The 472764-nt window shown below is 41.2% G+C and overlaps 7 protein-coding genes and 2 pseudogenes across 12 annotated transcripts; 6 read left to right on the top strand and 3 right to left on the bottom strand.

The window, feature by feature from the left end:
* Window positions 1-3168: 3168 nt before the first annotated feature.
* Window positions 3169-40117, top strand: FRRS1L (ferric chelate reductase 1 like). 2 transcript variants are annotated; one of them, XM_007968477.3, is made up of 5 exons: window positions 3169-3503; window positions 21006-21090; window positions 23541-23679; window positions 29130-29376; window positions 33139-40117. In XM_007968477.3, exons 1-5 carry the CDS (start codon window positions 3266-3268, stop codon window positions 33309-33311), a joined length of 882 nt encoding a protein of 293 aa, XP_007966668.2. In that variant the 5' UTR covers window positions 3169-3265; the 3' UTR covers window positions 33312-40117. The 2 variants fall into 2 exon arrangements, with proteins under 2 accessions (XP_007966668.2, XP_007966669.2); XM_007968478.3 differs by having other exon boundaries at window positions 3174-3365.
* An 11876-nt stretch (window positions 40118-51993) lies between these two features.
* Window positions 51994-157324, top strand: TMEM245 (transmembrane protein 245). Its single transcript, XM_037983358.2, has 17 exons — window positions 51994-52624; window positions 63732-63849; window positions 65685-65786; window positions 79391-79507; window positions 81819-82067; window positions 85653-85822; window positions 92079-92183; window positions 99391-99473; window positions 108245-108335; window positions 111312-111410; window positions 113825-113956; window positions 120887-121009; window positions 121151-121296; window positions 133510-133610; window positions 135266-135440; window positions 138075-138269; window positions 151687-157324. Exons 1-17 carry the CDS (start codon window positions 52043-52045, stop codon window positions 151730-151732), a joined length of 2634 nt encoding a protein of 877 aa, XP_037839286.2. The 5' UTR covers window positions 51994-52042; the 3' UTR covers window positions 151733-157324.
* An 841-nt stretch (window positions 157325-158165) lies between these two features.
* Window positions 158166-230027, top strand: CTNNAL1 (catenin alpha like 1). Of its 2 annotated transcripts, none has more exons than XM_007968479.2 (19): window positions 158166-158410; window positions 173310-173499; window positions 180100-180287; window positions 182074-182193; window positions 185597-185686; window positions 186728-186898; window positions 190539-190739; window positions 193302-193388; window positions 197528-197686; window positions 199867-199959; window positions 204775-204925; window positions 214678-214715; window positions 219740-219790; window positions 219870-220024; window positions 224377-224425; window positions 228573-228629; window positions 228774-228887; window positions 229553-229636; window positions 229769-230027. In XM_007968479.2, the coding sequence occupies exons 1-19, from the start codon at window positions 158270-158272 to the stop codon at window positions 229832-229834; spliced, it is 2205 nt and encodes a 734-aa protein (XP_007966670.1). In that variant the 5' UTR covers window positions 158166-158269; the 3' UTR covers window positions 229835-230027. The 2 variants fall into 2 exon arrangements, with proteins under 2 accessions (XP_007966670.1, XP_072877925.1); XM_073021824.1 differs by lacking the exon at window positions 158166-158410 and adding an exon at window positions 171592-171680.
* On the top strand, window positions 180350-180509 carry LOC119619282 (5.8S ribosomal RNA; annotated as a pseudogene).
* Window positions 221342-238334, bottom strand: ABITRAM (actin binding transcription modulator). Of its 2 annotated transcripts, XM_007968485.3 has the most exons (6): window positions 237913-238334; window positions 236803-236854; window positions 236053-236182; window positions 233231-233307; window positions 233064-233133; window positions 231719-232974 (listed from the first exon to the last, which is right to left on the bottom strand). In XM_007968485.3, the coding sequence occupies exons 1-6, from the start codon at window positions 237989-237991 to the stop codon at window positions 232840-232842; spliced, it is 543 nt and encodes a 180-aa protein (XP_007966676.1). In that variant the 5' UTR covers window positions 237992-238334; the 3' UTR covers window positions 231719-232839. The 2 variants fall into 2 exon arrangements, with proteins under 2 accessions (XP_072877926.1, XP_007966676.1); XM_073021825.1 differs by lacking the exons at window positions 231719-232974; window positions 233064-233133; window positions 233231-233307 and adding an exon at window positions 221342-222054 and having other exon boundaries at window positions 237913-238077.
* A 63-nt stretch (window positions 238335-238397) lies between these two features.
* ELP1 (elongator acetyltransferase complex subunit 1) lies at window positions 238398-305484 on the top strand. Of its 3 annotated transcripts, none has more exons than XM_007968482.3 (37): window positions 238398-238551; window positions 241247-241451; window positions 242605-242757; window positions 245659-245740; window positions 246496-246576; window positions 250174-250259; window positions 254054-254150; window positions 254499-254589; window positions 255700-255823; window positions 257060-257153; window positions 259911-260141; window positions 261221-261391; window positions 263972-264071; window positions 265887-266069; window positions 268721-268827; window positions 269132-269235; window positions 270370-270423; window positions 270521-270626; window positions 271453-271568; window positions 271930-272003; window positions 273076-273154; window positions 273245-273324; window positions 274529-274666; window positions 274776-274861; window positions 275171-275319; window positions 277784-277907; window positions 278814-278911; window positions 280503-280704; window positions 282503-282564; window positions 289970-290032; window positions 290728-290788; window positions 292354-292467; window positions 292955-293066; window positions 293761-293888; window positions 294360-294514; window positions 297547-297622; window positions 305362-305484. In XM_007968482.3, the coding sequence occupies exons 2-37, from the start codon at window positions 241302-241304 to the stop codon at window positions 305460-305462; spliced, it is 4032 nt and encodes a 1343-aa protein (XP_007966673.1). In that variant the 5' UTR covers window positions 238398-238551; window positions 241247-241301; the 3' UTR covers window positions 305463-305484. The 3 variants fall into 3 exon arrangements, with proteins under 3 accessions (XP_007966673.1, XP_007966675.1, XP_007966674.1); XM_007968484.3 differs by lacking the exon at window positions 305362-305484 and adding an exon at window positions 303563-304109; XM_007968483.3 differs by lacking the exon at window positions 238398-238551 and adding an exon at window positions 241042-241127.
* A 3542-nt stretch (window positions 305485-309026) lies between these two features.
* Window positions 309027-310559, bottom strand: ACTL7A (actin like 7A). Its single transcript, XM_007968486.3, has one exon. It carries the CDS (start codon window positions 310456-310458, stop codon window positions 309151-309153), a length of 1308 nt encoding a protein of 435 aa, XP_007966677.1. The 5' UTR covers window positions 310459-310559; the 3' UTR covers window positions 309027-309150.
* A 2841-nt stretch (window positions 310560-313400) lies between these two features.
* ACTL7B (actin like 7B) lies at window positions 313401-320803 on the top strand. The gene has a single exon (XM_073021823.1). The coding sequence runs from the start codon at window positions 317164-317166 to the stop codon at window positions 318409-318411; it is 1248 nt and encodes a 415-aa protein (XP_072877924.1). The 5' UTR covers window positions 313401-317163; the 3' UTR covers window positions 318412-320803.
* Window positions 320804-336670: 15867 nt separating this feature from the next.
* Window positions 336671-336989, bottom strand: LOC103219043 (ATP synthase subunit f, mitochondrial pseudogene; annotated as a pseudogene).
* Between the last annotated feature and the right edge of the window lie 135775 nt (window positions 336990-472764).

Here is a 472764-nt window from a genome sequence, read left to right as displayed (position 1 = left end):
GAGTTTTTAATCACAAAAAAGGTTGTTTCCGAGAAATGGCTTTGAGGTGGAGAGAAAATAAAGGTGCTGTTTTTCTTTTTAAGATGAAAATGAATTTAAATCTGGTTCATCTCTAAGTTTTTGTTTGAGTGGCCAGCTCTTGTACAGCCAGTGGTCTCAGAACGTTCAGGCAGCGTTCCTCCCCAGAAAATTTGCACAGTCAAGGAAACTACAATATTTCTTAGCTGTCCAGTAGAGTCACATTGGTGGGGAACAGAGGGTCTCTGCAAACCTAGGATGTAACTAAGAGAGGAGCATGTGCTTAGGGTTGGAATAGGTCTGCCTCCAGTCTTTCCAGGGTGTAAATCTTGTCAGAAAATACACAGAGTAAGAAAATCCCCAAAAGCAATTTGAGTTAATGGGAAAGAATCTCATGAAATGGAAGGGGCCGAATAGGTTGCTAGGCACTGAGAAAGCATAAGGCTTTGAATGATCCATAAAAGCTATAGGTTTTCCCAAACACCGCATGTTCTCACTCATAAGTGGGAGTTGAGCAGTGAGAACACATGGACACAGGGAGGGGAACATCACACACCGAGGCCTGTTGTGGGGTGGGAGGCAAGGGGAGGGAGAGCATTAGGACAAATACCTAATGTATGCAGGGCTTAAAACCTGGATGATGGGTTGATAGGTGCAGCAAACCACCATGGCACACGTAACAAACCTGTACATTTTGCACATGTATCCCAGAACTTAAAGTATGTTTAAAAAAAAAAAAAAAAAAAAAAAAAAAAAAAAAAACTTTGAACATGGAAAAAATAATTCATAAAAAAAAAAACTATGGGTTTTCTCCCTAGAAAAACCCATACATCACAGCATTATTCCAGCACTTTCATAAGGTCCTCATATCACCCCTGAAGCCTATCTGTGGCCTCCTGTGAGTCTACATGAGTAGAGAGAGAACTGAAATCCACAGATTACCTGCAAACTTCATTTTAGGCTGTAGTTGCAAACCGTCCCCAAAATTCCCCCATGAAAACAATATAGAAAGCCCATGGGGTTTTTTGTTGTTGTTGTTTTTTGTCTCAGCTCACTGCAAGCTCCACCTCCCGGGTTCACGCCATTCTCCTGCCTCAGCCTCCTGTGTAGCTGGAACTACAGGCACCCGCCACCATGCCCGGCTAATTTTTTGTATTTTTAGTAGAGATGGGGTTTCACCAAGTTAGCCGGGATGGTCTCAATCTTCTGACCTTGTGATCCGCCCGCCTCGGTCTCCCAAAGTACTGGGATTACAGGCGTCAGCCACCATACCCGGCTGCCCACGTGCTTTTATATCAGATTAATTTACGAGGAGAAGAATGGCCTGGTTTTCATTTGCCTTCTATTTGTGCACCATTATTAATTTCAGTAACCGAAATGAAGGGAATAAGAAAGAAAAGTAAAAGGTAAAAGCTTGTATTCCCAAACCAGAGAATCTACACTGAAATCAAAAGTCTAATGCTTTCTCTTTTTTGGCTAAACCTTGGTCCATTTTAAATTGACCATACCTTCCCTGGTAAACAGAAAGAGAAGAAAAGAAAGAAATTTCAATTTTTTTTTTTTGAAGGACTACACTTTAACAGATTTTCAGTCTGTTGGATTAGCTTTTTTAGAATGTTATGCATTGCCAAGCTACGCTTTTTGGGAAGAAGTCTCTTGATTTTTTCAAGTAATCATAATTCATCTTACCTTTTTCAAATAAATCTGATCTATTTTTTGTGACAACTACTATGTTGGGGGACCTAGTGAAGCCCAAGGTTTTCATGAATTACACCTCAATTCAGCCATCAGGATTAACATGTTTAAACTCCAGTTGGACAGCCCATTGTTAGCTGATACCTAATAGAAAATACCTGACCTCTAAGTCCCCCATCATGTGTCCCCTATTTCAACAGCACTATCCTTATCTCTCAGTCAACCAGGCCATAAAGGGTTAAGATCACTAGTTTCCTTTTCAATATTAACATTTCATAATATTGTGTACAAGTGTGCATGCCGCTTGTAGCACTGAACCCTATTGATCCTTACCTCTATGATCTTGCCTAATCTTCATTGTATCATGTCGATGACTAATCATAAGAGATCAGGCAGTCTGACTTCTACGTCTGCATTTGGGACCTCTATGCTTTTCTGCCTCCATAATTATTTTGTTTATGCAATAATATAAAATAATAGGAAAAGCAGGTTAAAATGCTGGCTCTGCAACACCAGCATGAAAGGAATTGTGTCTGCGTCTCTAATGGAAAACAGCTTAGCAATTCTAATATATCACCACAACAACCATCATCAGAAGAAAACCCTGGGACCTGGCATAAAGCAAATGCTTGGTGTGAATCAATGGATGGCTGAGTAAATAGCCAAAAGTGAATTGCAAGCAGCAGGAATGAATTTGAGAAAAATCAACAATTCAGCATGGCCCTCAGACATGGGCCTTCCAAGGCCTGTGCGTGCTTGCTGCAGGGAAATAGAGTAAACCAGAAGCCTAGTTTTGAAGAGAGACAGGTTACCTACTGGCACCAGCCTCTGTTGATTACACACTGCAAGAGCCTGGAGAGGAAGCAGGTGAATCCAGTCTGGAGATCTGGGTTCCAGTTTTTTCTCTGTCTCTAAACACCTCAGTTTACCTAGCTCTATAGTGGGGGTCTTGGAATTTCAAGTTCCTTCTGTGATGATCCAAGAAATAACAGGTCTAGCAAGTGCTTTATGTAAGCCAAAAAGCGCCGGCACAAGGTTGAGGAGGCAGCACTGACCAGGTGTGTCCAGGGTAAACTCTCTGGAGGAGTGTTTCATAAATTGAACGTGCATTGGGATCTCCTGGGAATTTTGGTGAAATGAACATCCAGCTTCATGGGTCTGGAGTGGGGCCTTAGTGATGCTAACAAGCTTCCAGGTGATGCTGATGCTGCCGGTCCGCGGACCACACTCCCGAGTAGCAACGGGGTAGAAGGGCCAAATCTGCCTGAGTGGAGGGAAGTCGGGGAGATGGGGAGAATGGAAAGAAGGACAGGAGACGGCAAGCTGCTAGGAAGGAGAGTCCGGTGGGGGGAGGAGGGGGTTCCAAGAGGAAGGGGGAGGCTGCGGGGCTGGAGCGAGGATGCGCAGACCGAGACAGGGAGGCGGGGGTGCGGGAGGCTCCGCGGCTGCGCGGGCGCGTGCTGGTGGCCTCAGCGGCGGCTCAGTCCCGGCCCGCGCCCGCGGCGCCCCAGCTGCGGCCCGAGCGGCCTGGCTGCGGGATCTGTGCGCAGCGATGGCGCGGCCGCTCCGGCAGCACCCGAGGGTCTGGACGCCGCTGCTCCTGCTGTTGCTGACGGGACCCGCCGCCTGCGCAGCCAGCCCAGCGGACGACGGTGCGGGCCCGGGGGGCCGGGGACCCCGGGGCCGCGCGCGGGGGGACACGGGCGCCGACGAGGCGGTGCAGCGCCACGACTCCTCCTATGGCACCTTTGCGGGGGAGTTCTACGACCTGCGCTACCTGTCGGAGGAGGGTGAGGCTGCGGGAGGGCGAGGGGTTGCGGGAGGGGAGACCCGGGGTGGGGGACCGAGGATCGGGGGAACGAGGAACGGGGGAGAGGGAGGGGGAGGGGTCGGAAAAGATGTCCATGGAGGCAGCTCTGGCAGAGGCGAGGCCAGGATGGGGAGCGCAGTGCCCAGACCTTCACCGGCTTGGAGGAAAGGCCCAAAGAGCTGTCGATGCCTGCCGCCCGCTTTACAGATGGGGAGAGTGAGGCTGGGAGAGGGAGGGATCACCCAAGTTCTGCAAGGCTGTGGATAGGGGTGGGTGCTGAGTCTAAGCTCCCCCAGTTCTTAGATCTGGCTTCCACCTTTGCCGCCTGGGGTTGGGTTATAGGGGAGGAGGCCGCCATCTGGCCAGAGCAGTTGCGGTGAAGCAGAAAAACCACAACCTAGAGAGAGAGGTTGCCTTATTTCCTCCCTGTCTGTGTTGACCTAAATTTGCAGTGACCAGCGCCCACCTCGTAGCGTTCTGTTCTTGCTTACTGACCCATCAGAGCTGGGTCACATCAGCCTCCCCACTCCCATCCCTCTTCTTTTATGGTGCCACATATGTTATGGTCCCCTAGTGTGAGCCACCATTGTTGTGGCCTGCTGGGCCCACGGACTGGGAGTTTGTCAGCCAAGGGCCTCCCTGTAGAGCTGCTTCAGTGAGCACAAAAGCCAAGCGGATGGTGGTCAGAAGGAACGGAAACTGGCCTCTGACTTTAGCAACTTTGGGAAGTAGTGATTTTCCTTTTCTTCTGCTAAGAAGGATATCCAACAATCAAGCTGGGGTGTGAAGTGTTGAGTCCCAGAAGCTCATATCTGTTAGTGGATGTCTCTGTTGTTAGGATTAAGTTCAGCTGCATACAACAAGCAAACATTAATAGCTTCAACAAGATAGAAGTTTCTCTCTATGGAAAGAAACTGAGAAATAGGTAATCCAGAACTGGTGTGGAGGCTCCTTGGTCACCAGGGTCCCTGGATCCTGCCCTTCTGGTTCTTCACAGTTCTTAGCATGTAGCTTCATGGTTCAAAATAACTGCTTGAGCTACAGCCATTATATTCACATTCCAGACAGTGGGAAAAATGAAGCAGGAAGAAGGTCACTGACTACTTTATAAGGGGATTACTCAGAAGTTTCATATAACAATTTTTATACTTCTTTGGCCACAACTTAATAATGTGGTTGCACATAGGTACAAAGGAGGATGGAAAGTACAGCCTATTAGCTGAGACATAATATGCCCAGTTCAAAAATCAGAATTATTGTATTAAAGAAGATGGAGAGAATGGATTTGGGGAAATGTATTAAGTAGAGGCTTAACTGCTGAATTAGAGATTTTAACGTATAGTGGTTTAAATAAGGTAGTTTATTTTTCTCTCTGATAAAAGTCTGGTTGGTCTGGGGTTGGTGGGAGGACTCTGTTCCACAAGGTCATTCTGGGACCCGGGTTCTTTCCATCTTGTTGCTCTACCATCCCCCTGAGGCTTTGTCCTCATCTGTACAGTAGAAGCCAGGTTGCTTGCATGTCCTTGTTCAAGATTGAGGGAAAGAAAAAGAGAAGTTCAGGGCAAGTAGTTACCTTTTAGGCTGGCTGCCCACATTACTGCTGTTCACATTCCTTTGGCAAAAACATAGTTACAATGACCTGGCTTCAAGGAAGGCTAAGAAATGTAGTCTTCTAGCTGGAGAGACATGCGGCAGAGTCTGTCACTCTGGAAAAGAATAAATATCCCAAAGCCCATCTGTTTCTGAAAGCATCTAGTGTATCTTTACATTGTACACAACCTAGTGCTGCCAGGTGACTGAATGTGGTGTGCGAGAACTTCTGTTCTGATTGGGTTCATGCATCTAACAAATGAAGGGTAGGGTCAGATTCTGTACGTCCTTTGAGTCTCTCTACAGAGAGAATGATATGTTCATTGTATGGTCCAGAAAGTTTTATGAACATGGACATCAGGTGGGCCACAGCCATCAAGGACAGCTTTATAGAGTCAAGCTATGAAGTAGGAAAGACTTCAGTGACACAGAAGAGGGAAGGCATTTAGATGAGGTGACTGCACAGCAGGCAGCAGGGCTTTGCTACGTGTGTACCAATCCCTAGTGTGTCTGCTTCGCCCTCCCACCATTCTGCACATAAAACTGGTTTAACCCTCCTGAAGCCTGCTTCTAACCTGTTGGCATTGCACTCAAAAGTCTGTGAGGGGGCCGGGTGCGGTGGTTCACACCTGTAATCCCAGCACTTTGGGAGGCTGAGGTGGGCGGATCAGGAGGTCAGGAGTTTGAGACCAGCCTGGCCAACATGGTGAAACCCCGTCTCTACTAAAAATACAAAATTAGGCGGGCGTGGTGGTGTATGCCTGTAATCCCAGCTACTCAGGAGGCTGAGGCAGGAGAATCACTTGAACCCAGGAGGTGGGGAGGTTGCAGTGAGCTGAGATTGTGTCATTGGACTCCAGCCTGGGCAACAGAGTGAGACTCAGTCGCAAAAAAAAAAAAAATTCAACCTGTTCCCCGAATGAATATTCAACTGCTTTATCTGAAATTTCCTCCCTGACTCAACTTCCTTTTATAACCATATCTCCGCTTCCCTCACCCTGAGCTTTTACTCTCCGTTCTTCTCCTACCCTCTTCTCTCTGACAGTTTCACTTCCTCTTTGCATACAGATTCTACCACCATCTGGTGGGTGCTAGTTGGGATGTAAGTGGTGTGGGCCTATCAGAGGCAGTGCCTCTGCTAGATTACCCTGGGCCTGGGCTTCAGCCCTGTGGGTCCTGAATAGAGACTTTCCCAAGATGCCTAGAAATAAACAGTGACATTGCCTTAAAAGCGGGGGCTGAGGAGGGGTTGCCAGAGAGAAGGAAGAAGAACCAGGAAAAAGGGGTGTCCCAGAAGGCAAAGGAAAAGAGCCTGTTTCCTACCAAGGAGAGGCCTGATAGCATGAAGACTCAAAATTATCGATGGATTCAAGAGATGAGAGGTTATAGGTGGAACTCTCCTAGGATAGATTCAGTAGAGAAGGAAGGAGGGAACCTGACTGACCTTGGAGGATGTGGCAAGTGAAGAAGTGCAAGGAATGCCTTTGACTTATTCTATCAATACACTTGAGGTTGTCCATTTCTAGTGACTGGGCTACTTGTTCCCTCTGTGCAGGGCACCCCCTTCTTATATCTCAAATAGCCATGAAACTGAGTATAAAAATCAGAAAAAAAGAATTTGAGTAATGGAGGTGGGAATGGAAATTCCACTGAAACTGAGAGAGAGCCTACTGATCATTACCTACCCTACCTAGGGACTATTTCCCCAGTATCCAGATTGCCCAAGGCCCTCAAATCCAGAGGCGGGATGCTGGTTAATTTGCTGTCTCAAAAAAAGATCACCCCCTAATGTGGTCATTTTTAAAAATTTAAGTTGTGTTTTGGTTTAACTATGCTAGTGTTCAGAATTCTTTGAGGGTCCCACTGTCTAAGCGTATACTACTCATCCTTACAGTCTCAGCTCAAATGCCACCTCTTTCAGGAAGCCTTCCCTGATTTTCTCCTCCCACTAGGCAAAGATATGCTTCCACAGCACACAGTCTGCCATGACTCTTTGCTCTCTATGGTCAGGAGTTCAGATACGGTCTTAGTGCTTGAATCCTACCACTCATACTTCGTTCCCTTGAGGTTCTTAACCCGGAATCTACATATTCAGAGCAGTGATAGAATGTGGAACAGATTACCATTTGATTATGGGCAAATGCTCATTTCTGAGGGTTCTTTGGGGAAAAACAAACAAACAAGACTGAGTTGGATGTTGGCTAAGGGTTAAGTCACAAATGAAGCTTGCTTCTCCCTGCTGCTAAGATGGCCAGGTTTGAGAAGCAGACCCTGAATCTTAACCCAGCCAGCTACATGGATGATGTTAACTGCCTGACCCTTGGAGCCATACCCTGCCTAAGAAGGAAAAGACAGAACATCATTTGTGGTCACTTATCTTTAAGGCATAGTCATCTGACTACTTGTAAAATGTGGCTCAATCAAGGATTTTCTGACCATTGAGTTCTGATCACAATTTTTCTTGGGAAAGAGCTAGAGAGGTAGAAATGACAGAACATGGGGCAAAGGGCAGACGTTTCATCATCTCCCTATATCCTTCCCCCATCTACCATGGACAGTATGTGGTTATATAACTTACCACTCTACTAATCTGGAAGTTCGTTAAGGGTAACAATTTACGTCTAATTCATCTTTGTATCCTTCATGAATCTAGCCTGATCATAATACCAATTGGAGCAACTTTTAATATGTGCTTACTATGCAGCAGGCACCACTTTAAGATACCTTGTCCATATTAATTTTAATCCTTACAGCAACACTGTGAGTTAAATACTACTATTATTGCTACTGTAGAGATAAAGAAACTGACCCACAGAAAGTTTGAATATTTTGGCTAAAGTCACACAGCTAGAAAGTAGAGAGAACTCTGTGGATTTGTTGATGGACTTAGTGGACAAGGTGGTTTAAAGTATCCTGGCCACCTGGAATGGAGGGTCCCTGTTGACTTGCACTAGGACATGGATTAGACATGTAGAATTGGTTTTTTGTTTTTGTTTTTGAGACAGAATCTCACTCTGTTGTCCAGGCTGGAGTGCAGTAGTGCGATCCCAGCTCACTGCAACCTCCACCTCCTGGGTTCAAATGATGCTCATGCCTTAGCCTCCCAGGTAGCTGGGATTACAGGCATGTGCCATCACACCTGGCTAATTTTTGTATTTTTAATAGAGACAGGGTTTCACCATGTTGGCCAGGCTGATCTTGAACTCCTGACCTCAAGAGATCTGCCTGCCTTGGCCTCCCAAAGTGCTGGGATTACATGCGTGAGCCACCACGTCCCGTCTAGAATTAGGTATTTTTGTGAGTGAACTTGAGAGGGTGGGTTCGGAACTGATATGGTGGACAGTTAGGGCCTACAGTTTCCTAAGCAGTGGAGTGCCACCATGAAGACTGAATTCACTTATGTGTGGAACTTTGCACCTTATAAAACCCCTTGATATTTTTACTTCATAATATGACCCTGAAAAGAGAAGGAACAAAAATTGAGGCCATCCAGAAAGAGGCTGATGCAGTAGTTCTCGAATGAAACTGAATGGTGTGGCCAGACAATTAAAACTTAAACTTCAAGGAATCGAGTACTAAATTAATACCTAAAGGCTGTGAGCCAAGCAGTTAATTAGAAGCAATAAATAGCAAACCAGAAGCCATTAACCACTCAGTAGAGTATGGCAAAACAGGCTCAAGGGATTGCAAAAAAGGAAAAGATAGTTTCTTGAATTAGACAAGAATGGAAACCACAAAGCCAGATTGAGAACCTAAAAAATCAACCAAGAAAATAAGTACCTCTCATGGTTCAGGAATAAATGAAGGGAGTATAAAATAATAGAGAGGAAAGGAGGGAGAGAAAAAAAATGGCTCAAATTGTTCTCCAAAACAGAAGTTACTGAAAAAGCTTATAGAGTCCATGTCAGAAGAAGGAAAGAAATGGAAGGAGAAGAATTGATACACCCTTTTTTAGAAAAGCCCCAAGCCAATATTATTTAGTCTCATTCAGGTTCTTATTTTAGAGGGAAAAAAATAGCATCAAAATGGAAAATGGAGAGAAAGGAACAAGCCAAAACAATTTAAGTGATGAAAAATCGGGGAATGGACAGAGCGAAGGGAAAAGGGAAAAGCTGGCTGTGTCTGGGTGGTTCAACACATATGTCTCAAGACTAAGGAGGACGGGTAGGTGTAGGGGAGATGGAATGTTGGGGAGTACTATGAGGAGCAGTGGGATGACAGCATTAGATTTCTGCTTCAGGCCGGGTGAGGTGGCCTGTAATCCCAGCACTTTGGAAAGCCAAGGCAGGCAGTTCAAGACCAACCTGGCCAACATGGTGAAACCTGTATCTATAAAAATACAAAAATTAGCTGGGCTTGACGGCAGGTGCCTGTAATCCCAGCTACTCAGGAGGCTGAGGCAGGAGAATCACTTGGACCTGGGAGGCAGAGGTTGTGATGAGCCAAGATCGTGCCATTGCACTCCAGCCTGGGCGACAGAGCGAGACTATGTCTCAAAAAAAAAAAAAAAAAAAAAAGGTTTCTATTTCAAAAAGATGGCGGCAGGGCAGAAGGAGTGAGAGAGAAGCCAGAGAACCAGATAAGAGGTAGAGCTACAGACAAAAGTCAGGCTCTGGTTTCTGAGGTAGGAATAACAAGAAGTGGTCAAGTGCAGTGGCCCATGCCTGTAATCCCAACACTTTGAGAGGAGCCTCGGAGTTTGAGATCAGCCTTGGGCAACAAAATGATACCCCATCACTACAAAAAGATAAGTTAACTGGGCATGGTGGCGCACACCTGTGGTCCCAGCTACATGGGAGGCTGAGGCAGGAGGATCACTTGAGCCCAGGAGGTTGAGGCTACCGTGAGCCATGTTCACACCACTGTACTCCAGTCTAGGTGACAGAGTGAGACCCTGTCTCAAAATAAAAGGAATAACAGGAAGTGATGACTGAGTAAATGTGCCAGATTGGGAAAAGGGAGAAACTTAGGACTGAGGCTTCAGGATTGCGAGACTGTAGGTGGCTAGTGGGATTATCCACTAAGATAAGAAACTAGGAGCAAGAGCTTTTGGGAGGTGGAGGAACTCATCTGGGATTGATTTGCTTGTGGAATATCCAGGGAGAAACCCCTGGAGGCAGTTGGCTGTTGGGTTTAAACTGATAGAAGAAAAGAAGAAAGACCGGAAACTGTGAAGTGAGAGAAAGAAGGGAATAAATCTGAAGATAGTAGAAGGAAACAAATAACGAAATAATAAAGATATAGCAGAATTAATGAAATAGGAACCAAATATTCAGTAAAGGGGATCCACAAAGCCAAAAGTGATTCTTTGAAAACTTAATAAGACAGATAAGTGTGTAATCAGGGTTTTCCGGAGAAACAAAACCAGTAGGATATGTATCTATGTAGACAGATTTATTTTAAGGAATTGGTTCACATGATTATGGAGGCTGGCAGGTTCCACAATCTGCAGGATGGGTTGGCAGGCTGGAGACCCAGAGATGAGCTGATGTTTGCAAGTCAAGTCCGGAAGCCATCTGCTGCTACATTGCTTGGTGGAGGTCACTCTTTTTGTTCTCTTCAGGTCTTTGACTGATTGGATGAGGCCAACTTGTGTTATGGAGGGCAGTCTACTTTGCTCAGAGTCCACCTACTTAAATTTTTTTTTTTGGTTGTTGTGTTGTTGAGACGGAGTCTCGCTCTGTCACCCAGGCTGGAGTACAATGGTGCGATCTTGGCTCACTGCAACCTACTCCTCCTGGGTTCAAGCGATTCTCCTGCCTCAGCTTCCCGAGTAGCTGGGATTATAGGTGGGTCCCACCACACCTGGCTAATTTTTGTATTTTTAGTAGAGACAGGGTTTCACCATGTTGGTCAGGCTGGTCTTGAACCCTTGACCTCGTGATCCACCCGCCTTGGCCAAAGTGCTGGAATTATAGGCATGAGCCATCGCACCTGCCCACCCACTTAAATGTTCATCCACTCCTAAAACACCCTTAAAGAAATATTCAGGTTCTTTAAACCACATATCTGGGCACTTTGGCCAGCCAAATTGACGTATAAAGTTAACCATCTGGCAAAATTAATCAAGAAAAAAATAAGAATGGCAAAGGGGGAACCTCAGACATAGCAGAGATGTAAAAGCTAATTGTGATTATTACAACTTAATAAAAGGATAATCCAATTTAAAAATAGACAAAAGCTTTAAAAAGACATTTTTCCAAAGAAGACATACAAATTGCCAACAAGCACATGAAAAGATGCCCAACATCATTGACTGTTAAGGAAATGCAAATCCAAATCATAATGAGATACCACTTCACACCCGCTAGGATGGTGATTTTTTTTTTAAAGGAAAATAACAAGTCCTGGCAAGGATGTGAAGAAATTGGACCTCTCATACATTGTTGGTAAGGATGTGAAATGGTGCAGCTACTTTGGAAAATAGGTTGGCAGTTTCTCAAAAAGTTAAACACAGAATTACCATATGATGCAGCAGTTCTACTCCAAGGGAACTGGAAACATATGTTCACACAAAAACTTGTCCATAGCAGCACTATTCATAATAGCCAAAAAATGGAAACAACCCAAATGCCTATCAAACTGATGAATGGATGTACACATGTATGTGGTTGATCCATACAATGGAATATTATTTAGCCAGAAAAAGGAATGAAGTTCTGATACATGCTGCCATGAACCTTGAAAATATTATGCTAAGTGAAGGAAGCCAGACACAAAAGGCCACATGCTGTATGATCCCATTGATATAAAATGTCCAGAATAAGCAAATCCATAGAGGTAGAAAGTAGATTCATGGTTGCCAGGAACTGAGAGGAGGGGGAATTGGGAGTGACTGCTAACAGGTACAGGGATTCTTCTTGGAATCATGGAAGTATTTGTGAATTAGATAGTGGTGATGGTTGTATAACCTTATGAATACATTAAAAAACACCCATCTGTATACTTGAAAAAGGTGAACTTTACGGTATGTGAATTATAGCTCACTAAAAATGAAAGCAGATAAGCTAATAAGAAATACAACAAACAGCTTTATGCCAATACGCTTGAAAATTTAAATGGACAAATTCCTAGGAAAAAAATGCAATTTACCAAAAACTGACTCAAGAAAAATTAGAAAAGCCAAATAATTTTTTACCCATCAAAGAAATTGAATCAGTTAAAAACATCTTCCAACCAAGAAAACTCCAGGCTCGGTTCTACCAGACACTCAAGTGACAGCTGATGCTAGTCTTAAATACATTATTTCAAGGGACTCTCAAAGAAGGAATAGTTTCCAGCTTGTTTTATGAGGATAACATAACCTTATTAGCAAAACCAGACAAGTACACAATTAAAAAGGAACATTACAGAAGAGTTTTGATCACATGCATACATGCATAAGTACTATACAAAATATTTCTGAAGGAATGGAAAATGATATTTTAGGCAAAGATGAACCATAAGAAAACCAAGATGACAGTAACATCGGACAAAATATAGAAGATAAAACATAAGGAGCAAATTATGTCATATGCCGATAGAAGAAACCAATCAGGGATGTTTACCTGTAACAGTATAGTGTCCAAATAAAAGCAATAACTGATGGAAATAGTGTAGAGCAAAATATAAACCGACATTTGTAATTGGACATACCACCCTTGGTATTGAAAAATCAAACAAAGTTGTAAAATGAAAGATACAGGGAGACCAAGGCAGGAGGATAGCTTTGAGACCAGGAGTTTGAGACCAGCCTGGACAACAAATTCTCTATACAAAATAAAAAAAATTAGCCAGGCATGGTGGCACCTGCCTATGGTCCCAGCTGCTTGGGGTGCTGAGGCAAGAGGATGGCTTGAGTCCAGGAATTTGAGGCTGCAATGAGCCATGACTGTGCCACTGCACTCTAGCCTGGGTGACACAGTGAGGCCCTGTCTCCAAAAAATAAAAATAAAAGATATAGATATATATCATATAATAGATATATAGATATATGTCGTATAATTTCAATTATATGAATGATAAGTTCAATTAAATAGATATGTAAAATCCACAAATACAAAATCATACTCTTTTTGAGCACATAAATCCACTAAAATCAGCCATATACCAGAATATAAGAAAGTCAGCAAATTACAGTTTACATCATACAGATGTCTTCTGATTCCAATGCCGTAAAATTTGAAATTAACAAAAGTATAAGGGGAAAAATCACCTATGTCTGTAAGTTAAAACAACAATATTAACCTATATGTTAAGGAGAAAATCATAAAGAAAATTAAGATATGCATATAATGACCATCTAAGCATTGCATGTCAAAATATCTGGCGTGAATCTAAAAGATAGCTTAGAGGGAAATTTATAGTTTTGAATACATTTATCAGAAAATAAGAAAGATTAGAGGCTTGGTGTGGTGACTTACAACTGTAATCTCAGCACTTTGGAAGGCTGAGAGGGGCGGATTGCTTGAGCCCGAGAGTTTGAGACCAGCCTGAGCAACATGGCAAAACCCTGTCTCTACAAAATATTTAAAAAATTAGCTGGATGTGGTGGCTCATGCCTGTGGTCCCAGCAACTTGGAAGGGTGAGGTAGGAGGATCACCTGAGCCCAGGAGGCGGATATTGCAGTGAGCCGTCATTGCGCCAGTGCACTCCAGCCTGGGTGACAGAGCAAGACCCTGTCTCAAATAAATAAATAAATAAATAAATAATAATAATAATAATAATAAAAGGTTGGGTGCAGTGGCTCACACCTGTAATCCCAGCACTTTGGGAGGCCTAGGCGGGTGGATCACGTGGTCAGGAGATCGAGACCATCCTGGCTAACACCGTGAAACCCTGTCTCCACTAAAATACAAAAAAATTAGCCAGGCATGGTGGTGGGCGCCTGTATTCTCAGCTACTTGGGAGACTGAGGCAGGAGAATCGCTTGAACCTGGGAGGCAAAGGTTGTAGTGAGCCGAGATCACGCTGCTGCACTCCAGCCTGGGTAACAGAGTGAGACTCCGTCTCAAAACAAACAAACTAAAAAAGTAAGCTAAGCATTCAATTCAAAATGGAAACGAAAAGGAAGGAAATAACAGATCTGGGTGGGAATAAATGAAATGGAAAACACATGTGAAAATGAGAGTGATGACCCCAACTGAATGTGGACTGTTTGAAAACTCTCATAAGATACACAAATTTCTGGCATGACTAATCAAGGGAAAGGGTGAAAATACACATAAACTACATATGAAATTAAAAAGGAGAAATTTGACAAGTAAGATAGATGAACTCTCTCTGCATCTACCCTAGACTCTCTAGTGTTCCGGCCCCTGATGCAGAGGCTAGATTATTACCTGGAATCCTGAGTTCTGGATACGATTTTGATTCCATCAATCATGTACATGACACTTAAGTCAGAACTGGGTATGTGAAGGGAGGGAATGGGATGCAAGACATCCATTGTTTTTTTTTTTCTTTTCTTTTTTTTTTTTCTCTGCAACAGTTTTATTGAAATATAACTCACATACCACACAATTCACCCATTTACAATGTACAATGCAGCACTTTTTAGTATATTCGCAGGGTTGTGCATTTGTCACCACAATCAATTTTAGAACATTTGCATCATCCCCAAAAGAAACCCTATACCCTTTAGCTATCACTCTGCAGTCCCTCGTCTCCCTCCTCCCTACCCCAGCTCGAGGCAACCACTAATCTTGCTGTTTCAATATTTGTCATCCTGGACATTTTGTTGTTGTTGTTGTTGTTGAGATGGAGTCTTGCTCTGTCACCCAGGCTGGAATACAGTGGTGCAATCTCAGCTCACTGCAACCTCCACCTCCCAGATTCAAGCAATTCTTCCTCAGCCTCCCAAGTAGCTGGAACTACAGGTGTGTACCACTACACTCGGCCTTTTTTTTTTTTTTTTTTTTTTGTATTTTTAGTAGAGACAGGGTTTCACCATGTTGGCCAGGCTGGTCTCAAACTCCTGACCTCAAGTAATCTGCCTGCCTCAGCCTCCTAAAGTGGTGGGATTACAGGCATGAGTCACTGCGCCCAACCTTATCCTGGACATTTTATGTAAATGAGATTATATAATGAAGGTACGTCCATGTTGTAACATATATCAGTACTTCATTTTTTATGACTGAATAATATTCAGTCTTACATATGTGGCTAGATTTCCAAAGGGAAATAATAAACAGAATGAGATGTTCTGCACAGTGTCATTTATGCAAATTAAAACATATACAAGTGAAATATTAAGAGCACACCTATGTAAAAATAAACATAGAGGTGAATGGTAAGTTGCAGTGGGCCCTCACTGGTCTGCTCTGTTTGGGCATTTCCAGACTTTGTGCATGGCCATGAACAGGCTAATGCAGTGCAGCTGTGGGCAACATGGCAAGGGGTGCTGTTGGCAGAGTGAGAAATTGTGCCTGGAACCTGAACCTTACATCCAGGATCTGTTGAAGGCCATTTGGTAATTATCTTGTAAGGTAATCATGCAAGAGTTTCAGGATGATGATCTTGGGAATATGAAAAACTTTCTGCAACCTGGCAGGACTTTACCCTGGACAGGGAGAATTCCATGCTACATGGAACGTACTGAGATGAAAACCTTACCCCTACCACCAAATTGTCTGTTATCCATTATTGCTAATGTGTCCTTTCAGTTTATCATAGTAAAATATTGCTTTTCTAAGACGTATGTGTCAGAGTGTTCATTTTTTGTTAAAACTTCTATCCTTGGGAGAAGGATATGCATGAAATACACTGGACCTTGTGTCTAAGGTGGGGAATAAAATGGAATTAGTGATGGATTGGAGAAAAAATCTAAGATTGGCGCCGGGCACGGTGGCTCACGCCTGTAATCCCAGCACCTTGGGGGGCCGAATCACCAGGTCAGGAGAATCACCAGGTCAGGAGAATCACCAGGTCAGGAGATCACCAGGTCAGGAAATCAAGACCATCCTGGCTAACACGGTGAAACCCCATCTCTACTAAAAATGCAAAAAATTAGCTGGGTATGGTGGTGGGCACCTGTAGTCCCAGCTACTTGGGAGGCTGAGGCAGGAGAATGACGTGAACCTGGGAGGCGGAGCTTGCAGTGAGCTGAGATCGCACCACTGCACTCCAGCCTGGGCAACAGAGCAAGACTCTGTCTCAAAAAAAAAAAAAAAAAAAGAAAAAGAAAAATCTCAGATTGGCTTTGCATAGACTGATACTTAGTGTTCCATAAATGAAGAAATATCAATTTAATTCTGTGCACCTAGGGTAGTTAGAATTCTACAATTAAAATAATTTCCCATTAGGATTATGTAATGCATGTAAAACATAGATCCTATTGAATGTCTTTATTTTCTAGCCTTCAGATAAGTACTAATAAGCTACAGTTTTGGCAAACACATTGTGTCAGTATTCAAAGGTTAATCCATTTAGTCTGTATCAGTCAAGGTCCAGTAAGAAAGATAGAAATCATACTAGCTGTTTAAACAAAAGACCAGCCCAGGGAATTGTCTAAGTAAGAAGTTGCAGGACTGGAGAAGCAAAAAGGAAGTACCAAGATAGCATACAGAAAATAACTTCAGGAAAGTTACCACCCCTGGGGCTGGAGTTGCAAAGAGAAGGGCTTGAGATTATAAAAAGGGCCCAGACCAGGGCCTCACAGAGCTGTGACCCATCCTTTGAGAATGAGGCTGTGCTCAGCTGCTGCTGATACCTTGGAGCAGCATGGGATGAGGCTTGTTGTGGGAGCCTAGCACCGAACTGAGAACTCAGACCAACTGCCAGGATGAAGTAGAGTTGCTGAGAACTTGCTTATTGGAACAGCAATCACACAGGAAGGAACAGTCCTCTTTCCCCCCACGTGCCTTCCTCTAATGCTTGCTATTGGCAGAGTCTAAGCACCTGGCAAAGGAGAAGTGGTTTGCGGAGTACTCAGCCTATAGAAGGCTGGGTTGTAGCTGAGACAAGAGCTTAAATATTGGTACATGGTCCAAACTTATTTTATACCAAATAGAGATCATTTAATTTCAGGAAAAAAATCTAATTCTGCTCTGCTTATATTCCAGTATCAACTCCCCACTGGTGTACTGCAATTCAGTTCCTACACTAATGACCCAGAGTTAGTGCAGATCCCACAAGTGAAAGGGCATGGTTCACAATAAGACTGTCCACACCTCAGACCAACTGGCTATAGATGTGGGGTCTTCCCACAAGATAGAAGAAGCTTCCCACTTCAGCTTCTGTTATTTGCTAGAATGTTTCACAGAACTCAGGCAAAAAAAGTGCTATTTGTACTATGACAGTTTTGTTATAAAGGATACAACTCAGGAACAGTCAATGAAAAGACACATAGGGTGAGGTCTGAGGGGCTCCCAAAGGCAGAGTTTCCATGCCTTCTCCTCATAGGATTAGCACATTGCCCTCCCAGCACATCAATGTGTTCAACCAAGAAGCTGCACTGAGCTTCAGTGTCCAGAGTTTTTATTGGGGTCTCACTATGTTGGCATGATTGATTTAATCATTGGCCACATGGTTAAACTCAATCTCCAGCCCCACAACCCTCCCTAGAGGTAGGTCTAGCACAAATCCCCAACCTTCTAATCACATGGTTTTTCCAGTGACCAGCCTCTATTCTGAGTCATCTCATTGCTCGGCATTAACTCAGGTGTGATCCAAGGGGCTCATGAAGAACAAAAACACTCCCATTACTTGGGAAATTCCAAGGATTTAGAGTTTCTCTCCCAGAAACCAGGGACAAAGGCCAAATCTTATTTTTCAAAAGTTTGCAATATAAGAGGAAAATGTTATTAAAGGCATGTCCAAGTGCATTTGACAGAACACAAGTTCCTATTACAAGTTTTAGAAGCATATATGATAATAGAAAATTAGTGCTAGAAAAGCCCTGAGAAGCCATTTGCCAACATGAATAAACTAGTTCAGAACATTTATAAGTGAGCTTTGTTCCAAAATTTGCTTTCATTTGGAGTTTAGAAACCTGTTGTTCTTAAAGAGACAATTGTACCCAATGGTTATTACTTCTCAAGCCAGTTTACAAAATTTAATAGTGATAATAGGACCAGGTGCAGTGGCTCACACCTGTAATCCCAGCATTTAGGGAGGCTGAGGTGGGCAGATCATGAGGTCAGCAGTTCGAGACCAGCCTGTCCAACGTGGTGAAACCCCGTCTCTATGGAAAATACAAAAATTAGCCAGGCGTGGTGGTGGGCGCCTGTAATCCCAGCTACTCAAGAGGCCGAGGCAGGAGAATTGCTTGAACCCGGGAGGCAGAGGTTGCAGTGAGCTGAGATTGTGCCATTGCACTCCAGCCTGAGCAACCGAGCAAGACTCTGTCTCAAAAAAAAAAAAAAAAAAAAAAAAAAAAAGTGATAATAATCCAAAAAAGTAATAATAACTTGTATTTATTGAGCTGGAAATCTGCTGTATTCTGATATATTATTCTAGATGCCAGGAAGTAGTGAGGATGATATGTTTGAAAATGGAAGAAGATGGGGAACCTGAGTCAGATGCAACATTAAAAGAGATTGTCCGTGAACTATAGAATTTCAAAAACATGCAAGTGAACAATTGTTGAATTCCTGGATAAATATTCTGAGAAAAATGGCCTCAGGATTGTAGTGAGAAGTAAGAGGAAGAAGGTATATGAAGCTGCTTAACATACAGTGGTTTGTAGTGGCTCAATAACTATTCAGAGAAAAACAAAACTCATTCAAGTCAGGACTCAGTCTATAGCAGCGGCCCCCAGCCTTTTTGACACCAGGGACTGGTTTAATGGAAGACAGTTTTTCCATGGATTGGGTCAAGGGGATGGTTGTGGGATGATTCAAGTACCTTACTTTTATCACGCACTTTATTTCTATTATTATGACATTGTAATATATAATGAAATAATTATACAACTCACCATAATGTAGCATCAGTGGGAGCCCTGAGCTTGTTTTCCTGCAACTAGACGGTCCCATCTGGGGGTGATGGGAGACAGTGACAGATCATCAGGCATTAGATTCTCATAAGAAGCGCACAACCTAGATCCCTCACATGTGCAGTTCACAATAGGGATCCCACTCCTATGAGAATCTAATGGCACTGCTGATCTGAGAGGAGGCGGAGCTCAGGCAGTTTTGCAAGCCATGGGGAGTGGCTGTAAATACAAGTGAAGCTTCTCTTACTTGCCTGCAACTCACCTCCTGCTGTGCAGCCTAGTTCCTAACAGGCCATGGACTGGTACTGGTCAGTGGCCTGGGGATTGGGGACCCCTGGTCTATAGTACTGAAGCAGATATAGGACCTAGCATAAAATAAGCATAAAACCAGAAAAAGTAATGCATTTGACCCAATTACTTAGGTGGTAAAAAGTTAGGATTGTACTTTATCATGTGATCAAGATCTAGGATAGTAAAAATGGACTATTCAGAGTACACAGAAGTGTGCCTGAAAAGTGTGACCTGGTGGCTTTTTTAAAAGTATAATAAATCTAATAGAGAAAATTAGCAAAGTCTCACTTAAAAAAAAAAAAGTTACAAATCCCAAAGAAAAAACTTAAAAGTTTGTACTGATTTACATTTCCTAATGTCTGTGGGTGATTTTATTTGTTCATTTGACAGTCATTTATTCAGTGTCCAGTGCCACTATGCTGGGCAGAGAATACAAGATAAGTCACACATGGTTCCTGTGTACATGGAGTAAACAGTCTAGGAGAAAATATTTCTCTCACAAAGTGGAGGCATAATGCAGCCTTACCCTTCAATGTATGGTTTGGTGCATTATGGTGGTAATATAAGAAAGATAGACAACTGTTAGAAGTGATGTGTTTAAAGAATTTAGTGACAAGCTGGGTGTGGTGGCTCACACCTGTAACCCCAGCACTTTGGGAAGCTCAGGACGGTGGATCACTTGAGGTCAGGAGTTCGAGACCAGCCTAGGCAATATGGTGAAATCCTGTCTCTATTAAAAATACAAAAATCAGCCGGGTGTGATGGCAGGTTCCTGTAATCCCAGCTACTCCAGAGGCTGAGGCAAGAGAATCGCTTGAACCTGGGAGGCAGAGGTTGCGGTGAGCCAGGATCGCACCACTGCACGCCAACCTGGGCAACAGAGTGAGACTCTGTCTCAAAAACAACAAAAAACAAAAACAAAAAATTTAGTGACATAAGAAAATGTTACCTACAGCTTAATACAAAATGGAAGTTAAAAATGGAATGGAAAAATCCTATTATCAAGTATATAAGTGGATACTTTGGGAGGCCGACGTGGGCGGATCACGAGGTCAGGAGATCAAGACCATCCTGGCTAACATGGTGAAACCCAGTCTCTACTGAAAATACAGAAAATTAGCCAGGCGTGGTGGATGCCTGTAGTGCCAGCTACTCCAGAGGCTAAGGCAGGAGAATGGCTTGAACCCAGGAGGCGGAGGTTGCAGCGAGCTGAGATTACGCCACTGCACTCCAGCCTGGGCGACAGAGCGAGACTCTGTCTCAAAAATAAAAAAATAAATAAATAAATGGAAAAACCCCACTATCAAGTATATAAATGTATCATTGTTAACTTTTTTCTCTTAGAGCATGTATATTGTATTAAAAGTATGATTCTCAAACTCTCAGGGGACAGTGGTAAGCACGTGGTTATATGAAATTGTGCCTCTCTGAGTGCCCCAGGTTCCTCGCCTGTAAAATGAGAAAAAGACACACCTACTCCCAGTTCACATGCAAGATTAGGTCCAAAGGTGTGTGTCCTGCACCCTCCCCCGTGAAGGGGATGATTAGGCTTCATCAAAGCCGTTTTCTGAGTCCTCAAACATTTCTCGATATGTGTGAGAAAAAACAGTCAACACATTTTTAAAAATTCTCATTGGAACAGTTGTTACTGGATTTTCTAACCCTTCTTTATTCTCACTGCCCAGGTTACCCCTTCCCTACTGCTCCTCCTGTGGATCCATTTGCCAAAATCAAAGTGGACGACTGTGGAAAAACTAAGGGATGCTTTAGGTTGGTGGAACCGCAGGTTGGATACCTTTAAGGCTAAGACTGATTTACTTCTCAGGGTAGTATTTAAATTGCATGCAGTTCCTTCTGATCAGGGGACCTGAGCTCCTTCATCACCTCAGCAGGGTTGTGAAGTTTCGTAATGGCCATCCCGCTTTTCAGTCTTAAAGGCCTTTTAACTTTAGTATGTCCTGGGCCCCGGACCATTCTTCCATGGTTCTTTTGTAGCTGTACCACCATTGCTCCAGGTGTCTTCTACTCACCAATTGCTGATATGCAGAAGACTCATGTGACGCAGAATGTGTCCGTGCTTATTCAGCAGGGGCTGAATAACATTGCAGGGCAGGCAATGATAAACATGTTTAATACCCAATTCCTTTTTTAATAAATAGTCATGACCTATGGATATCTGTGTGATTCTAATTAGTCATTAAGCATTCATTGTTGCTAGCTTGTTATCTCGGGCATGGTGAGTCTCTACATGATTATTAGTAGTATCACGCGACATGACAGACTGGGCTAGGAAACAGTCGTGTGGACAATGGGCCTCCCATCTAGACAGCTCTGCTTCTTTGGGAAAGCCTCCTCCTTTGAACCCTTTACTTCCTAAAACAAGTTGCCCCTGAGTAATTTGATGGTCAGGGCAATTTGCTGGCCTGATGGTCACTGCACTGAAGGTTCTGATTTTGCTGTTGTTCAGTACTTGAGGTCTAAGGAGGAAAAATTGAATACAGGGGCTTTGAGCTTTCTTTGGATTACAAGGCCATTTCTAAGGAATACATAAAAATATCCAATAATATTCTTATTGAGGAAGATGGTCAGCAATGTATAAATCTGGTGACTGGGGGATGTTTTGAGAAGGGAGGGAATTTTAGTACTCTACTGGCTTCAAAGTGACTTGTTTTCTTGTCCATTTACTCCTTTTTTAACTTCCCTTGCTCCTTTTCATCTTTTTCACCCCAGTGCCCTGTGGCCTTGATCCTATATCTCTTCCTGGCTGCTCAGGTATCTCTGCCAACATAGTAGTACATTCCTGTCCCCTCCTCAACACTTAGCACCCTGTGCCCTGTTCCTTTAGATACCTTCCATCTGCGCACAGATTGTCCCACCCATTGCTTCAACTTTCTACCATTCTGCAAATGGCATAATACGGTGTTCCCCAAACCAGGGCTTGCCAGTTCTGAAAGGATCCACACATCCTCTGTAAGAAAATTTAAATTTGTGTTTTCATTTCAGTGGTGCTCTTGAAAAAATATGAATGTCTGCATAATCTCACTATCTGGATAATTACCTTATATTGTATGTTTTAGTGCCTGAATTTGTAATTGTATTAGCAGAAAGTACCCCAACAGAACAAAAAGGCAAATTTTATAAATAAAGCTAAGTGCAGTGGCTCATGCCTGTAATCCCAGCACTTTGGGAGACCGAGGCAGGTAGATCACCTGAGGTCAGGAGTTCAAGATCAGCCTGACTAACATGGTGAAACCCCATCTCTACTAAAAATACAAAAATTAGCCAGGTGTGGTGGCCCACACCTGTAGTCCCAACTAGTTGGGAGGCTTAGGCAGGAGAATTGCTTGAACCCAAGAGGTGGAGGCTGCAGTGAGCCAAGATCCCGCCACTGCACTCCAGCCTGGGCAACAGAGTGAGACTCTGTCTCAAAAAAAAAGAAAAAAAAGTTATAAATATATATCGCATTCATTCATGGTCCATGAGTACCAGATGGAGGTATTCATTTGGTGTATTGCATAAATGAGGGTTTTGCAGCAGTTCAAGCAGATAAAAGTGAAGAGTTGAGTCATCATGCTATAGAGAGTAGTAAGAACATGCTCTCAACTCCAAAGACCCTGTATGATCTAGTCAGATACCACATGCACATAAGCAGAAATTTACTTTCAGTAAAGCCCCATCATCTGTTGCAAGAATGCTGTGAATTTCAATGTTCCTGGTTTATCAGTTTAATTTATATTGAATTTGTAAATTTGTGTTAGTTTGATTATACAAAAATTTGTAAGTTAAAAAGAGTTGGTATACATTTAATTAACGAACAATTTAAATGGTTAACTTGGAGAATCTTTTTCCATTAAAAGGGATTCAGAAATAATTCAGTAGTAACTAACATGTAAAAGACTCTAATATTAGTATAATGTGGAGAACACTGGCTGGGAGTTTGGAGACCCAGGTTCAAGTCCTGTTGCAACTGCTGACTTCACTATACAACCTTGGGCAAGCCCCTTCCCATCTCACGACGGCAGTTCTTGGGTATAAAGTGGGGCAGATCATCTCCAAGGTTCCTCCTAAGAGAGTAAAACTGTGTTTTTAAGATTCCAGGTAGCAAAAATCCAATGTGTTTAATAATATTGCTTAGCATCCCACCTGATACATAGCAGATGCTCTCTTAATGTCTTTTGAGTAAGTAGAAGCAGTAATGTCTCTTTTGATGTGTCTTCTAGATATGGCAAACCAGGCTGTAATGCAGAGACCTGTGACTACTTCCTCAGCTACCGGATGATAGGGGCTGATGTAGAATTTGAGCTGAGTGCAGACACAGATGGTTGGGTAGCAGTTGGATTCTCTTCAGACAAGAAAATGGTAAGATGCAAGACATCATAGAAGCTGATTTTTTCTCTTTAGTTGGCTGTGCTATTTTGATTTTAGAAGCAAGTTAATTGATCAAAGCAGTATAATGATCATATTAGTTATGGCTCTCTGATTGCAAGTTAAAAAAAAAATTCAGTCTAGCTTAAATGAAAGGGTTGGCTATCAGAATCCAAGCTGTCTTGTGGCACCTCTATTCATCAGCTGTTTCCACAGTAAGGCTACAAGAAGAGACCTGCATGTTATAAGCCTTATATGGCTTACAACAATGAGCATGTATTGCTTGCTCACATGTGCATGGATTGACTGGGGTGCAGCTCATTTTAGGTGGGGCTCAGCTGGACTTGACTCCAGTCCATGAGTTGGGTTCAGGCTTTCTGTGTTTTCACTAGTCATCCAAGGTATATTTTTTTCATGGCAGAAGCAGAAGTGAAAGAACCACTTAAAAGAGGGAAAAACAACATTTTCCCCTCTCTACTTATATTCTCAATACAGAAAGAACATTTCTGTGACCAGATGTGTGGGGGTGTTCCCCCACACCCCAAGCATTTCTCCAGTGGACAGCTGGGTGTCCTCTTAATTCAGTTTGTTTCTGACACTACCTACCTGGAGATAGAATCAGATCCCAAGGTTAAGGGTTCAAAACCACAAGACTGCCCCCATTTCAGACACCAGTCACAAGCCCCAGGTTGTGACCTGTATTTCTGACCAACTAGCTATAAATCTGGGGTGCCACCACCCCCTCATGTTCAGTTAATTTCCTGGAGTGGCTCACAGAACTCAGAGAAACACTTTACTCATTCATTCATTCATTCATTCATTCATTCATTCATTCATATGGAGTTTCGCTCTTGTTGCTCAGGCTGGAGTGCAATGGTGTGACCTCAACTCACTGCAACCTGCACCTTCCAGGTTCAAGCGATTCTCCTGCCTCAGCCTCCGAAGTAGCTAGGATTACGGGCACCCGCCACTACACCCAGCTAATTTTTTGTATTTTTAGTAGAGATGAAGTTTCCCCATGTTGGCCAGGCTGGTCTCAAACTCCTGACCTCAAGTGATCCACCTGCCTCGGCCTCCCAGAGTCCTGAGATTAAGGCATGAGCCACCATACCCAGCCTACTTTACTCATTTATTATGAAGGCTATTACAAAGGATACAGATAAACAGTTAGATGGAAGCTTCAACACTCTGTTGGGTGCACTACACTTCAACACTCTGTTGGGTGCACTACCCAGAGTGCTAAGGAGCTTCAACACTCTGTTGGGTGCACTACCCTTCAGGCACCTCCACCTGTTCAGCAATCTGGAAGCTCATCTGAACCCTGTCCTTTTGGGTTTTTTTGTTTTGTTTTGTTTTGTTTTTTTTGAGGCAGAGTCTCACTCTGTTGCCCAGGCTGGAGTATAGTGGCATGATCTCGTCTCACTGCTACCTTCGCTTCCTGGGTTCAAGCAATTTTTCTGCCTCGGGCTCCCAACATAGCTGGGATTACAGGCATGCGCCACTGCACCCAGCTGATTTATATAATTTTAGTAGAGATCGGGTTTCGCATGTTGGCCAGGTTAGTCTCGAACTCCTGGCCTCGAGCAATCTGCCCCCCCTCAGACTCCCAAAGTGCCAAGATTACAGGCACTTCCGTGCCTGGCCTCTTTTTGAATTTTTATGGAGGCTTCATTATAATAGGCATAATGGATTACATCGGGGAAGTTAAGAATTTGGTTCAACAATTTTGTCTTCCTCTGTACCCAGGGGCAAGTAAACATCTGGACCTCAGACAGGACAGTGGCCAGGCACAGGCGGGGCCTCAGGCACACAGGCAGCTGTCATTACTGGCCCCTGCTCTTCCCTGTGCCTTGCTGCATTTTTTCTCTCTTTCCTCTGGGGCCCCATTCTTTGCCACTTCACTGGGCCAGGCTTGTTCCCAAATTATCAGACTTTCTCAGGCCTCTGTGCCTTTGCACTTGTTGCTGTTTCTGCCTAGAGCACCCCGCCCTTCTCTTCATCTGGTCTATTTTGAGGCTTGTGTAGGGCTACAGGGGAGAGAGGAGGGTGGCTCAGACCAAAGTTCCAGCAGTGACAGTGGTGAGAAGGGCTCAGATTTTGGATGTTTTGAAAGTAGCACTAACTGAGGCCGAGGTGGATCGCCTGAGGTCAGGAGTTCAAGACCAGCCTGGCCAACATAGTGAAACCCCGTCTCTACTAAAAATACAAAAAATTAGCTGGGTGTGAGGGCAGGTGCCTATAATCACAGCTACTTGAGAGGCTGAGGCAGGAGAACCACTTAAACTCAGGTGGCGGAGGTTGCAGTGAGCTGAGATAGTACCATTGCACTCCAGCCTGGGCAACAAGAGTAAAACTCTGTCTTAAAAAAAAAAAGAAAAAAAAGAAAATAGCACCAACTGGCTGGGCACAGTGACTCACACCTGTAATCCCAGCACTTTGGGAGGCCGAGGCAGGTGGATTGCTTGAGGTCAGGAGTTCGAGACCAGCCTGGCCAATGTGAAACCCTGTCTCTAGTAAAAATACGAAACTTAGCCTGGTATGGTGGCAGGCGCCTGTAATCCCAGCTACTCGGGAGGCTGAGGCACGAGAATTGCTTGAGAGGCAGAGGTTACAGTGAGCTGAGATCACGCCATTGCACTTCACTCTGGGCAACAGAGCGAGATTCTGTCTCAAAAACAAAAACAAAAACAAAAACAAAAGTAGTACTGACTGACAGGATTTGCAATTGGATATGGGTTGTAGGTGTGTTGTAGGAAAAGACTGGGAAGTTGTCTAAGCAGTGGCTGCTCTAGTGGCTTTATTCTTGGAGAGGTCACTAGGAGAATAGCCTTCAATGAGTTCTAGTCCAGGTGGTAAGACAATGGGTACAACTGGTAAGACTGCATGGATAGATATTAGTCTACTTATCTCCTGCTCTAGAGGCAGTAGGAGAAATAGCAGGGCATGCCACACCCAGAAGCTGGCTTGCATTGAAAGTGACCACTTCCCATCCTAAATGCATTTGCACTCGTGGTGGGGCTGTTAAGGTGAGGGGAGTGAGGCAGAGTGAGGTGCATTCAAATTTTGTTTGATATTTTGCTATCTAAAGGCCTATAAAGTATCTACTGTCATATTATCTTTGAAAGTATAGGTCTCTTTTTTTCTTGTATTATTCCAAGAAGAAGCATAGATTAATTTTTTTAAAAAGCCTAATGCATAGGAAAAACAAAATGGAACCCCTTTTTAAAACCCTTTAACTTTTTTAAAATGGTACATTATTAGCCGGGAGTGGTGGCTCACAATCCCAGAACTTTAGGAGGCCGAGGTGGGCGGATCGCCAGAGGTCAGGAGTTTGAAACCAGCCTGGCCAACATGGTGAAGCCCTGTCTCTACTAAAAATACAAAAATTAGCTGGGCATGTTGGCGGGTGCCTGTAGTCCCAGCTACTCAGGAGGCTGAGGCAGGAGAATTGCTTGAACCCAGGAGGCAGAGGTTGCAGTGAGCCGAGATCGCGCCACTGCACTCCAACCTGAGTGACAGTGAGACTCTGTCCGGGGGGGAAAAAAGGGTACATTAGTGTGTGTGTATGCGTGCGCACACGCACGCACGTGTGTGTGTTTTAATTAGACTTTATGTTTTACAGCAGTTTTAGGTTCACCGTGAAATGGAGCAGAAGGTACAGATTTCCCTTATACCCCCTGGGGAGCCTCCCCCATTGTCAACATCCTGCACAGGGTGGTACATGTGTTACAACTGATGAACACTTTTTTTGTAACTTTTTATTTTTTTGAGATGGAGTCTCACTGTATTGCCCAGGCTTGGAGTTCAGTGGCACTATCTCGGCTCACTGCAGCCTCTGTCTCTCAGGTTCAAGCAATTCTCTTGCCTCAGCTTCCCAAGTAGCTGGGATTATAGGCACCCGCCACCACACCTAGCTAATTTTTGTATTTTAAGTAGAGACGAGGTTCCACCATGTTGGCCAGGCTGGTCTTGAACTCCTGGCCTCAAGTGGTCTGCCTCAGCTTTCCACAGTGCTGGGATTATAGGCGTGAGCCATCACACCCAACCAAACTCTTTTAACTTTTTAAAACTTGTTTTGAAAAAAATGTAAACCTATAGACAAGCAGGAAGGATAGTACAGTAAATTCATATACAGAAAATCTAGATTAACAAGATAATAACTTTTTTATTGTGGTAAAATGCACATAACAAAATTATTTTATTTTTTGTTGTTGTGTATTATTATTATTATTATTATTTTGAGACAGGGTCTCACTCTATTGCCCAAGCTGCAGTGCAGTGGCACAAACAAGACTCACTGCAGCCACAACCTCCCCAGCTCAAGTGATCCTCCTACCTTAGCCTCCTGAGTAGCTAGGACTACAGGCATGAGCCCCCATGCCCAGCTAATTTTTTTATTTTTTGTAGAGATAGGGTCTCACTGTATTGCCTAGACTGGTCTCGAACTCCTGGGCTCAAATGATCCTCCTGTCTTGACTTCCCACGGTGTTGGGATTACAGGCGCTAGTCACCACATCTGGCCAGAATTGACCATTTTATTTTGTTTTTTTGAGACAGGGTCTCACTCTGTCATCCAGGCTGGAGTGCAGTGGCACCAAAATTTACGATTTTAAAGTGTCGATTCAGTGACATCGACTACATTCAATGTTGTGCAACCATCACTACTTCCTAGTTCCAGAACTTTTTCATAAATAATGACATTAGCCACACATGCTTTATTCTCTCTACTACTGCTGCTACTGCTACTACTACTGATTATTATTTTTTTGATTGTTATTTTCTGGAACTTTGGCATTTAAATAACAAATATCATAATCCTTTAACCCTAAATACTTAAGTAAGTATCTCCTAAAATCAAGAATGTTCTCTTTTATTATATAATTTATTAAATTCAGGAAGTTTATGATATGAGAGTATTATTAAATATATTGTTTGTTTTCATATGTTGCTACTTGTCCCAATACTGACCTGTAGGGAAATTTTGGGTTTATAGCCCAAATTTCTATGTAGGAACACCTAGAACTGCATTTTGTTGTCATGTGTATTTTGAAATAGTTTTTTAGCCTTTTTTTTTTTTTCTTTTTTTGGTCTTTTATGACATTGACTCCTTGAAGATTATAGGCTAGGTTTTTTGTTTATTTTTTTGTAGAATGACTTTCAGTTGAGTTTGTCTTATTGTTTTCTCATGATTAGGTTGGTTTGTGTTTTGGGCAGGAATACCATATAGGTGGTAATGTCTTCTCTAAACATCAGTCAGGAGGCACTGAATGTCACTTATCGTGCTGGTAACTTTGGTCTCCTGGTTGAGACTTTTTAATGGCACTTAAAAGAATTTTTTTGGTGGGATTTCAAATTGCAGAGGTGATCGAATGTATATTTCTAGTGACCAGTGTGCAAAAGATGAACCTTTGACTTTTTTTTTTCTTAATCATTTCTCATGTTAGGGTGGTGATGATGTCATGGCCTGCGTCCATGATGACAATGGCAGGGTCCGCATACAGCACTTCTATAATGTAGGCCAGTGGGCAAAGGAGATTCAGAGAAACCCTGCCAGAGATGAAGAAGGAGTTTTTGAGAATAATCGCGTCACCTGCAGATTTAAACGCCCTGTGAATGTTCCCAGAGATGAAACAATTGTTGATCTGCATTTGAGTTGGTATTATCTGTTTGCTTGGGGTCCAGCCATTCAGGGTAAGCTTACATTTTAGCATCTGGATTAAACACCAGACACCACTGTGCTTGTGTTCATTCTTAATTGAAGTCACACTGTGTGCACAAGAGAGCGATAAGCACTCTGGGTCATTTAAAGGAAAAGGAGATGCGACTCCTACCTTCAGAAGGTTATAATGGACTTATTATACAGACGAACAAATGAACAGTTATACACATGCAAAGCTACAGCAGTACAAGATAGTATGTCACGAGTGATGTGCTTAATGAAACAGATCATACATCTGCTGTATGTAGGGCTCTGTTGAATTCTCCCAGCATTCTCATTTACTCCTCACCATGTCCTTGAGAGGTATAGGTATTATTGTCCTGGTTTTAGAGAGATTAAGAAACTTGCTCAAGGTTATACAACTAATTAGTAGAAGAATTAAAATTCAATCCTAAGTGTCTGACCCCAAAGCCCATGAATACTCTTAACTCCTATGCTGTAAATGTAAAAAGACTGAACAGGGGCAAGACGTGGTGGCTCACGCTGTAATCCCAGCACTTTGGGAGGATGGTTTGAACCCAGGAGTTCAAGACCAGCCTGGACACTATAGTGAGACCCTGTTTCCATTCAAAAAAAAAAAAAAGAAGAAGAGGAGGAAAGAAATAATAAAAAGTACTGAACAGGAAGGGCTTCTGGAGACTTCTCCAGAGATTGATACCAGGCATTTCATTAGGGCCCGCTTTGTGACTATTCTGTTAGTCACAAATCTACCAAATTATCCCATAGTTTAACCCATTACTCCTTAAATATTTATGTGTATAGGAATTACCTGGCTATATTGTTAAAGTGCAGTTTTCTGTAGGTCTTCCCCTCTCTTCTCCCTTCCCCTCCCCTCCCCTCCTCTCCCAGGGTCTTGCTCTGTCACCCAGGCTGAAGTGCAATGAAACAATCACAGCTCACTGCAGCCTCCACCTCCCAGGTTTAAGTGACCCTCCCACCTCAGCCTCCCAAGTAGCTGGGACTACAGGCATGCACCACCATGCCTGGCTAATTTTTTTTTTTTTTTTTGGTAGAGATGGGGTTTCGCCATATTGCGCAGGCTGGTCTTGAACTCCTGGGCTCAAGCGATCCACCAGCTTTGACCTCCCTGAGTGCTGGGATTACAGGTGTGAGCTATCGCACCTGGCAAGATTCTGCATTTCTAATAAGCTCCCTAGTCATGCTGGTTCATTGATGACCTCATTTTGGGTGGCAAGACTCTGCAGCATTTCCCCAAAAAAGACCCAAGGATATCATGAGACCTTTTAGAGACTGCTAAAATCAACTTACACTGAGCCTTGAGCATTCCTTCTGGTTGATTAGCCTAAGGGCCTGCTCAAGAATGCAAGTGAGTTTGGTTTGCAGTCCTTGCACTGAGAACTCATTCCGGCTCCTGGTAATTGCATCTTTCTTTACTGTGTGCTCATCAACCTATGTGCTGCCTAATCTGATCTGGTTGTTTTTTTCCTTCAATTGGTTTCCACCGATCAGCCCAGAGATGACATAATCTACCTTTTATTTTGCCTGTTGCCAACTGGGAAGACACTTGGCTGCCTCCAGATTGGTGACACCTTTTCCATTTGCTAATTTCCCCGATTACCAACAGTGGCTCTGCAGTTATAACTTCAATTACTTTCGGTACCCTGGGAAATAAATTATATCTCAGCCTGGAGAAATGGAGTAATCTAAAATAGTGGGATTTGAAGTCTAAAAATTTTGAGTCTGAGTATTGGTTCTGCCCCTTGGTAGCTGTATAATATTTAGCCTGTTATTTAATTTCTGAATTTCATTTCCTTATATCTAAAGTGGGGATAATAATACTTCCTATTCCATGGAATTATTATAAGGATTAAGTGAAAACAAATATTTTAAGTTGCTTTACCAATTGGAAAAAGCTGTATTTTCAGAAGGTCATCTTTTTACATACATGGCAGATATGGCAGACTAGCCTAAAGTTCAAAACCTTCTCCAAATCTGGTCCTGCTTTACCTGATAAGCTCTCTCAAGACTTCTGTTCTTCTCACTAACTCTAAGCAAACAGGCACATTCGTACCCCATATACAGGCTTCTGCTTTTCTTGTTTCCTGAATGCCCTTCTTTTTTTTTTTTTGAGATGGAATCTCACTCTGTTGCCTAGGCTGGAGTGCAATGGCATGGTCTCGGCTCACTTCAACCTCAGCTTCCCAGGTTTAAGCGATTCTCCTGCCTCAGCCTCCCGAGTAGCTGGGATTACAGGCACCCACCACCACACCCAGCTAACTTTTGTATTTTTAGTAGAGATGGGTGTCACCATGTTGGCCAGGCGGGTCTCAAACTCCTGACCTCGTGATCTGCCCACCTCAGCCTCCCAAGTGCTGGGATTACCGGCATGAGCCACCACTCCTGGCCTCCTGAATGCCCTTTTAATGCCTCTTTACTGATTATATCCTACTCATTCTCCTAAGGTCTCTGTAAGGGGAAAAACTTTGAACTAAGGCTTGAAAGGGGTATGAGGTTGGATTTCACTCAAGGAAGGCATGAACTGTAGACACACAGTTGAGCAGCCCATGCAGGTGACCAATGAGCTGAGGTTAGGTAGGAGAGGTGAGTGGGATCTATTGAGAGAAAAGTCTGCTCTGTTACCCAGTCTGGAGTGCAGTGAAACAATCACAGCTCACTGCAGCCTCCACCTCCCAGGTTTAAGTGATCCTCCCCCCTCAGCCTCCCAAGTATCTGAAACTACAGGTATACAAACCTGAGAAGTTTGATTTTTGCTAACTGGGGCCAGCACGGACACTAAGCAGGGACCTGACATGACAAGTTTGGCAGGGCTTCCCTAGCAGATAGGACCTTAAAAACCCTCACACTGAGCCCTATTCCTAAGGAGACCTTTGCACTGAATGCATATGCCTTAGTCTCCCTAACCCAAGTTTCATATGGATTATTCAGAAGGTCAGATACTTTCAATCAACTGAAGATTATTAAATATATTTTAACACAGTCTGTACTTCTTTCCACTTGTAACTAAATTAAAAGAAAGTTTCCCATCCAAAGACTTGTTTGGTACCTTAATCATCCCACTTTCTGTACCATTCTACCCTAATCTGCCAGACACACAGACACACACCCAGCATACCACACTCCCTCTGGCATGGCCTGGGCAGGCTACTAAGTGTCCCACAGACAGTAGAGGAGGGCTTCCATCTGTAAGGGAGATGTTAGGAGTTGTTGATGATCCATATATATACACATGTATATATATGTGTACACATGTACACATCTATACATATATATGTATATGTTGATGATATACATATATACACAAGATAGATTTGAAGGAAAAAAGTTAGTAGTCTCTGCTGTTTGAAAGAAAAATATAGTTTGCCCTTTTGGGTATTAATAAGACAAAACTCATTACAGCCATTTAAAGAAGACAATCATACAATAATCATAATCATACAATATTGTATGATTATGACTAGGAGTCTTAAAATTGGGATGCCAGGAAACAGACCAACAGCATTGTTCCGATAGGGGAGTGCAGATTAATGAGAACTAGTCTTTTTGGATAAATTTAACTAATTTTTATGTTCTTCATTATATGTACAATAATAGAGAATTCTGATAACTCGAATGCCTGAATCCAGATCTTTGTAACCACTGCTTATATATTCAACACTAAATAGACTTTTGATTTTTCCATTGTTTGCCTATACCATTATAAATCTGTTCTTTTTTCAATTGCCCCCCCCCACCCTTCTCTTTTTTTCTTAAAGGCTCTATCACTCGACATGATATAGACTCACCACCAGCTTCAGAGCGTGTTGTCAGTATTTACAAGTATGAAGACATTTTTATGCCATCAGCTGCCTATCAAACCTTCTCATCTCCATTTTGTTTGCTTCTGATTGTTGCTCTGACCTTCTACCTATTGATGGGAACCCCCTAACCACAACTGCAGGGCCAACAGATTACATGGATTGGGAAGTCTTTAGTATAAATATATTTTTAAAGAATATCCAGTATAATTTTAGCTTCAATTATTTAAGAAAACAAACCCTCATATAATTTCAGCTTTTTGGAAGAAAGAACAAGCTTCTTTTCTAGTCAAAGAAGATTGTTTAATAATGACCCTATACTTTTGGAATGTACTTACACCTTTTCTAAGCACTTTCAAATATGTTTTCTTCTTTAACTTCGCAACATCTGTGAGTTGGATTGATGAAAATTATGATTGCCATCTTCCTGAATGGGATTTGAGACCCAAAGAGACCGCCTTTTTATGATCCACATACCATATAACTTTGGCTAGAAATGAAAAATAGAAAGACAGAGAAAGAATTAGGTATAGAAATAATGTCTCAAAACTGTCTTTACTAGGAGTGCCATAGCACAGAGAGTTATTTTGAGTATTACTAGGGAGAACTTTACTGAATGTCATAAGTTCACAGTCAGCCTTTTGGGCAGAAGAACTTTCAAATCTCCATAAAGCAGAAGTGCTTTTGGATATTAAACAGCCAGTGGGGAGATTGGAGGAAAATACAATGATACGAAAATAGTTCATATTTATTTGAAATTTTGGCCAAGCATGGTGGCTCACGCCTGTAATCCCAGCACTTTAGGAGGCTGAAATAGGCAGATCACCTGAGGTCAGGAGTTCGAGACCAGCCCGGCCAACATGGTGAAACCCCATCTCTATTAAAAAGTACAAAAATGAGCCAGGCGTGGTGGTGCACACCTGTAATCCCAGCTACTCAGGAGGCTGAGGCAGGAGAATTGCTGGAACCCAGGAGGCGGAGGTTGCAGTGAGTCCAGATTGTGCCACTGTACTCCAGCCTAGGTGGCAGAGCCAGACTCTGTCTCAAAAATAACTAACTAAATAATATTTATTTGAAATTTCTTCTCAGTTAGAGAGTAGCTATGATAAAACATTTTTACTTATTTGGAAAGGTTAGAGACCAAACTGTGAGCATTCCTGAAGATGTAAAGTTGTGTTAATGATATTTAAAAAAAAAGGGGAATTCTTAGCAGTTAAAATTTGAACTTTTCTACCACTGAATTTTATAAAACTAAGGTATTCATCTGTGGTTACAGTGAATTCTCTTGTCAGAGTCAGCATGCATTAAGTATGATTAAAAATGTTTTGTATTTTTTTTTTTTTTTTGAGATGAATTTTCCCTCTTATCGCCCAGGCTAGAGTACAACGCTTGATCTCAGCTCACTGCAACCTCCGCCTCCCAGATTCAAGCGATTCTCCTGCCTCAGCCTCCTGAGTAGCTGGGATTACAGGCATGTGCCACTATGCGTGGCTAATTTTTTTGTATTTATAGTAGAGACAGAGTTGCACCATGTTAGTTAGGCTGGTCTCAAACTCCTGACCTCAGGTGATCCGCCTGCCTTGGCCTCCCAAAGTGCTGGGATTACAGGTGTGAGCCACCGCGCCTCGCCTAAAAATGTATTATATCAGACAAAACATCTTAGTAAAAATTTAGGGCATTTTAATAATAAGCCAACAGCTTTTGAGACTGTAGAGATTTAGAGTAGAATTTTTTTTTATGAGGTGGCTTTTTAAAAAAAATTTGAAAATGGGAAAATGACCCATAAAGTGAATTCACCTAGAATATCCATTTAAAATGTTCAGACTTGTGGCTGAGTGTGGTGGTTCACGCCTGTAATCCCAGCACTTTGGGAGGCCGAGGCAGGTGGGTCACCTGAGGTCAGGAGTTCGAGACCAGCCTGGCCAACATGGCAAAACCTTGTCTCTACTAAAAATACAAAAATTAACCGGGTATGGTGGTGCACGCCTGTAATCCCAGCTACTGGGGAGGCTGAGACACGAGAATCGCTTGAACCTGGGAGGCAGAGTTTACAGTGAGCTGAGATTGCGCCACTCACACTCTAGCCTGGGCAACAGAGGGAGACCCTGTCTCAAAAAAATAAGTAAAATAAAATGTTCAGACTTATAAACTGGACAGGTAGTCAGCATAATTCATAATAATGCCTTGACATATGCTTTTTTTTCTAAAGGAGCCCCAAAGTTCCCTTGTTCCAAATGTCTGTGCTAACAGCCCATTTTGAGGAGAGAAGTCTGCAGGTATACTTAGTGCTGCTGAGACATTTCCACTGTGGCATTCTAGAGTTCTCTGGCTTGCCCTTGTTGCTTTAAAGCTGGTTCCAACTTTGTGGGCTTTATGACTGAACAACACTGGTGATTGTGATTTCTAATACTACCCTCCAGGTTCATGTCACAGGTGAAAGTCTGCCTGTGGGGAGAGCTTTCACATTCTCCTGGAGTTGAACCAAAATAAGGAAAACATCAACAAGCACAGTTACCAAAAGTTTCCAAGGGACAGAGGAGAAATACTGTTCATTGCAGATGGGGAGAAATTAAATGACATCAAGTGCATAATGGAACTGGGTAGGTTTCAAACTCAGGTCCCCTGGTTCAAGTCCTTGACTCCACTCTGGTCATGGCTAAGTCTGGCCTGTGCCTCATCTTCTCAGCTCTAGCGGCTGTTTAGAGGTGAAGATACTGATAGGCAGGCACCCACGTTGTAAATAAGAAGCAAATATTTTTGTATTTCTCTCTCTTATGTATATAATATTTCAGCTATAAACAGGTTAAAATGAAAGAGAGACTTCAGCTTAGTAGCAGGCAGGGAAGGAAGAAGTGAATGCAGCTTCCTTCCTCTTACATTTCTAATCAAGCTAATTATTTCACTAATGATTTCTCATTTGATTACCTGTTTTGCTTATTTATGCTTAGAACTTTCAGTGACTTCTCAGTGCCATTAAGGTAAAATGAAGTCATTCCTGTGACCTGCAATATCATCGTTTGCCACTCCTTCCCATTTGCTATGTCTTAGCAAGACTGAGAGGCTCTCATTTCTTCAGACCTGCTCTATCTCACCTCTCATTTTGTCCATATTCTCCACCTCTTGTGCTTGATAAACTCCTACTCACCTATCAGGTCACAACTTAAATATTTTTTCCTCCAGATCTCTGGACTACATAGGTCCAGGCCCCTATCAAATGCTCCCATAGCACATTAGGCTTCCTCAGCAACATGCTCATCATACTTTTCTAGAATTGCTGGCTTGTCTTCCTTGTTATCTCCCTAATGCAGAGACCATTACTCATCATTGTAGCAGACATTTATCCATAGCAGGCACTCAGCAAACATTTGTGGAATGAATGTATATGTGAAACTCTACTTTTATGGCAAGTTTGTTTGGTTCAGAAGGCTTGCATTTCATGTATATTATGAGACTGGCCAACATTTTTATATTCTTCCTCCTGTGCTCAAACCATAAATAATTACGTTAGCAAACACTGAACTTTGTCTTTTGAAACATAAATAGAAACATCCTTAGTAACAGTACTAACAAGAATTCACACCAGTGATACAGAATAGCCTTTGACCATTATCTCAGAGAACAACCAATCGATAGACATGCTGAAGTAATAACTCCGCAGACTTCAGTTTCACTCATCCCTACTTAATACAAGAGAATCAACTTCTATTTTATGTCTGTATTCCCATTTTCTAATATACTACTTGTCACAGAGGAGATGCCCAGCCAGTGTTTTTTGTAAAGCACCTGAACTGATTAATAATAATGCTAGTGAAATATATTTATTGCTGTTCTAAGCACTTTACACAAATTAACTCATTTAATCCTCACCACAACCACGGGAAGTAGATTCTATTATTTATCCAATTTTACAGATGAAAAAACTGAGGCTGGTCATTTGACATAAATTACCAGTGCTGGCCAGGACTTTAGAGACCATTTAATCCAATGCTCTTATTTTACAGAGGTGCAGCTGAAGCCTAAGTAAGTGATATGATTTCCTACACATTCATGCACCTTCATGCACATCCATTAAAACTTCTATTAAATGGAACTGACTATCCACACTCCAATTAGCTAGGTGCCTTTTCCCCCCTATTTAGTAATTTACAATTAATTGGAGGACTTTTTATAGTTGTATTTAGAGGAAAGGAGCATGTTTTACTTTATATCAACTTTCTTCTCTGCTGACAAACATTTTGATTCTTTATTTTGCCAGTCATTTTAGTTCTTTCAATAAGGTTAATACACAGATCAAACAAGACTTAAATACATTTTTAACAATTTGACAATTTAAAAGTGAATTGCCTAAAACCTAGGTGTTCTAAGTTGGAGCCCAATGCTTTTTTTATTGCTCCACTGTAGTCAAAGGTGAATATATAAACGTGATTTCAGATAAAATGCAGAAGCTGTATTTAATTAAGTTGGCTTTTGTCATGAAAGAAACCAGAAAGTTTGGACAACTCAGGAATGGATTTCCATCCTAGATGGTACTTACTACTATTTCTGGAATTAAGTTTACTGTCTATATTCAGGATTTTGTGCATAAGAGACACGACCACTGAGGTTGTGTGTCATTCTTAGTTCTAATCCAAGGGTCAGCAAACTTTCTCTGTTAAGGGTCAGATACTAGTTTTTTGGCTTTTCAATCTGTTTGGCTCTGCTATAAACAATACATAAATGAATGAGCATGGCTATGTTCCAATAAAATTTAATTGACACTGAACTTTGAATTTCATATGCTTTTCAAATGTCACAAATGTTTTCCTTTTGATTTTTTTTAAAAAGCCATTAAAAAATCCAAAGACCATTCTTAGCTTGCAGGCTGCACAAAAACAGGAAGCAGGCTGGGTTTGCTGATGGATTGTGGTTTTCCCACCCTTGTTCTTAGACAGGGACACACCAATATAACATGATTGTTGTAAAGGATACTGCCAGTAATGTATTATTACTGGTTAGGTGTAAGAAGATCAAAGTTAGTGAATAATTTGTTTTTAAAATGAATTATTGTTGATTTATTTTTATAAATAAATGGCACAGGGCATTCTCATGCTCTTGCGTTCTAATATATTTTCTGGAATTGATGCAAAAGTGGTGGCAGTAAAGTACAGAGCTGACTAAGCAGCAGTTTTGTCTTAAGTGTGGTGATCGTGGACAACGATTACTGCTGAACTGCTCTTCATGGTAAGGATTTCAGTGTTTCAGAGTAATTCATTAACCTAGAGATGTTTTAAAAAGTTGTATCAAAATCTGCTGCACCATGGGAGTGTTTTACACGTGTGATGTACATCTACCTTATGTGCCATAATGGAAAAATGTTTGAGAACCACTGCACTAGGCCAAAGGCTGGGATGTGTATACTTTGCTGTCATGTATAATTGTATGTCCTTGTTCTCTAAACAGAATTGGTTATGTTTACTGAACAGTTAGGTGGTTCTCTGTGTGTTTATATACACAGACGATCCCCAAATTGGATGGTTCAACTTCAGAGTTTTCAAACTTAAAATAATATGAAAGTGATATACATTCGGTACACTCCTACAACTTACAATGGGGTTATGTCCCATAAGTGTTTGACTTACGATATTTTCAGCTTACGATTGATGGGTTTGCTGAGACATAACGCTCTTGTAACTTGAGGAGCATCTGTATATTTGTACATACATGATGGTGTGTGTTTATACATAAATGCCTGTATATACACACCATGAGCATTTGAAGGTCTTTGTCAAGGTTGTTTCTGTTTCTGATCTCTTGCGTACTGTAAAACCCAAGAGATAGAACATTATGCATATTACAGGCAAAACTATGCTTGAGTTTATAGCAATGTAGTTTGTAGAAAGGATTCCTGGATCTTTTACTAAGCCTTGCTTCCTCCATTCAACATTATGTGAATTGTTAAGAACATATAAAGTACCACTGTTGAATGTGACTTTTCTATACTGTTAGTTAAGAAACCGAGACTAGTGTTAGCTGAGTAACTGGCATGTTGATGCAACCTATACTGGTTTTGTATTTAATTAGGTTCCTTATTCAGCTATTCAAGTATCCAGTTATTTAGTTTCAAGTTAGATTTCTTTGTTTTTATATTTAATAAAAGACTTGCATATAAGTTCCTCTTCAGGAAAATAGTGGCTAGGCTAGTGTGATTTTTAAGTATGTCTGACAACTCAAAATGTAGTGGAATCATCAAGCTATTTGGGATTTTTAACATAAAATACACTGCTACTTGATTAATGTGTTCAGTTTTCCCCTGGATATTTGCTATTAGGCTGATAGCCATTCAGTTGGATTCTTCTGGAGAGTAATTGATTCTCTAAGGTAATGGGGTGCTGCAGTGGGTGTGGCATTCACCCAGGTCACTAGAGTCCTACCTGTTTCATCACATAGAAGGCCCTGGCCATGGGGAAGAGTGAATGCAGCTTCTCCGGATGCCTTATTCCCACAGACATGCTGATATGCTGGAACAATCTAGCTCCAGGAGTATTAATATACTTTTTTGAGACTGTCTACAAAATACTATTTTGTAAAAACTATGCCTTTACATAGACATTGATAGGTTATATTTCTTTTATAACAATTGTGTACCTAATGTTCGATTGTGATTAATTTTGAGATTTATGTATATTTATAAGCCTGTCTCATGTAAATTTTTACTCTAAGATGTGTAGCACATTACTAATAAAGACATGGATTTCTATTTATGTAAAGTAATTGTAGCAATATTCCTAGATGCTACCTAAATGATTGTTCTGTCCGTTTGCCATCATAAATACTTTTATCTTTGGATGATTATGTTAGTCAGAATATATTAACTAGGTTTAAACTTTAAAATAAGAATTCTCAACGTAGTTTGAAATTCTTCCTGTTGATGTAATTAAAGTTAGTTTATAATTCCTTATTGCTTTGCTCTGGTACATTTTTCTTTTTCTGTTTCTTGTTTTAAATCTTTCATCAGTAAAGTCACTCTCATTTCTCCCTGAATCTATAGACCTTGGAGAAGACGATAGCCTGTCTTGTCTGACAGAGGAAAATCATGTTGCTGTCATCAGGTAAAAATCCCTGTAGAGACACAATTTGTAAAATGTAATCTTACATTTATAGCTTTGGTTTAATACTTTATTAGGTAGTGAATGGAGGCCGATAATCCCATTTCAAGTGTATCATTTGGTTAATTCACATGGCCAGCTCTAAGAATTTCAATAATCGGCCCTATTGGCAACTAAATCATATAATACATTGAGAATAATTAGAGTTTAGTTGTAGAGCATAATGAACCACCAGGGAGGTCGTTGAGCTGCCAGTACTACAGGGGCTAGCTTGAGAAGATCAAGGAATGGCACCTTAAGAAAGAATCAGGAATTACCACATTCTGCATTCGAGGCTCTAATTTTCACACACACACACACACACAAAACTTCAAATATTTTGTCCTTTGTTTAGTAATTCTGCTTGTTCCGTGTAGTATTTATTTTGCAGTATCCTGAGTGGGTAGCCCAGCTGTGAAACCTGATCCTGGCTGATGTTCGACTTGGAGATTTCTTAGGGCTCAGTCACAGGTACGAGGATCAGATGATCAGATGATAAGCTATAAGAAGAGACAGAGGAACTGCAATGGACATGAGAGTCACCTGCATCCAGGAGGTTAAGAAGCTTTCACCACTCATTCAATCAATCAATCAATCGATATTTATTTATGTATTATTTTATTTATTGATTTATTTTTATTTATTTATTTTGAGATGGAGTCGTGCTCTGTCGCCCAGGCTGGAGTGCAATGGCGCAATCTCGGCTCACTGCAAGCTCCACCTCCCAGGTTCGTGCCATTCTCCTGCCTCAGCCTCCTGAGTAGCTGACACTATAGGCGCCTGCCACCACGCCCAGCTAATTTTTTCTATTTTTTAGTAGAGACGGGGTTTCACCATGTTAGCCAGGATGGTCTCGATCGCCTGACCTCGTGATCCGCCCGCCTCGGCCTCCCAAAGTGTTGGGATTACAGGCGTGAGCCACCGCACCCAGCCTATTTTATTTTTATTAGACAGGGTCTTGCTCTGTCACCCAGGCCAGAGTGCAGTGGCACGATCAGAGCTCACTGCAGCCTCGACCTCCCGGGCTCAAAAGATCCTCCCACTCAGCCTCCCAAAGTGCTGGGATTACAGGTGTGAGCCACCATGCCGGGCCAATAAATATTTATCTGAGACTCTTATGTGGCCGGTCCTTGTGCCAGACATTACACAGAGAGGACTCTAGGAAGAACAGTTCTTGATTTCTGCCCCACCCCAGGGCTCACCCTGGGGGCCTGTTTGGGGAGTCAGACAAACACACACCATGACAGTACTTTGTGGTGAATGCAGTGGTAAGGAACAGCTCAGGTCTGATGCTAAACCTGAATGGAGGTCCTCACCCAGCCTGGGGCAACTAGGAAAGCAGGTGATGATACTGAAGTGAACCTTAAGGAAGGCGTGCTGTGGACTGAACATTTGTTCCTTCCAAATTCATATGTTGAAACCTTAATCCCCAGTGTGGTGGTATTTGGAGATGGAGCCTTTGGTAGGTAATCAGGCCATGAGGGTAGAGCCCTCATGAATGGGATTAGTGTCCATATAAGAAGAGATAGGAGAGAATTTTATTCTTTTCTCCACTCTTCACCATGTGAGTACACAATGAGAAATTGGCCATCTTTGAACCAGGAAGAGGGCCCTCACCAGAACCCAATAATGCTGGCACCTGCTTTCAGGCTTCCCAGCCTCTAGAACCATGAGAAAGAAATTTTTGTTGCTGAAACCAGTCCGTCTGTGGTAATTTGTGAGAGAAGCCTAAATCGATTAAGACAAAGGGGTAGAAATATGTTAGGCAAAGGGTGTACAGGGGCATCACCAAGAAAGGGGAGAACAACCCAACAACCTCAGACGAAAGACAAGCAGGATGTATTCTGGAACCATTGTCATCTGACAAGGCTTATCTTAGTTTTCTATTGCTCCTGAAAACAATTTCCACAAACATAGGGGTTTAAAACTACAGAAACACATTTTCTTACAGGTCTGGAGGCCAGAAATCTGAACTGAATCTTACACAGCTAAATGTAAGGTATTGGTGGCGGGGCACAGTGGCTCACACCTGTAATCCCAACACTTTGGGAGACTGAGGTTGGTGGATTAGTTGAGGTCAGGAGCCTGGCCAACATGGCGAAACCCCGTCTCTGCTAAAAATACAAAAAATTAGCTGGGCTTGGTGGCAGGCGCCTGTATTCCCAGCTACTTGGGAGGCTGAGGCAGGAGAATCACTTGAACCCGGGAGGCGGAGGTTGCAGTGAGCTGAGATCCTACTACTGCACTCCAGCCTGGGTGACAGAGTGAGACTCCATCTCAAAAAAAAATTAATAAATAATAATAATAAATGTAAGGTATTGGCAGGGCTGGTTCCTTCTGGAGGCTCCAGGGGATAGAATTCATTCCTTGTGTCTTTTAGGTTCTGGTAGCTAACCAAATTCCTTAGGCTGTGGCCTCATCACTTCAGTCTCTGTCTCCCTGGTCAGATGACCTTCTTTTCTTCTGTAGTCTAATCTTCCTCTGATAAAGATACTTGTGATTATATTTAGAGCCCACTCATATACCCAGGATGATTTCCCTACCTCAAGATCCTTAATTACACCTGCAAGGTGCCTTTTGCAATGTAAGGTAACACTTCATAGGTTCCAGGAATTAAGGCTTGGTTACCTTTGGGGATCATTATTCCTACCATCCCAAGGCTGGAGGATAAAGGATGAAATGAGGATGGGGAGAGGTGAGGCAGGGTGAGCAGGGTCCTGTTCACAGAGGACCTTGCAAATCATAATAAAGAACTTGGACACCCTCCCACAGGGGATAAGGAGGCTTGGGGAGGAACTAGCTTGTGTTTTAGAAAGATCGTGCGGACTGCCATGTTGATTGGAGTGGAGCAAGAGGATGAACTTAAAGACTAGTTAGAGGCTGCAGTGACATCAGTGTGGTACAAAGTGTATAAACATGTAGCACTTAGAATTCAAAACCAGCAGGACTTAATCTACAAATAAAGTTGGTTTCTTTACACATAAAGAAAAATTAGTCTGGCCCAGCATGGTGACTCATGCCTGTAATCCTAGCACTTTGGGAGGCCAATGCTGGAGGATTGCTTGAGCCCAGGAGTTTGAGACCAGCCTGGGCAACATGGCAAAACCCTATCTCTACCAAAAATACAAAAATCAGCCAGTCTCATAGCTAGGTCTCAAAATAAATAATAATTTTTTTGTTTAAAAGAAAGATTAGTCTTGGCAATTTTTTTTTTTCAAGATGGAGTTTCGCTCTTGTTGCCCAGGCTGGAGTGCAGTGGCATGATCTCAGCTCACTGCAACCTCTGCCCCCTGGGTTCAAGCAATTCTCCTGCCTCAACCTCCTGAGTAGCTGGGATTACAGGCGCATGCCACCAAGCCCAGCTAACTTTTTGTATTTTTAGTAGAGACGGGGTTTCACCGTTTTAGCTGGGCTGGTCTCGAACTCCTGACTTCAAGTGATCTGCCCATCTCCGCCTCCCAAAGCTCTGGGATTACAGGCATGAGCCACTGCACCTGGCCTAGTCTGGGCAATTTGAAATGCATCCACCATCTCCTGTTTTTCAGTCTTCCTCAGGTTTGCAGCAGAAGGCTAATTGTTTAAGCCACTTGGTGGCCTCAGCCTTAGCGTGAGCATATTGTAGGGAGTACAGCCAAGGAAGCATGGGCTAAGAATTCCAAATCCTGAGCCCTAAGGCTTAAACTTTAACTATTCCAGGTAAAGTGTGAGCCATTCCTGTGAGGAGGAGGAACCACTAGTGATGGACACTGAAGGCCAGCCACTTTCTGGAGAGGGAATTCTGGCTTTCAGCGCATAATTGTTCGTTACAAAGTCCCGCTTGCAAAGCCCATCCTTCCTACCAACTTTCTTTCCACCTTAGGAAGGGAAGGAGGTGCCTTGTCACAGACTTTTAAAAAATTATATATCTCTACACTTCATTTTATTTATCTGGCCCTCCCCTGGGTACATCAGTTTCAGCAGGGTTGGTTGAATTGATTTGATAAGCTTTTCACTGAAACGTTTCACTAAGTGGTAAATCGTTGACATGGCACGACATTGTATGGGAGGTTAGCTGCAGCTGGATGGCACAGACCAAAAGGACAGGAAAGGCTACCCTTGACTCAGTGAACTAGCAGGACCTGCACTGTGAGTAGGGGCCACATGTCCAGCTATGGGAGTGGGAGGGGTGAGGGGGAAGTAGGTAGGGAGTCAGGCAGGGCCTGATGGTATCAGACTTGCTTGCACCATTTATCCTTCAGCCACTGAGATTTACAAAAAATAATTCTAACACTTTTGGAGGCCAAGGCATGCAGATCACTTGAGCTCAGGAACTTGAGACCAACCTGGGCAACATGGCCAAAATCTGTCTCTACCAAAAATACAAAAAAATTAGCCAAAGATGGTGACATGTGCCTGTGGTTCCAGCTACTGGGGAGGCTGGGGTGGGAGGAGTGCTTGGGCCTGGGAGGCGGAGGTTGCAGTGAGCCGAGATCGCGCCACCGCATTCCAGCCTGGGTGACAGAGTAAGACCCCGCCTCAAAGAAAAGAAAAATAATTTTTCTTAGTCATTTCTCACATACACACTAACCTTACCTTCCCAAACTCCTTTTTTCCTAAATAAATTATCTACATTTTTAGACTACCAATTTTGTCTAGTAGCAAACACTCAATGGCTAGTTATAGCAGTAAAGGCAATTAACTTTTATCTTGTGTGGCTACAGTGTTCATTTGGTAGTGGTTCCTTAGAATGTTCTGCTGAGAAAGATTTTAAGGCTGTGTCTAGGCTTACTGAGAAATAATTCAGTGGCTGGGCGTGGTGGCTCACACCTGTAATCCCAGCACTTTGGGAGGCCAAGATGGGCAGATCACCTGAGATCAGGAGTTCAAGACCAACCTAGCCAACACAGTAAAACCCCGTCTTTACTAAAAATACAAAAATTAGCCAGGTGTGGTGGCCTGTGCCTGTAATCCCAGCTACTCAGGAGGCTGAGGCAGGAGAATTGCTTGAATCCAGGAGGCGGAGGTTGCAGTGAGCCGAGATTGCGCCACTACACTCCAACCTGGGCGACAGAGTAAGACTCTGTCTCAAAAAAAAAAAAAAGAATAAAGAAAGAATTCAGTAATAGTTCAGTGATAGATTAATAATGTTTGCCATGGACTTAGCAAAGGAAAGTAGTAATTCACATGCCATGCAACTGCCAGCCCTGGTTTACAGTAATTGTAACAAAATACCTTGTTATAACTATTCCAATAGTCACTGTTTGAATTTCTATTGTAAAGTAACCATCATAGCTGGGTTCAGTTCCTGGCAGCTAAGTACTGTGTATAAAGGGGCCCAAGGGAAGGTAAGTAATGACTACTCTGTGGCCAAGCACCATATTAGTTATTTACATAAACTAGTTCTAGTCCTCACAACAGCTCTGCAATGTAGATGTCTTCTCTCTCGTACAAATGAGGAAACATGCTCAGTAAGTTAATTTATCCAAGGGTATACATCAAGAAAGCAGTAGAGCCAGGATTATAATCCAAGCCTGTCTGCCTTAAAAGCTTGTGTTCTTTCCAGCACATCTTGCAGCTTCTACAATAATATGGTGTCTACTCACTTTTAAAAAAAAATTATTTTAAAAAGTGTGCAAAGTACTGGAGCAAATGCAAAGAAGTTTATTGATGAGTTTTGATCCAATGGGGAATTCAGGTATTTGTGAAAGTGATTACCATATAATGTGGTTGGTACTTGAGAAGAGGCAGCTGTAAGTACTACACAGTAAAGGTAGCTGCTAAGTTTCCCTGGATCAGGAAAATTCCACAAAGGAGATGATTTAGATCTGAAGCTTGAAAGATGAATGGGAATTATCCAGATAGGCAAGAGGGAAGAGCTGGGGCTCAATCATCTAGGGCATCATGTACCATGCGAAAGCTTCCATTCTTTTGGCAATAGGGAAGCACCAGCAATTCATTTTTAGCAAAGGAGTGATATGACTAAGTGTCTATTTTAGAAATATAATCCTTGTAGTGAGAGGGACAAGATTGGGAGCAAAGACACCTATTAGGAGAGCATTTTACAGCTGAGACACCACAAAAGTGGTGAAGGTACAGACTGGAGAGTTATGTATCTGTCTGGAAGGCTGGTGCTATGAAAATATAAAAGATGTCCAACGTATGGTTGTTTGTCTAAGGAGCTCAATGTGCTCCTGGCAGTTGTTGCACAACTGCACGGGATGCCAAATGTAAATAGCGCCCCCAAATGTGAATTGTATCCCTGGAATTGTGCAAAGTGGTGGCCCTGGACCATGGAGAGATACCACAATGCAGTCCCGGGTGGAGCCTCGCTCTGTCACCTAGGCTGGGGTGCAGTGGCGCGATCTCGGCTCACTGCAACCTCTACCTCCCAGGATCAAGCGATTCTCCTGCCTCAGCTTCCCTAATAGCTGGGATTACAGGTGCCCACCACCATACCTGGCTAATTTTTGTATTTTTAGTAGAGACGGGGCTTCATCATGTTGGCCAGGCTGGTCTTGAACTCCTGACCTCAGGTGATCCGCCCGCCTTGGCCTCCCAAAGTGCTGGGATTATAGGTGTGAGCCACCGTGCTTGGCCTCTGGGTGTTTAATATATGTTATTCTCCAATTTAATCTTTACTGCCACCCTGTGAACAAGGATCATGCACCATTTATAGATGAGGAACTGAGCTCAGAGATGCTATGTAACTTGTCCGGGATTATACAGATAATAAGTGGCAGATTTGGAATCTGAATGCATGTCACCCTGATTTCATTTTCACATGATCACTTCTTCTGCATTTTACATACTACTTTATACACAACGCACATACCACATTGTAAGCACTGGACTTTGTACAAAGCAGATACTCAGCACACCTTAGTAAATGTTTGTGGAGACACTTGGAGAGCTCTAAGACAGACACAATGCTGGAGAATCCTCTCCCTGCCTGTGTTTGTAATATTTCTGGTGGATGTTATCTTGATACCTTGGGAGTCGGTAGACATCAGTTGTTTAAGAGATACCCCTTATCTTTTCTAGGACAAAACTAAGAGTTATCCCGAGAATTACTGTCAGATTCTCACCATGTCAGAGACACTGTGCTACTGTTTTATACATACTTTCTTATTTCACCTTCACAGCAACCATTTTTATAAATCAGGAAGCTTTCTGTTGCAAGTAATAGAAACCTAACTAAAACTGGCTTAAATGATTACAAAATTCATTCATTCACGCAACTGGAAGGCAAGAGGCAGTGTGGTCTCCAGGGTCAGCTTGATCCACTACTCTGAATGTCTTTCACTTCTACTGTATCCTGCGTGCCGATGGAGGCTGTTTCTCCCTGAGGTTGTTGGAGTGAGTTGTCATGTTAAGGCCAACAGAAAGAACCCGAAGTAACCTCGTATTTTGGAGGAGATATCTAAAATCATATGACCTTTGACCTAGAGATTTGAGTGGACAATTGACTTCTTTCTCAAATTTAGTTTTTAGGTTCTATGTCCCAGTATTTTAATTTTTCTCTGCTCTCAACCACATGGATGCTCAGTAGAAACATCCCCAGGTTTCAGTATCATTTCTCGCAGGAAGCACAGACAGTCTTTTTTGAAAGGACACCACTCATTCATTCTCTTGCTCAGCGAACACTTAGTTCCTACTCAGTATGTCCTGTGCTGTGCCAGGTGCTGGGCCCATGGAAATGAAGAAAACCCAGTCCCTGTTCTCAAGGAGCTCTGTAGGGAGACAGACACATAAACCACTAACTTTGACTGCAGTGTGGTGAGGACAATCACAGGAGGGGTGAGTGAAACCGTGTGTGAACCCAGCCTTGTGCTAGGCCACATAAAGACTAGTCTAGTTAGATTCTCGTGCTTCAGCCTTCATTTCTGTTAGAGTTTCATTGACTAGAAATGCTGAGTGGCACCTGTTAGTCCTCTGGCTTTGGCCATTACAACCATCTTGAAATGCTCAGCAATTTTCACTTTCACTGAGACTTGGAAGCAAAGCACCATGACAGGGCATTTTTTTGATTTGCTGAGTTGTTGCTAAATTGTGACCCAACACAATTTAGGCAGCATTAACACCCCACGTCCTGTCCCGCTTCTGCTTGCTTCCACTGATAAATGCTTTTGTTGTGTAACATGGGAGCTCTCATTTTGTAACTAGAGGAACAGAGTCTTTGGTTGGAGCAGGACAGAGAGGAGGGTTCAGTCTTTGTTCCCTCACTGATCCATTGGATGGGTTTTGAACCCCTGTGGTTAGAGGACTGAAGGCCAGAATGGAAAGAACTATTCATGAGAGGAGTTATAAACACTGGGCATTGGCCAGGCACCGTGGCTCATGCCTGTAATCCCAGCACTTTGGGAGGCTGGGGTAGGTGGATCACTTGAGGTCAGGGGTTCAAGACCAGCCTGGTCAACATGGTGAAAACCCATCTCTACTAAAGATACAAAAAATTACCCAGACGGGGTCATGTGTGCTTGTAATGCCAGCACTTTGGGAGGCTGGGGTAGGTGGATCACTTGAAGTCAAGAGTTTAAGACCTGCCTGGTCAACATAGTGAAACCCTGTCTCTACGGAAAACACTAAAAATTAGCTGGGTGTGGTCGTGTTGTGTGCCTGTAATCCCAGCTACTCGGGAAGCTGAGGCTGGAGAATCGCTTGAACCTAGGAGGCGGAAGTTGCAGTGAGCTGAGATTGCATCACTACACTCCAGCCTAGGTGACAGAGCAAGACTCCGTCTCAAAAAAACCAAACAAAACAAAACAAAAAATAACCAAAAAACTAAAACACTGGCACACTGACCTACTTTAGGGATTGGGTGACAAAATATTTGTCAAGCGAGGGAGAAAGACTTTTTCGCCTTATCAGAATTAAATGCAGCTCTGCTTTGGTACCTTGAGGATTAGAAGTTTGGGAGTATCCAGGATCGGGGGATAATCATACAGGCACCAGAAATCTTCCTATGGGCACTAGACTCAGTTGAGCTATGTGGGCAGCAGGGTGGTTGGTAGCAGCTGACTCATGTCTCTGGGTATATGTGAGGCACCCCTTTTGGGACCCCCCATAGAAATCACCAAGGACTTTTTAGGAAGGAGGTTGAGGCCTTTGTTATTATGTAGATGGGGGCTTAAGTCAGTGTAACATGGACTAAAGGCAAATGTGACCATACTTTATAATCATAATCCCAGAAAGCCTGAACAAATAAAAACAAAGTAAAATGTAGGAACAACTGAAACAAAAATATTTACAGAGTCAAACTGTAACTGAGTACCCTCATTTTTTCTGAGAGATAGTTCATTCTTTCTTCTTTTCTCATTCCCCTAGTTTCTCGCTTCCTACTTAGCCCTTTAAAAAGGCAAATGTAGGCCAGGTGCAGTGGCTCATGCCTGTAATCCCAGCACTTTGGGAGGCTGAGGTGGGTGGATCACATGAAGTCAGGAGTTGGAGACCAGCCTGGTCAACATGGTGAAACCCCATTAAAAAAAAAAAACAAACAAAAAAACTATCTGGGCATGGTGGCGGGTGCCTGTAATTCCAGCTATTTGGGAGCCTGAGGCAGGAGACTCTCTTGAAGCCGGGAAGGGGAGGTTGCAGTGAGCCGAGATCGCACCATTGCACTCCAGCCTGGGTGACAAGAGCGAGACACTGTCTCATAAATAAATAAATAAATAAATAAATAAATAATTTAATAAAGGTAAATATAGCCTTTTACCTCGTCTTCACCAGACATTCCCTACAGGGCAAGTTCATCTAACTATGTGCTTAGGAGCTCCAGAAAGGAACTCTCACCCACCAGGAGGATTCAAGAGATAACATCCAATTTCTACAAAACTCCCTCCTACCAGGAGACTGCCTTGAGAAATGTGAAACTCTCTTCCATCTGGGGGGTTTTTGGCTTAGTCCTGCAGACGAAGGTGCCAGCAGTCACCAGCTTGACCACCCAGTAGATAAGGCATGCAGACCCCTCCCCCGACAACTGCTTGCTTCCTTCAATTTAAAAGTGCCTACTTTCAGAGATCGAGACCATCCTGGCTAACAGGGTGAAACCCTGTCTCTACTAAAAAACAGAAAAAAGTAGCCGGGCGTGGTGGCGGGCGCCTGTAGTCCCAGCTACTCGAGAGGCTGAGGCAGGTGAATGGCGTGAACCCGGGAGGCAGAGCTTGCAGTGAGCCGAGATCGCGCCAATGCACTCCAGCCTGGGCGACAGAGCAAGACTGTCTCAAAAAAAAAAAAAAAAAAAAAAAAAAAAGGCCTGCTTTCTGCTCCACAAGTACCGTTAGGGAGGAAACCTGTACTTCTTCCCCTGAGCTAGCTTTGGAATACATCACTTTCTTTATGCCAGACCTTACTCTTGTTAATTGGAATCTGCAAGTGGTGAGAAACTAACCCTGCGTTATTTCAGATGTATTCAGATTCCAAAGGCCATCTGAAATACTGAGACCTGAAACTTACAAACGAGATGGATAGGGAATTACTTTTTCCTTTACTTCCTTTACTAAATCTCTTTGTCTCCAAAATCTATCAAGCAATAGTTTCTTTATCTGAAAACTGTAGATTATGATACCTGTCTTGTCTGCTTTAGAAGGGAAACAAAAATTATGTTGGAATTAATGGGAATACTTATTGAAACAGGAAAGGGATAACTTGCAGGGTTTGAAGCAATCACATGTTGAGTACTCAGTCAAGGCTTTCTTAATTTTTTTTAAAAATCATCATGTTAATTGGGATATTTTATGGGTAGTGGGCTTGGATCCCAGCACTTTTCCAATAGGAGAACAGAAGCACCTTGTACCGCCCCAGAGTTTCCTTCCCCCACCCACAATAACCCTAAAGCAAAAGGTATTATTATTATCATCGCCTTGTGACAGAGGAAAACTTGAGATTGGGGGCTTAACTGACTTGACATCAAGTCTCAAAAAGAAACAGTGGCAGTTTGAGACTTTGATCTACGACTCTTTAAGGGTTTAGATTGCTTCCACAGCGAAACCTGCACAAACAGTTGTCAACAGCTGCTGCAAATTACAGGCTTCTGAGGAACATTTAAAAAATGCCAAGAGTTCTTTCCTCAGGCCAAATACTATGGCAGATAAAAGTATTGCCTTTGAAGCCGGAATCCCTGAGTTTGAATCTTGCCTGTGCCACTTGGTAGCTGTGTGACTCTGGCTACGTACTTAATGACTCTGTCTCAGTTTTTCTGTTTGTAAAATGAGGATAATAACACCTTCTTTGTAGGGTTCTTCCAAGGATTAAATGAGTTAATAGGAGTGAGCCACTTAGAATATGGCCTATTATATGGTAATCTCTACTTAAAATACTGTCAGATACACCAAAGCAAACACTTTAAAAGTTTCTGTTAAATAAATCACTAAAATAGAATCGGGGCATTGGTTCTTTAAAAGTACTCCCTCACGGTATTCTAGTATGCAGATTGGGTTTTAATATCTGAATGTGGCGCCGTTTGGGATCTCGCCTCGCGAGAAATTGACATTAACGAATGCGTGAAAGGAGCTTTTTTCCCCCGCCGCCCCCGCCCCCGCCCCCGCCCCCTCCCCCTCCCCCTCCAGGAAGATGTAGACCCTACAAACTTATCTCCCCATTCCCCTTTGGGAGTTGTAGTTTCCTTTAAGCGCTTGGTGGTCCTAAAAAAACCACTGTGGAACTACAACTCCCACAATCCCGCGCGCCTCCCGCCCTGCCTCCCGCCCGCGATTCTCGCCCGGCTCCCATTACCGCCCCTCGGGGGCGGCTGTGGCGGAGGGATGATGGCCGACGGCGGCGGCTCTCCGGTGGCGCCCAGCCCGCGGGGCTCTCCCGGGCCGGCGCCACGGGTTCCGCGCGCAGTCGGACCGAGTGGCGGTGGTGGGGAGACCCCGCGGACTGCGGCGCTGGCGCTGCGCTTCGACAAGCCCATCAAGCAGGCCTTCTACAACACCGGGGCCGTGCTGTTCGTGTGCCTGTGCTGCGGCGCCGCGGTGCTGGTCTACTTCATCCTGGAGGCCTTCCTGCGGCCGTTGCTCTGGGCCGTGCTGTGCGGCACCTTCCTGCACCCCTTCAAGAGCTCGCTGACGCGCCTGGGCCGTCACTGGCTGCAGCGCCTGCACCGCGCGCACACGCCCATCGTCCTGGCCGCGCTGCTGCTGCCGCTCTGCTTCATCGACTACGGCGTCGAGGCCCTGGGCGAGCAGGCGTTGCGTCGCCGCCGCCTGCTCCTGCTGCTCGGCGCCGGCGGCCCGCTTCTGTACGGCCTCTACTGCCTCGGCAGCTACCTGGGCGTGCAGGTGCTGCTGTTGCACGCTGCCGCGCTCATCTGCCGCGGGCTTGACTACTTCAGCAGCCTGTGGGTGAGTGAGCGGCAGTCTGCCTCCGCCCCCCGCCCGTGGTCCCGGCGCACTGGGATGCAATCCTGCAGTTGTTCCTCCCCGTGCAGGGGCGACGAGGGGCCACACTTGTGCTGCAGTGACTGTCCGTCTCCGCTTTCCTTCTCGCACCTCAGGAATTTGGCGCACATTCTTCCAAAAAGAGGGCGGGCATAATTTGAAATTGCCTCCCTGTTTCCCGCCTTGCCTCAATCCTAGCAGGCCCTTTTAGGGAGATAGTGCCCTGGATTGAGAATCGCTATTCCGCTTTGCAGAGAGAGGCCTCAGAGCGTGGCAGTGGGGCTTGGTTTTACTCCTTGTTGGAGAGGGCGGTAGTGCTTCGGCCACCCTCAGTTCTGCGCATCTGAAAGAGCTGGAAGGGACCTTCGAGATTCTAGGCCAACTTGCCATCCTGCAGATAGGAAAGGTGACCTCTTAACAGGCTAGGGCTACTTAGGGGCAAAGAGGGGTCTGAGTGTCTTAGATTTCTCACAAGTCCTAAAACAAAGCTTGCTTAACTGGCTGGTGCTGCCTCTCGGTTCAGGTGATTTCTGTATAATTTGTGCAAGGCACTGGGTGCTGAGCCGCCTGTGCCTCTTCCTCTCCACGATTTACTTTTTGGTAACTACTTTTGTTGTGCACGGACTGGTGTACCAGAGCACACCTCCTTCCGCTTGGAGTAAAGCAGCGGACCGCGCGAAGGAGAGAGACGTAGATTTGTGATGCTTGGATTACCCAGAGCTTACTCTTAGAAAATCAGGGAGCTTTAGAATTGGAAGGGATTTCAAAGATAATCTAGTGACACAATTCCTAACTCAGACTTTATTGTGGACTAGTTATCCACATCTTTAACTGGTGACTGTTCAAAACAAGTGGAGATTTAGTGCGTAAGAATGCCAGTTGATTCATAAACAGTACCATTTACAAATTTTGATTCACTACTTTTGTCAGTGAAGTAAAGTTCAGTGTACCTTGACATCATTAAGTTGCAAAATATTAATTCCCCTTATCTGTCCAGCAGTGTTGTGGCTTGCCTGAGGTTATTGGCAGAATGGTGAATGACCCCAAACACCCTTCTTCTCTTGTTCCCTCAATACCACCTCTTGGTTCGTGTTTAAAGTTGATCGAGCATATGTTAGGTACTGGTCTTTGTGAGGGATTTAAAAAAGGACTAAGATACGGGTCCCGTCTTCAAGGTATATGAGCATATTCTAATGGAGATGACAGACATACAGATAAATGTTCATGACTCACCAGTTATAGGCCACAGGCCCAGAGAATGTGATTGGTCCAAAGTCACATTTTGTGGTTCACTTTTACGGAGTGAATCTGTGGGTCACTTTTATGGAGGCCCAGTTCAGTGCTTTTTATCGTTTATCTTGCAGTTTCACAATTCAACTAAGTGGATCGAATACTGCTTATCTAGAAGGCAGAACACTGTGTGCTAAGAAAAATACACTTGGTTATTTTCCTCAAGAAATTCAGTTTTGTAAAAGACACATAGATTCTGCTAACATTTTTGACTGTTGATACTGCTCAAGGAGCATATCCATCAAACTGTAGGAAATTAGAAAAGAAAGGCCTGCCATATGTAAATAGTATATTTTCATACTAGAGTAAGAAATTGAATACGTGAGTAATTTGGCATGATTATGAGGCATTTCTAGCAGTCTCTCTCAGATACTCAGTGGAAAGAGTTGAGCACTTCTAAAGAAACATCCACAGCTCGGAGTATACCTTTGAGTATCTTTTTACTGAAGATAAACCTTCATCTTTGTATTTCATTTGTATGGGTTGTGGATGAGTGGAAGAGAAGTAGGGGCCAACATTGATTAGACCTGGGAGTGGGAGAAGGAAGGTCCAACCAATTAATGATTTTTTTTTTTTTTTTTTTTTTTTTTTTTTTGAGACGGAGTCTCGCTGTGTCGCCCAGGCTGGAGTGCAGTGGCCGGATCTCAGCTCACTGCAAGCCCCACCTCCCGGGTTCTCGCCATTCTCCTGCCTCAGCCTCCCGAGTAGCTGGGACTACAGACGCCGCCACCACGCCTGGCTAGTTTTTTGTATTTTTAGTAGAGACGGGGTTTCACCATGTTAGCCAGGATGGTAATTAATGATTTTTTAAAAGCTTGAAATTGGCCGGATGCAGTGGCTCATTCCTGTAATCCCAGCACTTTGGGAGCCCAAGACGGGCGGATCACCTGAGGTCAGGAGTTCAAGACCAGCCTGGCCAACATGGTGAAACCCCATCTCATCAAAAATACAAAAAAAAAAAAAAAAAAATAGCTGGGTGTCGTGGTGGGCGCCTGTAATCCCAACTATTTGGGAGGCTGACGCAGAAGAATCACTTGAACCTGGGAGGCAGAGGTTGGAGTGAGCTGAGATTGCACCAGTGCACTCCATCCTGGGGGATGAGCGAAACTCCATTCCCCCACCCAAAAAAAACCCTTGAAATTCAGCTGTTTGGCTCAAGTGTTGGGAGCAAGGAAAAAGAGAGAGGGTTAAAAAAAAAAACCGAACAAACTCAACATAATAAGAGTATGAGTTTAGAAGTGAGTAGGGAGTGGTAGAAGGGCTAAATTTGAAAGAGAAGCTTCAGGTTGATAAGAGTTTCAGAGAAACAAGGCATGGAGTTGCATTTTGCTTAAGCAGTGTTTAAGGGTGGATAGTTGGTTGGGGTGAAGTATACCTGGGAAGACAAGGAGTCCTTGCTCTCATCCAAAAGTGCTGATTAAGGCCAGGTGGGGTTGTCCACGCCTGTAGTCCCAGCACTGTAGGAGGCCCACACAGGTGAATCACTTGAGGCCAGGAGTTCGAGAAGATCAGCCTGGCCAATATGTTGAAACCCAGTCTCTACTAAAAATACAAAAAGTCAGCCAGGCATGGTGGCTCATGCCTGTGGTCCCAGCTACTCGGGAGGCTGAGGCACGAGAACTGAGGCACTTGAACCCAAGAGGTGGAGGTTGCAGTGAGACAAGATTGTGCCACTGCACTCCAGCCTGGGCAACAGAGCAAGATCCTGTCTCAAAAAAAAAAAAAAAGTGTTGATTAAAGGCCAGGCACAGTGGCTTAATGCCTGTAATCCCAGCACTTTGGGAGGCCAGTTGCTTGAGCCCAGGAGTGTGAGACTAGCCTGGGCAACATAATGAGATCCCCCCGCCCCCAATATTTTAAAATAAAAAAGAAAGTGCTGATTAAGGCCTGACATGAAGTGAAAGTAGGTTATGTGACTGGGCAGGAGGCCCATTCTGGAACTTTTCCATCCCACAGTTCACAGTGGTTTGGCTTTATGAGCCCAAGCAGGGCTGCCTGGTATAGAACATGGTCTTTATGCTTTCTAGGCTACTTTAACTATGGGCCTGCTGCTGAAGAGCAGTATAGATGAGGGAGGCAGAGAGAAAAGTTAACTTTAAGTGAATCCCTGTTTTGATGAACTGACAGTTCATCCATTTAAGATCCAACTTTTAAGCATCTGCCATGTCCCAGGCACTAGATTAGGTTCTTTTACATGGGTGTTACTTCATTCTTACAATGCCCTGTGAGGTAGGAGGGAGGGATTTCATATGTGAGAAAACTAACTCAGAGATTGATCTGTTTATGCTGTCAGTAAATGGCGTTCAATAGACCTAGCAGCAGTTGAAGTCCTGCTGTTATCAAAACTGTAGTAACCTTCAGTAAGGATTTTAAAAAAGTTTTCCCTAATTCATTGTGTTTAATTATTTTTAATATAAATGGATTCTAGGCCGGGTGTGGTGGCTCGCACCTGTAATCCCAGCACTTTGGGAAGCCGAGGCAGGTGGATCACCTGAAGTCAGGAGTTGGAGACCAGCCTGGCCAACATGGTGAAACCCCGTCTCTACTAAAAATACAAAAAGTAGCTGGATGTGGTGGTGGATGCCATAATCGCAGCCACTCTAGGCAGGAGAATTGCTTGAAGCTGGGAGGCGGAAGTTTTAATGAACCCAGATTGCGCCATTACACTCCAGCCTGGGCGACAGAGCGAGACTCTGTCTCAAAAAAAAAAAAAAAAAAAAAAGATACTAGGAAAAAACAGAAGAATATCAGCATTCTACTCATCTAGAAACCTTATTCATCTCTCTTCTTCTCTTTTATTTTTATACTTGTGCAGTTTTCCAGATCCCATCAGTTTTCCTTTTTAGTGTTCTTGGGACCTATGTTTTTCTTTTTTCTTTTTTTCGTTTTGTATATTGAGACAGAGTTTCGCTCTTGTTGCCCAGGCTGGAGTGCAATGGTGTGATCTCGGCTCACTGCAACCTCCACCTCCCGGATTCAAGCAATTCTCTTGCTTCAGCCCCGAGTTGCTGGGATTACAGGCATCCGCCACCATGCCTGGCTAATTTTTGTATTATTTTTAATAGAGACGGGGTTTCACCATGTTGGCCAGGCTGGTCTCGAACTCTAGACCTCAGGTGATCCACCCGCCTTGGCCTCCCAAAGTGCTGGGATTACAGGCATGAGCCACCGCGCCTGGCCTGGACTTACGTTTTTCTTTGTCACTAGTTTATCCTTCCAGTTCAGTTCCTCTTCATGCCATTTGTAGATTTCTTCAGTCTCCTAAAACTCCATGCTGCTTACAATTGAAAAACTATCATTTATGGGATGAGTAACTCTTTTTCAGCAGTTTTGGGTAGGTCAGAAGATTGCACTGACTTAGTAAGTGACTTCAGAACACTTAAAAAAAAAATCAGCTGTTGCACTGGGTTCACATGTTACTCAGTTCTTGGCATCTTCCCATAGTGGAGTTATGCAAGGTAAATTTGAAAAAGCTGATGGTGTGCCCTGCTCCACCATTTCTCTCTGTTGGGGGGCATTCTGATCTTCCTCATTCTGTTAATTTAGACTTGGTGGAAAATTTGAAGACCATTTAGTTTTTGCAGTAATAATAGATTTGTTTTTTTCTGTGGTCTCTGTCCTATTGTTTCCATCTTTTTAAAGAAGCATGAGGTGGAGAGAATAGTGGCTGAAAGATTAAAAAAAAAAAAAACCTTAAGTTCTAAAGTTGGCTTTGCTAGTAACTAACTTTGTGACCTTGGGCAGACCAGGGCCCTCCTCTGGGACATTCAGTCCCAGTTGTGTAAAGTGAGGGATTGGCTTGAACAATTTCTAAGATTTCACGATGTTCTATTTTACAGATCACAAGAGGCTCTTCAGCAGTGGACATTAGTCAGCCATTCGCTACTGACTCACTTTTAAACACATTTCTGGGTTTGTTTCTGCTTGCCTGGCAGCAAGAAACAAGGAGAGGGAAGTTTCTAGTACTTAGTTTTCTCAGTGAAAGACTTTGAATATAAAAATTGTTGACTCTAAGTTGCCATATGACAAAGAGAATGGTTTTCTCATTAGAATTAAGTGGATAATTGAAGGACCTGAAGCAGTTGCTGCTTGAGGCTATGATTAAGGCTGTGACTCCTTAACTTGGAAGGAGGTTTGTAGTTGTGGTATTTTTCTGGGGGGAGACGGATTTAAGCTCTTGTTGCCCAGGCTGGAGTGCAATGGCGCGTTCTCGGCTCACTGCAACCTCTGCCTCCCAGGTTCAAGTGATTCTCCTGCCTCAGCCTCCCGAGCAGGTGGGATTACAGGCGCGTGCCACCATGTCTGGCTAATTTTTTGTATGTTTAGTAGAGATGGGGTTCCACCATGTTGGCCAGACTGGTCTCAAACTCCTAACCTCAGGTGATTGACCTGCCTCGGCCTCCCAAAGTGCTGGGATTACAGGTGTGAGCCTCTGCGCCCAGCCTGTAGTTTTATTGTCTCTAAAAAAAGCTTAAGAAACTGTTCTGCAAAAATGTGTAACAGAAGCAACCAAGTTGTTTTTCCACTTAATGCCCAGATGACAATAAATGAAACAAAGACAGTTGAAAAGGCAGAGTCTCTAGTTAATGTTTTCTACATTTAATATGTTACTTAACCAGGAAAGTATATGTGGATAATTGTGTGAAATGAAAGGAAAATGTGATTGCCTATTAGTTCCCTTTACTTGAAGTGCTAAGTAAATGTTGCCAAATTTTATGCAGTCTTATGTAGTGTCTAGCACATTGGTGCTATAAAAATGACTATGGAATGTGTATTTTGAAAAGGACATGTTGTTTTGGAGAACATAAATTTGGAAAAATATGCCTTCTTATCTGTAACTGTGGCTCATTGATTTAATGCCTGGAATAAATTCACACTTGAATAGGTTTGCTCAGAGGCTAAACATATATAAAGTTGACTTGTTAACCTCATGTTTCTGTGTTAGTGAAGATTTAAGAATTTAAAAACTCTTAAGGGGTCCTAGACTAGAAATTATGTGTAAAACATGAATGTACAAATCCTTATTTTTGTTATTTTAAAGGATATTTAGTGATTCAAAATGTTGACTCAAGTAAAATGTTTGTTACATTTGAAAAAAACATAAGCAGAATAGAAGTTTATATGATAAAAGTGAATTATCTCTTTTCTTTTTTTTCCCTGCGAGACGGATTCTTGCTCTGTCACTCAGGCTGGAGTGCAGTGGTGTGATCTTGGCTCACTGTAACCTCCGCCTCCCTGGTTCAAGCAATTCTCCTGCGTCAGCCTCCCGAGTAGCTGGGATTACAGGTGCCCGCCACCGTGCCTGGCTAATTTTTGTATTTTTAGTAGAGGTGGGATTTCACCATGTTGGCCAGACTAGTGTTGAACTCCTGACGTTGTGATCTGCCCATCTCGGTCTCCTAAAGTGCTGGGATTACAGGCGTGAGCCACCGCGCCCGGCCGAATTATCTCTTTTCTCCACCACTAGTCCCACTATTCAGATGTTACTATTGTTAACTGTTTGATGTAAAGGCTCCTAAATTCATTTCTATGCCCATGTGAACATACAAAGTAGAAGGTTTTGGTTTTTTGTTTTTTAAAACAAAGATGAGATAACATACAGTTCTGTACTTTGCTCTTTCATTTATCATTGTACTGTGGATATCTTTCCTTGTTAGCATTTAGAGATACACGTCTGTCCTTCCTTCCTTCCTTCCTTCCTTCCTTCCTTCCTTCCTTCCTTCCTTCCTTCCTTCCTTCTTTCTTTCTTCTTTTCTTTCTTTTCTTTCTTTTCTTTCTTTTCTTTCTTTTCTTTCTTTCTTAGATGGAGTTTTGTTCTTGCTGTCCAGGCTGGAGTGCAGTGGTGCAATCTCGGCTCACTATAACCTCCACCTCCTGGGTTCAAGTGATTCTCCTGCCTCAGCCTCCCGAGTAGCCAGGATTATAGGCACATGTCACCAAACCTGGCTAATTTTTGTATTTTTAGTAGAGGCGGGGTTTCACCACATTGGCCAGGCTGATATCGAACTCCTGACTTCATGTGATCCGCCCACCTCGGCCTCCCAAAGTGCAAGGATTACAGGTGTGAGCCACCGCGCCTGGCCACTTCTTTCTTTTTGATACTGCTACAGTATAAATCTTTTTTCCCCCGGATTTCTAAAACACTTTTAGAAAATGTTTTTAACAGATTTTCTTAGCTCTGAATTTGTATTAGAATACTTTGATAAACATTTTTAACCATTGGTAATTGTATAATCATAATGGGCTTAATATAAACTCTAAAGTGTTTTTATAAATGGCCCGTACCTCTTAAACTGATATTACTTCTGCGAATCTTTTCTGAGGAAACACTTCAAAATACTGGAAAAAAATCCAGAAGCCAAAAAAATTTCCTAAAAGTTAAAAATACTTCTTTTTCTGTTTATAAAGATACTACATAACCTTAGTAGAAAATTGAGTACCTGTAAAAAAAAATAAGCAAATTACTCCTTGAAATCCAACCATGTAGAGATAATATTTTAAAATATTTTTTTGTTTAGTATGTTTTCAACGTTATAAATTTACAAACGAATAAACTGACATTGTAGCACTGCATATTGATGTTCATCATACTGTTGAAAGTCTGAGTAATTACTCAATTTCTGGAGATAGCATTATTTAAATCGTTCCCTATAAAATACTTAAGTTGTTTTCAATTTTTTATATTGTAAACGGCAACAGTGAATATTTTTATATCTGCCTGCACAGTGTGCTTCTGTAAAACACTCCTAAAAGTAGAATTGGGGAGTATATTTTAAAATGATTATTTTAAACCGGAATGGGGTTATCTGTGAGTTTCAGGTTGATAGATGAAAATACATGCTTCTTGTTAGATCATACATTTCTCTTAAAAAATCTGAAGTATGCAGTCTCTTATTTTTTCTCTCCCTGCAAATGATATTAATTCCTTATGCATACAGATAAGAAACAAAAACTTATTGGAGGTACTGTATATATTGTGACCTCCAGTTCAGCTTCTTATTAAGGGTAGTACTTACTTTGTCATCTCTGGTCGACGTTTGCTCAAACACTTTTACTGATGATTATTCCATTTTTGGATAGATTATTCCATTTTGGATAGTTTGTTAGAAAAACCTATCCTTTTACTGAGCTGTGTTATTTCCTAATTCACACCTATTTCTGCTCTCAGAACCACAGAAAATCAAGTCTTATGCCTCTCCCAGATGACATTTTAAAAATTATTTGAAGATAGCTACAAAATCTTGATATTTCCTTCTCTTTTCTAAGCAAAACTTTTTTTTCCCCCAGCTACATTTATATATCGTGTTGTGATTTCTATTTCCTTTCCAAGGCTGAATTTTGTTGTGTGGTTTGGTGTGCAAAATTAATTGAAACAATCACTTTCCCTGATATGAGTATTGTACTTTCAGAAATAAGTGCTTCTACTAGTCATATACTGACTCATACTGAACTGAAAAGTGGTTTAGATGTTGTCTTTCGATTCCATACTTGTACAGTTGAGTTTTGAACCTCAAAGCAGAACTTTGCATTTCTTTTCATATAATTTAATCTTGTCTGGATTAGCCCATTGTTCTGGCTTCAGGATATCTTTTTGAATCATGATATGTTATCTCAGTGTTTATTGACAACTCAGTTTTGTGTAACTGATTTGTGTAAAATCAGGTTTTTAGATTATTGTGCCTCTAGTCTTTCATCTAAGTGACTGACATAATGTTTAATAGGGTGGGGCTAACTGACGTACCTCTGAAGACTATCCATTTACTGAAATTTTTTCTTTTTAATTTCAACAAGTTGTAGTCGTCAAAATTGACTATTTTAATTTTCCCTTGTGAAAATCTGAGCAGCTTTTGTTTATCTTTGGTATTCTAGCACCACACTTCTTTCTCCTTATGGTTAGAAAAGTGCACTCTGGAGCCAGATTCTTGGGTTCTAAACCTGCCTCTGTCATTTATTAGCTTTGTGACCTTGGGCAAGTCACTTCTCTGAAATCTGGGTTTCTTTCATGTGTAAAATGAGGATCATAATAGTACTTATTTTGTGGGGTTATGAGGATCAAATGAGTTAGTATATATAAAGCATTAGAATAGGACCTGGCACATAGGACTGTTATATAAGTGTACTATTATTGTACTCAGATTTTTTTCTACGCTCTACCATCAGATCTCAAATTCTTTGAATTCCCAGGGTTAATTGGTCTGGTCCAGCAAGACTGGACTTTTTGAAGCAGCTGTAGTCTCACTTCCCATGTCCTCATATTTTTGAGCTTCAGAGCTCTTTAATATTTCATCTGATAGAGTTACTTGAAGAAGATATTTTAATGTCCTTTTTATTATAAAATAATTAGTGCTTATTAAAGGCAATTTGGAAACAGAAAAAAGTGAAAGGAAGAACAAAATCTTACCACCCAAATACAGCCACTAACTTCTTAGTACATTTTCTTTTCCTCCCACCATATAGTAGATGTAATCACGTCATATATATTCTTTGTATTTTACTTCTAACTTAGTATGATATTGGGAATTTTTAAACTGTATAGTCTTTGTTTTTAAGAAGTGATTTTAATGGTTGCATAACATTTTATTGAGTAAGTCATAATCGTTTCCCAGTTGTTGACCTTTTAGGTAATCACTTTTTCCACTGTTCTGAATCATACTCTGATAAGCTTCTTTATATTTAAAGCTTTTTCAGAATTTATCATTATTTAGTAAGGATAAAGTCTGAAAGTTGAATTCTGAGGTTAGAAGCTATAAACATTTTTAAGATGTGAAGATTATTTTTATTGATAGATTTGACCAAAATAATGTAGGAGATAGTTTTTTTCTGTCTTTTTTAGTAATCCCATCAGTTCTTTTTTCTTCGTGCTCTGAATTACATAGCTTGAAGTTTCTTTTTGTCTTAATTTGCTTTTTTTTTTTTTTTTTTTTGGCAAGATTCATGTCAAACTTGAATTTTAGCTTCTTGGTCTTACGTTAATTAAGTTCTTTTTGCTCAGATGTGTTCTGGATTATGTATTCCCTGTGTTTTATAAATGTTCTATTAAAATACGAGTTTCTGTGTAGGCTATGCTGGTTTCTTTTGATGCTTCTTAAGCTCTAGAGTCATTTAACTTTAGTATAGAAAGAACTGAGGAGGGTATCCTGGCTGATTCTTCTGTTCTGAAATCCTGCTGTTTGTTCCTCTAATAATATTTTTTTTCAGGCACACTTCTTCAGCTGGTGCATCATAATTCTGGATTAGGTTCTAATCATCTGTTGCCTAGATTATTTCAGCAGGGTCACACTTCAGCTGGCTGCTTTCTAACTTTTACGGAGTTATTTTCCTAGTAACAAACATATTTTATAAGCTGCAATAGAATCTTAACCTGATTCTTTTTGGAAAGCTTTCCTTTTCTTGTTTTTTTTTCTTTTCATTTCTTTTCTAAACATTGATTAACAGAAAACTGTAGGAATTCCACAAGATTAGACTCTTAATTTAAATCCATGGTTTATGCTTTGAATATTTTATCTCAAACATTTTATGTATAAGATGGTTTTTGAGCTATGTGTCTTTTGTTAAACAACTATTTAATATCACTACGTGAGATTTCAAATGCCTAATGTTTCAAAACTTAGATTCTCTAAACGAGGAGAACCTAGGCACGTTTCTTTGGCACCATCAACCTTTATCTTTTCTGTGCTATGTCCAGAGCCCTCCTGCTGTATAGACACAGATTTTATATAATTCTATGTTCATTTTCATGTGTACAGATTTTACAGCCGTGTCTTTATTTCATTTATTTAAGATCTGGACGTTGGTGGTTGGCTATGTGTTGACTGTTTCATTCAAGTGGAATGCAAGCACTGAACGCTACTTGAGAGCAGTTTCAATTCCTATCTGGATTATATTGCTTTTTCATTTAGGTGGGTTCTTTCTTTTTTTTTTTTTTTTTTTTTTTTAAAGTCTGGCCTAAGGTCTGCAGAGGCTGACTGTGAATGAAAGTGAATTTTTTGTAGTGTTATATGTTGCATTTAAACTTATTTAATCTTTAGAAAATGTTATGCTTTAATCTTTCATTAAATTTTAATGAAAATGATGTGCTTTAAAATGTCTTTAATTATGTTCATTTTCCAAAAGGTCCTTTTAAAAGTCAATACATCTTAAAAAGTAGAGCACCCTTGGATTCTCATATCATTTCTGAGTGTCATACTTAAGGGAGGATATAGATAAGCAGTCAACGATAGGAAGTCCTCAGAATCATGTGTGAGAACCAGTTAAAGGAACTAGAGATGTTTACTCTGGATAAGAGGAGGGAACTGGGGGTCTAGGGTAGAAAGGAGATAGAGGTAAGGAGAATATAAGACATGAAAGTGTATTTCTAATATTTGAAGGACTATCCTGTGAAAGAGTGCTTTAAACAGATCTCTAACCATGAGGGAGAGATGTCAGAGTCGTGAGTAGCTTCAGAGAGACAAATCTCTTTTCCACATAAGGATGTTTGATGTCAGAGCTGCTCAGAGTAATGGGTTCCCTGTTATGTTAGCTGGGTGGCTGACTGCTCAGATGTTGATTTTTCAGTGTGGTATTTATGGTTGAGACTTTCATCTCCCAAGTTTGAGCCCGTGGAAACATTAAGTTCTGATTTAACAACACAATTCAGTAACCCAGAGCAGTGGATAGCCTTAGTTTCTAGAGCTACTACTTATTGTTAAAAATAAAATAAAAAACAGCCATGTCTCTGTCTTTGTTTGATGTCAAACAAAGCATTATTCTCTAGCTTTGTTGAGTTGGCATGATAGAGGAATTTATCTCCTAGATCCTGTATGTCAGATATGACTCATTTTGAACTTGAGGAAGACAGAGGAAGGAGGCAGGCAGGCAGGGATGTTTATGAGGTTTTAGGTGGACTCAGGGAAATGGTTATGGGTAGAGACCTGTTTCTTGGTGACTTGTAAACTTTTTTTTTTTTTTTTTTTTAACACGGAGTCTCACTCCATTGCCCAGGCTGCAGTGCAGTAGTGTGATCTTGTCTCACTGCAGCCTCCAGCTCCTGGGTTCAAGCAATTCTCCTGCCTCAGCCTCCCAAATAGCTGGGATTACAGGCATGTACCACCACGCCTGGCTAATTTTTTTTTTGTATTTTTAGTAGAGACATGATATTACTATGCTGGCCAGGCTGGTCTTGAACTCCTGACCTCAAATGAGCCACCTGCCTGGGTCCCCCACAAAGTGCTGGGATTACAGGTGTGAGCCACTGCATGCGGCCAACTTGTAAACATTTTTGCATTATACACTGAGGAGGAGACATTGACTCTTTTGCTGTGCTCTTTTGGGCCATTCTCTTTCTTGAGAGAGAAAGTTCACACCCAGTGGTATTTTCAAGAAACCAAGTCAGACTTTATGACTTTGAGATGTATGCCTAATTCTGGTCATTCTGGGGTGAAGTAGGTGATTTGAGTTTGGGATGGTTTTAGACCCTTGATATGCATTACAATAGACTGTCTTTAAACCCCATTAAAGGTAAGCTGGCATATACCCTATCCATTTGACCAGGGGCCTCTGAGAGCAGGGATGAACTTAATTTTGAGAAACCTTGAAGTTTAATCTATCTAATGGACTTAAAAATTTTTTTTTGCCTGATAAGTAATTCTGTAATTAACATATATACCAGATTGTTCTGTCAAACTACAAAATTCAGTTTTGTAAAAACAAGTACTAGGTTTTTATTTCACTAAAAATGTTAATTCTTAATTTGCAGCATCCCTCGCTGGCTCATGGAGAATTCCAGTATTCTTGGTTATTGTTTTCCTGATGTCTGTGGGCACCCTGTATGAAAAACAGAATGGAAAAGAGTCTTCTGGTAAGAAATAGGGCATTTTATTAATATTACTTTTTGAAGCATTTTGGAGAGTAGTTTTTTAAAAAATGCTATGATGAAATAACTTTGAATTTATTTAAAAACCTATGATGGTTTCTGAATGGAAAATAAATCGTTTAAAATGTTTTAGGTTGTTAGACCATGCTTTGTTTTGGTATTATTTTATTGAGGCATATATAACTTAAAATTAATCATAAGCCATTGTATTTTAATTTTATTAAAATATCTTATTTTTATAAAATAAAATATTTTTATTTTATTTTTTAGTGGTGGGGTCTTGCTGTGTTGCCCAGGCTGGAGTGCAGTGGCACAATGATAGCTCACTGTAACCTTGAACTCCTGGGCTCAGGGGTTTTCCAACCTCAGCCTCCCAAGTAGCAAGGGCTACCGGTGCAGTAACCATTTAAAAATGGCATACAGGCTGGGTACAGTGGCTCACGTCTGTAATCCCAGCACTTTGGGAGGCTGAGGTGGGCAGATCACGAGGTCAGGAGTTTGAGCCCAGCCTGGCCAATATGGGGAAACCCCGTCTCTACTAAAAATACAAAAATTAGCTGGGCATGGTAGTGTGTGCCTGTAGTCCCAGCTACTTGGGAGACTGAGGCAGAAGAATTGCTTGAACCCGGGAGGTGGTGGTTGCAGTGAGCCAAGATCGTGCCAGTGCACTCTAGCCTGGCGACAGAGTGAGACTCTGTCTCAAAAAAAAAAAACAGGCATACAATATATCACAATGTTGTGCAACCATGACCTCTATCTAGTTCCAAGACATTTTCATCACCTCAGAAAGAAACCCTGTACATATATCAGTACTTCATTCCTTTTTATGGCTGAATTATATTCCATGGTAAGAGTATACCACATTTTGTTTATCTGCTTGTCAGTTGATGGATATTTGAGTTATTTCTACCATTTAGCTATTGTGAATAGTGCCGCTGTGAACGTTTGTGTGCAAGTATTTATTTGAATACACGTTTTCAGTTCTTTTGAATATTTACCTATGAGTAGAATTACTGTGTCATATGGTAATTCTGTGTTTAATTTTTTAAGGAACTGCCAAACTATTTTCCACAGCAGATGTACCATTCAAATTTCTACCAGCAATGTATCAGGATTCTAATTTCTCTGCATCCTTGTCGACATCTATTATTTTTCACTTTTTGATAATGGTCAGTCTAGTGGGTATGAAGTGGTATCTCATTGTTGTTTTCATTTGCATTTCCCTAATAACTAATGATGTTGAGCATCTTTTCATTTGCTTTTTGGCCATTTGTTTCTCTTCTTTGGAGAAATGTCTATTCAAATTCTTTCCTCTTTAAAAAATATTAAATTGTTTGCCTTGTTGCTTGTTGTTGCATTTTAAGAATTCTTTATATAGCTACTAGACCCTTATCAAATACATGATTTGTAAATATTTCATTGGTGGGTTATATTTTTACTCTCTTGATAGTCCGTCTGTTTTGATGCACAGAAATTTTTTTGATGAAGTCCAATTTATTTTTTCTTTTATTGCTTGTATTTTTGGTGTCATCTGAAAAACAATTGCCAAATCTACAGTTGGTGAATACTTACCCTTAAGTTTCCTTTTAAGAATTTTATACTTTTATCTCTTATATGTAGGTCATTGATCCGTTTTGAAATAATTTTTGTACATTAAGTGAGGTAAGGGTCCAACCTCTTTGCCTGCATTTATTCAGTTCTCTCAGCACTGTTTGTTGAAGATGGCCTTGTCAGAAATCAATTGACCATATATGTATGGGTTTATTTCTGCCCTTTGTGTTGTGTTTCACTGATCTATATGTCTATCCTTATGTCAGTTAACACATTCTTTTGATTACTGTAGTTTCGAAATTCAGAAGCATGAATCCTCCAACTTGATTCTTCTTTTTCAAAATTGTTTTGACTATTTTTTGGTCCCTTGCATTTCCATATTTAAGATCAGCTTTTCTGTTTTTACAGAAAAGCCTGTTGGGATTTTGATAGGGATTGCATTCAATCTAGAGATCACTTGGGAAAGCATTGCCATCTTTACAATATAAAAAAAACAAAACCACAAAAACCTTACAATTTATGAGCATGGGATGCATTTCCATTTATTTCGTTACACTTTAATTTTTCAGCAGTTTTTTTTAATTTTAAATTTTTTGTGGCTACATAGTAGGTGTATATATTTATGGGGTATATGGGATGTTTTGACACAGGCATGTAATGTCTAATAATCACATCAAGTAAAATGGAGTATCCATCTCCTCAAGTATTTATCCCTTGCTATAAACAATCCAATTATACTCTTTGTTATTTTAAAATATACAATTAAATTTTTGACTACAGTCAATAATTGTTTTGCTATCAAATACTAAGTCTTATTCTTTTTAATTTTTTTGTTTTTTTGAGATGGAGTCTCGCTCTATTGGCCAGGCTGGAGTGTAATGGCACGATCTCAGCTCACTGCAGCCTCTACCTCCCAGGTTCAAGTGATTCTCTTGCCTCAGTCTCCTGAGTAGGTGGGATTACAGGCACCCACCATTATGCCTGGCTAATATTTGTATTGTTGTAGAAATGGGGTTTCACCACGTTGGCCAGGCTGGTCTTGAACTGCTGATCTCAGGTGGTCCGCCTGCCTTGGCCTCCCAAAGTGCTGGGATTACAGGCATGAGCCACTGTACCCTGTCCATTCTTTTTAATTTTTTTGGTACCTATTAATAACCACTTCCAGCTTCCCCTTACCCTCCCACTATGCTTCCCAGCCTCTGGTAACCATCCTTCTGCTCTCCATCTCTGAGTTCAATTGTTTTGATTTTTAGATCCCACAAATAAGTGATAACATTAGATGTTTGTCTTTCTGTGCCTAGTTTATTTCACTTAGCTTATACAGCCTCCAGTTCCATCCATGTTGTTACAAATGACAGGATCTCATTCTGGTTTTTTTGGCTGAATAGTACTCCATTGTGTATAAGTACCACATGTTCTTTATCCATTTATCTGTTGATGGATACTTAGGTTTCTTCCAAATTTTGGCTATTGTGAACAGTGCTGCAACGAACATAGGAGTCAGCAGTGTTTTGAAGTTTTCTTTGTATATGTCTTGCACCTTTAATTTATTCCTTTTTCTTTTTGATACTATCATGTGGAATTGTTTTCTTAATTTTCTTTTTGGATGGTTTATTGCTGCTGGGTAGAAATAAAACAGATTTTTTGCTTGTTGATCTTGCATCCTTCAGCTCTGCTCAATTTATTAGCTTCAGTAGTTCTTTGGTATATTCTTTAGGATTTTGCATATATAAGGTCAGCCATCTACAGTAGGGATAGTTTGACTTCTTCTTTTCTAATTTGCATGCCTGTAATTTATTTTTCTTGCCAGATTGCTCTGGTTGGAATTTCTAGTACAAAGTTGAATAGACCATGTGCTTTTAAAGATTAGTTTTGAGGTACCCTGGCTGTGAGTGACCTATATCTGGAAATAGTTTGTTAAAGGTAGAGGTCTCTAAGGAGTTGAAAGTGTGGAGGTTGTCAGGATATAGTAGTGGTCCTCAAATCATCAGACCAGACTTCTGGTTACCTAGCCGTGTGGAAGCAGCTGTGACTGGAGAGGTAAGTTTGAACACAAAGCTTCTGTAGTTGACCAATACTTTGCTCCTTGCTTCTTTCTGATGGCTGTAATAAACTCCAAGAGCAGATTACTAGCTGCAGTATGTTTTAAAAAGAATTAATTTCTCAGATAATATGTGTGTTGCAGTAAAGTGAGGAAATACAGAGAAACAAAAGGAAGAAACTAAAAATCACTCAAAATCTCACCGTCTACAGATTATACCAAAATGTTAACTAATAGTTGTTTTGCCTTCAGACTTTTAAAAACACACAAAAAACTAGATTACAGTGAACATTCTCTTTTGTAACCCACATTTTAAACTTAATTATGTCATGATCAACTTTCTGTGTCAATGAATACACTTATACAGCGTTATTTTTAACGTCTTCATTTTATTCTAATCATGAGGCTGTTTGTGGCACTCTGGTGTGTTTGTACAGGTACCTTGCAAAAGTTTTTAAAAATTAATTTGCTTTTTATTATTTTATTTGATAAATGAGTAATATCTAGCAATTGTAAGCCATATTTTTATTTACAAATATATATTTAGAATTTTAAAATACCTGAAGCAAAGTAACCTTAACTACATATCTCTCTCACAGTGGAAAATAGGGAGGATTTTATTTTATTTTATTTTATATTTTGGTGTCTAAGTTTTCTTTGTTCAGCCTGTCTTTCTGGTTATAATCTGTTAAACTCTGTGGTTATATATCTGCCTAGTGGAAGTAAATTTCCTGTTTTGGCAACTGTTGTAGAAAGCTTGGCAGTTTCGACTTGTTTCTCTGGTTAGTTTTATCTCCTGTGTTTCGTTCACCTAATAGCAAGTGACTCAGACAGCTCTGCTTACCCTTTACCCCTTACCCCAGACTGGTTTCCCCTTGTGACTACTTTTGTCCAGGGCCAAGTAAGTAATTATTATAAAAATATAAGTAATGAAGGTCTAAACCAAAGGTTGCAATTCTGTTTTCTCTACGGTGTAAATTCTAGTCATCTAATGACGGCAGCCTAGAAAACTGTAAGGATAAGACTTCTAAGACTAATTTTTGAGCAAGGGGGAAAAGGAGACCATGGTCGATGATGATTACCAGCCGTAAACTTAGAATAGTGATATGCTGATATGCAAGCCAGATTGCTGTTATTTGTATTACCGGCTATGACAAGGAAGGAAATCACAGACACACAGAATAAATGTTGAGTACAGATTTGGAAATCTTGATTGTATTTATTTTCTTTTACTCTCATTTCAACCTGCGTCAAGATAGGTGATTACTGATCTAGAATCCCTTTCTGGACTTCTAGTCTAAATAATCCTCATGATAAAATAAATCTTTTAAATTTTTTTTTTTTTCTAAATTTCTGAGTATTTTTTTCTTCTTGCCCCTAAGAACATTGTTTCTGTTTAAGAATCAGAACTCAAATCATCTGGTGTGTAATGGGACAGCCCTTCTCTTATACTTATAGTTTCCTGCTGTAGATGTCACTGTAGTATAGGTAGGTACGGGACTGCTTTAGTATACTGCCACGACAATGTGTGCATCTGCTCTTTCCTTGTCATTTCCAATGTCCCGTTGTGTCAGTTGCTCTTGTTTTCCAGTCACTTGTGTGAGTATCCTTCTGTGTGTCTTCTGAGCTTTGAAGGTTTTGTGCTGTAGAAACTTTCGTGATCTGTGGTTCACTAGACTCACAGAATTAGTCCTGGATTTCATCAGAATTCAAAGCCTGAGTTTGGTTCCTAGACCCAGAATACTCTTCTATTTATTATTCATATTTTTGTTTTTAGAGACTGACACTCGCTCTGTTGCCCAGGCTGGAGTGCAGTGGTGTGACCATAGCTCACTGCAGCTTGAACTCCTGGGCTCAAGCAGTGCTCCCACCTCAGCCTCAGAAAACTCTTCTTGTGAATCATTGCTGAGTTAGTTTCAGTGGTTCCTTCTGAACCCAAGGGTCTTACTCAGTGGTTTCCTCTTAGACTTGAGAAGTTCTAACATAGTATTTCCCAAAAGCTTAAGATAATAAGGGAAGAATATTTAAGTGCCTGCCGTGAGCCAAGAACTTTTTTTTTTTTTTTTTTTTTTTTTCCCTGAGACGGAGTCTCGCTCTGTCACCCAGGCTGGGGTGCAGTGGCTGGATCTCAGCTCACTGCAAGCTCCGCCTCCTGGGTTCACGCCATTCTCCTGCCTCAGCCTCCTGAGTAGCTGGGACTACAGGCGCCCGCCACCTCACCTGGCTAGTTTTTTGTATTTTTTAGTAGAGATGGGGTTTCACCGTGTTAGCCAGGATGGTCTTGATCTTGTGACCTCATGATCCGCCCATCTCAGCCTCCCAAAGTGCTGGGATTACAGGCTTGAGCCACCGCGCCTGGCCGCCAAGAACTTTTAAGTGCTTTTAAATGTGCTATCTTTTTAAATCCACAAGCAAACAAAACAGAACCCATACAAATAAATGTTTGTACGATAGATGGTATCTTCATTTACAGATGAAGATACTTCTAGAGATTAACTGACTAGCCTGCAGTCACACAGGTGACTAGTGGAGCTAAGATTTAAACTTAGGTCCTTGGCCAGGCATAATGGCTCATGCTATAATTCCAGTATTTTATGAGGCCAAGGCAGGAGGATTGCTTTAGCCCAGGAGTTCAAGACTAGCCTGGCCTGGGAAAGATAGTGAGACCCTGTCTCTACAGAAAATAAATAAATAAAAATAAAATAAAATAAAAATTAGCTGGGTGTGGTAGTGTGTATCTATAATCCCAGCTACTGGGAGGGCTGAAGCTGGAGGATTGTTTGAGCCCAGGTCAAGGCTGCAGTGAGTAGTAATCATGCCACTGTATTCCAGCCTGGGCTACAGAGGTGAGACCCTGTCTTAAAAGTAATAATAATGATAATAAATAAACGTAGGTTCTTGACCCTAAGCCCAGTGTTCTTTCCCCTCCCCAGGCTCTTTGAGTAAGTGTCAGTCATCCTGAAAAAGTATTGACTACTTGTCCTTCTTGCATCAGTTGTAGTTGTCAGCTCCTTCAGTTTTCCATATTGGTCCTGTTGACTTAACACAACTACATGACCTAGCTTCCTTGCCTCCTAGATCCCAGAAACCTTACTTAGTAGAAACCTTATGTCTTAGTCTGTTTTGTGCTGCTGTGACAGAGTAACACAGACTTGGTAACTTGCAATGAACAGAAATTTATTGGCTTACAGTTCTGGAGGCTGAGAAGTCCAGTGTCAAGGTGCTGGCATCTGGTGAGGGTCTTCTAGCTGTGTCATCACGTGGTACAAGGGCAAGCAAGAGAGGACTGGGGCTGAACTCACCCGTTTGTAATGACATTAATCCTACCCATGAGGACTGAGCCCTGATGGCCTAATCACCTCTTAAAGGTCCTACCTATTAATACTTGTGATAATGACAACTAAATTTAACACAAGTTTTGGAGGACAAACACTCAAACCATGGCACCTGGAATCCACCCTCAGTATGTTCCCTTGGCGTCTGAGGAAAGAGGGACACTAGCATCGTTATCTCCTATAAGCAAGGCTGTGTTAGACTCTTTAAAAATGCTCAATTTTTTTTAGCAGTCTAGTGAGATTGGTGTTATACTTATTTTACAAATGAAGAAACTTAGGCTCAGAGAGCCATTTTTTCTGAGTATAAGAAATTTCTTCAAAAGTTAGTGAAACAAGCATCAGATATATCTATAATAGCCTGGGTACCCAGCCTGAGAAGTACCAGCGAGTACTGCTGAGTGCTGTTCCTCCTGGCATTGGTAATTGTTTGTAAATGACTAGAAATGTCTTTGCAGAGACAAATCCTGATAGTTGCCTTACTTGTTTTGGGATAGCATGAGATATGAACAAGTTTGGTTCAGTCAAGCCCAAATTGGAAAAAGGGAGCAAACCAAATGTTTTACTGTTCCCCTCACACTCCCCAGTTCTGATAGTGCAAGTTAAACAGGCCTAGAGAAAAGTCTACTGGTCCATCTGCAGGCCCTTGTGACGTGATACTAGAAACCATTGAGAGGGAGTTGTATTTTCCACATTAGTAATGGAAACAGAAGCCTTCTTCAAAGGGAACTTTGCAGGCTGGGGAGGTTTTATTTAGTTGGTATGCAGTGCCTCCTTCCAATAAGCATGTTTGGATGTATTTCTGTTAACTGCTGCTATATCTGTGAAAAGGAATGGAGTGGATCAAGAAGTATCTCGTTATTTAGACTGGATTTAAAGTATATTTACCAATGCCTGTTAAAAAGGTTAGTCTGTTCATCATTGAGTTGCTGTATTGACAGATACTATCTGACCTGAGGTCTCTTTCTTGTGTGCCAGACTCTTTGAGTTTCTGTCCCCTGGTGCTAGGCTGCTAATGTCAGTAGCATGCTTGTTTGGATTTGTGTAGATCCCTGTTATTTGGCTTCTGCTTAATGCTGGCCCTGCCTCTGGGTGGATTGATACCTGAAACCTTGGATGCTCTTTCCTTTTTTTTTTTTTTTCTCCAGTCCTTGAGTCCCAAGATTATGTTCCCTTGTTTTTGTGCCTATTTTTAGCTGTGGCTTTTAAATCTAATACCATTCTAATACCACAACTTGGCCAAGAGTCTCAGTCCTGGCATTCTTCTGTTAGGTTTATCATCTCCCTGCCTGGACTGTTGTTTTTTGGTTTTTTTTGGACTCTGATTCCAGGCCAATTCCTTGAGGTTTTTGAAGTGCTGAAGGGTATCACTAAGACAGAAGTCATTAAAGTACAGATCTGTTGGATAAAAGCAGTTTGCCAAATCTTGTATTCATAATTTTCAAATACTTTGTTGATTTTCTGTATGTGCTACTCCTTTCATGCTTTTGTGAAGTTTGAAGTGCTCGAAAAATTTGCTGAGTCATTTGTGTATTAGCTAGAAAAATATTGCAGCTTCCATTGATGTAGCTAAGCTTTATTGCATATTTACTGCATATTTTAGTGCCATTAGCAAGTTGGAGAGTTATTCCTTAAGCCACAGTTTTGAAGATTTAATTGATTGGTTTTAGCTTTTTCTCGAATCTTTCAGTGCCTACTCTATAGATACAATATACTTTGCTTAGCTTTGTGGGGAGATCTAAAAATATCTACTAACGGAAAATAGATGGCTATAATATAAAGTAGAAAGGGGAGGAGAGGTGCAAAGAAATACTATAGAAGTGTTAGTGGCTTCTACTTCTAGTTTATACTGTCAAAGCCAATAGACTGATATTGATGATGATGATAGCTAACATTTATTGAGTACTTCCTACATACCCAGCGTTGTTCTAAACTTTATTTATTTATTTATTTTTCGACATGGAGTCTTGCTCTGTCGCCCCGGCTGAAGTGCAGTGGTGCCGTCTTGGTTCGCTGAAGCGTCTGCCTCCCGGGTTCAAGTGATTTCCTGCCTCAGCCCCAAGTAGCTGGGATTACAGGCGCGTGCCACCACACCCAGCTAATTCTTTTGTATTTTTAATAGAGATGGGGTTTCACCATGTTGTCCAGGCAGGTCTAGAACTCTTGGCCTCGGTTGATCTACCTGCCTTAAGCCGCCTAAAGTACTAGGATTACAGGTGTGAGCCACTGTGCCCAGCCAGCATTTTATATGTATTGTTTCACTTCATTCTCACATTAGATACACATTTATGTAAGCCTCATTTTTACACATGAGGAGACTGGGACATCTTGATGTTAACTAACTTGCCTATAGCCATCTAAGTAGTAAGAATAGACCTGGGATTTGAACCTGGGGAGTCTTCTTTCCTCACCTGTGCTTCCAGCCACTGAATCATGCTGCTTCCTCATAGTAAATGTGAGACCTTTCGTGCCCTGGTCCCAGCTTCCCTCTGCATTCTTATGCTACTCTGCTGTTCTCATTCACACTATCTTCCAGCCTGATTGAACTTCCTAGAGTTCTTTGAAGAGGACACTCTGCTTTTGCTTGCCTTTGTGTCTTCACACTTGCTTTTTTGTCTTCCTGAAACACTTTTCTCCCCCTGCCCTCTAAGACACCAGTCTCTCAGGAGCTTCCTTTCTGAGGTGGAACTGTTCTGTCTTCTTTATCTAGCTCACTTTTGTTAAAATGGATTTAAAGGATGGCATCTTTCAATATTCTTGTCAGACAGCTCCTTTGGAAACCTTTCCCAGACCTCCCCGCATGGGTTTGATTTCCAAACTGCTCCCTAACAGTTTACACTTACTTTACATTAGCTCTTAAGTATCAAACTGAATTTGAGACCAGGGTCTTAGTTTCTTATATCAGCATATAGCCTATTCGCCTATTTGGTGAGTGAATGCTTAGTAGGCATTTAGAAATGTAAGTTAAAATGCAGCTGAACTGAAAGTCCATTATTTGAAGAGTTATCCAATGATCTTGTTATTTTGCAAAAACCATCAAGGGACTTAATTTTCTTTTTCTGTTTCTTTTTTTTTTTTTTTTGGAGATGGAGTCTTGCTCTGTCGCCCAGGCTGGAGTACAGTGGCGTGCCCAGGCTGGAGTACAGTGGCGTGATCTTGGCTCACTGCAACCTCCGCCTCCTGGTTTTGCGCCATTCTCCTGCCTCAGCCTCCTGAGTAGCTGGGACTACAGGCACCCGCCACCACGCCCGGCTAATTTTTTGTATTTTTAGTAGAGGCGGGGTTTCATCATGTTAGCCAGGATGGTCTTGATCTCCTGACCTTGTGATCCGCCCGCCTCGACCTCCCAAAGTGCTGGGATTACAGGCGTGAGCCACCGCGCCCGACCAGGGACTTACTTTTCTTACAGTGTCTCTAGATGAGTGACCAAGAGTGACAACTTAATTAAATTACTCTTGAAGAGGCCAGTTTAGTAATTCAAGACCCTTGACTAGTCTGTAATCTTATGTAAGAGAGAATTCTTAATTTTTTAAATTTTTGACCTGAAGGTCTTTGTTTTTGTTTTTCGTTTTTCTACTGTATTGTCCCAGGCCATGAGGTGTTCCCAAACTTTGCTCTTGAGTGGGGCAAAGTTTCCCCCTGGGAAAGATCCCCCCTGGGTGTACTACTGCGAAGCTAAGTCTTGCCCCATCTCTGGTATAGGTCAGTTTGTTTGTGGAACTTTTTTCTTTTTTTTTTTGTGAGACAGAGTCTCACTCTGTCACCCAGGCAGAGTGCTGTGGTGTGATTTTGACTGGCGTGATCTCAGCTGAATGATGTGATCTCAGCTCAGTGACGCAATCTAGGCTCACTGCAACCTCTGCCTCCCGGGTTCAAGTGATTCTCCTGCCTCAGCCTCTTGAGTAACTGGGATTACAGGCATGAGCCACCATGCCCAGCTAATTTTTGTATTTTTAGTAGAGACGGGGTTTCGGCGTGTTGGCCAGGCTGGTCTCGAACTCCTGACCTCAGGTAATCTGTCCACCTTGGCCTCCCAAAATGCTGGGATTACAGGCATGAGCCACAGCACCCAGGCTGTTTGTGGAACTTCTATCTGAAAGTCTAAAAATAACTCTAATATGCCAAAAATCTTCATCCAGTTCTGCTACATGTTCTCTATCTAACCATAGTCTGGAAACCTGGATACCATCATCTCTTTGATTCCCTTTATTGCTTCCTCACCAAGTGTGGTCCACTTTGACTCTTCTATGTTTCTTTAACGCAGCCACTTTTCCCCGTCTCTCCTGTTGTGGCTATAGACTATGCTGGCATCATGTCTTTCCTATAGTACTGCAACAACTTATCTCCCTGTACCCATTATAGGTCCCCTCTAGTCTCTCTTTCTCCAGACAAGCAGGAATGGTCTTATATCTCAAAGGTTATTTATTTACAGGGTGGTGAGAGGCAGTTGAGTGTGGTTATAAAAGGTCAACATGAGAGACCTTGTAGTGATGATGCTGTTCTGTATCTTGTATCAGGAGAAACTGGACAAATGGTGGTACACTGGGATTATTTCTTGCAACTGCATATGAGTATACTTTTATCTCAATAAAATTTCAGTGAAAAAAAGACTACTGTCCTGTTTGAAACTCTTCAGTGCTTTCTTCTTCCTCTTAGAATAAAGACTAAAGTCCTTCATACGGTGTTCTGTGATCTGCATCATCTGGCTTACCTCTCCAGCCTTGTCTATTTGATACGAGTTTCTTACTAGCTGTCTGTGTTCCAGACACACTGACCTTCTTTCACTGTCTTCAATATGCTGGGTTCTTCTCACAGCTTTCCTTCTGCCCAGGATATTGTTAGGATGTCACAAGATACCCAGGATTTTTTTTTTATAGCAACTGTAATTTGTATACACACGTTTATTTGTGTGGTTCTTTAATTAATGTCTTTTACTAGACTCCCTGGGGGCAGGGTCTGTATCTTTCTCCCCAGCACACAGTACATGTAAGAAATGAAAGACCGTTTTTCTCTGTCAACCCTTGCTGTCTTATTGGCATTTCAGGAGGACCTTGGGTACACAGGCCAGGAGAGTAAGGTCCTAATCCAGAAATCTAACTTATGCTTTCCTCTCAGACCATGAGTTTGAATTTCTCTAATATTGAGAGATATGATACCATATCTAAAAATAAACTCTTTCAGGTCACAGGGGCATTTATTAGAGGAGGGACAGGGCATGATTGAGCAAGGTGAGTACTCTTATCCTGATGTCTGAATCTACCAAAGAGCCCCACCTCAGGCTCTGGCTTGCTTCTTTCTGGGAGAGGGCCAGCCTTGGATATTTGGGTGTGTGGAGTTAATTTGGAGCTGAAATTCATCGGCTTTCTGAAGGGTCATGGCTCTTTTCATTGGCGTGGCAGAATCCTATGTTACTATACTGAGTCTTGGCCTACCAAAAATAATGTCTCGGTTTTATGAGTGTGGGTGTATGATTTGGTGACTAGGAATTGCTAGTGTTCTTAGTTGTGAACAATAGAATCTATTCCAGGTAGTTTAAATAAATAGTAGGAGGTATTGGTTAGCGCTTACAATTTTTGCACATGGAATTTCTGGAAAGACCAGACAACTAATCTTGGAATCTGACACAGGCAGAAGCAGTGCAATCAGGAGAAATGCTCAGTGACACTGAAGGACTGTTTGGGCAGAGGGCCACGGCTGCTGCTGCTCACTGTGAAGTTAGAGATCAGACATCAGAACTTCTGCTAAGTTGCTGCAGAAAAACTATGTGCCTTCCTGACAGACTGTGTTTGACGCGAGAGCTCTGTGGCTTCCAGATTACAGTGTGCCACTTCAGGCTCTCAAGTCTTGCACAGGTGTACCTGCTTGTTAGAAACTGTCACGTGTGAGACCTTAGCTACAGGGGAATCCAAAAATACAATTTTTTAGCTCTCCAGTCTAGTGTGCAAGAAAGTGTGCTAGAACCTGATGATGTGTGAGCTATTCTTCCTTGTCTGCTGTAGAAGGTTAAAGGTTGACAGACCTCCTTTGCCAGTGAATGTTTTGCTTGAATTTAGTGCAAATGATTGAGGTTGGCACTACCTATTAGGAATTTAACATGGAAATATATAACATGAAACAAGGTCATGTTGTTCCTTTAGATTTTAAAGTGGTAGATTTTGCCTGTACTGAGTTATGTAATTTATAGATCTATATGGTTTTGCATAATACCCATATATTCACATACTCATTTGTGGAATGTTTTTATTATGATCACCAAATGTGGGCTGTCTTGTACTAAGATGAGACCTAGTCATACAACACAGCCTAAGACAGATCAGGGAGCTCACAGACTTGATGTGGTAGTGTTTTTCAATAGAAGTATGCATTAAAATGAACTTGTTAACAAATATAAGTGTGGGACTCCAAATTTACATGTATAGTGTCTGCCACATCCACCAGCATGAAGTTCCCAAAGGAGAAAGGTATACAGAAAGTCGAGGGATTTGCTTTTTTAGCACACTTTCATGTCGATTCTTAATGATTCTTCCTTGGTGAAGAACCACTTATTCAGTGGGTCAGTAGTAACCATTTTATTTTGTTGTTGTTGAAAACATTGGACTGTGTTTAAATTTGCAGCCATTATTTCCCACTTTAAAGAGTTTTGAAAATGGATGCTTCTTTTACAGGGGCAGAGTTACCAGGGCAGGTTATCTCCATGGCAGCTTCTACTCTGGCAAACTTGGCCATCTCTATCACAGGGTATGAATCAAGCAGTGAAGACCAGCTCTCCACTCAGCCTGCAGGTGACTGATGTTCTGGTGACATTCAAGGTTATTCTGGAAAATGAAATGTACATAGAATGTAAACTTTAGGACACTAGCATCACAAAATGCTACCTCTGCTGATCCTTCATTTATTCTCTTTGGTTCCTTTTTTTATGCCCTTTTCCCTCTCATCTTTGTTCTCATATATCATGTTTTAAATACATTTAATTATTTACCTTTTTGAGTTTCTGATCTTAGTTCTTTGTTCTTTCCTTTTTTAAAAAAGGCTTTTCTTATTTTTCTTCTGTTCTTCATTCCTTTCTTTTTATTTTCCTTTTCTCAGTCTCCATTTACCTTTCCCACATTTCCCTCCACTTTTTGCATATCTTATCTTGATTTCTTATTTTCCATTTCTTTCTTCTACAACTGTCAGTTCTCCTCCATGATTTTATTTTACCCTGTCTCTTCCTGTTGTTTTTTTCTTTCTTTTGTTCCCTTTTCCCAGCTCTCTTTTTGGGGAGGACTTTTATTTTCCATGTTGCAGTCATCCATTTCTCTGTCATTCTTTCTCTGAAAGTTTGCATGCTTCGTGTGTTAATATGTTGACCCCTAAAACAGACCTCTCTGGTTGTTCTGGACTCATTGTCATGTGTGACCTGGCTTTGGGAACTGCAGGCTCCTGAGGGATCCAGCTGGTAGATATACCACCTATAGAGTCATGCTGTTCTCTTGAAGAGTTCTGGAATGTAAAAGGCCACCTTAGTCTGTGCTTAGAGGTCCATTAGTGCCAGAGGTATTTGGAGTTAGGGAATATTTAGAGTGAATTCTCCTTGAAGAACTGACTTTCGAAATGTCAGCTAAGAGAAAGGAATTTGGTGTAGTAGGAACACTTATTTTTCTTGCACATGGAATTATGTTTCCAAAGTGGAGAGGAAATGATGTTTTGGTTTTGGACTCTTTCTTCCAAATATCTGTCACACCCACCAGCATGAAGTTTCCAAATTAGAAAGCTACTTAGAGCAGAGTCAAACAAAAGCATCTGTTAACTAGCTTGGGCCTTAGCCCTGAACTTGTAAGGGTAGAATGTTGGTCCTGGTGAGGTGAGCTGACTTACCAGGGTGCAAGTGGTCTCACTAGTAAAAATTTATTAATAACTGAACATTTAACATGAAAAGCATTAAGGAAATTATGATACAGCACTTAGTGGGCTACTGTGCGGGTGGTTGCTTATGAAAATTATGAAACAACAGGGAAGTCATCATTCACATATTTAGTGAGCACCTCCTGCATATGAGATACTATTGTATGTGCCAGGAATTCAGTGGAGGGAGAACAAAATAGACAAGGTCTTAGCTCTGGTGGAGCTGACGTTCAGCTGAAGAGAAAGAATGAGAAAGGATAAGTAGAACATGCTACGACTAAGTAAAAGACCAGGGGGAAAATGTGAGGTTGGGATTATGGGAGTTCTTACTTCTTTTCTCTTTTTTCTAGACTTTCTGACATATGATACTTTTGTAATTAACAATCCACATGTTCAACATGACATACTTTATTGTAATTAACATTTTTTTCTAATGGAAGGCAAAATGCAAGTTTTAGGATCTTAATAATTTTCATTAGTATATATAGAGTAATGCTGCTTTAGGAGTTATGTAATTTCTGATGTATGTGGTATATCTTATTAAAACTAGGAAATAGAAATAATAACACCCTATAGTAAAACGTAACATGGTGGTTGTATTGTTAGGAAATGGTGTCTTATGTGAAATAATCCAGTATGGTTTCCTTTATTTGAAAATCCTCACCCAAGAAATCTGTCATTGTTTTTGTATCTCACTCATGTTTTATATCTTCTATCTGTTTGAAAGCCCTGGGTTCTTGTAAGATCAGTTGGTTCCATTTTAGGTGAAATAACACTGAAAAGTCTTCTTGTGTCAGAAACGGATGTAAATACATCTAATCTAAAGTTCTATTAAAAGAAGAGGGATTTTTAAATACAGAATTTCTAGTATATGTTAGCATTTGTTTCTTTAAATAGTTTGAATAAGTTTTATGGGATAATTATAATTCTCACCTATTTTGTCATGTATTTTGTTTTAATGACTCCAAATTCTATCACCAACTAACTTACTCTTCTAGATTCAAGCTCTGTTGGCATTGTGATTCTCCACGTTTTTCAGTGCATATGCAAACATGGGTCCAGATACTTTTGTCTTTTTTAACCCAGTGTAATCATACCATATCAGCACATTTTGAAGGCCTGAAACAGGCTAGCCTAACGAGTGGCTCTGTATTCCCATTTCCTCATGTGGACTAATACGGTGTGTGGTGTTTTTCTTTCCCTTTTCAGAAGCATTGGACAGGGGAGAATCCCCTCCAACGTTGTCCACCTCCCCTTCACCTTCCTCCCCTTCACCCACTTCCCCTTCACCCACTTCCCCTTCACCCACTCTGGGCAGACGAAGGCCTGAAATAGGAACATTTCTTAGAAAGAAGAAAACTAGTGACATCTACTTCGTTACTCTGGTTTGGGCCATTGTCGTCGTGCAGATCTGGTTGAACCTGTGGATTGTACAGTTGCTGCCAGTGCCGATTGCAGGTCGTTATCTGGTTAAGTACCATCTTGTCTTGTCTTTGAAGATTTTTTTCTTCTTTTTTTACTTTTGGATTTTAATATTTGAGATAAATTTACTGTCTTGCAAAGTAAAACAGTCTTACGTTTGCATTTAAATAGTAAACACCATTTTGTTAATTTATTACTTTGATGTATCTTTAATATTTCACTTTTTTTTTTTCTTTTTTCTGTTTTTGAGACTGAGTCTCACACAGGGTGGAAGTGCAGTGGCGTGATCTTGGCTCACTGCAAGCTCCGCCTCCCAGGTTCATGCCATTCTCCTTCCTCAGCCTCTCAAGTACCTGGGACTATAGGTGCCCGCCACCATCCCCGGCTAATTTTTTTTATTTTTGGTAGAGACAGGGTTTCATCATGTTAGCCAGGATGGTCTCGATCTTCTGACCTCATGATCTGCCCACCTCTGCCTCCCAAAGTGCTGGGATTATAGGCGTGAGCCACTGCGCCCAGCCAATATTTCACTTTTAAGCTCAGAAAATGTGTTTAGCCTCTTACAGTTTCATGTAGTATTTGAGATTAATAGCTCCATGTAGAGATTTGACTGATTAGCCATCCATGATTCTGTGGAGGAGAATGTTAACTATCATCTGTGGTTTGGAATTTGAAGATCGAATGATTTTTTTTTCTTTTTTTTTTGAGATGGAGTCTCGCTCTGTCACCCAGGTTGGATTGCGGTGGCGTCATCTCGGCTCACTGCAGCCTCCGCCTCCTGGGTTCAAATGATTCTCCCACCTCAGCCTCCTCAGTTTCTGGGACTACAGGCACGCGCCACCACCTCTGGCTAATTTTTTGTATTTTTAGTAGTGATGGGATTTCACCATGTTGGCCAGGCCGGTCTTGAATCCTTACCTCAAGTCATCTGCTCACCTCCGCCTCCCAAAGTGCTGGCATTACAGGAGTGAGCCACTGCACCCAGCTGAGATTGAATGATTTTTGAGAGCTACTCTTAGGGAAGCACATTTTACCTTGCCTTTTTAATTCAAAGGAAATGTAGGTTTTGAGAAATATATGTATGTAAAGTCTTGTGATTTGTTTGACAGAAAAATTAAATTACATGTATGTATATATTATATGTATTACATCAAAATGGAATCATAATTTTCCATAATCCATTAAATCAGGTCTTTGTATCTTAATGCTGTGGTAATTTAAGGCCCACCAGTTTTAATTCTGTCTAAAACTGTCTTTCTTCTAAGACTAGAAAGAGTAAAGAAGAGTTTTCTCTGACAGGTGCATTGTAGAAACATCTTTTACCTAATACTTTCCTGATTATTTGGGCTTTCCTCTTGCGGCAGCCATATTTTGTGCCAAATTCATTGAGTCCTCAATGGCTGCTGTGGATTTTGCCATCTGGGTACCTCCTACATTTGATTACTCCTTATTTCCTATGTCAAGGTTTTTCATATTGATTAAAACGTAATCTGATTTTTGAAAGCTATTTTCCACGGTAGTCTAAAAGTCTAAACTTATTGGCGCATTTACCTTCTAGATCATTAGTTTTTATCACTTATTTTTATTTTTCCTCACTAAATTGGATAGTTAATTGAATAGGCATTATTTTTTAAACATTTTTTATGACCAGAGCACAGGATAGTAGTGCCTGTCCTCAGGGAGCATACAATATAAATGGTTGAAGTGTGTATCTGGTTTTTTTTTTTTTTTTTTTTTGAGAGAGGGTCTCACTTTGTCACTCAGTCACCACAGCCTCGATCTCTCAGGCTCAAGTGATCCTCCTGCCTCAGTGCCCCACCAGATAGCTGAAGCTACAGGTGCGTGCCACTGGCTTTTTTTTTTGAGACGGAGTCTTGCTCTGTTGCCCAGGTGGGAGTGCAGTGATGCGATCTCGGCTTATTGCAAGCTCCGCCTCCCAGGTTCACGCCATTCTCCTGCCTCAGCCTCCCAAGTAGCTGGGACTAGAGGCGCCCACCACCACGCCTGGCTAATTTTTTGTATTTTTAGTAGAGACGGGGTTTCGCTGTGTTAGCCAGGATGGTCTCGATCTCCTGACCTCGTGATCTGCCCACCTCAACCTCCCAAAGTGCTGGGATTACAGGTGTGAGCCACTGCACCTGGCCACCACTGGCAGTGTTTTTTGTATTTTTTGTAGTTTGCCATGTTGCCCAGGCTGGTCTCAAACTCTTGAATTCAAGCAATCCTCCCACCTTGGCTTCCCAAAGTGCTGGGACTATAGGTGTGAGCCACCGTGCCCGGCCTATATCTGGTTCTTGTGTCCTCAAACAACTTCTGTTAGGCAGTTCGAATAAGATACAGTTTTAATTAAGCAAGTCAGAGAGCAGATACCATTGCCATGCTTCCTGTTAAACTGAGTGGAGCAGTTTAAATTGCTCTTCTAGATTGTTCCATACTTTGTTTTTTTCCAGATGATTTTACTCTGCTGGCAAACTCTGTCAGATGCTGTTGCAACTCTCTTTTCCTTAAAGTTTGTTAGCAGGAATTTCATTTCTCTTAGTTGTAGCTTAATCTTCTGGTCACCATAGGAATTTGACATGATCTTGGGAGAGCAGGCTGTGAATAATGTGGCCCCTAAAAGCTTTTCTACAGCTTGTAATTACCTGGACTTAGTGAAACTATAGGAGCTCCTCTAGGACTTTTTTAGGGATTTAAAAATGGTAATAAAGGAATTGTTGAACTTGTGTGCAACACTGAGCTCATGGTTCAAAACAGCAAATTGTGAACCTTTAGGTTATAAGGCCAGAGCTAAGAACACAAATCTCTAGAGTTAGAGAAATTATATACTGATTGAGATCCAGCGTCCAAACTTCAAGGCAAGCCTCACAGTTGAGTAACACTTCCTTCTGGCCCTACCACCTTCTTAATTGGCTTTTAACAGGAAGCTTAACCTCTGCTTGAAGGCCACTTCACTGCCCAACTCCAGGAGGAGATGGTGTGGTCTGAGAGTGGTCCCCACTGAAGTTGCAGTGCACAGCCTTGGGCCATTTGTCGCAGCCATGCTAGTACTCAGCTTGCTTCTCTACTGAACCTTGGCATCTGTTCAGATGTTGAGAGCAGCATCAAATGGGGAAATAGGAACAACATTGCTCTGCAGTGGTACAAAATCATGATGCGTATGGAATACCTTATGCTTTTCTGGTCACTAAATAACGAGCAACCAAGGAAAACAAGAAAATTTGACGAGCAGCTGTAAAAGCCAAGGAGATAGGAAATGTCAGGGTTTTGTATTCTTTACTCAGGAAGGGGGAAAATATGTGAGGTGCCAGAATTATAGTCACTGAAATCTTCACAATAAGAGTATCTTATGTTTATATGGGCCATAACATAATCCCAGACTCTTCAAGGATTCAGACTTCATGAAGAAGATAATATAGGCAGTTGGGGATGGTTTGAAAAGTTACTTTGTCCAGTTCCATCTGTGTGGAATAGTTTGAGTCCTACCCTGCATTTTAACATTGATCTTCTTTTTAATACTAGCTTTACTATTTTAGACAGGTCATGTGAAATTAAGGAACCTTTTCATGTTACAACTTGTTAATGTATATCTTGTTTATATTTGTATTTTTTACCTTTTTTTAGTCTGGATACTCAAAAAGCTTGTCATTCACTTTGGAGTTGTGGACTTCCTGGAGAAACACTACCATGTGTGGTGGGGTGTTACAGAAAGCTTCCTGAAGGAGCGGCAGGGGGCTCTTGCGCCTTGGCCCATTGTCGGGCTTGGAAAATTCTTATTAAAAGTTGATAGCAAGGTATTGTATTTTAAGGACTTGGGCTGTCTTAATGGAGTTAATATATTTCATGGTTTGAAATCTTCCATTCCATGTGTTTATATTGTAACTGTTGATAACATGTTTAATATCTAATTCTATGATGAAAGTTTAACGTTTAAAATTATGGTTTACACAAGGATAAGATGGGTTTACTTTAAATAAGGCTTGTGTAAGTATTTTTTCCTCATAAAAATGGGAGAAATGGATCTTCTGATTCAATTCCCTTATTATGTTAGGACCAAATTGAAATCCAGAGAGGTTAAGCGACTTGCCTAAAATTATGTAGCTAGGCAGTGGCTCAGTTTAGTGAGTATTTTTGGAGTAATTCCCATATGTCAGATACTGTATTAAGTCCTATGGAAAATCAGATGAATCCTGGAAAACCAGATACAGAAGCCTTGTTTGTTGGGGAAAGACAGCAATTCATAAAAATTCATAAATGGTGGTTAGATTTGGAGCCTTAGTGGTTAAAGAGCATGGACTATGAATCCATTAAGTTTCCTAACCTTTCTGTGCGTTGGTTTCCATACCAGTAAAATAGGTACAAATAGAATCTACCTCCTAGAGTGGTGGTAAGGGTTAAATGAGGTAATATATGTAAAATCCCTAGATCATTGCCTGGTACACAGTAAGCTCTATGTAAGTATTAGGAATTTATGTAGGAAAAGTGTGTACAGGATACAGTGGCAGCACTGAGCAAGAAATGACTCACTGTTAATAGGGTCTTGAGAAAGGGAACGGCAGCGGAGGAAATGATCCTGGAGCAAGTTTTGAAGCACAGGTGGGAGTTTCTTAGGTAGACATGGCCAGAAGGGCAAGCAGGTGGAGCAGTGCAAAGGCATGGAGACACTAAGCCTACGGGCATGCAGGTTATTTTATGTATTTTTAATTGTTGGATTCCCAACAAAGATGTGGTTATCATTTCAATCATTATATATCTTAAAGGAATACTATATTCTCTTGATTTTAAAACTTTATTGTGTTAGTTTTTCCATCCCTAGTTTTTCCTTTGTCTGGGACAGTTACTTCTCATGCTTTCCTTTTCTTTTCTTTTCATACTGTGATTGCATTCTCTAATGATATTCCACTTTTCTTATCTTCTCTTTCTCACCTTACCCACTATCCTCAAGCTCTGGCACTGGCTAAATAAGAAGGTAAATGAACACCCAGATGTTGGTTTTTACTATTGAATTCTGTAATGCCCCCGTATCACCTTTCTCACTCTGTTTCTGTCCATGTGTCAAACTAAGTTTTTGTTTTCAAGTTTTAATTATAAGCTATGGAAGGTCGTGAAGCATGAATACTATCACAGTATAATTTGCTAAAAACTCAGCAAAGGCTGTCTGATATGGATGGCATCTCCTTGCTCAAGTGTAAGAAGTTCTGTCTCCTAGTCCTTTTGTCCACTGTAAATGATTTTCATTCCTTTTCAGTTATGTAAATGTGGCTCAGCCTGACATTCTAGTCTCCTTTGATGTGTGAAAACACGTTAGGCAATAGTTATTGTAAGGGCAAGAGAGAACTCTCTTTTTGCTACTTTTTCTATAAAAGACATAGGAATTTTTTAAAAAGACAAATCTGTGAATTATTTGTATGGTTTCCTTGGCAGATAATTTTATATGTTGTCTTTTTTTTAAATAACTAGTATTTCAAAATTTATTTTTAACTTAAAACAGATTGTAGTCATGACCTGTGACATCGAATTTTGTATTTTCTCCAAGGTATGAGGTTGTATCTATGGTAAATGCTTCACATGATTGGCATGGCATTATAATTCAGTTTTAATAACTTCAGTAAAGGCTAATCCAGATATATTAGGAATGTTCTACCTTGACATATAGTCACATATTGTAATGTTTAAATTAATTTTAATGAATCAAATAGCCAGGCATGGTGGCACACACTTGTAGTCCTAACTACCCAGGAGACTGAGGCAAGAGGATTGTTTGAGCCCAGGAATTCAAGGTTGCAGTGAGCAATAATTGTGCCATTGCACTCCAGCCTGGGTGACAGCAAGACCCTGTTTCTTAAAAAAATGATAATAATTTCAATGAATCTCTAGGACAGATAGCAAGAGATGACATCATTTATATGTGTTGTGTTTAAACATAATAAAACTCTCTCTATAGATATGTCTTTTGTGGAAATATTATATCAGGCCTTAAGAAAGATGTGGTACTTCTTGAAAATAGATCAAAATGAGACTCTGGATGGGTTAGGATTTCGTTTTTTTCTGTTGAAATGGAGGAGAGGGGAGACTTTTTACAATACCTAAAGTTTTAAACTTGCGTTGGAAAGAAGCATTGTGTAAAATAAACACTCCCACAGTCTCACATGGTTGTATATATATCTCCATTCCCTATAAAACTAGTATGGGTAAGCGAGTTCAATCCTTGGCAAATGATGTGCAAATATAAGTCACGTTTTAAAATTATGACCAAAGAAGGTGGTTTCTAAAAAATTTTTATTTGTTTCAATTATCTTTTAGAGACAGGGTCTTGCTCTGTTGCTCAGGCTGGAGTGCAGTGGCACAATGAAAGCTCACTGCAACTGTGAACTCCTGGGCTCAAGCGATCAAAGTAGGTGGTTTTGTACTTTTCTTCAATTTGTGTTATATTGAAATGAAATTGCCCTCAAGAGATGGGGAAAGGAGAACTAAATTCATTGGATTAAATTTGATTTAACCTTCGGTAGACTAAATGAGCTAGATTACCTAATTTATGGGCCTAATTCATAACTGAATCATTGAGTTAATTTTAAAAGATCTCTAAGATCAAGTACCTTTTTTCTTTCATTTGATGATTCCATGTTGTAAAGCATTGGTGTAAAGATAGAGTAACTGCTTGAGATTTTGAGTGGGTATATTCCAAGAAAGGACACACATAAGTTGAGAACTATTTTATTATATTACATCACATCTCAAAGTCAGAAAATTGCAGCACTGGGTAATTTTGGTAGGTAGAAATTTCAAGTGGAGTGAATTAAGAAACCAATTCGAGAGAAGAGAGGGTGAGAGAGCATACATAGGTTAATTGAAATGTAACCCACAGAGTTATTTGTTTTATTTCTTTTCCTTTTTTGTTTTTTTTGTTTTTAAATTTGAGACAGGATCTCACTGTGTCACCCAGGCTGGAATGCAGTCACGTGATCTTGACTCACTACAACCTCCACCTCCCAGGCTCAAGCAATCTTCCCTCGTCAGCCTCCTAAGTAGCTGGGACCACAGGTGTGCACCACCATGCCTGGGGTTTTTTTTTTTTTTTTTTTTTTTTTTTTGGTATTTTTAGTAGAGACGGGGTTTTGCTATGTTGCCCAGGCTGGTCTTGAACTCCTTAGCTCAAGTGATCAGCCTGCCTCAGCCTCCCAAAGTGTTAGGATTATAGGCATGAGCCACTGCACCTGGCCTTGTTTTATTTCTTAGTATTGATTATTTGCACTAAAACTCAAGTGAAATTTTGTTTAAAAACAAAGCAAAATGAAAAATCTGTAGGCACAGAATAATGAAAGAGAAGAAAAACTCGGTAGTGGAATACTCTCTTAATAGCTTGATAAATAAGGCCAGTTAGTGTAAAAGTTTTAGAGTACTTTTTGGTGTAACTATAAATTTACTGACATCTCTAAATTTAAAAAACGCATGCCCTTCATTCTAATTTGAAACATTCAGAGTGTCATTTTAAAATTATTTCTCTTCTCTTTTTGAAAAATAAACTTTAAAAATTAAAGTCACTTCTCAGTCTTTCAGCATGGAAAGATTGGGGACATTTAGAGACTTGGTAATTTCCATGCGAGGGCAAGTGGATTGGTTTCCTTTGCCCAAAGCAGAACGTGGGACAGGATCAGCCTCATGAGATAGCACTTCTGGCCTTTGGTCCCCTTCTCCATTGCTTCCTCTCTTTCTGTTTATCTTCCTCTCTCCGAGTTGCTGTTTCTTTGTGTGTCTTGTACTATTCAGTCTTTCAGGGAGTTGGTTCATCTTTTCCTCCTAAGTTTTTTATCCTCTTTGCTTTTTTTCCTCTTTTGGTCCTTAGTTTTATGTACCAACTCCCCCCATCCCCATTTTTTTTTCCTCTTGACTTTCTCTGTTTCCTTTTATTCTTGAATAAGTCTTAGTCTCTGTTTCTCTTTCCCACTCTTTCCTCTCTCTTACTGTCTCCCTTCTTGTCCTGTTCTCAGCTAACTTAACTGGCCACATGTGATGAAAACAACTTCTTAGCTTCTTTTTTGAGCATCTTAAATAATTTTGTTTATTTTAAATTTCAATGAAACATCCAACCCTCACTGTCATCCCTTGGATATACATTTTTATTTAGGTGACTGTGAATTTTTTTCTACCTTTATGGCTGTGTTAGAAAAATTTTACCCTAACTTAAAACTAAAAAATTTGATATTGTAATGTCAATGTCCATAATATGTTTTTGAATATTCTTTTGAATATAATTTTATATGTTAAAAATACTCAAACATGTTTCTAAATAGAATATCATTTACATTTAAAAATGCACTTCAGGATATGACTTTTCTGAAAAAAATAGAGGCTCCTACATTATTTTCAGAAATTGTAATTTGTGGTTAAAAATATAGTTTTAATTTTGAAATTATTTTATTTATGCTTGCTTATTCAAACACATAGTAATTGAATGCTTACCACATGCTAAGCGCTTAGATTTTGGAGATACAGAGAGGAGTGATACAAACCTAGCTCTTTCCTCAGGAAGCTGCCTCAGGAACTAGTTTTTCAGTTGGTTTCTAATTGTGAAAGTTTTCAGTTTCATTGATTTTGGAATTTAACTTCGGAATATGACATCTGACCTTCCATATCTTAGAAACCTGTTATTCCTTTTTTTTTAGTCTGCATTGTCTTTGATGCTTTGGTAGCATGCATTGAAAATTAACTCTTCTGTTTGAAGCTGTAATTGTCAAGATTAAAGATTAACTTTTTATCTTTGAGTTCACTTTAGTGTTGATCTCTTAGTGACAGTGTCCTTGATGAAAAACAGATAAGGGGGGCACAAGCTTATAAATGTCAAGTGAAAGTAAATGCTGCAGAAGTCATGTTGTTTTTTCAACCAACATTCTTTGCTTTTGGATGTTTAATTCACTGTTTAGAGAGCATAAATCAGATCTAAATTAAGAATAACTTATTTAGCAATGCTGTTGCTCACGTTGGGGTTGAGCGGTGCATTGTGGTGTTTCAGCAGTTATTAATCTAGTTAAATGTAGTTTTGAGATGTTAGATGGTAGCTTTGCATGAAAGGAATTCTAGCAATCTATCAAGTGTATATTCTGAAAACACAAGTTGTTTAAAATGTAGGATTATTTGTGGTTGTGAAAGATGAGGGAAGTTATAGCAAGACAATGTCAGATAGCATTTAGGGAAAGCACAATTTTAATTATTGATTAAGGAACATCTATATTGATTAATTTATATCAATTACAATCATGCCATAAAGCTTATGTTTTCAGAATAATAGAAACTTAAGTAGAATATCAGATTTTGAAAAGCATTTTATTATGTATTATGAAATATTTCAAACATAAAAAGATGTAAAGAATACCCATTTATCTATCGATGACTCCCCCCTTAATAAAACAAATTAACCTGAAGCCTGTTTTGTGCCCCTCCTTGATTGTGCATTCACCTCCCAACCCCTCGCTCCTTGGGCAACTGTTAACTTTGTTATTTATCATTGCCTTAACATTCGATTTTCTTTATTACTGCTTTTGTAATTCTAATGATATCAAATGGAAAAAATAATTTGAATGCAACTCCTCTTTTAATTTGCTCCAATTTTATCTGTATTTTTTAGGCCATGCCTGTATTATAAGAGGCATACTTTTGCTAAAGTCTTGCATATTTGTTAAACTGATAATACAGCTTCATGAGATTTTAGGTCAGCTAATGGATTGTCAATATTTTGTTTAGAATACTTACCAGGTTATAAATTACAATTTGAAACATAGATGTCCTACAGTTTGAGAATTTGAATATAGATATAGGTTATGTTGAAATCGACTGCCTTTTTCTTAGCTATGACAGTAATAAACTATGTAACACCAGCAGTAATGAGTACTGTGAAGTTTTTAAAGTTGCTTAAAGCTTTTATTGCTTTAATTATTATGCCATAATTTGCTTTGCCATGCTGAAGATCCTGTTTTGTCTTTATGATAATTGAGTATCTGTATTTTTAAAGTTCTACTTTAAAGATAAGTAATTCTCTTTTTCATTTTTGTGCAGATGATCATCTGGTTGGAGAAGATGTTAGATAAAATAATTAGCATTTTCATCATATTTTTGTTAGTGATAGGAACTCTTCTTTTAGCCCTACTCCTGACTGCAAAGGTAGAGTACAATAATAATTATTCTCATTAATAAACCCTTAATTGTTAGAATTGTAGTCTGGATAAAAAGCTAGCAGAAGCAGCATGGAAAATGTTAACTTGACTTACAAGTGTATACACTAGCTAAAGGATTTATGATTTGTATATTACTAATTTTGCCATGAATTTGCCTAGTATTTTTCTTTTCAGACCTCTTTTACATGCATTTTTATTTTATCAAAACCCTTGGGAGGAAATACAAATGAAAAAAAATGAGATAATGAAGAACAAGTGGCGCTTTCTTTTTTTTTTTTTTAATGGAAGAATTAGGATCTGGTCTCATGAATTCTAATCTGGTTAGTACTCTTCACTAGATCAGAATTTGCTGACTAGCACATTCCATCCTTGTCTCATTGATCCTTCTTCTGATATATACCATAGCACCTTTATTTCTCACTTCCCAGGTCCTTCCAGCTTACAGTTCCTTTCCCCATTTCCATCTCATCAAAGAAAATTATTCTGTAAAGCACACCTAAAATGTTATCTTTATAGTGATATCTCTTACTTTTTTTTTTTTAGGCTTATCAAGTCTGACAAGTTTTTTTCCTCCCACTTTTATAGTACATTTTAATCTTTATTTTATCTGAACCGTATTGAACTCCACAACCCAGATTTTGGTATGTTGTTTTCAAGGAATTGGTGAAGCTTATGTGAAATCATGGATCCAAATTTTTTTTTATTCCTTTAGTCCCATAGAGACCTGTTGGTAACTATAATTGATAATCTAATTAACCAGTTTGCTAAAGAACTGCATTATTTCTTAAGTGGCATCTCCGCTTGGAAGTCCTATTCTTAGTGTCAGCTTCAGTACACCCTCAAGCTATCTTATCATTTGCTTCTGAAAGCCTCCTCTTCTTGTACTTCTGTTTCAGTCTATGTATAGTTCCTGTGTGTTCCTTGGGTATTAATTATGTATAGTCTTGTATATATACTGTGCAGACTTATTTAGAGGCTTTGTTTTTGTCATATTTTGCTTAAGCCTGCTACTGTGTAATCTTACATTCCAGTTCTTCATTAGAGAAAGCTTTCATTAGTATGATCTTTCATTTTCCTTTCTCCTCTCTCCTACACTTCTATTCTACTTTTCCTTCTTTGTCCCTTTGCATAGCATCTTTTGCCTGGCCATCTCAGTTTTATCTTTTAAGTCTTTTTTCTTTGTTCATCCCCTGCTTCAGTGAGCTTTTGCTTCTCTGAACTTTGATAACAAGTATTACTGAACCATTTCTTTCTAGGTGTAGAATTCATCCAAACTGAGTTTTTGAGGGAACCTTGTTGGTTATCTAATTCATTCTCCGGCCAAGAAAGCTGTCATTCTCTGAAACATTCATGACAGTATCTACTTGAATGTTTAATAGACATCTCAAATGTAACGTGTCAGAGACTGAATTCCAGACCTTCCTCCGCTTGTCTGTTCTTCTCATAGTCTTCAGTGACAACTCCATTCTTTCTGCTTGCTCAAATGAAAAGTCTCAGGATCATCTTTGACTACTGTCTTTGTTTTGTATCCACATCTAGTTTGCCAGAAAATCCTTTTTGGCTCCTCTTTACTAATATGTCCTGGGATAATAGCAGGGTGAGGATGTCAGGTAATTCCTTTCCACAGAAATCAAGAATAAAACAGCATGAAATTATTAAAAACACCATTTAAAAGCATTAGAAAATGACCAGGTAGGCAACCAGGAGATCTTTCATTGATGAAAAGCTGCTACTGTAGCTAGTAAAAACAGATACCTTTTCTGTACAGGTAAAAACAGGTGGCATTCTCACATGGGCAGCAAAACCTGCAGCTTTTCTTGAAGGAAGTGTTCTTCGATGCACGGATGTGTTTAGGTTTAATGTAGCTTCATTTGTCAGTTTTTGCCTTTGTTGCCTGTGCTTTTGGTGTCAGGTCCAACTGGAGATGAGCAGAGCCTCAGACACCTGTGGGGCAATGTCAGATGTTCTAGCAGACATGTAATAGGCATCCTAGAAGATGAGAAGAGGAAGAGAAAAAGGTAGAAAAAATTATTTGAAGAGATATTGCTTAAAAATTTCCCATGTTTGGTGAAAAACATTAATAGATCCAAGAAGTTCAACAAACCTTCAGTAGAATAAGCATATGCAAACACAAAACCATACCTAGCTACATCATAGTCAAACTGCCGAAAGACAAAGATAAAAAGAAAATCTGGAAGGAAGCAAGAGAAAAATTACACATCACAAACAGGGGAACAATACATTTAGTGACTTAATTCTCTTAATAAACAGCAAAGACTAAAAGACATTGGAGTAACATATTTAAAGTCATGGGGAGAAATCTCTGTCAAACAATACTTTTATAGTCAGTGAAACTGTTCTTTCAAAGTAAAGGCAAAATGAAAACATTTCTAGATAAACAGATACTGAATTTTTTCATAGCAGACCTGCACTTATATGGAAAGCTAACAGAATTCCTTCGGGGTGAAGATAAATGACTCCAGAAATAATCTGGATCCAAAGAAAGGAATGAAAGCACTTGGAAAATATGTGGGTTATATTTTCCCCTATCTTCTTTTAGTTTATTTAAACAAATATGACTATTTAAAGAAAAATAGAAACACTCTTGTGGCCTTTATAACATATATAGATGAGTTATGCATATGTAAAACCATAGCACAAAGAAGAGGGCTGGAAAGTGGAACTGTACTGGTGTGAAGTTCTTAAAATATTTTCCTGGATATAAGTCAATATTAACTGGAAGTAGGTTGTGATAAAAGCTGAGATAAAATTTAGGTAAGTTAAACAGCAGGCAATAAATAACCTAAGGATTAGGGGAACTAAAATGGTATACTAAAATTTGTTGAACACAAAAGGCAGTGCAGGAAGAACAGAGGACCAATAGAGATGGGACAAATAGAAAGCAAGTAGCAAAACGGCAGACCTAAACCTGGTCATGACAATACTTAGGTTACATGAGAAGCAACTAAACAGTCAAAAAGCAGAGATTGTCAGACTGAATATAAAATGCAAGTTCCGGCTGGGCGTGGTGGCTCAAGCCTGTAATCCCAGCACTTTGGGAGGCTGAGACGGGTGGATCATGAGGTCAGGAGATCGAGACCATCCTGGCTAACACGGTGAAACCCCGTCTCTACTAAAAAATACAAAAAACTAGCCGGGCGCGGTGGCGGTCGCTTGTAGTCCCAGCTACTCGGGAGTCTGAGGCAGGAGAATGGCGGGAACCCGGGAGGCGGAGCTTGCAGTGAGCTGAGATCCGGCCACTGCACTCCAGCCTGGGCGACAGCGAGACTCCATCTCAAAAAAAAAAAAAAAAAAAAAAAAAATGCAAGTTCCAACTTGCTTTTAGTATCTGTTAGAGACACACTTTAAATTCAAAGTCACAGGAAGGTTGATAGTAAAAATATTAAAAAGCATACACTGCAAACTGTCCACAGAAAATACGTGCAGTTGATTATATATTATCAGACAAAATAGATTGTCAAAAAGAAATACTACTAGAGGCAAATTAAGGACTTTTCATATGGATAAGAGTTAATATTACCATAACAGTTATAAATGTATATGCTCCTAACAGCGGAGCTCTAAAATACATGAAATCAAACATTCAGAATTAAGAGGAGAAATAAATCTATGATTATAGTTCAGGATTCAATACTCCTTGCAATAATTGAGGGAATAAGTAGTTAGAAAATCATAAGGATATTTAGAAGCCTTTTAAAATCCTGTCAGTCGGCTGGGTGTGGTGGCTTATGCCTGTAATCCCAGGACTTTGGGAAGATGAGGCAGGTGGATCCCTTGACTCCAGAAGTTTTAAGACCCACCTAGGCAACGTGACAAAATCCCATCTCTATAAAGAATAGAAAAAATTAGTTGGGCTTGGTGGCTTAAGCCTATAGTCCCAGCTACTTGAGAGGCTGAGGTGGGAGGATTGCTTGATCCCGGCAGGTTGAGGCTGCAGTGAGCTGTGATCGTGTCACTGCACCTCAGTCTGGATGACAGGCAAGATTTTGTCTCAAAAGAAAGCAAAAACAAAAACAAAACACACACCAAAAAATGCGGTCAGTCAACTTGACCTAATTAACAATTCGAAATTACGTTCTTTTCAAGAAAACATGGGATACTCACCAGAATAAACAGTATGTTCAATACATTTGGAAGTATTAGGCAAGGCACAGTGGTACACACCTGTTATCTCAACTACCTGGGAGGCTGAGGCAGGAGGATTGCTTGAGCCCAGGAGTTTGAGACCAGCCTGGGCAACATAAGGAGACCCTTATGTTTAAAAAATTAGGTGGGCATTGTGGTACATGCCTGTAGTCCCAGCTACTTAGGAGGCTGAGGTGGGAAGATTGCTTGAGCCTGGGAGGTGGAGGCTGCAGTGAGCCGTGATTGTGCCAGTGCACTCCAGGCTGAGTGACAGAGAGAGATCACTGTCTTAAACAAAAAAAGAAAAAATGAAGCATTTCCTGACACAGAATTAAATTAGAAATCAGTAATAGAAATTTAGGAAATTTCCAAATATTTAGAAATTAAGCAGCATACTTCTAAACCTGTGAATCGAATAAATTTCGAAGGAAATTAGAAGATTTTAAAATGGAAGAAAAGTTGCTGTGTATCAAAAGTTGTGGGATGAAGCTGAAGCAGTGTCTTGTTGGAAATTTATGGCATTAAATGCTTATATTTGAAAAAGGAAAATCAGTGACCTAAGTTTCCACCTTCAGAAGCTAGCAAATAATAGCAAATTAATCCAAAGTAAATGAAAGGAAGGAAATAATAAGGGTCGAGTGTAGATGAAGGAAATTTGAAATGGAGAAACAATAGTAAACATTTTAACTCAAAAGCTGGTTCTTTGAAAAACACCAATAAAATTGACAAATTTTTAGCCAGACTGATGAAGAGAAAAGGAAAGAGGATACAAATTACCAATCTCAAGTACAAAAGAGGAAACATCTCTGCATATCTCACGGATCTTAAAAAGATAAGGGACTATTGTGAACAACTTTATGCCAACAAGTTTGATAACATTACGTGGAGAAATTCCTTGTAGAGAAGGAATGGAACAGGCTCAAGAAGAAATAGGAAAATTATAGCCCACTATGAGGACAAGAAATTGAATTAGTGTTTGAAAATCTTCCTACCAAGAAGCACTCAGGCCCAGATAGAGTTTTATCAAACATGTAGTGAAGAAATACTGCCTGTTCTACACAATGTTGTTCAGTTAGCAAAGAAGTAACACTTGCCAGCTCATTTTATGAGGCTAGTATTGCCCAGATAACCAAAGTCAAAGGCATTTACAGAAGGGAAACTGCAGACCAATATCCCTTATAAATAGACACAAAAATTCTTAACAAAACGTTAACAGATTAAATCCTGCAATATGTAAAAAGGAAAATGTATCTATGTGAGGTTTATTTCGGGAATGTAAAACCCATTTAACATCCAACAGTTGGTTAATGTAAGATAGCTCTCAAATCCAATCACTTCTTTTTCAGTACCGCTACTGCCCTGCTCAAAGCTATCCCTGCTCTCTCTTGAATTGTTCCTTAGCCTCATTTAGTGTGTTTTCAACACAGCGTCCAAACTTACTTTAAACATCTAAGTAAGATTATATCCCCTAGTTTACAGCCATCTCGTTTTCCATATCCCACAAAATGCTAGCCTAAGTCCTCACAAGAACATATCAGGCCTTATTCATTCTGGCTGTATTTTAGGCATTGCATCTGAGTTGATTATCTCTTCATTGTGTCTGAAATCAGTTTCTTTTCCCCTTCTTGGTACAGTTTGTATTCTGTGTTCTTCCTACTTTTCTGGGGCCTGATAGAATTGGAAGTGGTATCACTTGATGGCTTAGCTGGCTTATGTATCTTTGTTAGGATATCTAGACTGTGGTCTGTTCTGGGTTGGTATGTGACTTGCCCTAGTGATTTTGCTACTTGGTTAATCTCATACCCATGCCCATGGAAAAATACCGTCAATCTTTGTACTGTCTCGCTCAATTCCTTGCATTCTGTGGAACTTTCACTGCAGAAAGGGACAGAGATGAGGGGTGGGTGTGGGTGGGGGACTTTGATCTCTTTCCTCTGATTTGTTCTTTTCTCCCTCATTACACTTTCTTTCCCTCTGTCATCAGAAAAGGATAAGGATGTGGCTTCTTTTCTCCTTGTTACCGGTGAGTCGTAATATATTTGTCAGCTCACCTGTGTGGCTCCTGGGTGATGGGGTCAGTTTAGGAGTGAGCTGTTACGCCTCTCTGTTGTGCTCCAGAATATTTTGTTCCTTTACCTGATGGCTGAGTTCCAAATTGTATCAGATTATGTTTCTTTCCTTGTTTGGATGTCCTGGGTGAAAAAAAATTTTTTTCAACTGGTTAATTCCCATTTTATCCCCCTCATTTTGTTGGTTATTGGGCAAGGTAAATTCAGAGGTGCAGCTTCTGTTGGCTTTTTTTACTCAGAAACCTTACTTAGTTGCAACTGGGTGTGGTGGTTCACACCTGTAATCCCAGCACTTTGGGAGGCCAAGGTGAGTGGATTGCTTGAGGTCAGGAGTTCAAGACCAGCCTGGTCAACATGGCAAAACCTTGTTTCTACTAAAAATACAAAATTAGACAGGCATGGTGGCGAGTGCCTGTAATCCTAGCTACTCAGGAGGCTGAGGCATGGGAATCGCTTGAACCTGGGAAGTGGAGGTTGCAGTGAGCCGAGATCGTGCCACTGCACTCCAGCCAGCCTGGATGACAGAGCGAGAATCGGGCTGGAAAAAAAAACCCAAAAAAAACCCTTAGTTCCTTATTTGCCTGTTTGTCTCACTCTACATGACGAACCTGTTAGCTCACAAAGTGCTGGTATTGCTTACATAGATATACAAACACATATATATACAATATATATACAATATATCCATGTGAATGAAATGTATGCACATGTATGTGTCAAGTATTTGAACATATCTATGTATTTTTTTCTTAAGTATTTGTTGAACAGGGAGCTAGCAAGTACTTTTTATTTCCCATAGAGTGCATCATTAGATATAATGTATAGTAACTTTGAGGTGCATGTTTCTAAATTAATTAAAGCAAAGATGTGTATTTATTTGGCTCTCAAAGCATTGTTCCAATAATAGAGTAGAAAAATAAATGTTAAATTGGGTTTATTTTTTACTGAGATTCTTTTCTCTCTTTATCCGTAATACAGGTACATCAAGAGAGTGTACACATGATTGAAGTCACAAGTAATTTGATTAATGAAACTCTAGCAAATCACCCTGAGTGGGCAAAGTAAGAATATTGTTTTGAAAAAGAAGAGAGATGAATAACCTAATTTCAGCATCTGTTTGTATGAAATGACCTTCATTGATGCAGCTGCATTGGAAGATAAAAGATAGGGTTTGCCAGAGCTTTGACAAATATTGTCATTTTTGCAGAAGAATGGCATATAATACAGAGGGTGGGAGGAAAGTGCTCAGGATTTTAGGTACAATTTATGGTAAATGATACTTTATGTTTTATAATTGAAGTTTACAGCATGTTTATAATTTACAAAGCACTTTCATCTTTTTTTTTTTTTTTTTTTTTGAGACGGAGTCTTGCTCTGTTGTCCAAGCTGGAGTGCAGTGGCGCGATCTCGGCTCACTGCAAGCTCTGCCTCCTGGGTTCATGCCATTCTCCTGCCTCAGCCTCCCAAGTAGCTGGGACTATAGGCGCCTGCCACCAGGCCCGGCTAATTTTTTGTATTTTTAGTAGAGATAGGGTTTCACCATGTTAGCCAAGGTGGTCTCGATCTCCTGACCTCATGATCTACCCACCTCAGCCTCCCAAAGTGCTGGGATTACAGGCGTGAGCCACCGCGCCCGGCCACTTTCATCTACCTTATGTCATTTGTTCCTCACAGTGACTGTGTGAGATAGATTGAAGAGATTATCCCCATTTTACACATGAGGAAACAAGATCAAAGGGTAAGGAACTTGAGATAATAATCCCCCAGTGGCAGAGTCATTTATAACCACTGCTCCCGATCAACTGAAGGAAAGTTTCCACTGTAACGTGGAAACTGCAACTCCTCAACTTTCTGTATACTTTTTAAATTTATATTATTTATTTATTTATTTATTTCTAAGAAATGAGGTCTCACCATATTGTCCAGGCTGATCTTGAACTCCTGGGCTCAAGCAGTTCTCCTGCTTTAGCCTCTGGAGTAGCTGGGACTACAGGTGTATACTACCATGCCCAGTTTTATAATTCTTGACATATTCCCATATTGTATTATTTTTGAGGAAGGATAGGTGAACTATGGCCCAGGGCCAAATTCAGCCACCTCCTTTTGTGTTGGGGACCAGCCTCAACACCACCCATAGGGTACCTGAAGTCCGGTGGTGACAAAGAAATGAGAAGAGACAGGTTAAGAGTTCATAAAGGTGGGAGTCAGGGGGCCAGTTGCGTAACGGAGGCTGCAAAGGCAGTGAGCTCTGGTCTCCACACTATTTATTTAGTCACTTAGATCTAAGAAGCAGATGTTCAGGGTGAAACAGTGAAAGGGAGGCAATACGTCATAAGTGTAATCTATAGCAGTAGCAGTTTAAATGAATCTCCTTTGTGCTGAAACAGCGTATCTTTAACTTACTGGAGAGTAGCTAGTGGGGCTTAACTAGGAGCCTGCACGTCTGTCCACATTCCAGTGTTTCAAAGGAGTGTCTTTCTCCTTGAACACAGTGTTTACAGAGAAGAGAGCAGGTCTCACTCTGAGTATGGGAACATGATGGCAATTAGCAGGCTTTCCTCCTCAGAAGCCTATTGTGGCTTTCCACAACTTATTGTCCCATATTTTTATGGCACCCCACAAGCCTTTTTCCCAACACTTTTGTAAATAAAGTTTTAGTGGAACATACCTGTGTCTACTTGTTTACATATATTCTCTGGCTGTTTTGAGGTTTCAAGGACAAACAGAATTGAGAAGCTGTGGCAGAGAGTATATGTTCTGCAGAGCCTAAAATATTTACTCTCTGGTCCTTTACAGAAAAATTTGCTAACTTCTGTTTTATAGGATCTCTGTGTACATGTTTAATTTGGCTTCGGGAAGAAGGATTTTCAGTTTTTGTGGGGGATGTTCAGCAGAGCTGTGTTATCCACATAACAACTTGATGACACATTGTATGACCTGCCTTTTATTAACCTCAACACAGTCATAAGTCAGGAAATATTCTGCCAGTTTTAGGCGTATAAGTTGAGATTTAACTTGATTTTTTCCTTTGCCTCTACTTTATTATTTTCTGTAAAACCTGCCTAGGATATTACTTGAACTTGATTTAAAATAATATTTGATTTATTTTATTTTTTTTTGAGACAGGGTCTTGCTCTGTCACCCAGGCTGGAATACAGTGGCGCAGTCGTGTCTCACTGCAGGCTTGATCTCCTGGTCTCAATCAATCCTCCCACTTGGGTCTCCTGACTAGCTGGGGCTACAGGCATGAGTCACTATACTCGGCTAATTTTTATATCTTTTGTAGGAGTTTCACCATGTTGCCTAGGCTGGTCTTGAACTCCTGGGCTCAAGTGATCTTCTCTCCTCAGCCTCTCAAAGTACCGGGATTACAGGCATGAATGACTGCACCTCGCCTATTTGAATCTTCGTAAAAGAAGTGTATTTCTTTTGAAATATAAATTGTGGTATATTTATGCAGTGAAATATTACTCAGCATTAGGAAAAAAATGGACTAATGATACATATACCAACATGGATGACTCTCAAAATAAATATGCTGGCCGGGTGCGGTGTCTCACGCCTGTAATCCCAGCACTTTGGGAGGCCGGGGAGGTCTGATTACCTGAGGTCAGGAGTTTGAGACCAGCGTGGCCAATGTGGTGAAACCCCATCCCTACTAAAAGTGCAAAAATGAACTGGGTGTGGTGGCACACACCTGTAATCCCAGCTACTTGGGAGGCTGACACACGTGAATCATTTGAACTCGGGAGATGGAGGTTGCAGTGAGCCAAGATTGTGCCACTGCACTCTAGCCTGGGCAATAGAGTAAGATTCTGTCTCAAACAACAAAAAAGTATGCTGAGTGAAAAAATTTGTGCAAAAAACCCGAATGGTACGATTTCATTTATTTAAAGTTCTAGGAAATGCGGACTAATCTGTAGTGACAGTAAGATTAATGGTTGCCTGTGGATTGGGGTGGAGCTCTAGGGAGGACATACATACAGGTGCAAGGAAATTTTGGGGAGTGATATGTTTATTATTTTGATTAAGGATATAAGAAGAGAAGTAGAATCATCAGATTTCATTGTAGAACAGGCTTTTCAGCTGCTTTGTGGAGAAAAGATTGAAGGTATACAAGATATGAGCCTTTGAGACAAATTAAAAGCTTCTAGAGTAAACCGGATGAGAAGTGACAAAGCCCTGAACTGGAGACAGTTTCAGTGGAGGTGAACAGGAGGGACAGATTTATAAGGTCTTGAGGGGTTAGTTGGTGATTAATTGAATATAAGAAGAAGAAATCTAGCATGACTCACGTTTCTAGCTTTGGAAGTTACTGAGTGATGACAGATTCACCAAGATAGGAAATAGAAGAGCAGATTTGGTAGGGAAACTAATTCACCTGTTACCTGTTGAGTTTGAGGTGACTGTTGTAAGTAGAGGCATCCAGTAGGCTGTTGACTCTATAGGTATGAGGTTCAGGAGAGATGGGGTGAAGTTAAAAAATGGGCAGTTGCTGTTTAAGTCCAGGAATCAGATGAGAGGTCTGGGTTGGATCTTGAGTTTTGAGAAGCATCAGCATAAAGAAAGAATGTGTATAAGGTACGGGGAGGATGTCTGGAGGTGCGCCCTGTGGGTATCTTAAGCCTTTAAGGGTGAACAAAAAACAATAGGTTGACAAAGGAAAATGAGAATGGGCTATGAGAAAGGTAAGAGGAAAACCAAGGAAAGAGAACATTTTGAGAAAGTAGTAGTGGTCAGCAATGTCAAATTGCCGCAGAAATTTGTAAGAGTGAAATTGGATTTAGCAACTGCAAGAGCAGTTCATTTAATTGGTGTAGCAGAAGCCCATTAGATCGCAGTGTGTTGAGAAATTGTTGGGAACAAGGAAGTAGAGAAAGCAGGTTCTCTTTCCCAAGTTTGCCTATGGAACGTAGCTGGGAGGGAGGTATGGAGCAGTTTTGTTTAATTTTTTAAGATGGAGAAGCCTTGTTTATATGCTCCAGGGAAAGAACTGGTAGAGTGGAAGGGGTTGTAATATTAGGAGAGAGATAATTCTTAGTGCATTTCTCTGAGATGAAGCATGAGATGAATCCATGGCACGAATGGAACAGCTGGGGAAAGCAGGTCAGAGTGGGTATGGATATAAAACACTGTGAGTTCAGTGGAGTGGGGAAGGTGGGAAATTAGGGGCCATATATCTTTGAAGTAAGAAGTGAGGTCTTCTGTCCTCTGGCTCTTTGGATATAATACATTTTAAAAGGAGGATGGGAAAAAAGAGGAACCAACATGTATCAGGTATGGGATTTTAGGAAAGAGCCATCTGGGATCTAGGCAAGTGGTTAGAGCCTTTCATGGGATGATAGACCTTCCAAGTGTTGTCCTCTAGGACTCAGCCTCAGCCTTTACATCCAGAGGGCTCCTTTTCTTTAGGTCATTCTTCTGTACTGGAAGTAAATGCAGAGCCCTTCTGTACTGGTTTTGAATAGTAGTAGCATTCTCTCTGCAACTGTAGCAAAGGCACACAATCTGAGCAGCCCCAGATCAGATAGTGGGAAGAAAGGTTTTTTTTTGTCTTTTGTTTGAAATTTTGAGATCATGATTATAGATTCACAGGGAGTTGCAAAGACATATACAGGGAAGACCCATATACTCTTCACCCCACCTCCTCCAGTGTTGTCATCTTGCATAACTGCAGTACAATAAAACCGGGAAATTGGCATTGCTATAATACACTTCAGATTTCATCATATGTGTAGCTTCATGTCAGCTACCAACACAGTACAGAACTGTTCCATTGCAGGCTTCTTCCCCTTAACAGCCACACCCACCCTCTACCCTCTCTTTCAAGATTTCTGTAACTCTTAGCAACCGCTAATCAGTTCTCCATAGCTATAAAATCATTTTGAGAGTAATACGTAAATCCATTCATGGAGTATGCAGCCTTTTGAGGTTGGCTTTTTGTTGCTTAGCATAATTCTCTTGAAGCTCATCCAAGATGTTGTATATATCAAGTTTGTTCCTTTTTATTGCTGAGTAATGTTCCATTTAGGAAGTTTTTTTGTTTTTGTTTTTGTTTTGACACAAAGTCTCACTCTTACCCAGGTTGGAGTGCAGTGGTGTGATCTTGGCTCAATGCAACCTTCACCTCCTGGGTTCAAGTGATTCTTATGCCTCCTAAGTAGCCAGTATTACAGTCATGCACGCAACAGTCACGCATGCACCACCACGCCCAGCTAATTTTTGTGTTTTTAGTAAGAGACAGGGTTTTACATGTTGGCCAGGCTAGTGTTGAACTCCTGACCTCAAGTGATCCACCCGCCTCGACCTCCCAAAAGGAAGGCTTTTTAAAGCTGCTTAGACTTTGATGATTCATGGAAGGTCTGATTCTTTTGCAGCAGATAAGTGGGAATGGGATTGGAAATAGTAGGGATTGGCGTGAAATAATGATAATGGTTTCCTCCAACTCTCAGTACTCAGTGGATTCTGTCAGGAGGAGGGTAGTTGACCTTGTGGGGGATTCATGTAGATACTCCTAGTGGAGAAGATACAGTTATTCAGAATAAGTCCAGATGTACTTTCTTCCAACTTGGTGTGGTTTTATATGGCCCATGCAGTCCCTTGACTTCTGCTGGATGTGCCTCGTAAGCTGGTGGGTAAATTAGACAGATTAGGATCATCTTAGTGGATCTCTAAAGAAAATGAGGTTGATGCACATCCTGATTCTTGTCTTTGGCAGTTCTGTTAGTTGAGAGCTCATTTTCTGCTTTCTCCTGGCTTGTCTCAAGCCTGATTCATGCGTCTCAGGACCCTCATTAGGAGATGGTACTGAAATGGTTCTCAGTTGCACTTATCCCTTTGCTTACTTGGGAGAAACCCAGTAGGCTAAACTAAGTTGTTTTTAATCAGGGTTGTTCTCTGGGTAGGTCGTAGGTGATAGAGATTAACCTTTACCCAGGAAGGTGAGGGCAGACCAGTCTAAACTGTAGGGCATTGGTTTCTGCTGAGGAATCCCTCTTGAGTGAGTAGGGGAGTTAGCGATAGGCTGAGGCAGTGAATCTCCAAGGAAGGAGCTCATTTCAGGGCCTGTAGGTGTATAAGGCCAGAGTACAACCCAGCTAAGGCAGCTCCTGTGTTTCTGGCCCCATGTCTCCTGAGGGAGGCTGGGACTGAGCCAGTGCCTCTACCTTTTCCCCAGAACAGCTCCTCTCATTTGTTGCTCTTAGGAAACCTGTGTGAGTACATTGGGAAAGTGTTTTCATAGTGGCCAGTAAGACATTTTCCCAGGCCCAGTAGATCTTTGTGAATCATTAAGAATCTGTCCAGATACCTCTATGAATCTTCACACCTTTTTTGTTTTTTTTTTTTTTTTTTGAGATGGAGTCTTGCCATGCCACCCAGGCTGGAATGCAATGGCATGATCTCGGCTCACTGCAATCTCTGCCTCCCGGGTTCAAGCGATTGTCCTGCCTTAGCCTCCCAAGTAGCTGGGACTACAGGCGCACACCACCACACCTGGCTAATTTTTTCATTTTTAATAGAGATGGGGTTTCACTGTGTTGGCCAGGCTAGTCGCGAACTACTGACCTCAGGTGATCCACCTGCCTTGGCCTCTCAAAAGTGTTGGGATTACAGGCGTGAGCCACTGCGCCCTGCCCATCTTCACACTTGTAGATAACACTACAGGATAGTGTTATCAGTATAATATATAATATCAATATAATACCAGTATATCAATATCACATCAATTATGAGTTACCATATAATTGAAAATATTTAGCAATCCCTTCAAGCCACTGAGGAATTTATAAAGGAGTAATTTAAAAGCTACCTAATTTCTCCCAAATCACATTTCAGTTTAGTGATCCAGATTTCCTGTTTATGTCCTTATACTGTACATTATTATATTTGTGTCTAAAATTTTGAAATTTTGACTTGCTGAGAAATTTTTTTTTTGAGACAGTCTTGCCCTTTTGCCCAGGCTGGAGGGTAGTGGCATGATCTTGGCTCACTGCAACCTCTCCCTCCTGGGCTCAAGTGATTCCTGTGCCTCAGGCTCCTGAGCAGCTGGGACTACAGTTGTGTGCAACCACGCCCAGCTAATTTTTGTATTTTTTAGTATTTTTGTATTTTTTGCCTTGTTGGCCAGGCTGCTCTCGAACTCCTGGCCTCAAGTGATCCGCCCGCCTTGGCCTCCCAAAGTGCTGGGATTACAGGCATGAACCAGCGTGCTGACCTTGCTGAGAAATATTTGAATGGACTGAGGAATTTGCCAAGAAGTTTCACAGATACTTTATTTGGAGTGTGGGGCAAACTGGTTAATACTTATGATTCAAACCTACTGATTTAATAGTCTACTTTTTAATTCATGCAAAAATCTCTTATTTTTTCTAGTTAAAGACCACTTTCCTAGGCACCCAGACTTTGTGGCTGTCAGTGGCAACTGACTTTCTCTTTATGACCATCTTTCTCATACACAGCACATAAAGCTGCAGTGAGTTGAGGATGTTGCACATTTGACTTTACCTAATTGACCCTTTTATGTTAGATTTGTAGGATGTGTCATTTTGAGGCCTCAGGAAAGTAAATGACTAGCTTCTTCTTGCCTTCACCTTTTGGCCTCACTTTGGAATAGTTGAAATGAGGACTGTTAAATTTGTGAATGTCAACATCTCCAGCATATATTATTAAAAGGAACAATTTAGAGAATACGTGAACATATTTTCTCTTGTGGAAACACTATGGTTGTGTAAAGGATTCTTGATTAAAGTATATGGTGCAGCCTGCTTAGTCAACAGGAGAGTGAGGAGGCCACCTCTCACTGCACAACAAGTAAAGCTTGTGGACGATGGTTCCTTACATAGTTGGAACTCTGTTCAGGAATTCTATCTTTAAAAGATCTTCAGCAGATAACCAAGTTGAGGATAATGATTCACTTTCTTCATTTCCTTCATTCTTTCTGATTTCTTCACTTCCTTAGATGAGTGATTCTCAAACTGTAGCATGCTTCAGTATCATCTACAGGGCTTGTTAAGGTACAGATTGCTGGGCCCCAGTCGTGTTCCTTTTTCAGTAGATCTGGGTTTGGGCCCCAAATTTTTCATTTCTAACAGGTTTCCAAAAAGTTTTGATGCTGCTGATTTGTGGACCACACTTTGAGAACCCTGTCCCGGATGTTGAATATCCCAGTCTCTCAGAACCACTTTCTTTGGTCCCGAATAAGGCGGATGACTCAGGACATGTGAACAGAGAAACCAGGCAGAGTAGAATGAAAGGGAGGTTGTGGGGAAAGTGAGTCTAAAAGCTAAGGAAACATTGAGGCCGGGTGCCGTGGGTCACGCCTGTAATCCCAAGACTTTGGGAGGCTGAGGCAGGTGGATCACTTGAGGTCAGGAGTTTGAGACCAGCCTGACTAACATGGTGAAACCCTATCTCTACTAAAATACGAAATTAGCCAGGTGTGGTGACATGCCTATAATCTCAGCTACTTGGGAGGCTGAGGCAGGAGAATCACTTGAACCCAGGAGGTGGAAGTTGCAGGGTTGCACTGAGCCGAAATCGTGCCATTGCATTCCAGCCTGGGCAACAAGAGTGAAACTCCGTCTCCAAAATAAAATAATAAAATAAAATAAAATAAATAAAACTAAGGAAAGATTGAAAGGACTTCCTGAATGTTAGAGACTTAGGCCAGTTAAGTCTGGCAGTCCTGCTCATGATGCTTCAGTATCTGTGTATTGATGAATGATCAACAATCTGTCTGTTATGGATTAAGCATATCAAGTTCAAAGCATTACTGGTACACTACACAGAAAGTGTACTTTTTTCATTCATTTATTTCTTTGTTTTACATTAGTTGGCTTCCTGAGGCTCAGGTAGTCCAAAGAGCCCTGAATTCTGCAGCTAACAATGTGTATCAGTATGGACGAGAATGGATAACTCACAAGGTAAGGGAAGAACCTTTGTTTGTAGCTTTCTCTTTTCAGGGTCTTTACTGGTGATTGCTTCTTGCTTTGATAAAACATAAATAGAAATGCTATTCACAGCAGTAAATAGGCTTAAATAAACAGGTAAGCAATGTACAATTAAATCTTTTGAAAGATCACGTTAAATAGGGGTAGTGGCCTGAATAGTCTGAGAGGTTGGTCGTGTACTTTTTCAAGATAGATCTGATTCATTACTTGTGAGTTAGGACAGAATGATCACTTGGTTTGGGTAGTCAAATAAGGCTTTGTAGAGAAAAAGGTATTCATGCATGTTAAATCTTATTATCTGCTGATAACTATCTTTGGCAGTTTCCAGTTATTTTCATTTAATTTTTTTTTTCTTTTACCGTTTCTAAGAAGTCTGCAATATAAATTATTTTGCCTGCTTTGCAGATGAGGAAACAAGACTCAGCAAGGCTGAGTCAGTTCCCAGGGGTCATGTAGTAGATTGCAGAGCTTAGTTTGAAACTGAAGCTTAACTTCAAATCCTTTGTGTCTACTGTAGCATGCTTGCAGTGTGTGCCCAGAACTGGATTAAGTGCTTTGATGTGGCACTTGAGATAAACCTTGAAGTAATGACAGATCAAGAAAGAGTGGCTTTTAAGAAGGGTATTTGTGTGAGCCAAGATGCAGAGACAGGAGTGTGCTTGAAGAGATGATTGAGATGCTGAGACAGGAGTGTGCTTGAGGAAATGATCTTGACTGAAGTGGAGGGAGCTTTGTGAAGAGGAAATGAACGATAGAGGAAAAGACAACACAGTTAAGGATTAGGTTCCGCAATATGGATTTGGGATATTCTTTCCCTCCCTAGTATTGCCTGTAGGAATAAAGGTAAGTTGCACTTTTAGTATACTGAAGTAATTAGGATTATGTAAGAATCGACAAGATTTGTTTCCGGGCGAGTGCAGTGGCGCGATCTCAGCTCACTGCAACCCCCACCTCCTAGGCTCAAGTGGTCCTACCACTTTAGCCTCCTGAGTAGCTGGAACTACAGGCATGCACCACCATGCCCAGCCAATTTTTCTATTTTTTATAGAGACGTGGTTTCACCATGTTGCCCAGGCTGGTCTCAAACTCCTGTGCTTACATAATCCTTCCACCATGGCCTCCCAAAGTGCTATTATTACAAGGCATGAGCCACGATGCCTGGCCAAATGACTTTATTATATTGAGTATTTTGTTTTCACTTTATGAATAAATCAAATATAAAGGAACAAATTGAACAGATATGTTTGCATTGAATATGTCTAGTAACTGGTTCACATATCTGTAAGGCCAGAATCAAACAGACAAAGAGTAAGGAAATAGATGTTGTAAACTAACACGGGAAAATGGTCACTCCTTTCGTTACTAAATAAGAAAATAATAAATAATGGCTACATTTCATACCTGTTAAACTCCCTAGAAATTGTCCAGTTAGTTCATAAGGCTTTGAGGAAATTGGGTCATTTATGTAAATTTGAAAAGCATTAATTGGTATATTTCTTATTATAGAAGTCAGTTTACCAATGCATAGCAAGAGCCATTAAAATGCTCATTGTCGGCTGGGTGTGGTGGCTTATGCCTGTAATCCCATCACTTTGGGAGGCCGAGGCAGGAGGATCATTTGATCCCAGACCAGCTTGAGCAACATAGTGAGACCTTGTCTCTACAAAAAAATAAGAAAATTAGCTGTGTGTGGTGTCATGCGCCTGTGATCCCAGCTACTCGGGTCTCTGAGGTGGCAGGATCGATTGCACCACTGCACTTCAGCCTGGGTGACAGAGCAAGACTCCATCTCAAAAAAAAAAAAAAAGAAAAGAAAAGAAAAAAAAGAAAAAAGATTTAATTATATATCCTTAGAGTGGGTAATGATCAGCTAATACCAGAACATAATGAACTAATAGAAAAGTATTAAAGATGAAGATTAGTGATGGCTGAAGATTAAATGTTTATAATGCAGTAGAAAATATAGAATTCTAAATTGTCTATGTAAACAGGCAGAAAGTTGCAGAGGAAATAGATAAATGGAAACAATTGTATTAAGGAAGTGGGCCTACAAATTTCTTTTACGAATTTTTTTTTTTTTTTCCCCTGAGACCAGGTCTTACTCTGTTACTCAGGCTGGAGTGCATTGGCATGATCACGGGTCACTGCAGCCTCAACCTCCTGGACTCAGGTGATCCTCTCACCTCAGTCTCCCAAGTAGCTGGGACTGCAGGCACACACCACCACACCTGGTAATCTTTTTGTATTTTTTGTAGAGATGGGATTTCGCCATGTTACTCAGGCTGGTCTCAAACTCCTGGGTTCAAGTGATCTGCCCACCTCAGCCTCTGAAAGTGTAAAAATTGTTTTTTATATTATAATATGGCTTTAATAATAAGTGGGATAACATCTTACAATGATAGCCTTCCTCTAAGTTACGTCATCTCAGTGTACTTGATTTCCACAAACCCGAGGCCAGTCTGATCAATTGTAAATGAGACCGCATATCTCTCAGCATGCAAATGGAGGGAAGGATTTGTGTTTATAGCCAGCGTCCTAAAATTTTACTAAAAGTTCTGTAGTAATTCTTAATAATAGAGATAAATGTAACATGAGACATATGTATAATGGAAGAGCACTGGGTTTACAGGGGAAAGATTTTTCTCTAGACAGGTAAGATCAGATAAGTCAGCAATCATGGCTTCATTTGCATCATTCTCTGATAGCGTGAGGTAGCTCTCTTAGAGACCTGAGAATAGAGCAAACAAGATAGAAGCAAAAAGATGAGAAAGGAAATTTACTGGGAATAGTCAGGAGTAGAGTTTAAGGAAAGAACATAATGTGGTTAGAGATAAATAGTCTGGAACATTTTTGTTTGATTTGAAACAAATGTAAATACGCAGCATATATTAAATTTACTCTATTGTTGCCTGAAATATTGTACCAGGTCGTATCTGTGTTTTTTTCTAGCTCCATAAAATTCTAGGAGATAAGGTGAACAATACTGCTGTAATTGAAAAGCAAGTACTAGAACTTTGGGACAGACTGTATCACTCTTGGTTTGTAAAGGTAAGTTATTTTAGCTAAGGTTTTATGTTGTAAACTAATAAAGTCCTTTTATCGACTCATCAACTAGATAGGATTATATTCACAGCGGGATTTCATTCATGGAAATTTTAAAACAGCAAAACCCTTAAGCCTCAGGTCACTAAAGTCAGTGTGAGTTGATGGTTAGTCTCCATGGCAGAACCTGCCTACCTCTCTGGTGTATCAGTATTCCATCCTCAGTCTGTTGTCATGGACATCTCATCCTCTAGACCAGCTCTATGCGGGAGAAGTGTAATGCAAGCCACATAAGGTAATGTTAAATTTTCTAATACTTATACTCAAATTTTACCTGTTTTAGTTTTTCAGTGATACTTTATTTAACCCAGTATACCCCAAATACTATTATTTTAATATATAATCATTAGAAAAAATTTAATAAGATATTTTATATTCTTTTTTTTCCATACTGTCTTTGAAATCTAGCATGCATTTTATACCAGCAGCACGTCTCAGTTTTTGAGCTAGACATATTTTAAGTGCTCAATAGCCACATGTGGCTAGCTTCTACTGGCTACTGTTTTAGACAGTACAACTGTAGGCATTAAGAACTTTTCTTTGAGGAAGTGAAACTGAATCTAAAAGCTTAGAGATCTTTTACTTTTTATTTTTTATTATTATTATTATTTTTTGAGACAGGGTCTCACTCTTGTCACCCAGGCTGGAGTGCAGTGGTGTGATCTTGGCTTACTGTAACCTCCATCTCTTGGACTCGAGTGATCCTCCTGCCTCAGCCTTCTGGGTAGCTGGGATTACAGGTGCACACCACCATGCCTGGTGAATTTTTTTGTATTTTTTGTAGAGATGGGGTTTTGCCATGTTGCCCAGGCCATCCTATACACTAGTTCTGGCAGGGCCTGTGGGCTAGCAGGAGCTGTGCTATGTATAGAGTGGGCAGAGTTGGTGGTGATGATTCTGAGTTGATGTAAGGAGAGCAAGGATGTATGTAAGTCTCTTAATGTAGGGTGGAGGGGGAGGAGGGCTGATTTTAAATTTGAATTTGTTCCTTAGTGACTTGTTTGGGATTACGTACTCTTGCTTTGGGATGAGTTGAGGGAAGATTGTTAGTTTTTATAGATTTCAAAGACTTGGGAAAAAATATCCAGGGAATATCTAGGTGAGTATCATAGATTTGATCTCATCTGCTGAAAAACCAGATAATTAGAAAGGTGTATCTATTTCTTTTGCTAACTCTGGGACTGCTTACAGACAAATAGCTTTTATTACCCCTCATACCTCGTGAGCTTTATTTTATAGTAGAGGAAGGTCAGTGTTTCATAAGCATGGGTTTGTTAAGCGGTTAAGTACAGTATGTCCCCCAGTGTGCTGGATGATCGGTCCTAAGACACCCCACTGGTACCAAAATCCAGGGATGCTCAAGTTCTTTGTACAAACTGGCATATTTGTTGGCTGGGCATGGTGGCTCATGTCTGTAATCCTGGCTGTTTGGGAGACTGAGGTGGGAGGATCACTTGAGGCTTGAAGCTTCAGACCAGCCTGGGCAACGTAGTGAGACCCCATCTCTACAAAAAATTAGCTGAGTGTGGTGGTGTTCGCCGATAGTCCCAGCTACTTGGGGAGACTGAAGTGGGAGGATCACTGAAGCTCAGGAGTTGGAGGCTGCAGTGAGCTATGACTGCACCATTGCACTCCAGTCCAACCTGGTGACAAGGCGAGCAAGACCTTGTCTCTAAAAAAAGAAGACGACATTCCTACCATCATGCTTGTCTAATTTTTAAATTTTTGTAAAGATAGGGTCTCACTATGTTGCCCAGGTTGGTCTTGAACTCCTAGGCTTAAGTGATCCTCTTGCCTCAGCCTCCCAAAGTGGTAGGATTACAGGTGTGAGCCCTTCTACCTGGCCCTTATCTCTTTCAAAGTTAGTTATTCTCGTATCTCTGCCAATGTCTTCCAGATAGACAAATTCTATTTACTGCCTTACATTTGCTTGTTATATTCTTCTCTCCTCGTTTTGCTTATCTTGTATGGTAAATTAAAAAGAAAAATGAGGAAAGGAGGAAAAAGCAAAGATGGGAGATCAAGAGAAAGGTAGAGGACCTAAAAACTAAAAAAAAAATAAGTAAATGCTATTTAGTGTGTCGTTGTAGATACTGAGGAGTAAGATGTGTTTGCAAATGTATTTAGGAGGGAAGCACTGGAGCAAGACTTAGCCAAGGTACCTAGAATTTAAACAAAAGCATTTTTTATTTCAGGTCTTTAAATGGAGTTCTTAGCTGATTTCTTAAATAATGGAAAGTTCTTCTCCTTGGAGTACTTACTGAAGTGATTAAGGGGACCTGAAGCAAAATGTGACTTTTGTACTTTTTGATCTTTAGATTAAGATGGGAATTTCATGTCTGCACTGTTTTATTCCATAGAATGTAACACACTCTGGAAGGCACAAAGGACAGAAGTTGCATGTCAGTCGTCAGAATAGCTGGCTGGGAGACATTCTGGACTGGCAGGATATTGCTTCCTTTGTTCACGAGAACATTGAGACATTTCTTTCGGTAAGAAATAGTATTTATAGTTAAGCTGAAGTTCAAAATAAAAGACACTCTAATTCCAAGTTTTCCGTATGCATTTTGAGGCCTCATCTATCCTGTTTTTAACGTCATGACATTTACATGTTTGAGAACTCTGAATGCGCTAGGATGATGTTCAAAAGCCACAGGCGTCAGGTGTCACCACTCCCTTGGTATTTCCCCTGTGGTTGTAGAGTGAGAGATGCTGAGTCCTGAGTGATGCTGTGTGATGTGAGTGATGCTGTGGGCTGCCAGATTCTCAGATAGGGATCCTCGTCCTCCTTCTAGGCTGATCAGGATGTCTCCAATTGGACTACTAGAGAGGGACTTGCCTTTGTGGTGTATGAAGACCCTTGACTAGATGGAAATATGGTTCCAGTTACATTGGAGGGATGGGATGTGTTGAATGCTTAGCTTGTTACCTTCCCACCTAACCTCCCACCGTGCGCCATCACCTCTGCAGTCTTTGCAGCATTCCTAAGTGCTAACTACTGCTCCTCCTCATTCTATAGCATATTTTGTATGGTGTCTTGGACATAGAATTTCACAGAGAGTAATTTTCTTGTGCATAAACTTGTGACTTTCATCAAGTGAACAAAAATTGAGGTTTGCTGTACTAAACTTTTTAAAATTAATTTTTTTTTTGAGACAGAGTCTCATTCTGTTGCCTAGGCTGGAGTGCAGTAGTGTGATCTCAGCTTACTTCAACTTCCGTCTCCCAGGTTCAAGCGATTCTCCTACCTTAGCCTCCTGAGTAGCTGGGATTACAGGCGTGCACCACCACACCCAGCTAATTTTTTCTTTTTTTTTTTTTTTTTGCATTTTTGTAGATACAGGTTTCTCCGTGTTGACCCAAACTGGTCTTGAACTCCTGACCTCAAGTGATCTGCCTGCCTTGGCCTCCCAAAGTGCTGGGATTAGAGTCATGAGCCATCGCACCTGGCCTAAATTTAATTTTTATCAAAGTAATACATGACCATCACTGAAAAGGCAATAATGCTGAAAGATTTGAATAAGCAGTAGTGCCCTGCTGTATGCCTCCCAATTTCCCATCTTTTTCTTTACAAACAACTGCCAATTCTTTTAGCTTTCCCTGGGTATTTACCTCTGAATTTCTAAAATAATGTTTATGCTACTCTTTTCTTTGTTTTGCAGTTTTAGATGTTATCTTTTGCCTTCTTAATGTGGAAGGTGAAGTGCTATTAATCAGATATTGGGCCTTTAACATGGATTCCTTAATTTTGAAAGCCTCTTTTCTGTTTTCTATCTCTTTGTTTTCTTTTTCCCCTGAGAAATAGCTTCAACTTGCCTTTGAAACAGTGATTGAGGCCGGGCGCAGTGGCTCATGCCTGTAATCCCAGCACTTTGGGAGGCCGAGGCGGGCAGATCACCTGAGGTTGGGAGTTCAAGATCAGCCTAACCAACATGGAGAAACCCCGTCTCTACTAAAAATACAAAATTAGTCTGGCGTGGTGGCGCATGCCCGTAATCCCAGCTACTCAGGAGGCTGGGGCAGGAGAGTCACTTGAACCTGGGAGGCAGAGGGTGTGGTGAGCTGAGATTGTGCCATTGAACTCCATCCTGGGTAACAAGAGCGAAACTCCATCTCAAAACAAAACAAAAAAAGAAACTGATTGAAATTTTCATTTTTCCTGCTATCATACTTGTAATATCCAACAGCTCTTTCTTCTGAACCATCCTTTTTTACTTATTTGAGAATATTACTAATAAAATATTTAAAATGTCTTCTGCTCTCTCTTTGCTCTACGTTTCTTTAAAGTTTGTTTTGTTTTCTCTTTTGTTACCTGTCTGGGGATCCCTGGCAGTATGTTCCTTTTTAAGAGTGCAACACTAAAAGCAGCTTGAAGGTCCCTGCCAGATCAGCCTATAGAAAAGCCCATTAGTCAGTCAGCAGGTTCCATCCAGTATCCTGGACCTTCCAGTTGGCTCTTTAATGCCAATGCATACACAAAATAGTGTATCATCTAATAATACCTTTGAATGTTTGCTTTCCCCCAAAATTCAGGTGTGTTAACTAAAAGTTACTGAATCCCTTTTTGTTTTGTTTTGTGACTCTAGTCATTGAACTTAAAAGCATCTGTTTTTTGTTTTGGTTTTTTTTTTGAGACAGGGTCTCGCTCCGTCACCGAGGCTGGAGTGCAGTAGCGCGATCTCGGCTCACTGCAAGCTCCGCCTCCCGGGTTCATGCCATTCTCCCAGGTTCAAGCCATTCTCCTGCCCCAGCCTCCCGAGTAGCTGGAACTACAGGCACCCGCCACCATGCCCGGCTAATTTTTTGTATTTTTAGTAGGGACAGGGTTTCACCGTGTTATCCAGGATGATCTCAATCTCCTGACCTTGTGATCCACCCTCCTTGACCTCCCAAAGTGCTGGGATTACAGGCGTGAGTCACCGCGCCTGACCTAAGCATCTGTTACTGATGAATGAAGTGACAGTGTTAAATCATACTAAGATAGATGATAAAGAAAAATTAAATTTTGTAAATTCTTATGGAAAGAGAAGAGGCAGTTTTTGACACTAAAATAACAGTTTTGCTGTGTAGTCCCTCAAAAAGAAAAATACAATTTCTGTATCCCTAAACACATTTAAATATTGAGTAATGGACAGTTCAGGGAACAGATGATTATTTAGTAGTTTTTATATGAAATATTTTGTGTCAAATATTGTGCTAGGTGCTTAATATTTTCCAATTTAATTCTCCCAGTGATTCTGCAAAACTAGTATAATTGCCTTCATTTTAATAACCAAAAAAAGGCTCAAAGGTATTAAATAGTTAGCATGGTAAATAGCAGTTGATATTCAAATTCAGTTCATCTTTCCTTGGCTCCAGAGGCCAGACTTTATATGTAATGTTGTGTTATCTTTCAAACTGTATTTCATCCTCTAGAGAACTCAACATTTCTTAGTCTCATACCTTTATATTTTTATTTGCTTTGTTTTGTCAGTTTTTTTTTTTTTTTTGGATATTGTTGTAAATAGTTGGCTTAGGCCAGTCTTGTTCATGAAATCTTCACAGTGTATTTCAGAACACATTGAGGTTTCTCTACATTCAGATTCCTTTTGCATTTATTGTTTTTACTCTTTTGATACCTAAACATATTTTTGACACTTTAGCGTTTATACCCAGTCTTCTGGACTAGATTATAAGTTTTTGGAGGTAGAAGGAATCTCATATATCCCTATCTTAGAATTTAGTATGGTGTTAGGTCCTCAATTAAACTAAGAGAAGCACATTAGACTGTAGTGCAGTGATTTGACTGTGGCTTACTGCATCCTCGACCTCCTGGGCTCAAGCCATCCTCCCGCTTCATCCTCCTCCTCCTTCTCCCTGAGTAGGTGAGACTACAGGCATACACCACCACACCCAGCTGATCTTTAAATTTTAAGTTTTTTGCAGAGATGGGGTCATGCTATGTTGCACAGGCTGGTCTTGAACTCCTCAGCTCAAGCTATTCTTTCACCTCGGTCTCCCAAAGTGCTGGGATTACAGACATGAGCCGCTCAGCCAATAATTATTTTTGTATTTAGAAATACAGTGGCTGAGTTGAAATGGTGTTTTGAGGTCACCTGACTCATCTCCCTTCCTTTATAGGTAGATAAAAAAGATTGGAACTAGAGAAAGATAGCAGAGCTCACGTGGTCCATCGTCTCCAGGCTCCCTCCCAACTCTCTGAGGCAGACAGAGGTGGCTCAGTTCTGCCAGGGGAGACATTTTCCCTTATTTAGACCTCTGCATCTCTGCAATGTCCTGTTCCTCCTCTGTTTTTCTAAACTGTTGCCTTTGAATCTCCTTCACTGGCTCCATAAGAAGGTGGGCTGATGGCTCTTAATAAGTACTGGGAAATCAAATTAATAATCAAACGGTTGTTTGGTGAGTGGTAAACTCAGAGTAAAGGACTGCAGAACCACTGGAGATGGTGAGGCCTTGTTGGTCAGTTCTTATCCACAGTAGAGACCACCTTTCATGACCACATTGCTTAGTTGGTTCAGTAAGTCTCTTGGGCTTTTTATCTGTTTCATAATGAACTCTTTGTGACGTTCTTCCAGTACTTACATTGCCATTGTTGATTAAACTGATATCAAACCTGGCTCATGTTTTCTACTTATGAGTTAGGATCCTTTTTTTTTCTTTTCTTTTTTTCTTTTTCCAGAGACAGACTCGCTTTGTCATCCAGTCTGGAGCACAGTGGCATGATCTCAGCTCACTGCAACCTCTACCTCCTGGGTTCAAGAAATTTTTGTGCCTCAGCCTCCTGAGTAGTTGGTATTACAGACCACCACATTCACCCAATTTTTTTGTATTGTTAGTAGGGATGGGATTTCACTATATTAGCCAGGCTGATCTCAAACTCCTGGCTTCAAGTGATCCGCTCACCTTGGCCTCCCAAAGTGCTGGGATTACAGGTGTGAGCCACTGCACCCAACCTGAGTTGCAATACATTTTGTCTCCATAAATCTGCTTTGTTTTCAGAGTTTCATGGGCCTGGCTGTTGTGCCTGCCTTTACCCATTTTCTCCTCCCTAAGCCTGCCATATAAATTAAAACCACTTTACTTTAAGGATTTAGTTAATATTCTAGAAATGTTTTTTCCTCTGTTTTCTCTAGTTGATTCCCTTTCTTTCTTTCAAATAGGAAAGGTTACTTTTTTGTTGTTGGAGACTAACAGTCTAAAATTAATGTATTTAGTTAATTTTTTAAGAATTACCACAAGGTATTTTCTCTTAATGCAACCCAGAAACTATTTAATTTTTTTTTTTAAATAAAAATTCCAAAATGACTGAAGCTGCAAAAAGAATGCTTGTCAAATCACAAGTAAAGGCATTGTTGGCTTGTTTCTTGGAACTGATGGCATTGTTCATTCATTCTTTATCCCACGAGGTCAACTAGTCAATCTTGCATATTTTTGTGGGCATTGTGAAGCATTTTCAAGGTTTTATGTAAGGAGTTTTTGTAAATGAAACCAGCCTGCCAGAGTTCTCTTAGGAAACTGAGCTGAGGTTTGCAAGAAATGCCAAGGGCAACAAAGTATGCCTTTATAAATGGTACATCTGAAGTAGGAAAGGAATGGAGAGGACTTTTCATAGAACAGATGGACATATGACAAAAACCAGAACTGCTGTTTTGGGAAGGGCACCAAAACAAAAATCAGATGTTGTGAGTTCTGCCCCACAACATATAAGCTCTAAGCTCTAGTTCCACTTACTAGCTTTGTGCCCTTAGGCAAGTTTTTAAAAAAATTTGTGAACTTCAAATTATGTATCTATAAAATAGAGATAATATCATCCACATTTCTTCACTCATGGCATTGTTGGGAGGTCTGTGGAAGCATTTTAGAAATGGTAATGGGAGGTGTTTTTCTGGTCATTTTGCTTTTGTATTTTTCATTAAGAGGAAGTATAGTCCACTTGGAAAGAATAGAACAGATATTATAATAAGGGGATTTGAGATCGTAAATGAAACGTGCAGGTGTACTATAAATATTGTACCTCTCCTTTATTAATATTTAACATCTATGAGAAACCTTCCTCATGATATCTGGTTCTAGTGAATGTGTAGGTGACAAATCAGCTGAACTCAGTAGACCTCAATATACTGGTCATTGCCTGTCTCAGGAAAGATTTTTGGCCTCAGAGCACTGCTCTTGTCCCTGTCTGTTGATTGCTTTTCTTGTGATTTAATGAAGTCATTGAGGTGATGCTTTTTATATTTGTAGATAGCTCTAAGTTGGAAATGGCAAGGGTGGGCGCCAGGTAGCCAGTAAAGCAAATACTGGAATTTCATGGCCTGCACTTAGGATCCTACAAGATAAATATCACCACAGGTTGTACTCTAGCATATTCCCCTGGAGGTAAAGTCATGACATGTGTCACATAATAATGTCTCTGTTAATGATGGGTCACATAATGCAATCATGGTCCCATAAGATTTATAGTACTGTATTTTTACTGTACCTTTTACATGTTTAGATGTACAAATACCTGTATTGTGGTTGCATGTGGTATTCAGTACAGTAACATGCTACAAAGGTTTATAGTTTAGGAGTAGTAGGTTGTATCTCATAGCCTATATGTGTGCCAGGCTTTACCATTTAGGTTTGTATCAGTACACTTTATGATGTTTGCAGGGTGAAATCGCCTAATGACACATTTCTCAGAATGTATCTCCATCATTAAGTGATGCATGACTATATTTTTTCTCTGCTTGCCATTTTTACATAGCTACAATGATATATATATGTATGTATATGTGTGTGTGTGTTATTTATTTACTTATTTATTTATTTATTTATTTATTTTGAGACAGTGTTTTGTTCTTGCTGCCCAGGCTAGAGTGCAATGGCAGGATGTCGGCTCACTGCAACCCCTGCCTTCTGGGTTTAAGCAATTCTCCTGCCTCAGCCTCCCAAGTAGCTGGGATTACAAGCATGCACCACACCACACTTGGCTAATTTTGTATTTTTAGCAGAGACAGGGTTTTACCATGTTGGTCAGACTGGTCTGGAACTCCTGACCTAAGGTGATCCACCTGCCTCAGCCTCCCAAATTGCTGGGATTACAGGTATGAGCCACCATGCCCCACCAATTATATATAAAAATTTTTAATCCTGTTTTTTAAATTTGGCATTTTATTGTAAAATATTTTACCATGTTATAACAGTGATGTTTTTAATGGCTGTCTATATTATTTGGTGTGGATTCACCATTTTCTTTACTATTGATTATACAACTGTTTTTGGTTTATTTTTTAATTTTTTTATTTTTCATTTGAAGTAATCCTCAGTTCTTAGCTTTTCAGTTGATGTTACTAAAACGCTGTATTAAAAGCACACTAGATGGCTGTAGAAACTTTTTTCATGAGGATTGGTTCTGATATCCAGCTTTTCCTCCTCGCCAGATCTTGGAGTCTCTGTGGATCGTTATGAGCCGGAATGTGAGCCTGCTCTTCACCACTGTCACTACACTCTTGACCATCCTCTTCTACAGCGGGACAGCCCTTCTCAATTTTGTACTCTCTCTGGTATGTCCACATAGATAAGTACACCTCACAGTTCCTTCCTTGTTAAAGCATATTTCTGATTTCATTTGCAATTACAGATGTCTGTCTTCCTATAGTTTCCAAATACAATTATTTTAGGAGATATTGTCCTTTGTTTTGCAGATAATTTTCCTGACCACACTATTTTATCTATTAAGTTCCAGTGATGAGTACTACAAGCCAGTGAAGTGGGTGATAAGCCTGACTCCACTATCTCAGCCAGGTCCTTCTTCTAATATTATTGGCCAGTCTGTGGAAGAAGCTATCAGGTAGGGATAAGGTTTATGCTATTCTTATTTCTCCCAGAATTTTTTTTTCCATGATAAGCCTGTTTTTTGTCGTGAGCATCCTGATAACATTCAGTGCTAAACTCTGAAGGACTCTGGTATTTTCAAGGTTTTCATCTCATTTTGAGAGGATAAATATGCACAGTGCAGTTGTTAATAAGAAAAAGATTCAGGCCGGGTACAGTGGCTCATGCCACTCAGATTGCTTGAGGCAGGAGGATTGCTTGAGGCAGGAGGATTGCTTGAGGCGAGGAGTCTGAGATCAGTCTGGACAACATAGTGAGACCCTGTCTCTATAAAAAAAATTTTAAAAATTGTCTGGGCTTGGTGGCATGCACCTGTAACCCCAGCTACTTGGGAGGCTGAGGCCGGAGGCTTGCTTGAGGAACTTGAGGTTACAGTGAGTTGTAATCACGCCACTGCGCTCCAGCCTTGGTGACAGAGCTAGATCCTGTTTCTTTGTTTTTTGGAGATGGATTGCAGTGGTGTGATCTTGGCTCAGTGCAGTCTCTGCCTCCAGAGTTCAAGTGATTCTCCTGCCTCAGCCTCCCAAGTAGCTGGGACTACAGGCGTGCACCACCACACCCGGTTAATTTTTGTATTTTTAGTAGAGACTCGGTTTCACCATGTTGGCCAGGCTGGTCTCAAACTCCTAACCTTAAGTGATCTGCCCACCTCGGCCTCCCAAAATTCTGGGATTACAGGCATGAGCCACCATGCCCGGCCAAGACCCTGTTTCTTAAAAAACAAAAAAACAGACCGGGTGCGGTGGCGCACACCTGTAATTCCAGCACTTTGGGAGGCCAAGGCAGGAGGATTGCTCGAGCTCAGGAATTTGAGACAACCTGGGCAGCATAGTGAGACCTTGTCTCTACTAAAAATAAAAAAGATTAGCCAGGCATGGTGGTGTGCATCTGTAGTCCCAGCTACTTAAGAGGCTGAGGTGGTAGGATTGCTTGAGCTTGGAAGATGGAGACTGCAGTGAACTTGGTCACACCACTGCACTGCAGCCTAGGCAACAGACTAAGACTCTGTCTCAAAAACAAAACAAAATTTAACAATTTAAAGCAGTTTTGATAACCTTCTCTCAAACCTGTGATTTACAAAGATGTAATGGTCTATCTCCATCAGCTTTCCATCAGCAGGATCTTAGACTAGCTCTTAGCATCATGTCACTTGCTTAAGAGAACCCCCGCTTCCACCACCCCCATCTCCAACTTCTTTCAGAACCCTCTGCTGTCAGGATTTCTAGCTTTGCTCCAGAAGGAGAGTAGGTGGCGTTCCTGTTTCTCCTCTGTCCTAAAGCCAAGCTGTGCCCTCCGCAAGGGGTAGGTTGGATACTGGAAATGCAGAATCGTTGTTTATCTCTTAAGTTATAGGCTCTGTATGCACTGGAGGTTCTGGCCAGAAACTTTCATTATGACTTCTGGCATCCATGTATTTACAGGCTTGGTTTCTGAATGAACTTCAACTTTTCCTCCCTATAAGCTCTTTCCAGGTCATTGGCTCTTGACTTCCTTTATCTTTTCCTCTTCATCATTTCTGGTAGGGAGGGCCTTTTTACAGAGCAGGCCTCTCTCAGCCCCTCCTCCAACCCCTGTTCTCATTGCTCATTAACAAGACTCAACTACATTTTTACTTCTTATGCATACATCTCAAATTAAACCCTCCTATTGTCCATTAGAGCTCCTTTTTCTAATATGTTGTTAACCAGGTAGTCTTAAGTGTCTCTTGAATAGTGAATCTTTGGCTGGCATTTCTGTCTCCACATACTTTTAATAAATACCATTGTCTGGAACTAGTCTTCCACAGAAATTTTGATTTCTTTTTTTTCTCTGATAATTGTATCTTATTGATCTTGGTTTATTTTTCCACTGTGTTCATGTAATAGCTAGTGAGAATCCCACTTTGATTGTTAGAAAACCTTCAGTTAACATTCAAACAGGATGCATGCTCCTAAAATATAATGTCTGTGTAACTTTTGCTAAGTTCTCTCCCCTTTTCCTACTAGCAAGGCCTGGATAAGGTCTTCACCAATACCTTGTTTGTGCGATTGGCTATCAAGTGGGATTAAAAAAAAATGCTCTTAACACCTATATAGTGCCCTCAGGTATTCACATGGGGGCCATCTGTAAAGATTCCAGATTTCGGAGTATATTATCCAGTGTAACAGCATTTGGGGTGAAGCTGTTTTGAAGGAAGTACCGGCTATAGCTTCCCTCCTAAGTCCTATATGACCATTGACTATCATCTTTACTGAATAAATGAAATGATGAAAATTCTAGCAATAGATTATCTTTGTTTATCTAGGATCTTTCTGACTCAAAAAAGCTTTTGCAAATGCTCTACCAAAAAGGAAAGCTAATCTTTTATCTTCCCAATAGGATAAAGCTATTGGAGCAGCCATATCAAAGGCTGGTAGGAATTCTCCAGTCAGTGTGGCTTAAGCCAAGCTTTGCAGAAAAATATCTACCTTGTTCATAAAGAACTTCAGGAAAGATGATGCTTCCATTTTCTTCAAGTAACCTTCATTGTTACTGACTCTTATTCTTAGAAAAATATTTCTATTTTCACATCACAGTTTTGAATTTTCTGTTGTTCTGCTTTCTTAGAGCAGACCATCCTCTAAATGTCTGTCACTTTTTTTCTTACCAAATATGCCACCTTTTTTGTTTTAAACTTAATTCCTAGATGTTGTGTTTGCCAGTCAGTGGTAAGTAAAGCTGTTAGTCACACCTAGGTTCAGCTGATTGAAAGCGCATATTCTGTTACACCATGATGCCTTCTTTCAAGAGGAGCTGATTAGGGAAGATCATGACTTATATTTGTGGACATAAGAGGGTGGCACTTAGAAATTCAGGTCTTTGGCTCAGGAGAGAATTTGAGATTAGAAAGAGTGCTGTCATCTACAGGGATATGAGGAAATCGGTCTTTTACAAATTAGATTTGACTTACCTTCTTGGGAGTGCACACACTAATTATGTATTATAACAGTAGCTCATGTCTTGGTTCCATAGTATACTGGAATTTAAAAACCATCTGTTTTATTATCACCTTATTTTAAATACAGAAAAAATTTTAACAACCTTTGGTACCAGAACTATAATCGAGTGGTTCTCAGAATTGATAGATTTTTATGAATCTGATAAATATGGTACAGACTAAATGGGTTATCGCCTGAGCCATTTTTCTAACCAAAGCGATATCAAGCTATATAATTTTAAGACTGTAATTCAAGGTGATTTTTTTTGCAATTTAAGTTCCTAGGGCTGTTTCTGTACTGGCGCAAATTCAAGACTTGAAAGGTACAGGTTTTATAGAGATTCCTCAGAAGAGCTTTCTCCTTTGGAGAAGATGGTAGTGAGTTCTCTAAGAGCTCCTGTTGGATTTTTCATCCTGAAGGTTTGTGTTGAAGAGGCAAAATGTTTCTTCATGGAAAAAGATTTTGAGGGAAAAATAAGTGGTTATGATTTATAATTTATAAATGACTCTGAAAATACTGTAATGTCCTCAAAGTGCAGTTTAGCCTACAAATATCAGTGATACCAACTTTTATAAGCATCAGTCATTAATCATCATCTATGTTGCAGCTAAGTGGAAATCATTGCATTCATTTATATGATCTGTGAATAAGTCAAAAGTGGAATTGAAATTGGGTGTTAATTGCATGACCAGACAGTGAAAGTGTCTGCTCGTGAAGCTTTGCCTTCTGAAGTATGTGGCTTCTTTATGATCACTATCTCATTGAAGTTTTGAACATTACTCATTATTTTGATTCTGAATAAGTATTCTTCTCAGTTGAATACATTTGCAATTGGGTTTTCATTTCATGAAGTTTTGAGTCAGTGGCATGCATCCTTTATCCCCAGACCATTTTCCTCTCTTTAGCAGCATGTTGTCTCCTGAATGTATACATCACACCCTTCTTCCCTGATGCTCCCATTCTGCTTGCTCTGGTGGAGATATTGCACATTACTAAGTTGCATGTTGTCACGGCCTCAATGCAATTTAGTGTGTGTGATATTTTCACATGAGTGCATGCACACGGGTATGGCTCTTGCTTGCTGGGATTACAGCTTTTCAGTGCCAGTGGGTGGGCGTCCTGATGAATTAGATAAGAGAATGTGTATGCCATGTAATTCTCATTTGGAAAGTGAACATGCTTCCCACTGGTACCTCCCAATTTTGGAGAAATAAAAGTGTTTGGATTAAAAAAAGTGAGCGTTGGTCATTTTAGTGAATCAGTGTTTCCATTTTTTACTTTGAGCAAATGAAATATTTATTACAAATTCTCATTGATTTAAGAGTATAAACAATATTTAAATGTGTAAGGAAGAATGTAAAGCTGTAAGAAAATGTATTTTCATTTATTTGAAGAAATCTTTCCCAACACTGGAATAGAGAAGCAGAAATCTCTTACACCTATTTGGGGAAATTAAATTAGCTGGAGTTCTTAAATAATAATCAAGACAGTAAAGGTATGCTTAACCTACTTGATGAAAGATTCATCTCATAAACTTAAGTTTCCAAGGTAAATTACCTTAAAAATGTTACTTTTAGTTTCTCATTGTGATGCTTTGAAAACTACTAAATTCATTTTAATGGGCTTATAATGGAACTAGTTTTGAGTTACATGTTTACTATTTGCCTATGTAATTGAAACAACCCCCTGTTATTTTTTTAGTTAGCATTAGAGTAAGTGTGCACAATCACTAGGCATTATCAAGGACACAAAACCATGTATTACTGTATAAAAATATTGAATTAATATTTACTACTGCCATAGCCTCCAGATGATCTAGTGTGATGCTGTCATTGTATGTTTCTGTGTTTCACCACTATTTTGGAGGGTGAGAATGGAAGAATTCCACATAAGCAGCTCATCCCCTGTGCCCCTCAGCAGCTCTCTAGGCCTGAATGCACAGTGTGGCCGTTCCCCTCATGCTGGAAATTTAATGTCAGCCAGGTTGCTATATGACACCCTGTGGAGCTGGGTTTCCAGGGCAAATGAATCAAGAAAGGGAAGATGTGACATCTCAAGGGAGGTTGGGGCTGGGAAGGGGTGGGTAGAGAGAGATGTGTTAAAGGATACAAAAAAAAAAAAGGATACAAAACTTAGAAGGAATAAGTTATAATGTACTACAGCACTGTAGAATGACTGTAGTTAACAACAATAAATTATATAGTTTCAAGTAGCTAGAAGGAAGATACGGAATGCTCCCAACAAAAGAAATGAGGCCAGGTACGGTGGTTCACACCTCAAATCCCAGCACTTTGGGAGGCCGAGGTGGGCAGATCACCTAAGGTCAGGAGTTCAAGACCAGCCTGGCCAACATGGAGAAACCCCGTCTCAACTAAAAATATGAAAATTACCTGGGTGTGGTGGCACGCGCCTGTAGTCCCAGCTACTCGGGAGGCTGAGGAAGGAGAATCGCTTGAACCCAGGTGGTGGAGATTGTATTGAGCTGTGATCATGCCACTGCACTGCAGCCTGGGTGACAACGTGAGACTCTGTCTCAAAAAAAAAAAAAAAACCAAAAAATCGAAATGATAAGTGATCAAGATGATAGATATGCCAATTACCCCATCTGATTACTATACATTGTATGTATTGAAGCATTATTATGTACCCCATAAATATGTAGAGAGCTGTCAAGGGAGCTGGAGAGTACTTTTCCCACTGGTAATTGTATATGCTGTGTCTGTAAAAGCTGGCTGGTCTCTCACACTAGCTCACTTTCTACTTGAGACATGCCATATTGCAGTGAGGCTAGAATACTGGGAAGAGAAATGACAATCCTTTAGAAAAGAGGGTGGAACCAGTGTAAGGAAATGTGGAGGAGGCAGAATTTCACTTTGAACTCTTCACTTCTCCTTTTCTTCATTATTTTTCTTCTTCCTTAGACAGGTAATTCCTACTCAGCTGTAGTCTAAGGCCCTGTGTACACTGAGTTCATAGAGCTTCTCTGGACTGGTTTGTTATTATCCCCATCCCACTCCTTGCTTCAAATATCATTCCATTAAAAGCAGGTCATCTGATTAAATCCTGAATTGTCTTGTTATTTTTTTCTTACTCAGTTTAGAAAAGTAGCAAGCACAATCTGGTTTGTCAGAAAAGAGAGGGTTGAGAGCTAAAGTTAAGTGTCAGGAAATGTGTGAAAAAGTAAGTTTCATCCTAGAGTTTATAAAGGATGAAGATCAAGAGCTGGTTAGGAAGAGTTAACATTGTAAACAATCATTTGAAGTCAATTCAAGCTCCTGGTGCAGAGGAGTTATTATTATATATAGTTGTGGAAAGGAGGCATGGATATTCACACCTTTAGTGCCATATGGTATAAATATACAACAGGCTTTATTAGGGGAAAATCCTAGCTGAGAAAAAGCTGATCCTGCCTAACTCTTGGAACTTTTATTCCACAGAGAGGTGTGCTTAGGTGGGGCATAGCTGGATTGGATGCACGATGGCCTACCTTCCAATAGACAGGAATCCTGCCCTGTAATAGTCTATATATAGTATGGGGCAGGAGAACATCTCTAAGACTATGTAGTAATGGGAGGTCTACGAGTAGGGAATAGGCCTTGTTAGAAAGCGGTGCCTCCAGCTCAGTGGCTGGTGTGTCAGTCTCTTCTTCCATTGAGCTAAATCAGGTCCACCTGAGCTACCAAAAGGAGGGAGGAAAAGAACCTCCAGAGTCTTTGAATTTGATTCTCATCAACTACTGAGTGCTAGGAGAGCTTGGAGTAAAATAAAAGAACAACTGTCAATAATCTTTGAAGAATCACTGAAGAAAAAGGTCCCAGAAAACCAAGAACAGGCAGATATTTTTTGAGACATAAAGGTGGAAGAAGCCTATATATTCCATAAATATTAGACTGGTTAACTTGATGTAAGTGTTCTGTCAATTTCTGCAGTAAGTGCTTCACATGGTTGTGAGCAGTTACAAAGGGAAGGGTAATGACCATTGGCACCGTGGATTCACACAGCATAAGTCATACACGGTCACCTTTATGGAATGCCAGAAGCCCACATCCATCGTGATTTTTGCAAGAGAGTTGATGAACTGTATCATAATGTCTTTCATAGATAATAAGACAGGGAAGTGCTTATTGAATTTGAGTATGCAAAAAATGTTGACTAACTGGTTGATGTCAATCAATGAATGAATGAAATGGGAAAATGATCTTTCAGTGATATGATTGTAAGTAATATTCTTGCATTGATTAATGATTTCTGGTAGCCCATTCAAACTATATGGTGCTTGCCATTAGTTATATGCCAGATGACGTTTTATTTGACTTTGGGAGTAAATTATTCCTAGCAGTCTCTGAATTTTAGGTTCCAGAGAACCCTAGAGATGAATGATAATTATATGCCCAGTATTATAGGTTATTTAAAATAACCAAACCAAAACTTGTGTGTGCACAGCATGTAACAGTGGTTGGCACGTAGCGGGTTATGTGTGCACCTGTAGTCCCAGCTACTTGGGAGGCTGAGGTGGGAGGATCACTTGAGCCTGGGAGGTGGAGGTTGCAATGAGCCAAGATTGCACCACTGCACTCAAGCCTCGGCGACAGATTGACACCCAGTCTCAAAAAAAAAATTATCAGCTATACCTTTATTATTAATGAAAGAAGAAAAACAAGTTTAGAAAAAGTCCTTATAAGAGGGAGGAAGTTCTGGAATTAATGGTGATAGTTGCACAAATTATGAGTATAATAAAAACCACTGAATTGTATACATTAAAATGATGGAATTTATGTTATATAAGCTTCATCTCAATAAAAAAATTTTATTAGAAAACAAAGGCAGGAGAGTCAGAATGAAGGAAACATGTGGACAGAAGCAGAGCTGAGAGATGGAGAGAGATTGGAGGATGCCACACTACTAATCTGAAAGATGGAAGATGGGGCCTTGAGCCAAGGAATGAAGGCAGCCTTTAAAAACTGGAAAAGGCTAGTCCAAGTGTGGTTGTATTTACAACTAAATGATCACAACCAGTTACACATTGCTCTGTTGCCTCTCAATTCTCACTGCTTTACTTGGCTAGCCTGAAAAAAAAAACTACTGAAAAAGAAGAGAAAACAGATTCTCCCTTAAATCCTCCAGAAAGAATGTGGCATCTTGGTTTTAGGACTTCTGACCTGAATTATAAGATAAAAAGTATGTTTTAAGCCAATTGAGTTTAGGGTAATTTATTACAGCTGCAACAGGAAACTAACACAACCCACTACATGCCAAGCACAGTTATGTGCTGTGCACATGCAGGTAGCATACCAAAAAGTTTTAGTTTGGTTATTTTAAATTGTAAGGTGAAATAACCTATAATACTGGGCATATAATTATCACTGAATTCCAGGGTTCTATGGGACCTAAAATTCAGAGATTGCTAGGAATAATTTACTCCCAAAGTCAAATAAAACTTCATCTGGCATATAACTAATGGCACACACTATGCCTGGCTAATTTTTTGTAGTTATACTAGAGACGGGATTTCACCTGTTGCCCAGGTTGGTCTTGAACTCCTGGACTCAAGCCATCCACCTGCTTTGGCCTCTGACAGTGTTAGGATTACAGATGTGAACTACCACAACCAGCCAGGCAACAAATAAAAATGCTATATATTTATAGTTTGTAATATAATGTTACGTTGTGAAATGGTTAAATCAAGCTAATTCATATATTCATTACTTCACATACCATTTTTGTTGTGAGAACATTTAAGATGTACTCTTAGCAGTTTTAAAGTATACAGTGCATTATTATTAACTGTAGTCACCATGCTGTACAATAGATCGACTGAAATTATTCATCCTAACTGAAACTTTATACCCTTTGACCATCTCTCAGCCCCTGGCAGCCACATCCTACTCTCTATTTCTGTGAGTTCAACTCTTACATTCCAGATGCAGTATTTGTCTATCTGTGCTGTGCCTGGCTTATTTAACTTACCATAGTGTCCTCCAGGATCTTCCACGTTGTTGCAAATGACAGGATTTCTTTCTTTTTTAGGGGGGTGCTGAATAATATTTCCTTGTGCACACACCACATTTTCTACTAATAGCCACTGCTTATTGATCATCCACTGTGTACTAGGTCAGTTACTAGGAGCTTCAGATGCATTGTCATTTAGCTTTTCATGAGCTGAATTGTTCTTCCTGCCAGCATCCACTCACATAAAACTGTGAGGTTTAACCTCATACCTTGAGGAGGTATGCGGTGCGGTAGGAGGCAGTGGCTTCTGGGTTGGTGTCCGTGGACTCTTAGTTTTTTCTGAATTGAGAGATTAAAGCTAGTATTCATTATAAAGTTAAATAGAGACCATATGACCCAGTATCTCCACTCCTAGGTATTTACAGACGAGAAATGAAAGCATATGTCCCCAAAGACTTGTACACAAATGTTCATAGCAGTATTATTCATAATACCCCCAAACTGGAAACACCTCAAATGCCCATCAGCTGGTGAATGGATAAACAAATTCTAGTCAATCTGCATAATGGAATACTACTCAGTAATAAAAAGGAACAAACTACTGACATACTCAACAATGTTGGTGAAGCTCAAAAGCATTATGCTAGGTGAAAGAAACACCAAAAGTACATGATGACGTGAATGTACTCAACACTATTGAAGTACACACTCAAAATGATTCAGATGCTAAATATTGTGCCATGGATATTTTGCCATAATTTAATACAAAGCTGTATAATGTATGGTTGTGTTTACATGAGATTCTAGAAAAGGCAGAATTATAGTGGCAGCATATCTAATGGCCGTCAGAGGCCAGAGTTTAGGGAGGGTTTGACTATAGAAGGGCATGAGGTTAACTTTTTGGGGTGATGGAAATATTCTACATCTTGATTGTAATGATGGTTATAGAATGTTTATATTTGTCCAAATTACTGAATTGAATGCTTAAAATTGGTGAGTTTTATTATTTGTAAATCATAGTTTAATAAAGCTGATACAAAAAAGAAGAAAAAGTTGCTAGGAATTTGAGGGAGTTAAATTCTGTTTTCTGGTAAATTGTAAGAGGATTTTTCTCTGCTGTTTTATTTATAAAACTTCTTGTGTGCCAGATCACGAGTAATGAGGTAGAAGGGAATATATTGTCTTCTCATCCCTCACTAGGTTACATGAATATGTTTAGTAACTGCAAACAATATGTAGTGCATTTAAAAGTTGCCTTGAGAACATTACCAGCAACCAGTATTCTCAGAGGTGAAAGAGAGAAGACTGTGCTGTTTTCTGCACGTGATCCTTACTGGATTGAGCCTTGGTTACTTGCCACCCAGAGGGGTGATTGAGTTGCAATATTCTGTTGCACCTTTGATGTCAACTTATTTTTGGCTTAAAATTTTTTAAATAACATAAGGTTAAGGAAGGATCACGATAGCTCTATCTTTTCCTCACTGACCTCCCTAGTTCTAGACAAATTCTATACTTTTTTCCTTTCTTTTTCTCTGTGGTCGATGATGTCATTATTCCCTCCCCCTCAAAACCTACCTTCTCCCTTGATCTCCGGGAATACTGCACTCTAGTGATTTTCCTCCTACTACAGAAATGATTTCATTACCTCTCTGGCTGTTATTTCTTTGTCTTTAGGTCCTTTATGAAAACACAACCTGTTGCCCTATTTTCTCTCCACTTGCCCCTTTAGGATGTCCTATACTCTTCTATAATTATTCTGGTGCGTCTCAGATGTCTTGTTCTGAATTTTCTATTAAGCCTTGTCTCTTATTTCAGCTGCCTCTATGATATTTTCATCATCCTTTTTGAGTTCCTGTTCCCCTTACTAAACAAACTCCCCTTTTCTTCCATGCTTCTTCCATTCTGGCCTTCTCCATGTCTTTGGGACACTGCTATTATTTCCCCCTCAGGTTTAAAACCTGAAGCTCTGTTATTTCCTTTCTGCTCTGTCCTCTCTGTTTAGTTGTTGAGCAGATCCTTGGTATTTTCTTTGGGGTCTTTCCCTTCCTTTTGGTATTTTTGATACCACTTTATTCTGGGTTCTTGTTGCAGAGTCATATGGCACCTTTATGACATTGTCTAGTGAAAGCTATTGGTCAGGATGACAAAGCAGATTTTATCATTGGGGAGCCATTCTGCCACTGGATCCATGTCCCAGAACCCTACTAAATGACTGAATCACTAGATTACAGGGCTTGACTTTGCTCCTAACAGTATACCTCTTTTGGGATGCTTTAGAAAAGCTTGGTGTTTCCTTTTGCATGTACAAGGTCTCCTTTGCCGCTAACGTCTTCTTCTTCAACTACAGCTTTTCTTCTATAGTGAACATATGAGGGTGCTTTCCCTGCACCCCTCTGCACCACCCCATAGAATCCAGGTTTTTATGATTTTGTGCTGCCTTGAGATTACTTACAGGTTGCTGCCTTTGTGCTCTCTGAACAGTTCCTTATTTCCCCTCCTTACAGTCCTGCCTTACTAATCTTCCAACTGAAAAACACAGAGCACCTGACATTGCAGATTTTCATGTACTGAATTCCTGTATTAGTCACCAAATACATGTATCTGTTTTTATCTCTCTTGTATTTTCCTCTCTGATTTTACTCTGGAGTTAGGAATCTTTTTTTTTCCCGTAAATTCTCTCCCAATGACCTGCATTCTTTGATAGCATTTGTAAGAGATGTTACTTTGTAGGCTTAGTTGCATAGTTTAAGAAACGTAGGAAGGTTTTGCTAAATAAAAGAAAGATGGTGAAATACAAGTTATACTGTCCGTTACTGGCTGTTTCCAAAAGGGGAGGACTGGCCAGAGCCTGGGTTTTTTAGAGTTTAAACTGTATTCTTGGAAACATGTTATTCACACTTGATTTTCTTTCCATTTGTTTTGGTGGTGAAATATCTGCTTCAGAGTGAAAAGTTGATGAATTATTTCAGAGAATAGGGTATTTTAAGGTGCTTCAGTTATTTTTTCCATCAGAAATTTAAGAAATAGTTAGTAAATATATTTCCAAATAAAACATATTTCATATTACATGAAGAATAACTTAGTAAATGTATTTAAAATAAGGTGTTTATGTTTCTTTGAAATAAAATGAAAACAGCATTCTCAGGCCAGCAGAAAAACTAACGCTATTACTTGATTTGGAATCAAGTGGCCACGTGATTTTTCTGAATCATGATATGACACTGTGTTTATTTACTCTTTCTTTTTATCTTTGGGCATTCCAGAGGGGTATTTGATGCTTCCCTCAAAATGGCTGGCTTCTATGGATTGTACACCTGGCTGACTCATACTATATTTGGCATCAATATTGTCTTCATACCATCAGGTAACAACCATATTACACCTTCCACTGTTCTCTGTTTAAGGAAAGTTAAGCCATTTTACATACGTCTAGGAAATGTCTACTTCCTCAAGTTTAAAAAACTAAATTTTTTGGCTTGAGATCGAATCTAGTCCACATTAGGAACAGAAATATGATTTATAATGTGTTTGTTGCTGTATCCCCAGCAGCTAGAACCATACCCAGCACATAGTAAAAATTGCTATTAGTCTGTTCTGTCACTGCTATGAAGAAATATCTGAGATTAGGTAATTTATAAAGAAGAGGTTTAATTGGCTCACGATTCTGCAGGCTGTACAGGAAGCATAGTGGCTCCTGCTTTGGGGGAGGCCTCAGGAAACATAATTGTGGTGGAAGGTGAGGGGGAAGCAGGCATGTCTTACATGACTGGAGCAGGAGGAAGAGAGGGGAAAGGTGCTACACAGTTTTAAACAACCAGACTCACGATAACTCACTCACTCACTCACTATCATGAGAACAGCACCTAGGGGTGAAATCTGCCCTCCATGGTCCAGCCACCTCCTACCAGGTTTTACCTCCAACATTGGGGATTACAATTTGACATGGAATTTTGATGGGGACACAGATCCAAACCCGTATCAGTTGCCCTAAATGTTTGTTAAATGAATGAATGTTCTAGCACTTAGCATAACACGTAGGACATAATTGACTCTCAGTAATGTTTGAATTGAACTGATTGGCAGGGAGCAATGTGTTGTCAAATAGCTTTGTCCATGAGGGATTACATCCCAGGGCAAGATGAATGCTTCTGAGGGCACATAAGCTGCCTCCATACCTCTTAAGATCTGTTGTGGTGGTTCTTCTACTTCTCCTTCCTTTATTTCTATGGCTGCTTGTTTTCCTAAATATCTCTGCCTTCCACATTTGCCTCTACCACTATCCCCCTCTTCCCCCATTTGTCTGTGCTTCCTTCTACATTTTCAAGTTCATTCACGTTCTTCCCTACTGTGATGTTCACAAACCTACCCTCTGGCCTGCAAGCACCTCGTGAGGTGGAGTGGTAGACTTTTCATATAGATGAGAGACCAGTTTTCCAAGGTCACATACCTGGCTTCTGGTAGGACCAGAACTAGAAGCTACATCTGCTTTACTCTTAACCTGGAGAGAAGCCAGATGGAGGAAGAGCGCTTAAACATACTGCTCTGAACGGGAATGACCTTGAAGCAGGGTCTTTCATCTCAGGATTTTTTCTGTTTATTTTTATTAGAAAGAAGCAAAGTAAAGAATATGCTGAGGTTTAGAAAGTAATTTCTGATTGGGCTTTGGATTCAGTATAAGTTTTGACACATGTTTTGTAGGTATATTTATAGGACCGTATATTAACTATTGATTGAGAGTAACAACTCCAGAACCCTCGAATTCTATTGCTTAAGAAGAGATCCATAAATAAGACACAGACTTGGAAAGATTTTTAGTATCACGTTTTAAGATACTGAGCCTTTACTTAGCTAGAAAATTCAGTTAGATAGGGCATATCATTTCCCTAATATTTGAGTTTGTGAGTATTTAACTTGTTTTGTTGGAAATTGTTGAGGAGGAGGAGCTACGGCTTTGATTCTTTTGCTTTGTTAGTATTTTGCTGATGATGTTAAGTTGCTTTTCTTTTACTCTTTTTTCAGCGTTAGCAGCAATCCTTGGAGCAGTGCCATTCTTGGGGACATATTGGGCAGCAGTACCTGCAGTTCTCGACCTGTGGCTGACACAAGGGTTAGGATGCAAGGCCATTTTACTGTTGATTTTTCATCTCTTGCCAACATACTTTGTAGATACTGCAATCTACTCTGACATATCAGGGTAAGTAAGCCACAGAATTTCTTAAGTTATTAGTGAATCCTCCAGGCATTTCTGTTGTTTTTTTTTAAAGGAGGATTTTTTCCTCTCGGGTATACAAAAGAACTGGTAGTAGGAATTTTCAGTGAAATAGCCTTTTGTGTTCCCACTGATATAATGAAATTTTCATTTAAAATAATATTGTTTACAAGGCATGATATTTTGGGGTGGTTTTTTTTTTTTGGTGGTTGTTGCCTGAAAGTTCCAGAGCAACTTTTTTTTTTTTTTGAGACGGTATCTCACCCAGACAGCTGGAGTGCAGGGTGCAGTCATGGCTCGTTGCAGCCTGGAACCTTGAACTCCTGGGCTCAAGCAATCCTCCTGCCTTGAACTCCCCAAGGCACTAGGATTATGGGAATGAACCACCATGCCCTGCCAATATTTTATTATTACATATGTATTATTTATCATATTAATATATGATGTCCTGGGTTAAAACCAAATTGTGAGTAATTTTGTCTTGATTTAGTGACATTTAACCTAGAAAAGAATTATGACCAGATGTACATCAAATATTTTAAGTACAGTGAACTGTTAATGATTATATTTATCTCTTCTTTGGTTTTGGAGAATATGTTGTTAGATTATATGTCTGAGGATTTCCATGTGAAACCAAATCTCAGCAAGTTAATTTCTGGCAAGCAGAGCTCTCTAAAGATATAATTGGAATGGTTCTGTGATAAATACAGATTAAGTCAGAATCAACACTTTAGCCATATAATACAATAAATAAATGTCTGTTTTCATAGGTTTTGATATCTCTTTTAGAAATTGCACTAAATAAATCAAGCCAGTTCTCAGTCATATTAAAACTTGAGAGAGAAAATTAAAAGGCTGAACGTCATAGTGTGGTTAACTAGTGTGTCACAGTTGACATTTGAGTAGGACTAAGTATGATTTATACTTAAGTGCTTTTATTTCTTTAAACTTTGCCGTAAATTTTATATTAAGGTTTACAGCTGGAATTAAAGAAATACTGTCTTTTTTTTTTTTTAAGGCAGAGCCTACCTCTATCACCCAGGCTGGAGTGCAGTGGCGCAGTCTCACCTCACTGCACCCTCTGCCTCCCAGGTTCAAGCCATTCTCCTGCCTCAGCCTCCTGAGTAGCTGGGATTACAGGCGTGCACCACCACACCTGGCTAATTTTTGTATTTTTAGTAGAGATGGGGTTTCACCATGTTGGTCAGGCTGATCTTGAACTCCTGACCTCGGGTGATCTGCCTGCCTCAGCCTCCCAAAGTGCTGGGATTACAGGCGTGAGCCACGATGCCCGGCCTAAAATACTGTCTTTAAACGTTGTCATTGGGAAATGAAAGGTTTGGCATAAATTGTTTTAGTTTTTAGTAGGTTAAGCTTTTATTAATAAACTCCCACACTTTTTTTTTTTTTTTTTTTTTTTTAAGCTTTAAGGCTGGGCATAATGGCTCAAGCCTGTAATCCTATCACTTTGAGAGGCCGAGGTGGATGGATCACTTGAGCCCAGGAGCTCAAGACCAGCCTGAGAAACATGGTGAAACCGCTTCTGCACAAAAAGAAAAAGATTAGTTTGGTGTGGTGGCACATGCCTGTAGTCCCAGCTATTCAGGAGGCTGAGGTAGGAAGGTCATTTGAGCCTGGGAGGTCGAGACTGCAGTAAGCCGTGATTGCAGCACTGCACTCCAGCCTGGGTGACGGAACGGGGAAAAAAGCTTTAAGCATTTTTGATAGTTTTCCTTGAATGTGTTGTTTGGGGAAGAAGTTTACTTAGCAAACATGGAATACTGCCCTAAATCATTTTTTTGGAATGAGAAAGACAAACACATTATGAATATAATATATTGGTTTCCTGAAGACTGGTTCTCCACAAGTCTTACTTTGATTTAACTGTAATATAGAACATCTTTCCAGGATAGTTATTTGCCCTTCACTGAATTGTTCTTCTCATCTATGTTTAAAACTAGAAACAAACAGAATGTGACTTATTTCCCAGTCCTTCTGATGTCAGTGGTCCTTTCTTGTCATTGTCAATGTGCTGTGCTACTGTGTTGTATTTTATTTTATTCCACTTCTGTAAGTGATACTGTAATAAGCTGGAGGGCATTTGTGATTCTCCTGTGAAATAGAAATCTTGGGCTTTGTGACAGATATTTTCCTCAGGAGGCCTTTTATCATTACCTGTGTTAAAAACTGTATTTTAGTTTGTTGTTGTTGTTGTTGTCGTATAAAAGCATAATTAACTGAATTATATGCTCACTTAATTATCCTTGATGGAGGAAAACTTAACAGGTGACTCCTAACCAGTCCTAAGCCAACATTAACCCATCATAGGCAGGCACCTGAAGTGGGTATAAAATATCTATTAACATTGCTGACTTTATTATTTCATTCCTGGAGCTATAAAAAGAGGCAGATGTCACCCATAGGAAAAAAAAAATCTTGCATCTCAATGTTATTGCAGTCAGTGTTCATTGTATGCATCGAGGTGATCTAAAGAAAGATCTAAAGAAAGCTGATAATATGCTAAAAAGCATAGTGTATTAAAGAATGAACATTGTATTAGAAATGTATTTCACATTTACTCCAGTTTTTGTGTGTTAAAGGTCATGTTCTTTATTCCAGAGGTGGCCATCCTTACCTGACAGGCTTGGCAGTGGCCGGTGGAGCATACTACCTAGGCCTGGAAGGAGCAATCATCGGGCCTATTCTTCTCTGCATACTTGTGGTTGCTTCCAATATCTATAGTGCCATGCTAGTGAGTCCCACGAATTCAGTGCCCACGCCAAACCAGACCCCATGGCCTGCTCAGACTCAGCGGTGAGTTAAAGCAGAATAATCGTAAGCTGTGTTTATACATTGAGCTGTCCTGTCTCTGTATTTGATAAGTAGCTTCATCCAGACTTGTCAGGATAAAGGTATTTGAGTACCAATGCTGTGATAAAGGTTGCAGAAGACACTAAGTGAATACAAATCGTTGGCAGAGTTTTGGGTTTCATATACCAAGAAAATTTAAAACCTATATTGGGGCAGGGAGCAGTGGCTCACACCTGTAATCCTAGCACTTTGGGAGGCCAAGGCGGGTGGATCACCTGAGGTCAGGAGTTTGAGACCAGCCTGGCCAACATGGCGAAAGCCCATCACTACTAAAAATACAAAAATTAGCCAGGTGTGTTGGCGCACGCCTGTGATCCCAGCTGCTCGGGAGGCTGAGGCAGAAGAATTGCTTGATCCTAGGAGTCGGAGGCTGCAGTGAGCCCAGATTGTGCCACTGGATTCCAGCCTGGGCAACAGAATGAGACTCTGTCTCAAAGAAAAAAAAAAACTATATTGTTTGAGAATTGTTAATGTCATGAAAAGCCAAAAATGAAGTTAAAAAATGTAATACCATGTGGAACATGGTATACCAGATTGAAAGAGACTCGAAATAGGACAACCGGGCCAGATGCAGTGGCTCACACCGCTAATCCCAGCACTTTGGGAGGCCGAGGTGGGAAAATAACCTGAGGTCAGGAGTTTGAGAGCAGCCTGGCCAACATGGTAAAACCCCATCTCTACTAAAAATACCCAAAAAATTAGCTAGATGTGGTGGCAGGCACCCGTAATCCCAGCTACTCGGGAGGCTGAGGCAGGAGAATCGCTTGAACCTGGGAGGCGGAGGTTGCAGTGAGCCGAGATCATGCCATTGGATTCCAGCCTGGGCGACAGAGTGAGACTCTGTCTCAAAGGAAAAGAAAAAAAAAGGAAAAGAAATAGGACAACCAAATGCATGGCATGAGTCTGGGATAGATTTCTGGATTGGGGATGGGAGGAATCTATAAAGAATATTTCTGAAACAATTGGGGAAATTGAACGTGGACCATATGTTAAATAATGTATCAATGTTAAATTTGGTTTAACCAGTTTAATAATGATACTTCGATAACCAGTGATACAATGATAGCCAGTTATAACCAGTGACACTTTTGTTCTTTAGAAGAATGTCCTTTAAAGATGACCGGTCATGATGTCTGCCACTTATTTGCAAGCAGTTCAGCCAAAACAGAGGGAGAGAGGAAGTGGCTGTAGCAAAATGTTAACAACTGGTGAATCTAGATGAAGGACATATGGTTGTTAATTGTACCAGCATTTCAATTTTGTGTAGGTTTATACATTTTTAAAATACAAAGTTGGGAAAAAATTATTTGGGACACCAATATAGAGTTGCAACGTGTTGTTTTGTAAGTACAAATATGAAAATAACAATTGCTGTTATCTGCTGTCACCAGCATTTTATAAAATAAATTATAATGTTTGAAAAATTTTCCCAATTGTCTTATAATTTTCTTAAATTTCTTTAGGTATAATTTATATATGGTGAGGATGTACATCTAAGTAGCCAAATATACCTCTAAATAGACAGGTTGATTTTTTCATATACTCACACCCATGTAACCACTACCCATATCAAGATATAGAATATTTTTGTTATTCTAGAAGGCTTCTCCCTGCTTCCTCTCAGACCCCACTGCCTGCTGATATTCTAACTGTAGTCACTTTTCATTAGTTTTGCCTGTTTCTGAACTTCATGTAAAAGAAATCATATGGTAGGTACATACTCATATAGTCAGCCCTCTTTGCTCAACAGTGTGTCTCTGTGTGATTCATTCATGTTGTTGGATGTTTTACTCTGTTCATGGGTCATTCTTTCATTGTTGTCTAATCTTCCATTACGTGAATATATTGCAGTCACATTTAATCATTGTAGGACTAATAGACATTTGGGTAGTTTGCAGTTTATGTCTGTTATAATTCAAGTTGCTATACTTTCTTTTTTAAAAAAAATTCTTATTTTGCCATGAACGTTTTTGTAAATGTCTTTTGGTGGACATGCGCATAGTATTTACTGTAGTTGGACATATAGCTAAAAGTGGAATGTCTGGTTATACATCTGGTTTTAAGTTTAGGTGGATACTTAAAAACAGTTTTCTATGTCGTGTGCCAGAAATTACATTTTAACAACAAAAAAGTAAGAAGGACAGTCTCAGAATAAAAAGTAGAAGATTTTTAACTTTCCATAAACTATATGGCATTTACCTTGTTATCTGCAATTGGAAAACACTAGTTTTCCTGCCACTGGATATTCTTGTATAATCAAGGAGTCATTGACAAGTTGTTTCTGACAATGCATTTAATGAAAATATTTTATGCTTTTATGTAAAATTCTTTAATAACATGATTCTGCTTAATTTTGTTTTCAGTGTTACATTTTGTGAAAAGAGACATGGTCCTTTAACTCGGGACAAATGCAGTACAGTCTCTGAGTTAGAGCCGGTTAGGGGGCCATTTTAGCCAATGCATGATCCTTACTTGATGGCAGGGGAAAATCAGTTTTTCCAAAAGAATAAAAGGAGAGGTGCTTCGGTGATTTTGACAAGGGCCTTCCCAATTTGGTGGTGGTGACACTATGATATCCTTTTCTGCCTTTGCCTCTTAAAGACAAGTGCTCAGGTACCTGAGATGCCAGTGTGCTCAAAAGCAACAGAATGCACTTGCTAACTTGAAGCTGTGTTCCATGGGCTTGCCAAACACAAAGAAAAAAGAGAATTGATCAATATTTTGCTGTTATTTTGAGTAAAACTTAATGATTTCAAGTTACTAAAGCAAGAGTTAGTTTTTAAGGCGAAACAAAAGCAACTTAAATGAATTCTTTTAGAGGTAATAAACCTTTTTAACCCTTTCTCTTTCTGAAAGTACAAAATGCTTATGTGGTATGGCGGAGTAGAAAAAGATAATGTGAGGACCCATATATATAGCCTTTGTCTTTCAAAGTTACTCATGCATGCAGTTTAAAGAGTCAAATTTCTACAAAACTCAGTGAAAAATAAGGGCTTTGCCTTCTTCCTCTTCCTTTTTCTAAGAGGAACCACTTTTTGACCCTAATTATTTTGGTATTTACCTCCATATCTTGAAATGACATGCTTATTTCTGATTTGGTCATGTATAGGCATCATCTAATAACTTCCCACTTGGAAGGTTAGAAGTTAGCTTTCACTACCCATTCCCCTGGAACAAACTGTGATACTGGTTAGATCAGTATTCAGGTTTTACATTATTATGACTTTAAATTATATTCATATTTGAGCCTTGTCATATATTCTAATATTTCTTTACCCCTACGACTTTTGCTTTCTCTTGAGTTAGTAAAGATACTGGTTTTCATTTGCTTTGCTTTCCATGTACTTATAACTAATCCCATCTCAAGCTCTGCACCAGGCACTCGCCTCTCCACTTGGTATGTTCAGTTGCACCAGGCATAGTTGGTCTTCTGAACAAGACTCTCCTGAGTGTTTTGGTCTGCCCCATTGGAGTGCTGTCCTTTTGGCTTGCTGTTCAGCTATCACCTTGGGTATTCCCTCAACTCTCCCTTGCGTTGGAATCCTTATTTCTTATATCCTATATAATTTTCTTTCTTGATTTATTCCTTTTTGGTGGAGCACATTGTCTTGTAGATTTTCGGGAAAATATGCATAGGAGGTAAATTTTGAGGGATGATGCATGTCTGAAAAAGCTTTTCCTAATGTCATACTTAATCCGATAGCTTTCCTATGTAGAGAATTCTATGCTTGACATTTTTTCTTTAACATTTCTTTATTCATTGTTTTCTAGCTTCTAGGATTGTTGTTAAAAGTCTGAAGCAATTTTTATTCTTGATTCTTGTTAATTTAACTGTTTGAAGACATATAAGATCTTTTTGTTTATCTGTGTTTTTTGTCCTGATGGGCACTTGCTAAGACCTTTAAAAGTGAAAACTTATGTTCTGGTGTTCTGACATTTTTCTTGAGTTGTTTCATTATTTCCTTTTCTTCTTTCAGAAATTTATTTTATTTTGACATTGACCCTCATGGACTGGGCATTTCACATTTTAAATACTTTCTCCCTTTTTTCACTTGTGTCTTTTTGGCTCCATTTTCTGGGTGATTTCTTCAACTTTATCTTGTAGCTTTACTATAGCACTTTCCATTTTTACTTGCACATGTTTTTCAGTCTCCTTTATTGAGGTGTTATTTCCTTAGAATAAAATGTGCCTTTTTAGCCTACAGGTTTATGTTTTGTATGACATGTAACAAATTACACATTTAGCAGCTTACTATACATTTACGATACAGCTTCTATGGGTCAGGAGTTCAAGCAAAACTTGTTTGGTTCCTCTGCTTAGGACCTGACAATCTGCAGTCACAGTTGGGGTTTCATCTGTGGATTGGGGTCCTCTTTCAAGCGGTCCTGTTGTTGGCATAATTCATTTCCTTTTAGTTATGTAACTGAGACTCATGGCTCCTAGAGGCTGCCTGTCTTCATAGGCTGCTGATAATCTGGGTTTTTGCTTCTTTAAGGCCAGCAGGAGAGTATTTTTCTAACTTCAGTCTCTGACCCCTAGACTTTTTAAAAGAAGAGCTCACCTGATTAGACCTAGCCCACCCAGCATAATCTCTTTTTTAAGTCAGCTAATGAGGGACATTTATGACATCTATAAAATCCATCCACCTTTGCCATACATGTTGAGCATCCCAAATTCCAAGTCGAAAACTCTACAGAATCAGAAACTTTTTGAATGCCAACATGATACTCAAAGGAAGTGTTTGTTGGAGCATTTTGGATTTTTTTTTTTTTTTTTTTTTTGAGACAGGGAGAGTCTCACTCTGTCACCCAGGCTGGAGTGCAGTGGCACGATCTTGGCTCACTGCAACCTCTGCCTCCCAGATTCAAATGATTCTCCTGCCTCACCTTCCTGAGTAGCGGGGACTACAGGTGCATGCCACAACGCCTGGCTAATTTTTGTATTTTTAGTAGAAACAGGGTTTCGCCATGTTGGCCAGTCTGGTCTCCAACTCCTGACCTCAGGTGATCTGCCCTCCTCAACCTCCCAAAGTGCTGGGATTACAGGCATGAGCCACTGCACTCGGCCAGCATTTTGGATTTTGGATTCTTGGATTTGGGGTTAGTATAATGTAAATATTCCCAAATGCAAAAAAGATGTGAATCACTTCTGTTCCCAAGCATTTCAGATAAGGGACACTAACCTGTATTAACAGAACCACAATATTGGGTATTGAAGATGTTTGGCTGTTGGCTCATGTTAAGAATGAGATATGGCCGGGCGTGGTGGCTCACACCTGTAATCCCAGCACTTTGGGAGGCCGCAGTGGGTGGGTCACCTGAGGTCAGGAGTTCAAGACCAGCCTGGCCAACATGGTGAAACCCCGTCGCTACTAAAAATACAAAATTAGTCAGGCATGGTGGCATGCACCTGTAGTCCCCACTACTCGGGAAGCTGAGGCAGGAGAATCATTTGAATCCGGGAAGCAGAGGGTGCAGTGAGCTGAGATTGTGCCACTGTACTCCAGCCTAGGTGACAGAGCGAGACTCTGTCCCAAAAAGAAAAGAGACTCAGAAGCTGTGGTGGATTATGATTACCATAATATAATGTGGCAGGGCCACTGCTTTGTCCAGCCCTTAATGTCAGTGATTTTGGTCCCCTTTTTGGGCTCGTGTAGTCCTCAAAGAAAGAGCTTCTAATCTCTTGGCTAGAGACTAAAAGCCTGGCTGCCAGCCTCCCGGGAGCCAGGAGGAGGAAAGGGTCTGGACAGCCTTCAAGATGTAAACATCCACTTAATCTCCCAGTGTTGGGATGGATGCCCACCCTCATTTCTGCCTGTTGTGCACTAGTTCAGAGACTTTTTTTTTTACCTCCAGAGGGGAAAAACCTCTAGTTTTCTGCCAAGGAGGGGAGAGGGTGGAGTCAGCTGCTTGGCTGGGTGGGAGGTGGGGTGAGGCTATCAGAGGGTGTTGTCTTACTGCTCTTTAAGGAAACTGTAGAGCAGTCCTGTGTTTTCCCCAACCTCCGACTCTACTTCCAGAGTTACTTGATGTCACCAGTTCCTAAGCCTGGGGGATTTCTCCGAATAAATCAAAATGTTTCCCGGCCTTTCTCACTACTGGTTTAAGATTCAGCTTTTTAGGGTCTTGTGTTAGTCTGTTTTTCATTGCTATAAAGGAATTCCTGAGGCTAGAAAATTTATGTAAAGAAAAGAAGTTTATTTTGGCTCATGGCTCTTCAGACTGTACAAGAAGTATACTGCCAGCACCTGCTTCTGGTGAGGCCCCAGGAAACTTCCAATCATGGTGGAAGGCAAAGGGGAAGCAGGTGTGTCACACGGAGAGAGAGGAAGCAAGAGAGATGACAGGCTGTTCTAAACAAACTGCTTTTACCTGAAGGAATAGAGCAAAAACTCATTTATCATTATTGGGGGGAGGGCACCAAGCCATTCATGAGGTATCTGCTCCCATGGCGCAGACACCTCCCACTAGGCCTCACCTTCAACATTAGGGATCACATTTTAACATGAGATTTGCATGGGACAGACAGCCAAACTCTATCACATATGCCAGATCATAGCAGTCCCACCGCTTTCCACCTTCTTAGAATTTGTTGCTTTTGCCTCTTAGTTCTTTTTTTTTTCTTTCATGGCCTTTGCTGTCCATGGTGCAGCCACACTGGCTTTCCATCAGGCCTTAGATACACTAGGTGCCATTGAAACTCTGGGCCTTTGTGCTTGCTGGTTTCTCTATGTGGATAATCCTCCATCTGGATAATCCCCCCATCTTTCCTTCTTAAGGAACTCCTAACTATTCAGATCTCAGTTCGAATGTCAGTTCATCAGAGAAGCGTTTCCTACCCCCAAGATTAGGTTATGGCCTCCTTGCCAGTTTAATGTGTTTATAGTTTGTACCTTGTACTTATTTTTTTTGGAGTACAGTTTTCATTTATATACTTGATTATTTTTCTCTCTCCCCCATCCCAACTTGACTGTAGTTGCTGTTACTGCCAGGGCCAAGTCTGTTTTAATTACTGATGTCAACCTCTGTCAACAGTATTTTGTACTCAGAATGCTCAATTCCTAGTGGAAGAAATGAATGGGCTGTGAGGGAATAGTAGCTACAGAAGCATGAGTTCTGAAAGGGCTTGGCTTTTTCTAGGAATTTGTATATTGTTACAGTGTGACAGTAGAGGATAGACGGTTGCATTTTATTAAGCAGACATACCTCTTAATTCCACACCGCAAAAAAACTTGTTGGACTACTATCTTCACACAGATGAATGCCCATTCTCCTAAGGAAAGATTGTAGGAAGGAAGACCTTCTCTGCTGCTCACTGTTGATAGGGAGAATGTAGTGGATACAGCACAGCTTTGGGCTCCCAACTATTTTGGCCTCTACTGAATAATCAGAACCTTTCACTTCCTTTGTTCTCTATTAATAGTGGGCTTGTTTAGGGAGATGGGATGGTAGGGAAAGGCAAAAACATCCCTGTAATCATGCATACTTTCTGGATTTTTGGACAGGATAATCAGACTTGCTTTGATAGACTTCTTTCACTTCTTCTAAAAATTGAGCAGCAGTCTGTGAATATTAAAGCCCAGAAAATCCTCTAAGGAGTATATCCCAGGAAGTCTTTGGGGGATGCTATTCTCCATATTATAGTTTTCCTTTGCCCTCTGTTACACCTTGACAGTGCTGAAGGTGACAACTGGAATGTGGTCCTTTAGGAACTCAGCTTTATGTTTCTCTAGGGAAGATTTAGTAACTTGTGGCTGTTTTTGTACTCGCTTTCTTAATCTGAGGTTTATATCTTTCATAACTAAATACCCAAAGTATAATCAAAAATGAGTATCTGCTGGGCATAATGGCTTATGCCTGTAATCCCAGCACTTTGGTAGCCCAAGGCAGGCGATCGTTTGAGTCCAGGAGTTCAAGACCAGCCTGAGCAACATGGTGAAACCCCATCTCTGGGTCTCTGTAAAGTGAGGCATAAAGATACGCGCCATAAACCATCCCCACTTCTGCAGATCTTTACGCTAACCCTAAGAATTTCAGTTGGGGTGCACTTGCTGTCATTCCACTTTAGAAGATTGAGAAAAGAGAGTAAACTGGGGCTAAAAAGGGAGTACATTTGATTTACTTTCTGTTACTTGAAAATTTCCTGAATCTGTTCATCCTCTTTACTCCCAGCGGTGTGACCCACTGCCAGGATTGCTTCAGCAGCCTCTTTACTGGTGCCTGCCTCGAGTTTGGCCCCCCTCTAGTCTGTTCTTCATAGCACCCTCTCTCTGATGTTTATGAAACATAAATATTCTACTCTGCTACTGCTTAAAATTCCCACAATGGCTTCCCATGGCCTTCAAGATAAAGCTGACATATTAATTTGCCCTGTCAGACTTCTCTTCTCATGCCTTTTTTCTGTCTACTTCTCCAGATTCATCTCTGTGCTGTGTGCCTTGCATTTCATTTTTCAACCTTATTAAACTTGTTTTAGTTACCAGAAGGCAGTGTCATCTTTGCAGTGTTGTCCCCTCTGTAAAGAATACCACTTCCCTCCCAGCCAAGTCCAATATCATGGTCATACAAAGTACCCTTTTTGTGAGAAACATTACTGAAACTGAACTAGGTAAGAAGTCCTTGTTGTGTCCCTGTGGTATCTTATACTTCTGTTGAAACTTAATACATGTTTTATAGATGTGTGTTTAATTCATTGTTTTTTCCCATCAGTTGGTAAACTTTTTGAAGGTGGGAGCTATATCTAACTTGACCACTGTTTTGCCATTCGTAACATGGTGTTTGGTGCATAGAAAGTGCTAGGTGAAGATTTAGTGAAGTTGTGAATTAGTGAAACCAAAAGCAGATTAGATAAAAAGGATTTTTCAATACAACCTTGAGGCTGATAAAAGAGGATGGGACATAGTAAACCCTAGCTTTAGAACTTTATTCTAAATTTGTTGGAAGGGAGGGGATATGTATAATAGTGGTTGCATGTGGTCTGTCACAGGATTGTATGTTGGTACTGGTGTAGGAAATATACACTCAGTGCTGGGGAGCCAGCTAAGTAAGTTAAATTAGTCAGTTATAACTTTCAGGCATCCATAACTTATTCTTCACGTCTAGGAAGCTGGAAGTCAACAAGTCTTCCGTTGTTAAATCATAGAAGATTTAAACATTTACATGGAGGGAAGAGGGTAGGGGGTGAAATGAATTTGTAAAGATCTCATTGAAACTTTGAGACAAGCAGATCCCAAAATATTTTCAAAGAGCAAGGAATAGTGAGAGACTACACAGCACAATTCCTGTTGCTCTGAAAGGAGGTGTAAAATGTTAACAGTCCTGTAGTCCCCCAGTCATCTGTGGTCCCATTCTGCATTGCTTATTCTTAGATGAGAAATTCTATAACCATGATTCCTTGCAGCATAATAATCCTTAGAATTTGGGAAAGAATACTGTATTTAAATGGTTTAGGTAGGATGTTAAAACATTTTCAGAAAATAGTATCAATGCAGTGTTTATTTTTAACGCAGAGAGATATAGTTTTGTGAACTTTGCTTATTAGTTAGAGCTGTGCCTCTGTAATAAGCCAAAAACCAAATAATTTCTGCATCTCTAGACTATAGATACTGTTTTCCTGGAGATAGAGATTTGTTCAAGATCAGTGTTACTTCAGTAGGGTTCTATACACACACACACCTCCCGTTCCATCACCCTAATACCCTACATACCTAGAGAGAACATTGAGATGAAAGACTCTTAGTAACTGATTTCTAAGCTTGCTTCAAGTTGTTGGTTTTCTTTGTTTTCCTGAGTCGTTTTGGAGGCTTTCTTGGCCTGGAGACAAAATTTAATAGTAGGTAGGAATTTCAAGGTTACAGCTAAGCTTACTTGTCAACAGAGAGCAGTGACTAGACTAACCACAGCCTTAATCTTATTTAATGTGTCTTTGCCCTGAGGCAGAAATCTTCATAATTTAGAGGAAATGAATAGTTAATAGATATAAAATTGTAGGTATCTGAGAAATTTGAAAAGATGTCAAAGAACCCTGTTGGGTATTAGAGAATGCTTTGTAGTATTAGCCAGTTTTTGACTATTGCTTGCAAAGATTTTCCAGGGCTTTTCAGAATTAAGTGCTACCTGAAATTCATATTGTCTGAGACAGCAGCCAGCCTGGCCTGTAGACAAATGTAAAAACACAAACTTGGGTGAGACTGAAAAATAGCTATCTAGAGCTATAGTGCTGACAGGAGTGTGAAGGTGATTTTTTTTCTCCCCAGACATTTTCTCATGTCTGGCGTCATTTTGATTGTCATTCTAGTTGGATAGAGGCTGGGGATGCTACACAACATCTTATAATGTAGAACAATGTCAAGATTGAGAAACACTGGTTATAGATAGCTAGATAGATAGATAAATAGATTTAATGCATATAAACATACATGTGTGTATACAAATCTTCACTTTTGGACTTGTTTTCAGAACATAAAAATCTTTAAGAAAAGAAAATTCATTTCAATTATTAGATCAGCCAGCATCTTTAAAAATGGTTGGTGTATTCATGTCACACATAAACCCTCTCAAAGCCTCAGGATCCATAGCCAGGAGACTCACAGTTTTTCAAAGTAGAGCTGTGCTAGTAAAGGTGTACTTCAGAGATCCAGAGGCTTAGGGCACCATCCTTGAAAGAGCCTTGAGATAAGTGAACATCCTTGAAGGTGATTTCTTTTCTGTGACATTTTACCTGTTCCCCTCTTAACACTGAAGTATTTTCCTCATTGAGTGCTGCAAGATTAGTCTTTAATTGAACTCTGCCTTGCCTGTGGGCCTCCTAAATATTTGTAAGAATTGAGAGTCAGGAGAGAAAAGGAGTAAGGGAGGGGGCATGATTGTGGAATTACATTTGAAGTTCAGATTGTTTGTTTTGTAAGTTTTTAGGTGATTGTACCTAATGAAAGCTTTTTGTTATCTTTAGTTTCTACTACTGTGAGCTGTTTCTTAAGTTTATGGAACACTTACTTTATATTGTACTTCATTTTATTCCTTCTTCCCTCCCTCCCTCCCTTCCTTCTGTTTTTTTTGTTGGGGGGGGTGGTGGTGGTGCAGGGTCTCATTTTGTTGCCCAGGCTGGACTGGAGTGGCATGACCTAGACTCACTGCAGCTTCAACCTCTTGGGCTCAGGTGATCTTCCCACCTTAGCCTCCCAAGTAGATGGGACTATAGGCATGTGCCACTATGCCTGGCTAATTTTTAAATTTTTTTTTTGTAGAGATGTCTCACTGTTGCCCAGGCTGGTCTTGAGCTCCTGGCTCAAGCAGTTCTCCTACCTCAGCCTCTTAAAGTGCTAGGATTACAGGTGTGAGCCACCATGCCTGGCCTTTAGCTCTATTTCTAACGAAAAAGTTGAGTAATTTGTTGACAATAACCAAGAGTTGGTTATTAGTATGAAATAAACTTAGCTTTATTTGACTATGATTTAAAAAATCTGCCAGGCACGGTGGTTCACACCTGTAATCCTAGAACTTTGGGGGAAGCTGAGGTGGAGTTACTTGAAGCTAGGAGTCTGAGATCAGCCTGGGTGACATAGAGAAACCCTATCTCTACTAAAAAATTTGAAAAAAAAATTAGGCATAGCTCAGTCTTAGCTACGTGGGAGGCTGAGGTGAGATGATCACTTGAGCCCAAAGCTTCTTGAGCCCAGGAGCTGTGATCACACCACTGCACTCCAACCTGGGTGATGGAGTGAAACCCTGTCTTTAAAAAACAAATCTTTTTATCTATCTTTCTATCTATCTATCTATCTATCTATCTATCTATGAAGAAACAACATAGTATATGTGTATGTGTGTATAAAGAAAAAATATAGTGATACTGCAAATTAATATAACTTTTAACATCATTTACATAATTATAAATTTAATATAAATTATATAACTTTTATTATAATATTAAAATTATTTGGGGCCGGACATGATGGCTCATGTCTGTAATCCTAGCACTTTGGGAGGCCAAGGTGGGTAGATCACTTGAGCTCAGGAGTTCAAGACCAGCCTGGGCAACATGGTGAAACCCTGTCTATACAAAAAAGTATAAAAATTAGCCAGGTGTGGTGTCATGTTTCCTGTAGTCCTAGCTACTCAAGAGGCTGAGGTGGGAGGATGGCTTGAGCCCAGAGGCAGAGGTTGCAGTGAGCCGAGATAGCACCAGTACACTTCAGCCTGGGCAGCAGAGTGAGACCTTGTCTCAAAAAAAACAAAACAAAAAAACAAACTGTAAAGGCAAATATTTTTCTGTATTTCTAATATGTGGACTTATTGTAAAGGAGCAGCAATATAACTTCTATCTGAAAGGATGGTAATAGACTGTGCTTTATATCTGTATCACTTAAGGTAGTTTAGGCTGTACATAACCAAAAACTAAACAAAAAACCCGTCATCAACGAGACTCAAAGTAACAGTGACTTAACCTAGTAGTTTATTTCTTGCTTGTGTAAAAGAAGGTAGGCCATCCAGGACTTGAATGACTGTTGCATAAACATCTGGTCCCAGCCTCTCTTCATCCTGATATACTGTCAGCCTTGGTGCGAGGCCTTTTTGTCTTATATGGATGCTTGAGCTTATGTTCATTGATAAATTCTGACCTGGCCATTTGGCTGCCAGCACAGATGTGAATTTAACCAGGTGATTTATCCCAGCTCAGACATGTAAATTATGTAGCAAAAGCAAGCTAGCTACTACGGTCCTGAAGTAGACATTTCATGTATGCAGCAGCCAGGCATGGTGCTCAGCCACCATCATCCAGCCCAGATATTACCTGCCAATAACATTGTTCGCTTAGCTTGTTTAATGTGTGTCAGAAATAGTAGAAGTACAAGGTCACTTGATTGAAAGACCTACCCCATTTTTCCTGCACTGAACCACATCCCTTAGAGCTTGAACTCTGTTAGATTACGATTTCTATTTTGTAATAAAATGTATCCACTTAGCATTTCATCTTTGATCTCTTAGTGTTTTTTCTCTTTAACATCAATCATCATATCCACTTGGAGCCAGTAACAAGGTGGAAGAGCTGAAGAAGGTTGCTCTTCTCTTTTAAGGAACTGCCCAGAAGTTGCACGTCTACTTAAATCTCATTGATCAAAGTATAGTCACATGGTCATGTGTAGTTTCAAGGGAAATAGTCCTTTGGACAATGGATCCCGCAAAAAAATGGAGTTCTTGTTAATAAAGAAAGAGCAACAACTAGCAGACTTTGAAACAATACTCAATGAAAATCTTAAGAAAAAATAGTGACTGTATAATCTTATTAGGGCTCCAAAAGATTGTAAAACTAGGATACTGTTTTATGGTAATCAACTGATCATTCCGTCTTTTTTTCTTTTAGGACTTTCCGTGACATTTCTGAAGATCTGAAATCTTCAGTAGGTTGATATGGTTTCCTCTGCAGTGATTTTTCTAGGAAGTTCAAATTTGACAGTAAGTTAAGCTCAGCTGTGGCCTTCTGCCCTTTCAGCTGTGCCTAGCAAGCAAAACCCAGGAAAGAAGCAGAAACCTCCTGGCCTTACATACAGAATGCCTGGACAAGAGAGAACTTGCTGCGGGATGCTTTGTATTTTAAAACACAGCTTGAGTGTTCAGAATTGGTAGTTTGCTCACTTAACTGTTGTTAAGATGGCTTGAAAAGTTTCATTTTATACACTGGTACCCTGGCTTGAAATTTTTCCACTTTGGTTATCTATATTACTATATTATATATTTATAAAGTTATTTTAAGAACTCTAAACTACCTGCTGTTAAAAGAATATATGGTGTAATTTTTTCCTGGTTTAAGAAATCTGTTGTTAAACTTTTCTAAGACAGTCACTTTTCAAGGAAGAGGGCTTTCACTTTTGAGTGTGTAGTTGAGTGAGCAGGAAAAATGAATCTTCTACGCTTCTCCACAATGTATTATACGTTCTTTAAGAAAGAATAAATCATAAGTATAAGGGTGGGGTGGCTTATTTGATGTTCAGTTTTGTGTTGTATCCTTGGAAGATACAAAGACTGAAGCTCTTCCTCCTCTTCCTTTTCTCTTAACTCTCCTTTACACTATTGCCAAATTATAAAACTTGGCTGACCACGTTGAAGTGAAATACTTATTAAGCTGCTATGAATGGTAACAGTATGATAAAATTCATGCTGTTGTTAGGTTTTCTCCTTCCAAGTGTTTGAAGTGAAAAATCTCAGGTGTAGCAATACTCTGATTTGTTAAATGTAGCCGTTTCATTATTTGGAACTCTGCCAATAAGTTAGTTTTCAGCAGAATTTTATATTTATGTAGTATTTTCCCATCTTTTAGCACAGTGCCTTGCACATGACTCTAAATGAATGCTTGTTGAATTGAATTGCAACTTAAAAAATATCTCAGATATCACAATAACCAGCATAGTGCTTTACATTTTTACAAAGTCCTTTTGCACATACTATTTCACAAGTACATCACATCTGCTTTCATATAGCTTTATATTATTTTACATCAGTTTTACACTGATGGAGAAGCTAAAGTTCAGAAAAGTGACCAACTCAAAGTTGTAAAGTTTAGTAGGATTTGGCCTCAGATCTTTGACTCCGTTGTCTGCAGATTCTGCTGTACTAGTGTTCCTTCTAAATACTGTATGCAGTTTTCCCAGTGTTACGAGACAGGTGTTGCTATCCATTTGTTGTGAATGAAGACTTGTCCTATAGTATATGACAGGGCTGAGAGTGGACTGTAGTTCTTAGCTGAACCCTTTCTACTGTTTAAAACAGTCATCAGGCCTATCCTCTGCTCCCAGGAGAATGTGAAAAAGAACAGGGTTCTCTGCCAGGCTGTAGGTGGTGGCTCACATCTGTAATCCCAGCACTTTGGAAGGCCGAGGTGGGTGGATTGCTTGAGCCCAGGGGTTTGAGATCAGCCTAGGCAACATGGCGAAACCCCATCTCTACAAAAAATTAAAAAAAATTACCTGGGCACGGTAGTGTGCCTATAGTCCGAGCTACTCAGGAGGCTGATGTATGAGGATCACCTGAGCCCAGGAGGTTGAGGCTGCAGTGAGCCAAGATGGCGCCACTGCACTCCAGCCTGGGTGAGAGAGTGAGACACTGTCCCAAGGAAAAAAAAAAAAGTGGGGGTAGTTCTTAAGTGTTGAAGATTTCCTTTTTGGAAAGTATTTAAAGGTAGAAATATTAATAATTTGTCCTAAAACATCTCCCTAAGAAGTCACTGATAATTATGATCAGCTTAAATTTATTCATACACTGCTGAAGAAGAATGTTATTTAGAAAAGGCCACCATGATATCTTCTGTTTGTATGGAGTAGACTGCATACAGATCTCTTTATTTCTATTGTGAATGCTTTAGCGATTATAATCAGCTATTTCACTGAGTATTAGATTTGGTCACTAAGTAACTCATGCTCTTCTTTAGTCAATCATTCATTCACTAAAACATTTCTTGAGAGTTTGCTAAACTCTAGGCTCCGTGCCAGGCACTGTACAGGGTGATGGAGATCACTCATAAGAAGGCCTCTTGGCCGGGCGCGGTGGCTCAAGCCTGTAATCCCAGCACTTTGGGAGGCCGAGATGGGCGGATCACGAGGTCAGGAGATCGAGACCATCCTGGCTAACACGGTGAAACCCTGTCTCTACTAAAAAATACAAAATAACTAGCTGGGCGAGGTGGTGGGCGCCTGTAGTCCCAGCTACTCGGGAAGCTAAGGCAGGAGAATGGCGTAAACCTGGGAGGCGGAGCTTGCAGTGAACTGAGATCCGGCCACTGCACCCCAGCCTGGGCGACAGAGCGAGACTCCGTCTCAAAAAAAAAAAAAAAAAAAAAGCCTCTTGCTCTTAGCCAGATCATATGTAATACAAAATTTAATTTTTTTGCATTAAAAGGCTAAAAAATCATTAATTTTTGTTCATTATGCACTGGTTAGTGTATAGCTGTAATTAGTACATATTCATCAGAGACAAATATATACAATGAGTTACTATACATATACAAAGTGATTTTAGCTGTATAAAGTGATATTGCAAAAAACTAGAGCTAATGTTTCTTGCTGGGATAATTATTAGCATAAATATAAGGTTCTTAGAGGTCTTTAAGATAATAGTTTAGAGCTACCAAAATTAGCAGCAGTGATGTAATATTACCCTGAAATACCAGGAGCAGAGGTACCCCAGAGTGCTTCACAGCCATGATCAGGAAACTTGAACTGCCCCATTGCTACAGCAACAGCAGAAGGACTAGGAAGGTCCGCCAGCTGGGTAGGTCTTCTTGAAACCCTCCAAACCAGAAAGAAGCATCCCAGCACGATTCCTCAGATGCAATGAGGGAAGTTTACAGAATTTGAACAGGGCAACAGAGATCAAGTGGTATGAAAAGGTAGGAGTTTTAAGCTCAAGTCTCAAAGATAACCTGCCTTTACAATCTCAGTCAGAATTTGACCCAGAAAGAGGAAGTTTCTTCGGAAACAGACGGTACATTGATGAAGTAGAAGTCACTTCAGTAAAAACTGAGTACAGAAATTGGTCATAATATCTTGCATCTTATAGATTTATTAAAGATTAGTTTCAAGTTCACATTCGCTAATCAGTTGTAAACCGAATGGATGGGAAGGGAGAAAATACAAGCTCTCCACACAGGTATGCTCCTCTCTTTTCTGAGAGAGAAGGCGGCATAGGATTTTCAGCATAAATTCCATGATATGTGAGTGCTGTTTGAGTTCTGAAGTGTTCCTATCAATGTCGGTTCCTGCAAGTGATCTCTGTAAGACCACTGTACATGCTGGTCTTAGTTATTGTTAAAATTGCAAGGTTTCTTCACACCCTCTTTGATGATAAGTGGTTAGCTGGCAGAGCTTTCCCTTGACTTCTGAGACTAGTGTGGGTTGACCCATGACAGTGGGAAGAAATCCAACATGTTAGATGGAGACCCTGTAAGTAAACAAACTCTGTATCCTTTGAAAGTGGAGCTGCTTATTACAGTTAAAGGGCTATTAAATGGCTTGCAGAGGAGATCTTCTGGCTCACCTTGATCTTCACATGAACTCATTGTGACCTATCTGGATTTCCTAGGCCCTGTAGTTTCCATTTGGGTTATATTAGTGCCTCAGGAATGTGTCACTACTGGGCAAGAAATACTCAGAAATTCAGGCTGTGAGGGGTTAGATTAGAGGAAAGTAATTTAGGTGAGCTATCCAGAGCTTTCAACCTCAGGGTTTATAGGAAAAAAACCCCAAAAAACAAAAACCTTTAGGACTTCTCATACTCTAACCCTGACCTTGCAGTTTCGTCTGAGGGGCCTCCTAAGACCCTTACAAGAATATTACACTAGGACTTTGAATGTGCATTTCACAGTGGAAATAGCCTCTGGCTAGCATTACTTCCAAATGCTAGTTCCAGCTAAAAACAAGTACTTTTTATTAGTTTCTTGTCTTTCAACATTCTGCCATCAAAATATATTCATTTTATTAACTTACTGATTATTGGGAACCTGCAAAAAACCACATATGCTATCTGCAGCCACTGGTTATTTTTGATAGTTCAAGAGAATTATAAATCAAGTTGTTCTGTCTGCTAGAGTCAGAAATTCTGTACTAGAATGGGACTTCTAAAATTAGGTGGTCCTGTCACTTTCTAGAGGAAGACACAAGTTTATAGGTTTAAGTGACTTGTCTGATGTACACATACAGCCAGTTAGTAACAGAATTCAGAGTAGAATAGAGTTCTTTTTTTTTTTCTGTCTGTTGTTCTACTTCTCTTTCCTTTTCTTCATGGTCAAGCAGCTTTTGGCAAAATGTATTCCTTATAGCAGTAGTTCCAAGAGATGTTAATAGATGTAAGAGAAAAAAGTGTGTGTGTGTTGGGGGTGGGGGATTGCATGGTCAATTAAAATGAAGGAATGCTGAGTTTGTTTCCTGTCTGTAGGACTTCTAAGAGTTTTGAACATGCTATTACACATTGTGAATTTATAAGAGGGGACAAACACTGTTTGACCTTAGACTGCACTCCCCTTCTTTATTCCTCAGAGCATCTCAAAGGACTACAGGGTCCTTTGGGAAACATGGCCCTTGATCAAGTTTACAGCTGTTTGAGAAGACATCCCTAATGGAAATACTGAATGGCAGATCTATTACTGTGGTACCATGTAGTGTGTAATAAACCTTGAAGTCTAGAAAGCAAGCATATTTGCTGTTTAGAGCTATACTTAAGGTATAGAGATTCTTTTCCACCTATGGTGTGTAAAATCAGTATTTGTGTTTAATTTTGCAGGTTTTTCAAGGATTAACTAATGTGCAAATACAGTGGTGATATATTGATACTGCATTTTAATAATGCTTTTGTATGGCACTTTATAGTTTTCAGACACCTTTTGTAACAGCCCTGTGAGACAGTACTATCCTTGTTGTAAAGTTGGGGGGGCTCTGGAGGCTCTGAAAAGTTTTTGGTGATATTCCCCTAAGTTTATACCACAAAATGATGGAGCCAGAATTTAGTTGCAGAACTTCTGACTCCAAGTCCAGAGTTCTTTACTAGACACCTGGTTTCTTACTAGCTTTTTGCTAGATTTTTATTTCACAGTGAAAAGTATGGAAGCAAATCCCGATCATTTTGGCTTATTATCAAATACCATTTCTTTTTTATTGCAGAGACCCAGCAGATGTAACTCTCATTGTAGCCATCCCAAAGAAAACCCTTTGCCCTTTGCAGTGCCACTTATTTAGGTAACTGAAGTGTATTTCCAGTGCAATTTAATTTTGAACTAAGATTTGATATAGAGTTGTAATTGCTTACATAACTCTTTGAAAATATATCATCCCCGGGTTCTCAGGCGAAGGAGGCAATTCAAAAGTAAAAAAGAATATTCGAATACAATAAATACTCTCTGTTCTCACACAAATGCTGTTTCTTAGCTTTAACTTGCTTCGACAACCTACTGATGTAACTTCTTTGTTAATGTGAAATATTTATATTTTGAAATAAAATTACTAGTGTTGAATGAATTAGGTGGTAAACTTAATCTCCTGTGTGTTGAAAAACTTGATCTTTTGTGAAGCCAAACTTCCATGAATCCATCCGTCTCTTAGACCTTCTGTCTTGCCATTTCCTCCGGCACCATTTTGTACACTGAATTCTTATGAAATACTGTCAACTTCATAAGGGAAGGTGTGTCCGGGGAGTGGACACTGGGTGCCTTATAGAGGTCAAGGGCCCTCAGTGCACAGGGGAAGGTGGCCTTGTGATAGGTAAGGAAGTGGTGAGATGGTTGGCTGAGAAGTAAGAATTGGAAGAAAAAGGTGGTTTAAGGACCTGTCCTTTTTGAATGAAGAAAAAGAAGCTGAAGCTTGGCTATCTTCAATACCAAAGACATCTGCGCAGCACTGGTAGGTGGATGAAGCTGAAGCGACAGGTTGAAGCACCGTGAAGTACCTTTCAGCGGTGCTTGGGAAAGAGCTTTCTGATGCCTCAGGTTGATGGTACCCAGCTTATCAATCTGGTTTTATAGAAGAAGAAATGATCCAGGCCAAGGTGTCCCAGTTGGACTGGCCAGCCTCAGATTCTTTTTTACTCTGATAGGTTCTCACTGGCAGATATGGTAGTTGACAAAACATTTCTTCATGCTTCTCAGTCTGTTGCTTAAGTCTCCTCACCACCCCGGCGAGATGGTGCCTGGAACCCTTGGAAAGGGTCTGAGACGAGATAGGGGCGGGGCCGTGCGGGGGCGAGACCTGGCTTAGGGGGCGGGGCTGCAGGGAGCCCACCCTAGGCTGTACTGCGGGGGTGGGGCCATACGTGGACGGCAGCGGGGACGCAGGGTTGGGGGCGGGGCCCTGGGGGCGGGGCCTCGGGCGGCGCGGGTGTCCTGTCGCCACCGCCGCGGGCGGTGGACTGACTGGCGGCGGGCTAGCAGTGGCGCGGAGTCCCGGCTGCGAGATAGACCGAGGGCCATGGCCGCCTCTCCCGGACCCGCCGGCGTTGGCGGCGCCGGAGCAGTCTACGGCTCCGGCCCTTTGGGCTTTGCCCTCGACTCCGGACTGGAGATCAAAACTCGCTCGGTGGAGCAGACACTGCTCCCGCTGGTTTCTCAGGTAAAGTGGCGCCCGGCGCTGCCCCTCTTCTCCCTCCCACCGCGGCCCGCGATGGCGGCACACGACCGGACGAGAGGCAGTCGCTGCCCCACTTTCCGCCCCGGCACTGCGGCGTTGTTGTCCGACCGCCTGTGTGGGGCTCCGGGACGGGCCTCGGCCCGGGTGGCGAGAGACTGGACAGTCTAAACTCCGGCGGCAGGGTTGAGTGGACTCGGCAGTGGAGGCTGCGGGGCGCGGGTGCCGGCCCAGGCCTTTACCGCCAGTACCTGCCTCGGGTCTGCGGCTCCCGGGGGCCCCCGGCCGGGCAAGGCGCCCTTCGTGGGGCGAGTGGTCGAGCCCAGCTGCAGAGGGAGAGAGGACCCCCGCGGGGCCCCCCGCTGGCACTTAGGGCTCTCCTCGTTAACCGACTCTGTCACCAGTTCGCAGCCCGGTCCCGAGCCCGGCTCCTCCGCCTGGGATATTCCTCCTGGCCTCCCCGCCCAGCATGCGCTCCCTGATCCTTTGTCCCTCCCCGCTGTGGGTCAGTTCGCCCGGCTCCCATTCTTCCCAGCCACCCTCCCCCTTCCCCTGAACTTGCTGCTGCTCACTTCTGCCCGCTTCTGTCCGGCCTCGTGGAAAAGTGACGTGGAGACTGTCCGACAGTTAATCCAGATGCACACCGTTTTGTCAAGTCCCGTTTGGGATGTGTGCGTTACTGTATTTGCCAATCAGCTAACCGACGCCCTGAGTTTTAGGAAAGTTTTTGTTTCTCCGAGCTGGGTTATATGCAGCTTCGGGGCTAGAATTCCTCACTTAGATCTGTGGTAGGATGCCAAGCACTGTGGGGAGTGAATTCTGTGCCTTCGGGAGCGCGTTGGCGATGTGTGACTCACATCTAGGTTGTAACCGCTTCGTGACTCACACTAGGATTACCAAGATTTTAGAGATAGAAGAAATCTTAAAGATTATCCAACTTCAAAAATTCTTTCTTGTAGCATCCTTAACACCTGGCCGCCAGTACGTTGCTTAAACATGTTCAGTGAAGGGGAGCCTGTAGCTGTTGCATAGAATTCTCAATGCTATTATCTCTTCTCCAGCCCAGCCCTGCAAATATTTGAAAACAGCAGTCACACATGTCACTGGATTCCTGTTATGCTGGTTAAATAAACATCCCTATTTTCTTCACCTTCGCATGGCTAACAGAGCAGTGATGAATATACCTGACACTCTCCCCCTCTTTTCCTGTGTCTCATAGAGGCTCTGACCAGTGGGAAGGGGCGCTGGGATCCCTCAGTAATGTCAGATCCACCCCTCCTCCCCTATCTCCACTAGCACAAACACAACCAAAATGAGAAATATTGGAGCAGTTTTAAGAGGCATTAATTCTCATTAATTCTCATAACAATCATGTGAGGTAGGTATATATTCTCGTGGTTCGGGCGAGGAAACTGAGGAATAGTGAGGTTAAATAATGTGTCATTAGGGCTTTCAATAAGTGCCAAACTGGGATTTGAATCCAGGTACCCTGACTCCAAAAGGTTCTCTTTGCTACACCGTATGCTGTGTCCTCTCTAGAGATTAGAAGCAGTAATGAGGTCCTTAGAAAAAGATAGTACACAGTGGAAAAACAAGCTAGAAAGTCATAATCTGGAGAGATGGCAACTTTTCACAGTATCACTGCTAAAAATGTATCAGTCTTACAGTTCTGCATTGTGTAATTCTGGGGTACAAGAAGCCAGAGAAGAGTAGGAAAGCAGAGGAAGAAAAGTATAAATCACTGCTGAGAGTTAGAGGTCAATGCCAAAGGGGAAGAATGCCTGCCTTTTTTTTTTTTTTCCCCCTGTTAAAGCCTTGTTCAGGGTCACAGCTGAGGTTTTGCATCCCACACATTGTGTATCTACAGCTACGTCTCTACCACAACACCATAACTGATATTCTTCATAATCGGCTGTCCTTAACAAGAAAAAGTTAAAATCAAGAAGTGTATTAAGCATGGCCAGAATACTTGGTTAACAAAGCAGGGAAGTACAATTTAGAATGATTTTAAAGTTTCAGTGTTAGGCGATTAAAACAGCAGTTCTCCAGAAAACTCATATGTCCAAAAATCTCATTCTCTGAGAATGCTGTATTATTACCCAACTCATGTTTCACCATCTCATCCACAAGGATATTTTAAGCATTTTAAGCAAGCATTTATTGTGTGCTTATTTGTTGCTGTTTTTTGAGGGGCTTATATTCTAGTTGGTAGATAGGTCATGTTAGAATAGCACATGCAAAATGTCAAATGAACATCATCAATGGTACATATTCTAAAGGCTCAGAGAAGGCATGAATGAGTCAGCAGCAATGTCATGGAGGAGGCAGGGTTTTGAGGTAAACAAGTAGGACTGGCACTATACAGTTTAAAGTAGATAGTTTCTATTCTGGTATCATCTAGCTTCTTCTGACTCGCCAAGTGAAAAGTCCTGGGTTACTGGCCTTATTCTAAGAATGCAAGATTATATCAATATTAGAAAAATGTGTACAGTTTTTTTGCATTCACAAATTAGAAAAGATATATTTTCATAACAATGATGCAGAAAAAGCATTCAACTAAATTCAACTTGTAATAATGATAAGAAGCACTTAGGAAACTAGTATTAGGAAAAAATGTCCTTAACCTGATAGAGTATCTACAGAAAACTTTTAGTTAACATCATAGCCACAGTCAAATTTAAAATAAACATTTCCTTTAAAGCCAGAAACCAGAGTGATATGCCTGCTATCACAGATTCTATTCAACACTGCACTGGAAATTCTAGCCAGTGTAATAAGACAAGGAGAAGAAATAAAAGAAATAAATATAGGAAAGGAAAAACCAAAAATCTCAATGTGATATAATAACCTACATAGAAAACTCAAAAGAGTCTACAAGTAAATTATAAAAATTAGGAGTGTTGGCAAGTTCACTGAATGTAGGACACTAAAATCAATTGCATTTTTCTACGTTGATAACAAACAAGGCGCAGGCGCTCTGGCTGCTGCCTGTAATCCCAGCTACTCTAGTCTCAGCTATTCAGGAGGCTAAAAAATGGAAGGATGGCTTGAGCCCAGCAGCGCAGGGCTACAGTTAGCTGTGATCATGCCACTGTGCTCCAGCCTGGCCAACAAGGACCCTATCTTTAAAAAATAATTTTAAAATAATAAAAAAACACATAGAAAAAGTAATTATTAAAAAATCCAGTTATATTAACAATAACAGCAAAATATGAGCTTCCTAAGAATATATCACTTTTGCTATATATATACAGAGATAGAGATCTTTCTCTATACATACATAGCAAAAGTGGTCAAACTTCATGGAGAAAATTTAAAAATTTTACTGAAAGCCAACATGGTTCTAAATAAATGGGAGAAGAGTACTGTGTTTGAACCTAGGTTGACATATTATAGACATATCAATTATCCCTTTTGATCAATTTAATGCAATTTCCATGAAAATGTCAGCAAGATTTTTCAGCAGAACTTGATAAAAGTAATTCTGAAGTTTATATGAAAGCACAACGGGCCAAGATTAGGCAGAAGAGAAACAAGGTGGATGGACTTGCTTTGCCAGATTTCAAGACTCATTATAAAACTATAGTAATTAAGACAATGTGGGTATCAGAACAGGGCTGAAAAACATAGACCTATGAAACAGAATAGAAAACCCTAGAACAGATCCACACATATATGGAAACTTGGTAAATGACAATTGGCATTGCTGGTCAGTGGGGAAAGGAAGAACTTAAAAAAAATTAAGCTGGGACAATTGGATATCTAAATAGAAATATATGAAATTGGATCTCTGTCTCATACCAGTAAAAACATCAATTTCAGATGGATTAAAGACAATGTGAAAGGAAAAGCTCACAACACTTTTAGGAGAAAAAAATAGGGCAATATCTTTTTTTTTTTTTTTTTTTTTTTTTTTTTTTTTTTTTTGAGACGGAGTCTTGCTCTGTCGCCCGGGCTGGAGTGCAGTGGCCGGATCTCAGCTCACTGCAAGCTCCGCATCCCAGGTTTACGCCATTCTCCTGCCTCAGCCTCCCGTGTAGCTGGGATGGGCAATATCTTCATTACCTTATGCTGGGAAAGGATTCGTTAGTATACCTCGAGTACAAACCTTAAGAAACAAAATGGATAAATTTGACCTCTTTAAAATGAAGAACCTAGGCCAGGCGCAGTGGCTCACATCTGTAATCCCAGCACTTTGGGAGGCTGAGGTGGGTGGATCCCTTGAGTCCAGGATTTTGAGACCAGCCTGGGCAACATAGTAAAACCCAGTTTCTGCAAAAAATACAAAAAATTAGCCGGGTGTGATGGTGTGCACCTGTGGTCCCAGCTACTCTGGAGGCTAAGGTGGGAAGATTGCTTGAGCTGGGGAGGTTAAGCCTGCTGTGAGCTGTGATCACAACACTGCATGAACCTCTGGTTCATCAAAATGAAGTAAGTCGTTAAGTGGGAGAATATGATTCCAACACAAATAACCAACAAATGATTTGTAGTACCTAGAATAAATAAAATACTCCAATGAATAAAAATAAAAAGATTAGCCATTAAAAATCAGTTAAAAAATAATTTCACAGAAGAGGAAACAGATAAAAGATCTAAATAAATGGGAGAAGAGTACTGTGTTTGAGCCTAGGTTGACATATTATAAACATATCAGTTATCCCTATTGATCAATTTAATGCAATTTCCATGAAAATTTCAGCAAGATTTTTCAGTAGAACTTGATAAAAGTAATTCTGAAGTTTATATGAAAGCACAAAGGGCCAAGATTAGGGAGAAGAGAAACAAGGTGGATGGACTTGCTTTGCCATCCAGGCACCCTGCATCAAGCCCGGCTAATTTTTTTGTTTGTTTGTTTGTATTTTTGTAGAGATGGGGTTTCACCATGTTGGCCAGGCTGGTCTTGAACTCCTGACCTCAGGAGATCCACCAGCCTTGCCCTCCCAAAGTGCTGGGATTACAGGCGTGAGCCACCACGCCCAGCTGATGGGTACAATTACTATTTCCATTTTCACAGGTGAGAACACAGAGTCGCAGAAAGGTTATATAACTTGCCACGTGGTCACATGGCAGAGCCAGAATTCAAACCCAGGCAGAATGATGTCCATGCCCTTAACTGCTGGGATATGCTTTGGTGTTTTGCACTTCTTGACACCCTTTGTTAAAACAGCTAAAAGATATTCAACTTCATTAGAAATCAATGAACTACAAGCTAAAAAAATCCAGTGAAATTAAGTGTTGGTGAGGGATGTGGACATGGTAGGAATATCCTTGTTACAACCATATTGAAAATGATTTGGTGTAATCTATTATAATTGAAGGTGGGCATTACCTGTGGCCCAGCAATTCAACTCCTAAGTCAATACCCCTAGAGAAACCCCTGCACACCTATTAGAAAAATGGATTGGGGCCAGGAGTGGTGGCTCACGCTTGTAATCCCAGCACTTTGGGAGGCTGAGGTGGGTGGATCACCTGAGGTCAGGAGTTCGAGACCAGCCTGGCCAACATGGTGAAACCCTGTCTCTACTAAAAAGACAAAAATTAGCCGCGTGTGGTGGTGCATGCCTGTAATCCCAACTACTTGGGAGGCTGGGGCAGGAGAATCGCTTGAACCTGGGAGTCTGAGGTTGCAGCGAACTGAGATCATGCCACTGCACTCCAGCCTGAGCAACAGAGTGAGACTCTATCTCAAAAAAAAAAAAAAAAAAAAGAAAAGAAAAGAAAAATGGTTGGAATGTGGGTAGCATTTTTACTTCTGATGGCCCCAAACTGGACTTCCCAAATGTCTTTTAACAGTAGTATGTGTACATAAATTGTGCTATGTTCATATAATGATATACTCTGTCACTGAAATGAATAAACCACAACTATAATTATCAATGGGGATGAATCTCAAAAACATAATGTTGAATCAAAAAAATGAAGATTCAAAACCAGATAAAACTAAACCAAATATCATTTAGGGTATACTGTATGTGCAGTAGTTATAATAAGGGAGTGATGAACACAAAATTGGGACAATGGTTTCTTTGGGGACAAGGGAGTGATAGGCACAAGGACTAGCCACAGAGTACACGGGCTGTCAGAGATACTGACATTGTTCTCTTAAGCTTGGTGGTGGCTGCATGGGTCTTTCTTTCATTTCTGTAAACTGCACACATATACATTATATATACTCATATGTTGTATATTTTATAATTCAGACAGTTTCTTGAAAAGCCCTGGGCTAAGAACCAAGCATATTTTATGCAGAGCAACTCCCCACCTCCTTTAATACTCACTCTATTCTTCCTGTCAGAACTCCCACTCCCAGTCTTATAATGCTTTTATCCAAGGAAGGGAAGAAGGATATTTGCCACAGAGCTCCACCCTGATGTGGAATGTTATTCTAATTTTTCCTGTCTATGATAGATTTCCTTTATTCACTATTTGTACAGACCCCTTATATTTCTAAGGTAGCCTACCTCATTTTCCCATTACTCTCTGCATTGTCCTGGAAGCTTTTCAGGATTCTTGTTGCAGTAAGTTGTGGATGAAGAGAGTAGATAAGGTGCCCTCTCTGCTCTTTGCTGATTTGTGTAGGTGAATATATGCATGTTTTTGTTTGTTTGTTTGTTTGTTTTTTGTGATGGAGCCTCACTCTGTCACCCAGGCTGGAGTGCAATGGTGGGATCTCGGCTCACTGCAACCTCTGCCTCCTGGGTTCAAGCAATTCTCCTGCCTCTGCCTCCCAAGTAGTTGGGATTACAGGCACCCAGGCACCCTGCATCAAGCCCGGTTAATTTTTTTGTTTGTTTGTATTTTTGTAGAGATGGGGTTTCACCATGTTGACCAGGCTGGTCTTGAACTCCTGACCTCAGGAGATCCACCAGCCTTGGCCTCCCAAACTGCTGGGATTACAGGTGTGAGCCACCACGCCCAGCTGATGGGTACAATTATTATTTCCATTTTCACAGGTGAGAACACAGAGTCACAGAAAGGTTATATAACTTGCCACATGGTCACATGGCAGAGCCAGAATTCAAACCCAGGCAGAATGATGTCCATGCCCTTAACTGCTGGGATATGCTTTGGTGTTCTGCACTTCTTGATACCTTTTGTGAGAAGCTATCATGTAAACCCTAATTCTTATTCTTTTATTCCACAGCAGAGTTCTTCAGTACACCAGTTCTTCTTTCTTCCCCAAGGGATGCCTTTTCTGCCCTCTTTTCTGGTTCATTTAGGCATTCTCTAGACGCTGATGTCAGGGCAACTCCAAGTTATGACTCTTAATTTAGTATGCCTCCTATTTTGCAGAACTATAGCTAAGATAGTATTTAGCATACTAAAATTTACAAAGCACTCTTGCTAGTTGTCTTTCCCTTGATCCTGGAAGGTAAGAGAGACAGTGTAGTGATTAAGAGTGTAGGTAGTTCCCCTGGCTTTGTGACCTTGGGCAAATACTTAACCTCTTCAAATTTCAGATTTTTTATCTGTAAAATTAGGGTAAAATTAGGGTAAAAAATAGTATGTATCTATTAGATGCTGGAGAAGCAAGCATTAAAATAATTGATACATGTAAAACACATAGGCTAGTGCCTGGTACTGTTGTGCTTAATAAATGTTAACTAGTCTTATTTTTTATATAATAAGGAAATTAAGGTTTAATCTCAATTTTGTAAAACTGTATATTTAAGTATCTGTATATATAAAACAAGACTGGAAAGAATTATGCCAGAATTCTCAGAGGATAGTAGAATTATGTGTAATTGTTATTTCTTGAGGCTCTCCTGTATTTTCCATTTCTTTTTATAAACAATCAACATGTATAACTTATGAACCTACTTTTAAAATATTTGAAACTAATTTTAGAACACAAGGAGACCTTAAATAAGGTATGTTACATATTGACTTAGTTCCTCTAAATAAAATTTTAAAGGCATGCTATATTTGGATTAAACATTTCCCAGACTGCTTTCCAGTAAAAGGAAGGCAGCCACACCTAATAATGCACTGGGGAGGGTGCTTCTTTTGGAACTGAACAATAGTTGATATTTTAGCCTAATTGCAGGATCTTTTCTTTGTAACTGAAATTTTAAAACTTTATGTAAATGAAATATTTAATACACAGAACCACCTTAATCTGTTTGAGTTGCCATAAAAAATACAATAGACTGGGTGCCTTAAACAACAGAAATTTATGCCTGACAGTTATGTAGGCTGGATAGTCTAGGATCAGGGTTCAGGCAGGTTCAGTATCTGGTGAGGGCCCACATTTTGGTTCATGGACAGTTGTTTTCTCACTGTTCTTTCGGGATGGAAATGAGTGAGAGAGCTTTCCGAGGCCTTTTCCGAGAGAGCTTTTAAAAGGCATTAATCCCATTCATGAGAGCTCCTCCCCCATTACCTAATCGTCTCCCAAAGGCCCCACCTCCTAATACCATCACATTGGAGGTTAGGATTTTAACATGAGGATTTGCGGAGGGGGAGGGGAATGGGACACAAACATTCAATCTATAGCAAGAACTTTAACTCCTTTCCACTGCAGAGTCTCTTCCAAGATGGTAGCTTGGAATAGTCAATGCTGGGCAAGTTCTCTTTTTTTTTTCATGTGATTGTAACATTTCCCTAGAGTCTGTCAGGTGTGGAAAAGGATTAAGCTGGTGCCAACAGGATTTGTATTTGTTCTCTGCTTCCCAGCAACATGGCCGACAGTCATTCTCCAAATTAAAATTATTGTGACTCTTTCACATGATTATGCAGTGGGCTTTTAGGTAACATTTCAATTAAAAAAAAAAAATAGGAAAGATTGAAAACCTCCAGTAAAAGAAAGAATATTAGGTGGGATTTGGTGTCAGTTTAAACCTGGGTTCAAATTCTAAACTAGGCTACTTATTAGTTGTATGAGCCAAGTATGCAATTTCACTCAGCCTCAGTTTTTTAATCTTTAATAATACCTGAAGATTAAGTAAGAGAGCTAATTATAGTATGTTTGAATGCTTACAATAAACTCTGTTTATGGTACTATGTTAAACACAATACTTCCATTATTTTATTAACTCTTCTTATTTATTTTTTTCAAGACAGAGTCTCACTCTGTCACCCAGGCTGGAGTGCAATGGCATGATCTCAGCTTACTGCAACCTCTGCCTCCCAGGTTCAAGCAATTCTCCTGCCTCAGCCTCCTGAGTAGCTGGGATTATAGGTGCATACCACCATGCCCAGCTAATTTTTGTATTTTTAGTAGAGATGGCATTTCACCATGTTGGCCAAGCTGGTCTCAAACTCCTGACCTCATGATCCGCCTGCCTCGGCCTCCTAAAGTGCTGGGATTGCAGGTGTGAGCCACTGCACTCAGCCAACTCTTCTTGTTAACATTATAAGGCAGAGAAGGCAAGATGGCTAAGTGGCTAAGAGGCTAGTCTCTGCAGTCAGAATATCTGGATTTAAATCCTAACTCTCCCACACTTCTTGATGTCCAACCTCCTCATTCGTAAAACAGGGATGATTATTACCCCCATTTTCCAATTTGGGGAAATGAGGATGATTAATATTAACCTATTCCACTGAGTTGTTATATGACATTATAGGGTAGTGTTTAGAAGTATGGTCTCTAGAATTGAAATGTCTGACTCTGAATCCTAACTCTACCACTTATTAGATATGTGACCTTAAATAAGCACCTTTTGGCATCAGTTTCCTTAGGCTCATCATGTGAGCCTTCCCACTGGGACAGTCAAGTGTCTTCGTGACATGGGAATTGTCTTTCCCTAGGGTGAACAGAGAGAAAGAAAGATGGAAACCACAGTGACTTTATGAGTTGCCCTCAAAAGTAGCATATTGTCACTTCCATTTTATTCTACTAGTTAGAAATAAGTAGCTAAGTTCAGCCTGTACTCAAGGAGAGGGGAATGAGACTTCACCTATTTAAGGGAGGAATAGTAAATAATTTTTGGACATATTTTAGAACTCCCTACACTCTAACCTCTGCCCACAAATTGTTTACCTTATTCCCACCTGCAAGTAACCTCTCCCCATCCTTATCCTCTCCAAAGTCACAACATCAGCTGGAAATCCATGATGTTGGCATCTATTATAAATATGATCCAGGAGAGACTTCTTGTATGTAGTAGTTCCTTGAGTGTAACATCTTTTAGCTTTAGGGTGACCTCTATAGACTCTACTGTTCAAAAAACGAGAAAATACAAAGTGTACAATAACTGCTATATACTCCTGTTAAAAAACGGAAAAAAAATATGAGACACTGGTTTATGGTATTCTGAACTCCTTGTGGGCAAATGTTGCCAGTTCCTTGATTAAGACTCAAGTCCTGGGAATAGTTCATGGCTCTTTGTTCTGCCCTCTGAGTCATTCTATGTTTGCAGCAGCATAGATTTCTCAGACTATTGCCTGCCTTTGGAAGTTTGGAGCAGGGGCTAGTATGAAAGCTTCTTTTCATACAAAGATGTATTCCCTTTTAGTCCAAGCTGATAGTGTTTCTGCCAATACAATTATCTTAAAAATTTTGTCTGTCTCCTGTGAGTCATATTGAATTCATTCTTCTAGACAAAAGCCACACCCACAAGTCTCTTGATATATGCTCTTCTTTAACTTGGGCTTCTGCTGGGACTGCTGAGGAATAATACCTTTAGGCTTCTTTGGGGATCTGTTGTTTAACTGAATGGTTGTCTGAAGCAACACCTTGGACCTTTCTGAGATCTTCAGAATTTTTTTTTTTTGAGACTGAGTCTCGCTCTGTCACCCAGGCTGGAGTGCAGTGGTGTGATCTCGGCTCACTGCAAGCTCCGCTTCCCAGGTTCATGCCATTCTCCTGCCTCAGCCTCCTGAGTAGCTGGGACTACAGGCGCTCGCCACCACGCCCAGCTGATTTTTTTTGTATTTTAGTAGAGACGGGGTTTCACCGTGTTAGCCAGGATGGTCTCGATCTCCTGACCTTGTGATCTACCCATCTCGGCCTCCCCAAAGTGCTAGGATTATAGACGTGAGCCACCATGCCCGGCCGAGATCTTAAGATTTTATAGTCTTAACCTTAGCTTCATCTTAAGGTGCTTTCTTGACACAGCCCTAGATTTTATTTTTGCCTGGAAGCCATTCTTAATTTTAGTATGGTGTGCCATCTGGAGAAGATTTTATTTTATTTTATTTTTTTGAGATGGAGTTTTGCTCTTGTTGCCCAGGCTGGAGTGCAATGGCATGATCTTGGCTCACCGCAACCTCCGCCTCCCAGGTTCAAGGGATTCTCCTGCCTCAGCCTCCTGAGTAGCTGGGATTACAGGCATGTGCCACCAAGCCTGGCTGTTTTTTTGTTTTTGTTTTTGTTTTTCTTTTTTTTTGTGAATTTTTAGTAGAGATGGGGTTTCTCCATGTTGGTCAGGCTGGTCTCTAACTCCTGACCTCAGGTGATCTGCCCACCTCGGCCTCCCAAAGTGCTGGGATTATAGGCGTGAGCCACCATGCACAGCATGGAGGAGGAATTTTTAAAACCAGCAAGTTCTGGCTTGTTTGTATTTATCAGTGTTTCCTTTAATTTTTCTCTTCTCTTACATTTTACTGTAAGCAGCAAAAAGAAACCAGGTAGCACCTTCAAAATCTGCTTTGACATCTCCTTAGTTAGATCTTCCAGTTCATTAGGTATATTTTCTCCTTTTCATGTTAATGAAGGTGACTTTCTGTCACCATATAACAAGGAACCCCTTTTCTCCAGTTTCCAGAAAGATTTTTCTCACTTTTCCTTAAGCTTTCACCCATAGCTTCTGCTATGGCCTGATTGTTGGCATTCCCCCAAAGTTTATATGTTGGAACTTAACCCTCATAATGATGATTAAGAGTTGGGGCCTTTGGGAGGTGATTATGTCACTAGGGAGCCTTCATGAATGGGATCAGTGTTCTTACAAAAGAGACTTCAGGGAGCCTTGTGAGGACATAGAAGACACCACTTGTGAGGAATGGGTCCTCCTCAGGAGACACCAAATCTGTTGGTGCCTTGATCCTGGACTTCCCAGCCTCCAGAACTGTAAGCAATATATTTCTGTTATTTATAAATTACTCAGTATAAGGTATTTTGTTATAGCAGCCCTAAGATAGCTTCCTCAAAGGTCATCATGCTTCTGCAAAGTTTCTTTGATGTTTCTAGTTTTTATTCACTCAAAGTTCATTTAACTTTCACTGCCCAATTTTAGAGCCACTCTCACATTTTAAGTTTTGTTACAGCCTCACCCCAGATCCAGGCACCAAAATCTATATTAGTTATCTATTGATGCAGAATGAATTAACTGAAATTTAGTGCGTTAAAACAACAAACATTATCTTATGGTTTCTGCGGGTTAATTCCAGAGTGGCTTACCTGGTGGTTCTGGAGTGAGGTCTCTCATAAAATCAAAATAAAGGTGATTGACTGAGCCTGCAGTAATCCAAAGGCTTGACTGGGGCTGGAGAATCTGCTCTCAAGTTCATTCATTCAGCTGTTGGCATGAGGCCTCAGTTCTTCACTATCTTTTGGCCAGAGCCTTCAGTTACCTTGTGGGGCTCTCCATAGGGTTTGCCTGAGTGCCTTCCACTCTGTGGCAGTTGGCTTGCTCCCACTGTGATTGATCCTGCAGAGAGTGAGTGAGTGAGTGAATAAGATGAAAGCCACCATGTGTTCTATGACCTACTCTTAGAAGCACTCCATTATTTTCACTTTATTCCATTATTAGAAGTGAGTCACCAAGTCCAGTCCACATTCATGTGGAGAGAAATGAGGCTCTGCCTCTTGAGGGGAGAATTTGTGGACATGTTTTAAAACCACTACAGAGATTATAACACTTTCCTGCTTAGAAAACCTTCAGTGGCTTCAAACCACTGCAGAGATTATATCACTTTCCTGTTTTTAAAAAACCCTTCAATGACTTCAAATTACTACAGAGATTATAGTATTTTCTAGTTTAAAGACTCTTAAGTATCTTCCTGTAATACATAGAATAAAGTACAATTTTTTTTTTTTTTTTTGAGATGGAGTCTCACACTGTCACCCAGGCTGGAGTGCAATGGTGCAATCTTGGCTCACTGCAACCTCCACCTCCTGGATTCAAGCGATACTCCTGCCTCAGCCTCCCAAGTAGCTGGGATTGTAGGCATGTGCCACCACACCTAATTTTTTTATTTTTTATTTTTTTTTATTTTTAGTAGAGATGGGGTTTCACTATGTTGGCCAGGCTGGTCTCAAACTCCTGACCTCGTGATCCGCTCACCTCGGCCTCCCAAAGTGCTGGGATTACAGGTATGAGTCACCGCACCTGGCCAATATAAATTCTTTATTCCAATTCCAGAACCCTTTATTCCAGGCTGGTCCCTGCCCATCCCATCTCGTGGATATTGGTTTTAACTTGCCCCCGACCCACTATCCTTTAGCCACTTCCGACTTCACCTGGTTCCTTGAACAGGAGAGGCTCGTTCCTAAGGGCTTTTTTTTTTTTTTTCCCCCTCCACTGTTTCTTTTCCTAGAATGCTCTTTATCCTTTGATGTTTGCCAGTCTAACCGCTTCGCTGTCATTTAGATCTCAGCTTAAATATCACTTCCTCTTAGAAGGAAGACCAATCAATTTCAGGTAGCTATACAGATACTTTTATCACACTATCCTAACATTTTGCACATAACAATTATATTAAAGTTTATTTTTTGTTTACCTATTTATGTGATTATTGGGTCTCCCCCTTCACTAGAATGTAAGCCCCATGGGAACATGGGCTTTTCTTTCTTGTTGATTGTTATTTCAGATTTGCCTAGAATTTTATTTGGGATATGATAGTGTGCAACAAATATATTTCGTGTAACTGAATTATTGCTATTCTACCATAATGTAAACCTAATGGGGGCGGGATTGTCTTAGTCTTGTTCATTGATGCATCCTTAGGAACTGGCCTATAGTAGATATTCAAAATTTGATGAAAAACAATATTGTAGTTGAGGAAATTTAGAGATTAAATTTCCCTAGACCACTTAGCAAGTAGTCACCGAGCCAAGACTCAAACCTAGGTCTATTAATTCTGAATTATTAATACCTAAACATACATATAAAGTGCTTGACACATAGTAGTTGTGCAAAGAGTAAAAGTGATTATCTTCCCCTTCTTGTAATTCTCTTGCTCTTCTTTTAATACTATTACATGTACATTGAGCAGTAGTTGTTTTTCATACATTTCTTTAGTAAATATTCTTAGATGTCAGCATAGTTCATGTACTAGTTTCCTAAGATATTTTGAAGAATTATGTTTGTTTCAGTGAGCTGAAGTTGTCACCTTTTGTATTTTATTTCAAGGCCTGGGATCAAGTGTTAAGACTCTTGGTATTTTATTTATTTTGAGTTGGATGCAACAAAACTTAGCAAAATATAAAATATAGATTACAATGCTCATTCTAAAGTATCTAGTTAATTTGGTAAACATGTATGGCACAAGTACTATTTTGTACAACCTGGGCACCATGGTAGGCAACGGAGTGGAATGGAGAGGAAGAAGAGCTGTCTCTACTCTCATAGCATCTGAAGTCGTAGTAGAGGAAACGAGACCTGAAGTACTTTGACTTTCTGAATGTAATGATCTATCCACTCCTACTTTTCTCCTTAAGATTTGTTGAAAGATCTGGAAGGCCTCTGGAACTGTATGCCGCAGATAAACTGCATGCCCCAGATAACTGCCCTCAGGTGAACTTGGAGTTGTAATTAATGGAAACATTGTCCTAAGGAATGATGCAGGATACTTTGCTGGTTGTCTCTGTTGAAACATCTCTAACTATTGATTTAGTCTGTTGAGCTATCCTGTATGCCAGGCTTAATTTTCTTTGACTTTGTGATACAGCTTAAAAAAAAGAGGTATTGAGATAAAAGTTGCTTTTATCTTTTATTTTTAGATCACCACACTTATTAATCATAAAGATAATACCAAAAAGTCTGATAAAACTCTGCAAGCAATTCAGCGTGTAGGACAAGCTGTCAACTTGGCAGTTGGAAGATTTGTTAAAGTAGGAGAAGCTATAGCTAATGAAAACTGGGATTTGAAAGAAGAAATAAATATTGCCTGTATTGAAGCTAAACAAGCAGGTAGGTGGATATTGATTTTGAAGACTATTCAAACCACTTTTATTGCTTTGGTTATGATGAAAAATTATTGTTTTATTTTGAATGAAGATATATAGCTCTCTGATTATGGCTGCCTCAAACATTAAAAGTCTGGATTAGCTTCCATAAATATTGCACGTCGCTTGGATCAAGTCCTAAATCTGAAACATAGGACTCCTTTACTGGTCAGAGTTAGTGATTGGCCATCCTCACCATCAGCCATTGAGATGTGAGAGAGATAAAGAAGTGGGAGCGATGGCCTCTATTCTCTAAGAACGTATTAGTCTACTTTCCACGACATAGGAAATGGAAATAAGCATTAGTATCCATTAGTATTCTACAGTAAACAAATCATAGTGACTTCAGACTTCATGATGGTTCACGGTTCTCTATAGATGGTAGCACAGAAGCCTTTGAGAACCTAGGGTGTTCTGAGAACTGCAGCTTTGTTGAAGTGTCATTTATCCATTAATTTTTTCAATAAATATTTACTGAATGCTGGTGATATACCAGCGTTCTTTTAGGCCATAGGGAGATAGGCATGGACAAATCAGTCCAAAATCTGCCATTGTGGGCCTTGCATTCTGCTGAGGGAGACAGATCATAAATGAATAAATATGTAATGTCAGGTGGTGATAGTTACCATGCTTAAAAAAAAAAAAAAGCAAGATAAGAGTTAGGAGACCAATGAAGGTGCTGTTTTACAAAGGGCAGGGTTTTTTAACTTTGGTGCTACTGACATATTGGGCTGGATACTTCTCTGTTGTAGGGGGTTGACCTGTACATTGTAGGATGTTTATCAGCATCACTAACTTCTACCTACTAGATGCCAGAAGGTCCCTTCTACTATGTGACAACCAGCAATAGCTCTAGAAATTGCCCCCAGTTGAGAAAAGTGGCCCCCAGTTGAGAACTCCTGGGATAGGAGATTAGGAAGACCCACTAAGGAAGGAACATTAGAGCAGAGACTGCAATGAAGTGAAGGCCTGAGCTATGTGGATACTTGGGGGGGAAGGGCATTCCTGGCAAGAAGAAAGTGAGAACAGGCAAAGACTGGAATTTTGGACTAAGTTCTAAGTGGAATGAGGGATTAGTGGGAGATTTTGTGCTGGGCAGTGACATGATCTCATTTGTATTTTAAAAGGGTAACTGGTGGCTCCTGTATAGAAAATACATTTTAGGGGGTGTGAGGATAGATTCAGAGAAACCAGTTAGGAGGTTGTCACAGCGGTCCAGGTGATAGATGATGGTGACTTAGACTAGACGATAGCATTTGAGGTGGTGAAAGGTGACTGTGTTTCGATATATTGCCAAAGTGGAGTTGATAGGATGGGCTGATGGTTTGGATGTGGGATGTGATAGAAGAGCCAGGGATAACTCCAAGATTTGGGATATGAACAGCTGGGCAAATGGTGGTGCCATCTACTGAGATGGGGAACTCTGAGGGAGGAGCAGGTCATCAGCGAGAGGAGAGTGATTGCGATAAAACCAAGTAAATGTGGAGGGGTGGACAAGATCATACACGGTCCTGTATGTTATGTGGATGATTTCAACTATTATTCTATACTAGGAGTCATTGAGAAATTTTGAACCAGATGAAAGGCGTATTGCTTTGTGTTATTTTGTTTTGTTTTGTTTTTTTCAAAACAAGAACATTTCACAGATGTTTTGTGTTAGATAGAAGTCTTTCTGATAGTATGGAGGAAATGAACGAATGAGGACAGACCGAGAGAAGGTTGAGACTGAAGGCAGGGAGACTAATAGGGAAGCTTTTGTGGTAAAACCAGCTAGGCCAAGTCAGTGTAATAGGACTGTAAAGAGCAGGAAGAGTACACAAAATACTCATTAAGGTGGTTGAATAGGTAAAAGTAGGTTGTTGACTAAAGGAAAGGGAAGACCCTGGGTTGAGTCTTGGATTTCTAGCCATTCACTGGGATAGAGAATAAGTTTTATGTGGGAAGCAGGGGGAGATATCTTTATTCTATTCATCATTCATATTTTTCCTACTTTAGAAAAGGATATGAAAGCACTTACAATAAAAGACTTGTTCAATAAACTTATTAAAATAGAATGTGAAAATAAATAAACCAGAAACTTTGGCAAACATTATTATTTTAATTAAGCGTGAAATTTATCTTTGTACTTCCTGGAAGTCAAGACAAAAATGTTGGAAACAAAGGATTATATAATCTCATTGTTTGTTGAAAGGAAACAAACCAGCTTGTAAGAGGAGAGACTTTTTTTCCTGACACTAAATTATTGTGTGGGTGCTTATGAAACAGACATTACATAACGGACAATTCAACAGAAAATGTGGAGATGTTCTTCATATTACTGTTTCTTTTTGAAGAAAGCTTTGTGGTTTAAAAAAAAAAGAAATAAAACAATTACTGTTTCTTCTAACAATCACTGATTAAAGCAGGAGTACAGTATTTTTTAAATGAAAGGACAAGCTGAGTCCTGTGCTCCTTGTTGGCTTTGTAGCACGTCATTGTGCTCAGTGTAAGGTGAGAAAGGAGGACGTGGTACACTGACATGAGTACCATACGCCCAGGCAGCTCCATAAATGGAGTATTTTGAAAGGTATCAGGTGTCATGGGCTCCACATGTCATCTTCCTCCTAGTGTCACTCAGGTAAGAGTATGAGAATGATACCTTCTGGAGTTGTAAAATATAGAAGGCTTTTTTTCTCTTAACACATACAAACTTAAGACTTCATTAAATCACTCCTGTAATGTTCCTAGCCCACTCAACCCCTACGAATGATTTTCTGTTTTCGGCGACAGCATTCATTTGAGGGAACTAATATAAAGCAGTAGATAAAGAACTGGAGCTGGCTGGGTGCCGTAGCTCACACCTGTAATTCCAACACTTGGAGGCTAAGGTGGACAGATCGCTTGAGCTGTGTTTGATACCAATCTGGGCAACATAGTGAGACCCTGTCTCTACAAAACATAAGAAAAATAAAATAGCCAGGTGTGGTGGTGCATGCCTCCAGTCCCAGCTACTTGGGAGGCTGAGTTGGGAGGCTTGTTTAAGCCCAGGAAGGTTGAGGTTGCAGTGAGCAGTGATGGTGTCACTGCACTCCAGCCTGGGAGATGACAGAATGAGACCCTGTCTCAAAAAAAAAAAAAAAGAACTAAAGTTTTAGAGTCGGACTGCCTAGACTTTAATCCTAGTGCTTCTACTTGCACGCAGGGGATATTGGGCAATCTATTAAACATTTCTAAACCTCAGTGTTCTCATCTATAAAATGGGACTGTTAGGGTTTATAGAGGTGTTTTGATGTAATGCTTGTATCATTTCACACATAGTAAGTGCTCAATAAATATTAGTTGTCATTATAATAATCAATTTTTATTCTTACTTCCCTGTGTTGAACTCTTACATTATATTGTTGCTTTTTACTTGGCTACCAGGCAAGGTTTATATTTATGTTTTCTATGGAAGTTCAACAAATATTTGTGTTTGATTGACTTTGGGTTTTCCTATTAAGATGCAACACTAGTAATTACATATAATAAATTAAAAATGATACCCGTGAAGCTGTAAGACAGCTTTGTGACTTTTTTAGGGAACTGATTTCTGAACAGTTTATACTTTGAACAACTTTATAATGTTAAGGAAGCATTTGACCATGCTGGTGGAGCTGACCAAATGTTACTATCCCTCGTACTTATGAGTTAAATGCCTGGGGTCGGGCCAGGTGCGGTGGCTCATGCCTGTAATCCCAGCACTTTGGGAGGCCGAGGTGGGTGGATCACCTGAGGTCAGGAGTTTAAGACCAGCCTGACCAACATGGAGAAACCCTGTCTCTACTAAAAATACAAAATTAGCCGGGGTGGTGACGCATGCCTGTAATCCCAGCTACTAGGGAGGCTGAGGCAGGAGAATCACTTGAACCTCGGAGGCGGAGGTTGTGGTGAGCTGAGATCGCGCCATTGCACTCCAGCCTGGGCGACAAGAGTGAAACTCTGTATCAAAAATAAAAAAGCCTGGGGTCTACTCAGAAAAATGAAAGGTTGAATAATGCTGTATATGCAGGCTTATATGTGGTATCTTTTGTGGTTGAGAGGTGTAGAAAAAAATTAACGTTTTCCAGAGGATCAGAGGAAATATTTTTATCCTTTTAGCTATTAATGATAGAATGCAAAGTGATACTTTTCCTCCTGCCCCTTCTGTATGCTTTAAGGTTAATTCTAAGCACTTTTGTTCTCTGTATATTTTGCTATCAAAACTTTGTATTAGTTACCTATTGCTGTGTAACAAATTAACCCAAACTTAGCAACTTAAAACGGCAAACATTTGCTATCTCAAACAGTTTTTGAGGGGGCACCAATCAGGGAGTAGCTTCACTGGGTGGCTCTGTGTCAGTGTGTCTCATAAGGTAGTGGTCAGTGTGTTGACCAGGCCTCTGTTACCTGGAAGCTTGACTGGACTGCAGGTCTGCTTCCAGCCTCCCTCTCATGGTTGTTGGCCAGAGGCCTCACTTCCTCTCCACGTAGGTCTCTGCGTAGTAAGGGCTGCTTATGACATGGCAACTGGTTTCTCTCAGAGAGAGAGAGCAACCCAGACAGCCGCATCAGTTATTTTAGAACCTAAGCTTGGAAGTGACATACCATTACTTCCACCATACCAACCCTCATATGGTGTAGGAGGGGACAGACAGCACAAGGTTGTGCATAACAGTAGGTGGGGATCATGGGGAGCCTTCTTGAAGGCTGGTTACCACAGAATTCCTCTATCTGTAGAGCTTCAGTGATTGTCTTTATAAACAAGACATCCAAGTCTGCATTACCAGTCCATGTCACATAGCTTATTTTTGGTGTATTCCTGTGTTATTTCAAGCTCCTGTTGTCTGAAAGTAAAATTATCATCTCCCTTCCAATGCCCTTCTGATTTTCTTTAAGCAACTTAGGTTTACAACTTTGAGGCCATTTTTTCACTTGTTCTTTCCTCCTTATCATTGGTCAGGTACTAATTTTATGTTTTGTCATAAAAATGTCTCCCAAATCATCTTCTTAATGTTCCTATGGCTACTATACTAGTAAGGTCCCTACTATTTCACACCCACAATTGATATAATAGCCTGGCTTTAAGTCTTTCCTTTCCATTCTGTTTTATGTACTCCTGCTTTCTTTTTTTCTTTTTCTTTTTTTCTTTTTTTTTGAGACGAAGTCTCACTCTGTCACCCAGGCTGGAATGTAGTGGAGCCATCTCAGCTGACTGCAACCTCTGCTTCCCAGGTCCCAGTGATTCTCTGCCTTAGCCTCTTGAGTAGCTGGGATTACAGGCCCCTGCCACCACACCTGGCTAATTTTTGTATTTTTTTAGTAGAGACCGAGTTTCGCCATGTTGGCCAGGCTTGTCTTGAACTCCTGACCTCAGGTGATCCGCCTGCCTCGGCCTCCCAAAGTGCTAGGATTACAGGTGTGAGCCACCGCGCCTGCCAGACTGATTTCTAAACCTTGACTTATATTTCACCCTGTGGCCTCTCCATTAAGATTCTAATACTTTTTACTCAAGATCCTTAGCCTATGAGCAGACACATTATTGTGTGTATGTAATAGAATTGACAGGAGGGCTTTTGTAAGAAAATCAATCCGTTAGGCACACAGGTATATTTAGGACTTTAAAAAATGATCTTGAACACTATAAGTTGGTTAAAGGTTTATTATTTTTAAAATCTTTTTAACTTATAACAGTATGGAGGTTTCAAGAATGTTACAGCCTTGAGGAGGCAAACACTTGTATTGTTTTATTAGTAGATAATGACCGTTACAGAAATCAAAAGTTTTTATAGCAACAGTGAAGAAGATAATTTTTCTAGAGGGTTGGGAGGGAGTTCAATTAATAGAATGGTTTATGCCAGGCATCATATGAAGTTTATATAAATTCAAACTGCAGCCTGAATGAGGGCCAGCCTGTCGTTTGAATTCTCAGGACAGAGGCTTTTGTTTTGTTTACTTTCCCCACCCAAAGTCCAGGCTTTGTTTGTCTGACAGACAAACTTCCTTATTGTTTCTTTTTGCCTATTGACAGTTATTTATGGGTCTCCAATATATTGAAGATGTCATCCCTTGGGACCCAAAGCTCTATCTTTTTTCTCTCCCTGAGGATTCCTGAAAACCCAAACCCCTTCAGCTTGTGGAGATCGGCAGTGACCCCTGACTTCTCCCTGGCCTGGCCCCAGTCCAAGCCTTGGCACCTGCTTACTGCTCTGGTTTTAGGGTATTCTTTAGTTTTTGACTCATGGGACTTCTCTTACTGTCTTGTAGGGCAGGAGCTTTTAGATTGTGTAGTTTGCATTACCACTGGAAACAAAAATTATGATGTTTTTCAAACTGGGTGAGGGCAAAATTTGTCACCATTCTTAAGAGTGTGCTATTATTTTCTGGTTAGAAAGCTTTGTATGATAATCCCTACAATCGTAAAGGTGAAACTGTTTCTTGTTCTTGAAGTAAGAGTCCAAAGCTGAGTTCCTCCTCATTGTGCCTTACCTTCAAGGTTAGAGAAAAGTCTAGATTTTAATTTGTGTGTCTTACTGCCAGTTTGACTTCACCCTCTCTCCTTTCTTGTTAGGAGAAACAATTGCAGCATTGACAGACATAACCAACTTGAACCATCTGGAATCTGATGGGCAGATCACAATTTTTACAGACAAAACAGGAGTGATAAAGGCTGCAAGATTACTTCTTTCTTCAGTGACAAAGGTGTTGTTGCTGGCAGACCGAGTAGTCATTAAACAGATAATAACATCAAGAAATAAGGTACTTACCTTTCTGATGTTGCTGTATTTTTGTCTTTCTGTGTTGTTCAAAGTGCTTCTTATGACTTTTAGTGGTGGATCACTTGGCTCACATGTGGATGAAGAGTGCAGCTAGCTGTGGGAATTAATGTGAATTGCAGGATACATTGACACATTGATCATCTACACATTGAATACACTTGGGCCCTGGGTTCCTCCTGGAGCTATGCCTGTATGAGCGTTTCTTAAAAAAAAAAAAAAGTTCTTTTTAGGTTAATTTAAGTAATTTGGCAATGCTTGACTATTATTGTTTATAACTCTGTCTGTAGTTTAAAAGTAGTGTTTCTTCTATATGTGTAATTCTTAAATGATGAGTATACTGTGCCTAAACTTCTGAATGCAAGTAATGTCTCCTCTTAGAGAATCATTATCTGCTTGTTGAGGCTTATTGGTAAAAGCTTTAAATGTGTACAACATTTTGAAAGAAAAGGCAAGCACTATGATAATGTATGTAGCAGAAACTTAGTTGATAAAAATACTGAATTCTTCAGTACTTTTTTTCCCTCCCAAATCAGAGACTAACAATATTTAACTTAAGACACAGTTAAATCAGTGGAAATGATAATTATCCACAGCTACAAAATTTCTGCATGCAGAGTTCCTAAATGTTACTGAATAATCTCAAAATGTGCAGAACGGATTTAGACTCTTCCAGTCCAGAAGTTAATCTCTCAGATGATGATCATGCTCCATGATCATCTGGGAATCCAGGGTCTGTATGATCACTTCTTTCTTTGGATAATTCCCTAGGCAAAGAGGAGAGCAGTTGGCCAGGGCAGGAGTTGTCCTAGTAGGATTTGAGGATAAAACCACCTGATGAATGTTGAATGAATGAGAAATTGGAGAGGTGGATCTGGCAGCGCTAGAGAAACAGAAACAACCTTCCTCTCTTTGAAAGATGGAGTTTCTGCACAGCAGTGGCAATGTGCCTTATCTGTGTTAGCTGCCTGAACTTCCTGAGCTGCCAGGGCAGATTAACATGCCAAATATTCATCATATTCTCATGAAAAATAAGTAAACACAGGATATCTGTGTTTTTTTAACCTATCTTGTTCTGACTAAAACAATCTAGTCATGTTATTTTAAAGAAAAGTATTTGAAAATATGTTTCACATCTATTTACTTTATTTCTTACATCAAGAAAACACATAACATTTTAGTCATTGGCTCTACCACAGATTCACACTCTTTATTCACCCCTGACGGCCCATTCCTGACTGAACTAGACTGATTTTCCTCCTCTTAAAGTCCCACACTTCCCTTTTGACTCCATACTCTGCAGATGATGAGGTTCCTTCTGCTTTCCTGAGAATGTTAGGGTTCCTGTTATCCTGGTTCACTGAGCCTTAAAGCTTGTGTGTGCTGACTTTCATCCTCCCCCCTTACCAGTTCTCTGAAGATTTGATTACTGTAGTCCTGCCCATGCTCACCTCCTAGACTTGGCTACATAAATGATCCCTTCCTTTGTATATGTAGTCATTTCTTTTATTCTTTTTCCTTTTCAAATAACTGAAAATCTCATCCTATAAACAAATCATTCCCCTAATAATTCTGTGCCTTGAATCTACTTCTACTTCTCTGAGCATCCCCTTCTGTGTCTTCTTTCTGGATCCTCCTCAGCTTTCACCTAGAATTCAGAATTTTCCCTTTTTTCTCTCTACTCAGAGCCTTGACAATCTCAGTCTCTTGTGTAGCTATCACCAAATAATGAAAATAATGCAAATAATGAAATATTCTCTGTTTTGCAGGTTCTTGCAACTATGGAAAGACTAGAGAAAGTGAATAGCTTTCAAGAGTTTGTCCAAATATTCAGTCAATTTGGAAATGAAATGGTGGAGTTTGCACATCTGAGTGGAGATAGACAAAATGTATGTATTCATCACATTTTACAATCTTCAGATAAATACATACTTTTTAGTTTGGATGGAGGTATGATCTTTAGGATTGTTTGGATTGGTTTCTTTGCTTATTAAGTCTATAGCCTTGGTCTTGAAAGCCTTTCACAAATAAGCCAGCAAAGTAGATCTGTAAGTAGATCTGTATGTCTTTTTTTGCACATTTATAACAGTTAATTTGGTTCCCGCCTCACACACTGGGAAAGGTCATACTTGCCTTCAGGGCTCAACTCAAGTACTTCTTCTTTGTATTTGGTTACTTTCTCTTTTATGAAGCTTTCCATTTGATTCCTCTACCAGGGCTCAGGCATGTAAAATTGAGTCATCATACGTATTCTTATAGTATCTTGTTAGATATTTGTTATTCTTACCATATTAGATTAATAGTAATAACCCAAGCTATTATTTATTTGCACTGCCTATGTGTTAGGTACTTAATGTACATGATCTCATTTAATTCTCAAAACATCCCTATGAGGTAGGTATTGTTACTACTGTTTTACATACAGGGAAACTGAATCTGAGACAAGGATAAACTTTCCCAAGGTCACTATTCTTGCAGATTGAACTCAGTTATATCTGATACTAAAGCCTGTAGTTCTCAAACTACAACATGATAGTTGTTTTTTTATTTTATTTTATTTTATTTTATTTTATTTTATTTTATTTATTTATTTTTTGAGACAGAGTCTTGCTCTGTCGCCCAGGCTGGAGTGCAGTGTCGTGATCTTGGCTCACTGCAACCTCCACCTCCCGGGTTCAAGTGATTCTCCTGCCTCAGCCTCCTGAGTAGCTGGGAATACAGGCATGCACCACCACTTCTGGCTGAAGAGGTATCTATTTTTAACAATTTAGCTCATTAAATGTGAGACCCCTGAAACTTACTGGCAGCCTTTTTATCATCTTTGTGTTTGATAAGTGCTACTCCTGGGTCATTTTTGTGGAATATGCATCCAGGGTTGAAATACTTTCTCCTTTAGAATAGTCAGAATATCCTGCAAAGAGCTATAGGTCAGGTGCGTTCTCAGTTTTCTCAGCAAATATTCATAAGCTGCTTACTGTTAACCAAATACTACACTAGGTGTTGAGGATTCAGCAGTAAATAAAAGTGACAAAAGCCTCTGCACTCATGGAGCTTATGTTTTAGTAGGGGTGGGAGGAGATAGACAATAAAACAGAAACATGCATGGTGTGTTCAAAGAACACGAAGGCCAGTGAATGGATCAAAGTGAGCAAAGGGGAAGGGTAATAAGATGAAATCAGAGAGGTAGTGGGCAGGCCGAACTGTGTAAGGACTTTGACTTTAAGTAAAATGGGGAGCCACTACAGGTTTTGAGTAGGAGAATGATATTTTCTAACTTACATTTTAACAGTATCACTCTAGCTGCCATGTTGAGAATAGTTTGCATGGAGACAAGGTCAGAGACAGGGAGACCACTCAAGAGGATATTACAGTAATCTATTGAGAGATGATGGTGACCTGGACCAAGGTGGTAGAAAGTGGCAGTGGTAAGTCTGGGCATGGTGGCTCATGCCTGTAATCCCAGCACTTTGGGAGGCTGAGGTGGGCGGATCACCTGAGGTCAGGAGTTTGAGACCAGCCTGGCCAACATGACGAAACACCATCTCTTCTAAAAATACAGCAATTAGCTAGGTGTGGTGGCACATGCCTGTAATCCCAGCTACTCAGGAGGCTGAGGCACGAGAATTGCGTGAGCCTGGGAAGCAGAGGCTGAAGTGAGCTGAGATCATGCCACTGCACTCAAGCCTAGGCAAGGGAGGCAGACTCTGTCTCAAAAAGAAAAGAAAGTGGCAGTGGTGACAGCCTTACCCAAGTCTGGGAAAGTACTTCTGGAGGTATTGGGAAGCTTCGCTTAGTACTTCATGGACCATCTGGGTTTTATGGACGCCTCTGTCCTGAGGACCAACCCTTTCCAGGTTGAGATGCTATCTTTTTCTGTCGCTTGTTATCACTATTCATCATATGGTGTCATATGTGGCTTGTAAGTGTTAGGTATGGCATACACACCTGATGAATTGTCAGCTAGACCCACAGGTGGTTTTGAAAGGAGTCCTGTCCAAAATGTTAAAGACAAGAGGAATGGGTGGAAATTTTATAAGCAACCTCAACCTTTATCTATAGGTACCCATGATGGATGATACTCACATATAGGACACAGTTCTTTGGGATGTGATCTGCATTAGCTTTGGGGTTATACGCACTTTGTTGTACACTATTTGTAATTCCATCTCTATCTCTTATTAAATCTATAGTGGGATGCAAGTGAGTAAGAGTGATATTATTGTGTAGGACTAACTTCTGAATCCATTCTAATTTATTCAGGCAAATTTACTTTCAAAGGCAAATCATACTCAAATTTTAAGTTTTTCTTATTTGTAAGAAAGGGCCTTTAATCTAACTTACAAATAAAAAAGACTAATGTGACAGGGAAAAATTTTATGTAATTCAAATTTCGATGTCCATAAATAAAGTTTTCTTGGAACACAGCCATTCTTATTTATTTGTGTATTGTCTCTGTTTGCTTTCACACTACAATGACATAATTGAGTAGCTGTGATGGAGACCATATAGCTCAGAAGGCCTCAAATGTTTATCTGGGCTTTAATTGAAAGTATTGCCCACCTCTGATTTAGATATAATAACCAAATTATTAACAGAGTATTTTGTTATAGATTTGATCAGCAAACTTTGGCTACCTCATATAATAGCACACATTCTATTGAGGGCTCTGTGAGGAGAAGCCACCCCCTAGCAAAACAAATTCAATCCACAATGCTTTCTTAAGTGTTCCTTTTCAGTCTTGTTGGGGAAAGTTATCTACCAAAGAAACATCTTAAGAATATTTCAGAGCAGCATTTCAGTTAAGAGTAAGACAAACAAACCCCAATTTGAGATGTATAGCAGTTAGGTGGGATTAGACAAGGCTCCTTAAATAATCAACTTTTAAGTGTCTGTTTTGAAGGAAATAATAGTCGATAGATGCTCAGAAGACAATTTACTTTTAATTAAGTAAGACATAGGCTGGGTGTTTCTGGTTAGGGGTGCAGTGTGTGCACTTGGCGTGAGAATGTCAGGTATGACAGAACACCAGAATGTCAACCATGTACAGCCTCTACCTGTGTCTCAGTTCCTGGCTCTCCAGCCCTTACTAAGAGTAGCTTTTTCTTTCTACTCATATTGTGTTGATGTGTTTATATTTGAAGCAGTGACAGTTTGTAAAACTTTATCCTGGGTTTTTTTTTTTCTACTTAATATTATTGAATTTTTGAGTATTATTGTTGAATAAATACTTTCTTAAGTAATTGGATTGTTTACATGATCTTAGAATCCTCCTTGATTTTATTTCATATTTAGGATTTGAAAGATGAAAAGAAAAAGGCAAAAATGGCAGCAGCTAGGGCAGTTCTTGAAAAGTGTACAATGATGCTTCTCACAGCTTCAAAGGTAAGAGAATTTTTGTTTTACTGTGTAATAAATTAATAATTAGAAAACCTGACTAAATGCATTTAACTTACATAATTTACAATTTAAAAAAGATCAAAGTGATAACTTAGAACATAGGCCTGAATAGTTAAATCTGTTATTATTTATAAGAATGCTAACTTTCTTCCCCAACTCCAAATAATAATTAATTTATGAGTCAGCTCTGACTGAACAGCTTAGCAGAACATGGTATATTAGGTGCTATGAATTAAGGCCTGTCACACATGGTCGCTGCCTGCAGGGTTTTGCCAGTCTCACTGAGGAGCCAGCACATGTGCTCCAGAAAAAGTGAGGCAAGTTAAGATTTGTTAAGTACAGTGGAGTAAGAAGTCAGCCCTTAGTTATTCTGTAAATTCACCCTTTAATTCCTTTTTCCACTTTTAACAAAATTATCAGTCAAGAGTATTTCCAAACAGCAATTGGCCAGAAAATTGATGCAATTCTAGAATGAATGAATAAAATGTCTCATTAGCAATTTGTTTGGAATAACCTTTTCTTCTGAGAGTATTTACCCTGTGCTAGAATCAGTGAAGCCACAAAAACAGAGACTTCATGGAACCCACTCAGAAGGCTCTGTTTTGTCTAGGCCCTTGAGTTTTTCATTTACATTATTTTTTAAAAGTCAAGATGCATCCATGATCATATTTCATCTCTGTTCATTTCATTTTTCTTCATTCTTTTTCATTTCTTGCATATGTAAGGCAACATTCAAAAATAGTTTTAATCATGATGGAGAGATTTTTTCTCAAAAAATTTTTAAGTAAACTTACTATTGAAGTATAAAGGTATAGTTTTGCACTCTGCATTTTTTTTATTTAACCTTGCTATCGCTTTTTACTCATCCTGCTTCCACTTTAGTGAGGAGAAGCAGCTGAGTGAGCCAGGGACCCGGGAGATTTTGGTAAAGAACCATTTTTCTTAGCATGACATGTTCTCTGTAAGATTTTTGTGCATTATGACATAAATCAAATATTAAAATAAAAAATTTCAATTGTTTTGAAGACATGTCTGAGGCATCCCAACTGCGAATCAGCCCATAAAAACAAAGAAGGAGTATTTGACCGCATGAAAGTGGCATTGGATAAGGTCATTGAAATTGTGACTGACTGTAAACCGAATGGAGAGACTGACATTTCATCTGTCAGTATTTTTACTGGAATTAAGGAATTCAAGGTAAGAATAAAGAGAGTATATTTTGATTTTTCTCTTTCCATTTTATTTTAATTTTTTGAGGTGTAGTCTCGCTCTGTTGCCCAGGCTGGAGTGCAGTGGTGTGATCTCGGCTCACTGCAACCTCCGCCTCCTGGGTTCTAGTGATTCTTGTGCCTCAGCCTCCCAAGTAGCTGGTACTACAGGCATGTGCCACCATGCCTGGCTAATTTTTGTATTTTTGTATGTTGGCCAGGCTGGTTTCAAACTCCTGACTTCAGGTGATCTGCCCGCCTGGACCTCCCGAAGTGCTGGGATCACAGGCATGAGCCACTGCACCCAGTCTTTTCTTTCCATTTTAAAGGAGCACCATTATGTATAGTATCCATATTTTTGTGTAATGTTTTAGAACAATGCTTCACAAAAGCAAATATATCTATTTAAAGCAATGCCACTCTGTACAAACCTGTTGCTCAGTAATATTTACGTTAGAGGTATATTTACAGAGAACACTGGTCTTTGGTTATACTAGCTACTCTGGCCCTTTTTAGCTGTATGATTTAGCTGTAGCCTGCTGTTTAAAAGAATGTTCCCTTTCTGTTTTTTGAGCAGTGCCATACATTTTTGAGCAGTACCATCCATAGGATGATGGCAAGCAGCAAATCATTTCTGCTAGAATTCCTGCTTTTCTCTGTGTTAGAAGGTTGATACTTTGAGACTATAGTGATAGAATTAGTAATAATTAAAATTTAAAAATAAACAGTAATACACACTAACAGTTATTGAGTCTTTACTCTGTGCCAGCCCTTTTCTGAGTGTTTTAAATATATGAACTTATATAATCCTCAAAGAATTATTGCTATTATTTCCATCACACTTTTGAGGAGCTTGAGAAACAGAAAGGAGATTAACTTGCTGGCTACTAAGTACCGGAGTTGGGATTTGAAACTAGGCAGTGTGACTCCAGGAAGTCTGACTTCTCATCAGAAGTCATAAACATGGTGAAGATGCTTTCGGGGTAAGAGCAGTGTCTGAGTTGGGAGGGCCCTAAGAAGTCATCTGGTACAATGCCCTCCTTTAACAGATCAGAAAACTGAGGCCCTGAGAAGTTATCCAAATGCTAAAGGTTTCCACCTTTCTAACAGACAGGACTGTGATGAGAATGACGTTCTTTCCATTTTACTGCACTTTGATTTATTTTATGTATTTATTTTTGAGATGAAGTCTCGCCCTTGTTGCTCGGGTTGGAGTGTGATTGCGTGATCTTGGCTCACTGCAACCTCTGCCTCCTGGGTTCAAGCGATTCTCCTGCCTCAGCCTCCTGAGTAGCTGGGATTACAGGCGCCCACCACCCCACCCTGCTGATTTTTGTACTTTTAATAGAGATGGGGTTTCGCCATGTTGGCCGGGCTGGTCTCGAACTCCTGACTGCAGGTGATCCACCCACCTCAGCCTCCCAAAGTGCTGGGATTATAGGCCTGAGCCACCACACTGGCCGTGCACTTGGATTTCTAATTGTGTGAAGGTCTAAGTAGGAACATGGGGTGAAAGACAGTAATGGGAAGAATATCTCTTTTTGCTCTTAATAAATATTTTATTTAATTCCTACCTGCCCTTTAGGTGGATATGATTATATACTGGGTTTTTTTTTGCTTTTTTTTTTGTTTTTATTGTTTTTGTTTTTTTTTTGGAGGAGAGCTAGTAAGTGGTAGAACCCTTCTTTAGGCCCAGGATTGTCTAATCCCAAAGTCCATGACCTTTCACTTTACACCTCTGGGTTTGTTTATATGATGCCAGTCCTACCACTGAGTCTTCCTGAAGGGAAAGAAGCTTGTAGGGATCACACCTTCTCTTAGAAATTTTATTGCTGAAAGCGATCTTAGAGATTATTTTTCTAATCCTCCCTTTTTATAAATGCTGAGGGAGGAGATGTGTTGTCAAAGGATAATGAGGGAAACAAGTCGGATGAGAGACATCTTTCGCCTCTTGCTGCTGCATTTCTGGTGCAGGTGAAGGAGGGGCAGTGCTCTGCCTGTGGCTGCTGCCGACAGCTCTGGCTGCTGCCCTCTCACCATCAGGCATGCTGGAGGCAGAGCTGTTATAAATAGGTTCAGTCTCACTGTCTGTGATTATCTCTTTGGCGTCTTACTGTTTTTCTGATGGAGAGTATAATCTGTGGTGGGAAACTGGATACTTTGTTGTATTTGGTACTATGAATATATGGACACATGTTATGAAACCATATCAATAAATAGCCTCTTTAAAAAAACCCCACAAAACTCCACTAAGTTGCTGTCTAAAAACATATGTATTTTCTCTCTAAAGGGAAAATAAAAAACCTTAACATAAATGGTATGAGGCCAATATAACTGATTTTTATGTTTTAATTCTGTTTAAATTCTCAAATTTAATTCTCTTAAATTAATAAAATAAATTTAATTCTCTGAGAAGATCCCCATTGTAAATTCCATACCTTACTATTATCCATAGTCTTTCCTAGCTTAAATACGAGTTTCTGTCTACCTAGGATGGAGTGATCACCTGACACAACTTGGGCTAAGAGCAGGAGGGGAAGCAAGGACTCTCCTCTGACATCTTGACTTTCCCAAACTTTGGTATTTTCATGGATCATGTTAAAATGGATCACACGTAAGGATTAATTAAAATAACATTTATGAAAGGACTTTAAAGTGTTAAACAAATGTAAGCTATCCTTATTATCACATTCATTGTGACCATAATCATGATCATTACCGCTTGTTGCCTCTTGGCCCAAGTTGTCTGTGTGACATATTTCATGGACTATAGTGTTTTATAGGTTTGAAGTGGCATGATGCATCGTAGAAAACTGAGAGAGAAAGACTGCATACGTGAGCATGTGTTCATCACATAGTCAAGGAGCTCCAAACAGGGTGGCTGAAGTGAAAGGTTGTTAGGGGGTTCAGGGGGTGAGATAGACTGTTAGAGAGGTATATAAAGACAGGTCATAGAGGATTTTGTGCTATACCATAGATGTGTGGGCTTGATTCTCTATAGATAGTGAGGAGCTATTAGAGGGAGGTGGCAGTATCAGACGGTTTACATTTTAGATTATATAGACCCTCTGGTAGAGGATGTTTGGGTCAGTAAGGTGCTGGTGGGGACTTTAAACAAAATTTAGGGAGACCCGTTAGGTAACTAGGACAGTCTTCGTTGAATTAACGAAAGAAAAATGGATGCTTTCCCCAGTCCTTCTCACACCCCACATCTTCCACATCATCCTTCCCCCTGGGCTCAGTACATGTCATATTTGGGTGTAAGTTATCTTCCAGGACTTTGCCTACTCATTTTCTCAGGTGCAAATCTTTTACCTGGAGGCTGGTTCATTTTTCCTACTGGTTGCTACAGGATGATGCTCTTTTTGCCTTAGTATTCACTAATCCCACAGGAATGTCATTGTATTAATTACTCTAGGAATGATGCTTTGCATGTATATTGAAGGCTTTTGAGCAATGTGTCCTCCTGGGTTAGTGGAGAATATAGATATCATTGGTGGCTGTATTTCCCCTCAGCTTGGGAAAAGAAAATGTTAGTGTTTTTTGGGCACTGTTAGAAATGACAACCCATTTTGGTCAAGTGTGTATATTGACTCACATTGATGGATGGATGTCCTTTTTGTTCTCAGATGAATATTGAAGCTCTTCGGGAGAATCTTTATTTTCAGTCCAAAGAGAACCTTTCTGTGACATTGGAAGTCATCTTGGAGCGTACAGAGGACTTTACTGATTCTGCCTACACCAGCCATGAGCACAGGGAACGCATCTTGGAACTGTCAACTCAGGCGAGAATGGAACTGCAGCAGTTAATTTCTGTGTGGATTCAAGCTGTAAGAACTTTTTAAAAAATCAAAGTAAATCTTATATAATGGCTTTCCCGTAAAGTTTTGCAAGATGTGGAAGCTAACATAATCACCAGGAGTATGAATTTGTTCCAGAATGGGACAGGATGTCTCATCCCTTTTTTCCCTCCTAGTTGGCCAAAATATCCTTCCCATCTAGCACTCACAGTACTTGACATTTATTTCCAGGCCTGTTGACTCTCATTCTAGCCAGTCTGAATTCTATGCCTTTGTCACTATCACTAGTTTACTCCGTTGTCCCCACTCTTTCACCAAACTCACCTCTGGAAAATTCCTCCCTAAAATGCTTCTTCAGAGTGAAGAACAGAGGAGTAGACCCCCATCTAGAAGTTCTTGGGACCTGAGCCTGACTGCTGGAGCCATTCAGATGTACACAGTTCTTACCTCTGAGGACAGCTGATTTACAGACACAATGATTTGGAAAACTTATTGGGGTATAGATTCAATGAAAACAAGGGTAGATCCAGCTGGCAAGTAAAAGCTTTTCACCCTTGCACAAATTCCTGGTCTAAAATTGGTGGGCGGCCACTCTGTGAGCCTTAAATGGGCTGTTGGTGTGCTTCAAGCAGAGGAGCTTATTTGGGCAAGAATGAACGGCCAAGACTGACGGAAATGGGACAGCATAGGAAGTGTGTACACAGTCTCTTATAGCAGGTGGATTGCAAAATGGAGAGACAGAGCCCTGGGGTATGTCTCTAGGATTATTTATTTCTTAGGCCCAGGCTCTGTCAAAAAAGTATTTAACATGGCTTACAATATACAACAGCCATAGTACAAATCTGGAAGTCATGAACAAAGCTTTGGCAGTAAAGATGATGAAGGAGGGTGGATATGGCTGAGACTGAAGAAAGAAGCAGCAGTTGATTTCCTTGTAAATAGAGTAATTTATGAATGAACGTAGATGTGAATCGCAGATTTCTCAGATATTTTCTTGGCATCACAGTAGTGCGCATATTCTTATTAACACGGAATCTTGCCCTAACGTAGAGTGGTGTGAGAGACTTGAGCATTGTTTTGTGTTTAGTTTGAATTATCTGTGTGATACACAATCTGAAGTGTAGATTGGTTCAGTGTTAAATTTTAAGTCCAACACTCACTATAAAGAGTTGCTTGTGATGAAATACTCTGTGTTGGGAATGTGATTCTATCAATACTCAAATTTGCAATTAGCAAATGTCACAAATTTAGCAAATTTACCCTGTGCATATTTCACAAGCACTCCGATCTCTGATCCTGCATGCTAGATGTGTTTTTCGTTCATTCATTTTTTTCAGCAGTTGTTATTGGTGCCTTTTATATGCCAAGCACCATAAATCTAAAGATGAATAAGAGAAAATCTTTGTCTGCAAGAATTTTACAATATAGAAATTTGTGGGAAGGGGTGAGACAAATGGAAATAGCTTTGTAAGTATCCTAAGAGAAGGTGTAAACTATGCGTTGAGACGGTTTGAAGGAGGACAAACTTATATTTAGGGAGAGGGCTCAAGAAGGCTTCAAGAAGTATTGATATTTAATTTTTATTTATCATGCAAAGAATTGAATCTCTGCTACCTATCCTTTGCTATGCCAGGTACTGTAGATTTAGTGGTGTGCAAAATAGATGTGAACCCAGCTTTCATGGTCTAGTGGGGAAGATAGACTTTAAACAAACAAAAAATAAAAAATTCCAGATGGTTTGGACTGAAAAAATAAATATGTAATTGCAAACTGGGATGATTATTGAGCAAAAAGATTACAGTGAGTAAGAAGAGGGTCTGATTTAGATTGAGTGATCTGAAAAAGCCTTTCTGAGAAAAAGACATTTATGTAAGATCTTAAAGATGAGTAGGATTTTAATTTTTAACTAGGTTAGGAGTGAAAGCATGGACATTCTAGGCAGAAAATAAAAGAGATCAATTTTAGACTTGATGAATTTATTAAAGAAAATTAGATTTTAAAAGTTCACCTTTCAATATAATCCATTGGTTCACAGAAAAATAAAGAAATAAAAAACAAAAGTTCACCTATTTGTAGTTAGCATTGAAAAATATGGCCGGGTGCGATGGCTCAAGCCTGTAATCCCAGCACTTTGGGAGGCCGAGACGGGCGGATCACGAGGTCAGGAGTTCGAGACCATCCTGGCTAACATGGTGAAACCCCGTCTCTACTAAAAAATACAAAAAGCTAGCCAGGCGAGGTGGCTGGTGCCTGTAGTCCCAGCTACTCGGGAGGCTGAGGCAGGAGAATGGCGTAAACCCGGGAGGCGGAGCTTGCAGTGAGCCGAGATCCGGCCACTGCACTCCAGCTCGGGCGACAGAGCAAGACTCCGTCTCAAAAAAAAAAAAAAAAAAAAAAAAAAAAAAAGAAAAATATAACTAAACTGAAATTTTATTTTCCACTGTAACTTTAAACAGGTAAATTTTGAAAACCTATTTTCATAGTTCACAGAATAATATTAAAATTTATTACGATTTACAGTTCAAATAAAATTAGAATTAACAGATTAAAGAGATACGGTAACACTATATATATACTTTTTAAAATTTTTAGCAAAGCAAGAAAACAAAAAGCATCGCTGAAGAACTGGAACTCAGTATTTTGAAAATCAGTCACAGTCTTAATGAACTTAAGAAAGAAGTAAGTATAGTTTGAAATTTAGCTTCTTCTAATTCTTTGCTAATTTTCATGTTGTATGGGTGTATGAAATGCATTAGTATTAGTATGTCTCTGTGCCTCGAAAATGGTTTTGAAAGTTTTCCTTTGAGGCCAGGCATGGTGGCTCATACCCGTAATTCCAGCACTGTGGGGAGGCCAAGGTGGGAGGATCACTTGAGCCTAGGAGTTCAAGATTAGCCTGGGCAACATGGTGAAACCCCATCTCTACAAAAAACACAAAAGATTAGCCAGGTGTGGTGGTTAGCGCCTGTAGTCTCAGCTACTCGGGAGGCTGAAGTGGGAGAATCACCCCAGGACTCAAGGCTGCAGTGAGCCATGATCACGCTGCTGTACTTCAGCCTGGGTGCCAGAGTGAGACCCTGTCTCAAAAGAGAAAAAAAAAAAAAGTTTTCCTTTGACATAGTTATTTTGAAGCCATGATTTTATTAATGCCCTCATTCTCAAAGTTTGTATATGAATTTTCATAGCTTTATTCATAATAACAAAAAACTAAGAACCACCTAGAATTCCATCAACAGAGGAATTGATAAATGAATTTTGGAATAATTCTACCAAATACTATTCAGCAATAAAGGAGAACAGTATTGATACATGCAACAATATGGATGAATCACTAAGACATACTAAGCAAAAGAAGCCAGACACAAATGATTATATGTATAAAATTCCATTTAGAAAAAAACAATTCTAGAAAAGGCAAAACTAATTTATAATGACATAAATCAGATCAGTGGCTATCTCATGTCAGAGGTCGGGGTATATTTACTGCAAAAGGGCATAGGAAGACTTTTTGGCATGTTGGAAATGTTCAAAATTAATTGTGGTGGTGGTTACATGGCTGTGTATGTTCATCAAAACTCACTGAACAGTACCTTTAAAATGGGTACCTTTTGTGGTATATGAATTCTATCTCACTGAAGTAAATTTAAAAAAATATTCCTTTGGTTGAGAGGGTTTCCCTGTTCCCTGAATAAAAAGTTGGTCATCTCATGACTTACTTGGCCACTCTCAGGTTATTGGAAGTCCTATGGTCACTTTAAGTCAGGTGTTCACAAATTACAACTGGACGATTTTCGTCAGTAGAGTGTATGGGGACACAGTGCTGCCCGTGGACCTACTGTCTACTGTTTTCTCACTACAACCGCAGAGTTGAATAGTCGCAATAGGGCCTAAAATATTTACTCTCTGGCCCATTGCAGAAAAAGTTTGCCAATTCCTGCTTTAAGTCACAAAACACGATCTCAGTTAAAAACTTAGAATGTTCCCTCCAATATATTAATCAGTATTTAAATCTTCATTTAGTTGTAGGGCTTCTCCCCTGTTCCCTGTTTTCCCAGCTCCAATTAGATAGAGCTTTTGGGAAGATGTGGTATCTTCTCCCTTTTTCACTTTCCTCACCCTCCATTACGTAGCTGTTGTTGATTTTTGTTAGGTTGTGGCATAGAGATAGAAGAGAGAAAGTTGAGAGGCAGAAGGTTTTTAGTGACTAGCACCCTTATCAAATGGCTTTGGGCTTGGTAGACATTTACAGCAGACTCACTCTCATGGATACTTTAGTGGTTCTTCAGAGGCTTTCCTGTCGCCCCCCACAACCCCCACCCCCTCCCCTCAACTCCTATATCCTGTTGCTCCCTCCACTTTGAGGCATGCCTGGAGGAGGGAGTCACAGTGGGCACCCAGCAGCTCTCCAGACAGACCCTCCTCACACAGACCTCTCCTTTGCCTTAACTCTGCTTTCTTAATTCTTTTATTTTTGTTATTTATTTTTTAAGATAGAGTCTCACCTGTTGCCCAAGCTGGAGTGCAGTGACGTGATCTTGGCTCACTGCCACCTCCACCTCAGGGGTTCAAGCACGATTCTCATGCCTCAGCCTCCTGAGTAGCTGGGATTACAGATGCAAGCCACCATACCCAGCTAATTTTTGTATTTTTAGTAGAGATGGGGTTTCATCATGTTGGCCAGGCTGGTCTCAAACTCCTGACCTCAAGGGATCCACCCGCCTTGGCCTCCCAAAGTGAGCTACTGCACCCGGGCTTAATTCTTTTATATTCTTGAAGACGGTCAAGGGCTCAAGACAATGAAATTAGAATTTTAAAAACATTTTCTTATTTTTGAGATAGGGTCTCACTTTCTTGCCCAGACAATGGTGCGAACATGGCTCACTGCAGCCTTGACCTTCTGGTCTCAAGTGATCCTCCTGCCTCATCCTCCCATGTAGCTGGGCCACAGGTGCATGCCACCATGTCTGGCTAATTTTTTGTAGAGACCGAGTCTCACTATTATAAGCTCAGGCTGGTCTTGAACTCCTGGGCTCAAGCAGTGTTTCCACCTTGGCCTCCCAAAGTGCTGGGATTACAGGTGTAAGCCATCATGCCTGGCTGAAATTGGTTTCTGGATGTTTCTTATATAAATTATATACATGGTGATCTGTTTCACATCTTACTTGGTGCTGATATGTCTATTGAAATCGTTTAAACATCCTGTTAAACATAGAAAGACATGGGTTTCTATGCTTTATAATAAAGCCTGCTGCCCTTGACACAAGGAAAAAACAAAATAAAACAAAAAGGAAAGAAAAAACCCTACCCATTTTATTCCAGACTGTTCAGTTTTAACTAAAGTATTGTTAAAATCCTGACTATCAGTAGAACATGGTCTACTGGTGATAGACTGAGTGGCTTTCCATAGGCTTCATTTTCGTTACCTCTTATATGGGTATATCCATGTCAACCTCATAGAATTCTTACAAGGATTAAGGGAGATAATGTATATAAGGCTGCTGTCAGGACGTGGCATAGAGCAGGAACTTTGCGTTTGTCCTGCCTCCCTCTCTTACACGTGAGAAGAGTTACGTGACCTTGGCAAGATACAGTCTCTGTGGAGCTGTTTCATAGTCTGTAAAATAAATGACTGGCATTAGATATTCTCTAAAGTCCTGCTGGCAAAGCAAAATCAAGTTCTTATGTGGCATTTAGTTTCTTAAGGAAAGTGAATTTTAGTTTCTTTGTTCTAACTGTAATTATTCTCATTTAGTTGCATGAATGTAGAGACTATCCTATTGTTAATTTTGGAGACAATCCTCTAATTTGAATTGAGATTGGATTACTTCCAGGAAAAAAGAAGTCACTTCATTCAAATAGATTTAATTCAAAGTCAGATTTTTCTGAGAACAATGTTATTAAAAATGATCTATTTTTGGACAACCCCAAAATAACCTGTCATGTCATTAAAAAAAAAAAAAGGGGGCAAGATAAGAAGAAAAGATTTTGGACTAATAGTGTCCAAAGATATCCAGTAAGAGTGAGCCATGCATTCCACCCAAAGTCAATAAAACCACGGGGTTTGTGTCACCCTTTAATCTGTTGTTTTTCCTGGGACCCAATTTGTTCGTAGAGGTAGAGAGTAAAGATCTGGATCGCAACTATAGACAGATTCTGACCTCCCTGAGAGCAGGGGTTGTGTCCTACTTGTCATGTATGCCCAGCCTCTAGTACAGTGCTACAGTGCTTGCCATGATATAGGTTTTTAATAAATTTTGTTAAATACCTAATTGACTGAATCTCACATTGGTACTTTTTCAGAAGTATGCTAAAGAACTTATTAATGATCACAAAATGCCAATTTTCTTAGTACTCTAAATATTGCACTCTTAATACTCTTAATACTCATAATGCTGTTTCATTCCTCACCAACTTTAAGACTAGCAGAAGCATTTTTCACCTAAGGGAGAAGCTACATGGGAAAGAACTGGTTGATAACAGAATGGAAAAGAGACAAGATTACTCAGCGAATAACCAGTTCATCTTTTAGAAACAGCATTAGCACTAGCACCAGGGGGTTAAAGGATGAATTAGATATCACTCCTGCCCTTGAGAGAAACTGTAAGCTCACCAGTGCTACACAACTCCTACTGTTACACAGGGAACTTTACACCCTCCCCTCAGTGGAACCCATGGAACTGCTTTGTGGCTTCTCTTTATCAATAGTTTTAAAGTGCTGATGTGGTGCTTGGTCACAAAATGTTATTGTTTGTTTTCTTTCCTTCATCACCCTTCTCCTTCTCCAACCCCCACTCCCCCACCCACACACACATCTGCAGCTTCATAGTACAGCGACACAGCTGGCAGCAGATCTATTAAAATACCATGCTGATCATGTGGTTCTAAAAGCATTAAAACTTACTGGAGTAGAAGGAAATTTAGAAGCTTTGGCTGAATATGCCTGTAAACTCTCTGAACAGAAAGAGCAGCTCGTTGAGGTGAGTAAACAAGGTGCTAAAGAAATTGTAGTTTAATAATGGCTTTATTAAACTATGTGGGAATGTTAACACAAATACACTTTTGGGTTAATTTATCTGAGCATTTTCTCTCTCCTTTGGAATCTTAAAAGCATAGCATGTATCTGTTCTGTTCCTGCAACGGTCTGGTCTCTAAAACAAAACAAAAAAAATGCTAAGACCCACAAAAGAACTTCTTAATCTTCTTTTCCTTATCCTCTCAGAGAAGTTAGACCTTGGAGTAGAGTCATGGAGGTATGTTGTATGACCTTGTTTCTGTTTGAATCCGTCAGGGTCTCAGCAGGGAGGAGATGGCACACTCAAATTAGGATAATTTGAAGAGAGTTTAATAAAGAAGCTATTTACAATTGCATAGACAGGGCATGGGGGAAACATACATGAGAGAGCAGTAATTGGGGCGAGTGGTAGCAAGGCTGGTAGCACTCCAGGCCCACATTAACAGGGGAATGTGGAATGTGGAAGCCTTTCAGAGAACTGCCTTGAGAGCTTTGTGATTTTAGGACTAGGCCCAGAGACAGCCCAAGGCGACCCTCCTGGGAGGAGCATGGGAGTCGAGGAGCATGGGAGTCAAAGCCCATTCTCTCCTTGGTTCTGTTCATCTGTGGATGGGGCTTCCCATTGGATATCCCATTAGGATAATCCCAATTATCCAAACATAAGTGTAGACAATATAGGTCAGTCTCCCAGGGCAAATGGCAGATGTGAGAAGGGAGGAGAGCAGTTAAGGAGGGACAACGAGAAGACATCTGACACACAATTCCAAATCTTAGTTATGAGTTACTGATGCTTCACCTGACACTTGCGTTATAATTCCAGTTAGGCTTATTGATTGATATTCTGAGCCTTCTGCCTATTGAAAATGTCAGATATCTACTAGAAAAAAAAAACCCAACTGTATTAGTCTGTTCTCACTCTGCTGATAAAGACATACTCAAGACTGGATAATTTATAAAAAAAAAAAAAGGGGGCGGTTAATGAACTCACAGTTCCACATGGCAGAGGAGGCCTCATAATCAAAGCAGAAGGCAAAGGAGGAGCAAAGGCACATCTTCCATGGCAGCAGGCAAGAGAGTATGTACAGGGGAATTCCCGTTTATAAAACCATCAGATCCTGTGAGACTTATTCACTATCACTAGAACAATATGGAGGAAACTGCCCCCATGATTCAGTTACTTCCACCTGGTCCCGCCCTTGACATGCGGGGATTATTACCAATTCAAGGTGAGATTTGGGTGGGGACACAGCCAAACCATATCACCAACCAAACAAAAAACTGAACCCATGTATAGCTTGTATGTATGAGGTAATTGCTAGCCAACATGTATATAAACGCACAGATGTGAACCATTTGGCGATCTTCACATAATCTAACATACCCTGCTCACCAAATCTCAAAGACTAATGGTTAAAAGGAACCTTTAGACGAATTGAACTGCCTTCCTCTCCTTTACTTGTTTACGTGGAAGCCTAAAAACTTCTGGGGGAACATTCTTAAAATGACTATAGATATAGCTTCTTCATTTAATAAATTTGATGCTGCTGTGTTTATAAACCAAATATTATAACTATAGGGAAACTGCTTATTTTAGGAATCCTGCAGCAAATCTTTTTAACATTGAAAAAAAAAATTTCTCTGATTTTCTGTTTTAAGCATCAAGATTTTCAGTAATTTCCTCTGATGTAGGGTCTCTCCTTATTATACCAGTCTGCCTAATCCAATGTTAGCTCCATTGGAAGATGGTGTTGATAGAACGTGTAGCTTGTAGCAACTCTGACATAGTTTAGCTATGAGACCTTGGGCAAGTTACTTCTCTGAGCCAAATTTCTTTATATATAAAATATGTGGGCACTACTAGGTCCTTCCAAAGGTTCCTTATGTTTCTAATATTCTGTAACCACCTTGCTATGATTGGATAGGAAGTAGAAACAGTGTTATACCTTTATTGGTATCTGCTTTGTTCCCAGAGAATCTATTGGTGAGCAATATAATATTATAATAATCTTCTCAGTAATGTTTAAGTTTATTTTAATAGGTTTTAAGAAATTTTATTTGTAAAATTTTCTTTTTAATTATAAAATGATACTATGTATTGTGGAGGATGAGGATGTGAAAGTTAACTGTAGACATGTTTTCTTGTAGACCTGTCGATTGTTACGACACATATCTGGGACAGAACCTATGGAAATAACCTGTATACATGCAGAGGAGACATTTCAGGTGACTGGCCAACAGGTATGATAATAGCAGATTGCTCCTTCTGTATTGTGTCCTATCTGAGTGTTGTAACAAATTGTGTGGATGGAAGCTATAAATGGTTCTTCGTAACTAAAGTCCAAATCTACGTAGAGAAAGAAAGATAATGGAATTTCTGTTGGTAGTGTGCCAGAACATGGCTAACCTTCCATTGGAGCTAGTCATCTGCCATATTGGAGACTGGTTCATTTAACTAATACTCTAGTTTATATCTATTTTAAAGGAAGCTGTTTACAATGTACTTATTATAACATGTTTGGAGATTAAGTTATCATGACATAAGAAGCCATATGTTATGTAATATTCACATTTCAACCTAATATTCAAATACGTTTCATGGTAATAATTAGGACATGAGACTAAGACACAAACAAAACAATGTTATGATATTACTTATAGGATTCAATTGGGACCAGGCATGGTGGCTAACACCTGTAACCCAGCACTTTGCGAGGCTGATGTAGGAGGATCACTTGAGTACAGGAGTTTGAGACTACCCTGGGTCACACAGCAAGACCCTGTCTCTGCAAAAAATAAAAATTACGCATGTGCAGTGGTGCATACCTGTAGTCCTAGCTACTCAGGAGGCTGAGGCAGGGGGATAGCTTGAGTCCAGGAGTTTGAAGCTGTAGTGAGCTATGATTGTGTCACTGTACACCAGGCTGGGTGACAGAGCAAGTGTCTATATTTGGGGGAAAAAAAAAGATCCAATCAGAAGCAAAATAACTATCTTAAATTAGGCAAATAGTACATTATAGTGTTAAAATAATAATTATGATAACCAGAATTAGCAACCACTGAAAGAATGTTCTGTTCAATGTTAAATGAAAAAAGTAGGGTACAGATTTGTATGTATACAAATTATTTCCATAATTTCATATGTGTAGAGAATGCATATACATATGAAAATACCTATATGACAATATCCTTGTGTAGCTAGGGTTTTTTTTCTGGATTTTCTATAGTAGAGGTAACATTTGTCCCTATAATCTTCAAAAGCTTTTTTAAAACTGATCATCTCATTTAATACTGTTCCTGTCAAATTAATCTAAGGAAAATGTTTAAAGACAGAGCTTCCTCCTTTTTTTTTTTTTTGTGTGTGTGTGTTTTTTTTTTGAGACGGAGTCTCGCTCTGTCGCCCAGGCTGGAGTGCAGTGGCATGATCTCGGCTCACTGCAGCCTCTGCCTCCCAGGTTCAAGCGATTCTCCAGCCTCAGCCTCCTAAGTAGCTGGTATTACAGGCATTTGCCACCACACTTGGCTAATTTTTTTATTTTTAGTAGAGACAGGGTTTCACTGTGTTGGTCAGGCTGGTCTCAAATCCCTGACCTTGTGATCCCCCCACCTCAGCCTCCCAAAGTGCTGGGATTACAGGCGTGAGCCACCATGCCCAGCTGTTTCCTTCTTTTTTAGAGTCTAAGCTGTAAAATAAAGTTTTGCAGTTGTTCTTTTATTTATATTTTAATTTATACTTTATTTATATCCGTTTATTTACTGTCAGCCAAAAGGATTCCTCCTAACTTGCAATATTGGGCAGTAGAGGTTGAGTCCCTGGATCTTTGATTTATAGCTGAGAACAGTGCAAGTGACCTAGACTCAATGATGGCTTGTGCCCTCTAGGAGAATCATGTTGGATGTTGAAGGGATGATCTCATGCTCTCCTGTAGAGAACAGTGTCAAAGGCTTATCATGAAAGCAGGAATTATATGAATGAACCTCCACAATGATTATCTGCTGAACACTTTATTACAACCAGGGGACATGTTTGCTGGGAGAAACTGTGTCTTCAATATTGGTATGAGAGTCACTCTTCTTGCCTTGGCTGCGAATGTATTCCAATAGAACTGGAGGGCTTGACTCTCCTGCCATATGCAATCAGTTGTTGCTCCTATCCTGAGGCCCTGCTTGCCATCTGGTTGCAATTTTTGGTTTATTGTTTCTATTGCAGCAGAGATACTAGGAATAGTCATATTTTCTTCCCCAGGATAGTGGCAGAGCATGTTGTTAATAACGTATATAACTTGAGAAGCTTTTTCTGTTCCCAAAGCCTCAGCTTCCACTCCTAGTCTTTGCCATCTGCCTCACAAAAGGATAATTTAAGGACATTGAGCATGCCTCTGGGATAATTTATTTCTGGATATCTCTGCTTTGGCAATGTTATTTTTTATGTTATTTTTATACTTCCTTTAAAATGTTAGACATACTGAGGGAACAACTGAACAGTTTGTACACTAGTTGAGAGGAGAGCAATGCCGAAATCTAGCCTGTAGTCCATGGCAAGTTATGTGCCTGCTTTCCCTGAAGAGGGGAACCTTGTTCTTATAACACTGCCATCTGTTTGGCAAGTGCTGTGCCTTTGACACTATGCCCACCCCAGAGGGAGGTGCACCTAGTTGTAATTCATTCAAAGGAACCAACTATTAATATATTAGCTAACATGGCCCTGATCATATTAATCTTCTATAAGTTCTCCAATGACTTTCTCACTCAGAAGAAAATTTTACCATCTATGCTTATCCATTACATGGCCACTGGCCACCTTCCTTTTGCTCATGTCAGTCTGTTCCTCTGGCTTACTTGCTATTCCTCGAACACTCCAGAAATGTTTCTGCCTCATCCCAAATGACTGTCCCTTGATTTCCCTGTAGCTCCCTTACCTTTTCAGTGACCCTCTAACTTAAAATACTGTGACCACCTAAAGCCCTCCATCATTCTCACCCTTTATTTTGATATATTTTTTTATTCCCTTCTAAAATATTTTATAATTTATTTTAATTGTGTCTCTCCCCACTGCTTATTATAAGGTGAGTCCCATGAAGCCAGGGACATTTATCTGTTTCATTCACAGCTGTTTCCCCAGCACCTGGAATGTGGACACAGTGCCTACCAGTATGTAGTAGGTGAATGAATAGTCGTGTTAGTTGTATACATATGTGTGTGTGAATAATCTTATATAATAAACTCCATGGAACAGCAACATCACTTGTTAGTAATGGGCATCTCTATCACATTGTCCTGTTAATTTCCCTCATAGCACTTATCATAATTTATAATGTTTTAATTGTGTGCTTGTTTATTGTTCCAAATCCCCACTAGAGTATAAGCTTCATAATAGAGGGCTTTTATCTTCTTTTTTATCACCTTATCCCCAGCACCTAGTATTATTTTTACACATAGTGGATTCTCTAAAATACTACTTACTGGATGAGTGTTTGATATAATATCCCCAGTCTGCGAAACAAGAAGGTAGAAAGAATCAATGACTGTTGTCATGAATAGAAGGTGAAGTGGTAGAAGCATCTGCTGTGAATATATCAAGACTGAACTCTGAATTCCTAGCTCCTGGATCTTTGTGTGTGTGTGTGTTTTATTTAATGGGCCATCAGGAGATTTCAGTAGGTTGGTCTGGTCGATGGCTTCTATTTTGAGGTAGAAGCTAAAGTTTAATTTCTATTGAATGTCAGGTCAGGAGGTGTGTGAAGACTCAACCCAGCCATCTATTTTCTGCCTATATTACAATTAGCATCCATCAAGTCCTTTGTGTTAGAGAGTGATTATTATATGAAAGATAAAATGTTAATTGATTCATTAATTCATTCATGTAGTAGCTAACACTAAATAAAACCCCAAATGCCAAAATCTCAGGCTTAATATAATAGCAGTTTATTTCTCACTTGTATTAAGTCCTGATTAATGGTATGTCTTTTTCCCTCTTGGCAATCTGGTCTCCTTTCATTTTGTGCCTCGTTAGCCCTTAGGACCTCAGAGTCCCTACTGGATCCTGTGCACTGAACTATCAGATGTGGAAGGGAGAGAGCACTGAGGGGCATGAGGGAGGTTTGGATCAGTTATGATGGAAGTGGTGACCCACATTCAAGTGGGGACGGAACTCAGTCTCTTGGCCTTACGTCTCCACTAGGGAGACTGGGAAATGTAATCTTCCTGTGTATCCAGAGGGAAGACAAACAGATTTTGATGAAAACATAGCAGTCTCTGCAACAATTCATTTATTTATTCAACACATTTATTTAGCCCATGTGGTGGTACGTAAAAGTACCAGGATGATTTCTGCCCTCTTTACAAGTGTTTTGTGAGAGGCAGTGTGATGTGATGGAAAGAGCCTGAACTTGAATCAGGTAGATCTGTGTTTAGATATCAACTCTGTATATACTTGTAATAGGATCTGGCACAAGTTACTGGGTATCTCTGAGCTTCAACTTTTCCAGCTGAAAGATGGGAACAATGCTTATTTGGGAAAAGTAGTATTTTATTTGTATATTTTGGGTGATTTTAATGTATTAATATATCTCAAACACAAACACAGTATCTCAAGCATGTATCTACCAACTACTTATGGGTATATATATACATGTTACTTATTATTATCACTACCTTTCCTGCTACTACCACTGCTGCTACCACCACCACTATTACTGCTACCTTTGCTACTCTGTATACAGTACACTTTTTATGGTCTGAGTATAACTCTTTGAATTATTCTATGGGAACAACTTTGTTCAAACAGTTTTACTTGAATGAAGAGAATTGCTCCCTGAATGCAGGTTTGTATATTATAATGCATACTATTTATCTGCAGGTCAGATTATAAGAAACAGCAAATTTTGTCCTACTGTGTGTCTTCATATTGCCCAACATGGAGCTTGTGTATGGAAATTACTTCATAGTTGTTTATTGAGTTGAATTGAACAGCAGATTTACTTACCTTTGGTCTCCAAAGTTATTCTGAGGGCTAAGATTTTGAAATTCACACAGGTGTCTATTCTGTTTCTTTAGATAATTTCTGCTGCTGAAACATTGACATTGCATCCATCTAGTAAAATTGCTAAAGAAAACCTAGATGTGTTTTGTGAAGCTTGGGAATCCCAAATTAGTGACATGTCAACACTGCTAAGAGAAATCAGTGATGTGTTTGAAGGAAGACGAGGTGAGAAACTGTCCATATAATGAAATGTGTTATTATTTTAATGTAACTCTTGTTAGTTTTTTAATGCCAAACCTCAACTGCAAATGAATTCTTGTTGTAACCCTGCTGGGTTATTTTTGTAGTAAAATATTGTTCACAAAAAAATTACAAAAATATTATTTTATCCTCCTTTATTTTAGTAGCCAAGCAGTAAAGTTTGTTGTACAACAGTGTAGTAGGGCAGGTGTGGTGGCTCACGCTTGTAATCCCAGTGCTTTGGGAGGCCGAGGCAGGTGGATCATTTTGAAGTCAGGAGTTCGAGACCAGCCTGGCCAACATGGTGAAACCCTGTCTCTACTAAAAATACAAAAATAAGCCAAATGTGTTGATGTGTGCCTGTAATCCCACCTACTACAGCTGAGACATGAGAATCACTTGAACCCAGGAGGCGGAAGTTGCAGTGAGCTGAGATGGCGCCACTGTACTCCAGCCTGGGCGACAGAGCAAGACTCTTTCTCAAAAACAAGACAAAACAAAACAAAAACAGCATAGTAGATCTCTGAATTAATATTAACATTCTAGTTTTCCTGTTGAAATTGTCATTTACTTCTTCTAAATTGTTGTTTAGTTATAATACAACAGCTCTTTTATAATGCAGTAATACTCTGTTTTAATTCTAATAACTTAATAATGAAATGAATGTAGTTATTTGATTTTTGAATTGCTTTCCTTCCACTTGGATGGAATCTCTTTCCTTGATGACTACATAATCTTGGAATATTGCCTGTGGTGGGTAAGTTCATTGGTCTTTCTACAACATGTAGAATAGCGCCATACAATGTATAGGAAGGCATCATTTTTATTCTTTATTTTAATATTGAGTGGAAGTTTTGTTTATTTCCCATTGTACTGTGTGTCCTGTTATTTATGTTTACATGTTTATATTTTTTCTCTTCAAATGGCTTCTGTAGTGTCAAAGCTTGCTTATTTTTTTAAATAAAATGTCATTTAAAGTTATTATATCAAATTACATATTTTTTACTGAGTATGCCCATTTAAACATTTCATATTTTAAAAATACTTATTTAGGATAAATGTTAATTTGCTTAAAAATCAGGGCATAATAGAATTATAGCTGTAACATTTGGAAAGTATGATAAATGTTTACCATGCTTCCATATTTAAAAATTTCTGTGATAGTCAAATGGCATATGATTTTGATGCTTTGTCACATATTTATAGTTACATAGATTTTTATATGAGCCAAATTTCAGATATTAAAAGGTAAATGATATAATTGATCCACCTTTAAAAGGAAGAGTGGTCACTTAGCCTTAGGGACTGTTGGGAAATGAGGAGAAGTGGCTTGCTGTGGTGATAAGATACCTGGTGTGGGTTATCCTGGAGTATCTGTAAGGCCCAGCTCTTTCTCAAACTGGTGTTAGGCTAGCTGTTCCCTGCTCCCAGCCCAAGTGTCCTTGGCTCAATAATGAAAGTCTTAGATTGAGTGATCTCAGTGACCTGTCAGCTCTAAAAGTCTTTGGTGAGCACTACCTGAAGTTAGTGTACTTTCGACTTCTGGGCATAGAATATACCCTGCACTGTGTCTTTATCCTGCCTGGCTCTCTTTAAAGGCCAGAGGAATATTGTCTTCTGGCTTTATCAGTTGTCATCAGCTCATGAAAATAGGGAGGCAGGAGGAGTGCCACAGGATGGCTATTTTTCTGGCATGTGATTGACTCTGCGTACTTGTAAACGTGTTCCACGTGCACTGTGAGAAGCTTTACTAATAGCTGCAGCCATTCTGAAAAGAATATGGCGTCAAGCCTGGCCAGCTGCTTCTCCTCTTTACCAGAATGCCATTAAGCGTAGTACAGGTTTCTCCTATACTGTTTTCAGTGCTGAATAGGTTTTTGTTTTCATTCATGTAAACATGGGCTATGGCTGACTTTTCATTACTTGTACTTCTTCCGTGTCCCTAGGCCAGTGAGTTCATCATCATTTGAAACGGACATGGTTCTAGTCTTCTTGACCAAGGGCCTGAGCTCCCTTCCTCTTTGTGTTTAAGATCCTCACAGTTTCTCAACCAGGCTGTTAGACCAACATTTTGGTCTATCTTTTATCTTTTATTTCCTTAAGAAAAGGAGTTATAACAGCCTTTTCCCCCCTCTCAAGAAAGATAGCAGTCATTTAACAGTTATTCTCTGCCTTAATTCCAGGCGATGTTCTGAGTAGCAATTACAGTAGCAATTAAAAGTTGATAAGCTTGGCAAGGGGGTTCTCTTTCTATAAATACAAGTAATTTTTTTCCCTTAAAACAGAAAACAAACCCAAGTTGCATTTTCCATCAAGAGGTCTCTTCCTTCCTCTGAGATCTGAGTGATAATCTCATGTTAGGGATAGAATTGGGTAGAAGTTGAAATCCAGGTTCTGAAGTGGACAGCCTAGGTTCCAGTCCTGCCTCTGCTATTTCCTAACTTAATCTCTCTGTGCTTCAAGTTTTACATCTGCAAAATGAGGATAATGATGACAAAACTACCTAATATGGTAAGTGTGAAGATTAAATAAAATAAGTTAATTCACAGTAAATTCTCAACAAATGTTACCTCTATCAGCCTCAGCATCATGACCACTGTTACCTTGCAGTAAAACTAAATAGTTTATGAGAAAACATTAGGTCTGATTTCTCTTCCTTAACCTCAGTGTCTCCGACTTTCTGGCATCTCTCTCTCCCTATGTCCTTTCTCCTACTCTACTCTAGGGAGGACTAGCCTGTCTGGTCCCACCATAGAAAATCTCTAGATCTGCAGAAGCAAAGGTAAACTCCTCGCTGTTTTGTACAAATGAAGTTCATCCCTTCTCCAATGGTGAATTGACACCCTCTGAAAGATTCCTCTCACCGGACATCTAATGCAACATGAATTCAGTGTCCTCCTTTTCTGTCTCTGAGATTTGCCTTTCTTCTACCAAAGTTAGGCTCTTTAAAAAAAAAAATAGCGGCCGGGCGCGGTGGCTCAAGCCTGTAATCCCAGCACTTTGGGAGGCCGAGATGGGCGGATCACGAGGTCAGGAGATCAAGACCATCCTGGCGAACACAGTGAAACCCCGTCTCTACTAAAAAATACAAAAACCTAGCCGGGCGAGGTGGCGGGCGCCTGTAGTCCCAGCTACTCGGGAGGCTGAGGCAGGAGAATGGCGTGAACCCGGGAGGCGGAGCTTGCAGTGAGCCGAGATCCGGTCACTGTACTCCAGCCTGGGCGGCAGAGCGAGACTCCGTCTCAAAAAAAAAAAAAAAAAAAAAAAAAATAGCTAGGGAAGTTTAAGGAAAAGTAAAAGCCACAGGCTACTAAGGTCTGTGTGGGTAACATTGTAAACATGATCCTTCAGGGGTCTATGACTTATAACCATAAAAATAACAGTAGCTGCCATCTATTGAGAATTTACTGGGTTCCAGGTACTTCCATAAGTACTGGATGTCCATTTTCTCATTTAATCCTCTCAGTAACCTGGAGACAGGTATTATTTCCACATATTACATAGGATGAAACTGAGGCTCAAAGTATCCCACAGTGAGTAAACTACAGGAGCTGGGACCCTTACTGAGGTTTGAATGATGCCAAAGATGAAATTTTATTAACTACCCATACTGCATTACTCAAGCAGTTAAACTCCACTCCAATCCTAAAGTTTTCTAACGAGAATGAACCAATTCTGTGAAAAATGTTCAGACTGCAGCTCTGAGTTCTGCTTTTTTCCCTCCCAAAGCTATTCCAGAAATGACTGAGAGATCCCAGGAAGTACAGAGCAAGGAACAAGTAATGACTGGATTCTTGTTTTGGTTGGCCCACTTATTGGCTGAGGCCGGCTAAATTACAGAAGAGATAAAACAATCTGTTAGTAATGGAATCCCGGGCACATTACCTGCCCTTTTGAGTTTGTTTCTTTATTTCAATGGACATAAATGAAATAATGTGTCATAGTGCTTGCACATCCTATACCTGTTTTCAGACTACATGAGCCCTGTAGTTTCTTTTACTTTCAAGCTGGATATTATATAAATAATCTCTTCTTTAGGTTCAGTTAACTTACGTTCAAAAAATCAGCATTACCCAAACTTCCTAAGGATGGAACAGAAATTCCTACTTATGTGGGAAACTCCTCAGCCTTTAGTCAATGGGACACCTATTGTTTCACTGGGAAAGTGCCTCTCTCTTCAGAAAGAGTTTATGTAGGGTTCATTGAGATGGAGTTGGTTGATTGTGTGTACTGCCTTTATTTTTCCTGATTTTTATCATGAACCTCATGAGCATAGCTTTTTCCTCAAAGAAGTCCAACTCTGGGTTAACCATTACTGACTGAACTGAGTCCAGTGCCACAGTGTTGTTCTTCCTGTTATGCATGGTTGGTGTGACAAACCTGCCCATTACCTTGCACCTGCCCACTACTTTCATACAAAGGTGTATTCTTCAGGTCCTGATTTATCTTTGCTGCTGTTATAACTCCTGTTATGGCTATTGTTGAAAAGCCGTTGCTGTATTCTAGCCACCTTAGTTCTGCTCTGCATAACTTGACTCCTGTGATTGGCAAACTACCAGACACACTTGTAAGTATCATTTAACTATCCAACTAAGTGGTAAACATCACGCTAAGCAATAAGAGGGAGGCTTTAGTGTTCACATGCTAAAAGTTAGTCTGAGAGCTAGGTCATTGTTCACCTTAACCCCAGACACTTAAATTTCACACAAGGACCAACTGGGATTATTTCAAGAAGGTAAAAATCAATACTTGTCTTCCTGTCTTCTGCTTTCATCCCATTCTGCCTTCTCACCCAAACCTCCAGGGAGGCCGTGGCCCTTGTGTTAGAAGGGACCAGACCTAAAAGACTCCACTTTTCCTTAGTGGTGCATATGTCAGTTTAGAATTTGAGATTATTTTGAACAATAAATGTCAGAAAAAAGCCTTATCTCAGAGGTTGCAGTCTCTATCCCTCCTTTAAGGAAGCTGAATTCCCTTTGTTCTATTTGAATCATTTCAGAGTAAATATGACTACACTTCAGTTTATAGAGATGCAGCTCTAACTAAACTATGTAGGGCAGTTATGATCATGGATGGCATACTTTCATAAACCAGTTTTGTTTTTTTTTTAAATCAAGGATCCTGCCAAGAATCTTAATTTGGTTTTCAGTTCTGTAACTACTCTTCTCATTTTCCTGGTAGCCCTATTTCATAGCCCTGCACTTATATTATTGTTTGGCAGATTGGATGCCACTTAAAATGGGGGCACAGGAATATAAACATGTTCGTGGGTAAAGATGAATTTATTTGGGGATGGTAGGAGCCTGCAACAAGGGGGTCATCTGTCCAGAGAAGAGATGATGGCCTACACTAGGGTGATGATAGTCAAGATGAAGATAAGGGGACTAATTTAAGAAGAATTTAAAAACTAATATTGGTAGAGTTTATCGGTCAATTGAATATGGAGGTGAGGGAGAGGGAGGAGTTGGAAGATGATAGCTGGGTTTAGATTAGAATACTTCATTCCTGCTCCTGAGTTTAGCTGATAAGCTGCCTATCCTTTAGTGGTCAGGGATTAATTTTAAGTGGGTTTGGGGACGTTAATTTTTTAATTGATCATACTATATAGAGTGCCTCCAGAACTAAAGATAGCTAATTATAAGAAATGTGAATCAGGGATAATTTAGCACATTTTCAGTGAAATAATAAGTCTTTTCCATTCTTGGGGAATTAGCTTTATTTTGTAGATATACAGAAAGGCTCTACATATTGTAACTGAGAGCATTTCTCAATTAGGTTTTGATAAGGAATAATTGTAGTGCTCCCTTAAGATGAGAGGGCCTTTGAATTTAATTGCGAACTTAATTTATATGAAAGTATAAACTCAGAAGATGGCACAATTGTAGTGTTGACTAAACAGGATTTAGGGAGTATTAAACATAGAACACCTCATTGAGGCCAGTGCTTTGAAGACAATTCTATATATCAAATCTGTACTAAGTATATTTTCTCCAAATAGTCCTGTTTTTCCAACTATTTTTAATGTTTATAATATGATAGAGTTTGTTTATGCTACTTCTTTGATATAACAGCTAAACATAATTTAGCCAGTTTATTTTATTATTATTATTATATTTTAGAGACAGGATCTCACTTTGTCACCCAGGCTGGTGTGCAGTGGTGTGATCATAGCTCACTGCAGCCTCAAATTCCTGGGTTCAAGGGATCCTCCCACATATCTAGAACTATAGTGCTGGCCACCATACCCGGATAGTTTTTTTTTCCCCCAGAGATGGGAGTCTCGCTGTGTTACCCAGGCTAGTCTTTTTTTTTTTTTTTTGATATCGAGTCTCACCCTGTCACCCAGGCTGGAGTGCTGTGGTGTGATCTTGGCTCACTGCAAGCTCTGCCTCTTGGGTTCACGCCATTCTCCTGCCTCAGCCTCCCGAGTAGCTGGGACTACAGGCGCCCACCACCACACCCGGCTAATTTACTTTTTGTATTTTTAGTAGAGACAGAGTTTCACCGTGTTAGCCAGGATGGTCTCGATCTTCTGACCTCGTAATCCACCAGCCTTGGCCTCCCAAAGTGCTGGGATTACAGGCGTGAGCCACTGCACCCAGCCTACTCAGGCTGGTCTTGAACTCTTTGCCTCAAGTAACCCTCCTGCACTGGCCTCCCAAAGTGCTGGGATTATGAACATGAGCCACCATGCCTGGCTGAGCCAGTTTATTCTTTTTTTCTTTTTCCTGCTTAGAATCAATGGCAATAATTAGATGCACATAGAAATAACATCTGTAATTAGCTGAGTGTGATGGCGTGCACCTGTAGTCGCAGCTACTCGGGAGACTGAGGCATGAGAATTGCTTGAACCCAGGAGGTGGAGATTGCAGTGAGCTGAGATTGCACCACTGCACTTCAGCCTGGGCAACAGAGTGAGACTCTGTCTCAAAAAAAAAAAGTGGGAAATAATGTCTATAATTAACTGTAATTTAGATCTCTGTTAGAATTAGATTGCTTTTTCTTGTGTTATTGTCAACTTGTTTGGTTTTTGTTGGAACTGGGGGAAAGAAGAATCTTACCTGCATAGTATGTAGAGGAGGCCTATCTGAAAAACTGATCTATTTTGCAATTATCCTCAAATTCGTATAAATCATTCTGAGTCTAACTAAAGGATGGGAATAGGAAGCAAAACAAAGTATCTGTAAGAGGACCAGAGGGATTAGAACTATCAAGTGATAAATACTACTAGGTGGGTGAAAATGGTAGCAAACCCGATTATATAAAAGCTTTCTTTTCACTGGATTTATTTCTCAATGCATTTATTTATACATTCTACTTTCTTTAACTCTGTGGTATCTTAGAGATATAAGAGATACTGAAACAGTTGGTTTTGCCCCAACTTGTGGGAGTGAATATGAACATTTTAGGGCCATGGGCACTATAGAGGATTACTAAGTTAGATAATACAAGATTACTTCTGTAGCTGATTACATTTAAGTAATGATGGTGCCCTTTCAAAATTATTTTTTATTATTTATTTATTTTTAGTACTTTCCCGCTTCTGTTTTTTGTGCTGTTTTTTTGAGACAGTCTTGCTCTGCCACCCAGGCTGAAACAAAACAAAACAAAAAACAGAAAAAAGAACAGACTACAGGCATGCACCACCACGCCGGGCTAATTTTTGTATTTTTAGTAGAGATGAGGTTTCACCATTTTGGCCAGGCTGGTCTTGAATTCCTGACTTTAGGTGATCCACTTGCCTTAGCCTCCTAAAGTGCTAAGAATACAGGCGTGAGCCACCACGCCTGGGTTCCTACTTCCATTTAATGTGCTCTTTATAATGTGCTAAGACCACTTTTTAAAGGATATTATGGACAGGATTCAGACTTTGAATTAAGACAGATGGTGAATTTTGAAATTCTGAGTGACCTGAAGACTATCTTCTGTTAATATTGCAACTAAATCGGGCACTTTTTGCATCAGAGCTTAGAGACAAGGCATGAAAGTAGCCTCTTCCTTTTTAAGTTTTTTCCCCTCACCATTCTGAGATCAGAAAGCCATTAATTAATTAAATTCCCTTACAATTTTGACATTACAAGGAAATTATTTGAATCATAAAGCTATTCTCAAGTACCATTAATTCACTCTTAGCAACAGTTCTTCTTCTAGATAGGCACTGTCCAAGAGAAATAGAATGTGAGACACATATGTAATTTGAAATTTTCTAGGCTAGGCACAGTGGCTCATGCCTGTAATCTCAGCACTTTGGCAGGCCAAGGCGGGAAGATCCACTTGAGCCCAAGGAGTTTGAGACCATCCTGGGCAACATAGTGAGACCTCATCTCTTAAAAAAATACAAATAAATTAGCTGGTGGCACATGCCTGTGGTCCCAGCTACTCAGGAAGCAGAAGGTGGGAGGATCACCTGAGTCCAGGAGGTTGAGGCTGCAGTAAGCCTGTGATCTCCACCACTACATTCCAGCCTGGGTGACAGAGCAAGATCCTGTCTCAAAAAAAAAAAAAGAAAAAAAAAGAAAAAAAAATTCTAGTTGGCATAAGAAAAATGAAAAAGAAACGTGAAATTTGTTTTAATAATAATCTTTAACCCAAATATGCAAAATACCATTTAAATGTATAATCAATATTTTAAATTAATATATTTCACATCTTTTTTTCTTCCTTTGTACTACGTCTTCAAAATCTGTTATGTATTATACACTTACAGCACATCTCAGTACAGACTAGCCACATTTCAAGTGCTAAATAGTCACATGTGGCTAGTAGGTTCCACATTTAATAGTACAGTTCTAGATGAAATTTTAAATATTTGTATAAGCCATTCTGAGACTAACAGGTTTGCCCATTTCATGTAATAGTCATTCTATGAGAAAAGATGTGATTTAGTGCTCTTGTATTATGTTTACTTTTATTAGTTTGGACCATATGAAATTTCAAAATGACTGAATACCAGCAATTTCATATGGTTCAAACTAATCTATTATAGCTAAATATACTTGTTTTCCTTGAAGAAGAAATTTTTCTTCAAGAAGCAATTACTATGTAGGTCTTGAATTTTTACTCCAGATGTCACAAACCAGCTTTTATAAAAAGTCTAAAGTCTATCATTCATTGTAACCTGACTGTATTCAGTCAGGACCTGAAAGTTGTAAAGATGATAGATGGGGCAGGGATGATGTGGACATTACCCATCTCCTTCCTTTCCTCATTATCGTGCTTCATGCCATGTGTCAGTTCACAGCCAAAAAAACCTCCCGTTATTTGCTTTACTTCATCTTCCTATCTTGTACAGAGGGTTTTCTTCTTCCCTGACCGAGAGAATACATTATGAGGTTAGTTGTAAATTATTTGGTCTGGTACTTGCAGCAATGGAAGAAGCGCTGATACTGGTACTGATAAAAGAGGAATCAGGTTTCATTAGAGGTAAACTGCTGTAAAAGGAGCACTCTGTGAATGAAACTGATTGTAAGTGGCAGTAAATGTCAGTGGGACATTTGCCGGTCTCCCTTTATGTTGGGAGAGGTGGAGATTGGCCAGCATAGGTACCTTAGACATACAGCTGTTGAGAGTCTTCATGTTCACCAGCCAAATTACAATTTTATTTCTGAATTTTATGTAATGAATAGACTAAGTTATCAAAACTAATGTACTAACATTCCTGTTTGTTTAATTAATACTTTAAAAGTTGTGTGAATATATTAATAGAAAAAATTTTAAGTTATATGTGTTATTTGTAGGAGAGAAGTATGGCTACCTTTCACTTCCAAAGCCAATGGTAAGTAGAAAAATAATGTACATTTTGGAATGTTTTTATTCAGAATTCAAATTATGCTCTTGTTGCCTGTTGCTACTCTCCTCCACCACCAATAATTGACGTGACAGAAAAAAGTTAGGATATTAATGTTGACCTCAGAGTTGTTATTCTGGGTAGCAATCTAGATGTGGCTTATACTCTGAATATTTGTTTTAAGTTTAGGGGTTTGAGAGAATAGATAATATAATTTGTGATTAATAAAAAGCCATATCCCAGTAATAGCATCATAAAAATAAATAAATAAGATATTAAAAAGCCATATCTGAGGTCAGAAGTTGTTTTGTTCTTCCAATCTTGGATCTAATTTGCAAAGTCATGTTGGAATCACTTTCAGCAAACTAAGGACTTTCATATGCTTTCTACCTAGATGAAAACATGTCATGTCATACATAAGAGAAAGAGATACAGAGTGGTATATTAACCAAGTAGTGGTCACAAGATCCCTTTTGGGGGTCAAAAATATTGGAAATTGTGGGCTGGGCATGGTGTCTCATGCCTATAATCCTAGCACTTTGGGAGGCCAAGATGGGCAGATTACCTGAGGTCAGGAGTTCGAGACCAGACTGGCCAACATGGTGAAATCCCATCTCTACTGTAATTAGCCAGGTGTGGTGGCACATGTTTGTAATTCCAGCTATTCAGGAGGCTGAGGCAGGAGAATTGCTTGAGCCTGGGAGACAGAGGTTGCAGTGAGCTGACATTGTGCCACTGCACTCCAGCCTGGTCGACAGAGTGAGACTCTGTCTCAAAAAAAGAAAAGAAAAAAAAAAAAAAGGAAATTGTGGATCAAAAATATTTGAAAAAAATATAACAATACAACAATAAAAAATAATGACAGGAATGAAAATTGCTATCTTCTGGCTGACAGCATTTTAACATCAGTAATGTTACCCAGGTGGCATTTTGATGACCTTAGCAATTCATTTATAGAGATCATTCTATGGAAAGTTATAGTTTTGAATAAGATAGATATGGAAAGTAGAAATGATAGCAAAAAAAAATCAGTCATCAAGAAGGACTAACCTTCTGAAATTACCAGGTGTCCTAATAACTGTAACTTAAGAAGTAAAGGAAAACAATGGCCCATGTAGAAGCAGTTTCTGAGCAGGAAGTAATCATGACAGCAAATGAGAAAAATAAAAGACTTGTAAATTATGCCCAGTGTAAAATTATACCCAGTTTCTCAATCACAAAGAAAGGAGCACTTTGATGGCTCACAATATTCATAATAGGCCAAATTATAGGTCAAGGAGGGACAAAAATATTTGTTTTATATTAAATACTTCTTGATCACCTACTGTTTGCCAGGCATTTTGCTAGGCCTTGATGGAAGAATGATGAAAAAGACACTAAAATATAAATTCCACAGTAGGGATTTAAAAAAATATTTTGTTCCCCTTGCCTAGACTGTCTGGCACAAGTTTGACACTCATAAAATAATTTGATAATTTGCTGAGTCAATGGAAGACAGGCATGGCCTCTGCTACTGTGAAGCTTACCATCTAGCCCAACACTGATCAATAGAAATATACAGTTGGCCCTCCATATCTGAAGTTTCCACATCTGTGAATTCCACATCTGTGAATTCCACCAATTGCAGATCAAAAATATTTTGGGGAAAAAAAATACAAAATAACAATATAATGATAAAAATACCAATTTAAAAGCCAAATACAGTGTAACAACTATTTACATAACATTTACATTGTATTAAGTTGTTTTGTTTTGTTTTTTTTGAGACGGAGTCTCACTCTTTCGCCCAGGCTAGAGTGCATTGGTGTGATCTCGCCTCACTGCAACCTCCACCCCCCAGGTTCAAGCGATTCTCCTGCCTCAGCCTCCCGAGTAGCTGGGATTACAGGCACTCACCACTATACCTGGCTAATTTTTGTATTTTTAATAGAGGCAGGGTTTTGCCATGTTGGCCAGACTGACCTGAAGAGATCCGCCCGCCTTGGCTTCCCAAAGTGCTGGGATTACAGGCATGAGCCATCGTGCCTGGCTGTATTAGGTTTTATAAGTAATCTAGAGATGATTTAATGTATACAGGAGGATATGTATAGGTTATAGGTTATATGCAAATAATATGCCATTTTATATAAAGGACTTGAGCATACTGAGGGATGACTATAAATCAAGACATATATATAATTAAAAATTTTATAGTAGTCATATTAAAAAAGAAACTTGTGAAGTTAATTTACTATCTTTTATTTAATCTAATATATCCCAAATATTATCACTTAAGCATGTAATCAACATATAATTAGGGTAATTTTCTTACAGTCATTTTGTCATACTAAATCTTCAAACTCTGGTGTGTATTTTACCCTTAGGGTGTATCTCAATCCAGACTAGCCACATTTTAAATGTTCAGTAGCCTTGTATGGCTAATGGCTACTGTATTGGATAGGTTTAAACTTGTATAAAAAGAAAATGAATAGAGAAGAGAGAAAAATTACTGATGATTATCAATAGTAACAGTGTGGTGAAGAACAGATGGTGAGTATCAGAAGAGAGAACTTGCAATGAAGAGAGATAAAAAAGTCTTAAGTCTGGAGTTGTAGAAGTGATCGTGGGAATGGTTGATGGTGTAGGAGAAGAACAAATGATAAATCAAATCCCCAAATCAAAAAATGGTCCAAACTTAATTAGTACATTTTTTGAAAAGGGACTGGTATTTAATACTGAAATACAACATTAGGAACTGCATGCAGCTGGTGAAAAAGCAATCACAATACTGCAAATTAATTCTGTGACTTAAAAAAAAAGAAAACCGTTTCTGTGCCATAAGCTTAACTGTGTCAGAACAGTTTGAAAGTACGGATAGCAATTTGTCTACTTTTGTTATTTGAAGCTAACTTAACCCTAACAGATGGTTTTGTAGCTAATATCCTACTGGGTTTGAGCAAGTGATGATAGACTTACTGTGTTTGTAAGTGTGATAACTTAGGGCTACTACAAATAATTTTTTGAGAATTAGAAAAGGCATCACAAAGCTTTTAACAGGTTGAATGGAGCAAAGATTTTATTCAACTGAATAGTATTTTTGTCTTTAGTAACAAATCATTTCAGAATCATGAAACATTTTCTTAGTTGAGGATAGCATAGCTAATTATATTCCTAGAAAATTATAGTTCTGTCTTTTAGGAAGCAAAGTTAGAGTCTGGTGCTATTTATATTTAGGGGACTGACGTCTTTAGCTTTACGTAACTGAAATGAATGCATCTGACTGCATTCCAAAATAGTGTCCACTAGATGGCAAACTTGACTACATTATTAAGATGGTTTATTTACCTTTTCAGGCAATCACCTTTCAGTCGTCATTAAACTCTAATAATCATCATCATTAGTAAAAATAAAAATAATGAAAATGCAACTAAATTTAAAAGAATAATATAAGGTGTAAAATTCTAAATAAAATAAAACCTGAAAACCTTGAGGGTGTTCCTTACTTTTTTAAATATTTTTTCAATTGCCTATAGTCAACTCGACCAAGGACGGAGATAAAGATGATGTGACCATTCAAGGAGGAGCCAGACAGATCATTGGTCATATTTGTTTATTCTCTCTCTCAATCTCTGTCTCTCTCTCTCTCTCTGTCTCTGTGTGTGTGTGTGTGTAACAGGAGTTCCTTTTTCATTTTCTGTGTGTGTGTGTGTGTAACAGGAGTTCCTTTATTTTCATTTTCTGTCCTTCACCTATTTCTTTAATAGTAAACATCATTAGAAAATCTCAAAAGGGCTATGTTCCATGAGCAGATCTAAACTCCATGAGACTGTTTTGTTCTGTGGTGAAACTAGTGACAGAATAGTTGGTCAGAAGTAACAAGTCATGGTAATAAGGGCAACAAAATTATATGTATGGGAAGATCTTTTTCCTCAAAGTATTTGTGATCATTTTCCTCCTTAAGCTAAGTGGACACATGAGTGTTTTGTTTTATTGTAATTTATACTTTGTGTGCATGTATGTGAATCCATACCCGATGTGTGTTTGTGAGTGTGTACGACTTAAGTATATGTTTCCATTTTTAAAAGTTGGCTCCCTGCATCTGCTGGCCCCCTTTTCTCTACCAACCCTAGCCATTCTGGAACTCCTGCCTCTACTATGGGAGCTTTCACCAGATCGCAGAGTTAGAGGAACCCCCTCTGTGGGCTATCAGCTTCAGAGAACTTCGGAATATATTTTTCAAAGAAATATTGCTATTGGTGGTGGTGTGATTTGTCCTGGTGCTCTATTCTTCAAGTACACTGGCATCAGTGGACTAGCCTGGTAACTAACTAGTATGGAATATTTTCTCCCCTTCTAGGGAAAATACACTCTGAGGTGCAGATAGTTTACATGAAAACAAACTTTCTCTTTCAAAAATAGGGAACCATTGAACATTGGTTCACATATTAAATTCAGAATCCTAAGTATAATCTCTTTACACCTTGGGATATGAGATTAGCAGTTGGGATATCAATGAAACTAGAGTGTTGAAATTTAGCCTTCTAAGAGCAAATTAGTTAAAGGAATTGAATTCTGGAGTCATAACATGAGGAGTGTATAGAAAACTACATATAGTGGCTAATTTTAATATATCATTTCATAAGAATAGTTCAAGTATTTTAAGAATCTTGTTGAACAGAGAGGCCAGGGAGGTTTGGGGGCATAGTAATTGGATTCCAGGAATACTGCAGAAGTTGTCTTGTGTCCCTGGAAGCTCTTGTGAAAAGAGGAGAGCAGCTGTAAGCACAGAGGCCACAGAGCACAGAGGGCACTGACCTGCTTTCTCTGGCTCCAGATTTCAAACTAACAACCTATTCAAGGCTGAACTCACCTACTAGTAGAGTATTTGCAATTGGTAAAATATTCAGTCATTACATACTGAATATTTTAAACTGTTGTTACAAGTACTTTGTTATGCTTTGTATTACTGTTGCATTTCCTTACAGTTTAATGTACTGCTTTTTAAGATAATCTTAATCTTTTTATTGTCACAGAAGAATAATGCAAACCTGAAATCATTAAAGCCAGACAAGCCTGACTCTGAGGTAAGACCTATTCCTACATCTAATCTTCCTTTTACATCAATAGTGATAAAGTCGTGTGATTAAAATGTATGTTTCGTAGGAGCAAGCCAAGATAGCAAAGCTTGGACTTAAGCTGGGTTTGCTCACCTCTGATGCTGACTGCGAAATTGAGAAGTGGGAAGATCAGGAGAATGAGATTGTTCAATATGGACGGAACATGTCCAGTATGGCCTATTCTCTGTATTTATTTACTAGGTAAATGTAGTTGTATTTTTATTTTTTATATCAGTATGATAATATCTGGTGTAAAGAAAAAAAGTTCCATGTGAAATCATTGATAGGTTAAAGTCAGTATCAAATATATGGTAAAAGACTAAGAGTAGTTACTATGACAAGTTACTTAAGTGAATGCAATAAGAAGACACATGTATTTAATTAGGATTTACATTTAGAAGGGATCTTTTGCTAGGTTTCTGCCCACTCTTTCCATCATTAAAATAATTTTACTTCCTGCTTTTTTGTTTTCCTGCATATTGATGCCTCTCCCAGCCAGCATCAGTACGTTAACAAAACATGCCTTTTATGCCTTTATACAGTGATTGACTAGATACAGATGAAGATTGATTAGACACAGATCACAGAATAGAGCTATGAGGCCTATGTCAATAGCGTGCCAAATCTCTGTGAGTCAGCATTCATTATGTAGAGAATTCCCCTAACTTTAATGTTATCTGACCTATATTCTCTGTCTTGTTCATATTACAAGATTCTTGATCAAATGCCTTGTTGATGTCAATGTTAGTCATATTTCAGTCTTCCATTATACTAATCTATACATAAGGTATAGTAATTCTGCTTAGTTAAAATCAGTTATCTGCTCAATAATCCGTTCTAGAATTTTCTCAAGGAATAACTTCAAGCTTTTACTCAGTTTCTGAAATCTATCTTTTTCACTTTTGGAAACCTGGGAAATACTTGATATCTCCAGTTTTCTGGCTCCTCTCCTACTCAGTCTGATTTTGAAAAGGTTATCCACAGTGGGACACACCTGTAGGTTGCTTCAGTATTCTAGAGACTGAGCTCAATTAAAGTTGTGAAGGATCTTTGCAACTGTGTGGGATTTGGGACTCAATAAATAGCACCCCCTGCCGGGCGCGGTGGCTCACGCCTGTAATCCCAGCACTTTGGGAGGCCGAGGCAGGTGGATCACGAGGTCAGGAGGTCGAGACCATGCTGGTTAACACAGTGAAATCCCATCTCTACTTAAAAAAAAAAAATACAAAAATTAGCCGGGCATGGTGGCGGGCGCCTGTAGTCCCAGCTACTCGGGAGGCTGAGGCAGGAAAATGGTGTGAAACTGGGAGGTGGAGCTTGCAGTGAGCCGAGATCGTGCCACTGTACTCCAGCCTGGGTGGCAGGGTGAGACTCCATCTCAAAAAAAATTAAAAAATAAAATAAAATAAAAATAAATAAATAGCACCCCGTTTTCCCACCCAAGTTTTGAGCAAAATGAAAAATAAGCAAAAGAATAGGTGGATGGGAGCTGGTAACATTTATATTGATAAAGCTGATATTGGAGAATGTAGTTTATGTCCATAGGCAATTAAGTTTTGAAAAATGATCCCTAGAATTACAAAGTCTTACCTTATAGGGACACAATGTATCTCTATAAAACACGTGGAAGACGAGTTATATCTGAAAGGCAGCTTCACTTCCAAGAGAAAAAGGAGAAAAGAAAGGGTTAGGCCGGGCGCGGTGGCTCAAGCCTGTAATCTCAGCACTTTGGGAGGCCGAGACGGGCGGATCACGAGGTCAGGAGATCGAGACCATCCTGGCTAACACGGTGAAACCCCGTCTCTACAAAAAAAAAAAAATACAAAAAACCAGCCGGGCGAGGTGGCGGGCGCCTGTAGTCCCAGCTACTTGGGAGGCTGAGGCAGGAGAATGGCGTAAACCCGGGAGGCGGAGCTTGCAGTGAGCTGAGATCCGGCCACTGCACTCCAGCCTGGGCGACAGAGCCAGACTGTGTCTCAAAAAAAAAAAAAAGAAAGGGTTAATGTATTCCATTTATTTTCGCCAAGTCACCAGGAAGACTGAAAAGATAAGATCCACTCCCTTTATGGGATGGGATTAGGTGAGGCGGCAGAGAGAAGTGAGGAATGCTGTGCTGGTGAAGATTCCTTCCTATAGGAGGAGGATTAAGAGTGGGGAAGATGCAGTCCCAAGCTTAGAGGCATCATTTTCCTCTTGATGACGTCTTCTACCTTTTCTAGATGGATAATTCTCTGGAAAAAGAAGGCAGAAATGATAGGAGTTAGAAATTTTGCTGCTGTTTAGCTATCATTTGTCAGTACCTTATCATATTTTCCATCATTGGAGATCATTCCTTTGGTGGTTTCCTTCCATTGTTCTTAACTGTTGTTAGCAAGCTTCTCCTGTGATTTGAGTCTTCCCAACATGAATTTTGACCTTTTTAAGTTCATACCTTTTTATAAACTGATGGCCCAGGTCTCCAAAAGAATGCAAAATGGAACTCCTGTGTTTACCCACAATAAATTTTCACAGACTAACTGAAATAACAAAAATCTCAGCTTTTGGCTGGAATCAAGCTAGTTATTTCCATGGTGATGAGAATCATGCTTTTAAAAAATGTTTTTGAATAATAAGACTTGGGTGAATATATTATTACTTAACGAATATAGTTTGATATGTAAAATCTTCCCAAATGAAGGGTTCATCAGTAGACTTTTCTGTTTTTTTTTTTTCTTTTTTTTTTTTTTGAGGTGGAGCCTTGCTCTGTCGCCCAGGCTGGAGTGCAGTGGCATGATCTCGGCTCACTGCAACCTCCGCCTTCTGAGTTCAAGCGATTCTGTTGCCTCAGCCTCCCGATTAGCTGGGATTACAGGCACACATCATTATGCCTGGCTAATTTTTGTATTTAAAAAAAATTTTTTTTTTTTTTAGACGGAGTTTTGCTCTGTTGCCCAGGCTGGAGTGCAGTGGCACAATCTCGGCTCACTGCAATCTCCGTCTGCCGGGTTCAAGTGATTCTCCTGCCTCAGCCTCCCAAGAAGCTGGGATTACAGGCATGCGCCACCATGCCCGGCTAATTTTTGTAGTTTTAGTAGAGATGCGATTTTACCATTTTGGCGAGGCTGGTCTCGAACTCCTGACCTCAGGTGATCTGCCCTCCTCAGCCTCTCAAAGTGCTGGGATTACAGGTGTGAGCCACCACGCCTGGCCTAATTTTTGTATTTGTAATAGAGATGGGGTTTTGCCATGTTAGCCAGGATGGTCTCCAACTCCTGACCTCAGGTGATCTGCCCACCTTGGCCTCCCGAAGTACTGGGATTACAGACATGAGCCACCATGTCTGGCCAACTTTTTAAAAAAAGATTATAGTATCCCCTTTAATTAGTTGTTATTTCAGAATATTTCAGGATGGCATACTCAGTATTTTTTGTTTCAGTATCAGAATAGTAGAGAGTATCCTATGGACACTGGGAAACATCAGGGGTTGCACTATGAGGGGAAGCTCTGTGGAATAGGACTTCTTCCTAGAATATAGTTATTGGATAGTAGTGATGACATTCCAGAGAATAAAATGGGTTTTTCTGTAATAGATAAATACCTTGTGGTGGTTTTCCTGATCAAATTTATAGCCGTTCCTCAGGCTACTGTTTAAGGTTGTCTTAATAATTTATATGATTTCTTAATGATTTACATGTAATCATTCATATTTCTTAATAATTTATATATTTAAGATTTTCTAGTGCCTTATAGTTTTTCAAATTTTCAAACTTACTAGTACCTTATAGTTTTTAATGTGGTTTTTGCTTCATCATTTCATTTGACCTTCACAACGGTTTATCGGCGAACAGGAATGATATGTTCACATCTCCTGTCTCTGAAGTGGAAGAACTGGTTGCTACTAGATTCCAGATTTTGTGACTTATCCCTAGTTCTTTGCTCCTCTTAATGCATTTGGTTATTCTTATTATAATTTACTTTTCATTTTTTAGGGTTCTTAATTCTTCTTTGTAGTTTTTAATCTGCTGTTCCTCAATCTTCTGATGAGAGTGGTAGCACAAGTATTATTATGACGACTTTATTCACTCAAAATTGAATGTTAAGTGATATGCCTCATCAAGGTTAGATAACTGAGTTACTACCAGAATTGAAATAAGAATTAGAAGTGAAATATTCTGACTTTTGGTTTGATCCTCTTTCCATTATGTAACAAAGGCTTTTGGTCAAGACATTATCAGATCTCATATATTTAATTTATGAAATAAAATGAAAAAGGTTAAAAAGAGAAATGGAACTTCAATATAACTTGTTTGTTTAAATTTTTTTATATTATGAAATTAATATACATAAGGTTTACTTGGGGAAAAAAGTATCCTAAGAAATAATTGTTAAATATTAAATTTGCTTTAGGAATAAAGTTACAATATTATCAATCTATTCCTATTATTATTCAAAATTTGGGATTTGTTAATACACAAATGTATCTCCTCTATTACATGTGAATATAAAATGTTAATATTATAAAATAAATTTTCAGGTAATAACTTTTTGTTACCTTCTTAACAATTTTATTTTAGAGGAGAGGGGCCACTGAAAACTTCTCAGGATTTAATTCATCAACTAGAGGTATGCCTTGTTTCCACTTTATGCTAGTACTTTGATTTTGGGCTAAAAGTGGGTTATAAATGTTTTCCACATGATTTATTACATCATGTGTATATGCTTACATCTGTACATGCCTGTGTGCTACAGAGAGCAGTAGAAAAGTAGAAAGGTAGATGGCTTGCAGTGACATTTTGCAAAACTATCCTGACCTCATTGGAAAGAAACTTAAAATATTATGAGCATAAAGTAGAATGGGTTTTATTGATAGTCAACAGATGCAATAATAAGCTTTAGGTTTACCTAAGTAGATGAAAATACCCTGTAAGCAAATGCAAATCCAGAGTTCTAGAAAGACTTTTGGCCTCTTCATTATCGCATTGGATAAAATATATTGATGAAATGAGATAACACATGAGACAGCATCTGTTAAAATGCTTAAGACTATTAGAGGATATTAAGTACATGTTAGTTTCCTTCTTTCCTGCCGTATTCATGATAATTTAGGGCATGAAAGGAGAGACAGATATGCTAACACTCACTCTTGTGCCATGTGTCTTAACAGGACTCCACGTAGGCCCATCTGTAATTCTACTCCCTCTAGTTAGAAGTTTTAGATTGGCAAGTGGGTTGCAAAATTCCTTTTATATTTTCCCTGATCCCCATGTTAGCCTGTTTGCCTCTCTAGAACCAAGAGCATTCTTGTATGTAAATTTGAAATTTCTGTCACTTTATCACTCATATAGTTTCCTTTGGCATTCCCATGTATATCTGAGATTTGAATTTCTATCACTTTAGGCCGGGCGTGGTGGCTCACGCCTGTAATCCCAGCACTTTGGGAGGCTGAGGTGGGTTGATCATGAGGTCAGGAGATTGAGACCATCCTGGCTAACATGGTGAAACCCCGTCTCCACTAAAAATACAAAAAATTAGCTGGGCATGGTTGCGGGCGCCTGCAGTCGCAGCTACTTGGGAGGCTGAGGCAGGAGAATGGCGTGAACCCGGGTGGCGGAGCTTGCAGTGAGCTGAGATCATGCCACTGCACTCCAGCCTGGGTGACAGAGAGAAACTCCGTCTCAAAAAAAAAAAAAGAGAAAAGAAATTTCTATCACTTTATCATTCTTATATAGTTTTGCCTGGCGTTCTGCAGGAAAGGGATTTCAGCTTAAGAGGATGATTGTCAACGTAATCAGAAGTATTACAGAAAATATGTCTTCCAGATTTTTCTCTAGACTATAAATGAGCTATTTCGCTTAAGATAGTTGAAATAAATGCTGGACTTTTTTTTTTTTTTTTTTTTTTTCCAGTTTGGCCCAAGTCCATTCTGTCATACCGCCCTGTAGGGTTGTTTTACTACAAAAGATCCACTACTTACCTTCTTCCTATGTGAGCTTAGTCATTAAACCAGTGTCCACTGAATTGTCTCCAAACTGTGATGAACATAAAATCACATACTTCATTCAACAAATAGTTATTGAACTTGTGCTATATGTCAGATCTGGGAGAAAAGAACTCTGTGGAGAAAAGTGAACAAGGCAAAGCTCCTGCCCCCATGGAGCTTATGTTCTAGTGGCAGAATACAGACAATAAAAATTTAAGCATTCAGTGCACATATGTAAGTACTTGGAGATAAAATCATGTAGGACTAGAATACAGAGGTGGTAGAGGGGTGGTCAGAAAAGACCTCTCTAAGGAGCTAATGTTTGAGTAGAGACAGTAATGAAGTGAGAGAGTTGAATGGATAAATGAGGGTAGAGGATTTTAGATAGCCAAAACAAGTGCAAAGCCCTGAGGTGCAGGGTAGGGCTGGGTGTATCACAAGAGTAAGGAGGCAATTATAGATGGGAGTGAAGTGAGCCAGAAGGAAAGTGGTAAAATATGATGTCTCTGTAGGCCATGGGGAGAACTTAAAATTTTTTTTTTTTTTTTTTTTTGAGACGGAGTCTCACTCTGTTGTCAGGCTGGAGTGCGGTGGCACGATCTTGGCTCACTGCAACCTCTGCCTCCTGGGTTCGAGTGATTTTTCTGCCTCAGCCTCCCGAGTAGCTGGGACTACAGGTGTGCACTACCACAACCAGCTAATTTTTGTATTTTAGTAGAGACGGGGCTTCACCATGTTGGCCGGGATGGTCTCGATCTCTTGACCTTGTGATTCACCCACCTCAGCCTCCCAAAGCGCTAGGATTACAGGCCTGAGCCACCACACCCAGCCAATCCTATTATGTTTTAAGTAAGGTTTTTGGCTTGGCCAACAGAGTAAGTAGTAGTGCCATTTTCTGAGACAGGGAACACTGAGGGAGAACACTAGATTTAGAGGGTGGAAATCAAGCATTTTGTTTTGCACATGTTAAGTACAAGGTCAGATAGGAAATACACTTGGCCTTCCCTATCTGCAGGTTTTGCATCTGCAGATTCAACCAACTATGGATTGAAAATATCCAAAACAGTAAAAACAGGCTGGGCACAATGGCTCACTCCTATAACCCTAGCACTTTGGGAGACCAAGCTGGGAGGATCACTTGAGTCTAGGAGTTTGAGACCAGCCTGGGCAACATATTGAGACCTTGTCTCTACAAAAAATAATTTATAAAAACTAGTGGGGCATGGTGGCACACATCTGTAGTCCTAGCTACTCAGGAGGCTGAGGCAGGAGGATTGCTTGAGCCTGGGAGGTCGAGGCTTTAGTGAGCTGTGATCCCACCACTTCACTTCACTCTGGGCAACAGAGTGAGACCCCTGTCTCAAAAAAAAAAAAAAAAAAAACACTTTAACAAGTTAGAGTTCCAAGGGGGGAAAAACAATACAGTATAACTACGATTTACTTAGTATTTACATGAACTATAATTATAATTTAGAGATGAGATGATTTAAAGTATATGGGATGATGCGTGTAGGTTATATGCAAATACTACACTGTTTTATTTAAGGGACTGAAGCATCTACAGATTTTAGTATCCTTGGGGAGGTCTGGGAACCAATCTCCTGTGGATACTGAGGGATGGCTGTACAAGACAGATGTCAGGATAGTTCAGGAGTGCAGACAGAGACTTGGGAGTTATCAGCTTTCAGGTAGTTTTAAAACCATCATACTCTATGAGACAGATATGGATTTTGTCCCCAAGGGGTTTGCAGTCCAGAAGGAAAGAGAAAGTTTGCAGAATAGAAAGTGGTAACATGAAGTGATAAGGAACACTTGGGGAAGTGAATCATTTCATTTGGTTGGAATTTAGATGTAAAGTTTACTGGTTTCCCTTTTAAAGGGAAGGTTGCAAAGTACGATTTGACCTTGAGATCACTTTATCCAATGATAGCAAGGTGTTAAGCCTTTTGAATAGAGGGTAAAAACTAACTCTGGAATTATTGCCTCCTCCTTCTTAGTATTCTTTAATTTATTACGAAGACCTATTACTTTCATTCACAAATCACTCTCAGATTTTCCCTGTTCTCTCCATTATTACTGCTGCCACCTAAAACTAAGCCTTCCTCCCTTTACTCCCCTGGCATCTCACTCTGAAATACTCTGCAAACCATCTTAACATAATATCCTAAATACTTCTATCATACCTGCCCAACCTTGTTTTTCATGGTTCTTCTCCATCATCCTGTTCATCTCACTAAATTATAGAATTTATGGTACATGGTGAATAGTGAAAATTAATCTGAAAAAAAAAAAAAAAAAAAAAAAAACAGCAACAAAAACCAACCACCTGGATTGGTTCTCTCAAATGTCTGGTTATGGATGGGTGACAAATTTTGTCTTGCCTAGATGGAAGTGGGAAGGTCCTAACCCTTTTGACCTCATGCTTGAAAATTCATCATCCTTTTATAATTGAGCATATTTGAGATGAGCTCTAGGTCCCTTGAGTAATCTAGACATAATTTGTGTGGCTGAATATCACACAACTGCGTGACCCTCCAGAATAATTGGAGGTCTGGTGTAGAGAAGCCTCTCCAGGGATGGATTCTGCATCTGGTGTGTGAAAACTCCTTCAGAAAACAGGTAAACACTTGTGCATTCCTGGTACAGGAAAAAGTTTAGGAGTTCCATGACAGACTTTTTATGTCTAGGCTTTATGTTTTAAAGTCTATGTAAAAAACATTAGTAAGTGTATTTCTTACCAACTATCCATAGACATCAGTCTAAAATAGTGGTGTTTTCTCTTTCTATCAGGTTTTTGCTGCAGAGGGTTTAAAGCTTACTTCCAGTGTACAAGCTTTTTCAAAACAGGTAACACATGTCTACCTGCCTGGTGCTGGTGGTGGTATTATATATACCCACTTTGGGGGTATAATATCAAGGTATAAAGGTATTTAAGGTATTAAAGATGGAGTTTTGTTGCGAGCTGTTATAACTTGCTAAATTACATTTCAGCTGAAAGACGATGACAAGCTTATGCTTCTCCTGGAAATAAACAAGCTAATTCCTCTATGCCACCAGCTCCAGACAGTAACTAAGACTTCTTTGCAGAATAAAGTATTTCTAAAGGTAAAAGAGACATTTGAAAAACGTTCACACATCTATCTTTATCTGGTTAGTGAAAGCCCCTTTTTCTTCGAATAAAGTGTTAATACCCACAGAAGGGCAATTTTATTTCCTTTTTTTCATGCCTTGTCTACAAGAATCATTTATTATCTACCCTTATAACTGACCCCAGAGAGTAGCAGATTCACCAAAGAAAGTAGTTTTTGGGACATCATTAATTCCATAGCACTGAGCAGCTACCCTTCAATTCTGAAGTCATTACATCTGTAACTAGGACACAGGTGCCTCCGAGTCTGGTCTCCCATAATTTGTCTGAGAGAATATGGCTTTGTGCCCACAACGCAGAGTGCAAGGAATTGCAAAGGATGGGATTTAATTCCACTATTTGGAGTGTTTTGAGAAGCCCCTAAACAGCCTGCAGTAGAATGATTAATTTTCCACCCACTTTTTCTGCTGAGGTTCCATGAGATAGACATGAGATGTAGGCAGTGACCCCTGCACCTGTGTCCTGGGGCTTTAAGTCAGCTCATGTGCCTAAATCCATATATCTTTCACAATCCCTTAGATTTCCATATGGATAAAATTTTATCATGTTAAAACTAAATAAATGGTAAGGTCTTTTAAATACTACTTTTAGAATATCATTTGCATGCTTTTTGTCACTGTAGGTTGATAAGTGTATTACAAAGACAAGATCCATGATGGCTCTCTTAGTCCAACTTCTTTCACTTTGTTATAAACTGCTGAAGAAGGTGAGATAGCTTTTCTATTTTAGACTCATACTTTAAAAATTGGTTAAAACGAAAATGCAAAAGAAAATACTACTTAATTTTGTAATTTTTTTTCAGAGTGAAACAGATACTAATTGTCTTAACTCTTTCCAGCTTCAGATGGAAAATAACGGATGGGTCTCAGTTACAAATAAGGACAGTATGGATGGTAAAATTTGAGAAGCTTTTGGGATCAGATCTCAGGAACATCATGTGATGAAGCTGACATTTTAAAAAAGCAAATGATCCTTTATGTTTTTGGAAATTCATCAATTTTATAAAGAAAACAATACTGAAATTTTGCTCTATTTTCTGATCATGAAACTGATTGTAAAGCTTTTGACAACTAATAAATGTCATGGCAATTGCTAGATTCTAATTGTAGTGTGATTTAAAAATGGAACATTGCACTAGTGTTCTTTGAAAGTCAAACCAAATATCCCAACTGTCCAAAGGATAATTTAATCCAAAGAAGCTATTTTGAATATGTGTTCGCCTTTGGCATCTTTCTTTATCATCTAGATCACTGATTTCAGCAGCAAACATACAGTAGTCTGGGTGAACGCAGGGTTTTCCTTAAACCTGTGAACTCTTCTTCAATCCCTCTCTTTACCAAGTGTGACAAAAATCCCCTTGATGACCCTGTCCCAGATCATCCATGTGAGCAGCAAGTTTGTTCCCTAATAAGCATTTTATACAGCAAGGGTGGGTCTGCTGTGCTGTGTATGTACCTCTCCTACTCCTAAAAGCAAGGTAATGGAACTCCACAGAATCCTTGGTTCTAGTTCTAGCATAGCTGACTGAATATTGGCTGGGATTCTAAGCCTATCTTTTAGGCTTAAAAGATATTTTGAACTTTCTCAGTATTGATTGATGGAATGGAAGATAAAGACAGAATAAGGAAGCCAAGAAGCTATCTAAATTCTGAATATCATTTTATATATATATATATGGCTTTGAAATGTTCACTATAAAACAAAAAACATCATTGTTTAGTTTTTTAAATTTAGGAGTTTAAAGCTTTTCTTGTTTTTGTGGGTGGGGTCATGATTGAAGGATCTGTTTTACAGGTTTTCTCCTTATAATATAGTATGGCCAACTTTGTGGTGGGCTCCAGTCATAGTATTTGTATCTTAATGCTTTGACATTCATTTTGAAATCTAACAGGGCATGTCAGTTATCAAATGGCAGTAGATAATAGAAGCTCATCTGATGATCTTTATCTGGGTAAGCCACCACAATCAGTATTCACAAAAGATCTGGAAGAACCACAGTACTGTCAACTGACCACACAGCTAGTCAATATTTTATTGAGGAAAATTTTCACTGTAGTCCTTCGGGAGAAAATGTGATGCACTCAGCTCTGTTAATAACCTTTGTAAAATCGTTCCTTAAACAGTCAAAATCATTAAGCATGATTTTTATTCTCTGAAACCAAAGTATTATTTTAAATTACAATAGAAATAATGGGAGAATGATGTGAGGTAATGTTATATGTAAAATGCTATACACAATTCTTTTACTATGTTTAGTCTTTGTTTTATGAAGCCTTCAAGAGTCATTGTGCTACTTAAAGTGAGGATCTGCTGGTTTGTTTATATTTTCAGCTAATAGCACCATCATGGAGGTGTTTATCCACTTACTACACGTTATCATGTCTGGGGGTTATATTTAGGGGGACAGTTATCCTGGTACTCAGATTGTAAGTTTTTCCTGTGAACCAAAATGTTAAGTTTTATTTACAAAATAATACTTTGTAAATCATTAAAACTTAAAAATCCCAACCCCGACTTGTACTTTCATCAGATAATATTTTTGCATACCTGAAAAAATAATATTCTCTAATGAAAGAGCAAGCGGAGGTTGGGAAGGGGTAACTTAGGACTTCAACAGCATAAAAGGATAGATAACTAATGGAATTTATATATCGAATGATTTCTTCTGTATAAAAGTATATTTTATTTAAAAACAGGGATATTGAAATGTATGTTATAGCCCTTATAGAAAAATAACGTTTTATAGTCCTTTTATTTGAAATTCAGTGTAAATCACTCAAACTATAAATTCATAGTTGGAGGTTTTTATTAGTTTAAATGATGTGAAAGCATTTGTTCCATTAAAAGGCCTCTATGCCTTTGAATGACATATTCTTAGTAACTTCTTTGCCAGTAACTAGAGATTGTGAGACTGAGTGACTATAATGTGCATATTTCAAGAATTCGCTTCCCACTGCATTATAACACACTTCCTAGGAAAGCCTTTGTATTTTTCATAGCCTTTTCACATATCCCTCATTTAAGAAGTCACAGTGTTGCAGTTTTACTTTATTTCAGAGGGGAAGGCCATCTTGTTGGCATAAGCGGGGACAGAAGATACAATATATTCTCCACTCCGGCCTCTTCCCTACAACCTAAAAGGGAGAGGAGTTGAGGCAGGTGGGTTAGGACTAGGCATTTTGGTAGGCACATTATAGGAGACTGGGTAAGAAAGGCGGGTTAGGTTTTTTTAAACTTCAAACTGTTAGGAAAATGAGGCAAAAGCAATAACCATACCATATGTTCAAACAGAAGTAGGTTAAAATGTAGTAGTTATCTCTTGGTTTACATAGGGGATTGGTTCCAGGACCTTCCACATATACCCAAATCCATACATGAGTACTCAAGTCCTGCAGTTGGCCCTTCGGAACCGAGTATATGAACCTGCTCTATAAGTGGGTTTCATGTTTGGTTAATGATTTATTTTTGATTCGTTGATAGTTGAAAACAGTGCGTGCATAAGTGGACCCTTGCAGTTCAAACCCATATTGTTCAAGGGTCAAATGCATTTACTTTTGGATTATGGGATGATGGGTAAATTATTTTTACTTGGCTACTTAAATATTTTCTGTATTTTCTAAATTTTCATCAAAGAGCTTTGTTTTTAATCAGAAAAACATCCCTTGCATGCCAGTTGTTAGAGAGATACAAGAGAACAGGGTGAGTACATGGGCAGGCCAGATCTGGCAGGCTGTAGACAAATGGGAACCAAGGCTCATTATGCAAGACAGAGAAGGAAAACTAAGTGAAGCACTAGGCCTCCCCTGCATATGGCTGGCTGTTAGGTATGCTTTACATATACTGGTTCTTCTCCTTTAGTGCCCTGATGGTTTAGGCAATCCCGCTTCACTTTTTATTCCATGTCAATCCTCATGATGTAGTTGTGGCATTAATGCGTTTCACCATGACTTCTTCATATTGTTTTTGTGTCAGTAACCCTTCTGTTATGCTTTTACTTTCTTCAAATTTGGGTAGCACAACTGCAATGTAGCCTTCAGTGGATGGCTGGAAAGGAAAGAACATTTAGTACTGTCAAATGATGAAAAAAATCCAATAAAAGGTATGCGGATGAGATCATACTTTTTCTCTTTTACCTTTTCTTGAAGAATAGATGGCTTATGGAGAATGTTTTCATTCACTTCCATCAAACGTCCTCTAACACAACTATTAAAAAAATTTAAGATTTCAGCGTGTTTACTTAGTAAAAAACAAAAAATACCCTCCCTTTGGTCTCCTAAATGGTGGCTAAAAAGTTACTCACCTAGATACAGTATATTCTTCACCATCTGAGCAGTAAATCTTACAGAGAGGTGCAAGCTCTGTTAGAAATTGTGCCCCCTGTGTAATGAGACGGAAGAAGTAATCAATCGATGGACATTTCCACTTTTCTTTGAGAAACAGCCCTTAGGTGTATAACAGGATGTATTCCTGGAACTGATGTTTTAAATCAATTACCTCAATATATAAAAACCATTCATTAATTTAAAAACCTATATGATTATAAGTACTTACTGTGTGCCAGGTGCCATCCCAGGCTCTAGGGAAAAAAGCTAATATACATGATAAATGGGAATTTAATTACAGACTACTAATATATTTTATCAACTATAAATGAGAAAACTACATATAACCAGTTATAAAGATTTCAAAAGTGTGGGAAAATCCATCAAGAAATAATATAAAATTCATTGTGACATAGTATGACAGCAATATTTTATAAAGTTAAAGACTTCTACCTCATTTTAATATTAGAACTTAATAGATAAAGGAACTTATTTACTGGGGCCAATCACTAAGACTTTTTGAAGAAGCGATAATATTCTTTTTTTCCCCACTCTCTTTTTAAATCCCTAGTGTGTTAGTAAGAGATATTTTTTCTAATTAAGAAAAACAAAAACAAAAACATGCACTTTGAGGAAAATGTGGAAAACAAAAGTTTTAAGTAGCAAAATGAAAATAATTGACCCATGAGTCAATACTACATTTTGATGTGTATGTGTTTGAATGTTATGGTATGGTTATTGTTTCATGTACTCCACTAGAAGAACATACCTGGGAAGGCTCTCACAAGTATCTACAGGGAGGCTCATGAGAGCCAATGCAGGCATGTTTCATGTGTTGCCCTCTTTTCTCCCATGAATTTTTCCTGTAGTGGACATCGGCATTTCAGGTTAAGACGCTATTCTTTATGACCCCTTTATTTACTACTCAAAACATTTTTAGATGGCATTCAGATATTACTGTATTGGCTTCACTCCTCTGCATTTGGGTTCTTCATTTTAAAGTACTAGTCATTGTGACTCTCTGCTTCTGAAAGGAAGGGGAAAGCTTGTGTCAAAAGAGCAGACACAAAAGAGCTAGGTCTGTGCCAAAAGAGCAGAAGTATTTTGATGCCTTTTTATCACCTCCTTTGGGAGAATGATTGGCACTTCTGAGATCCAATGAACACTTACCTGTAGTGGGTTCAATATGCAGGTCCTTCTCTGTTCTTCACTTGTAACAAGAATGTTACTTATTTTTTATTTTTATTTTTTTGAGACAGGGTCTTTTTCTGTCATCCAGGCTGGAGTGCAGTGGTGTCATCATGGCTCACTGCAGCCTTGATTCCTGTGCTCAAGCAATCTTCTTACCTTAGCCTCCTGGGTAACTGGGACTATAGGCGCATGCCACCATGCTCAGCTAATTTAAATTTTTTTTTTTTTTTTGGTAGAAATGAGGTCTTGTTATGTTGCCTAGGTTTGTCACAAATTCCTGGCCTCAAGTGATCCTCCTGCCTCGGGTTCCCAAAGTGCTGGGATTATAGGCATGAGCAACTGTACCTGCCTTAAGTGTTACTATTTTGGACAGAGATTTATCATTGAAACTTTGGAAGTCTTAAGTGTTATTGTAACTTGTAGACTATCTTTTAAGAAAGGTACATGCTTTTCTAAGTCCACTCGTTTCTTGAGTGAGGAAAAATCAGTAACTGTAAGGCACATTATTAGGGGACTTCAGGCCTACAAAGGGGTGTTTGAATAAGGGTCTCCTAGAATAGTGAGAGCAATTAGCAGAAACTCTTAGTATGAACTCAGTAAATGAAGGATGTAAATCATTCACAGAAACTTTCCCAACAAGTGGGTTTGTAAAGACATTTTAATACGTCACTAAATTCTCCTTGGTATGATACTCTTTTAATCATCTATCCATTTTGCCTAGAGTTACAGAGGGTAGAGCTAGCATTCTGTATAACCAAGTGTTGTGTGCAGGTACAGGGGGTGGGTAGATGTGTATTACATTGACAATGCTTTAGGAATGGAAAAACATAAGGAGCAAATACCATATATTTTCTCATATTCATGGTTTTTTTTTGTTTGTTTTTTGAGACGGAGTCTTGCTCTGCTGCTCAGGCTGGAGTGCAGTGGCGCGATCTCAGCTCACTGCAACCTCTGCCTCCCAGGTTCAAGCCATTCTCCTGCCTCAGCCTCCTGAGTGGCTGGGATTACAGGGGCCCACTACGACGCCTGGCCAATTTTTGTATTTTTATAGAGATGGGGTTTCACCACATTGGCCAGGCTGGTCTTGAACTCCTGACCTCGTGATCCACCCACCTCGGTCTCCCAAAGTGCTGGGATTACAGGCGTGAGCCATTCTGACTGGCCCATGTTTTTTTTTTTTTTTTTTCTTACTCCCTTGGGAATTTTTTTTCTGTTTAATTTACATGTGGAAATATATGGTAAAGAAGAGTTGGTCACCTAAATTTTACAGAACTCGAGATACTAGTTTAATACAACTAGAAGGGACAAAATATCTTGTTACATTGCTATTAGAGTTCTCCTTTCAAAGGCCTGCCTTCCCCCTCCCCCATCCTGGGCATTCTAGGGATAGTAGAACAGAACCTAATAAAACAGATACTACACCTCCTGAGATACCTAATTTTTGGGAGTCTAAGAATTTCTTTAGGTGAAAGTATACTTAAAATCAGCACCTCAAACTGCTAGAGAAGTATGCTAAGTATATGCTACTGGATTCTAAGGTTCATTGGATCTATCATTACCATGAATATAGAGGATGTAAGTAGATAATCACAGAATTACAGGAACATACCCGCTTAAATTTCCCAGAGACCTTGTTCTGAAGTCTGCTACAGTTGGTACTGATCTGATAGGAAATGCTTTTAATTGTTTTTCCACTTTGAAGAACTGGATGAGATTCCGCCAATGTGATGACACATATTCTACAAGGAGAAAAAATTGATCCCATGTGATTGCTTGGAATAATTTTTCCTCCCATAATTCTTATTGGAACAAGAATGTATGAACTGCTATTTGCTTAGTCAAACTATCATCTTCCCCCTTTTTTCTTTGGCTACTATTGGGGCATAACTGTAGAAAGGAGAATACAATAATAAAAGAGAAAACAAGATTGAATTTCTTTCCCAGGAAAGGGAAGAGTACCAGAGGTCTTTAGGTAGGTTGCACTGGGGTAGAAGACAAAAAAATAAGGCATGCCTGTGTATACGAGATACCATGTATGTCTCTACCGTAGCCCTTTCTGTGGGCTCTTAACAGTTCAGTAGTTGGGAACAGACTGGCCACTTCAGGTAGTAGCTGATGATGTGGTCCTCCATTTGGGTGTTTGAATAATCAAATTTATTTGTTCAGAGTGGCCAGGCATTGGAATACTCATTCTTGCCAAACAAACTCCTATAATAATACCATTTCAACACAGTAGAAGATAATTAATGCATGTTTGTTTAGTGAGCATTTGTTCAATCCAAGACCACAAGACCATACCAGGCTACAATACCAGAAAAAAAAAAAGGTTTTGATCATTTAAAATTCCCAATTTGCTTACCGGTTAGAGTGCTGTAGTATACAGTGGTCCTCACAAAATTTTCCTTTGACATCTAGAAGAATAAATGAGTCTGTTGGTGGCTGAAATCAATACTTACTACCACTATGTGGTCCTTTTTTGGGTCATAGAGATAGTTAATAATGAAGATTGGACACATACATGCTGCATGCTGGTCACTTCTATCCCTACATTACTCAAAAAGATATACCCAAAGGCTTCCTGGAAAGTATTTAAAGAGATCTGGCCCAGACAGAATAATTTATTCAACATTAAGGTAATTAACTCCTTGCTCCATCTTACTTTACACTCACTTCAAAATGAGTACACACAGTATTTTTGCTAGGAAAATGCAATTAGCATCCCATTCTTTATGATATATATTTTTTGTTGGTGGTTTCCAGGACTGTTCTGATGTTGGTGCAAGTCCGACATTCTGGGAAACCCCTCAGTCATGGGTCAACTAGGACAGGTTGGTCACCCTATGTTTGACCAACAGAAAATATGCTACAATATATATATTTTTAACTGAGTATAACCATTATCACTGAATGAAAGGAAGAAAGGAGAGTCCCAAACGATGCTCCCGCCACTGGTACTGCTTACACAAAACAGTACAAAAAGAATACCTACTTCTAAGTGGCAGATGAACAATACCGGTGGCGTCTCCTTAAGTAAATGTGTAATTCTGCTTTCTAAATGTCTCTAGCCCACCCTCTTCTCGCCAGCCCTACTGCCTCTACCTTGGTTTCGATCTGATCATTTACATAATTTGATGTATTGCTACTCGCTGTGAGAGTGAGCCCCTCAATCCCTCCAGGCACTTCAGGACTGTGGCAACCTAGCCCTGTGCCTACCTCCGGGGCCTCCGTGAGCAACACCCTAGAGCTCGCACTGCAATCGCCGGTCCCAGATTGCGCCCTGAAGTATTTCAGGCCACCAGGTCTTTGCAAATGCCACTACCTGGGCCTAGAGGGAACACAGAAGTCCCGCTCCTTCTGACGTGGGGAGGGAGCGCCAGGGCGAGCGCGCGTGGCTTACGATCTGTCAACGTAGTCTCCACAGCATTATGCCAATGCGGCCAAGGAGGGATCAACATCACTCTGCACTTACCCGGTTTGTACCAGCGAGTGAAGTATCGATCCACGAGCGAAGGCACCACCGGCTCCGCTGCTTCGGGCTCGGTAGCCATGGCGACCTCCGGCGCCGCCACCCCCTCCCTCCCGGACCCCAGCGCTTCCTCCTCGCAGCCCGGGCTGGGCGTGCTCTTCCGGCGCGCGGCGCGTGTCCTGCGCACGCGCGCTTCTGCCAGCTCCGCAGGTTCCGCCCCCCATTACTGTGCTTTGGGGTTCGACATCAAAACAGAGATCAAATACAAAAGTGTGGGCAGATGGGCAGGAGGGCAGAGGGACAGGGAACGCGGCCAATGTAGTTCCTCTACCTCTACGGTGCCAGGGCTACAAAGAAGGCGGGTCCCGGTAAGTGACCAGGAAAGCGGGCCCGGCCACGCCCCCTCCGCTGGATGACGTCACCCCGCGCCGCCCTCCGCGGGCCGGGCCTTCCTAGTTGACGCGACCGTTGCGCAGCTGGCCTCTGCTGTGCTTCAGCGCACCCCTGGAGGCCTAGTGCGCTCGGTGAGAGAGCGGGAGCCTAGGACCGAGACGCCTGCGCAGTTCGGGGCGGACTCTGGGTAGCCGGCTGCGCGTGGCTGGGGAGGCGAGGCTGGATGCACCTCTGTTTGGGGGTCCTCAGGTAAGCGATCCATCCGGGGCAGGGGCACGGGAGTGGACCCCTCCGCCGGCAGTGTCCGGGTGAAAGAGACCCGGAGGCTCCTCTGCCTGCTGCGGGCCGGAGACTGGAGTGCGGGCTGCACCACCTCTTTCCTAGAGCCTTAAATTCTTTTTGCAGTTTTGCCACCTGCTCCATCGGGGGCGCTGGGAGGCGCGACAGCCCAGGGATACCTGCTGCGCATCCAGCCAGACTTAACCCAGCCTCTTGATTGCTTGCAGGGGGTTGATAATAACGCTGAAAGCGAGAGCATTAATTCACGATGGAAGGCGGCGGTTAATAGAGGCTCGGGTGCTGTCGTGCGGGTCCTTTCTCGCGTCTGAGACTTTTTCGTGGAGGTGGTGTCCTCTGTGCTTCTCCATCTAACGTGGTGTTTTAACGTGGCTTTCTTTCCCGGTAACGATGATCTCCGCGGAGACAGTGGCTGCCTGAGTGATCTCCAGATCCCAGCACTTCGCAAGTGCCCAGTCGGTGTTGGATGTAGGCCACAAACCGGATCGTAAAGAATTCAACTGCATATTGACAGCCACAGCCACGGCGCTAACCAATGAATAGATCAATATGAAGAGTAAGCAGAAAGGCAGCAAAGACAGTTTTCCAGCTCGGGGACGTAGCGTAGAAATGGCCTGTCCCGAAATAGTGGGAACTGTCATTTGGGGGAAGAATAACAAGTTCTTTGCTTTCCAGGTCGCATTTGATGTGCATGTGAGACTTGCTTGTGATTTTATCAGGAGGTTAAAAATGTGGGTTTAGTGGTCAGTTTGGGCTAATTCAGTCAGGGCTAGGCATTTAGGCCTAATCAGCGTATTCGTGATCTACCTGGTACATGTAATCGTGCATATGATGTCTAGCCAAGAGGTGGATAGTTGAAGGGACAAGGGAAGAAAATGAAGGAGTTGTCAGAAAATTTAAGAGAGAATTCACTATTGACCTTTGGTGTGGAGGAATCTTTATCACATTTAAGGACTGAGAAAAGTTTGAATCAGTGGAGGCAGGAAGTTTGGAAGTTGCAAATGTCAGAGAAAGAGTATCACTAGGCCTAGGTCCTGTGGCAATATGGAGGATATTCCTTTCCTACCCTGGAAAGAAGTGGAGGGAAGCCTTCCTTTAAGAAGATAAGGGAATAAGGCTGATGGGTGTCAAATTTCAGAGAAACTAGTTTTGAGGTGTTTTTATGATGTTTAAAGATGAAAAATGCAGCCAGGCACGGTGGCTTACGCCTGTAATCCCAGCACTTTGGGAGACAGAGGTGAGTGGATCACTTGAGGTCAGGAGTTCAAGAACAGCCTGGCCAACATGGTGAAACCCTGTCTCTACTAGAAATACAAAAATTAGCTGGGCATGGTGCTGGGCGCCTGAAATCCCAGCTACTCGGGAGTCTGAGGCAGGAGAATCGCTTGAACCCAGGAGGCAGAGGTTGTGGTGAGTTGAGATCGCGGCCATTGCACTCTAGCCTGGGCAATAAGAGTGAAACTCTGTCTCAAAAAAAAAAAAAAAAAAAACCTGCATGATATGTTAGAGATTTCAAGTAATTTCTAAAAGTTCTTGAATATAATTGTCACCAAAACTTACTAAAATCATTGTCTGCCTTGATTTCCTCACTTCCGTCATATATAAACTTACCTTCCTCTTATCCCACATTATATATTATATAATTCCTATTATACGTGACATTATCTTCTCTGTACTATTAGGATTGACTCATCTTTATTCTTTCTGTGTCATACATATGTGGGGTGCCAAGATGAGAGAATTTTCCCTGGATTAAAGTGACAATGAGGCCAGTATGGTCCTTGTAATTGCTACCCCAACATAACTTAGGGACTTACAATCATAAGCCTTAAAGGGATCTGAATATAAATAACTAGCACAGTAACATTTTTTTTTCCCTACTTAGGTAATGTTACGCATTTAAGCAAGTCTGATTTTGCCAGACCAAAGTAGACATTCTGTTTAGCACTCTTTTCTCACGTTTTCTATTGTCCTGGAAAAGCCTGGCCAGAAGAACAAAGTTACTGGAAGTAGTTATGTCAGATCATCAAGGTCCTTGAAATGTTGGTCATCATTTTCAAGTAAATTGTTGTCATGTCCCAGTATTTTATCTTCTCCTTTAGAACAATAAGTGCTTTTCTGTCTTTGATTTCATTTTTTTTAATGAATGTATAGAGCCAGTTTATAAATGAATAGACCTGGTGAATATTAAAGTTGTTTCAGATTCTCTTCAACTACCAGTATATAAACATGGATTTTCAAATAGTGCTAATCAGTGGGATACCCTTTTGTTTTTCTTTATGATTTTATAAAGATGTCCTAACATGCAAAAATAAAACGTTTCCCCATTCATTTGTTCTTTCAACTTTCCCAAAGGAATAACTGATATTACATCTTTTTTGAAGAAAGCATTCTAAAGTTGAGAATCTTGCCTCTCCTAAAAAGTGAGAACATAAAATAGGTTTGAGAATTCCTGATTTGTAGACCATAATTGTATAGAGTGGGTCAGGTTGCTGCTATAATCCACACATGGATGTGTACTCAGAGAGGTAAGTTTTTTCTTTTCTTGGCTATTCTGATTCTAACTACCATTTCTTCACCCCCTGAATCATTTCACTTAAATAAATATGGTCATTTATCACTATTAAGCGATTTCTTTCTCTCTCAGGGATTAATGGTTCATCAAGGGATAGTTGTACTTGTCTCGTGGGAATCACTTCATCATGCGAAATCTGAAATTATTTCGGACCCTGGAGTTCAGGGATATTCAAGGTCCAGGGAAACCTCAGTGCTTCTCTCTCCGAACTGAACAGGGGACAGTGCTCATTGGTTCAGAACATGGACTGATAGAAGTAGACCCTGTCTCAAGAGAAGTAAGTTACTGATGGAGAATGCTAGCAGATGGATATGACCCTTGATTTGTCTTCTTCCAAATTTCTTTCCCCACATAGTCTTTCTTTACATCGTACTGAATTTATATCCTCCTAAATAAACATCCTTTGCTTCATATATGTGCCATGTTAGACATAGCTTAAATAGTAACCCTTCTTTAACTCTGCTACTGTTTTAACCTACGTCAGTAAAACTCTGACTTTACTTTTTGAGTGGGTTCCCTACTTTTTACCCTTTTTGTCATGCAAATTCTGTTTATAAGAGTGGTTCTTAATTGGGAATGAACACAAAAGTTGCCTGTGGAGCTTTCTAAAAGTTTGAGCCCACATCTCATGTCAACTAAATCAGAATCTTTAGTGTTGGCTCCTAACTGTATATGCTTTAAAAACCTCTGTGGGTTGGTTTTCATATGGTCCCTTGATTTTATTCTTCTACTAATACATTTTAGGCAGTTACATCCTTTAGTGCCTTTTCCCCGTACCGTAGCAATCTTAGAAAAACATAGTTATTAGCATCATGTTTTATTGGGCATTTTTAGAGACCAGACTTACTGTTTTTGTTTTTGTCTTTGTTTGGCAAGAAGGTCATATTACCTATTTTTTATGTTAAAGATGACAGAGTAGTGATATTTCTTAAATGAAAGTTTGGGTTTTCATCTGGAAAAAACATTTTCGAAAGCTTTTATATAATTAAAGAAGCATTAGGCCGGGTGCAGTGGCTCATGCCTGTAATCCCAGCACTTTGGGAGGCTGAAGCAGGCGGATCATGAGGTCAGGAGATCGAGACCATCCTGGCTAACATGGTGAAATCCCGTCTCTACTAAAAATACAAAAAATTAGCCAGGCGTGGTGGCGGGCACCTGTAGTCCCAGCTACTGAGGAGGCTGAGGCAGGAGAATGGCGTGAACCCGGGAGGCAGAGCTTGCAGTGAGCTGAGACTGCGCCACTACACTCCAGCCTGGGCGATAGAGCGAGACTCCGTCTCAAATAAATAAATCAAATAAAGAAATAAATAAAATTTAAAAAATAAAAATAATAAAAGAAGCATTAAAAAGTATTTTATTTCTGGAAATGTTATCAATTATTCTTGAAAGTAGACTGGGTTAATTTGCTTATGTGTTTACTTTGGTGAAAGGTGAAAAATGAAGTTTCTTTGGTGGCAGAAGGCTTTCTCCCAGAGGATGGAAGTGGCCGTATTGTTGGTGTTCAGGACTTGCTGGATCAGGAGTCTGTGTGTGTGGCCACAGCCTCTGGAGACGTCATAGTCTTTAGTCTCAGCACACAACAGGTAAGTGGAAGAGTCCAGTGAGTGGGGAGTCTCAAGCGTCCTCAAATAGGTTACTTGGTATTTGTGGAAGTTTTCAAATCAGTTGCCATAATATTTAAGCTTTTGCAAATTAGCATTTGCATTATGTATTTCTTTATTTAAAAAACTGTTAACATGGCTTTAGCTGTATTTTAAGATTCTTCTAAAACTCAGGTTTGTCCGCTGCATCTTTTAATCAGAATAATCAGAACATTCCAAATGAGAATATATTTTTTTAAAAGTTAAAACTGGCTATTCTTGTGTGGTGTAGATCACCTCTTATCAGACCCTCATCCTGAGTTGTAACCTTTGTTTCTCAATTTAGGAAGTCTTTGAATGTTTATCTGACATAGATTTTCTGTTGTGAATGTTGACTGGCTAACTTTAGAGTCCCTGAACTCTAGGCACTGAAGTAATACATTATCATTACCTGCATATTTGATGACTGCCAGGAGAGCTAGACTTCAAGCAATTGCTTCTTTCTCTGCTCTAGTGTGTAGTTGAGTTTCAGATTTCTATCCTCACCTTCTTAACAGCAAGGGTTTCAAATTACACTTGCCTGATTCTTTAAATCTTCTTTGATTACTTCATTAGTTGTGACCTCCTTAACATTGATTGTGTCACAGAAGTTAGAGTATTACTAATAGTAGGATAATAGTAACAGCTTACATTTATTAACTGTTTACCATGTGCCTGGCACTTTTTAAAGTGCTTTTCATGCAAATTTATTTAATCTTCACTATGACCTTATGTGGTAGGTTGTTGTTTCCTATTCTTCAGAAGAGGCAGTTGAGGCACAGAGTGCTTAGGTGATTAGACCGGGGTCACATGGTAATCAAATGGAGTTTCACCCTAGCAGTCTAAATCTGGTACCTTTGCTCTTAACCATTCCATTTAGTATAATCATAAACCTTACTCTCAGTTCATGGTGGGAAATATCAAACCTGTCATGCCCAGCTTACTTGGTTTTTCTCATATTTAAATGATAGATGCTTTTACTTTCAAAACATTTTGTAGCATTGTTTCCTGGTTACTGAGGTCTTCCAGTCTATTTATCTTCATTTAATGGTGCTGATTCTACCCTTTAGTGGCTTCTCAATTGTCTGGAAGGCAGAGCCCATGTTCCTTATTGTGCCTTATAAGCCCTTTCACTATCTGTTCCCCACAATCTTTTTTAGCCCCATTCCCCCATTGTTCCCATGTGTACGTACACCTTATGTTTTAGTTGCAGCTGATTTTTAACTGCTCTTTTTTTCTGGCTTTGTGCCTCTACACTGTGTTTTCTTCCTGGTCTCTTGTTCCTGTCCTTATTACCACTCTTTGAAACATGTCAGAAAAACTTTTTGTGGACTCTGGGCCACTTGTCATTCTCTGTGCTGAGACGCACTTTGCTTTCCAGAGATCTTGGTCATTGCTGTCATCTTCTGTAGAGTCATCTTTTATCTCCCTCATGAGACAGCTCTGGGAAGAAAGAGATTTATATTTCTAATCCCTGTGCCCGATAACGGGTCTATTCTCTTGATATCCATTACTGAAGAAATGTTTGTTGAATAAGTTCTTGTTTTAATTTTTTAATTTAAATTTTAAATTTTTTTTTTTTTTTGAGATGGAGTCTCGCTCTATCACCCAGGCTGGAGTGCCGTGGCGCGATCTCGGCTCACTGCAAGCTCCGCCTCCTGGGTTCACGCCATTCTCCTGCCTCAGCCTCCTGAGTAGCTGGGACTACAGGCGCCCGCCACCGCGCTTGGCTAATTTTTTGTATTTTTTTTTTTTTTTTTTTTTTTTTTTTTTTTTTTTTTTTTTTTTTTGAGACGGAGTCTCGCTCTGTCGCCCAGGCTGGAGTGCAGTGGCGCAATCTCGGCTCACTGCAAGCTCCGCCTCCCGGGTTCACGCCATTCTCCTACCTCAGCCTCCCGAGTAGCTGGGACTACAGGTGCCCGCCACTGCGCCCGGCTAATTTTTTTCTATTTTTAGTAGAGACGGGGTTTCACCATGGTCTCGATCTCCTGACCTTGTGATCCGCCCGCCTCGGCCTCCCAAAGTGCTGGGATTACAGGCGTGAGCCACCGCGCCCGGCAATTTTTTGTATTTTTTAATAGAGACGGGTTTCACCGTGGTCTCGATCTCCTGACCTTGTGAGCCACCGCGCCTGGCAAATTTTTAATTTTTGTGGGTACATAGTAAGTACGTATATTTATGGGCTATATGAGATGCTCTGATACAAGCATGCAGTGCAGAATAACCACATCATGGAGAATGGGATAGCCATCCCATCAAGCGTTTATCCTTTGTGTTACAAACAATCCAATTACAGTCTTTTAGTTATTTTAAAATGTGCAATTACTATTGACTATAGTTACCCTGTTGTGCTATCAAATAACGGGTCTTATTTATTTTGTCTTTTTTTTGTACCTATTAACCATTCCCCTCAGCCCCCTCACTACCCTTCCCAGCCTCTGGTAACCATCCTTCTATTCTCTGTGTCCATGAGTTCAATTGTTTTGATTTTTAGATCGCACAAATAAGTGAGAACATACGATGTTTGTCTTTTTGTGCCTGGTTTATTTCGCTTAATGTAATCATCTCCAGTTCCATCCATGTTGTTGCAGATGACAGGATCTTACTCTTTTTTTATGGCTGAGTAGTACTCCATTGTGTATAGTACCACAATTTCTTTATCCAGTCATCTGTTGATGGACACAGGTTGCTTCCAAATCTTAGCTGTTGTGAACAGAGCTGCAACAAACATGAGAGTGCAGATATCTCTTTCATATACTGATGTTCTTTCTTTTTGTTTTTTTAATTGTTTTGATTGAAGTTGCAGTCAATTTTTACTAAGACGCTAGTGTTTTGAGTCTCTCTTTTCAATTTTCTCTGTCTCAGCTGGAGTGTGTTGGGAGTGTAGCCAGTGGTATCTCTGTCATGAGTTGGAGTCCTGACCAAGAGCTGGTGCTTCTTGCCACAGGTAAGCTTGTTACTGGTGGCTCACTCACTTTTCTAGAACGTTACTCCAGATGTCTTACAGGCTTCATCAGTTTTGGGCTGCTTGAATTTCAAAAAATTTCTTTGAACCAGTATAATACCAATATTATACTGTAGAGTGAATTTCTTTATTTTTATTTTTTTATTTTTTTGGTGACTGAAGTTTTACCTCTTAGTCTATCATCATAAAAAGTTGTTTCATGTAACTTTTTCAATTTTTGGGAGTAAGAAACAAAGTCATAAAACTTGGGGAGGCTGCTAAGTTCCCAGTTAGAGTTAAAAATGTCAGCAATATATATTTTAACTTATTCTAAGAGTTGCTGTATGAATACATTCTAAAAGCCCTTCTTGGGTTCTGTTGGTGTTTTTCCCCTTTAAGTCTCATCATTCCAGATGAGTTTAGTAAACAAGCTCCATTGATGACATATATATTTAGAGGTATCTTGGGGACAGGGAGTGTTGAAGTTAGTGGAGGAGGGCTTTGTGGACTTTTATGTTCAACTGTACACACATTAATAGCGGAGCATAAGCACCAGGTGACTTATCTAGGCAAAGCTGTTTGGGTTTTTTTTTTTTTGGTCATTGTTGATTGTTTTTTTAAGTCAAAGCATTTTGGATGAATTCTCTCTGCTTTGTTCAGACTAACTCCAGCTCCTTAGCTTACAGTGCCATAGGTACTTACGGAATGGCAAATTTGTTACGTGGAAACAAAATCGTTTTTGTTTGTGTTTCTCTAAGGTCAGCAGACCCTGATTATGATGACAAAAGATTTTGAGCCAATCATGGAGCAGCAGATCCACCAGGATGATTTTGGTGAAAGTGAGTATAGGTTTGTTTGCAACATTTTGTGACCTACGTTTCTTCCCATTTTTGACCATTTCCTTGTACACTAATAGCCATGTCATTAGGCCAAAGAACTGTGAAGGTTAAAGCCCCAGTTATTAAATGTCTATTAGCTCAGTTCCTTCAGCCCATCCCAAATCTTAAAAGGCCTGCTGGTGCCTCTCCAGATCTGAGGGTTGGCTTTGTCAATACCCTGGAAAATATAAATCAATGTTTAAGATCACTTAGATAGTTATTACCCAAACCCTGGAAAAGTCTTAGGCTGGGCCTTCAGTGAAAGGGACTGTACAAGCTAGAATAAAGGTAGTATTTCCAGGATACAGTTTTAGGGAGAAGAAAAGAAAGATGGGATAGAAGGCTGGTTTTTGTTCCTACTGATTAGATCCAATCTGCGTTTCCATGGGAACAATCAGATTATTTTCTTGCCAAAATCTAGCCAAGGTCATCTGGGCATTAAGGCTATGGTAGTATTGAAGGGCAGTGCAGGAGAAGAGAGATGTTTATTAAGTATAAGCTTTGGCCATCTTGAAGTCATCAAATAACTGGCCTGATTGAAGAAGGATGGGGAAGAAGATATTCCAACTTCTGTTAAGGTCTAACTTCCTGCCTTCCTCCTCCATCAACTCTGAGAAATCATTCAGACGACTTCTACCCATTTGTTTACAAATAATGTATTTGTTCAGAAGTAATTTTGGAGGACTGGGCACAGTGGCTCATGCCTATAATCCCAGCACATTTGAAGGATGAGACAGGAGGATTGCTTGAGCCCAGGAGTTTGATACTAGCCTGGGCAACATAGGGAGACCTAGCGTCTACAAAAAACTTAAAAATTAGCTGGGCATGTTGGTATCAGCACACTAATGACATGATGTACAGGTATTAGGGTAGCATAAGGGAAGGAAACCAGCAACTGGAGAGGGATGATTTCCCCGAGGAAGCTGATTTGAGCTGAGTCTCAGCTGAATTGGTGTTGGGTAGGTGAGGGATAAGGATGGGGAGTGATCAGCTGAATTGGTGTTGGGTAGGTGAGGGATAAGGGTAGGGAACAGTCCAAGCAAGTGAATGTGTCCATTTCAAGGGAAGGTTATTTCATAGAAACATTACAGGTTACTCAGGGAACTGTGAGTAATTCAGCATTGCTGAAGTGGCAGGATGTGAGTGTAGAATGAAATGAATGGAACAGATTTGATTGAGTTTGTAGTGGGGGATTTGGACATTGAGTTATAGTTGATCAGCCGTTACAAGTTTTGATGATAAGAGGTTTAAAGAGATTTATCTAGTAGATAGATGGCTTGTGATGGCCATGTTGTTTTTGTGTGTGGAGAGGAAAGACACTAGAGGCAGGATGATCAGGTAAGAGGTTGCTGCAGGAATCCAGATGACAGATAAGGAAGGTTTGTGTGCGGCTAGAAGCAGGAATGATTCAGGAGAAACTTGAATCTCAATGACGATGGGAGTACATTTTTTAGAATTAGCTAAAACACTTTTTTAGAATATACATGTATGGTTCCCCTTCTGCCCTAGGCCAGTTTGAGAAATATCAGTTTAGAAAGTGAAATAAATGAGCTTTGCATATGTAAGGTGAATAAGAAAAAGTTGAGCAGGACTCCAGCCAGAACCTCAGGTGATGGGAATAAAGATGCCAGTAACTGAGAGGGAAGATGGGGAAGTGCTGGTCTGTAAGGGGTGCGTGGTGAGGTCTGTTTTGGATTTGTTGAAGGACCATATGGGATTGCCATGTGGAGTAGGCAAATACAAGGCTGAAACTCAGAAAAGGCCAGAGCTGTGGACTGAGAGTGGTGGGTATGTAGGAAATTCTGACAATTTTGGGAACAGATGGACTTGCTCAGAGAGCAGATGCTGTACAGGAAGAGTCTGGAATCCAGGGTGGAACTCTGGGGCATCCAGCTTTGAGGACAGTCAGAGAGAGAGTAAGAGCACACAGTACACTTTGGGATGGGAAAGTACTCTGGGCCTGGTGTTTCCCACCGACTTTTCCACAAAAATCCTAATGCAGTAAATCAAAGGAAATGTAGTCCAAGTTAAGGTCTTAGGTCTCAGAAATGTGTTTCTCAGTACAAAAAAAAAAAAAAAAAGAATCATTCTATGGAGTGTTGAATATTTTTCCTCTATTCTGGGGTCAGTAAACTTGTTCTGAAAAGGGGCTAGGTCATAAATATGTTCAGCTTTGCAGGCTATATGATCTATGTTGCAACTACTCAATTCTAATGTTGAGGTGTGAAAGTTATACACGATACATAAGCATGGCTATGGTCCAGTAAACGTTTGTTTGTAAAAGCAGATGTAGGCTGTAGTTTTGTAAATCCCTGCTATAACCCCATCATTTCTTGTCTTTCACTGGAGAAGTTCTCTTTCTTCACTCCTTGGTCCTTAATCTTTCTGTGGAAACTTGCAGATAGAAGCCTGGGGGTTTGCACCAGGATAGTCACTACCATTTGTATGCAGCAGCAAGTTATGCTTTGAGGTCCTGTAGTGCTTGGATGTGAGCAGACAGGAAATGGTCATATGGACCATGATTTATAGGAATTGCAAACAGCCCTGCTTCATCAGAATCAGAATCAATGGCAGGAGAAAAGTATTGGGTCCTGGATTGGGTGATGCTTTCAGGACCATCTTTATTGTGCCTCTTGCAGATGGATCCTACCTCTGGGAACAGAAGCGTTGTGTTGTTTCAGCAACTCTGCCTTTATAGTTTATGTAAGAGAAGCGTTATGATCTAGAAAGAACACCAGTCAGCCTGGAAGGCAGAAGACGTGTGTTCTAACTTTGGGCTCCACCGTTAGGGAAGGTCTCAATCTCTTAAGTCTATGTGAGGAGCTATTTTGTGACCTGCAGCCCTTCTATCACCAGTGAGCAGCCTGCAATCAGAATTTTATTCCCAGTTCTCGTCTTGGAGTTTTATGTTCCGGACATATTTTGTAAACTCTTCGTGTTTCATTCTTCTTACTTATAAGGTGAGGGTGAGATCCCTGACTTGTGTCATCAAAGAAACTTGGAATATGTAAGATGGCAGTAAAATGCTTTCCAGAATAAGGAAGTGCATTTTAAATTCTTCAAAATCACTGCTGCATATAATATGAAACAGGTTTTGTTTATTTGTTTGTTTTGATGTGGGGGTCTCACTGTGTTACCTGGGCTAGAGAGTGCAATAGTGCAATCACGGCTCACTGCAGCTTTGAACTCCTGGGTTCAAGTGATCTTCCTACTTCAGTCTCCTGAGTAGCTGGGAGCACAGGTGTGTGCTATCATGTCCAGCTAATTTTGTATACTTTTTGTAGAGATGGGGGTCTCCCTATGTTGCCCAGGCTGGTCTTGAACTCCTGGACTCAAGTGATCCATCTGCCGCAGCCTCCCAAAATGTTGGGACTATAGGCATGAGCCACCACGCCCAGCCTGAAACATAGGTTTCTCAAATACTGACTGCTGGTCAATTTATTGAGAGGTCTTAGAGGACCTGAGTAATTGCCAGTGACTAACTTCATGAAGAATAGCAGTGAAACTTTTTGTTTCATTTCATGCAGCTTATTGGTTGTCTTGCCAATTGTTCCCTAGGCAAGTTTATCACTGTTGGATGGGGCAGGAAGGAGACACAGTTCCATGGATCAGAAGGCAGACAAGCAGCTTTTCAGATGCAAATGGTAAGTTTGTGGTTTGATGGATAAAGAGCCTTGACTGGAACAAATGTAAGTTTGCCACCCACCAGGAATTCTGTTGTGTCCACTTAGATGCCAGTAATGAACAGTTATCTTCTGCTTTAGTAAAACTGCCTAGAGACTTCAGGAAATGAGTCCCCCTAGAAAGATCGTTTTTTTCCTTGTTATTGCCAAGTCGCTTTGTGATTTGATAGGTAGCAAATAATTATGACCAATATTCATCACCCAGTTCAAAAAATAAAACATCACAGACAAAGGAAATCCCTTGTGTATCCCGTCCCGATGTCCCTCGCCTTCCCCCCCAGAGAGAGCTGCCATCCTTCATTCACATGCATGTTCTCATACTTCTCCCATATATGTGTATATTAGATATTTTTCTTATTCTGTTGGATGAAACTCTTTGTTTTCCTTACTTCTGGATTAGAGAATTCTAAAGACCATATAGTGATGTCTCGATGACTCAAGGCAGTACTTCTTAATCTTCCAATGTAGGCAGCCCCTGAAGGCAGATGTATGTGGACATAAGAAGAGTGCAGACTCTTGGGGCACCTGGGGAAGTAGTGTGCATGTCACATTAAATTCATTTAAACTCTTATATTTTATTTTAATATAATATGAATATTTTTAAAAAATATGAACTGAAAAGTATTACCCTTGAGTAAAATTAATGCCCCAAGAAGGTGTGCTGTATTTACCCTCTGGCATACTGCCAGGTACCCCCAGGAGCAGTGTATATCTCTGTTAGAAAAGTACAGATTACGTTATCCTCATAACATTTAGAAGCTATGAGACTTTGACAGGGAAGTTTCCTAACGTTTCTGAGCCTCAGTATTCTCTGTAAAGTGGACAACATAATGTCTCCTTACAAGGGTTGAGATGAGTGGGTAATAACGTATAAAACAGCTACCACAGCATCAGCACAGCCTAGGCACTCAAATAGTAGTTGCTGCTCTTGTTTTAGTAGACAAATAACTTTTGAAACTTTTTTTTTAAGCATAGTTTTATTTCAAAACAACTATGTAGTGAGTAAAATATGCATAGGGGGTCTAATTTAACGTTCTGAAGGCTATTGACTTTTTAGAACAGTGAAGGATTATGAGAGGGCAGAAACATGAAGTAAGCGTTCTCAGACACAGCCTTGTTTCTTTGGGGTGATCCACTACAAATGCCCAGCTTTGGACAAGTGGTTTTCTTGTCCCCCTGATTTTTAAGTGATTTTTTTTTTTGGCCGAAGGACTTAAAAGGTATCCATGACTAAACAGAAACTTGACCAAGTAAATAGTTGGTGCAATCTGAATTTTCTTTCTTGCTGCAAGCAACAAGTAAATTATGTTACAACTTTCTCTTTTTTTTTTTTCTTTTTCTTTTTTTTTTTTTTTTTTTTTGAGACGGAGTCTCGCTCTGTCACCCGAGCTGGAGTACAGTGGTGTGATCTCAGCTCACTGCAACCTCCACCTCCCACGTTCACGCCATTCTCCTGCCTCAGCCTCCTGAGTAGCTGGGACCACAGGTGCCCGCCACCACACCTGGCTAATTTTTTGTATTTTTAGTAGAAACGGGGTTTCACTGTGTTAGCCAGAGTGGTCTCCATCTCCTGACCTCGTGATCTGCCCGCCTCAGCCTCCCAAAGTGCTGAGATTACAGGCGTGAGCCACCGCGCCCGGCAGCTTTCTAAGACCATATATTTTTGATTTAAAAGTAGTACTTTACTCATACATGTTATGACATGGATAAACCCCATAAAGATTATACTAAGTGAAAGAAGCCAGTCATAAAAGATCACATATAGTATGATCCCATTTGTATGAAGTTCCCAGAAGGGGCAAATCCACAGAGGCAGAAAGCAGAGTAGTGGTTGCGTAGGGCTGTGGGGTAGGGTAGGGAAGGAGTGACTGCTAATGGATATGGGGTTTCTTTTTGGGATGATGAAAATGCTCAAAATTTAGATTACAGTGATAGCTGTTCAACTTTGTAAATACACTTTAAAAACAATGATTCTTACCACTAAGTTTAAACAAACAAAAAAAACCATTGTGTAATTCAAATGGGTGAACCTTAATGAAATGTAAATTATATCCCAGTAAAAGTGTTTAAAAATAGTACTTTAAGGGAATCTATGGTAGTGTTGAGAATAAGGCAGTTTTCCATACTTTGTTAAACTCTGGAGGAGATGACATTTTACTACTGGTACCTGCTAGAGTAAGACTTATCTAGTATTGCCAAAATTAGGATTTATTAGTGATATAGGATGATCCAGGTAATGGGGGAAAAAAACCCCGAGCATCCTATTATCTAATGTACTATCCAGTAAACTACTCTAGCTTTTTTTCATGAACTTTTTCTAAAGGCTTTCTAGGGCCTCGTCTTGGTTTGAAAGTTCACAGCTACCCTTCAGAAAAGAAAACAAAAATCCGTGGAGTAGTCAGACGCAGGTACTCATGTGAGCATAATTTACTTTGATTTTTTTAAGTTGTGTTGTTCTAGCCCTAAGTCTGTTCCCTGCCTGGGCTCTCCTAGTGCCCAGTAACACTGATTCAAGAGGTTGCATTTAGCTGGGCACGGTGGCTCACACCTGTAATCCCAGCACTTAGGGAGGCCAAGGTGGGCGGGTCACCTGAGGTCAGGAGTTCGAGACCAGCATGTCCAACATGGCGAAATCTCGTCTCTACTAAAAATACAACAGTTAACCAGACATGGTGGCAGATGCCTGTAATCTCAGCTACTTGGGAGGCTAAGGCAGTAGAATCGCTTGTACCCGGGAGATGGAGGTTGCAGTGAGCCAAGATTACGCCACTGCACACTAGCCTGGGCAACAAAGCAAGACTCCCTCTCAAAAAAAAAAAAAAAAAAAAAAAAAGGAGGTGAGAGAGAGGAATTGAGGAGGATATCAAGGGTTGGGCCTGAACAAATGGAAGCATAATTATATGTAGAAATTTCTATGAGCTACTCTTCTAGAGTAGATGACTCAGTAATACCCTGCTTGCCATCTACGTTTTCTGTCTTCAGTTATTTCCAGTTCTATTTCATATAACGCCTATTTCAGGCCTTAACCGTTCACTAAAGGAGGTTTGGTTTCTATACCATAGGACAGTTTCATTGAGAGGAAATTTTGTTAGGCTACCTATGTATTCCCTACGGTGCAGACTATAGTACAGTACTAGCAGAATTATTAGGCTGTGACTAGAATATGATGAAGAATGCCCGGGTGGTCATCTGTCTCCCACCCAGTAGAGTTGGCGTCAGGATTGAGATACACATGGTCCTGGAGGAGACGTTTCTTCCCGTCATGCTGCAGAATGAGAACATTTCCGTGTTTTCGTCATTGTTTGCTGCTGCCTTTACCACCTCTGTGGCTCTTCCCTATTCACCTTCTTCACATCTTAACTCATCTGTGCCCTATTGTGAAGCTTACACAGTATTTGAACAAAACACTACCCTGTTGGACAAACAGAACACTTGTTTCCTTGTAGTTACCTGATAGGTTCCTTAGCTCATTATATTCGGGATCTAGATCTGTAGCTCTTTTCCTCTTTGCTGTTCTCAGAGGCCACTTTCTTTTTTTTAATGCCCAAAGGAGGATTTTGTTTGTTTTACATTTTTTTCTCTTTTTTGATGATTTCTGGGTTAGAAGAACCAACCCTTGGATGGTTTCTGGTTCTAGAGGCAGGATTTCAAGGTAGCTTAAACCTCGTACAAAAGATCTATATCTAGCGGTATGAGGCTTGATTCTGGGATACTTAAGGCCCGCCAGTAATGTTGGTGTTTCTTCCCCTCTTTAGCATGAGTCTGCTTTGCCCTGGGATGATCGTAGACCTCAAGTTACCTGGCGTGGGGATGGACAGTTTTTTGCTGTGAGTGTTGTTTGCCCAGAAACAGGTATGGAAATACATTGCAGTTAAACAACAATAAAAAAAAAAATCTTATTAAAATTAAGGAAACTTTTCTTTCTTTTGCTTTGAGTAAGGTATTAATTATACATATGAGGCAAGGATGTACTGATTTAAATGTGAAATGAGTTTAGAGTTAAGAATTAGAAGAGCCCTTTGAGGTCATCTGGTCCATCCTCCTACCTGGTGGACAGAAATTTTTAACAAGATTAATCTAATTGGCTGTGTAAAACCGTGGCATTTTTTATTTCTAAGGAAGGTATTTGAATAGGTCTGATTTGACAACTTCTATCATAATGTTCTAAGTGTGTGTGTGTTTGACTCCACTCCCGTACAGGGGCTCGGAAGGTCAGAGTGTGGAACCGAGAGTTTGCTTTGCAGTCAACCAGTGAGCCTGTGGCAGGACTGGGACCAGCCCTGGCTTGGAAGTGAGTGGGAGAAGAAACCTTAGAGAAATTCTTGGAACCAGGGTAGAGGTGGTGGTACCCATTGATACAGATGATACAGATGTTTGTGTAACCCAAAAGGATTTTTACATTTCTTCATTTGGTTGTAAGCCTGTATCTATCTTTGTTTCTTCTTCTTTTTTTTTTTTTTTATTCTCTGAAGTCTGAATTCAACTTGAATAGTAGATTTTACACGTCTTCACAGATTCCATCATTCCAAGGCCCCATATATTTTGCATTCCTAATTCGTAAAAGGCTGTGGTTTTAAGGCAGGGAGTGTATGAAGCCGTTGTACAGAGCAGAAAATGGTGTTTAGAAGGGAAGGCCCAGTTTGCAGGACTCTATGGGGCAAATGGAGCTTTTGTGGAAATTAGGGAAAGAGCCTCCTTCCTTGGCACAAAATTCCCACAGTAGAGGATCTGCTTGCCAAGGAACATGCAGGCTGGATTCAGATCCCCCTCTTTCCTTCTCTTCTCCTCCTTGGCCCAGTACCCTTGTGCAGGTCACAATTTGCCTGCCCTATGTGGCTGCCTGATTTTAGATAGAAGATGTATCTCCGCTGTTTCAGTGGTATCTGTTGTATGTAGACCTCTTGTTTCCCACCAGTTACCTGAATGGTGTTGTATGATAGAGCAGAAGAGAAATGTATTTGAATTAAAACCCTAGAGACAAATGTGAATAAGATGAGGCATTTAAGATGTTTTCAACATTTGGGGAAGTCTTAAAAAAGACCTAGCTGAGCATAGAGTATTTGCTGAAGTCATATAATTGAAGGAGAAATAGATTTTGATTTTTAGGACATTGTACCTGGAATGGTTTAGATAACTTATTATTTTTAAAATCATCCAAATGCAGTGTAGATATGTAAGGCTTTGTAGGCAAATGGAGCCTCTGTATAAAATAGGATAAGACACTCTTGCCTCTGGCAAGTACAGTCCCACAATGGGATGAACCGCTTGCCGAGAGACAAGGGACACATGGGATTTAAAACTTCCTTAGATAAAGATACTCATTCATTCATTCATTCATTCATGTTTGCTGTCTTTAGTTAGAGAAGCTTTGGATGTTGTAACACTCTGAGTTTGCTTTAAGACCCTCAGGCAGTTTGATTGCATCTACACAAGATAAACCCAACCAACAGGATATTGTATTTTTTGAGAAAAATGGACTCCTTCATGGACACTTCACACTTCCCTTCCTTAAAGATGAGGTTAAGGTAAGTGCCTGAGTTTGTTTCGCCCTCAAATGTAGAGGACTTTCCACAGCTATAGAGGGACTTTTTGCTTGTTTGTTTGTTTTTTTGTTTGTTTGAGACGGAGTTTCATTCTTGTTGCCCAGGCTGGAGTGCAATGGTACGATCTCGGCTCATCGCAGCATCCACCTCCCAGGTTCAAGCGATTCTCCTGCCTCAGCCTCCCGAGTAGCTGGGATTACAGGCATGCGCCACCACAGCCAGCTAATTTTGTATTTTTAGTAGAGACAGGGTTTCTCCATGTTGGTCAGGCTGGTCTCAAACCCCTGACCTCAGGTGATCCACCACCCTCAGCCTCCCAAAGTGCTGGGATTACAGACATGAGCCAGCACACCTGGCCTATAGAGGGGATTTATATTTGATATGGATACATAAATAGAAGCTTTAGAGTAAATAGTAATAAAAATGGTGGTTTCTTAGAACTGATTTTTTTGTTAGATAAAAGATATATTGTTTTTCCAGCGATTTTGCAACTAATAGCATTTCTCCCCCACCTTAGATAAAACAGAAATAGGAAATAAAAATGCTAGTTTTTATTGTTTATTTTGACAAAAGCATAATTTTTCCAGTAATGAAGATGCTTTTCATTTATAACATTTAAATCTTAAGCGGTTTGTATACCATTAAGATCCTTGACTGAAGTGAGAACACATCAAATGGTATCTCTGTGTAAAATTTTAAACATCTTAAGTTGAGAGACAAGTTTAATGAACTCCCATGTAACTTTTACTCACTTTCAGTAGATACCAACATTTTGCAAAACTATTTTCATCTATCTACAACTCTTTGGCCTGTACATACACATACTTACATATATTTTTATTTCCTGGAGTTTTAATTCTAGAAATCGTATTTTCAATATTTATTTCTAACAGTTAAGGACATTTTTCTTTACATAACCATAACTCCATTATTACATCTTACCTCAGTGTTGTCTAACACCTAGTCCATATTCAGATTTCTCTGATTGTCTAAAAATGTCACCTTGTATTTGGTTAAGTTTCTTAAGTCTCTTTTATGTATTTCTTTTTTTTTAAGTCCTCTACATAATAATGACATATTTTACAGTTTTGTTTAATGCCTCTGTATATTAGTAATTTACAGCTAGGGATGAGCTCAGGTAGTGGGATTATTTGATTATAAAGATTTGGAAGTAAATCCATAACTGAAAGCCAATGACGGATCTTTTTTCCCTCCTAGGTAAATGACTTGCTCTGGAATGCAGATTCCTCTGTGCTTGCAGTTTGGCTGGAAGACCTTCAGAGAGAAGAAAACTCCATTCTGAAAACCTATGGTAAGACAGCTGTAGTACCCCAACCTTCTGCCCCATAGAACGTAGTTGAAAGTAGACAGGTGTTGGGATTTCCTTCATCCCTTCTACTTAGTCCCTTAGAATCAAAGATGCTGAAGTGGGTAGATGGAAATGGGGGTGATTAGGTTTTGGTTGATTGTGGATTTCAGTCATGTATTGGTCGGGATTCTCTAGAGAAACAGAATTAATACATACATATAATTCGTCCCTCAGTATTCTTGGGGAATTAGTTCTAGGATTGCCCATGGAAACCAAAATCCACACGTGGTCAAGTCCTGCAGTCAGCCCTGCAGAGCACTCAGATATGAAAAGTCAGCCTTTTGTATACTTGAGTTTTGCATTCCTCAAGTACCATATTTTTGATGTGCATTTGGTTGTGGATATAGAATCCACAAGATGAAGGGCTGACTGTATTCATTGAAAAAAAATACAAATATAAATGGACCTATGCAGTTCAAGCCTGTGTCGTTCAAGGGTCAACTGTACTTATATAGAGAGACAGTGAGAGAGGGAACAGGATGGGGTGGGAGGGAGAGAGAGTAATAGAGTGTGGATAGATTTACTTTAAAAGATTGGCTAATGTAGGGGATGGCAAGTTTGAAATTTGTGGGGCAGGTTGGCAGGCTGGAAACTCAGGTAAGAATTGATGTTGCAGACTTGTGTATGAAATCTGTAAGGCAGGCTGGAAACTTAGGCAGGATTTCTGTTACAGCCTTAAGGCAGAATTTCTTCTTTTCTGCGAAGCCTCAGTTTTTGCTTTGAAGGTCTTTGGCTGAATGAATGGGACCCTCCCACATTATGGAGAAAAATCTGCTTTCCTTACAGTCAGCCAATTTTAAATATTAATCACATCTACAGAATACCTTCACAGCAACATCTAGAGTTTCAGCAGACAGCTGGGCACCATAGCCTGGCCAAGTTGACACAATAAAGTTAACTGTTGTAAGTCATCACGTGCTTTCCCTAGTGGATGGTATTACCACAGAAAAAAACAATAACCAAAGGTATTCTGTGGATGTGAAAGAAGGTTTAGATTAAATATAAAAGAAAAGAATATTTTTTATAGCTTTTAAAATGTATCAGTGTGTGGTTTTAAGTATTAAATAATACTTGAAAATGTTAGAAAATAAAGATGAGAAAAAAAGAAATCTCATAGTTCTGCCACTCCATAATAATCGTTATTCAAATTTTCTTGTCTTCTAGTTTTTTCATGTATGTATCTCAGTATAGCAATGATCTCATTTTTGTTAAAAGTGTAGGTATGGGCCAGACATGGTGGCTCATGCACTTTAGGGGCCCAGCACTTTGGGAGGCTGAGGCGGGTGGATCACGAGGTCAGGAGATCGAGACCATCCTGGCTAACATGGTGAAACCCCATCTCTACTAAAAATACAAAAAATAAGCTGGGCGTGGTGGCGGGTGCATGTAGTCCCAGCTACTCGGGAGGCTGAGGCAGGAGAATGATGTGAACCCAGAGGAGGCGGAGCTTACGGTGAACGGAGATCGTGCCACTGCACTCCAGCCTTGGTGACAGAGTGAGACTCCATCTCAAAAACATGTGTGTGTGTATATATATATACATACACATTGCACAGGAACAATCACAACATCTGTGCTTACAGAACATCAGCATGTGGTCTAACTTCAAAGTGTTGTAATAATGCGGTTTAAGACTTAAGTTGTATTTGTGGTGATCACTAAGTTAAGCATTAGTGAGCAAGGAGATTAAGAAAATGAATTCCTTAATATAACTAATATTTCTTAATATAAATGTAATTCCTAATATAACTAAGGTCTTAATTTATATGTGTCATCTGTTTAGTGAAGGTTGGTTTTGGCATGATTAAGTCTTACTTAATAGTGTTGGAAGGATAATTGCATGCTTATCTTCTTCGGGCAGCTGAATCAGGGTTAATACCCAGATAGCCTGGTACATAAGTGCGTGCAAAGCACCTGAAAGAAAATAAGCATCTTAAGCCCAATACAACACAATGATGCTAGTCTAGATCTTGGATTGAGTGTTTTAATACTTTTAATCTAATTGCCAAGTTATCTTCTTCCTAAATCTTCATGAGAAAACCCACTAAAAGAATGCTTTGTCCTAGTAGCCTTCCATCATGATCATAAAGTTTGGAAGTAAAGTTGAAAATAAACATATAGGCCGGGCACGGTGGCTCACGCCTATAATCCCAGCACTTTGGGAGGCTGAGGTGGGCGGATCACGAGGTCAGGAGATCGAGACCATCCTGGCTAACAAGGTAAAACCCTGTTTCTACTAAAAATACAAACAAACAAAAAAAAAGTTAGCCGGACGTGGTGGCAGGTGCCTGTAGTCCCAGCTACTCGGGAGGCTGAGGCAGGAGAATGGCTTGAACCTGGGAGGTGGAGCTTGTAGTGAGCTGAGATCGTGCCACTGCACTCCAGCCTGGGCGACAGAGTGAGACTCTGAGTCAAAAAAAAAAAAAAGAAAAGAAAAAAGAAAGAAAATAAACATATGAATAAAAATTGAAAGTAGGAAAAAACAGGAAAATAAACATGTATTTCTTACCTTATTGATTCTTGACATTTTATCTGCAGGGAAAGCTACTTTTTGGCAATTATTATTGTTCTTATTTTAGAGAAGAGGCTGAGCAGGAAGGGTCCTTTGAAAAAGAAAAGATTGCCCTTGTCTCCCTCTGGCAAGTGGGATGAAGTCTTCTTCCCAGCCTCTAATGGCCTTCTTTTCATTTTCCCTTGCAGTTCAGCTCTGGACTGTTGGAAACTATCACTGGTATCTCAAGCAAAGTTTATCCTTCAGCACCTGTGGGAAGAGCAAACTTGTATCTCTGATGTGGGACCCTGTGACCCCATACCGGCTGCATGTTCTTTGTCAGGGCTGGCATTACCTCGCCTATGATTGGCACTGGACGACTGAGCGGAGCGTGGGAGATAATTCAAGTGACTTGTCCAATGTGGCTGTCATTGATGGAAGTAAGCTGCTGGGAAGTGTGTCCATGAGCCTGCAAGGGGTCCTGAACCTACGGCCTGCAGATGTGGTGGTTTGATTGCAACAGTGGGGACTCTTTATTTGTTTTGGCTGTTTGGGTTACTTGTTTGATTTTTTATTCAATGGGATATAAGGTGGGGTATATTCTTTCCTGAGAACCATTGTCCCCCCTCCCCACCCCAGTTTCCTGTTATACCGCATCTGTGGCCTTCACACATTTACTTGCCTAGCCTTTGAAGACACTGAAAACTTTGACTCTAGGTAGAGAGGATGACAACAGTAGAATCTTATGGGATCGGTTAGCCTTATCTGTTTGCCCTGACACAGATTTATAATTGATCCTTGTACCACCCCACTTGTACTGCTTTGTTTCCTGATATAAATGCTTGCTGATTATATACTTCTCTAGTATGTTCAGTTCGTGCATAGACGTTTGCCTAATATGAAGATTAGGTTGATATTTTATAATTAGGTAGAAGGTTTTTTAGGGGGTGGGATGGGGAGGGCAAGATTGAGGAGTGAAGTAGTCACCTTAATGAATAGTTTTGCTGATAATAAAAGGGAACACTGGCTTCTAAGATTGTAATGTGAGGTGGTATACTAATTCACATTCTGTGTAATGTTCTATATAATACTGATTTTATAGTCATGTATTGTATATAGAGAACTTAATCAGATCTGCCTTATTACCAAATCCACACATAGGAAAGTGCTTTAAGGATTTTGAAGGTATTAATTCCCTTGGTTTAGTGTGGCTTGCTTGCGGGCCCGGATTTAAAGCTAGAGCTCTGACCTCTTGGCCTTTTTGCCTTAGTCCCTGGCACCTGAAACTCCAGGTTCTGAGATGGACTGCTCTAGGCCTGGAGGTGACGATGGCCAAGTATAGACAGAACCCATGACGTTTTCCCACCCCACACTGGTTTTAAACTTGTTCATGAGAAAAACACTGAAAGTTATTTTTTTGTGAATTGCCATTTTTGTTTGGATATACTGTGCTATAGATGGCTTATCTTACAAATTGAATATCCCTATGTCTAATCCTCTTCTTTCTTTTTCCCTGCAGACGGGGTATTGGTGACAGTCTTCCGGCAGACTGTGGTTCCGCCTCCCATGTGTACCTACAAACTGCTGTTCCCACACCCTGTGAATCAAGTCACATTCTTTGCACACCCTCAGAAGAGTAATGACCTTGCTGTTCTAGATGCCAGTAACCAGATTTCTGTTTATAAATGCGGTATGTTAAAAAACTTTTACCAAGATGTTCTGCATCAAATCCCTTCTACTCCTACGTAAAAGCAAATTATGGTTTGGTGTTGCCATAGGTCTAGTGTTTCTCAAAATTTTGAAGTCTGCAGTTGATATCATTATCATTATGATATTTAATTGGGCTGGATTTTTTTTTTTTTTTTTTTTATCCTAACACTGGTTTGTATAAGCCATTCCTTTTCCCTTACTAAACTTGAAGAGTCAGTTATTTAAGAATAACATTGAACTCTGGAAATAACATAGTATGTTATACATTGTTAACATGTTTTACTATTTTCATTGCCTTTACACATATTTTCAGTTGATCTCATTCCTCCTAGGAGCTGTGTCAGAGATGGGATTTTCCACTTTTATGCATGAGGGAACACAGTGTCAGAGGTTTTGTAATTTGTTTGAACAAGAAAGGACAAGGACCTCAACACAGGTGTTCTAGCTCCTAATCCACTTGTCCTTCCACAGCCCTGTTGCTGTCAGTTCCTCATTGCTTTCCTGATGTGCTGGAGAATCTGAAATTAGTTTTTACTTGTGAGTTCTGTGGTTATGTCATAAATTCTGCTGACATATGGCAGTGGTAGCCTTGTTTTCAAATATCTTTTGAATTTTCAGAAAAAGCCTAGATAGTTGCCGAGAGAGTAATCAAAATTAATTAATTTAAATGGGAATTCCTTACTTTCATATCAGCTTTTCTATTAAGTCAGCAGCCCACTGTGTACATGAATCCTATCTGGATATATCACCACTTTCTCTGATTATAGTTTCAGTGTGTCAAATGCTGTTACAGTCCTCCTTAAGCTTTTAGAAATAGCTTTAAAAAAAGTGCAAATATGTTCATTGTCAAGGCAAAAAGAATCAGATGTAAGGTAAGCTTTTGTGGGACTTACCCTATGATGCTAATGAGTTTGTATGTCACTTTATGATGTATGGAATGTTTTGTTCTGTGTTCACTTAAAAAATGGCTTTATATCATTTGTCTATTTAAAGTGTACAATTCAGTGGTTTATATGTGTGCATATGCATATATATACATATATCTTTGTGTATATATATTCACAGAGTTGTACAACCATCACCACGATCAATTTTAGGACATTTTTATCTCCTCAGGATGAAACGCTGTACCACCCAGCATTCATTTTCCTTGAGAGAAAACTCCCTGTGATGAGATAGGACAGTCTGAGAGCTCCACTTTTGAAAGATTGTTCAGCATCAGTATGCGGGGTTGGCCATAGGTCAGGGCACCTGGAGGCAGAGGTTCCAGTTAGGAGAAGCTGTTGTGAAGTGTCCAGGCAGGAGCTAGTGAGAGCTTGAGCCAGGGCAGTGTTCATAGAAATGGAAAGAAGAGAAAGATCATAACAAATCCATGAACTAAAAACCCCGAGAAGTTACAAGAGCCCACTGGGGAGAGTTTGGACATAAGAGAATCTGGAAAAAGAGATCTTGGACTGGAATAGGTCAGGGCTCAGTGCCCAAGCAGAAGGGAAATTAACAACTTGGAGCCAAGTGGTAGACATTTGAGTGGTGTGGAGGCAAGTTAGTTCCCCAAATTTTCAAAGATGGTGTTTGATGCATCCCGAGTATGACTCCTTTTTCCCCCTCATTGTTTCTTGTTTATTATATGCCAGCCTTTTTCTAGTACTTGGCTTGTTGTACTAGAAAACTAGTTGTCCTTTGCAACTTGTTATTCTAGGTGTAGACAGAAGATACCATTTAAATATAATGTATCAGATGGCAAGTGCTGTGGAGAAAAATTAAGCAGAATAAGGGATAGGAAGAGCTTAAGGATAAGGTTTCACAGGGGGAAGGTGGCTCTCCTATTTAGTGTGATTTCAAAGGCCTCTCTGTGAAGGTGAAATTTAAGCAGAGACCTCGTGAGAATCACAGTGGGAGCCACGCAGACATCTGGGGTAAGAGCATCCCAAGCATTCTATGCTTGAAGGTGAAGGAAAAAAAAAAAGTGTGTTCCTCGCAGAGTAAAAAGCAACCACCGAAGTGTTTAGGAAATAGCCAGGAGGCCAGGGTGGCTGCAGCAGAGCAAATGAGGGGAAGGTGGTGGGTGAGTTCAGAGAGGTGATGGGAATCTGCTCTTGTAGGGCCGTGCGGCTTTTACTCCGAGTGAGATAGGAGCCACCAGAAGGCTGAGAACAGAGGAGTGCAGTGTTCTGGCTGAATTTTTTAAAGGCTTGCATTGGCTGCTGTGCAGTGAATAAACTGGATGAAGAATAGAAAGAAACTTTTAAGCAGGTGCTTAGGACTTTGGAGAATTGGAGGATATTGAGAGGTGGCTAAAGGCAGTGGAGGAAATTGTCCACAGCACTGGGCTGAGAGGGCAGCCCCTCCACTGAGTCTTGCTGAGATGTGGCCTTTATCAGGGAAGATTATGACTGATGTGTTCTTGAGGGAAAAGCAAAGATTTGAAGGAGGTTGAGATGTGAATATTTTCTAGATTGCTGTTTGCCTTCTAGAACTCATTAATTGCAGACACCATCCCCTTAGTATTAGGTGAAATCTTATAATTTACAACGATAGTATTTGCATTTTTGTTTTCCAGGTGATTGTCCAAGTGCCGACCCTACAGTGAAACTGGGAGCTGTGGGTGGAAGTGGATTTAAAGTTTCCCTTAGAACTCCTCAGCTGGAAAAGAGATACAAGTAGGTTCTTAATTATCTTGGGCTCTGGGAACAGAATCAGCCAGCATGCAGTCCTAAATTCAGCCAACTGATAGAGTTCTATGCCTGTTGCTGGGTGGAACAAGAAATAAATACAATAGCCAGGCCCTGATTTTTGGATCTGGTTGGAGAAGCCAGTCATGTAGTTTGTCTGAATGCCATATAATTTGATAGGTAGCAGGAGAGCGTGAGTTGTAAGCTGGCCTAGGACCTACTCCCAATAGCACTTGGTTCTCCAGGAAAAATCACTTGGGAAAGATGGAGATGACAATGATAAGACGGAGCTGCATTCTTTTATATAAATGGGGATGTATGGGTTGTTAACATGGATGACCTAATGCATCCTCTGTCTTTGCTCCATCCCAGAATCTAGAAGTTCTGGGTGCTGTGTTTTGAGGCTCCTGGGATGGAAATCAGAATGCATTCTTCCATTGAAACAGTATTATAAACAGTTGGACGTAATCGAATACCTTAGGTACGCTATAGGCGTTTGCAAAATGACCTAGAAACCAAATTATGATGCCACTTCTGTAAGAGAACTTTTTAAAAGTACCACTTACTGAGTACTTACAGATTAAAAAAACAAAGCGTAGAGGTTAGTTAACTTACCCAAAGTCATGGACCTGGTAACTAGAGAATCTAGGATTCGATTCTGTTCTGTTTGATAAGTCCATGTTCTTCATTTCTAAATTACTCCGCCTCCAGGGAACATTTAGTGTTAGATTAATAGAAATAATTAACTGAGTACAACAAATAACAGAAATTAATAAATATTTCTTAAATATGTGTGATATAGTTAATAAATACAGCAGAAGTGTTCCACCTCTGTATGATTTGGAGGCTGCCTGTATAATGCTTAGTAGTTTTTAAAGAGCATTTACGTGCATTATTTCATTTCACAGACTTGAAACCACTAGAGTAGAGATAGAAGACAAATTAGAAAGTATGAGGCAGTTTAGAATATAGTTTCCTTTAAAAAAAATTTGATGGGGATAGTGCCAATTTGTCTGAGATTTCACGAAAGACACGAATACTCATCGTGATCCTTGGGGAAGGGACAGGTTTGGAGTTGGCAAGGAATTGGGAACATTGGGTCTGGTGGGGAAGAAAGTGTCAGTGAAAGCCAGAGGTGGGACTGCTCCTCCATGGGATACTCTGTGTGAATGCAGTGGAGAGCCTGAGTCCGGGGAGAGATGTTTGAGGAGGAAGAGCAGGCTAGTGACCAGCTTCTTCAGTGGGAGCTATGGATTTGCCATCTGATCTAAAAGGCAGGAAGTAGCCATTATCGGTTCCTACGTGAGGTGACAAGAACAGTGCCGTGGTCAGGTGTATAAATGCTACCGAAGGAATGCATTAGAGACATGGAGACCATCCCTCAAGCTAGTCAGTCAGTTTAATGTGAGGTGCTTAGGAAAGGACCCATTCTACTGCAAGTCACATACCTGCCAGAGCCTGGTTTCAATGCCGGTAAGTTGTGGCAGTGGAAAGGCTCCAGGGTTCTTTAGTGTAGGGACTCGGGCAGGTAATTTTCTTGTGTAGTCAGTTTCCTCAAGTGTTCTCTTCAAATCGAAAGATTTCGGGGTATGAGAAATCTAAGGAAAATATAAAAACATATTCTTAAGCCAGACAAACATTAATTTTAGGTTTTCTAGTATTTGGTAATATCTTAGGTTTTGTCCCTCCAAATAATTAGGAGTTGACTGTATACAAGATGCTTCAGTCTTCCTTCATCCAGGAACATCTCAGTGGTTTTTAAGTTTTATTCATGTCTTGGATATTCTTCAATATTTAAAACAGAATTCAGTTTGAGAATAATGAAGATCAAGACGTAAACCCACTGAAACTAGGCCTTCTCACTTGGATTGAAGAAGACCTCTTCCTGGCTGTAAGCCACAGTGAGTCCAGTCCCCGATCTGTCATTCACCATTTGACTACAGCTTCTTCTGAGATGGATGAAGAGCATGGACAGCTCAATGTCAGGTATTGCAGTTTTTCCCTGTACTCCACGTGTTAAGCAAATGGAGTTAGGTTTTTGTCTTTTATGATGATACAACTTTTTTTGACTTCCATTGAGCAAGGTTGAGGAGCAGTAGCTTTCTTGTTAGACACACTTAAAAAGATGATTAAATCTAGTTTTGAGCCATGTCAAAATAACAGACCAACAGTATATCAAAAAGTAGTGGAAAATAGGATAAATATTAATAGATGAAGCAACTTTTTAAAGATGTGTTAAATATTTTAATTCAGCATCTACTCACATTTTTCCAGAATGTTTGTTATAGGTTACAATTGATTTTAATAACTGTGAAGCATAATTAGAGTGGCTAATTCTCATGGGCTAATGTGATAGGAAGAAATTTTGTATAAATGCAGTCATGCGTATATATATATACATGGATGTGTGTGTGTGTGTGTGTATGTGTGTATGCATACCTTTTCTATGTTTAGATACACAAATACTTGACATTGTATTACAGTTGCCTGTAGTATTCTGTAAAGTAACACGCCGTCCAGGTTTGTAGCCTAGTAGCAATAGGCCATACCCCATAGCCTAGGGGTGTAGTAGGCTATACCACCTAGGTTTGTGTCAGTACTGTATGATGTTTGCACAATGATGAAATCAACAACACATTTCTCAGACATATCCCCATCGTTAAATGATGCATAGCTGCATATATATGCTTTGTTTTGATGTGGTGACTTCAAAATGCTTCTTCCAGCCTCCTCTTCTTTATATCCTATTGTGTACTTGACTACATTTACCGTTAGAAAGTCTCTATTCTTCTTTGTTCTCTGGGCCTGAGTTCTGTTTTGATTCCTGACTATATCTTCATCATGTAACAGGTTTCAGTTAATGAATGCTGTTCTCTGAAATGCAAGCCCTGTTGTCTAGTAGAGAGCATTTTCTGGCCAGTTCCCAGAACTCCTTGTTTCCAGTGTCAAGACTTGGCACCTTTGGCCGCTGATACTGATCCCCAGATTAATTTGTAATTAAAGCCCTACTGGTGAGATTTCTCTTCTGAGAAACGTTGTTGCAAAATTAGGAACCTTTCCTTTATATATACATTACATACATTTACAGACATAAAACATTTCAATGCAGTCATTTTCTCCTACTCTTTGACTTATAGTGCTTCGTGATATTTTGAAAAAGCCTTTTGTTAACATGTCCAAATGCAGAATATGTTCTAGAAATATGTAGCACTTAAAGTAAGCCAGTAGATTACCTTTTGAAAAGCAGAGCAATTTACTTAAGTTTCTACTTCTTCAGATTTGAAATTCTTCATCATTAGCTTGTAGAAGCAAAAGCTTGATGCAGTCATCTCATTTGCTATAAAGGAAATGAGAAGTCATTTACAGTATATTTCTACTGCTTTGACTTTTGTTTCTCAAAAAGACTGTTTTGTTCATATAAAATATTAATGCTTTTGAGAACTTCAAAGTCCCTCAATTAAGTAGTCTACATTTACTGTAGCTTGTACTTTGTAAAAAGTACTTTTCTAAGTCGTTTGTCTGTCTTAGCTTATTTATTTCTCATAATACCTCTTTAAAGTATGTGCCATTTGCACCATCATTTTACAGATGAGGCAACTAAGACATGGAACAGTTAGGTAACTTGCCTGAGATCATGCAGGTGGAGCCAGGATTGAATCCCAGCCAGTCTAGCTCTAGAGTTTGTTCTCTTCCTGACAGATAGTTTATCCTCACAAAATGTGAGGCATTTGTAGAGGAAGTCCCTATTGTTATAATTTTTAGTTTTTTTGTAGATTGGTTAAAAACTTTGAATTAAATGTTCCCATTAACATCATTTGTTTTTATCACTACTTTTTGTCTCCTTTTTTTTTGTTTGTTTGTTTTTTTAATCACTACCTCTTCCTTCTCTTTTAAGAAATTCTGCTTCTGTGGCTATGGTCCAAGCTACTTGAGAAGCTGAGGTGGGAGATCACTTGAGCCTAGGGGGTTGAGATTGCAGTGAGCTATGATTGCGTCAACTGCATTTCAGCCTGGGCAACAGATCAAGATACTGTCAAAAAAAAAAAAAAAAAAAGAGTGAAATTTTACATCTCTCCATTGACTCAGGGAAAAAATGTAATGGTGATAACATATTCCCTTGATCTCGTTAGTGAAAATCCACAATTTTCCATCAATCGATATGCTAGTGATACAGATATTGAGTGTGCTCATTTTCCTACAGAGGAGCTGCTTTAACTATTTTAAGCAGACAGAAATGATACTGGTACCATCCATGTCTAATGAAGGCAATACATTGTAATAAGTTGCAGTAAGTTGTGGCCAGAAGAGGAGTGATGACTTCACAGTGTAAATAACTGTCTTATTGCCTTATCGGGTTTGTGGAAAATGGTGTCATGTAGCAGGTGTGGCTTTATCTGGGCTTTGGTTTAGAATAGTTTTATCTATTCATCCAACCATCCATCTGTCTCTAAGTGTGTAAGTGTGTGTGTGTGTGTGTGTGTAGTATTGGGTGTGTATATATGTATTTAGTCTACATTGTATTGAAATAGTGCAGCACCAAAAGGAGATTGTTGATTTTCAAAATCAGTGAAATGTCACTATTTTTGAGAAAAAAAGATTTACACGCCCTCCTCGTCTTTTTTTTTTTTTTTTGTCAGTTCATCTGCAACAGTGGATGGGGTCATAATCGGTCTATGTTGCAATTCCAAGACCAAGTCAGTAGCATTACAGCTGGCTGATGGCCAGATATTTAAGTACCTTTGGGGTGAGTATCAAGGTGTTAGGAAAGCATATTATGACTTAACATAGACGCTTAGTTCTTAAGAACATATGCTTGTATCTTGTCAGTACAACATTGATTGTCAGGTCTTTTAACTATCCTGGAAAACCCTAAGCTTTAGAGTGGAATTGACAGGTGTATTCTACTCCTGTTTCCTCTCTTAATGAACTAACGTACTCTTAAAAAAGTGATTGAAATTGCATGTTAAGTGTTTTAGCAAGTATTGATGTTGATGGTTTTTACAAAGAGCACATCAGCTATTTGTAAACTAGATCTGTGAATCCTGCAGAGTCACCTTCTCTGGCTGTTAAACCATGGAAGAACTCTGGTGGATTTCCTGTTCGGTTTCCTTATCCATGCACCCAGACCGAATTGGCCATGATTGGAGAAGAGGTAAGTGAACACGGAGCAGGAAACTTACTTAAAGTAGTTACCCAGGGACTGATGGCATTAGGTAGAAAGAAAGTGGGCTTTGGAGGTGGACTTGGGTGTAGTGGGAAATGATCTCACTTTCATAAGCCACACCTTATTCATCTATAAAATGGGCAAATCAGTATCTGTCTATCAGGGTTCAGAAGACTAAATGAGATAATATATGTGATTAGCAACCTTTTATCCCTAGTCGTATAAATCATTCAAAGTTAATTTTATTTAATATCTTTTGAGGAAAACAGAAATATGATCTTGAAAATAGTTTTAGTAGATTTTTATTCAACACATATTAGAATGCCTGTAATTGTGGTGGATGGTAGAATACAGTGGTTGGAAAACAAAACCACTTGACTAATTCCTGCTCTTCTGGAATTTGTGATCTATTAATTTCAATGTAATAATTCCCTTTGTTGGGAGTGTGATGGAAATAGGGTGTGCTGGTAGAGAATACTGAGATGTTTGAGGGGTAATTTGAGGATGGTGGCTATAAGAATGAGAGTCCTGCATTTGGTGGTCCAGGAAGGCCTCTCGGAGTCAGTGAGGTGTGTGCTGAGATGTGAAGAAGAAGGCTCTCTCTCCAGGCAGAAGGAAGAACAAACTCCTTGAACTTAGCAAGAACTCATCTTATTCAAGGGACTGAATGGAAGCATTGTGGCCGGAGCTCAATGACAGTCATAGAAGGGAGTTTGGGTTTTTTAACTGAACAAAGATTAGAAACTTCTAGTGATTTTTAATCAACAGAGTAATGTGTTCTGCTTCATGGTTTGGACAGTGATTCTGGCTGCCCAGAAGAGAGCTGGTTAGAGAGTGACAAGACTGGAATATGGAATCAACACAGGTTGAGTGGAGTTAGTGAGGGGAAAAAGGAGATGGGTTTGAGATATATGTAGGAGATGGAGATGTCAGGGCTCACTGATGGATTGGATGGCTTCACATTCCATTTTGCACTGGGCCAGCTGCGTTTTAGGTATTTTTAGTCCTGATTACAGGAACTTAGGTGTGAAATCATGTGGCGGTAGAACTATGTGATAGAAAAGGTAGGTTTAACTGATTTGAAGTAGAGTTGCTTGTGATTTCAGTTTTATTTCTTTGCAGGAATGTGTCCTTGGTCTGACTGACCGGTGTCGCTTTTTCATCAATGACATTGAGGTATCAAGGCTTGGTTTGGTATTGGATCCTTTTCACAGTGTTGGCTCCGAGTCATCAAGCTGCCTTTCCCCTGTGCCTTTCTGGTCTTCTCTTGTAGGTTGCGTCAAATGTCACGTCATTTGCAGTATATGATGAGTTTTTATTGTTGACAACCCATTCCCATACCTGCCAGTGTTTTTGCCTGAGGGATGCTTCATTTAAAAGTAAGTTTTCAATGTACAAAATAGAAATGGTCCCACCTCCAATGTCTTTTGGAGTCTTGATGACTTTTTGAATTCTTCATCTACTTTGGCTTTTTATCAAGGCGTCCTATGCTGGAGAAAATCTTTAGAGTTATTTTACTTAGACCCTAATCTCAACATAATGTCTCAGTTAAATCATTCTGCACTTTAGTAAAGACATCCAAGGAAGGGAGTTCCTTCCTTAAGCAGCACATTCTAAACTTAAAATTTTTCAGGAAATTTTATTATGTAATTGATCTAATATTTTATTTGGAATTACTATGTAGATCCCAAATGTTTTACCTTCTGTGTAGTCTTTTCCCACTGTGCCCACCCTCCACTGTACATCTGGGCTCCATCTCGTGGTTTGTAGGATATTGGCTGCATTTTGTCTTCTGTTCCATGCCCTGTCTATCTCTGCGTGTGTGGCGTGTATGTGTGTGTGTCTTCCTTATTCTAAAAAGCCAACTTATTTTCTTTGCTTCCAACTTGGAAATAGGGAATCTTCCTTTCATTGTTAGGATTATAGTACACTGATAATGCTAAGAAATAGAGAAGTTGCCCTGATTCTTACTGTGTTTCTCCAGATCATTTGAGAAGCTGTGTGTGTGAATATGCGTGGGGGCTCTGTAAGAGAGAGGGCATGTTCATCAGCAGGGCTGATAGTGTTGAGGTTCAGTGGGAGAGCTAAGGCACATGGTTGTTATTTGTTCTCTTCTGTTTCACATAGTGTGTGTGGTTTCAATTGCAGTTAATGGAGAGTGGCTTATTGTGATACTTAAGGCTTATTAGTTAATGGTGTGTTTAGCATTACAGGCTGGCCTGAGCAGCAATTATATGTCCAATGGGGAAGTTCTGCGGAAAGTGGAAAGGGGTTCACGGATTGTCACTGTTGTGCCCCAGGATACAAAGCTTGTGTTACAGGTAAGCTGGTTTTTCAGACAAGGTAGTCTGATTGTCATTCAGCCAAGTACCAAGCATAATTCTTTCAGGTTGTATTTTAGGCTCTCTTATTCTTTGTATCGTTTATTGTAAACCTTTCCTTGATAGCTTTCTGTTCACTTTATTCAAAGTAGTATTGATACAGGCTGTGACCAGTAAGGCTCAAAGAGAAACTTTTCTTGAAAGTCAAGATAAATATAGAGAACAACCAGATTCTGCTAAAAGTGTGCTCATTTTAGAGAGTTGTGGTAGTTCTCTGTGAAGAGTTTGGTAAAATTGTGTATCCTGGCTATTTAAATGTTTTCTACTTAATTAAAAATGTTATTGCTTTAATTTATTTAAGATGCCAAGGGGAAACTTAGAAGTTGTTCATCATCGAGCCCTGGTTTTAGCTCAGATTCGGAAGTGGTTGGACAAGTAAGTGCCATTGTACTGTTTGCGACTAGTTGGCTTGTGATTTACATGTGAAGACAATAAGTATTTTATTACAATTTTGAGAACTTAAAAGTATGAAAAGCACTCATTACCTATATCATCAGATTCTTAGGGATGCTTTTTTTTTTTTTTTTTTTTTTAACTTTTTGACTTTAATACAGTATTTTGTAGTGGAGATTCCTAGCAGAAAGAATCGTGACGCTCATCATATAAAGGAGGGCTTCTCTTAACCTGAGGGAACACCTCTGGGTTTTAGGTGGCCTGTGAACCCAGGGAGATAGTACACACCAAACTTTGTCTTTGTGTATTTATCCAAGTAGAAAGCCCACAGCTTTCAACAGATTTACAGAGGGGACTATGACCCAAAAAAGACTGAGCCACTCTTGTGAAGGAAGTGACTGATTTTCCGAACCTATTTGGAGGAAACTTTGTATTAGAAAGATCTATACTAATATTTTGTTTAAAAAGTAGACCTAAATTCCATGATGATTTTCTTTATTTTTGATTCAGAGTCTTGCTCTGTTACCCAGGCTGGAGTGCAGTGGCACAATCTCGGCTCACTGCAGCCTCTGCCTCCTGGGTTCAAGCAGTCCTCCCACCTCAGCCTCCTGCATAGCTAGGATTACAGGCATGCACTACCATGCCTGGCTAATTTTTTTTTGTATTTTTTGTAGAGACAGGGTTTCACCATGTTGGCCAGGCTGGTCTCAAACTCCTGACCTCAAGTGATCTGCCCACCTCGGCCTTCCAAAGTGCTAGGATTACAGGTGTGAACCACCGTGGCTGGCCTTCTGTAATGATTTTCTGTTGTATGTATGTGAAGATGTGGTTCTCAGACAGCCATGATGAATAAATCACACCTTTTAAGAAGGTAAATGAATGTGGTACCTGATTTTTGTATTCTGTAATTTCAGAGTAGAAATTCAGTAATAGTAGATTGGCACTGGGGCTGTAATCTGATTATAACTGGTTTGTATCCTAATGAAAATATACTGGGTCCGTGGAGCTCAGTTTTTGTGAATACCTTTTCTGTTCTTTCTCTGTCTCCTCACAGACTTATGTTTAAAGAGGCATTTGAATGCATGAGAAAACTGCGAATCAATCTCAATCTGATTTATGATCATAACCCTAAGGTAACTTTCTACGCTGCCATCCACTCCAGCTTACTTTGTACTTGAGCTAATGTGATCTGAACGAAGGTGTTTTGTCCCTTCTTTTGGTAGGTGTTTCTCGAAAATGTGGAAACCTTCATTAAACAGATAGATTCTGTGAATCATATTAATTTGTTTTTTACAGAATTGAAGTAAGTATTTTGAATAATTCATGAGTATCTTTTCCATAATTTTCTCTCTTCTTGTTAAAGAAATCAAATATAAATAGCTAGAGAAGAAAAATTACTTACCATGCATTTTAAAAAATTGCTATAACTCTTAGATGCCAGTTGGTTTTTTGCTCTTTTCCTTTCTTTTTAAAACAGCCTGTTTAAAACTATGTCTTTAAAATATGTCATTCAGAATTATTTGACTTGATTTTTAGATATACATATAGAACTATTTGTTTTTCTTAGGAGATTAAAATCAAATGGCATCTTTCTCTCTGATGATCTTTCCCCTCAACTTTTTAATGAAACACTTTCAAAATAGAGAAAAGTTGAGAGAATTGTCCAGTAAGCAGCCTATATATACCCTACCTGGATTCGCCAGTTTATATTTTTCTGTATATGCATTCTCATTCTGTGTAATCTGTCCATCCATCATTCATCTTGTTTGTAGACAAATTTCTAAGTGAGTTGTAGACATCAGTCCGCTCTACCCCCTGTACTTCTTATATATCATTAACTAGAGGGCATTCTTTGTGTGTGGGATGGTTTTGTTGCATTTTTTCAGGTCATATTTATCTACAGTGAAATGTCCAAATCTTAAGTGTGCCATTTAGTGAGTTTTGGCAAATGTATACTTCACGTAACCTGAATGAACCTCTATCAAGTTAGAGGGCATTTATTCCTTTTCAGAAAGATGCATCAAATTCCTTTTCAATCAGTCCCTGTCCCATTCCCCAGGCAACTACCCTTCTGAATTTTTCACCATAAATCAGTTTTGCCTATTCAAGAACTTCACCTAAATGGAAGCATACAGTATTACTCTTCTGCATAAAGCTGCTTTCATTCAGCACATTGTCTTGAAATTCATCTGTATTTTTGTATGTATCACTAGCTCATTCATTTTTTATGGCTCAGTAGTATGCCATTGTATACACCACTTTGCTTATTCATTCCCCTGTTGCTGGACACCTGCATTGTACCCTGTTTGGGGCTCATGTGACTGAAACATCTACAAACATTTGTATAAGTCTTTTGTGGACATGTTTTATTTCTCAATATTTTTATAATTCAACACTTTTCCAAAAGTCTTTTTTATTTATCATCATCAGCATGCCAGGTGTATGTTAGTAATTTGATCGCTGGGCTACATGTTGTTGATGACCTTTCCATACACACCTGTTCTTAGAGAAGAAGATGTCACAAAGACCATGTACCCTCCACCAGTTACCAGCAGTGTCCACCTATCCAGGGGTCCTGACGGGAAAAAACTAGACCTTGTCTGCGATGCTCTGAGAGCAGTCATGGAGAGCATAAATCCTCATAAGTACGTATGCTGTCACCAGGAGGCATCCTTTGAAAAACAGAAGTGTGTAGTTGTCCTTGTCCAGCCTATTCGTCTTTCTCATTCTGGTGTTCTTCACTTATTACCTCAGATACTGCCTCTCCATACTTACATCTCATGTAAAGAAGACAACTCCAGAACTGGAAATTGTACTGCAGAAAGTACACGAGCTTCAAGGTAGAGATCCGCTCACAGAGAAAGTGCTAACGTGGCCGTGACTGCCACTAGTCTTCTGCAGGTGACCATACCATGTCATTGCCACACCACAGATTTAATACGTGACCTTTTAGTTGCCATTTTCAGACCCATGTCGGTTTTTTTCAGGGCTGCCCTCTAAAGCATATCTAAAAGTATCAGAAGTGTATATAATTCTTCTGATGTCCAGTTCTGTTGAGAAGAAGTTATTGTCTTTTTGGTTATATTGCTAGGTCTGAGGGTTTTTTCCCCAAATGGTTGTATTCTATTTTGTTTTCTAAACACTGTTAGGAAATGCTCCCTCTGATCCTGATGCTGTGAGTGCTGAAGAGGCCCTGAAATATTTGCTGCTTCTGGTAGATGTTAATGAATTATATGATCATTCTCTTGGCACCTATGACTTTGATTTGGTCCTCATGGTAGCTGAGAAGTCACAGAAGGTATGTGGAGTTGTTACTTGGTTCTTGTTTATATATAAGAACCAAACCTTGTATGTGAAACCCTGCTTCTGGTAGTGCAGTATCTTTTCTGCTATCACCCTGTGAGTGCAGGGCTGGAGACAGATCTGTGAGTTTCTAGGGCCCATGTTCCTAAGCCTCTGGATTATGAGATTGAGGAAGTGAAGTAAAATTACATGGCTTTTTTTTGAGACAGACTCTTGCTCTGTCTCCAAGGCTGGAGTGCAGTGGTATGATCTCGGCTCACTGCAAGCTCCGCCTCCTCAGTTCATGCCATTCTCCTGCCTCAGTCTCCCGAGTACCTGGGACTACAGGTGCCTGTCACCACGCCAGGCTAATTTTTTGTATTTTTAGTAGAGACGGGGTTTCACCGTGTTAGCCAGGATGGTCTTGATCATCTGACCTCGTGATCCGCCCGCCTCGGCCTCCCAAAGTGCAGGATTACAGGTGTGAACCACCGCGTACGGCCTAAATTTACATGGTTATTTTTAAGATAATGGGCATATGTGTGAGCTAATTTCTTCTCTTGTAAAGGAAATGTAACAAGTGATTCATGTTCCACTCCAGTTCTTTCTCACATGGCTCTTTTTTCTAGTGGAGGGTGGGCACATGGAGCACAGAGGGCTCATGGCCTCCTTTCCTGTGTTGGTACATGTGCTATGATCAAAAACTTTGAGCACCCCTGGTATGCTTATTTTTTATCTAGTTTTTTGCAGCCTCAGTCTCTTCCCCATGATCTCTCCAAAAAGGAAAATCAGATCCTTCATCTCTCTGCTTAAAATCTTTCATGAGCGCCAGGCGTGGTGACTCAAGCCTGTAATCCCAGCACTTTGGGAGGCCGAGATGGGCAGATCACAAGGTCAGGAGATCGAGACCATCCTGGCTAACACGGTGAAACCCCGTCTCTACTAAAAAATACTAAAAACTAGCCGGGCGAGGTGGCAGGCGCCTGTAGTCCCAGCTACTCGGGAGGCTGAGGCAGGAGAATGGCGTGAACCCGGGAGGCGGACCTTCAGTGAGCTGAAATCCGGCCACTGCACTCCAGCCTGGGTGACAGAGCGAGACTCTGTCTCAAAAAAAAAAAAAAAAAATCTTTCATGAGCTCCCATTGTTACAAGGATAAAATTCAGAAGCCATAATACTGCTTAGAAACCCTTTCTTGACCTGGCCTCTGTGTATCTTTCCATTCTCACTTCTTGGTATTGTCTTTTTTTCCTCCGCCCATGGAGGAAAGACAATGCTTTTGTCCCCCTTCCCTTGCCCCTCACCACCACCAGCCACCACATGCCTTGGTAGGCAGCATTACTTCTGCCACCCATGGGCTTTGACTGTTTCCACCCTCACCATTCACCTGGCTCATTCTCACTAATCTAGGTTAAAGGATGCCAAGGTGGCCTCTTCCCAGTAAGCCATTCATGCTTGCCTTCAGGGACTGGGTGAGGTGACCCTCCTATATGCTTCTCTTGCACACAGCGCCTGCAGGGAAGTTGCGTTAAAAACAGGAACACCTCTCCATTAGGAAGAAAAGCAGTTTGCTTACAGGGCATGGCACAGAGCTGAAGATGATAGGGCCAGTAAATACTAGGTTGGCAGGGTCTCAGAGTTTGGTGTCCAACTCAGTATAATTTTATTTTTTGTTTTAATATGATCTTTTCAGGAGGGCATGGAATATCATGAAAACAGCAATGTCTTAGACTTTTAGGAGACGCTTAGATGCATTTGTTGAATATCTTGTAGACTGAAACCTTATTTCCCTTACTAGCCTATGAAATAAATGATACTGTGAGACTTAGTTAAGGAAGTTACTGTTGTTCCAAATGTAACTTAATATCCGTATGTGAAAGCATTTTTACCAAAACTTGTTTGGTGTTCAGCTGACCCTTGCACAACGTGAGTTTCAACTGTGCGAGTTTGAACTGTGTGGGTTTATCTAAATGGAGATCTCTCGCAAATACAGTTGGCCCTTTTTGTCCACGGGTTCTGCATCCACAATCAGTGTGGATCAAAAGTACAATATTTGCAGGATTTAAAACCTGCAGATACAGAGAGCCAACTTTTTGTGTATCCAGACTCCATGGGGTCAAATGTAGGACTGGAGTATGCTTGGATTTTGGTATCCTTGGGGCGTCCTGGAACCAATTCCCCATGTATACTGGGGAACGACTGTAGTTTGATTTTATATATTATATAATATGTAGTTAATATATAATATACATTTAAAAATTATGTAGCTTTGGGTTTATTGCTGTATTAAATGCTATTTGTTGCTGTATATAAATGCTATAGCAATAATAGCTATATATAGCTATTATATATATAGCTATTATGTATATAGCTATATATATAGCTATTATTGCTATATATAAATGCTATATATAAATGCTATTTATATTGCTGTATATAAAAATATCACAAGTAATAAAGTTCTCATTAATCCTTTTTCTAGGATCCCAAAGAGTATCTTCCATTTCTTAATACACTTAAGAAAATGGAAACTAACTATCAGCGGTTTACTATAGACAAATACTTGAAACGATATGAAAAAGCCATTGGCCACCTCAGCAAATGTGGTAAGCATGGGGATTAGTATGTTCATCTCTACTTTAGATCTTCTTTGGAACTAGGTAAGGTATAAAGTAAACTGTTAGTTTAGACAGTGATTGATTTCACTTCCTTCTCCTGAAAACTAACAATGATGTATGCTCACCTTGTTTTGTCGTGTATTCTGAAAAGCTGAAGGTAAAGAAATCACTTTTAATGAACCGGAAGAGCTCCCTAGGTAAGAACGTCGAGCAGGTCCTTTTTTGGTTAAGAATGAGCACCTTTTCTTAACCTTGTTTGGTTAAGAATGAGCACCTGTGAAATTAACGTCAGTGTCTCAGAATCAAAATTGATTGACAGTTCTTCCTTCTCGTGCTGTTTGCAGATATGTCAGGGAAACTCTGCCTGTCTGGAGTGAGTGATGAGGCCACCTCCCCATGCCCTGCAAGACACAGTTTTAATTGACAGTGATGGGGTGCCATTTGTTCTTCTCATGCTGTAACAGTTGTGATTCTTTACTGAGGACTGGCAGGGGAGGGGAGGGGGAGGAAGAATCACCTGGGGTGCATGTTAAGCCTTCAGCTGCTGGCATCCTTGGAGAATCTGATTCAGCTGATCTGGGATAGGACTGAGGTGTGCATGTGTCTAATAAGCCTCCCAGGCGATGTCTTTTCAAGGAGGCTGAGAAAACACCGGGCTGGAAAGCTGGGACTCTTAAGTAGGATGCTGATCCCAATCAGTGCTTCTCTTGCCTCAGAATCTGCAGTGGTGCTCATGAAAAATTCAAATTCCAGGATCCTGTTCTTCAGATTCTCTGATTATTTAGGTCTTAACAAGGTCCCTCATTAATTTTGTTTGGTGACCACTGGTATAAATGAAGTCCATTATGCTTCCCATGTCTTAAGCCTGTCTTTGTGTGACTCTTATTCCTGCAGGACCTGAGTACTTCCCAGAATGCTTAAACTTGATAAAAGATAAAAACTTGTATAACGAAGCTCTGAAGTTATATTCACCAAGCTCACAACAGTACCAGGTATGTGGTGTGTGAAATGAGGCTGTCCTGGTTTTGCTTTTTGCTTTAGTTGGAAAGGAGTGGGGATCTTGAGTTCATAACACCATCCTTGGCTTCAAAATTTATCGTAAAACTGATTAGCCTCAATTTGAACTTCTTATCTGGGAGAATGGTCCTGACGTGTTCTCTGATTCCTCATCTGCAATACCATAGCACCTTCCCTGTGGGGTTTCCTGCTTCCTTCCCACCCCTCCTCTTGTCCAGCCTCACTGCTGTAAGACTGATCATCCTAACAAGTACAGATCTTTCCCATGTATTTCAGCATAAAGGGAAAGTTTTGTTTGTTTAAAAAAGCATCCCTTTAGCTTTTTTAATATACCACACACTTTGCTTATAGCTAAATGTGTTATATGATCTTCTTGACAGCCTAATGGGGTGCTGTGCACACTTTGTAGATGAGGAAGCAACTTGCCTGAGGATCCGGAGCTACAAAGTGCTGAACCTGGGATACAGAACCCAGGCTGCCCGATCACCCTGCCCATGCTATTAGCCACTAGTCTACCATGCCACCAGCATCACCATTTTCAATTTGTCCTCAGACTACATACACATCTTTCTGTGATCAAGCCTGCCAGTTTCTTCAGCACCAGCTTCTGCCGCTGTCCACATTCCCAGTTACTTGTAGGTAGTTCTACAGATGTCACATCATGTGATTCCTCTGCCATCTCTTTACCCACCAGCCTTCCTTTAGCCCCATTTGTCCATCAGAACCCTTGGGTTACTCCAGAGTGCAATTCGTGGACCAGGCGCGAAACACTGAGCTCCCAGAGCAGCCTGCCCTCACCTTGGTGATTGCGTTTGTCGAACTGCCGATTAGCTGCTTTGTCTCCTCCACCAGGCTGTGGGGCTTCTTAAGGGCAGGGACTCCATGTTGTATTCCTGTCTGCATCTCTGCCTAACATCCAGCCTGGAGAATCGAGGATTTGGCCAGTGGCTGCCTCTTCGCCCTTGTTTTCTGTTCTCTCCCACATTCACTTTGCTCCAGTCACACTGGCCATCCCGTTGCTCCTCAGACCTGCCATACCTGCCATACACATTCCTGCTGCGTGGCCATGGTGCCTTCTGTGCCCTCTGCCTGTACGCTGTCACCTATCTCGTCTCGTGGTTTATTCTCCTGACAGCCCTCAGAGCTCACACTCCCTGAGGGCTGCGAGGAGACTGTCCTCTGTCCCTTAACCCACCTTTGCCATTATGCTATAGACCGTATTTTGTCCATCAGTCCATCCTCTGTTACTATAAGAGCAGCAACTTGGTGGTGGTTCTTACATGGTTTTTCATTTGTTTGCTTTTATTTTTTGCCTTGCTATATTATCCATACTGCTCAGAATGGTGCATATGTAGTTAAGAGTAATTATTTGTTGAGTGAATACATGGCACATCCTCAGTAAGGTTTTGAATGAAAAAATGATTGCACTAACTGGTCAACTGTAAGATTTTCCCAAGTAATTCTTTCAAGGGAGTTTGAAGTATAGGAACTAAGGCAACTACACTGGAGCTTTAGAGAAATGATTGTCATGTTTCCTCCTCAGTCCGAAATCTCCTCTTGTCACAGGATATCAGCATTGCTTATGGGGAACACCTGATGCAGGAGCACATGTATGAGCCAGCGGGGCTCATGTTTGCCCGTTGTGGTGCCCACGAGAAAGCTCTGTCAGCCTTTCTGACATGTGGCAACTGGAAGCAAGCCCTCTGTGTGGCAGCCCAGCTTAACTTTACCGAAGACCAGCTGGCTGGCCTCGGCAGAACTCTGGCCGGTAAGTACAATCATTTATATGTCTACATCTACAAAGGTTTTAAAAAATTTATTTCTTTGTTTTGTTTGGTAATTTTGCAAATAAATTTAGGGCAGAATACCCTGAGACAGTCTCGTTCTCACTGATAAAAATTAATTTAGAATGCTTTAAAGGATAAGCTACTACAACAAGAGTCCCAGAATGCAGTGACCCAATATGGAAAGATGTTTATTTCTCTCTCCCATAGGGATTGATCGACCCTTCCGTTGTGTGGCTCTGCATCCTTTTAGGTAGATGGTCGTAGCTGGGTTATCTCCACATCTGTGGGGAAGGAAGCAGACTGGGGAGAAGTTAGAGTCATGGTAAAACATTTACTTTTAAGTTGGAAATGACCTGGATGGAAGTTAAACTATCACCTTCTATTCCATCTCGGCCACACCATGTGGCTGGATGGGCTGTGCCCTGTAAGAAAGTAAAGATGAATTTTGGGATGGGTCCATTCTGGTATAGCCAGTAGGTTGTTGGAATAGCCAGGAGTGAGGTGGGGGAAAAAAAGGCCAAATGTCCAAGCATTCTGAAAGCAAAGGCAGTTTAGCTGCATCAGGGACAAGGGTTGCCTGAACCAGAGGTGAGGCTGGTACCAGGATCTAGTACTAGAGTGGAGGAAAGGGTAAGGACACCTGTGAAAAGAGATGAGCAGAAGCTCTGGTCCTCTCAGCAGTGCTTGAAGTAAAGCAATGACTAGTATATTTTTTCCTCTAACTTGTAAATATTGTTGAGATCTCAAAGAAAAAAATAAAAAGCAGTCACAAAAAAATTCCATACTCTATCCTGTTAAATTTATGTACCTGTCCTTCTTTGTCATTTGCATTATTCTTTTTTTCTTAGGATTATAGCAATGCATGGGATTATCACTTTTCTTTTTCTGGTTATTAGCCGTTCCCAAATCCCTCCGTTTCCAAGCTGGCCTCTTTTTACAAATGTCAAGAATTCCTTATTTCAGGCCTTTTAGTTATTCGTTCAGTCTCCATTGTTCCTTTCTGCTTTAGAAATTTATGATATTGGTTGTTTATACCTTCTATCTCTGTTCTTGGATCTTTGTCTTCTATTCTTTACAGCTCTTAGCTTGCTATTTCCCATGTCTTATAATGGAGTATTTCTAGTTTTCTCAGATGTTTAGCAAAAGTAGGTGGGGAGGGCAGTGGTCAAAGATGTTTGAGAAGTGTTACACACTGGAGTCACTCTGTACATTTAACGTAGGCAGTTTACACAAGAGAGCAAAAGAAAGAAAAGGTAACTATTTAAATAGTGGAGGTTGTTTTACCTACTTTTTTTAGTGATATATGCCCTGGAGTGAGCATGCAATGAGAGACCAGAATCTGCCAGCCCCTTCGAAAGCCTCGGGTTCTCTGTGCCTCTCAGTGTGATTTATCTCAACTGGGCTAAGTCTAGGATCTAAAGACACTGCATGACTCAGACATAAGTCAGCTACCTCCATCTAGTGCTCAACCGAAGAAATAGTGGTTTCTTACCGTTAAGGGACGAAGTGGGTTTGTGAGAGATACCAGGTCATTTTCCCATATACATGCTTTGGAAGCATCTTTCAAGGCTAATTTTGGCTGTATATGATTTTCAATTCCTGTGCTAATTTTAGATTCTAGCTGCCATTTAAGATAGGACTCTATGTTGTATATCCCTATTCCCTCACAGAAATTCGGAAAGTACATAGTTTCATGCGTAATGAAGACATATTAAAGAAGCACTTGAGCCAAAGAATCTGTTTAACTTTGTAGTCAACTGCTGCTTATTGTCTCTACAGGAAAGCTGGTTGAGCAGAGGAAGCACATTGACGCAGCCACGGTTTTGGAACAGTATGCCCAGGTAAACTCAATTCCTCCCTTCTAAATAAACCCCCTAGTCAGCAAGAAAGGTCTTCTCGTGATCTTAGTGATGATGGAAGTTAAAGGAACTGTGCATAATTATTAAGTCCAGAGATAGTGTTTGCCCCAGCAGTCTTATCTTGCTGGCTTGACTTGGAAGTCTAAATTTAGTACATCTCTCAGTTTTGTGAGGTAGAATATGAAAGGGCTCTACTTAACATACTAGTGGTTTGACCTTGGTAGAAAGTACTTAATTACCTCTAAAGGTCTTTGTGCTTTTAAAAATTGAGTTTGCCAAAGTAGAAACAATGAGAAAGGACCATTATAAAACAGGATCATTGAAGACTACATATTCTTGGCTTTTACTCCCATTCTCTCCATTGGAAATGTCTCTTTTACCTCGGGGAGCTGGAGGTTCCAGTTTTACAGCAGATTATAAGGATAAGTACCCATATGAGCATTTGGTAGTATTATAGGATTTATTATGAAAATAAGAACACTGCAGTAACACTGGCCACAGACTAACAGTACACAGGTGCACAGCTGACACCAGGGATTATTGCCTTGTAGAGTTTTGACCTTTGATGAGAGAGTGTTTTTTACAGTTGTTACTGAGAGGACATTTATGTAACTTAATTGTGCTTTAAAAATATTTAATTGTCTCTTATGAAATAACAGTGAGTGAAAGAAGATAACTAAAATTTTGTATCATTAGATCCTGGAGAGAATATTTGTTGGGTGATTGAGTTGAAAATATCAGTGAATGAAACATACCTAAAAGAGTAGAGAGGTTGGGTTGGAAAGATACACCACATAGAGGGTTAATTAAATGGATAAGATGCCATGATCTTTTTTTTCTTTGTAAATGAAGATTAATGCATAAAATTATTTTGTCTAATTTACATACAATAAAATTATGTGCAGTACAGTTGTATAATTTACAAATAATGAAGTTAATTCACCAATTTTAGATGAAGAATTGAGTACATTTTGACAGATGTTTGTAGTTGTGTGACCACCATTGTACTCATGATGTAGAACATTTCTAACACCTCCAAAAGTTCCCTACTTCCCCTTTTGCAGTCAGCCTTCTCCTTCCACTGCTAGCCTTTGGCAAACTGATCAGTCAGTAAAGTTTCGCATTATCTAGAATTTCATATAAACAGAGCCATATGGTATGTAGTCTTTTTAGTCTGGCTTCTTTCACTCACATACTGCATTGGAGATGCATCCATGTTATAGTTTATTCCTTTGTATTGCTGAGTAGTATCCCATTGTATGAATATGTCAGAATTTGTGGATCTGTTCACCAGTTGATGTACATTTGGATTGTTTTCAGTTTGGGGTTATTATGAATAATGCAGCCATGGGCATTCTAGCACAGGTCTTTGTGGGGATGGGAGTGGGAATGCTACATCCCGTGGTAAGTGGATGTTTAGCTTTTTAAGGAGCTGCAGAACTAATCTGCAGTGGCCGTATCATTTTGCGTTCCCACCAGTGATATGTGAGAGGGCATCAGTGGCTCCTATACTCACCAACACTGAGTGTATTACTGTGACACTAGATATATTATCTATTGCTATGTAACAACTTACCTTAAAAGCTGGCAGCTTAAAACAACAGACCCTATTATCCCACTTTTTCAATGGGCCAAGAATCTTGGCTGGGCTTAGCTGGGGCCTCTGGCTCAGGTGAGTCCTTTACAAGGCTACATTTAAGGTATTGGCCGGGGCTGGCGTCATCTCAAGGCTTGACTAGCTTTTAATTTCATTTTATTGACCTTGTATCCTGCAACCTTGTTAAACTCATTTATTAGTTCTAGAACCTTTTGGGTGTATTCTCTAGGATTTTCTACATTAACAAACACGGTTTCTATAAATACAGTTTTATGTCTTTCTTACAATCAATACTTTTTTCTATCTCTATTGCATTTTCTAAGGCTTCCAATGTGGTGTTGAATAGAAGTGTTAAGAGTGAACATCCTTGCCTTTTTCCTGATGTTGGAGAAAATTCAGTTGTCTTTTATCATTAAGTATCATGTTTGCTTTTTTAAAATTTGATTCTATTTTATTTTTGAGACAGAGTCTTGCTCTGTCACCTAGGCTGGAGTGCAGTGGTGTGATCTCAGCTCACTACAACCTTGACCTCCTGGGCTCAGGTGATCCTCCCACCTCAGCCTCCTGAGTAGCTGGGACTACAGGCACATGCCACAATGCCTGGCTAATTTTCGTATTTTTTGTAGCTATGGGGTTTTGCCATGTTGCCCAGGCTGGTCTTGAACTCTTGGGTTCAAGCAGTTTACCTGTCTCAGCCTCCCAAAGTGCTGGGATTACAGGTATGAGCCCCCGTGCCTGGCCTGATGTTTGCTTTTTTTTTTTTTTTTTTTAAATGCTCTCTATTGCAGAGTTGGCAAACTACAACCTGTGACAAATTCAGCTTATCACCCATTTTGTAAATAAAGTTTTATTGGAGCATAGCCATGCTCATTAGTTTACATCTTGTCTATGGCTGCTTTTACACCACAGCAGCAGAGTTAAAGAGTTGTGACAGAGATAGTTTGGTCCATAAGGCCTAAAATATTTACTGTCTAACCTTTTACAGGAAAAAATTGCAGATTCCTGCCCTCTTGGTTTGAGGAAATCCCCTTCTATTCCTTGTTCTGAGAGTTTTTTTTAATCATGAATGGGTGTTGAATTTTGTCAAATGCATTTTCAACTATGATGTTTTTTTGTTTTTAGACCAGTGATATGGTGGACTAGGTGATTGATTTTCTCTACTGTTAAACCAACCTTGCATCTCTGGGTTCAACCCCACTTGGTATTATATATTTATTATCCTTTTTCTCTCCTGGTAGATTAGATTTACTAAAATTTTCTTGAGGATTTTTGTGTTTGTGTTCATGAGGGATATTGGTTTGTAGTTTTTTAGTGTCTTTGCCATGTTTTGGGTATCAGGATAATGCTGCTGTCATAAAATGAGGGGTGGTGTTCTTTATACTTCTGTTTTCTGGAGGATTTCATGAAGAGTTGGTATGAGAGTCTGACTCATGGTTAAAAACCTATGTGTGATGTTTCAGACCTGACCATAAACAATTACAGACTTTACCTAGGAGGCCACATGAGGAAGAGCTGCCCTCCCCACACCAGGCTTGGCGTACTGCCAATGCATTACAGTTTCTAAAGGGAGTTGCCATCAAGGACTCAGGGCCCCCTGTTAGTCATGCTCCTGTAAACAGTGTTTGCATTCAGAGTCCTGGCGCTTTCATTCCTAGGTCTCTATCTGAGGCCATGGGCCAAGGTCTTCTTCAGGCACCTCTGCCAAGTCCTCTTTATGTAAGAAGGAATGGAAAAACCTTAACATTTTTTCCCACTGTGACTCACTACCCAGTACTTTTCTACCCTTAGCCCCCTTCCTTTGCACCCATACCCCCAAGATCCATCAAACTGCTAAAGCCTTTTCTTTCAAGCTCCTTCAACAGTGAACCAACCCTCATGTCTGTGTGGATCCAGCTGACTCTTGAATAGTGAGTTGTTCTTTGGGAAAAAATGGAACAGAGAGAGTTAGTGCTTTCCCTGGTTTTAGCCTCTTGCTTATACCAATGCAATGCCTGAAGGCTTAACTCATTTTTGACTTGTTGCTTTGGTCAGCTGCTACTCCAATACCTGACAGCTCAGCTCTTGGGAAATATTTTTTTCCTTACATGTTTAGTAGAATATACCAGTAAGGCCATCTGGGCCAGGGGTTTTCTTTAATGAAAGTTTTTCACTATTAATTCAGTTACTTTAGTAGACATTAGCCTATTCAAGGTTATCTGTGTCTTCTGGAATGAGCATTGGTAGTTTATGTCTTTCAAAGAATTTGTTCATTTCATCTAAATTGTCAGATTTATTGGCATAAAGTGTTTGTAGTATTCTCTTATTTATTGTCCATAGGGTCTATGGTGACGTCTTGTCTTTCATTCTAGATATTGATGTGTCTTCTTTTTTTCTGATTATTCTGGCCAGAGGTTTATCAATTTTATTGATCTTATTAAAGAATGAAGCATTTCATTGTTTTTCTCTATGATTTTTCTGTATTCTATATCATTAATTTTTAAAATTTTTTCTGTTTATTATTTTATTTGCTCTTTATTTTTCTAGTTTCTTAAGATGATGGCTTTTTTTTTTTTTTTAAGAAACAGAGTCCCACTCTTGCTCAGGCAGGAGTGCAGTGGCACGATCATGGCTCACTGCAGTCTCAAACTCCTAGGCTCAAGCTATCCTCCCCCCTCAGCCTCCAGAGTAGTTGGGATTACAGGTGCATGCCACCATGCCTGGCTAATTTTTAATTTTTTTTTGTAGAGATGGGGTGTTACTCTGTTGCCCACACTGGTCTGAAACTCCTGGTCTCAAGTGATCCCTCTGCCTCTGCCTTCCAGAGTGCTGGGATTCCATGCGTAAGCCACTTTGCCTGGCCAACATGATGGCTTAAAGCCGTTGATTTGAGATGATTCCTTACTTTATAGTTTAAGCATATAATGCCATAATTTTCCTCAAGCACCATTTTAGTTACATTATACAAATTTTGAAATGTTTTGTTTTCGTTTTCTGATTTCCCTTGTGATTTCTTTATTGACCCTTGGCTTATTTAGAAGTATGTTTGCCGGGCCCAGTGGCTCACGCCTGTAATCCCAGCACTTTGGGAGGCCGAGGCGGGTGGATCACGAGGTCAGGAGATTGAGACCATCCTGGCTAACACTGTGAAACCCTGTCTCTGCTAAAAATACAAAAAATTAGCCGGGCATGGTGGCGGGTGCCTGTAGTCCCAGCTACCCAGGGGGCTGAGGCAGGGGAATGGCATGAACCTGGGAGGCGGAGCTTGCAGTGAGGCAAGATCACACCATTGCACTCCAGCCTGGGTGACAGAGTGAGACTCCATCTCAAAAAAAAAATTTATATATATGTATGTTTAACTTGCAGATATGGGAGATTTGCCAGCCATCTTTTTGTTATTAATTTCTACGTTAATTTTGTTGTGAGTAGAGAGCATGCATTTTATTAATTTAAATTTATAATTTGTTTTAATTTATAATATGGGCTGTTTTACAGAATGTTGTGTGTGTATTTGAAAATAATATGAAAGCTACTGTTATTGAACGGAGTGTTCTATAAATGTCAGTTAGATTAGGTTGATCATGCTGTTCTAGTTTTTTATATCCTTATTGGTTTCCTCACTACTTGCTCCATCAGTTACTGGGAAAGTGTTAAAATCTCCCGCTGCAACAATTTATTTGTCTATTTCTCCTTTCGTTCTACCAGTGTTTGCTTCACGTGTTTTGAAGCTCTGTTATAGGTGCATACATGCTTATGGGTATGTCCTAGATGTATTCATTTTGATATCCATCTTTCTCTGTTACTATCTCTAATTCTGAATTCGACTTTAATGTTATTAGTATAGCTTTTCCACCTTTCTCTTGGTTAGTCTTTTCATTGCGTATCTTTTTCTATCCTTTTACTTTTAATCTATCTGAATGTAGTCTTTATTTTGAAGATGGGTTCCTTGTTGATAGCAATAGTTGTTTCTTTTTTTTTTAAATCTAATTTGACAATCTCTGCCTTTTAATCGGAGGGTTTAGACATTTGCGTTGAGTGTGATTACCAATATAGTTAGATTTAAACCTTCAATCTTGCTGTTTGTTTTCTGTTTTTTCATTGATCCTTTGTTTCTTGTTTTTTCTTTTTTTGCTTTCTTTTGGATTTAGTATTTTTCATAATTCCATTTTACCTCCACTGTTGGCTTATTAGCTATACATCTTCATTTCAGTATTTTCGTGGTTGTTCTAGGATTTATAATAAAAATCATTAATTGACCATATCTTCAGATAATAGTATACCACTTCATAGATAGTATAAAAACCTTACAAGAGTATTCACTCCGTAATACTTTGTTATTGCTTTTGCTTTAAGTGATCATTATTGCTTAAGGAAATTTTTTAATGACCTGTCTTTCATGTTTATTCTTTTTTTTTTTCTTCAAAAGAAGCTGGAAAGGATTTTTATTCAATATTTTCCGAGTTTTCAAAAACTGCTGGCCACTCAAAATGGATCAACAACAAAAATTTAAAGCTAAAACTATAAAACTCTTGAAGGCTGGGCACAAAGTTTCATGCCTGTGATTCCAGCACTTTTCGAGAGGCTGAGGGAGGATCACTTGAGCCCAGGGGTTTGAGACCAGCCTGGGCAACATAGAAAGACCTTGTTTCTGCAAAAAATAAAAACACAATTAGCCAGGCATGGTGGTGTGCACCTGTAGTCCCAACTCCTTGGGAGGCCAAGGTGGGAGGATTTCCTGAGCCCATAAGTTTGAGACTGCAGTGAGCTGAGTTCACACCACTGCACTTCAGCCTGGACAACAGAGTAAGACCCTGTCTCAAAGAAAACCAAAACGAAACTATAAAACTCTTAGAAGAAAACAGGGTTAAATCTTCATGACTTTGGATTTGGCAATGGATGGTTGGAATTAATACCAAAAACACAATCAATAAATTGATAAATTGGATTTTATAAAAATTAAGAACTTGTGTGTATCAAGGGCATTGTCAAGAATGTGAAAAGACAGCATATAGAATGGAAGAAGATATTTGCAAATCATATATCTGATAAAGGTTTAATATCCAGAATACGTAAGGAACTTCTGCAACTCAACAACAGAAAGCCAGATAAATCAATTTTGAAAGGAGCAAAGGCCTGTAATCCCAGCTACTTGGCAGATTGAGAAAGGAGGATTGCTTGAGGCTAGGAGTTCAAGACCAGCCTGGATAACATAGTGAGACACTGTCTCTAAAAACATTTTTTTAATTAGCTGGGTATGGTGGCATATGCCTGTAGTCCCAGCTACATGGGAGACCGAGGCAGGAGGATCACTTGAGGCCAGGAGGTCAAGGCTGCAGTGAGCTATGATTGTGCCCCTGCATCCCAGCCTGGGCGATAGAGTGAGACCCTGTCTGAGAAAAAAGAAAAAGAAAAACAAAACATTTAGAAGATTGCTATTCTAGTCTACTATTTTTTCAAAGTGTGGTCTTGTTAACAATTCTGGAGCCCACCTAAACCTGCTGAATCAAGCTTGGTAGTAAAGCTGGGGAGATAGGCATGCCTAACAGACCTTTCTGGTGGTTTTGATGTCCAGGCATGCAGACAGATGATACTTACCTTGTGTTTTGTCATGATTTTCAGAATTTACACTGCTCCCTTGTCTTTTGTATCAATATTTATGGAGACATGAACTCTAGGATAGGCATGATGTTGAGAACTAGGAGTTCTCCCCTGGCCAGGGAGATAGAGGCAGGTCTGTGGTTAGTTTTGCAGCTGGCTGTGATGACATCTGACACACTCTCTTCACCTGTTGTCTTCTTCCTGTTCCCTTGTCAGGATTATGAAGAAGCTGTGCTCTTGCTGTTAGAAGGAGCTGCCTGGGAAGAAGCTTTGAGGCTGGTAAGAATCTTTTAAACCCTCTGGATGTTGGGTGCTAAGCAGAGAGGGGGAGCAAGGGATTCCAGATCAGTTGGAATCTCTTGTCTTCTGAGGCTTGTGAAATAAACAGAAATAGGTCAGGATCCTGGCTTAAGGAAAAGCAGTGTTTTTAAAACCATTTTTATTTATTTATTTATTTATTTATTTAATTTTTTGAGGCAGAGTCTCGCTCTGTCGCCCAGGCTGGAGTGCAGTGGCGCGATCTCGGCTCACTGCAAGCTCCGCCTCCTGGGTTCACACCATTCTCCTGCCTCAGCCTCCCGAGTAGCTGAGACTACAGGCGCCCGCCGCCACGCCTGGCTAATTTTTTGTATTTTTAGTAGAGACGAGGTTTCACCGTGTTAGTCAGGATGGTCTCGATCTCCTGACCTCGTGATCTGCCCGTCTCGGCCTCCCAAAGTGCTGGGATTAGAGGTGTGAGCCACCATGCCTGGCCTTACCATTCTTGATAATATTTTGGAATTCATCCTCTACATTTGAAATATTACTATCTTTTTACTGAAATGAATTGAATTTCCTTGGCTGCCTTGTAGGAGGCCTGTTTTTCAGGAAAATATTCTGATTATCTCTGAAAGTAATCCATGTCTTTCTAAGTATCTTAACTCTCCAATGACTAGAAGTTTTCCTTCCTAAAATTATTGTGTTTTTCCTTCTAGGTATACAAATATAACAGACTGGATATTATAGAAACCAACGTAAAGCCTTCCATTTTAGAAGGTGAGGGTTCCATTTGAGATAGCATTCCTCATTTGGAAGAAGGAGAGGAGAAAGAGATGAGAGAGTCTCCTCCTATTACTGTGTTTTTTCAATAATATGTCATGTAGACTCAATCAAAATTACCCACTGGATATAATATTTAATTCTCACTAGAATTTTTATATATGCTGAGTGATTAAATGGTAACAAATAAAATATTTAAATGTTAGAAACCTGTCCTGTAATCAAGTATGATTAAGAATCTTTGTATTTGGGAATAGTTGGTAAACTTGAATATGAACTATATTAGATAATAGTGTAACGGTGATAAATTTCTGGCATTTAATAATCACATTGTGGTTATGTAAAATATCCTGTTATTCTTAAGAGATAAATGCTGAAATATTTAGGAATGAAGAATCATATCTCTACCTTACTCTTAAAAGGTTTCACAAAAGTCATAATGGATATGCGTAAGCATGCAGAGAAACAGGAAGCAAAAAAAAGGTCAAAATGTTAATAATTGGTAAATCTAGGTGAAGGGTATATGTGTGTTCATTGAACTCTTACAACTTTTATGTAGTTTTCAACTTTTTCAAAGTATTTTTTAAAAATTACCTTTTCAAATGAAGTTTGTGGTTCTTGGAGAACATATGAATATTACCAGTTCTAGAATACTCAGATGGTCACTGTGACCCCTTAAAAGCGAAGCGGAAAAGGACATCAGTTTGGTTTACAGAAACCTTAGGGAGTGGTTGATTTTAAGCTCTGCCTTTTTATGCAAATCCACCCTGTAAGTAACGTCTGGGCTTTCTGACATTTACGTGTATGCACATTCTTACCTTGTCTGCACCCCCTTCCCCCATCCTAATTTAAACGTTGCTGGGGTACTTTTTATGTTATTCACTTTAGGTACCTCTAACTGGGTGCTGAAAGCATGATTCCTCGTCTATAATAATCTAACCAGTTCTTGGATTTTCACCACTAATGAGAACCTTTCTTAGAAAAATGCCGATAATTCCATCTGCATAGGCCCAAAACCTATTAATAAAATACATCCTTGGATAGTAGTATTTTGCTTTTTTAAAATGTATTCTACTAGTGTTATTTTTTCTCTTGCATATTTTTCTATTGGACAATATTTTGCAGAAATCATTAGATACATTTTTTCCACGTCCATGAGCATTTTGATGGATGTTTAGCCAGAAACGTTTAGGTAACTTTCTTCTTTCTTTTGTTAACTGCACCCCTTCCCCCCCTACTGTTTTGTTGTTGTTTTTTTTCCCAATCCTCTCTTGGTTTAGATATCAAGTCTTCGTTCAGGTGATTTTACAAGTTCAGTGGTAGCGTGTATTCTGGGATAATATTGATGAACTCTAAGATCAGGAATTTCAGTCTCTAATTTGTTAATGCTTATTAAGGAAAAAAACCTCGTAACCTAGTAGAAAAAAAAACCTACTAGGAAAAAACCTAGTAACCTCTTTCTTTTTGCAGAATTCTAACCCTCCTTCACTGCTCCCCACCTGTAGTTTTTTCTCTTTGCTTAAACCTCATGCTCAAACTATTTACAAATTCTGCATCTCCAGCCCAGAAAAATTATATGGCATTTCTGGACTCTCAGACAGCCACATTCAGTCGCCACAAGAAACGTTTACTGGTAGTTCGAGAGCTCAAGGAGCAAGCGCAGCAGGCAGGCCTGGGTGAGTGTCTGCGTGAAGACCATCGACACGTGCAGGGCCGTGGGGGTCGGGTAATGCCACACATTCTCTCGATTGCTTAGTGTTCCTCCTGCAGTCTCATTACTGTGCCACGGGGAAGTGTGAGGCCTCTGTGGAGCCCCTTCAGGGCCATCTGTGTCTGTGTTTGTGTGTTGGTGAGGGCAGGACCAAGCATGAATGGGAAGAGCTCTGCCAGACGTTCCCACTGACCCCCATTCAACCAGAGCAGCTGACCACTTCCGTGTCTAACAAAATTGAGTTTCCTCATTTCCAGAAAAAAGTTCAGGAAACTACTGATTTACATTAGTAATTACTGTATTTAATCTTTTCTCATTCATTTTGAGATCTGCAATCATTTTCATCCATGCTTTGATATGCCCCAGTTGACTCTAGTTCATTTACCTCCCTGAAAGTAAACGCACATATTAGCAGCCAGTGTTTTCATCTGCTTCTGGTTCTTCTTTTCTAGATGATGAGGTACCCCACGGCCAAGAGTCAGACCTCTTCTCTGAAACTAGCAGTGTTGTGAGTGGCAGTGAGATGAGTGCCAAATACTCCCATAGTAACTCCAGGATATCAGCGTATGTATCACATTGATTCAGCACATTGACCATGCCCTGGGCATATGGGGAAAGTGGAAGCAAATAGGTTGGTTTTTTACTAGGACAGTGTAGTGGGAGTGGAGAGAATATTATTCAATGTTGTGTGGAAGTTGTTCAGAGACTTTCCCAGCATGTCTGAGACATTAAACTTGGCATTGAAAGGTCTTCTTCCTCAGCTTCACGGCCTATATGTTTTCCCATTCCCCATGAGGCAGTTCCTCCACTGAGTGCTCAGTCTATATTAACATCTGATTTTACGCTTTGAACAAATGTTGTGACTAAGGTATAGGCACTGAGAAAATGAAAAGATCAAGCTTCTTCAATTCAAAATCAGGATTGGAAGAGACCATACATGTAAAATAAGTCATCACACTTTTACCAATTATAGTAATTTGTCAGAAATATTCATGCAACACCTGTATGGTAGGTGCAGTAGATGTTACCAGAAACTTACAAGGAGGTATGAGTTATAAGAGCTTGAAGTCTTGATTGGAATATGTAAAACAATGCAGTATTATATATTTAAACTGAATTATGCTTTAGGAATTTGAAATGGAGAACTGTGAAGTTGTGTGGGATGATCAGCAACTGCAAGAAAGTAGCCAGGCAAGGTAGCACGTGCCTGTAGTCCTAGCTACTCAGGAGGCTTAAAAATATCTGTAATTTCTAACAGGAGATCATCTAAGAATCGCCGAAAAGCAGAGCGGAAGAAGCACAGCCTCAAAGAAGGCAGTCCACTGGAGGACCTGGCCCTCCTGGAGGCACTGAGTGAAGTGGTACAGAACACTGAAAACCTGAAAGGTATATTCTCAGTCCTGATGATTCCTGACCCCAAACAATAGTAAACAGGCAGCACAGACAGGCAGTGTTCAGTAGGTGATTAAGCTACCATTTTCCCAATTTGAGGAAAGATGAGAACTTTTAGCAGGAAGGGTCATGTCAGCACACATTCCTGAAGCAGCCCTTCTTAGCTGGTAACTGAGAAGCCTTCCTCCATTTGGCATCCCCCTAACTGAACTGGGAGAGATGCTTAAGCCAGGATAAAGAATTGTGGAACACTGCTTTCTGCGTGGGCCCCCCAGTGTGCTTGATTTTCTTTTTGTAGTACATGTGTTTAGTTTTGCCAGCATTTGGGAAGAAAAAAGATAATGTAGGAGAAAGGACCTGCAGTGGAATCATAGAAATTTTTGGCTTTGGATAGAAGCTATGGTATGATTCGGTCTATGGAGCTGGGAATATAACTTACCACTCTTTCAAATTTCTTCTCTCTAGATGAAATATACCATATTTTAAAGGTACTCTTTCTCTTTGAGTTTGATGAACAAGGAAGGGAATTACAGAAGGCCTTTGAAGATATGCTGCAGTTGATAGAAAGGTCACTTCCAGAAATTTGGACTCTTACCTCCCAGCAGAATTCAGCTACCCCTGTAAGTTTTCTCAAAGGCAGTGGACGATGTGCATGTTTTTCATCATTTTCATGGGTTATTATGTTCACACCCTCCCCAAGTCAAAAAGCTTTCCTGTTCTTAAAAACATAAGATGCCATAGTTAAATTATCTTAGATTTATGTTTAAGCTGTCAGTAAGATTTTATATTTGCCTGTAGAGTGACTAGTACACCTTGGCGTAGGTTAAATGGGCTGTCATTTTCCTTTCTGGGTGAAGCAGATGTCATGGAGAAAATGAGAGAGTCACGCAGTTGCTCCTGGCCTTCAGTGAGGTTGGAGTGGGGAGAGAGCGGGGAAGAGGGGATCGGAGACGGCCTCTCACTTGGATAGGATCAGGCTTTAAAGGGACCCCAGGCAATTGCTTTTCCTTTGTTTTATGAAAAATTTGACTTGTCACTTCTGTGTTGTTACGATGGACTTTGCTGGTTGTGTTTAAGGCTGAATCAGCTTTGTATCGCAGAATTCTAATGTATTGTCGTCTGTTTATTATTTATACCTCTGTTCACTCTCTTATACCTCAAGTCTATTGTTAAGAGTTTTTATTTGGATTCAAAAGGCTGGTATATAAGTCAAAATCTGGAAAGGAAAACAAAAGCCTACCTGTTATTTTATCACAGAATTTAATATATGGATTGGTTAAATAGGCATTAGAGGACTAAACAAGGCAAAAGGGAAATACAGAGGAAGGACACTGAGATAGTAACTATAGGAAGCAGCTTTACCCTCCGTGAGGGAACAGGAGGAGGAGTTGGGGATCATTAGAATTTAGGAGCCTGGAAGTGGGGCCCTGTAGAGCTGGCTTTTGAACCTCTGAGAGGAGGGTGCCAGCCAGCTAGTCCTGGCATTTCTGAGGGGGCTGGTTCCAAGCGTACAGAAGTAAATGGAAACTGTAAGGAACAGCTACTGCTGGGGGAAAAGCCAGCCAGTTGGGCCAGGCACAGTGGTGGCTCACACCTGTAATCCCAGCACTTTGGGAGACTGAGACGGGTGGATCACCTGAGGTTGGGAGTTCGAGACCAGCCTGCAGCCCAGCCAACATGGAGAAACCCTGTCTCTACTAAAAATATGAAATTACCCAGGCGTGGTGGCGCATACCTGTAATCCCAGCTACTCAGGAGGCTGAGGCAGGAGAATCGCTTGAAACCTGGGAGGTGGAGGTAGCAGTGAGCCAAGATCGCGCCATTGTGCTCCAACCTGGGCAACAAGAACAAATCTCCATCTCAGAAAAAAAAAAAAAGAAGCCAATCAAGGAAGAAATCTAGAAATCTTTTGTTTATCCTCCAGCTTTGTACTCCCCCTCTGGTGTTCACTGTAGGCAGGACATGATGGGAAGCCAACAGCAAGGAGGAATATCTTTCAGGTGCCCAGCCCCAGCACCACAAGCAGTGGATGGAAGGGTGGGTTGGAGCTGAGAGATTACAAATCAGCTCACTGTTTAGAAGCACGTATGTTTATCGTGTCTTGATTTCCTTATTTAGAAATGGGCATAAGACTTCTCTGTGTGCTTCAATAGAATGCTTTGAAGGTTAAATAAGAGGGTGAATGTAAACGCACTTTACAAACCATTGAAATAAAAGCAACTAGGAATCAGGACCCTACAACCTCTTGAATTGATTGTAATAGGTATTTCTTAGAAGAAATGTGATCATCATCTTCAAAACTGTAGTACTTTTGATGATAATTGGTTTTTGTTTTTTTTTTTTTTTTTTTTGAGACAGGGTCTCACTCTGTTGCTCTGGCTGGAGTGCAGTGATCACCACTCACTGCAGCATCTACCTCCCTGGGCTCAGGTGATCCTCCCACATCAGCCTCTTGAGTAGCTGGGACTGCTGGCACATGCCACAACACCTGGCTAATTTTCAAATTTTCTGTAAATTTTCTGTAGAGATGGTGTCACCACCATATTGCCCCAGCTGGTCTTGAACTCCGAGGCTCAAGCAGTCTGCCCACCTCAGCCTCCCAAAGTGCTGGGACTTAGGCATGAGCCACCGTGCCCTGCTTGAAGGTGATAATTTATAATACCACTCCCATGCCATCCCCTTCTGTCTTCTCTTCTGATCACACGATCACTTTAAGGTCTTATTTTATTTTATTTTTTTTCTTGCTCTGTCACCCAGGCTAGAGTGCAGTGGTGATGTGATCAATCATGGCTTGCTGCAGCCTCGAATGCCTGGGCTAAAGCAGTCCTCCCACCGCAGTCTCCTGAGTAATTGTTACCACAGGTGCACACTACCATGCCCAGCTAATTAATTTTTTTTGTAGACATGGGGGTCTTGCTATGTTGCCCAAGCTGGTCTTGAACTCCTGACCTCAAGTGATCCTCCTGCCTTGGCCTCCCAAAGTGCTGAGATTACAGGTGTCAACTGCCATGCCTCCCACATTAAGTTCTAAGACATCCATTTTATTATTGTGGTTTTGATTGGTGAAGTATGGTTGTGGTATGTGCAGGATACTGAGTGACTTCTCATGGCGTCGCTCTTGAGAGTGTGCCACCAAGGGTCTGCACTAACCAGGGGTGTGCCCAGAGGCTCGCTGCAGGCTTGACATTCCTGTGGAGTCTTGTGTTTTACCTGGAGCACATGTGCACAGTTTGCATTCTGCTCCATAGTATGCACGTATTTGTATTTATTTAACCTAAAAATGTCTGTTTCTCACAACTGTTTGCATATAATTGATACTCTGCGTATTTATAGCCTCTTGTACTGTTTCCCCGCTCCTCAGGGAGTGGCTTGCTCATTTGGAAAAGGCCAGGATATATCATTGTAGAGTTTCTTTTCTTTTCCCCCACCCCCTATCTTTACCTTGTTCTGGGAGAAAGGAGAATTAGAGGTCTGAGTTGCAGCTGGAGAAACTGGCAAATTAAAATCACATCAGGAAAGAGAGTTACTGTGCTTCACACCATACCAGTAGAAATGACAGGCTGTTTTCTGCTGGTAGGGATTTGGCCTTTGGTATTGGCAGTCTTGAGAAGTATTAGATAATCTTTGCTAATACAGTCTATTTTCTCCTTAGGTTCTAGGTCCCAATTCTACTGCAAATAGTATCATGGCATCTTATCAACAACAGAAGACTTCGCTTCCTATTCTTGGTTAGTATTTCTTCTCATTTAATATTACAGTACTAAGCAGCAGGACTATCTTTCTGTAAATATTGAGAAGATCAGCAGTATAAGGAGAGATTGTATACAATTTTTCACTACAAAAAATTGACTACAATTCTTCCTCAATTCTAAGACCACACCTTTAGTATGATCAGTTTCATGCTTCTAGCGGTGGGGGACCTGGTGTGGGAAAATTCAACATGACCATTGTATGTGTAATTTTAAAAAATATTTTATGTGGCATATGCTTTTTCATAAAGGCACATCACAGTTCTAGTTTCAGTCTAAACCATCTACATTTACATATATATCAAAAGATTCTTCTGAAGCATCATTACTGGCTGTTGGCAGTGACGCTTTGCATCTTGGGGGCATTTTCATAAACTTGCTTGTAAGTGGGACCTTTTTATTATGTTTAGAATTGACAGTATAATTTGAAGGCAAATCCAAAGAATATTCGCATTTTATACATATTTCCTGTTTAGTTATGCATGAAGTGTTTGTTGAGGGAGATGATTCTCAATTAGATTACTTATAGCCCTAAAAATTAAAAACCCTAAACGCTTTCTTTTGAAAGTTGGTTAGAAACATTTGATGGGTCAACTTGGGACTTTTGAGTATTTGCCCTTACTTACAGTTGGGTCAATCAAGCATTTTAGCTTTGTTTTTTTTTTTGTTGTTTTTTTTTTTTTTTGAGACAGAGTCTCGCTCTGTCGCCCGAGCTGGAGTGCAGTGGCCGGATCTCAGCTCACTGCAAGCTCCGCCTCCCGGGTTTACGCCATTCTCCTGCCTCAGCCTCCCGAGTAGCTGGGACTACAGGCGCCCGCCACCTCACCCAGCTAGTTTTTTGTACTTTTTAGTAGAGAAGGGGTTTCACTGTGTTAGCCAGGATGGTCTCGATCTCCTGACCTCGTGATCCGCCTGTCTCGGCCTCCCAAGCATTTTAGCTTTGAAAGGTGAATATTAGTTTCTAAAATAATTAGCAGTTTTAACTGCAGTTACTTGCATTTCTAGCATGTGACAGGCAATTTTCTGGAATTTTTTTTCACCAAAGTGCTATACTGTAATAGCATTTTGATGATGTTTGAAGTAGCCTGTGGGGATTCAAATTAAGTTTGACTTTAACAGCTTATGTTGCTACCAGGAAAGAGCAGCTACCTTCCATCCCAGCTCAACTCATACATCCAGACAGTAACTACTGTATTCCTAGCTCCTCTTCTGTCTGGAGAATGGCAAGGTACTTTTGGTATCAATTTCAACACATCCACTTATTCCTTTTTTTTTCTTAAAATTTTTTATTAAAAAAAAACAGATGGGGGTCTTAATATGTTGCCCAGGCTGGTCTCAGACTCCTGGTCTCAAGTGATCCTTCTGCCTCAGCCTCCCAAAGTGCTGGGATTACAGGCGTGTGCCCCTGTGCCCAGCCCACTTGTTTCTCAGATGCTAGGAACTTATATTAGACCTGAGGCCATTTGGTCATTGTTTATTTTGTGCGGTAGTGCAATCCAGTTGTGATTTCTGCCTCCTGTGTTCCTCGTTGCTGGCCTGATGCTGACCTTCAGGTCAGGTCAGTCCCACCATCCCCTGGGGTATTCTAGATGGCTTTCCCACTTCAAAGAGCACTTTCTTGTTTTCCAGCTGAGCCTTAAAGACACTCTGTAATATTTGAGAGCCCCTCATTATCTGAGTGTTTATTTTTACCCTTGTGGTTTCAAGGTTGTGTAGGAAAAGGGAAGTTCCTATAATTCAAAAATTGCCACTGATGAACTAATCACAAAATTAGTCCCCCTCAAATATTACTCAGCTCCCCTCCCCAGCTAACAGTAGTTGAGTATATTCGCACATCCCCACAAGCAGAATCAATGACTTGATGGGTCCTTTGTGATTGTTTCCTGCTTTGATGCAATACAGCACCATGCAGATCAGTTGCAAGTCTTACAAAAATTTAGTATTACATAAAATAGATTAAAATGATATTGGAAAAGTACTTGAATCACTGCTGGGTTGGACTCGTTGCAAAATAAGTGCTTCAAATGGTTTTGACCATCAAAGGATTGAGAGAGCTCCTTAGAAAAATTGCAAAGCCCTCAAGGTATTTTTATAAAAATGACTTTTTTGTGTGCTGTGAAATTCAAATATGGAAATGTGAAATATGTCATGTCCTGCTGTCATATAATTTGTCAGAATAATTACTTTCTTGCCCAAAAGTCTATACTTTGCGTTTATTTCAAATTAAGTCTGGAATCAAATATAGTTGTAGTTATGCCTAATTTTAAAAAATGAGATAGAGCACATTATTTTCATAACTAGTTTTTTTAAGATAGTCTTATTCCAACTTTAATTGCTATTTATGAAAGTATGGGCCTTGTTGACAGTGAATTTATTTAAGTAGCCTTTTTCCAGTATTGATATTCTTTTATCTTTATGGCACCATTTAGTGGAGTGAAATGTAAACAAACATAAAGCTGTAGTATTAAATCATAACTGCATAAAATTAACTGTAGTACATACTGCACTACTGTAATAATTTTGTAGCTACCTCCTGTTGCTATTGTGGTGGGTAAGCTCAAGTGTCACCAATATCTGCTTAAAATGCCATGTACCACTAATCATGTCCACATGAGCAGCACATGACAGTCTCCATTAATTGCATATGGCAGCGAAAAGTGATCTCTTGCGTTCTCATGTATTTTTTTATCATGTTTAATGTAATATCGTAAACCTTAAATTTAACACCATGAGAACTATAGGAAGTACCACAAGTGATGCTTTCAGGAAGCAGAGAAAAGTCATGACATTACAAGAAAAAGTTGACTTGCTCGATACGTACTATAGATTGAGGTGTGCAGCTGTGGTTGCCCACCATTTCAAGATAAATGAACCCAGTGCCAGGATGATTGTAAAAGAAAAGGAAATTCATAAAGCTGTCACTGCAGCTATGCCAGCAGGGATGAAAACCTTGTACTTTTTGCAAACGACCTTTTTATCTTGTATTGAAAATGCAGCTTTTATGTGGGTGCAGGATTGCTATGAGAAAGGCATTCCTATACAACTAATATGATTTGAGAAAAAGCACAGTCATTGTATGAGAACTTAAAGCAAAAAGATGAAGGATCTAAAGCTGGAGAATTTAATGCCAGCAAAGGATGGTTTGATAATTTTAGAAAGAGGTTTGGCTTTATAAATATCAAGATAACAGGAAAAGCAGCTCCAGGAGGCAGCAGCAAAGGCAGTCAGGTTTATGATCAGGACTGCTCTTATCTGTAAAGCTGCTAACCCTTGAGCCTGGAAGGGAAAAGATTAACACCAGATGCCAGGCTTTTGGTTGTACCACACAACAAGAAGGCTTGGACAAGGAGAACACTTTTTCTGGATTGGTTCCCTTGGTGATTTGTCCCTGAAGTTAAGTAGTATCTTGCCAGTAAGGGGACTGCCTTTTAAAGTTCTTTTGATACTGGAGAATGCCCCAGGCCAACCCAAACCCCATGAGTTCAATACTGAAGACGTTGAAGTGATCTCCTTGCCCCCAAACACACATCTCTAATTCAGCCTCTAGATCAAGGGGTCATAAGGACCTTTAAGGCTCATTACAAACAGTACTCTATGGAAAGGATTGTCAAACGTACGGAAAAGAACCTTGCTAGAACATAAAAGTCTAGAAGAATTACACCATCAGTGAGGCCATCATTGTTATAGAAAAAGCTGTGAAAGCCATCAAGCCCAAAACAATAAATTCCTGCTAGAGAAAACTGTGTCCAGATGTGCATGACTTCACAGGATTTATGACAGCCTATCAAGGAAATCATGAAAGAAATTGTGGATCTGGCAAAAAAAAAAAAAAAAAAGTGATGCATGGAGGATGTCAAGATAGGGTCTTGGAGAAATTCAAGAGGTGATAGACATCACACCAGAGGAATTAACAGAAGATGACTTGATGGAGACGAGTGCTTCCAAACCAGTGCCAGACAATGAGGAAGATGACATAGAAGAATCAGTGCCAGAAAATAAATTGACATTTGTTCCAAAGATTCCAATTATTCAAGACTGCCTTTGGCTTCTTCTACAACATAGATTATTCTATGATATGGGCACTGAAACTAAAATAAACTGTGGAAGGATTGGTACCTTAGAGACATGAAAAGCAAAAACATCAGAAATTATGGTGTATTTCTGTGAAGTTAGTGACTGAGTGTGCCCACCTCTGTTGTCTCCTCTTTAACCTCCCCTACCTGTTTCATCTCTACCGCCCCTGAGACAGCAAGACCAACCCCACCATTTCCTCCTCCACTTCAGCCTACTCAACGTGAAGATGACAAAGATGAAGATCTTTATGATGATCCACTTCCACTTAAAGAATAGTAAATATTGGCCGGGCGTGGTGGCTCAAGCCTGTAATCCCAGCACTTTGGGAGGCCGAGTCGGGCGGATCACGAGGTCAGGAGATCGAGACCATCCTGGCCAACCCGGTGAAACCCCGTCTCTACTAAAAAATACAAAAAACTAGCCGGGCGAGGTGGCAGGCGCCTGTAGTCCCAGCTACACGGGAGGCTGAGGCAGGAGAATGGCGTAAACCCGGGAGGCGGAGCTTGCAGTGAGCTGAGATCCGGCCACTGCACTCCAGCCTGGGCGACAGAGCGAGACTCCTTTCTCAAAAAAAAAAAAAAAAGAAAAAAGAAAAAAAAATAGTAAATATTGTTTTCTTAATATTTTCTCTAGCTTACTTTATTGTAGGACTATAGTGTATAATACATATAACATACAAAACATTTGTTAACTGACTTTTTATGTTGCCAATACGCTACCGGACAACAGTAAGCTATTAGTACTTGAGTTTTGGAGATTCAGAAGTCAAACATGGGGCCAGGTGTGGTGGCTCACACCTGTAATCCCAGCACTTTGGGAGGCTGAGGTGGGTGGAACGAGACCAGGAGTTTTGAGAGTAGCCTGGGCCACATGGTGAAACCTCATCTCTACAAAAATTAGCCAGGTATGGTGGTGCACACTTGTAGTCCCAGCTACTTGGGTGGCTGAGGTGAATCACATGAACCCGGGGTGTCAAGGCTGCAGTGAGCCATGATCGTGCCACTGCACTCCAACCTGGGCAACAGAAGGAGACCCTGTCTCAAAAAAAGAAAAAAAAAGTATGTGCAGATTTTTGACTGTGCAGCGGGGGTCCACACCCATAACCTACCTTCAAGGATCAACTGTAATTTGTCATGCCTGTATGGCTCATATGTACAGATTTGCTGCTGGAAGTTTATCATAAATAATACTGAAAAAGAAAATCCTTATATATACATATTTTCTCATATCTCTGCTTCCAGTATATGATTCCTAGTTAGAAAAGAGACTTAACAAATCTAAGTGAAAGAGTGCCTGGGAGTTTTAGGTTACAATGACAGGATCTTTTCCTAACCCTCTCTCTCCATTTCCTTTTTTTAAAACAGGGGCATCTTTATTGATCGATATGTTTGTCGAAGTTTCATCATAGTTTTTGTCCATTAACTTCACTTACTGAATATGTGCTACCACATTTTGCTATTCCTTAACAATTGTGATAGAATTTATATATAGTGAAATGCAGAGATTTCAGGTGTACAACTTGATAAGTTTTAATAAATGTATAGAGCCATGTAACTGCTGCCACCACCCCTCCCACCAGTTTGAAATACAGAACATTCTTCCACTTTGAATCACTGAGTGAGCATGCCTGAGGTTGAAATACAGTCCCTACTCTCAGGGCAAGACCTCCAGGCTGTGTTTGCTCTGACCTGGAGGTTGCAGGGGTAGCAGACACATTAACTCTGGCTCTGATGGTCTTATTGCTGCAAACCCCACCTGCCTAGTTTGTTTAGTTTGGAGTTACTGCCTCAGCGCCCTCCAACAAGGGTATGTCTGTCACAATTTCCCTTCCTTTCTTACTTTTAGATGCTGAGCTTTTTATACCACCAAAGATCAACAAAAGAACCCAGTGGAAGCTGAGCCTGCTAGACTGAGTGACCACAGTTAGGAGGGATCCAACAGAGAAGACCATTGCCACTAATTCCTGTTGTCCTACCACCCCTTGCTCTTTGAGGCCTGTCTATTGAGAACTGGAAAGAGTAAAATGATAACTTACCTTAGCCTTGCCAAGAACTTCAGCAGACAACAAGCAATTCTATTTTATTTTGTGTGTGCATCTTAATCATTAGCAAGACATTAAGCTTTAACCATTATGGCATCATTTTGTGAGAATGATTGTTCTTTCACTTGGGCTGTTTGAGAGCATAATTATGGTAATCATGAGATTAATGTTTCATGGTTTCTACCTCAAAAGTGTGAAGACAAGTAAAATAATGTTTCTAAATTGTATTATTTTATTGGAGGAGAAGATTACAATGGCTATTAGTGCTACATTTGGTCAAATGTAATCACTTAAATGGCTTCTTGTCACCTTAAACTAAAGCAGAATAAAAAGTATCCTTTGAAATTATAAGCCCTCCTTTGCTGACAGCTGCTATTTTGTAACATCTTACCAGGTCATGTGCTTTCAGTTATAACCGGGCTGAGCCTCCTATAATTACAGTGTCTACAGGGACTGTTTTACTGCCTGTGTATTTTCTGCTAGAGAGTTAGCAATGTTAGAGCTGGAACAGATTAGAATTTCTAAACAGTGTCATGCACGTTTGGTATGAGTGATCAGTGTGCATTGTATGGCGTGCATGGTTGTGAATTATTCTCTGTTCTCCAAATGCTGTTTCTTTAACTCAGATATTTTTGTTAGCGTCTAGGCCACTTCATTTATTTTTCTTCATGGTGCTTTACTGACTTCTCTTTTACTCAATTCTCCACCCCCCCCCCACCAAAAAAAACTGTCTCAAAATGAGAATATTTTATTTTTATGGTGAGTCTAGAAAACGCCCACTTCATTCTAATTAAAAATTCTTCCATGTTTTAAATATCAGAACCAGACCTTCCTTACTGTGTATCTTAGTCCATTTGTGTCTCTAAACAACCAGCTTTCAAAGGAACTAATAAGAGTGAAAATTCACTCATTACCACGAGGATGGAACCAAGCCATTCATGTAGAATCTGCCCCCGTGACCAAAACACCTCCCACTGGGCCCCACTTCCAACATTGGTGATCACGTTTCAACATGAGGTTTAGGGAAACAAATGCCCAAACTACAGCACTGTACATAAACAAACAGGAAATGCTGCTTTTGATCCTCAAAGAAGTGACATAGCCAAAATTGTGATTTAAGAAGCCTTTCCCAGTATAGCAGGGTGTCAACTATAGAATCAATCTAGGAGTATTCACTGTAAAATTCAACTTTTCTGTATGTTTAAACATTTTCACAAAATAATAGTTTTTAAAAAGAAGAGGAAGAAGATATACTTTGCTTTTGAAATCTACTTTTTGACTTATATGGATTTGCTGTAATTAAGTGCCCAATATTGAAAGGCTGCAAATACTTTGTAGCCACTCTTTGGCATGGGTAAATAAGCATGGTAGCTTATATTTGAATATATTATAGTGCTCTTGCTTTGGATAATTGTAAAGGGACCCATGCTGATAGATTGGAAATAGAAGTAAATGTGTTCATTGATAATGGTGTGAATTTTCCTGGACATTCAGGTTCCTTAAATAATGTATTGAAGCAGCAAGAAATAATTTGTTTGAATGCAAATTACTATCAATTACTGTTTCTGTCATCTGAGCAGGATTGAATTTTGTTCATTTTTAGAAGAAGCAGGCAGGAGGAGACCTTCCAAATTGAGGCAAAGCCAAGAAGAATTCATGGGGGAAAACCGAGTGTATGAGCAAAGGAGAGAACTCGTTCTCTGAGTGGTGAATGCTTAATTTGGGGGCAAGATTCTGTCAAGTTTTAGAAAAGTACATAACTTTGGATTCTGTCCCAAAGCAAGTTCATGCTGCAATAAGGTAAAACCTTCACTTTTCTTGATTCCATTGAGTCAGATAGCTTTGCTCAGATGCTCTAAACTTCAAGAGGGAACTTGCAGAAGACTGTATTCTTCAGTTCAAAGTGCATTTTAAATTAATGCTTTTTAAAAAACTGAGGCCAACTGCAGTGGATCACACCTGTAATCCCAGCACTTTGGGAGGCTGAGGTGGGTGGATTACAAGGTCAGGAGTTTGAGACCAGCCTAGCCAACATGGTGAAATCCCATCTCTACTAAAAATACAAAAAAAATTAGCCAGGTGTGGTGGTGGGCACCTGTGATCCCAGCTACTTGGGAGGCTGAGGCAGGAGAATCACTTGAACCTGGGAAGGTAGAGGTCGCAGTGAGCCAAGATCATGCTACTGTACTCCAGCCTGGATAGGATAAGAACGAGACTCTGTCTCAAAAAAAAAAAAACAAAAAAACAAACAAACAAAAAAAAACTTAGGAGCAATTTTTATATGCCTTTATGGATGTAGCTTGGTGCAATTTCTTAGCCCTGCCGCATATTTTAAATTAAATTTAATTATATATGCATGTAGATATACATACACATTTGAGAGATTTGTCATAGCAATAACTGAAGAGGGTGTTTTTAAAAATAAGTAAAACTGATGATGCTTAGTAACCTAAGGTGACTGCAAATTTGAGAAGCAAAATTAGATTTGTTCTTCTTCTTGTGCTGGTTATTGTACTCCCATATTATCTAGAAGCACCGCCTGGACAAGCCCTGGGGAGTCTTTGGCTCTTCTTTCTTGTTTGTCATATTTATTAGTAACTGGCTGCAAATAAGTGTTAAGAGCTAGGTAGCTGTACATATTCACGAGGCTGGAGATAAGGCAAGGCTAATTTGGTAACATTTGGCAGTGCTGAAGGCCTGCTTTGGATTCTCGTGCTTCTATGTTCTCTGTGCTCCCTGGGCCCTTGCCTGTGCCTGCACTGGGCTGCTCCACCACTATTCCTATTGGCTCTAAAGTCCCCAGACCTTTAAGAACAACAGTTCTTGGGTTGGTATAAAGGAAAGAACAAGGCTTTGGGCCATGTGTCCAACCCTCTTAGTAGTCTTGGACAAAATCACTTAGTCTCACTGAGCCTTGCTTTTCTTCAGTCTTGTGTGTGCCCATCAAGCTAAGCAGAGTTTCTCAATGGCACTGTTGTCATTTTGGTTCATGTCATTCTTTCTTTGGGTGTTGGGAGGTGCTTCCCTGCACATTGTAAGATGTTTAACGACTTCCCTGGTCTCTAACCCCTAGATGCCAGTAGTACATACTCCCACCCCTGTTATGACAACCACAAATATCTTTAGACCTTGTTAAATGTCCGCTACAGGCCAAAGTTGCCCCCACTTGAGAACTACTGTGCTAAGGTAAGTTCCAAATACTTAGTAAAACTATCGCTTTTTTCTGAGGAAATTCTCTTTTTCTACGAGGGCATGCTTGGGAGGATCAAGTGAGAACATTTATAAAGTGCTTTGAAAAAGACTGCACAATTGCTCAGCCTTCAATTGGTATTTTTTCATTTAAAAATGAACATTGAGGCCTAGGAAGGCCTGGAGACGCCCATCCTCCAGAACCACCTCCCAACTCTCCTCTTCATTAACACCCTTGCCTTTTTAGGGATCTGTGACGTGGGGTTCATACATCCCAAAGGGATCGGTAGATAGAGCATATCTCTGTATGATAGGTTTCCTCTGTAATCATACACTTTATTTTACACATTTAAAAACATTATTCTAAGAAGTGGTTTATGGGTTTACCACCCTGCCAAAGAGGTCCAAAGGTTAAGAACTAACCAGACTTCAGCTTGCACATCAGTGAATGATCATGGGTTGACAGTAGAGCAGTTTGGGCAGAAACTGAGGTAAAGATGTCTCTCTCTCTCAGGTCAGTGTCCCCAACTCCTGATTCCTTGACAGTCCAGCATAAGGCTTAGTCATCCGTGCTGAACCATGGGAACCTCACATGCCCCTCTGTGGCTCTCTCTCTGCCGATACCAGCCAGATACTCTTACTCACCAGACCTGGATCCAGGGTCAGGTCCTTTAGGCCTTTCAAGGCTGTGTAGGCAAACCTGGAACCTGTGAGGGTGGCTCTGGAGGGCTTCTCCCTGGAGATGGTGGAGGTGCCAGCTCTCCTCTAAATGCAGAATGCGTGCCTTTGAGTGCCTGTGTAACTAAGGACTATAGTAAGAGACTTTTGACCTTCTGCATAAGAGGTAGAAACTTAAAGATACTAGCTAGCTGTTGTGAGCACCTCCAGGAGTCTAGTATTGGTATTCAGATGTTTTTCACTGTTTTCCAAATCAGCTGTGTGAGGTAGGCATTCATACTCAGTTTTGCAGACAGACAAACTCAAGTCACACACCTAGGTGGTAGCAAAATAGTGTTTCAAACCACAGAGTCCAGAGCCCATGTTCCGTCCACTGTTTTATGCACCCACTAGTGCTCAGATTCTGAACTTTAAAGACAGGACAGAGAATGTACTGGGGGCTCTTCTAAAGAATCTCCAATTTAAAGTGCTCATATTACAAACTCCCCCTGCAGGAACACCATAGAGTTCGCTGGGCCCTGGAAGGGCTTCCCTGGCTACTGAGGGTCTCTGTATTCCTTTGGGCTCCCAGTTGGGTTAGAATGACCCACATAGGGCAGCCTCCCACAGACCCATACCATCAGCCCCAGAACCAGCAGCCTCTCTCCTGAGCACACCCCAGACTCCAACTGTGTGTGTTTTAGGCTGATGGAGAGTCCAGTCTGCTGGGAGATGGTCAGGTACTACTTGAAGTGTCTGGAGAATGACTGTAGCTTCAATCCCTAACCTCTCTGCTGATAGCCCAAGATCAATCTTACTTCGGTTTTTAAAAAGAGAAATCTGTATGGCACTTGTTCTCTAAAGAGTTGCTCTTTAAGGCACATACATATGCCTTGCTTGTAATATGCTATGCTTCAGCAGCCAGTCGCCGTGATGGCTTAGTAAGAACTGGTATTGAGATATGTCTCAGTAAATGACTGTTGGAACTAAAAGAAACTCCTGTTAAAGCAGGGCTGAGACAGCTTTGCCAGCTCTTTCCAGTCCGTCCGGGTTGCTGATGAAGTGTGCAATGGACACTGATGCTTTGTGGGAGGTTGCACTGTTACAGTATGCTTCCTACTGGCATTGATGGAAAGGGAACTGCTTATGTGCCCCAACAGCATTTACCCTCTAATCTTCATTGCACCCCCCCCCCCATGCAGAGTTTAACCATAAAGTAGTTCCTAAAGTGGGGAATGCACAAAATAAGGGGCAGCATAATTTTAGAGCAAGTGAATGTTTAAGCAATCCACATACAATGCATGTCTTTTTCGTTCATCCTCCCCCTACTCCTGCTTTTGTTTTAGGAAATGTATATTTTAAGGCAGATGCCGCATGTGTGAAGTTGTTCTCATGAAGTCAGGAAGTAGAGAAACACACTGAGGAGGGGCATATGAGGGGTGTTTAATGCTACAGGAATAAGCACCGGCTCCACCCCTGTGTGTGGGAGTGCGCTCACCCCGCCGAGGGTACGCGCTGCCAGTGCAGTGGCCATCCTCATCGCCGTTCAGAAGCACCTTCTGTAGAGGAAGAAAGGCCCGTGTTCCTCGTACTCAAAGCGGTGGACCCACAGTGGTTGGAAACCCTGAAGTGAGGCCAGGATGGAGCCACCGGTCCACACGGCACTGTCTCTCTCAGGCAGCACGTTTACCTGCGGGGTGTCATTGGGACACATGCTGCTTAGCTCCTTCTGCAGACGGTTGGGGAAGCCACTGAGCATCGTGCTGCCCCCGCAGAGCAGGATGTTCCCCATGAGGTCCCGTTTGAGGGCGATGTCACACTTGTTAAGGCAGGACATGGTCTGGGTGTGGAGGCCCAGCTGCATGGACTTGATGAGAGACGGCTTGAAGAACATCTCTGAGCAGAGGAACCGTTCCTGGCACAGCTGAATCTCCTTCCCATCCGGCAGCACATAGCGGATCGTATGCTCACTGAGAGGGACTTTCTTCTCCTCAGTGGGATCCAGGGCCACAAAGCAGCATTTCTTCTTGATGTCCTCCACGATGCCCATCTGGTCCTGGGTGAATTCATTTCCCGCACTGTTCAGCAGGCCTAGCAGGTAGGCTGTCAGGTCAGAGCCTGCGTAGTCCAGCCTTCCGGTGATGCTGGGCAAAGGATAACCCTCGTAGATGGGGACCACGTAGGACACGCCATGGCCAACCTCCACCACCAGGCCGGAGGTCCTTCCATAGGAGTACATGGACAGGCGCGACTGGTAGGCGATGTGCATCGCGGGAGTGTTGAAGGCTTCAAACAGCATTTCAGCATATTTCTCTCTGTTGGTGTGTGGGCTCAGCGGTGGGTCTGAAACCAAGACCGCATGCTCCTCCGGGGCGATCTTCATCTCTTGTCGGAAGAGATAGTCCCAGATATCCTGCACTGTGTCCCAGTCCACGATGATGCCATGTCGCAGAGGGTTAACCAGCTTGAGATGAACGTTTGTGTTGTTGAGTTCCTGTCCCACGAATGTCTCCTTGCGATTATCCCCAGTCTTGGCAGTCTCCATGTAGGGCTTGCCCACCATTGTTGAGATCTTGTGGGTGGGTCTTGGCAGGCCGGCAAAGCCACATTTACAGTAGCCAGTGCCCAGGTCCACAACCACTGCTTTGGTCACCTCCTGCTTGGGCCTCTCCTTGGCTGCCTTTGATTCAGTAGGTTCCTGTGGCTCTGAACTCCTGCGGCGGACCCACACGGCCCGCTTTGCTGGACCATCCCTTAAAGAGGCAGTCTGGAGGGCCTGTGTCTGCAGGGGGGCATGGTTACCCACCTTCTTGGCGGGCCCATCCCCCATAATTGCTGCCGGTGGAGCCCACATGTTGTCAAGAGCCGCACCACTCTTAGAAAGTTCTCAATCCCACTGCATTCAAGGCCTGAAAGGCCTACATCAGAGGGTACCCTGAGAATTTTCCCAACAATGACATCACTAATTATGATGTAATCTGGTGACCTGGGCTTTCTAGATATTGCAAACCCTTATCCTGTGTTAGGGTACATTTGGGATATTGTTTTTGAAATGGCTCCCCTTTTCCTAAATTTTGTAACAAGACTGATTTATTCAATTAATATTTCTTGAGTGTCTACTGTATACAAGGCAGCTGGGAATTCGGTGCTGAAAAATAAACCAGACAAAATCCCTTATTCTAGTTGGTGGGGGGTGGGGGTGACAGACAATAACCAAAATGAGCATTAAGAGCAAAAGCAGGGTGGCAGTGCTAGGGTGACATCTGAATGAAGACCTGCAGGAGGTGAGGGAGAGAGCCACGTGTTTGTCAGGGGAACAGCAGGTGTGGGGGACTGGAGGCAGATGTGTGAAGAGTTAGATCAGGGGTCAGCAGGCTGCAGTCCAGTCCAGTCCCCAGCTTGTTGGATTGGAATACAGCCGTGCTCATTCATGTTTGTATCGTCCATGGCTGCCTTTGCAGTACAGCAGTAGAGCTGAGTCACGGCTTTGAAGACTGTATTGCCCAAAAAGCTGAATGAAAGTAAGTATTGACTGGCCCTTAAAAAGTTTGCTGACCTCTTGAGTTAGAGGAGGAGCAGGAAGACAAATGTGGCTGGCATGGAAGGAGTAAGGAAAATTAGATGAGATGGGGTGGGGGAAGGCGAGCAGCTCACGGTAGGCCTCATTGGCCAATGCGAGGATCATAGATAAGGTCAGAAAGCACTAGAGGATTTGATGCAGAGCACTGACACCATCTGATTTAGATGTTAGCGGGATCCTCTGCTGCTATGGTGACTATGTCAAGGGCACTAAGGGTGACACTTAGAACAACCTTAGGAGGAATTATTTTTGGATATACATTTGTACACTTACTGTGCCTTCATCAGGGTCATTGGCTAGGCAGTGAAATTAGACCCTAAAAAATCCCACTGACAACACTGAGGCTTGTAGGTGCATAGCTCATCCAAGGATATCCAACCAGGAGTAGCCAAGCTCTCCTGACTGTGGCTTCCTCCCCAGGATGTGCTGGGACACAGCTTGATGGGACCTAGTATGCATCTCTTAGGCTGCTTGTCCACCATCTTGCATGCCATTTCTGAAGCTGGACACATTGGTGTGGATGCCTGCCACACTCAGGGCAGAATCCAGCCTTATGTGATGCCACACCTTGAACCTGATCACAGCCCTTCATAAAAGAGGCAGTCACCACAATAATGGGCTTTCTCCTTTAGAGAGGCTATGGGGTCCTTCTTTCAGTTCCTTTGGGGTATGAGAGAAGAAAAGGACCAAGTCCAGTCTCATGAGATTTGTGACTATCTATCTGATGGGGGCAGCAAGGTGTCATCCCAGGGACAAAATCTCAGTTTCTTGCGTCATTGGTTAGTGGGTGAGATCATGGCATGGAATTTTGAAGGAAAAATAGGAAAGTACTTTCGATACCTGGCTGCCTGAAAAACAGTTTAATTGCCTCTGCTGTTCAGGGATTTGCATGGACAACTCAGATTGTTTGACTTTATTTCAAAAGTTCTGTATATGGTAACCAAAGGCATATGTAATTTAAAAACCTCCAATTTTTTTCTCCCCAAACCCTACTTGAATTTTGAGAAATCTATAGCTGCTTGGTACCTTTTCACTAACCTGGACTCCTAGAAGAGCCTGTATTAGCTTCCTGTTTGTGCTGTAACAAATTACCGTGGATGTAGTGGCTTAAAGCAACTCACAGTTATTATCTTACTGTTTTGGAGGTCGGAAGTTCGTAATTCTTCTTAGTGGACTACAGTTAAGGTTCTTTTAGGGCTGTATTCCTTCTGGAGGTGTAGGAGACAATACTTCCTCTTGCCTTCTCCAGCTCCTAGAGGCCACCTGTGTTCCTTGGCTCATGTCCCTTCCTCCATCTTAAAAGACTGAGAGTCTCAGACTACAGCTATCGTTGTCACATCTGTTTCTCTGCCCTTGGCCCTCCTGTATCCCCCATATAAAGACCCTTGTGATTACATTGGCCCCACCCAGGCCATTCAGGATACTCTCCCCATCTCAGATTCCTTCATTTAATCCCATCCACAGAATCCCTTTTGGCATGAAAGTGAATATACTCACAGGTCCCAGGGATTAAGATGTGGACACCTTTGGAGGACCCTTTCACCTGTCCTGTGCCTCCCTCTTCACTAATACACTCCAAGCCTGACATGCTCTGACTCGTTTGCTCTTCCTGGGCTGCCCAGGCTTGCCCATCTATCATTTGTCATTGCCCTTTCTGCATTTGTGTGTGGAAGAGGTGATGCCTTAGTGTAAGGCAGTTATTCTGTCTAGTCTGTAAGGTCCTTGAGCATAGGGATTCCCCTCACATTCTCTGAGCAAAAGCCAACGAAACACTTGCCCTCCCTTTCTTCACCTCTCAGTTTCACATGTTGGGTACCCCCAATCAAAACCCTGTTTCCCCTAAGCTTCCTGTTACCCTCTGTGCCTCTTCTCTCCCTCTGTGGGTCAGCACACGGTTAGTGGTAATGATGGAAGAATGCAGAGACTGTTGACACCGTGCCCCAAACCTCCACTGCCTAGCACACAGCCCCCCACAACTGTCATCAGCTAAGGTCTGTGTGGGCTCCCTGGGGTCCCTACTGAGGTCCCTGTAGGGAGCGGCACCCTATATTGCTCAAAATATGTTGGGCCACATTTTCTAATGGGATCACACCTACTTTTAGTCCTCTGGCTCAAGACCAAAAAAACCATGGGATGACCCCTTTTTGAAAGCAACCCTGGGGTCATCTTTTTTTTTTTTTTTTTTTTTTTTTTTTTTTTTTTTTTTGAGACAGAATCTTGCTCTGTTGCCCAGGCTGGAGTGCAGTGACGGGGTCTTGGCTCACTGCAGGCTCTGCCTCCTGGGTTCATGCCATTCTCCTGCCTCAGCCTCCTGAGTAGCTGGGGCTACAGGCACCCGCCACCACGCCTGGCTAATTTTTTATATTTTTAGTAGAGATGGGGTTTCACCGTGTTAGTCAGGATGGTCTCGATCTCCTGACCTCGTGATCTGCCCGCCTTGGCCTCCCAAAGTGCTGCGATTACAGGTGTGAGCCACCGCGCCTGGCCAACCCTGGGGTTCTCTTCTATAGTGGAGGGAGAGAACATGGAAAGATGAGATTAAAGAACACACTTCTCCCTGAGGTGCATCCTGGCTCCTGGCTTCAATTTTTGAGACACTACCCACCCTTGACCTTTGGAGGAGAGGTGAGCCAGGCCCCTGGAAGTTTAGCAGCTATGGGAGGGAAAAAAAGAAAATCTGGCGTGGCGTTTCTTCTCATGAATCACCTGTAGTTTTTCTTAAAAATTACTGGAGTCCACCACAGCCTTTCCAACTCTTGAATATGCTGGAGAACCCTGAGTCAGGACTCTCAACAAGAAGATCCTTGCCAAACAGGCACTTTGAGCTGCTTTCTCACAGCTCAGACCCCAGTGTGGACACTCAGGTCCCAAGACTGTGCCCATTTCCCTGAGGTGGAAGGGAGAGGAGCTGTCTTCAGGGGGAGATGTGCTACTGAGCAGGCAAGTCTGGATCCGAATGCTTCCCCTTCCACGTGCTCCAGCCCAGTGTCCCACAGCCTAGTGGCCTTTGGGCATCTCTAAGTCAGCATGCCCCAGATAGAGCTCATTTTCTCCCCGCACATGCCTTCCCTTCCTCCCCCTGCATTCCGTGTGTGTGTTTGTGTTACCACCATCCACTTAGCAGCTCAAGGCAGAAACCTGGAGGCCATGGATATGGGTCAAATTGGTCAGGGGACATAGCAATATGGTGATCACATTCAAACAACATTTCAAGTAGTTTACACAAAGTCATACAGATTATAAATAATAAATCTGTGTTTGAACCCAGGTCTTTGGATTCCAGTTCCTTGGTCTTCCCTCTGCTCTGTATTGCCTTTCCGTAAGGAATGGATAAAAAGTAGTCTCTGGCAGTCCATGAGCACTGCCTTTAAATAGCCTAAGAGTTGTCGTGGAAGAATTTGCTTGCTCCATAGAACTTCAAGAGTAGATGCAAGACCAATTAATGGCTTCAGAGAGAGGTACACATGCCAATCCAGTGTGACAAAACATTTATCACTCGTGGCTGGCCAAAATGGGGTAAGCTGTCCATGTCAGACTGCTGGATGGGATGTTCTAGAGGGAACTGAAGGGTCCAATCCTGAGCTTCTGTGATTTCATGATCCCACCACAGGGCATTTCTGGGTCATGATGTTCATAATTGTAACCCTTAGAAAGTTGTTACCCAAATAATATAGTTGAATGCTGCCACGTTCCAAGAAACAGTTCAGCAGGCTGGGTGTGGTGGCTCACACCTGTAATCCCAGCATTTTGGGAGGCCGAGGCGGGTGGATTGTGAGATCAGGAGTTCAATACCAGCCTGGCCAACATGGTGAAACTCCGTCTGTACTAAAAACACAAAAATTAGCCAGGCATGGTGGCAGGCGCCTGTAATCCCAGCTACTCGGGAGGCTGAGGCAGGAGAATCGCTTGAAACTGGAAGGTGGCGGTTGCAGTGAGCCGAGATTGCACCACTGCGCCCCAGCCTGGGTGAAAGAGCGAAACTCTGTCTCAAAAACAAACAAAAACCCCCACACGTTCCTTATTGGCATTCTTACACGCTCCATGGCAGTATTTCTTAACTCTTTTTCCCCCATGCATGTTGCCTAATCAATTCCTCAGGCACCTCTGCTTGTCTTAATTCTCCCAGAAAACTTCCTCAGGTCCAGTTGCTGCTCTTCCCCTTTTTTTCTTGACTCTTCACCACCAAAGCCCTAATCTGCCTTTTTGATTTTTGGAGTGGGAAGGGGCAGCTTAAGTTGCAGGTCCCTCTGGCACTCTAGTGAATTGGTCCTTTCTAGATGACAAGCCATCTTTCTTTGCTCGGGTCCAGGTAAGGGAATCATCCTTCCCTCTGCCTCACATCCCACATCACAGGAGCCCATGAGGGAAGGCCTCAAATGCCAGAGTAAGAGCTTGGATTAAAGTGAGGGATGGTTGGGGAAACAACAGATTGGATTCTATTCTACTTTCTAAATTTCTCTAGAACCAGGCTCTTCCTCGCTTCCACACTCTCACAGCCCTAGGTCAGGCCACCTTCAAGTCTTACCCGAATTTCTCCAATAGCCTCTTTTCAGGTCTCAGCTTCTAGTCTTGCCCCTCCCATCCATTCTCTACATTACAGCCAAATGCCGATCTTTCTAACATTTTTCTTTTTCTTTTTTTCTTTTTTTTGAGACAGAGTCTTTGTCCCAGGCTGGAGTGCAGTGGTGCGATCTCAGCTCACTGCAACCTCTGCCTCCTGGGTTCAAGCAATTCTCTGCCTCAGCCTCCCAAGTAGCTGGGATTACAGGTACCCGCCACCAGGCCTGGCTAATTTTTGTATTTTTAGTAGAGATGGGGTTTCACCATCTTGGCCAGGCTGGTCTTGAACTCCTGACCTCGTGATCCACCCGCCTCGGCCTCCCAAAGTGCTGGTAGAATTACAGGCGTGACCCACTGCGCCTGGCCCTTTCTAACATTTTTCTAGAGGGCAAATCTGATCATTCCCCTGCTTAAAGTCTTCATAGATTCCCTGGCTCTCCTCAGTTTAGTCTAAACCTACTCCTGGCATTTGATGCCCTCTCTATTTGGCTCTGTGACTTCTCTAGCTTCATCTGTTTTTCCAAACACTTTCACTGCAGGAAGTTCTTCACTGTGCCTCCATCTGAGCCTTTGCTCAAGCTGTGCTGTCTGCCTGAGATGTCTTCCCCTCCTTTTAACTACTTGACAAATACCTACACCTCTTCCAGGATTCAACTTAAGCATCACCTCCTCTCTAGAGCACCTTCTGACTGCCGGTCTCAAATGAGTTCTCCAAGTAGACTTCTTCCTGCAAACCCACCGGCACCCATTCCATTTTCTTGTCTAGACTGGGCACTGCTGGTGGCCTGGGTTTTTATCATCTATCACTGGCAGGCTGCACTGGGCGGGACCTACCACATACTCCAGTAAATGTTGAATGAAGGGAGGAAAGAACTCTTGGGGCCATCAAGGGGGCCTGGTGCATTGGAGTTTGATGAATTTGGGTTAAGGTACAAACACCCCAAGTGCTGTTTGCTCTTGGGCAAGTCCTTAGAATTCTGAGCCTCATTTCCTCAGCTCTGCCTACCTGCAGAACAACACAAGTGAAGTACCTAGTGCAGAGCCTGCCTTACTGGAGGGGCTCAAATACTTAGGCCCTCTCCACCAAGAGGCAGAAGAGGAAAGGTGTCCAGTAGTGAGCAGGTTAGGCATGGAAATGCAAGGGGGTTGAGCAGAAACCTCTGAGACCCCAGTGTGCTTGGATTTCTAAAACTCCCGACTCGTGCTCTGTCCTGGAGCAAACTTGAGTTACAGAGATGGGGGTGACACACCAAGTGTCGGCCAAAGCCAAGCCCTCCCCCACTGCCTGAATGGACCAGCCCTGAGTGACATCACAATCCCAGGTGGTTGCCATGGCACTACTGGGGGTGTGGGGGGGTGTCTCATTTCTCCCCAGGGAGCTCTAGGCTGTGGATGTGAGAAGGGGAGCAAGAGAGGCAGATGGCGACAAGGAACAGCCCCATGGCCCTGGGCACGGCTCAGGGTGACCCTGGAGAGGCAGGAACACGGCCAGGCTCTGATGCCGGCCTCCGGGACACAGGTGCGGCCACTCAGCTCAAGATGAAGCCCAGGAAGGTGCGCAAGATCAAGGCGGTTGTCATCGACCTGGGCTCCCAGTACTGCAAGTGCGGCTACGCGGGAGAGCCGAGGCCCACCTACTTCATCTCCTCCACCGTGGGAAAACGCTGCCCCGAGGCGGCCGACGCTGGCGACACCCGCAAGGGGACCCTGGTGGGCCACGAGCTGCTCAACACGGAGACACCTCTCAAGCTGGTGAACCCGCTGAAGCACGGCATCGTGGTGGACTGGGACTGCGTGCAGGACATCTGGGAGTACATCTTCCGCACGGCCATGAAGATCCTCCCCGAGGAGCACGCTGTGCTGGTCTCCGACCCTCCGCTCAGCCCCAGCAGCAACCGGGAGAAGTACGCAGAGCTCATGTTCGAGACCTTCGGCATCCCCGCTATGCACGTGACGTCCCAGTCGTTGCTGTCCATCTACTCGTACGGCAAGACCTCGGGGCTGGTGGTGGAGAGCGGGCACGGCGTCTCGCACGTGGTGCCCATCTCCGAGGGCGACGTGCTGCCGGGCCTGACCAGCCGCGCCGACTATGCTGGGGGTGACCTCACCAACTACCTGATGCAGCTGCTCAACGAGGCAGGCCACGCATTCACGGACGACCACCTGCACATCATAGAGCACATCAAGAAGAAGTGCTGCTATGCGGCCTTCCTGCCCGAGGAGGAGTTCGGCCTGGTCCCGGAGGAGCTGCGCGTGGACTACGAGCTCCCGGACGGCAAGCTCATCACCATTGGCCAGGAGCGCTTCCGCTGCTCTGAGATGCTCTTCCAGCCCTCCCTGGCGGGCAGCACCCAGCCGGGCCTCCCGGAGCTCACGGCTGCCTGCCTGGGCCGCTGCCAGGACACGGGCTTCAAGGAGGAGATGGCCGCCAACGTGCTGCTGTGTGGCGGCTGCACCATGCTGGACGGTTTCCCCGAGCGCTTCCAGAGGGAGCTGAGCCTCCTCTGCCCCGGGGACAGCCCTGCGGTGGCTGCAGCTCCTGAGAGGAAGACCTCCGTGTGGACCGGCGGCTCCATCCTGGCCTCCCTGCAGGCCTTCCAACAGCTCTGGGTCAGCAAGGAAGAGTTTCAGGAGCGGGGCAGCATGGCCATCTACAGCAAGTGCTGAGCCTCGGCATCTCCACAGACAAGGCCTTCAGCACAGGTGGCCGCAGGCCACTCTGTACACATTTACAGAATTTCACATAAAGCTTTACTCTGAAATGACTCTTGTCTAGTCTGGGTTTCTTGCTTCAATCTGATAGCAGAGGGTTGGGGGGAGTCGGGCTTAGAAGTGGCAGCACCTTTTGCACTGGAGGTGTGGGTTGTAAGGAAGGGGCTACCATACTGGTCCCACCCCCTCTGCCTGCCTCATGATGGTGACATCATCTCAGGGCCTAGAAAGTGGCCTCCTGTTTTATTAGCACCTCCAGATTCAAAACCTGATCCAACAGACATTCCTTATCGCTCGCTCAACTAAGGGGGTTGGCTCTGATGAAGGGACTAGCTTGGGTCACCTAGCAGTAGGTTGGAGGAGACGCACAGCTGGGTGTCTGACTCCAGTCTCTTGTTTCTGCTGCTCACAAGTACTCCCAACCTTAACACTGCTTGATCACTCCAGGTTCCCTAACCTCCCTCTAGTGCCTGCCACCCTCAATATGGGAGCCTAAGGCTGTGCCAGTGCATCTCCTGAGTGTGAAGCGCCATTTCTACCCATCTGTGGGTGTACCCCTTTCAACTGCAACCAAAATTGGAGCTATTTTTCCAGAGTTACAAAGCAGAGCTGCTGATCGCAGAGGATGTCAGAGGAACCAGAAGGTCCTTTAGAAATCGGGTCCTCTCCCTGCTATAGAAATGGGGAAACTGGGCTGGGTGTGGTGGCTCACAACTGTAATCCCAGCACTCTGGGGAGCCAAGGCAGGTGGGTCACCTAAGGTCAGGAGTTCAAGACCAGCCTGGCTAACATGATGAAACCCTGTCTCTACTAAAAATAGAAAAATCAGCTGGTCATGGTGGTGGGTACCTGTAATCCCAGCTTCCCCAGGAGGCTGAGGTGGGAGAATCACTTGACCCCAGGAGGTGGAGGTTGCAGTGAACTGAGATCACGTCATTGCACTACAGCCTGAGTGACAGAGCAAGACTCCATGTCCAAAAATAGAAAAACAAAAAGAGATGGGGAAACTGAGGACCAGAGAGGAGAGGGCCAGCCTAATGCCAGTGGTTGAGCCCAGGTCTCCTGATCCACATCAAGATTATTCCCAGAAGGGTGAACATGGTTCTTAATGGTTAGTCAACAACCCAAAGCACTTACCATGCATCTACTGTGGGCCAGGCCCAGTGCTGGGGACTGAGAAATGACCAGAACAGTGTCTACCCTTGACAATCACACACAGCTAATGGACCACATTGATAGGGAGGGAAGGTCTAAGCTAAGTGTTCATGGTGGCGAGAAGGTAGTGGTGATGCATTGGAATGCTGTAAATGGAGAAGTTGCTGGGCATGGTGGCCACTTACTGGCTTTGGGGCTGAGGGAGAGGCTGTGGAGGCTTGTGAGATTTCAGCTGGTGACTAACTGCCTACTTAGAAGAGTGGGTTCCTGCTCCCTTCCCTACCCTCACCTTCCAATGGAGTTCATGACCCAGTTGGTGCCATCTATGGGATCAGACATCCATGAACTGCATAGTCTGGGATGGGCTGAGACTTAAATATCGCTGAGTCATCACCATAAGCAAAGGGTCCTGATTTGGGGCACCCCATGAGGCTGCCTCTGTCCTGGACCCAGTGCTGGGGGCTGCAGACTTGGGCAAGAACCAGACACAGTCATTATCACTTAAGGCCCTGCTCTTTAGTCCTTCCCCATTGTCCAGAATTGGGCATCTAGCCTGGAGTTTGAATACCCCTGGTCAAGCAGGGCCTTGGCAGCAGGCATGGAACCTGGACTCTTTCCTGTAGAGGGATGTTGCAGATTGGAAGCCTGGAGGCTGAAGGTGGCCAATAAACGTTTTGTTTGGCCATCACAGTGTACAAGTGTTTTCTTAAATGTGAATTTTTTTCTGTGGGGCTGCATTTTCCAGGTTGCCAACGTCCCTGCCACACTGATGTCTTCATATATACTTGTGGCTTCAACACAACTTCTTCCTTAGCATTAGTTTCTGTTGCTTGCAACCCAAGTGATCGTAAAAAGCCTGATGAAATACAGAGAGGGAAGCTGAGGCTTATAGAGGGAAAGTGATGTACCCCAAATCACACAAGCAGTAAGTGCTACATGTGAACCCCACTCCCACACATCCTCAGCACCTTCTCCTGCCTCTAGTCACAGCTTCAGTCCCTTCACCACCTGGTCATCTCCTTGAAAGCATCCTTCATGTGGCAGGGGTCGTAAAAACAGTAAGTAAATTGCTAGATCCTTGACATGAACTTATTTAAGCTAACCAAAGGATTCAGCAGGAGATTTATTTCTGGTGGAAAAACACGGGTCAGTGACTTCTAGCTTAAGATGACCCCCTGACCCTGTGTGTTTATCTCCCCTCCCTTCTCAGAGTCCATGGAGTCATAGTAGAGAATATAAATGCATACGCTCAGTGCAAATGAAGAGGATGATAGGGGAACTACAGGGACTAGAGATTTCTACCTGATTCTGGAAGAAAGAGAGTGGAGGTGGGAACCAAGGAAAGAGGCAAGGGTAGGAATTTCCTGTTCTGCAGAATGGGCAGGAATTTGCAACTTGGAAATGCCAGGCAGCAAAGACATAGGAGTGTAGTGTGGGAGAGTGGGAATGGGCTGAGGAGGGTGGTGCCCGTGGTCTCTATCTGAAGAATTGAGGCTTTCCATGTTCACAGAGAGGGGTGAGCACACTGGCCACCTCTACAGGTATGTTTCTTAGGAAGAAAGAAGTTGAATTCTCTCTCTAAAGATGGTGCTGGTATAGGAAAAGGAGGAGGGAAGCTTATGAAGAACACACCAGGAGCCCCACCTCCACCCGCTTGTCCCTTCTCCAGACCGGGAATCACACTTGGAACTAGCTCATATTCCCGAGGTAGAATATTTGATGCCTCCAACTTTCCTCTTATCCCTTTCCATAACTCCTGGTTTCTGCATGCGCATCGGATGTGACCCAGGACTGACTTCCTTTCCAGCACCAGGGCAGAGCATGTGATTTAGGCTCAGCCAATCAGAACATCCATCTCTTAGGTCATAATGATTGGTTCTGGGTGAACATGCGATCTCAGTAGAGTCCTGGAGAGTGAATCCTATGCTTTTTGCTTGGAAGCTTGATGTGAAGTTGAAGGGTGTGTCCTAGCACTGCTGTGGCATTTGTTACTAGGAAAGAAGCCAGCTTGGAACTGACCCACCAAGGATTGTGGAGCTCAGAGAAACAAAGCTGGTGCCCTGGGGACAAAGTGAACCTCCGAATCAATCCATGCCTAGAGTTTGAACCCACTCCCAGGTATTTCAGTTCTGTGAGCCATGCATTCAACTTCATCATTCATGTCCTTTAGGGTTGTGTATCTGTTACCTGCAATGGAGAGCATTCTAGCTGCGTCAATTTCCTTCTCAACAACAGCATTCCTCTGGAGCAGGTTTGCATGGAGAAGAGACTGGGGTTAGGGAGGCCTCTTTTAATTGAAATATTAAGACCAACAATTCATTTTTTCCTTATGAAAAAACTACATAAGAAGAGTTTTTATCAAGGTACCAGAGGATATCAGATAACATACTACACTGAAGGGCAGAGACCAAAGAGTGTCTGTTGACCATTATCTTATATATTCACTTCTTAGATATTTGTCCCTAAGGTTAGACTCAGAGCTTCTTGAGGGCAGGAACTGTGTTTCCCTCATTTTAGTTTTCTCAGAGTCTGGTGCAGAGTATGGCACAGAGTTGGTGCTTAGTACATGCCAAATGAACTCATTTATTCCCAGTCTGTGAGGTGGACATTACAGTATTTCCCCCCATTTTACAGGTGAGGACACTGAGGGCTGGAGAGGTTAGGAGTCTTGTGCAAGGTCACCTATCTGGTAAACCAAAGTCTTGTGCTAAATCAAAGTTTTGAGATTCCACAATGACTTTTTGCCCTTGTCTCTTACCTTTCTGAAAATTATCAATCTCTTTCCCAAGAAGAAAAATTTACATATAAAAATTGCTTTCAAATCATGCACAACAAATTTGATATAATTTCATAGTCATTATCCTGAGGTTTCAAAGTTAAAAATGCCAATCTTTTAGCAAAGAAGAGACTTGTCTTGCTGGAACCTTCCACAGACATAAGCATTAGAGTGACATCAAGTGGTGAAGTCTTACCACTTCCACATGGCAAGATCCTGTTTTCCTCACCGTCCAGGCAGTCTGATCTCTCTCCCCAAAATGTTTGTTACCAAGTTTGCCCTAAGAGTTATTTGCCCAAGGTCCTTTTTGTTTTTTGTGTTTGTTTTGTTTTTTTTGAGATGGAGTTTTGCTCTTGTTGCCCAGGTTGGAGTGAAATGACGCAGTCTCAGCTCATGCAACCTCCACCTCCAGGGTTCAAGCAATTCTCCTGCCTCAGCCTCCTGAGTAACTGGGATTACAGGCACGTGCTACCACACCCAGCTAATTTTAGTATTTTTAGAAGAGATGGGGTTTCACCATATTGGCCAGGCTGGTCTCGAACTCCTGACCTCAGGTGATCTGCCCGGCCATGGCCTCCAAAAGTGCTGGGATTATAGGCATGGGCCACCGTGCCCAGCCCCAAGGTCTTTTTAAGAAATTAACTTTATAGCCTGGGCACAGTGGCTCACACTTGTAATCCCAGCCACGTGGAACTGTAAGTCCAATTAAACCTCTTTCTTATGTAAATTGTCCAGTCTCAGGTATGTCTTTATCAGCAGCATGAAAATGGACTAATACAGTAAATTGCTGAAAAGATACCCGAAAATGTGGAAGCAACTTCGGAACTCAGTAACAGAAAGAGATTGGAACACTTTGGAGGGCTCAGAAGAAGACAGGAAAATGTGGGAAAGTTTGGAACTTCCTAGAGACTTGTTGAATGGCTTTGCCCAAAATGCTGATAGCATTTTGGTCTCAGATGGAGGTGAGGAACTTATTGGGAACTGGAGCAAAGGTGACTCTTGTTATGTTTTAGCAAAGAGACTGGTGGCATTTTGCCCCTGCCCTAGAGATTTGTGAAACTTTGAACTTGAGAGATGATTTAGGATATCTGGTGAAAGAAATTTCTAAGCAGCAAAGTATTCAAGAGCTAACTTGGATGCTATTAAAGGCATTCAGTTTTTGTTGTTGTTGTTGTTGCTTTTTTGTTTGTTTATTTTTGTTGTTGTTTTGAGACTGAGTCTTGCTCTGTCACCCAGGCTGGAGTGCAGTGGCGTGATCTTGGCTCACTGCAACCTCCGCCTCCCGGGTTCAAGCGATTCTCCTGCCTCAGCCTCCCAAAGAGCTGGGACTACAGGCATATGCCAACACACCCAGCTAATTTTTGTATTTTAGTAGAGACAAGGTTTCACCACATTGGCCAGGCTGTTCTCAAACTCCTGACCTCGTGATCCACCTGCCTCGGCCTCCCAAAGTGCTGGGATTACAGATGTGAGCCACTGCACCCGGCCAGCATTCAGTTTTATAAGGGAAGCAGAGCATAAAAGTTTGCATAAAAGTTTGGAAAATTTGCAGCCTGACTATGTGATAATAAAGAAAAACCCATTTTCTGGGAAGAAATTCAACCTGGCTGTAGAAACTTGCATAAATAGCAAGGAGTCTAATGTTAATCCCCCAGACCATGGGGAAAACGTCTCCAGGCCATGTCAGAGAACTTCCTGGCAGCCACTCCCATCACAGGCCCATAGGCACAGGAGGAAAAAGTGGTTTCATGGCCTGGGCCCAGGGTCCCCATGCTGTGTATAGCCTAGGGACTTGGTGCCCTGTGTCCCAGCCACTCCAGCAGTTGCTGAAAGGGGCCAACATACAGCTCAGGCTGTGGCTTCAGGGGGTGGAAGCCCCAAGCCTTGGCAGCTACCATGTGGTGTTGAGCCTGCGAGTACACAGAAGTCAAGAATTGAGGTTTGGGAACCTCTGCCTAGATTTCAGAAGATGTATGGAAATGCCCGGATGGCCAGGCAGAAGTTTGCTGCAGGGGTGGGGCCCTCATGGAGAACCGCTGCTAGGGCAGTGCGGAAAGGAAATGTGGGGTCAGAACCCCACAGACAGTCCCAACTGGGGAACTGCCTAGTGGAGCTGTGAGAAGAGGGCCACCATCTTCCAGACCCCAGATCCACTGACAGCTTGCACTGTGCACCTGGAAAAGCTGAAGACCCTCAATGCCAGCCTGTGAAAGCAGCCAGGAGGGAGGCTGTACCCTGCAAAACCATGGGGGCAGAGCTGCCCAAGACCATGGGAACCCACCTCTTGCATCAGCATGACCTGGATGTGAGACCTGGAGTCAAAGGAGATCATTTTGGAGTTTTAAAATTTGACTGCCCTGCTGGATTTCAGACTTGCATGGGCCCTGTAACCCCTTGGTTTTGGCCAATTTCTTCCATTTGAAATGGCTGTATTTACCCAATACTTGTACCCCCATTATATCTAGGAAGTAACTAGCTTGCTTTTGATTTTATAGGCTCATAGGTTGAAGGGACTTGCCCTGTCTCAGATGAGACTTTGGACTGTGGAATTTAGGGTTAATGCTGAAATGAGTTGAGATTCTGGGGGACTGTTGGGAAGGCATGATTGGTTTTGAAATGTGAGGACATGAGATACCCACCAAAATCTCAACTTGAATTCTATCTCCCAGAATTCCCATGTGTTGTGGGAGGGACCCAGGGAGAGGTAATTGAATCATGGGGGCTGGTCTTTCCCATGCTACTCTCGTGATAGTGAATAAATCTCACAAGATCTGATGGGTTTATCAGGGGTTTCTGGTTTTGCTTCTTCCTCATTCTCTCTTGCCACTGCCATGTAAGGAGTGCCTTTCACTCTCTGCCATGATTGTGAGACCTTCCCCAGTCACATGAAACTGTAAGTCCAATTAAACCTCTTTCTTTGTAAATTGTCCACACTTGGGTATGTCTTTATCAGCAGCATGAAAATGGACTAATACTAAAATCTATTAATTTTTTTAAATGAAGCTAAAAAAAAGACAATCTACAGAGGCTGGGTGCGGCAGCTCAAGCCTGTAATCCCAGCACTTTGGGAGGCCAAAGAGGGCGGATCACCTGAGGTTGGGAGTTCAAGACCAGCCTGGCCAACGTGGAGAAACTCTGTCTCTACTAAAAATACAAAATTAGCCGGGCATGGTGGCGCATGCCTGTAATTCCAGGTACTCGGGAGGCTGAGGCAGGAGAATTGCTTGAACCTGGGAGGCAGAGGTTGCGGTGAGCTGAGATCAGGCCATTTCACTCTATCCTTGGCAACAAGAATGAAACTCCATCTTAAAAAAAAAAAAAAAAAAAAAAAAAAAAAGAAGCTAAAAAAAAAAATCTACAGACTGAGCGAAAATACTTGCAAACTATATATGTTAAATATAGCCAGCAAAGGACAAGTATATAGAATTTTTAAAGACCCCCTCAAAACCAACAGTTTAAAAAATCCAATTTAAAAAATGAGCAGAAGACATGACAGACATTTCACCGAAAAAGATATATAGTTGGCAGATAAGCACATGAAAAGAATGTTCAACATCACTAGCCATGGAAATGCAAGTTAAAACCATGATGAGACCTTACTATCTGTCTATCAGAATGGGAAAAAAAGAACAAACCACCAAAGCTGGTGAAGATGAAGATGAGGAGAGACTAGGTCACTCATAAATCGTTGGTGGGAGTGTAAAATGGTACAGTTATTGTGGAAAGCAGTTTGACAATTTCTTTAAAAATGAAACATGCAACTACTATGCTACAAGTGGCACTTGCACATTTATCCCAGAGAAATGAAAACTTATCTATCTTCACACAACACCTGTATACAAATGTTCGTAATGGCTTTGTTCATAATAGCCAGAAACTAGATACAACTCAGATATCTTTCAATGGGTAAATGGTTAAACTGTAGTGGATTCAAATTTTTCTGGCAGGGCCAGACACAGTGGCTCATCCCTCTAACCCCAGCACTTTGGGAGGTCAAGGCAGGAGGATTGCTTGAGGCCAGGAGTTTAAGACCAGCTTGGGCAACATAGACCCCATCTCTAAAAAAAAAAAAATTAAAAAATTAGCCAGGCATGGTTGTGCATGCTTGTATGTAGTCCTAGCTACATGGGAGGCTGTGGTGGGTGGATCACATGAGCCCAGGAATTTGAGGCAACAGTGAGTTCTGATTGTGCCACTGCACTCCAGTCTGGGCAACAGAGCAAGACCCTGTCTCAAAAAACAAAGCAGGTTTTCCAGTTCTTACTGAGAGGCACCCATGAGGACTGGAGAAGAATAAACTATAGATAGATGCAACAACTTGGATGAATCTCCAGGGAATTATGCTGCTAGAGAAATGTCAATCCCTGAAGGTTACATACTGTGTGATTCCATTTATGTATCATTTTTGAAAAAACAAAATTACAGAAATGGAGAGCAGATTAGTGGTTCCAAGGGTTAGGGTTGAGTGGGTAGAGGGAAGTAGATATGGCTATAAAAAGAACATTGGGAGGATCCTTGTAGTGGTGAACTGTTGACTTCTTCTTGACTATATGAATGCCAGTATCATAATTGTGACATTATACTACAGTTTTGCAAGATGTTACCATTGGGGGAAACTGGTGAAAGGTACGTAGGATTAATTCTTATAACTGCATGTACTTTACCGTAATCTCATAATAAAAAATTGAATTAAAAACTTAAATGAATAGATAGGAAAAAATATATATCCTAATGTCCAAGCCACACCTTTTAAATCAAAAGATTTTTAGACCATTTAAATCAAAATGTCTAAGGGTGGGACTAGGTATTAATATTTATAAGTTTTTCAGATGATTCCAGTGTGCAGCCAAGTTTGAAAACCGGTATCTTAGCCAACTGTGTGGAGCATGAGGAGCCAGCGCAGGAGGCCGGGGAGAGCTTTGGGGCTGTACACATCAGTGCAGACGAGTGGTGTGGTCTTGGGCAAGCCATTTAAACTCACGTAGCCTTGGGCTCTTCTTTGTAAATTGGTTATAACCTGTCCTTACTTCCCAGCACTGATTTGAAGATCAAGGAGAAAATGCAGGTTAAGTGTTTTATAGATTGTCAAGTGTAATGTAAATGTCCCGATCAATGCATATTGTACATACGGACAGATATGTGTGTTTTGAAATATGTACTGTATGCAGATATTTTCATGCTTAGTATCTCATTTAATCTCATCAACAACTCAGTAGTGTAGGAGTTGTGATCCTAATTTTATAACGAGAAGCCTGAGGCACACAAAAGGTAATAAATAATAATACTTTTGGCTTTAGCAGTACAGATTCTGTTCCAGCAAAACTCCATCTGCCATAGTTTACCCAACAGAGGTGGTTGTCAAGGTCACTTAGATTTAAAAGTAAGTCCCTGCTTTCAAGTCTAAGAGACTTAAATGAATATGTAAATAAAATTCCTGTAAGGGCAATTTTGGTTGCATTATCTGGGTCATCGTCTGAATTGTGCACTTCACTTTGCCAATATAGATGAAGCTAAGCATAAGAGAGAAAAATGGAGGTTGAGAATGAGAAAGCGCCTGATTCCCAAATAATTTATGCCCAGAAGAAGTGAGAGGCCACCTGGGATAAGAACAAGCTAGGACTTGTGGCATCCCATTAGTGAATGTTAAATCCCTTTTAATGCCTGTGTTTGATTACAAAGGTAGTTAAAAAACACATTAAGTATGGAAAAAGCTGATTCTGGCACCAGGCTTTCACCAAGTAAAAAGAATGACAATGCAAAGGAGGAGGAAGGTATTCTCTTTGTATGTGCTTCTGTGATAAATTAAATTAATTAAATTACTGGCACATTTGTAAAAATAAAGTCAAAGCAGGATCCATTCAAAATATAACAGAAAACTGAGACAATTTTATGTTTAAAAGTCCATATATGCAACTGGAAATGTCTAGTTCAAATGTCTAGATGCTTTTTTGGATTATTAAGATAATTACTTGATTGACCAGCTGTGTTTATATAAATAGAGACCAAGTAATTCAAGGTCTTCTACCTCCCAAATGGATTTGGAGCACGGGATCAGCCTCAGAAGTGGCCATTTGGCAAAGTTTTTCTAATGATCTTCCAAGAATTTAGAGCTTTGCATAAACTAGCTACCCACCATCTTTCCACCTCTGAAGAACATTTTTTCATTCACTTTATTTGGGTTTGCTGGTTCCCAGTTAAATTAAATCCTTAAAATTCTGGTTCAATGAATTAGGGGCAACTCTCCAAATGAATCTTAAGAGATCGGAGAAAGTATAATTAAAGTCAATGGACAGCTGGGTTGAGTGGCTCACACCAGTAATCCCAGCACTCTGGGAGGCCAGGGTGGGGATGGCTTGAGCTCAGGAGTTTGAGACCAGCCTGGACAACATGGTGAAACCGCATCTCTACCAAAAACACAAAAATAAGCTGGGTGTGGTGGCATGTGCCTGTGGTCCCAGCTACTCAGGAGGCTGAGGTGGGAGGATCCCTGGAGCCTGGGAAGTCAAGGCAGCAGTGAGCCATGATCACACCATTGCACTCCGGCCTGGGTGACAGAGCTAGACCTTGCCTAAAAAAAAAAAAAAAAAAAAAAAAGATATTTTTGTATTTCTGCATCCTATTCTGTTTTTCCTTCTGAAACCAAGAAGAAACCTTTCTACTGGCCCAGGTCTTGGAGAGACATGGCTGGTTTCAGTCCTAACTTAAGGATGTCTGAGCCTTGAAGAAGTTGCACAAAGCATTTCACTGTTCTTGATCTTATTTTCCTAACTGGTGAAATGGTACTGATGTGGTTTGGCTTTCTCTTTCCCACCCAAATCTCGTGTTGATTGTACAACATGAAAAAACTTAAATAGACAGGGAAAAAATATATATCCTAATGTCCAAGCCACACCTTAGACCTTTTGAATCAAAATCTGTAAGGGTAGGACTAGGTATTAATATTTAAGTTTTTCAGATGATTCCAATGTGCAGCCAATTTTGAAAACCAGTATCTTAGCCAACTGTGTGGAGCATGAGGCGTCAGTTTTAATGTTAATTGAACTAACATCACCTGGGATTCAGACGGTGGAAAAGAGTCTCAAACTTTAATATTTATGTGAAACACCTGAGGATCTTGCCAAAAATGTAGATTCTGATTTTGCATCTCTCACGTTTTCAAGTGAGGCAGATGCTGCCACCCTGGGACCACATTATAAGTAGCATGACAATGGAGTTTCCCGCAGGGAAAATAATCTCATGCCCCTAGCTAAATCTGAATCTCACTCTGCTAATTTTCAGTTTTGTTCTGTTCCTAAGGAAGGCAATTTCTTTTTTTTTTTTTTTTTTGAGACGGAGTCTTGCTCTGTCGCCCAGGCTGGAGTGCAGTGGCCGGATCTCAGCTCACTGCAAGCTCCACCTCCCGGGTTCACGCCATTCTCCTGCCTCAGCCTCCTGAGTAACTGGGACTACAGGCGCCCGCCGCCTCGCCCGGCTAGTTTTTTGTATTTTTAGTAGAGACGGGGTTTCACCGGGTTAGCCAGGATGGTCTTGATCTCCTGACCTCGTGATCCGCCCGTCTCGGCTTCCCAAAGTGCTGGGATTACAGGCTTGAGCCACCGCGCCCGGCCGATTTTCTTTAAAGAAACAAACTGATATGGTTTGGCTCTGTGTCCCCTCCCAAATCTCATCTCGAATTGTCACCCCCATGTGTCGGTGAAGGGACCTGGTGGGAGGTGGCTGGATCACGGGGGCAGTTTCCCGTATGTTGTTTTCACGAGAGTGAGTGAGTTCTCACGAGATCTGACAGCTTAAAAGTGTGTGGCGCTTCCCTGCTTGCGCTTTCTCTCGTGCTTCGGCGTGGTGTAGACGTGCTTGATTCCCCTTCGCCTTCCACCATGATTCTAAGTTTCCTGAGGCCTCCTAGCCATGCTTCCTGTATAGCCTGCGGAACTGTGAGTCAATTAAACCTTTTTTTCATAAATGACCCAGTATCGGGTAGTTCTTTATAGCAGTGTGAGAACGAACTAATAAAGGTACTAAGAAAAACGACATGGAATGCCATTTGGCAATCTTGTGTGAACTTCCTGGCATCAGCCTGGGTCCCTGTGGATTGGGGTTTCTGCGTGGACACCTAGCAGGACAGTATTTAGGCAGTACCTGCTACTGTTTCCAATGGATACTTCCCCTCTGCTCTTCTTGTTACCATCTTCCTGGCTATCAGGGACCACCTGGCTCTTCTCATCTTTTCAATTCATTCTCCCTCTTTCCCTGAGCTTTCACTTCACCCTGGCTCTTAGATTGCCAAATTCCATGCTATTCCATAGCAAACTATCAGTAGCTCTCAATATATGAAACTATTGAAAAACTGAATTAGATACAGGCTATTTCCCTATCACTAAATTTGAACTGCCCGTGTTGGTGACAGTCATCCTTCACAGCAGCACTTTGCAGTTACAAAGCACCATTGCACCTCCTTTTTCACATTTGATTCTCACAAGTAGCCTAGAAGAAAGACTACTAGGTGGGTGTTATAACAGTATTCTCTTTTTATAGATGGGCAAACTGAACTCAGTTTTGTGTTGGATTTAGTTGCTGTGCACATAGCACTGTGTCTAGTGCATTGGGAGTACATAAGAGACTATTCCTTGTGGTATGATAAAAGCAGACAAAGGAAGCCTCCTTTTTTTTTTCTTTTTGAGACAGAGTCTCAATCTGTCACCCAGGCAGGAGTGCAGCGTCACAATCTTGGCTCACTGCAACCTCTGCCTCCCAGGTTCAAGCAATTCTCTGCCTCAGCCGGAAACCTCTTTTAAGCACCTGACTTCAATTCAGTACAATGAACAGAATGAGTACCCACTTGCTCCACACACTGCCAGCTCCTGAGGGTGGGCGGGTGCAAAGTAAAAATGCATAAGCCCTGCTGTCAAATTGTTTATGGTTTGAGGTGGGGATGGTTGTCAGATTTAGCAAATATAGATAACGATGCCCAGTTACATTGGAATTTCAATAAACAAGAAATAATTTTTCAGTGTAAATATGAACCATGCAACTTTTGGGGGCATATGTTAATTGACAACCCTACACGGGAGAAGAAAGACTAAAAGCCTGAAATTACGATGATAATAGTAGGGACTCTGGGAAGATTTCCTGGAGAAAGTAACAGCTGAGTTGGGTCTTAATGCTGCAGAGGCCACAGAAGGAGATCTAGGTACAGGAGGCACAATGGAGTCTGGGAAGTTAGGGAATGGAGATCTTATTATTTTGGTCTCAGTTTTCTCATCTGTAAAATGGGTATAATAATAGTACCAACCTTGTCAGGTTGTTGTGAGGATAAAATGAGTTTACATTCATAAGGCACTTAGGGGAATACCTGGTAGAGTGAGTGAGTGGTGATGATAAAACTAATGAGATCAGTGGAAAAAGGTGAGAAAGAGGGGCTGGGCACGGTGGCTCACACCTGTAATCCCAGCACTTAGGGAGGCTGAGGCGGGTGGATCACTTGAGGCCAAGAGTTGAAGACCAACCTGGCCAACATAGCAGAACCCTCTCTCTACTAAAAATACAAAAAAATTAGCCAGGCATGGTGATGCATGCCTGTTATCCTAGCTCCTCGGAAGGCTGAGGCATGAGATAGCTTGAACCCGGAAGGTGGAGGTTGCAGCGACCCGAGGTTGCACCACTGCACTCCAGCCTGGGCAACACAGACCCTGTCTCAAAAAAGAAAAAAATTCCAGAGATTCAAGTTATTACTGGACTGGACTAACTGGAGGAGCAGAGCCATGAGGCAGAAGGAGGAGAAAAAGAATGACATTCCCAGTGGGGTTGAGTGGGAAAAGCTGGAGTCTGGGAAGAGGCAAAGAGAAGTAGGTTTCAAAGAAAGTGATCAATTCTATTTGTACCTGAGTGCCTAGTCTACGTGAAGAGATGTGGCTGGAATTAAATACACGCTCTAAACAAAAGGCCACAGTCAGGTGTAGAGGTCTGGGAGGCTTCAGATTGGAGGTGAGGAAAGCCAAGGACATGTATTATGAAATTTCCAAAAGCCTGAATGAGAGATGAAAAAGAATGCTGAGGTCACCACCTGGCCAGTGTTCTACTTGCAACTCTGATTTTCTTCGATTTAACTTATACTCAGTAAGGCAATCCCATAAAACCCAGGGCAACCATGAAATTCCACAAAGTTACAGACCTGCATATATGCTTGGATGGGTGTGGGCTGACCTGGAAGGCAGACCTCGGAGAGGACTGATAAACCAGGGAACTGGGGTGAAGGAAGAAGTCACTTTTTGCTTTCTACCTTTTTATTACTTTTGTTTTTCTCTCCAAGTATGAATTTTTTTGTTTTTTTTTGTTTTGTTTTGTTTTGTTTTTGAAACTAGGTATTGCTCTTGTTGCCCAGGCTGGAGTGCGATGGCGTGATCTTGGCTCACTGCAACCTCTACCTTCTGGGTTCGAGCGATTCTCCTGCCTCAGCCTCCCAGGTAGCTGGGCTTACAGGTGCCTGCTACCATGCCTGGCTAATTTTGGCATTTTTAGTAGCGATGGGGTTTCATCACGTTGGCCGGGCTGGTTTTGAACTCCTGACCTCAGACAATCCACCCACCTCAGCCTCCCAAAGTGTTGGGATTACAGGCATGAGCCACCGTGCCTGCCGGAAGTTTTTTCAAAAATCTTAAAAACTAGAGATTTTGGTAAAGTAGTGTAAGAACCTGCAAAAGGTGGCTGCTATTTGCATTTTTTCTTTTATCATCCTGGAATGACTTTTGTGGACATCTATGACTTTGGTCATTTTCACCCCTGGAAACAAGACTCTATGCCTCAGGATGCCTCCACTCATGCTTTGGATGTATCCATAGAATCTTAAGAAATATTGCTCCAACGATTGCACACATTTTTCTTTATTTTAGGTTCGGGGGTACAAGTGCTTTTTATATAGGTAAATGTGTCACAGTAATTTGTTGTACAGATTATTTTGTCACCCAGGTACTAAGCCCAGTACCCAATAGTTATTTTTTCTGCTCCTCTCCCTCCTCCCACCCTCAAGTAGACCCCAGTGTCTGTTGTACCCTTCTTTATGTCCATGAGTCCTTCTCATTTAGCTCCCACTTATAAGTGAGAACATGTGGTATTTGTTTTTCTGTTCCTGTGGTAGTTTGCTAAGGATGATGGCCTCCAGCTCCATCCATGTGCCTGCAAAAGGCATGATCTCATTCTTTTTTATGGCTGCGTAGTATTCCATGGTGTATATGTACCACGTTTTCTTTGTCCAGTCTGTCATTGATGGGCATTTGCTATTGTGACTAGTGCTGCAATGAACATTCACGTGCATGTGTCTTTATGGTAGAACGATTTATATTTCTCTAGGTGTATACCCAGTAATGGGATTGTTAGGCCGAATGGTACTTCTGTTTTTAGCTCTTTGAGGAATTGCCATACTACTTTTCACAATGGTTGAACTAATTTACACTCCCACTAACAGTGTATAGGTGTTCTTTTTTCTCCACAACCTCACCAGCATCTGTTGTTTTTTGAATTTTTAGTAATAGCCAATTTCACTGGTGTGAGATGGAATCTCATTATGGTTTTGATTTGCATTTCCCTAATGATCAGTTGTACACATTTTTCATTTCTCTCCGTGCCTGATGTCTACTTCAGTCTCTCCATAGACTTGGATTGTGGGAACCATTTGTCAATGCTGTGTTAAAATCCCTTAGACACCTGTCTGAGCCTGGCCCAAAGTACTAGCCCAGGATCCTGGTCCCCAGAAAGTACAAAGGGGAAGTCACTTGGGAGTCCTAGGATTTTCCACATCTGGTAATGGACATGGGAGAAAGAGTGAGAGAAGAAGGGGAAAACTGTCTATTCCCTATAGTTACTGCTGTACTGTTCCAAAAAGAGAAGAAGAGGCCATGGACATGAACCGTTTTTACTCACAACATGTCTGACACCAAATTTGTGGGATTTCCCCTAATTTTTCACACCAATCAATTTAACAACTCTTTAGACATCAGCTGGGTGTCCTGCAATTCAATTCAATCCAAACATTAAGTACTTAGAGTTGGCACAGACCCCACAGGTTAAGGGCTCAGTCCTACAAGACTGTCCCCTATGCTGGGCGAGGCGTCAGAGCCCAGCGTTGAGAAGTGGTGGACTTGCGGGTTGGTAAGAATTACAATAGTATAGGTTTGAAAAAGAAAGTTTGTTAGAAAAAACTCTGCAGAAGACTGCAATAGAGGCCGGGCGTGGTGGCTCACACCTGTAATCCCAGCACTTTGGGAGGCCAGGGTGGATGGATCACTTGAGGTCAGGAGTTCAAGGCCAGCCTGGCCAACATGACGAAACCCCAACTCTACTAAAAATACAAAAATTAGCCGGGTGTGGTGGTGGGCCCCTGTAATCCCAGCTACTTGGGAGGCTGAGGCATGAGAATTGCTTGAACCCAGGAGGCAGAGATTGCAGTCAGCTGAGATCGTGCCACTGCACTCCAGCCTGGGCCACAGAGCGAGACTCTATCTCAAAAATAAAGAGAAAAAAATTAAAATTTATAAAAGATGAGTGCAACTTGGTGCCTCAGTGAGAGGACTGAGTGTGCTGCAGTGGGTTTTTTCCTTAGGAGCATTTATGGACCTTAAAGCAGAAGCTTAAGGGTAATGTGGACCATGTTAGCCACATAGGTCATGATAAATGGTTACATTTGTAGACATTTTCGTCCACAAATGTGGACGTCCTGATGTCAGCACGGTTGCGCAATGAATTTCGGCATAGCATTCCGGAGATGTATAGGAATTCTAATTTCTTATAAATTTTGGGGGGCGGGGAAAGACCTGGTACCAGTGCCTGCTTTAGATAATAGGGAAGTCTAGTTACTTCTCATTTCCCCAGATAAGGAGTTTTGCCTCCAGAGGGCCTGCTAGATAGTCACCAGGCGGTCTTCGTTTCCTTCTCAATTCCTCAGATGAGGAGTTTTTTCTCTGGGGCCTCTTCAGTGGTCACCAGATGATTGCGCTCTCCTCACTCCACTTCAGATGCTAGTTACAGGTCCAAGGTTTCCACCTGCACTTCTGACCAGTCGCCTGTAAACTGGGGGTTCCTGTGACCCTCTTTTCAGGTTTGATAATTTGCTATAATGACTCATAATATCAGAAAGGTGCTTTACTAATACTGGTTTTTAATACAGGATACGACTCAAGAACAGCCACATGGGAGAGAGGTAGAGCATAGGGTGAGGTATGGGGAAGGGGTGGGGAGCTTCCTTGCCCTGTTGGAGTGTACCACCCTTCCAGCACCTCTGTGTGGTCTCCAACACCAGCTCCAGGCCCCATCACTTCAGGGTTTTTATGGATGCCTCGTTACTTAGGCATAATTGATTAAATCATGGTTGTTGGTGATTTGCTCAATCTCTAGCTCCTTTTCTCTCCCTGGAGGTCTGAGGGTAGAGAGGGAGGCTTTAATTTCCAAACCTCCGATCCTGCCTTGGTCTTTCCGGCAACCAGCACCCATCCTGAAGCTACCTAGGGGCCCCCACCAGCAGTCTTTCATTAGCATACAAAAGAAACTCTCATCACCCCAAAGATTCCAAGGGTTTAGGAGCTGTGCGCCAGGGGCAAAGACCAGAGGATTTGTGTGTTTTGTTTTTTTTTTTTATGTCACAGTGGACAAGTAGGAAACTGGAACAGAATGAGAGTTTTATAAATAATCTGTAGGAGCACAAAGATTAATAATAAACCCAATTTAGTCAACATTTTTTAGTTGAGAAAACAGAAGCCCTTGGTTGGGAAGTGACTTGCCCAAGGACACACAGCTGACAAATGGGGAGCTGAGACCGCTGTAACATTTTCCAGTTTCTGGTCTTGCACTGTCTCCACATTATTAAAGCCTCCAGTTCAGCTACGTGCAACTCAGCACATCCAAAGCCTTTGCACTGCCTGCTTTTTAATCCTTTAAGAATCTCTTAAAGAGGAACAGACTTGTCTGCGGGTACCAGTGACCTGGCATGAGCATTCCTTTTGCAGAAACAGTGTTATATTCTCCACAAAGAGCAGGTGTGAGTCACCTCCAGTCACAGCCAAGCCAGCGTCTCTCACAATATTGCGGAAAAAGGCCCCACACATCAAAACTGTCTTTTTAGAAAACAGCCAGATTTGTGCTCGGAGAAGAACTCTGGCCCTGGTCCGAGCTCCCAGGGATCCCTCTTTGGGCCCCAGCTTTTCTTTTATTTTTTAACCAGTCATCTTTTATGTGGAGGTTAATTCCCATTAGGATATAAAAGGATTCAGCAAGGATCACATTCCTCAAGGACAGGTGCGGGCAAAGGAGGTCGTGGTCAGGGTGGCAGAGCATGCCGTCTGCAGTGGTACTTGCATAGCTGCTTATGCTTGAGCTCCTTGCAGGAAAGGCAGTAGCTGAAGAGCAGGTAAGCTGCCAGTACCATGGAAACCTGAGACACCCTTTCTTCACATCGATGTACTAATTGTAGTACCAGTAGTAACCTCTTTGAAATGCTCCAGCAATGCCACTAGGGGTGAAATCTCGCATCAGTATCCAGCTTGGCAGCTCCCCGAGTTTGACATCCAGGAGTTTCTTCTCCTTCACTGGTACAAGTGATGCCATCTTGGAGTGCCACCTGTGGGGCCCAGCTTTTCTTTCAGTGTTAAGAAGCTTGAATGGCTAATTGCACCTCACCAGGAGGTCTGATGGCACTGAGGAGGCTTCCCCCAGGTAAGGCCCAAATTAGTGAATGGCAGAGGCTCACAGCTAGAACAAGAAGGAGAACGTGAAGCAGGATGAAGAGCATGGCAGAGACTGATAGTTGTCTAGGAAAACATTCCCCTTCTTCAACATTAATGAAGTTGTAGCTGGGCGTAGGGCTGCCCAGTTGGAGGCTGCATTACCAGTGTCCCTTGCAGCTAAGTGTGACCGTGTGACTAAGTTCAGGCCAGTGAGGGGTGCATGGAAGTGCTAAATGCAACTTCTGAGTCATCTTCAATGTGAAGAAGCTCCTTGTCCCGGAGCAGCTCTCTTCCTTCTTCCCTTGAGCTGAATATGAACGTGCCTGTGGCCTAGCACTAACTATGCAGACAAGGACAATGCCCTTGGTGATGGCAATAGGATGGAGGGAACCTGGGTTCATCAGTGACTGCATGTAGAAAAAGCCTTCACCACCGTGGACCTCAGCATTGTTAGTGACAGAGGAACAAACCTCCATCTCCTTTGAACTATTTTTGAGGTCTTTGGATACAGTAATGTATCCTTTACTCTGACTTCACAAATGAAAAGGTCTTGGCTATTTCATATTATCAGGAAGCTGTAATTTCCATACCCAATTATAAATGACCAGGGATTTGACAATTCATTTATATTCCTGTTGCTTGGGACTCAGATCATGCTCTTCCACAGAATCAATGTGATTCATGGTGACACATGTCATCCCCAGACTCAATTAACTCATCGCCTCAGGTCAGGGTCTAAGGAGCAAGGAAAGAGTCACGTAGAGATTATGATCCTCCAATGACCAGACAACCCCAGGCCCATTCTGCCTACGCTGCTGGCCTGCGTGACTTCCAGGTTGCTACATACCAGGCCTCGGATTGCCACCTCCCCTACAATTCAACCAAATGCCTAACTTGGTCTCATTTCATGTAGAAATAAAAAAAGCAATCTGCCTGAACTGATTTATGCTGACATGATTTTTATCTAAGAAAATCTATGTAGTTCACTATGGTGGACTTAGAAAAGTTTGGGTTCTATACAGTACATTTATTGCAGTGCAGTTGTGGTCTATAAGCATGCTTCCATCTGTCTAGGCAATTAGGTTATCCTACTGACCACATTTACTTCCTGCAGACAAAGTTTAAAATGGAAAGGACCTTAAAGGAGAGTGAGGCAGGGAAATAATTTCAAAGGGCAAGCAGACACTTGGCTGCCTAGTCCAATTGCTAGGAGACTAGATTGCATTTATGGAGTATGGAAAGTAACGGAGTGATCTGGAAACACAAGAGCTGGTATAAGTGCTTTGTACCATATCCATAAGAATTGGGTTCAAGAAACAGAATCCATTCTGAATACTGTAGACAGGAAGAGAATTTTAACACATGGAATCTTACAAATTTTGCTTACCAAAATAGTTGTGAAGTGGGAGTGCTTCACGTATTTATCTCATTTAATCTGGAGACTATCTCTAGGAGGCAGGCACTGTTATTCTCATTTTCATGTGAAGAAACCAAGTCTCAAAGTCTGGGAAATGCCCACTTCCAACATGAAATGGGATTTAAACTGTGTCTCTTTCTAGAAGTTGCTGGTCTTCTCTGCTCCTCACATTCCTCCACATCTTGAGAGAAAAAGTAAAATCTAGACTATATCCCCCTGATGTATTTATGAACCACTTTAAGCATCAAATGACAGGGTTGGAAGTGAGACTTCTCTGAATATAACTTATTTACTTTTGAACCATGTAAAATGTTTGACATTTTTCAAAAAAATAAAATCAAGGAAAATAAAGTTAACCCTGAAATTGAAAATAATAAATTTAACTCTATCAAATTGGTTACATAATCACATAGAGAAAAGAATTATTCCAAGTGACTTTGGAACATGTTTCTCTTATATATATTCTGGGTGAGATATATTCTAAGAAAAAAAGAATTGCAAATAATTTTAAACTTCCCTCAGTAGTTTTATTATTAGATGTAATATTTGTGTTATAATTTTGAAAGTATTTCATATATAATTAGGATAAAAAAATAAGAATGTTAATATTGGCTGGTCGTGGTAGCTCACGTCTAATCCTAGCACTTTGGGAGGCCAAGGCAGGTGGATCACTTGGGCCCAGGAGTTTGAGACCAGCCTGGGCAACATTGAAACTTCATCTCTTATTTAAAAAAAAAATTTTTTTAATGTTAATATTATTAAGATCCAAGATTTTGATTAGGAGAGAAAGGAGATACAAATAAAATAAATGAAACACTCTGTAATGTTAAATTTGTATAGGATATATTAATATGAACTCAAGGTAAAACATTTTTTTACTTTTTCTGCTCACTTAACCTATAAAAAATGATATTCCAGTAGCAATGTTAACAGAAGCTTTCCCTTATTCTTGATAGTTTTGCTGCCAGTTCTGGCAAAGTGTCATCATCTGGATGGGAAGAGATTGGAATCCAGGCCAAGGTTGTAAGGAAGTAATTTATTTTATTTTATTTTTTTTGAGATGGGGTCTGTCTCTGTCACCCAGGCTAGAGTGCAGTGGTGCCATCATGGCTCACTGCAGCCTCAACCTCCTTAGGCTCAGGTGATCCTTCCACCTCAGATTTTTTGTTTTGTTTTGTTTTGTTTTGTTTTGTTTTGTTGGTATTTTTTGCGGAGTTGGGATTTCATCATGTTGCCTAGGCTTGTCTGACTCCTGAGCTCAGGCGATCCTCCTGCCTTGGCCTTCCAAAGTGCTACGATTGCAGGCATGAGCCACTGTGCCCAGCCAGGTAAAGAAGTAATTTAGTCCTTAATTCTGCAGTTGGGATTTTAAAGTTGTTTGCCAGGCCTCTTCCCTGGCCCTCGTTATCACCCTTACAATATCTTCTGTAAAGGCTGCATTGCTTACTAATGCTTTTATGTCCAAGTAGACTCTTCTGAGTGAATATGAAGATGGGGTCATGTCCTATGTCTGAGTCCATGAAAGATGGGAAGCTGCAGTTGAAAGAGAATCCTGAGAGTGCAAAATCCCTGGGAATCAGCAAAAATTCCTGGGAGAACTTCTAACTTTCAAAGGCTATGTAATTGGTAGAATCAAAGCTGAGATGACCGAAGGGGTAAAGGATAACCCAGCTAACATCTGGGTTGTAGGTGGAATAAAGAGAAAATAGCACTGCAGTTTATTTATGATTTGATGAAAGAGCAGAATTGGAAAATAGTAAGGTCCAGAGAGGATGGAAGGATTTAGAAGGCCCAGGAAGGGTGGCAAGATCTGCTTGGCTGGATGCTGTTGGGGAGGGATTATGGGTTCACTTTCCTCTTTAACGGCCCTCTGTCACCCCCCCCAAAGATACGGTCACTGTTCTCTATCTCCACGACATGGGCCCAGACCTCTAGTCCAGAGCACACATTCTCTGTGCTCAGTTGTCTGAGGCAGCTGTCGGATCAGCTCTGCTTGGGCGCATCTCAGCCTTGGGGCACTAGTTCCGTCCATCCTTTGTGCATTGTGAGGCGTCCGTTGCTGTTCCTCTGCTATTTACAGAGGAATCAAAATATAACCAACGCTTAGGCTGGGCGCAGTGGCTCATGCCTGTAATCCCAGAACTTTGGGGAGCCGAGGCAGATGGATCACTGGAGGTCGAGAGTTCGAGACCAGACTGGCAAAACCCCATCTCTACCAAAAATACAAAAATTAGCTGGGTGTGGTGGTGCATGCCTATAATCCCCGCTACTCAGGAGGCTGAGGCAGGAGAATCATTTGAACCTGGGAGGCGGAGGTTGCAGTGAGCTGAGATCACGCCACTGCACTCCAGCCTGTGTGACAGAGTGAGACTCCGTCTCAAAAAAAGAAAAAAAAATACATAACCAACACTTAGAAAACACAGGCACATCAATCTGGCAAGGGAACCCTAGGGCCAACTTGCAGGAGAGTGCAACCTTTCCCTATTTCCCTTCCCAGTTTTCTAGATCAATTTTGTTGGCACAGAGAGCCACCTGGCATAGACATTCCCAGGAAAGATTAGAATATCATCAAGGGGAACAGAGCAGAGGTAGGAGTGGGAGCTAGGGTTTATATCTGAAGCCCACAGATCCCCTCTCTGGGTAAGGGCTCCAGGAAGGCTCCAGGAAAAAACCCTAATCCCAGTGATTCACTGGCCATGGATTAGATTATTAAGAGAGTTCAGGGTACCTGTAGAACAGAGTTCCTCAACTGTTAGTCATGGGCCACAGTCCCATCTTAGTGTTTCTGGGTCAAGGCTGTGTTAGGGCTGTTTTGTGTTAGGGCTGATAGGGAGAAAAATGCTCTGGGCCTGTGAAAGCCTCAAGTCAGGTGCTGGGGCTCATGCTCTGTCATCAGGGGCAGAGAACCCTGGGATGGAGTACACATTCTTCTGCAGTTCTGGGAATCTGTGCCCTTCATGAGAAAGGAGGGTAGGGACTGAAAAAGTCAACTGAGTATGATATGCAGAAAACCCTTCTTGAAAATTTCAAAGAAAAAGAACATATTTTAATCTACTTTAAGGTGAATAATAGGATGGATCACAGAGCTGTTTATTTAAAATAGAACATCAGATGACCTATGAATAATGAATGTCTGCAGCTTGCCTAGAGGGAGAGGACAGTGAGAACTGGATCCCAACCACTCACTCTTGTCTCTCAATATCAGTGCAGAGTCAAAAAGAGAAACAGAGGCATAGCATTAAAGGATAAGATTTTGTTTCATCAACGCAAGGCTTCCCCAAGGGCTAACCTTGATCTCACCTTTTTTTTTTTTTTTTTTTTTTTTGAGATGGAGTCTTCCTCTGTCACCCAGGCTGGAGTACAGTGGTGCGATCTTGGCTCACTGCAACCTCCCCCTCCCGGGTTCAAGTGATCCTCCTGCCTCAGCCTTCCAGGTAGCTGGGACTATAGGCACACACCACCACGCCCGACTGATTTTTGTATTTTTAGTAGAGATGGGGTTTCGCCAAGTTGGCCAGGCTGGTCTCAAACTCCTGACCTCAAGCAATCCACTACCCTCAGCCTCCCAAAGTAGATATCGCCTTTCCATGAGGGCCCAGGTCCACAATCTCTGAGGATGTCAGTGCCTAGAGCAGGTCCCTGTTAGAAAACAGAGCTCTCAGAGGGGAGACTCATGGCAGCCTGTCCTGCCTGTCCATCCAAATGAAAGTGTAATGGAGCTGAGTCACTGGTCCTGCCCACCAGGGGCAGGTGGTGTGAGATGCAATGGAACCACTGTTAGTTTTGGAGGCAGAACTTCCAGGTCCTGATTTTCGACAAGCTGCTTAACTTCCCCAAGGTTCAAGTACCACCTCCGAGGTAATACCTGGCCTCCATACCTCACAAGTTGTTCTGAGGCTCACGTGAGATTATGTCTGTGAAAGGCCTTCCTGCAATTGTCAGGGACCATTTCCCCTTCAGTGCTAATCTGGATGCTTTCAGAGTCTGGTCTTTTAAGAGTCTCCCCAGGATCATTCGACTGAGCCTCCTCACCTATCACTTCATTCCTCTCTTCACCACATTTAGCACAGGCTCTTGGTTCCTTAAGTTGGAGTGGCTGCCTGAAAGGACCTGAGGTAGCAGGGGATAAGCTTTTCCAGGGCACAGGTCATTCTGCTTGTTCCCTTCTTTCTAGGATGGCTATGTAGTGTCAGGGCCCAGTGAAGTTTGAGGGAGGGGAAACACAAATGGAAGGAACATGGAAGAAAGCCTTGGGGCGACGAATAGGCAGGCGGTTGTGAAGCTGGCAGGTGGGAGAATGTGGCATGCTTCCTGCTCTGCCAAGCCACCCCCCAACTCCTTTGGTTTTTGCTTGTTCCTCCTGTCTTTTGCAGTCCCTGGACAAGCTCCTTGCTGTAGGCAGTTTGTGGAAACATCTTCCTCAGGATCCCCACTGTGAACTGTGCAGCATAGTGGCCATGGAAGCTGGCAGTCTGCTGTCTGGGGAGCCTGTGGAAGACACGGCTACCTCGGAGACCCAGGGCTTGCCCTGCTCCTCTGTGGGACCATCTTTATCTCTGCCCTCAATCTCTTACCAGCCTCCCAGGAGACCCAAAGTAGCTCCTCTCTTTGACCCACCTTCTACCTCTGCTTTCTCACTGGATTCTACAGAGGTCCAAGCTCCAGGCCATCTGCTGCCCCTGTGATGCTGGTCGCCATCTTCTCTGTGGCTTCCCAGAGGCTTCCTGACCTTCCTGGCCTCTTGTCTGAGGACCCCATGGAGACCACTTTCCCTCACTGAATCCTTACTCTTTCCTGACCTCTCATTATATTCTGTTTTCTCAAAGCACCTCACCGCCACACCTCTCATCCCCATCACCGGCTTTCCTTCTGTGAAAATTTGGTTGGAAAAGCTGTTTCCAACAAACACAAAAGGTTTCTGAGAATTGTTTTGTTTGATACTGAAACCTTCCCTTCTGCCTATGATGTGATGGGAGTTTCAGGGTTCTGGATATTTGGCCTATGACAGTATTTGTCATCCCCAAATAACTTCTTGGTTGAGTCTCATTACCTAGGAAATCAGCGTATTAATTCCAAGAAATTGGTAGCAAAGGAAGCTGGGTGGCACCCGGAGGAGAGTAGGTACAAACTCAACAGACAGTGTAATTGCATGCTGTAGACTCATCATGAGCAAATTGTAGCCTGGTGCTGGACTCATACCAAGGAGTGACTAAGGCTGCCAAAAAAAAAAAAAAATTTAAAGATAAAGACCTTAGAGCTATCATAGTTAATAAACAAGAAGTATCAGCAATTTAAATCTTAACTTGGCAAGGAGGAAAGAACAAAGAAAAAGAGCAAAAGCACATGCAGATTATAGCATAATAATCTTTGGCTCCGGACCACTTGGGTAGTGGGTCGTGGGGAGTTGTATACGTCATGAAGTCACCAGCTTGGTCTCGATCTTGGGTAGAAGGTGCCCCTTCCTGAGGTCATCTGCTTCAGAATGGTTACTCCAATACCTCTGTTTGAGATCTCTGTTCAGACAGCCTTTTTGTGATTCTAGTGTGGCTTACGTCTTTATATTTGGGGGGTATAGATTGACTGTTATGTTGTTAATAATACCTGGTAAGGTCCTTCTCATTGAGGTTCAACAGCAGTCCTTGATGTCTAATCCACTAACAAATAAGAAAATTTGAGCTAAAATTATTCAAGAGAATGCCAGAAGGACAGAGTTAATAAAATATTTTGGTGAGTCAAAGAAAACTCTGTTATCTGGGCATCAAATAACTTGCTCATTTTATAGAAAGGAAACACTAATTTTACTCTTGGGGTATATCTGTATTAAAATTTGCAGAAAAAGATGTATAAGCCTTTTTTCTGTGAGTAATTTCAGGCATATTCTATTTACATGGAATATAGCCTAAAATTTTGTCTTTTTATCATTTATAGGATTTTTAAAAATGTTAATATATCTTTATATATGTAGATATACATAAATACACATAACAAAATTTTAGTTTTAAGATATAATTTATTTTAGCATGTTACAACAGATGTATATATTACATTGAATCACCATTTTTAAAAACAAAGTAATAATTCCTTAACCATATTCACTGTCTTTCATATACATTCATACTTTCCTGCAATTACTGGTTGAGCATCCCTAATATGAAAATCGAAAATCCAAAATGTTCCAAAATCTGAAACATTCGAGTGCCAACATGACCCTACAAGTGGAAAATTCAGTATCTGACCTCATGTGATAGGTTGCAGTCAAAACTTGGTTTCAGGCATAACATTATAATATTGTACAAGATTACCTTCAGGCTATGTGCATAAGGTGCATATGAAACTTACATGGATTTCATGTTTAGAATTGGGGTCTATCATCAGGATATCTCATTATGCATATGCAAATATTACCAAATCCCCAAACTCCAGAATCTGCAACACTTCTGGTCCTAAGCTTTATGGATAAGGAATATTCAATCTACATTATACTAGTATAGTCGTAAGCATTTTATTAATTGCCACAATTAGCCAAGGTAACCAACTTTTGTCTTCTCCAAATACAGAGAACACTAGAAGGCAAGAAACCAGGAACTGCCTAGCTAAGTTTTGTTTCTTTTTAATTTTTATTATAGATTTTTTTTATTTCAATAGGTTTTTGGGGGAACAGGTGGTGTTTGGTTACATGAATAAGTTCTTTAGTGGTGATTTCTGAGATTTTGGTGCACTCATCACCCAAGCATATACACTGTACCCAATGTATAGTCTTTTCTTCCTCAAACTCCTCCCACTCTTTCTCCTGAGTCTCCAAAGTCCTTTGCATCACTTTTAGGTTTTGCGTCCTCATAACTCAGCTGCCACTTATGAGGGAGAACATACAATGTTTGGTTTTCCATTCCTGAGTTACTTCACTTGGAATAATTATCTCCAATTCCATCCAAGTTGCTGTGAATGCCATTATTTTGTTCCTTTTATGGCTGAGTAGTACTCCATGGTGTGTGTGTGCGCGTGTGTGTACACACACACATCACATTTTCTTTACTAGGTGATTGATGGGCATTTTGGCTGGTTCCACGTTTTTGCAGTTGCAAATTGTGTGCTATAAACACGTGTGTGAAAGTATCTTTTTCATGTAATGACTTCTTTTTCTCTAGGTAGATACCCAGGAGTGGGATTGCTGGATCAAATGGTAGATCTACTTTTAGTTCTTTAAGGCATCCACACACTTTTTCCACAGTGGTTGTACTAGTTTACTTTCCCACCAACAGTGTGAAAGTGTTCACTTTTCACCACATCCATGCCAACATCTGTTATTTTTTAATTTTTTGTTTATGGCCATTCTTGCAGGAGTAAGGTGGTATCACATTGTGGTTTTGATTTGCATTTCCCTGATAATTAGTGATGTTAAGAATTTTTTTCATCTGTTTCTTGGCCATTTGTATATCTTCTTTCAAGAATTGTCTATTCATGTACTTAGCCCACTTTTTGATGGGATTGTTTTTTTCCTTGCTGATTTGAGATCTTTGTAGATTCTGGATATTAGTCTTTTGTCAGAAGTATAGATTGCAAATATTTTCTCCCACTCTGTGGGTTGTCTGTTTACTTTGCTGATTGTTTCTTTTGCTGTGCAGAAGCTTTCTAGTTTAAGTCCCATCTATTTAACTTTGTTTTTGTTGCATTTGCTTTTGGGTTCTTCGTCATGAAGTCTTTGCCTAAGCCAGTGTCTAGAAGGGCTTTTTAAAAATGTTAACCTTAGATTTTTTATGGTTTCAGGTTTTAGATTTACATTCTTAATCTATCTTGAGTTGATTTTTGCATAAGGTGAGAGATGGGGATCTAGTTTTGTTATTCTATATGTGGTTTGCCAATTATCCTGCACCATTTATTGAATAGGGTGTCCTTTCCCCATTTTATGTTTTTGTTTGCTCTGTCAAGCCTAGCTAAGTTTTCATGAATTCACATTTTATATTACCTTTTACATTTTCAGGCAGCAGAATGAACACATCATCCAAAGGCAATTACACGTTCTACTAATCTATAGCCTTTATATAATGTATTTAAGTAACAATAAATTAAAACTATGTTTTGTATTTTTTTTAGCTTAGAAACTGTTCAGGAATCCAAATATTATATATCAAGCCAACATTTTCCAAGATTGTAAAATTTTAACTCATATTTGGAAATTACAATTTTAACTAAAACATAAATTCTCATGATTTGTAGTATTGTAAGAATTTTACAAGATCAAAACCATTTTAAAAGACATCTGTGCCATGATTTCACTTAAAAGCAATTTTATATTTTGTAAGCTTAAGAAATTTGTTCCAACAATGATCCCCTTTCTTGTTCCATAAAATCTGTATAGGAAATTACAAAAGTTTAAATCTTGAGAAGTTACAAATATTGTATAATATTTAAACTACAAAGTTATAAATATTAATATATGACTGAATCAGTCTTATATAAATTAGAATATTAGCATTATTTTACATAATCAAATGAGGGCAATATAGATATTGAGTTGTCTTTGATCAACATAAATAACTCATTCCAATTTGTCCAAAATTTTTCTATTTATCAGAAAGATTTCAGGATGCTTTAAAAATATATTTTATAAACTGTGTATTCATGAGACAGATGTTAAATTTAAAAGTCATATTTAAAGTCATTTATATTGAAACTAAGATGTTTTCTCTCATAACTATAGTAACAAAGCCTATTAATTTTAAAATACATTTGTATACTTTTTATTTTTTCCCTGAGCAGAGAACACCAGTGATATTTGTCTACTTTTTTTTTTTCTTGAGCTGGAGTCTTGCTCTGTCACCTAGGCTGAAGGATATTTCTTTACTTTTTTAATGGAAAAGGGAGTTTAACTCTTTTTTTTTTTTTTTTTTTTTTTGAGACAGAGTCTGGCTCTGTCGCCCAGGCTGGAGTGCAGTGGCGCGATCTCAGCTCACTGCAAGCTCCGCCTCCTGGGTTCTCGCCATTCTTCTGCCTCAGCCTCCCGAGTAGCTGGGACTACAGGCGCCCGCCACTACGCCTGGCTAATTTTTTTTTGTATTTTTAGTAGAGACGGGGTTTCACCGTGTCGGCCTGGATGGTCTTGATCTCCTGACCTGGTGATCCACCCGTCTCGGCCTCCCAAAGTGCTGGGATTACAGGCGTGAGCCACGAGTTTAACTCTTTAATGACATTTTTGACTACCTAGTATGTACCATAATAACAATGATTTTTTTTCTGAGCAGTTAATCGTTAAAATTTCCCAAGTGAGAAGGGAGAAGGATAGAACAATATGAAGTTATTACTGTAAGAGGTTATTTTTCCTTCCATAAGAAGGGAGAAAATTTAGATGCAGGGACCCCTTTTTTCATATATACATACACACAAGAGAAGTCATTATAGCTAGTTTAAACAGTAACCCCAGCCCTCAACAATTTTATCAAAACATACAATTAAAAGCCACTGCTTATTAATCCTCAAAGGATGGAGATGGAGGGGAAATCTGCTACGTGAATCGCAGTGATCTCCTCTTTCGAGACAGAGCAGGTATATAATCTCCTCTTGAGGGTCTCTTTGCCCTTTTTGCCTCAGGTACTTCTCAAATGAACATCCTTGTTCATGTCAGAGTTCTCTAAGTGGCCACTATAGTTCTAATTCATCCTCAGTGAAGTTATGTGAGGAGATAGCACAAGCTTATTAGCAGACAAGCTCATGAGAAATTGCTTGATTGTTGAGCAAAGGTAAAATATTACTTGTGTTTCCTGCCCTCAGCCCCGAGGTTAAACTGCCTCTACTTGATGACCTGAGAAGTTAGCAGCCACCTGGCACAGACTGTATGGAGAGATCTTTCCCAAAGCCAATTTCTCACACCCAGGGAAGCCAGGGGAAGTTCTCTTACATGAACAGAAGATGGGGACACACAGAAGGCAAGAGACAGTATTAAAAGGCACCAAGAGACACCAAAATCTGACTGGAAACCAAAAATTTCAGGAAACACATAATAAATCTCATACTGAACAGCCAAGGAAATAAGCAGAGCCTAAATTCAGTGTAAAACCACACAATTAAAGACAGAGAACTTGAACTTGACTCAAAGAGTCTCAGATGTGCACATTATTACTGAGTTAAGGTGGCCAATCCATGGTATTGGGGATCTTGGCCAAATCTCAAAGGAATCTTACATGTCTTCAGCTGGCCTGCCTCAGTCCACCAGGAGCAAACTCACAGTCTGACAAAGTCAGGCTTATTGGCTCATTGCAACAAACGAGATCACACACCCGAAGAACCGTGGACTGCATCAACAAGAAAGGGCACATCTATGATACGATTTTGGGGAAGGGTGGTGTTTAGGTGAAACTGAAAAGAAATGGTATTTTGGTAGGTGAAAGCAAAGCAGGGCTGTGTGTAAAGGGACAATATCGGGTCCGAATGGCAAAGTAGACACAAGGTCTCTTTTCCTTAGAAACAAATCAAGATGTAGAATGTGAGGTCCAAAAGCCCCTACAGAATCTGTACCTGGGTTGAAAAATCAAGGCTGCTCCTCTGTGTCAAAGTGAATTAGATTTTGCAGCCAAGAGTGAGATGTTTTGTTCTTAACGAAATGATTTCAGAAACAAAGTTTCTGATAAACCAGGATTTTAGAAAGCTAGATTTATTAGTACCAAAGTAGTAGTCATGCTACAGTAGTCATGTTAGTGTCATGAGGTGGCTTCACAGCTCCAGTGTTTCCTTGGGAGAAATAGAATTTTCTGCTAACTTTGTAGCTGGCTTTATCTGCATCTGTTTTCCCAGCCTGATAAATGGCATAGCAACATTTCATTTTCTCAGGTTAAACGGATTTTCACTTTCCTAACATGTAGCCCAGTCTCCTGCTTTATCAGCTTGTAGAACTCTCCAGGAAAGCTGTGGTGGTGTGGGGCCTTTTCTGGAGGTTATTACTCTCTTCCTTTCTTTCCTGTTTCCCTCTTCCTGGCATGGGCTGTGCAATTTTAGGGTCCCGGGCCAGCCTGGGGTTGGTTCCTGAAGAAGGAATCCCTAAGGAGCACAACCTGAAAGCAAGCCTTGGGGTGAAGGAGACACAGGAGTTGGTATTACAGAGTTTAAGATGGGGGAGAATGGTAGGGGCCAGCATGCAGCATGCTTCAGGTGCCCATCCCCTGCCAGACCTGCTTGTTCCTACTCTGTTTCTGGCTGAAGCTTGCAGCCTCTTGCAGCCACTTGGGCAAGCTCCCTGATTAACACAGTTTTACTAACTGTGGGTCATGATCCATGCAGGGAGAGGTGTGGAAGCATGACTGGCTGGTGACCTTGTGCTTTTGGGAAGCTGTGAAAGCTGCTGCTCCCTCTGTGTCCCCTGTGGTTCCTGGCTCCTGTTCCTGAGCTTTCTTGATCTCTGGCTTCCAGACTGTTCCCCTGAGCCCTTTCTACCTGTAGCCTACTGTCAGCCTCTCTGCCCGGGATCCTCTGAGTTGCATTTCCCTTTCTGTACCCCAGCTGTCTCTGCCTCTGCTCCTGCCTAGGCTGGTTTCTTCTCATTGCACCCTGCCTTTCACAATGGGTCCCACTCTCTCGCCACTCCTTCCGCCCCCATTACTGGCCTCCTCTGCCACAAGAGGCTGTATGATTGACTCCCACATTCTCAATCATCTCTTTTTCCACTCCCATCATGGCCTCATCTCCTCTGCCATGGGAGTCCTCCTTACCCCGTCTCTCCTAATCTTTCACCCATACCCCTCTTTTACCCCAACTACCAGCTTTCTCATCTTTTCAACCAACAGATGGAAGGTCTCTGCTTCTACCCCACCTCCCCCAGAGCTCTTTATTCAGTCTCAACCCTCAGCACCAGATCCCTTTTTGCCAATATGAACTGCTACATAGTTCTCAAATTTTATTCTCCTCTCAGTTCTTACTATCATCCTGGTAGTTCAGGCCCTCATCTGTTCTAAAACCATGCAGTAGCCTCCTAATTAATCTGTTTCTTTAGTTTTGTCCTTCTTAGATTCTTTCCCCTCACTACTGTCAGAACAATCCACCTAAAACAAACGTGGCCATTAGTTAAAATTCTTCACTGACACTGTTCCCTACCAAATGAAGTCTGCTGTACATTTTTCTACCCCAGTAATCAAGAAACCTCTGTTTTGTTCAGTGCTTTTACATCTCTATTCATTAAGATTTCTCTATCTGGAATTACTTAGGCAGATAAACACTGGTATTCTCAAAGTCTACTACACTCCTCAAATAGACAGAAAGCTCCTTCAGGTCAGAGGCTATGTTCTTTTTCAAGGAATTTATCCATTTCATCCGAGTTGTTGAATTTATGGGCATAGTTGTTGATATGGTTTGGCTGTGTCCTCACCCAAATCTCACCTTGAATTGTAATTCCCGTGTGTCAAGGGCAGAGCCAGGTGGAGATAATTGAATTGTGGGGCAGTTTCCCCCATACTGTTCTCATGGTAGTGAATAAGCCTCATGAGATCTGATTGTTTTATAAATAGGAGTTCCCCTGCACAAGATCTCTTGCCTGCTTCCATGTAAGGTGTGACTTTGCTCCTCCTTTGCCTTCTACCATGATTGCGAGGCCTCCCCAGCCATGTGGAACTGTGAGTCAATTAAACGTCTTTCCTTTATAAATTACACGGTATGTCTTTATTAGCAGCATGAGGACAGACTAATACAGTAAATTGGTACCAGGTAGTGGGGTGCTGTGGAAGTGACTTTGGAACTGGGTAACAGCCAGAGGTTGCAACAGTTTGGAGGGTTCAGAAGAAGATAGGAAAATGTGGGAAAATTTGGAACTTCCTTGAGACCTGGAGGGCTCAGAAAACAGGAAGATGTGGGAAAGTTTAGAACTTCCTAGAGACTTGTTGAATGGCTTTGACCAAAATGCTGATAGTGATATGGACAATGAAGTCCACACTGAGGTGGTCTCAGATGGAGATAAGGAACTTGTTAGGAACTGGAGTAAAGGTCACTCTTACTATGCAAAAAGACTGGTGGCATTTTGTCCTGCCCTAGAAAACAGGAACTTTGAACATGAGAGAGATGAGTTAGGGTATCTGGCAGAAGAAATTTCTAAGCGGCAAAGTGTTCAAGAAGAAGCAGAGGATAGAAGTTTGAAAAATGTGCAGGCTGATGATGCAGTAGAAAAGAAAACCCCTTTTATTGAGAAATTCAAGCCGGCTGCAGAAATTTGCATAAGTAACGAGGAGCCAAATGGTTATCGCCAAGACAATGGGGAAAATGTCTCCAGGGCATGTCAGAGACCTTCATAGCAGCCGCCTCCCATCACAGGCCAGGAGGCTGAGGAGGAAAAAATGGTTTTGTGGGCTGGGCCCTGGGCCTTGCTGCTTTGTGCAATCTTGGGACTTGGTGCCCTGTGTTCCAGTTGTGGCTAAAAGAGTACAGCTTGGGCCACGCTTCAGAAGCTGCAAACCCTAAGCCTTGGCAACTTTCATGTAGTGTTTAGCCCATGGGCGTACAGAAGTCAAGAATTGAGGTTTGGGAACCTCTGCCTAGATTTCAGAGAATGTATGGAAATGTCTGGATGTCCAGGCAGAGGTGTGCTGCAGGAGCAGAGCCCTCATGAAGAACCTCTGCTAGGGCAGTGTGGAAGGCAAATGTGGGGTAGGAGCTCCCACACACAGTCCCCACTGGGGCACTGCCTGGTGGAGCTGTGAAAAGAGGGCCACCTTTCTCCAGACCCCAGAATGGTAGACCCACTGACAGCTTGCACTATGAATTTGGAAAAGCCACAGACACTTAATGCCAGCTCATGAAAGCAGCCGGGAGGGAGGCTGTACCCTGCAAAATCACAGGGGTGGAGTTGCCGAAGACCATGGGAGCCCACCTCTTGCATCTGTGTGACCTAGATATGAAATATGCAGTCAAAGAAGATCATTTTGGAACTTTAAGATTTGACTGTCCCTCCACCCCGATTTTGGACTTGCATGGTGCCTGTAGCCCCTTGTTTTGGCCAATGTCTCCCATTTGGAATGGGAGGATTTATCCAATGCCTGTACCTCCCCCGCCCCCCACCGCCATTGTATCCAGGAAGTAACTAAATTACTTTTGATTTTATAAGCTTATAGCTGGAAGGGACTTGTCTCAGATGAGACTTTGGACTGTGGACTTTTGAGTTAATTTTGAAATGAGTTAAGACTTTGGGGGACTGTTGGGAAGGCATAATTGGCTTTGAAATGTGAGGACATGAGATTTGGGAGGGGCCGGGGCAGAATTATATGGTTTGACTCTGTGTCCCCACCCAAATCTCACCTTTAATTGTAATAATCCCCATGTGTCAAGGGCAGGGCCAGGTGGAGATAATCGAATCATGGGGGCAGATTCCCCCATACTCTTCTCATGGTACTGAATAAGTCTCATGAGATCTGATGGTTTTATAAATGGGTGTCCCCTTGCACAAGCTCTCTTACCTGCTTCCATGTAAGGTGTGACTTTGCTCCTCCTTTGCCTTCCACGATGATTGTGAGGCCTCCCCAGCCATATGAAACTGAGTCAATTAAACTTCTTTTCTTTATAAATTACCCAGTCTTGGTTATGTCTTTATTAGCAGCATGAAAACAGACTAATATAGTTGTTCATAATATTTTCTTTTTTTTAAATGTTGGTAGATCTGGTGATGTTCCCTCTTACATTCTTTTTTCATTTTTGAGAGAGGATCTTGCTCTGTCACCCAGGTTGAAGTGCAGTGGGCACGATCATGGCATGTTGCAACCTTCATCTCCTGGGCTCAAGCGATCTTCCCACCTCAGCCTCCCAAGTAGCTGGGACTACAGGCATGTGCCACCACACCTAGCTAATTTTTGTATTTATTTATTTTTTGGTAGAGACAGCGTTTCACCATGTTGCTCAGGTTGGTCTTGAACTCCTAAGTTCAAGTGATTCACTCACCCTGGCTTCCCAAAGTGTTGGGATTACAGGCGTGAGCCACTGTCCTTGGCCTTAAATTCTTGATATTGGTCATTTGTGCCTTTTCTGTCTTGATCAGTCTGACTGGGACTTATTTATTTATTTATTCAAGGAAAAACCTTTTGGTTTCATGGAATTTTTTTGTTTTTAATTTGTTTTTCTGGGTTTTATTTCATAGGTTTCTGCTCATATCTTTATTATGTTGCTCCTTATGTTTGCTTTGGATTTATATTGCCTTCTTTTTTCTAGTTTTCTTAAACTGAATACTTACTCAGTTTAGATCATTCTTCTTTTCTCAATATACAGGTTTTTCTAAGTGAGCATAACCTCATGATTTTATTATTTTCAGAGTAAACAAAAGTTGTAGCTCAGATCTGGATCTTTGACTTTTTCTCTTATGTCTTCTCAGTTCAAAATGCTTGTGTCTCTATTAATAGCTGGCATTTTCTTAGATTTGCAGTTGGAGTTTCCTAGATCAAGTATTCAAGCCTCAGCATAATCTTCTACATAGTTTCAGCTTTTCTTCTGGAAATTTGGCTTAGTCTGTTTACCATAGCCACCCTGCCTCCCATTGCAACACTGCTCTCCCTGGGCATACAGAGTTTGTGCCCTCCTGTACCGTGTCATTTTGTGGGCTCAGTGTTTGCTACTCTTCTTACTGAAAGCATGGTGGGTTTTAGGAATGTTGATGTTCTCAAGAATGCTATCATTATAAACTTTTAATGCTATGAATTTCCCTGTAAACAGTGATTTAGCTGTATCCCACAAATTTTAACATATTTTTTCATTTTCATTCAATTTAAATTATTTTATTTCTTATTTGACTTCCTCTGAATTATTTAGAATTATATTTTTAATTTCCAGATACTGAGGATTTTCTACATATCTTTCTGTTCTTGCTTTCTATTTTAATTCCACTGTAGTGAAAGAGCACATTTTGCACAATTTTACTTTTTTGAACTTTATTGAGATTTTATGACCCAATATGTGGTGTATCTTGGTGACTGTTTTATTAATATTTGAAAAGAATGTCTCATCTGCTGTTTTGGATGGGATTTTCTTTAAATATTAATTAGTTGCTTTATGGTGGTGTTCAGGTCTTCTATATTCTTCCTGATTTTCTTTATGTTTCATTTATTAGTAAGAGGATTATTGAAGTGTCCAACTGTAATCACAGAGTTGTCTATTTTTCCTTTGAGTTCTATCAGTTTTTGCTTCATGCATTTTGAAGCTTTGCTGTTAGATGTATATACATTTAGGATTCTTGTATCGTGTTGATGAATTGTCCCCTCCCTCATTATCTAATGACTCTTTGTATCTTGGGTAATACTTCTGTGCTGAAGCCTACTTTGTCTGGTATTCATAAAGGCACTCCAGCTTCCTTTTAATTAGTGTTTGCATGATACAGCTTTTTTCATTCCTTTACTTTTAACATAGCTGTCTTTAAGGTAGTTTTCTTGTAGGCAGCATATTGTGGCATCTTGCTTTTTTTTTTAATCCAATCAGACAATCTCTCTGTCTTTTAATTTGCATGTATAGGCCATTTACATTGTGTATTAGTCCATTTTCACACTGCTATAAAGAAATACCTGAGATTGAATAGTTTATATATTAAAAAGGTTTAATTGGCTCATTATTCCACAGGGTATATGGGAAGCATGATACTGATATCTGCTTGGCTTCTGAGGGGACCTCAGGAAACTTACACTCGTGGCAGAAGATGAAGGGAGAGGCTGCCCTTCACATGGCCAGAGCTGGAGTGAGAGAGAGCGAGCCAGGGAGGTGCTACACACTTGTAAACAACCAGTTCTCACAAGAACTCACTTTCACAACCAAGGGAGATGGTGCTAAACCATTCATGAGAAACTGCCCCCATGATGCAATCACCTTCCATCAGGACCCACCTCTAGCATTGGGGATTACAACTGAACATGAGATTTGGGTGGAAACAGATTCAAACCATATCACATTGTTATTAATGGGATATATATTTAACTTTCATTTTAGTTTCAGGGTTACATGTTCAGGTTTGTTATATAGATAAATTGTGTGTCACAGGGGTTTGGTGTACATATTATTTCATCACTCAGTTAATTGTAGTACCCAATAGATAGTTTTTTGATCCCCACCCTCCTCCCATACTCCCCCCTCAAGTAGGCCCTGGTGTCTATTGTTCCCTTGTTTGTGTCTATGGTATACTCAGTGTTTAGCTCCCACTTATAAGTGAGAACATGTTGTGTTTGGTTTTCTGTTCCTGTGTTAGTTCACTTAGGATACTGGCCTCCAGCTCCATCCATGTTGCTGCAAAGGACATGATCTAATTTTTTATGGCTGGATAGTATTCCATGGTGTATATGTACTACATTTTCTTTATCCAGTCTACCACTGATGGGCACCTGTTGATTCTATGTCTTTGCTATTGTGAATAAATTGTGATTAACGTACATATGTGTGTGTTTTTATGGCAGAACGATTTGTATTCCTTTGGTTGTATACCCAATAATTGTATTGCTGGGTCAAATGTTAGTTCTACATTCTTTGAGAAATCTCTCCAAACTGCTTTCCACAGTGGCTGAATGAATTTACATTCCTGCCAGCTGTGTATAAATGTTCCTTTTTCTGCACAACCTTGCTGCCATCGGTTATTTTTTTACTTTTTAATAGTAGCCATTCTGACTGGTGTAAGATGACATCTCCTTGTGGTATGGATTTGCATTTCTCTAATGAATTAGTGATTAACATTTTTTCATATGCTTGTTGGCCATGTATATGTCGTCTTTCAAAAAGTGTTAATGTCCTTTGCCTACTTTTTAATGGGATTGTTTTTTGCTTGATAATTTAAGTTCCTTCAAGATTCTGGATATGAGACCTTTGTCAGACGCATATTTTGCAAATACATTCTTCCATTCTGTGGGTTGTCTGTTTACTCTGTTGATAGTTTCTTTTGCTGTGCAGAAACTCTTTAGTTTAATTAGGTCCTACTTGTCAATTTTCGTTTTTATTTCAAATGTTTTTGGCATCTTTGTCATGAAATCTTTGCCAGGGCCTATGTCTAGAATGGTATTTCCTAGGTTTTTTTTTTTCCAAGGGATTTTGTAGTTCTAGGTTTTACATTTAAGTATTTAATCCATCTTGAGTTAATTTTTGTATATGGTATAAGGAAGAGGTCCAGTTTCATTCTTCTGCATATGGCTAGCCAGTTATCCCAGTACTATTTATTGAATATAGAATCCTTTCCCTACTGCTTGTTTTTGTTGACTTTGTCAAAGATCAGATGGTTGGTGTACAGCTTTATTTCTGGGCTCTCTATTCTGTTACATTGGTCTATGTGTCTGTTTTTGTGCCAGTACCATGTTGTTTGGGTTACTGTAGACTTGTAGTATAGCTTGAAGTCAGGTAATGTGATGCCTCCAGCTTTGTTCTTTTAGCTTAGTATTGCTTTGGCTATTTGTGCTTTTTGGTTCCATATGAATTTTGGAATAGTTTTCTAAAAAAATTCTGTCAAGAATGTCATTGGTAGTTTGATAGAAATAGCATTGAATCTCTAAATTTCTTTGGGAAGTGTAGCCATTTTAACCCTATTGATTCTTTTATCCATGAGCATGGAATGTTCTTCCTTTTGTTTGTGTCATCTCTGAATTCTTTCAGCAGTGTTTTGTAATTCTCGTTGTAGAGACCTTTCCCTTCCCTCATTCACTTCCTAGGGGTGTGTGTGTGGCTATTTTTTTTTTTTTTTTTTTTTTGGAATTTTGAGACAGAGTCTTACTCTGTCACCCAGGTTGGAGTGCAGTGGCATGATCTCAACTCCCTGGTTCAAGCGATTCTCCTTCCTCAGCCTCCCGAGTAGCTGGGATTACAGGTGTCCACCACCACACCCAGCTAATTTTTGTATTTTTAGTACAGACAGGGTTTCACCAAGTTGGCAAGGCTGGTCTCAAACTCCTGACCTCAGGTGATCTGCCTGCCTTGGCCTCCCAAAGTGCTGAGGTTATAGGTGTGAGCCACTGTGCCTGGCCATGTGTGGCTATTTTGAATGGAATTATGTTCATGATTTGGCACTCATCTTGGATATTATTGGTGTATAGACATGTTACTAATTCTTTTACATTGATTTTATATTCTGAAACTTTGCTGAAGTTGTTTAGGAGATCTAGGAGCTTTTGGGCAGAGACTGGTGTTTTCTAGTTATAAAATCATGTCATCTGCAAACAGATAGTTTGACTTCCTCTATTCCTATTTGGGTGCCTTTTATTTCATTCTCTTGCCTGATTGCTCTGGCTAGGACTTCCAGTACTATATTGAGTAAGAGTGGTGAGAGTGGGCATCCTTGTCTTGTTCCAGTTCTCAAGGGGAGTGCTTAGTGCTTGATATGGTCATATTGAAATATATCATTTACTATTTGTTTCCTGTTTGTTACATCTGTTTTTTTGGTTACCTTTTCCCTCTTTGCCTACCTGCCTTTGGATCGAATATTTTTTACAATTCTATTTTATCTTCACTCTTGTCTTACTTGTTAAACTTCTTTTCCTAATTTTTCTTTTGTGTGTATTTCTCAGGATTTAAAATACCCATCATTAATATTCATAAACAGCCATCTTTAAATAATATACCGCTTCATATATAGTGTAATAACTTTACAACAGAATACTTTTCTCTCATTCTTTGTGCTATTGTCATATACTTAGGGGCCGTATTTTTCAAACTAATTTTAAATTTATTAAGTGATTATTTGACTAAAAATATTAAAGCATTTCATGTAGCTAAAGTCCCCTCAGCCAGTTGCAATGGCTCATGCTTGTAATCCCAGTTCTTTGGGAGACACAGAAGAGGGATGATCACATGCGGCCAGGAGTTCAAGACCAGCCTGGGCAACACACTGAGACCCTGTCTCTACAAAAAATTTTTAAAGTTTTTTTTCTTTTTTCTTTTTCAGAGATGGGATTTCACCATGTTCCCCAGGCTGGTCTTGAACTCTGGGCTCAAGCAATTTGCTTGCCTTAGCCTCCCAAAGTGCTAGGATTACAGGTGTGAACCATCGCACCCAGCCTAAAAGTTTTTAAAAAGTCCCCTTGACCATCCCTTCCATGGTGGTATACAATGTTACCAGTTTCTTATATATTCTTCCAAATCTTTGCTATGTCTTTACATATGTGTGTATATGTATACGTCTATATATATGTGTGTGTGTGTATATATACACTTAGAATATATAGTTTTTACATAAGAGATAGTATACTATGCATATCATCTTATAGCATGCTGCTTTTATTCAACAATGTATATTGTCAGTCTACTCATATTAGTACATATAGCTCGATCTCATTCTTTTGAACTGCTGCATAGTATTCCATTAAATGGATTTCCCAGTTTGTTTTTTGGATTGATAGACATCCATTATGGTAAACAAGGCCTCAGTGAACACACTTCTTTATGCCTTATTGTAGGCATTGGCAAAATGCTTCTCTATAGAGGATACGTGGAATTGGAGTTATATTTCTTATAGATTCCTCGAGCAAGAAAGGGAGAGACAGAAATTAAACCTAGAAAGTTCTAGGGTTGCAGTTAAATTGGGACTAATGGGGAATGGTGGTGGGGGTAGTAGGTGAGGTAGAAATGCAAGAGGATTTAAAGCCTTGGAAAGTCTTTGGATAATCTTATATAGCAATGATGTCATCTTTGGAACTCAGGGACATCTGGGGGACATTCACTGGTTATTATTATTATGTTTTGGGTATAAAAAAAGCAACTTTTTTACTTCATCCAAGATAGAAAGGAGAAGGGTATAGAAAAAGGAAGCCCAGTAGGGTTAGGAATGTAATGGAATTTAGAGATCATCTGGTTAAGCACCTTCACTGTTCACATGGGAAGCAAAGATTCTGGGGGAGACTTGGTCCAGGTTCCATATTGAGTCAGTGGTAAAGCTGGACCTCCAGCCCTAAGTGCTGACATATCTTGGCCCAGCAGTAGGAGGGAGAAAAGCAGAAACAGGAAGGAGATAGCTTAGTCCAGCTAGGGGAAGTGGTGGGGGCAGGGGGGCGCCACACAGACACAGAAGCAAACAGCATTGCTGCCCACTCAGCCCCCGGCAGCTCAGTCTCTTCCTTTCTCCAGATTCCTGCGGACTTCTTTCTTCAGCAGCATCAAAGAAGTCCAAAAAGGAAAACTAAACAATCCAAATTACAGGATAGAGAAAAAGACCCATTTCCATGTAAATGTTACCATTCTGCAGCAAAACAAACAGTGGAAATAACGAGGCTTTGGTTTGGATTTGTAATGTGGAAGATGGACCTTGCTTATAAATAGTCTTTAAACCAACAAGTAGAGCTGCAGTAATTTTGCCTTGGAGGATAGAAGGATGGGGACTGAACACATCACCCCAAAGCAGCTATTCAAAAAGTGGTCCAGGTCCTCTCGCAATAATTAATAATACATTTCAGGCAACAAAATGAAAGGAACAAAAGGAAACAATAAAAAGTGGGGTTGGATCATTAAAACAAAAAAGCTGGGTACTCCAAAGACTTCTCACAGTGGGCAAGTTGTGAAAATGAGATTTGAAACTGTTTCCCTCCAGGATCTTGTCCACTTGTACAGCATAAATCCTTAAATCGGCCTGCCCACCGTAGACTGGATGCCCTTTGAGAGTGCAGCATCCTGGAATGCTGTCTTCTGAGGACTTGTGAATAGTCTTCTGCCCAGTAGTGCTCCAGAGCAAGATATACCTCCTCCCTGTGTTGGGATGCCTGGGATATCTTTTACACAGGCACCCTGAATGACTCACCCCACTCCAGTTCTGAATCCGCATTTCTGGGGTGGGCCTGGGAACCTGCATATTAAATAATCACCCAGGTGACTCTTGTGCCTGCCTGCTGATATCTGGCCTGGAGGGAGCTTGTCCAATGACTTTACAGTGATGAAGACACTGTCTTTTTGAGGGCCTGCGTAAATTACATTGAATCTCTTCAGTGTGCTGCTTTTACTTCTTTATTTTTGGTAAGTCAGAATAGTCCAATATTGGCAATTTCATATGGTTCAACTGTGTATCTTTGTTTTTCTTTAAATTTCAACTGAGCTCTGGAAAATAAGCTTTCTAGATCTTTGATTGGACACCTTTGGGGTTAAGAGATTTTTCCAGGTGCGAACATCAGCTGACAAGTTTAGGAGCCATTTCAGGGGATACCTTAGAATTCTTCTTTCTGTTTGGAGCCAGGAAGTTCAAAGAAACATTTTATGGGGTAGCAGGTCTTCAGGTTTTAAAGGTAATTATATTGTTATTTGTGTTTTTAGATTCAACCTATTTTTATGATCATTACAAACACCGTGGGAGGGGTTTCTCCCCACATTGCAGAAAAGGATTTGAGTAAGGTAGCCATGTTCCACCTCTGCTGGAATAAGGTAAGGGGATCAATCAACCAAGACAAAACTCTCCGTGGTGAACTGGTAGGGCCAGGATCCTGTATATAGCAAATGGGAAAATTAGACTTTGAAATTAAGTCTTTGGAAATACCCTGGTGCTAAAAAAAAAAAAAAAAAAAAAAAGCTATAAATTAAATTGAATTTTGGCCTAAATTAGGGCTGCCATTTAGTAGTTAGTTGCGTGATCTTGGTCAAATGAAGCACCTTCCTCCAGTTCTCTGTGTCTTGCAGAGGTGGGCTGGGGGTAGTGTTCTTGGGGGAGCTGAGTGAGACCCTCAGTGCCACGCGTGTCCATAAAAGGTGCTCAGTAGTTTATTACTAGTGATTTTTAGGCTGGAAGTTTTTCCAAAGATGCACAGCAGCCTCTTGAATAAGAAAAGAAGAAAAGCTGCAACCATTCCCTCTGCCCCTAATCCCTTCACACATACAACTGCCCTGGGGCATTTACCCTCCAAGGGATAATCCCTGGTTGAAAGTAAAGCTGGCACAGCTACTGTGGGCGCCAGCAGGTGCCAGTACAGGCTAAGCTTTCAGAAGGGTTGCCTGGCCTGACTTTATCATTTCTTCTGTCTTTCAGTGTGACTCATGAAAGCCCAGACTTCCTTTCCTTTCATCCAGAGTGATTTCTGTCTCGTAGCCTTTTGTTTGTTTGTTTACATAATATGTCCATCTAACAATCTCATAGCCTTTCTTGCTTGCTATTCTGAACCTGGGAAAAAATGCTCAGGGTTTGCACTGTCGAGTATCAAGGAAGAAGAAAGATCTCCTATTTTGGAGATCTTCATAACAAAACTAATAAACACCAGTGGCTACTTTTGGGCAGCACTTCACAGTTGGCAAAGTACTTTCGGATTCGTCAGTTCACTGAATATTTTGCAAAGCCCTGGCAAGACAGTGTGATGGCTAAAGGCTGGGCTCTGAGGTCTGCAGATTGCCTTTAAATTCCCATCTTCACCTCTTCCCAGCTGAATCATCTTGGGCAAGTATAATTTGCCATCTCTGAACCTCATAGATTTACGTGGAAAGTACTAAAATAGTAGCAATAAGAGCTTAATAATTGTTAGCTGTTATTTCTATCATGGCCATTTAACCAAGTGACTGTTTTTCCAGAACATCTGACCTTAACCTAACAGGTCAAACTTCACTTTATTCACTTTTACACCTTCATCCTTTCCTCACAGTCCCCTGCCTCCACCCCTCCTCTGCCTCCACCCCTCCTCTGCCTCCACCCCTCCTCTGCCTCCACCCCTCCTCTGCCTCCACCCCTCCTCTGCCTCCACCCCTCCTCTGCCTCCACCCCTCCTCTGCCTCCACCCCTCCTCTGCCTCTCTTCCCCATCACAGCTTACACCAAATTTTCCTGTTGGGTGCAGGCTGTCCTCTGTCCTGAATACGCCACGCTTCCTGGTGAATACCTACCCATCCTTCAAGTAGACTGACTTATTCCCATGCTCCTGGTTTGCTTTCTGCACACCTTGGTTACAACAACTGTGTAGACTGAGCTGGTCTGTTTCCCCATCTGCTGTCTTATTAGACTGACTGCTTTGTGAGAATAGGAACCAGATCTCCTTGCTTGTGGAATCTGCCCCAATATCTATGGGATACCAAATAAGTGTTGGTTTGAATGAACAAATGCTGTGGAATGTATAGATGCAGTTAAAATGATCTTAGGTGAGCACTGGGGTCATGGAACCCAGAGCTTGTGAGCCAGTCCTGGAACTCAAGCTCCTGCTCCCAGTCCCCATGCTTCCTGAGCATCCTCTATGCTGCCTCTGGGTGTGGCCATCTGACATTGTTGAGTAATTTTTCTTAAGCTGGACACAGAAAGATAAAAACTAATGAAATGAAAGCACTAGACTTCGTATTTACAGGCCCAATAGAAGTTTTCAATGACACCAAGCAGCCAGTGTGCAAGGCCTGCTTTTAATGTATCAGAAAAGACAAAATTACAGGATGACCGCCTTTTGATGTCCCATCTGTTTCGTCTTTCTGAATAAAAGGGAAACTCTGGCTCCAGGCTGATTTTCAATTGCAAAAATAGACTAAATTCCAACCCTTAAATTATCAAAAGTGCCACATACTTTACAAGCAGCTAAGCAGAGTACAGAAACGACCAAGTTAGTAATTAAACAGAGCTTAAGTCAAATTAACAGAGACAGACATTCTTGTCTGGCGGTCAGAACAGAGGCCTGGGGAGCCCAGGATCTGGCTGTGGTGCCTGCGTGTGTCAGAGTCAAGTTCTGATGTGCGGCCGCAATTGCCAAGGAGAGACCCCCTGGGCTCCCTCCACCCCCATCTATAGTGGAAAGGCTCCCAGGGTGGGAGGAGGGATGTTCCTGTTGAAAGATACGAACGGGGGAGGGTAGGCCTGAAAGGAGTCAGGAAGAGGCTGAGAGTGCTGCCTCACTCCTCTCCATTTCAGAATCTGTTTCCAAATATTGCAAGAGGCCGTGGAAGATTATTTTTTTTTCATATCATGATTGGCACTTAGGAGCCCTTATAAGTATTTTAATATAAATTATCTGTTCACTCAAACAATTTTGAGTGCTTACAACAGTGGACAAAGCAAAATCCTAGATTTGGAGAGCTGACATGCTGGTAGGAAGAGGCAGACAATAAAAAAGCAAGTAAATATTTAGTATTTCAGGTGGCTTTAAGTGACATGGGTGTAACCATATAGGAGGAAGAGAGAGTTCAGGAGGGAGCTGGGGGAGAGGTAGGCTGGAGTTGCTATTTATATTAGGCAGGGAGGCTTCTCTAATAAGGTGATCATTCAGCAGAAAACTAAAAGTAGAAGAGAATTCCAGGCAAAAGAAACAGCATGTGCAAAGGGCTTGAGATGGAAGAGTGCTGAGCATGTTAGAGGGAAAGCAGGATCCCAGAGCAGCCAGATCAGGACCAGCATGGAGGGAGTGGTAGGAGATGAGGCTGGAAAAGGATTAGGGGCTAGATCATGTAGGCATCCTGAGGATGCTGGCTTTTAGTCTAAATTAAAAGTGAAGGCATTGAAGGATTTTGGGCAGCTCCGACCTGCTGTACAGGGTCACTTGGGCTGTGTGTTGAGAGCAGATCGTAAGGCAAAGGTAGTAGAAAGGCAAGGGTAGAAGAAGGGATACCTCTTGTGAGGATGCAGCAAGAATCCAAAGGAGACGCGATTGTGGCTTAGATCAGATGGTGGTCAAAAGTAGTTAGATTCAGAATTTTGAAAGTAGACCTTATAGGATTTGCTGATAGTTCGGCTCTTGGATGTAAAAGGAGGAAAGGATTCAAGGATGACTTTAAGGATTTTGGCCTGAGCAAGTGAAATGATGGAGTTCCTGTTTAATGAGATGGGGAAGAACAGGTCTGAGGGATGGACATCAAGAATTTATCTCTGGCTATGATGATTCTGAAAGGCCTCTTCTATGACCATGACAGGTATTGTGAAGAAGCACAGCTCTAGGGATGCAACTTGAGTCTAACTTTATTTTTGTCTCTGAATGTCCCTTTAACATTTGGCAGAGTAGTGGTCTTCTGTGCCGTCGGGTAAAAACTCCAGGAGGCACCATGATTTTTCTTGTCATTCTTGTGTATGACATGGTTCACTTTAGGAAAATGCAATGTTGATCCAGAAAAAAATGTCCAGTTCACTCTGTTAATCAATACTTATGTCATTATATGGTGTATACTCATCACATGGTGTATACTCAGTGTGGAGGCTGATTAAAAAAATACGCGTTTTTTAATATGAAGAGGTCATGGTTCTTCTGCTTCCAACTCCCCCATCTTAAACCTCTCAAGCTTGTGCCTATAGCACATAGGCAACCACACTGGGGAAGAAGTTATGGTCAGCTTTTTTCTCTTTCTTGCTTATCTTCTCATTACCTATGGTTTCAACCACTCCAGAGTTGGAGACCTTGGAGGGTAGAGCAAAAAGAGATCAGAAAGTTCTTACTTGAGTGGTTCTGTCCTAACATGGTTACATTTTCCCTGGGACTGGCTAATATTCAGTGCTGAATCTTCCTTGATTCTTTTGTGAATTCTCTGGTGGCTCCTCTTTGCAAGACCGCTGGTGTGGGTAATGCATCCTGTTCCTCCAGCTGCTGCTGGTTTTTCTGTAGCTCACTACACATAGACTTTCTCAAGTATAGTCCTATTATTCTGCCAAGCAGAACACTTGAGCAAGAATGATAAGGGTCCTGGCCCACTCTTTCTCCTGCATGGCCCACCTCTTGTCCATGGGACCCACACACCCTATGCCTTGGCTGATCCCTGAGGGGTCATCTCTTTTCTGCTACCATCCACTACTTTAGCAGCCTCCTACCTTTATATTACCCAGGTAGGAGTCACACTCCAATTAAGTGGCTTCTTCCCCTTCTCCAAACTGCAGGGAACACATGTCAGCTGTCCAAGTCATTCTCTGTCAATAGATCTCTATTTTCCATGGAGAGAACTTATTCACAGCACAGCTTTCTTCAAAGAAAACCTTTCACGAATCCTTCCTATCCCCCTTAATCTCTAGTAACAAGACCATTTTATGCCCTTGATTACAGTGAGGGGCCCAAGTCAAACTCTTCTCAGATATCTACCTTGAAAATATTCATTTGCATTAGCTTCTGACCTTAATATTTGATATCTATTGTGTTGGAGCCTTGCCCAAACTTTAACATCTTGTTACATTTTCAAAATTTGGGAGTCAACAGCATATGAAGAATCATACTTAAAGCCATGAGATTAGAGAAAACAGCCTGTGGAATGAACAGCACAAAGGTCCGAGGATTGAACCCTTAGGCTTTTAGAAGTTGGAGAAATGAAGAACCAACAATGGATGTTGAGAAAATGCATTCACAATCTGCCCTTCTTCTGGATTGGCTTAAAAAATGAATAAGCAAAAACAAATAACATTTACTTTAGGCTCTTAGAACTCATTTTCTATCCTGATTTATACTAATACTAGAGCAAATTTTTACGTTTTTCGTGAGGCCATTCTTTGTATGATCTCACTCCTCATATGTAACTGTCCTTGGCATTTACGAAGTGTCCATTGTCTTTTTAACCACCTGATACCCCTGTGAAAAAGGTCTATTACAGATGTGGAAACTGAGGGCAAATAACTTTAAGAGGCTTTCCCAAGTTCTAGAAGTAAGAGGCACAGGGTGGGCTTGAATCAGGTCTTTTGGTTCCAGATTCAGCTCTTTTTTTCATAGCTGTCTCAAGGATACTTATGACAATCACAGAGTTTATTTTTTTTTAATTTAAAAAATTTTTTTTTAGGTTTTGCTAAACTAGACATTTAGTAAATGAATGGCAAACGTTTCATCTCATACCAGCTCCTGTTTGTTAATCAAGGCTATCTAGGGAGCTGTGTTGAAGGATTCTGAGGCATAATGAGGTTTGGCAGGAAAGAGTACTTGATCAGTTAGTTCAACTGCCATTGGTGTAGGAGGGGTTCTGGTGGCTGATACACCGTGCATTTGCTATCTTTCATTTAATTATTTCCTGAGAGGGAGGGAGCGGGTGAGAGAGAGAGAGAGAGAGAGAGAGAGAGAGAGAGAGAGAGAGAGAGTGTGTGTGTGTGTATAAATCATTTCCTGGAACGGTTGTATTTTCTCAGCACATATTCCAAGACTGGGAAAAGGAATAAAGAACAGTCTAAATCCACACTGGGTTACATGTATTCTGTATACATGCATTCTGAGAGCATATACTTAAGATGTGGCATGAGCAAAGGAAACAACCCTGAACTCACAGAAGGCTTGCAAATAAATAAAACTAGTTACTGTTCCCTAGCAGTTTTCTAATTTTTTTTTTTTAGATGGAGTCTTGCTGTGTTGCCCAGGCTGGGGTTCAGTGGTGCAATCTTGGCTTACTGCAATCTCTGCCTCCCAGGTTCAAGTGATCCCCCTGCCTCAGCCTCCTGAGTAGCTGGGACTACAGGCACATGCCACCACGCCTGGCTAATTTTTGTAATTTTAGTAGAGACAGGGTTTCACCATATTTGTCAGGCTGGTCTTGAACTCCTGACCTTAGGTGATCCACCCGCCTTGGCCTCCCAAAGTGCTGGGATTATAGGCATTAAGCCACTATGCCTGGCCTCTAAATTTTTATTTTGACAAATTTTGATCCAAAAGAAAAGTTAAAAGAAGAATAGTACAATGAATGCCCATATATCATTTTCCTGGTTTCGCCAATTGTTTAACATTTCTCTGTCTCTGCTTTAATTTGGAATAATTTGAAAGTAAAAAATCGAAACACTTCAGCATTCATCCCTTAAGAACAAGGACCTCCTACATAATCATGTAATATACATAATCATACCTGCAAAATTAATGTTGTTTCAACAATATCAGGAACTTATAGGCCGTATTCAAATTTCCCCAGTTATCCATAAAACTGGGATGAGACTAAATGTACTACTTTTCTTTTTCTTTTCTTTTTTTTTTGAGACGGAGTTTCTCTCTTGTCGTCCAGGCTGAAGTGCAGTGGTGCGATCTCTGCTCACTGCAACTTCTGCCTCCCAGGTGTTCAAGTGATTCTCCTGCCTCTGCCTCCTGAGTAGCTGGGGCTACAGGTGTCCCCCACCACACCTGGCTAATTTTTATATTTTTAGTAGAGATGGGGTTTCACCACGTTGGCCAGGCTGGTCTCGAACTCCCAACCTCAAGTGATCCACGCGCCTTGGCCTCCCAAAGTTCTGGGATTACAGGCATGAGCCACTGTGCCCGGCCTAAATGTGCTACTTTTCAACCAGACTTTATTTTGGTAAATGATATATTGAGATTTTTAAATTTCATTGATAAAGTTTCCTTCAGAAATGAACATACTCTTTTTTTTTTTTTTTTAACTGGGATATAGTACACTTTATTTGACCAGCCCTTTACTTTTGGACATTTAGCCTATTTCCTCTTTATTGATTGCTCATGCAAATGCTGCTGTAGTGAGCATGGGGACATGCTGGCATGGTGGAGTGGCCTTATATACATTCCAGCATTTTTCCGAGGTCCCTTCTATACTGAAAGGCTGTATTTTTTTCCAGCCTGACTTGCAGCTGGAGATTTTTTTTTTTTCCCAGACGGAGTCTTGCTCTGTTGCCCAGGCTGGAATGCATGGCGCAATCTTGGCTCACTGCAAGCTCCGTGTTCTGGGTTCACGCCATTCTCCCGCCTCAGCCTCCTGAGTAGCTGGGACTACAGGTGCCCCCCGCCATGCCTGACTAATTTTTGTATTTTTAGTAGAGACAGGGTTTCACCACATTAGCCAGGACGGTCTCGATCTCCTGACCTCGTGATCTGCCTGCCTCGGTCTCCCAAAGTGCTGGGATTACAGGTGTGAGCCACTGTGCCTGGCCTTTTCTTTCTTTCTTTTTTTTTTGAGGTGGAATATTGCTCTGTCGCCCAGGCTGGAGTGCAATGGTGCGATCTCAGCTCACTGCAACCTCTGCCTACTGGGTTCAAGTGATTCTCCTGCCTCAGCCTCCCAACTAGCTGGTATTCCAGGCACCTACCACCATGCCCAGCTAGTTTTTGTATTTTTTTTAGCAGAGACGGGATTTCACCAGGTTGTCCAGGCTGGTCTCAAACTCCTGACCTCAGGTGATCCACCCGCCTCAGCCTCCCAAAGTGTTGGGATTACAGGCGTGAGCCACCATGTCCGGCTGCAGCTGGAGCTCTCTATGTAATTTAGGTTCCACCAAAGCACTTGTACTTACCTAAGATGGGGAAGGCAAAAGTGAGGCAGAGGTCATGCTTGTGCTATTCCTGCATTTCTCTTAGGAGTTTGGCCGTTGATTTTTTTCCTGCCTTGTTGGGACAGGCTATGGAAAGCCATTGGAGGGCTGAGGGCAGAGGCAGAGCATGATCTGATTTAATTTTAAAGATCATGCAGGCTACTACTATGTGGAAAATAGACTGTAAGGGGGCATAATTGGAAGAGGGAGCCAGTTGGAGGCTCTTGCCACCTGGATGGAGATGATGGTGGTTTGTATTTGTAGACAGGGTGAGAAGTAGTTGGATTCAGAATATATTTTGAAGATGGAATTATGAGAATTTACTGCTGGACTGTATATGGGGTATGAGAAAAATGATCCCTGCACTCCCTTGTAGCTAGCATTCTGGATGTAATTCAGGTTCCACCTATCAGATGCACTCATGTGAGATTTGGAAGGCAAAGTTGAGGTAGAGATCATGCTTTTGCTGTTTCTCCAGAATCTGGGGGGCTTGAGCAACTGGGTGAATAATGGTGTCATTCACTAGACAGGGAGAGTCAACATTTTGGTGGGGTTGGAGGTGGACATTTCATAGTGCTTCTCTGAAAGTCTATTAGAAATCCAGGTGAGATGTTAAGTAGGCAGTTGGATATATGGAGATGGGTGAAGGCAGGCCGTTGGTGTACTTACTATATTTATGGCTATGAGATTGTGTAAGTTCATCTAGAGAGAACTGAGCCCAGGAGCACTACACCTTAGAATTTGAGAAGAGACTAATCTAACAAAGGAAGGGGAGGAGTGGTGATTAGATAGGAGGAAAAGCTGGAGAGTGTGAGGTGTTAGAAGCAGGGAGAAAAGCCTGAGGAGGATGGAACAATCAGTGTGACTAGAGCTCATGAAACAAGGCAGGAGCTAAGGGTGGAGAATTTACCATTGGAATCTGGCAATGTGAAGGTCATCCGTGATGCTGACAAAAAGCATGGTGGAGAAACCTGAGTGGACCTGGGTTAGAGAGAATTGGATTATGAGGAAGTGAAGGAAGGGGACTCTTTCTTGAGGAGTTTTGCTTTAACAGGAGAGAGAACTGGAGCCATAGTTGGAGAGAGAGATAGCGTCAAGGGAGGGCTTTTTTTTTGTTTTGCATGTGTTAAGTATTTTGCATGCTGATGGGAATGATTTAGTGAAAAGGAAAGAAAAATGATGGTGCAGGAAGGGATGATTGAAAAGTCCTTGTTTATCTGAGAGGAAATAGACTCAGAAAACAAATTCACAGGCTGTTCCCCTTGTTATGGGTTGAACTGTGTCTCCCCAAAAGATATGTTGAAGTTCCAACCCCTGGCAGCTGTAAATATGACCTTATTTGGAAATAGATTTTTTTTGCAGATGTTATCAAGTTGATATCCTAGCAATATCCTGAGATAACATAATTAGGGTAGACCCTAATCCAATATGAATGGCAGCCTTGTGAGAAGAGGAAGAGACACAGAGACAGACATAGGAGGAGAATGCCTGTGATGATGGGGACAGAGACTGGATCAATGCATCCAACCCAAGGAATGCCAAAATTATTGGGAACCACCAGAAGCTGGGAGAGGCAAGGAAGGATCCTTCTCTAGAGGCCTAGCGAGAGCACTGATCCTGCCCAACATCCTAGTTTCAGACCCCTAGAGGATAGCTAGCTTGTTAACTGAACGATTCTCTATTTTCACAGAGCTATCCATAAAGCATCACCTTTGACTTCATGATGAATCAGTGCAGTAAACTAAAGCAAGGAGATTCTCACATTGTCTCACTTGTTATATTTAAACACTTGGGTTTCAAACAATAGTTGTCTTGAAAAGGGCTGCTGGGTTTAGAGATATTTTCTGATTCTGACCTATCCCCAAAGGTCTGTGCCTTTCCAAGACATGCCTGCATCTCCTCAGGAGGCTGATAATGAATGTTTCTGTAAGATAAATGACCACCTGTATTTAAAAACTTGAAAGGCCTGTGCTATCTTTTTGATCATTCTGAGAAAGAGTTTGCTAAATCAGCCTTTAAAATTTTGCATGATAAAATCAGTCATTCTTCTCATGATCAGTATTTCCTTTTAGAACATGTTGGGAATTTTTCATTTTTCCCCCCATCATCTTTTGATATATTGAATTATAATTTCTTTTTTTTTTTTTTTTTTTTTTTTTTTGAGACGGAGTCTCGCTCTGTCGCCCAGGCTGGAGTGCAGTGGCCGGATCTCAGCTCACTGCAAGCTCTGCCTCCCAGGTTCACACCATTCTCCTGCCTCAGCCTCCCGAGTAGCTGGGACCACAGGCGCCTGCCACCTCGCCCGGCTAGTTTTTTGTATTTTTAGTAGAGACGGCATTTCACCATGTTAGCCAGGATGGTCTCGATCTCCTGACCTCGTGATCCGCCCGTCTCGGTCTCCCAAAGTGCTGGGATTACAGGCTTGAGCCACCGCGCCCGGCCGAATTCTAATTTCTTGATTTAAATTTATTTACTAACTTCTAAGTATCCTCAGATTGGAGTTGTTTAGATTTTATGTAAGGCATTTGTGATACCAATAGTGGAAAAAGTGTTTGATTTGGAGCTAGAAGATACAATTTTGAGTTCCTCCCCTACCATGTCCTGACTTTGGGTTATTCAGTTACATTCTCCAGACTGTTTCCTTATTGTAAAACAAGGGTGATACCCACCTCTTATAGTTACAGTAATAATAACAGCTAACATCTCTATAACTGCATGATTTTTTTTGTTTTGTTTTGTTGTTTTTTGCATATCATCCAATTTAATCTTCAACTCCTTGAGCTTGGTGGGGAATAATCATCAACCCTTTCTTTATACATAGAAACTGCAGCTGGGCAAGCCTAATGTAAAAGATCCAAATAGGAAGTGTTTGAGCTGGAATTTGAGCTCAACTATTTTTCCTATGAAAGCCTATAGGAAATTCCACCCACCATATTTTACTGGGCTTATATAGCATTTTAAGGATCTCAAAGCATTCTGTAAAAGTAAAGAATTCTTTTTCATTTTTTTAAAAAAAAATTTAAGTTCCAGGATACATGTGCAGAATGTGCAGGTTTGTTATGTAGGTATACATGTGCCATGATGGTTTGCTGCACCTATCAACCAGTCATCTAGGTTTTAAGCCCCACATGCATTAGATATTTATCCTAATGCTCTCCCTCCCCTTTCCCCTGACTCCCGACAGGCCCTGGTGTGATATTCCCCTCTCTGTGTCCATGTGTTCTTATTGTTCAACTCCCACTTATGAGTGAGAACATGTGGTGGTTGGTTTCTTGTTCGTGCGTTAGTTTGCTAACAAACTAGAATGATGGCTTCCAGCTTCATCCATGTCCCTGCAAAGGACATGATTTCATTCTTTTTTATGACTGCATAGTATTCTGTGGTATATATGTGCCACATTTCTTTATCCAGTCTATCATTGATGGGCATTTGGGTTGGTAAACCAAGAATTCTTATTTCTGTGATGTTACTGTTTGAGTGGACATCTGTATAGTAAGAGTTCTGTTCTGAAGATAGCCAGACCTGAAGTCTGCTTATCTAGAACTGCGCTGGTCATTATGGGGGCTGCTAATCCCATGTGTCTACTGAGTTATCGAAGTGGGGTTGATAGTACTGGGGAAGTGAATTTTTAAAATTTTATTGAACTTTAATAAATTTAAATTTAGAAGTAGATAATTTATTTCTTGGAAAACTTTTAAGTAAGTTTGAAACAATAGGGATTTGTGTGTCCATTTTTTCAGCTATAAATTTTATGTTGTAAACACAGATCAAATATTTCCCATGAAAATTTAGTATTCTGTTGAATGCTGCTATGTGGAAAATATACTAGATTTTTATATGATAGATGTAAAATATCTCTAATAGTCTTTTTATAATGATACATTTTGAAATAATACTTTGGATATATTGTTTTAAATGAAATAGATCATCAAAATTAATGTCATCTGTTTTTCATTTTTTAATGTGGCTACTGGAAAACTTCACATATGTATCTTGTATTATTTCTCTTGGACAGCACTGCTCTAGAATTAGCTGTGAAAGAATATTTGTGTTAACTAGGGATTTCTAGACCAGAACAGTACAGACCATATGTCAAATTTCACATTTTGTTTCACATGAGGAATTTCCAGGACAACCTATTCTCTATATTAGGTGCTAATTATTGCTCCTTCTGAACTAGTGGAGACTTTTGTGGCTGCTCACTGAGGTGTGATGATACCTGTGTGGAGGCTTCTTAGTTCTCCTTCTGTCTGTAACCACCCAATGGGTTGACCTTGCCCACTGCCTAGACAGAACTGATTTATCAAGACACGGGAATTGTAGTCGAAGAGTAACTTATACAGAACCAACTGTGTGGGAGACTCGAGTTTTACTATTACTCAAATCAGTCTCCCTGAGCATTCGGGGATTAGAGTTTTTAAGGATAATTTAGGGCGTTGGCAGTGAGTCTGGAGTGCTGATTGGTTCGGTCAGAGATGAAATCATAGGGAGTCAAAACTGTCTTCTTGTGCTGAGTCAGTTCCTGGGTAGGGGCCACAAAGTCACATGAGCAAGTTTATCAATATATGGGGGTGCCAGCTGATCCATCAAGTGCAGGGTCTGCAAAATATCTCAAGCACTGATCTTAGATTTTACAATAAGTATGTTAGTGATGTTATCCCCAGGAGCAATTTGGAGAGGGTCAGAATCTTGTAGCTTCCAGCTGCATGACTCCTAAACCGTAATTTCTCATCTTGTGACTAATTTGTTAGTCCCACAAAGGCAGTGTTGTTTTGGGAAAAGGCTGTTATCATCTTTGTTTCAGACTATAAGCTATAAACTAAGTTCCTCCCAAAGTTAGTTCAGCGCACGCCCAGGAATGAACAAGGACAGCTTGGAGGTTAGAAGTAAGATGGAACTAGGCAGGTCAGATCTGTGTCACTGTCTCAATTATAATTTTGCAATGGCGATTTTATGTCCTTAGTCCCAGCCTGCTAGGAGTAGCTTCCTAATTCTCCTTTCCACTCTCAAGGGCTCTTGAGTTTGTTGACTTGGGGCTCACCTTGACTTGGTGTCTGGGGATGATTCTATCTGATTCTACACCTGCATGGTTTAGGTGCTGCCTGATGAGCCTGCACTGCCTTGCCTATTTCCTTGGTGTGTTCCGCTGTGTAAGACACTTCCAGACACAGCTATGGAAAAAGCCAGATTGCAGGCAATTCCTTACTTTTATACATATACACCTTCCTGAATGCTTACGCAAAAGTTGAACACATCCAATAATAGATAGACCAGGTATAAGGTGAAGATTGTAAACCTGATAGGGGAATATAGTCTCAAATAATACCTTGTCTTTTAGTCACAGTCTTTGATGCTATCTTTCCAACATTTCATATAAGTTCTTTAATTTTGTTATCATAGTCACAATTGAAAAACACCATTAACTAGCTCAATAAACCAATAAGGCTGAAGATTTTCCACTTTCAACATCCCTAACAAGTACCATCATTTTTCTTAAATATATTAAGTTTGTAATCCCATACTTCTTATTAATAGTATTCATATTTTCACCTGCCTGTTGTCTTTTTTGGAAAAAATGTTAAGGGTAAAGAAAACAATGCTTTTCAAAATTTTTTAGCTTTGGATTTTTAGCCATTTTTTTTCAAATGAAACCTTATGTGCAAGCCAAATAAGTAAAACAGATGACTACAGAATGCTATGGTTGGAGCAGGGTGTGTGTGTGTGCACGCGCGCGCGTGTGTGCATAGGAGCAGAGAAGGGGTGGCAGTGATGGGGAAAGGGTGCAGGGGCTCCAAGGGAAGCAGAGAGAGTGCTGATAACTCACTGTATAGAAAAAAAAACAAACAAAAAACCAGTGGGCTGGGTGCAGTGACTCACAGCTGTAATCCCAGCACTTTAGGAGGCTGAGGCGGGCGGATCACCTGAGGTGAGGAATTCGTGACCAGCCTGACCAACATATGAAATCCCATCTCTACTAAAGATACAAAAATTAGCTGAACTTGGTGGCACATGCCTGTAATCCCAGCTACTCGTGAGGCTGAGGCAGGAGAATTGCTTGAACCCAGAAGGCAGAGGTCGCAGCGAGCCGAGATCGTGCCATTGAGTTCCAGCCTGAGCAATAAGAGTGAATCCTGATCTCAAAAAATAAAAAAAAATCACCAAATCACTGAAATTAACTGTCTATACAAGGCACAAACCCCTCTTTGGGGCACAGAAGGTTATGCTGCTGAAACTCTTCTTGGATGTCAGGTGGTACCACCGTAATGGTTTTGGGCTGTTATACAAGACCCTAAAGTTAGCAATTGAAAGATGGCTTAGGGATGTCACTGTGTCATGTACAGAAGTGGGGCTTGTTCACTTGAGGTTTTATTGTTCCCCTGCCAGATTCTTGAATCCCATACTGGGCAATTCTGGAGGGAGGCCCTGTGTGTTTTTTCCTATGAGAACATGCCTGTAATTTGCGAGCAGAGGGGAGAACTACAGATAAAGACACTTCGCTCCATGTTCCACCATGTGGTTTTATTTCCTCTTCATTCAATTCCCCAAGGAGCATGGGTGATTTTCCTGGCTAAATATGGCTTATAAATCAAGACAGTGAAGTGTATGAGGCACTTGCTAAACACATGAAAACAGACTAGAAAGTTCCTGAAGGCCCTCCTTTTCCACTCCCCAATCCCTGGTCCCTACCTGGTGTGTTTTGGTGTGGTGGTGGGAAGGGAAGAGTTTCAGCATCTCAGATAGACATGATTGACACCATGTTAATACATGAATGTTCTATTAACAGTAAGGAAATCCCCACTTTTCCAAACAAGATCTGGTTTCAGGGAGGGCAGAGACTATGATTCCTATGTAGGTGAATGGTTTATTAAATCATTCTGTGAATGAAAGGAAGTAAACAGTTTATCAGACACCATCCTTCTCAACATTCAATTTCTTGGTCCCTGCACAATGGCCTGTAGTTCTTGAAGGATGTAAGAAAAAGATGACAAGGGGATGCTAAGTGTTATTTACCATATGATTGACTCCTGCTAGATATTTAAGCTAATTAACCTCATACTCTGAAATTTAATCAGTGACAAAAAACCTACCAACCAAAAAAATTCCTGGACCAGAACAATTCACAGTTGAATTCTACCAGATGTACAAAGAACTGCTGAAATTATTCCCTAACTCATTCTGTGAAGCCAGCATCAGCCTAATACCAAAATCTAGAAGAGAAGGAAAAAAGGGAACTTCAAGCGCATATTGCCGATGAACATAGATGCAAAATTCCTCAACAAAATATTAGCAAAACAATCCAGCAACACATCAAAAAGCTAATATACCACAATCACGTAGGCTTTATTTCTGGCGTGTAAAAGTGGTTCAACATATGTAAATCAATAAAAATGATTTACCATATAAAGAGAATTAAAAACAAAAACCATATGATCATCTCAGATGCAGAAAAAGCTTTCAATAAAATCCAACATCCCTTTATGATAAAAAAGCCTCAATAAACTAGGCATTGAAGGAACATACCTCAAAATAATAAGAGCCATCTATGACAAACTCATAGCCAACATAATACTAAATGGACAAAAGCTGGAACCATTCCCCTTGAGAAATGGAACAAGACAAGGAGGCCTACTTTCACCACTCCTATTCAACCTAGTACTGGGAGCCCTGGCCAGGGCAATCAGAGAAATAAAGGAATCCAAATAGGAAAAGAAGCTAAACTGTCTCTTCATTGATGATATTCTATACCTAGGAAACCTGAAAGATTCCACCAAAAATCTAGCACTGATAATATTAGTAAGTGTATTAGTCCATTTTCACATTGCTGATAAAGACATATCTGAGACTGGGCAATTTACAAAAGAAAGAGGTTTAATGAACTTATAGTTCCACATGGCTGGGGAGGGGCTCACAATCATGGTGGAAGGCAGGGAGGAGCTTGTCACATCTTATATGGATGGCAGCAGGCAAAAAGAGAATGACGAAGACGCACAAGTGGAAATCCCTGATAAAACCATCAAATCTCGTGAGACTTATTCACTAGCACGAGAACAGTAAGGGGGAAACTGCCCCCATGATTCAATTATCTCCCACTGGGTCCTTCCCACAACATGTGAGAATTATGGGAGTACAATTCAAGATGAGATTTGGGTGGGGACACAGAGCCAAACCATATGAGTAAGGTTACAGGATATTATATCAGTGTATAAAAATCAGTAGCATTTCTATACACCAATAATGTCTAGGCTGAAAGTTAAATCAAGAATACAATTGCATTTACAATAGTCACAAAGAAAATAAAAAACCTAGGAATATAACTAATCAAGGAGGTGAAAGATCTCTAAATGGAAACTACTAAACATTGCTGAAAAGTATCGGAGATGACACAAATAAATAGAAAAACATCCCATGCTCATAGGGTGGAAGAACTGATATCATTAAGATGGCCATATCACCCAAAGCACTTTACAGATTCAACACTATTCCTATAAAACTACCAAGGCTATTCTTCACAGAATTAGAAAAAAACAGTTCTAAAATTAATGTGGACAAAAAAGAGCCCGGATAGCCAAAGCAATCTTAAGCAAAAAGAACAAAGCTGGAGGCATCATATTACCTGACTTCAAACTATACTAGCCTTATACTATACAAGGCTATAGTAACCGAACAGCATGATACTGGTACAAAAACAGGTACCACTGATCTCAAACAGAATAGAAAACTCAGAAATAAACTTGCACAGTTACAACCATCTGATCTTTGACAAATCTGACAAAAACAAGCAATGGGGAAAGTACGCCCTATTCAAGTGGTGGTGGGATAACTGGTGAGCCATATGCCGAAGAATGAAACTGGCCCCTTACCTTTTATCGTGTACAAAAATTAACTCAAGATGGATTAATGATTTAAATGTAAAGACCTCAAACTATAAAAATCCTAGAAGAAAACCTAGGAAATACCCTTCTCAACATTGGCCTTAGCAAAGCATTTTTGGCTAAGTCCCCAAAAGCAATTGCAACAAAACAAAATTTGACAAGTGGGACCTAATTAAGTGAAAGAGCTTTCGCAAAGCAAAAGAAACTATCAGTAAACAGACAACCTACAGAATGAGAGAAAATATTCACAAACTACGCACAATTCTAATATTCAGAAACTATAAGAAACTTAACAAGCAAAAAACAACCCCATTAAATGGGCAAAGGAGGCCGGGCGTGGTGGCTCACACCTATAATCCCAGCACTTTGGGAGGCTGAGGCAGGTGGATCATCTGAGGTCAGGAGTTCAAGACCACCCTGGACAACATGGTGAAACCCCACCTTTACTAAAAACACAAAAGTTAGCCGGGTGTGGTGGCAGGTGCCTGTAATCCCAGCTACTTGGGAGGCTGAGGCAGGAGAACTGCTTGAACTCGGGAGGTGGAGGTTACAGTGAGCCAAGATAGCACCGTTACTTTCCAACCTGGATGACAGAGCGAGACTGTCTCAAAAAAAAAAAAAAGAAAAAAGGCAAAGGACATGAGCGGACACTTCTCAAAAGAAGACATACAGGTGGCCAAAAAACATGCAAAAATGCTCGTCATCACTAATCACTTTGAGCTTTGGGGAAGGCCTGTCATCATTTCAGCTATAAGCTAAATGTCTCCCAAAGTTAAGCTTGACAGCTTGAAGGCTAAAGGCACGGTGAGGGTTGGCTAGATCAGAGCTCTCCCAATGCCATAATTTTTTTTCTGATATATTTTTTGCAAAAGCAGTTTCAATGGGGATGTGCTGCTGTCTCTATTTCCTTCCCAATGGACTGACTTGGGTCTTTGCTTTAGGTGTTGTAATTGTGGATACGTGTGATGTAATTAGCCCATTTGGAGAAGAGATCCATGGAATCTGAGAGAATGGTTAGAATAAAACTATTTCCCAAACAATTTTTAAAAGCATTTATTATTTTTAATCAGTAGTTTGATTGTAGGGAAGCCTTTTAGGGAACTGGTGAAATTCATGCAATTTCCAAAGACTTCTCTAGTTGTTTTCCACAGGAAATGTGAAAGCACACATTTAATTTTAGTTCATTTGAATGTCTTTCAGGAAAACAGATCTAATGTGAAAATGGGGAAAGATGTATTAATAGGTAAAAACCCACTTTAAAAAAAAAAAAATCAGGAAATGAATAATTTCATGTGATTTTACTGCAACCCGGTGAGCACTAATCATGCCTCCCATTATTTGAAGTTCAGCTGTCTTTTGGAGGCGAAGTTACTTCTCAGGCTGCCTCTGTAGGACAGGGTTTAGTCCTTTTATTGATCATCACAGATGTATACTAACATTAGAAAGAGTTTCAGTAATGGACCTAATTGATTCATATCTTAAAACTGTGAGGAGAGCATCATGTAACCGCCCAAGGGGTTCTTCCAGCCCACTGCATAAAGAAAGATCATGGTATTGTAGTAGAGAAAGAGTTTAATAAACACGAGACTGGTCATGCAACATGGGAGATGGAGTTCACACTCAAATCATCTCATTCATAGGTTAGGGCTTTTTCAAAGGCAGTTTGGGGGAAGGGGTGAGGGTGACCAAGTAACAAGTACTTGCTGATTGATTGGAGTGGAGAGGAAATCATAGAGGGTGGAAGCTATCCTCTTGGGATCTGAATTGCTTCTGGGTGGGGCCACAAAAGTGGAGTTGTTGGTCTGGGTGGAGTCATTGGGTCCAGGTAGAGTTATATGGGTGTCAGACATGGAAAAAAAAAAAAAAAAAAAAAAAACAACCCAAACTGGAAAGATATCCCAAAAGGCCAATCTGCAATAGTGGTGTTATTTGCAGGAGTAATTGGGGAAGTTTCATGTCTTATAACCTCCTTTGCTTTTTCATGGGATGCACCAGGATTCAGGCTCCTCTCATCCCTGCAGCCTGATGGCCTGCCATTAGCTTTACAACCGTGGCCGAGTTTTGGGCAAGGCCTATTATCATTTAAACTGTAGCCTAAATGTCTTTCATTGTTGGCCCAATAACTCAGGAATAATTAGGGGAAAGGCAAGATGGGAGTTGGGTTAGCTTAGCTTACTGTTATAATTTTTTCACTGATATAACTTTTGCAAAGGCAATTTCAATTACAGACTGCTGGCCATTCTGTTGGGGAGATCAGTTTGCAAGTTAATTAGTCTCACATATATTATTGTGTTCAATTCTTTTTTTAAATATCAGTTTGCTTTTTCATAGGATGCTTTCAATTCTAACTGCTTGTGAGCTTTAAACAGATGGCGTTGCTTTATATGAGAATCAATGTCTATAAATAAATAAAAATGTTTGATTTTTCTGCACTCTGTGCCTCTATCATGTATATTATAGCAAGATCCAAAATCAATAAATTATTTTGACACAGAGAAATGTAATCAGGAACTTTTTAGTTAAGTGTTTCAGTGGTTCTCCACAGTGGCAGTATAAATAGAATTCTCTTTCTCTCTCTCTTTTTTTTTTTTTTTTTGGAGAGAGGGTCTTGCCTCTCACTCTGTCACCCAGGTTGGAGTGCAGTGGCACAGTTACAGCTCTCTGCAGCTTTGACCTCCTGGGCGCAAGTTATCCTTTCACCTCAGTCTCCTGAGTAGCTGGGACTACAGGTATGTGCCACCACACTGGCTAATTTTTTATTTTTTGTAGAGTCAGGGTCTCACTGTGTTGCCCAGGCTGATCTCGAACTCCTGGGCTCAAGTGATCCTCTCATCTTGGCCTCTCAAAGTGCTGGAATTACAGGCATAAGCCACTGTGCCCAGTTTGAATTTGTTAATAGATAAAATGGGTCATTTTTATTGGGTCAGTCTTTTGCTTATGCAATTAAAAAACAGAACAATTAAGGACACCTTATGGAAACCCTTCTCATGTATTTTATGTAAGTGGCTTATGGAGATATAGCTGTGATTCGGGATATTTTCTTAACGCTTTCACGGAACTCACAACAGGGTACGTCGTTTACTCAGGCCACCCTGTTCAACCCCTCATGGGAGGCAGGCGGGAACATGTGTGTAGGCAAGTACAGGAACAGGCCACTTCGGCACTGGCAGGAGCAAACTCTGGGTGGGCCCTGCGGCAGCATCTGGGTGGGGTGCCTGTGATCCCAAGGCCCCAGAGGGTGTGTTACAATGCTGTCTTAGCTCTGCCTTCCACAGACAGCAGCTCAGTGGGCCCTCTGCCTCACTGCATGGGGCAGCTGCCTTCTGCCAGTGAGGGCAAAGGGCCAGTGTGACAGCCTATTTGGATATTTGCACCTGATGTGTTCCAAATTCTTGTCCAGTGCCCAAGAGGAATGAGATCATGTAGACAAATTGAAGGATGGTGAATGTGAATAATTTTATTGAGTGATGAAAGCGGCTCTCAGCAAACAGGGGAACTGGAAAGGGGACAGGTCTGGGAGACCTGCCCTTCAGGGTAGAGCCCTGAAATCAAGCTGCTTTTCTGCCTCTCTCTCCTGAAGTCAAATTGCCTTATCCAGTCGCCGTCTCAAAGTCACCTATCCCTGATGTCCAGTCGCTTCTTCCTGACGTCCAGCTGCTGCTTTTCTCTGCCAGCCAAGTATGGGGTCTTTATAGGCACAGAATAGGGGCACGGCAGGCCCTAGGTAGTTTTGGAAAAGGAGAAATTTGACTGGTTTAAAACAGTATTCAGAAAGAACCAATCGGGAGAGAGTGGACACACAAGAATGGAAGTTCTCACTTTGGGCTGCAAGTTTCAGGCGTTTTGGCTTAAAGGTGGGGTTTTGCCAGGGACCCACCCCTGTCTGCCTAGAATTTATCTGCCTCCTGCCTCTATCATTGTATCATTTCCCCCTCTGAAGAGGCACATCCAACTGCCGTTAGCATATGGATGATGACTGATCTTAGCTACTTCCTGCTAACTGGGGCGGTGGGAGGGGGGGATGTGTTGTTTTAGGGAAAATGGCAGTCAGATTTCCCTCAGAGGTCTACCTAAGGGTCCCTGGCAAAAGGGAGCCATTCTCCGAGGTTGTATGACCATTTGGAGCTTGATGGCCTCTAGGCGAGAAGAAACAAGTTTTACGAGGTTAAGTATACATGGATTGAATATGTATATTATACAAAAAGGAGTTAAAAGAATCTAGTGCCAAAGATTACAGAAATAAGTGAAATATACTCGTCCTTCTGAAAACAATATTGTGCCCTGAGCTGTTTCACCCTGGTGAAAGAAATTAAACCTTAAACCAGTTACACTTTAGGGGAGAGATAACTGTTTAGGGAAATGGATATTCCCATAGGCATTCAGGATTGAGGGGTCTTTGGTAAAGGCGTCCCATGTTATAGAACAGAATGAAGGTAAGAACATCAAGGATAGGCAAGACTATGAAGAGGATATTCATGGAAAGTTAATTATTAACACTTATCTTTTGTGATTTTTAGCTTGAGTTCCCCAATTTCTTCACATTTGTACTTTGGGTGCTCTTCTGCGTCAACAGAGGTAACTCCATCAGCTTCCCAGGCCTTTACTTTGAGTATAATGAATCCACAAATCTGTTCCAGTGACATTCACTGCCATAGGAGTAGAAAGAAGTACAGTGTAAGGTTCCTCCCAGTCTGGGCTTGTAGAGGGAGAAAGGGAAGGGACTACACTTACCAGTACCAGCTCCCCTGGGTTGAATAGACATTGCCCTAGTTCAGTTCCTGTTGGAAATGGGCCAAAGAAGTTATATGTTTAATCAAATCACAGGTTTCTTGGTCTAGCAAGAAATCATTGGTGAGAAAAGGCTGTCCATACATAATTTCAAAGGAACTTGGACCCAGCTTTGAAGGGGGTTTCTAACACATAGTAGGGCTATGGGAACAAAGGTAGTTCAGGGGAGGTGAGTGTCCTCATACAGTTTCCTGAGGTTCCTTTTGATAATATCATTTGTCTTTTCTACTTTTCCTGAGGATTGTGGTCATCAAGCACAATGAAGATGGTACTGTATGCCTACTACCTTTGAGACCCCCTGGATGACAGCTGCCTTGAACAAGGGCCATTAACACTCTGGAGGTACTTAGGGAGTCCAAAGCAAGAATTTATTTCATTAATTGCTACTTTTATCACCTCAGAGGCTTTCTCTGTTTGACATGGAAATGCTTCTACCCAGTTAGTGAAGGTATGTATCTTTCCATACTAGGAGATTCTGGGTGCCCCTTGCCTTTGGCATAGAGGTGAAATCCATTTGCCAGTCTTCACCTGGGTAGCCTCTTGTTCTTTGGGTTCCAGGGGGAAAAAACCATCAATTGAGGGGGTGATTTTTAAGGCAAGGCTTTCAAGCATTAGCAACCTGTTTAACCATTTATATCAGTTTTTTTTTTTTGTTTGTTTAAACCTGAGAACAACCTCTGGGCCAATTGATAGGTTTTATCCTTACCTAGGTGGAAGGCCTGCTGAATGCTTTAAGGAACTTTCCATTGGTTGGCAGCTGGTAGATGAAGCTTGCCATCCTCCAATTTTAGCCATCCTGAGGACTGAAAGATGTATCCGCAAGAGGTGGCCCATTCTATTTCCGAAGGAGAATACTGAATTTTTATTTCTCTCATGGAGCTCTCTCAGATCAGAGGGGCTTCAAGTGAATCAGAAATCTGGGGCTCTCTCGCTGCTGATTTAGGTGCTTGGTCTGCCAACCTATTTCCCTCTGCTCTTTTATCCATCCCTTTTTGTTGGCCTTTACAATGTATTGCTGCCACTTCCTGTGGGAGGAAAACTGAGGATGATAGTTTATTAATTTTCTGATAGTATTTAATGGGAGACATGTTAGCTGTGAGGAAGTTCCTGTCTTTCCAGATAGTAGCATGGGCATAGAGGACTAGGAAAGCATGCTTAGAATCAGTATAAATCTTAACTGCTTTCCCTTTGCTTAATTCAAGCACTCTCGTGAGGGCAATTAGCTCAGTTAGTTGAGGACTTGTGCCCAAGGAGACATGCACTCTCAATAATATCATTCAGGGTAACTATTGCATACCCTGCTTTATGGATCCTTTGTTCTGCAGAAGAACTTATGTCCATAAAGAGAATCCAGTCTGGGTTCTTTAATGGGGTTTCCTTGAGGTCCTTTCTGGCTGCATAGGTTTGTACTACTTACGGGGGGTTTCTCTGGCTGCATTAGGTTTGTACTGTCTGTTCGCAGTCATGTTCAAGCTCCCCAGCTGCTTCTTGGAGGAAGGTGGCTGGATTTAGGGAGGGGCAGTTTCTGAATTGAACTGCAGATCCCTGTAATAACAGAGCTTGATATCTGAGGAGGTGGTTGTCCATTAGCCAGAGACTCCCCTTAAAAGACAGTCCTGCCACATTATGTGGAGCGTAAATGGTTAAGTTATTCCCCATCATTAACTTAGTAGCCTCTGGTACCCGAAAGGTACAAGCAGAAAAGCTACTGCTGCACTTGCCAGAGGCAGGCCAGCCATCCTTTGGCTACCAAATCAAGCTCCCTACTTAGGTAGCCTACAGGCCACTGGGCTGGATCTTGGGCCTGTGTTAGAACTCCTGGGGTGTGAGTAGCTGTGAGCCATTCCCTTCCTTTCTGACAGGTAAAGATTAATTGTCTTCCCTATGGGAAGACTAAGGGCTGGTGCCTGAAGCAAGGCTTGTTTTAATTAGTCAAAGGCCTTTCTAGCCTCTGGTTCCTAAACTAGGGAGTGAGTTTTAGCTCCCTGAGTCTCCTTTATTAAGTGATGTAAGGGAAGAGCTATTTCATGTACCCAGCTATCCGTACTCTGCAGAATCCTGTAATGCCCAAGAATCCCCTCAGTTGCTTGAGGGTTCTGGGGAGGGGAAAGGAGGAGATGGGCTTAATCCTTTCTTCACCCAACACCCTGGTCCCCTCTGACAAGACTAGACCTAGGTACTTTCCTGAAGTCTACAGAACTGAGCTTTAGATTTTGAAACCTTATATCCTCTGTTAGCCAGAAAATGAAGAAGAGCCATACCGAGAGACTTTTCTCAGTTGGAGTGCAGAGGAGAATGTCATCTATGTATTGTAAAACTTTAAGCTGAGGTTAAAGGAACTCAGGTCTTTTGACAATGCCTGCCCAAACAAGTGGGGGCTGTCTCAGAATCCCTGAGGTAACACTGTCCAGGTTAGCTGGGTGGTTTGGCTAGAGGGATCTTCAATTGCAAATAAATACTGGGAGTCAGGGTATAACAGTATGCAGAAGAAGGCATCCTTTAGGTCCAGGACTGAGCACCATTTAGTTCCCTAAGGTATTTGAGCTAGCAGGGTATATGGATTGGGAACCAATGGGTGAATTGGAACCACAGTTTCATTAACGAGGCAGAGGTCCTGAACTAGTCTCCATTCCGTGTTAGGTTCTTGTATCCCCAATATCGGGGTATTACAAGGGCTGTTGTAGAGTTTGAGGAGGTCCTGAAACCTTAAGTTATCAATGATGGCTTCTAGTCCTTTTCTGACTTCTGGTTTCAGGGGATATTGTCTCTGGTTAGGAAAGGAGGTGAGATCCTTAAGGTGGATCAAGACTAGTAGGGTATTTGTGACTCGGCCAATTTTCCCTTGAATAGCCCAAACTTCTGGGTTAATATCTATCTCCACCAGGGGGAGATAAAGAGTTTGTCCTGGGGCCATGAGAATGGTGGTCCTCATATGGGGCAGAATATCCCTGCCCAACAGAGGAGTTGGGCTTTCAGGCATTATTAGAAAGGCATGGGTGAACAAGAGGTCTCTCCAACTACAACTAAGGGGCTGGGAAAAGTATCAGGTTAAAGACCTTCCTGAGACACCCCTCATGGTCATGCTAAGAGAGGAGAGGGGGCCCAGATTGGAGAGGAGAACCAAGAGACCCACCCCAGTGTCCAGAAGGAGGTCCACTTTCCTCCCTTTGATTTCCAGAATTCCCCGGGGCTCCTGGATGGTACTGGTGGTCTGGACCATTGGAGCTGGAAAGAGGAGCCCCAGGACCCAGCAATCCTGCTAGACCATTTGGGAGATTGGCTCTAGACCCAGTGACCAGCATCCCTGGGGACAGTCTGCCTTCCGGTGGTCCCCACTGCAGATTGAACAGGGTCGAAGTGGCTCCCTCATGCTGCCTGGGTAATTTTTCCTAAAATGCTCTGGCTTGCCACATTTGTAGCAGTTAATAAGTGCAACTTGGGGATTCTGGAGTTTGTGGGCTTCCATGGTGGCCATCAAAAACTGTGCCTCTTTCCCATGTCTCCTCTCTCTCTCGGGCCTCCCTATTCCTATTGTAAAAGACCAGAGGCTTTTCAGGAGGTTCTCTAAAGTATTAGAGAACCTGACCATTTTTAGGAGGTTCCCTAAAGTACTATTTGGTTCCAGGGCCTTTTCTGTAGCTTCCTCTTGATATCAGGGGTTGCCTGAGTAATAATTCATCCTTTAGGATTAGTTGTCCCTCAACTGAGTTGGGATGTAGGTGTACTTTACCAAGGTCTCTCTTAGCCTTTGCAGGAAGGCAGTGGGATTCTCATACAATCCCTGGTTTGTCATGGATAGGTTGGTATAATTGAGAATCTTAATTCTAGTCTTATATAGGCCCTCTGTTATGTACATCTGAAAGTGTTTCCTCTTCCATGCTCCCATCTCATCATTGGGATCCCATTTAGGATCATCCAATGGTACTGCTTCTCTGCCAGTCGGGTAAAGTGTGTCTCGTTCCCTGATACTATATGAGTACAAATAGTATCAAATCTCTCTGCCACTCACAGAGCAGCCTGCTTCTCTGTGTTAGTCAGGGTTTGATACAAAAGTAACATAATGTCTTTCCAGGCCAGAAAAATTCAAATACATGGGTTAAATTCTGGAAAGCTTCGATATATCTGTCAGGGTCATCTGAAAACTTGCCAAGATTCCTCTTAATTTACCTTAAGTCCTGTAGAGAGGAGACCTGGACCTTACTGGGGCCAAATTCACCAGGCATCTGTTGGAAGGGCAAGAGTGAGACTGGGAATTGTCTAGGGTAAGGATTTCTAGGAGGGGGCAAGTGAGAGAGAGAAACTGGATAGAAACTGGAAAGGGGGAAGAGGGTGGACCTGGAGAAGCAGGGCCAGAGGGAGCTGGCTGTCTTGTCGGAGGTGCCTCTGGGGTTTGTTTCCTTAGTTCCCTGGGATTACCTCTTGCAGGCTTTCCTGAGATGGGAAAATAGGAGGACAGGATCAATCCTACTGGCTTCTGAATTACCCTGCACATATGGGGCCTCAGACAATTTGCCCTCACGTTTACAGAAAAAATCCAACTGCAAGATGGTATCAAAATGAATGGTTCCTTCCTGAGGCTAAGCCAGTCCTTCCCGCAGATCATAATTTGGCCAAACCTTTGTGCAAAGGGCTATGAAGTGTTTTTCCTCCAGAGTGTGAGGGTCAAGGCAGTCCCAATGATTCAGGCTGTACTCCAGAGATGCATAGACTGAGGATGGTGAAGGTGGTTGGTTGCCCATTCTTAAAGACAGGGAAGTAGGCGCCCCTCATTTCTCTTCCCTCTTTCAGTGAAAACCCAGGGCGTGAAAGAGAGAAAAAAAGGGTGTTCCTCTTTTTTCTTCTTTTTATCCCTGAGTCCCAGTAACCTTAGACGGACACCGCCCATGGGTGCCAGTGTGGCCTGCATCTGTGAAGCAGGGAGGGCCTAGAGAATAGGATTTATTGGCACTCACCTACACCTCCATCCCCTCTACTGTTGGCAGCATTTGGGATCCCTGGGCCTCATCTATGCCATGGAGCATGGCCTCCTTCCATGAAGCGGGAGCTTAATCAGCAGGAATTAGTCTTCCCCATTAATACTGTGCCTGTTGCCTGGCTTTAGATCCCTTAGATCTGGCTTTCCTTTCTAGAGATTCGACCCAAGGCTTGGAATAGAGTTTGCAACAAAAGGGTGTATCAGGGAGATGCATGGGTTCATTTAGATTAAGTCCCAGCCAGCGGGGTCACTCCTCCTCTGCTTCCCTATCATAAGCAGAGTGCTGAGGTGGGAAGAGAACCCTCTCGTGTAGAAAAGGAAAGAGGAGAAAAAAAAAAAAAACAGCTTAAGTGGGAGAAAACCTCTTGCCCTATGCAGATAGGTTCCTTTAATGACTGTATCCTTCCTCTGGTTTGGACCAAGCTGGACCCCTCGGCCAGGGGAGGAAAGACTCGGTAGGTGCAAGGTGGAAGGGGACGATGAGTGGGAAATGCTGGCCAGCTTGACCCCCGAGACTGCCCTGGGACCTGGGCGACAGCCATGGTTCTCTCTCACCTTGTGTGGCCACTAGGTATGGCACATGCATGCTGCAGACATGTCCAAGCACCCCAGCCGGGACAGGGGAGTGGAGCCACTGTGTAACTGAAGCTGTTGTGGTGGGAGTGGGGATGGAACCTCTAAGAACAGATGGAAATCACATTGTTCTGAATTGCATATCTGATGGTTGGGCCAAATGCTCATGCTATGTAAACGTTTCTGCAGTTTGCAGCAATTAACCTTAACATTATAAAAGAAGAGATAGAAGCCATGAAAGAAGGAAGTAAAAATAGCACAGAAAAGTCTGGGGGTCATGGCTGACACACTTACGGGTGGTTGGGGACAGGGTCAAGTCTAGGGGTCTTCTGGCAACAATGGGGCAGGGCCTTGGCCAGATGCTTTCGGTTGCCCCAGGACCTTATCCTGGTCTCACGCGATGGCTAGACCTCTGTGAAGGGAAACAGCCAACATTCCTTTCACACAAAAGAAAGAGAAGTGACAGGGTCACATCCTGTCCTCTGCAGCTGTGCCGTTTGCCCTTAACTGGCCACTCAGTGGTTTGGTGGGTCATTTGCCTTCAGAGGAAAGTTTGAGGGCAAGAAGAGACAGATCTGACAGATCCACCTTTACTCATCCTTCTGACATATCCCAGATGAGCCCCCAGATGATGCAGGATATTTTCTTGACCCCTTTGTGGGACTTGTGACAGGAGTGCCTCATTTACTCAGCCTGCCCTGTTCAACTTCTTGCAGGAGGGAGCATGTGACCCAACAAGTGCAGGAACTGGCCACTTTGGCTGTAGCAGGAATGAACTTGGTTCACTGGGGTCCACTGGGCTCTGCTCCTTGGGAGAGGGAGTAAACAGGCAAGTGAGTGCAGGAACCAGAGTGAGCAAGCATGGGAACTGGCTGCTTCAGTGTTGACAGGAGCAAATCTGTATGGGCCCCACAGCAGCATCCAGGTGGGGTGCCTGCAAGCCCAAGGCTGCAGTGGGTGTGTTCCAATGCTCTCTCAGCTCTGCTGTCCACAGACAGCAGTGTGTTACCAGCTCAGTGGACCCTTTGCCTCGTCGCATGGGGTGGCTGCCTTCTGCCAGTGAGGGCAAAGGGCCAATATTACAGCATTTTTGGGTGCTCACACCTGGTGTATCCTGAATTCTTGTCTGGTGCCCAAGAGGAATGAGGATGAATTGAAGGATGTTGAATATGGAGAATTTTACTGAGTGATGAAAGTGGCTCTCAGTAGAGGGGGGATCTGGAAAGGGGATGGGAAGGGAAGGTCTCTCTCCCCTGAAGTCAAGCCATTTCTCTGCCTCTCACTCTTCTGAAGTCAGGTTGTCTCACCCAGCCACTGTCTCAAAGTTGCCTCTACCTGATGTCCAGGTGCTTCTCTCTGCCAGCTGAGTATGGGGTCTTTATAGGCACAGGATGGGCGTGGAGCAGGCCATAGGTAGTTTTGGAAAAGGCAGTATTTGATTGGTAAAAAGACATTATTCAGAAAAAACAAATCAGGAGAGAGTGGGCACACAGGGATGGAAGTTTTCATTTTGGGCTGTGGGTTTCAGGCTTTTCAGCTCAAAGATGGGGTTCTGCCACGGACCTGACCCTGGTCTGCCTAGAATTTTTCTGCTTCTTGCTTCTACCATTGTATCAGCTGGACTTGCCATATATTTGAAAAGTCTTAAAGTAAAATATACATACAGAAAAACAAAAAGACTGCAAGTATATAGCTTGAATTTTCACAAGTGGAACCCACCTATGTAATTAGCACTCAGATTTAAGAAACAGAACATTACTAATACCTAGAAGGTTCTTCTGGGTCCCCTCGCAGTCTCCTGCTGTTTGTTTTTTGACAAACACACAAGTGTGTCTTTTTTCTTAGGCACAGAAGGAAGGAAATCTTTTTGTTTCCATTCATTCTCTATTAGGTCATTTTCACCCTGCTGCTAAAGACATACTTGAGACTGGGCAATTTACAAAAGAAGTTTATAATGAACTTACAGTTCCATGTGGCTGGGGAAGCCTCACAATCATGGTGGAAGGCAAGGAGAAACAAGTCACATTTTACATGCATGGCAGCAGGCAAAAAGAGCTTGTGCAGGAAAACTCCCCCTTATCATAACCATTAGATCTCGTGAGACTTATTCACTGTCACGAGAACAGCATGGGAAAGACCTGCCCCCGTGATTCAGTTACCTCCCACCAGCTCCCTCCCACAACACGTGGGAATTCAAGTTGAGATTTGGGTGGGGACACAGCCAAACAACATCACATTCTTAATACTATCCAAAAGTAAATGAGTTCTACTAAATGCAAAGCTATTCCTTGAATTATTCTTAAGATAATAAGTCTGTTTAACAGCAGTCTTATTTTCTACTTAAATTATTTTGGAAGTAGTTTTATATTTGTTTTCTCATTTAATTTTTAAAAGCACCCCTGAGATAAGGGATGGTTTTCACCACTTCATACATAAAGAATAAAGGCTCAGGGAGGTCACACAGCCAGCACACCCACCCAGCTGGTCACACATGCAGGACCAAGGTACTCCAGGGCAGAGTGTGTGTTGCTGTACCGGGAACAGAAGAGATGTATGATCTTTCACTGACCAGAAAGTGTTGTGGCCTCAAAGACCTTGAGAATCCCTGGCTTAAGAGACCTCCAAAAGGAGACATCTTCATCCTTCATTCAGAGACATTCTAACTGTGCAGAAAATTCAGGACAGGACTGAGGTAAAAGTTACCGTTCATTTGTTCACTCTTTCCTGGTTAACTCTTCTTTGCCAGGCACTGTTATAGACACTAAGGATACAGCATGCAACAAGATGGATACTGCCCTCATTCTCTCTTGGTGCTTAAATTCTAGAGAAGACAGAAAATAAACACAGACATAGACGAGATCATATAGTTATAACACCATGAAGAAAATACATAAGACCAACATGAGATTGAGAGTGTTACCGGAATGGAGTCCTGATCCAGACCCCAAGAGAACATTCTTGGACCTCTTGAAAGAAAGAATTTGGGGCAAGCCCATAGAGTAAAGCACAAAAAGTAAAGCAAAAGCAAGTTTATTAAGAAAATGAAGAAACAAAAAGACTGGCTACTCCATAGGCATAGCAGTGGTGTGGGCTGCTTGACTGAATACACTTATAGATATTTCTTATATGCTAAACAAGGGGTAGATTATTCATGAGTTTTCTGGGAAAGGGACAGAGATTTTCTGGAACTGAGGGTCTTCCCTTTCTTAGACTATATGGAGTAACTTCTTAATGTTGCCACAGCATTTGTAAATGGTCATGGCACTGGTGGAAGTGTCTTTTAGGATGCTAATCCATTATAATTAGCATATATGAGAAGTGAGGATGACCAGAGGTCACTTTCATCGCCATATTGATTTTTGTGGGTTTGGGCTGCCTGGCTTTTTTTTTTTTTTTAAACTGTATCCTATTTTATCCGCAGGGTCTTTGTGACCTCAATCTTGTGATACCATTCCTGCCAACTTGCTATCCCAGTCTGTGACTAAGAATGCCTAACCTCCTGGGAATGTAGCCCAGTAGTTCTCAGCCTCATTTTACCCATTCCCTATTCAAGATGGAGTTGCTCTGGTTAGAATGCATCTGACAAGAGGGTGGGGAGCATGCCATGGTCAGGGAAGGCTTCTCTGATGAGGTGACTAATTTTGTAAAAGAAACTTTTCATTGAAGTATAACACATATACAAAAAAGAGCACAAGTCAAATGTACAGCTTGATGAACACACCCATAGTGCACAAGTCAAATGTACAGCAAGTGAACACACCCATAACCACCCCCCATATCAAGAAGTGGGACATTGTCAATCCCCTAGAGGCAACTCTGTGGTTTGAGGAGGTGACTTTTGAAGTGATCCTTCATGCTGAATTGGTGGCTGAGCAAAGATCTGGGTTCAGAGTGTTCCAATAAAAGAGGACAATATGAGAAGGCAAGGGGAAGAACTTAGCATGTTTGAGGAAAAGAAAGAAGGCCAATTTGTACCAGTCTATTGATTTAGCCCAGCAGTATTTGGGTTTTGTGTTTGTGGCATAGTTTTCAGTGTGGGACTGGAAGGGAAGCATCACTTTGGGATCCCAAAGGCCCAGCTTATTGATGGTTGGTCCTGGAATTGCAGTTCTAATCAAAGTAACATGGAGCAGAGAGTCTTAGCAGAAGGTCTTAGGATATTTTATTGATCATATGGTCTCTACCACATCTAAGGTAGGCAATATGCCAATCCATTCTCAACTAAGATATAGGGACTTTCACAATTTGAGGGCCTATATCTTAGTTGAGGATGGATTGGGATATTGGATATATTCACAGACTTTATAATAGCTCAAATGACGATCACTTCTAGATGCCTTTCAGTCTCTTGATCTTCCCCCACCATGGCAACCCATTAAACAAAATCTCTCCTGCTATCATGTCCAAGGCCTTGGTCTTGACACTTGTTATTCTAAGATTAATCATGACCATGTGCTTGAAAATCCCAAATTATCTAAATGTTTGCATATAGGCCAGATTGGTTCCTAAGAAGGAATGTAGGGAAATAAGAGAGGCATCAGGAAGCATTTACATAACAGGGAACAACAGGAACACTGGGAGAATCATCACACAAATGTCTGCTACTCCAGCTTATTATGCTCGAAGGAGATAATGTCAAATTGTGGTAGAGGGTGCAGTCTCGAAAGTATTTTGCCTGCTTTACTGAAATTCTAATTTGGCTTTAACATTTGACTGTCTCAAGATTATTGATATTTCATTCTATTGACAACACTCATTCAGAACCTGACAAATGAGAACTCCTCAGGAGACAGTGCTGCCTTTGCACTGAGCACATGACACAAATCCTTAGCCCTGACCGCCTGTGCAGAGGCTTTAGCTGGGCCCCAGCAACTCTTTAAGGCATGTTTCCCATGAGCTCAGGGTGTGTCTGCTGTTCTCATGTCCATACCAGGCCACCATAGAGGACTGCAGGGTGTGGCTATCTCTCTGGTGGGCATTGCTGCTGTAGGACAGGTGCTGTGGACTGAATGTTTGTGCCCCACCCTCAAATTCATAGGTTGAAATCCTAACTCCCAAGGTGAAAGTATTAGGGGGCGGGGCCTTTGGGAGGTGATTAGTCATGAGAAGGGAGTCCTCATGAATGGGATTAGTGACCTTATAAAAGAGGCTCTAGAGAGACCCTCACCCCTTCTACCATGTAAGAACACAGAAGGCGCCGTCTATGAGGAAGCAAACAGGCCCTCACCAGACATTGACTCTGCAGGCACCTTGATCTTGGACTTCCCAACCTCCAGAGCTGTGAGAAATAATTGTTATTTATAAGCCACCTGGCTTATGGTATTTTTGTTATAGCAGCCTGAACAGACTAAGACAGTGGGTATGGCTGGAATGCTGTTCTGCTCTGTGCTGGTCGGTAAATGGCTGTAATTCTCCTGTAGTTCCTTACCGCTGCCATCCCATGCCCTCAGATGTCTGAGGTGTATGGAGGAAGACTGTTTTCTTCATCTTTGCCACATTCTGTTAGAGGGGCCCCAAAGGAGGGCTGCCCCAATCCCAAGGTATTTCTGTTTTAACTTACAGCCTCTTGTTCCACTGGGGACTCTGACATGAACCCAATGGAGGCTGGGTCAAGAGACAAATTGGATAGGCAGATACCTCCCTGAACTCAGTATTAAGAGATTGTATCCCATCCTTAGAGCCTAATGGACTCTTCCTTCCCTTAGGATATATTCCTTCCCAGGAGGCTCCTTAGACAGTCCTCCATACAGACACCATCAGGCTGCTTCCCCTCTGTTGGATAAGCCAGATGTCCTGACTGCCTAGCCTGGGCTCAGCACTGGCTCTTTCTCAAGGCAGCTCCGTGGCCCAATGATGGTTCATTGTATAGATTCAGGAAGGCCTGCATCTTGCAGCCTCAAGCTGGGAGCCCCCACTCCTCTTAAAACTGTGTGCAATTAAAACTGTGCTTGTTTATTTTTTCATCAACCAAAGCCAGATCCTTGTTCTGACAAGTCCCGTCTCAACACGAGACGGCAGCACTTGCCGCCAAACCACCTTAACGTGTAAATCTCCCAGGAAGCTGGAGCTTTGTCTTATTCTCGTTAGTGAGGAGGATGAGAGAAGGCAGGGGGCTCCTCACAGATCTCTCAGACCAGAGGCTTGCCTCTACAATGTATCTGCTTGCACAGGGCCACTTAAGTCATCTTTCTAAAATCCCGAGTCACACCTGTGCTTTCAAAACTGCTAATACTTGTCGTTTAAAGGCCAGATTCTTCATAACAGGCAAAGCCCTCCACTGATTTCAATTTACCCTATTTCCCCCAGCATGTCATACTTCCCAGTCATACCAGACTGCTCCAAGTCTCCCTGCCCCATGCCAGCCAGCCTCTTTTCTCATGCTGTTCCCCTTGTGTGGAATACCACTCCCCACTCCGCACTGCTGCCTGGCAAGCGACTCTTTCTTTAGGTTCAGCTCAAATGTCCCTCATCTGAGAAGCCCTTCCCCCCATCTCAAAGGTAGTCTCCATTCTAGAGAGACCTGTGCGCAGCCAGAACTGCAGGATCTGGCTCACAGCATCTTAGTCCCAGTTGAAGTTTTATTCAGGGACTGGTTATTTCTGAGGCATGGTGCACCTTTCTACAGGGCATGGATTTTTCTCTCTGGTGTGCATTTGTGAAATGCACCTTCTCTTCTTATTTGGCTCCTGGGGCTCAGTGTACCATCCATGAGTACATCAGGGAGTTGCCTGTTCGTGCGAGCTCATCAGCCTCCTTAATCTCCTTTGTAAGTGGATTATGTCAGACTTTACTGTGTGCCTGGAGGCTTCCCATGGGTCTAATTTCAAAACAGCAGAAATGTCATACTAACTACCCTCTCACCCAACCTCCCACAACAACATATTTATTTTTAAAGCCATTTAATAGAATTACATCTAGGGAAGAAACAGAAGCAAGAAAAAAAAAAAAAAAAGCCAAGTAATCCTCCCAAACTCACAAGACAGCTCATGCATTAAGTATGTCAAAGGGCTCTCAGCTCCTCCAGGAGGTCTGCAGGAGAATGAAAAGGAGTCACAGAATGCAGGGGCAAGCTCCCTTTTCCACTGGACAGATGACACCACATTGGGCTGCCAGTAGGGAGGGTCCATTATCAATAGGGTCCTTTCATCAAGGCCCAAGCCATTGCTAATTTACTAGATATTAAAGCAGCAAGAGGCAGCTGCTGGGGGTGGCAGTGGGATGGGGTAGAGTAGTAAGGTTGAAGGGTGGGAGGATTAAAGTCTTGGAAAGGCAGAGTTGCACTTAGAATGTGCTGGATTCTCTGGTTTGTGTTATTCATGTCCCTCATCTGCCATAGCTACTTCCATCCCTCCTCTCTTCCCTAAGCTCTGGTAACTACTCATCTGTTTTGTAACTCTATAATTTTGTCATTTCAAGAATGGTATATAAATGGAATGATATATTATGTAATCTTTTGAGATTGGCTTTCACTCAACATAATGTCCCTGAGATCCATCCAAGTTGTCGCATATATTAATAGTTCATTCCCTTTTATTGCTGACTAGTATTCCATGTTTAGATGTACCACTGTTTGTTTAATGGTTCTATAAAAGGGTGGTAGCACTAGGATTCCCTGTGATGGAACTATTCTGTATCCTGACTGTGGTGGCAGTAATATGAATCTACATCTGTGATAAAATTGCATAAAGCTGAACACATGCACACACACGTGAGTGCATATGAAACTGGTAGAATTTGCATAAGGTGGGTGGTTTGCATCAATGTCAATTTCATGGCTGTAATACTGTACTGTAAGACGTCAACATTGTGGGAGACTGGATGAAGGATTTCTCTGTATTATTTCTTACAACTGTATATGAATCTATAATTATTTTTTTAAAAGCCTTTGGTGGCACTTTTTTGCCAACAGAATAAAGGCTAAACCTCTTGGTCTGGGACTCAAGAGGTCCCTCCGTATTCTAGCTACCCTGCCTGCCTTTTGTCTTCTCTCTCACGACTGACTTGGCTGACTTGTGTGTTTCTCATCACACTATGCACTTCTCTTTAACCTTTTTTTTTTTTTTTTTAATTTGAAGTAAAACATTGAAGTAAAAAAACTCAAATAATAAAGGGGCAACTTGATGAATTTTCACAATGTGAACCAGATCAAGAAGTAGGACATTGCCAAGACCCTAGAATTCTCCACCTCCCCCTTTCCGGTAACTACCCTCCAAAGGATAATTGCTGTCTGATTTTCATCATCATATGTTACTTTTGCCTGTTTTTGAACTTCATATAAGTGAATTCATGGATTCTTTTTCAACTGGATTCTTTTGTTCAACACGTTGGCTGGATTTGCTCATGTTGCAGGTAGCAGTAGTTTGTCCATTATCATTGTTGTATAGTAGTTATTACATTGTGTGAAGAGAATATAATTACACAATTTATACATAATCCTGTTGATTATTATGTTGTTTACAGTTAGGAGCTATTTCAAGTAGTTCTGCCACAAATCTTCTTTTGTAAGTCGTTTGGGCCTCACGTGTACTCTTTTCACTTGGATATATACCTAGAAGTGGAACTGCTGGATCCTGGGATATGCACATACTTCACTTTAGTAGGTACTGCCAAATAGTTTTCCCAAGTGGTTGTACCAATTCAAACTCCTACCAGAAGCATATGAGAGTTCCTATTGCTCTATGTCCTTGCCAATCCTTGGCATCATCAGTCTTACTAATTTTAGCCATTCTGGTGAAATATGGAGCCATAACTCATTTTCTAAGACCAGTTGCAGGGGAGTTTCTGCTCCTCCCCCTACAGGACATGACTGTGGCTTGTTACTTGGTGTAAGGCTCATAATAGGGCAGAGAGCTTTTCTCCTCCTCCTCCAGGGGCGGGTGGCCTGGTTTCTATCCCTTATCCAGGGACAGGTGGCCTAGTTTCTATCCCTTCTCCCGACAGTGGGTCTTTGCCCAGGCCTTGGGAGTGGGAGGGTAGCCTGCTCTTACCTTTAAGGCTTTGGGTTCTTATAAGGAAAAGTTCTGGAAAATGGGTGGGATTTCATGCCTGTGGGCCAGCGAGGGCTCTCTTGGCTTTCCTGCCTGGCCCAGTCTTTCTTCTGAGCACCTGGTAGGGGTTGTGGAAAAGAGCTGGGAGTATGAGCTCCTGTGTCTGGGCTCCCAGAGGTTCTCAATTGTCACAACCACCCACACTGGGCTTTTCAGAATCTATTATAGTGAATAATTTATTGTATATTTCAAAATAGCTGGAAGAGTAGATTTTGAATGTTCTCAACACAAAGAAATGACAACTGTTTGAGGTGATGAATATTCAGATTACCCTGATTTGATCGTTACATGTTGTATATGTGTATTCAGAATATCACAGGTACCCCAGAAATATATACCATAATTATATATCAATTTTTAAAAATAATTAGTTATGGTGTTAACTCTTCTTCTTTCATATGCAGCCACCACTTTCTCCAAAGAGGCTCTGGCAAAGGTGGGAGAGTATGTATGTTCTGTCTCTATGGAGGGGGTTGTCACTCTGGAATTTAGTTCTCCTGATTGCCTTGTAATCTCAGCTCTCTGTTGGGTTAAAGGAAGTAGGACTGTTTCTATCATCTGGCTTTTTTCTTGTTGATAGAGGGGGAGTAATGTTCTCTTCTGGCTTCTTGTCTTTCACTGTGGTTCTTAACTTGAATTTCTCCAGTGGCTAATGAGTTAGAATGCCTTGATGTGTAACAGCCACGTCTAGCATTTTTGTGCTCCTTGAATGCCCTTTCCTTTCATTCTTTGCTTATTCCTTCGTGGGTTAGTTCAAGGATCCCTTTCTCTAAGCAGCTGTCCCTAACCACTTCTGTGTGCATCTGCCTCCCCCACCAAACCTTGCTCTCTCGTCCCCTCCTTCCCCGGTATTTTGTGGTGTTTGGATTAGACAACTGGGAATTGGGAACCGTACGACTTCTTCTGGTTTCGGTCAGTTTTCCTTATGATGGTCAGCTGGGAGAAGCAGAGTGGGCGGGTGAGAGGCAGTGTTTGTGTCCAGGGTGGATTTTCCTTGGGTCTTGGAGAGGAATAGTACACTGAGACCACTTCTTCCACCAGAGTTAAGGCTGCAACTCGTTTCTCCAGCAGCAGAGGCAACGTTGCTGCTGTTTGCTGTCTGGGAATTCCTGGGAGGGTCCCCCCATAAATGCCCTAAAGGCCTCCTCCTGGTTTTGGTTGTATCTTTGTTTCTTACCAGGCACTTTTCCTGCCTAATTGAGCCCAAATTGCTGAAAACAAACTTTCTCAGGGTTATTCTCATCCTGCTGGGTATCAGCTTTCCCTAAAACCAAAATTGCTGCTTAGTCTAGACCTGCGCGTTGTATTCTATTTTAGGAGAAGCCCCAACTCACTCCACCCCAGAATAGCAGATGTGGCCGCTCCACACAAGGCTGCCTTTCCCTTCGTCTCCCTTGCAGCCGTGACCCCTTTGTACAGTGTCTGTCCCTGGCGGCTTCTGAGCAGACCTCAGCTGCTCTGTTACTGCCGAGGGCAGCAGCGAAGATAAAAACAGCCTTTTCAAAGTGACAGAAGAGAAAAATAGCATAAACTTTGGCCATCAGAAAGTGAGCCTGAAATGTGAGGCGGTCACAAAGGATCACCTGTGGATCAGGCCACGTCTAGTGTGCAGGGTGGGGTATCCTTCAGTCTTGCTCTTCCTCTGACTCCATGACCTAGAGTTTCTCTTTCCATTCTGCTTCCCTGCCTGGGCTTCCTGGGTGAGCTGGGAAACACTTTCTGTTTCTGAGATACTCACTACTGTGACTTCGGGACAGTGGAGGGCTGGTAAATGTTGTAATAACTGACCCTTCAGGAAAAAACACCTGGTTTGCAATGGTTGCCTATTTCCGTTGTGTAAAGACTCCCACCAAGGCCGACTTTAAGCTACTAACATGATGTCTCAACATGGAGTTGGGAAAAGATTTGTAGCAGCACACCATTATACAGGGCTTCCGCAGTACAGGTGAAATGCATGTAAATAACCTTCAGGGCAGAGATCAGCGGCTGGCAAATTACAGCCTGTAGGTCAGTTCTGACCTGTGGCTTGTTTTTGTGCAGCCCATGAGCTAAGATGGGTTTTTATATTTTAAAAAGGTTAAAAAAACACACAACAGTGTGACAGAGATTGTCTGTGTCCCTCAAAGCCTAAAATATTACCTGTCCCTTTACAGAAAATTTCACTGACCCCTGGCATCAATAATAGTGAACCGTAGTAAAATAATTAGGAAGTAAGGAATTTGAGCACATTTACTGTTGGTTTTTGGTATAATGTATTTAATTGTAAATGTATATTTACATCTAGTTTTTAATTTTAAAATGCATATTTATATGTATTTTTTTCTAATGGCTGTGCTTACCTCCAGGCTCACAAAATTCCCCCCAATTTAACAATTGGTTATCACAAGCCAGTAAGAGTGACTTTAGCACACCACTGCCTCAAGGGCCATTGCTGGAAGGTTCTTTAGTCCAGTCTCTTCACATTGTAAATGGGGAAACTGAGGCCCAAAGAAGAGAATGGTTTACTCAATTTGCTACTTGGCAAATTAGCGGCAGTCAGGTTTCCTAACCTGCAGTTCTGCTATCTTTGCTTATTTGATGCTGCCCAATAAACACCCATGCTTCCCTTTTTTTTTCTTTTTTCTTTTCTTTTTCTCTTGTCTTTTTTGAGACGGGGTCTCGCTCTGTCACCCAGGCTGGAGTGCAGTGCAGTGGCGCAATCTTGGCTCACTGCAAGCTCTGCCTCCCGGGTTCACGCCATTCTCCTGCCTCAGTCTCCTGAGTAGCTGGGACTACAGGCGCCCGCCACCACGCCCGGCTAATTTTTTGTATTTTTAGGAGACGGGTTTCACCGTGTTAGCCAGGATGGTCTCGAGCGCCTGAACTTGTGATCCGCCCACCTCAGCCTCCCAAAGTGCTGGGATTACAGGCGTGAGCCACCGTGCCTGGCGGTTCCCTTTTTCTTGCCGTGACCTCTTTGGACTCGATTTCTTTTGCTGCCTGAGGCGGCCAGTGGGCACCACATGCGAGGAGCTGGCCCGCGATCCCCACAACGAGATCCCCACAACGCGCAGCCTCAGCACGGGCTCACCCTGAGGACTCTTGGCCTCCGCGAAACTATGACCCTATTCAGTTTACTGATGTTTTGCTTTTTCTGTTTACTTTGAGGATAAATATTCTTTCTCTCTCCCCTGGATTGTTGCCCTGGGTATTTTATCAAGCCCTGACTTTTTATGCAGTCTGATCTTGGCTTCTTTGGACAGAATGGGTGTTCTTGGATTAGCCTCCTTGATCCACCCACCTCCACTTTGGACGTTGCACTGAGCACTCTTTGTGCTAAATCACTGTTCTCGGCGGACTCAGACCCCCATTTATGGTGACAGAACCTGATGCCTTCTGAGGGGTGAGGCAAGGGTGGGGAAGAGGCTGACCTGAGGAAGCCAGGAGACTGCCAATGTCAGGATCTTGGCGAGTGGCTGGGGCTGTGTACCCTGTGAAAGAGAGGTGGGGAGAGAGAAAGAAAGAGATGATCACTGGCTTCCCAAGTCTCACAAAGCCCGCCTGAGCTTCCTGTGCTTTTGGGGTGCTGCAGATATCTCCAGGAATCTGACGATCAGGTCTCACATAACCCAAACTCATTTAAGGGTATTCCAGCTCCTTGTGACCAGTCTCTGATGAAAACACTGGAAATCTCAAAATCCTCATACACTGGCAGCAGTGGAGGTGCTGAGAGGCAGCCTTGTGCAGAGGACGCACCTTTCCTGCCCTGTCGGCTGCTGCGGAGCCATGGCGAGCTCCCCTTCAGTGCGCCTCTTGCCTTCTGTTGTCTTTTCTTCTCTTCCCAGAGTGGGGGAATGACACACTGTTGTTATAGTGCAGTAATGCTGCCAGAGTCAAGGAGCAATGACAGATAGTGGCCTGATTTTTTATGTCATTTAAGGTGCCCAAAGAGAAAGTGAAAAATTATAAACGATCCCATGTAAAATACAGAATTAAAAATCCTAGTTTAAAGAAAGACATTGTGTGTTTATTTCTGTAGAGTGAAATTAAATTTCCTTGAGTTGGCAGATAGATAATTTGGGAAAGCACACACATCTGGCACTGAAAAGCCAGCAGGGATATTATAAACTTACTTGTTTGACGTTGTTAAGATATCAAAATGCCATTAAAAAAACACTTGTAAAAAATGTATCTAGAATTCTACTTCCCTGTAAATAGTATTTTCATTTGGCCTGGTGTCTTGCCTACTGTGATTTACATAATTATACTTCAACACAGTTGCGTTCATAATATACATACCCATTTTTCAGTTATGAAAACCTATGTTGCTGCAGTCTATAACATTTTAATTTCTGTTGTTGAATAATATTGTCACAGTTTGCTTCATTTTTGCTTTATAATCAATATTTAGATTGCTTCCAGTTTTTGGAATCACAATGAACAATACAGTGAACACTTTTTATTTTTGATTTTAAAATTTGAAAGTAAAATTTCTCAGCATGAATTCCTGGGAGTGGGATTATGGGATAGCCTGAAAACGCTGGCACTGTGGAAGGAGCACTGGCTTCAGAGTCGGAAGACTTGGGATTGACCGCTGATCTACTACCTGTGTGATCTTGGGCAACTTCCTTAAAGCCATTGAGCTAGTGTTTTCTCATCTGTAAACTTGATTTGTATTATGTCATACTTCATGAGATATGTGAGTACTAGCACATAGTAATTATTCTAAAATGAGTGGGTTTCAGTAGAAAGGGATAAACTTTTTTTTTTTTTTTGAGATGGAGTATCTCTCTGTCCCCCAGGCTGGAGTGCAGTGGCATGATCTTGGCTCACTGCAAGCTCCGCCTCCCGGGTTCACGCCATTCTCCTGCCTCAGCCTCCTGAGGAGCTGGGATTCCTGAGTAGGTGCCCGCAACCACACCTGGCTAATTTTTTTGTATTTTTAGTAGAGACAGGGTTTCACCGTGTTAGCCAGAATGGTCTTGATCTCCCGACCTCGTGATCCACCCGCCTTGGCCTCCCAAAGTGTTGGGATTACAAGCGTGAGCCACCGCGCCCGGCCCCGGGATAGACATTTTTCTTCTTGATCCACGTCGTCAGATTCCTTTGCAGAAGGTAGAATCATCAGTGATATAATGAGCAGATGCAGCTCTCAGTGCAGACTCACCAGTGTTGAATTTTCTGATTTCAAAGGTCAACATAATAAGCTACAAAAAGGTGCTTAGGGAAGTGTGTAAAAGAAATGCTTAGATAGTAAAAGGTTAAAATCACAAAAGCAGGCAAAGCACAGCATGGCATTACTGACTGAAATAAGAGAAAGGATCAGAGAGAACGGGGTGTGGTGGAGGAAGGGAGTCAGTATTTTCCTCTGTGTCACTAACCCATGTCAGGTGACTGAGGGTGGGCTGCCATGGGGGCATTCAACACTTCCCTTCCTCTAGATGGGCACTCTAGCTTTTTCCCTGGCCTTGGCAGGTGCTCCCTGACTCAGTTCTCTTTCTCTGCCCTCCACCCTTAGGGGAACAGATGTTGCAGGGAGGGAACAATGTCTTCATTGTAAGCCCAGCTGCCACACAGAACTCCCTGATCCCCTCCCCACCACAGGGACTGCCCCCCTAGGCTGCCGGAGCCTCCAGCCCACTCCTCTGCCCACTCAGGCTCAGCCCTACCAGACCCTGAGGGGCAAACAATGCCTGCCTGTTTCCTTCTCTTTGCGGGACAGTCCACCTCGCTGTGCCCATCTCTGTCGCAGGAGGGCAGGACTGTCTATACAGGTGGGTCCTTGGCCTTGGAAACAGAGATAGCCACTTATGTTCCAGGGGACCTGGTTGAAGTGACCCTGGCCTATCCTTTCCTCTTGGGAGGCCTCAGTGGTTTTGACCATGAACTGAAGGGGAAACATCAGAGAAACTCTGGTGAGCCCTAAGCTTCAGAACTGCTCTTCTGGAAACTTCCATGGTCCCTACAACAGCACTTCTTACAAAGCACCCACACTGTGGACTGAAGGAAACAGTCATCTCTGCATCAGGCAGTTGATTTAAAATCAGATTGATTTAAATACTTTCTGAGGTAGGAAGAGGATTTCTTCCACTTTGATGGTGCTCTTTATTCTATAAAGCCCATTTCCATCTGTTCTCTATGAGGGAAACAGGACTCTAAATGGGGAAACTGAGGCCCAGGGATGGAGAGTAGTTAATACGTGTGGGAGCTGGGACTTGGGAATCTAGGCCAGTGGTCTTCTGGGTAAAAGTGTGTTCTTCCCACTCTGACACACTGAGCTTGGTAAAGAGGATGTGGGGAAGCAAGGAGGGGTCAGTAGACAGGACAATCCCAGGGATGTGGATGGGGTCCCGGGGCAGGTGCCTGGAGGGACTCAGCCAACAGTAGAGGTCCCCTGAGAAGGGCTTATGGAGTGGAAGTGACACAGGACTCTGATTTCTTCTGAGGTTGGATTGCACCAGAGTTTCTTGTTGATTTCCCATGACCCTCCCTCTTCCACGGTTTCTCTGGTTTCTGGTTCTTAGGACTGAGAGGGCTACAAGCTGAGCATGCTCAGCAGGTGTGTGGGCCTTTGCGAGAAGCCAGGGACTGGGGGCAGCTGCTCAGGATGGGATTGTACTGGCGGCGGATCCCAGGTCACCTGTGTTAGAGATGGACAGCATATGCTTCTCTCTTCTGTTGGACCCTCAGTGCTTCTCCCTTCTAGAGTATCATTTAAAAAGCAAAATCTTCCTGCTCATTTTCCAAGGCTCCTCATTCACTGAGGGAAAGTACTGTTCCTGTAAGGTGATGCACAAGGTCTTTCTGGACCTGTGTTTGGCCTTAGCCCCTGCCCTCCTCCCCACTGCCTTTTCCCACTGATCCTGTGCTCCCACCATGCAGAACCTTATCAGGTTTTCTAAGTGTAGCGCACTGCTTCATGCCTCCGTGCTTTTGTCCATGCTGTCCCTCTGGCTGGAGTACCTTTCCCACCATATTTGCTTGTAGAATTCCTATTCATCCTTGAAGATCCTGGTCAAAGAAACCTTTCTACGTCAGGGGAGCATTCTGTGATCCCCTCCTGTTCCTTCTGCCACCATTGCCCCTATTACAGCATGACTACTCTGTTTAGTTTCTGCCTCTCCAGACCGAGCATTCTTGGAAGACAGAGATCAGCTGGAATCATTTTGGTGTCCCTTGGTGATCCCCTTTGGGGACCATTTTGATTCCCCCAAATGATCAGAGGAATCATTTTGTCTCCTGGCATCAAGCCTAAGTCAGAAGGCTTGTTGAGTGATTGGTCAAGGAGTTTTCCCTGGGCATCTGCACATGTTTCCTCCTAGTGGCTCCAGTCCATGTTCACACCGTAGCTAGAATGTTCTTTTGAAAACATAAATGGCGTCATATCCCTCATCTGGTTAACACCCCTCAGAGGCCTCCTGATGCATTCAGGATGAAATCTTTATCATGGTGGCTCTTGATTCCTTCTGATCTCACTACTGTCAGTGGAGCCATAAGTAAGTCTTTCAGTTTCTGTAATGTTCTTTCCTGCCTTAACACCTGCGATACTATCTCTTCTACTTAGGGTGCTGTTTCCCCACTTTTGACATGAAAGAGCAGCCTGCCTCTGTCTCAGCCTACCTAGCCTATGAATGGAAACCCCTGGGTTCTGGTGGCTGAACTCTATGAGCCATGTGATTGCTTAATGCTAAAGCTTACACTTATGTGCCCATGACCTGTGTTGACTTAAAGTCAAGAGATCGATACATCAGGAAAGGAGAGCTTAATTTCTTATAAAGGGTTGCAGCTGCAGGCTGGCCACCTGCAGGCTGGGAAGCACAGCCTCCAGCAGAAACCAAAAGCAGGCACTTGGAAGGAGGAAGTCTGAGACAGGAATTTATGCTGAACAGCTTGGCTAAGTATACAGGTTATAGGAAGAGCTATGAATATTCATGAAGGGGCATGCATGCATAGTAAGCAAATGTGCACGTTACATATGTCCCATGTTCAGTTTGGGGTGGAGACTTAACATTTAAATGCAGTGAATTTAGGCTCCATAAGTCAAAAGGGGAAATGGAGGACACAGAAGTTCCCCTGTGTGCAGCCTCCATGGACTGGCCAGAATCAGTCTGTAGTCAGTGGTCTGTTATCAGGAAGGAATGCTGGTTAGCTGCTGTGTCAAAACCACAAAAATGGTGGGCAGTCCAGCCGCAGCATCAGGTGGTCGGTGGAAATCAGCGGTGGAGCAAATCTTTTGAAAGGGCTGGTTTCAGCTGAACTCATAGGAAAGAAAGTCTAATGGCATTCAGTGAGGGAGGGGGCACAACAAGGCCCATCTGACCTCCTCTCCCACCCTGTCATGGCCAAGAGCTCAGTTTGTAAGTTTCTTTGTGGTCTCCTTGGCCAAGAGGAGGGTCCATTCAGTTGGTTGGGAGGCTTAGGATTTTATTTCTCACCTGCATTGGTTATCACCCTTACAAAAAAATGAAGAGACATAAAGTATGCAGGATCCCTGAGGATAAACTGTCAAGGGAAAGAAAGAGATCAGATTCTCCTGAGACAGACCTGCATTCAGATCCTGGCCCCTCACTTACTACTGGCACTATGGGCAAGTGACTTGATCTCTTTAACCACAATTTCCTTACCTTTAAATGGGGTTAATAATGCTTCTTGCTTCATGGTGTCATCATGAGGTTTGAATTAATGTGTATAATGCAGTTTAGCACAGTTCCCGTCACACTGTAAGCAATGAATTTTATCTATCGTTAATGTGCTGTAAGGTAGCATATATAAATATGTAAATGAGTATTTATTTAAAATAACTTCAGAATCCTTCTTCCCTTTTTTTTCTGTTTTCTTCTTCCCTCCTCCTTTCTGTCTCTTTTATCTCCCACTACTCCTTTGTTTCTTTCAAGCATTTAACAGACTTTATTGGGTGCCTACTGAGTGCCAGGCAATATCCCAGAGCCTGGGAAAAGATTTCAGGGAGAAGAATGTGTGTTTTGTTGTCTTCTCTTGCCTGTGTCCCAGAGTGAACTTTGAATTTGTCTATATGACTTAGCCTCAAATGACAGGCCCAGCAAATCTGGGAGGTGGGGGAGGGCTGTGTGGGGCTGGGGAGGGCTGTGTGGGGCTGAGAAGGGTTTCAGCTGGGTCTGCCTCCCCTTATTCCAGCTCTGCTCCACCCATGGCCCAGCAGGAAGCCTCCACTTGTGATATGAAAATGCCTTTTCAATAGCTCAGTGTGGAAGCTCAGATGTTGGTAACAGTTGCTTAATTTTAGGAACCAAGATGTGTTTTGCCAAGTTGTGATCCCAACGGACCTCTAGGCAGTTTGAACTTGGAGTGAAATCCAAACTATGAAGTCTTAAACTCTTGAAACTGGAAAAAAAAAAAATTTCCAGGTTCAAAGAAAAAAGCTTCACTAGACTCCAGGATGAAGGAGTTTATCCAAAATATTACCATCCAAAAATAATACTCTGAAGTTTTATTAAAAAAAATCAGAGACCTATGGGTGAAACTTCTTTTATAACAGAATTATAAAGAAGGTGTAGTGTGGGGGAATGGGTCTCTTTTTGAGAACATTAAAGAAGAGTTGTTTCGTGACGTCAACTGCTCAGAGAAAAGAAAATGCTTTTTGTTTTTGAGCAGGATAGATTTTTCTATGGCTAATGAATTTACAAGTTTGAATCCCCAGTTGTATTGCTGATGTGGATTTCATAATTAACCTCTCTGGGGTTGGACAGGCCTTAAAATGAGCTATACCAAAGACTATTTGCGTAGCTCAAAGCAGACATGGAGGATCACAAACAAACTGTGATTATGAAGGGCAGTTATGCTGATGTAATATTAATAGTTCCTTCCACCCTTCAGGCTGCAAATCCCATTTCAGCTCTCTGTAAAGCATTCCTTACTCCTCTTCCCCTCAGCCCCGTGTCCCCTGACTTTCCCACCTATTTCCCTCCTTATTTCAGCCAGCTACCCATTCTTTCATCCCTCCATAAGACCTGCTCATTCATCCTCTCTCCTTCCCCAGGAGAAGCCTTAAAAACCCACCCCTAGGGTTCTGGCCCCACAATGCCTGAAATATTTGGGAAAAGAGTGGTGTGGAGTTCTAGCTAGTCTAAGGCTATTTAAAATTCGAGGAGTTTTTTATTCAGACACCACTCTGAGTTATAGGGGTTTCTTACTCCATCTGTCTGGTTGAGGGGAGAAATGAGGATACAGAGAAGAGAGGATACAGAGGTTCTTGGCAGGGGGAATCACTGGCTAGAGTCTGAAGGCTCTAGAGGGAGGGACCACATATTGTAGAGCTGGTCTCAGAGGGTCAGACGTGGCTCAACGAGCCTTCCAGGTCATCTAGTGGGGAAGAGAGAAGAGCTTACAGGCGATGGCTCTGCTGGCTTCAGAGTCTCCCTGGACCATGGAGCGGTGAGGCTTTTGGGGCCTTCGGAAGATCTGCCTGGGGGCAGGGGCGGCTCAGCAAGTGGGGACCAGGAGTTTGTGCTTCAGGCTCAGTCATGGCTGCCCCAGCAGTGGGATCTATGAACCTAACTTGATAGGATTAGAAGCTTCTGGAGGAGTAGGAACTAAAACCATGGGGGATTCCTGGGGTAGTGAGCTTAGCCTGGGACAAGAAAGGGAGAAGCTTGTATGCCTAAGGCAGGATCCATTCTGTTTTGTGGCTTTGGATTCAAGAACCACAGTTAATTCCAAGAAAGGCCATCTGTGGAGCCCTCTGTTGAATCTGTCATCTGTCCAGGAAGCTTGCAGGTGGGCATGGGCAGAGGAGAAGAATGCACATCTCTTGGGTTAGAACTGCAGCTTCAGGAAAGAGCTCCAGTGGGAGAGTTTATAGTAGTACCAAACGTGGCTTTAAAACAGGTTCTCAATTTCTTGGCCACTCCACCCATCAAAAGGTGGAATCTAATTCTCCCCATGATGCTGGCCGGCCATTGGTGACTCATTTCTTTCTTTCTTTCTTTCTTTTTTTTTTTTTGACACGGAGTTTTGCTCTTGTTGCCCAGGCTGGATGGAGTGCAGTGGCATGATCTTGGCTCATTGAAACCTCAGCCTCCAAGGTTCAAGCATTCTCCTGTCTCAGCCTCCTGAGTAGCTGGGATTACAGGCATGTGCCATCATGCCCGGCTAATTTTTTGTATTTTTAGTAGAGACGGGTTTTCACCATATTGGCCAGACTAGTCTCGAACTCCTGACCTCAGGTTATCTGCCCACCTCGGCCTCCCAAAGTGCTGGGATTACAGGCATGAGTCCCGAGCGTGGCTGGTGACTCACTTCTAACTGATAGAATGTGGCAGAAGGAATGCCGCATGACTTCTGAGGCTAGGTCTGAAAAGGTGATACGGCTACTTCTTACACTCTTCTTGGGACGTTCACCCTTGGAACCCAAGCTGCCATGTTGTTAGGAAGCCCAGGCCACAAGGAGAAGCCATGTGTGGAGTAGGTGTTCCAGCTGACAGCACCAGCTACGATCTCAGCTGACAGCCAGCCTCAACTTCCAGACACTAAATGGGAGTGTTCCCCCTGCCACTCCACTGTACCTGTCCAAATTGCAGATCTGTGAATGAAATAAATGTTGCATTATTTTAAGCCACCAAGTTTTGGGGTAGTTTGTTACATGAAAATAGGGAATGAAAACACCAAATCCCATAGTTCCCTGGCTTCTCTCATTTCTTTTTTTTCTTTTTTTTTTTTTTGAGACGGAGTCTCGCTCTGTTGCCCAGGTTGGAGTGCAGTGGCGCGATCTCGGCTCACTGCAAGCTCCGCCTTCTGGGTTCACACCATTCTCTTGCCTCAGCCTCCTGAGTAGCTGGGACTACAGGCGCCCGCCACCACGCCTGGGTAATTTTTTGTATTTTTAGTAGAGATGGGGTTCACCGTGTTAGCCAGGATAGTCTCAATCTCCTGACCTAGTGATCCACCCACCTTGGCCTCCCAAAGTGCTGGGATTACAGGCGTGAGCCACCGCACCTGACCTGGCTTCTCTCATTTCTTTGTCACATAGGTTTGTTGTTGTTTGCCCACCCACAGGAGAAGGGTTCATGCCCAAAACATGAAACATTTTGCAGCCATTAAAAAATGCTGTTTTTGAAAAATTTCTAGCAGCTGGGGAAAATGTTATGTATTTATAATATTGAGTTTTTAAAATCAGATAAAATTGCACGCATAATAGAATCCCAATTTTGTTTTAAAAACGTGCATAGGAAAATAACTAGTAAGAAATGTACCTACATGATGGAAGTACTGGGATTATAAGTGATTTTTAATTTCTGTCCATTCAAAACTTTTCATCATATGTTTTCATAATCAGAAAAATTGTTACATTTAAAAAAGGTCGATTCCTTTCCTTTTCTTACGTTAAGCATGATGTTATTTTCTCATTCTTCGTTTCTACTTGCCAACTATGCATAAGAGGAGAATCATGTTCGCTCCAGGAAACAGTTCCAAATAGATAATAGTAATTGAAAAATTGGCTTTGTCAAAACTCATTTTGAATAAATGGGCTTTTAGTGTACGACCTTTCAAAAGTTAGTCTTTTTAGTCCTCCCTTCTTCTCCTGTCTCTCCTTTTATACAAGCCTGACTCTGAACCCTATTTCATCCCATTGAGTGTCAAAGGCTTCTTGAAACTTTCAACTTTCTGGAACAGTCTCCTGGAGTGGCCTCCTTGTCCTGCTCTGATTCCCATTCCCAAACTTATGATTTCTTGCTCTGGAATTGTATCTCTAAAAGGTACATGCACTATGTTAAATTAGCCTCCAGATGAAAGTGCATGCACTCTCTCTCTCCCCAGCCCTAAGTCAGCTTTGTAGTCCAGGAGATAGTATAATGGAGTCCAAGAATGTTAGATCTGGAAGAAACCTCACAGATTATCTAATTCCACCCCCTTCTTCCCAAAAGAAAGAAATCAAGCTCAAGGTCCAAGGAGTTTAAATGGCATTTCCAAGATGATATAATAGAATGATAAGAAATTGGCACCAGGGCCAAGTTTTTCCATCTGTTTTGGGGCAGCAGAACCTGATAGAAAGAATGAGCATGTTGGTACCAAATGCTCATTTCTACTCTGCCAAATAATGACTGTAAAGTTGGGCAAAGATACTTCATCTCTCCTAGCCTCAGTTTTCCCTATCTGTAAAATGAGAATAGTGTATACCTTGCAGAACTGACGTGATATTAGAAATACTATATTTCATCTTCCTTTTAGATAATCAGAGACAAAGTTGTTATTGCTGGGTTTTATTGGTGCAAATAGCTTCTTCAGGTGAATTGATTCAAGGATTATCGACACAGACAACTATTCTCCCAAGAAACAAATATAGGCATTTTCAAGGCCCACAGTTTTAAACATCTGAGTTAAAGAATATCTTTCCCAGGTGGAGCCCATGCTCCCCTAATCTGTCCACTTCACTACTAACCACCTGGTGGCTGGTCACTGCCCCTTGATTTCCTTTGGACACTGGCTGCAACCCTGTTCCCCTCCCACAGAACATGGCTTACTTTACTTCTCAACCCATCTTTTAACAAAATTCCTTTCCTTTTGTATCTTCTGCCATATGTGAATTACCTCAGGAAATCTTTTTTTCTTTTTATTTTATCCATAAATTAAAAAATTCCTGAAGTTCTGGAAGACACGTACAATGATACTTATGGTCACAATTCACTTGTGTGCAAGAAAATGAAATCCACATGTTTTTTAGTGTTATTAGGTTATAGTAAAACATGATTGAAAGTGAAGTAACATTTTTCATCTGTTAGATTGGCAAGAATAACAAAGACTTATAGTATTTATTATTGATAAAGGTGAGGGGAAACTTGTGTTATCATATAATTTGGTCAGAGTGATTATTGCTATACCCTCTTTGGAGAGCATTTTGCTCTATCTCTAAAAATAATTTATCCTTTATTCATATACATGCACAAAGAGATATGTCCAAGAATGTTCACTAAAGTACTATTTACAATATAAAAAATTAGAGGCAACTTAACTGTTTCTTAGTAAGGAAATGATTAATTATGATTCGTTCATTATATGGAATATCCTGAAGCTGTAAAAAATAACTATGTCTGTGTCTGCCAACAGATCTTAGCCATTGTTATGTGAAAAGGGCAAGCTGATGAACACTATGCGTGGTATAATACCATTTGTAATAAAGTCATCCCTCAGTATCCTTGGGGGACTGGCCCCAAGACCCTCTCAGATACCAAAGTCTGAGGATGCTCAAGTTCCTTATATAAAATGGTGCAGTATTTGCATATAATCTATGCACATCTCCTGTATACTGTAAATCTAATCTCTAGATTACTTATATACTTAATGCAATGTAAATGCTATGTGGATAGTTATACTGTATTGGTTAAAAAATTTTATATATTTTTTATTGTTGTATTGTTATTTTTTACCATTTTTCTTTTGGGTATTATTTGATTCGTGGTTGATTGAATCCATGGATGTGGAATCCATGGATACAGAAGGCCTACTGTATATAATTTTATAAAAAATATGTAGAAGGATATGCTCCAAATGGGTAAAGAGAGGTTATTTTGGGGAGAAAATTGGGTTTTTTCTTTTGAAAATGTTTTAATAACAAGGATTTTTTTCTACTTAAAAAATTTTAAAATAATATTTTAAAATTAAATTATGACTAAAAACATAAAAGCTCTTCATGTGACTTTGATGTCCATGCAGGACATCATAATCTGTAATCTACTGCTGTGTAACAAAGTACCTCAAAATTTAGCATTATAAAACAACACATTTTGTTGTGCACTCTTTCTGTGGGTCAGGAATCCAGGCATGGCTTACCTAGGTCTTCTGCTTTAGGATCTCTGAAAAGGCTGTAATCAAGGTATTGGCTGGGGCTTCGGTCTCATCTCAAGGCTTGACTGGGGAAGGATCTGCTTCTAAGCTCACTTCCACATGGTTGTTGGCAGGGTTCAGTGCTTCTTGGCTGTTGAACTGAAGGCCTCTGTTTCTTAATGGCAGTTGGCCAGAGGCCATCCTCGGTTCCTTGCCATGTGATCCTTTCCAGTATGGTGGTTTGCTTCCTCAAAGTGTGCAAACTGAGAAGGCAATAGAGCATGCCAGTAAGATAGAAGTCATAGTCTCTTGTATCCTAATTATGAATGTGACATACCATGATTTTGCTGTAATCTATTCATTAGAAGCAGATCACTAGATTCAGTCCACTCCCAAAAGGAGGCAGTAGACAGGTGCATGAACAACAGGAGGAGGAATCATCTGGAGCCCTGTAGATGCTTCTTACTGCAGAAACCATTAACTTAGGTAATTGAGGAAAGAAACAATCTAAAAATGAACTTGTTTTTCTCAAGCACTATCATTTAGATTTTTAATTTGCTAGTTCAATTGCACTTTCAACTTTAATTATAATAATTAAACATTTTTACACCTCATCTCTTAAGCAATATCTTTTATATTGGTAAAATACACTTTTGTGGAACCCAGTCATCCTTTTAGTCAGAATTTCTGTAGGAAAATGCATGTTGGGTTCTATAGAGCACTTCCACAGATTTTTGAAACATCACCCACTTGGAAACTGGGGGCACAGGATCGCTCAATTCAGAGATTAAAAAAAATATCAAATATACTTTGAAATCTGTATCTTGCTTCGTAATTTGCTTACAATAGGTATCTGTTTCAGTTAGCTGTGCTGTATAAATACAACCCTAAACACAATGGCTTAACAAAATGGCCTTTTTATTGTTGTTCATGAGTCAGTGGTTGACTGGGCAGTTTTGCAGTCAGCTGGCCAGTGGGCTAGGGCTGGATGGCCTAGGAGGACCTCACTCACATGTGTGGAGATTGGTAAGCTGGTTTTTCTCTGGGGCATCAGATGGGACACTCCTCTCTACTTCACATGGTCTCTCATCTTCCAGTAAGCTAGCCTGGGCTTCTGCACATAGTGGTCTGAGGGTAACAAGTGAGGGGAAATCTCATTGGCCAAAACAAGTTACATATTCAAGCCTGGAGTCAGTATAGGAGGGGACTTCCTAAGGGATGCTTGATTCCTTAGGGGCCATTACTGTACATTACTACCACCATGCCGTATAGTTTTCAAGATCTTTGGTCATTTCTGTGTTCTGTGTTCTGTACTATTTTGTTAAGCATAGCCACCAAAAGATATGAATCTTGTCAACCAGTAAAAGAGTAGCTACAATTTTAGGTCTCACCAGGGAGTACAGCTCATTAAGGATGGATGGAACCAACCCTTGTCCAAAGCTTGGCCAGGACTGTTGTTGTTTGAGGAAGTGACTCTGAGTGAGGTTTCATCCATTTATCCCTACACTTGGAACTATGTCCTCATCATAATAAAGACCAATCAACATTACCATGCCTGCCTGAGCTGCATTAACTCAGCTGCCTGCAAGTCAGAGGCACCACTGAGTAACAGTTTAATGTCATGCTTTAACTCTTATTCATGGCTAATATGAGAAATGACTGTGGGAAGAAATCCTATTTGTATACCTTTAGTAAAATCAACATGGAGGATGTTATTGGGGATGATTTTCAATGTCTCTTATATAAAGTGTCAAGTGATAGATTCCTACCACAAATTAGTATAAGGAAAATTCATGTTTTACTTGATAAATGGTAACCAATTTTCCTTTATAAGGCAATAAGAAGTCTATAACTTCCTCTGCCCCCTGCCAACCCTTTTTCAGTGTTGGAGGCTGGAAATAGCTAAGTAAAGTAATGTTTTGTTACAATTACTCTATTAGCCTTATTGGCTCTGGGTGTTTTTTTTAAAGACGGGCTCTTGTTCTGTCCCTCAGGCTAGAGTGCAGTGGTGTGGCCTTGGCTCACTGCAGCCTCAATCTCCTGGGCTCAAGCAATCCTCCCACCTCAGCCTTATGAGTAACTGGGACTACAGGTGTGTACTACCATGCTTGGCTAGTTTTTGTATTTTTTTTTGGTAGAAATGGGGTCTCACTTTTTTGCCCAGGGCTATCTCTGAGATTTTGATATTTTCCTTTCTACCAGACGACATCTTTGTGTTTTGATGATCCTAATTTTTGAGAAATGTTAGTGGGCTAAAATTACAAATACATGAATCAACAAATAAACATATTTGGTTCTGCCGCTCACAAGTTGTGCAATCATTTAAAAATAATTCTCCCATATGTATAAGATGTTGGAATAAATTTGGACTATGTGATATTTAAAGTCCCTTTGCTTTTAATAACTCCAAAACTGTTTCTCCTGTGACTCTTCTGCTTGAGCATTTTATACTTCATGAGGCATTCCAGCTATTAAATGTCTTGCATGGCTCAGTAGAAAAAGAGGTAAATTCAGACCTGTTTCCGTGTGGTTGAAGACTTTTTCAAACATCTTGTGTTTGGCACAATATGATGAATGTGGGCAAGCTTTTTGTCCCTTGTGTTTAAAACACAGATGTACAGTATTCCCAGGGAACCGTAAAGTGTGTGGTATTGATTTCTAGTACAAGTCACAGTGCTCATAGAAACCCATTAGACACCCAAAAAACCTTTCTGGCTTGACATATAAAAAGTCTTATGTTTGATTTGCTTTTTAAAATAACTTTGTTGCTAGCAGTGGCCAAAAGGCAACTATTGGCTCAAAAGTGTTTTGAAATTCAGCCAAACACCTTCCTAATAGTAATTAGAGGTGATTTACCTTTTAGACACTATTCTGGGATTTCATTGTTTAGATTGGTTGATTTGCTGTAAGGAAAAACTTTCGAAAAAGGGACTTATTGGAGTTTTATATGAAAGCATGATATAAAATGTAGAACCCCTGCAGGGTTATTCCCATGCGATTTATTAACTGCTGCTATAGAAGCAGAAGGAAATTCTATTTGAAGGTGGTATAGTCTGTTAAGACAGTGGTCCCCAACCCTTTTTGGCATCAGGGACTGGTTCTGTGGAAGACAATTTTTCCACTGATGGGCAGGGGGGATGGTTTGGTATGATTCAAGTACACTACATTTATCATGCACTTTATGTTTATTATTGTGACATTGTAATATATAATGAAATAGTTATACAAATCACCATAATGTAGACTCAGTGGGAGCCCTGAGCTTGTTTTCCTGCAACTAGATGGTCCTATCTGGGGGTGATGGGAGACAGTGACAGATTATCAGGCATTAGATTCTCATAAAGAGCCTGCAACCTGAATCCCTTGCATGCGCACTTCACAGTAGGGTTTGTACTTCTATGAGAATCTAATGCAGCTGCTGACCTGACAGGAGGCGGAGTTCAGATGGTAATGTGAGCAGTGGGGAGCGGCTGTCAATACAGATGAAGCTTAGCTTGCTCTCCCGCCATTTAACTTCCTGCTGGGCCACCTGGTTCCTAACAGGCCACTGACTGGTACTTGTTCGTGGCCCGGAGGTTGGGGACCCCTGGGTTAAGAGATTATGGATATCAAACCCTACCTCTGCTTTCCTGTCTGCATGACCCTGTTACTTTTCTAAGACTTATTTCCCTAATTTTTAAACGGGTGGTAATATTATACCTACATTGTAGAAGTAAGTGTAAACAGGAAATATTGGTTAGCTCTTTAGAATGGTACCTGGCACTTGGAACACACTTAATAACTGTTAGCTATTGTTAAAGCTACTATTATTAATGTTAAATTATATAGGATTAGCTCATTTCCCCCTTTTATACCCCTCTTTATGTGCAAAGCTTTGACTGAGACTGAAATGAGTTGGGTGAACTTAAAATTGCTGATAGTTGCTGATAGTTAATTTATCATATATGTGAAGAAGGAACCAGAAGACCTGGGCTTTTATTCTGATCCCTTCACTTTTCGACTGTGTTACCTTGCACACGTTTCTTCATATCTCTGAACTTCATTTTTTTTTTTTTTTTTAAAAACCAAGATGCCAATTTTCCTGCCAACATGGCTGCTATGTAATGCACAGGGCTCCTCATTCAATCTGCAAAACAGTTTGCCTTTTCATGAATAAACACACAAAACCCTGATACCAGAAGTTGTCTACAATGCTGGTCCCTGATGACCCCACATGGTGTTCTCAGGCTGCAGATATTTGGAATAAGTTTGAGGTTGCTTGGAATGTCACAATGATAGGGGATATTGACATCAATTAGCAGGCAGGGGGCAGGGATTCTAATTGTTCTCTTGCACATGAAACAGTCCTGCACCGTGAAGAACTGTCCTGCCCCAAATATCCATAGCATCTGTACTGAGAAATATTGGGTTAAAGGGATGAGGGAGGGGTCTCTGGTTTGGAGTCACAAGTTTAATCAAGGTATAGGTGATGGTGCCGCCCCCACGCCCCCACCCCTAAACCAAGGCTGCTGACTTGTTTGAGGTTTAAGGATGTCTTTGTGATTGGCATCTTCTCCAAGATCTTGGTACTGGTATGCGTACTGAGTGTTATGCTTAAAGTGCCGTACAAAAATCACAGCTTTTCCAATAAGATGGCTGTGACACTGCCCATGCCCTTCCTTCAGGGCCTTTGCACTGGCTACAACCTCTGCTAAGAATTCTTCCCCTCAACAGCTCCATCTCCACCAAAGTTCATATGTTCATGGCCTTTCTCAAAGACATCTCAGTAGGGACTACTCTGACCAATCTATATAAAATTGCAACCTCCTTCAGCACTTCAGAATCCCATTACACTGCCTTCCCCACACTGTAGATAACATCCTGTGGAATATTATATTACCTACATATTGATTATGTCTCTTTTTTATTTTTCCCCACTAGAGTGTAAAGTCCACAAGGGTGGGGTGTAAGTATGTGTGTAATTCATGCGTGAATGAAACCAAGCCTTTAGGACATAATAGATACTCCATATATATATTTGTTGAGTGAGTGAAAGAATAAATGAATGAATATGAGCAAAACCAGCTAGTGTAATATCCATATAATAGGGATAGAAGGTCCCAAGCATAATGGAAGTAGAAAAAGACTTAAAGGAATAAACTTGAGAAATATGCAGGCCATGTGTGATGAAAACTAGAATGTGTTACAGAGGGGCTGAAAAAAGACTGGAGTAGATGATTCCTTGATAGGAAGATTTTTTATTAAAAAGAAAGGCATAACTTTAGTGACATGTCTGTAAAAATTCTCACGAGCTTTTTCAAACTAGACAAAAATGGTTCTCAAATTCTTTGGGAGAATAAACGTGAGAAAAGCTAAGAAATAGGCATAAAGAAGTGTAAAGAGAGTCACACCACCAGCTTTATTGAAACCAAGTATAACACTGAAATAATTAAAGCAGTGTCCTACTGGTACAAGAGTAATTAGACAAAACAATGGGGCAAAAGAGAAACCTCATAAAAAGACACAGATATAGACAGATCTAGAGTGGCATAAAGGCAGTACAGCTTATCCTTGAACACACAGGATTTAGGGGTGCTATCTCCTGCGTAATTGAAAACCCATGTACAACTTTTGACTCTCCCCAAATTTAACTGCCAGTAGCCTACTGTTGACTGGAAGCCTTACTGGCAGTATAAACAGTCAACACATGTTTTGTATGTCATATGTATTATATAGTATATTCTTACAGTAAACTAGAGAAAAGAAAATTTAATTAAGAAAGTCATAGGCCGGATGCAGTGGCTCAAACCTGTAATCCCAGTACTTTGGGAGGCCGAGGTGGGTGGATCATTTGAGGTCAGGAGTTCAAGACCAGCCTGGCCAACATGGTGAAACCCTGTCTCTACTAAAAATACAAAATAAAAAAAAAAAAAACAAAAAAAAAACCGGGTATGGTGGCACATGCCTGTAATCTCAGCTACTCAGGAGGCTGAGGAGGGAGAATTGCTTGAACCCGGGAGGTGGAGGTTGCAGTGAGCTGAGATTGCGCCACTGCGCTCCAGTCTGGGCAAAAGAGCAAGACTCCATCTCAAAAAAGTAAAAAGAAACTCATAAGGAAGAAAAAATATATTTACTATTAATTAAGTGAAAGCGGATCATCATAAAGGTCTTCATCCTTGTCTTAGCATTGAGTAGGCTGAGGAGGAGGAAAGTGAGGGGTTGGTTTTGTCTCAGGAGTGGCAGAAGCAGAAGAGATGGAGGAGGTGGAAGGGGAGGCAGGAGAGGTAGGCATACTCTTATTGAAAAAATCTGCATAAATGTGGACCCCAGCGATTCAAACCCTTCTTGTTCAAGGTCAACTGTAGTTTCAATTAATAGGGAAGAAATACTAATAACATTTATTAAACCTTATCTTTTTGCCTGTCTCATGTAAAGGGCTTTCCATACAAAATAATAATGTATTTATTTACATTTATATGAGACAGTCAAAAAGATAATGCAGTATTATTGCTGTATTATTTATTTACTTCTTGCAATAGCCCAGGAAGGCATCAATTATCGTTACTCATTTATTACAGACAAAGGAATGAAGCTTAGGCGCAGTCACTGCCCAGCCCAAAGTCACCCTGTTAGTATGATGTTGAATCAGAATTTGAACCCAGACCTAACACTGAAGTTCCCACCCTTAACCTCTACATTATATGAATAAAAGATGTGGAGCTACTGGTTAAATATTTGGAAAAATATGTCACACATAGATTTAAATGTGAAAGAGGAAAATGTAACAAAACCTTAGCTTTAAGAATTTTTTAGTGTTGTTTTCCTTAGAAGAAGGTAAAAAATAAAAACCCAAGAATGATAATAAAAGAAATAAATGAAATAAAAGGATTTTTACAAAAATTGGAAGCCATATAAGCTTCATTTTCTATTTTTAAATAGTTACACATTTCAAAATTAGCTAAATCTATAAATTAGAATTTCAAACAATTATAAAAGAATGAAGAATATTTAATTGAGAAACTATTCACAGGATAGGTGGAAAAAGGCAGTTTGCAAAATAGTGTGTAAAGTATGATATTTCTATAGAAATGTATTTATATACATCAACAAAAGAAAAAAAATTCCTGCCACATAAATTCTATGTATGTAAAAGACCAGCATGTGAAGAAACCTGTGACTGTTTTTCTCTCTTGTGGGATAGTTTGCTGCCAGTGCCAAGCAGAAAATGGCACCCTGGTACCTTGCAAAAATAGATGCCCAGATCTTCTGTGGCCACAGTCATTTCTTAACCTGTCAGTTCTATCAACAAGTCAAAATAACAGCCTGACTTTCACGGTGTAGAGTTCCCATAGGATCCAGTATCTTCCTTGACCTGACAAGTCAACCCCTGTAAAAGACAAATTGGAAAGCTTGTTAACTCTCTTTTGACTCTGCCTTGACTTGGAGCGTTTGAAGGTTTAGACTGGTTAATGATGTCTGTTTTTTACAGCGATTCAACCCAGGCCCTCATTTCTTACATAAGTGTCAGGATGGAGGCAGGCGGTTCTTCATGTTGGCCTCACTAACAATGCAGTGGTCTACGCACCAGCTCCCTGCTTCCCCAGGCCTGGGTGCTGAGTCAGGGATGCTCTGGGGTTCGGGAGGACTGGGATCCCGGAGCACATGAACTGGACTCCTTTTGCAAACAGCACTTAGGACTTTGCGTTCTGGTTATTTAATACGAGTCTGCCTGCCCAGTTAAAATATGTGAATGCGGTAAGATCAAACAGCCCATCAGGTTCTGCATCTTATTCATCTCTGTATCCTTAACGCTCTGTACTCAGTGTGATGTTGGGGAGGGAGCTCTGAACTGGGAATTTCGCAAATCTTGGTTGGAATCCTTTCCAGCTTGGTAAGTCTGAGCAAGTGATTGAAGCTTTTTGAGCTTTTCTTTCATTGTCTATTAAATGGGTCTAGTGAGAGTCACCTACTGTGAGCATTAATGATACTAAGTATGCAATGCCACATAGCCCAGAGCTTGGTCTAAGGGAGGCTCTCAGTTGATATGGACTGATGATGTCCCGGTGAACCTCCGGGCAGGGCTGATGGCTCCAAGTGGGAGAGCAATCCAACTCGGCAGTAATCCGGATACGCCACTAGGAGGCGTGCGAGTTCCATAGTTGATTTTTTTCTCCCACTCAGTATTAAAAGTCAGTCTCTGCCCAATTCGGTCTCTGCAACTTTAACTTATTATTTAAGAGTGATAAATGGCCTGCTCCTGCATTCCTTTTCCATTCAAATCACTGTCATTAAGATTAAGACAGTGTAGCCTGCTAGAGAAGAGTTGGCACCTTTTTGTTTGTTTCTTGCTGCTCTCCACATGGGGTTCCAGACCCCTGTGAGCTGAGTACCTAAAGCTTGGCCTTCACTTTGTTCTGTGTAAGCTCAACACACTTGGCTGACAGCATGTGTCTTGGGTCTTGATCCGAAGGTTTGTATTATTTGTGGGAAGGAAAGTGAAACCAGTCTTGATGGATTCTATTTTACGCAACAAAAGACAGCCATCTGTAGCCCCCAAATGGGCCATGGATCCTTCTTTCTCTTGTCTTAGAAGAAGTATACTTGGCTCCATTTTGTTTATTGTTTCTGCCATGTTCCCTTCCAGGCCAGAGATTAGTGCACTTCCAGGCCAGAGAGCTGGGTTTGAGCCTCAGTGGGGCCTCTAGTCTCATAGATGGTTAGATTAGAATGAACCTCAATGGAGGAGTGAGTTTAACGTTCCCTCAGATGAGGAGTCTGAGGGCCAGAGTCGGGCTAGGATCTTGAACTTCAATTCCTTTATGGGTAAAACAAGAGGACTGGGCTGGGTATTTCCAAGATCTTTCCAGCATGGACATTTTTTCACTTTCAAATCCAGATGCCATGCTCATAAGTCTGAATCCCCATCTCACCTGAATTGTGTGAATTCCATTTATGAAGAGCAGACAGAGATGTTGTGAACATAAGTGTCACTGCGATTTATGAGTGTTGCGGTAGCCTAGCCCTAGGAGCCATACTGGAGCTTTCTCAAAGTAGACGCTACGCCTTGGAACAAGCTCTTCTGATGAGCAACACAAGGACACACCAAAGGCTCCAGAACCTTCCAATTGGCTTTGGAGCCTGTGATTCTCCTTTTTTACAGTCCTGTGACATTGAGACAGCATTAGCATTTACTTCCATTTGCTAAGGGCAGGACAACATGCCACGAGAAGGTACTGGTATTCTCATGGAAGCCAGTGACCAAGCGAAAGGAGAGTTGTCAGGCATTTGATATTGACTGCAGCAAGAATATAGAGGAATGAGCCCATGACTTGGGGCAGGGCCTGCCAGGATTTAAACGCTACCTGCCATTTACTGGCTGTGTGAATGCAGGCAGGTAACCTAGCCCCTGCCCGTGAAGTGGGATAGTAATAACCCATTGCTCAGGGTTGCTTTTGAGGATTGAGACGAAGGTAGTACTGTGCAGAGTGCTCATGAAATATGAGACTGTTTTTATTTCTTTCATTTTGAAGCCCAAGAATTATAAAACATGTTTTTCTATTCTGAAATGTAGGATTAGGGTAGGGTTAGAAAAGGGAACACAATAATGTGAGAACTTGAAGAACCTCGGTGAACAGCAGCAGAGTCTGAATTAAGGACATCCGAAAAATAAAAGGAAAAGAGTGAATGGGATTAAATGACCTGCTAATGTTGCTGAGCTCCTGAAGGGAGGGAACCCAGTGAAGCGGTGTTGTTGTTTGGGGTTGATACCCGAGATTCATTGTGTCACAATCACAGAAAACTAGGACGTGGACACATAAAGAGTGAGGTTCAGAGCGCAAGTTTAATGGGCGAAAGAGAAGAGCTGTCTGCGGCAGAGAGGGGTCCTGGAGAAGTGGGTTGCTGCTTTCATGGTGAAATGCAGGAGGTTTTATAGATGAGCCTGAGGGGAGGCAGTGTCTGATTTACATAGGGCGCAAAGGATTGGTTGGACCAGGTGTTTCATTTGCATAGGTGTGAGGTTCTGGCTGCCCTCACCCTAATCTTTTGTCTTGCAAATGGTTCTCTGCCTGGCTGGTGCCATGTTGCCTGTTTCTTTACTGTACACGTGGTGACAAAGAAAAGAGAAGATGGCACCTCCATGTTGAACATGCCTGGCCCCCAGGTAGCCCTTTTCTATTGGCACAGCTGCCGGCATTCACCTGTGCAGCCTTCCAGCTTGCTTATCTATGTCTGCAGCTCAATTTTTCAGGCTGCTCTTTGTTAGAAAAGAAATGATTTTGAGGCTGCTTTTTGTTAAAAGGGAAATTCGGCCAAGGACTCTTTTACCCTCCCTCTCTGCCTAAATAATTTCTTTCTAGCTCCCGTATCACCTGGTATCTGGAGTTCATTGGGGATTTCTGAAGGACTAGATTTGCAAGAATCACATCAGGCTGGTGACTGTGCCTTACTTTCTATTACCAATTTGCCCAGAGTATCTCTTCTCTTTCTGAGCCTTCTGTTGCATTGGGTTATGCAAACATTGGCTGAGCACCTCTGCTAAGCCAGGAACGTGTCACTGCTGGGGACACAAGGCAGCTGAGCACAGGTCCTGGCCTTCTTGGTCTGATAGGGAATACCCAGGAGAAAAGGCAAGTTCATTATTCCTACAACAAAGGGCCTCAGTCAAGGTCTGCCCCAGCAAGGAGGGATGGTGGGGGAGCCTCCAGCCCTGCCTTCTGGATGGAGGTCAGGAAAGACCTGCCCAAGGAGGAAGTGTCTAGGCTGGGAGTAGGGGCTCCTGAGGGGATAGGGAGCCAGTGATGGGTAAGAGGAGAGCCAGCTCCTCCTGGGGAGCAGGGTGCTACCTGGATGGTCAGGGTTTTTGGAGGATGCTGCTCTCTTTCTCATTCCTTTTCATGTCGAACACGAGGGTCCAGATTATTCTACAGAGGAAACTTAAACCCCAGTGGGAGACCCTTCTCCTGCTTTACACTCTAGGAAGACCATTCAGGTATATCAGTGTCCTGTTTTAACTCTGACATTTGTAACTGCCTGAGGGATTCTCTTGCCCATTGGATAAAGAAAGACCATGGCATTGTAGTAGAGAAACAGTTTAAGAGACACAGACTAGCCATGCCACATGGGAGATGGAGTTTGTACTCAAGTCATCTTGCTCACAGGTTAGGGGTTTTTCAAAGGTGGTTTGAGGGAGGGGGTGAGGGTGGCCAGGTAACAGGTGCTTGCTGCTGATTGGTTTGGGGTGGAGATGAAATCATAGAGGGTTAAAACTGTCCTGTTGTGGGCCGAATTGCTTCTGGGTGGGGACCACAGGAGCTTGTCCTGGTGGAGCCATGGGTGTCAGACATGCAAAAATCCTGGAAAGATATCCCAAAAGGCCAATCTACAACAGTGTTGTTATTTGTGGGAGTAATTGGGGAAGTTGCATATGTTGTAATCTCTGGAATAATGTCTGCACCTTAACAGGATTCAGGCTTCTCTCCTCCCCACAGCCTGATGGCCTCCCATTGGCTTTACAAAAGTGGTTGAGTTTTAGGCAAGGCCTGTTATCATTTAAACTATAGCCTAAATATCTTCCAAAGTTAGCTTGGCCCAGTAGCCCAGGAATAATTAAGGGAAAGGCTAGATGGGGTTTGGGTTAGCTTAGCTTACTGTTATAATCTTCTCACTGACAGAACTTTTGCAAAGGTGGTTTCACATTCATCTGAGAGTGTCTGTCTTGGTTAGTTTGGACTTCTGTAGTGGAATACCGTAGACTAGGCAGCTTAACAGCCAACATTTCTCACAGTTCTAGAGGGTGGGAAGTCCAAGATCAAGGGACTGGCAGGTCCAGTGTCTGGTGAGGGCCACTTTCTGGTTTGCAGATGACCTTCTCGTTGTATCCTTACATGGTGGAGGACAGAGAGAGAGAGACGAAACACTCTTTTTTTTTTTTTTTTTTTTTTTGAGATGGAGTTTCGTTTGTCACCCAGGCTGGAGTGCAATGGCACAATCTTAGCTCACCACAACCTCCGCCTCTTGGGTTCAAATGATTCTCCTGCCTCAGCCTCCTGAGTAGCTGGGATTACAGGCATGCACCACCATGCCCAGCTAATTTTGTATTTTTAGTAGAGACAGGGTTTCTCCACGTTGGTCAAGCTGCTCTTGACTTCCTGACCTCAGGTGATTTGCCCGCCTTGGCCTCCCAAAGTCCTGGGATTACAGGCATGAGCCACCGTGCCTGGCGGGAACAAACTCTTCTGTGTCTTTTTATAAGGACACTAATCCCATTTGTGAGAGCTCCACTCTTATGCCTAATTACCTCCCAGAGTTGCTGCCTCCTAATACCATAACATTGGGGGTTAGGAATACAACATAAGAACTTTGGGGTGGGACTCATTCAGTCCACAACAGTGTCATCTAATATACTGTAAGAAGCCTCTGAGGGAAGAATAAGACTGCTAGGGAGCATATTTAAATCCATAGCTTGTCTTCAGGGACTGTTGTAAACTAACTCAATTGGCAAATGTTTGAAAAAGATGTTAGCACTCAATGCTGATGAGTTTCTGTTGGAAATGACACATTTGCTGTCTCTGCTAGTAGTGAAAATTGGTAAAATGTCTTGGGAGAACAATGTAGTGTTAAAACCAAATATGGCCTGAGAAGGACTCCATACTTCTATATCTTGTAGATGAACTGTAATCTAGCTTAATAGTCAGACAAGATTGAAAACCTAACTAAGGAGTATGCACCTGTAACAATAACTGAGTTTTGGCCAATCCCAACAGCCGTACTTCAACCACTCATAGACTGCTGAGTGTTCAAACTGTGTTCAAATAAGGCAGGTGCCAACCTGTAACCAATCCAGCTGTTTCTGTATTTCACTGCTGATTTCTCTATGTCATTCCCCCCCCCCCCCCTTTTTTTTGTCTATAAATCTTCTTCCACCATGTGGCTGTGGTGGAGTCTGAATCTACTGTGATTCTGGGGGCTGCCCAATTCATGAATTGTTCATTGCTCAGTTAAACTCCTTTAAAATTAATTTGATATTTTTCTTTTATCAGTAGTAATATTATGGTGGCAACAGCCATGAAGATGCATGCTTCCTTCAGCTGCTCCTGGCCTTTAGTTCTATTTACCTGCCCTCTAGAGGAAGGAAAGGAATCTGCCCTAAGGAAGTAATTCCCTAGGGTGAGTTACATAAGCTCACACGGGACGCAAATGGCATCCCCTATAGTTGTAGGCTGCTACAGTCTGGACAGCAGGGACTTCATCTTATTTACTGCTAGATCCTTGGGGGCCTAGAATTGCATCTGGCACACAGCAGGAGCTCAATAAATACTTCCTTCCTCTGACATGCTCAAATGGTATGCCAAAACATGTGTCCATGGTCCAGAAATGTAAAGTGATCATTGTGAAGATAATGTATGAATTCATTCAGGCTGAAACTTTGGGGAAAAAAAAGCAAGACTTAAATATTGCTTCTATGTAATTACAACCATGCAAAATTGTATATAATTATGAAAACAGGGCCTGAAAGAGAATGGGTAAAAATAAAAATAATTCTGTTAGTGTGCTGAGATTATGGGCCATTGGTTTTTAATGTTAAATATTTCCAAAATAAAGTGAAGTCAGATAATTTTTGACCACACATTTTAGGTTGATTTAAGAAAAACAAGGCAAGGCATTATTAGTAGTAGAATTCGATTAAATAACTGCTTTATTTCACAGCTTCATCCTTCCTTGGAGTTAATAAATGTTCTTCAAGCATCTGTAATCCATACTTTGTAGCATCAGTCCCAAGGCAATCAATAAACTCAAAAGCAAAAGGACGGCCAAGAGGGGAACTGAGAGGAGAACTTTTGTTTTCAGTATGTACTGTGAGAATGCACGCAAATGAGTGTTAAAGAACCACAAAGAAAAAGCAAGCCCTGAGTTATGGAGGGTTTAGCTTCACTACCTGACTATTGTGAGATCTACCTGACTATTGTGAGTCAGGAAGTATTTATTGAGTTCCTGCTGTGTGCCAGATAGAAAATCCACAATGAACTGAGGATGCAGTGAGGGTTCAATGGGGTCCACAGTTTTCTAAAGTAGGACTGGCTTTGCCAGTGAATAGTCTAATTTGCCAGCTTCGTCGGTGAATATTCTATTTTGCTAGCTTCTATTCCTTCAGACTGCAAGGACGGAGGAACTCTTAATTGTGGAACAGAACCTGAAGTGAAGCTTTCTGGGTTGAGTTTCCCATTCTACAAGGAACTCTGAGTCCTTGGAGGAAGATGCATGTTTTTCCTTGTCTAATTTTCTCAATCTGTGGTTGGCCAATGTTGTTTCTTGCCACTGATCGCAGTGCGAGGCTGTGTTCAGCAGAGGTTCTCAAAGTTTAGCAGGCATCAGAGCAGCTGGAGAGCTTGCTGACAGACTCAGAGGTGCTGCTGATTCAGTGGGTCTGAGTGGGGTCCACAGATGTGATTTCTAACCAGCTTCCAGGTGATGCTGCTGCCGCTGTTTGGGGGACTACATGGCATCACACTGGCATACAGCTTTCACAGGTGGTCCTCCCATGGTGCTCTGGAGGGGCTTCTGGATGAGGATTTGCCTCCCTTCCCATGACCAGGTCACAGTTACTCCCTAACTGAAGTGAACCCCATTGATTTCTTGACAGGCAGCTGGACAGAGTATGAAGAACAGGAGTTTTAGAATTTGGTCCAGGGACAGATCTCTGCTCTGGACTTTTGTCTGTGACTGTGGAACCCTAATCACTCTGAACTTTATTTCGTTGTCTGCAATGGGGCTGTTGTCTATTTTAGAGGTCTTTTAGAAACAAGGTTGGGAAAATACCTTGTACAGTGCCTGGCTCATAATAGACACTCAATAAATGATGGCTCTTTTTTTTTTTTTTTTTTTTTTTTTTTGAGATGGAGTCTCACTGTCATCCAGGCTGGAGTGCAGTGGCACAATCTTGCCTCACTGCAACCTCCGCCTCACGGGTTCAAGTGCTTCTCATGCCTCAGCCTCCTGAGTAGCTGGGATTACAGGTATCACCACCATGTCCAGCTAATTTTTTGTATTTTTAGTAGAGACAGGGTTTCACCATGTTGGCCTGGCTGGTCTCGAACTCCTGACCTCAGATGATCCACCTGCCTGGGCCTCCCAAAGTGTTGGGATTACAGGTGTGAGCCACTGCTCCTGGCCAGTGGTGGCTCTTAATAGAATTCTCTGGAGATTCTACAGATACAAAAATGCTATTCAGTTAATTCTTTAAGCATCTGCAGGGAGGTTCACAGGAGCACCTTTATGGGGTAGATGGATGGAACTAAAGGTTAGAAAGGAAAGTGGAAAGGGGAAAAATTTGATATAATTCATCAGATAACTTCTTTGTTAGCCACATTTTTGTTCTGTGATGGAAAATGCTTTCTGCTCGGTTCTATCCTACCCTATCCTACTGTCTCCTTTCCTCTCTTCTTCTCTCATCTCCTATCATATTCATAAAAATGTGAAGTCTCTAAAATGCCACATACTACCCCAAGTGTTTTCTATCCTTAAGGAGAAACTTCATGACAAAATGCCAAAGGATGCAGATTTTGAATCAAGTTGATCTGGGTTTGAATTCAGACTTAGCCATCTCCCTTTTATATGACATCCAAGTTGCTCATGTCAGTTGTCTGAGCCTTAGAGTCCTTGTTTGTAAAAGGGGGAGATTAAATAGCACAGGAAGCCCTAGGAGGGAAGATGCTTGACTTACTTGACTGACAGGGAACATCTGTTGGAGACTGTGAGGGACAGACAGACAGTGATGGATGAATGGAGACTGCGGTGGATGAACAGAAACTGGGATAAATGTATGGAGACTATGCTAGATGAACAGAAATTAGGATGGATGATGGAAACTGGGTTGGATGGATGGAGACCGTGATGGATGAATGGATGGAGACAGTGATAAATGGATAGAGACTGGGATGGATGGATGGAGACTGGGATGGATGGATGAAGACAGTGATGATGGATAGATACTGGGATGGATGGACAGAGACTGTGATGGATGGACAGTAGCTGTGATAAATGGATGGACACTGGGATGGATGATGGGGACTGGGATGGATGGATACGGACTGGGATGGACGGATGAAGATAGTGATAATGGATAGAGACAGGGATGGACAATGGAGACTGGGATGATGGATGGATCCGGGATCCTGCTTGGACAGGGAGCCCTCCTCACAAGGCTAGATGGCTTCCCTGTTCACTCTGAACAACTGTAGCCCCTCCACCAGAATCTTGGCTCTTCAGGCACCAGCACGGGGTGGGTGGCTTTCCCTGTAGGGCAGAACTGGACCTCTGATGTTTCCTTGGAATAACAGTGAAAGGCCAGGTAAATTGTGGTCTATGAAATCATCTAGACCTGAGCTAGATCCTGGTCTCACTATTTATCATAATGTGACTTTGGGTTAGGAATACATTTATCCTTTACTTGTAACATAGGACTGTGAGGATAATGAAAATAATCACTTAATACAGTCTGGGCATAGAGTAGTTTAAAAAAGTTTCCCTTCCCCCCATTATTTTTCTAATCCTCACAACAGTCTATGTTTATTAAGCACTTACTGGATACCAGGCGCTATGCTTAATGCTTTACAGGGTGATCTCATTAAACCTCTCTGCCACCACCTACCAGTGAGGTAGGCATCATTATTATCATGCCAGTTTTTAGGCAAGGTAATGGAGTCATAAGATAGTTAAGTAACTTGCTACTGATCTTGTATTCATGTGATATAGTTTGGGTCTGTGTCCCTATCCATATCTCATCTCAAATTGTAATTCCCACATGTCGAGGAAGGAACCTGTAATCCCCACGTGTTGAGAGAGGGGGGTGATTGGATCATGGGGGCAGTTTTCCCATCCTGTTCTCACAATAGTGAGTTCTCAACATCTGATGATTTTGTAAGTGTTTGGAAGTTCCTCCTTCACTCTTCTCTTTCCTGCCACCTTGTGAAAAGGGTACTTGCTTTTACTTCACCTTCTGTTATGAGTGGAAGTTTCCTGAGGCCTCCCCAGCCATATGGAACTATGAGTCAATTAAACCTCTTTCCTGTATAAATTACCCAGTCTTGGGTAGTATTTTTTTATTTTTATTTTTATTTTTTATTTTTTTATTATTATACTTTAAGTTCTAGGGTACATGTGCATAACGTGCAGGTTTGTTACATATGTATACTTGTGCCATGTTGGTGTGCTGCACCAATCAACTTGTCAGTACCCATCAACTCGTCATTTACATCAGGTATAACTCCCAATGCAATCCCTCCCCCCTCCCCCCTCCCCGTGATAGGCCCCAGTGTGTGATGTTCCCCTTCCCGAGTCCAAGTGATCTCATTGTTCAGTTCCTACCTATGAGTGAGAACATGCAGTGTTTGGTTTTCTGTTCTTGTGATAGTTTGCTAAGAATGATGGTTTCCAGCTGCATCCATGTCCCTACAAAGGACACAAACTCATCCTTTTTTATGGCTGCATAGTATTCCATGGTGTATATGTGCCACATTTTCTTAATCCAGTCTGTCACTGATGGACATTTGGGTTGATTCCAAGTCTTTGCTATTGTGAATAGTGCCGCAATAAACATATGTGTGCATGTGTCTTTATAGCAGCATGATTTATAATCCTTTGGGTATATACCCAGTAATGGGATGGCTGGGTCATATGGTACATCTGGTTCTAGATCCTTGAGGAATTGCTATACTGTTTTCCATAATGGTTGAACTAGTTTACAGTCCTACCAACAGTGTAAAAGTGTTCCTATTTCTCCACATCCTCTCCAGCACCTGTTGTTTCCTGACTTTTTAATGATTGCCATTCTAACTGGTGTGAGATGGTATCTCATTGTGGTTTTGATTTGCATTTCTCTGATGGCCAGTGATGATGAGCATTTTTTCATGTATCTGTTGGCTGTATGCATGTCTTCTTTTGAGAAATGTCTGTTCATATCCTTTGCCCACTTTTTGATGGGGTTGTTTGTTTTTTTCTTGTAAATTTGTTTGAGTTCTTTGTAGGTTCTGGATATTAGCCCTTTGTCAGATGAGTAGATTGCAAAAATGTTCTCCCATTCTGTAGGTTGCCTGTTCACTCTGATGGTAGTTTCTTTTGCTGTGCAGAAGCTCTTTAGTTTAATGAGATCCCATTTGTCAATTTTGGCTTTTGCTGCTGTTGCTTTTGGTGTTTTAGACATGAAGTCCTTGCCCATGCCTATGTCCTGAATGGTATTACCTAGGTTTTCTTCTAGGGTTTTTATGGTATTAGGTCTAACATTTAAGTCTCTAATCCGTCTTGAATTAATTTTCGTATAAGGAGTAAGGAAAGGATCCAATTTCAGCTTTCTCCTTATGGCTAGCCAATTTTCCCAGCACCATTTATTAAATAGGGAATCCTTTCCCCATTTCTTGTTTTTCTCAGGTTTGTCAAAGATCAGATGGCTGTAGATGTGTGGTATTATTTCTGAGGACTCTGTTCTGTTGGGTAGTATTTTTATAGCTGTGTGAAAATGGACTAATATATCATGTTAAAAGAGGAGAGGACGTGAACCCCAGCAATGTGGCTTCATCCCTGGAAGGTTTTGGCATTTCCATTCTATTGATGGCAAGCCTGGGGCTCACATTGGGGAATGACCTTCCTGGATGTCAGCTCTTTGACTCCAACACCCAGGCTCTTTTTTTTTTTTTTTTTTTAGTTCCTTGAGCCCATCAAGTTATTCTCTCCTTTCCATGGCTTCTTCCCAACCTTCCTGGCTCAGCTACAAACTCTCTTCTTCAGAAGCCTCTTCTGACCCCTGTACCTGAGGAAGCTCCCACCTCAATCCTCTATCCTTTCTCCATGTTTGTTTTCTTCTTAGCACCTTCTTAGCACTGTTCATAATTACTTAGTTAATGGGGTTTTTTTTGTTGTTGTTTTTCATTGTCTCTCTCCCCCACTGGACTGTAAGCTGCAGGAGGGCAGGAACAATGTGGCTTAATTTAACTGCTTATCCCTTGCCTTGTCAATTGTCTGTCAAATATTTGTCTAAATGGATGAATACACAAGCGAATGAGTGGATGAATGAAACGCAGGCATAGCATAAACCATTGTTTCCTGCCCCTGATGTCAGTTACTAAGTGACCGTAGTTAGTCAGAGCCTTTGAGTCCTACATCACAGAGATGTTGTGACAATTACATCAAACAACACATGTGAAAGTGCTTTGTTATATAACATATTGTGCTGTTCCTACGTGAGGTGAATAAGAAATAGTTCTTGTTTCAGTGTAGGACTTTTATAAATATCCAAGGCTGCCCCCACCACCCCTGGCCTTCTCAAGTTTTTTTCTTCCAATCTGATACATTTCTTGGTAATAGAGGAAAAACTTAATGCCACCTTAATCATGAAATCTAATGACTTGCTGCTAAGGTAATTTTAAAGTAATCGTGCCTGACATGGTAACAGCAATTCTTCCCAGTCTCTGTGGAGGCACTTGATGTCCTGTCTTATAGTTGCGGTTTGTTGGTTGGTCATGTAGTCTGTTGTGGGAAATGATTTCTGAACTTAAATTTAGAGACCCAGGTTTCAGTCCCAGCTCTGTCAAGTGATAGACTTTGGGCAAATGTCTTCCCTTCAACACAAAGACAATGTCGGGGCTGGAAGTTAGAGATCCTCTAGCCCAAGAAAGGCGAACTATGGGCCCATGGGCCAAATCTGGCCCACCATCTGTTTTTGTAAATAAAGTTTTATTGGGACACAACCATGCTCATTCATTTACATATTGCCTATAGTTGCTTTCTTGCTACAATGACTGAGTTGTAACAGACCAGATGGCCTGTGAAGCTGGAAATATTTACTATCTGCTCCTTCACAGAAAAAGTATGCTAACTTTTGCTCCAGTCCAACTTCCAACCTCTTTTAAAAACAAATGTGGATATTAATTCCAGAAAGAGAAAGGAACTTTCCCAAGATCACATAAAGTAGCAAAAGCAAAAAGGCAAAAACTTAGGAAAGAAAAAAACTAAGATTACTGAATATTCTGCTACAGTTGAAAGGCTACACGTATCAATTAATCTAAGGTCATTCAGAGATACTTGAAGGCTTTTCCCCTTCTCATTTGATATCTGTCCAACTAGGACAAGTATTATATTTAAATGGTTCCAAAGAAGTAACTCCCTTGGAGAGTCCTATAACAAAGGCTTTGCTGTGTCAATCCGACTAATTCATTATAATGAATTTATGGCCAAAACATCCATTGCTATTTGTTTTTGTAATAATATCTCTGATATCATGAGTCATTTGAATTTCACTGATTTTGAAGCTGTGCTAATTTGATGACATAGGCTCTGGCTAAATTTATATACTGCCTGACAAAATGCCTCATTAAGCAAATCAACAGTGTAAACAAGATTTTAGGGGGGTAGTACTTAAGTTACTCAAGAGGATGAACAATGGTTCAGGCACTGCCAGATCATTTGGAAGTGTTTATTTGGAAGTATATGATGACTGTGCAAATCTCAAATCATTTCTATCTGCTTATTAATATATGTTCAAGGTCCTTCTAATTGGAAAATGTTTTGACAACATTTCTGTTTGGATAGTGAAAGACATTTTTTTCTCAGAATAGTCTGTAACTCACATTTTCCACTAATTATGATCATCCTTTCTCTATAGGAAGGGAAAAATGGGATATCAATGCAGGAGAAGACCCTAGATACTGTCAATTGTATCCTACCCCAAAGGAGTATTGAGATAATTTAGGTGATATAGTAGGATATTAACTTTGAGTTCTGTAGTGAGAAGTTATTCTCTTTTAAGTTCTCTTTCAATCTTTTTGATTAGAAAAGAGGAAAATCTCAGATGGATGCTGGGATGTCCTTAACACTGCTACCATTTACTAATCTGCCTACTTCAAAAGGAGAGGGTGAATCTCAGGCAGGCAGCCCTTTCCAGAGATAATTAAAAGCATCATTCTCCTTTATTTTATTTACATTCGTGACTGCCTCTGTTCAGACAAGCGATAGTAATTTCTATCCATTGGTAATCCTATAAAATTTCCTTTTTTTTTTTTTTTTTTTTTTGAGACAGAGTCTTGCTCTGTCACCCAGGCTGGAGTGTAGTGGCACGATCTCGGCTCACTGCAACCTCTGCCTCCTGAGTTCAAGTGATTCTCCTGCTTCAACCTCCCAGGTAGCTGGGACTACAGGTGTGTGCCACCATGCATGGCTAATTTTTGTATTTTTAGTAGAGACAGGGTTTTACCATGTTGGCCAGGCTGGTCTCAAACTCCTGACCTCAGGTGATCCACCCGCCTTGGAAGTGAGCCACGGCGCCTGGCCTAAAATTTCGTTTTTAAAGTCAATTTCAAGAAAAAAATGTGAGGAAGTGAGAAAAGTGTAATTGCAAATGTAAATAGTGCAGATGACATATAGATGTGACAAAAATCACAATGTGGCATATGTCAACAAAGGAGACATAGTAAAAATGGGTCTTACATGACTGAAGTTTGGAAAAAAGTAATTGCCTTATTTTATGGCAGATGAAACTGATGACCAGGGAGGGCTAGAGGCAGGCTAAGGTCAAACAGCACAGGTATCAGAGCCAAGATTTGGAAAAGGCCCAACTCCTAGCTCACTCCCTTCCCGCTACATGACACTGCTTTTCATTCATTTTGGTGTTCTCGTTCAGGTACAAGCAAACATTTGGCAATGTGAGCTTGTTCTCTGAGTATAATTTTTTTTTTTTCCACCAGCCTACTCTACATCAAAACGTTTGCCTCAAACTAGCCCTGTGGCATTGAAAAAAAGTTTGTTGGAATGATAATCAGTGGAACATAGGGTCAGGCCCTCACCCTATCGTGGTTCTAATTCCCTCCATGGCTTTCCTCACACAGCATCAGGAGGCCGTAAAACATCAGCTGTTTGAGAAGAGAAAGATTCTTCCTCAGACTGGAGTCTACTGCTCAACAATATCCCTGAAGTATTCACATTCCCCTCTCAATGGGAAATCCAGTTCTTTATAATGCGGCTTGTTGCATTCATGACAGTAAATGGAATCTTGCGAGTCCATTTTGGAAGTATTTAACACATGTCCACATGGGCCTATCTACCCTGATATTTGGGTATGGCTGAAAGACTTGGATATTGTCCCAAACATGGCAGGAGCTGGTACTTTCAGATGATCTTAACCTGGGGGACCAGGTAAGTGACAAAGCACTGCCCACTGTGTCTTTTAAGCACATGGTATCGTGCTGCCCTAATATAGAAGACAGCCTCCTTTCACCAGTCAGGAGTAAAGACCAGGCTGGAATCAGTTTGCAAGGCTTAGTACAGAGTCTACTATTTTAGTTTTTTATTTCAAACACTTTAATTGCCTGGGTGAGAGTCCAGTTTTCCTCACATCCGTGTGATTGTCATCCCATCTCCCCTGCCACTCAAGTTTAACACCCTCTTTCCTAAATCACCAAGTGTATGGATAATGTTCATGTTTTCCCCATTTTTATGTTACCTTGGCTTTTATTCTTCCAAATGTTTCTTTTTCTTCCCAAGTATACGTACAGAACTTTAAGTGGCATGTTAAAACTTTTATCCAATGAGGAATAACATATATATGGTAGAGTGCATAAATGGTACTAACAGTCTTTATAGCTGGATGAATTTTTTTTACTTACATATGTATCTTTTGCCTTTAACATGCCCAGATCAAGATATAAACACTTGCTGCTTCCCAGAAGGTTCCTAAAGGAGGCTCTAATGATAGGGTAGGAATTTCCCGCTTTCTCCCTGTAAGTCTCTGGGAGAGACCTCATAATGCTGCTGTGGTCCAGGTAAGGTACAAGGAAGCGTGGTTTCTTTCTTTTTCTTTCTTTTTTTTTTTGAGATGGAATTTTGCTCTTGGTACAAGGAAGCGTGGTTTCTTTCTTTTTCTTTCTTTTTTTTTTTGAGATGGAATTTTGCTCTTGTTGCCCAGGCTGGAGTTACAGTGGCGCGATCTCGGCTCACTGTAATCTCTGCCTCCTGGGTTCAAGCGGTTCTCCTGCCTCAGCCTCCCAAGTAGCTGGGATTACAGGCATGTGCCACCAGGCCCGGCTAATTTTGTATTTTTAGTAGAGAGGGGGTTTCACCATGTTGGTCAGGCTGGTCTTGAACTCCTGACCTCAAGGGATCCACCTGCCTCAGCCTCCCAAAGTGCTGGGATTATAAGCGTGAGCCACCGTGCCCGGCGGAAGTGGTTTCTTCATGAGGTATTAAAAGCTTTCTCAACAGGACTTTGGGGAGCGACTGGTAAGGGGGCATAGGGGATGGGTTAGGGCCTTGAGATTTCAGATGCCAACTTTCTTAGAGCTCAACTGGCAGAGATACTGAAGCCTCAGACCTTAGAATCCTGATGGGAGAACGGGGCTACAGGAATGGCCTCCTTGGTTTCTGTCTCTCCTTACAGAAAGTCTGGAGGAGGACTTGCAGGGCAATAGGGTAGGTGATCACTCCCATTTTCCCCAAATTCATGGCATCTGAGAGCAGCTGAGATGCTTGGGCTATTCTGGTATGGGGACCTACCCATTTGCTCTGTTTCTGACATCTCAGGCAGGTGGAACATGGACAGATGTCACCTTCTTGCTTCAAAGGTAAAACAGCAGAGGGGACAAAACCTCACTTCTCAGAGTATTACGCCAGTATACATATTCTCTATGCATTTTTCAGATGCCATGTGGCCCATCTGAGCCATAATTGTCCTGAAACCACATGCCAGCTCTCATGGCACATGATGACATTCGTTTTCAACAGTCACCCTTCAAACGACACAGATGGTTGGTAAATCAAGAGATGAAAGGCCAGATGAGGACACCAGCTAGAGATCTGTGTCTCCCCTTGGTCCAAATTTAGGAATCACTGCAGCAAGATTTAAATAATGGTAATACAGTTGTTTCCATTTATTGAGCATCTACTTTGAGCCAGGCATTATTCTCAGAACTCGATTTCTCTTGTCCTACTTCATTCCCTCAGACAGTTTTAGAGGTAGATATTATAGTCCTTAATTTTTAGATGAGAAAATGAGACTCAAAAGAGGATAACCAACTTGTCTATGGCAAACAGCCACCAAGAGACACAGCTGGGATTGGATTCCATGTCTTACTGATGATGGAGCCCATGGTCTTTAAATCGCATCAGCCCTTGTACAAACATTGGGTTCTCAGGACTCTCTGGTTTTGCCCAGATTACACTATTAATCAGTGACACATCGGATAAGAGTGCATTAAAGGAGAAATATCATTACAAATTGGGGGAGGGCGGACATGAAAAGGAAAAGATTATTGCTGGCTTGTGTCTAATCCTTGAGGCAGCTGTCACTTGGTCTCAAGTCCACCAGACTGTGGGTGCAGCAAGCGTAGGGACCAGTGCCCTGCACAGGGCTTGGCAGGCAGGGGGCTCCCAGGCAAATTGGATTTAGGATGATTTTTACCCTTGAGACCTTGAATAAACCCTCATTGGAAAGAGAAACAGTCATCAAGAATAGATCACATTAAAATTGGAAGAATATTATTCATGAATGTTTCACATTTTTAGTTACCAGTTTTCAAAAATACTATGCTCCTTTCCAATATGCTTCCTGACTCTAATTACATCATTTGGATAACACCTTACATCCAATTTTCCCACCTCTAGGCTTTCTCTTCCAATCCAACTAATCTCTCTTGGTCCTGCTAGGATAAGGAACATTTTTTTTCCCAGCACAATCCCGATTAGATCTCTCTTCATCGAACCCCTCCATTCTTACAGAACTTTGTGAGCCCCTCTTTACCCTGAAGTTTGGAATATTTTTTTATTATGTTTTGATTGATTTTTCTCTCTGTGAATACTGCTGTGCCAGACCCAAGTTTTAATAGTTTTTTTTTTTTAAATCAAAGACATTTGTAAAACAAGAATGCACTTCTCGTTTTTCTTAATTAAAAGATATTTCCACTCATCCCTAAGTTTGTGTGGGGTCAGGTTCCTAGAAGTAGCCTTGGGATGGGGAGAGTTACACTTGTGGCTTAGTGAGTGAGTTCTCATAGAAGAAAAGCCTGTAAGGAAGCAAGGGACACGAGATAAGGCAAGGATGATGCCAATCAAAGTGATGGTTTCAGCTGCTTCCATTGATTGACAGGTGGTCTGGTCTCACTCTGATCCCACAGGGAGCTCAGGAGTGTGCAGAGCACGCTGGAAGCCAGGGAACCAGACTTTTCTACTCTGAATCAGCCAGGTATTGACTGAGAGTTGCTCTTGGGTTTTTGATGGATGGGGAGGGTGCATAACCTCTCAGGCACTGTCAGGCTAGGTGACTTCTGTCTGCTGCAGGCAGTTCTCTGGAAAGGCATCTAGGGGATGGGCATGCCTACCAGGTAGAGGAGAGCTGGGCCAGCAGCACTAACAGCTCCTACTGTAAAGACAGAGCTCAAATATCACCACCTCTGTGACTCACTGGGGTAGGGCTGAAAAATTACTGCTTTTTACTGTTATAAGCATAGAACTCGCTGCCTTGTTCAGCATGTGAATTCCTTGCCAGTAATGGAATAGACTGAGGCTTTGGAGCCAGACACACCCTAGTTCAAATCTAGCTTTGTCCCTTATTACCTTTGGTACCTTAAACATCCTGTTACCAGTCTGAGCTCAGCTTCTGTCTGGTAGAATTGTTGCAGCACTACTTTAGCTATGGGCCCATGGCATCTGGCCCACAAGAGGTTCATAAGAGCAGACAGAACCAGTGAATGAATTAGCAGATTTGCAATGAATTTTATGCTTTTCAAAGAGCTGTTAATTTTCATTGCTGTTCTTATGCCCACTATATGGATGAAGAAACAGTCAGCAGATCTGGTCACTTGCAGAACTGGCAGTGCTGGGTTTTATTCTGGGACTCTATTAAGGAGAAGCATGAGTGGATTGGCCATGGCTTTCCATGTAGCACAACATTTTCACCTCAGAAACCCCAAGTGATAATTAGTTTGAAGCCATATTTTATTTTTCTGGGTGAGAAGGCAGATCCAAAACAATTGATAAAAAGACAAAACTGGGCCAGGCGTGGTGGCTCACGCCTGTAATCCCAGCACTTTGGGAGGCCAAGGCGGGCGGATCACGAGGTCAGGAGATCGAGACCATCCTGGCTAACATGGTGAAACCCTGTCTCTACTAAAAATACAAAAAAATTAGCCAGACGTGGTGGCGGGCGCCTGTGGTCCCAGCTACTCAGGAGGCTGAGGCAGGAGAGTGGCGTGAACCCGGGAGGCGGAGCTTGCAGTGAGCCGAGATTGCGCCACTGTACTCCAGCCTGGGCGACAGAGCGAGACTCCATCTCAAAAAGACAAAACTAAGGAGGCAGCATGGAAGCAGTAAAACTACAGAGCAGTCAGTGGTTGTCAGGGGTTGGGGAAGGGAGGGATGAAGAGGGGTAGCACAGAGGATTTTTAGGGCAGTGAAACTACTCTGAATGACACTGTAATGGTGGAGGCATGCCATTATACATTTTTCCAAACCTATAGGATGTACAACACCAAGAATGAACCTTAATGTAAACCATGAGCTTTAGGTAATAATGATGAGTCAACGTGTGTTTATAAATCATTAAAAATGTACCATTTTGGTGGGGGGTAGTGATAATGGGAGGCTAGGCATGTGTTGGGGCAAGGGGCATATGGAAAATCTGTTTTCCTCTCAGTTTTGTTGTGAACCTAAAACTACTCTAAAATCTGTTAAAAACTAGAGCTGATATTTATTTGGCACCTACTGGGTGTCAACACTAGGGAAGCATTTTTGTACCTGTTTTAATCCTCATAACCAGGTGGGAAATTTCACCCCCAATTATAGATGGGGAAGGAGAGTTACTTGCTCAAGTCACACATTTACTATGTGGACACCAGGCTCATCCTCTCAGAACAGAGGCTGCCTTCTTCGGGAAGGAGAGGTGGCGCCTGTAGTTGTCCTCTGCTGTGGTCTGATCTGACAGTAGCTGCTTCTTCCACCCTCATCCCGTGCCGACTCCTCCCTTGCTGTGTCTCCAGCCCTGCCCAGTGTGGCTGCAGATGGTATTTTTATTGCTATGGACACACAGAGCTAGACTTTTCCCAGGCCAGTGCCATCTGTCTGCCTGGTGGACACTGGAGGCTCTTTAGAGCACATGCCATCCAGAGGCCACATTCCACACACTGCTCAAAGGCAGCCTTGTGTGGGTCCACGTGTGTGCACTTGCGCAAGCCCCTGGGATCAGTCTGTCAGAATGCCTCTCGGGAGAGGTTAGTGTGTCTGTCTCCTGCTATCTGTCAACAAATGTCCCTGTGCAGTGCCATGGTGCCTGCAGCCTTGCTGCTCCCTCTGTACACAGAAGGGGGATATGGTGGTGTTACAGCCGCTCCTCCTCATTCATTCGTCCATTCAGTCATAACGTTCCACCCCCGCTTACCGAGCTTCAACTGAGTGCCACCCAGTCTTTGTTCTAAGACACTCAGAAGGTAATGGGAAACACACTGAAGGTAAAAGATAACTATAATCTAGTTTTCAGAGAGACGAACAATCGTCTGAAATTTGCTACAGCTGCTGCTGCCCTCCAAGGCGAGTGGGTGGATCCACATCAGGGACATTCTTTACACTCAAGCCTTTCCTCTTGTGTATTCTTCCTTGATGGGTTCAGGCAAGGTTAGCCACTCGCTTTTCTGTACACAGCCCCCTGTAGTCACATCTGTAGTGGTAGATGTCACTTCTGTTGTAACTATCCATCTACTTGTCATGGTCTTCTGTTACACTGTGAACTCCTTCAGAAGTTGGATACTGTCTGGTCTTTTTGATCTTTGGATGCAGTGTGGTTTTGGAATTAGAGAAGACCAGATTAGACTCCCATAGCTGCTGGTTACTAATTCAGGGCCAAGACTAGAGGGAATGGAGTGAGTGAGTGGAGTGAGGCACTCACCTCAGGTACAAATCTAAGGGGGCAGCAGCAAATTCAGTCATCGAGAGAGAGAGAGAGAGAGATGTATGTGTGTATATATATACACACACACACATATATATGTATATATACATATATACACATATAAAACACAAATTATATATATAATTTATATATATTATATATACATTTGCATTATATATTATATATAAAACATTTGTATTATATATAAAACATTTGTATTATATATTGTATATATAAAATTTATATGTATGCACACACACACACACACACACATATTTGCAGACAGCCTTGCTCTGTTGCTCAGGCAAGAGACTCACTGCAGCCTCTGCCTCCCGGGTTGAAGTGATTCTCATGCCTCAGCCACTTGAGTAGCTGGGATTACAGGAATGTACCACCATGTCCAGCAATTTTTTTTTTTTTTGGTATTTTTAGTAGAGATGGGGTTTAACCATGTTAGCAAGACTGGTCTCGAACTCCTGGCCTCAAGAGATCCTCCCGTCTTGGCCTCCCAAAGTGCTGGGATTACAGGCATGAGCCACTGCACCTGGCCCAAGATAAATATTTTAATGCAGTATTTAAAAAAATTAACACTGATGCAAAAAGTCCATGATGAACAAAATGTCAAAATTTTAAATAAAGACAGGATCTGACCCAAAACTTGCATGACCCACCTTTCCATAATACTGGGCCTGTCGTATTAAGTTTGCATGAATTTGAATTAATTTCTACATTAATTTTGACTTAAAAATATTGCCCTCAAGGAGCTGACATTCTAGTGGGGGAGGCACACATGTGCACAGATAACCATAACTGATTCCCTAAAAAATGTGCCACATACCCTGGGAGTGCAGCAAAGGACACAACCCATCTTCCAAGATGGCTGCTGCTGGTAGTGGAGTAGATGTTGGGAAATGCTGTCAAGAGGTGATATTTGACCTGGGTCTTGCAAGACAAGTCGGAGTTTACCAGCTGGGTGAGAGGTGGATGATGAAAGGGAAGCAGAGGGAATTGCCTGGGAAAGAAGCACAGAAGCATGGGAATGCTGCCATATTTGGGGATTGTCAAGCAGGTTGGGTGTTAGGTTTGATAAGAGAGATTCGATTGGTAAGAGGAATGAGGCCGGGTGCGGTGGCTCACGCCCAGCACTTTGGGAGGAGGAGGTGGGTGGATCACAAGGTCAGGAGATCGAGACCATCCTGGCCGACATGGTGAAACCCAGTCTCTACTAAAAATACAAAAATTAGCCAGGTATGGTGGTGCATGTCTGTAATCACAGCTACTTGGGAGGCTGAGGCAGGAGAATCGCTTGAACCGGAGTTGAAGGTTGCAGTGAGCCGAGATCGCACACCACTGTACTGCAGCCTTGCGACAGAGCAAGACTCTGTCTGAAAATAAATAAATAAGGAATGATTATTTCTATTCTTGATGTGTTGTGTTGCCAAGAACATTCAGGTGATGTTTCCCTGCAGGCAGGCAGAGATCCAAGCCTGGAAATGAGAATGGAAGAGAGATTTAGGGGTCAGAAGTTGCAAGAGGTAGGAGATAAAGGCATGAAGGAATGTTTCTGAAAAGAATGGTGCAGGTTATTTAGCCCTTCTCAGAAAACCTAATACCATGGCCTTCTTGACTCCATGAACCTGATCTATATCTCCATGTACCGAAGTCTTTAATTGTTCTAAGCAGTGTGTTGTAGTTTTCTGTGTAGAAATCTTGCACATTTTTCATTAGATTTGTTCCTGGATATTTGATGTTTTTAAAGTTGTTACTACTGTAAATAGCCTTGGTTTAAAGATTTTCATTTTCAATTACTTTTTTTTAGGTTATATATATTATATGAATAATTATATTCATAATTACATATAGCAAAATGCACATGTAAGTGTTCAGGTGGATGAGTTTTGACAATTGTATAGACCTGTTTAACCATCATCCCAAACATGATATAGAATATTTCCATTACCTTAGAAGGTACCCTCTGACCCCAGTCTGGTCAATTTTCTCCTTTTCCAGCAGCCCCAGGGAAAACCATTTTTGGATTTCTATTGCCATTGATTTTATTTTATTTTATTTTGCCTGTTCTTGGACCTTATGTAAATGGAATAATACGGTATCTACTCTGTTATGCTTGTCTCCTTTTGGTTAACATGATTTGAGATTAATCCCTTTGTTGCATATATCAATAATTCATCCCTCTATTGCTAATTGGTATTCCATGGTATGAATCTACCATAATTTATTCTCATGCGGATGGACATTTGGGTTGTTTACAGTTTTGCCTGATAACAATGCTATGAACATTTTTGTATAAATATTTTTGTAGATAGATACTTTCATTTATTTCATTTATACACCTAGGCCTGGAATTACTAGATTGTTTGGGTAGACATATATTTAACTTTACAAAGAACTGGAAAATAGTTCTCCAAAATGGTTGTACACTCCTACCAGCAATGAGAGTTCTTCTCCAGTATTTGTTATTGTAAATTTAAATTTTTAAACCATTTAATTGGTATAAATTAGTATCTTATGGTTTTAGTTTGCATTTCTCTGATGACTAAGGATGCTGGGCTTCTTTCTCTGTCCTTGTTGGCCATTTATATATTTACTTTTGTGAGGAGTTTGTCTTTTGCTCATTTTAATTGGGTTGGGTTTTTTTGTTGTTGTTAGTTTGTAAGGGTTCTTTGTATTATCATTGTTTCCACAGGAATATACAGTGATGTCAGTACCATTTTTTTTCCACAACAAAAACAAACAACAACAACAACAACAAAACCCCAGCTTTTCTCATTGAAGAATTAATCACTCCGCTTCCCTGGGCTCCCACAGCAACAAGTTTATCCATGTAGTGTAGAACTTGTCATAGTTTGATTTTATTAAATTTACATGCCTTGGTGAAAAAAACCCTTTTCTCATTAAATTGACTTCATATCTCAGTTAAAAAAACAAAACAAAACTGATGCTGTATGTGTGGATCTATTTCTGAACTCTCTGTTTTGCTCTGTTGTTCTGTTTGTCTTCCTGTGAAGATCACATTGTTTTGATTACTGTAGATTTTTAGTGAACCTTGAAATCAGATAGTGTAAATCCTCCAATTTTGCTTTCCTTTCTCAAGGTAGTTTGTTTTGGCCCTTCTAAGAATTTTATCTTCTGGCCGGGTGCAGTGGCTCACACCTGTAATCCTAGCACTTTGGGAGGCCAGGTCGGGCGGATCACCTGAGGTCGGGAGTTCAAGACCAGCCTGATCAATATGGAGAAACCCTGTGTCTACTAAAAATATAAAATTAGCTGGGAGTGGTGGCGCATGCCTGTAATTCCAGCTACTCGGGAGGCTGAGGCAGGAGAACCACTTGAACCTGGGAGGTGGAGGTTGTGGTGAGCTGAGATTGCGCCATTGTACCCCTGCCTGGGCAACAAGAACGAAACTCCATCTCAAATATAATAATAATAATAATAATGATAATAATAATAATAATTTTATCTTCTATGTAGATTTCAGAATTACCTTGTCAGCTAGGATTTTGGTTGAGCTATCTTTTTAACTCTAATTTGGTAGTACCTAACACCATGGCCTCTTTGAATCCATGAACTTGATCTGTATCTCCATGCTCCGAAGTCTTTAATTGTTCTAAGCAGTGTGTTGTAGTTTTCAGTGTAGAATTCTTGCACATTTTTCATTAGGTTTCCTCCTGGATTTTTTTTTTTTTTTTTTTTGAGACAGAGTCTCGCTCTGCTGCTCAGGCTGGAGTGTTCAGTGGCGTGATCTCCCCTCACTGCAAGCTCCGCCTCCTGGGTTCACACCATTCTCCTGCCTCAGCCTCCCGAGTAGCTGGGACTGCAGGTCCCCGCTACCATGCCTGGCTAATTTTTTGTATTTGTAGTAGAGAAAGTGTTTCACCATGTCAGCCAGGATGGTCTTGATCTCCTGACCTCGTGATCTGCCCGCCTTGGGCTCCCAAAGTGCTGGGATTACAGGCATAAACCACCATATCTAGGCTCTTCCTGGATATATGATGTTTTAAAAATTGTTACTGCAAATAGCGTTAGTTTTAAAATTTTCATTTTCAGTTATTTGTTGTTATGATATAGAAATGTAACTGATTTTTACATGTTGACTTTGTATCCTGAAAACTTAATAATATTTTTTTAGGTTCTGCAGGATTTTCTACACACATAGTAATTTCATCTATGATTACAGTTTTACTACTTCCTTTCCAATTTATGTATTGTTTATTTCTTATTGAGCCTTAATGTACTAGGTGGATATCCGATAATATGTTTAATGAAAGTGGTGGTAACATTTTTCTTTGCTCATATTCACATTAGAAGAACATTTCATCACTAAGTATGATAATAGCAGTAAGTTCTTTGTAGAGTCTCTTGATCAGATTGAAGAAGTTTCCCTTTTTCTCACTTCAGTTTTTTCGTATGCATGTGTTAAATTTTGTCAAATACTTTTTTCTCATCTATTGAGTTAACCACATGAATTTTCTCTCTTATTCTGAGAATGTGGTGAATTAATTGAGTTGATGGATTCACTAATGCTAAACTAAGCTTGCATTTCTGGGGTAAATCTCACTTGGTCTTGATGTGTTATCCTTTTTATACATCGCTAATATTTTGTTAAGCATTTTCAATATATAATTGTGAGTAATTTTCTTGTTATGTTTTATTTGGTTTTGATATTAGGTAATGCTGGCTTCAAAAAATAGGTTGAGAAAGTATTCCCTTCTATTTTCTTGTTTGTATAAATTTGGTGTTATAGTTTCTTTAAGTGTTTGAGATGATTTACTGGTGAAGCTATCTGGACCTGGAGTTTTCTTTGTTAGCAGGTTTTTTGATAATGAATCAAATACAAAAAATAGATATGGGGCAATTGCTTTTCTAATTCTTGTGTCAGTTTTGTTCATTTATCATAGTTTTTCAAATTTGTTAGCATAAAGTTGTCTATAATATCCTGTATGTCCATTCCTTCATTTCTTATATGGGTAATTTATGTTTTCTCTCTTTTTTAGTTATTAATCTTGTTAGCGTTTTATCAATTTTCTTTTTTTTTTTTTTTTGAGGTGGCGTCTTACTCTGTTACCTAGGCTGGAGTGCAGTGGCTTGGTCTCAGCTCACTGCAACCTCCATCTCCTGGGTTCAAGTGATTCTCCTGCCTCAGCCTTCCAAGTAGCTGGGACTACAGGTGCGTGCCACCATAGCCGGCTAATTTTTGTATTTTTAGTAGAGATGGAGTTTCACCGTGTTAGCCAGAATGGTCTTGATCTCCTGACCTCATGATCCGCCTGCCTCAGCCTCCCAAAGTGCTGGGATTATAGGTATGAGCCACTGTGCTCGGCCATCAATTTTATTGTCTAATCAAAGAACCAACTATTGACTTTTAAATTTTCTTTGTCCACTTTCTATTTTATTAATTCTGCTGTTATTTTTATTTCTTTTCTTCTACTTAGTACTTTAATCTTTTTTTTCTAGTTTATTTTTAAATTTTTAATGTTTGTGCGTACATAGTAGGTGTATATATTTATGGGGTACATGAGATATTTTGATATAGGCATAAAATGTGTAATAATCACATCAGGGTAAATGGGGCATCCATCACCTTGAACATTTATCCTTTGTGATACAAACAATCTCTTTTAGTTATTTTAAAATTGTAATAGTCTGTTCTTATGCTACTAATAAAGACATACCCGCGACTGCATAATTTATAATGAAAAAGAGGTTTAATGGATTCACAGTTCCACGTACTACCAGGGGAGGCTGGTGAGGCCTAACAATCATGACAGAAGGCAGAGGAGGAACAAAGGCATGTCTTACATGGTGGCAGGCAAGAGAACATGTACAGGGGAATTGCCCTTTACAAAACCAATAGATCTTGTGAAACTTATTCATCATCATGAGAACAGCATGGGAAAACCTGCTGCCATGATTCAATTACCTCCCACTGGGTCCCTCCCACGACATTTGGGGATTATGGGAGCTGCAATTCAAGATGAGATTTGGGTGGGGACACAGCCAAACCATATCATAAATGTACAATAAATTATTGACTGTAGTCACCCTGTTGTGCTATCAAATACTAGATCTTATTCTGACTGTATTTTTGTACCCATTAAGCATGGGAAATGGGTACTCCCTCCACAACTACCCTTCCTAGCTTCTGAACCATTGTTCTACTCTCCCCATTAGTTCAGTTGTTTTAATTTTTAGCTCCCACAAATAAGTGTGAAAATTCAAAGTTTGTTTTTCCTTTTTTTTTTTTTTTTTTTGAGATGGAGTCTGTCTCTGTCGCCCAGGCTGGAGTGCAGTGGCTGGATCTCAGCTCACTGCAAGCTCCGCCTCCCGGGTTTACGCCATTTTCCTGCCTCAGCCTCCCGAGTAGATGGGACTACAGGCGCCTGCCACCTTGCCCGGCTAGTTTTTTGTATTTTTTAGTAGAGATGGGGTTTCATCATGTTAGCCAGGATGGTCTCGATCTCCTGATCTCATGATCCGCCAGTCTTAGCCTCTCAAAGTGCTGGGATTACAGGCTTGAGCCACCGTGCCTGGCCCAAAGTTTGTTTTTCTGTGCCTGGCTTATTTCACTTAGCGTAGTGACTTCCAGTTCCATCCATGTTGTTGCAAATAACAGGATGTCATTCTTTTTTATGGTCAAATAATACTTCATTGTGATATGTACCACATTCTCTTTATTCATTTGTCTGTGGACACTTAGGTTGCTTTCAAAAATTGGCTATTGTCAATAGTGCTACAATAAACATGGGAGTGCAGATATCTCTTCTATATACTGGGTATATACATAACAGTGGGATCACTGGAACATATGATAGCTCTATTTTTAGTTTCTTGAGGAATTTCCAAACCGTTCTCCATAGTGGTTGTACTAATTTATGTTTATGTATACCAATAGTGTATGAGGGTTCTCTTTTCTCCACATCCTCGCCAGCATTTGTTATTGCCTGTCTTTTGGCTAGAAGGACTTTAACTGGGGTGAGATGGTATCTCATTGTAGTTTTGATTTGCGTTTCTCTGATGATCAGTAATGCTGAGCACCTTTTCCTATAACTGTCTGCCATTTGTATGTCTTTTCATATAATTGTCATTTGTATGTTGTCTTTTGAGAAATTTCTATTCAGATCTTTTGCCCATTTTTAGATCGGAGTATTAGATTTTTTTTCCCTGTATAGTTATTTGAGCTCCTTATATATTCTGGTTATTAATCCCTTGTTAGATGGATAGTTTGCAAATATTTTCTCCCATTCTGTTGGTTGTATGTTCGCTTTGCTGATTGTTTCCTTTGGTGTGCAGAAGCTTTTTAACTTGATATGATCCCATTTATTCATTTTTGCTTTGCTTGACTGCGCTTGTGGGATGTTACTCAAATAATCTTTCCCTAGTCCAAAGTCATGGAGAGTTTCCCTAATGTTTCTAATGTTTTATTTTAGTAGTTTCATGGTTTGAGGTCTTAGATTTAAGTCTTTAATCCATTTTGATTTGATTTTTTTATATATGGCAAGAGATAGGGGTCTATTTTTATTCTTCTGCATATGGATATCCAGTTTTCCCAGCACCATTTATTGAGGAGATTGTTCTTTCTCCAGTGTATGTTCTTGGCAACTTTGTTGAAAATGAGTTTACTATAGGTATGTCAGTTTGTTTTTGGGTTTTTAAAGTCTGTTCCATGGGTCTGTGTGTCTGTTTTTATGCTAGTACCATGCTGTTTTGGTTACCATAACTCTGTAGTATAATTTGAATTCAGATAATGTGATTCCTCCAGTTTTGTTCTTTTTGCTAAGGATAGCTTTGGTTATTCTGGGTCTTTTTAATTTTTTTTTTTTTTTGAGTCTTGCTCTGTCGCCCAGGCTGGAGAACAGTGGTGTGATCTTGGCTTACTGCAACCTCCACCTCTCAGGTTCAAGGGATTCTGTCACCTCTGCCTCCCAATTAGCTGGAACTACAGGTATGTGCCCCCATGCCTGGCTAATTTTTGTGTTTTTTAGTAGAGATGGGGTTTCACCATGTTGGCCAGGCTGGCCCCGAACTCCTGACCTGAGATGAACCACTCGCCTTGGTCTCCCAAAGTGCTGGGATTACAGGTGTGAGCCACCATGCAGCACCCTCTATCTCCTTTTAAAAGACAGTAACTCTTAGACTTGCCTTTTTAGAGCTATTTTCTAGATCCTATAAGTATGCTTCATTCTTTTTTATTTTTCTTTTGCCTCCTCTGACTGTGTGTGTTTTTTTTTTTCTTTTTCTTTTTCTTTTTCTTTTTTTGAGACTGAGTCTCACTCTGTCACCCAGGCTGGAGTGCAGTGGCACCATCTTAGCTCACTGTAACCTCTGCCTCCCAGGTTCAAGTGATCCTCCTATCTCAGCCTCTCAAGTAGCTGGGACTACAAACACGTGCCACCATGCACAGCTAATTTTTTGTATTTTTAGTAGAGACGGGGTTTCACCATGTTGGCCAAGCTCGAACTCTTGATCTCAAGTGATCCGCCCACCTCAGCCTCCCAAAGTGCTGGGATTAAAGGTGTGAGCCACCATGCCCAGCTGACTGTGTATTTTCAAATAGCCTATCTTTGAGGTCACTAATTGTTTCTTTTGTTTGGTCAATTCTGCTGGTAAGACACTCTGATGTATTCTTTGGCATGTCAATAAAATTTTTCTTTTTCTTTTTTTTTTGAGACAGGGCTCTATTGCCTAGGCTGGAGTGCAGTGGTACAATCGTGGCTCACTGAAGCCTCAACCTCCCAGACTCAAGAGATTCTCCCACCTCAGCCTCCTGAGTAGCTGGGACTATATTTGTATGCCACAATGCCTGGATAATTTTTAAATTTTTTGTAGCGATGAGGTTTCCCTATATTGCCAAGGCTTGTTTCAAACTCTTGGGCTCAAGTGAACCTCCTTCCTCAGCCTTCAATTGCATTTTTTCATCTCCAGAATTTTTGCTTGATTAACTTTTAGTTATTTCAATCTCTTCAAAAGTTTTATCTGATAAGATTCTGAATTCCTTCTGTATGTTATATTGAAATTTGTTAAGTTTCCTCACAACAACTATTTTGAATTCTCTATCTGAAAGGTCACATATCTCTGTCTCCCAGGATTTATCCCTGGTGCCTTATTTAGTTTGTTTGGTGAGCTTATGTTTTCCTAAATGGTCTTGATGCTTGTGGATGTTTGTCTAGGCATTGAAAAGTTAGGTATTCACTGTAGTTTTTGCAGTCTGGGCTTGTTTGTACCTATCTTTCTTGGGAAGACTTTCCAGGTATTCAGAGGGACTTGGGTGATATAATCTAAGTATTTGGTCTCTGCAGCTATAGCTGCCTAGAATTGGGGACCCTAAGAATCCACTTAGTTCTCCACCCCACTGAGGCAGAGCTGGTACCTAAGCTGCAAGACAAAGTTCCCTTTACTTTTCTCTTTGCTTTTCTGAAGCAGAAGGAGTCTCTTCTTGTAGCTGCTATAGCTGGTAATGTGCTGGGTTACACCTAAAGCCAGCATGTCTCAGATTCTTACCCAAGGCCCATGGTGGTTGCTGCCTGGGTATCACTGCTGATTATTCAAGGGGCAAGGGCTTTTTAGGCAGCAGGTGATACATCCTGCCAGGACTGGGTCCTTCCATTCAAGAGGGCAGGTTCCTTTGTGGCCCAGGGTTTATATAGAAATGTCATCTGGGAACTAGGGCCTGAAATGGGGGCCTCAGGACTCTGCCTGGTACCCTATTCTATTGTGACTGATCTGGTTTCCAAGTGGAAAGACAAAGTCCTCTTTCCTCTTCCCTCTCCTCCCCTCAAGTGGAAGGAAGAAGTCTCTTTCGGAGCTGTGAGGTACACTATCTGGGGTTGGGGGAAGGGTAACGCAAGCACTCCCTTGGCTGCCCTGGCTGCTGTCTCACTAGGTTGTGTGCCCTCCAAGTCCACTGTCTCTGAGCCCAGCACAGCACCAGGATTTGTCCAAGAATTGCAGTCCTTGTGGCCTAGAGTGCCTTTCAAGTTTATTCAGGATCCCAGGCAGTTTAACCCACTGAGTTCCCTGTTGGAACTCAGGTTCTGACTGCTGGGATGGACAGTTCCCCTTCGGCTAGGCTGGTCTAAACGCTTCCTCTTTGGGCACCAGCTGAGTTCTGCCTGGTGTTGCTTTCTGTGACAGGACATCACTAAATTCCACTGCAAAGTCCAGCAGCCACTCTGCTTTCCCTCCCACAAGTGCAAAGATTCTGTCTCTGCAACCCATGACCCCTGCTGGGGGATGGAGGAGGGGTGATGTTGGCAATTCAAGGCCCTCATCAGTTCCTTTTTCAGTGATATGAAGTTAAAACCAGGTACTGTGATCACTCACTTGACTTTTGGTCCTTATGAACATGTTTTTGTGTGGATAATTGTTCAGCTTGGTGTTCCTGAGGGGGGAGGATAATTGGTGAAGGCTTCTATTTGGCCATGTTGCTCGACCTCCTCCACCCCAAGTATACTTTTTTTTAATAGCTTTTCCTCTTGGATGTGCTCACAGATACCGGCCCTGCCTGCCTCCAGCCTACTGCTCTTCATATTCCACGGCTGGCACCCCATAACCTTTCTCAGTGAGCTCCAGCCAGATGCAGCATCCAGGACAAGGCCTGACTAAGGGGCTCTAGCTTCTTAATACGCAAGATTAGATTACTGATTTTCATTTTATCTTTTTCTCTAATATAGGAATAGTATTAGAAAAAATATTGTATGCTGCATCCCACACATTTATGTCATGTTTTCATTATCATTTAGTTTAAAATATTTTCTGTTTTTTTCTATGATTCCTTTTTAAACTTATGTGATATTTAGAATGTACTGCTTAGTTTCCAAATATTTTGGGGGAGTTTTCTAGATAGCTTGTTATTACTGATTTTTTAGTTAATTCAGTTGTGGCCAGAGAACATCCTCTGTATGATTTCAATTCTTCGCAATTCATTGAGGCTTATTTCTTGGCCCAGTGCCTGGTCAAGTCTGGCGAGTGGTCCATATGCGATTAAAAACAAGGTATATTCGGCAATGTGACATATAGTGTTCTGTAAGTATTTGGTTGGTAGTGTTATTCAAATCTTCTGTCTTTATTAATTTTTGTCTACAGCTTACATAACTTACGGAGAGAAGAATGTTAAAATCTCCAGCTGTGATTGTGGATTTGTCTATTTCCCCCTTTAGTTCTGTAAATTTTTCATTTATGCAATTTAAGTTGTGCACTTAGGGATGTGCATGTTTGGAATTGTGTATCCTTGATGAATTGACTCTGATTCTCATGAAATGTTCTTTTAGTATTTGATAGTACTTGTTTAAAAATTTATTTTATTTTAGATTCAAGGGGTACATGTGCATGTCTGTTACATGTGTATATTGCATACTGGTGGGGATTGGGCTTCTAACGTTCACTAGTGTACCAAATAATGAACATTGGACCTGGTGGTTATAATAGTATTTTTCATGTTTACATTTTTGTGATTCATATGGTCACACCAGCTTTCCTATGTGTAATGTTTGCAAGGTTTATCTTTTTTTCAACTTTACTTCCAACCTCTCTGTTATATTTAAAGCATATTTCTCAAAAACAGCATATAGTTGGGCTTTGCTTTTTAAATCTAGTCTGATTATCTTTGCGTTTTAATTGGTGTGTTTCATCTATGTACATTTAATGCAATCATTGGTATGGTTAGTTTAAATCCACAATCTTGGCAGTTATTTTTTATTTGTCCCACTGTTTTTTTCTTTCCTGCTTTCTTCTGGGTGAATTGAGTTTTTTTAAGCAGGGTATTTTATTGCCTCTATTATCTTTTGCCCTATATCTCCTTGTGTTTTTTTAGTGGTTTCTCTAGAGAAGAATTTTTCAATCTTGGCACTATTGCTATGTAATTCTTTGCCATGGGGGGCTGTGATATGCATGGTAAAAATATTTAGCATCATCCCTGGTCTCTACTCACTAGGTGCCAGCAGCACCTCCTCTCTCCAGTTGGAACAAACAAAAATATCCAGACATTGCCAGATTTCCCTGGAAGGCAAAACTGCCCCATCGAGAACTACTCCTTTGAAGATTACAATACTCATCTTTACTTTACAGCAATCTACCTTCAAATAATATTATACCTCTTCATAAACAACACAGGAATTTGACAACAATGTAATGCAGTCTTCCCCTTCTCAATCTTCGTGCTTTTGTCATATACTTTACTTTTAATTATGCTATGAATCCCGTAATACATTGTTATTATTTTTGCCTTAGTCTTTCAAAGAAACAACGATGTCTATGTATATGTATGTAAAATTTTCCTTTTCATTATCTTTAATATGTATTCCCTCTTCTCTTCTGCTGCTGGTTTCTGCTCCTTGAGAGATCTATCTCCATCCTGCTGTCCTGACCCCAGTCTTCAAATGCCCACTAGAATGTGCTTTGTAAAGCCCTGGAGGGCCTGGCGGGCCTGGTGGAGAATTCTCTCAGTTCTTTTGCTTGCCCGAGTTTTGAAAGTCACTGATGAGCACTCTGTGAAGTCCTGGAGACTCAAAAGGATTTTCCTCAGTTCTCCTGGTCCTACTCTTAGGCATCAGTAGTCTCCTACCTTTTTCCAGGGGAAGTATTTATGTACCTTGAGGGAATCTTTCTCAGTTCTCCTGCCCTGCCCAAGCCCTTGGCATATCCTGATACACTTGGGGAAGGCCTGTGGGAATGAGTGGGTTGGTGGGGGCAGACTTACTCTGGAATTCTGATCCATCACTGCAGCCTACACCCAGGTATTAACAGTTCATTGAAGGTTCAGCTGCTTTCTCTTTTCCCTGACTATGGTGAATCTTTCTCTTCTCTCCTGGGAAGTTTGCCACTTTCTGGAATTTAGTTTGCTTGGGTTTCTTTATGCCATCACTTCTCTGATAGGTTTTTTTAAAAGCTATGATCTTGGAGCTTACTTGACTTTGTCGTGTTGTTACTGTGGGAATGATAGTCGCTTCTGACTTTCTACATCCTTACTGGAACTGCGTCAGACTTTTAAACAAATACCCAGGACCATGAGTATTATTTCAGTTGAGTTCTTGCTGAAAAGCCCTGCTAAACTTTCAACATCAGTGACTTGTCACTTACCATCCCCCATCCCTACTCCTCACCCCATCAGTCACCCAGCTGCTGAGTCCTTAATGCTCATAGAACGTGCTAGACTCAGCTTTTGTGTTGGATTTGAAGAGTTCTCTCCTCAGGACAAATAGCTTGGTTATTAAAGAAAATGGTATAGGGAAGCAGATGCTGACGTTATGGTCAGGACTGGGTGCCCTTTAATTTGTGGGCTTTGTGTGTTGAGAAAGAATAAAAACTTCTAGCCTGTGACACACCCTGCCCAGGACTTGTTATAGCAGCTAATGATTATCAATCGTAATATTTTTCATGTTCTGTTTCAGGCTGCCTGCAATCTTGTCCCCAATAGGCAGAGAGGTCACAGCAGAAGTGGGTGAAACAGGAATAATAAAACCCATTCTCCAGGGCTGGTAATGATGAAATGAGGTAATGTCTATGACACGGGTGGTGTGTAATAAGTGCTTAATAAATACAACCTCTCATTACCTTCAGTTAGAAGAACGGGGCTCTCAGAATTGAGGATGAGTTTCCTATTTTCATGTAGAGGCCATATGGGACTGTTCAGAACTTGTGTAGCAAGTGACTCAACTTCAACTTGGCCCCACTGGATTCAAACCTGGAAAGAATGCTGGTGGAGTGTGCCAGCAGGAATCTGTTTTTGTTACCCACCATGGAGCCTCTTATAAAAAGTTCATCCTATGAGAAGAAGGAATTAGGCATATGAACTTGGTCCAATAGCAAAGTCCCAGGTCTCAAGGGCAGGTGCAACTCTGACCCTGCTTCTCCCTGTATTTCTCCTCTGCTTCAGCACTTAGGAGCTCATGTCTTTGTATTGAGAAGAAAGGATCCTGTGTGTAAAAATAGTTCTGTTTTAAGAAAATTGATTTAAAGTCATTCTGGAATGCTGAGTCCAAGGCCATACAGCTTTAGCACCAGTGTCATAGAATGTGTCATGAAAGCGGAAGGGGGGTTCTCCTGCCTGTCAGGGGACAGCACAGGGCTCTGGCTGTCTCCTAAAGGGTCTTGGCTGAGTGGCTGATTTCAGTGGGTAGAGGCAGGGTCATCAGCTGGAGAATCATGGTGACTTTTCAGGCTCTGCCCAACTTAGAAATACCACCTTTCTCTGGGCCTGACCATTTTGCTTTTCTTAATGTTGATGGGATAATAATTTTGGGCCACAGCAGACAGAGATTGGTAAAGAGTTTTATCCAGGTTTCATTCACTACCAAATGCAATGCTTCAGTAATATTTTGATGGAGCCTGCTTGACAGCGAGTGTCTTCCATTGTTTGAATGGTCTTGGATCCCAGTGCTGAATGGGTCTAGATCAAGACAGTGGGATCGTCCTCACCACTGAAACTCTCTTGGCCAAAGCTGCCCCTCTGGCAAAGAGAGGGACTTCTTCTGACCCTTATCATAATTTGCTTTGGTACAGAAATTGTGGACCCAAAGTGAAATTCAATTATATTTATTTTTGCTTTATTCGGGACATAGAGACAAGTTTCTCTTTATTTTTGGAAACAAATATTTCAGAAGAGCAAACAACACCCTGGGAAAGCAAAGGAGGTTTAGGTGTGGGTTTAATGGGCAGTATCTCCTTTCTTTTAATGCAGACTTGCAGATACCTTGGAGGGATGCGGGATTACCTTGGATTGTTTAGCTCTCCCTGTGTCCATAAGGAGAAAAAATCCTGGCAAGACTGGTGCCAGCTGTTTCAGGGCCCAGTGTGGGATTTTCCTGAGGCTCCTCCGTGGCAGGTGGTATTAGCATCTTCATTAGGTGGTAGCATCAGGAGCTATGACAGGGATTGAGAGTTGCAGCGTTATTAGCAGCAGCGTAAAGCTGTGTAATATGAAGTCCCGGTGGTTTTATGGACGTCGTGGGATAGAGCCTCTGCTGTGACTCACTGTGCCCTTGCTGGTGGGTGCTGATGGCATGGTGGCAGGAGGCACGGTCACATGACTTGCCACCCAGCAGAAGCCCAAGAACCGACAAAGGATGGCATAACAGAGGCGAAGGAAACCAGTGGGCACTGGGTGGGGGTGGGCAAGGCTTGCTGGTGTGCCCACATGAGGTCTGCTTGCTCCATGGAGACAGAGTGGAAACTTTGAAAGATGGGGGTCTGTTAATTTCCTGATGTAACAAATTGCCACAAACTGGGTGACTTAAAACAACAGAAATGTATTTTCTCACAGTTTTGTACGCCAGAAGTATGAATCAAGGTATTGGCAGGGCTGCGCTTCCTCCTAGGCCTCTAGGGGACCACGTGTTCCTTGCCTCTTCCAGCTCCTGGAGGCTGTTGGCGTGCCTAGTGGCTGCTTCACTCCAGTCTCTGCCTTCATCTTCTCTTGGCCTTCTCCTCTTTGTGTTTCAAATCTCCTGCTGCCTGTTTCTTTCCTTCTCCTCTCTCTCCCACGTTCTTTCTTGTGGTAGGAACAGATAACATGAGATCTACCCTCTTAACACATTTTTAAATGTAGAGTACAGTACAGTTAACTGTAAGCACAATGTTGTATGGCAGATCTGGAGAACTCACTCATCTTGCATGATGGAAACTGTGTATCTGTTGAACAGCAATGCCCCATCTCCCTCTTCCCCCACCCCTGGTGACTCCCATTCCACTCCACTGTTTTCTTTTCTCTTTTCTTTTTTTTTTTTCTTTTCTTTTCTTGATAAAGTCTCACTCTGTCACCCAGAGTGAAGTGCAGTGGTGCCATCTCAGCTCACTGCAAACTCCGACCCCTGGGTTCAAGTGATTCGCCCATCTCAGCCTCCTGAGTAGCTGGGATTACAGACATGCATCGCCATGCTCAGCTAATTTTTGTATTTTTAGTAGAGATGGGGTTTCATCATGTTGGCCAGGCTGGTCTCGAACTCCTGACCTCAAGTGATCTACCCACCTTTGCCTCCCAAAGTGCTGGGATTACAGGCATGAGCCACCGTGCCTGGCCTCACTGTTTTCTTATGAGGACACTTGTCTTTGGATTCTGGGTCCATCCAGATATTGCAGGATAATCTTATCTCAACATTCTTAGTTTGATTCCATCTGCAGAGTTCCTTCCTTCTTCCAAAGAAGGTAACACTTACTGTTCCTGGGGGTTTGACGTGGACACATCTTTTTGGAGGCCACCATCTAGCCCACTGAAGACAGTCAGGGCCTGATGATCTGGTGGGTGAGTTGCAGCCAGAGAGATCAGTCAGTGGAATTGTGAGTCGTCTTCACCCTGTGCTTCTGAGGCTGGCCTTGAGCATCATCCCTCTCTTCAACCAGACACCCACTCTAATCTTGAATAGCAAAACTCCTTTTTGGTCCTGCCCCTCACACAAATGTGCAATGAAATACCACCTTCTAAAGCCTTCCTTCACCTTTCGATCAAAGAGCCATTTGCTGATATTCATGAAGCCTCAAAGTCTCTTTCTTTACCAGATAATTAACATGGAATTTATACTTAATGTGTGTCTGTATGTTAAATGATTGCCTTCTTGCAGAAAACAACTTGGAGGGCCAGCACCTTCCCCGTATCTACAGGCTCATTGACCTTCTTTCCCCTGTGCCTCAGTGTCACCTGGTGACACTTGCATTTTCAGGCTGGGACCAGTGAGCTGATGGTAGAAGGAAATGAGAATCGCTCTGGAGTCAGACCTTGGTTGGATGTTGACTGAGCCACTTGACTCTGGCAAATCACTTGTCCTCTTGTCTCCTTGTCTGGAGAAGGGGGATAATAATCCCTATTTATAGGATAGAGGTGGGGATTTAAAAAAAAGTGCATTTGTGGCACCTGGCACGGGGAGGTGCTTCATAAGGTCCCTTTATCCTGTATTTCCTCTCCATTTAGGTGTCTTGAGAAATCACCTTCCTGTCCCCCTAAAGACATAACTCACTTCTAGTACTTTAGCTCTGAAGACAAACACACAAATTGTTCAGCAGCGACCAATTTTGTACCATGGCAACCTGCTGTTTTTAATTACCCGCCTTTACCCTGTAGCAGCTGTGGAGCACTTGGCCTGGCCAAATGTAATTGCAGTCTTGTGACGTGCTCCAGATGTGGAGGTACTCTGCCAGGTGTTTATTCTGAGCGTTACTGTGGCATTTTAGCACACTCCTCCTTTCTTTTCCCCATCCCCCCTTGCCCTACTCCAAGTGTTCTTTCAGAAAAGGTCCTGGCTTGGCTTAGGCCTCCAGTTCCAGGCCTGGGACTTATAGCCAGCATTGTGAGTTTGGAGTCTTTTAAACTGGGCTTCCTACCTCTTCTGGGGTTCTCCAGGTCCCTGAGGCCTCCTTTGTTAATTAGGAAAATTGCTGCTACTGCTTTGAGAAGGAGCCCTTGCAGTGCCTTGGGCCTTGCCACCTTCCACGGTGGTCTGGGTCAAGTCTTTTGGGCTTCCACTTGGCCAGGACAGGCGTTGCTTGGTGACTTCACTTTCTGGGCATAGGCTTATCCTCTTATTGGGGAGGGAGCACTTCCCCTTAAGAATGAGGCTTGAACAATTAAAAAAAACACACATTATTTAGAATCCAACATTCTCCAGCAATGCCAGACTGAACGCATGAGATTGCTCATGCTGCAGTGCCCTGAGCCCTGCCTGGACCCAGGATCTGGCTGTCACTGAGTACAAATAGGGCCACTGTGTCCAAGTGCTGCCTTTGGAAGTGGAAATGTATTTTCAGATTTTGTTTTCCTTTCCTGTGATCTTTGTAAATTTGGGACAAGTCCTTTGGATTTCTCAAGTGTTTTTCCCTCTTTTGCCCTGGCTTATTTGCATTTGATCAAAACCTTTGGGGTAATTTGTTGAAAGCATTGAGCAAATTTGGCTGATGATGGCTGGTATGAAACTGGGTATAGGTTGTCATTTAATTCAGTTTTCACGTTTAAACCAATGTAGTCCACTTCATTACATGTTCAACAAATATTTTTTAAGCACCTACTATATGCTAGACACTCAGTTCTAAGAAATGATTGTGAGCAAAACAAAGTCCCTGACCTCATGGTGCTTATGATCTAATAGGGAACAAAAATAATTAACAAGTTAAACAAGGAAATAGATGTTATTATGTTAAGTGTAAGTGCTAATAAAAATAAAGCCAGATCAGAGGATAGAATATGAGAATTTACTCTTTTAGAACGTTCCCCCAAACAGCAGAATGAACCAGCTAGAATTATATATTTTTTTCTCAGGCAAAATCAAGCAGTCTATTGCTGCTAAAGTAGCTCTGAAATAATCAGAGACCCAGCTCCTTTTTTTTAAAAAAAACTTTTTTTTATTATACTTTAAGTTCTGGGATACATGTGCAGAATGTGCAGGTTTGTTACATAGGTATACATGTGCCATGGTGATTTGCTACACCCATCAACCTGTCATCTACATTAGATATTTCTCCTAATGCTATCCCTCCCCTAGCCCCCCACCCGCCTAATAGGCCCTGGTGTGTGATGGTTCCCTCCCTGTGTCCATGTATTCTCATTGTTCAACTCCCACTTATGAGTGAGAGCATGCGGTGTTTGGTTTTCTGTTCTTTGTGTTAATTTTCTGAGAATGATGATCTCCAGCTTCATGTCCCTGCAAAGGACATGAATGCATCCTTTTTTATGGCTGCATAGTATTCCATGGTGTATATGTGCCACATTTTCTTTATCCAGCCTATCATTGATGGGCATTTGGGTTGGTTCCAAGCCTTTGCTATTGTGAACAGTGCTGCAGTAAACATATGTGTGCATGTGTCTTTATAGTAGCATGATTTATAATCCTTTGGGTATATATCCAGTAATGAGATTGCTGGGTCAAATGGTATTCTGGTTTTAGATCCTTGAGGAATCACCACACTGTCTTCCACAATGGTTGAACTAATTTACACACCTACCAACAGTGTAAAAGCATTCCTATTTCTCCACATCCTCTCTAGCATCTGTTTCCTGACTTTTTAATGATTGCCATTCTAACTGGCGTGAGATGGTATCTCATTGTGGTCTTGATTTGCATTTCTGTAATGACCAGTGGTGATAAACTTTTTTCCATATGTCTGTTGGCTGTATAAATGTCTTCTTTTGAGAAGTGTCCATTCATATCCTTTGCCCACTTTTTGATGGGGTTGTTTTTTTCTTGTACATTTATTTAAATTGTTTGTAGATTCTGAGTATTAGCCCTTTGTCAGATGGATAGATTGCAAAAATTTTCTCCCATTCTGTAGGTTGCCTGTTGACTCTGATGATAGTTTCTTTTGTTGTGCAGAAGCTCTTTAATTAGATCCCATTTGTCAATTTTGGATTTTGTTGCCATTGCTTTTGGTGTTTTAGTCGTGAAGTCTTTGCCCATGCCTGTGTCCTGAATGGTATTGCCTAGGTTTTTACGGTTTTAGGCCTTTGTTTAAGTCTGTAATCCACCTTGAGTTAATTTTTGTATAAGGTGTGAGGAAGGGGTCCAGTTTCAGTTTTCTGCATATGATTAGCCAGTTTTCCCAACACTATTTATTAAATAAGGAATCCTTTCCCCATTGCTTGTTCTTGTCAGGTTTGTCAAAGATCAGATGGTTGCAGATGTGTGGTGTTATTTCTGAGGCCTCTGTTCTGTTCCATTGTTCTGTATATCTGTTTTGGTACCAGTGCCATGCTGTCTTGGTTACTGTAGCCTTGTAATATAGTTTGAAGTCAGGAAGCATGATGCCTCCAGCTTGGTTCTTTTCTCTTAGGATTGTCTTGGCTATATGGGCTCTTTTTTGGTTTGATATGAAATTTAAAGTAGTTTTTTCTTATTCTGTGAAGAAAGTCAGTGGTAGTTTGATGGGGATAGCATTGAATCTATAAATTACTTTGGGCAGTATGGCCATTTTAATGATATTGATTCTTCCTATCCGTGAGCATGAGTGGTTTTCCATTTGTTTGTGTCTTCTCTTATTTCCTTGAGCAGTGATTTGTAGTTATTTTTGAAGAGGTCCTTCCCATCCCTTGTAAGTTGTATTCCTAGGTATTTTATTCTCTTTGTAGCAATCATGAATGGGAGTTCACTCATGATTTGGCTCTCTGTTCATCTGTTATTGGTGTATGGGAATGCTTGTGATTTTTGCACATTGACTTTGTATCCTGAGACTTTGCTGAAGTTGCTTATCAGCTTAAGGTAATTTGGGGCTGAGATGCTGGGGTTTTCTAAATATACAATCATGTCATGTGCAAACAGAGACAGTTTGACTTCCTCTTTTCCTATTTGAATACCCTTTATTTCTTTCTCTTGCCTGATTGCCCTGGCCAGAACTTCCAACACTATATTTAATAGGAGTGGTGAGAGAGGGCATCCTTGTCTTGTGATGGGTTTCAAAGGGAATGCTTCCAGCTTTTGCCTGTTCAGTATGATACTGGCTGTGGGTTTGTCATAAATAGCTCCTATTATTTTGATATATATTCCATCAATACCTAGTTTATAGAGAGTTTTTAGCATGAAGGAGTGTTGAATTTTGTTGAGGGCCTTTTCTGCATCTATGGAGATAATCATGTGGTTTTTGTCATTACTTCTGTTTATGTGATGGATTACATTTATTGATTTGTGTGTGTTGAACCAGCTTGCATCCCAGGGATGAAGCCCACTTGATCATGGTGGATAAGCTTTTTGATGTGCTGCTGGATTTGGTTTGCCAGTATTTTACTGAGGATTTTCACATCGATATTCATCAGGGATATTGGCCTGAAATTTTCTTTTTTTGTTGCGTCTCTTCCAGGTTTTGGTATCAGGATGATGCTGGCCTCATAAAATGAGTTAGGGAGGAGTCCCTCTTTTTCTATTGTTTGGAATAGTTTCAGAAGGAATGGTACCATCTCCTTTTTGTACCTCTGGTGGAATTTGGCTATGAATCCGTCTGTTCCTGGGCTTTTTTTTTTTTTTGGTTGGTAAGCTGTTATTGCCTCAATTTCAGAACTTGTTATTGGTCTATTCAGGGATTCAGCTTTTTCCTGGTTTAGTCTTGGGAGGCTGTATGTGTCTAGGAATTTATCCATTTCTTCTAGATTTTCTAGTTTATTTGCATAGAGGTGTTTACAGTATTCTCTGATGGTAGTTTGTATTTCTGTGGGATTGGTGGTGATGTCTCCTTTATCATTTTTTATTGTGTCTATTTGATTCTTCTCTCTTTTCTTCTTTATTAGTCTGACTAGCAGTCTATCTATTTTGTTGATCTTTTCAAAAAACCAGCTCCTGGATTTATTGATTTTTTTGAAGGTTTTTTTGTGTCTCTATCTCCTTCAATTCTGCTTTGATCTTAGTTGTTTCTTGTCTTCTGCTAGCTTTTGAATTGGTTTGCTCTTGCTTCCCTAGTTTTTTCAATTATGGTGTTAGGGTGTCGATTTTAGATCTTTCCTGCTTTCTCCTATGGGCATTTTAGTGCTATAAATTTTCCTCTAAATACTGCTTTAGCTGTGTCCCAGAGATTCTGGTACATTTTGTCTTTGTTCTCATTGGTTTCAAAGAACTTACTTATTTCTGCCTTAATTTTGTTATTTACCCAGTAGTCATTCAGGAGCTCGTTGTTCAGTTTCTATGTAGTTGTGTGGTTTTGAGTGAGATTCTTAATCCTGAGTTCTAATTTGATTGCACTGTGATCTGAGAGACTTTGCTATGATTTCCATTGTTTTGCATTTGCTGAGGAGTGTTTTACTTCCAATTATGTGGTCAATTTTAGAATAAGTGCAGTGTGGTGCTGAGAAGAATGTATATTCTGTTGATTTAGGGTGGAGAGTTCTGTAGATGCCTGTTAGGTCCACTTGGTCCAGAACTGAGTTCAAGTTCTGAATATTCTTATTAATTTTCTGTCTTGTTGATCTGTCTAATATTGACAGTGGGGTGTTAAAGTCTCCCACTATTATAGTGTGGGAGTCTAAGTCTCTTCGTAGGTCTTTAATAACTTGCTTTACAAATCTTGGTGCTCCTGTATTGGGTGCTTATATATGTAGGATAGTTAGTTCTTCTCGTTGTATTGATCCCTTTACCTTTATGTAATGCCCTTTTTTTTATCTTTTTTGATCTTTGTTGGTTTAAAGTCTGTTTTATCAGAGACTAGGATTGCAATTCCATTTGCTTGGTAAATATCCCTCCATCCCTTTATTTTGAACCTATGTGTGTCTTTGCATGTGAGATGGGTCTCCTGAATACAGCATTGACTCTTTATCCAATTTGCCAGTCTGTGTCTTTTAATTGGGGCATTTAGCCCATTTACATTGAAGGTTAATATTGGTATGTGTGAATTTGATCCTGTCATTATGATGTTAGGTGGTTATTTTGCCCATTAATTGATGTAATTTCTTCATAGCATCGATGGTCTTTACAATTTGGCATGATTTTGCAGTGGCTGGTACCAGTTGTTTCTTTCCATGTTTAGTGCTTCCTGCAGGCGCTGTTGTAAGGCAGGCCTGGTGGTGACAAAATCTCTTAGCATTTGCTTGTCTGTAAAGGATTTTATTTCTCCTTCAGTTATGAAGCTTAGTTTTGGCTGGATATGAGATTCTGGGTTGAATATTCTTTAAGAATGTTGATTATTGGTCCTTTCTCTCTTCTGGCTTGTAGGGTTTCTGCCAAGAGATCCGCTGTTAGTCTGATGGGCTTCCCTTCGTGGGTAACTCGACCTTTCTCTCTGGCTGCCCTTAACACTTTCCCCTTCATTTCAACCTTGGTGAATCTGCCACTTATGTGAGTTGGGGTTGCTCTTCTTGAGGAGTATCTTTGTGGTGGTCTCTGTATTTCCTGAATTTGAATGTTGGCCTGCCTTGCTAGGTCGGGGAAGTTCTCCTGGATAATATCTTGAAGAGTGTTTTCCAACTTGTTTCCATTCTCCCTGTCACTTTCAGGTACACCAATCAAACGTAGATTTGGTCTTTTCACGTAGTCCCATATTTCTTGGAGGCTTTGTTTTTCTTTTTACTCTTTTTTTTCTCTAGCCTTGTTTTCTCACTTTATTTCATTAATTTGATCTGCAGTCACTGATACCCTTTCTTCCACTTAATCGAATCAGCTATTGAAGCTTGTGCATGCATCGTGAAGTTCTTGTGTCATGGTTTTCAGCTCCATCAGGTTATTTAAGGTCTTCTCTACACTGTTTATTCTAGTTAGCCATTTGTCTACTCTTTTTTCAAGATTTTTAGCTTCCTTATGATGGGTTAAAACATCTTCTTTAGCTCAGAGATGTTTGTTATTACTGACCTTCTGAAGCCTACTTCTGTCAACTCCTCAAAGTCATTCTGCTTCCAGCTTTGTTCCATTGTTGATGAGGAGCTGCAATCCTTTGGAGGAGGAGAGGAGCTCTGATTTTTAGAATTTTCAGCTTTTCTGCTCTAGTTTCTTCCCATCTTTGTGGTTTTATCTACCTTTGGTCTTTGATGTTGGTGACCTACAGATGGGTTTTTGGTGTAGATGACCTTTTCGTTGATGTTGATGCTATTCCTTTCTGTTTGTTAGTTTTCCTTCTAACAGTCAGGCCCCTCTGCCGCAGGTCTGTTGGAGTTGCTGAAGGTCCACTCTAGACCCTGTTTGCCTGGGTATAACCAGCGGAGGCTGCAGAACAGCAAATATTGCTGCCTGATCCTTCCTCTGGAAGCTTCGTCCCAGAGGGGCAGCTGCCTATATGAAGTTTCTGTCGACCCCTACTGTTAAGTGTCTCCCAGTTATGCTACACAGGGGTCAGGGACCCACTTGAGGAGGAAGTCTGTCCATTCTCAGAGCTCAAACGCCGTGTTGGCAGAACCACTGCTCTCTTCAGAGCTGTTAGACAGGGATGTTTAAGTCTGCAGAAGTTGTCTGCTGCATTTTGTTCAGCTATGACCTGCCCACAGAGGTGGAGTCTAGAGGCAGTAGGCCTTGTTGAACTGTGGTGGGCTCCGCCCAATTTGAGCTTCTCTGCCGCTTTGTTTACCTACTCAAGCCTCAGCAATGGTGGATGCCCCTCCCCCAGCCAGGCTGCCACCTCACAGATCGAACTCAGACTGCTGTGCTAGCAGTGAGCAAGGCTCCGTGGGCGTGGGACCTGCTGAGCCAGGCACGGGAGAGAGTCACCTTGTCTGCTGGTTGCTAAGACCTTTGGAAAAGTGCAGTATTTTGGTGGAAATGTCCTGTTTTCCCAGGTACAGTCTGTCATGGCTTCCCTTAGCTAGGAAAGGGAAATCCCCTGACCCCTTGGGCTTCCCAGCTGAGGCAATGTCCCACCCTGCTTCAGCTCACCCTCCGTGGGCTGCACCCACTGTCCAACCAGTCCCAGTGAGATGAACCAGGTACCTCAGTTGGAAATGCAGAAATCACTTGTCTTCTGTGTTGATCATGCTGGGAGCTGCAGACCAAAGCTGTTCCTATTCAACCATCTTCTCAAAACCCTTTTTTCTCTAATCTTGTCTTCACACTTTACTTCATTAAGTTGATCTTAATCTCTGATATCCTTTCTTCTGCTTGATCAATTTGGCTATTGATACTTGTGTATGTTTCATGAAGTTCTCATGCTGTGTTTTTAAGCTCCATCAGGTCATTTATGTTCTTCTCTAACCTGGTTATTCTAGTTAGCAATTCCTCTAATCTTTTTTCAAGGTTCTTACCTTCCTTGCATTGGGTTAGAACATGCTCCTTTAGCTCAGAGGAGTTTGTTATTACCCACCTTCTGAAGCCTACTTCTGTCAATTCGTCAAACTTATTCTCGGTCCAGTTTTGTTCCCTTGCTGGTGAGGAGTTGTGATCCTTTGGAGGAGAAGAGGCATTCTGGTTTTTGGAATTTCCAACCTTTTTTTGCTGGTTCTTCCTCATCTTTGTGCATTCATCTACCTTTGGTCTTTGATGTTGGTGACCTTCGGATGGGATTTCTGTGTGGAAGTCCTTTTTGTTGATGTTGGTGCTATTCCTTTCTGTTTGTTAGTTTTCCTTCTAACAGTCAGGCCCCTCTGCCGCAGGTCTGCTGGAGTTTTCTGGAGGCCCACTCCAGACCCTGTTTGCCTGGGTGTCGCCAGTGGAGGCTGCAGAAACAGCAAAGATTGCTGCCTGATCCTTCCTCTGGAAGCTTTGTCCCAGAGGGGTACCCACCAGATGCCAACTGGAGCTTTCCTGTATGAGGTGTCTCCCAGTCAGGAGGCACAAGGGTCAGGGTCCCACTTGAGGATGCAGTCTGTCCCTCAGTAGAGCTCGAGCATGTGCTGGGAGATCTGATGCTCTCTTCAGAGCAACCCAGCTCCTTTTATCCCTTGTTCCACCGTCTTCAATATGTGCTTTGTGTATTATGACCCCATATGGCTGCTCCAGCTCTGGCCATCACATCTGCATCCTAGTCAGCAGGAGGGAGAGAAGGAAGGGAGAAGGGCACAGCTCTCTCGGGAGATATTTCCTTGAAGTTGCACATACTACCTCTATGTTCATCCACCTGGCCAGGACTTTGTCATATGGCCATACCTAGAGAGGCTGGAAAGTATTTTCTTTATTTTGGGTAGTCATACATCTAGGTAAAAGTCAGGGGTTTTTTACATAGAAAAAAATAGGAGGATGATATTGATGGATAACCACAGGTCATGAGGGAAGACCTGTCTGAGGAGATGTCATTTGAATAAAGACCAGAATGATGATTTTGTATCCAATCCATTTAATCAGTCAGATCACCTGAGTGCCCCCTCTATGCTTGGTATTAGAGGCAGAAAGATGAATAGCTCATGGCTCTGGCCTCAGTGCTTGCAATCCAGAAAAGAGGGGGCAAATTGCTGGTATGAGGGTAGTATCCAGCCAGTGGGTGTAATTTGTTTGGTCAGTATATGTTTTAACAATTAGGTCTAGGCGTGGTGGCTCATGCCTGTAATACCAGCACTTTGGCAGGACAAGGTGGGAGGATTGCTTAAGCCCAGGGTTTCAAGACCAACCTGGGCAACATAGGGAGACCCTGTCTCTACAAAAACCTTTAAAAAGTTAGCCTGGCTTGGTGTCATGTGGTTGTAGTCTCAGCTATTCATGAGGCTGAGGTGGGAGGATCGCTTGAGCCCAGGTGTTAAGGGCTGCAGTGAGCCATGACTGTGCCACTGCACTCTAGCCTGGGCAACAAAGTCAGACCCTGTCTCAAAAAAAAAAAAAAAAAAAAGGAAATTTCACATAAATGGTCAGAGTTCCAACCTTTCATGAAAAAAATCTGTTAGTGTAGGATTTGCATTCCCACATGTCCAGAGCTGAAGCGTGGTGGACTGTTTCAAGCTGCGCATTAGCTCTGCAGTTTGCCCTAGTCTCCACCACTCCTAATTGTCATACACTTGTTTGTTTCCCTCTCTTTCTTTACTTGCCTGCCTTTATAGACATTAGAGTTTGCAGTTCATGATTTAAAGAGAGACAAAGCAATAATTAAAACAAAATAGGCCTCAGTGATCTGCTTTGTCCTTCTCACCTTGAGAATCCACATCCACTTGCCTCTTTCTGAAACCTCAAGTGCCAGAGGAAATCATGGGAGTTACAGGCCCATTCACTCAGAATTTTTGTTTTTCTTGATCGCATTGATACAGGTGGATAAAATATCAGACCACGAGTCAGAAGGCCTGAGTTCAGGTTTTTTCCCTTACAGCTAGTTGGGTGAATAATCTTGGAAAATTTACCTCCCTTCTCTGGGCTTCAGTTTTCCTATTGGTAAAAGATGAGTGAGGGTCATCACTCCTGGTCACTTGTCTTCCAGATGTGAGAAAAACCAATCAAGACAATGGAGGTGGAAATGATTTGTAAGCTGGATGGTGCATCATTGTGTCAAGGAGCAGAAATCTATTTGGGCCTTAGCATCTAAAAGAGCCCTGAGACTCCACTTAGAAATGGAGCACAGCCTCACCTGGTAGGAACTGGGGCTGGAAACTGGGAAGCCATTGAAAATCGAGGCTGCTGCTTTCTCTTTCTCTCTTTGGAACCACATGGATTCTTTTCAGTTTTTCTCTGAGTCAGTCTCCACCTTCTTTGCACTGGCTTTCTCTTATTATTCTGTATGAGGTCAAAAAGGTTTGTCCCAGCTCTAGTGCTGCATGGCCTTTCAGTTTGGTCACCACTGATTAAGGACAGTCTCTGTGTCTCTTACTTCAAATTCTCAAGAGAAAGTTTCTTAACTGATATATTGGCTTCTTCTGGGCCTGGTGACCAGCCATGGTCCAACCCCCTGAGACCATGGGAGCAGCATCATGTAGTTCAAATATGATGGCTTAGGCTTAGCCCTTTGGCAGAGGCCAAATGCAGTGCAGGCTGCCCTGGGGCAAGGAATATTGTAGGGCAAGGACACCAAGCGTGGCTCCTGCAGCACAAAATGTTTATTAACATTGCAGCTGGGATGATTCTGTCTTGAGTAGCTCTGCTGACAATTCTTCTGGCAAGGGGGCTGAAAGGCTCTTTCTGAAGAGTCAAGTCATCTGAGACAACTCTGTAATGAAAACATGATCACTTCCATGTTATAGACTTGTATACCAATATCCTTTGCAATATCATACCACCTTGCTGCTCTACAGAGCATATTTAATCCATGGTTGCTGCTAACTTCTGAGCTCCAAAAGAAGGAATGGTGCACAAAGAGACAGTCTGAGGAAATGAAATGAGGGTTTCCATGGCTACGGGCTTGAGTGTGCATAAGACAAAAGTTTTTGAACTGCAAAGCATCAATTCATCCAAAATATTTTCCCTCTTCTGTTTCTCTTGTTTACTTGGTAAGCAGAGAAACAGAGCAGGGAATGTTCTGGTACAAATACATAGCCTGGGGGAGTCAGAACTTTTCCAGCTGCCAGGAACATCCCAAACAGAGCCTTGAATGTTCAGCAAGCTTTGGAGACACTCAGAACTGGCTTGAGTAGATGTGGAGACCAGGAGCTGGGGTCTTATTCCTGCCAGTCTTTAGCTGAGTGATGATGGGTGAATAACTTTACCTCTCTGAGTCTAGTTGTCCCATCTGTAAAAGAAGGAAATGCTGGGTGAACCGGAATCTGAACCCTATTTGGGTTAGTGCTAACAACTTAGATAGGCTACAATGAGACTCATCTGAATGTGAAGGCAACTCAAAAGTAGCTTTAACACTTAAAGTTTTATTCTTTTGAGTAAAAGGCAATGATGATGTGGGAGGATCACCAGGGACTGCAGCACCTCCTTTCTGTTTTCTGATCCACCATCCCCAGGTTGTGGTTCTGATCTTCGTGGGCCAAGATGGCTGCCAGAACTCCAACCATTATATCCATGTTCTAGGAAGGATGATGGAGATTGGTGCTTTTCTGTAATCCCCTTCTCTTGAGTCTGGCCTGGAGTTAGTGATTCACTGCGGAAGAATAGGATACAGCAAAAGTGATGTGATGTCACTCCTGATTTGGGTTAGGAAAAGACTGTAGCTTGTCTTCTCCCCATCCCCTTCTCTCCATCCCCTTCTCTCACATCCCTTCCCTTCTCTTTTCTTTCTCTCTCTGCTTCCTGGTGCTGAGGGAAGCAGCTGCCAGCTTATGAGGCAGTGCTATGGAGAGGCCCAGGTGGTGAAGGACTGAAGCTTGCTGACAGCCAGATGGGTGAGCTTAGAAGGGGATTCTCCAGCCTGAGTTGAACGTTGAGATGACTGCAGTCCCGCTGACAGTTTGACCACAATCTTATGAATGACCTTGAACTAGAGACACCTTGCTAAACTACACCTGGATTCTTTTTTTCTTTTTCTTTTTAAATTTACATTGAAGGTCTATCCAGCTGGATTCTTGACCCGGAGAAACTTTGAGATAAGAAATGCTTGTCATTCTCAACAGCTAAATCTTGGGGTAATTTGTTATGCATACATAGAAAACTCATTCACCGTGCAACTACTTTAGAGGTATTCGGTGGAAGCTTTGGGTAAATATACAGAACCCCACAGCCAGCCTTTTTGGGAAACTGGACTTGGAGCTTCTGGTTCCCGGGCAGCATTTGGGCCAAAGCTTTGCTTAATTTCCTGTCACTTGAATATTTTCCTAAAATTTGCTTAGGGGAAAAGAATGAAACCACCACAAGCCCTCCACGCATAGCGCAGAACTTAGCACACATTCTCAGAGGCTGCTGTGTGCATGCCATGGGTTTGACCCTGTGCTCTGGGGCACGGGGCATAGATCTGGCACAGAAACAGCAGATAGAAGGCACCACTCTTCTTGCCCTCACTGGCTCCAGCGTTGTTCAGTAGTGGGCCCTCTGGCTTCAGGGTCTTCCGTGGCTAGCGTCAGCCCTGCTCAGAGGCCAGGACACATGGCGCCTTTGTGCAACCCCACAAGGGCCCCCTCCCCTGCCTGTTGTGGCTGTGCCAGGGACTGGAACAGGCTGGCTTTCAGCTCCCATGTGTCTCCCTGGATTCTAAGCAGGGCACAGTCTGTACCACTATAGGCGATGACGCTGCCTCTTAGGACCAGTTTCACCAGTCAAAAAGAGGACGATAAATAAACTATTCTGGCTCTTTTCACAAGGCTGAGCTAAACTCAAAAGAATGACTTTCTTAAAGTTTTCTTGATTTTTCAACATGTATAACTTGAGTGGAAAAAGAACAGGTCACAAAAGAGCATGATAATATATCATTTCTTAATAATTATAGGCACACACCCACACATAAACACACTCAGAGTGATTTCCTGAAGTCTTAGCATTAAATTGATAATTATCTCTGGATAGTAGAACTTTGGATAATATTTCTTTTCTTTTTTTTTATACTATTTTATTCCTTTTAAAACAGAAGCACATGTTATTTTATTCTTTTAAACAGAAAAACCCAACAAATTCTCTTTTCAGTTTTAAAAAACACATTTTTTTTCTCATTCGTGTTGTGCTTTGCAGCTTAGCAAATAGTTTTACATGCATTATTTCCTGTAAAATCTCATAGCTGCTCTAGAAACGAGATATAATTATTCTGAATTCCCAGATGTAGCAACTGAGGCACAGAGAGGTGGAGAGCCTTCTACTGCAACTTCTCTCTGGTCCCTCCCCTAGGTGTTACATTCCCCCACCTCCAGAATTTTATCTGACACCATCAAGACTATATAACTTGGACTGGTCATTTCCCTTCTCAGTTTTCTCATATAAAATGAAGCTGGTAATAGCATCTAGCTCAAAGGATTATTGTGAGGATTAAGCGTGATGATGTGCATGAAGCATTTAGCACAGCCCCTAGTCCCTGGCAATCAATAACTGTTAGCATTTGTTATTCTTGGGCAACTTCAGAGTAAGCATTTCCCCTCTTTGGGTCTACTTCTTCAAATTCAGAGTAAATCGGTTGGACTTACTGATTGCTGCAAATTCTGCATTTCAGTTCTCTGAATCCAAGATTTTGTTGCTGTTATATGAAGCAAAATTGACTTCAAGATGCTGGATTGCAAGAAACAGCTGTCATTCACTCATTCCTCTGTTCAACTGAAAAAATGATCTGAATCTATGAACAACTAAAAAAAGGCTGGGGGAAGGGTGTTCTTGGCAGAGGAGTTGCATGTGTAGACACACACCCAGGGTTAAGCATCCTGGAGGAAGGGATGAGAGTGAAGTCAGGTGCCAGTGACATGGGCTGGCAACTCTTTTCAGAAACGGGTCCTTAGCCACAGTCAAGGGAACAGTGCCCTGCCCCTCACTGAGCCCACCACCCCAGGTTGCAGGATAGTCAACGAGTGTCCTATGTAGGTGTTTTCAAAGACACCCAATATTTTCTCAGTTCCAGTTTTATATATCTGTGTTTGCTCATTTTTGTTGGACTCAAGAACATGAGAAAAGTGTTGAGTTCATGCCACATCATAAATCAGAGGTCTGGATATGACTTTTTCATCTTTAACTACAGTCCACTGAAAACCCTGTGGGAATTCTTGCCTGGCTGAGCTGATGGTGGAGCAGGTAAGGTGGCTGAGGAAGCTGCTGGAACAGTGGCATACTGAATGTCCCTCTTTGAAGCTGATTAAGGAGGTACAGATGCTTAATTTGGGAACTTGGGATGTCTGGGTCACTGTGGATCCTTCTAGGACAGGCAGCCAACTGTTGCCATGATCTGGTGGGGGAACAATGTCAAGGCCTTTATTAATTAGCTGAAGATCGCATGCCCTTTGCTCTGGTGCCATTGTACTTCTCTGGTGTGAGGGAATAGGTCAACGACATTGATGGACAGTGAAGAGAGTCATTTTTACTCTGCTTAAGATGTGAATGGAACGAGAAGGCAAAAACAAAAGAAAACACAATAAAATGGAAGTTGCTGACTAGTGGAGGCTACCCCCCCAACACCTTTCCAACTCTCCATCCATTTTTCTTACCTCCTGCTTGGGGACTGATGGAATAATTTTATCTTTGGACTCCTCTTCTCTCCCCTCCCATGCATTTTTCATTCATTCAACTCTTCAGGGTGCTTTGCTAGCCCAGTGACCTGCTCATATTATTTCCCTTTTGTGGCTTCCTACCAGCTAAAGTTCAAGTGCCTGAGCATAGCGGGCAAGGCTTTTCGTGATCTTGTGGTCTTGTGCTAATCCTTCTTTCCAGCCTCTTCTTGAAGCAACCCCATTTTCTCCATGCTCAAATCATAGACTACCAGAACTGGAATGCATTTGGGATCTTCTTTTTTTTTTGCCTAGAAAAAAATGAAAACTTAAAAAATCTGAAACAGTGACATCTAAAGAAAGAGGGCAGAGATTGTTTAGTGGAAGGGGCTGTGATGGTGGTGGGAGTCTCTGGTGGTGGGAACCCCTGCTAGGACTCCTTATCTAATTTTTCTCCAAAACCTGCAGTGGCTTCTGAATTTTTACAGAGAGACTACAGGGCTTGGTGGAGGTGCTTGAACATCATTGATTTTATTCAGTTCTCTCCTGTTATGTAGAAATTGAGTTGTTTGCCTAGGGTCTTTGAGCTGGTACATGGCAGAGCCAGGGCTCAAAATCAATTCTCCAAGATCTGGAGTAGAGGCTTTGTGTACTTGTGTTCCCATGCTCACCCCACAGTGATCCTTCGCTGATTTAGATCGTAAACTCCTTTGAAGTTACTCAGTTCCATCTCCAGGCAAAGTTCTTACCACCAGGGGCTGCTAAAGGAAGGTGCCTAGTAACTTCGGTCATGGGTTTCTTTCTCAATCGCTTGGTCTTTAGGGTGCCACCTGAGACCCCAATGGCTGGATTGCTTTGCGATGTCATCAAAACCCACAAAATCACAATAAGGAGCCTCTTCTTTTTTGCAGGTTTATTTATTGATGAGCCCTCTGAAACATCTTTCTACTCTTAGGGAGTATTTTCTTCCCAAGTGGACTTCTTGACACAGGATCAGATTTACCTTTAGAATCCCATCTCTGCTTGCTTATTGAGCTCTCTCTCATCATTCTGAGGAATCCTAATCCAGCACCCAGGGGGAACAAGGATAGAGAAGGTGTCTCTTTCCCCAGTCTCAAGCAGTGCCCTTCCATGTCTCTGCCCTATCCAGTTTCAGGTGGAATTTAGTGAGAACTGACTTTGTTCCCCTCAAGTAGTAATAGTAAGTGTTTCAATTCATAACCAACTGATTGTTTAGTTTAATAAATGGTACAAGGGAGGCTGGGCCTGACTGGAAATAAATTGGGGTGCTTGACTTGAAGCTACAAAATAGTCTTCCTGACTAAATGAAGATAACGATGATGATGGTGAAAACAACCAAGATTAATTTTGCATTGACTACATACTAGGCCCCAGGCTAAGTGGTTTACATGCGTGATCTTTTTTGTTTTTTAATCGTCATGACAATCCCATGAGAAAGACTCCTTTTACAGTTGAAAAAAATGGAAGCTCAGGGAGGTTAAGTTGTTGCTCCTCGTTTTACAGCCAGAAAATGGTGTTGCTGCCTAAGAGTAGGCACTTGGTTACAACTCCCTAAATGATACCATCTCGCTGCTCAACTCAAGAACACAGAAACACAGTGGAAGAAGTGTCAACCAAAGGTTAAGTTGTCAGAGCCCAGGGGAGAATCTAGTTTCCTGAGAACCTCACTGCATCCCCATTCCTGGGAAAGGCTCCTTGGGTTGGACTGGGCAGCCATTTGGTACCAGGTGATGCCCACCATTGATCAGCGCTGACTGCTGCGGGTGTGGATACTTGACCACAGGGTGGTTAATTTAATCACCCTAGCCTAATCAACAACTGATTAGACTCCCCATGCAAATCTGAAGTGAGATGTGGAATCTTGAGGAAGTTGGTCTTTGGCCCTTTGCCCAGTGATGAGTCAGAGTGGAAAAGAAAACTGAAGCCATGTTTCTCTGTGTGCTGATCTCCTTAACAAGTCCATTGAAAAATC

Source organism: Chlorocebus sabaeus, chromosome 12, assembly GCF_047675955.1.
Source record: "Chlorocebus sabaeus isolate Y175 chromosome 12, mChlSab1.0.hap1, whole genome shotgun sequence".
Classification (NCBI taxonomy): domain Eukaryota; kingdom Metazoa; phylum Chordata; class Mammalia; order Primates; family Cercopithecidae; genus Chlorocebus; species Chlorocebus sabaeus.
This window is presented reverse-complemented; position numbering and strand designations above follow the sequence as displayed.

Bases quoted from the DNA above. Each gene is read 5' to 3' on its own strand.
- ELP1 (XM_007968482.3), top strand. From the start codon at position 241,302: ATGCGAAATCTGAAATTATTTCGGACCCTGGAGTTCAGGGATATTCAA. The intron at 272,004-273,075 runs GTAAGTGCCATT...GTCTCCTCACAG, and splicing joins ATTCGGAAGTGGTTGGACAA to ACTTATGTTTAAAGAGGCAT. The intron at 273,155-273,244 runs GTAACTTTCTAC...TTCTTTTGGTAG, and splicing joins TTTATGATCATAACCCTAAG to GTGTTTCTCGAAAATGTGGA.
- ACTL7A (XM_007968486.3), bottom strand. From the start codon at position 310,458: ATGTGGGCTCCACCGGCAGCAATTATGGGGGATGGGCCCGCCAAGAAG.
- TMEM245 (XM_037983358.2), top strand. From the start codon at position 52,043: ATGATGGCCGACGGCGGCGGCTCTCCGGTGGCGCCCAGCCCGCGGGGC. The intron at 99,474-108,244 runs GTAAGAATATTG...GTTTTACATTAG, and splicing joins AATCACCCTGAGTGGGCAAA to TTGGCTTCCTGAGGCTCAGG. The intron at 121,010-121,150 runs GTATGTCCACAT...TTTGTTTTGCAG, and splicing joins TCAATTTTGTACTCTCTCTG to ATAATTTTCCTGACCACACT.
- FRRS1L (XM_007968477.3), top strand. From the start codon at position 3,266: ATGGCGCGGCCGCTCCGGCAGCACCCGAGGGTCTGGACGCCGCTGCTC. The intron at 3,504-21,005 runs GTGAGGCTGCGG...CTCACTGCCCAG, and splicing joins GCGCTACCTGTCGGAGGAGG to GTTACCCCTTCCCTACTGCT. The intron at 23,680-29,129 runs GTAAGATGCAAG...TTCTCATGTTAG, and splicing joins TCTCTTCAGACAAGAAAATG to GGTGGTGATGATGTCATGGC.
- CTNNAL1 (XM_007968479.2), top strand. From the start codon at position 158,270: ATGGCCGCCTCTCCCGGACCCGCCGGCGTTGGCGGCGCCGGAGCAGTC. The intron at 219,791-219,869 runs GTAAGACCTATT...TATGTTTCGTAG, and splicing joins CAGACAAGCCTGACTCTGAG to GAGCAAGCCAAGATAGCAAA. The intron at 228,888-229,552 runs GTAAAAGAGACA...TTGTCACTGTAG, and splicing joins AGAATAAAGTATTTCTAAAG to GTTGATAAGTGTATTACAAA.
- ACTL7B (XM_073021823.1), top strand. From the start codon at position 317,164: ATGGCGACAAGGAACAGCCCCATGGCCCTGGGCACGGCTCAGGGTGAC.
- ABITRAM (XM_007968485.3), bottom strand. From the start codon at position 237,991: ATGGCTACCGAGCCCGAAGCAGCGGAGCCGGTGGTGCCTTCGCTCGTG. The intron at 233,308-236,052 runs GTATGTTCCTGT...CTCATTACACAG, and splicing joins TCTCTGGGAAATTTAAGCGG to GGGGCACAATTTCTAACAGA. The intron at 233,134-233,230 runs GTGAGTAACTTT...TTTTTTTAATAG, and splicing joins GAAGAATATACTGTATCTAG to TTGTGTTAGAGGACGTTTGA.